The sequence below is a fragment of the Capricornis sumatraensis genome, chromosome 11 (assembly GCF_032405125.1).
Source record: "Capricornis sumatraensis isolate serow.1 chromosome 11, serow.2, whole genome shotgun sequence".
NCBI lineage: Eukaryota > Metazoa > Chordata > Mammalia > Artiodactyla > Bovidae > Capricornis > Capricornis sumatraensis.
The window spans coordinates 27684245-28226103 of NC_091079.1; the positions used below are offsets into that span (position 1 = coordinate 27684245).

The 541859-nt window shown below is 45.5% G+C and overlaps 5 protein-coding genes across 12 annotated transcripts; 3 read left to right on the forward strand and 2 right to left on the reverse strand.

Moving 5' to 3' along the window:
- Positions 1-29376: 29376 nt before the first annotated feature.
- On the reverse strand, positions 29377-260398 carry TG (thyroglobulin). The gene is made up of 48 exons (XM_068983946.1): positions 260332-260398; positions 259321-259429; positions 258775-258872; positions 257206-257409; positions 256408-256567; positions 247476-247582; positions 246876-247019; positions 246506-246691; positions 239337-240437; positions 238084-238671; positions 237600-237839; positions 235316-235453; positions 234631-234708; positions 233971-234083; positions 231684-231786; positions 230463-230663; positions 225524-225736; positions 224065-224219; positions 222624-222780; positions 220197-220421; positions 212387-212536; positions 210124-210294; positions 206643-206759; positions 205995-206110; positions 204189-204297; positions 198860-199051; positions 194622-194786; positions 185868-185933; positions 184519-184599; positions 183694-183831; positions 182325-182501; positions 180913-181024; positions 178418-178497; positions 177355-177498; positions 169210-169272; positions 148696-148830; positions 146481-146645; positions 140703-140922; positions 139073-139166; positions 136923-137082; positions 129580-129782; positions 65386-65550; positions 63761-63928; positions 49677-49858; positions 47086-47193; positions 32198-32332; positions 30652-30842; positions 29377-29495 (listed from the first exon to the last, which is right to left on the reverse strand). Exons 1-48 carry the CDS (start codon positions 260396-260398, stop codon positions 29377-29379), a joined length of 8313 nt encoding a protein of 2770 aa, XP_068840047.1.
- On the forward strand, positions 83836-122613 carry SLA (Src like adaptor). Of its 2 annotated transcripts, XM_068983749.1 has the most exons (8): positions 83836-83935; positions 98155-98300; positions 108636-108735; positions 109571-109657; positions 113045-113148; positions 115264-115395; positions 119480-119612; positions 120731-122613. In XM_068983749.1, exons 2-8 carry the CDS (start codon positions 98240-98242, stop codon positions 120942-120944), a joined length of 831 nt encoding a protein of 276 aa, XP_068839850.1. In that variant the 5' UTR covers positions 83836-83935; positions 98155-98239; the 3' UTR covers positions 120945-122613. The 2 variants fall into 2 exon arrangements, with proteins under 2 accessions (XP_068839850.1, XP_068839849.1); XM_068983748.1 differs by lacking the exon at positions 83836-83935 and having other exon boundaries at positions 98123-98300; positions 119480-119616; positions 120735-122613.
- Positions 260399-276242: 15844 nt separating the features above from the next.
- On the reverse strand, positions 276243-342840 carry PHF20L1 (PHD finger protein 20 like 1). 6 transcript variants are annotated; one of them, XM_068983336.1, is made up of 20 exons: positions 342730-342840; positions 327926-328097; positions 327692-327776; positions 323435-323523; positions 323114-323191; positions 318473-318686; positions 317774-317899; positions 312323-312405; positions 308582-308834; positions 306291-306479; positions 305814-306011; positions 299394-299450; positions 298081-298188; positions 288902-289066; positions 285147-285328; positions 284067-284166; positions 282569-282764; positions 280750-281116; positions 279347-279509; positions 276243-277987 (listed from the first exon to the last, which is right to left on the reverse strand). In XM_068983336.1, the coding sequence occupies exons 1-20, from the start codon at positions 342810-342812 to the stop codon at positions 277845-277847; spliced, it is 3051 nt and encodes a 1016-aa protein (XP_068839437.1). In that variant the 5' UTR covers positions 342813-342840; the 3' UTR covers positions 276243-277844. The 6 variants fall into 6 exon arrangements, with proteins under 6 accessions (XP_068839437.1, XP_068839436.1, XP_068839438.1 ...); XM_068983335.1 differs by having other exon boundaries at positions 317774-317902; XM_068983337.1 differs by having other exon boundaries at positions 279347-279512; positions 317774-317902.
- Positions 342841-362666: 19826 nt separating this feature from the next.
- TMEM71 (transmembrane protein 71) lies at positions 362667-387529 on the forward strand. Its single transcript, XM_068983940.1, has 8 exons — positions 362667-362706; positions 364129-364189; positions 365136-365348; positions 367188-367360; positions 375346-375531; positions 379936-380011; positions 383815-383876; positions 387501-387529. The coding sequence occupies exons 1-8, from the start codon at positions 362667-362669 to the stop codon at positions 387527-387529; spliced, it is 840 nt and encodes a 279-aa protein (XP_068840041.1).
- Positions 387530-431880: 44351 nt separating this feature from the next.
- DNAAF11 (dynein axonemal assembly factor 11) lies at positions 431881-475976 on the forward strand. Of its 2 annotated transcripts, XM_068983969.1 has the most exons (9): positions 431881-431964; positions 435094-435320; positions 440478-440669; positions 442362-442439; positions 445812-445877; positions 448306-448375; positions 449177-449272; positions 469939-470024; positions 475782-475976. In XM_068983969.1, the coding sequence occupies exons 1-9, from the start codon at positions 431896-431898 to the stop codon at positions 475957-475959; spliced, it is 1062 nt and encodes a 353-aa protein (XP_068840070.1). In that variant the 5' UTR covers positions 431881-431895; the 3' UTR covers positions 475960-475976. The 2 variants fall into 2 exon arrangements, with proteins under 2 accessions (XP_068840070.1, XP_068840069.1); XM_068983968.1 differs by lacking the exon at positions 445812-445877 and having other exon boundaries at positions 431896-431964.
- The last annotated feature ends 65883 nt before the right edge of the window (positions 475977-541859 follow it).

Here is a 541859-nt window from a genome sequence, read left to right on the forward strand (position 1 = left end):
TTACCTTTTTCAGAAACCCCTTCACCCAGCCACCTCCTGAGAGTGTGGCTAAACAAGGTGAGTTCTGGGTCAGGCAGCCACAAAAAAGAATGAAATTGTGTCATTTGCAGCAACATGGATGGACTGGGGGGGGGGGGTATTATGCTGAGTGAATAAGTCAGAGAAAGACAAGTACTGTATGATATTACTTATATGTGGAATCTAAAGAATAGAAAAATCCAGTGAGTAAGACAAACAAACAGAAGAAGCAGACTCACAGATGGAGTAAACTAGTGGTTATCGGTTGTGGGATGGAAGTGGGGAGGGATGAGAGGGATAGTGGGGGGTAAAGGGTTATTATGGGGTTATGTGAAACCATGCATGTGAAATGAAAATTTGTAAAGCATTACAGAATGTAAAGGATTAATTCAATAAAAAATTAAGTTAAATTAAAAAGAAAAGAAATCATGTGTTCAGAGTCGTTGTTATTGTTTCGAAGCTCAGTCAGATTCTCTGTGACCGTGTGGACTGTGGACTGTTGCCCGCCAGGCTCCTCTGTCCATGGGATTCTCCAGGCAAGAATAAACTGGAGTGGGTTGCCATTTCTTTCTCCAGGGGATCTTCCTAACCCAGGGATCGAACCCGTATCTCCTGCATTTGAAGCCAGTTTCTTTACTACTGAGCCACCCTGGAGGCCCCAGGCGCCCACAGACTGGGCTCAGAATGAGCCAGCTGGTGCGGGTTAGGCCCCACCCCTGCCTCATTCCCTCCCCACCGCTGCTCCATCCCGAGGCAAGATCCCCTTTTCTCCTTCTCTCCTGCTTTCTTCCTTGTTCTCGGCCTGACCGTGGCCAGAGCTGAGGTTTGGCTGATAAAACTTCAGAGCTAACTTTTTCCAGGCATTTGCAAACCCCTGGTCTCAAGCCATTCCACAGATCTGGAAGGAGACTGTCTCACGGCAGGACTGTGTGCTAGACCACTCCGAGCTGACACTGTGGTCCCCACACTGCTCGCCCACCATGAGCTCGCTCAAAAGCCGTGCAAGTGGTCATGAGCGTTGGGCAAGGCACGCCTTTCACGGGCTCGGGGCAGATCTGTGCTTGGCCGGAGGCGCCCAAAGCCAGCGTTTGACCTCAGACTTAAGTCCCCTGAACCTCACGGACGTGAGCTGTGGGTTTTGTCTCCCTGCCACAAGCAGCTCTGGAAGAAGAACTAGACGCTCCAGGAATGGAGTGAGAACAGGCCTCCCGCCCAGCCGTGGGTCGAAGCGGGAGCTGAGAGGTGAGGGGCGGGGGGCTGTCTAGACCATTCGCTTGTTTCACGGACGGGAGGATGGAGGCAAGAGAAGCTGACGGCAAACTGAGGAGGACAGCTGGCCTGAGTGCTCACAGGCCAAATGTAAACTCAGGGGATGGGAAGGGGGCCTGAGCGCTGCCATCGGTGTGGATGGCGTGGGTCCCGGTCTGCCGGAACCTATTGCCGTGTGACCTCCACTCACTCTGCGAGCTGCTCTGAGTGTCAGTCTTTTCATCTGTAAAGTGGAAAAGAAGCACTCACTCCAGGGCAGCCATTGGAAAGATTAAACGAGACCACAGGCAATGGTCAAAAAAAACAGGTGAGCTTTTCAGCGCCAGTGACCTTTGCATCCTCACTTCCTTGAAGGAAGGGCTTTTTTTTTTTTTTTTTCAAACAAACAAACATTTATTATCTCCTGGCTTATTCAGGGACGTTAAGTAGGCTAGGCTTCCCTGGTGGATCAGATGGTAAGGAATCTGCCTGAAGAGCAAGAGATCTGAGTTTGATCCTTGGGTCTGGAAGATCTCCTGGAAAAGGGAATGGCAGCCCACTCCAGTATTCTTGCCTGGAGAATTCCATGTTCAGAGGAGCCTGGTGGGCTATAAGCCCACGGGATCACAAAGAGTCGGTCATGACTGAACAGCTAACACAACACTAATGGAGACTTATTAAGCGCCAAATGTGTGCCAGAGGATACAGAAGTGTCAAAGACAGGGTCCCTAGCTTCTGAAAAGACAGTCAGATAATAAACATCTACCTAAATAAACAAGATAATGCCAGGTACCAGTAAGTGCTGTGATGGAGAAAAAGAAAATAAGATACTGTGGTAGAGAGTGACCCAGAGGCAGCAAATTCTTTTGCAAGTTCACAGCCTGTGACACTTGAGTTGTGACCTGAATGATTAGAAAGAGGCAGAAATGGGGTGATCTGAGGGTCGGGTGGTCCAAGCAGAGGGAATAGAGAATGCCAAGTCCAGAAGCAAGATGAGGGGAAGATGGCTGAGGACAAAAGAGAGGTGGTCGTGGAGGGGCTCAGTGAAAGGAGGCAGTGCAGAGGGAGATGAGAGCGGAGAATCGGGCAGGAGCTGGACCACAGCGCTGGCCAGAGAGTTCGGGCTCAGTTCTAGGCGCAGTAAAGGCCCACTGCATGGGGATGGCATGGCCATCTTACTCCTCAGCCAGAAGGTTAGCCGTTGTGTGGAGGATGGACTGTGCAAAGAGGCGCTAAGTTGCTTCAGTCGTGTCCGACTCTGTGACCCATGGACTGTAGCCCACCGGGCTCCTCTGTCCATGGGATTTCCCAGGCATGAATATTGGAGTGGGTTGCCATGACCTCCTCCAGGGGATCTTCCCAGACCCATGGATCAAAAGTGCATCTCTTATGTCTCCTGCACTGGCAGGCGAGTTCTTTACCACTAGCGCCACCTGAGAAGCCCCCGTGCAAGGAGAAGGAGAGTGGAAGCCCCAGCCATTGTCTACCCGAGAAAGACGCTGATACCCCTTCTTCCATGTGCGGTGACCTCTACCCGCCAGACACAAGAGCCGCAACCCACCCCCCCCCGCCCCCTGCCCCTTATTCTGTGTCCACCCTCCCTGATCTCCTCCAGCACCTGTTCATCCTGGAACTGAGGCTTCTCCAAAACCAAATCCCACAGACCTGGCCTTCTCACTTCCTTTATAGACATTTGTGACTAATACTAACTAAAGTCGTAGTATGTGAGAAAGAAGGCGAAATCTTGTTAATCTTTAGAACCCTTCCAGAACTCTAAGGCCAAAGTCTCATTGTCTCTCTGGGCAGAGGTGGGGTGGAAGGAAGGAGGGGGAGCAGGAGGATGTGGGATGGGAAACACGGTTTCCAAGTCGGCTTTGCACCATGTGGACCAGCCAAGGACCAGGGCAGAACATCAGTCCGGCAGCCAAAGACAATTAACGGGACCAAGCTCCTCGGAGGAAATCCTTCCAAATCCTTTATTTCAAAGATACTCAAGAAGCTGGGTATTTTCTTTGGACAGAGCTGAGTTGGTTTTGGGACTCTTTAAGGGTCTCTTCTCTGCTTCACCTGTGACCTCGCACATTCCAGTGCTTTGAAATACCAGCTGTGTGCCAGCAGCTCCTGGATGGATGATTCCGGACAAGTCTTCTCCTGGGAACCTGAGATCATATGTCCCATGGATCTGTCATAGACATTCCAAGGACAACATGTTCAAAACCGAGCTCTTGGCAGAACTTCCAAACTGGCCCTCCGACAGTCTCGCCATGTTAATAAAGCCACAGCCATCCACTCACTTACTAATGCCAGGAAAATGGGGATGTTTATTCATTTCCTTATCTAACATCTTAACAAATCCTCTTGACTTTACCTCTTAAACGGGGCTTGAACCTGGTGATTTCTTCCCTTCTTATCATTCTGATCTCAGTTTCTTCCCTGGATGGCAGCAGCGGCCTGATAATTGATCCATCAGAGAGAGGGAATGGCATCAGATGGATACTGGAGAATTTGCTAAAATAAGGGAGAAGGGATATAAATCTTTTTTGAAGTTTCTTCTGACTTGGGATATGCTTGCACAGATGGGATTTCTACATCCGTCGATTTCAAAATAGTCTGTGAATATAGATAGCTTGAATGATGAACTTTGCAGTTTCAGAATATTTGGGAAATAGAATTTTCTAGTCATCTGAAGATGTGGGTTAATTAAGAGGTATGACATTTATCACTTCTTAGAAGATTTCTCTCACTCGTCTTAGTTTTTTATTACTTCTGATTCATCAAATTTGCACAAGCCCTATTCATTTTTTAGGAGGGCTTCCCTAGTGGCTCAGATGGTAAAGAATCTACCTGCAATGCAGGAGACCTGGGTTCAACCCCTAGGTCAGCCAGAGAAGGGAATGGCAACCCACTCTAGTATTCTTGCTTGGAGAAACCCATGGACAGAGGAGCCTGGTGGGCTATAGTCCAGGGAGAAAAAGTCAGGCACTACTGAGCGACTAACACTGTCACTTCCATTGTTGAGGATGAGAAGATCAGGGCCCTTAAACCCCCTTCATATTCCTCACTCTTCCTGCCTACCCTTCCTCCATCTTCTCAAAACTTCTATAGGCCACTTCACTGCCAGCAGAAGGAGGAAAACTTCCGGGATCCTAATCACACTCCCACCGTCACTTCTCGGGCATCCATTCTCCCAGCACTCTGGGAGGCGCTTTTCCAGGCCAGGAGCACACCCAACACCTTCCAGATCTGGATCTTCGCATCCGCTCCACCCTTTGTCAGGACCACCCTTTCCCTGCATTACTGAAAAGTCAAGTCCCGTTCGTTAGTCTTTTCACTATAGTTATTACTTTCATTTCACTCAACAACATGCAATGTCCTTCCATTAAGCCCATAGGTTGTACACCCAATGGAATCTTGTATTTTTCCTGAACTTTAATGCACATAGGCACATGCCCATAAATGACATGACACTGTAATGTGTTTGGTCTCACAGATCTGTTTTTTCCTTCTTTTCTCTTTTTGCTTCTTTCCCTCCCTTCCCTTTACAGGGTGAGCCGTCCCCACTCCCAACACCGCCCTGAGCGATCAGTGTCACCAACTTGATGTGCACACACCCTGTCCAGTCTGCTCACAGAGTCATCCACGTGTGTGTACAGAGTTTTCTGATAGCTGTTTGCTTTATTCGAATGGCATAATATAATACAAAGATATCTCTTTGCATCTCACTTTTGTCACTCAGCCTATTCCTATTAATCAAACTGATATCATTTAAATATGGTTTTTAAATGATCTCATAATGTTCCCTGGTACAATATAACTTTACAGTTGACCCTTGAACAATGCAGGAGTTGGGGCATGGCATCCCCACAGAGTCAAAAATCCATGAATAACTTTTTGCTCCCTCCAAGTTTAACTACTCATAGCCTGTTGTTTCACCGGAAGTCTTTCCAATAGCATCAATTCAGTTCAGTTCAGTCGCTCAGTTGTGTCCAACTCTTTGCAACCCCATGAATTCCAGCACACCAGGCCTCCCTGTCCATCACCAACTCCCAGAGTTCACTCAAACTCACGACCATCGAGTCAGTGATGCCATCCAGCCATCTCATCCTCTGTCATCCCCTTCTCCTCCTGCCTCCAATCCCTCCCAGAATCAGAGTCTTTTGTAATGAGACAACTCTTCGCATGAGGTGGCCAAAGCACTGGAGTTTCAGCTTTAGCATCAGTCCTTCCAAAGAAATCCCAGGGCTGATCTCCTTCAGGTTGGATCTCCTTGCAGTCCAAGGGACTCTCAAGAGTCTTCTCCAACATCACAGTTCAAAAGCATCAGTTCTTCAGAGCTTCTTTATAGTCCAACTCTCACATCCATACATGACCACTGGAAAAACCAGAGCCTTGATTAGATGGACCTTTGTTGACAAAGTAATGTCTCTGCTTTTGAATATGCTTTCTAGGTTGGTCATAACTTTCCTTCCAAGGAGTAAGCGTCTTTTAATTTCATGGCTGCCATCACCATCTGCAGTGATTTTGGAGACCCCAAAAATAAAGTCTGACACTGTTTCCCCTGTTTCCCCATCTATTTCCCATGGGACCAGAGGCCATAATCTGAGTTTTCTGAATGTTGAGCTTTAAGCCAACTTTTTCGCTCTCCTCTTTCACTTTCATCAAGAGGCTTTTTAGTTCCTCTTCACTTTCTGCCATAAGGGTGGTGTCATCTGCATATCTAAGGTTATTGATATTTCTCCTGGCAATCTCGATTCCAGCTTGTGCTTCTTCCAGCCCAGTGTTTCTCATGATGTACTCTGCATATAAGTTAAATAAGCAGGGTGACAATATACAGCCTTGACGTACTCCTTTTCCTATTTGGAACCAGTCTGTTGTTCCATGTCCAGTTCTAACTGTTGCTTCCTGACCTGCATATAGGTTTCTCAAGAGGCAGGTCAGGTGGTCTGGTATTCCCTTCTCTTTCAGAATTTTCCACAGTTTATTGTGATCCACACAGTCAAAGGCTTTGGCATAGTCAATAAAGCAGAAACAGCATAAATGATTATAAAACACATATTTGGTCGTCTATGGGGTTGCAAAGAGTCGGACACGACTGAAGCGACTTAGCAGCAGCAGCAGCATACATTATATACTATATTTTTATAATAAAGCAAGCTAAAGAAATTGAAATGATAATGAGAAAATCATAAGGAAGAGAAAATACATTTACAGGACTGCATTGTGTTTTTTAATACTGTAAGTTTATGCTGTCTGTTGAGCAAGATGAATTTTCTATCAGTATCTACATCAATATTTTCTTATATGATGTAAAACACTGTAGGTACTTACTAACAATAGACCTCAAAAGTAGAAAGATAATTTGAAGAAGAAATTCGTATTTATGCATTCATATTTAAGGATTCACGTGTTGATAACAAAGAACAGTGATGTGATCACTATAGTAGGCGAGGGTAGGTGACCTGATTGCTTCGTGGTAGACTGGCCTGTACACTACTGAATGCATTGTCATCAAATTTTTATGCCATGTCATATTACAGTCATATTCATGATGCAATATTGGAAACATTATTACTTTATAAAGAAAACACGTGATCATAGGCTAATAGGCAATTTCTCCAATTATCAGAAAGGCAGACTGTACAATAATGCTGTTCTTTGAAAACAAAGTTATAAAACAGTAAGAAAATGAACATATTATTAATGTTATATTAAAACTTTGATCCACTTTTTGCCTATTGTGTAGTACCTATGTATGTTTTAGGCATTCATGATGTTCCTAATTTTTTCTAAATTTTTAGATATTTTTAGGCTGCACGTGTATTTTGTATTTTCTTCAAATTATCTCAAATCTCCAAAACAATCTCCAATATATTTATTGGAAAAAAAATCTGTGCGTAAATAGATCTATGCAGGCCAAACCCATGTTGTTCAAGGGTCAACTGTATTTAAACTTTCACTTAAAAGTATGTTCACACACGTGAAAACAGAGTCAGAGAGATTCATTTACTCCCCAAGGTCAGAGGAAGGGCAGAGTCAGGATGTGAGCCTGCCTGGTCCTAAAACCTGGCTTTTCAGATGTTCTCCGCTGGCTCCTGTGCACATCTGAGGCTCACAGCCACCCTGAAGACTGGGAGGCAGGCCCCATCATTCCCTTTCCTAGGCTCTGAAGGGTTGAATGATTTAACTTTGTCACAAGTGGAAGTGAACTGCAAATCTCTGCTTCCACCGTCAAATCCAGAACTATTTCAACCCTAGTACCTGCCTCTCCTTTCCTCTGGAGCTGGGATAACAGGGCGGAACGGCCGGGGGCAGCCGCTGGCTGAGCCTGTGTCTCTCTATGGGTTGTCTGCTATCCAGACGAGCAGAGGCATCCCTTGCTTTGCCAAAGTTACAGGAACCTCTTCTCTTCAGTAGATCTTTCCTTTGAGGGCTCAAGTGGGTGGGAGAGAAGGAGCAGACATGCATTGAGTGAGAGACCCTGAATTCCCCAGGACCAAAATAACTTCATTTCCCTCCACCTCCACTCCCACCCTCCATCCAAGGGAACGAGAGCAGCAAAGTTTCAGTTGCCTAATATTTACATAAGAAGCTGCTTACATTTTCCTTTCCTATTTTTAGCTTATGAGCTTGCCCAGAGTCATGGACACCCACCCACGTGTACACGAGGATGTGTGTCCTGATTCACGTGTCTCACACACAGGCTCCATGTGTGTAGGGACCCCACCCCCAACCCCCTGACTACAGACGCAGTAGGGCCTCTGAGATGATCTATGTTCCCCCACAAGCTGTGGGTCTATGTTCATCATGCTGTCAACTGAATAAAAATGCACAACATAGAAGGTGAAAATTAATATTTCACTTGGCAGACTTACTGAGCACTGTAGCCCAAGATACAGCCTCTTAGAGGGGCTGCTCTGAAGAGGTGAGGGAGAAGCCAGGATATATAGGAGTTTCTTCCAAAAGAAAAAAAAAAAAAGAAAAACCAAAACACAGGTGGTCAAACTTCAAAGATCGTAATCTAATTAAAGAAAAAACAGGCATCTTGAGTTAATGAACTGACACTCTTCTATGTATGAGAAGATGCAAGAGTCTGGGCTGAATGAAATGATTCTCTTAATATGCACCTTGACTTTAGCGCCAGCATCCTGGCTTTCTGAATCCCCTCAGGGTGCCCCACTGAAGGACCGGGTGGGGTGGCTGCTGCAGTGGCTGATGACCTTATGGCCTCAACATTCTTTGTTGACTGAAATGACAGGTAACTTTCTTTGTCCACAATACGAACGCATCTACATTTGAGTTTCTTCAGAAGAAGCTCCTGAGATGAGAATTCAAGGGCAAGGGAAGTATTGGGAGGTGATCTGGGGACTCCCACTAAGAGAATGGTCAAGCGACGCTGCAGGGGCCGTAAGAAACATCATCAACCCAGACTGGTGACCAGGTAACAGGGCCCAGCCCCACTGTGGAGCTCTGGGAGGCTGTGCGGAACCTGGCTCAGAACGATCTCATCCTCGGAGGGAGGAGGTTGGAACGCCTATCGGTCAAGTCTCTTTCTGTTGCAGTCAAGGGCTGGGGTAGAAAGAGGGAGACAGAGGCGTCTGATGCCCAGGTGCAGGGCACAGCCAGCCCAAGACGGCTGCCCTCTGCATCCCCCAGAAAAAGGCTTTGATCCAAGTTCCTTTCCATCCTCGTCCGATACCTGGGATCATTCTTGTCTTCTCTCTGAGCTTCCACTTCCCGCAGCCATAACCTGGGGAGAAGATGAGGGGTGAGGCCGTGGTAAACTAATGTACATCGGGCATCGGCAATTTGCGTCACTCAGTTTGCTTGAGAGTCAAGTCAGACTCTTCAAAGAGACTCGTTTCCCATCTCACCACCACAGCTTTCTTAGTTCCTTTTCAACTTCTTGTTAATGGCTCTAAGCTCAGTTCTCTGGAGTCTTTCTTCTCTATGACACACCTCTCAGGTGATCTCATCTAACCTGAAAGTTTTGAACATCCTCTGGAGTAACTCTTAGGCATCCGCTCTTACGTGCTCTCTGCCTCCTCCAAAGTGGATCAGGACTCTGACCGCTCTCACCTTGCCTTCTATCACCTAGGTCTACACCCCTCCACTGGATCATGGCAATAGCTTCTTAATGCTTAAAAAAAATTGTTTATAATTGGAATACAGTTGATTTACAATAATATCATGTTAGTTTCAGGTATACAGCGTAATGATACACTTAGACATAACTGCATATGTATATATTTATGTATATATTTCTTTTTCAGATTGTTTTCCCTTATAGTGTATGTGTTAGTTACTCAGTGTGTCCAACTCTTTGTATCCAGTTCCATCTGCATCTCTCTTTCTACCTCATGGACGGTAACCCACAGGTCTGTCCGTGGGATTCTCCAGGCAAGAATACTGAAGTGGTTAGCCATTCCCTTCTCCAGGTATCTTCCTGACCTAGAGATCGAACCCATGTCTCCCTCATTACAGGTAGATTCTTTACTGCCTGAGCCACCTAAGCCCACTTTTTCTTTTGCAGATTCTTTTCCCTTATAGGTTATTGCGAAATGTTGAGTATAGTTTTAACTCTTCTCTTTTTAATTCCTTGTCAGTCTTTTCTCCGCACAAAAGCCAAAGGAATTCTTTTATAATACGAGCTGGATTGTGTCACTCTATTCAGAACCTTCTCGTGCCTTCCCATCTCTTCTAAAGGAAAAGCCAGCATCTTAACACTGGTTTACAAGAGCGATTTGACCCCATGACTCAAACCTCAAGTCTTATCTCCTCCCACACTCGCTCCGGTTCCAGTACCTTTGGCCTCGGGCACTTTGCATGTGTGCTTCTCTCTCTGGGGGACATTCTTCCCCCAGATGTCCTCCTTCACCTCCTTCAAGACTTTGCTCAAATACACTGTCTCGGTGAGGTCTGCCCGAATGCTCAAATACACTGTCTCGGTGAGGTCTGCCCGAAGCGCCCGGTTTCAGGCGGTGATGCTCTTCCAGCTCACCTCCTCTTCCTTCCCTGTTGTTCTTCACAGCACTCATAACCATTTCTTTTACTGTATGATGTTTGTATTTCTTTAACTCATCGTCTATTTTTAACCCACTGACCTCCAATAGAAAGTATCCCAAAGAGGGCATTTCTTTTCACCTGTTCTGATCAACTGAGGTATTCTAGAGCAATGCCTGGTGAAAGAAGTACTCATCATTCACAGAGTGAATGAATGAATGGTGTGGTGTGGGATCATAGACATCAATTCAGTCTTATTTTCACAACGTACAATCTGTTACCTTGTACACAGTACTCACTTGTCTAAATCTTAGTTTCCTGATCTGTAAAATAGGACAAAAATTAGTGCCCCCCATCTATGGCTGCTCTGAAGAGAGATAATATAAGGTATATCAAACACAGCACCAAGACATAATATGCTAAAAAGATTTCAAAAAAATTTTTTTAAGTTTCTCTTTCGTTTTGTTCTTTGATGTCTTCACAGATATCTTAGTGGGAAATTCAAGGAACTCATGGTATAACAGTAGATATAAGAAAACAAAGAAGCAGGAAGCAAAAAGGGGTGCAAAGTGTATGTAAAAAGCTAGCATAATTATGTAAATCTGCACATACCCACACACAGAGACAAAAGGTCTGGAGAAAATATGTCAAAATATTTACCATGATTGTTTCTGGCATTTCTGAGGGGACTGTGGGTGACTTTAAAGTTTCTATTCACATAATTGTTACATTTGTAAAACTTCCCATGGCAAATTTGTGTGACTTTTACAATTAAAAAAAACAAAACAAAACAATGAACATCTTAAAAGAAAAAACAAAATAGAGACCTTCTACAAAATGTGTCTCTCTTTCCTTGGGAAGAATTTTTTATTCTTCCAAACATTAGAAGTTCTGCGGATGCCCAACATAGAATATGAAATAGGACTAGAAATAGAATCTTAAGATAGACTTACACAACCCTGAAAATGAGATTGTACAGCATTCGTATGTAAATATATCCTAAGTGTAACTGTACTGAAATTGACTTTTTAACACCAAGTTCTCATACCAGTCAAGAGTGAGTTCAGGTCACATTTGAATTCTTGTGCGTCACTCATTCACACTTTGATTTACAAATCCATGTCTGTCTTCTCCAAAGCCCATATTTCTACTACATATCAAGTAGTAGCTTCTATATACTGAGGCCAGATATTCTCAAATGTAGAATAACTAAAAAGCAAATATGCAACTTCTAATCAATTGATCGATTGCATGTTTCATTTCTTGCAACAAGAACGGCAGGTGTGGGCCAGAGGGCTGTTGCCCTGATTTGCCTCTCTCACCTGGAGCGAAGACTGCCCCACCTGTTTTCCTGAGACCTCAGCTCCCAAAGGCCAAAGTCTGGAAGAGAACCTTTACATCGCGTGAGCATCATTCGGGGCTTCCCAGGTGGCTGAGTGGTAAAGAATCTGGTGGCCAACGCAGGAGATGGAGGTTCAATCCCTGGGAAGACCCTCTGGAGGAGGAAATGGTAACTCCAGGATTCTTGCCTGAAAGATCCCATGGACAGAGAAGCCTGGCAGGCTACAGTCCAAGGGTTGCAAAGAGTCAGATACAACTTAGTGACTGAGCATGCACACACAGGCATCATTAGGGGCAGCTGAGGACATGGACCAGACATCCAGTCCCAATCAACGTCCAGAGATCCAGGATTCAGGCAACACCTGGTGGGATAGGAGGCTGGGGAATGTCTGGTCCTGCCTGTTCACCCCAAAGAGTCCCCACAGGTAGTGGCAGGGACTCAATTTTTCAAGAAATGACTGCATTGTGTCATTTTCTGTTATCTGGCAAAAAAATGGGGCCTCAAAATAAGCTTTAAATTGAACTTTTTGACCTCTTTGGAGAGAGTAAAATTCAGAACCCACTGTCATGATAATCAGAACTTTCCTCAGGCGGTAACAAGGTTCCTGTCTGAGCGTTTTTCAAGCAATGATAACACAGCCTGTAAGGAGAGCAATTATGCTCCCAGGGTCCAGGTTTGTTTCCCTGAGGCAGCATCCTCCTGAGCTGTGTGGAGGTCCACGCTGGTTTGCTCTCGTCATTTGAGAGAGCATCCTGAAACCCGGAGCAGCAACTGAGGCTTCATGTAGAAATCAGGAACAGACGTAGGAGGGAGGGACTAGATTGTGGAGAAACAGAGGGGCTAGGAGAGGATTCAGGAAGACAAGGCTGCGTGACATTTCCATTTGGCTCTGTTCACCATCTATTAACACCAAGAAGGAAGAGGGGACTTGAGGCAGAAGTAGGCGTTGTAGTTCAGTCAGAAGAAGTTGCTAGCCTGGGAGGCTTTTTGGGTGTCTTAATGACTGCGAGGCTCCAAATGCATGAGCAATCGTAGGGGGCGGTGGACAGGTGGTGGGGAGAAGGGACTCCCCCCCTCGCCCTGCTGCCTCCCCAAGGGAAAATATTCCGTGACAGCAGGGCCAGTGAATCAGCCATTCGGCATGCTAGATCGCCAGCATGGTGGTTCCGATCCACTCCAGCCAAATATCAGAACAGGTTCTCCCCGGAGCAGCAGAAGGTACACCTGTGAAATTACAGGGTGGCCTCCACTCAGCAAGACACCCTGCACGTGGGGTGCAGCTCCCAGGACAGAGGGTGGCCCCACCCTGGGGCCCGTTGATGTGGCCACTCGGGAGCTGCCTTTCGCTGCATCAGGATGTCCGGGTCTGACTGGCCACCTGGTCTGCTGACTCGGTGTGCTCTCAAACATCCCCCAGCCTCACCCCAGGTCCCCAGCCACCAGGGACTCTCACAGCAGGGTGGGGGCAAGGATCAGGAGCAGGGGAGGGTCTTGGACAGGGTGATGGTCTGGTATGAAAATGTGGGTGTTTCTGTGATTTCTCTGCTGGACGCAGTCTCAGCCGCCCCGTCTCAGCAGAGGTGATGCTGTGCCCTGCCGACGTGGCCACCAGGACCTCTGGGGGCTTCGGTGACACTCCAGGCCCTCCTGGGAAGGCTCTGGTTGGAGCATTTTGAACACAGAGGGCAGAGGTGGCAGATGGAGCTGTGTTCTGGGGAAGGGAGCCGGGCCTAGGGGGAGTCTGGTGATGGAGGTCGTAAAGGGTTTTCATGGCCCTCCGAACCTTGGGGAGGGAACCTGGGTCCTCAGAGGCACCACCTGGAGGCAGGGGCGAGCTGGCCGGAGGGCAGGGCTCCCAGCCGCCAGTGGTGGGTCTGCAGGCTTTCAGAATGAGTCAGGGCCTGGCCGCTGACACTGGTATTTTCCATCCCAGGCCATATGGGCTGATTCTGAGTTTCAGAGGAAACCACTTGGCAAGAGGCGGCCTGGGAAATCTCAAATCATATACAAATGTCTCCCGGCCCGCCCCCTGACCTCCATCTCGGGTGAACGTGAGCACACACACACCACCTCCAGCCCAGAACACAGATGGTCATGTGAGCACACACACACCACTTCCAGGACCAGCACGAGGGAGCACGTGCCTGCACACAGCCTCCAGCCCTGTCACACGTGCCCACATGTGTCCACACACACACACAACACGCACTCACATGACTTCCACCCCACCCTATGTATCCACTCTCCCCAATAAACACCTAAAGAAACAGGGTTTGCTCACTCATTCCTGCTGTGCCAGTGTGAAAGGAAAGAGCTTGCAGAACCCATGACCAATAGGCACCTCCACTGGACCCGGGGCCCTGCCTGAGCGGCTGGGGGCAGGTGGCCGGGGAGGGGCAGAGTGGCAGCCCCTCAAAGGGGGTGCCGAGGGACTCCTGCAAAGCCTCTGAACTGTTCTGATGAACAAGAGCTACAGGTGGGAAAGATGGAAGGGGGACTTCCCTGGCGGTCCAGTGGTTAAGACTCTGCGCTTCCATGCAGGAGGTGCAGGGTCCATCCCTGGTTGGGGAACTAAGATCCTGTGTACTGTGGTATAGCCAAATGAAAGAAAAGGCGGAAGGGATGATGTAGCTGACGATGCTGGGTGACACTTTGGTTTAGAAAAAAGGCCATCGAGGGCCTTTTGGATCAGGACAAGCACAGACCTCTCCCCATCCCACCCCAACCCCCGCCCCAGGACGTGACAGCAGAGTGGGTAAAGATGACTCACCTGATACCGTAACAGGAATTCCAGAGCTTTTCTGATGGGCAGGGAGGGAGAGGCCAGAGTCAGGAAAGAGGAGAAGAGAAAGATATCACAAGAGTTCCATGGGTGAGCAAGTGGGCGGTAAGCCTGGGGAGAGGCTAGGAAAAGAGGGCCCAGGGTGTGATGGCCGAGAAGCCCAAATGTCTAGGGTCCTGTATCCAGTTGTTCCTGATCTGTGTGGGTGGTGTTCATGACCCCAACCTTTAGTACGAGTCTGTCACACAAGCAGGTGGGGTTCTCACGTGAACAGGGCGGGGAGATGCCAAGGAGAGGAGGGCATTATGGGAAGGAGGTGCAGAAAAGCAGGCTGAGTGAGGGGCAGGGGGTCCAGAGGACCACACTTGGGAGGGAGAGTGAGTGTGAGCATGTGTGTGTGCATGTGTGTGTGCAGGTGTGTGCCCATATGTGTATGCATATGAGTGTTTCTGTTGCATAGGGGGAGCCTCCAGGCTCTACATGTTGGGCCACTGTTAGGGGCTCATTGGAGTTGGGGATGAAGGCCACAAGGTCATGGACATGGGATTGGTTTTCTTGCCACAGAGAAACCTCTGAGTCTGGGTTGGCACGAGGAGAAGCCACAGGAGCCCAGCCTCCTATCACCCCACAGAGGCAGGGGCCAAGGCAGCAGGGTGGCTCCGGCTCCCAAGGAGGTGGCTGTCTCTCTCGGTGAGAACGCACCCTCGTCGGTGGGGGATTGCACGAGCTGCCAATGGCCAGGAGGTCTGCTTTCAGGGGCGAACAGTTTACAGCTGTTGTCTAGGCAACCAGCTGCCCAGGGCTTGGGGAGCTTGAGGACCATGGGAACCTGGTTGCCCAGACAACAGCTGCCGTGACTGGAAGACTAAGTCTAGAGTGTAACCCAGCTTGGGTGTGGTCCCTCAGACCAGGAGGATGAGGGCCCCAGGTCTAGGTGGCTCATCATCCAGGTAATTGGGAGTGAGTCCCTAGGCCACTTTCAGACACATTGTTCGTGGGAGAGCAGTGGGCTTCCTGAAATCTGAGGGTTGGAAGCTTGAGCCATTGATTCCCATTAAAGAAAAAACACACAAAAATTGGGAAGTTAGAGGACATGAGGTCACTGACAAAGGCTTTCAAGCTACAGAAATCATTAAGACACATTTCCAGCCTTTGAGCCACTCACCACCCAGAGATGAAGGCAGGCAAGTTACTGACTGCGAGTCAGCATTTTCCGTGCTGACGGGACAGTGAGCAAAATTCCGTGGAAGGTAAAGAAGAGAGTTCCTGAGGGTCCAGAGGGGCTGAGGCTGGCTTCGCAGGAAGCGAGACAGGAAGGAGGGAGAAGAGCTCCCCAGGAAGAAGAACAGAGAGCATTCTGGAAAGGGCAGGGGTGGAGGTGACACCGCCTGACCTGGGGGCTTGGGCTGACCACAGGAGGGAGCGGTTCTGCAGCTCTGTTCTTTCTTGACTTCCCCCGAGCTCATTGCCTGCAACAGAAAAAACTGACATCTCAGGCAGAAAGTTCTAGTTTTGGATGTTCAGCAACCTGATGGACCCACCATTTTCTCCCATTTTCCCAGCAGGATTGAGGAGGGGGTGGCCTGGCTGGAAGAAATTCTGCATCTTTAAAAAGCTTGAACAACAAACTGGGGAGGGAGAAGATGACTCTTAACAAGTACGTGTCCAGCCAGGGCGATAGAGATCTGTAGCCATCAGCAGAGAACGCGGTTGAGCGATGCAAACAAGCCTTTGTATCTGGCGGGGAGAGCCTCATTCTGCACAGCAGCATCGGCTTAGCCCCCGCCAGGCAGAGAGCAGTGGCTGAAATCCATCTCTTGTCTGTCACCAGGCCATGAACCGACAGGGGCCTCCCCAGAGTGGAGCACCTTGTCCTAAGTAACATAAGTGCTCTATGTGGATGAGCTGGGCACCCAGAACATGGCCCTGGAGTTAGGAGCCCTGTACTGTGGGACCCAGAAGGTACTGCCCTAACTACTTCCAGAGAAGTGGCTCTATTTCTCCATCATCTTATGAAACACAGCGTGACCCAGTGGGTGAGAGGAAGTGTGCCAAAATGCCCTGGAGTTGGTATCAGATGAATGATCCAAGGAAACCCCAGGGACCAGCTCTGTGATGGTGGACAAGTCACCCAACCCTTCTGAGCCCGAGTGTTCTAGCTGTAAAAGTCAGATGACCACTGCTCTCCGTACTTGCCTGAGCTGCTATGGCGATCAGACAAGTTAATTGATACCCATAGCCTGTGGACACTCCCAAGACACTCATGGTTATACAAAAGAATCCAGGAGTGGGAGTCTGGTGACCCCACCCTGCCACTCAAGGACCATGCGAGCAGCTACTGCTGAGGCCAGGTGACATCCTCTCCAGTGTCCCCCCCAGCCTCACTCGAGGGCCCTGATAGCATGTGGCCCAGCCACTGATGACCTGCAGGGGGGCCCCTTCCTCTCCTCCAGCTTCAGTTCCGACTAGAAAATGGCAGAGGGGAATGAGATGATCCCAGATGCCCCTTCAAGCGCTGACCTTCTGTGCAGCTACGGTGCTATACAATACGGTCTCTGTGGTGTGACTGTTCCAACCCTCAGATCTCCTTGGTCCTCACTGAGGAGGTAAAATGAGGTTGCTCAGTCACTCAGTTGTGTCTGACTCTTTGCGACTCCATGAACTGTAGCCCTCCAGTCTCCACTGTCCATGGGATACCCCAGGCAAGGATACTGGAGTCGGTTGCCATTTCCTACTCCAAACTGAGGCTGAGGAAGGTCCAAAATGGTGAAACTGTTTTCATTTAACTTGTGGGTAGTCAGCTCTATGCACTAAGTAATTAATAATAATATTGGTATGATGAAAATAGAGAAATGTTTTGAATCAAATGCCTATAACTACAAGCCATCTATTTCTCTTTCATGTTCAACCAGAAAAAAACAGAAAACAAAAGAACGGGGATCTGCTCCAACATCAGAGTAAAAGTTTCGCTTTGAAAGGTCATATTCAGTACAACAGTGGGCTCCCCTGGTGGCTCAGACGCTAAAGAATATGTCTGGCAAAGCAGGAAACCCAGGTTCGATCCCTGGGTTGCAAAGATGTCCTGGAAAAGGGAATGGCACCCCACTCCATAGTCTTGCCTGGAGAATTCCATGGACTGAGGAGCCTAGAAGGCTACATTCCATGGGTTACAAAGAGTCAGACATGACCGAGCAACTAACACATGCCGCACCACACACATTCAATACAACGGTACCAACTGGACACGTATAGGAGAGTTTCAAGATCAGTGTGGGCTGCATATGATTTTTACTCAAGATATCAGAGCCAAACTTCCTTCTAATACTGCAAGATTCAGAGTAATAGTAGCACTAGGTTCAGTACTAGAGTAATACACAGATTCTTTACTGGCTGAGCCACCAGGGAAGCCCCGTGATTAAAAATTACTTAGCAGAATAATTAACGATGCAGTAAGTGCCCACATTTGATTTAAAAGTTTTGTTTAATGTAAGCTACAAAACAGTACCTATCATATATGCCATTTTTGTTTTTTAAATGCATAAATAATTATATGCTGTAGGACTCTGTAAAAACTCAGAGTAGAAAGGTTTCTGTCTGTGTACTGAGGTTTACTGTGATTCCATTTCTCTCCTTTGGCTGGTCTGCTTTTAGTAATAATTCTTATGCCTCTGCAATCCAAGTTGTAAGTTGACGATTCATCTAAGAAGCTGCTGGGAAGAATCTTCAGAGGGTTCCAGAAGAACAGCAGTGGCTGGTCCTGGAGGTCCCATGACCCCGCTTCCCCTCTCTCAACTGCTAACATATGTTGGAGCTCTTTGGGGCCTGTGATGTCACCCGGTGGGCCGGCCCACCGCTGTGGTTATGATGTCATCTGCTGTCTGGCTGTGTGGGTCTGTGGCCATAAAGTGGCTGGAGAGGGGCAGTCCCTGGAGGCGGTCCCTTTGTCTCCTGCACAGGAAGCTGCTCCTACAGCTCAGTCTACAGGAATGTGCCACCATAGCCCAAGAAGCTCCGGCGCTGCCAAAGGGAAGCTGGCTAGGTCTCGGGGCATGGGAATTTTGGCCTTGAGCCTCTACTTGCATGGAGGCTGAAATGCCTGGGCCCTCTCTGGTCATCCCAGCCTGCCTACCTCCTGCTGCTTCATCACTGAGAGGGCCCATCTCAGAACTGTATCTACTGGATTTTGCAGGAGGTTTTTAAGGTCAGTTTTGATGATCCTCCAGCATTCTCAGCATTCCATGATGACTCTGAACTTTGCCCCATGATAGGCCCTCTGGCCAGCAGCAGTCTCTGGTACCCCAACATGGTTAGTATCAGCCCATCCTTTAAAGAGCCAACTGCAAAGTGCCCTCTCCTCCTGCCACAGGGAGGCTGCCAAGCGCAGACGTTCACAGCTTGAGCCCTCGTGCCAGACTTCTAGGTCCAAGTACCTCTTACTGAGTATGGACTTGGGCAGGATTTCTCATTCCTCTAGAGTTGGGTGAAATGGGTTTTTCACTGCTCAATTTGCATGAGAAGGGAAATGAGGAATTTCATGTATGATCCTGGCAGAGCTCGGCCTTGGGCAGGGTTACTGTTTGCTGCGGCACGTGACAAATAATCTTCTTTTGTGTCTCACAGCAGCTCCTCCTGGACATTGCTGGAACCTCTGGCACCTTATGTAAACCCTGCCAATTTCCTTTCTCATCAGTGAAAGCGGGACGGAAGTAATGATTAAGTCAGGACAGGTATCTAATGTTAGGGATTTCCTTCATGGCTCAGAGGGTAAAGCATCTGGCTGCCATTCGGGAGACCCAGATTCGATCCCTGGGTGAGGAAGATCCTCTGGAGAAGGAAACGGAAACTAACTCCAGTATTCTTGCCTGGAGAATCCCACTGACAGAGGACTAAAGTTCATGGGGTTGCAAAGAGTCAGACATGACTGAGTGACTAACACACACACACATCTAATGTTAAAACTGGAAACAACCTCAGAGAGGGACAGCTTCTGAGAGGGTCAATCTCAGAGGGGGTCTACCTTCTCTCCCAGGCACCTGGAGATCTTTATGAATAAAAAGGGAGGTCACTGAAAGACCAGGCAGTGTTTCTGGGTCTTTCTGGTCCAGCTGACTGAGTTTGCCGTGTCTTATTCTAAACCATTATGCACCCAAATCTTTGAACTAGTTTTAGCCCCTGCGAGCAAGGAAAGGGGTGAGAAGAGAGGAAAATGGTTGGTGACTTTTACCTTAGTGGCCTGAGAGACCACAACTAAAGGATTTTTGCCCCAGCGTGTTGGGCATGATCTACTTAAGATATCGAAGTTCAAGATGGAAGTAGCGATAAGCTGTCTCCCCAGCAAAGTTTTCTCCACCTGCTCCCTGTCTCTACCCTTCCCCCACTCATAAATCCCCTCCTGTCTGCATGACCCATCAAACAGATGCAAGGTGTTACAGACTTGGAAGGAGTGCCATCAGTGAGAAGGATCTCAGGACAATAGTGCATCATGGGGCTTGTGAAATTTTTAGGGAAAAACGACTTTGTTTGGACCATTACTTGATTCCTATTGTATAGAATATGTTTACTTCTAATAAAATTCCTCCAAGATTCTCCCAGCCAAAAGATCTTGGCCTTAATTTATCCTGCCTTGTACCCTAGGGGCCCAAGGTCTAATGGTCCATGGGCCTTGATAGCCATACAATAAGCTACCTTGAAGGGTGATATGACGTTTTTAGGTAGGGAGGGATGTGGAAGCCTCAAGCATGGGGCCTGGATCTCAGCAAACACACAAATGGTAGCAATGGTTGTACTTCCAATATGCTTGGTAAATGTATATGGTAGCCAAGGAGTTTAGTTTCTGACTTCTTCATGACCTGGAGGCGCTGTGTATTGGTCTTCTATTGCTGGCAGGGCAAATCGGCTTAAAACAATACAGATTTATTTTATCACAGTCTCTGTAGGTCAGAGGTCTGCCACAGTCACCCTAGGCTAAAATCAAGGTGTCACTGGGGCTGCATTTCTTGCTAGAGGCGCTGGGGAGGACTTCCGTCCAAGCTCCTTCTGGTTGTTTGCAGGATCCTAGATCCTTGCGGTTGTAAAACTGAAGTCCTCGCTGGCTGTCAGCTGCTGGGCGGGGGAGCGGGGGGGCGGGGGGAGCCGGCACCCTTAGCTCCGGAGACCTCTGTCTGGTCCTTGTATGCTCTACATCTCAGAGACATTGAATCCTTCTCATGCCTGGAATCTCCGAGCCCTCTCTTTCTGCAGCATCTCTACCGCCCTTGGCTAGAGAAAGTTCTCAGTTTTCTAGGGATCAGGTGACTAGATTGGCCTTCACCCAACTAGATACTCTAGAAATCTTCCTGTATTAGGGCCCCTATCCTTAATCACATCTGCAAAGCCCCTTTTGGCATATAACAACCTATTCACGGAGTCCTGGTACCAGGGCATGGCTATGTTTGCAGGGCCATTATTCAATCTGCCATACCCCTCAGTGAGTTCTGTGCCAACATGAGAAGCCTGTCTGATATGGTGAACTCTGAGTTTTCCTTTATTCCTCTGAGCACCCCTTGTGCTGGGAGCTTTCTAAGTGCTTGGGCTATGAAACGGAAGTGATAATACTACCAAGAGGAACCAGAAAAAGAACCTGACTTCTGTCGAGCATCTATGATGTGTCACGTGACTTCCTGCATTTTCTCTAATGATCAAGAGCATCCCATTGTACAGATGAGAAAGCTGGGGTTGAGTTCAACAATGCATCCAAGGTCATCCAGCTTATATACTGCACAGTCAGGACTCACCTGCTCGTTCCTTCCGGGCCCTCCAGGTTCTAGACCCTCCAGTCTACAGAGGGGGAAGCATCACAGCTGCTGGGACCAAGCCCTGGACCCTCCCCACCAGCGGCCACTTCCCTCTTCCCTAGAGTGTGAGGCTGTCTGCCTTTGTGACCTCCCTGAGTGACCCTGGGGTTTTCCCGGGGCAGTTGGAACGGGGAGCCAGCTGGCCTGTGGCCCTTGACCTGGATGCCCAGAGTTCTTCTACAGAACCAAGAGGGGAGACTGTGGTGCTGGGTGGGCTCTGGGCCCTAAAGTCTCCTCTGGCCAAATTTACATGTTCTTGACTCCCCAGGTGTACATCTTCCTCTTTTTGATGAGCCAGTGTATTTATAACTCATCCTTCAAAGGGTAATGAGTGGTCGGCTTCAGACTACAGTCTTGCAGAGAACCAGGAACAAATTAGGTGTTAATACATGCTATTGAACTAAGTGAGAAGGGCCATGGCGAAAAGGCAGAAAAGTTGAAATAAAAAGTCCCACATTATAAGAGTCATTCACCTCTAGTTACTAATTATTCCTAATTATGACAGTCGCCTCTTGATCAGCTGCTGCATATAGAAGCTATTAGGTGCCGTTGATAGCCGTGAATTTATTTACTCTTCATGGGGCTCCTGAGAGGTGTAGATATGGGATTTCGTCACTAACTCTGCAGGTGTTCAGTGATGTTAAGTAACCTGCTCTAGGACACAGATCTGGCAAGGCACAGAGTCTGGATTCAAAGAGGCAGGTGTGCCCTCTGCCAACTCACAGCCAACCAGGCCAGGCAGAGAGACCAACAAGGCCTTTAGGTCCCTGGTTTTATTGCAGTCTCATAACTCATGTGTCATTTTCTTCCCCTATTTTACAGTGAAATAAACCAAGCTTCAGAGAAGTCAGGGGCCCTGCGCTAGAAGGGCCAACGGAAAGAGAAAAGAATTGTGGCTTCAGCTTTGGCATTTCTATGCTGCGCTGTCCTACTCTGAGACCACATCAGTCCAGACACTGGGCTGGTGTCTGAGGTCACACTGATTTTTCCACCATGGAACAGGCTGGGAACTCCGCTGCCGGGGGTAAAGAGGGGCCTGTCTTTTTTGTCCTGGTTTGCACTCTTTTCTTCCTCACTCTTCCCCCAGCTCCTTCAGGACTGGCTTGTGCATTAGAGACACACAGAAATGCCATGTCCTCACAGAGGGCCTCTGGCCAGACACACTGCTGGACTAGAGGGTGCTTGGGGACAGTGGAACAGGGGCGAGGGAGGAAGGTGAAGGTCCATTCAGAGGGAGGGGAGTCCCAATAAATTCTAGTTTGAATATACAGAAACAAAGAGGAAGAGAAGATGCCAGGGGTTATCTCAGAGAAGGACCAGCAGGCAAAGACCTGGGACGAACTCTGGGTCCCACAGCCCTGTCCAGGCAGCATGTTGGCAGAGCCTCATGCTGTGCCCATGCTCATTGGTAAAGCCCCCTCACTTGTCTGTTTCCCAGCCTTGACTCACTTTCCAAACTCGGAAAGGCCCAGAAGTTTGGCTCACACGGGCACAATCAGGACAGGGGTCCCAGCTCGGCATTCAAGCCTTGCTCCAAGGTTGGAGGCTGAGCACTTGGTTGGAGGGTAGAGGCAGAACCCTTGAGGGTGGGGGCAGGTAGGTAGCCCTGGAGTCCTGGGCAGATGGGAAGCTGATGGGCAAGGGACTCAGAAGGGACCTGGGGCTCCCCTGGCACGTGAGCAGCTCCCGGGCTGGACGGAGGCAGCTCCTGAAGGTGTGAGCTCACCAGCTCGCCAGATGTTGTCATACTTCGAGGGTTCCTGTACGACCACTGGGAACCAGCTGTGCTTTACTCCTGCAGGGGATGGAGGGGGGCCTGCCTAGAGCACCATCCCCACCCAGCCAAGCTGTCTGTGCCAGGCTTACTTTTATTCACCCTTCGTACTCAGCCTGGGGCCGCCTTCCTGGAGAACTTTCTACTATCTGACTTAGGACCGCTGTTTTGTCTCTATCATCACACTCGTTGCCCTCAGTTGAGACTTTGCTTACTTATCTGAGCTCCTCTAGGCTTGGAGCTCCTCAAGCATTGAGACTGTTAATCTTTTTATTTTGCCTGACCCAGAGTAGGAAATGAACTGAACAAAAGCATTTATCAGATGAAAACATCTTCCAGTGATTGTCTATCTGTTTCTAATTATGCAGAACGGTGGTTTCTCTGGCCTCACAGGAGCCTCACAGCCCTGCCAGCAAAGTGATGACTTGTCCATATTTCCCAGATGCAGCTCAGGTCCCGCATGGTGGAGGGGTTCGGCTCATTCAGTGGGAGAGCTGCTGAGTCAGCACCGACTCCCATCGGAATCTGAAAACCATGTGTCATCCTTCAGGCAGTGATACCCAAACCTGGCTGAGACCCATTAAGAAGGATGTAAGAATACACACATTCCGGGAAGATACTAAAATAAAACCAAAACCAAAGAGCAAGATGGAGGGAGGGAAGAAGGAAAGAAGGGAGGGAGGAAGAGAAGGGAGAAACGAGAGGAAAGAGATTGCAAATGCTAAACAAAGCAAGAGGCTAATGTTATGGTCTAAACAGAAATTGCTCTAAAACATAGCATGATTTGAAGGAACTGATAGAGTCTCATAAAAGAGAAGCTATTTGATCTTGAGGCTGGGCATAATATGCTTGAAATGCCCAGGGGCTGCATCACAGACCAAACGTGTAATTCTAACTCATGGCTTGGCCTGCAAACCGTGTCTGTCGAGTCTTAACCGGGTAAATGATGTGAACTGTGGCAGCCACCCCTAGGGAACAAAGCATGGTTGGCTCTGTGAGGCCGAAGGACAAAATGAATCTCAGGGCATGCACAGCGAAACAGAAGAAAAGGAGGAGGGAGTGTCGGGAAAAAGCACGCTCATCGTTTACATAGCAAGCTAGCAGTTGTTAGAAAATGGACAGCATAAGAAAAAAAAAAAAAGATCTTGTTCAGAATGACGAAAGCATCTAAAAGAAGAAATAAGAATTGCACTGTGACTGAGCTTGTGGAGGTCTGTGAGGGGAGGATGGGTGAGGCGAAGTATGCTAAACCTTCATCTTTCTCAACAGGAAACCAACAGTCCTAGTACGAAGCTGCTAAATCACAAATACGCACTGCAGTATGTAAAATAGACAGCTAGTGGAAAGTTGCTGTGCAGCACAGAGAGCTCAGCTTGGTGCTCTGTGATGACCTCTAGGGGAGGGGTGGGAGGTGGGAGAGGCTCAGGAGGGAAGGGATACATGTATACGTACAGCTGATTCACTGTTGTTGCCCAGCAGGAGCTAAAGAAATTATGCTACAACAATAGAATACAATACTCTTGGAAAAGAAATAAAATAAGCAGGCTGTAAACATGGCTAAAAAGTAAAAAAAAAAAAAAAAAAAAGACATTGTCTAGAATCACGGGGGAGACCAAACTAAAATGAAACTGAGATGAAGTTGGGAAAATGGACTTAAGGCAGACTGGAGACCAAGGAAGGGCGCTCCTTAAGAACCCAGAATTTCTTAGATTTAGGAGCCCCCGAGACCTCTGCAACCTCAAATATTTGGAAATAGGAACCTCAGGTCATTATCGGGCGCTGCCCACCAAGCTCCTCTGTCCATGGGATTCTCCAGGCACGAATACTGGAGTAGGTTGCCATTTCCTTCTCCAGGGGATCTTCCCGACCCAGGGATCGAACCCAGGTCTCCCACATTGCAAGCAGATGCTTTAACCTCTGCACCACCGGGGAAGCCCCTGTCCAGACCCATCTTGGACAAATTGCCTGATGGCCTTGAGTGATCTGGGAGGAGCAGGGAAGCCAGGGGTCCCTGAGTACCGACAATCCGGGCCCTCGCAGCTCGCAGCTGTGTTTCAACTTCCCTTTGAGAAGGTTCCTCACCTCATCCCCTTATCTGTCCGGGTTGCTTCCAGCTCAGACGGAAGCTGACTCAGACCAGCGCAGGGCTCCCGGGAAATGTCGTCACTTCCCTTCCTGATTCCTGCTGTACTGACCCCCAAGGTCACTCTGGGTCTCAGGGGTAGGTGCTGCCCCCTTCACCTCCTGACTCCTGGGCGACCCTTGCCTTGATGTCGAGTGTTCTGGGGCCTTCCTGTCCTTGGCAGAGAAGGAGAAAGTTTGTGACGTCTTCATGGTTGCCCTGACCCACGTCAAGCTGGCCTGGTTCATCTGGGAACAGACGAGGACTGGCAGAGGCATCTGTGTTGTGCAGGAAAAAGGGCTAGAATGGAAACTGGGCCCGATGGGGTGAGTGTAGCTCAGCCCCTTCCTTGTGATGCAGACTCAGGCCTCCTCCAGCTCAAACAATGTAACTACCATACATGTCTCTTTGGCCAGGCATTTTTTGAGAGCTGTCTCAGGGCAGGATGAAGACGGCCTGGTCCTTGGACCATCTGATTCCTCATTCCTGCCTTCCTAACGGGCTGACTCATACATAGCAGGTGCCCTGAGTTGATGGTTAACTGCCTGGGCTCTGGGGGCATCGCATTAGTGTTTTCTGTTGGTGTACACAGCACCTCCATCAGCAGGGTGAACCTGCAGACTAGGCATTATGAGAACGACAGGATGTTCCAATGGGACGTTTTCTCTCTCAGTTTCCAGAGGCTGAGAACGAGCAGCAGGTGGCATCCGGTGCCAGGCCCTACGTGCAGGGCTGACGAAAGGGGTGGTCTGGGTGGGCTCTGTGAGCATGAGTCCATCCTTGTTGGAGACAGTGAATGCTCATTTTCGGAGCTATCAATGGTGAAATTGGGGTTGAAAGTGAATGCTCCATTCTCTGAGCTATCAATGGTGAAATTGGGGTTTTGATATTGGATGGCTGAGAACTTAGGGAAAATAACGAGCTGTGTCTGAGTTTTGTTCCAAGAAGGATAAAGCCTAGCTCTGAACAAGAGCAGTAATATGTTAATTTTCTGTGGTTGCTGTAACAAATCAGCACATTTATGGACTTAAAACTACATGAATTTATTATCTTACAGTTCTACGGATAAGAAACTGACATATGTCTCAGCAGGCTAACTGAGCGTCAGCAGGCTCATTCCTTTCTAGAGGTTGTGGGGAAGAATCCATTACCTGCTTTTTCCAGTTTCCAGAGGCCACTCACATTCCTGGGCTCATAACCCCTTCCTCCATCTTCAAAGGGGCTTCCCAGGTGGCTCGGTGGTAAAGGAATCCACCTGCCAATGCAGGAGATACAGGAGATATGGGTTCGACCCCTAAGACAGGAAAATTGCCCGGGAAATAGCAATCCACTTCGGTATTCTTGTCTGAAAAACTCCATGGGCAGAGGGGCCTGGCAGGCTACAGGTCACAAGAGTTGGACACAACTTAGCAGCTAAAAACAATAAAAACCAAAACCACCTTGGGCGTCCCAGATGGCACTAGTAGTAAAGAATCCACCTGCCAACGCAGGAGAGGCAAGAGATGAGGTTAGATTCCTGGGTTAGGAAGGTCCCCTGGGGTAGGAAACGGCAGCCCACACCAGTATTTTTGCCTGGAAAATCCCATGGTCAGAGGAGCCTGGAGGGCTACAGTCCAGGGGGTCTGGTAGAGTCAGCAAAGAGTCAGACATAACTAAGCGACTGAGCAATGCAAATGTGGATATGAACTTATTTGGAAATATGGGATTTGCATATGCAATCATGGATCTCAAGATAAGATCATTTTGGATTCAGAGTGTCCTTGTAAGAGAAAGGAGAGGCAGGTTTGATGCGCAGGGAAGTCCGTGTGAGGACAGAGGCAGAGATGGCAGGGAGCCCCCAGTCGTTAGTCACCAGAAGCTGGGGGAGGAGCATGAAATGGATTATCCTTCAGGGCCTTAGAGACAGTGGCTCTGCTAGCCCCTTCGTGTTGGATTCTGGCTTCTAGAACTGAAATCATTTACTGCTGTCGCTTTAATGCCACCCCCCTGACCCTTTACGGTAGTGTGTGACAGCAGCCACAGGGAGCAAACAGAGATCGCATCCACTCCCACCTCTGGATCCCCCAGGAGACCCAAACAAGGCCTGGAAAGGCAGAGCACGCCTCCTGGGGCTGTGCCGCCTGCCCCTGCCCCCTGTCTGAGCCCCAGGCCCGGTAACCTGCTCCTCAATTAAGGGTACCTGGATCCACCAGGGCCATGACCCCTGGCACTGGGGCAGTTGGGCTTATCGGATTTCACAGTCCACACTGGACTGAGGAAGTAAAGAGGTGCTTCAGGCCAACTCCAACCCTGGGCCAAGAAAGAATGGCCCCAAGGCTGAGAGGGTAGGATCAACTCTCACGGTCTTGGGAGCAAAGCTAATTTTGTGGCAGAGTGACAGCTCTCTACCCAACAACTATGTCTCCACTTGTCTCAGCTAACTGCACCCCAGCTTTGCTGGAACAGCAACATCTATTATAGGAAACAAGTCATGCCTAGTCTAATCAGATCATGGTAAGCCCATTCCCTACTGTCTAAAAGTCTAAAGTAACTGGTCTAAAAGTGAGAACACAATTCCATTATGGACAATGAGATGTAAAAGGAAATCTGCTAGGAATTTCCAGGAAAGATTTTCCTCCAAGAAAAGAAAGAAGCACTTGAAGGCAAGGCCCTTGGTACTCTGTCCTGCTTACTTCCAGCATGGGATGCTATCAGGAGGGGATGTGATGTCTGGAGCTGTGGCAGCCATATTATGTTAGTGAAGTGAACCATCATCCATGGACTGAAGATAGCAAAGAGGAAGGCTACACAGAGTCTGGGTCCTTGATTGCATCACTGAGCCATTGGTCAATCTTGGGACTACTTGCCTCTGGAAGTATCCTTTAGTTAAAGCACTGCAGTTGGGTACTTGTTTACTTACATGGAACCATCTATGCAAAAAAAAAAAAAAAACAACAACAACCTATAATGCTGATTAGAGGTCACCTGGGGTTTCAGGGCTATCAGTAGGCTTTTACAAGACACACAGACTTATCTGAAGTCCAGGAAGCACAGGGAAACAGAAATCAGAAGACTTGAGTTGAACTCTGATCCTCCACCTCTCCCCTGCATGAATTTAGGCACCATATAAGCCTTTCTGAGCTCCGCCTTCCACATCTGCAGAATGGGAGTGATAGTCCCAACATATGAATATTCACTGGCTTTGGTCTGAGTTCAAATGAGATGACGTGTGAATACCACTTGTGACATGTCATGTAAACGACAGACTGTGAACCAGCTCCACCTGCTTCAACTTTGGGTTAATTGTGTGTGTGTATAGAGTGGGGGAGCGAGGGGAGAGAAACAGGAGAGAGAGAGAAAGGTTGGGGTGGGGGTGAGGGATCTAAACAGGAGATAACAGAAGATTTGCCTTCATAAGTATGTCCCACAGGAGGTGAATGATAAAATCGGGTGCTTACCTGGGAACGCAAGTCAACCAAAAGCTAGGGAGAATTCTGCATCCTTGCACTTCTTTCCTGTCACAGTCAGGTCCTGTCACCTCTAATTTCTGAAGGGTTCCTGGATCTGTACCTTTCCCCACTCCCACCCCATCCTCTCTGCCTCCATCCAGACCTCACCACCTCTCATTCAGAATACTGTCCCAGCCTGAGTTGGCCTCCCACCTCCGTTTTGGAATCTTCACAAGAGAATTCTTTCCAGCACACAGGTGAGACTGTCTTCTTCTGGGGTTTGCCCTAGATAGATCCCCATTCCCTGGGTCACTGCTGACCTGCCTGCCTCTCCTTCTGGAGGGGAGGGTCCTTGCCCCCCTCCACTCCCATTACCCTGCACAGGGCTTGGTGCAAAGGGGATGCTCCATCAATATTTGTCAGAAGGAAACAGCACCTGGGATTCAAACCTTGGGAGGATAAGGACATAGTTTGGTGTCTCCCAAGTGAGTGAGTGAGTGAAGTCGCTCAGTCGTGTCCATCTCTTTGCGACCCCATGGACTGTAGCCTACCAGGCTCCCCTATCCATGGGATTCTCCAGGCAAGAGTACTGGAGTGGGTTGCCATTTCCTTCTCCAGGGGATCTTCCTGACCCAGGGATTGAACCCAGGTGTCCTGCATTGCAGGCAGATGCTTTACCCTCTGAGCCACAAGAATCCCTGGTGTCTCCCAAGGACTGTCTGAAATTAATGAATCTGAGTCACCAATGCTTTTCTGCATGTAGACACTTTATTGATAGCGGCTATGTTGGAGAATAAGGTGTCCAGGGTGGCATTTGGGATGGGGCTGGTCACTTGCTGTAGGTCTTGGAGGCTAACTCTGGGAGACCCAGGAGGTCCTCTGTCAGCCCAGAGCCAGCCAGCTGGTCCTCCTCTTCGCTCTCTGCTGACAGCCCATCCTTAGTTTCATCTGAAATAGGACAGACAAGGCTGGTCCAACCTGGATCCGATTTCTCCCTCATCTCTTCCCCTATGACCCAAAAGAGACCCCAGTCTTTGATGGGAGCTCCCTAGTGATGCCCCTCCAGAGGGAGATTTCTGGGGCGGGGCACCAGACTTATAGCCTGACTCCAGGGATATACTAAGAGCATGATGGCCTTCAGTTCATCAATTGAGAAGATAAAATCAGAGTTGAGGACTTCCCCTGCAGTCCAGTGGTTAAGAATCTGCCTGCCGACGCAGGGCGCACGGTTCGATGCCCGGTCTGGGGAGATTTCACATACTGCAGAGCGAGGAAGCCCATGTGCCACAGTCACTGAGCCTATGACTCACAACTGCTGTGCCCATGCCTCCTGGAGCCTGTGCTCCGCGAGGAGAAACTGGCACACCGCAGCTAGGGAAAGCCCGAGCAGCTACGAAGACCCAGCACAGCCAAAACAAATAAACTAACAATAATAATAAAAAGCAGAGTTGCGAGTCTAAAATGTATGTTGGCCAAGCTGCTTCCCTGCTGAGCACTCCAGCCTTTCGCTCTCCACAGGAGGAGCTCCTGTCAAGCTGAAAACCTCAGCTCCAGTGTCACCTCCCCCAGGAAGCCTTCCCAGAGGCTCCAGGGAGATGCCAGCCCTCGCTCCCTTGGGACCTCCCTAGTGAGGGGTCAGGCTTCCATCATGGCACCACAAAGCGGAATGGCATTCGTTGGTTATGTCACTCACTCCCCAACTTTTCCGGAAGCTTCTGCACCGCTCTCTCTGTCCCCAGTGTCCTCATGATTCACTTCCTCTCAGCACCTTTGCAACAGGAAGTTCTCTTCGACAGGAAGAGATGAAATGCCCACTTCTCCCCTGGCAGAAAGCCCTTTCTAAGCTGTTTCAGCCAGGCCTCCGAGGGCAGCGAGTAGGAAGTTCAAGGTCTCTCCCCACAAGTGCTGCCTGCCGGTGGCTCCCTTCTCAACCCTCCCAGCCCTCCCAACCCCGGGCCCCCCAGGGTCTTCTCACTGTGCCGCCATCAGAACAGGAGGCCTCGGCAAAGAGGACCCACTCCTCCTGCCTCCAAACTGTGAGCCCCTCACGGGAAGGGGCGATGTCAATGGCATCCCAGGGGCCCGGCGACCCCCTGCTCCCCACCTGCCGAGGCCTTCAGAGACTGGATGTACTTGGACCAGAAGGAGCAGTCGGCTTTTTTCAGGCCCTGTCGGTTGGGGAGCAGGACACTGAGCTCCTTGTAGCTCTCTGCGCCATCACGGGGGACAAAGTCAGGCCAGGGGGCTGCAAATTCAGGTGCTCTCCTGGAGAACTCATGAGGGTAGTTGGGATTTCTGGGGAAATGAGAAGAAAGCAACACCCATGAGGAACGATGCTCTTTCCTTTCATCATCTGAGATCACTGCCCGCTTGCACACAGTCTCTGAGGACCTAGTCACACATCTTTAGGTGTTGGAGCAGGAGTTGAAAACCCGCCCCATCTGATTCCAGGGCTGTGCTCTGAACAGCTGTGTTACACATGAGTAAAGACACAGAGGCCCTGACTCACCCCTCTTAGGCCATTTCTGCAAGAGGAAAACATGTGAGTTCAGGACCCAGCAGTGTTTCCCAGGACCTAGCCCTGCCCTTCTGACTTTCTGATTGCTCAGGAGGTCACATGTCCTTTTCAATTCTGGTGATCTTTGCTCTGCCAGTGTCTGGAATGCCTTTGTTTGCCCAAGGCCTGGGCAGGTAGGTGGGCCTGGAGCTGGACAAACTTGTTGGCCACCTACAGGTCAACTCGTCCTTTGAAGTTTCCAGGGGGCTGAGCACTGAGCTCGGTGAGCGCTGCTGGTCTGGTGTAAAGGGACAGAGGTAAACCACAGGGGGGCGGGCAGTGAAGCAGGAACTGGCTCCAGAAGAAGGAATGGTGAGCACACTAGCTGGGCTAGAATAGAGGTGTGTGGGAAGGCTGGGGGGAGACAAGGAAGGGTCTTGAGCACTGGAACTTCATTTGATCTTCTAAGATGGCAGTCCTGCACTTGGGGTGATTCTGCCTTCCAGGGGGCATTTGGTAATGTCTGAGATATTTTTGTTTTCATAAATGGAAGGATTGATGATGAAGCTAAAGCTCCAAAATTTTGACCACCTGATGCGAAGAGCCGACTGCTTAGAAAAGACCTTGATGCTGGGAAAAATTGAGGGCAAGAGGAAAAGGGGGTGGCAGAGAATGAGATGGTTGGATGGCATCATCAACTCAATGGACATGAGTTTGAGCAAACTCTGGGAGATAGTGAAGGACAGGGAAGCCTGGCATGCTGCAGTCCATGGGGTGGCAAAGAGTCGGACACGACTGAGTGGTTGAACAGCAACAACATAACTGGAACACGGGTGAGGTGCTCCTAGCCTCTAGTGGATGGAGGCCAGGGATGCTGCTAGACAGCCTAGAACGCCTAGGACGCCCTGCCACAAAGACTCACCCAGACCAGTGTCAACAGTGCTGAGGGTGAGAAAGTCTACAGTCATCCAAGGGAGCACACGATTGGGATGTTTCTGTACCAAGGTCACTTTGGATGGAAGGGGAGGTTGAGTCAGGGAGACCACTGGCAGGGAGGCAAGGGTGAGTCCGTCAGTGCAAAGTGTGACCTTTGCGTTCAGAGGGAGGGGAAGGGATGCACACGACAGCCTCCAGGTGCACACGGTCCACTCACCCGGATCGGATGAAGTTGGAAAAATATTGCATGATTTTCAGGGAAAGGCTTTTCTCCTCCAGAGTAAACTGCCCCTTGTAGGCAGGGTAGAAGGGAAGTCCAAAGGCATACAGAACATCTGTCAGCAATTCCAAGCTGGGAAAACACACAGAAACAAAAGTTACAAGAAAAAACAAAAGTTAAAGGAATATTAAACTGCTGGAAGAACCCACATGAGCCAAAATCCAGTATTCATGCCCCAGTGAAGATTTTCTCTCTTTATGTCTTAGATTCCTGTGTGGTGCTTAGTTGAGTTGAGATTTTGCTTGGCCCTTAGTCCAGTGGCCTCTTGGGCAGATCCTCGGCACATAGGTTGAAGAGTACCCAACCCTGAGAATGCAACTCCCTGGAGACATCTGTAAGACTAAGCAATTTTCTAAGACAATGTTCTCTTGACTGCATTCCATGATACTTAGAACACTATCAATTGAACATCTGTTTGTTCAAAGTAACTTGTGTTTTCAACCCCTTCCTGTGCTAGTCCTTATAATCATACATGGTTTATACTCTCCAACTCTTTTCCAGCTTGACACTCATCCATGTAACCCATTCAGTACAATGCCTGGCACATAACTGGTCAATAATACATATACTACGCTTAACCGGAGATCTGGATGGATGTGAGAGTTGGACTGTGAAGAAAGCTGAGCACCGAAGAATTGATGCTTTTGAACTGTGGTGTTGGAGAAGACTCTTGAGAGTCCCTTGGACTCCAAGGAGATCCAACCAGTCCATTCTAAAGGAGATCAGTCCTGGGTGTTCTTTGGAAGGACTGATGCTAAAGCTGAAACTCCAATACTTCAGCCACCTCATGCAAAGAGTTGACTCATTGGAAAAGACTCTGATGCTGGGAGGGATGGGGGGCAGGAGGAAAAGGGGACAACAGAGGATGAGATGGCTGGATGGCATCACTGACTCGATGGACATGAGTTTGAGTGAACTCCGGGAGATGGTGATGGACAGGGAAGCCTGGCGTGCTGCAATTCATGGGGTTGCAAAGAGTCGGACACGACTGTGACTGACTGAAATGAACTGAACTGAATAAGCAGCAGGCAGGAGGGAATAAAGATTTGGAAGCCCAATGAGTGGTTGAAATGGACTGAGCTGGCAATGGGGAGACAAGTTCAGTGGTACACAGGTCCATGGGAGTGAGTGCTGGGAGAAAGGCTGGAGGGACTTTACAGCAGTATAGTAGAGAATCTGACTTTTCCCAAGAAGTCTGGCCCATGCCCTCTGGTGGCTGGGAAGTAATCCATGCCATACCGATGTGAGTGTCTTTCTTTAGGGCAGCACTTTGTTGGCCATGCTGGACCTCCCTTAAATGTAGCCGTATCAACACAGGGGCTGGCCATGCCGGATCAACCACGTGCCTTAGTGTGGGGGCTCTGGGCCATATGGTAACACTCAACCTGGAGACTGAGGTTAACCACACGGGCAATCAATGAAGCAGTCAATCACGTAAAGGGGCTCCTATCAAACCTCTGAGCACCATTTGAAGGCACCTCCCTGGTGGACACCACTCTGGGTACATCTTTGTTGTTGTTCAGTTGTTAAGTTGTGCCTGACTCTTTGCCGCCCCATGGACTGCAGCATGTCAGGCTTCCCGATCTTTCACTATCTCTCAGAGTTTGCTCAAACCCATGTCCATCAAGTCAGTGATGCCATCCAACCATCTCATCCTCTGTCGCCCCTTTCTCCTCCTGTCTTCAATCTTCCCCAGCATCAGGGTCTTTTCTAACGAGTTGGTTCTTCACATCAGGGGGCCAAAGTACTGGAGCTTCGCTTTCACATCAGTGTCCAGAGCAGGGCCCTCCCGATTCCACGGGGAGAGGGCAACAGCAGAGCTTCGCGTGAGGAAGCCCCGGGACTCTGCGCTCTGCCGCCCTTCCTTTGATCGTAATCTACATTCCTTCCTTGTGACGACCTCAACCATGACTACAGCAGCTTTCCCCTGAGGTCTGTGAGTCCTTCCAGGGAATTTTCAAACCAGAGGGTAGTTTGGGGAACCCTCCAAATTTGCACTTGTCTTCAGAAATGAGCGAGGTCTTATGGCGAGGCCGTGTTCTCTGACCTTGCACTTGGCCCAATTTATCACGAGAGCCAACTTCTTAACTCTATAGACGAGGAAGATGAAGTTCAGAGAGGTTTCCTGACTTACCCAGAGACAGCAGGAACTTGAAAAGCAGAGTTGGGCCAAGAGCCTTGCCAGGAAGGCATGATGTTAACAGAAGACCTGAGGGGAGTGGCCCAAGGACACTGTCCCTGGTCCTGGCTCCTCTACTCTCAAGCCGAGCGATTTCCCAAAAATTGCCTGACCTCCCTGATTTCCTGTTTTGTCATCTGGGGAACGAGTGTGAAATACCTACTCTGCACATGGCTGCAGTGAAGTCTGAAATACGGGGGATGTGGTAGGTACCTGAACGCTTGGCCCACTTCTTTCTCATTCTCCTTCCAGATTTAATCAACCATCTTTGAGGTGTCAGTGGCATCTCTGAACAGGGGTACAGAGTCACCAGTGATTCTCATCAGCGCTGGTACCATGGGCAGATATGCCCAGTGCTGGTCCTGGGAAAGGGCTTAGATTACATGACTCCCAGGTAAAGGCAATTTGTACAGAGACTGAACTGCTCTAAAGCAAGAAGCAAAGCTGTGTGACTAGACAGTGTGACTCTGAGTAACCCACTGTGATGACCCCAGAGATGGGAAGGGAGACCACCCTCAAGATGAGGGATGTGAAGGGGGACATTTCAAGCACAGAAGGGGCCTTCTCTGCTGTTCCTCACCTGCTTAGGCTGGGAACTGCAGTGACTCACGGGCCTGAGGTGGGGCTGGGGGCCCGGCACCTGGTCTAGCCTGGGGACTTCCTAGGGGCTCGAGAGCCAGAGTGCCTCCTGTGACCATCAGACTTATCAGCAGGCATACATGTGACTCTCAGCAGGGCATAGAAGAATGACATGCTACTGAGTCACTCAGCTGAGACCCTGCTCTATCTGTCACTTGTCACCCACATAACTTTAGATGAGTCATTTGATGTCTTTGAGGCTGAGTTTCTTCATCGTGAAATACAGACCAGTGCATCCATGGCACGTGGAGGCTATTAAAACAAGTGTTTCACAAATTCTGGGAACTAGTGTGATTATGGTTTTTATTGTTCAGCAGCTAAGTCGTGTCCAACACTTTGTGACCACAAGGACTGCAGCATGCCAGGCTCCCCTGTCCTCCACTATCTCCAGAAGATTGCTCAGATTCATATCAATTGAGTCCGTGATGCTATCTACCTACCTCATTCTCTGGTACCCCCTTCTCCTCCTGCCTTCAATCTTTCCCAGCACCAGTTTCTTTTCCGATGAGTTGGCTCTTCGCATCAAGTGGCCAAAGTATTGGAGCTTCATCTTCAGTATCAGTCCTTCCAGTGAATATTCAGGGTTGATTTCCTTTAGGAATGATTGGTTTGATTCCTTGCTATCCAAGGGACTCTTAAGAGTCTTCTTCAGTATCGAAATTCAAAAGCATCAATTCTTTGGCACTCGGTCCAACATTCACATCCATACATGACTACAGGAAAAACCATCGCTTTGAGTACATGGACCTTTGTTGGCTAAGTGATGTCTCTGCTTTTTAATAGGCTGTCTAGGTTTGTCATAGCTTTTCTACCAAGGAGTAAGCATCTTTTAATTTCATGACCACAGTCACCATCCACAGTGATTCTGGGGCCCAAGAAAAGAAAATCTGTCACTGTTTCTGGTGCCTGTATGAAAGGCATCATAGAAGGAACATGAGACAGTGTGAGCCCCCAGGACCAATGGCACTCAGAATAACAGTCCTAAGGGGTGATGTCTCTTTGCAGCTGTTGTCAGGTACCCCGATCCTCTCAGAACCAAGGTAAGCTTTCCTTCAGTCCTGAGCAGGGAGGAGGAAGTGACACCAGAATTTATAGGTTCTGGGACCCGAAGAGCCAAGCCCCTTGTTTGGTGACAAAACATTCACGGTCAAGCTCAGACAAAGCCCAGAGTCTGCAGTCCCCACCTGGACCGTTCAGTGGCCAGCTCTCCTCGGCGCCTGTTCAACTACCATTTCCCGAGCACCTGTGACATGCCAGAGACTGTGGTTGATCTTTGATCAGCAACATTAAGGACCAGCCAGGAAGTAGGAGTAAGCACCTGCATCGTTTGCAGGTGACGACCCAAGGCCCAGAAAGGTGATACGTCACAGGAGAGCCGGAAGTGTGTGTTAGAATGACTTCTGCATTTTACAGACAAAGAGTCCGAAGGTCAAGGAGCTTCATGTGATTTCCCCAAGGACAAGCGGTGGTTGGTTATAGAACAGTGAGCTACTCAGCTTTTCTGAGCCCCGGAGAAAACCGGAAGTTTGGGAACCACTCCAGTGCATGCTCATTAAGGTCTTTCGGCTCTGGTCCTGTGAAAGGCATGAGAACTGAGACCAGAGGAACTGAGGGCCACATCTGAAGGGATGAGGGACATTGGTGATCTCTACACAAGCCAGTCACCAGCTGATCTCTTTGGGAACCATTGCTGGAGTAGGCTGGGAAGATAGATTAGAACAGAAATCGCAGGGTGGCTGCAATTATCCGGTAGGGACAGAAGGCTGCTTCCTTTAACAGACTGCACCCTGCTCCCCCATCCCCACCCTGGCCCTGACCTTACCTTCTAGCCGACCTGCTCACCTAAAATCTGCTGGATTTGCAGGGAGGCTAAGCCTGCATTCCAGCGAGTCAAAAGCAAAGTCACATTTCGGAGACTATTCACACACAATCTCCTGACCTGAGCTCTGCTTCCAGCATAAGGGAGGCATCACACATGAATGCCAGGGCTTCTTAGGGAGCAGGACTGAGGTGCTGTCCTCAGAGAAACACACTTGTTTCTGGGCCCTGTGGACACAGTGACCTGCGCTGGGGAGCAGGGGGGAGGAATGGGTAGGATCTTTCTTGACATAAACAGGCCACATGTTTGCCTTCTGGAGGTTGAAGAGGGTTGGCTGCTGAAAGGCCATTGCTCCAGCCTAAGTAACTGGATTGATCTGAGTTTCTATCCTTGTTGTTCTGACTGCAGGAGGAAGTTTGTTGACCTCATCCCCATAAAATACACTCCTTTTCTTATCTTTAGCCAGCATCTCTCTCGACAACTTCCTCCAAAGGAAATTAGGGAACACGAAGGAATAAAAGTCCTTCTGCTTCTCAGGCCTTTTCTTTTTTTTTTGAAGGGTTGTTAAATAACGTACAAATAGAAGCTTACCAGTATGCTTCTCTTTGTGCAAATCTAATATGCAAAAGTTCAGATTCTGCCCATGAATTAATCAAGAAGTAATTATATGCTTTGGCCTGTGTTTTACAAAAGGATTCCCTATACAATACTTAAAATAACACAGCCCCATCCATGGCTCCAGATGAAATAGTTGCAATATTTCCATAGCTCCCTAAAGCCCAGCAGAGCTGGATAATATATGCTTTGGCAATTCAGGCGACACTTTCAAAGGACTTGCTGGATTAACCTGGACATTTCATTCCCTACATAAGGCATAACAACTGTTGCTCAGAAAAGGCTGAACTTTCCTGGCCCAACACATCTATTCTCACCAGGAAGTTATGTGTCTAGCAAGAGCCAACTGTGTTCCTCGCTAATCTGTTTGTGCCTGTTATAGTTCTCACTGTAATTACAGAGCTGAATTAAATGCATTGCATATTTCGTGGATGCCCCACTTTCAAGAAACCAAAAGTGGACATCACAGAGCTTGCATTATGGTTTTGGTTTTGCACAAATTTCAAAGAGAGAATTCCAAACTGTGTTTTTCTACTCAAACTTTTGACCCTGCACGAAGCATGGCAAGTAAATGTACGTTTATATGCTTACAGTTCAAATTAAATGTTTAAGGCATATACATACCTTATTCATTTTTCACAAGTTCCCATTTTCGTTAACTTTCTTAACTAAATGATCATAATATTGGATAACAGGGTTTCCAATGGTTTTTAGTGAGTTGTGTCATGAATGTGAAAGAAAAGACCAATGTGCATTCTACATAATCTTAAAAATCTCCAATGCCTTTCTATCATACTCAGATACAATAATATCTCTGCCTGCCACAGCTTGCAAACTCCTATGTGAACTGCAAGACCCCATCTTTTTCTCCCACATCTCCAACTACTCTCCTCCTCTTCAAAAGACTTCAGTTCTCCATCCCTCTTTATCCTCAGACATGTCAAGCTTTTTTCCTTTTTTCTTCCTACTGCCATTATCCAAACTGATTCTACTTATTTATCATCTGTTCTTTGCAACCTATTCTTAGACCCTTATCAGCCTTACCCCTGACTATAGTGTTAGTCCCAAGAGTGTAGCCCTTCTCTGTCTTACCAGTTGCTCTATCTCTAGGATTTTCATCTCAGAGAAATGAGATCTGGGGCATAGAAGATAGTAGTTATTTCTTGGATCAGTGTTTAAAAGGATGCATAGCACAAGCCCTTATATATCATGAGGTTGGCTTCAGTCTCAGAAAATGATTTACTTCCATCTTTACTGGGAAATTATCTTGTTAATCACACAGGATGTAGCCAGGCCAAGGGACTCAGTTCAAGAATTCAGCCTCTTAATATTTTCTTTGGTTTGCTAATTTCAACTAATCCACCAAGACACAGCAACTAGAAAGATAAGACTACGAATCTGGAATGTCAAAGGCCCCTGGAATGCACAGAAACATCTAGAATGCACATGCAGTGGTGTACAAAATGTCTTGAGTTTGAAATTGATGGCTTTGTTTTTCCAGGGTTGGGACAACTTGTGAAGGAGGAACATAAATGCTTCGTTAGTCATTTTTTTTTTTCCTCAGACCTTATTTTTCCTAAAAGGAAAATAACCCAAATACTGACCAGCTACAATATGCCAAGTTTTTAATGTATATTGACGGGAATCTTCACACTATGAGGCAGAAGTAACTAAACCCATTTTCTAGGTGAGGAAACTGAGGCAAAGGAACTTGCTCAAATGCAGCAGCTAACAAATGGAAGAGACAGGATTAACATCCTCGTTGGTTTAACGTCCAAGGATGTGTTCTTCTACGCTCAATTGCTTCTTCCAAAGGTATAGAACAGTCCAGCATCCTATGTGGAGCTTGGAAAGGTGTTTAATCCCAACAGTCCGACCCCACCGCCCATTCAAAGTCAAGTCTCAGCTCTCTAAAATGTCTTCTGTACTGCAGAGACACGGAAATCACATCTCAGGATCCTGGAGACCAAAAGCTTTGGAATAAGGACCTGAACAGAGCACACGATTCAAGTCTGACGGCTCACACAGTCCCGAGGTGAATTTCCCTGCGAATGATGACCTGACTGTACCTGCCAGGAAGCTTAAGATCATGGGCCTCAATCTGCTTTCTGAAGTGGCCACAGCAACCCTTTCGGTGGCCAGTTCCCCAAAACCACTTTATCTGTGGTTACTTTCTTCCTTGCACTTGCTCATTCCAACGTGGGTTCTCCCAGGATCATACATTAAACAGTATGGGTAGCACCTACTGAGTGCCAACTTTACGCCAGGCAGCAAGTTAGGCTGTTTGCATGCTTTGTTTTACTTGATCCCCACACACTCCTGTACGTCATCAGTACTATCACTAGCTCCATCTGCGGATGAGGAAACCGAAGCTCAGAGAGGCTGTCACCAACCAGAGGCACACAGTACAAGGCAGAACCAGGCTGAGCCCCCTAAGACAGGCAGTATCAGAGAAAACACCAATGCTCCCTGCTATGCTTGCTGGGGCCTGGAGAGGAACCCCCAAACCTGAGTCGGTCACAGGGGAGTCCTTTTGCTCATGAGTGGCAGAGAATAAAGTGGGGGCCTGTTCTGGGAAGATACTTGGCAAGTGTGTCCTTTGAGAAGAACTGGTTAGAGAGAAAGACATCAACCACAGTCAACAAGATGGTGAAGCCGGGACTGGCAGGGAGGGAAGAGTCCCCGCAGAGTGTGGGAGGTGATGCTTAGAGACAGCTGGGCAAGAGAGACAATGCCCATGGCCTGAGATGCAGGAGTGGACAGCAGGCCAGGGCCCTGCCTGATGTGACCACCAAAGAGAGCCTGTCAGCTCTCCAGGGCTTTGTAATAGAAGCACCAAAGGTTCTGGTTGGGTGGTATGCTGTGGTCTGCCTGAGACTCTGTGGGGCCAGACACAGTATCTGGGGGTGGGTTGGTCCTGTGCTTATTCAGGAATGGGGTCTGAGAAAGGGGTCGCCACTTCCCTCCAGTGCTGTTAGTGATAACTGCAGTTTTGAGGGATGCCAGAAGTGCTTATCAACTGAGGAGCATTTTGGCCCCCAAGGAAAGTGGCCATGTCTGGAGACATTTTTAGTTATCACAACTGGGAAGGTGCCTCTGGCATTGAATGAGTGGAGGTCAGAGTTGCCACTAAACTCTGCTAAACAGCATGCAATGCACAGGATAGGCTCCACACCAAAGAGTTATCCAGCCGGAAATGTCAACAGTGTTCAAGTTGAGACACCCTAGATTATAGTCACCACTGAAACTTCCTCTTCCTGAAACAATAGGCTATATAGATGGAGCCATGGAGGAAACTGGCTCTAAATCTCTGCAGTGAGCAGCACTGAGCAAAAGAAACACTCTAAGTTGTGTTCACTTAGGTTCAGTCACTCAGGTGTGTCCGACTCTTTGTGATCCCATGGACTGCAGCACGCCAGGCTTCCCTGTCCTTCACCAACTCCTGGAGCTTGCTCAAACTCATGTTCATTGAATCAGTGATGCCATCCAACCATCTCATCCTCTGTCATCCCTTCTCCTCCTGCCTTCAATCTTTCCCAGCATCAGGGTCTTTTTCAGTGAGTCAATTCTTCCCATTAGGTGGCCAGAGTATTGGAGTTTCAGCTTCAACATCAGTCCTTCCAATGAATATTCAGGACTGATTTCCTTTAGGATGGACTGGTTGGATCTCCTTGCAGTCCAAGGAATTCTCAAGAGTCTTCTCCAACACTACAGTTCAAAAGCATCAATTCTTCAGCGTTCAACTTTCTTTATAGTCCAACTCTCACATCCACACATGACTACTGGAAAAACCATAGCTTTGACTAGACAGACATTTGTTGGCAAAATAATGTCTCTGCTTTTGAATATGCTATCTAGGTTGGTCATAACTTTTCTTCCAATGAACAAGCATCTTTTAATTTCATGCCTGCAGTCACCATCTGCAGTGATTTGGAGCCCCTCAAAAATAAAGTCTCTCACTGTTTCCATTGTTTCCCCATCTATTTGCCATGAGTAGATGGGATCAGATGCCATGATCTTAGTTTTCTGAATGTTGAGCTTTAAGCCAACTTTTTCACTCTCCTCTTTCACTTTCATCAACAGGCTCTTTAGTTCTCTGCTTTCTGCCATAAGGGTGGTGTCATCTGCATATCTGAGGTTATTGATATTTCTCCCGGCAATCTTGATTCTAGCTTGTGCTTCATCCAGCCCAGCATTTTGCATGACGTACTCTGTATATAAGTTAAATAAGCAGGGTGACAAGATACAGCCTTGACGTACTCCTTTCCCAATTTGGAACCAGTCTGTTCTTCCATGTCCAGTTCTAACTGCTGCTTCCTGACCTGCATACAGATTTCTCAGGAGGCAGGTCAGGTGGTCTGGTATTCCCATCTCTTTCAGAATTTTCCACAGTTTATTGTGATCCACACAGTCAAAGGCTTTGGCATAGTCAATAAAGCAGAAATAGATGTTTTTCTGAAACTCTCTTGCTTTTTTGATGATCCAGCAGATGTTGGCAATTTGATTTCTGGTTCCTCTGCCTTTTCTAAAACCAGCTTGAACATCTGGAAGTTCAGGGTTCACGTACTATTGAAGCCTGGCTTGGAGAATTTTGAGAATTACTTTGCTAGCATGTGAGATGAGTGCAATTGTGTAGTAGTTGGAACATTCTTTGATATTGCCTTTCTTTGGGATTAGAATGAAAACTGACCTTTTCCAGTCCTGTGGCCACTGCTGACTTTTCCAAATTTGCTGGCATATTGAGTGCAGCACTTTCACAGCATCATCTTTTAGGATTTGAAATAGCTCAACTGGAATTCCATCACCTCCACTAGCTTTGTCTGTAGTGATGCTTGCTAAGGCCCACTTGACTTCATACTTGGCTCTACATGAGTGATCACACCATCATAGTTATCTGGGTCATGAAGATCTTTTTTGTATCGTTCTTCTCTGTATTCTTGCCATCTTTTCTTAATATCTTCTGCTTCTGTTAGGTCCATACCATTTCTGTCCTTTATCGAGCCCATTTTTGCATGAATGTTCCCTTGGTATCTCTAATTTTCCTGAAGAGATCTCTAGTCTTTCCCATTCTATTGCTTTCCTCTATTTCTTTGCATTGATCACCAAGGAAGGATTCATGTCAATAGTTTTAAACAGTGTAAGTTGTGTTCTCATGTCAACAGTCTTGGAAGCACAGCTGCTGGACCAGATGCAGGTATTCTCTCCCTGAACCCTTCCAGTATCCCTATGGGACATGCACTATCACTCTCCCTTATACAGATGAAGATGCACTGAGGCTCAGAGAGGTTAAGCATCTTGTCCAAAGTCACAGCCAGCAAGTGGACTTAGCCATGGTAGGGACTCAGAAGTTTCAGGCTGAAGTAGGTGCAATTGAAAGAAAACTGGAGAAAGGGCAGGAGACAGGGTTTGAGTTCAGACTGCCACTTACTAACTCTGTAGCTGGCACATAACTCCAGTCTCCCCTGAGCATTTGTTTCTTTATCTGTAAGATGAGTTGGACAAAATCATCTTACATAGCTTGTGATTCTTTGAATCTGGATCTTAAAATTGCACCTTCCTCCCATACTGTAGATTTTCATTTCTTTGTCTCCTCCCTCATCCATTATGCCTATTCTTTCCTCACAGAATTTCAGAGATGTAAATCTCATCTACAATCCAGGTAAGCAGGTAGAGGACCAAGCAGCGCTGCGATCGATTGACAAGCGGCTGTGAGAAAGTGGTAATTTATTGTGTTTTGCTCTCTGGCTATGCCAGGAAAGCTAATACATGCTCACAGAAATGGAGGTACCAGACAGATGGCTGAAACCATAAGGCACGCACATATATTTTAAGTCTGTAGATCTGAGCCAGAAATAAACGAGACTGTGACAGCTCCAGGGCAGAATGAGGGAGATGTCTTTTCAGGCAGTAAAAGATAAACTTGCCAACAATTAAATGGGTTAGTTCCCGTGATTCATTCATTCATCTACTATATAGATGGAACCGTATTACGCTCGTTGTGGGAGAGATGATACATGCCTAGAAAAATGTCAAGAACACGTTTCGATGGACAAGAATAATCAGGCACTCTCACCATTTCCTGTTTACCAGGTCCCATTCTATACACAAATGATCATAGCAACCCTCTGAAGTAGACGCTCTTATTATTATTCCCATTTTCAGATGAAGAAACTGTCACCAAGCAGATTAAGTGACTTGCTTTAGATTCCTGAGCTAATAAGACAAGTTTCTAACAAGGCAGCTGGCCCAGAGTCCCTGCTCTAACCAGGACACTCTCTGCCTTTGTACAGTTAGCAACATATCTGTCTCTAAAACATATCAGTGACGCAGAGTCTCTTTGCCCCAAAATTCATAGAATGTGAGAGTCAGAAGGTGTCTTAAAGGTGACTGAGCCCAGACGTTTTTCCTCTCTCTCTAAACTGCATGCCCTTGAAATTTTCCTTGAAGCTCAGTTATTGAGATAAGGGGCTGGGGGGCTCAGATTACCCCCACCCTCTTCTTGCTGTCCTCCTCTCAGGGACCCTGGGTCCAGAGCTCTACAGAGCCCAGCTAAAACTAAGTACTCCTGACCTCTGTCATCACCTTACTCCCATTCTGCAGATGGCAAAACTAAGCCCCAAGGCGCCCATAAACTAGAGTGGAAAGGACACTTGCCCACCTGTTAAATGAGGTAGTTGGATCAGCTTCTGTCCTTCAGCATGGTTTCCTGAGCACCTACTATGCCTTTTCTGCGTCAGGAGGGTCTCTTGGCCCTGAGGTGCTGTGACTATAAAGACCCAGCAGGCACTTTGTGTTCTCATGCACAAACATGCCTTCCTTTCAAGGGAAGGTCTGCAGACCAGCCCTGCTTGTTGGTCCCTAGGAGGGTGTGCAGATGCTCTTCAGCAACACAGAGCACCAAACTGGCCACGGCAGTCTGAGGATATGTCTTGGACTCTGTTCAAGGATCACTCCTCCCAGGACCGCCCTGATCCCAAGTCCCAAACAGCCAGCTTTGAATCCTTGTCTCTCAGGAGCCTCCCCGGCAGGGCTGTCATATTACCAAGAGAGGGGTGGTGCTTCAGGTTGAATTCTGTCCCCGTTAAAAGACACGTTGGAGCCCCTGCCTCTAGGACCTCAGAATATGACCTTAATTGGGAACAAGGTCTTTGCAGAGATAACCAAGTTAAATGGAACTCCTTAGGGTGGGTCTTAGTCCAGTAGGACTGATGTCCTTACAAAAAGGAGAAATCTGCACATAGACGCACACTGGAAAGGTGCTCATCTACTAGCCAAGAAATGCCTGAGGCCCCCGGAAGCAGGGGGTGGGGTGGGGCTGGAGCAGAACATCCCCTCCAGCCTCCAGGGGGAGCATGGCCCTGCTCCCGCCTTGATTCCCGACTCTGGGCCTCCAGAACTGTTGTTCTAACCACCCCCAGGGAGGAAAAGAATTCAGATGGGGTCAAAGTATTACTTATTCTGGCTAGAATCCTATGGATCTTTTCATTATGCTTTGTTTTGATTGTTTCTGTCCTCATATAATAGGTGCAGTTCTTTTTTTTTTTTTTTTTGACACTTATGAATTCTGGAGTCCCAGCTACTGAGGTGGCTCAGTAGTAAAGAAAGAATCCACCTGCCAGTGTAGGGGACACAGGTTTGATCCCTGGCCTGGGAAGATCCCACATGCCTCAGGGCCTCTAAGCCTGAGTGCTGCAAATGCTGAAGTCCGTAGGCCCTAAAGCCAATGCAATGAGAAGCCTGCGCACCGCAACTAGAATAGCCCCTACTTGCTGCAACTAGAGAAAAAGCCCATACAGCGACAGAGACCCAGCACAGCCAAGAATAAATAAACACATGAAAAAAAATTATCAAAAACATTCTGAAATCCAAAAGTACACGCATGTGTTGAAGGCTTTTGATGAGCTTACTTCTGGAGGCTCACAGCTTCTGCTATAACCTCTACCTTAGAAGAGAGGTAGGCAGACCAGACTGAAGAAATGCACCGGGCACGAACTCCTGAGAGCCCTGGTATTTGGGAGGTGCTGCCAAGGCAGGCTCCACCAACGACTTCCCACGCCTGGCCCCCCCAGGACGCAGTGGCCACAGGGTTACGAGGCTCCCTTTCATCTTTGTCCAAACCCTCAACTGTCCTCACCACCCTCTTCCTTCTCTACTGACTGCCTTCTCAGCAGAATCCTCGCCTGACATGACTCCCCTTCCCACACCCTGGAGGCAGCTGCTTGACTCTAGGAAATGGAGCAGGCTGACAGCCTTCTAAGCAGAGAGACCGCACATTTTCATGGAGAGAGAACTCTGGGGCTCAGAGAAGCTGAGTAGCTCACTGTTCTATAACCAACCACAGCTTGTCCTTGGGGAAATCAGGTGAAGCTCCTTGACCTTCGGACTCTTTATCCATAAAATGCAGAAGGTCATTCCAACACTGCTGACCTCACAAAGATGGATGTTCTGTGTGTGTGTGTGTTAGTCGCTCAGTCGTGTCTGACTCTGCCACCCCATGGACCGTAGCCCGCCAGGCTCCTCTGTCCATGGGATTCTCCAGGCAAGAATACTGGAATGGGTTGCCATGCCTTTCTTGAGGGGATCTTCCCAACCCAGGGATCCAACCGGGGTCTCCTGCATTGCAGGAAGATTCTTTACCAGACATTCTGTGCAGTGTTACAAATTTAAAAACCTGTCAAGGGAAGCCAGGTAAACAGTGAGTGCTTGCTTAGGAAAACTAGAATATTTGGGAGACTGTAGTAGTTTCTTGTAGTTGCTGTAACAAATTACCGTAAACTCTGGTGACTTATAGCAACAGAAATGTGCTGTTTCATGGTTCTGGAGACAAAACCAGATTTATTGAGCCCAAATCCAGATGTGGGCAGGGCCATGGTGCCTCTGGAGGCTCCAGAGAAGAAGCCAGGTCTTATGCTTCCAACTCTGGTGGTGCTGGCATTTCTTGGCTTATATGTGGATCACTCAAGCTCTGCTTCCTCCTCTTCTATGCGTATCAAATCTCCCCACCTCCCTCTTATAAGGACACCTGTGAATGCATTTAGGATCCTTTGGGATAATTCAGGATAGTTTTTTTTTTTTTTCTTTTTGCATCAGGACCCCTAGTTTATTCACATCTACAAGCCCTTTTCTCCTTAAGAGGTCACATTTAGAGGTTCTCGAGTTTAGGATTTGGTATCTCTAGGTGATCATTATTTCCTTTTGTTGCAAAAAATCTTTTACTTTGGAAAGCCATTTTCTTAAATTAAGCTAACTGTTCAGTTTTTAGAGGCACAAACACATAGGATTAATAAAGATGGCTCCTCCTCCCAAGCCAGATCAACCAATGAATAGCTAATGTTGCAATCCCAAACTGCTTTCTACATATTGCATCCTACATGCCCTTCCTACAGTGCTGTGAGATACAGTGGCGCCCATTTTTCAGATGAGACTCAGAAAAGTTAAGCGATGTGTTCCATGTCATTGAACCATGTCCTGCCACCTTTTCTCCATTACCCTGTGGACCGCAGATCTGACAGGGACCCTTGGCCAGATTCCCTTCATGTGCCGATACCCACTGTGGCCACGCGGCTACCTTACCTGCTGTGGCTGTAGCTTTCTGGAGCGTGGTACATGAAGACGTTTCCTCGGACCGTCCTTGCCCAGTGACTGGCCATGTCAATCACAGGGCAGATGATAAAGTAGTCTCTGGTGAGAGGAAGACAGAGGGGGATGTTAGCCACGTCCAGCTCTATAGTCAACCGTGCTGGGTAAAGGTTTCTCCCAGGCAAGGGTCCCTGGGCTACCAGCCCCTCTGCACACACCCGCAGAGAACACCCCTGCTCCTTGCACCCCCAGCTTTCCTCTTGCCCCAGCTGGGCCCCCTGCACAGTCCAGCCTGCTTCATGGATGGCCATGATCACACACTGTGGTCCATACAACGCATCTCAGGGTTAAGAGACCCGTGGGAGAAACATCTTCCCAGAACATCAATTTTATCCAAAAACTTGGGAACAAAACTTCTTATCTTCAAACAAATACAATACACTGTGGAGCTGAACATAATCATGCATTTAAAAAGAAGATGGAGACCTCAAGGGTCTGGGGCCACTGGGCTTTGAATCCCAGCAGCATCTCTACGTCTCCTTGACACTCCACGTCCTCAGCTGAGAAACGGGGCCCATGAGCCCGAAGCTGCAGGGATTCCGGTAAGTGATGGACTCATGGAAGTCCACCACTGAGGCAAGCTGCCTCCTCCGGAGGTGGAGACCAGCACCTCCAAGGCTCACAGGGAAGGTTCTCAGAGAGCACGTGGCTGGCAGGGTGAGGCTGGAAGTGCAGATGGAGGCAGCCCTCTTCAGCTCATGGGCCCCTGAGGAGTGGTGAGCAGGACAGGGGTGGGAGCAGACCTCCAGAGAGGCCCACCCTGGTAACACTGATGAGGACACTGGAGCCAGGGAGGCCCGTGGAGGCTGTTGTCTCAGTCTGGCTGGGAGGGAAAGAGGGCCGGACCTGAGGGAAAACTGCAGTCCGCCTCATCAGTGAAGCCTTCCTGGGTTACCTGCCCTCCCTCAGACCTCTGCTCCTGCCCCCAGTTCATGGACTGCTCTCAAAGAGAGTTACAGGCTAAAGCTGGAACAGGAAGGAATATAGGTTTCTGAACTCTAGCCTGAGCTCTTTCCACAACATGGATCTGAGCCAGGCCTGACGTGGCTGAGAGCGTCTCAGGGCCCAGGAGTTGGACATCTGTGAGCCCTTAGGGTCCATTCTGGGGCTGGGCCTCCAGGAACAGCTGCTGGCCATTTGGTTCAAAGGGTTCAAAGCTGAACTCTCCACTGGAGGGAAAATTAGAGCCTTCTTGGGCCCCGAGGTCCCCAGGGGTGGTACAAAGTTTTATTCGGAGCCAATGATGACCTGACTAGAAACCGCAGACTCTTGGGCAGAGAGACCAAGCAGGGAAGCGGGTCTCAACACCCTTCAGTCCCACTTGTTCATCACAGGCAAGTTCAGCAGGGGCCTCCGAGCCTCGACAGCGGCTCTGCCCCCAGGGACGGAGAGGGAGGGCCAGTGTGGACCTCCCTGAGGACAGGAAAGGAGCCACAGGATGCCGAAACCCCCCGACCAGGTTCTCCCCTCATGGAGGGGGGCCTGCCAGGGAACTAGGACATGTCCGAGGAGACTCACAGGTGACTCGAGAGCTAGAGTCCCCACTGTGGTCTCATCCCAGGCGCTCCGCAGGCAGAGAGAAACAGAAGTTGGCTGTTTCTTGACTGATGAGAGAGAGGCACGGCCTGCGGATGGCAGAGGCTGCCCTGGGTGGGGGGCATCCACTAACCACTCCTGGGTGGGGGACCTGGGCTGACTTCCCCAGGGAAGGAAGCTGGAGGCAGTGACCTTGAGCAACAAGGCCCATAAACAGCGAGCGTAGAAACAGCATCCTGGGGAAGGGGTCACACGGCCTCAGGAGCCCTGTGTCCTCAATTCTAGGTGTGACATCAGGCACAAACCTTCCCCTGTCTAGGCCTGTGTTTCCTGTGCAAGGTGAATTCTGGCCACAAAGCAGAGTCACCTGAGGGACCCTAGAAATACATTTCATGGTTAGTCACTCCATCCTGTTGGACTCTTTGCGACCCCATGGACTACAGCCCACCAGGCTCCTTTATCCATGGGATTCTCCAGGCAAGAATGATGATGTGGGTTGCCATTTCATCCTCCAGGGGATCTTCCTGACCCAGGGATCGAACCCAGCTCTCCTGTACTGCAGGCAAATTTTTAACCATCTGAGAGATATATACCAGCGCTTATGAGGCCTGGGCTCTTGCCCCACCCTTAGAGTGCTCCCTACACGGTTCTCAAGGGTAGCCTAGGTCCAGACCGCTGGATTGGAGGACAGGGGTCCTCTCTGCTGGGTTGGGCTGTTCCCTTCTGCACCAAGCGCCCCCCTCTCTGGTTCTCCATCAGCACCAGCTGAGCTCAGCTTCTAAGCGCAGGGTGTATACAGCAGGCACAAGCACCACGGAGGGAAGGACGGGGTCACCCCTCGTGTCTCCCCGATGCGGGCAGGCAGCCCGCACTTTGGACTGAATGAAGGAGGCAGTGAAAAGCACCGGCACTGTGTCCCGGTTCTCCCCAAATGGCCTGAGCCTCCCCACGTCCGTGCGGAGGCAGACCCGTGCGCCCAGGGGGCTCACCGCGTGGCCTGCTCCAGGGCGCGGGAGAAGGAGGCGTAGTCGTCTGAGTCATGCTCCAGGGAGTAGTACCACGTAGCTGCAGCCTGCACACCGGCGTCCTCTGCCTCGCCACCCAGGGAGTTCTGCAGCGCCTGATAAAAGGCTGTTTTGCTACTGGTCCGGCCTTGACTTTCCTCAAATTGCTTGAAAAAGAAAAAGATACAGAAATCCCCTGATCAGATTCTGAAAGGTCTCAAGTCAGTGTCGTTCTAACACTTGGTTTAGAGTTTTCTCTCTGGAAAGCAGTGGCAGATGGTGTGATGCCCATGGGTGCTAGAGCCAGACTGCCTGGGTGCGAATCCCAGCGCTGCCTCCTCCCAGCTGTGTGGCCTTAAACAAGCACCTGTACCTCTCTGTGCCCCCTCTCCCAGCCTGAAAATGGACAGAGCGGAGCCTGCCCCAACCAACCCAGGCAGGGCTGCAAGGAAGAGTAAAAGCTGAATACACGTGAAGCACCGAAAAGGGTGCCAGCAACAAGCAAGCGCTCACTGAACGCCAGCCTTTGGTGCAGGCTGCTCTTGGGTCTCACAGTGGGTGCTCAGCCATCTTGTCACATGGTCTCATTAGGACAGCAGACTCCCGTCTCCTTCACTGACTCAAGCAGTCAACGTAAGGATGTTCTCTGTACCCTCTTCTACTGATAAACCCACTCCCAGTCCAGGGCCAGCTGCTTGCCAGGCCTGGGAAACAGCCCTGAGCATGCTGTTCAGAGAGCCCTGATCAAGCTTCCCTGCTCTCGCGGGCCTCATGTTCTAGAGAGTGGAGGTGGAAAATAAGCAAATAGTTACGCCGTTCATCCGGGACAGGTGCTATGAAGAGAAGCAGGGCAGGGAGAGAGGGCGAGGGCAGGGAGAGAGGGCGAGGGCAGGGTGATTTCACAGAGGATGGGCGGGGATGGGGAGGGGTCCCCGGGCACCTCTCTGGGGATGGGCGTCCAGTTGGAAATAAGTCTTTCCCCTTTCCTTCTTCCTTTCCTTCCTCTGTTCCTACCTCTCTTCCTTCCTCCCTCTTTCCCTCCCTCCCGTCTTTTCTTTCTTTCTTGTTTCCTTTCTTCTCTCTTCTTTTCAAAATTTGTTTTTAAACTCCAGTATCACTGGTCTATAACGTTAGATAAGTTTGATGTGTACAACATTCTATTCCTACTTCTGGGTACCCGACTGTGAGCTCACCACCAAAGGTTTAGTTTCCATCCCATCACATACGCTTGAGACAGTAAATGAAACTGAAGTCAATCCCTTTTACCCATCTTGCCCTCTCCCCACCCTCCCGCTCTGATCACCGCTGCTCTGCCCCTGCTGTCTACGTGTTTACTATTGCTTGGTTTGGTCAGTTGTTTGTTTCGCCTGCGAGTGAAGTCGAATGGTATTTGTCTTCCTCCTCTTCCTTCTCCCCTTCCTTACTTGTCCTGTCTGCCTGGGAGAGTCTGGGGAGGGCCATGTCTTCCCCCCAAGGACTCAGTTTCCGTATTTCTGAAGACAAGGGTTGGAGGGAGAGGCAGCTCCCGCGTGTGCAGTCCAGGCCCCTTGGCCCTTGTACAGTCCTAGGGTGTGTGTTTACATATTTCTAGACTTTTATGTCAACACTAACATGTGCTTATCAGGACTTCCTGGTGTGTTTAGATTGTTTTCCTAAACATTCCCAAGCACACTGGACCTGTGATTATGGTCCAGTGGGTATGATCAGTAAGGAATCCCTGCTGTTTGAGACACAACCCACTGGGGTCACGGGCTGTGCTGTCTTCAGCCTGGCTCACCAAGAGCCTGGACCAGTGGGTGAATCGCTGATCAGAAGCACGTCTGCTGGTGGTTACACACCAGCTTCAGGAGAGATGAAGAAAGGCGATAGGGAGAGGTGTGCAAAGATGGCTTAGTCTGAATTCTATCTATATTGGGTTGTTTCTTGGAAAAAGATATGAAAAAAATATGGCAAAAAATACTAATATCTGTTAAATCTGAAGAGCAATGTGCTTACTGTATCAGTGTGTATTATATCAACATGGGTTTCTTATACAATGCATATATTATCAAATGATCGTGATCTGTAATAAAAAAGACATTGGATACATGCGGAATTCACACACACTCACACCAAAAGGGCTGTAGTAATGTTCCCAAGTAACACTCATTCTAATTGTTGTTAACATCTATGATATATCTGATAGTTTTCATTGTATTATATTGAATTGTATTCTAGTCTAGTCTAATCTAGTCTATTCAAAATGCTTGCCTGCAATCTAATTGACTTCACAGTCTTCTAATAGTTTAGGGGGAAACCATCATGTTATTATCTGCCCTTTTCTGAGTTTTTGAAATATTTTATCTCCCAAATTATATTAGCCACCATTCACATAACTCTGATTATTGCTAAACATTTAGCATGTGCATTTCACTGAAATATCAGTGAATCACCATGAGTTGGGCAGTTGCATAGAATCACTGTCAAATTCCAACAAAACTTTAATATACAGGGCATAACACAGCTCTGGGCACACGTGGTCAGTAGATATGAGTGATTTTTTGTTTCCTTGTCCCAGATGCAGGCAGGGGTCCCTGGGTGCCTTCAGGATGCTTTACTGACTCCCCAGGGGCTAGTCTTGATCTATTCTTGTTCCAGTACCACCGAGGAACTCCCGAACCACAGGTGTGGTGTGGTGCTTAGTAAGTGCTGGACAAAATGAGTAATGAAGACCCTGACCTTCGTAGAGATAACACAGGAGAAGCTGCAAGTCCAAAGTCAAACCTCCTAGATTCAAATCCCCAAAGCTGGAAAGACCTGGATTTGGATGCCAGCTTTGCTAGGTACTAGATGTGCATCACGGGCAAGTTCCTGGACCTCTCTGCCTTTGTTTTCTTCTCTGTGCAATGGGCACAATAACATTACCTTCTTAATTAAACTGTCCTGAGGTTAAACATGCACACTGTTAGCATGATGCCTACTGCTGGATGCATGCAGACTCAACCCTGGGCCCAGCTCAGCTGGCTCAGAGGAGCTCATGTTTTACAGTAAGACCTGATCCGTGCTGGTCCCCCTGGCTGTGGGTCCAGACCCTTGGAACTCCTCTTCTGAATCACTGCTGGAGAATGACTGACCTTGTCCTGGTGCTGCGGAAATTCTTTCCACAAAGAGGCCGCTTTTAGGAGCAGCACGCCATTAAGCCCTGGGCCTTACTAGAAGCATCTCCAACAACCTGAATAGTTCCACAGCTAGAATGCTGAAGGGCAGGGCCCAGTTTCTGCCGTCACGAGACTGCGATTCATTTCGCCTTCTAACAGGACCTGAGTCGCTCAGATGAGCCGGGACATGACAGTATCTGTGGTCACTGGTCTGGAGAGATGGCTGGAGTGTGGACCTGGGACCCAGGGGGGGTGCCTGTGGATGCAAAGGGGCCTGATTTCAGCAAGACCCAGGTCTCTTCCTGCTTGGCACAGACAGAGGCACAGATGCCGTTGCTGGTTTAATTAAAGAGGCAGCGGGAGGGAGTGGGGCCACCACATGACTGCCAAGCCGGGGACCAGTAGCACAAGCTGTAATTACAGGCAGGACCTTCCTCAGAGGCGGGTTTGCTGGGCATGGGCTCATTAAGGGCCATCAGGGATTGGCACATCTGAGCTGCGTGGTTTTAAAGGGCTGCCCTGAATATGCCCCACAGAACAGTTAGAGGAGCCCTGGGGAACATTTAGAGACTGCAGAGGGGTCCAGAGTCACCTTGCATGCTGGTGGCCTAGGGAACTGAACGTGGGGTTCAGACCTGGCTCTGTGTGCAGCCTCAGAAGATTCATTGCCCTTCAGTGTCCCCAGCTCCACAAAGCCCCAGCCATGAGCCTAGGAGCCCCTGGTTCTCCTCTCCTTGAAGTTATGCAAAATGGTTGTGACATTGTAAGCTGAAGGAGAGGGAGACCCGGAACGGCATCTCCAAAGGCAAGCAGATGCACGCTGAAAGGAGTGAATGGACAAACATCCCCAGAATTCTCTAGAGCTCCAGGGTACCTGGAGACACAAATCTTCCTTCATTTAATGGGCATACGTTAGAGACCTACTGTGGCCAGCAGCTGAGGGGTTTGAAATGAACAGGACACAGACCTTCCCACAGAACAGCTTGGTAAAGTCGAAGAGGTAACTAACTTGTCAATGAATGAAGTGGTCGTGGAAATTGTCAAGGGTTGGTGTCCAGTGAAGATGGGGATGAAGCAGAAAGAGGGTGGGTTTGGGAAGCACACGATCACTTCCTCACTCCCTCCTCAGCCTACCCTCATCACTCAGGCCTTCCCCTCACCCCCCTGAGACAGCCCTTATCAAGGGGCCCCGGGACTTACATCTCGTCAGGTCCAGGGGTCAGATCTCTGCCCTCATCTCACACCACTTCCAATGACGTTCTACCCTTGACCTCAGCTTCCTTTCATAAACACGTTCTTTTCTTGGCTTTCTGTGATATCAAGATTTCTTGGTTTTCTTCCAGATCTGTATCTATGGCTCTGAACTCGCTCCTGAACTCCCAGCTCACCCACCCAACTGCTGATCCTACACATATCCGCAGTCTGGGCCTGTCTTGCCTCTACCGCGTCTTTAACCCTAACTTAACGCACCAGCTTGCCCCCTGGACTTCGCAGTGGACCTCAGTCTGGTCTCTCAGTCCTTTATTAGCTTTCCACAGTCGCTTTTCCATACAGCTGCCAGAAAGCTCTTCAAATCCACTGATCAGGAGTATCACTTTCTAGCTTAGACTTTCTGATGATGGCCCCCTGCAAGTAGAATCAAGTCACTGTTCAGATGGCCTAACAGGTCTGCTTTCCGCTCTTACTGCCCCCTCCATCACCCACTGGGTTTAACAGCATCTGGCCTTCTCGTCCCCCAAACCAGCCCTGCCCCGGGGTCTTTGCACCAGCTCCTCGACTGGCTCTACTCACAGCAGGCTCTTCTCACCACTCAGGACCAGAAGTCCCCTCCCCGACCTCCCTGCAAAGTGCTTTCCCCTACTGCTTCCTTTCCTCTCTTATTACTGTTACAGCTTTCTTCAGAGCACATTCCATGATCTGAAACCCCTATTTCCTTTGTTTACACACCATTGCCACTGTCCTTTCCATGGAACATAAACTCTATGAGCCAGGAGCCTGATCTCTTTGGTGGGGGCTGGAGGCGGGGGGGGGGGGGGGTGCTTACAACATTCCCCAGAGCCGTAAGGTGAGCCCTCAGAGAGTTTGTATTGACCCCTCCTGCCCTGACTACTGGATGTGGAAGTGACCAGACCCAAGGCTGACTTCACCTTCCAGCAGACCTCTTGCCAGGCCCCGTCATAATTGTAGAGGCCATGATAAAATGTTCCTTTCAATTTTTTTTTTTAATCAGAAGAAAAAATAAATAATAATAATAAACATATACTAATGAATCCAGGGACTTCCCTGGCAGTCCGTGGGTTAAGACTTCACCTTCCAATGCAGCGGGTACATGTTCATCCCTGGCTGGGGAGCTTGGATCCCACACAACCCAGGGCCAAAAATCCAAAACATAAGACAGAATCAATATTGCAACAAATTCAATAAAGACTTAAAAAATGGTCTGCATCAGAAAATCTTAAAAAAAAAATAATAATGAATCCAGCCTGGCTTACATTCATCTTTTACTGGCACAGTCAGAAAATATTTTTACTGTTTTAGGGGAATGAGTCAAACCCGTTGATCCCTGGTTTTCTCTTCACAGAGCACAGGGGATACTGAGACTAGGAACATGGGTGAGTGATGATGCTGAGGGTTGGGTGGTTACAGCACCAGCGTGGAGGGGTCTCAGTACAGCTCCCACGGTTGGGTGCTGTCACCTTTGCCTAGAAGTCCTTAAAAAATAGGACTAAAACCACCCTACGACCCAGTAATCCTACTACTGAGCATACATTGAGAAAACCATAATTCAGAAAGACACACGTAACACAATATTAATAGCAGCACTATTGACAATAGCCAGGGCATGGAAGGAACCCAGAGGTCCATCAACAGATGAATGAATAAAAAGACTGTGGCATATATACACAATGGAATATTACTCAGCCGTAAAAAGGAATGACGTTGAGCCAACTGAACTGAGGTGGATGAACTTAGAGCCTGCTATACAGAGTGAAGTAAGTCAGAAAGAGAAAAATAAATACCATACAGTAACACATACATATGGAATCTAAGAAAATGGTACTGGTGAACCTATCTGCAGGGCAAGAACAGAGATGCAGACGCAGAGATGCAGGTGTAGACACATGGACACAGCGAGGAAACGAGAGGGTGGGGTGAACCGAGAGAGCAGCACGGTGGTGGTTTAGTCACTAAGTCGTGTCCGACTCTTGCGACCCCATGGACTGTAGCCTGCCAGTCTCCCCTGTCCATGGGATTCTCCAGGGAAGACTACTGGGTGGGGTTGCCGTTTCCATCTCCAGAGTAGCATAGAAATATACGCACTACCATATGTAAAATATCCAGCTAGTGGGCAGTTGCTGCATAGCACAGGGAACTCAGCTCGGTGCTCTAGAGGGGTGGGAGGGAGGCTCAGGAGAGAGGGGATATACATATACATATATACACACACACAAATAGCTGATTCATGTTGCTGTATGGCAGAAAGCAACACAACATTGTAAAGCAATTATCCTCCAATTAAAAATAAATTTTAACAGAAGAAAAAAAAAAAAAAAAACCAGACGTTCTCACTTCACTACAGGGTTGGTTGCCCTGTGCCCATTCAAAGACTAAAGAGATGCTAGCTCTCAGACTGGTTCAGCTGCCTGCATGGCATGGCTAAAGCAAGGAATCCCAATCTGTTATTTTGATTCTGGGTCCTGGCTTTCCAGAGGGCCCCAGGATGTCTAGGGTCTGCACCCTCACATCTCTTCATCCCAAAGGGCTGGGGATTCAGCGCAGCAGTCCCCCTCTCTCTCCACAGGAAATCCATGTGCTCCCTGAGACTCTGGCACGCCCCTCTGCTGTAATCTGTCACCAAAGGCTTGGTTTTCCCAGGCTGGGGCTCATGCCAGCTCCTGGGGCTGCCAGGTGCCACTTTCCAACTTTCAGATGGGCTGCCCTCCCCCTCCCCACTCCCTGCAGGGCCCCCACCCCACATGCTCCTGGATGAGGCCAAACCCGGCCAAGCTCAGGGGCAACGTGGCGGGGGCCGATTGCGGTTTTTTTTCTCGCCTTCCTTGGAGATGCTCGTGCTTGGAGGGGAAGGCAGAGCATCGCCTCTTGGAACAAATCTGCTTTTGATCATGTAAATTAATGCCCGGTTAATGTAGGCAGACTGTCAATTTTACCAGTTAGAGAGAGAGAGAGAGAGAGAGAGAGAAGAGGGAAAAATCCCCACTACGGTGACTGACGAAGAATTTCAACGGAAAGCTGCTACTTCAGAAAATAAGATCGTTCTCTGTGAACAGAGCCATCCCAGGCATCTCAGGGAGCGCCGATGCACCACGGGTACGTGGTTAACTCTGCTGGTGTCATCAAGGCTCCTTGGGTGGGCCATAGGCTGCCTGGGTTGCTGGGGGCTGAGGGTCTTCACGTGGACTCGCTGGAAGCCCTACCCACCCTCTTTGGGCTGAGGGAATTTATTGGGTCTCCGCTGCTGTGACAGATGGGTGAGTCTGGGGGCTCCTTTGGGGTGGGAGGGACGTCTATCTACCTCTGTATCCCTGGGAAGCTGGATGGTGTGTGTTTGGGCTTGGGCTCTGGATGGTACTGACGCAAGGGTGGAATGAGAGGCAAGCAAGTGTATGTATCTGGCACAATTTGGAAAACTGGCGCAGGTCAGGTGAGGTGATTCAGTGATCATCTGCTCTTTGTATTCCTGCCTCCTTGGGATAATTCTCTAGATTGGGGACAATAGCTTTGATATTGATTGTCATAGCACAGTTAAAGAATCAAGGGAAAAGCTAATATTTATTGAGCATATGCTACTTATTGCCTGTATTTTTTTCTTTCAACATCTTCATGGGGATATGTACTGATAATCTCCCGATTTTGCAGATAGGGAAACTGAGGCTCAGGCTCTAGTGAGCTCAGATTCTCCTGATTACAATCCGTGGACACCCAGGACATTCTCGCGCTCTCTTGACAGACAGCTTGGGGGACAGGGTACTGGCCAGCTCCGCCATCACTGGGCCACTTCTGTTTTCAGTGCTACTGCGGGTCCAATGACCCCTTCTTCCCCAACTGCGCAGAGGTCCTGCAGTAGGTGTCTGTCTCCAAACAGTGTATCAAACTGCCTTTTAATGATTTACCTTTGCTCATTTTCTATTTTGTTCCTTGACTGTGAGCTCCTCGAGGGCAGGAATTTAATTTGTATTTATGTCCCAGACACCTAGCACAGTGTTGGGGGCAGAGTAAGTGACCTTGTTAAGCGTCGCATGACTAATTGAACAGGTCTCTGTGCTGGGAAAACATGCTTGGGACTCTGTTCCAGGGGATCTGTCCTGCTTCTCAGCACAGACAGGGTGGGAGAGGCGGGGCCGATACGGATGGAGGGAGGACTGGGGAGAAGGAACTGCTTGGATGAAGGTCCTTGGGGATATGCCACCCGGGGCTTCTCCCTGACTAACGGCAGCTGGACTCAAGTGCTACAGAGACCTCCAGGGGACATGGAGAAACCCACAGCCCAACCCTGAATGCAGGTCGCGAGCAGGCTGAGACAAGGCAGTGTAACCTGGAGGGCAAGCGGGCGCAGGGTTGTTGGAAATAAAAGAGGAACTTCAACACCACATCCAGAGGGCAGCTGGTAGCGTGGTTCCCACTTGGGCGTCCACGCTGGTCCATGGCAGTTCTGTGTCGGGCAGGATTCTGAGGACTCCTCTGGGCTATGAGCTGTCTGTAGGGTGCAGACGGTGCTGGTGCATCTCTACCCCCCAGTTTCCTAGAGGTGAATACAGAAAGCAGCCCCAACTGGAGCCAGAGGACCTGCAGTGGAGGCTCGGCTTTGCAGATGACTAGTTAGGTGACCCGTCGTACGTGCACGTTTAGTCGCTCAGTGGTGTCTGACTCTTTGTGACCCCATGGACTTTAGCTCACCAGGCTCCTCTGTCCATGGGATTCTCCAGGCAAGCACACTGGACTGGGTTGCCATTTTCCCCACCAAGGGATCTTCCCGGCCCAGGGATTGAACCCAGATCTTCTGCACTGCAGGTGGACTCTTTACTATCTGAGCCACCAGGGAAGCCCCTAGGTGACCTTAGGACAATATCAACGCTCTCAAAACATGTTTCTTCCTCAGTACAATGGTGTTAAATGTTGATTCATGAGTATGGACCTCATAGCGTTATGGCTGAGATAAAAGAAGAGTGCGGGAGAAATTGCAAAGCCCTTTGCATTGAGTGGCCCTGATTCTACCTGAGTTCCTGTCCGTGTGAGCACCCAGCACGCGGTCATTGGTGGACAGCAAGCTCATGAAGGGAAGGCTGGCTTTTCCCAGAAGGCTGGGATAGAAATAGAGTGCCTTTGGAGTTGGACAGACTTGGATTTGAATTCTGACTTCTCTCTGAACTGGTTTCTCACTGAAAAATTAGTGATAATAATCCCTGATCGATAAGGTTGGTTGGGGATGAATTATTGGTTTTCGTCAAGCCAATATTTCCTTGAAGACTCCTAAGTCAAATCCATAATTTTATTCTTTCAAACTAATAAAGATTCATCGAGCACTTACTGTGTATCAGTCACTTTTATAGGCACCAGAAATAGAGCAGAAAGCAAAACAGATAAAGTCTCTGAGCTCAGGGCGACTTATATGTGCTCACATTCTAGTGGAGGAAGAAATGTGATAGACAAATAGATGACATTCAGCGGAACAAGTGCTGAGGATGGAGAGCAGGATAAGGGAGAGAGAGAATGCTGGGGGTGCGGTGCCCTCTCCACCAGAGTGGTCCAGCAAGTTCTTTCTGAAGAAACAGGCCCTGAAGGAGGTGAGGCAGTGATTTACCTGGAGAAGAACATCCTAGCTGGTCTAGTGGTTAAGAACCCACCTTCAAGGGTTCGATCCCGGGTCAGGGCCTTAAGGTCCCACATGCCAATGAGCCACACCTAGAGAAGGCTGCACCCGCAAAAAAGAACCAGCACAGCCAAAGAACATTCTAGAAGGGGGAATGGAAAGTGCCGAGATCCTGAGGTGGGAGTGTGCTCAGCAGATCTGAGGACCACCACAGGGACCAGTTGGGCTGAAGCACAGTGAGCAAGAGCAGAGAGGCAGGAGATGAGGTCAAAGACCGTATCAGATAGTGGTCGTGATGGACTGGGGCTTTTCCCCTGTGTGAGCTGAGGCCACTGGAGGACTCTGAGGAGTGAAGGGCTCTGACTTATCCTGTGAAGGGATTACTCCAGCCATGGTGGTTCTTATACCTCATAAGAGGCAAAACCAGAAGCTGGACGATGGTTGGGGGGCATTATAAGAATCCTGGAGAAAGATGATGCCATGGGTCAGGGTGAAGGCAGAAGTGGTGGGGTCAAGGCTGGAAATGTTCTGAAGACAGAGCCACACAGACATGCTGATGGAAAGCTGGGAGCAAGAAAGAGAGGTTTGGAGCCTGCGCCTGCAGAAGCAGGAGTTGTTGTTTATTACGATGGTGAAGACAGTGGAGGACAAGCTGGTTGGGGATGGGGGAGGGCATCAGTGGAATCAGCAGTTCCTTTGGCTGTGTTAAGAGTGAAAAGCGATGAGACCTCCAAGTGAGGATGCCAAGTAGACCCTTGGCTAAGCCAGTCTAGGGTTCAAGGGAAAAGCCCGAGTGGGAGATAGAGTCGGGCTGGAGGCACAGTCAGTCCAGGAGATGCAAGCATGTAGACGTGATGGCTCTGCAAGTGTGCATTTGGCTCCAAGCCTGACTGTTACCGCATCCTTCTTCCTCCCAATTTTCCAGTCAGCCCCTGGGTGAGCTCCCAGGGGGACATAGTCTCCCAAGACCCTGCCAATGGCTGCACTAGTGCCTGTTCACAGGAGGACAAACACAGAAGGGAAGGAAGACGGGGAGAGTCTAACCAGAACACAGGCGCTAAGGGAGCACTGGCTGGGACGGGGTTTGGATGCAAGCAGAGACCTGAACAGAGCCGGGTGCCACTCCACCCTGACCTCCCAGCCAGTTCCCTGATCTGGAGCCTGGCCCCCTACCCGCCTCCTGATGTAGGCAGAGAGCTCTCATCAGCAGACACCATCCTTCTTTGCAAGTGGACCAAGGAAACAGCTCCTTGAAAGCCTCTAAGGGAAATTCAAGGAGAAGAATGGAAACACATTGCTGGGGAGGGTTCCCAGTCCTCTGGATCTGGGCTCCCTGCCATGAGGGCTCTGAGAGTCAGGGCAGAGCTGCTCCTCTCCTGTCAGGGAGAGGAGAGACCAAGGCAGCCGCAGACCATCCTCTTACACTGGGCTGTCATCACCCCCAAAATATAAACCTGAGCTGCCCTACAGTCAACCCCAGCACAAGGTCCATCACCTGGGGATCAACGTGTCCACACCGCTATATTTAAAATGGACAACCAACAAGGACCCACTGTAGAGCACAGGGAACTCTGCTCAACGTCCCACGGCAGCCAGGATGGGAGGGGAGTTTCAGGGAGAATGGATGTGTATGTATATGTATGACTGAGTCCCTTCGCTGTCCACCTGAAACTCTCACAACATTGTTAATCTGTTATTCTCCACTATAAAATAAAAAGCTTACAAATTAATAAATAAAAGCTCCCCTCCCCCAGTTCCAGTGGACGGACGGCTTCTCCACCAGGAGTTGGGGGTGTCTGGGAATTTGCTGCCGGGGCCTGCTTCCCCCCACCTGTCTAGGATGCTCCCTAGGCCCCCAGGGATGCAGTCCTTCCCCTCTCTCTAAGGCTGGAGATGGGCTAGGATGCATTGCCAGTGCATGGTCCAAAGACTTAGAGCTTTGAGGATAGAGTATCTTCTGCACAAAGCTTCCCGTGTCCTCCCCTGCCGGGTCATGTGAAATGAGGAACTGCACAGAAGGGAGTCCCGGGCCGACGTGCACGTCTTTCCAACCTGCCCGTGCTGTAGGGCACTGTCTCCCACATGGAGTATGCAGAGCGTGCAGCAAGAAAGCAGAGTCATTTCTTCCTCATGCTTTAAAACGTTCTGTTTTTTTGTGAATCTTGATAACAATAAGTATAGGACTATGCACGTATATTATTTATACTTGAATGACTAAGCTCACTGCTTTTTAACTGATAACGGACTTGATCAAAAGTAATTTGAAGAGCCACTGCTTTAAAGAAAAGCCCAGGGCTAGTGGTGGAGAGCGGCCTTGTTCCAGCATTTCCTCAGTGAAACCGTCAGTCTGGTTCATAACCAAGTTGCAGACCCTCGAAATAAAGGGCTGAGACATAGATGGGTGCTTGGTAGAAAAACATAGAGATGGATCAGAGGCAAAATTCCTTCTCCACGGCTGTGAGTCAACCGATGGAAGCTGATAGTGACTAAGCTTTGCTGTATGCCACCTCCCAATACACACACACACACACACACAGCTCTCTGTTTATACACATATACATGGTATTGTTGTTCAGTCACTAAGTCATGTTCAACTGCAACCCCACGCTAGGCTCCATGGGGTTCTCCAGACAAGAATCCTAGAGTAGGTAGCCATGTCCTTCTCCAGGGGATCTTCTTGGACCAGGGATCGAACCCGTATCGCCTGCATTGGCAGGTGGATTCTTTACCACTGAGCCGCCAGAGGTGCCCATACATAACTGTACAGGCACACATATATGCATATATGTTATAGATAATGAGTACACATGTATGTTAGTAATGTTCATAATACTAAATTCATAGTATTATGAAACTTCTTTTCACACCGATGCACCTCCTGAGACAGTCCATGTTAATCGTTTGCTGTGTATTCTTTCATATAGAAATACATACAATTATACACACTTACATATTTACAGATATACACTGTTCTTTTAAATATATGGATACTACCTTAATTTCACACTCCTCTGGGTTCTGACTTTTGTTTTCCATTCAACAACATACCACAGGCATCCTCAAGATGGGAGAGATGGGCCTGGTTCGTCCCTTTTACCATCTACATTCTATCTATCCAATAGTTCACGTGCATCTTCATTCAGTTAACCATTTCCCTGCTCACGGATATTTGGGTTGCTTCCAATGTTTTACTATAACAATTAATGCTGTGATTAATACCTTTATATATTAATACATCTCATCTCAAAATGGTAGTTTGCATTTTCTTTTTTTATTTTGCTCTAAGATGGATTCCCCTTCAGGAGGTAGATTACCCAAGGGAATAGAATAATCCAAAGGATGAGAGATCCCATTCGGTTGTGTTAATGATCCTTATTTGCTGTTATTAATTCCAACGATACTGCCTTATGGTCAATAGAGTCAAACTGAGCCAACACTGAGTATCTGTCCTGTGTGTGTGTGTCATGAGCTCGGACCACCATCCCAGGGTGACAACCCAGAGGGCCATCAGGAGCAGCTGGACAGGGAGAGGGGGCTGGGCCAGGGGCCAGTGTGCCTGACCCCTTCCCAGGGCTGGCCACATCCTAGTGAGGAGTGATGGCTTCTCTGCTCTGAGCAGGAAGCATATGCTCAGGGAGATAAATGACCCCACGAGTCCCTCACACTTTGCTGTGTCTCCAACAAGCCACCACAAGGCTCACATTTGGGCTTCCCTGCCAGGCTCCCTTCATCCACCCGCCTCTCCTTCTCCTAGGCTCCGTGGGATAAGCATCCTTCGTGGGTACAAGGGGTAGGCACAGCCTGGAACCCTGAAGCTACAGAGCTCTTGAGTCAGCCTTGCTGACGGTTTCCCACTGTGATTCATACATTCACAGATGTAGTTTCTGGATGTGTCTGTGTCTGTGTTGCTCACAACACAGCAGGTGTCTTATTTCTGAACCCCACCCCCACTACCATCTCCTGAATTCCTTACAGAGCTTTTGTACATGTAGTTTTTCATTGACTGTCTTGAAAATAACAAGCAAGCAAGTCCATGACTCTTGACCAAGGTCTTGCTTAGGTCTAGAGTCACTGGGCCACACTCCGAGGCCCCTCCTGCCTACCTTCACAGCCTTGGCTCTGTTGATGAGTCCGTCGTCCTGAGAACTTCCGATGAGCAGATCCACCTTGACCCGTGGGGCCCTCTGCAGCGCTCGGGCGGGGGCCTCTCGGAGGTACTGGCCGTCGACCACCGGACCCCAGTAGTGGAAAGGACCACTCACAGCCAGCAGCTGCATCAGGTGCAAAGGGATGTCATGGTTTATATAGACTTCATCCTCAAAACCTGATACTGAAATAGCCAGTTGTATTGCTTCACTGGGGGCTTCCCAGGTGGCTTTAGTGGTAAAGAATCCCACCTGCCAAAGCAGGAGATGCAGGAGATGAGGGTTCAATGCCTGGGCAGAGAAGATCCCCTGGAGAAGGAAATGGCAACCCACTCCAGTATTCTTGCCTAAAAAATCCCATGGACAGAGGAGCCTGGCGGGCTAGAGTCCAGAGGGTCACAAAGAGTCAGACACAACCGAGCCACTAAGCACAACACAGTTGCTTCGCTTAATCAAGTCTTAACCATAATGAGCACCAAAGCTGGCTATTCACCCAAAGCTCTCCTGGGAAATAAGGGTAACGTGGCCAGAACAGCAAGCAGGCAGGACACCAGGCCACAGTGCCAGGGTCAGGACGGCAAGTCTTACTCGGAGCAGTGACTAGTCCCTAGGGGAGCATCCCAGCACCTCCCACCAAGGTGACAACAGATCCACTGGGAGGAAGGGTAAGCCTGAGCCTGTAAGAGCTATTGATCGTGGTGGTGGCCAAAGGCAGGACATGACAGGGGAAATTCATCAGCTTTAGTCACGATCTGATTAGCCCATATTTGGAGGAGCTGAGGATAAGACCTGCTCCAGGTCCATGAGTCCAGGCCCGCTGCGGAAGGGATTAAAGCCTCAGCTCAGATGACAAGTTACTCTTTCTAGAGTCCCCTTTGTCAATATCAGGGCCAGGCAGGCAGCCTGGGGGCTGTGAGCACCACCCTTACAAGTTGGAAAAGCAGCACACAGCTGCCATGTCTAAGGGGCGTGGTGGCCTCGGTGCACTGCAGCCCTGCCCACAGCACTCAGTACATGTGACTGTGACCTGACCGGGTGGCACCGCGATCCCAGCAAGACCCTTTACAGATGTCACTTCATCTTCTTCTCCTACTCTGTCAGAGTCCCATTATTAACCCCATGCTGCGTGCATGCTCGTGTCTGAGTCTTTGGGACCCCATGGACTGTAGCCTACCAGGTTCTTCTGTCTATGGAATTCCCCAGGCAAGAATACTGGAGTGGGTTGCCATTTCCTCCTCCAGGGGAATCTTCCCAACCCAGGGATCAAACCCAGGTCTCCTGGGTCTCCTGCACTGGCAGGTGGATTCTTTACCACTGAGTCACCTGGGAAACCCTATTATCCCCATAGTACAGACAAAATCTGATGCACAGAGACCAGTCGATCCTCAGGACCCCAGTTTGGTCCATGACGTACTGCAGCCCAGGCATAGCTCGGGGAAGGGGTGAGGCGGTCAGGGAACATGCCTTCGGCCCCAGCTGGTCACCAGCCTACTGCGTGGCCTTGGGTGGGTCCTGTCTCCTTTCTGGCCTGGTTTCCATTTGTAAAAGATCCCTCCCTCCCCAACTCTCACACGAGTGCCTACCTTGGTCTGGGCATCATTGAGGATGCTGGCCGGCTCCTGGCGGAGGCAGGACACCATTTCTTGGATGAACGAGCTGGGGCAGCCAACCTCCTTTGCCAAAGCAGCTGCCTGTTGCTGAGCCCTCTCTGGCCTGATGACCACAGCAGGGGAAAGCGCAGAGCCACCCTGGAAGAGAGAGCAGACTCAGAGCCTGAAGTCTAAATCATCTCCCACACCCTGCTCAGCCCAGAGACCCCAGGGCTGCATCAGGGCTCCGTGTCCTTCTTCCAGGTGTGGGAGTCCCAGAACCCTTCCCTCGAGTGCCCACAGGCATCTGGGCGGTCAGGGCTGATCAATATCACATCAACATGCTGTGTGGTCTTGAATGAGTCTCTCTGGGCCTCAGGTTTCTCACCTGTGAAGTGAGGGCAGTCAACAGAGTGATCTTCAGTCCTGACTATGAACTAAGGTTGTGCGTGTGTGTGTGTGTGTGTGAGTCATGCAGTCCAGTTCTTTGTGATCCCATGGACTGTAGCCCACCAGCTCCTCTGTTCATGAAATTCTCTAGGCAAGAACATTGGAGTGGGTTGCCTTGCCCTTTTCCAGGGGATCTTCCCAACCCAGGGATGGAAGCTGGGTCTCCTGCACTGCAGGCAGATTCTTTACCATCTGAATCACCAGGGAAGCCAGAACTAAGGTTGCATATTGAGACAAAGAGTTGATGGTGGTTGAGCAGGGACAAAAATCAGAACTGTCCTCTGAGAAGAGGACTCCGCAAAAGGTGGGTACATACCACCAACACCTCCTGAGGATTTCTTAAATAGCAAGCTTTCCTGGCTCAGTTAACGTAGAGTCAGACTTTAAAATAGATGCCCACCTAGAAGGTGATGGAAACACAGTCATCGTGCAAGTCAATTGTATCGGCAGTCATTGTAAGTCTCCGTAAAACCTTTAGGTCTCTGGGAGCATTTTCTAAGAAGGCAGGTGGTGGTTGCTAGGTCCTGGGCAGTGGGTCTCTGAGCCTGGACAGTTGGTGGGACTGGATCTTCCACCCTGGGTAGAAGAGTTTAGCTGAGCAGGGTAGGATCCTGGGGCCTGTCCTCTGTGGGTCAACCCCTCCCTCCACCTCAGACATAGGCTGGGGCCCACCACGGAATCCAAGACAGCCAGGGCGGGACTACTGGCATCACTACCATTACTCACAATGCTGTCTCTAACAACAGTAACAGAACGGCCATTGACTGGGGACTTCAACTAACTTGAGTTAATCTTGTTTTATCTCACTGGGTCCTCACAATAGCTGTGTACCTTAGCAGCCGTTACTGTCTCCATTTGATAAACACGGAAATAAAGAAACAGGGAAATGAGCAACTTAGCAAACCACAAAAATCTTATCAGAGGCAGAAACAGCCTGCGGCTTCAGACAGTCAGGCTTAAGAGCGTACAGTGCTCAGGATCCCAGGAAGAAAGTAGAAGGGTCTAGATTGATTCCTGGATTGGGAAGATCCTCTGGAGAAGGGAATGGCTACCCACTCCAGTATTCTTGCCTGGAGACTTCTATGGACAGAGGAGCCTGGTGGGCTACAGTCCATGGGGTCACAGAGAGCTGGACATGACTGAGCACGCACCTACACAATTTACTTAAGTCTCACAATCATCCCACGAGGCAGGGGGAATTATCACCCGATTTTGTAGATGGGGGTGTTTAAGGCACAGAGGGCTCTGTGGGTCTGCAGTCAAAGACTTGCTCTGAGCTTCAGCATCTGTTAACCAGGGCAAGTCCTAACTCCAGGCTTAAGCAGTAATACAAGGAAAACACCAACCAACCCAAGGCCTGGAGGTCAGCAATGGTGGCAGTGAATAGGTTCATGATGTTGAACCCTCACCATCATGAGGAGTCGAGTCCCTGGGCCCTTGGGTTTGTTTCCAATGATGAAGACCACCGCATGGACTCGGTCTTAAGGGAAAACACACACACACCAACACACACTCAAGATATTCAAGATCAAAGCCCCATGTTCTAAATTACGCACTGAGCTGACAGAGTGCAGGAGGCCGAGGTGGGCTGGCTTGACCCACAGGTAGGCTGTGGGGAGACGTGGGTTTCAGGAGGGGGCCCTCTAATGTGTTCTACATTTTCTACAGATATAAAAAGCCAGAGTCCCTGATACGGTGAGGAAGTGGTTAACAGTGTGGGTTACACTAATATTGCAAGATGCCTCAGAGAACGTTTTTCTCTGCAAGGACTTTGTCTTAATCGATCTTTCTGAAGGAAACCATGTTCTTCATGGAAAATCGGTGGTTAAACAAGCCAACGGCCGGCTCAGCCCTCACTATGAAGCACTTGGTTGAAGACAAAGAACTGGGGGCGGGAGGAGGGGGCGGTACAGAGTTGTGAAGAGAGAGGGGGCTTCGGGGGCAGAAGAACCAGGTTCAAACCCCAACCCTGCTGCTTACCGATGAAGTGACCTTGGGCCAGTGAGTGGCCCCTGGGGCCTCAGTTTCCTCATCTGTAAATGAGGACAATGAAGTGACCTCACCGGTCACTATGAGGCTGCCCAGAGGAGGGGGCAGCATCCTCCCCACGGAAGGCAGAGAGGCCTCCGCTGCTCTGGGCACCACGGACCCGGGACCGGCAGTGGGGTCTCTCCAGCCCACCCTGTCACACCAGCCAGCCATCCGCAACTCTGGGCCCGGACTTTATCTAAATCTGACCTAGCTATCGAGTGGCAATGAGTTTCCGCTTGTTTTTTTTTTTTTTTTTTTTAACTTTAAAAATAGCACAGGGCAAAAACCACAAGTGCTGACCACTGCTTATTCGTTCTGGAGCCTCCAAACATGGGAAGGTATCTTGACCTCAGTCAGCCACAACGGTTACTTCACACTCTGGACCTGCCCTCGGGCGAGCGCGGGCACAGACCACACGGTCAGACGGAGAGGCACCTCACGGAAGGGTCTCACACACACACACACACACACACACACACACTTACCGAAACACACCCTCACACAGAGACACACAGAAAGACACACACAGACACTCAGAAATACACAGGCACTCAGCCACACACACAGACAGCCTCTTAACTGGGACACCTCAGTGAACCCCTCACAGGCCTTCCCCGGAAAGCAACAAGGAGGGGTAGTTTCTGTGACAAACGTGCCGGCCCGGGAGGGCTTGGGGGCCTCTGGAAGATGAAAAATTCTGATGGCAGCAGTTGGGACGGGTATTCCCTTACCACCAGAACCTACCACAAAGCTTGGTGCACAGCAGGCCTTCGCTAAAGATTGGTGGGCAGAATGGAACTCAAGTGAATGGCTGGATGGTTGACTGGCCGCTGTGTGGGAGGAACAGGAGAGGTCCTGTCTGAAGCAGGGATTCCAACAGAGGCTTGTGTGGGTGGAGGAGAGAGGGGTGAGGCATGAACCAGAACATCACTGCCACTGCTCTGCATCGGACCCTCTCCTGGGAACGGACCCAAAGCTGAACTTGCCACCAGAACATCATAGACTGGCTGGGTTTATTGTCACTGTTTGCTCTCTAAGTGATTTCCAACTCTTTTGTGATGCCATAGACTATAGCTCAGCAGGCTCCTCTGTTCATGGGATTTCCCAGGCAAGAATACTGGAAAGGGCTGCCATTTTCTTCCCAACCCAGGGATCAAACTCGCATCTCCTGCATTGCAGGCAGATTCTTTTTACCACTGAGCCACCTGTGAAGCCCCCTAGCTGGATTTGGGGACATCATTGAGGCAGACAGCTCAGAGATAACTCTGCAAGCTAACAGAAGAGATAGACTTCAAAAAAAAAAAATCTTTTGTACGTGCAAGTTAATATTAATATTGCTTTTAATCTTTTCTACACTGAAATCATCTTCTTTCCTTGATCCCTAAAAGCATGAGTTTCACTCTGATTTGTAACACTTTGATTTTGGCAAAATTTCAGTCAAAGGGATGATAATGAACACAATTTTCATCCGGAGCCCCTAGTCTTCAGGGCATCGGAGCATACTGCCCACTTCCCCTGCTTCTTCGGAATCAGCAATTCTTGGTTTTAGTTGGTGGGAGCCCAGGGAATTTGGATGAAGGAAAAAGGGGGTATCTTAACCTTTGTTGGAGAACTAAATGGCAACCCACTCCAGAATTCTTTCCTAGAGAATTTCATGGACAGAGGAGCCTGACAGACTACAACTGAGGGGGTCGCAAAGAATCAGACACAACTTAGCGACTCACATACATAGCCCTTGTTAGTGTCCTTTGAATATCAGACAAAATGATGCCCTTGAAGCATCTTAACGCCAACTGCAGGGGTGAATTATAGCCTAGGAGAGCTCGTGAAAGACAAAGCTCTGTGAGTGCTGCTACTTTTGTGGAGAAATGCATGTGCACAAAACACGTCACCTCCCCAAGCCTCAGGGGCCTCCACTAGAAAGCGCTGGCCTCACGGTCTTGCTGCCAGAGGTGTCAAGTTTGCTGCGTGGGGAGCTCAGCATGGGGCCAGTGCAGGGCAAGGGAGCGGCCCACTGGCTCTCTCTCCTGCTATTCCTCCTAGGACTATGTATGGGTCTTCCCAGTAGGACATGCCAGCCTTTCACTGACTAATTCTGAATTGCCGTGCCCTTTAAAACTTTGAAAACAACTTCCAGTGTGGAAAACCTGAGGGAGCAATTTGTGAATCAGGGCCGATGGCAAGAATCAGAACCTGCAGGAAAAGCAAGCAGCCCAGTTCCTCTGGGGAGCAAGGAACCGAGAGGAGGCCTGGCTTCCGGGCCAGCCTGCTTCCTCCCTGCCACAGGACCCCTGCTGGGTGCTCCTCACCCTCTCTCCCCCTCCCATCTCTCCACCTTTAAAGTATGCAACGTTTAAGGGGAGGCGGAAGAGAAGGAACATTTTATAAACTAACTTCTAAGAGCCAGGTCATTCCTGCATATTTTCTCATATGATCCTAGCAACAGCCCTTATGGATTACCATCCCCACTTTACAGATGGAGAGACTGAGGCCCAGGTGGGCAAGTACTTTGGTCAAGGTCTTGGGACTGAAAGCAGCAGAGCCAGGGTTATAAAGCTTGCACCGTCTCCGCTACACCGTCCTACCTACAGGCAGAGACAAAAGCTCAGCCCATCACACTCTTGGCTTTCCACTACACTCGGGAGCGGCCGATGGGTGGTGATTTGTAAACAAGATGTTTGCAAGGTGGTCAGGACAGAGAGATGAAAGGCAGGGAGAGCCTGGCTTCACCCACAGCAGGAGTGCCGAATGCGAAACAGTCTCACAGGCCGGCTTGCAAAGGCCCCTCCCTTGTCGTGACCTCATTAAGTCTGCGGCATGGAAAAGCCAGCCCGAGACCAACCAGAACCCACCCTGGGTCACTGTGATGTGCATTTACAAGTGTGCCACTTTTCGTTTTCTATAGAGTGTTCGCTCAGACCATCTCAACACCCCAACCCATCTGATGAAGTAGGAAGAACCAATATAATTTTAAAAGGAAATCCATTACTTATTTAATCACTCTTTTTGTACATTCCCTGCTGCTGCTGCTGCTGCTAAGTCGCATCAGTCGTGTCCGACTCTGTGCGACCCCATAGACGGAAGCCCACCAGGCTCCTCTGTCCCTGGGATTCTCCAGGCAAGAACACTGGAGTGGGTGTACATTCCCTGCGTCATTCCAAAAAGAAATTGGGATATACTCAGCAAAGAATGTCAACAAAGCTTAGTAAACTGTTTGTACAGATGAAGGAGGTTAAGAAGCCAGATTTTCTGGCCCCAAGATGCTGTGGTTTTCCCATGCTTCCCTGCTGCCTTGATGGAGGGCAGGTGTCCTGTGAAGTCCACAGGCATCCTGACTCGCTCATCTCCCCATCACCTATCACTCCACCAGGTTCTTTGGACAGTCCATCTGCAGTTCCCAGAGTCCCCTATTAATTCAAGATGAGGGACTGATGAGTGATTTTTTTGGACTTCTTATAGTTTCTATAGAATTTTATAACATTTAATTAGAACAAATTTTAATTACATTTAAAAGAGTAATTCCTTATGAAAATATAACCTGACTCTTGTTGAGAGGAAAGCAGGCATAGCCACTGATCTGTGGACTAGTGGCAAGGTCAAAACCACGTAAGAACACTTGGCAGGGGGAAGAAGAGATGGGGCAGAAGGAAGACCACTGTGAGCAGAGGGAGGTGATCCTGACCCACGGGTGTGGTCCCCAGAACGAGCCTCAGCATCATCACATCCCAGGTTTGCCAAAACAGCAATCCTCTTCACACCCGGAAAAAGGCCAACATGCATTGCTCTACAGCCATCAGTGTCACCTCGGTCTCGTCGCTCAGTCGTGTCTGACTCCTTGAGACCCCTTGCAGTGCTCCTCTGTCCATGGGATTTTCTAGGCAGGAATACTCAATACCATTTCCTCCTCTAGAGGATCTTTCCAACCCAGGGATTGAACCCACGTCGCCTGCACTGCAGGTAGATTTTTTGACCACTGAACCAGCAGGGAAACCCAATCTGTCACCTCTGTTTAGTTAAAGGTAAAAGAGCAATTTTTGCAATTTCAAAGCAAAAACAGCACAGAAATCTACAGTAGAAAATAAAGATGAGCAAAATAATGGAAACTTAAATACAAGTTTCTGAGTCAAGGAGCAATTATTGTTAGCCTCTCAGCATGTCTCTTCTGTGTGTGTATGTTGGGGGGAGGTTCCTATTTATATACTTATATGTAGGGAATAAATTAGATCATACTGATTTTGAACTTGTCTTTTTCACCTCTCGGTCCATTGTGCATATCCTTCTGTGATGGTACCTAGCCATTTATGAGACTTTCTAACATCAACAGCGCATTGGGTATTTAGGCTGTTAGGGAGAGAGTCATGGACAGGTTAGGAGCGCCTGCAGGTCATACTTGAACACAAACCACAGCTCTGATTGGCACTTTTTGATCTGGACTCTTCCTTCATCTGCAAGGAGTAGAATGATGCTGATAGCTTCTCTAGAAGACCTCAGACAGGATAATACTGACTTGCCCCAAATCATCTACTCTTACCGAGTTGGATTCAGGATGCTTTTCTTCAAAGCCATCATGTCACCTGGCCCTGCTAGGCCGAAGGGAGCAGGGGACCAGGCTACGGTCTGCTCTCAGCCTCCCCTCTCCTGACATCTCTGGCAAACACTCCTTCCCACGTGGCTCGGTTACAAATCGCTTCTGCTACCTGTGGATGTGCTGTGTGGAGGCCTTGCCCAGGCATCCGCTGGGGGCGGCCTTCCGGTGGGGGGGTGCCTCCCAGGCACTTGGTCAGCCTTGGCTTTGCCCCTTTAGAACCACACTCACTCTCCTGTCATACTTGTCCTCCATGCTCTTGAAACTTGACAAAACGCCCTCCCCCCCCCCATCTGTCACGACCATTACATCCAATGGCCTCTGTCCCCTTCTGCCTGTCAGAAACCATTTAAACGCTTGGCACTCGAAACGTACTGCTGTCCCAGGCAAAGCTTTCACCCTTTAAAAGGGACACCCTGACTAATGACCGAGGCAACGGCCGCCTTCTGATTTCAAAGGGAATGGAAAAGGCAGGCTCCTGAAGCTCCCCCTCTGTTCTAAACGAGCAGTTCACACACACACGCAGTAGGGAAGTGTCGCCTTTGAAAAATAATTTCCAAATTACAACTTGTAAAAGTGCCTAGGTGCCTGGATGTTTCTGTCCAGCCATTGCTCCTGTGGCTGTTTCAGGGACCGGCCGATTTAGAATGAATGCCTAGGACAGCTGGGACTGTATGGAGGAGAGGGCGAATCTTAGACTCAGAGGAGGTCGGCCTCGGCTTTCCCACATTCTTATGCTTTGGCTTTGAACAGATCAGTCACTTCTTCAAGCCTCAGCTCCCTCAGCCTTACCGCCTTGCCACCAGAGATATAGGAAGTATGGGGTGTGAGAACTCAGCACGGGGCCGCGTGCAGACCAAGCGCCCCACTGGCTCCCACTCCTTCAATTCCTATTAGTTCTCTGGGTCCTCCCAGTGGGGCACGCCAGCCCTTTGCTGACTAATTCTACGTTGTCATGCTTTTAAAAAGTTTGTAAAGCAAAACCAGTGTAGAGAAGTGGTAACAAGGACTAAGCAAAAAGAAAGACTTGCATTTGAGCCTCTGCTCTTAGTGGCCTTGTCTTGTTGGGCAAATCAGCTAACTTCACCCTGTCCATTTTGTGAAGTTGGAATTTTATTTTATTTTTTAATTTTCTCCCCATGTGCTGCACAGTGGGTTCCTGTTGGTTATCCATTCTAAATATAGCAGTGTGTACATGTCTATCCTAAAGAAAAAAAGAAAGAAAGTGAAGTCGCTCAGTCGTGTCCGACTCTTTGTGACCCCATGGACTGTAGCCTACCAGGTTCCTCCGTCCATGGGATTTTCCAGGCAAGAATACTGGAGTGGGTTGCTATTTCCTTCTCCACGGGATCTTCCCAACCCAAGGATCGAACCTGGGTCTCCTGCATTGCAGGCTGACGCTTTACCATCTGAGCCACCAGGGAAGTCACGCATTTCCATCCTAAACTGCCTAACTATTCCTTCCTCCCAGCCCTTCCCCTGGCGACCATAAGCTCGCTAAGCCTGTGAGTCTCTTCCCGTTTTGTAAGTTCATTTGCATCACTTCTTTTTAGACTCCACATATAAAGGATGTCATAGGGCATTTCTCCTTCTCTGACTTACTTCCCTCAGTGCGACAGTCTTTGGGCCCATCCATGTTGCTACGGATGGCGTTATTTCATTCTTTTTAATGGCTGAGTAACAGTCCATTGTGTCTTCTTTATGCCTTCCTCTGTCGATGGGCATTTAGGCTGTCCCCGTGTCTTGGTTACTATAGACAGTGCTGTAGTGAACACTGGGGTGCAGCTACCCGTTCACATCATGTTCTTCTCTGAATAGATGCCCAGGAGTGGGGTTGCAGGGTCATATGGTAGCTCTATTTTTAGCTCTATGTTTGAGGAACTTCCTTACTGTTCTCCACAGCAGCTGTACCAATTTAAGTAGTCGGGGATTTTATTCATCCCTCTGCTTGGTTGTATGGATCAGTATACAGAGATAACTGGAATTGGTGGCAGATCTGGGGGTGGGGGGTTAGCCAGCTCTTGCCCAGGACTATATTTCCACGTCTAATATCAAGGTGGAAAGACGGAAGAGTGAGGGGCATGGAGGGAATATGTGGCCCAGAGGAAGTTGGCCTGGAACTGAAGCCTGGCTGCTCTGCCCCACAGGAGAGACTGACTGGCTCGTTTTCTCTATAAGTGTGGCTCTGCAGTCAGCCATGGCTGCCTGTTTGAACTATGCCTCCAAATATGAGCATCTAGAAGATAGTAGGGGGCCTCCCAAGTGGCTCAGCAGTAAAGAACCCAGATTTCAAAGCAGGAGATGTGGGTTCGATCCCTGAGTCAGGAAGATCCCCTGGAGAAGGAAATAGCAACCCACTTTGGTATTCTTGCCTGGGAAATCCCATGCACAGAGGAGCCTGGCGGGCCACAGTCCATGGGTCGCAAAAGAGCTGGACACAACTCAGCGACTAAACAACAAGAAGAAGACGGCAAGGCCCAGCCCAGTCATCTGGGAGTGAGAAAGCCTTGCCTGGTAACTGGTTTCCCCCCTGTCACCTGCGACCACCTCCCTCTGTCCATCTTCTCCTCCTTTCCTTCCTGGACTCGGTGGCACTGACCAGCTCCTGGGAGAAAGGGCTCCCCGGGCTGCCCTGGAGAAGCGCAGTGTGTGTTCTGAGACTCTGGTGGGTGTGGATGGTCTTGTGTGTGCAGAAGGGGAACTGGCTGGGGGACAGGGTGTCCTCTCAGGGGACAGTGTCATCAGCAAGGGTAACCGGGGCCACACGGACATGACTGGGGATGCCCTCTGTCAGAGAGAGCAGAGCAGAGAGGAGGGATGTGGCCCAGCTCTCATTAGACATCCCTGGAGGGGGGCACCCCTTGGAAAGAGGCTGGACCAGGAGACAGGGCACTGACCCAGAAGGCCTTCCTGGGTGCCCGGCACAAAGGTACAGGTAAGGGGGCCACCCTGCGGAGGTCAATCATGGGTGCTGGAGTCAGGTTCTGGGCTGGAGGCCCCGTGCTGGCCACAGCAGTGCAGAGGCGGGAGGGGCCCCCACCGGAAGTGGACGGTCAAGGGCTCCCAACTCACGTCCAGACCACAGAGGCAGCATGGAGCGCCTGAGGGCAAGCCATCTGGGCATCCAGCTGGACTGAACCCTGCGGCCCTGAGCTGTCCTGGCAGCTGTTCTTCAGACTTGAGCCTCACACCCGCACCCTCCCACACTTGGCCTTGTGTGTTCAGTGGGGCCCTGCATTCTCCACGGCCCACTTCCTTATTCTGTATTAGCTCCAGCTAATGGGTGTGTGGTCTGAGCTTAGCCCCCTCTCTATAACAAGGGTAGCCCTTGCAGGCCCTGGGCCCATCACTCTGCCAGACCCCTCCCCAACTCCCCCGTGTGAACAAGCCCACGGGACTCTTGCTAAGGTGCTGACGCATCGGTATGAAGTAAAAAGGCCTGCTTCTGAACCCCGCCCCAGCTGAGCTCCTGGAACCCATGTCACGCCATTTGCAACAACACGATCCCCTTCAAATTTGTCAGGGAAAAACAAATAAACATTTTTATACAGTGTAGAAAAAGAATGGACAGAGCTTGGGCTTTGGGATTGGAGAAATCTTATTGAATCTTGAACTGACAACTTGGTAAGTGATTCTACTACCTGGATTTCAGTTTCTCCACCTGTAAAATGGGTACATAATAGTGTCTCAAGGTACAGCATCGAGAGCATGGACCATGAGTTCATTATTAATGCACATGCAAGGTCAGTACCGCCTCCTCCTATGATCTGTGTGTACTTAGGAAAGCTATTTAAATCCCCTGTGCCTTAGTTTCCTCAAGTGTAAAATGAGGGTAAGAAGAATATTTCACTAGATTGTTGAGATGAATTGATGAGGTAAAAGGTAATGTGCTTACATGGGTTAGGTTTCCAATAAATGGTAGCCAATATTAAACTCAGAATTGATATTTCAAAGAGCTCTAGCAAGAATTAAATGAAATAACAGGTTTGAAAAATACTTCAGAACCTGTACAGCACTGTCAGAGATCGGTTATTATGATTTATAATATTATTGCTGCTGCTGCTAAGTCACTTCAGTCATGTCTGACTCTGTATGACCCCATAGACGGCAGCCCACCAGGCTCCCCCACCCCTGGGATTCTCCAGCAAGAACACTGGAGTGGGTTGCCATTTCCCTCTCCAATGCATGAAAGTGAAAAGTGAAAGTGAAGTCACTCAGTCTGTCAGACTCTTAGCGACCCCACGGACTGTGGCCTACCAGGCTCCTCTATCCATGGGATTTTCCAGGCAAGAGTACTGGAGTGAAGTGCCATTGCCTTCTCCAATTATTATTGCTATTCAAACGCAAATTTAAAAAATAGCCAAATCTTCTCCAATCTAAAGAAAGCTTTGGGGATTGCAGTTTTGTATTGGCCAAGGATATTTTAAGCAGCTGGGCTTGTCTATCTTCTTTCCCTGCTTGGCGGCCCCATGCTGCTGAGTGTAATTAGTCGTGGCTCTGTGGGTGATAAAGTAAAGGCTGACTGACAATTTCACACCCACCCAGTGGCTTAGAAATGGATGACACCATTCTAAATTGCATTAAGGCCAGTTTTGAGCTTGTTCTTCAGGTGACAACCACGGAATCTTGTTTTGAGTGGAAAGCCTATCTCACAGAAGTATTAAGGCATCATAAAATGAGAGAGAAATTATTAGCAAGGGGACTTTAATAAAAGCCATCATCATGCTATGAGAGATGGTAACCTCATTTTGTTCTGCTAACGCATATTTTGAGGTGTTTGGACAAGTTTAATTGTGATTATTGTTTAAGAGATGAAAATACAGGGGTGAAGCAATGAAGAGGCCTGACTCCGCTCACGCTCGAGAGCTGATCGCAGAGGCCTTATCGCTAATGTTCACCCAGCTCTTCCTATCCACTCTGGGACACAGCCAGCTCTGCTCCCAGAAGCTGGTTCTTCACCAGCATAGCTCCATGGGCATCTTTGAGCATTTCCGTATGCAAGATGCCGCATGGAATCTGAAGGTGATTAAGGCCTAGAGCAGGAAATGGCAAACCCACTCCAGCATTCTTGCCTGGAGAATGTCATGGACAGAGGAGCCTGTCGGGCTGAAGTCCACGGGGTCACAAAGAACCGGACATGACTGAACACACACCCATGAAGGCCTGAAGAAAGTTTGTAACCTACAGGAAGGGGCATTTCTTTGTCTTTCTGGGTTTTTTTTGTTTTAAATTCTCACTCCCCCTGTCCCACCCTCCAATTCTCCATCCGTTCTGCCCTTTCTTCCTCCTAGCAAATATTTGATGGTTCCTCTGGCCATGCAAGGTGCTAACGCTAGGTGTCAATCACTGACAAAACAGGTAGCCGCCTGGCCTTCATGGCACTTAACAGTTTTCGGATGACAGACCAACATAGAGGGGGAAAAGGGGAGGTATTAAAGAAAAGCTTGAAGAACTTCCCTTCAATGGGCCTGATACCACCTGATGCCACCATGTACCAAATCATATTTCTCTCGGTAAGACTGCCTCTTGCCTTTGTCCTAAGTGAAATTCACAAAGGATCTCTGCGTCCTTCCTGGTTCAACTATACATCTGAACCAAGGAAAGATAACCTGTGATGTCTCAAAACTCCTTGTTAATAATCCTCTTTGTTTAGAAATGATACTTGTCTCCCTCTTTACGTTTCTATTAGAGTCTTGGTTTCCCAAACAGGGTACATGAGACAATCCATTGGTACACAGGAAGAAATTTCCAGAATATTTACCTATAAATATTCTTTAGGTAGTCTTATTCTTTTAAAACATGTTTATATCTATAATGTATATTTTAGTACAGTCATCTACAAATATAATTAATGACTGTGTATATAAAAGATATATATATTAAAAATGTGCACATATAGGGAATGCTTACTCAAACTCACTCAAAACTCTGTTTTACTGTCATGATCAACAAGTTTGGAGATGAGAACACTTGTACTCGAGAACAGGAAGAGGCCCTTTTCTCAATGAACTGAAGGAAACAGAGTCGAACGAGGATGCCCCCATGCACCGTAGCATTTGCTCCGCTGGTGGGAATAAAAGTGACCGCAAACTTCTCGCCTCTAGGACAGTCACAGGGCGTTCTGGCAAAAGGCTCCACTGCAGACAGATGCCACTTTTGTCATCCCTTCTCCCCACCAGGGCCACACGGAGGGAGCCAGTCTGGGGAACAGGCCGTTCAGACAGCTGAGAACTTCAACTTAGGACAGAGGACAAGAGCAGGCAGGGGAGAGGGCTTGACCCCCCTCCTCCCCCGACCCGCCGCCACTGCATAGGGTAAAGGAAACATGAGTCTTTCCGCCAGGCTCTAAGAGGAAATGATCAAGCCTTGGCTGGCCCGCGCTGGAGACTCACTCCTGATTCTGGCAGGTCCTAGAATGAGGGGGACAGCAGGAGTAAATTCAGGGACAGAGCCAGCAGAGCCTGCCAGGCAGCAGGAGAAAGCGGAAGTCACTGAGATGGCAGGTCGGAGCAGTGAGCACCGGGAGGAAGCCATACAAACGCCACGCACGGTGAGGGCAGCGGGGGTGGAAGGCTGGGGCAGAGCTGGGCTGAGACTGAACTGACCTGAGGGGGTCAGCTCGTCAGCCTGTTCCAGGAGCACCAAGAGGGAAGAGGGGATCACAGGCAGTGGGAGGACCAGCATGTGGCCGATACTGACATCACTTCCAACTCCAGACAAGATGCAACTTATCATCCCACAAAGAGAGAAAAAACAAGAAGGGACCAATGGAATGTCCTGGCCATCACTGCCAAATGTGTAGCCTTAGTGGACTCACGTTCAAGGTTGAGCTGAACATCACCCGCGTCCATCAAGGCTCGGGGCCACTGCAACATTCTGAACCATTTCCTTCAGTTTCCCTCATCACAGAACCCCCGCTGTGCTGCCCTGTCATCGCGGTTCATTCCTGTCCCTGTTCGCTGACCTCTTGGATGGCAGGACATGAGTCCCAGTCACCCTGGTGCCCCCTGAGCTTAGCCTCATGGTTGGCATGAAGCTAATAGTTACTCAATACAACATTCATTTAAATAAAGAAATACCTGTTAGATCTAGAAAAGAAAAGAGTTTGCATCTTCATGCATCTACAAGAAGTTAGCAAGGAAAGCAAAACTGCAATGTTGCGAAGACTGAAATTGGGGCCCCTCTCAGACAGCTTCCCAAGCTTTGGGAACCCACTGTCCCTAAGGGGGATGCAAAGGGGATTAGTTGAGCAACCACAGAAGAGAACAGCTTGGGTGAATCAACGTATTTGTGCAACTCCTCAGAATGGAGAAGCCCAGTGCAAACAGAGCTTCTGCTTTTTTTTTTTTTTTCTTCTCCTGAAAACACTGTCAGCTCCAAGAGGCACCCCCCAGAGAAACACAAAAATTCTGAGAATACACATTCAGGTGCCATTCTAGCTGGACAATTCAGCTCATCCACATGGACCATTTACCCAGGTCCGGAGATGGTTCCAGAAACATGAACAGCTCCCAACTGCAGGAAACAATAGGGTCTGATATCTCCCAGATGATTTTCAAGGTTAGCTCATCATCCCCTGCCCTCCCCCGGAGGTGAAGAGTCAATATTCACAGGCCAGATGCTTTTTGTTCAGAAAGCAGATCCATCGCTTCCATTTACTTGTTCATCTGATGCATGGGTGTGGCTCATCTGTTTGGGGGGCAGGCTCAGTGCTGGGCTCATGGTCTGTGTTAGACCTGCCCCTGCTCACCCCAGCTTATGCTCCACTTTGAAAGGAAAGAGGCAGAGGCATATTCCATGGTTCCTACGTCCCGACCCTCCACCCCGCCCCCGCCATACACCTTGCACTATGCTAGCTAATCTATGCACATCCGCCTATGGACCTCAGCTGGAGAAGTGGGCTTGGTTCCTGCTTGGTTTAAGAGAACTGCAGACCCCCCAGTGGGGAGGTAACACCTGGCTCTCGATGACACTAAGTGTGTAAAGCTAGCGTTTACAAGGGAGAACATTTCGTTTCAATAAGACGATGACTGCACAGAAGTAGGAGGAAACTAGTCAAGCAAATCTCAACATACAGGGTCATCTTGCTAATTTGCCTGTGGACATTAGCCTGGGTCCTAATAGCTCATAGACAGCGTTAGAGCAGAGACATCACTTTGCAGACAAAGGTCTGTCTAGTCAAAGATATGGTTTTTCCAGGAGTCATCTATGGATGTGAGAGTTGGACCATAAAGAAGGTTGAGTGCCGAAGAACTGATGCTTTCGAACTGTGGTGTTGGAGAAGACTTTTGAGAGTCCCTTGGACAGCAAGGAGATCAAACCAGTCAATCCTACAGGAAATCAACCCTAAATATTCACTGGAACAACTGATGCTGAACCTAAAGCTCCAATATTTGGCCACCTGATGAGAAGAGCCAACTCACTGGAAAAGACCCTGATGCTGGGAAAGATTGTATACAGGAGGAGAAGGGGGAGACAGAAGATGAGATGGTTGGATGGCATCACAGACTCAATGGATATGAGTCTGAGCAAGCTCAGGGAGTTGGTGATGGACAGGGAGGCCTGGTGTGCTACAGTCCATGTGGTCACAAAGAGTCGAAAGCGACTGAGCAACCAAATAACAATGTAACAACTTACTAACTCAAAAAGCTCTCTGGAAATCAGCTGCTTTTGCACTGATGGACCGGGATATCTCCATGTGTTCTTGTAGTGCGATTGCCGGACAGGTGGTCACTCAGCCAGGGCTGATCCCATTCTTAACTTAAAGACTTTGGTGGGGGTGTCCCCCTGCCAAGTGTGGGCTCCGACCTCCACACGATCCCTCAGCCTGGGCCACAGCCTGGGATTCTCTGAAGTGCAGTTGACAGCTTCGGGTACATTTTCTCAGACAGACCCCATTTCCATGCCGCCACCCCAGGGGTGAAAGGGAGGTCATGAAACAGCAAGGCCAGGGCAAGTGGGCAGCAGCTCCAGGTCACCCAGTGGAAACGGGCAGAGAGGATCCTGCCCCCCGGGCTCCCACGGCTCCCAGTTCTGGGCTTTTCCTGCAGCAGCCTCTCCTGGGCACCGGCCACTCCCTTTGATGGAGACCCGTCTATGGTCCTTGCCTGCCTGCTGTCAGCCTCCACCATCAGACCACCCGGAGCTCCCTTAAGCCCACCGTGCTTTTCCTCCCCGTCCCCCAAAGTCTGCACGAGCCTCTAGGCCTCTAATGTGTTCCTGGGCTGGTCCTTTTCCTCCCGGAGCCTCAGCCCATGGCACAGAGAGCCCCTCCCTCTCCCAGCTCCACACTGGCCATTTTCCTTTCCTTACAGAGTCACCAGAACTGATAGCTGTGTAGTAGGGCAGGGCTTTCTTGCATGGCTGAACTCCAATGCCTAGGAAACGTCATTGAATAAATAACTGAATGAGGGAATGACTCTAGAGTCTAACTCATAATTGATGCTCAGTAAATATCTTTTGACAAGTTGCCTAAGGCTTCGTGCCTCTTAACTATCAGTCTAAACCTCTGCTACTCCTCTGGGTGAGTTCAGGGGGAAAAGTCCAATTCTGCTTCTCCCTGCCTACCTGCTCCTCCCCCTCGAGGCCAAGCACCCAGTCTGTCTTTGCAACATTTCCTCTGCCCCTTCCCAGGGTGCCCCGCGCAGCACAGGGACTCTCACAAGTCGTCTAAGGAAGCATCTCTCTAGTACAGAGCCCCTGCTAAATTTAGAAGCAGCCCTGGTGTTTTGAATTCATCTTCGATCACAACAGTGAGAGAGGTTTCTAAATGACTGTCCCTGCTGGCCGTGTCGTTCCCACCAGGTTGGGGCCGCGCCATCAGCCCCAGACAGTGACCTGACTCTGCGTGGGGACCAGTTGGGTGATGCTGGGCAGATCACTGGATGCTCTGCCTTCTCTGTGAAGTGGGAGGTGGACCAGGGCTTTCAGAGGGCCATGCAGCAGGTCATGTGGCATTCTGAGTTCACCCAGGCAACTCCATGACATGCTGTCTGGAGCCAGCATTCTGGCAGCTTCCATCTCTACCACCAACAAGCCCTCGCGCTCCATGTGTTGGGCTTTGCTGATCGAGACCAGCATGCTACGAGTCGTGTCTGACTCTTTGTGCCCCCTTGGACTGCAGCCCTACAAGCTCCTCTGTCCATGGGATTCTCCAGGCAAGAAAGAATACTGGAGTGGGTTGCCATTTCCTTCTCCAGGGGATCTTCCTGACCCAGGAGTCAAACCAGCATCTCTTGCATCGGCAGGTGGATTCTTTACCACTGCACCACCTGGGAAGCATGCTATGAACATGGAGATACATACCATTACTTAAAAAAATTCAGACCCATCACGAAGCTGAAATAGTACAATGCACATATTCCCTTCACCTAAACTGACCAAGCATGAACATTTTGCCACATTTGCTTTCTGTCTTTCTCATTCTCTTTCTCTTTGTGTGTGTGTGTTTTCTTTCTTTTTTATTGAACCATTTGAACTTTAAAGACAGCGTGCCCCTTGACCTCTAAATATATTAGCACGGAGTTCCGAAAAATTAGCACATTCTTCACATAACTCAATGTCATTATCATACCCAAGAAAATCAGCCCTGACACAAATGGTCTAATATGCAGTCTGTATTTGAATACCCCCACCTCCATCCCAGGAATGTTCTTTCTAGTCTTTCTCCCTTGATCCAGGAGCCAGTCAGGCATCATACATTCAGTTACCATGTTTTCTTAGGCAACTTTCATCAGGAACCTGGGACAGCTGACTATTTTTCATAACCTTACTAGTTTTATAACCTTTCATAACCTTTTCTAGTTTCTTCTGGTTGTAGCACCAGCTAGCCAAGGGGTGGTATGCCTCCCCCAGGAAGGCTGGCGGGCTGCTCCTTTCTGTAAAGGGTCTTTGAGGCCCATTATTTCAGTCCTCTGCCAATTAAAAACTTGTCTACAGCGGAGCCAAGACCAGAAGCTTTGCTCGGGGCCCACCGGGCAGTGACAGCAAGAACCTGAGAAGAGAGAAGCAGCTGAGGCTTCTGAGCCTCGGCCCCCTCGGACCCAGTGAGCTTTAGACCACGAGAGCATCCTCTCAACCTCTTCCGCCTTTTAATTAGAGACAAAATGTCCCCGTGTCCGAAAGCGGAGCGTGGCCTGGACACTTAGAATCAAGCTGCCCATATTCCCAAGTGCTTTGCAAAAAAAAAAAAAAAAAAAAGAGCAGTGCTGCTATCTGCCCTGTCCTTGCAAAGAGAAGTCTGCTCAGCGTGGTTGCTGAAAACAGGAACCTGTCTCCTGCAAGCCCGCGCCTTCCTCGTTTCTAGCAGAGGAAGTGGCAGCCGGTTTAGCAACTGTGCTTCTCGATAGCATGGGCTCCTCTGCACCGGCGGGAGGCTCACTCTGCCACGGAAGTAGCAGCTGATGGAGCGGTGGTGACAGTGCTCCTGATGGTCCCTCCTCTGCGACTCCCAGGGGAGACCGTGCCCAGCTGTTGAAGGTATCTGGGGGACGTGGCAGGGGCTTTGGAGAGGAGGTGTCGGGACCCCTGAGACACACAGCTGGCAGTGGGGGGACTTTCTGGAGACAGACGTGCTCTGGGAAGACAGGCAGAAGCAGGTCTAAGTGAGGCTTGGTGGCTGGTGAGTCGTGGCTGTTCACTGATGGGGAACTCTATGCCAGGAAGGGCTGGGAGAGCTCAGACTGGGCACGCTTATGCCAGAAGCAGATCTTCCAGCCACAGAACATTCTAGCACAGAGCAGGCTTCTCGCTGTGGACGTTCTAGCTTGCTATTAGACTTTCTAGAAGTATATCCTTAGGTAAGACATTTAAATCTCTCCAGGCCTTCATTCTCTCCTCTGGGAAGTGGGAATAATGGTACACAGCTCACACAGGTATTGGGCAGATTCAACGAGCTAAGATATGCAAAGTGTCCAGGGCAGTGTCAGACACACAGTAGGGGCGCAGTAAAATGCCATCAGCTTGGAGTCATAACGTCTGCAACTGGAGCCCAGGCAGGTGGACATCACAGTAGTGCTTCTAGGTATCTGGGGTGTGGATCTTCTTGGGAAGGTGCCAACAATGACTGATGGTAATAAACAACAAGAATCCAAGTAGGTGAGATTTTTACAGTGCATATGATTAAATCAAAGGCAAACATGGGAGGCATATAAAAATCTGAAAATAAAATGCAAGCATTAGGAGATATTTTATAGAACAAGAATTTTCTAAGGAACATGGCACACGCCTTATCCTGCTAGGTTCTTCCATGTCCAGAGAGCCTGGTGTGTGTCAGGGAAATGGCCTGGGTTTTGACCTCAGAATGTCCTGAATCAGGGTTGCGTACGCAGTGTGAAGGGATGGAGTCTGCCCAGCTGAGTAGCAGGGGAGGCATGTTGCATGAAAAGTTATTTTCCTGCAATCTTTCTAATAATCCTGTTAAGATTATCATGATTATTCGCTTCCAACAAATGAGAAAATGAGGCTCAGAGAGGTTAAGTGATTCATCCAAGTCACACAGCTGGTGAGAGGCTCTGAGAGCTCCAAGGGCTGAGACAGGGGAGGAAGAGCCCCACCTAAGTGAGCCGAAGCGTGGGAAGGACAAAAGTGTGTATTTAAAGCAGTGCTCGTAGTATTAAGTATGCTCCATCAACTGCAGAGTGTCTTTTTGTAGGTTGCTGTGAGATCGTGTACTGGGCTTTGGTTCTTTCAAAAATAGGGAGGTAAACTCAAGTAAAATTTCTGGCAAAGTTTGGTGCAAACTATAGTCTTCAGTTGGGAAAATGTTATTCAAGAGTACTTAAGGAACTTTCCTAGTGTTCCACTAGCTAAGACTCTGAGTTCCCAATGCAGGGGGCCTGGGTTTGATCCCTGGTCAGGGAACTAGATCCCACATGCTACAACTAAGACCCTGTGCAGCCAAATAAGTAAATAAATATTCAAAAAAAAGAGTGCTTAATAGGCTCTGAAATATATAATGGTAATAATAGGACAAAAATCTATGGAATAGGCTAAAAGCTATTTAGACTCTTGTGTCTTAAAACAGGTCTAGAATCAGGGAAGTAAGGCCAGGAAAACCTTTTTAATCAGCTCCACCTGGGCCTACATTCTGGGTTGGTTGCCAGTCACTGTGTGACTCTGGGCAATTTGCTTTGCCTATCTGAGTGTTTGCTTTTTCCTCTTATTATAATAAAAAGAAGACCAGCTTCCTTATGCGTTTGTAAAAAGTTTAAATTATATATAATATGTAGTGGATGCTAAATACTAAATAGCAGCTACTATCACTCCTAACCCAGACAATTAAAGCACCCAAGTTGCTTGTGTATCCAGCAGCAGTAAACAGTAGCAGGCAGTGTTCAGTATGACAGGTCAAATGGCACAGCCAATGACCTGGTGATTCCTGTCTTGATTTTCCTGAATGCTTATTTCTACCTGGTGGTCCTCCATCTCCCTTAAGTGAAACAGCTATAAGTAGGTTTGTATTGTACTGAAATCATCTTCCTAATACAGAAAGAAAAAAAAAATTTCCCCACTCTTAGTTTTGAGAGCTGGCACTGTATTTCCAAGGGGAGTGGGTCTTCCTTAAAGACTTAGAAATTATTCATCTCGGTAAACCCCAGTCAGCTTCCTGCATTAATAGATGCTGCCGGGTTTTAATTTTTCATCTGACATTCAGCAAGAATTTATTCCCCCAGCTCTGAGAAGCTGGAGCTTAAAATTCTCATTAAAATTTTCCAGCATGTCAAGCTAGAGCCTTTGGTTCTTGTCAGCAACCCGAGGGCCCTGTTAGTACATTTATCCATCCGTCTGTCCACCCACTCATCCATCCATCCATCCTTCCCTAATGAACAACGCATTGAGGCCGTACCCTCTGACTGATTTCCTCCCCTCCCACCTCCCCAAGAGTTCCAAAGGAAATAGGTAAACGGGGTACACTGGGTCCCAACCACTTCCTCCCATCTGAGAACCACCACGGGGGGAGGCAGTTCATTTCATTACGGTAACTGGTGCTACAGACAGAAACCGTGGGGCCTCCAAGTGGCTCACTTTTGTTGCCAAACAGCCTTGCAAAGTCACGCTTCCCTCCTTGGCACCTTCCAGGCAACTGGGACCATGGCTGGGGGACTCGGGTTGGGGAGGGGGGCAGGTGGGGAGACTCCAGGAGCTCCAGACCAAAGTGGGAACTGTCCCCCCGATGGTCCTTGGGGGAAAGGCCCAACCTGAGAGAATAGGGCTGCCCCTGAGAGCACAGCCCTGCCTGCCTGCACTGCGCTGGGTACTCTGTAGGTGATATTTTTAGCCACTCGACTGAATGCAGTGAGCCCTTACTACGTGCCAGGCACCTGCTAGGTCATGATTTCTCATTGAGCAATAAGGAAAGGATCGCGTGCTCAGGGAGTTTATAACCTGAGGCTGTTGAAGACACAAATCCACAACGAGGAATTGTGGTATGAGCCATGAAGGGGCCAGAACGCTGGACAGAGAGCAGAGAGGAACTGTTGTCAGTGAAGTCTTTACCTTAAACTCTCACATTAGCCCTTGGAGGCAGCCATGCTCCTTCTCAAAGTACAAATGTGCCATCTCCCCTACTCTTCTGGACTCCCACACCCTCCAAGTCACGTGGACAATCAGCTTAAAGATTACATCCTCTGAATAGAACTTGGAAGAGCCTGGCAGGTCAGGAACCCACTTCCCGATACGCTACTTTAGCAATATACCGACTGGTCTATCTACTGAACCGCTATGATGCAACTGACCTCCTAGCATACAAGAGCAGTGCCGTGATCTTCTCATGAAAAGGGGTTGATTTAGCTTCATGCAACCCTCTGTCTACTTCCTTATGACTCAGAGCAGAGGACTTAAAAGCCGGGCTCCGGAGCCAGACACCTGGGTTCAAGCCCTGCCTCCTCTCTTACCAGCTCGCTGATAAACCCAGATAAGTTATGCAAACCCTCTGGCTTTGGTTTCCTCAGTCCTACAAAAGGCCTAATGGCCGTGGTGTGTCCCTCCCGGACATAGGGTCTCCTCAGTTTTCATCTCTTCCTTTTCTTTCCCTTTGGAACATCTACTGTGTTTCAGGTCTGAGTGAACACAGACCTCTGTCTTCACGGCACTTACAGTCACTCATCAAACCACCACACAAGTATGTGTTAGAATCATAATTCACTTTGCAGGCAAGGCAGGTGACCCTGAGCAGGTAAGGATGAAACCCTGAGCTGAGAAAGTGTAGTTTCGGGGGTCCCCACCCCAGGCATCTGCAAGTGATTCACGTGCAGCTCAGCACATGCAAAGGCCGTTAAGAGACAAAAGAACAATTTCCGTCTCCCTTGATAAGCTCGTGAGCCTCGCTGGTGGTTCACGTATCTGTACAAAGAGCAAACTCAAGTCTTGCTGGGAAAAGTGACGCAATACAGGAACCCTTAACTTCACCACGCCCAGGCCCAGGCGTCCAGATGCCCTCTTGCCTATCCATCTGCGTCACCATTGACCTCCACCTTCTGATGAGACCTGCACTTCCCGGGCATCTACGTTTGAAATGAAAAGCCCATTTCATCTCCACTGCTTTCCCATTCTGTGCAATTGCGTATCTTTGTGATCTAACATCAAAATACTCGGCTTTCTGACTATTCATTGCCAAGGTCTGTGATTGTCAGCTTATAGGTTATGTGGGTATCTAGGATCTGGCCTGACTTCATTTGTAACGTGGTTTTTGTCAGGAAGTATTAGGTGTTCAACAGACTCACAGATTGGGAGGTACCATATCCCACCAGCCCTGTGTATTGCAGGGCTGGTGGGAGGAGGGGGTTGGTCACTCTGAGGATGAAAAGCTGATGTAGGAAAAAAAAAAAAAAGAAATGGGGAAATTGTTAATTTTTATATCAGTGAGATGTTAGAGCCATGCCAGGAATAACTGTATTGCTCACCTCTCCACGCTGGACCCCACTTTATACAGACCCCGCTAGGCCTGGAGTCAAGGTGCTCACTTGTAGCAGATTTACCGTTGGCAGAGAAATGAGCAACAGAGCACTCACTTCCCCCCTCAACACACGCACACACCCAGCAATGTGCTAATCTGGTAACACATACTCTCTAATCCTTACTTGTGAAAATTCATCAAGGAAGCTATGGCCAAGCTCAGTTTTAAAACAGAAATGAACAAAAAGCAGTGGAAAGAAGTTTAGTGACTTCCTAAGGGATGAAACAAATATGCTCCAGCACCAAGAGGCCCCAAATCTGGATTCTCCCTCTGACATCCTAAAATGACTGTAAAATGTTTTCTAGGATGTGTCTATCCCGGTCTCAGGGTAAAGCCAAGACTTCCTGTTATCCTGAGGGTATCGAGATCCTCTTCTGGACACCCAAGGGTGAAAGGAACATAGGCTTGTGGACGTGTGGTTCAATGCTGATAAATGGTCAGTGGCTTTTTGTGGTAGGAAGAGTGCTGGATGGTTGTGGGGGGGGGGGGGGCGGGGTGGGTCATAGCACTTATCCAAAATCACTGGGCAGCCTTGAGAACATGGCTTGCCCTCTGTGAGCCTTTTCTTTGTAATTGAGGACACTGACCTGCTCATCTCCAGTTGGTGCTCTATGATATTCCAGGGTCAGAGAGTCCTCTCTGGAGAAGTAAAGGGGCAGGGAGTGCTGAGCCCCCAACCCCCAATAAGCCTGCTTTTATCTAATTCACACGTTGAGCTTCCTGGGGAAACTTTGTTAGAACAGGTTTCAGCCAGCTGGCTGGACCCCAGACTCCTCTGCAGAGGGGCAGGAGAACAAGGTGGGCCTGAGGGCAGGGAGGACGTGCCTGTGGCTGCACCTGCCCGGCGAGGAGAGCTGGGAACCATGTGGGTCACAGGGCTGGCACACCTGCCGAGCGAGGTCAGGATGTGGTGGGGTGCCCCCGGAAATCCTGAGAGATTTTTGGCAGGGGAGCCAACTGATGCTAAGGTCCTGGCCCAGTTCTTAGGGCCCCTGCTGTGGGTGGCAGACCGCAGGCAGCACCGAGCAAGTCCCAGGGCGGTTGGGTGGGTCCCGGGTACCACTCAGGGTGTCGGGTAGTGGGTAATTGAGACAAAAGGACCATCAGGCATTGTCTGGCCCAACCCTTTCCCCATCATACTTGAGAACCTGAGGCCTAAAGGAGGGGAAAGACCGCCCAAGCTTGCCCAGTGACCCAGCTGGCCACCCCGTACCCCTGGGGAGCCAGTGAGTAAATCTGCAGTGATCCCATCTTACCATGTTTATCTCTGCTTCCGATAGGACCTTAATTTAATCCTCAAAACAACCCCTCAGGGCATGGATTAGGATCTCAAATTTCTGCATTTGGAAAGGGAGGCTCAGAGAAGCACAGCAAACTTGCTAAAGGACACACAGCCAGGAGGTCAGGGAGCTGGAATCTGAACTTCTGCTTGCCTGTGTTAGAAACCCTTTATTCCAGGCACCCTCCTTCTTCCCTAGTTCTACTTCTGATTATAAAAGCAGTTCAGGCACATGGGAGAAAAACTGGGAGATTTTAAAGAGGTGTAAATAAGAAGATATAACCATTATATCTACTACTGCGGGCAGGAATCCCTCAGAAGAAATGGAGTAGCTATCATGGTCAACAAAAGAGTCCAAAATGCAGTACTTGGATGCAATCTCAAAAACGACAGAATGATCTCTGTTCGTTTCCAAGGCAAACCATTCAATATCACGGTAATCCAAGTCTATGCCCCAACCAGCAACGCTGAAGAAGCTGAAGTTGAACAGTTCTATGAAGACCTACAAGACCTTTTAGAACACCCAAAAAAGATGTCCTTTTCATTATAGGGGACTGGAATGCAAAAGTAGGAAGTCAAGAAACACCTGGAGTAACAGGCAAATTTGGCCTTGGAATATGGAATGAAGCAGGGCAAAGGCTAATAAAATCTTGTCAACAGAATGCACTGGTCATAGCAAACACCCTCTTCCAACAACACAAGAGAAGACTCTACACATGGACATCACCAGATGGTCAACACTGAAATCAGACTGATTATATTCTTTGCAGCCAAAGATGGAGAAGCTCTATACAGTCAACAAAAACAAGACCAGGAGCTGACTGTGGCTCAAATCATGAACCCCTTATTGCCAAATTCAGACTTAAATTGAAGAAAGTAGGGAAAACCGCTAGACCATTCAGGTATGACCTAATTCAAATCCCTTATTATTATACAGTGGAAGTGAGAAATAGATTTAAGGGCCTAGATCTGATAGATAGAGTGCCTGATGATGGACTGAGGTTCATGACATTGTACAGGAGACAGGGATCAAGACCATTCCCATGGAAAAGAAATGCAAAAAAGCAAAATGGCTGTCTGGGGAGGCCTTACAAATAGCTGTGAAAGAAGAGAAGCGAAAAGCAAAGGAGAAAAGGAAAGATATAAGCATCTGAATGCAGAGTTCCAAAGAATAGCAAGAAGAGATAAGAAAGCCTTCCTCAGTGATCAGTGCAAAGAAATAGAGGAAAACAACAGAATGGGAAAGACTAGAGATCTCTTCAAGAAAATTAGAGGTACCAAGGGAACATTTCATGCAAAGATGGGCTTGATAAAGGACAGAAATGGTATGGACCTAACAGAAGCAGAAGATATTAAGAAGAGGTGGCAAGAATACACAGAAGAACTGTACAAAAAAGATCTTCACAACCAAGATAATCACGATGGTGTGATCACTCACCTAGAGCCAGACATCCTGGAATGTGAAGTCAAGTGGGCATTACAAAGCGTCACTACAAACAAAGCTAGTGGAGGTGATGGAATTCCAGTTGAGCTATTACAAATCCTGAAAGATGATGCTGTGAAAGTGCTGCACTCAATATGCCAGCAAATTTGGAAAAGTCAACAGTGGCCACAGGACTGGAAAAGGTCAGTTTTCATTCCAATTCCAATGAAAGGCAGTGCCAAAAAATGCTCAAACTACCGCACAATTGCACTCATCTCACATGCTAGTAAAGTAATGCTAAAAATTCTCCAAGCCAGGCTTCAGCAATACGTGAACTGTGAAATTCCAGATGCTCAAGCTGGTTTTAGAAAAGGCAGAGGAACCAGAGATCAAATTGCCAACATCCACTGGATCATCGAAAAAGCAAGAGAATTCCAGAAAACATCTATTTCTGCTTTATTGACTATGCCAAAGCCTTTGACTGTGTGGATCACAAGAAACTGTGGAAAATTCTGAAAGAGATGGGAATACCAGACCACCTGACCTGCCTCTTGAGAAACCTATATGCAGGTCAGGAAGCAACAGTTAGAACTGGACATGGAACAACAGACTGGTTCCAAATAGGAAAAGGAGTCCATCAAGGCTGTATACTGTCACCCTGCTTATTTAAGTTCTATGCAGAGTACATCATGAGAAACGCTGGGCTGGAAGAAACACAAGCTGGAATCAAGATTGCCAGGAGAAATATCAATAACCTCAGATATGCAGATGACACCACCATTATGGCAGAAAGTGAAGAGGAACTCAAAAGCCTCTTGATGAAAGTGAAAGAGAAGAGTGAAAAAGTTGGCTTAAAGCTCAACATTCAGAAAACGAAGATCATGGCATCTGGTCCCATCACTTCATGGGAAATAGATGGGGAAACAGTGGAAACAGTGTCAGACTTTATCTTTTTGGGCTCCAAAATCACTGCAGATGGTGACTGCAGCCATGAAATTAAAAGACGCTTGTTCATTGGAAGAAGTTATGACCAACCTAGATAGCATATTGAAAAGCAGAGACATTACTTTGCCAACAAAGGTCCGTTTAGTCAAGGCTATGGTTTTTCCAATAGTCATGTATGTATGTGAGAGTTGGACTGTGAAGAAATCTGAGCACTGAAGAACTGATACTTCTGAACTGTGGTGTTGGAGAAGACTCTTGAGGGTCCCTTGGACTGCAAGGAGATCCAACCAGTCCATTCTGAAGGAGATCAGCCCTGGGATTTCTTTGGAAGGAATGACGCTGAAGCTGAAACTCCAGTACTTTGGCTACCTCATGAGAAGAGTTGACTCATTGGAAAAGACCCTGATGCTGGGAAGGATTGGGGGCAGGAGGAGAAGGGGACGACAGAGGATGAGATGGCTGGATGGCATCACTGACTCGATGGACGTGAGTTTGAGTGAACTCCGGGAGATGGTGACGGACAGGGAGGCCTGGTGTGCTGCGATTCATGGGGTTGCAAAGGGTCGGACACGACTGAGCGACTGAACTGAACTGAACTGACTGAAAGAAGAAGTCAAGAAATTCACCTATAAAATCAATCCTCAGAGAGCCCTTGAAAACACCTTGGCAATAATTTCCTTTAATAGTTTTTCACATATATGCAGATGCATGTTAAACTTTTGGGCTTTCCCGTTGGCTCAGACAGTAAGGAATCCGCCTGCAATGCAGGAGATCCAAGTTTGACCCCTTGGTCGGGAAGATCCCTGGAGAAGGGAATGGCTACCCACTTCACTATTCTTGCCTGGAGAATTCCACAGACAGGGAACCTGGCAGGCTATAGTCCAGGGGGGTCACAAAGAGCTGGATACAACTGGGCAGCTAAGCACGCACGTTGAAGTTTCATAACATTGACATAGTATGAGTACAGCTAATTTTTTGTTTGTTTGCTTTGTTTTGAGCTTTTTTTCTCCCCATAGCATTAATAGTTCTTCAAAACAATGCTTTGAAAAGCTGGAAAACTTTCCACACAATTCACTCCTGCCCTTCTGACCACAGCAGGCCGCCTGATAGTGGCCGTGACAGCTCAACCTGAGCAGACCTTAACTGGCACTTCTCTCCTCTCCTTCCTCCTCCCCCAGTTAAAACCCCAGCCCTGGGCTTCCGATCACTGCAACTTGACATCCAAGAGACCGCTGAGAACCTCCATGTCCCCTGGACTAAAGGTCCACCCCAACGTTTACGGCCCTCAAAGCTTCCTTTGGCGACCTTTCAAAATCACTTTCGGTTGTGTTCTTGGACTAGACCCCAGGGCAGGCAAGCAGGACAGCATTCTGTGGCAGTTTTGAGAATGGGTTTGGGAGTCAGGCAGACCTGGTGTAAAGCCTGGCTTGCTTTCTTACTACCCATAAAACCTTGGACACATTACTTAGTTTATGACACCTAAGAGCAGGGCTCTTGCGAGAAGCTGGTGGGGGAGTGTGATGTCTGTAAAATGCTGGTGCCCGGCAGAGGAAGGCTGACCACCCAGGGACGGTGCTGGCGATTATGTGGTGACCACTGCTGTTGGGGTTCGGAGGTGATGGGTGATGAGGGCCCCCACTGGTGCCACCATGCCTTCACACCTTAGAAACAGGTCACGTGGACGGACTTGCCGCTGCCACACTCTGTGGGAGAAATATCTGATTCCAAAGGGAGGGCTGCATCCCCAAGTGAGTTCTCACCTCCCAGCTGTCGCCATGCTTACCCGACTGTTCTAGACCTGCCTTCCCCGAGTTGGGGCTCCTCGAGCTGCTGCCCCCTTGTCACACTATGAAAGGGTTCAGGTTACTTCCTTTCCCAGAGCGAGGCTTGGCCTTTAGGAGCACAGAGTGGGTGAGATGCACAGGGCAGCCCTGGGATGCTGCCCCGTGCGTGGCAGGTGCTCTGTCTACCCGGTAACACAGAGCCCAAGATGGAAACATCCCTGATCTGGTCAGACAGAAACCAGCCTGAGAAGGCAGGGCCCACACACCTTGACCCCTCCACACCAGGGGTCCACTCAAAGGGTGGCCAGCTATTTGCTGACCAGAGTCCTTTGGGGACCCGGCTTCCTCCTGGTGGAGTTGGCAGCATGGCCCTGGGGAAAGGGCGAGGGCTCTGCAGCCAAGGCCAGCAGGCAGGCCCCCGCATCCCTGCTCCACGGGGCTCTGGCCCCAGGTGTGTGGGCCGGGGAGCCAACCAGCTGACCTCCACACTGAGAAGGTGAATGCAGAAATTCTCCAGGATGCCAGGAAGATGAAAGGTGGTGGCATCTGCTCATCGCCCACACGAACCACCTTGCTTGTGTCCTGAGAGGTGTAAAGACCAGGCTTGTATTTTGTTCCATGTAATGGGACTTCGTAAGAAAGCGATGATGGGTCTTTTAGTAATCATTTCCAAAAGGTCACTGAAGTTGCTGGAATTGAACGAGGTTCAGCAGCTCTCTCTTTGGAGATCACCTTTTCCATTCATTTCATTTTTAAGAAGAGTAAACTGAGGCCCAAGTTTTTGCAGAACAAAAAGCAACATTGGTCCAAAGATGGGGGAAGAAGAAGGGGCGAAGGCCGGTTTCCATCCTCTGACATCACAAAGAAAAGGGATGGAGAAACCAAGACTGTTCAGAGCCAATGTTAATTAACTCATTTCTCTCTGGCCCTCTCCTTATTGTTTCCAGAAGCAATTATGCCTTTCAAAGCCTCGCTCCCACCTCCAGCCACTGCATAAAACTGTCACAGATTAAATCAGATCGCTCAGCCATTTCATTAGGGAAACCCCAGCTCTCAGTCTCTGGGGGCACTTTCGCTCTTCTCAAATCAAAGCCTCCTTCAGATGAGTTCACCCCTCCCTGGAGATGATAGGAAATCGGCGAGCAGACCTCCAAGGAGCAGGTGGACTGACGGGCTTTTCTGACTAGCACGGGCAGGATAAGGAGCTTACAGCCCAGCCCAGCCCCTGCTCCCGGCGTGCACCCACTCGCCAGACAGAAACAGGAGAAGACCAAGAACCCAGGCTCCTAGCAACCACGCCATCTCATCTCAAGACCTTGGGTATGTTTCTTCCCTTGGATGGACCTCAGGTTTTTCATCTGTAAATGCAAGTTTCAAACCTTTTGTCTTCCTGTATTGTAGTTCCTGGGCTTCCCTGGTGGCTCAGATGGTAAAGAATCTGCCTGCAATGCAAGAGGGCTGGGTTCAATCCCTAGGTCAGGAAGATCCCCTGGAGAAGGGGATGGCTACCCACTCCAGTATTCTTACTTGGAGAACCCCATGAACTGGGCAGCCTGGCGGGCTACAGTTCTTGGGGTCACAAAGAGTTGGACACGCCTGAGCGACTAACACTTTCACTTTCATTGTGGCGCCTGAATTCCTTCAAAGAGCACACACATCCTTGAGAAGAACGGTATATCTGTTGGAAAGAGAAGAAGTTAGAATTCCCTCTGATAGATAACAAAGTCTATCGGCGTGACTTTCCTGGAGCTGCTGATGTAGAGATGAGAGTAGGACATGATGGCTGGAGGTCATCACTTGGAAGTGGCTGGGGGAGAAGATGGACCAGGAGTGGGGCTAAGACACGCCTGGGGGTCTGCAGGGGTGAGAGCTCACCTGCCTACTGGGTGCTTGGGGGAGGGGTGAAAGGCCCAAGCCCTGGGATCTGGCTGACCCTGCAGACCCAGCATCAGGCTGCAGGGAGAGAGGGGCATTGTTCCCAGAGTCAGCGGCAGTGCTGTGGGGACCCTTGGAAGTGTGAGGGGGCAAGGTGGGCACACATTTGAGTGATATCTCCATGGGGAGGCCTGCAGGGCCACTCCCCACATGTCCTGAGAGCTTCACTAGAAGCCTTAGTGACCACAGATGGGGTGGCTGAGGGGCTGGGGTGACCGCGGGCACCAGGAAGTCACTGGGAGCAGGACAGAGGCAGTAGGGCCTCTCAGGACGTCTGTGCATCCCATACAGGGTGCCGGCTCCCCAGAGCCAGTCTGCTTACTTCCCCCTTCCCTGAACAAACCTCAGGTGGGGCCCCAGAGGCAGCAGCTTTCCTGTCCACTGGGTGGGACCCCAAGGCCCCCCTTCCTCCTGGCACTGGCTCAAGGCCCCACCCAGGAGACACTAAACTTCAGAGTGAGGCTGCAGGTCCTTCCAGCAGCTGCAGGTCCTTCTAGCGTGGTTTCCCCAGCACTTTCTTTGAGCACATTTCCAGGAGTGCCTGCACCACACCCGAGACAAAGAAAATTCATCCCTGCCCTCCCCAGAGCCAGGGTGATGCTGTTGAAACCTGCTGGCCTGCAGGAAGGGCCTACCAGGGACAGAGCGCCCCCTTGGCTCTATTTGGGGACGGGGGAAGCAAGATGGAGGAGGAAAAAGGGCCTTGATCTTGCATCAGAGCAGCCTCACCCTTAAACTACCCTCATTGTGTCCAGTCACAAAGGCCAACAGGATCAGAATCCGGGCCTTCTCATTGGAGCACGTGGCCCATCCAGCCACACACTCTGCGGTGCATTATAAGTTTAGGGTCTGGGCAAGTCTTGTGATTATCTTGAGAAGAACTCAATGATACTATAATCTCTCAGTCTGAGTTATAAGTGATAAACTTCATGTAACTAGTTAAAATAGATTAACTTTCAAAGGACACACTTTCTGGGTTTTCTTGTTTCACAATATACCACATAGACCCCCCCTTCCTTGCCTTCCCCCCACCCGTTAGGAAGTGGTGCACACCTCCCTCAGTCTCTGAAAGGCCTTGCGCTGGGAGCATTGATCTGTCCAGTATCTGAACCTGAAATGCATAGAGGAAGGATGCAAGGGTTGGATTGGCCGACTCTGGGGCCCTTTCAAACTCATAACACCTTGATCTTAAACTGGAGACAAAGAATGGGGTGGAATGCAAGTTTCCAGGTGGGCTGGACACTGGCTGGGGGATTCTGTCTCATCAATTTTCTTTGTCCCTAGGGACAGGAACAGCTCTGTCTATAGGTGTGGACTTCCTCTGCTTCAAGCAGCCTGAGAGGACACTTCTATGATGGAATCATTTAAGCCCCTTTCTAAAATACTTATATGAAAACCCAGAATTAGAGCTTCCCTCACCATGGACTTTCAGAAAATATACTGTAAGTGGCAATAACTAGCAATTTTACGCTTATTAATTTTCTGCCAGGTTGTGTTCTAAGTGTTTCACGGGCTTTATCTATTAATGTTGCAGCCACAACTCAATGTTGTTTTATTTTTATTCACTAAAACAGGCAGGGAAAGGTCAAGAACTTCCCCAAGGGCATCCAGCTTGCATGCGCAGAGCCAGAATTTGGACATTATGGAACGATGTTCCAGAGAACTTAGCATTTGAACAGTAGAGAACAATTAAACCAGAGATTTAGCATTCTCTGTTCAAATTCCAACTTCCCCATTACATGCTGTGTGACCTTGGACAAAATCCTTCCCCTCTCTGAGACTCAGTTTCCTTTCTGCAAAATGGGGTAAGGGATGCAAAGGATGCTACGATAATCAAAGGCGACAGCAGGTGCCGAAGTGCTGTAGCAACACAGGAAGCAGGCAGACAACAAATAGCCCTGTTAGGGGTTTTCACTTGTCCCGTTGCTTAGAGCATGTTGAGAAACTCCAACAGAAGAGACAAAGTGGAAAGAGAAAGTACCCATTTCTCATTCCCTTCGGGTTGTGGAGCCACATAACTCCTGCAGGGTAAGAGCTCTGGAGGCCGGGACCCTGGGTGTTGAGGGTCGGGGCTCAGGAGTGTTGAGGGTCTCGGGTGGGGAGTCTGAGAGGCACTCAGCCCCTCATACGAACACTGCCGGCTGCTGGCTGTCAGCCGTGCAAGGAATGGAAACTTTCTCCACCAACAACACTTGCTAGCAACTTCCTTCTCTGTGGTTTCTCTCTGTCATTCCCTTGATAAAAGAAGTAGAGCTGCGCAAATGTAACCAACATTCACGAATCTCATCTTCACATAAAAACACCCGCCTTTCAAGAAGCGAGCGGGCTGAAAAAATGATGCAGGATGTACTCTAAACTGGGTCATTCTCCACCCAGAGGGCTCGGCGCGTGGCTGACTCCCCGTGTGGATCCCCTGTGCCGTTGGCTTCGAGCGGCTTCGACAGCCCGGGGAGAAAGAAAAATGGGAAACAGCATGCGATCCACCCCGGCGCCCCCCGAGAGGCCTCTGCCCAACTCAGAGGGTAAGTCTGGCTTCTTCGGCAAAGACGGGGCGATGGGGGTGCTGACAGCTGTTCAAACAGGGCAATGGGTACATAGGGCTTCCTTATACCGTCTCTCTTGCTTTGCCTGTGTTAACAGGCTCGTGATTAAATGCTAAAAATGATCAACAATGGTGTCCTGGCAGGATGCTAAGCTGCTGGCATTTTACGATGGAATTTCAAAGCAGCTGGTTTGATCCTTTTATTTCATTTATAGGTGGGAAAACTGAGGCCCACAGAGCAAATGCAATGTGTATATTAGCTATTGGTAGAGTCAGATTTCCAACCTGGGCTGGTCCGGTTCTTAAGTCTAGGTTCTTTCTTACCACTTCTTGCCAACTGTGATATAATATTATGATGGGTATATTAATATTATCCTGTGTCTATGAAATTATCATGGGTATATAATGTCCGCCTGTATATAATGCTACAAAAGCTCTGCCAGAATGTTTTCAGTGTAACTTGATGATGCTAGCCACCAGTCCTAGGAAATCTTCCTGAAAATAAAGGAATCTTTGTGAGCATCTGTAGGACAACAGGGACCAGGTATTCTAGAAGGAGGGCATAGTGTGGTGGGTTAATCGAGGATGCCAGGAACCAGCTTTCTCCAGATATGCAAGGCTGAGCCAGACTCTCGAAGCCATAGTCATTCAGGGATGGCCGAAGAGCTGGGAGGGGACACTGGCAAGCAGCGATAGAGGCTGAGATCAAACCCATGGTTTAGAGGTGCGGGTGGCCGCTAACACCCTCACCTTTATTTCCTGTGAGAACAGTGAGGATGCGCCTATGGGTCCTTTAGGGAGTTAGAAAGGGGATGGTCAGGTTGGGTGACCCATCAGCGTCTCCAGCGTGTCTCTGGAGCTTTGGGACACTTGGACCTCCCACCTTTTATCACAGCAAACCAGAGTCCGATCACCCTCTCCTAACAGGGGTGACCCCACCTGGTGCCCCCATGTCCCTCGCAGCATTGAACTGGGCCAAGTTCACATGCACAGATGCCCAGTACCATGTCTGCGAAGCACAGCTCCACAGGAGCGGGGACAAAGCCAGACCAAGCCCTGTCTCCCCACCTGCCGCTTACTCCATGACATCTGCGACCCCTTGAAAAGGGAGCCACTTTCTCATTTCTTCCAAAATGGAACACTCCGTATCACGGCCCCATGCCTCCTCAGATGCCCCCAGGTGACTGCACAGAGACCCTCCTGTTCCATCCTTGCTCAAATCAGATGCAGGGCAATTCTAGTCACCCTCCTGTCCAGCTCCGCAACACCCCTCCCCAGACCTAGCGGGGAAGACACTGAGACGTTCCCCCAGACAGAGGAGGCGGAGCTGTGTGATTAGCGGGCGGGAGCACGTGCACCCCGGGCAAAGTTCCGAGCAGTGTGCAGTTGCGCAGAGTGGCTGCGCCTGAGCTCCTCTTCCACCTTCTCCAAACCAGCTCACAGCAGTCTTCTGCTCTGACCGTGGCCACTTCTAGAAAAGCGATTCTGCTAGGCCCGGGGCCCCCGCTGCCTGTGGGAGGCACCACCCAGGAGCCCATCTTGTGAGGTTGCCTCTCCCACAGGGGTGGTGGGGGCGGCATGCTTGAGCGAACTCCATGAAAACACAGGCCTCCAAGGACTCGCCCATTTGCCTTTATTTTCTCAATGCAAATCGTCATGAAATAAGTTTCCCTTTTTCCACTGTGTGGGTGGGAGGGCGCCTCTAGAGAAGTAGGCCAGGGGTCTCCCCAACCCTCCGCCCCCTGGTTCCGAGAATTCCCCAGGTGGTACCCGGGTTGCTATCCAGGCAACCACATCAAGTGCTGGCGGCCGGTGGCTTTTCCATCCCCAACCCCTGAAAAGTTTCCTTTGTGATCAGTCCTAACTTGATTTCCTCTTTCCTCTGACACCTACTTGAATAAGGGATGAGGTGGTACGGTCGATGCTAAGTGAATTAGTCTCGATTCAAATGATGTAAAGAAGGTGGGTTTGCATGGCACCTTTCAGCCAACACTCCTGCTTACTCATTTTATTGGTCTCAAGGACCCAGGAGGTCTCCCGGGAGCAGATTCTTTAGGCCAACAGACAGTACCTCCACTGACTTCAAAAGCCCCACAGCCCCAGGCTCCTTATACGGATGAGCAAGAGGTCAACAATGTGGACTTCTAGACAAACAGGTGTTCTGAGCACGACTGTGAATGCCTGGGAATATGGATTTGCCCATCTGTTTTCTCCTCAACTAAGCTTTCCAGACTATTCCTGATTAGTTCCCAGAGACAAATATCATAAAACCCAGAGAGACAGCAGGGCTTGCTGAAAATAGGACAGGTCTCAGAGGCAGATGACCTTGTTGGGCTTCTGGTATTATCCTGAGGGGGCTGCCTGACCACAGAGAAGTCACTCAGCCTCCCACGAGGCAGGCTGTCAATGGAGATCAGAGTAATTCTTCCCCAACAGTGATGAGAGCACAAAGCAGCTACCTGATACATGTGGGTGGAAGCACTCCTTTTTAAAAATTCATTTAAGGTTATCTGATGGCACTCAGTTCAGTTCAGTCACTCAGTCATGTCCAACTCTTTGCAACCCCATGAATCGCAGCACTCCAGGCCTCCCTGTCCATCACCGACTCCCAGAGTTTACCCAAACTCATGTCCATCGAGTCAGTAATACCATCCAGCCATCTCATCCTCTGTCTTCCCCTTCTCTTCCTGCCCCCAATCCCTCCCAGCATCAGGGTCTTTTCCAATGAGTCAACTCCTCGCATCAGGTGGCCAAAGTATTGGAGTTTCAGCTTTAGCATCAGTCCTTCCAATGAATACCCAGGACTGATCTCCTGTAGGATGGACTGGTTGGATCTCCTTGCAGTCCAAGGGACTAGGCTGTGTCTAAATGGCCTTCCCCACTGCCCGCCCCCCCCCCAACCCCCGACCCTGGAAAAAGTTTTAAAGTGGGGATTCCGTAACTTGTTCCCAAAGCATCCCAACAAGCTCATTTTCTCTGCAAATTCTATGCATGTTTCAGACTTCAGTTTGGGGCCAGACGCAGGTGGAACAAAGTTGAGTAAGACCCAGGGAATTCCCAAAGAGCTAGGAAATGGCATATTTCCACCCTAACAAGAGAATTCAGTCACCTTGCTGTGATCTTTTTCCCCTCCCTGTTTCTAACTTTCTTACCGCCCCGACCTAAAGTGAGATCTCACTGGCAAAGGTAGTAAGTAACACAAACCCAGACACTGCTCAGACCCCTCTCTCTGCAAGGTGGAAAGAATGCTAAACTGTGCATTTACATAGCATCAAGAGTGCTGCCCAGGTGGGTGGAAAGAGGGGTGGGTGGGGCTCTGGGGAGGAAGAAGGGGCAGGCAGTCTCAGAGCCAGGGGACTACTTCTCAGTGAGTGGTGTTCAGACCACCTGCCTCGATCCCCTGAGTAACCATCAAAAATGCAGATGCCGGGGCTTTCCTGGTGGTCCAGTAGCTAAGATTCCATACTCCCAATGCAGGGGACCCAGGTTCCATCCCCTGGTCAGGGAACTAGTTCCCACATGCCCCAGCTAAGCATTCACATGTCACAGCGATAACCAGACACAGCCAAATAAATAAATAATTTAAAAAATTCACATTTTGGGGCCCCACTCTAGAAGTGCTCATCAGAATCCAGGGATGGTGGGAGGGGGCAGCATGCCTGATTTCCTACAAGCCTCCTGGTGCCTCTTAAGCTGCCTGAAGCTTGCAGAGCACAGATCTGCCGCCACACCAGCATGCAAGGAGCAAGAGAGGAGAAGCCAGCCTGTCTCCCTCATGTCTCTCTGTCCTTGTTTGTAAAAAGGGGAAATTCAAGTTATTTGGTGCTTATATGCACCAGTCCTGAGGCCACATGCTTTAGACACATCAACTCTGGATTCTCACCTAGAGCTGAGGTTCATCCCTATTAGCATCTCCACTTGGCAGCTGAGGAAACTGAGGGATGAGATGGTTCAGTTACTTGCCCGAGGCCGTACGGCTGGGATTTGGGAAGCCAGTGGCCTGAGTCTAGAGTTCCCCTACCCCCCTGACATTATATGCCTGGAGGGAATGGACTTACTAAAAGGACAGGTGTTCCCTAGGATGAGGGACAGTGTGGTCACCAGACCAAATGACACAGACACTCAAGTGGCCTTGTGAAAGACAGACAGAAACCCATGTCAGATCTCTGACTAGAGGCACTTTTCCCACCCGGTCTCACTGACTCTACTGCCGGTACATACGATGGCTTTAGGACGAACATCATTCAACTTTCACACTGAACGTGTAATATTTGTACATTTCATGGATACCATGCAAATTATGGCCAACCCATCAAACCTGACTTCACATTGCTTAGAATGGGATTAAAGATTTTTTAAAGTAAATTAACATTAAAAAAAAAAAAAACAAAAAACAGTAGGCTCAGAGGGCTAGTGTTCCAGCATACAAGGAGTTCCCTGGTGGCTCAGATGGTAAAGAATCTGCCTGCAACACAGGAGACCCAGGTTCAGTCTCTGGGTTGGGAAGCTCCCCGGGAGGAGGGCCTGGCAACCCACTCCAGTATTGTTGCCTGGAGAATCCCCATAGACCGAGGAGCCTGGCGGGCTGCAGCCCATGGGGTCCCCAGACTTGGACATGACTGAAGTGACTCAGCAGGCACGCGGTGTAGGTGGTGCTCCGCTGTGGCCAGGAGAGCAGGTGGTCAAGAGCAGAGTCTGTGACCGCTGCTGTTAGGTTACCTGGTTCTGAAACTAGGCTCTCAACTTGCTGGTTGTGTTTGTTGGCAAGACTCTCCACCTTGATGTCCCATCCGAGCGCCTCAGAGTCTGCTCCGCCCCACACTTGCCCATCTAATTGACAGAGAAGTCAGAACCTCTCTGGGCCATGGGGGTCTCACTTTCCAGCCCATCACAAAGGGTCCACAGGCACAAGTGTCCCATGATGACCAAGAGAACTCAGGAGACCTGCCATCAGGCCACTCCGCCCAGCCCTGTCTCATTATTTCGGTGTGTGTCAGGGCCGGGGTATCTCCTGTGAAACAGAACTAAAAGTAAGACCTTCGTTGACTCCTCCGTAGGCCACGAGTTTGAACATGACTCAAGGCAATGCAAAACAAGAAGCTGAGCTCACTAAGCTGGTTAACTCCTGTCCCACCATCTGCACTGAGTAGCTTTGTGTAAATTCTGAAGCCACAGTGAAATTGGCTTTTGTCCCAATTCGTCATGAGCCAAAGGTCAACTGGGCAGAGCTTGGTAACTAAGTCCCAAGACGAGCAAAGCAGCTTCGTGACCTCACCATGAGCTTGGCAACCCCCATGCTCTCCCCTGAACATGTTTCTGAAACTCCTCCAGCCTTGCTTTCTTCACCTTTTAAATAAGAAGATGAAAGTGAAAGTGAAAGTGAAAATCACTCAGTCATGTCCAATGCCTTGCGACCCCCATGGCTATACAGTCCATGGAATTCTCCAGGCCAGAATACTGCAGTGGGTAGCCTTTCCCTTCTCCAGGGGATCTTCCCAACCCAGGGATCGAACCCAGGTCTTCTGCATTGTAGGCAGATTCTTTACCAGCTAAGCCACCAAGGAAGCCCAAGAATACTGGAGTGGGTAGCCTATCCCTTCTCCAGTGGATCTTCTCAACCCAGGAATCAAACTGGGGTGGGTCTCCCGCACTGCAGGCAGATTCTTTACCAATTGAGCTATCAGGGAAGCCCAAATAAGAATATATGTTCCATACATTTATCATGTTGTATTGGAGCCAAAAAAGTAAAGAATGCCTGCTTTTGCAAGATGGTTATACATGGGATCTACTAAAGGCTTTCTGCATTTTAAAAGAAATGATAGGCCTTACCTGGTGGTCCAGTGGCAAAGACTCAGGGCTTTCAATGCAGGGCCCTGGGTTTGATCCCTGGTCAGTGAACTAGACCCCACATCCCACAACTAAAAGATTCTTCATACTGCAACCAAGACCAAATGCAGCCAAATAAACTAAAAATTTTTTTGCACTTGGATTGTAATTTTCCTGTGCAGCTAATTAATATGGATTTTTCTCAATGGCTAAGGCCATTGAAATTCATATAGTAAAAAATTAGTTTGTATTGAAATGCAAAAAAGCACAGATACTCTTTATAGTGACTAGTTATGTCTCCAAGACTATTAATATTGTAAATATAGCCTTGTGGTTAGGATTTACTAAACCTACACATCAGTAGATTGTACTTGTTAATACAACTGAAAAACAAACAAAAAATGAATGATAATGCTACTCTAAGGAATAATAATGGAAAAAAAAGGGCCTGTCCTCTTGTGACCAAGTAATATTTGTGGCTAGTAAGTTCTGCCTCGGTCTCCTTCCGCTTTTGGATTCATTTCCTATTTTACACTTTTGTACAGTGTGTTTAATCTGACTCATTTTTGCGTTCAGCTATTAGCAAATATTTGGTCTCTTGAACTGCATCTTCTGTTCTCACCAAATGGCATTTATTTTTAGAAGATAAGAATATTTGTAAATTTACGGGACTAGAGGTTTTGCAAAATTCAGAACACTGCCGGCTGAGACTGGCCTGGGATCACAACGGAATGATAACCTCACCCCCTGCCGTAAACATGATACCAGCTACCACTGACTGAGGCAGGTTCTGTTCATACACTTCCTCATGAATCCTAACCCGATCCGAGAGGTCCAGTGTAATAGTTCCCATTTTAATACATGAAGAAATCAAGCTCAGATGAGTTAAAAATAAATCTCTCCCCAACTCACAGAACAATTATACAGAGGAGGTGGAATTTAAGCCCGGTCTGATTGATTTCAAAGCTGGTCCTCTCTTCTGAAAGCTCTCCCTGGATTTCTTCTTTGTCTGCCCAGCATGCATCTCATCACTTAATTCGGTTCCTTATCTTGAGTCTGCAATAATCCTGTCTGCTTCCTCTGAGCAACTCTTCCCTGTATCCTTCATTTATCTGACTTAATCCAAATGCTCTGCTCTCCACAAAGCTAGGGACTACAGAAGTCCATAATCCTGTGTTTGAGCTTTATGAGCAAACTTAAGTTTCCTGTTTTGCATTAATTTCACCTTAGGGACCAAAGTGCATGGAAACTTAGGTGTGATTCTAGCCCCAGACCTTACTTAAAACGGCTGCCCTTCCCACAAAAGTACAAACCAAACTCTATCTCCCCCTGACTCTACCTTCTGGTTTTCCAGTGCTGGGGAAACAAGGTGGTGCAGTGGGCCTAAAACCCCTCGCAAAAGACCAAGCAAGGGCCGTGACCTTGAAGCCAAAGGTCGGACTCAAAGTTTCTCAGTGATGTTTAAGTATCATAGCTATCAAAAAACATCATTATTACGGAAATTCCACAGGAAACTCAACTTGTGAAATTGAAACCCTCCAGCCCCTGAAGCCTGTTTTCCCCTCCTTGAAACACTTTTTTTGTACAGGGATTTTGTTTTTGTTTCTGTTTTTAACATTAAGAAAAGACGGTTGCTCTGTTCCATAGCCTTAATCTTGAATCAGAGATCAAAGCCCCGGCTCCTCTTGTAGACATACAGCTTGTTTCAAGGTTCCATTGCTGTCACAGATAACAAAGCTGTGCATCTCATTTTCACGCTTGTTTTTCAAAACGGTCTGGTTCTGTCACCCCACCCCCACCCCCTACCATCCTGCTTGCCACTAATCAGGCTCCCTTCTCCTGAACCCTTTCAAAAGCTCAGCACGACGGCAGTTTTCCAAAGGCCTAGTAGCATCAGGACCTCCTCATGTGTTCGTTTGATAAACCTGCCTTGAGCATCCCAGGCTGGGTGCACAAGACTGCTCCTCCTGGAGTCCAAGGCCATTCCCTGATGGTCACACACACAACACATACAAGCCCAGCTCACTGCCTCAAAGGCAAAGCCCAGGGCTGGAGAAGCAGGACCACAGGAAGGCTGGGCTCCTGAGCATCAGGTGACCTCTAAGTCGACAGAGGCAGGAGGGATGAGAGAGCGGAGAGCAAAGTGTGGTCCAGGCGGAGGGAACAGCCTGTTGACTGGCTTTGCAGATGAGTAATCTGGCCAGCTGGGAAAAACACAGCGGCCCATCTCAGGGCATCACAGGCAGTGGAGACCCTGTTACTAAGTGGTCCTTCCACAGTTGGGGGCTGTCAATCTAAGAGGAACAGATTTCCGTCATGAAGACATGTTCCAACCCCTCATTTTCCAGAGTAACCCACATCCTGGAAGGGAAAATGTGACCACACTCAGAGCTGCGAATCAGCCTCAAAACCAGGACGATTTACCAGCATCTGGACAAACCTTATGCACCGGGCCTGGCTTCCTGGCACGATGCCTTCCTCAGTCCCCTACCTAACATTCTACCTGCAGTTTTGTGCCCTTTTTCTTAAAGAGGACCTCCAGATCTGCAGAGGTTTCATGTCCCACCGAGTCTGGCTCCACCCCTTGTTAGAACTCAGGACTTTGGGCATGAAGTCCAACTGTAGCGCTGCCGCTAATTATGGCACTGGGTCTGGGCTGCACGAGGGAAGAACTCTCTTGATTCAGCAAAGCAGAGTGTGACGGAGGACTCCCCACAGGTGCAGGGAGGGTCAGAGACCTCACAGGTCAGCCTTCCCCGGGGACTCCGCTCCTTCTCATGAGCCCTCCCCCACTCCAGTGACCACGGCCACCATGAGTCACTTTTGGTTTCCATCTCACACGCAGGGACACTTGCTCTTACAGGGTGTGTTGTGTGTGACTCAGCTTCCCCAAGTGAACAATCCATCTGAGGACACTATTCCATGGCCATCACTCATTTCTCATTTATTCTTACTCAGCCTTGTACTTAAGCTCTCTTTCAACTTAGTCTGATGGGGACTATGTGAGTTGGAGACTACAAGACAGATGGGCTGGGAGGTGTGAGACTATGTGAGATGGAGACAGATGGGCTGTAAGGGACAGGGGCTAGCGGTTCCAGCATGAGGCCTTCTAGATCCTAGAAGGTGGCCACCAAGCCTGCCTGGGGTGAACGAGGCAGGGAATGACCCCTCCTTCCATGACTGTTGTATTCTCTAGAATATGAGTTCCATGACAGCAGGGAGACTTGGCTTGCTTTGTTCACCATGCTTGGCCCACAGTAGTGGCTCAATAAGTAATTGGTGAATGAGTGAAGAAATAGTATGTTACCTAGAATTTTGAGTTCAGATGCCTGGCCAGCAAACAGACTAATAAATGCAACACCACAGCAAACAATTACTGTCTTGGCCAATTTGCTGTTGTTATTGTTCAGTCACTATCATGTCTGACTCTTTGCGACCCCATGGACTGCAGTACGCCAGGCTTCCCTGTCCTTTACTGGTTCCCGGAGCTTGCTCAAACTCATGTCCATTGGGTCGATGATGCCATCCAACCATCTCATCCTCTGTTGCCCGCTTCTCCTCCTGCCCTCAATCTTTCCCAGCATCAGAGTCTTTTCCAGTTTGTAGGATATGCTATTTCCCCAAAGATGTACCCTGATATTACCCTGTAGCTAAGACACCTGAATTGTGGCAAATCACTAAGGCTGTGAAACAAGGCTTTGCTTAGTGACAAAAAGCAAACACACATGCTGTCAATCTATCTTTAGTCTATAGTAAGCTGTACTAACCTCAGCCAGAATGAACCAAAGAGCATGCTTTCCTTTTCAAAACTGCACCAGAATTACTTTCAACATATGTATGATGAGTACTTCATTTTTTTCCTACCTCCCCACCAGCAAAGGTCCCTGTAAATAGAAATCTGACATGGCATCTTACATTCTATGGGGAAGAAGGGATTTGTTGAGTTTCAGAGTTAATAACCTCCTGGTTCTGGTGGGTCCCCAGAACTCATGGTGCCTAACCCTGACACCCCACCTCAATAAGTTGCAGATGTGGAACTCGTAAGCCCCAAGGAGGGTGCCTAAAGCCATGGTAATAAGACAGGATGTTTTCACAGCATCTCATCATTCACGGGTGTTGATATATACTTTCATCTTATCTCACAAAAATCCTGGAAAGAGGAGTTATTAGCCCCATTTTAAAGATGGGAAAATGGAGGCTAGTAGGCATTCCAGGACTCGTCCAGGAGTATATGGATCAGTAGATGCCAGGGAACACCCTGGAGTCAGACCCTGTGACCTCAGCTCAAAGACCTCTGCATCCCCATTTCCCAGAGGAAAATGTCCAGGTCAGGGCAGGAATGAGCAGGAGAGTAGGTCACCTGACTCACCGTTCCTGAAGAGAGGAGGACCAACTGAAAATTGCTGTTTCAAAACAGTTAGCTGCCTTTTGCTGCGAAGTCCCCAGGAAGGTCTCACCTCTGCCCCCAACCTTGGTTTTGTTTCCCCAGAACTGGACAGTGACTTTCTGGCTGTGCTGAGCGACTACCCATCTCCCGACATCAGCCCCCCGATATTCCGCCGTGGGGAGAAACTGCGTGTGATTTCTGAGTGAGTGAGCTTTCCAAAACTTTTATGATGCCCCCAAAGAACTCGATGCTGGTGGGAGCTGTTAGATTTTCTCTATGGTTGTCTGGTTCCCCATGGGCCCTGGTGAGGTGGAAAAGTTGGCCCAAACAGTGGGCCTCCAGGCTTAATCCTCCTGACTGCTGCTGGTGCTCTAAAACTTTCCCTGGCTCCTAGTTGCCCAATGGATAAAAGTGAAATTTCTTAACTTGGCTTTTGAGACTCTTAATGATCCAGCTTCTATTTCTTATGTTGGCCTCATCTCCCCGCAACACGGGCAAGGTTGAGGTTATACATTAATGCAGACTGAGGAAGAGGACTCAGGGATCTGGGGGGGAAAAAAAAGAAAAACTTCTGATGATAAACAGAAAGGTATTGCCTTCTGACCTGTTGTCTCTTTTAGATTTGAAAAAGGCTGTAGAAGACATAGGGGCTCTGAGCCCCTTTTATTTAGGTCCTCACTGATGTAGACATGTGAAACTGTCTTGGTTACATCTCAGGGTAATCTAATTCAGCAGAGTAAACATTTATTTTTTAAAAAGCCTCCAACCACGGAAGATAAGCTAGAAACATCAGCTGCTGATCCCTGAAAGGTGGCTATTGCCAGCACGTGGGAAGACTTTCTGTTTAGATCAAAATGGGGGGATATACTTAAAAACTAAATTTCCGTAGGGAGAAAGTCTAGTTAACGTGGCCAAAGACAGACCCTAAAAAAGGAACATCCCAGTGCACCTGGGATTAAATCTGGTTATTCTGTTCATTCATTCAATCACTCACCACTTCCCCAGTCACTCTTTTCTATTTGTTCTTATCCTTCTAGTGAAGGGGGCTGGTGGAAAGCCATCTCTCTTAGCACCGGTCGAGAAAGTTACATTCCTGGAATATGTGTGGCCAGAGTTTACCATGGGTGAGTACATTTCTAAAATAGAATCAATAAAGCATGATCTCTGTGAGAATGCAGGCTTCCCTGTGGCTCAAATGATAAAGAATTTTCCTGCAATGCAGGAGACCTGGGTTCAAACCCTGGGTTGGGAAGATCCCCTGGAAAAGGGAAAGGCTACCCACTCCAGTATTCTTGCCTGGTGAATTTCATGAACAGAGGAGCCTGGTGGGGTTACAAAGAGTTGGACATGACGGAGTGACTAAATTTCATTTTATGAGAGTGCATAGAGAGATCCCAGCAGGGCACACTGGAAAGGAAGGTGTTAGTTCAGTAGGGTCACTTCTAATCTTAGCTCAGTCTCTAAGGACAGAGGTGTCCTTAGGTTAACCCTTTCTCTCTCTAAGACTCAATTTCTCCATTAGGTAGATGAATAATGGACCTCACAGGTATAATGTGATGTTGCTATAGCAATAAGGATTCAGGAACTGTGATCACAAGAGGCAGCAGACAAAAGTCAGCCAATCTGAGGCGCAAATCCAGAGACTGTCACTTAGTGGCTGTATGAGAGTGGGCAAGTATCAGCTTCCTATCCCCACTCATTAAATCGAGAGCATAGTATAGAATGATAGGAATGATGATCTATAGTAATGGGACCAGAGTCTGGGGCTGTTAGGAGAATGAAAGAGGATGACACACAGATTCTTGGAACTGGGCCTGGTGTTGCCACCAGTTACTCAGCACATACTGTGGGTGCATGGGCGCTCAGTCGTGTCCAACTCTTAATGAGCCTGTGAATGGTAGCCCGCCAGGTTCCTCCCTCCATGGGATTCTCCAGGCAAGAATACTGGAGTGGGTTGCCATGTTCTCCTCCAGGGGATTCTCCCGACCCAGGGATCAAACTCATGTCTCCTGAGTCTCCTGCATGATCAGCTGGATTCTATGCCACTGAACCACCTGGGAAACCCACTCAATACAGACGAGCCACATTCTTATCCAGTCATATCCAGCATACGGAGAACATGCTGCCAAAAATGCTTACACACCCACCCTGACAAGTGGAGAAGTCAAGCAGAAAAGAAGCCCCTTTAAATAACAGAGCATGCAGATGAGAAAGCAAAGATGTTTCTCTCCCCTGCAGTCATACAGAAGAGGCCACGGGACATGACAGGTGGCCCTGGTGGCCAGCACACCCCAGCCAGGACAGGTGTGGCTCAGCCTGGCTTCCACTGTGGGGCCTTGGAAAAAAATTCCTCAGCCTCCATGAACCACAGTCTCCTCATCTGTCCAGCTACCAAGGCCAGAACTTGGCATACAGGACGGGAGAAAGGAACTCCACTTTTCACTTGAGGGGTCCAGAAATAACTTCCCTACAGTCAGAGAAAGACTCTGCAAGCCACTTGCTTACCTTGGGAAGCAGAGCAAACTGCCTAAGTTTTTTGAAGCGTGGAACCCAGTGCATTTCATTCAGTGTTACTGATTCTGATGATGAATATCAAGAGTTGTCCCTGTGCTGAGGATGACAAAGCTGAGCAGAGGAGGGGCAGTGGTGGCTATGAGAGTTACTTCCTAAAAGAGACGTGAGTCATGTAACTCTGATCAGCTGTGTGTCATTGATCCATCCATGCACTCAGCCATCAGCCATCAGCACCTTCACGCTGAAGAGGCAGCGCTGAATGCCGGCCTGAGTAGGCACGAGGGCTGAAGAACCCAGATGAGTAAGATGCAATCCTGACCCTACACAGCTTCCATTATTATAGGTGCAATAATGTCCTGAAAACACAGAGCAGGAAGAGAGGGGGTGCAGCATGATGGCCACAGAATTGGAAAAATGCAGCCAGTTTAGCAGTGTCCACTGTGACGTGGGTGCCCATTTGCTCAGTCGAATTCAATTCTTGTGACCCCATGGGCTGCAACTGCCAGGCTCCTCTGTCCATGGGATTCCCCAGGCAAGCATACTGGAGTGGGTTGCCATTTCCTACTCCAAGAGTGGGTCACTTCAACAAATTACTTAATCACGCTGACCCTCAGCATCCTCATCAGTGAGGCAGAGAGTATGCTCTTGACCTTAGGTGGTTGATACAAAGGTTAGATTTCAAGTGCATGACACGGTATGGGCCCATAATTAGTATTCATGCATGGACGTCATTATTGCCATTGTTTTATTATCTTCATTTTTATAAGTGAAATTTCATGAAAGGACTTGAAACGATGAATGTTTATCACTTATGCTAAAACAAACTAACATGCCACGCATCACAGAGAACTAAGGGAACAGCTGAAATAGTTGGCCCAATATGGCATCACCATGATCTTACCAACAAGAGCACTCTTGGAGACCAGCACATAAGTAAAGCGCTATCTGATGTTATGTCTGCAGGTTTCTCACACATGGTGGGAAGCCTCAGCCAGCCCTGCCAATGGCCTGCTTTCATGCCAAGGGGAATATTAAAGGGTGAGAAACAGTAGAATGTTAATACTCCCACAACACTCGCTCATCCAGATGTGATCAAAAGCCAGGGCCCATTCACTGAAACCCAGCATCAATTAAGAAGGGGTGACGACTGCTTCCCAATACACAGCAGCCAACTGCTAACAGTGGTTCTGCAAAACCAGTCAGGGCCCTTCACCCCAGAACACAGATTCCTTTGTGCCCCTAGCTGCTTTCTAAAGCATGTTCAAAGTGCCCGTTCTCCTCTGAAGGTGAACATTCCATTGGAAAGCTGGGCTACAGTATTATAACTGTTTTATTTTGAAGAGTGAAGTGAAAAAAAAAAGCACAGAAATGCACGGAAATGCATCATGCAATGACAGCTGAGTTTAAAAACGTGTTGAAAAGGAGGAAACAGAATGTATGCAGAGTGGGGCGTCAGGTGGTGAAATCAGGCACCGCCATTTCTTTCATTTTCTTTCTTTCTTTCTCATGTTGACTTATTCTTTCATGGCTATATACCAAGCTTAATAACCTGGACACCCAGGTGAGACAAAACCCCAAACGACAGGCATGGTCCCTGCCCCCGTGGATGGAGGAGCTGAGTAGTCAGAGTACAAGGAACATAGACATTAAATAAACTACCGAAAAGGTCCCTTATCATGTTTTAAGATGCTTTTATATAATACGGAATGGGTACCATGCAGCTGGCATTTGAGAAACAGGATGAGAAAGATGCTGTGTGCCTCTCCGTGTCATTATTCAATGTAACACCTGCCTTGCAATGGGCACTCAGGAACTATTTGAAAGATTTAAAGAATGGATGAATGAACCATTGATTGCCTTGCTCTTTTTCCTGTTTGTTTTTTAAATCCCAGCAGCGGGTGTTATGTTAGCTGGACCTGGATCACTTCTGCATCCCTCCTGTCTTTTGGTGGGGAGGGTACATTCGGGGCACTCATGGCTGTCTTTCTTGTCCCCAGTTGGCTGTTTGAAGGCCTGGGCAGAGACAAGGCTGAGGAGCTGCTGCAGCTGCCGGACACGAAGATCGGCTCGTTCATGATCAGAGAGAGTGAGACCAAGAAAGGTGAGCAGCCTTGAACCCATCCTTCCATTCGGGGGTCAGAAAACAAGCTTTGCTCTGGGCTGACTCATGCATCACCCGGCTCAGGTTCCCTTCCTCCCACGATGCACACGAATCAGCCCATGCAGTGAGCTCCCAGAAGCCCGCACACAGGCAGTGTGGCCAGCACCGAAACCAGGGCACTGGAGCCAGGCTGCAGGGAGCTGGTGGGGCACTGGCTCAGGCTCTGACCCACACCAGGCCTGGCAGACTACCACTGCAGAATTTCCCAACAACTGAGAAAAGATGAAAACGCCAGTGGGCAGTGCCCGGGCCAGAGAGGATATGGGCCGCAAAGCTCTGTGACTGGGGCAAGTCACGTACTTCTCTGACCTCAGTTTTCTCATCTGTGAAATGGAGAGGAAACCCCTTCCTTGTGAGATTGTGGTGTGATTCAAATGTAATAATATTTATTGTGCTCTCAAGACACAGCAGACCTTCAGTCTTAGTCCCTGCTGTGCTCTACAATGAAATCAGGCAGCCGAGAGGACTGGGACGAGCAGATTCACCATGGCCTTCACCATCGTAATTTTCATACATCCTACGCACTAAGTAATTCAGTGAAAAAGAAATGGTTCAAAGCAAGAGTCTCCAACTCTAGTTTGGCCTGTATAAATCACTAAGAAATCACCTCCTCTTGCTAAGCCTCTTTTCCTTTCTCTATAGCATGGGATTAACAATGGGAATGTGTTTGGCAGGTGTCTGGAATAGGTGGTGGTGGTTTAGTTCGCTAAGTTGTGGTCAACTGTTACAACCCCATGGACTGTAGCCTGCCAGGCTCCTCTGCCCATGGAATTCTCCAGGCAAGAATACTGGAGTGAGTTGCCATCTCCTCCTCCAGGGGATCTTCCAGACCCAGGGATCAAACCCGGGTTTCCTACATTACAGGCAGATTCTTTACCAACTGAACTACAAGGGAGCCCTTCGAGGGAAGTCTGGAATAGAGTATGCATAAACTCACAGAAGCCAAACATTAATAGCTGGGGGCTACTCAGACTAACTGAGAATTAATATTAACTTACTGAATATAGAAAACAGCTCCAAGATCTCAGCCTGTTTCTTGTACAATCACCATCAAAGAAGAGAAAATGCGGTTTCTGAGACTATCTCCCATGCACTTATCAAGCACCAGAACTACCTGGTACTGGATGGAGCGTTCCAGTAAAATGAGCATCAGCTTTCCTCTGGGGAAGCAGGGACCTTCTGAGCGATATAATGAAGAATCCAGGACCAACCTTTTTTCTTAAAAAACCTAAATATGCAGGATGAGAGCAAAAGCAAGCAGAGGCGAAACTTCCTGTTCAGGTCCCAGGGGGTCTCCTGAGGCAGGAGACCCAGACCCAGGCAGGGTCAAGGGGTGGTGGGGAAGGACCCCAAGTGTAGCTGCCAGAGCTGATCTAAAAATAGACTGAGCCGCTGCCTGGGTGGGGGCGGCAGGCTCTGCTCCCTCGGGTATGCAAAGTTCTCGTAAGTTTCCACCTGCAGCTCTTGAACTGCTCGCTGTCCTTTCAGTCCTTGTTGCCATTACCGGAAGACACACGCTGAACTGACGCAGAGGGTGGGCCTGGGAGAGCAAGGGATGCTGGCCACTAGAGAGGCCTGCTGCAGGAGGGCAAAGGTCCCACCCGCCTCGGGGCGGCCACTTCTGAGCTGCGTGCCTCCAGCCATCTCACTCTGAGTCTCAGTTTCTCCAGCTGTAACAGTACCTGAGGACCATACCTCCCAGGGTCTTTCTGAGAATCAACAGAGAGGTTGCTATGAAATAGCTCAGGCCCTGACCCAGCATATGGAAGCCAAAACTCCCCACTCACTGCCTTGTGAGTCTTTTCCCAAATTTTAAAAAGAGCATTGCAGTACAGTTAATGCAACTGGACTGCTCAAATACCACGTTCCTGGAGATTCTAAAGAGTGAGCTACATCCAAACAGATGAGGCTCGAGCAGTTGTTGCTCAAAACACAAGAGCATGTATCTGGGTACCATGGTCGTATCACAAGGCTGAGAAGGTCTGTCCGCCTCCATGGTGGTGGGCTCCTTAGCTGGTGGCCCTGGGGTGATGACCTGTCCTCCACTCCCTGCAGGTTTTTATTCCCTCTCAGTGAGACACCGGCAGGTGAAGCATTACCGAATCTTCCGTCTGCCGAACAACTGGTATTACATTTCCCCGAGGCTCACCTTCCAGTGCCTGGAGGACCTGGTGAATCACTATTCCGGTAAGAAACACACCATCAAGACTGATGCATGACATCTCTCTTGGCTCACTGCCTAACCCCCCAACCCCAACTCCAGGCACTCCGTCTAGGCTGCTCCCCTAGACCTGCCTGGTGATTTACTTTGCTCTCTTGTCCATCCTGCCTTCTTCAAACGCTCTTTTCTCAGTAATTCAGACTGCAAATTTCAGGCTAAAACAGACTGAATGTGAATGCTAAGTAAAACGCAGCCAACCTCAACTTCATCCTCTCTCTGTCTGTAAGTGAAATGAATCAGGATGCCCCTTACAGTCAAAACCACAAATGGTCTGCACTTCCTTAAGTGGGTTGTACACTTGGGCCTCTGGGGCTTTGCTCTGAAATGCCCTTCATTTCCCCCTTTCTGCATGTCAAAGTCCTCATCAACTTTCAAGGCCAACAGGAAGCCAGCTCTGTGATGAAGCCCTTGGAGTTAGAAGACGAATGGCCTGTTTTTTCTCTGCTCCCCTGGCATGCCAGGTGTTTTTCTCCCTAGAATTCTGGGCGTTCCGCCTGGTGACCTAGTTAAGTGTCAACTAGCCTGTGTTTCTCAACAAGCTCTTAGAAACCAGGGATTATACTTCATTCATCTGAATGTCCTTCCTGGGCCCAGGAGACAGGTCCAAGCAGGCCATGCTGACCGGAGCATCCTCCAAGACGGCGGATGCGGAGCGGGGTTTGATGGAGGTGACGAGTGTAGTGCATGGAGTCGGAAGAGGAACTGTGAGTTAGACTGACCTGAACGCCAGGTCAGGAGTTAAGAGTTTCACCCTATGGAAAAGGGAGAAATGGCATTTGGAAAAAAAAAAAAAAAGTGGCTGAAAGCTGGCTCTGAAACCATCTTGTGTTCAGATCCCAGATCTGGGCAACCTTAGGCTGGCGGCTCACCTTTGAGTCCATTCTTCCCTGGGTCACACAGACGCTAAGTGTTCCTACCTTGAAGACACGGTGAGAGGGCACTGAGTTAGCACAGGGAAAGTGCAGATGAGAGCGCCGCAGGCATAAATGTGGGCTCCTGCTAGAGAGCCACCGTTTGAGCCGCTGTTCCCTGGCCAGGAGGGTGCCCTCCTCCCCGCTTCTGCCATGTGAGAGAAAGGAAGACAGAAGTCACTTTCACCACACAAGCATCTTCCCCCTTCCACGTTCTGGATGTCTGAACCCAAGCCCTGGATTCTTTAGGATGTGTGATCCTGAAGGGCCTTCCAAGGTGAAAGGAGGCATCCACGGTGCTGGGTTATCACACCTGGCCTGTGAGAAGGGCAAGTCAGGAAGAAGGAATGGTCACTTGGGAGACCCACGGCCAAACTTGCCTCTGGGCTCTATGAGTTCTTGGGTGAAGACCTCCACCTCGTGGAGCCCACTTCACTGTTCACGGAAGGCGGATGAGAGCGGCCCACCTACAGGTGGTTGCCACGATACCTGAATATGACAGCTCACGCAACGTGTCTATCTGAGCTTGGCACACAGCGGGTGCAAAATAAATGATAGAGCAAATATTACTCCTATGACACCTGAACACCTAGCAGCGTAGCTAAAAATGAAAGAGGAAGGGAGTCCTGGAAGCAGTCAGCTTTTACTGATCATGAGTAGAAGTTGGTCGTGGTATTTGGCTTTTAATAAGAATCATCTGAGAGGTGTGGAGACCATAAGTTTTGCATAGACAAAAGCAAACATGAAAAGGATGCTGGCCCAGCAGAGATGTTTACAGAGCAGGAGGTCCATGAGGCTTTCCTGCCATGAACCCCCGAGGATCGCACGGCAGCACAGAAGCATGCCTTCCGAAAACGCGCCCTGGGTCACTGCACCAGCACAGGGGTCGAAGGCAGCAGTCCCCTCTGCGAGTGACTGAAAAGGGTCTGGGGCCCTGCAAGGATTCTGGTACCTTCAGGACCCCATGGTGGGAGTAATGTGGCCAATTTACGTCCCACCACATTCTTCCTAAAGGCGCAGAATCTGAGAAAGCATGCAATCAGGGGTGTGAACAGACTTGTTTTATGAGTTACTTATATTTATTATCCAAGTGCCTTTGGGCAAATTATTTAATAAATTAATTATTCAATTCTATTATTCAAATTTGCTATTATTGAATTTAATAGTTTTGGAGCCTCAGTTTCTGTATCTATGAAGTGAAAGTGAAAGTGTCAATCGTTTAGTTGAATTATCCAACTCTTTGCAACCCCATAGACTGTAGCCCGCCAAGCTCCTCTGTCCATGGGATTCTCCAGGCAAGGATACTGGAGTGGGTGGCCATTCCCTTCTCCAGGGGATCTTCATGACCCAAGAACAGAATCTGGGTCTCCTGAATTGTAGGCAGATTCTTTACCATCTGAGCCAATAATTTTGGAACCTCAGTTTCCGCATCTATAAAATGGGGATTAAAATGCCTCTTACAGGATTATCGTTAGGACCAAAAAAAAAAAAAAAAATCATGCCTGTGACTGGCTGTGACCTTGAGCTCATGACTTGACCCCAAGGTCCTTGGGTTCTTCATTCCCCAAATGGGTACACAGTACCAACAGCCAGAGCAGTTTAGGGCTCCCTGAACTGACAGCTGCCAGGCTCACTCAGCATGGGGCTGAGGCTATGTGCTCAGAAATGCCAGTTCTCTTCTTTGCCAAAATGTATGTTTCACCCTAAGCATTAACCTTTGTAAGGAAGGTGCTCTCTACCACCGCTGGTTTCTTTCATCTTTGTGTCTAACTTGGTGTCCCTCGCCTCCTAACCTGTGAGGTCGTTTCAATTTCCAGCCCATGACAGGTAATTATTTCAGGTTCACATCTAGTTAAGCTCCCTATAACCTCAGGGTCCAATCTTACATTCCTCAGTGCATGCCAGCGTGGGTGGACATCTGAGTCCACGGTGAAAGTCACGCGGACATGAAGCATTACTGACAGTCACTCTCTGACTTGATTCTTTAGCTACAATTCCCCTGTGGTCTTTGGCAAGGACATCCCAAGAGTTCTATCAATGTGATGGAGACAGAGCCCAGCAGAGGGGTGCTGTGCTTGCTAAACCCTGGTGATGGGCAGTCTCGAAGCCGGTGTGGCCGCATCCGGGCAGACACTTCATCTCCCACAGGACATGAGACCCACTGGGCTCTCCATCCTCAGCAGGGCCACAGAGAATCTCCTGCATCTGTGAGAACATCCGAGCACTGCAGTCTCATGATGACATGGGCTAGGGGAAGGCTTTGAAGAGATAGAGGATCTATCTTAAAGCTCCTAGAGAGACGGGGGACCCTGGAAGCTCAGCAGGAGCTATTAACAGGAAGATAAAAGGAAAGGATTTATTTAATTTTCATCCTCTTCGTGCTTGAGTATCTAGGGTGGAGAAGAGAGAAGTTTCTTTTTTGTCTTCGTCCATTTTCTTCTCGATTTTGCCTGTTACCTCTCTGTTTTTCGCCTCCTACTTCTGTGTCTTTCGCCCTTTTTTTGGTCAGTCTTTGCTTCTTCCCCTCCTTCCCTGTCTACCTGATTCCCTCCTCTCTTCGTCTTCCTTCCATCCTTCCCCCCTTCTCTCTCCTTTCCTTTCTGTCTTCTTCCCTTATTTCCTTTATCTCTCTGCCTTCCTCTCTCTTCCAGCCCCACCCGTGCTATCTTGACCCCCATTCTGTGTGCCGTGGGGGACGCAGCAGTGCACGTAGCCCCCCAGCACACAGGAGGCTGCCCCTGAAGCTGACGGCCCAGCACCTTGGTGGGAAACCCCTGAGTGTGGGGTCTCCCTCACACGGGCACTCTGCCAGCTGTTCTCACATGTCAGCTCCATCCTCTCATCCAACAGTAGAGGATTCAGGTTCAGAGGGGGTCCAGGTGATGCGCTATCTGGGCGGAGCTGAAACTCTACCCCAAGTCTGGTGGCTTCTGGGTCCTAAAGACTACTCGTGCCTTGTGTCAAGCTAAGCACAGCGTGCACTCGGGGCATACTGAGATGTCTTCAACACCTGCGCACATGGTTCTCAGCCCCTCGCAAATCTCAGCCTCAGTTTCCCCTCATTAATATCCAGGGCCCTGCAGCACGTACTGGCCAGGGCATCTCAGAGCCGCTGACCGGTTCTCTGTTTTCTCCTCAGAGGTGGCCGACGGCCTCTGCTGTGTGCTGACTACGCCCTGCCTTACTCAGACGGTGGCAGCCCCAGCAGTAAGGGCCTCCGACTCACCCGTCACCCTGCGCCAGAAGACCTTCAACTGGAGGAGGGCGATAAGGTGTGTGTGTGTGTGTGTCCTCCATGAGTGTATAAGCCCCAAACCAGCATGTGAGCCCAGCACATAAAAACTGTGGCCAGTTCCCACCAGCCTTGCTACCCGCTTGCTCTGAGCAGGTGCAGACACCAGGAATCTCAGTGTCCCTCGGAAACCAACCTGTCTCAGCTCCCATGCCCTGGGTGGCGTGGCCGCAGCAATTCCCCGCCACAGCCTCAGTACCCCCAGTTCTGCACACATTCATTCAGCACTCCTTCAGTGTCAGATGAATATTTTCTAGCTGAATGATACCACCTTGCGCTTTTCTGCTGCTGCTAAGTAGCTTCAGTCGTGTCCGATTCTGTGCAACCCCATAGACGGCAGCCCACTAGGCTCCCCCGGCCCTGGGATTCTCCAGGCAAGAACACTGGAGTGGGTTGCCATTTCCTTCTCCAATGTGTGAAAGTGAAGTCGCTCAGTCGTGTCCGACTGTTTGCGACCCCATGGACTGCAGCCTTCCAGGCTCCTCCGTCTATGGGATTTTCCAGGCAAGAGTACTGGAGTGGGGTGCCATTGCCTTCTCCGTGCGCTTTTCTAATTGTTAGTATCCTAGAGAGCAACACACAGATCAATCTTGTGTAAATTTGATATTGTAAACTCAATCGTGAAGCTTAATCCCACCAGCAAAATCCTAAGGTGACTTCATACTTTAAGGGGGCAAAAAAAATCTTCCTTTATTTGCTCTGATTGTCAGCTATTGCATTTAAGGGGTATCCATAAGTGGGGACTGGTGGGTTACCTTACTAATTAAATAATGATCCAGACATCCCACTGGTAAATTCAAAGAAAATCAGTGATCAGAATTGCCTAGGAAATAAAACAGCTGTTCCTTGTAAATTATCATGAAGAAAGATTCATGTACAGCTGGAAGTTTAGCCATCCAAGGAAACAGTGGCTCAAAGAGGTCAAGTGATTTCTCCAAAATTATACAGCCACAGATGGAAGAAGCAGAATTAGAACAAGTTCGATACCTATTAACCAGGCTCTTCATTTGTTTTTCTTCCTTTTCTTATTCTCTTGTCCTCCATCCCACTACATCCTCGGCCTTGCCCCTTTTCTGCCCACTATCTACCCGCTAGCAGACAGCAAGAGGACCCAGAGGTGGCAGAGAGCCCAGTCGGTGTGGACGAGTCCCTTTTCAGCTACGGCCTTCGGGAAAGCATCGCCTCGTACTTGTCCCTAACGGGAGACGACAGCACTTCCTTTGACCGGAAGAAGAAAAGCGTGTCCCTGATGTACAGTGGGAGGAAAAGGAAGAGCTCTTTCTTCTCATCACCACCGTACTTTGAAGACTAGCCAGAGAACAGACGCCATGGTGTTTGCCCAAAAGAACAGAGGTTATGACTGTCACCTGGCATCCTGCACAGAGGCACATGGTCCCTGGGGAAACACGTCTTCCAGAAGCCAAGAGAAGCCACGTGGAGAACTGAACTCTTGTCTTCTGTATCCACATCATGACAGAGGGAACCCCTCCCTGGCATCTGATCAGGCACACTGCAAAATGTTGACTCCTGGCATCTTCGTGCAAGGCGGTCGGAAGAGCCGTGTGTGTGTGTGTGTGCGTGCATGCATGTGTGTGTACGCTATGTCTGTGCAAAAGACAAAGATGCTCTCTCACAAGAAAGTGCACTGGTGCCGCTCTCCAGCACACCACCCAGCTGGGCTCCCTCTGAGGCCACTAGAGAAAACTTCTGAATGAGAAAAGCCTGAGAAGAAAATGAGCCAGAAGCTACAGCCTGGCAGACAATCTGGGTCTGCAAATCGACCCCCTGCACTGAACTTTTGAAACCCATCTGTAAAGAGAGCCCTCTGGGCTGCAGCTCCTCTCTTTCTAAGGGAGCTCAGTGACACTAAACGCTAACTTTACTTATGAGCCCCTAGTCGGAAGATCCCTTTGGGCTTCTAGCTCCAAAACTACGTGTGTAGAAGTCAGATGACTTCCCTACTTATGCAGAGACCAGGGGAAATGGGAGAGGAGGTGGCTGCCAATGGGGAAAGCACAAGGGCAGGCCTGGAACTGAGCAAGATTTCGTGACGACACCAACCATGGCTCACAGCACAGAAAGGGCTTCTCTGGGATGCTGAGGTTCTTGCCTATCTTAATGCACCCATTATTCATTCATGATTACCAGAAGAGGCACTGTGTTAAGTCTGTAGGTATCAGGTATCAGGCCCAGCAGTATAGACAGGAAGAAAATATTTGTATAGACAAATATTGTGGAAGTAGTGTGCTGTGCTAAGTCGCTTCAGTCATGTCGGACTCTTTGTGACCCCCTGGACTGTAGCCCACCAGGCTCCTCTGTCCGTGGGATTCTCCAGGTAAGAATACTGGAGTGGATCGCCGTGTCCTCCTGGGACTAGGTGACCCAGGAGTTCATGTCTCAGCTGGATCCTTAAGTAGTGGGAGGGCTGGCTGGACTGGATAAGTAAGATTGGTTGGATTTTTTGGAAAAAGGAACTTGATAAGTTCTAAAGAAATCATCCATCCAGTATCTTCTAAAAAGAGTCTGTCAGCCACATGAATAAAAATGCTAAGCTCCAGAAAAGAGGGGAACCAGAGTGGCTTAATTCTGTCAAACAGAATTTTAAGAGATGAGAGAGAAAACACCACAAATTTCTGGAGAAGGAGAAGCGATTCTCTCCGGATCCTGTTAGGAAGGGGTTGCAGTTGCCCCTAGGACCTGTTTCCCCGCCGTTGCAAAGGGGTTCCGGGAGAGGAGGGGTGCTGCTGATAGGAAGAGTCTGTCTGTTCAGCATGTGCATTCCAGCCGTCTGAGATCACTGCCCTGGTGGTGTGTGAACATGCGTTTACACGATTTTCTGTATCATCGGATTCCAGAGTGTTTATCCGAGAGGACGTTTGTGGTTTCCTCAACACTCCCCACCAGCTATTTCTAAAGGGCCGGCCGATGTATGGGAAATGAACGTAACTCTGGGGACGCCAACTCCCCACCTCACCAATGGCAGATGGGTGTACTCCGTCTTCTCTATTGCTTTCCGTTGTAACCAACGAATGGTTGGAACGTTCGGGGAGAACTCGGCAGGGCGGGAGGCGGGCCAGGTTTCAAATGGGAAGCATTACATTTTGCTAAATCATGTATTTATTCCTGATTAAAATAAGCCTAATAAATATTTAATTATCGGGGACTCCCCTCGTGGTCCAATGGTTGAGACTTCGCCTTCCAATGTAGTTGGTGGGGGGAGGGATGCGATCCCAGGTCAACGGGCTAAGGCCCCACAAGCCTCACGACCAAAACATAAAACAGAAACATGTTTTAACAAACTCAACAAAGACTTTAAAAGTGGCCCACATGAAGACATCTTTAATTCTTGGCATGCTGGGGAGAGGTTCCTGGGTGAGGCCTCTGGGTGGTTAGTTCAGAGGCTCTGTAGGTTAAGGATTTTTAAAGAAACTTGCAGCTGTAGAGAGAGGAGACCAGGGAACACAAGAGGAAGCCACACTGGTCGGTGTATCGGTGTCTCCTTGAGGTGCAGTCATAAGAAAACAGGGTTTCGTGACTTTTGAGGCTGTCTTATCCATTGGGGCTGGACACCCAAGATCCAGGGAGATAACAACCTCTTAGCGATTGTTACGAAAGTCTGGTCTCGCCTAGACACTCCTGCGTGTTACTTGTGATAACTCTGCAATTTGTTCTTCCAAGAATTCCTTCCACAGATATGTTTTTGGACACCAGCTAGATACCAGATGCTATTCTAGAGGCTGCGACCATTGCAGTGAAACCAGAAAAGGACCCTGCAAGCAAGCAGGGGGCAGGCGGTGTCCTTCCCAACCTAAGTCCCCAGGGGAGGCTCTCCACTCCTTGCGTCCCCTCCCTTCTGCCTGAAGTTCCTGGCAACCCAGACCCAGCCCCTCAGATGACAGCAAGACCGTAGGATGACAGAGAAACACATAGAAGGAATGTGGCCCCAGAGAAATCATGAGATATCTGGACTCCCCGCCTGGGAAAATGTTATGGGAAAGATAAAACAAAAAACTCACGTTATTTAAGCTGCTTTCATGATGGGTCTCCTTATTAAAGCAGTTGAGCATTTGCTTCAAAGTGCAGAGAAATAAAAGGGCTCCCCAGTTGGCTCAGTGGTAAAGAATCCGCCTGCCAATGCAGGAGACTTGAATTCTATCCCTGGGTCGGAAAGATCCCCTAGCATAGGAAATGGCAACCCACTCCAGTATTCTTGCCTGGAAAATCCCATGGACAGAAGTACCTGGTAGGTTACAGTCCATGGGGTTGCACAGAGTCAGACATGACTGAATGACTGAACACACACACTCTCACACAGAAATAAACCTGATTTGCAGATAGTGAGGTAACTATAAAAATCCAATGGACCCAGCAGACAAAGTATTAGAGACGATAAGAAAGCTGAGCAGATGCAGAACCAACTTAGTTCCCAACACCTATGTTTACTGACTGGAGAGTAACACAGAACACATGAAATCACTTATGAAGGGTCTTGCCTCACAGCAAGTTTGCAAAGCTTTTATGGAGAAAAGTTCAAAACTCTATGAAAAGATAAGGAGTCAAAAATACTATGGGCCTGGTTATAGGGTTAAGCTAATATAAGAACTAACATCCTAAAAACATATTTTCCCAAAATGATTTGAAAAAGTACATGAAGTTCAGTTCAGTCACTCAGTCATGTCCGACTCTTTGCAACCCCATGAATCGCAGCATGCCGGGCCTCTCTATCCATCACCAACTTCTGGAGTTCACTCAGACTCACGTCCATCGAGTCAGTGATGCCATCCAGCCATCTCATCCTCTGTCGTCCCCTTCTCCTCCTGCCCCCAATCCCTTCCAGCATCAGAGTCTTTTTCAATGAGTCAACTCTTTGCATGAGGTGGCCAAAGTACTGGAATTTCAGCTTTAGCATCATTCCTTCCAAAGAAATCCCAGGGCTGATCTCCTTCAGAATAGACTGGTTGGATCTCCTTGCAGTCCAAGGGACTCTCAAGAGTCTTCTCCAACACCACAGTTCAAAAGTATCAATTCTTTGGTGCTCAGCTTTCTTCACAGTCCAACTCTCACATCCATGCATGACCACAGGAAAAACCATAGCCTTGACTAGACGGACCTTAGTCGGCAAAGTAATGTCTCTGCTTTTGAATATACTATCTAGGTTGGTCATAATTTTTCTTCCAAGGAGTAAGCGTCTTTTAATTTCATGGCTTCAGTCACCATCTGCAGTGATTTGGGAGCCCAAAAAAATAAAGTCTGACATTGTTTCTACTGTTTCCTCATCTATTTCCCATGAAGTGATGGGACCGGATGCCATGATCTTCGTTTTCTGAATGTTGAACTTTAAGCCAACTTTTTCACTCTCCTCTTTCACTTTCATCAAGAGGCTTTTTAGCTCCTCTTCTCTTTCTGCCATAAGGGTGGTGTCATCTGCATATCTGAGGTTATTGATATTTCTCCCGGCAACCTTGATTCCAGCTTGTGTTTCTTCCAGTCCAGTGTTTCTCATGATGTACTCTGCATATAAGCTAAAGTACATGAAACTACTGTCCAATTCCCATCAGGAATATTTTTAAAAATCAGTGAACTTATTCTGGATTCCTGGGTAGCTCAGTGGTAAAGAACCCACCTGCCAGTGCAGGAGACACAGTTTTAATTCATGGTTTGGGAAGAGATCCCCCGGAGAAGGAAATGGCCACCCACTCCAGTATTCTTGCCTAGGAAATCCCATGGACAGAGGAGCCTGGTGGGCTACAGTCCATGGGGTCTCAAAGAGTCAGATGTGACTTAGTGACTGAACAAAAACGTTAAAACATATCCCAATATATATACAGAAGCATCAAAGCCCATGAATAGAGAGGGCAATTTTGACTAAGAGAAGTAGCAGGGTGGATGAGTACTCCTAAGAGGTACATGTGAAAACAGGGTTCTGGACCCAAACTAGCATCTCCCTCGCCCCCAGATGATTTAATGGACTTAGCGTGGTCTTAGATGCCCTCTTTGAACCAGGAGCTGAGCTAAATACTAAGGAGATTAGTTGACTCATTGGAAAAGACTCTGAAGCTGGGAGGGATTGGGGGCAGGAGGAGAAGGGGACAACAGAGGATGAGATGGCTGGATGGCATCACCGACTCGATGGACGTGAGTCTGAGTGAACTCTGGGAGTTGGTGATGGACAGGGAGGTCTGGCGTGCTGCAATTCATGGGGTCGCAAAGAGTCGGACACGACTGAGCGACTGAACTGAACTGAACTGAACTGAAGGAGATGAATCCTGTACCCAGTCAAGACTGCAGTCACAGTAGAAATGGAATAAGCTGTGCTAGAAAACATGACAAGCAAGTAAAACAAATCAGAATTCCTAAAAGTCACCAAACAGAAGTCTCTTCACCACAGTGAGATTCTTTCTGTTTTAGAGATGGAGAAAGGCTTCGAGGTCCCATCCAGCTGAGCCCTAAAGGTGGAGTGAGTTTCCAGGTGGAAAACAGGACGTGCTGACCACAGATCAGCGTGGAAAAGATCTAGAGGAAGGCATGGCATTTTCTAGGAATGGTGGTGGAGCTGGTGAGCCTGGGCTGCAGGGTTTGTGTGGGAAAGGTGAGAGGAAAATTTAGCGTGAGGCCAATTCCCGGGGCCTGGAGCTCACTCTGAGGAATGCAGAATTGGGGCAATGTTGTAGGGAAGCCATGGAAACTTTTTCTAAGTCCTGTAAATCACAGTGTGGAGGACACGACCTCTTCTACCTTCTCTTAAAACTGGTCAAGGGGTCAGTGCCACAGAATTCAGGCTTGCAACACGGCCTCCCCTTCCTTCTTCAACCTCCCACGAGGGTAGGTGAAATCTCCCACCTCCCAACCTGCTTTTGTTTGGAATTGCCTTTGCTTGGCATTGGACATGGGGAACTGGGTTTCTTAAGTTCCCACAGGGTGCAGCACACTTTACAAACCTCATATCGTGACTCCTCGAATCCTCAGGATACAGAATTAATCACACCCATTTTATCCATGAAGCAGGTAAAGTAAAGGGTTTCACCCAAGGCCAGCATCTTAATGCAAGCTTGTCTGATTCTAGGCTCTTTCTCTGACACATTGAGATCCTGAACGCATCCCAGCCTCTTGGAGAAACATTCTCACAGTGTGGAAGAACACAGGATTCGGCTTCACAGGTTCCAGCCCCTAAAACAGTGCCTTCTTGACTGTGTGTTCTTTAGCAGGTCACTAAACATCTCTGAGCCTTGGCTTTCTCATGTCTAGATTAGAAACAAAATAAATGTCCCTTGCAAATCAATGTCAGGAACCTATGAGATCATGTATTGAAATGGATTTATGGCCCCACACATTTAAGCTATTAATTATCACAGGAGTCTGTCTCGTTCAAATTTCAATAGTTCTGGCCCCAAGATTTGCAGAAAGACTGAAGATTTTATCCAAGAATATATCACCACCTCACTTTCATTCCTCCAAACATCTGTTGGTAGAGAGCACGTTGAAGGAACTGCTAATATATTGAAGTATTTTAGTTCTCTCTGTTCCAAATAATTTCACATGCATCCCAAAGACTGCAGGGAACAGTTGTAAAAGCTGTCTCTAAATGACTAAAACAGAAGGAGGATTTATTTTTAAATACACTACCATTTGTTAAAACAGATTCGTTTTTGAAATTCCCCAAACATCTAAACCCTCCAGAACTTCTGAAAGGAAAATTCTGCCTTCTGGGCCTACTGGAAGGCATTTTTGGTGTCCTCTGGGTCCCCTCGAGCGTCTGGTTTCTGAGAGGGCCCTGGGGGAGTCCCTCTGGGTTCAACCCAAAGCCAGGAAGGTCTGCTTTCAGTCCCAGAAACTGCAAGGCGTTTGTGCTCAGAGCTCCTGCCACGCAGACGGACCCCGTACGCGGGGACAGACTGAAGACCACCCGAAGCGAAGGACAGGAAACATAGGACAGAGGTGGGAGGAAGGGAAGCGGACCGGCCTGTGGGTCCCAGGACACACACCACGGCTCCCCTACCCAGGTTTGCGAGCCAGCTGCTTCACTGGCTGTGTGTCAATCATGGAGCATCAACCGTAACACAGCGGTGTTGCGTGCCCCGGGCTCTGTGGAGAGCCGGGCACTGCTGGCCCCTGCTGTCCTGGAGTTGACAGTCTGTGGGAGAGACACACGTGGCAGGAAGAGTAATTCTGGGCTGGTGGGGAAGCGGGAGAAAGGCTGGATGAGATTTACAGGTGGCAGCGGCCACAGGAAGGGGGTCCGACCCGAGGCTGGAAAGTCTGGAAGGAGTCCCTGAAAGACGAGTAGGTCGGGAAAGAGAACGACGGGAGAAAAGCACTTCAGGCAGAGGAGAGCACCTGGAGGAGGCTGAACAGAGCACAGACTTCTCAGTGACTTCTAGAAGGCTCTGTGGCTGCTGGAGATAGAGAAAGCGGCAGGAGGGGCCGCTGCTTCTCAGGGCGGAGACAACGCCCATCCGGCCTCAACTGTGCGCTCTGAACTGACACTTCTCTACCCTCCTCGTGGACACGGGTTTGGACCCCAGGAAGGCTGGACAGAGCTGGGTGTGGTTTGATGGCCTTAGAATCGCCAGGTGGTCATGTCACTGGCCCTGACGGTTCTCCATTGCTCTTTCCTCTGAGTCACTTAACAGTCTCCTCACTGCTCTCTTTTCCTGCAGCGCCACCCCCTTACATGCCCCAGCAAGCTCTAAAAGTCTGGCCCGTCGATGGTAAGAGTGTTCACAGTACCACTACTGCCAGTAGCCAAAAGGGGAAAGCAACTCAGATGTCAGTCTGCAGACGAATGGGCCAACAAAGCATGGTGTACACACACAATGCAATATCACTCGGCCTTAAAAATAAATGAAATTCTGATGCATGCTACGACGTGGATGAACCCTGAGGACCTGAAACGAGCCGGTTACAAAAGGACAGACCTCATAGGATTCCACTAACATGAGATGAATTCGTATTAGAGTGGGAAAATTCACAGAAGACAGAAAGAACAGACGTTACCAGGGGCTGGGAGGAAAGGAGAGTGGGGAGATAGCGCTTAATAGGTGCAGAGTCTCTGTTTGGAATGATGAAAAGGTGCTGCTGACGATGAACACTGACGGTCGCACAACGTTGTGAATGTACCCAATGCCAGTGAATGGTACACTTAGTAACGGTTAAGATGGGAAACCAAACCGGCAAACAAACAAAAGCTGTCAAGGGCTCACATGCACTCAGGATAAAACCCAAGGTGTTCAGTGCAGTCTGGCTGCTCGCTGCCTCCCAGCCTCCACTCCACGGTCCAGGCAGACCCTGCCCTCCAGCCGCACTGCATGATGGGCAGATGCCAGTGAGGAGCCCCTGATGCCAGGACTCTGGCTGCGTGCCAGCACAGCCTGCGGCATCAGCATGCACAGTCCCTCCCCCAGGGCACCCCCTGCTCCCTGAGCTTGGTGGGGGGCTTCTCTCTGAGCTGCCATAAGACTCTCTTTTACACAGCTGCTTAAAGTGTCTGTTCCCTCTCTCTCAAGTAAACTACAAGCTTCCTGAAAACTAGGGCACAGATCATGTAGTAAGGCACTTCCAGCAATGAGCATAGTACCTGGCACCAGTTGGACGTCCAATAAAATTAGAAGCTAATCAGAACAGCCAACAGGGCTTATGCTGTGGTCAACAGGTGGTTTCCTCCATCATAGTTATTCCATCCCTATCATTGTCATATCACCGTCATCATCACTTTCACCACCTTCATCACCATTATCATCATTAACACTACCCTGTCTACAGGATTAGTACTTAAGCTACGAGTAGCTATGAGTAGCCAGTAACATCCTGGCTCGTGTATGCATAGAAAGATGGCCATGGGCAGGACACCAATTCAGAACAAAGGAAAAAAGGAAATCCAAGCAATCGAAGTCAGGTGCGGGAAGGAAGAACCATCTTCAGCAAGACTGAAGACAGAGTGGGCAGCTCACCATCAGCACAGCTCTCCGGAAGAGTCTGGAGTTGGCAGCCCTGGTGTTTACAAGATGGATGCTGGCCACATCGGCTCCGCCACGGTCTGCTGCCAGGGTCACGCGCCGAGGGTCCCCGCCAAACGCTCGGATGTGGGTCTGCACCCAGGTCAGAGCCACCACCTGGTCCAGCAGCCCCCAGTTGCCGCTCAGCTCGCTGGACCCTTAAGAAAGAGGAAAGCCTTTAACCCTCTGTGATCGTGCACCCTGGATGCAGCTGATCAGGCACATGGCGCCTGTGGGGGACCTAGACTCCCATCCACTCAGGTCAGGATTGTGGTTTCTCAGTACGGTGGGAGAGCCTGGGCTCTGGAATCAGGCGCATCCAGATGGGATTCTCCCATCAGCCTTTGCCAACTAGGAGACCATGGACACATCCCTCCACGTCTGTGGACTAAGTCTTCCCCATCCTAGAGGGGGTGACTGCTCAGATGAGAGGCAGTGTGTGTTCAGAGCCCCTGCTTGGCACATCCAGAGAAGAGGAGCTGCGCTTACTGCCCCGGATCCTCCCTGGTTGCCCCTGACTCTCCATGTCTCTTCTCCATGACGAAGGCCAGGCCAGCCTGAGCCATCAGTCTCACCCCTTCCCACCACCTTCCATGACCTTCAGCAGCACTCAGTAGAGCTGATCTTCTTTTTCATATAATTCAGGAAACATTTTGTATTTTTAGATTTTTTTTTTTTGATGAGGACTGTGTTTAAAGTCTTTATTGAATTTTTTGCAATATTGCTTCTGTTGTATATTTTGACTTCTTGGCTGTAAGGCATGCTAGCTCCCTGACAAGAGATTGAAGCTGCACTTCCTGCATTGGAAGGTGAGGTTTTAACCAGTGGACCATCAAGGAAGTCCCCAGCAAATATTTAGTGAGCGCTCAGCACTTTTAAAAAATGGAATGATTCGGACACAGAAAAACATACAGCCAGAACATTCTTCTCCGTGGCATTTGAGACACCCTATGCCCAGGCCCCATGGCCATCTTCTGAACTGAGTGGACCCTCCTTAGTCTACACCACTAAGGACCCTGGATACCAGGCCAGTCCTGGTCTGAACAGAGGCTCACGCCCTTCTTCTCTGGCAGACCCTTTGCTTCAACCACCGCCTACGTGTGGCTGACTCTCCGGATGACGTCGCTGCCCACAGCACTCTCAAGGCCCAGGTCCCTCATGTGCCTCCAGGAGGCTGTCTCACGGGCACCTCAGGTCCATTCAATCCCAAAGGGAATCATTCTAAGTCTCTTGAGTGCCCCACCAGAAGCTTTTCCTAAGTTTCTTGCCTTCTCCCTCAAACCCACCCACTCCTCTCCCGCACAGGCTTGTGGGTCTTCCCGGACTCCTCTTTCAGCTGCATCCCCTCTTCCCTCCTCCCCTGGTGCAGTGAGTGCTCCCGCACTGATCTCTGCCCTGTCTCTCCTAGAGCTGTTCGCTGGCCTCCTGTATCAGCACACTCCTCCTGCCCCTGAATTCTCTGTGTGCATCGAGTGATCTTCTAAATTGTAATTTTGATTCTCTCTCTGAGACACACACACACATCCCCAATGTGCACACACACACACACAACAATGTATACACACACACCCCAATGTACACAGACACCAGTGTATACACACACACACGTACACACATATACTAGTGTACACACACCAAGGTACACACACACACAACAAAGCGCACACACACACACACACACAAATACCAATGTACACACACAGAGACATCAATGTACACACACACCCACTGCCCCATCCCATGTAAAGTCTCCCATCTCATCTCATGGTCCTTAGGGCAGCATTTCAATTCTTCTCGTGCATTCCAAGCCCCCCAGGACCTGGTCATCCTTCTCTCGGGGCACATCTCCCTTTGTCGCTCCCCTGTCCTGTGCAGCAGCCGCCCAGGCTCCCCATTAGATGCTCAAACACAGCAGCCCTCCCCCCCCAACCCTAGGCTCGGCACATGTGACTTCCTCCACCCAGACCCCTCCCTCTGCCCTTGACCTGCTGTAGCTCCGACCTCTGACCCAGTCATCCTCCCAGTTACAGCGTCAACTCACAGGCAGCCTCGGGGGAAGTCAGGGTCCCCTTTCAGAGTACTTGTCAGCATGGGCTCCCCTGCTAGACTCCGCCCTCCACTAAAACCAGTGGCACGCAGTCAGTCCTTATGAAATGTTAAGTGAATGAAATGACTACACTTATGATAAACACGATTCAGTATCAAGTGAGAAACTATCAACAAAAACCCATTTCCCCAGATAGAAAAGCAGCAAGACCTTGCATGCTGATTCCCCAGCCTGGTGTTCACAAAGAGCTGACGAGAACACCAGCTCGGTGGACTTAATGGTTCGAATTACTCCTCCAGCTGGGGAGATGCTCAGAATTTCTTCAAACGCATTTCATGTTCTGGGTTTAATGAAGCCATTGGCACCCTTCTCTGTGGGCTTTTCTGGATTGCAGACACATTCTGTTTGTTTCCAAGGTCTCAGGGAGGGCAGGAAGGCTGGGCAGCGGCTGAACAAGACCCAGTCTGGGAGGTGACGCCCACGGCCTGCATTTCCAGGGACAATGTAGAGGCAGGGAGGGCACTGTCCCTGACTCCCAGGCCCCCATGTACCAGCTTCCCACTGACAACGCTGACATTCTGGGGTCTATAGACCCCTAGAAGTCACAGATGAGGGTGCTTTCAGGAAGCAAATCTGAACTGGGCTTCACTTTATGCCAGTACCGTGTTAAGTAGTGCAGAGAGCAAGACAGACAAGGTCTCAGCCCTCGGGGCAGACAGCCTCCAGGACAGGCACAGGGAGCAGCCAACTAGCGGATTTGAGATGGTCTAGCTCAACCCTTTTACTCCCCAGTGGAACCTGAGACTTGAAAGGGAAAGAGTTTGTTTAGTTGCAAGAAGTAAATTTTCTTTCAGATTTTATTTTTAATGTGGGACCAAAGTCTTTATTGAATTTGTTACAGTGTTGTTTCTGTTTCATGTTTTGGTTTTCTGGCCACAGGGCATGTGAGATCTTAGATTCCTGATCAGGGAAGGAACCCACACTCTCTGAACTGGAAGGTGAAGTCTTAACCACTCGGCTGCCAGGGAAGTTCCCTAGAAGCAAATTTTAGATAGAAGCGGCACTTAAATCTAATACACACTCAGTACTTTTTATCCTAACATTCAATCCAATTCAGCAAACATTTGTCAAAAAAAAAAAAAAAAAAAAAAGGAGAAATCTATGGTGTGCAAGGCACTCTGTTATTTTCATTAAAAATTTTAGGTACTCTTTTTATGGAAGCTTCTCTGCTCAGAAGCCTTCATAATTCCTTCATTCCTGCTGCACACAAAGTCTAACTTCCTGGCTTCTCCTCCCCTCTAAGATTAACTTCAGGCTTCCCTGGTGGCTCAGCTGGTAAAGAATCTGCCTGCAATGCAGGAAACCCGGGTTCGATCCCTGGGTTGTGAAGATTCCCTGGAAGAGGGTCTGGCAACACACTCCAGTATTCTTGCCTGGAGAATTCTATGGACAGAGGAGGCTGGTGGGCTACAAGTCTCATGGGGGGCGGGGGATGTCTCAAAAAGTCAGACAAAACTGAAGCAACCAAGCAGTAGCAGCAAGATTAACTTCAGCCCATTTGAGCAGTCTGCGTTCCCTTCATTTTCCAACACCCATCCTAGTCTAGACCTCGGGGTCTGCTCATCGCCTGTGCTCATCACCCTACAGTCTGGTCTTGGCTGAGCTCCATTCTCTTCATCTTCAGGGCTGAGCTCTGGTCTCACCTGGCTCAGCCCTGCCACAAATATGCAGCAAGCAGTGCTGCCGGGGGCATGAAACTGGACAGGGCTGCTCTCTGCTGGCCCGGCATGTATAGTCCAGGAGGGAGCCCAGGATGTGAGGGGAAGATCTCTGGACAACGTGATCATGCATCTCTCCAACTGCCTCACCCCACCCTGATCTAATCCTCCAGCTCTGTTCACCCCACTCTCTGGTCAAAACACACCAGCAAGCATGCAGTTGTTCCCTCATGGTCTAAATGACTCTTGCTTGCTCATTTGATTTATTCAGTTATCTTTCTAAAGCTCCTCAGCTAGGCTCACAGCAGTTCTTTCCCCAGGTCTTGTTGATGGCTATCAATAAAAGGGATCATGGTGCATGGGCTTTGCAGGTGGGTTATGGAGCCAGACCAGTCAGGCACTGGTCTTACTCCATCCCCTACAAGGTGAGCAGGGCCCTGGATGAGTTACTTAATGTGACTTGACTGTCTCCATCTGTAAAATGGGATAATAACAACTTCAACAGGTTGTTATGATGATTAAATTTGTTAAGATTTGTAAAAGGAATAGAATGATGCAGAGCCTAGGTCCAGCTCTTATCTCACAGATGCCCTTTGTGGGGTCTATGTCGTCGTCAGCAACAGAAGTTGCACTGGTGATGGAGCAGAACTCCAGGCCTGTTCTGATCAAAACAGGGAGCAGACCCTTCAGAGGGGAGGCTTTAAGGGGAAGCTCTGAGTGCTCCCGGGATGATGGGGTGATGGGCACATTACGGGGCCTGGCCTTCAGTCTGGCTCCCAGGCCAAAGCACACTTCCTCTGCTCCCAGACCCTGCAGGAGGCCTGAGGGCCATGGCCCACCCACTCCTCTGACCCTGCAGGCCCCTAGCCCCGGGTCCCCTCACTGCATTGCTTTGCCAGAGAGAGGAGGGTAATCACTGTACCCCACGCTGGCGGGGTCTGTCCTGCCTGTGAGATCCAGGCAGGGGGACCTCTTCACTCCCTTTCCACCTGCTCTTCATCAGGAACCATGCTCCTTCTAAGTACTGTTGAGTTTGGGCTTTTCTCTCTGAGAACACGAGTTTGTCTAGTCAGCCGCAGAGCTGACATCAGTTTCTGATTCCATCTCTCTCCCATCTCTTTCTTAATGTGCCTCTGGAGTCTGGCGCTCTCGGGGGATTATCTTCACTCTGAGCTACAACAGCAGATGCCGCGTGCATTCATCACATGAGATAAAGTACATGAAGTGGCTACTCGGCATGACTCGGTAACTGCCAGGGCTGCTGCTGGCCAGATGCAGAGCCCGGACATGGCTGCAGCAGAGCCCTCACTTATGGAGGCCCTGGCAGGGAAAAGGAAGTGGTGTTAACCCTTGGGAGCCCCTGGGAGGTGCCAGCAAGCTTCCAGATGTTTGCCTTCACATGCTTAATCTCATGAGAAGCAAGCAGCCTGGGATGGATGAGATGCGGAGGGACTGAACCCGGGTCTCTTGCATTCTAGGCATATTCTTTACCCTCTGAGCCACCAAGAGCCTAAGGGGGCTGGTAGAGGATCCACCTGCCAACGCAGTAGATGCTAAAGATGTGGATTTAATCCCTCGGGTCGGGAAGATCCCCTGGAGTAGAAAATGGCAACAGACTTCCAGTATTCTTGCCTGGAGAATCCCATGGACAGAGGAGCCTGGTTGGCTACAGTCCATGGGGCTACAGAGTTGGGGACACAATTGAGCAACTGAGGATGCACACTCAGAAGTGAGGCAGAAAGTCCCTTGACCTCTCTGAGCCCTGTGCTTTTCTCTGTGAAATGGCCACACTGTGCTGACCTCATGGAGGTACCTGGAGACTGGGACGACATCATCTGAGAAAGACATCTGGTAGAGACACGGACACTGGGTGAGCGTCACTCACTCTCTTTCTCTCTTGCTGATGAAGTTGCTTTATGCAGAGAAACAGGCAGTGTTGCAAGCCAGGAGTGAAAAGGGGTGGGTGTTCTCTGCCTTCCCCAACACTGCTCCCAGAAATGGGGCTGCCTTCCCAGAAGCCCGTGGAATTCTCCATAGATTACAGTCCATGAAATCATAAGCCCGCCCCCTCACCTACGGGTAGCATATGGAAATTCTCTTCTGTTTGGAAAAGCTCTGAGCCGGAGTCAGCCAGGTCTGTGGAAAGCCCCACACAAGCGGGTCCTGCAGGCTGGCTTCTGAGTTTCACCATCTCTTTAGTGAAAGGAGCTCCTGACTTAAGAGACATCAGTGGTGTTTTTAAAAAGAGGAAAGAAAATCCAGCAGAAGAGTCCAGTGCTCTAGCAGCCACCGCTGCCTCCCTGAAGGAAAGCCTGGAATGGGTTCATCAGCCACACTCCCCTCATTGGCACTGGTCACATGTTGCCTTAACTTGTTGCCCGTTTCATGTCCGCTGTGCAAACCTAAAGTCTTCGTTATGACACTCAAAGTCTCTAGCCACATGATCTACCCAGCCCTATCCCCCAAGGCCCCAGGGTTCTGCTCACGCTGCATGCCTGCCTTGCTCACCCAGGCTCTGGAGAAGCCATGGTTCTGGCCACGTTACCTCCCACCCGCCCAACCATATCCATCACACAAGACATCCCAGGTCTTAAATGAGACCCCCAAAGAACAGAAATGATGCTCAGTGCTGTCCTTGAGGATACGCAAAGCCCATCACAGCCTCTGGAGCCCCTTCACGCATAGCACCTAGCGTGAGTCTCACAGTGACTTTGGAAGTTGGGTTAAAATTACTCCTATTTTACAGAGGAGAAAACTGAGACTTGGAGAAAGGGAGGGTTTTGTCCAAGGTCACACAGACAACACTTGGCTCTTTGGATTCCCAGACCAGGAATTCCCATTCCCATCTCTGCCCACCACAGCTGCCTAACAAACAACTGCTCTACCACTGGAGGTTGGGTGGGGTTGGGTGGAGTTGGGTTGGGGTGGAGATGAAAGAAAAGACATCATCCGTGGATGATGCTGGGATTGGTCCTAGCCTCAATTCTGCCCTGGGGGCTGCTGGGAAGGTAGAAGGTGTAACCTGAGGGATAATGTCTGTGACTGCAAAGGAGACAGGCCAGAAGCTGACGGTGATGATGGAAATCATTGTCTATGCAGCCCTTGCTCCAGGAAACGGCTCTCTGAAGGCCCCAGAGCTCTTACCCACTCCTTAGCATCTCCAGGGCAGGTGGACCCTGGTGGTGAATCCTGGCTCTGCCTTTTTTCCTGACCATGTGAGCCTGAGCAAGGGTCTAGCCCTCTGGGGTCTCAGTATGCACAAGCACACACACAGAGTTATTAATATCACAAGACAAAACACTTAAGGTACTTGGAACGGCTTCAGACACGTGGTGAGTTCCATCAGTGGCGAATGTGACCTACAGGCATCAGCATGGCTGGAGCGTCTCATGAAGGTACTGGCTATACTCAGTGGGCTGGAGGAGGGCCAGGGGCCAGGAGGGGATGGGGTTTTAGGAAGAAAGGACTAAACGCACACAAAGAACACACTTGGCTCAGGGAGTCAGCGGTCCCCACCAACCCCAGCAACTCACCGGAACTCAGGAATCCAAAGATGCCCGTTCGATAGCTGGCCGTGACCACGATGAGGTTGCCGACAGCAGCCAGGAAGGAGCCGTCCACTGCCGGCTGGTCCCCACTGCCCTTGCCCTCCGCGGCGTTGTGGAAGAACACCAGCACAGAAGCATTGGGGGCCTGCAGGGGGTGTAGAAATGTGGGGGCTGCAGGCGGCCACCTCCCCCTCCAGAGCTTGGGAATGACACCTTTGCCATGTAGGTGCCAGACGGAGCCGACACACCACTCTGGGTGTGTCAACACACCTACCCCAAGGCCAGGCAGGGGCAACAGAGCAGCCCAAGAGAGAAATGGCAAAGCTACTTTTGACTGGAAACTCCCCAATGGGGAAGGGATCCTCGATTTGAAGTCAGGAGATGGGGATCAAGCCTCTGCTCAGGCCAGCTGTGATTTCTTAGTAAGCCACGAAGCCTCTCCTAGCCTCAGTTTCTACACTTCTAAAGTGAGAAAGGGGGGAGAAGATAGAAATAAACATACCTATCATTTCCTCCCAGAGTCGGTATGAAGACCAACTACATCGTAGGTCAACTGTAAAGTACTGTCGTCACCTTCTTGCTCACATTATGGCAAAAGTTATGCTCACTGGTCACCACTCACTGGCCCTAGCTGTGAACTCTGGGACTCGAATGACCAAATCTACAGTAATAACTCACTAGCTGAGTGACCTTAGGCAAGTCACCCGACCTCTCTGAGCCTTGGGCTTTTCATCTATCCAATGGGAATGATACCTCTTAGAAGCGTCAGGAGGATCAGAAGGAAGGATGCTGTGAGGTGTTCAGCCAATGATGGGCACAGACCTCCAGAGGTGGTCCCTCCCCCGGCCCCTGCTCTTTCCAGTGCATTCAACACTGTCCGGCTCCTACACTGCCCGAGTGATGGTCTCCTCCAGGCTTTAGGTGTAGTCTCTGTCCCACTCTGCCATTTCCAATGTCTCTTATCACCTGTTCATTGGTTAATTAGTATCTATGACTTGTTTTATTCCATTCTCATAAGAACCTCATGAGCTGATGCTATTTCTCTTCCTACTTTTCAAAACAGGAAACTGGGGCACAAAAAATGTGAGTTGCCTTCTCCAGGCCAGGGAGGCAGTGGTAAGTGGCAGGCTGGTTTGGAGCCAGGACTTAATTCAACATCTCCAGGATGATCTGGCCAGCACTGGGCATCACCATCACCTTCCTCACTCTAGGCTCTATGATGCAGCCCAGAGGAGCCTCCATGTTCAGGTGCCCTTGTTCCAAATCTCACTCAGCAGCTTGCTGTGCTCAAATCTCCCAAGTGCATTGCCTCCGGCTGCTGGTGGCTCAGGGACCAGGAAGTGGAGGTGCATCACACGCACTGTGGGATCTGCCAACACGACTCACGTCTCCTAAGGTGCATCAGTTCCGTTTTCTCTCATGAGTTCTGACTCTTCCCCCCAAACAGGAAACTCAACTCAGCATCAGGATCCTAGATGCCACTTAGGCAGGTACAGGCTTCAAAACAGGGCCTAACCAGAGTCACCCGTGAATATTCACTGGAAGGACTGAAGCTGAAGCTCCAGTACTTTGGCCACCTGATGTGAAGAGCCAACTCACTGGAAAAGACCCTGATGCTGGGAAAGATTGAAGGCAGGAGGAGAAGGGGTGACAGAGGATGAGATGGTTGCATGGCATCACCAGCTCGATGGACACGAGTTTAAGCATGCTCTGGGAGTTGGTGATGGACAGGGAAGCCTGGCATGCTGCAGTCCATGGGGTCGCAAATAGTCGGACGTGACTGAGTGACTGAACTGAACTGCCTATTTCTGTTCCTCCTGCTGTAATGAAAGCCCCCTTGAGGACAGCAGCTTTATTGTGTTCATAGCTACAGCCCACGGAGAACAGATCCTCCCATCATTGGCGCTTTATGAATATCTCTTAGAGAAATGAACCCAGATAACCATGTACCATGCTCCCATGCAGGAGCTGAGAGGAGGCCCTTGAGGAACCAGGCTGGCGCTCAGCCCCTCAGGCCTCAGGGAGCCAAGAACCAGCCAGGAGAGCACGGGGCGGACCATGCTGGCAGTGCAGGATTTGGGGATTTCCAACAGGGCAGCTTTCACGGCAAACATAGCAAGGGCGGTTGAACTCACCATGTTCTGCGGGACAAACACGTTGAGATACAGGCAATCTTCGCTGACCCCAGGAGGCGTGGGCATCCTGATGCCTGGCTGCCAGCACCTGGCCCTGCAGATACAGATGGATGGCGTGTGACTTTCAGGAAAAACAATTAAAGGAACACACGCAGCCCTCCTGCATGCCCGGCAGCAGCAGCAGAACCCACTGCCCAATTCTGAAGGCCCAGCAGCCCACTGACAGTTAGGCAGCTTCAGGAAATGGTTAATGGGATTGGTGAGTAAATGCTGGAAGGAGCAGGATGACCACCAGTCTCTCTATCATGGGCCTGAGGAGTGTCCCCTGGACAAGGTGCCCGCCCAGATAGAGCAGAGGAACACGGGTGTCACCTGGGCCCCGGGGCCCTGCAGGCTTCAGTGTGCAGACCTGCTGGGATGAAGGGCCTCGACCTGCTTCTCCATCACTACAGAGTCAAGTGTGCTGCGAAACATCTCCTGGCATAAGAGCTGAGATGCATGTCTGGGACACACCTGAAGCAAGCATGATGGTTACCTGTACAAGCCTGGTTAGTACTGGGCTCTGATGGACCGAGCTCTCACTGCTCTTCACTCAAAAGCCTCAGTTCCCTCACCTGTCAAGTGGGTGGATCCTAACCCAGTGAAGTTCTCTAATTAGTGCTTATATGTTTCTTTTGTCTCCCAGTGGTGACTTCCATGGCTTTCTGCATCCTTCTGCCACTGTCCTAGCTTAAGTCTTCCTGTCGCTCGCCTGGAATATCCCAGAGCCTCCTGCTCATCCCTCTGTCTGGTCCTGAGCTCCTAGAGCTGCCCACCAACTGGCCGTGGGCAGTGATGGACAGGGAGAATGTGGCTGTGTCCTCGGGACAGAGCTGTGGAGGGAAAGGCCGTGGGGCGAGAGAGGCAGGCACGGGTGCTCCTTCCACAGGTACTCTGAACATGCTTTCATCAGAAAAATAACAAAATTGTATCCCATCTTCAACTATCTACAGTGGTACATGCATGGGAGGGAATGGGCAAAATTGAAAAGCAGAGGAAGGAAAATAGGATATTCCATTTTTCTCCCATTTTTGAAAACTCCTTTTAATATCATTTCTATTGGGGGAATGAAAAGGCCTTTTACATTATTATTATTTTTTAATTATTATTATAAGCTCCTATGCTTTTCCTTCTCTGCTTATTTCTCAGCCCCACTGAGATCAGATGTAGCTGGGAGGTTGAGTTCCAGCCACTGCCACGGTGGGGCACGAGATGAACCTGCTCCACCCATGGGCGTGGCCCAAGGAAACCTCCCCTGCCCTAACAGCCTCTTTTTCCTGGACGCGAAGTCAACGGAGGTTCCTAGAAGGAAACTTGGAAGATCTGTGCTGAAGAAGACACGCCAGCCTGGGTCCCCGCATCACTGCATGGAGCAGAGCCCACCAGCCCCTCCATCACCAAAGGAGGCAAGACCAAGACAATGTTAAGTCACCAACAAGTGGGGGTTTATGGGTAAAAGCACTCGACGTCATCTTAGCTAATGTATCCCCAATCCTCAAATTCTATCAACTCTCACCTTGAAGGCTTAGAATGGGAGAAGGCTTCTCTGGACACCACACCCCCCCCAAGATGTATTCCACTCCATCCTTACCGTGGCTTGGTGGCTTCCCAGGACCCAGTCCAGTTCAAGTGCTCAGGGGCCCGGAAGCGTTTCTCCCCCAGGGGCGGGGCGGCATACGGAACTCCCAGGAACTGGTCCACTGGCTTCCACGAAGTGCCCACTTGAATGGCCTGCGACCTGCCCAGCAGCTGGCCGTGGGTGGCGATGGGCACTGAAGGTGGAGATGTCCCAAGGCCGGGGAGAGGGATGTCTGGGGCAGGGGAAGGAAGAGAGCACAGTACATGCTCTGTTCAGGGGTATTCTAGACATGTTTTAAGAAACAAATCAAAAAGCCCAAACACTGCTTTCTGTACTTAAAAATGATGTTAGTTATTCATTCAGGCCCCAATAACTTAAGTCTAGTCATGTTAGTGTCTAATGTGGAAAAAAAAAAAGAAAAAAGAAACCCAACAAAGACACCTGATCTTCCCCAGGCACTGAGCAGTCCTTCCCTCAGCTCTGTCATCTCAAGTTCTTTCCGAGGAGATCACCCAGGCCCACAAACCCTGACTCGGCTCCCTGGGACCAGATGTCATCACGATTCTGGATTACTCGGATTTTAAAAAGAACAGAGGGGCCCAGACCATGCAAGGTCCAATCCTCCAGGGGAGTCTGGACTTGAGCCCCACCACTGGACCTGCCAATTACTTCCGGGAGGAAATGTATGGGCTGGTCCAGCTAAGAGGGATGAATACCCAATATCATTTCTTCGGTCAACTTTGGGCCAGATTTTGACCCCAAATGAGTTTGCCAAAAACTTACAAAAATATTTTTTTCTGACTTTAAGATTGCTTGGATTTTAGAACTGTCACTGAGGCACTGCAGACCTGGTAAGCACATTTCACTGGTGAGGAAGTGGTTTTAGGGGCTGAGGGTGGGTAGCTGTCAGGACGTCAAGGTGATGAGGTAAGATTCAAAGCTGTACTTTTCTGAGCCCCAGCTCTGCCCATGGGGCCGAGGTTCACACGGGGTCAAGGGTCGGGCCTGGGCTGCAGCACTCATCCTCCCTTTGTGCCTGTCTGGATCCCACCTGGTCCTTTAGGTCAGGCTGGTGCTGCCGGCCATCCCGCCCCTCCCAGCAGTGCTAATCTCCAGACACGTATCAGCCTCCCTGTAGCCTTATCTTATCTCCTCTGCTGTATTCCCTCACATTCATTCATTGAGTCAATATACTTTTATCATCTCAGTTTAGTTCAGTTCAATCACTCAGTCTTGTCTGACTCTTCACAATCCCTTGTCAATCTCTTCGCAATGGACTGCAGCAAGCCAGGCTTTCCTGTCCATCACCAACACCTGAAGTTTACTCAAACTCATGTCCAAGGAGTTGGTGATGCCATCCAACCATCTCATTCTCTGTTGACCACTTCTCCTCCTGCCCTCAATCTTTCCCAGCATCAGGGTCTTTTCAGATGAGTCAGTTCTTCGAATCAGGTGGCCAAAGTATTGGAGTTTCAGCTTCAGCATCAGTCCTTCCAATGAATATTCAGGACTGATTTCCTTTAGGATGGACTGGTTGGATCTCCTCGCAGACCAAGGGACTCTCAAAAGTCTTCTCCAACACCACAGTTCAAAAGCATCAATTCTTCAGCGTTCAGCTTTCTTTATAGTCCAACTCTCACATCCATACATGACTACTGGAAAAACCATAGCTTTGACTAGACAGGCCTTTGTTGCCAAAGTAATGTCTTTGGTTTTTAATATGCTATCTAGGTTGGTCATAACTTTTCTTCTAAGGAGCAAGCGTCTTTTAATTTCATGGCTGCAGTCACGACCTGCAGTTATTTTGGAACCCCCAAAAAATAAAGTCTGTAACTGTTTCCACTATTTCCCTATCTATTTGCCATGAAGTGATGGGACCAGGTGCCATGATCTTCGTTTCCTGAATGTTGAGTTTTAAGTCAACTTTGCCACTCTCCTCTTTCACTTTCATCAAGAGGCTCTTTAGTTCTTCTTTGCTTTCTGCCATAAGGGTGGTGTCATCTGCATATCTGAGGTTATTGATATTTCTCCTGGCAATCTTCATACCAGCTTTTGCTTCATCCAGCCCAGCGTTTCTCATGATGTACTCTGCATATAAGTTAAATAAGCAGGGTGACAATATACAGTCTTGATGTACTCGTTTCCTCATTTGGAACCAGTCTGTTGTTCGATGTCCAGTTCTAACTGTTGCTTCCTGACCTGCATACAGAGTTCTCAAGAGGCAAGTCGGGTGGTCTGGTATTCCCATCTCTTCAAGAATTTTCAAGAGTTTGTTGTGATCCACACAGTGAAAGGCTTTGGCATAGTCAATTAAGCGGAAGTAGATGTTTTTCTGGAACTCTCTTGCTTTTTCGATAATCCAACAGATGTTGGTAATTTGATTTCTGGTTCCTCTGCCTTTTCTAAATCCAACTTGAACATCTGGAAGTTCACAGTTCACATACTGTTGAAGCCTGGCTTGGAGAATTTTGAGCATCACTTTACTAGCCTGTGAGATGAGTGCTAGCTCAGGCTCAGTGCCAAATGTCATTTTCAGGGGCTTAAGACAGGCGGCCTGTGTCTGGTTCCCACAGGTGTTAGGGCCTCACCCAGAGGAAACCAACACTGGTGAAGAGATTCTGTGTGTGTGTGTGTATCTGTGTGTGCGTACACATGTGTGTGCAGTCTCTCTTATTTATTTCCAACAGGTGTGTTTTCTTTGCTCCAATTCACTGTGGGCCAATGGCGAGAGAAAGCTTTGCAGCTTGGTCCGCAGCTCTGTCTGTCTAAAATACACATTTATGATGAACATAAATGTGGGAGAGGAGGCAGACCAACAGATAGGCGGAAGTTTACCCATTCCTCAGGAGTTTGGTACTATGCCGTGGCTCAACTGGAGGTGGTTTTGACCCCAGGAAACATTTGACAATGTCTGGAGATATTCTGGGGTTGTCACAGGAATGAGGACAGGTCTGAGCTCCTAGTATCTCATAGGATGGAGGCCAGAGCTGCTATTAAACAACCTATGATAGAGACAGCAGGTCATCCAGTCATCCAGTCCCAGGTGTCAGTAGTGTCGGGGCTGAGACCCCCTGGTGTGATGTGCATTCATGACCTCCAGGCCACTGAGGGTCCACGTGGTGAGGAGGAAGCAATGAACGGACCTGTGTTTGTGTGAGGGACCAGCTGCTTTAGAAAAACCTCATGGCTCTTTTGACCCTCGATTTTCCCATCGCCTAGAAAGGAACAGTAGCTGTCCCTACAACACAAAGATGTCAGGAAGAAATAACACGATGCCTGTAATGTCCCAAGCTCAGTGCCTGGTGCTTGACCGGAGACCAACATGTGAATGAATGAATGGGGAGAGGGAAGGAAGGAAGGAAGAAAGGAAGGAGGGAAAGATAGAAGGAAGGAGGGAAGGAGTAGAGGGGTGAAAGAAAGAAAGAAAAAGGAAGGACAAAAGGTAGAGAGAACAGAAGGAAAGAGTGAGTGAAAACTTGGTTGTTCACACAGTGGCATGTGAGTTATAACCCAAAGTGGAAACTTGGGATGGAAAGAAATACGTGCTGCTTTATAATCTGGCCTCGATCGCAAATCATGCCTGCTCTCACCCCCACAGTTCCTTCCTTCTCACAAGATTTCCTGTTTCAATTGCAAATCACAGGCTCTCAGGCCAGCATTCAGGACCGACCATGGATGCTAAGGCAGTGAAAACTCCCAAGGTCAGCTCTTTTGCTCTGCAGGAAACAGCCACATTTCATGAACGTGGCATCATCTCAAGCAGGGAGCAGAGACAGAAAGTATAAAAGCTAAAGAATTTTGAGGGAATGCAAGCCTGCTTTCCCACGGACACTGGTATTTAGGCCTCCCTCCAGAGGCTGCCCAATGTATCCCAGATGGAGTGAGATCCAACATGGGAAAAATATCTGCTGTGCGTTTCTCCCTTTTGAAATCTTTTGCAGAAGTGGAGATTCTTTCTAGAATACCCATATATTTAGGTTCTGTGACTATTTGGATTAAGAAAATTATTTGTAGCTCTATATGTACTTTAGGTGCAAATAAACAAATGTCTATGTAGACACACGTGGGCATGTGTCCTATGCTGGAGAGTGAGCATTTCATGCTGAATTTGAGACACAGAGAATTCAGAGAGAAGCAGTCTAGTTTGTTTTACAGAACTCATACCTCAAAGTGAAGGCATTTCTCAGCAGGACTACTGTGCAGATTGGCCACACTATGGATGAAATCTATTTAACTCAACCAAATGATATAAGCATCCTGAGAGTCCCTTGGACTGCAAGATCAAACCAGTCCCTCCTGAAGGAAATCAGTCCCGAATATTCATTGGAAGGACTGATGCTGAAGCTGAAACTCCAATACTTTGGCCACCTGATGCAAAGAACTGACTCATTGGAAAAGACCCTGATGCTGGGAAAGACTGAAGGCAGGATGATAAAGTGATGACAGAGGATGAGATGGTTGGATGACATCACCAACTCGATGGACATGAGTTTGAGCAAGCTCCAGGAGTTGGTGAAGGACAGGGAAGCCTGGCGTGCTGCAGTCCATGGGGTCACAAAAGTTGGACACGACTGAGTGACTAAACTGAACTGAATAGCAGGCTAGCCTTAAGATTAAGGGCCCAAGACCTTAGTTTATAGGAATCAAAGCACTCCTAAGCCTGGGGACCTTCTCCTGATCTAAACACTGAGGTGGAGGAAAGGGGGAGAGAGGATATCCCTGGATCCAGACAGCCCTGAAGGACCATTAATACTCGAGGAAAAGGTGGGGCCAAATCCACTGCTACTTGGTCTTATAAATAAAGTTTTATTGGTACCCATTCATGCCCATCGACCTATTATTGTCTGTGGCCACTTTCTTGCTTCAACAGCAGAGTTCAGTAGCTGTAACAGAGACTTGTAGCTGTGAAGCCTAAAATATTTATTATCTGACTCTTTACAGAGAGAGATCACTAACATCTGCTCTTGTAGATAAGATGGCAGACTCAGCCAACATTTCTAAAAAGTTATTCATTCAATCCCATAAGCATGTCTAGTGAGGGGGTATCCCCCAGGGCCTCGGCTCCCGGGTTTCCTGTTCTATAGCTCACATCATTTCATTTTAGGCTGTAATTATGTGCTGCTTGCTCCTTGCCTGCTTCACCCCTGCATCCCCAGCACCCAGCACAAGGGCTGACACATGATAACACGTTACTGGATGTTTCTAAACTAAACCCAGCCAGGAACAACCACACTCTTTGGTGATGGTGATATGGTAGCTAGGCAACACAGTTTTGTGGGAGAGGATTGCCTCTAGAGATAGGAGACCTGGCTCCAAGTCCCTGTTCTGTCATCACTAGTTGTATGATATCAGAGAAGTAACCTAACTTCTCTGGACCAGAGTCTCCTGGTCTCTAAGAAAGGGATCAATCCTTTATCTTGATATCTCACAGGATAACATGAGGATCCAACAAGATAAGGTATGTGAAACAACTTTATAAACTCTGAAACAGTACTAAAAAGTGGCCTAATGAATTTTTTTATGCAGAAACTCGAATGCCAAAATGGCACCTATAACTCAAAAGAAGTCATGAATACAGACAGTGCAGAGAAGTTCTAGGTCAGAAGTAGGCTTTTTTGTCTTCCTTCAGTTCATCCGGTGTAAGTGCCACATAGCCTAAGATGACTTTGACTGACTTTTCCTTAAGAACCTCAAAAGCCGCCGCCAATGAGTCACCACATGCTCCGACAGTCCCTCCCAGCCATACCCAGGCCCTCGGGAATGTCTGCAAAGACACAGGCTGGCACTTACTTGGCTTCCGGTAGATGTAGGTGGCCTCTTCGTGGAGCAGAAGTTGGCAGTTCTGGGCCTGCAGGCTATGTGTGCAGCTCTGGGTATCAGCATAGAACATACACCTCACAGCTCCAGGTTGGGTCTGCAGAGTGGTGACAAGGCAGTCCTGGTGACGGGAACACTCTGCGGAGGAGAAGAAGGGTGGGGATTGAGCCTGAGAGATCATCTCAGTCAAGTATTCAAAAGTACATTCATAAATCCACGCATCCACTGATCCATCCATCCCGTTATGATCCATGAATCCATCCATCCATCCATCCATGCATCCTGCCATCTAACCATACATCCATGAATCCATGCATGCATCATTCCATCTATCCAAGCATCAGCCGCTCATCCATTCATGTAATTATACATCCGTGAATCTGTGTATCATCCATCTGCCCACTCTTCCATTTGTCCCAAGACAACCTGAGGTGCCTGGCAGGAAGGAATTCATCTGAGAGAGAAGACGTGCGTGAGCACTCCTCTGCAGTCTCCTCGCTTTCCTTCAGGGTCAGCCCAAAGCCACAGTTTCTCAGAGCATAAGCCCGCTAGACATCCTTCGTCCAATCACACTTCATGAATCTACACATCCACTTATTCATCACCCATTAACCTATCTAATTATGCATGCATGCATACGAACACTCACTCCTTCATTGTAGCACCTGGCCCAGGGCTAGAATCTTGGAATGAAACAGTGGGGGAGGGGGGGGGACTCAACTCTCCCATCAATCTGTTTTCCACACAACAATCAGGGTTTTCTTTGGTTATTTATCCACAAATATGCTCTTGTCATTTTTCTGTTTAAAGCACCTTCATGGCTCCCCACTGGCCTCGGAATTAAGTCGTACAGGACAAGGCTGTTCATGCTCTAGCCCATGCCTTCCTCTTCAGCCTCATCTCCCTCTGCCTCCTGCCTCATCACACTCACCATGTTCCATCAAGGGTTATGTCCTTTCCCATGTACACCAGGTCCTGCCCTAGACAGTTTAAATGATTCATGGCATTAGGATATTTAGTCCTAAGAACAGCCGTGAAAATAATGACATTTCATTCAATTGAGCAAACCGTGCCTTGCCTAAAGCCCTTATTCATGCCTAATCTCTGCAATGTGGCACCACCCAGAGTTGTACAGTGTACAACCTATACAACTGTACATGGCAGCCCTGTCTGTAATTTGTGCATGTTGTTATCCAGCCTTGTAGAGGAGGAGATCCATGGAATCTCAAAATTGCAGAAGCACAAATGGGCTTCCCTTCTGGCTCAGCTGATAAAGAATCTGCCTGCAATGCAGAACTGGGTTTGATCCCTGTGTTGAGAAGATCCCCTGGAGAGGGGAAATGCTACCCACTCCAGTATTCTGGCCTGGAGAATTTCATGGACTGTAAGGTCCATGGGGTCGCAAAGAATCGGACACAACTGAGCGACTTTCAACTTTTACAAATGTTGTCTAATCTTGATCTCTTTCATAAAGTAAAGTCTTTGTAGACCCTTCCTATCAGGTTGTCACCTAGCTTTTGTTTGCATACCAGTGACCAAAACCCTCTAAAGGAAGTAGGCATCTGTGGACAGCTTTGCCTATTATAAAGTTCTCTGTATAGCACTGAATAATGCTGAGGGCAGGAGAAGGGGGAGAGAGGGTGAGATGGTTGGATGGCATCATCCACTCAACGGACATGAGTTTGAGCAAACTCCGAAAGACAGTGAAGGTCAGGGAAGCTTGGCATGCTGCAGCTCATGAGGTCACAGAATCAGACACGATTGAGCAACTGAACAACCACAACACAGGTCTTCACTTTGCCCCATGAACTTGGCCAGAACAATATCTTTCTTCACTGTCATGACCAGGCACCTGTCATCTGAGGACAGCTGTCACAGCTTCCACCCATCTCCTCCGTCTCAGACTAGCCTCCTTGATCCTTCCTCTGACCTGGCTTAGTGTTGCTCATTTTCTGGCTGGCTTAGCCTCTTGGAGACCCTGGCCATGGGTCAACTCTGCAGGAGGGAGGCGACTACAGAGAAGAGCCCAGCCAGGGTTCCTCCCCCAGGTGACATCCTTTTGGCCAGGCACCCCAGGTAATCTTGGGGTCTTCTATGTGTTTCTGAGGTCAGAATCTTCAGCAGCACTTGTGTGAGAGGACCCTCGTCCCACTCCATCCCCTACCTAGAGGGTGGACATTCCCCTTACCCCACAAGCAGCGGTCTCGGGCCGCAGAGAAGTTCCCCATGGCAGCGGTGCTGATGTGCGCAACGTCAAAATTCCTGATGGATGGATCAACAATCACTGCAGAGAGGGCCAGGGACTGCCATGAGTCCAGAGTGACTGGAAGGGAAAGAAGGGGACTGTCAGTGGGGCATCACACGATGTTCCCAAAGGGCACCCCAGGGCTGCTTCTGGGGGGTCTCCATTCTCGTGTGACCCCACTCCTTTATCCAGCTCTCCATTCTACTGCAATTTTTTCAATGATTTCTATGAGCCAAACTCCAAATTTCTATGTGCTCAAGCCAGGGAATACAGAGGTTAAAAAACAAAACAAACGAACCAACAAAAGCATGGGCATTTCTATTGAGCAGATTACAGGGGAATGAGAATGTGAAAGGATAAGAATAACATCATAGTACAGTTGTTATGGGCTTCGCCGGTAGCTCAGATGGTAAGGAATCCACCTGCCAATGCAGGAAACCCGGGTTTCATCCCTGGGTAGGGAAGAGTCCCTGGGGAAGGCAATGGCAACCCACTCCAGTATGCTTGCCCGGAGAATCCCATGGACGGAGGAGCCTGGTGAGCTACAGTCCATGGGGTCACAAAGAGTCAGACACGAATGAGTGACCAACACACATACACAGTTGTTGTAATGCAAAAATCAGAATAATGCCAGCAACCATGATAATAACAGGCTCATCAGTGTTGGTTGGCGCAGTGGGAAAGAATCTGCCTGCCAATGCAGGAGATGCAAGAGAGTAGGGTTTGATGCCTGGGCTGGAAAGATGCCCTGAAAATGGGAATGGCTACCCACTGAAGTATTCTTGCCTGCAGAAACGCATGGACAAAGGAGCCTGACAGGGCCCAAGGGATCACAAAGAGTGGGACATGGCTGAGCACACACACAGTGCTGGTCATATGGTGCTTTGTGATGCACTGTGTAGGCTGCCTTCAGGGCCAAGGCTCTCATTTCCCCAAGTGCTAGGAAGCTGGGGAAAGCTCTCATTTCCCCAAGTGGTTGGGGCTGCTGGCCGAGTCCCTCCCTAGGAATCACCTAGGACTAGGCCAGCCGCCTCCATCCACAGAGTCAACCTTCACCCCCAAACTTGTCCAGGTGGATCTCCAAAGTTCCAATTCTCTGGCCCCAAGATGGGACAACCCCCAGGGGCCAACTCAGCTTCACCGCTCACTGAGGCGTCCATGGGGCCAGGATTTGGTTTGCATCCACGTTCTACTTCACCCCCAGCCCAATTCTGCCTCACATGTGTTGCTCCCAAGAGCACTGTGCACTAAACTGTCTGCATGCAACTCTATCTCGGAGTCTTTCCTGGAAAACCCCAGCCAAGACATCCTCTTTAAAAGATGAAGACAATTCACCCCATCCTCCCCTCCCCCCGCTGTACCCACAAGTCCGTTCTCTACGTCTGCGTCTCTATTCCCACCCTGCAAATAGGTTCATCTGTACCATTTTTTAGATTCCACATATACACATGATCATGCGATATTTGTTTTTCTCTTTCTGATTTACTTCACTCTGTATGACAGAGAGTAGCCCTGGCATATATACCCGACCATGTGTGAAACAGACAGCTAGTGGGAAGCTGCTGTACAGCCCAGGGAGCTCAGCTCGGTGCTCTGTGATGACCTAGAGGGGAGGGAGGGAGGCTCAGGAGGGAGGGCTTATATATGTACAGGTAGTTGATGAGGATGAGATGGTTGGATGGCATCACCGACTCAATGCCAGCTGGATGGTGACAAAGCCCGAGATAGAGCCTGCCTCTCACACGGTGAGCATCCTCTCCAGAAGACCATCCTTGGATAGGAAAAGGTTGTTGCCTTTGTTAACGCCATGCTCTTAGCTATATGAGGAAGCCTATTGCTTTTATCTCGAACCTGTCTTTGACACCACAGTATGAGGGTCACTAAAATTAGAACGGTAAATAGAGTAGCAAAACAATCGAGTACCACTACCCTTTTTTTTTTAATTAAAAAAAAAAAAAAGAAAAGAGAAAAAAAAGGAAAGGAAGGAAGGAAGAAAAAGAAGAGAGAGAAAAAAAGGTGTACTCAGAGAAGTGGCCAAATAATGCAAGCAGATCTCACGTGGATTCAGGAAGAGGAAGGTGAGACCCCCACACTCGTCCTGGAGCCATGGGATCAGTTTCAGAATCTCAAACTATGTATTTCTGAACTTGGGACCTGGTTTCCCTGCAGGAACCCTAGGGCTGTCATCTTCTTAAGCATCCTCCATGTGTTGCTATTTCCATAGCAAATGCAAGTGGCATTTTTGTAACATGGCTGAGCTGAGGCACATATTATTAGATGGTGAGTACAGGGGAATTTCAGAGAAAACTTATGATGGGGTTTCAGGACTGAACCTCCCAATTATGGTCTTAAAATGGAAGCTTTGGCTGCCCTCCATGTTTAGGTTGATGTCTAGGGGAAAGCACTCTAATTAAAGGGTGACTGTCACTGCCAGAGTGAAAGCCAGCTCATCAGTGGCCATCCCAGGGTCTGGATCCAGCTCTCTGCCCCACCCAGCAAAGGCCCCCCTCCCCTGGCCCACAGGACCCCTGGATGAATCATTGCTGCCATGCTGAATCCAACATCTGAGGTTCTATATGCACCTCATGAAAAACTCTGACAGCAAGTCCCTTGTGAATGCAAAATCATAGTGAAGCATGAAAGCTGGGTAGTCTTGGTAGCATTTCATAAGAGTTCACTAATTTGTCAAGGACTCAGCAATACCACTGCCACTTAATATTCACGGTAAACCATGCTGTGGGCACCATTATGTGGACATTTTACAGGCGAGCAAACAGATCCAGAAACACAGGCAAAGAGCTTAGCTGACAAGTGATGATGCTTGAGCTTGAGCCCAGCTCCTTCAGCTTCAGCATCCACGGTTTACTCCAAGGGTTCTGGTTAATTCACCAGGTGAATGAGGCGGCGGTGGCTTTCAGACTCACCCAAAGGGATAGTCTCCCCTGAAATGCAGCCTCTGTGGTTTGTTGATTAGTTTTTTTCCTTTGTGTAAAATGTATTTTACAAATCGCATTGCCAGCATTACTTATTTAAAAATGAAAGTCATTGGAATTCGCTGGCGGTCCAATGCTTAGGACTTGGTGCTTTTGCTGCCATGGGCCCGGTTCAACTCCTGGTCGGGGAACTAAGATCCTGCAAGAAAGAAAGTGTGGCCAAGAAAGAAAGATTTGGAGTGGAAAGGAAAGGACAGTTCCCAGAGGGGCTGAGGAGGCAGAATTGACAGGACGGGGTAAGGGAGAAGGTGATGAAGACCATGGGATTCCTGGGTTGGACAACAGAGCGTCCAGTGGAAAATGTCCATGAGGAAAGAACGAACACGGTGTGGGGTGCAGAGCAGGACAGAGGGTGAGGCCAGCGATGGGTTCCCTCGGGGACGTGCTGGGCTCACAAAACCGCAAAATGCTGCTGTTTCCAAATGTCACTGTGTTTAGCAGCAGGCCTCAGTGCCAGGCACGTGGCCTGGGTCCCCCGTGCCAATGGCCTCACCGAGGAGTCCCAGAGCCAGAGGCGGGAGGGGAGGTGTTGATAGAGTCCCCCAGGCAGAAAGCCAGGGGTCCTGGGACAAGGCTGGCATGGCGGGATCAGGCGAAGGCAGGAGGAATTTTTTGAAGTCTCCGGGTCATTTGATTATGTCTCCCTGCACACCACAGCATTGCTGAGATGGGGCGGGGCTAAGGGTAGGGGGGCAGCATGACCTGCAACTTTGGGTAGAGCAGGCCTCGGTGTGACACCAGGGCCCTTCCATTCCCTTCCAGGCAGCATTATTCCATTTTAATGTCGACTAAGCTTAACTCCCTAGGCTAAAACACATTTGAAGATTTCCACCAAAATATTGAAAACCGCACTTCATTCCCTTCGCTTCCTCCCTCCCTTCCTTCCTCTTTTCTTGCTTTCCTGTCTGCCTGCCTTCCTTTATCGCTTTCCAAATAGATGTCAGTTAAAGAAGGAAATGTTTGATTTTGATGTTAAGGTTCAAATAGAGTAATTTCAGGTGTTAAAAATAGCCACAACAAAACAAATGCCCACATAACTGCAGACCTGTGTTGAGACAGGAGGAGCAGGTCTGTCCCTTGCTGACTGTGTTAGCAAGGGTAAGCATCCACTCTGGCCTTCGCCTCTCAAAACGAGGGCAAGGAGCCTTTCAGTGATTTTTAATCAGATCCAAGGGCAGAAGTGTCAAGCCAGTTGCGAATGCCTGACCTCGCCAACGTTCAAATAATCACAGACCCATTTGTTAAATGAAAAGACTGATGGGATTTTCTTAAGAATCACCAAGAATGGAGATAAAAAGTAGAAACTCTAAAGCACTGAAAAGAAGCCAGGACTCATACTGTTTTTCTTGCAGTCAAGAACCAAGAATTCCTTTCTGCTCCTCAACACTTATCAATGCTGGATATGGGAAAAGCTTGAGGAAATATTAGAGGTGGTTTCCATGCCCAGGCTGGCTGGCTGGGGGAAAACATCAACGTTTTGAAGTCTTTCAGGCAGGACAAGGCTTTCAGACAGGAAAACCATTTCAGGCACCAGCAGTCCTCCGTGACCTTGGCATAAACAGAGGGTAACAGGGTTGTTGACGCTGCTTTCACAGTTTTATGGCCACTAGCCCTAGCTGATGAAGACACTTGTGTGCTATCACTATAAGATGGGACCACAGCTCAGACAACCTCATTTCTTACCAGACACTGTCTTTCAAGTGAGAACCACGTCACACTGGGCTATTTTTACCCTCATTAGCATAAAAAACCCTAGATGTTCCTTTGATAACAGAAAGAGAAAAGACACTCCTTGTTATTTTGCAATCATCTGCGAGATGAAAATGGGACCGGAGCTAACTATCCATCTCGCATATCTTCAAAGAGAAATGCCTGACATTTAAAGCAGACCATACTGGAACCATTTTAACATTTATAACACTATAAAAGTATCCAGGGACATATTTACCCCTGTTCAGCCCCTAAATACTTACTTTTGAGCTCCCCAGGAGGCATGTTTTCATCTTTGACTCTGCGCCTCCAGAGCTTAGCAGAGGGATGGTGCCGAGTACTGTGGTGGAACTGTGTCCTGCCTCCACTCCAAGACTCACACTTCAAATTCATCCTAACCCTCCGCACCTCTGAATGGGATGCTATTTGAAGACAGGGCTTTAACGGAGGTAATCTAGTTAAAATAGGGTCATCAGTGCTTGCTGTGCTAAGTCGCTTCAGTCGTGTCCAACTCTTTGCGACCCTATGGATGGTAGCCCACCAAGCTCCTCTGTCCACGGGATTCTCAAGGCAAGAACACTGCAGTGGGTTGCCATGCCCTCCTCCAGGGGTTCTTCCCAACCCAGGGATCAAACCCACATCTTTTACATCTACCTGCATTTCCAGGCGGGTTCTTTACCACTAGTGACTCCAGGGAAGCCCTGGTCCCTAATCCAAACAGCCTGGGGTCTTCATGAAAAGGGGAAATTAAGTCCTAGAAGTGGGCATTAAAGGAAAACGATAAGCAGACAGAGAGAGAAGACCACCATCAACAAGCCAAGGAGAGGGTTCTGGAATAGATTCTTACTTCATGGCCATCAGAAGGGACCCGCCCTGCAAGCACCTTGACCTTGGACGTCCAGCCTCCAGACCTGGGAAAGACTAATTTTCTATTGTTTAAGCCCCCAGTTAGTGGTATTTTGTTACATAGCCTGAACTAATACAGTGAGTGAATATTCAGCAAAAACGTCCATTCCTTGATTCACAGTGAGCTTGCTGTGCTCCCTGTTGCTCAGAAGTGCTGAGCCTAATGATAACTCTTATCAAGTCATATTACAATGGCTAAAGTTTCTTAAGCAGTTCCTATTTGCCAGACACATTGTGCTGTGCTACGTGTTGTTTCACTTAATTTGTACACAGCTGTGTGCGTGACTGTTCTCGTCACCACTGCATGTGTGTTTTAAGGCAGGACCACTCTGGGGGCACTCTGCCTGCCCCAGTCCCAAGCTCTGCCCACTGCTAGCTCTGACTTAGGGTCAACTGCACTCTGTAAACTGGAATAGTCTGGCCACCCGATGTCACCTGAGTCAGGGCTTCCCATATGCTAAGGGTCAGAGTTTGCTCTTGATCCTTCCAGTCTCTCGGGGGGAGGGGGGGGCTGCTGGGCCAGTGCTCCACCTGGTTTTCCCAGTGCCATGTCATTGCGCCCAGTGTGTGTCATGGCACGAGAAGGCAGTGAGCCTTGGACACGTGGTGAGGGTGGGGGATGAATGGATTGGTGCCTGCAAACTGCTTGGCGCAGGAGAGTGCTCAGGAACATTTTCTAAAGATTCACCCCTGTGTGTTGGCCTCCAAAGCCAGAGCTTCAACCTCTGTGCCGTGTTGCTGAATGCACGAGGGTGTATGTGTTGTCCCTTGTATTAATAAAACAGGGCATTTTCAGCCAAAACATGAGCATTGACAGTACCAGTAGGACTGCTGCCACATCTTCACTTTCCTGGTCGAGGCTGTCACACAGTAAGGGGTAGGTTACGTGGCCTGGGAGCACCAGAGAAGATGTGCTCAGATGATTCGGGGACTTGGGAGGAAGGATGGAGAAGACAGCTCATATTCAGGCTAGAGCAGGGCCAGCAAGACTTTTCTGTCAGAAGCCAGATAGTGAATGTTTGAAGCTTTGCTGCCCCACGTTCGTTCTCTGCTGCATACTATCTGTATGTTCCATATCCATTCTCAGATCAGAGGTTCTGTACAGACTGCACGCTGTGCTTTGCCACCACTGGTCCAGAAGGCACAGACAGAAGGGCCATGGGTTCAGTCACTAGGCACCATGATGGGTGGAGGGTCTACATTCTGGGAACCAAAAACTCAACAGGAAAGTTGACAGGGAGTTTCTGTACTTTTTCCAGGAATGAGGAGTCACCTGGGGAATGCCATCTGGAAGGTAAAATAGTGTAATTTTAATGGCAACCCACTCCAGTGTTCTTGCCTGGAGAATCCCAGGGACAGAGGAGCCTGGTGGGCTGCCGTCTATGGGGTCACACAGAGTTGGACACGGCAGAAGCGACTTAGCAGCAGCAGCAGCAGCGGCATGACATGTTGATAGTTGCCCTTCCTTCCTAACTTGGCATGTTAAAGTCCTTTTACAAAATGACAAAGATTCGTTTGGTTTGGGTTTTTTGATGGTTCTTATTTGGTAGAAGGAAAAGTTGGCAAACATGAGCTGCCCTCCAATTCGAGGATAGAATCCAAGCCTAAATCAACATGGTCTTACCCTACTGGCTCCCAGCTCTCTGAAACCATCTCCCTGCTGTCAGGGCAAACCCTTGATCCTGTCTCATCCTTCCCTATCCACTGTGTCCTGGAAACAAGGATTCCTACCATAAAGTTCCCTGCCTTCATTTTGGGTTACAGTCTTCTGCTATGGAACCTTCTAGTATTTCTCTCATCCCCAACTACGGATGTCTGGTCATTCCCCCACATTCTTCCAATTCTTTGCCAGCTATTATCTTTGCCAAGATAATTTCCATCTTTACCCCAGCTACTGCTAAAGTGACTTTATCATCTATGGGTAAAGCAGATGGCCCATTTCACATTCTGGTCTCAGCTTCTTGACCTCTTCAAACACAGAAAACGGTATCTGCACTCACCCCAGCCAAGCACCTCCACAGCCAAACTCTGCCAGGGCACTGAGCTCCACTGCCGTGCCAATGCCACTCATTCAAAGTGCCACTTGCTGCTACAGTCCACAGCCCTCCTTCCTTCCAGAATTTTTATACTTTATTCCATGAAAATCAGCTCTTTCATTTCACTATGATTTCTCCTCTCTAACCCTTCCAGGTTATCCATCTGCACTGGCTTCTCATAAACCAAGGCCTCTCATGGCTTGGTCCAGCGTTTCAACCTCCCTTCTACCAGTGCTCTCTACCCGCTTCCCTTCCGTTGGATTAATCCGGTGGGCCTGCTCCCCCTGCACCTTGTCTTGACCTGAGCACAGCTAAAGAAACACCCACAGACAGACTGGCTTTGAGTCTTACAGGTTTTGAGTCTTCAGCCTCCACTGAGCTCTCCGTGCGGCCTGACACTGTTGTCCTGTCTCCCGTTCTCCTCAGGCCCAGGCGTCGCCATGACCCTTGCACTCTCACGAGGTGCCTGATCTCTTGCCTCCCAGAGAAAAAGTGACCATTATCGGCATCGGCTCTAACTCCCGCCCCCCTTCTGCTCTCTGTGAAGCCTTCCATCTTTCCCTCGTTGTTTCTCCTGAGAGAAAGGGTGGCTGTTTGAAGCCAGTTGGACATCCATCTCCAATTTCCCCCCTCTCCCCCTCATCTCCTACACACTCACTCCCACCTCTCCTACACGCCCCGCCTACCCTTGACACTGACACTTCAGTCTGCGTGAAAACACACCCGCATTTCTCTACTATGAAACCAACCAGTCACCTTAGGTTTCTTAACTTGGGGTCTGGGTTTCAGGGAGTCGCTTGCATGAAAATACAAGCGAAATTTGGTACCTATGGAGGATACATTCCAATACTTTATCATGGGTGATTCATGACCTACAAATGCGTGGTTACCAACAAATGCTCCACAATTCTCTTTTCAGCTGTCAATCTCATTCTCTCTTTGACTGTAGAGCCAAGATTTTTTGGAAAGTCTGTAGTTTCCATTTTTGTCAAATCACTACTATGTAGTTTCTTCCCTCTTCACCAGTGAAATTTGCAAAGGGCCCTTCATGACTAATCCAGTGAACATGCACAGTCTCCATCTTCCTTGAAGGTACTGACCACACGGCCCTCCCCTGGTTTCCATGACCCCACACACCCTGCTGCTCGTTTTAGCTCCTCCTCTGGCTTCTGCTCTTCCCTTAAAGACCGCAGTTCTTGGGGGTCTGTCCCTGACCTTTACTATTTACATTCTATATACTCTCCAAGGGTAATCTCATGACCCACAAGGCTTAAAATGCCACTGACATGCCAGTGATTATCAGAAGTATCTCCAGGACAGACCTTTGCCCAAGCCTCATGCTGAGATATTCAGGACTCACTAGATACCTCCCTGAAGCATCCCAAACTCGGCATGTTGAAAGCTGGACACTGAAGTCTTACTTCCATCCTCGCGCTCTTTAACTCATTCCCTCCTTGCATTATCTTTTAGAGAACTGGCAGCTTTTTGAGAACTACCCGGGGGACTGCCGACCTGAAATGTTCAACAGTATCCTTAACCAGTATATCAATAGACTGTCCATCTAGAAAGGTCACAGTACAGAAGGAAAGTCAAAATAAATGGCTTTTTTTTTTTTCAAGTCTAAATATCCATTATAAGTGGATACTCTGTGTGGGGTAAATGCATTTATCTGATTTTCTAGAGAAAACAACAAAAACACACGGCCTCCAAGTTTTCACACTTTCTGTCTGCTGCCTCCCTCACCGGCCTCTCCAGGCTCCTCTCTCGTCCACCTACTTCCTACCACCCCAAACTCATGTTTGGCAGTCTAGCAAAACATTCGGTGCTGTCTGACTTTGTTCACTATTCCCTTTGTGTGCACTTGCAAAGTGAAGTCAGTTTATGCACCTGATGAGCTCATATCATCTTTCAAAATTCAACATAGATGTCACTTCCCTCGGAAACCCTCCCAAGAGTCCCTCCTCTGCCATTCCCGGGAGTTTTTCTTCTGCTCTAAGTATCTTATAAATATGTCAAGTGTTCCACTGATATGCAGCATTGGAAGTTACTTATGTTTTTTTCCTCTGTTAAATTATCAGATCTGTTAAATTTCTAGAAGCCAAAGAGTCTGCCTTGGTTTTATTAATTCTCCAAGACTTGTCATAATAGCATATAAAAATACTAACAATAGCAGAACTTCCCTGGCAGTTTAGTGGTTAAGACTGGCCGCTTCCATTGCAGGGGGCCCGGTTTGATTCCTGGCCTGAGGACTACAATCCTACATGTTGCACAGGATGTGGCCAAAAATAAGAATAGATATAGATATACAGTTGCAGTTTAGTTGCTAAACTAAAAGAGTCATGACAACTCTTTTGTGAGCCCATGGATTGTAGCCTGCCAGGCTTCTCTGTGTATGGGATTTCCCAGACAAGAATACTGAATGGGTTGCCATTTCCTTCTCTAGAGGATCTTCCTGACCCAGGGGTTTAACCCAAGTCTCCTGCATTGGCAGGCAGATTTTTTTTTTTACCACTGAGCCACCTGGGAAGTCAAATAAAGTTGTAGCTAGCGTTTACTGAAGGATCTAGGGTTCTATGTGCTAAACAGGAATATCAATATCACAAGTTTGCATGAACTGCCCAATCCATAAACATGTAACAAATGAGTGAATGAACAGAGCTCCTTAATTAACAAAGGAGAAATGGGATACTCACTCTTTTCATCTCTATAAATATTAATGCTATGATTATTCTCATACCACAAGACCTCAGTAAATAATAACTGAATAAAATCAATTAATTGATCAGTGGATCACATAGAAAGCAAATAATGTGCATTTGATTTTATAATATCTCACTTTTATGTGGCCCATTCCTGTTTGTGAAACATTTTCCTTTAAACCGTGATATTTAATAATGGGGGCTTCTCTGGTGGCTCATATAGCTAAGAACTTGCCTGCAATGCAGGAGACCTGGGTTTGATCCCTGGGTGCAGAAGATGCCCTGGAGAAGGGAATGGCAATCTACTCCAGTAATCTTGTCTGGAAAATTACATGGACAGAGGAGTCTGGCTGGCTACAGCCCATTGTGTCGCAGAGTCGGACACGACTGAGCGACTGAACTGAACTGAACTGAGTGACTACACTTTCAAACTGAAGCTTGGAGCTGGTGAATCACATGGCCAAAATCACAGCACATGAATGTCAAGTCAAGGACTTGACCCAGACTGGCCCCTTCCAATCCCCACCCCACTGTAGCTGCGCCCTCCCTCCCCGGGCTCAATTCCAGACTCATCAGTTGACTTCCTTCAGTGACATGCAGGCTTCCCAGGCAGCACTAGTGATAAAGAATTTGCCTGTCAGTGCTGGAGACGTAAAAGGCAGGGATTCAATCCCTGGGGTGGGAAGATTCCCTGGAGCAGGAAATGGCAACCCACTCCAGTATTCTTGCCTGAAGAATACCATGGACAGAGAAGCCTGGTGGGCTACAGTCCATGGGGTCCCAAAGAGTCGGACACGGCTGAAGCGACTTAGCAGGCACACAAGCAGCATGTACATCCCAGGCAGGGGTTTTCAAAGACATCTGAAACAGTCCCGCATTTACTGAGGTTATGAGCTTGTGGTTGGTGAGCAATCACCTTTTACATTGCTAACTTCAAAGACACTTCTCAAGAAATGTCTAAGAAAAAAGCATACCCAAGAAACCAGACTCTGTCCACGTCCTCACGGCAAATCACTAAATGTGTCACAAGCAGAATTTCCTAGTGGAAAGTCAAATGCTCAGGTTGAATCTGATTTCTCTTAAAGAAGTTTGACTCTTATCAAGTGGAGGCCCCAAATTCCACCCCCATACAAAGGCTTCCTGGGAGGTGGCAGGACAGCTGGATTACTCAGAGCATAATTATTCTTCCTTGGAGTCACCGAGTGGTCCTAGGAAGGTGGGGAAACATGCAGAAACTCAGAGGCGCACATGCATCCAGGCCCAACGTGAGCTGAGCGAAGTAGTTCCAATAGTACAGAGGCTTCTCTAGGGACACTGAGCTCTTGCATGGGACAGCGGCCACCATGACCTCTCAGTGGACTGTGGGTGACTTGCGCAAGGTCACAGAGTTGGTTTGAACCCAGGCACAAGGTCACAGAGTTGGTTTAAGCCCAGGCAGGCAGGCTCTCAAGACAGCACTCCCACCCTCCGCCCCTCCAGCCACTGTTGGGGCAGGAGCTGCTGAGATGTCCCCACTGACCCCTTACTCACTGGACATGTTAGGTTATCATGCTAAACACTCATCCTGCCTGATTCACCCAAATCTCATAGCAACTCATGGATGCAGGGGATATGATGAAGAGTGCCTCGAAGAACCTGGGGCTCAAAGAAGTGAAGGGACTGAACCAGGTTACACAGAGGAGGAGCAGAACTGGAATTGAAACCCAGATTTGCCCAATGCCAAGGTCTCTCCGCTTCACTGCTTCTGCTTCTAAAAACATCTACCAAGAGCTTTCTGCTTACCTCTGGGTAAGTTATCACAAAAATAGAAGAAAATAAAAAACCACGCCTCAAAGTGTAACTGAACCAGTCATTAGAATTACCAAAATAGAAAAGTTAAAAGAGAAGCAAAGAGGCCATTGAAGCTACTCCCTCCCACAGCGAGGGAATCTCCAACATGCTTGAATACACCACTGACGGGGACCTCATCCTCTCCACCTCACACCATCACAGCAGGACCAGTAATGCCTCTTCCTCCATCCTCCGACCCCACCCCTCTCATCTCATGCCCCGCTGCCCCCTCCATGAGGCAACGTCTACATGGAAGCCCTCCCACAGTGCCCTTGTGCTAGGTTCCTCTCCACTTCTGGACTCCACTCATCGAGGAGGGAAGGTGACTACTGCCCTGACAAATGAGATTCTGTTCCACCAAGGAGGCCAGAGAATCCAGCACAGGCTCCTGATGGCTCAGCGGTAAAGAATCCTGCTGCAATGCAGGGGACATAGGTTCGATCCCTGGGTCGGGAAGTCCCTGGAGAAGGAAATGGCAACCCACTCCAACATTTTTGCCTGGAGAATCCCATGGACAGGGGAGCCTGGCAGACTACAGTCCACGGGGTCACAAGAGTCAGACATGACTTATCGACTAAACAACAAGAAAAATTAAAAAAATAATAATAAAATAAAAATGTTGTGTAGCACTAGCCACTGGTAACATAGTATTACCATTTTTAATCAACAGAATTATTATAACCCATAAAAATAAAGGAAACCTACCACGGTTGATGGACTGCTTTCAGAGATGGTTTAATTCATAATCCGCTCACAGTGATTAGAGTGGTCCTAGGAGGGGTAACCATTCTGAAATATTTCCCCTCAAATGCTTAACAAAGGGTCTGAATTTCTACTTTTAAAAATTAAATCTTCCTGGTTTACCCACTTCTTAAAATGTGACCACTTTGGGGGAAAATGTTATTATACAAAAGAAGGTAGGTCCTAGGTTAGCATATTTTGTTTTTTACCCTATTTCCCTTCAGTTCAATTGAGCCAATCCTTGATGGACTAGGCACAAAACTTGTGCTGTCTGAGAAGGAAATTATCAAGATAAATCCTTTGTTTTCTCCAGTCTCTAAGATCTAACAAAGGTTTAAGACACAATTATTCAGCAAACATTAATCAAATGTCTCCTAGACATGCCATGTACAGTTCCACAGGTTGTATACTGTACAAGTGCAGAGGCAGCATTCACGAAGATAACCTGTGAAGAGGATCCCTTAGAACTGGCAGCGCTTGACCTAATTCCAACAAGGCCAAACTTCATCAGGCACTGTGGCAGCAATTTTACACATAAGGCATCTTTAAAGTCCAATAACAAGCTCTTTGAAGACGCCATCATCTCTATTATATAAGTGTAACAACTGAAACTCATAAGTGAAGTTGCTCAGTCATGTCCGACTCTTTGTGACCTCATGGACTGTAGCCTACCAGGCTCCTCCGTCCATGGGATTCTCCAGGCAAGAATACTGGAGTGGGTTGCCATTCCCTTCTCCAGGGAATCTTCCCAACCCAGGGATCGAACCCAGGTCTCCCACATTGCAGGCGGATGCTTTAACCTCTGAGCCACCAGGGAAGCCCTCACCAGGTAAACTCATAAGTATCCCTTAAATTGGTCAAGTTCACAACCTAAGGAGGGCAAAGACAGGATTCCTACATCCCATGTGATCTCTAATCCATTCATCTGGTTACCATTCATTAATCTATTCATACTTTCAACAAGCATTAATTGAATCACCATTAGCTTTAAACTACTAACCTAGAGCAAAATGAATATCTATATTTTTCTTTAAAAAAGCAAATAATTGTAAATAAAATAAGATTGAGCGTCTACTAGACACTTGGCGAAGCGTTTAGGATCAAACCATGAATTACCAAATATCTACCCTTTGCAGCGTGAAATCTCACAAGCAAGCAAACCAGAGAAATATGTTCACTCATTTGGGGACTATTTCCTGAGAACTGGCTAGGTACAGTCATGTTTCTAGGAGCTACAATATAGCCGTGAACAAGACAGATAAAAGCCCCTGCCCCGTGTGGCTTCCTTTTCAGAGGAGGGCAAACAATTACTCAGGAAGTACACAAGGGAGAAGATTTCATAGCACAAAGATATGCAGACCCTAAGGCAGGGTAGAGGGGTAGGGAGTGCTAAAGAGGCTGCTTTGATGGGGATGGTCAAGGGTGATGTTAGCTCAGAGCCAAGGAGGTGCCAGCCCCAAAGATATACTAGGATGAAGGCTCCACGGAGCAGGGCTGCCTGAGGCTCTGTACATGGTTCTGGCCCTTGTGCCTAGTGCCCGGCAGAGTGAGTGCTCACTAAACACTAAACACTAAACACTTGTTGAACGAATCAGCGAATGAGCAGGGGGATGGCAGCTGAGGCAGAAGAACCATAACTGTGCCCCAAATCCTGCACTTCACCAGCTGGCCCGAGGCTTCCTCCTGCCTCCGTGGAGAGAAGTGAAGCCTTCCAAGCTGAGGGCCAGTTTCCGCCTGTGTCCCACTTTACTTCCCTCTGCTGTGGCTGGGATCCCAGTCTACCAGCCGTTTCTCCATCTCAGTCCCTGGGTCTCCGAGCAGCAGGGCATGGGTCCAGGGGAGCTGCCCAATGCGAGGCTCTGCCCAGAGCACACTCAGTCCTGCCGGTCACAGCCATCCAGGCAGCACGGGGCTGGGACAGGTGGGTGTCCCGGCTGCAAGCACTGGTCTAGGAGGGCACTGCAGCTGCCCCCTAGACTCAGCGCTCTTGACAGGCTGCAGACAGGAAAGAGTGCATGCCTGCCAACCTCGCCTTGCTGGGCCCTGGGATATGGACTCTACCTCTGGACACCACTTCCCATGAACAGGGACAGAGTCTATGTGAGGCCCAGAGAAAGGCTGTGTGTCTCTGTGTAGGTGTGCATACATCAGCTCTGTGCATTTTGGAAAGGAGATTTAAGTTTTATGCAAACATGAGGCAATGCTGGAGTCAGTGCCTGCTCACGTGGCCCTTTCAGCCCAAGGACCAGAAGGATGAAGAACTGGCGTGTGTGTGGGTTAACGCATCACCACGCTAGCAGCTACGGCAGGCAGGTGACAGTGCCCGAGGGTCGCTGCAGGACAAAGTTGTTAATAGCTCCCATCCCAGCCTCAAATGACCCCCAGATGAGATCATTAAAGTATAGCGCCCCTGAGATGCAGGCTGTGATGTCCTCCAGACCCGCCTTCAGGAAGGAAGGGCTCTTTCCCAGCTGCTGGCAGAGACCCTACTGTCAGACCCCTGCAGGAAGGGTGGCACCCCAGAAGGGCAGCCATATCTATGTGTGACCAATGTGAGGGTGTAACAAGTTTAAAGGTCATCCCAGCATCCCCAGAGATCAACTGAGCTAAAGTCGCACTGAAGCTCAAGTTCTCTCACCGTCTTTCTCTTTTCCTCTTCACCCCCTTGATTCCACTTCCTAAAAAATGACCTGCATTCTGATCACCGAGTCTGATCCCTGGGGGACCCAACCAGCAACAGTCAGCATCTTCAATGGGGAGATTCTGGGTTTGGATCAGACTGGGTTTGAATCCCGGCTCTACCATTCATCCATTCATGAATTCTATGACCCTGGGCCTCTCTGACCAACAGTTTCCAAGTCTGTAAAATGGGCATAAGGGTGCACACCTCCTGGGGTAGTTGTGGGGATGAAAATACGGAAGTACTTAGCACAGTGATTGACAGATTAAGTTGCTAGGTACGTAACAATGGAAACATTCATGACTTTATAGCTCTGACCTTAACTGGCTGTGACTTGGGAGAGTCACTCTTTCTCTCTGCCTGTTTCCTCCTCTGTAAAAGGATGGGTTTGGGCTTTGGAATTATTACAGACATTTCTTGAACACCCAGTCTTCCCAGGTTCTGTGCTGAGCCTTGTACTCTTTATTCTACAACACAAGCCTACTAGACTGATATTTCTTATTTTTCACCACCATCCTCACTTTACAGAGGCCAACAGAGGCTTGAGGAGGCTGAGGGATCTGGCCCTGGAGTGCCCAGTGGTTAAGTGATGGGGCAGGATTGGAAGCCGGGTGGACGGACTTCAAAGCCCATGGCCGCACCAGAATGCCCTGATGTTTCCTTCAATCAGACACACACTCCCTGCCAATGCTGGCATTTTTTAGGATCACACAATTCTGTCTCCAGCTTAACGGAAAACATTTGCAGAACAGATCAACTGAATTCCATCAGCCCCTTGGCACAGCCAGGAAAGGATGGAGGCCAAGCAGACAAAGTTGACTGACTACAATCGTGTGTCCCCAAGAAGGACTGTTGGCACAGCCACTTCTATCTCCACCAACCTGGAATTCAGACTTTTTCACTGTTGCTGAGCTCCAGGCTGGGGAAGCTGAGCAGGGCAGACTCTGACCAGGCATCTTCTTCAGCCACACCTCTCACCCTCTCAAGCTGCAGCCTCACCGACACCCTTGATCTGCCGGTAGCAACCTGCGCTCACAGTCAAGAGCTGGGGCGTATTTTAAAGGGTGTTTCAAATTCCTCAGGTGAAAGAAACTCAGAGCATAGACACAATTTTCTAAAGCTCACATTCTGTGTTTTCCTCTGGCTTGCACTCTAAATACTCCGTTTGTTTCAATGACACCACTAAAAGAAGAGCTTCTGAAATAGTAGATAACAAGCAATTATCCTGGGAATTACCCCTTGAAAGACCCCAGGCTTGGCCTGCAGGGGACGGGGAGATAGTGGCCATCATACAGAAAGGCTCCAATGTCCTGAACATCACTCTGGACTGGTTGTCACGGGTCTTTTAAGAAGCAATGGACCTTTTCTCTTACGAAGAAATAGCATCTTTGCCGTTTTGCCTATTTTAAAAAAACATACAGTTTTCCCTAGGAGAATAAAATGGCTCTCGACACATAGATGGCACAATTGTCCTTATTTTCTCAAAACCTAGCTTGTCCACGCACCATGCATCTCCACCTCAGTCCAAACGGAGAGCGTTTGAGTCATTTTGAAGCTCATTATGGAGGTGGCTCAGGGGTAAAGAATCCACCTGCAATGCAGGTGACTCGAGTTCAATCCCTGGGTCAGGAAGATGCCCTGGAGGAACAAGTGGCAACCCACTCCAGTATTCTTGCCTGGAGAATCCCATGGACAGAGGAGCCTGGCGGGCTACAGTCCATGGGTCACAAAGAGTTGGATCCGACTGAGAGACTAACGCTTTCACTTTGCTGTCTTCAAACCCGCTAATGTGTTAGAAACCTTCTTTGGAGCAACACAAACCAAGACCCTAGAGTGGTCCCTAGCACACAGAATGTACCCAAGACAGGCCCTGAGGTCACAGGTCACCTTCCTCCATCCACATTAATCCACCCATCACTGCATCAGGATCCCCCTTTCCAAGCAGATGTTGAAGGGGTAGCTTATACACACAACTTCATAACAGAAACAAGGCCAAGACTTTAAAAGGTCTCTGGACAAGCCTGAGACGGGGAAGTTCATCTCTGCCATCCCTTCCAGAAGCTCAAACCAAACATTTTGATCCAACTCTTAGTGGGGCTAATCCCATGGGTCCCGATCCCAGTGTGCTCATTTACCCTAATGGAGCCACGGACTCCTTATTTGGAAAATAGACCTCACGACCATCTCACTTTCTTTTGAGCATGAAATGATTTATGCAATGTTTGGCACTTAATAAATACTTCCTTTTCTCCCTGAATAAAAAGGGCATAAAGATGAGGGATTTACATATGCTTAATGTGTATTTGCATGTGTGTGCACGCACACCATCCATGTCAGCATCACATAGAGGCACCAGTACCCTGAAGGCAGAATGATGCTCCTGCCTCTGACACATCAAACGAACAAGCTCACACTCTTCATTCCAACCTGGGAGCTCTGTGCACAGGTGGAACATTGGCCCCACACTTCTTCTGCTTTCAAACCACACTCGTCCAAGACATATTTGAAAATACTGTGACATCTCATTCCACTTTCAAAACATCTACCCAGATCCATAGACTTTGTGTATTCATGAAGAGCGATGTGGAATTCTACACCTTTTTTCTTTTGTTGGTGATCCAACTCTCAGTGGTACAAATCTTACCAAAAACAGACTAGAAGCATTGTAAAATCACCTGAAGCTGCTTATACGTTGATTGATTCCTATCTAACAGTATACATTTGACATAAGATATCAAAACTTTCTTTATCCATAAATTTAATAAATGATTTCTTACTGATAGTATTTAAGAATTCTAAGCACGTGATGGAAAAAAAAAACACTTTAATTCACTGCTAGCAAGTATGAAACTACAAACAAGGGTTTGGGACTAATTTGGCAATATAGACCTAGAGTTTTAAAATCTAGAGTTTTCAAGCCCAGTAATTCTGCTTCAGAGAAGGTACTCTCACCACCACCAGGAAATGATCTGGACATTGCAAAGAGCTTTATGCACAAAGGGATTCTTGTGATATTTTCATGGTGATGAGGAGTCAAAAACAATCAAATGCCCAGAACTAGAGGAATGAGTTAGTGAACTGCATGACAGTCACGGCTGACACTGTTCTCTTTGTTCTTCGTCACTAGAGTGGGAGCATTTTAGGGGTAACAGCTTGATCGAATGAATGAATGAATATATACACGCATGCACAAATGGTCAGCACATCTACAACAGTTTGGAAATCTACACATGATGCAATATTAGGTAAAAACAAAACACTGAAGAGAGATTACAACTACTTTTCACACACAAAAAAAATCTAGAGAGATTAGGAAATAAACCAAAGTATTAACTGACATGGAGTAACTTCTAAATAATTCTGTGACTTTTTTTTTTCCCCCTTCTGTATTCTGGCAGGTTTGCATTTTTCTGTAATTAACAAATAGGAAGATAGAACCTGCCGTTAGAGGTTGGTGTGATGATCAAATTAGACATGAAATCTGTAAGGGCTTAGACATTGATATTCGGAATAGAACGCTCAGGGGGAAAAAAGTATACACAAAGTCAGCTCTTTTCACTGAGTGAAGGAAGTGACAACACGGTTGAGGACATTTGTACTCTCGGCCCAGCCTTGACTGAAAACGATCCCTCCCACACGAGCCACTTTCTGTCCCTTCAGCCAGTGCTGTAATGACACACGTCTAGCGCCCCTCAGACATCGTGTCACCGGACAGGAATGATGAGAGCCTCGCGCTTCCTGACTAAGCAGAGGCAGAAGCGGGAGGCGCAGTAAGGCCCACGCTGGGCTGCCTGCTCCCACCCTGCCCCACCCGGCACCCAGCGCCCCACACTTCCCACTGCCCGGGCAGCACATGGGGCCAGCGGTGGCAGGCACGGGGCCAGGTGTGGGAGGGACAGCAGCCTCAGCCTGCCCGTGCTCCTGGGCTCGGGGCCAGTGCCCGGCCTCAGAGGTCACTGTGCCACGTGGGGGCACCCGGGGCTCTGAGCGCCAACTCCTCTGCACATAGAAGAGCTGACTCCTTTCACTTTGGGCCCAAACACCACGGCTCCCGACACAGCCCCAGGGTTGTGCAGGCCTCGTCACCACACCACACGCTGAAAGCAAACCTTAGAACGAAATCAGGAGCGCCAGGAAACCCCCTACATGCGGACCTTCAAGTTGCAGACTTTCAAAGATGCAAACGTCCGTGCGCACGCCCAGTCACGTAAGCTAGTTCACGCGCCTGGCGTACATGGTCAGGTGCGTGCATCCTCTACAAGCGGGAGTTTGTGTACTTTACTGTACAGAACTGCACAGAGCACAGTCGTGCAGTATCTTTATTTCAAGCCCAAGATGTCCAGAAACAGGAGTATAGGAAGCGGTGAAATAGCTGGCACTGCTGAGACGCACCAGCTGTAGAGTTGGACTACTATACTTTTCAAGGTAGTGGATTGTAAGATTAAACACGTTTCATTTTTTGTGTTTGTTTTGTATGCATTATTTGTGCAAAAAGCATTATAAGCCTATTACAGTACACTACTGTATAGCCCACGTGTTAGCTGGGTACCTAGGCTAACTTTGTCAGACTCGAGCACGCTCTTGGGATGGAACTCCTACGCGTGTGGCGGACTTATTGTACTGGGCGCCCGCCCCACTCGGCCTCTGCTTGGCTGCATTGCTTCACCGTCATTTAACCACTGCAAGTTTCCTCACCTATGAAATGGCTGTGGTGCTGGTATTTGCCCTTTCCATGCATGTGTCTAACCGAGAGGAGCTTGAGGTTAGAAACGTGATGGGCTCCCGTGAGCTATAAACTCTTGGACAGAAGCGAGGAGAAAGTCAGCCTCACACAGGAGAGATAAATAAGACCAAGGACTCACCATTCTCCGCGAGGGCAGGCAGAGCCACCGAAGGGCAAAAACTGGGAGCGTCACTTTGAGAATCTGAAAAGAAGACAAAGACGGCCTTTTAGCCCTTTGTGACTCTTTGGATCATTGAGCCCCAAAGGCAGGAAGAGTGGTCTTACTTGGTGGCACAAAGTCGTGCGTGGAAGGCAAGACAGTGTGCCCAGCGCCTGGTCCCACTCCTGTGTGGTCAGGACGGGGTGGGTTGAGATGAAGGGACATCCTAACAACTAAGGGGCTTAAAGCAACCAAGGGCCTGCTGCAGGTGCTGGGGGCTCTCCTCTGTGTTAACCCCCTTCAAGCCCTAGGCAAGGGGAGGTTCCATCACACCCCTGCCTCCCAGACGCTGCAGCAGGGAAAAGACAAGGCTACCCCTGCTCTCACAGCTTTGCCTACGAGTAACACATAGCACTTATTTTCACACCATTTGCCAAAGCCAGAGGTGCAAAAGTACAGACCAGCCATGTTCCAGAGAGTGGTCACCTAGAGATATGTGGTGAACAAGGGAAATATCCGCTATCGCTGCTTAGCTGACTCACTTAGGGGAAGCACTTAGCCCCTCTGGGCCTCAGTTTCCACATCTGTACAATGGGGATGACATAGCCCACGCTGAGAATTGCGTGTGAGCATGACAGGAGGTAGTATCAGGCCAGGCACAGGGTGAAGGCCACAAGACGGCAAATCTTCATGGCAGGCAGCGTGGCAGGTGGACAGAACCTGGAGTAGGTGGGCAGACAGGCCTGGGCTCCAACCTCCATGTGCCTCTCAGAAGCAGGGCAAATGGATAAGTGATCTGGCTTCTTCTATCCCCAGCTTGGGGCACTGGTATGAGGCGATGATGTCGGAATTAAACGAGAAACTGCACACACCCAGGAGCTTCCCATCAGTGCTAACTGCCCCCTCCCCTGCCTCTCCCCTTACTGAACAGATCACAGTCTTCAAAGCCACAGCATCCTTTTCTCCCAGTGGCCCAGACCAGGAGTGCGGCCAGACCTTCTCCCTCTCTGAGCTACAGTGCAGCATGGTCAGCAGTCAAGGGTCATGGGTGAGGCTCAGGGTCAAGGGTCAGGAACCCAGGGTGACCTTCCTTGTCCTCAGCTTCCCTGTCTGTAAAATGGGAGTAATGATAGTATCTCATTTAGGGCTCTGAGGCTTAGATGAGTTAGTATACGTGAAGCTTCAGGCATACAGTAAGCACTCAATAAATGCTGGCCACTATTTACTCTTAATATCGCCCTTTTAGGGACTTCTTGGCAGTCTAGTGGTTAAGACTCTGAGCTTCCAACACAGGGGCTGTGGGTTCCATGTCTGGCTTCCCCAGCCCACAAGGATCCCACATGCCTTGGGGCATGGCCAAAAGAAAAAAATAAAATAAAGTAAAATAAAATTTAAAATTTCAGCACTACTGAAATTGTAGGTGAAGCAAAATTAAAAAAAAAAAAATCAGTCTTTCATAGTAACGCATCCTTGTCACTGACGCTCAGGCTCGTCTGCCTCCACAAAAGCCTCGAGTCAGTCGTGTTCCATCTGGGCCCCAGAGCCCCGGTTTGGGTCCCCTGCCATCCCATCTCCTCCTCTGCCTCCTGACTTTGGTCAGACACGCCGTGACCCAGCCTCCAGTAGTTCTAGAGCCTCAGTTATCGTGTGTCCATCCTGCTTGGCTCCATCTGCCTATAAGCAGCTGCTCCCGGTCATCATTCTAGAGCCTGGTTCCCAGCCTTCAGTGCACATTGGAATCCCCTGGAGGGCTTGGTGACCCACACTGTGTGAGCTTCACCCCCAGAGTGTCTGGTCCAGCAGGTGGGGGCTGGGGCCCAAGATCCAGCATTTCTAATAAGTTCCCAGGTGAATGTGACCCTGTTGGTCCACGGATTCACTCTGAGGGTCACTGAGCCAAGGCTTCCGTCACCCAGCATCCTGAGCTCCTCACACAAAACTCAGAACCACCCACCACCCTCCATGGTACCCAGGGGGCCAGTGTGTTCATTTAAATGTCCATCTTTGCTTTCTCAGAGCAAAGATCCTGAGAGTCAGCACACTCCAGAGAACAATTATTTAACGGATCTGTAACAAGGGCATTCAGACATCTACCCTCTTGGGCCCAGTGATTCTCCTTCTGGAAGTCTGTCTGGAAATTCAAAGCAAGCTCAGTTTGTGAAGGAAAGATTTATACAACATAATGAATGGCCAGAAACTCTGTATATCCAAGGCTGTGAGAACAGTTAGGCAAGCTGTCCACAGGGAGAATTACCATATGCACGTCCAGGCATTTATCACCTAGATCTGCTGCAATTGCCTTACTTACTCTTTCTCAGCCCCAACAGTGCTTCCTGACAGGGTGCTGTCAACCCTCTGGGTGGGACCTTCTTCAGTGTACAGGAATAGCTGAACCCTGAAAGTTCTCAGCTTCCCTGGGCCCCCTGGGGCACTGAAAATCTCAACAGCCTCGTTCCCAGGGGGCCCTCCTACAGAGAATTGCACTGTGCAACTTTGAGCCGGTTGCTCAGTTAATTCATGCTTGTTAAGCAAGAGGATGGTAACCCTTCTTGCTTCTTCCCAACTCTGCTTTCAGCGACATCAAGCTGGTGGCCTGAAAGGGGCTGCACCCGGGGTATTTACACCACGGAAAGTGGCAACCACGACCCCTCGCCCTGCACCTGCCCAGCTCTCCCTAATTGTAACACATTTGCCAGCAGACCAGAAAATGGGGGTAAGGAGAGACCCCACCTCATCACGTCGTTTGGGGACTAAATAAGACGCTGCCTGCCAAACACTAGCCTAGCCAAGGAGCCGACAGGGCACTAAGCAAATGGCAGACGCTTGTGCTGTGATGTGAGTGATGCTGAGGAATGAAGTAGACAGTAAACTCTCCTACGTGTGGTGGTTTCTATGTGGGCTGCAGAGAGGCAGAATTAGAAGAGCCAGTCACTTCCTTTCCAAGTCATTCCTGTATCTAGAATATCTGTCTACAGGGTCCAAGTGCATTTGTTTAGCAGAAGAAGAGAGGAAGTGGGAGGCTTCTATTGGTTTTTTTTAGAAGCCATGTTTGACTTTGTAAACAAACCAAAGACCCTGCCCCACTTGCAGGCCACACGTGGCTGCAAGAGGTAGGGGGGGTGGGGTTGAACAGCAGCTCAGCTCCCTTCTGAGAGGAGCCAGTGGGTACCGGAGACCCAGAGGTGCCCCCTTCCAGGCAGCCCGGAGCCTCAAGGCAGCTGGACCACAGAGCAGCCTCTTCCCCTTCCATTCCCACCATGGCTGCTAAGACGCTTCCTCTTTGAGTACTGCCGCCCTGACCGGAAGGGGCTGCAAACAGCTTCATTTGCATCCACAGTCACTCAGCCTGGGCCTCTGGGTTCTGTGCTCAGATCCCTGGAACTTTCTGTTCACTCTGGACAACAGTGAGAAGTCACACGGCTCTCTGGGCGGCCCCTCTGGGTGCTCGCTGCTCTAGGTTTGTGCCACTCTCCCGGCTCCTAGGAACCTGACTTCCATTTTTGTTCTGAGAACACAGCTCAGTACCAGGGTCGTGTTGCCTGCGTGCAGGTCTCTGGAGGTCCGGGGGTTGCAGGGCAGGACCATGGCCATCCTACCCACTGTCCCTGCACCCTCCACCCGACAGGCCTTCATCTCCGCCCAGATTCCACCTGGAGTGGCTCTGGGGCAATCCCTTGTGGAACAACATTTCTTGCTTCCCTTTTGGGCTCCAGAAGTCCCCCTGCATCTCCCCACAGTAAGACACGTCAGAGGGCTGAGTTGTTCTCTGGGACAGAGGGAGTAATTACTCCTGATGACAGGCTAGGAGAGCACCAGCCCCACAGTGGTCCTAGCGAACGTGGGGAGAGCACTGCAGAAGTGTTTCTGGCATCACCAAGTGCCTGAGAAATGTTCCTTCTCTCACGTCTGCTTCCCAGGCCAGGCTCAACCCTTTGGGGAAGGACCTTCTATCGCTGGTGCTTCCAGGGTGTTTGACGTGTAGCAGGGGCTTCCCTGGAGGCTCAGATGGTAAAGACTCCACCTGCAATGCAGGAGACCCAGGCTTGATCTCCAGGTTGGGAAGATCCCCTGAAGGAGGGTATAACAACACACTCCAGTATTATTCCTGGAGAATCCCATGGACAGAGGGGTCTGGCAGGCTACAGTCCGTGGGGTTGCAAAGAGTCGGACACAACTGAGTGTCAGAACACATTATTATTATATTAGGAGCTCAATAAATGGCCCTTCCTTTCCCCTTCTTCTGTCCAGATCTTTAGGTACAGAGCGCGGGTTACGCTTTTTGCTTCTGGTTCTCAGCCCAGAGTCAAGTCAGGAGTCCATGCTCATCACTCAACATAGATGGCAGTAGATAAGGCATGCTTTATGTCTGTCTAAGTAACTATGTGCCGATATACGTAAGAATGTGAACGTGGCTCAGTCGTGTCCGACTCATTGCGGCCCCATAAACTGTAGCCTGCCAGGCTCCTCTGCCCATGGAATTCTCCCAGTCAGAACATTGGAGTAGGCAGCCACCCCTTCTCCAGGGGATTTTCCCAACTCAGGGATCAAAGCCAGGTCTCCTGCATTGCAAGCGGATTCTTTACCGTCTGAGCCACCAGGGAATATGTATGTGTGTGTGTGTATACATGTGCGTATGTATGTATCTACCTGTCCATCATCTGTTTATTTACCTATCTGCCCATCGATCCATCATCTATCTTTGTATCGATCTATCCATCCATCTGTCCTCTCTCTCTCTGGTTTTGGGTTTCTGCCCTGAGGTCCTTGACCATGCTCCCTGCCTCACTGTGTACCCCTCTGGTCTCTGCCTCTCTGAGTTTGACGACATGGTCCCCCCCCGAGCAGTATCTCAGGAGGAATCTCACTCTTCCCTGAAGTACCTGCTCTCAGAGTGCTCAAGGTCATGACCCCTCCCCCTCCAAAACCATAGATGGCAGAATGCTACACGACCAAGCCATGGAGTTGAAGCCAGGGCAAAATCTACTACACAAATTCTTTGCAAGAATTCCCTTGTAAAACCCATGTTTCCTGTGCCCATGCTGACTGAGAGGTCGCCCTTCAGGCGCAGGACCCTCTGCGCAGCCTCGCTGCTCCTGCGGGGCCCCTTCTTCCTGTGACTGTGTGAGACTGTCTAATACGAAGACGAGGATAGGGAGAAAGTAATGACAATGGCAGCTTGTTTGTTGGGTTTTCCAGAGTTGCACTGGGGCAGTTTTATCTACAACAGAAAGCAGAATACAAGGCCATACTAAGGTACAGAATCCAGAAGATGACTGACTGTTTTGGCTCAAACTATATCAGAAATCAAAAGGTGACTTTGTACTGGATCAGTGTGACTGAACTACGAGAACAGTCTAATTAGTGGAACCAGTTTCCTTGAATAATATTCCTTTTCTCTGCCTGGGTCTTAGGAGGAGATCATTCATCGTCTTAAGACCTACCCCACCACCTGCTTCTGATGAAGATGACTTAAGGGAGAAAGATGGACTGGCGAGAACCTGGTTTTGCTCGGATGGGAGCCATGGGTCACACCAGGTCACCAAAACTCTGTGTCAGCCAGCCCTCTTTCTTCCACTCTTTTGAAATTGGAGATTCAGAGCCACGCACACCAGGATGGCCTTGAGCCATGTACATCTCAGGGTGTTTTCCAGCCAGGGGCCCTGAGAAACTGATGCTATCGTGGCATTTTAAAATCTTTCACCCCACTCCCCCAAGCACTGAAAACAGGCAGTGTGCAGTGTGGAAACCGGCCTGCGAGGGTGGCTCCAGGCCAGCAGACCAGAACCTACAGGGAGTGGTCCCTGAAGCATGAAAGAGGGCTTGCAGGAGGCTGTCGGTAACGGATCCCCACCTCTCGGAAGCAGAGCTAGTTTCTTGTTCCTGTATTCCTACAACACCTTATGCACGTCTGTTCTGGTCCCGAGTCTAGGACACTACAGTTAATCACATACGCCCACGACCTCCTTAGTAGGATGTGAGCATCTATAATAAGAAAAATGACTACATCTTATTAATTTCACATTTCCTATTGCCCAGCGCAATGTATGACTCAGTATGGACACTCAAAAGAGTTTCAAAACTTCTAAACTCATGATATGACCGATCCAGCACTAGAATGGCTTATTTAGTTACAGTCTGCAATTGCCCTTTAGGGTTTCCCAGGTGCCTCAGTGGTAAAGAATCCACAGGAGATGTGGTTTGGATCCCTGAGTCAGGAAGATCCCCTGGAGAAGGAAATGGCAACCCACTCCAGTATTCTCACCTGGGAAAACTCAAGGACAGAGGAGCCTAGCCGGCTACAGTCCACAGGGCCACAAGGAGTTGGACACAACAGAGCAGTTAAACAGCAACAACGTCAAGTATTCCTTAAGTGGAGCATCTGGAGGATAGGAATCATATCATATTCATACTCAGCCACTATATCATAGTGAATATGTCACGTAGCTGAATATAGCTATATCATTTGGTTATACAGTTGGTTATTTGGACCTGATTCTTTTTGACAAAGTCCAACAATCCTGAGTCCAAATTCCATCATTTACCTGCTATGACTTTGGGAAAGTGACTTAGCCTCCATGGACCTCTGTTTCCTCATCTAACAGTGGTTGTAAGGATTAGATGGGATAACACTTGTACAGTGCTTGCATTCAGCCAGGCACACACACAAGACTCCAAAGAACAGAGGCTGGATTTAGAAAACCAGAGACCCCAGAGGTACGGCTGATGCTCGGTCAATGCCCTAGTCAGAACTCCTGAGTCCTCAGCCTGACCCTGTGAAATATATGTCGGAAAAAGTTAATAGTCTCTGCAGTCAGATAAAAAGAACAGAACAGATGGAAAAGACTTGGGACAATACCACCTTGAATACTTTTCCTGGTCGACTCCTGCCAAGATGTTGTAACACTCTGGTCTGATTCCCATATTTCTGAACAAATGAATTATGTCTTAGCTTCTTTTTACCCAGCCCTTCCCTGCGCAATGGAAAGATGAAAAATGACATTTTCCAGCCTTTGGTAGGTAGGGTGAGGAGATGGGAAGAGGTGTGAGAGGACGGATGGGCAAGGAGGCATTGAGCGGTGAGAGTTCAGTTCTGAAGGCCCTAAATACCCAGAGGTGGCTTTGGATCTCCTGCGGAGCCACCAGCCTAGGCAAGTGTTCATGCCCCAGCCTCTGTGAGCTGGTTAAAGTCTCCTCTGTGTGGCACATTACCCCTCCTCCCCTCATGGAAACCCAGAGCTTCCCCAGTGGCTCAGCGGTAGAGAATCCACCTGCAATGCAGGAGCTACAGGAGACATGGGTTTGATCCCTGGGTGGGGAAGATCCCCTGGAGAAGGGCATGGGAACCCACCCCAGTATTCTTGCCTATGGAATCCCATGGATAGAGGTGCCTTCTGGGCTGCAGTCCATGGGGTTGTGAAGAGTCGGACCCAACTGAGCAATTTAGCACACATGCATAGAAACCCACTGAGGCTATTTCATCATACAGTCCTAATGTTTTTCTTAAAACACTTCAAGATGTTAAGATAAAATAAAAGTCATAAATAGAGTGAACTCAGAACACAGGATGCTCAAGGAGGGAGCAAAAAGGACTCCACTCAGCCTGGTAACAACCAACTCCAAAAATTCCTGCTCTGCAGTGACAAAATGTCTCAGGATTAGTAATCTCATGCTTAAGTGTCAAGGACCAGATTCCACCAAGGAGCCCGATCCCAGGTCTCTAGGGTTGGACATGGTTCTGGAACACATAGCCAACCTGCCATTGGTTTCATTTATTAGTTTATTACTCAGTTTTATTTTTTCAATTTCTTAGTCAATTGCCTCTATGGCCAGTTGACTTGAGCTGGGGGAAAACCAGCCAGACAGTGCGTCTAGACAGTTTCACATCCAATAGCTCGTGGCTGTGGAAGACCCACCAGGCACAGCATGAAAAGGGGAAGAGAGAAGTTTGGAGTCGTCAGAGCTGGGTTTGTGACCTGACTCTGCTTCCTGCTGGCTATGTGGCTTGGGTCAAATAACTTCCACTTTCTGCACCATACTCTCTTCATCTTAAAATGGAAGAAATAATGTCCACTCCCCAGGGGCCCTGAGCAATAATTGTGTAGCTGTTCAGGGCAGGTCACTTACCAGGCTTCTGGTACCATCCGAAGGGGTAGGTGCGGACCTCAGTGTCTGGGGAGCCACAGTCCATAATGCGCCAGACCCCTCCATATTCCTCGCTGCACGTCTGAAGGCCCAAGCTGTTCAGAGTTAGGCATGTCACCTCTCCTCCTGGAGCAAAAAGTAACCAGGACCAGGGAAATGATCATGATGGGAGATTCTAAGTGAATGAGAGAAACTGCAAACTCATCCTTCAGCAGACATGTGGGGTGAAGCGCCCTATTCCAGGGATGATCTTAGCCACTGATGAAAACCCTGCTACCTTAGTGAGTTTCTAGTCTAAGGACACGGTGGTGGGGGCAACACACTTGTCAAGCATCCTTCATGTGCCCAGAGCTGTGCTAAGGCTCTGTACAAATCATACTGCTCATCCTCACAGGAGCCTATGAGGAGGCTAGCACTGGTATCTCTATTTACAGATGAGGAAACTGAGACTCAGAGAGACTCGGTGGCTCATCCAGGATAATTCGTCTAGCATGTGACAGAATCAAGTTTCAAATGCAGATCATCTGGAGGGATTCCAAGCTCAGCCCACCCAGCTACCTGACCCAGGTCTTGAAAAGCAAGCAGAAGACAGTTCAGTGAGCCATGGCAGGAAGGCTACTTGGGTCAGGTGGAAGTGCAGTGTCCAGCTGACTGGGTACTGGACCGGCAGCCCTGTCCCAGCTACCACATTTACCAGCCACCTGCCCCTTCTCAAGCCCCCACGAGGTGATGCTGTGGATTAGGTCAGACCATAGACGTGAACAGGGCTTCCCTGGTGGCTCAGCTGGTAAAGGATCCACCTGCCCGCCAACGCAGGAGATGTGAGTTCAATCCCTGGGCAGGAAGCTCCCCTGGAGAAGGAGACAGCAACCCACTCCAGTATCCTTGCCTGGGAAATCCCATGGACAGAGGAGCCTGGTGGGCTACAGACCATGGGGTCACAAAAGAGTCAGACACAACTTAGCAACTAAACAGCAACATGGATGTGAACATGTTTCTAGACTGCAAAGTGGTACTTTACAGAAGGAGTTGTTATCACCATTACCTTTTAACTGAGAAACGTTCAGAAAGCCAAAGCCGGTGCAGCACGGGTCCATGTCACACAGTCGCTCACATTCGAAGAAGCTGGTGGAAGAGGAGAGAGGAGGCCTGAAGGTTTGTGCTGGATGGGATCCTCAAGGTGGGGTGACTTGCTGTCATTCTGGGGGCCTGCTCTCTGACAACTCTTCCCTGAGTCCAGGCACACAAGCTCTGCTCCTTGTGTCTCCAGACACACCCAGCACCAGGGCCAGGCAGACCCCTGTTCTCCACCCTCCCTTTCTTCCCCACTCCCATCAGCATGGGCAGTGCCCAGCGAGATATCTTTTATCATCTTTTAATCTCCATTTTTGAAAGCCAATCTTAAATGCCAGCAGCAGGGCATAGTTTCATATATTAACAACACTTTGTAAATCCATAGTTCATAGATTGATGACTCTCAAATTCTAAATTCTACAGGGAGAACTTAGTTGAAATTCACATTCGTGAGCCCCCCATAAATGCTGATTCGGGAGGTCCAGGGTAGGACCCAGGACCGCGGGTTGTAAGAAGCCCTCCTGGTGATTCTGATAGGTGAGATTCACAGACTAGCGGAGAGAAACACTAGTCACGTTCAATGACAACAACTAAGTTATAGCTAATTAAATCAATAACAAAATATATTTTTAAAATTTTCTTTTTTTTTCAGCTGCACTGTGTAGCATGTGGGTTCTTGGTTCCCCAACCAGCAATCAAATCCATGCCCCTTGCCTTAGGAGTGCAGAGTCTCAACCACTGCATCACCAGGGAGGTCCCACAGGATACATTTTTAAATAAAAATTAGATAAAAGTCCTTATATGCCTCTGACTCTGTAAAAAGTTCTGCTTGCTCTCCGGGTTCTGAATGCAGCAGGGAGACTTTGCTGATCAAGTTTATTTCAATGCTTGAATATTTGTATTGATTGATTTAAAAAAAAAAACCACCACAGGTCAAGTTTCCCTTTTGCATCAGCTGACCTTAGGTTCAGGGCTAAATGTTGTGTTGATTATTGAGTTCCAGAAAAACATCTATTTCTGCTTTATTGACTATGCCAAAGCCTTTGACTGTGTGGATCACAATAAACTGTGGACAATTCTGAAAGAGATGGGAATACCAGACCACCTAACCTGCCTCTTGAGAAATCTGTATGCAGGTCAGGAAGCAACAGTTAGAACTGGACATGGAACAACAGACTGGTTCCAAATAGGAAAAGGCGTACGTCAAGGCTGTATATTGTCACCCTGCTTATTTAACTTCCATGCAGAGTACATCATGAGAAACGCTGGACTGGAAGAAACACAAGCTGGAATCAAGATTGCCGGGAGAAATATCAATAACCTCAGATATGCAGATGACAGAAAGTGAAGAGGAGCTAAAAAGCCTCTTGATGAAAGTGAAAGAGGAGAGTGAAAAAGTTGGCTTAAAGCTCAACATTCAGAAAACGAAGATCATGGCATCTGGTCCCATCACTTCATGGGAAATAGATGGGGAAACAGTGGAAACAGTGTCAGACTTTATTTTTGGGGGCTCCAAAATCACTGCAGATGGTGACTGCAGCCATGAAATTAAAAGACGCTTACTCCTTGGAAGAAAAGTTATGACCAACCTAGATAGTATATTCAAAAGCAGAGACATTACTTTGCCGACTAAGGTCGTCTAGTCAAGGCTATGGTTTTTCCTGTGGTCATGTATGGATGTGAGAGTTGGACTGTGAAGAAGGCTGAGCGCCGAAGAATTGATGCTTTTGAACTGTGGTGTTGGAGAAGACTCTTGAGAGTCCCTTGGACTGCAAGGAGATTCAACCAGTCCATTCTGAAGGAGATCAGCCCTGGGATTTCTTTGGAAGGAATGATGCGAAAGCTGAAGCTCCAGTACTTTGGCCACCTCATGCGAAGAGTTGACTCATTGGAAAAGACTCTGATGCTGGGACAGATTGGGGGCAGGAGGAGAAGGGGACAACCCAGGATGAGATGGCTGGATGGCATCATGGACTCGATGGACGTGAGTCTGAGTGAACTCCGGGAGATGGTGATGGACAGGGAGGCCTGGTGTGCTGAGATTCATGGGGTCACAAAGAGTCGGACACGACTGAGCGACTGAACTGAACTGAGCTGACCTTAGGTTCAGGGCTAAATGTTGTGTTGATTATTAGTTGCTGACCTTAGCCACCTTAGTCAATAAAGTGAATAATGAAAGTCCCTCAGTCGTGTCAGACTCTTTGTGACCCCATGGACCCCATGGAATTCTCTAGGCCAGAATACTGGAGTGGATAGCCTTTCCCTTCTCCAGGGGATCTTCCCAATCCAGGGATAGAGCCCAGGTCTCCCGTATGTTGCCTTTTATTACTTTTTCACCCTTTGCTTTGTGTTTTGTAGTTTTTCATGCTTGTGTCTTTAACTGATCTTATATCACCTTCTTTATGAAAATAGAAGGGTCTTTATAATAAATATTGTAGAGGGCAGGGATGAACGGAAGTAGCTTACCCGTTGGAAATGGATTTGTCAGACATAGGCACTTTGTTTCTAATGGAAATCCCCGTCAGCTTTTGGAATGGTAGGCGAGTGTAAAAATTCTTCACTCTGTCTTGCAGCACAACTACAAAGAGGAAGAAAGACATCTTATAATTTAAGGGGAGATGCACTGTAACCAGAAAAATACTTCTGTAGGGGACAAAGCATAAAACCCATATTGAGAGCTTCTGATTAAAGGTAACATATTAAACCCATAGACTTACTCTCTCTTCTCTCCCCAAATCTCACTAAAATCACAGTAAAGGGATTTTTATAAAGGCATATACCCACAAGGCAAAAGAGAATAGGAGATCAGACAGAGCGACAAATTTTGGTTGCTAGAAAAAATACAGAGGAGGAAAAATTGACCTCATAAACCTAAGAAGGCTGAATTCTTGACTTTTCTGTGGGAAGAAGCAACCCTATACACCTGGGCCTTCCCAGGTGGCTCACTGGTAAAGAATCTGCCTGCCAATGTAGGAGACGCAGGAGACAAGGGTTCAATCCCAGGGTCAGGAAGATCCTTGGAACAGGAAATGGCAACACTCTAGCATATTGTCTGGAAAATCCCATGGACAGAGGAGTCTGGCAAGCTACAGTCTGTGTGTGCTAAGTTGCTTCAGTCGTGTCCGATGCTATGTGAGCCTGTGGATTGTAGCCCGCCGGGCTCCTCTGTCCATGGGAGTCTCCAGGCAAGAATACTGGAGTGGGTTGCCATTCCCTTCTTCGGGGGATCTTCCCAATGAAGGGATCGAAGCCAGGTCTTCTGCACTGCAGACAGATTCTTTACCATCTAAGCCACCAAGCAAGTCCACAGAGATGTGAGGGATTCCCCAAAGGGCAACCCAACTAGGTCATCCTACAAAGAAAGCCAAGGTCAACACGCTCCCACCACATACTCAGAGCTTCCCAGTTAGCTTCTGGGCCCCTCTCTTACACTGAAGTGGAAAACCAAGGGTCACCAGGTACCTGAGAAAGGCTTCCAGCAAAGAAGACAGAACAGCAAGTGGAAGATCACAGCACCGCAGAAGAAGTGAAAACTGAGCAAGGTGAATCCCTCTCCCCAGAGTATCACTGATGTTCCCAGAGGGTAAAATCAACTTCTGTCTTGTTGAAGCCACAGCTGTTGGGATTTTCTCTGATAAACGTCCAATGAGAATTCCAACTGCTCTACACAATAAACATGATTTCTAAGAGCAGTGGAGTCCAGAGCAAGCATCTTCTCTCTGGTCAATCTGATACATTTCTAAATGCCTCTGCATCTCTACAAGAAACCTGGGTAACTTTCCTTAGAAAAGAAGAAGAGCTGATCAGGATATTTCTAAAACCACAGAGTCAGCAGCCCACTGAAAATGCAGTTTGGGATGATCCGACCAAGCGTTCACCTTTTTTCCTGTAGAGGGCACTTGGCCTTCGGGGCAGGATCAGCCTGCAGCCCTTGGGACTGGACTCCAGGATATCGTCACACACCTGGGCCTCCGGGTAGAGGGTGCAGGTGAAGTACAAGGGTTCACTGTCCATTACCTCTGCCAGCTGACAGAAAGAGGGCTCTCCAACACAGCCTACAGGCGAGACAGAAGTTGGGTGTTAGTTCCTGGGAGGGAGGCTGTCAGGGGAGGGTTATCCCTGCAGGATCTTCGGAGGAAATGTCCTGTGGGGATTTCCTCCCAGGAAGGGCTGAGGCCCAAGTCAGTAGAGGCTGTCCAGTCTGGAAGGCTCAAGAAAAATACCAGGGTTCTGCCAGCTGGAAAACAGGGAGTCCAGGTGGCTCTAAACAAAGGCAGAGCCAGGAGGGTCAGGGGTCAGCTGTAAACTCAGCAATATGGGAGGAGAGAGGGTGAAATTCCATTGAGTCTGCCCGGGACCATCTCAGAGGCAGTCAGGGTCTCAGACTACAGACCATAGTATGTAAAACTTGGTGACGCTGTGAACAGTCTCCCCTGGCCCCACTCTCATGTCCAACTTTGCTCCGGTACATGTAAGCTCCTTGAGAGGGAGGGCTATGACTGATTCACTTTTTATTTTATCATCCCCAAGGTCAAACACAGAGCCTAGAACACAGCACATACTCAACACAGGACACACCTATGGGTAGAGAATAGATGGATGGATGGATGGATGGATTGTTGGATGGATAGATGGATGGATGGATGGATGGATTGTTGGATAGATGGATAAATGGATGGATGGATAGATGGATGGATGGATGGATTGTTGGATAGATGGATGGATGGATGGATAGATTGTTGGATAGATGGATAAATGGATGTATGGATAGGTGGATGGATGGATAGATGGATGGATGGATAGATGGATGGATGGATGGATTGTTGGATGGATGGATGGATAGGTGGATGGCTGGCTGGCTGGCTGGCTGGCTGGCTGGCTGGCTGGATGGATGGATGGATGGATGGATGGATTGTTGGATAGATAGATGCATGGATGGATTAATAGATGAACTGCTAGATGGATGGATGGATTGTTGGATAAATGGATGGATGGACTGTTGGATAGATGGATGGATGGATGGATTGTTGGACGATTGGATGATAGGTTCTGGGAGCAGAGTAGATACTGACTGTACAATTAGCTTCTGAAGATGTGGTTATGTTCTGTCTTCAGTATCACTCATGACAGTAATACTGAAGTGATCTCTGAGTTTGATCTTGTCTGTGTCTCAAGAGTTGTTAAACTAGGCCTTTGTTGCCTGACCACAGGATGGAGAAGAAGGTGGATGAGGGCTAAGATACTCACGAGAAAGGCACCACAGGTTTGCCTGCTGAAGTGAAAATAAGTGTTTGAAAAGCCAGTGTTGCTGGCTGGGCAGGGATAGGTTTCGATCGACAATGACCTGGATAAGGTCCACAGGGGAGAAAAGACCTGTTGTCAAATCTGAAAAAGAAAGGGCGAGTCAACTTCCTTTGGCTTTATCTCATGGCAAATCTGTCTGTCTGTCTGTCTCTCTCTCTCTTTCTGACTCTTTCTCTCTCACATACGCATGTGCACGCGCACACACACACACACACGCACACACACACACACACACACACACACACTTGCAGGCTCAATGACCCCAGAGCCGGTTTGGAATCAATATGGCTGGGAGTCTGGTAAGGCAAGAAAATTTCAGAAGGTCCCAGAAAGTCCTAAAAATTATGGAGTTGCAAAATCTCAGAATCTTCATTGGGGAGTAAACTTGGGAGCCATCTGGCTCAACTTTTTACTAAGGCAAGACTCTTGCTCATGATATTTCTGGCTGATCTCCCTGCAGACTCATGTAACTTGTCTGTCCTGACCGCAGCAGCCCACCCCACAGTTAGGAAATCGAGGAGTCAAATCTGCCTCTTTGTAAATGTGAACAACTGATATGCCCTCTGTCTTCCCAAGCCATGTAGAATTTCTATCTCCCTCCCAAATGGCAGCCTTCACCTGTGAAGACAGCTCTCAGCTCTGCTCAGCCCCAGACTTGAAAGTTCCAGCTTACCCATCATGGGTCCATTCACAGATCAGACCCTTGGCATCACCATCTTGTCTCCACAGCCAGACCCCCAAATATATCAAGAAGTTTGGGGTGGGTACCTGTTTCTGATGGAGATGCTGGCCTTGGTTCCATGCCTCTTCTGCATCCCATAGACTCAGATCGAGACCCCATGTCAGAATCTAGGAGAGAAAAAGGGATTATTGTTCTAACATTCAGAAGGAAAGGGGAGGTATTCTTCTAGTCAACAAATGATAATGACAATGTGAGAAATCGTCATGGTCCACAGCCAGGGCCCCCAGTAAGATCTGAAAAACTCCAGTGGCATAGTTTTGCATTCTTTGGCTTTTTATGGAACATCAACAAACTTCTCCATAAGGGAACTATTATTGTCCTTGATGCTGAAATTATCAACATTTGCAAAATCCTCCAGAGTTAACAGAGTATGTTCATCAACAGTGGTCTTCCCAAGACTCCATGATAAGGAGTAAGATGTCCATTTTACTCTTGAGGAAACTGAGACTCAGGGACTTGAAATAACTTATTCCAGAACAGGCAGGTGGAGAATAGATGAAATGGGATTCAAAAGAGTTAAATAAACTCCCAAGTCAGTAACAGGTCTTCCATGATGGGGGAACTGGGTTTGGGGTGGGCCTTGGGATGCTTCTGTTTAGTGGGGCAAATGTCCTGGGAAGAAGCAAGTCCTTAATTTTCCACCAGCTAGCAAGCTATTTAAAAGAATTTTATTTTTTATTTTTTTAAATTGAAGTATAGTTATATACAATATTATAAAAGTTGTTCATGCTCAATCACTCAGTCATGTCCAACTCTTTGCGATCCCATGAACTGTAGCCCACAAAGCTCCTCTGTCCATTGAATTCTCCAGCAAGAATACTGGAGTGGGTTGTCATTTCCTTCTGCAGGGGATCTTCCCAACCCAGGGATCGAACCCAGGTCTCCTGCATTGGCAGATGGATTCTTTACTCCTTTGTTTGTCCTCCTTTGAGTTTGTGAACATTGACCAAGTGCCTACTCAGAGCCAGGGCCTGTGAAAGGCATGTGGGGTGAGTCTAACATGATGAGAGAGATGGCCAAGCCCCCAGGAGGGAGGCACCTGGGTCTGAGTCCCCCAGGAGAAAAGCCTCCTGTAGGGTGTGGTGTCCTCAGAGCCCCCATCCTACTGACAGGGACACCTTGTGGTCAATGAATTCGATCTCACAGGACCCAGTGCTTACTTCATCCCTCCTTGGCTTTCCACTTTCCATTTTTGTTTTACACTTTGGTGTCTGATGAGAATTGAGGCCCTTCTCTCCACACAGGGTACTCACTTGGACAGTAAATCTCTACATTTTCTTTCTGGGGAGCAGAGTGCCCCATGAATGAGAAGTAGGGCCACACGGCCTCCTGTGATGGGTGTCCTGCTCACCACCCTCCCCACCACAGAGCTCACCTTTCCAGAGATAAACCTGCTGGAAGCTGGTCAAGGTGTTCTGGGTTCCTTCCAGGGGGTTCAGACCTGCAAAGAAGATGTTTATTTGTATGAGCTCGAGTGTGCTTGCTCCTACTAGGGACTCACCATGACCGCAACTGCCTCACCACCCCGACGCTGAGGCCCCTCCTGAGCCTGACACTCTGTTTCCCATGCAAGGTGCATCCCAAAGTCTTCTTGGAGCTCTCTTCCAGCGGCTAGTACAAAATCAAAGCTGACCAGAGTATAGCTGTTAGCATAACTGATGCCATCTTGGGCCCATGCAGTTCCTCCTATTCTTCCATTGAAGCCTAGGACTGTCCAGGGTGGTAAATCACTTCTCTGTCGTCAAGGGCTTTGTAGTTAATACATATCGTTTAACAATTGTTGGGCTTTCCAGGTGGCTCTGGTGGCAGAATCTGCATGCCAGTGTAGGAGACGCAGGTTTGATTTCTAGGTCAGAAAGACCCCCTAGAGGAGGAAAACTGCAATCCACTCTAATATTCTTGCCTGAAAAATTCTGTAGACAAGAGGGGCCTGGAGGACTATACAGTTCATGGGGTTGCAAAGAGTCGGACATGACTGAGCAGCTGCACGCACACACACAACTGTTAGGTCCAGGTGGCCTCTGTGCTCTGGTAGCCTCCAAACAATGACGAAGACCTTGGCTGATGTATTCCCAGCACCCATGAGACTAGCTACCGTTCACAAATCTTGACTTAGGAATGCATGCCTTGTTCCTAAGCACATACCTCTATTTGCTTTTGTTGTTCGGTCAGTCTCTTAGTCATGTCTGACTCTTTGCAACCCTATGGACTACAGCCCACTCAGGCTCCTCTGTCCATGGGATTCCCACAGCAAGAATATTGGAGTGGGCTGCCAATTTCTTGTCCAGGGGATCTTCCTGGGCCAGGAATTGAACCCGAGTCTCCTGCATAGGCAGGCAGATTCTTTACCACTGAACCACCAAGGACATACTCCTATGTGTGTGTGTGTGTGCGCAGTCATGTCCAACTCTTTGGGACCCTAGATTAATTATAAATCATCCCAGGGGCTCCTCAACAGTGCAGAGTGTAGCTACTAATGGTTCTAGATCACTGGTGTTGGATCCCCATCCAACCCTCTGAGTAAGTTACCCTGTAATAAATTGACCCATTGATTATTTGGAGCTGCCTGCCTCATTTCCCACTGTCAAGATACCTTCTCAGTTCAGTGGGCACTTTTCCTTCCCTCTGTCCTCACCAGACCCCACGTGTCTTTCTTAGGGCACCAAAGGGACTACAAGGGGAAGGGCCATGGTGCTGTGACACTTAGCATCACTTAAGGAACTGTGGATTGGTTTAAAGAGACCAGAACTTAAAGACGAGTCAGCAGTTGTATTCATTTCCCATTTCACTTAAGTCCTCTGAGACTCTCACCTCATTGGCAACCGAGGATAGTATTTGTGAGGCTGGGAATTTCTATCTTCAGTCTCATGCTTGACCATAATTTTCCAGCTCCTTAAATATGCTTCCAGAGGCTGATAATTGAGCCTTATTTTTCTTTTTCTCACCAACACCTAGCATAACCCCTGGTATAGAAGCAGTGTTCAGCACATTCACGAATGCAAAGAGGAATGAGTAAGGAAAACAAAGCAGTCAGTGGTTTTCAGAGCCCACCAAGTAAACACAGAGCCTCACTGCACAAGCACAAGAAGGCTGACCATGGGACTACTTTTTCTACCGCAAACTTCTGATCCTGCAATCCATTCCTCAAAGCCTCTCCAGTTCTATATTGTTGATGGTGAGAAGGTACAGAGAACAGAAGCAAACACGATTCCTCCTTTTCCTGGCTAATGGTTTACATTGCCCAGACATCGTTCCATGCCTTCCACAAGAACAGTTAAAACTTCCCCATTACATAAACAGGCCTGCAGACTCTGATGCATGTAATCTGCTCTCTCTGTAATCAAGGCTGCAGGAATACACACACATTTAGAATGGTGGAAGTTTGGCATGGAGCCTGATTCTTGAGGGTTAGTGGGTGTTATGTGATCTTGATTGACTTCAAGACACTTCTGCAGAGACCCTGTGCTGCATCTGAGGTGTTTAGCTTGACTCTAAAAACCTGGAAGTGTTGTTGTTCAGTTGCTGAGTCAAGTCCAACTCTTTGCGATCCCATGGACTGCAGCACGTCAGGCTTCCCTGTTTTTCACTATCTCCTGGAGTTTGCTCAGACTCATGTCCATTGAGTCAGTGATGCCATCCAACCATTTCATCCTCTGTCACTTCCTTCCCCTCCTGCTGTCAATCTTTCCCAGCATCAAGGCCTTTTCCAATGAGTTAGCTCTTCGTATCAGGTGGCCAAAGCATTGGAGCTTCAGCTTCAGTCCTTCTAATGAATATTCAGGGTTGATTTTCTTTAGGATTGACTGAACTGGGGGTGGACAGGATCCTAAATTGGAAAGCCCAGGTTTCAGAGTCTACCTTTTCCTAGGCATTTTCTCTTCCCTGTATTATTCTCCCCCCATGTCTCTACTTCTATTCCTTGTCCTTCCTACATAAACTACACTCCTGAACCCTCGTCTCAGGCTCTGCTTGGTGCTAATGATGGCTACTGTAAAGAACTAATAGGGCCATCCCGTGTGTAGGTATCCACCATACATCCACTCCAGAGTCATCCAGTGATAACAGGGGCATGTGAGTTCCTCTCTCTCAGCCCCCAGCATCCCAAGAAAATGATAATCATTTATACAAGACAGAATCCCATGAAGAGAATGCCAGCCAGTGAGCTGAGCCTCACCATGAACCAACAATATGAAGCTTTGGGATTATAAAACAAACCCAGGAGTACTTCTACCAAGGTCTATTTTTCCCATCAAAATTTTAATCCATGTGGGCATTAAAGAATGTTTAATCTATTTTTTTATATTCATTTGCACTACAAGATATTGTCAGAAATGAGAGCTTAGAGATTACTAAGCCATTTTTCTTAGAAACAAGATCAGTCTAGCCAACACCAAATAGTTGAAAATGTCCAGAGATGTCCATTGGGAATTTAGGAGAGGCAGACTCTGAGTGGATTCCTCTATCAAGGCACATGTCAACCCAGGCACAAAGGTTAAAGCTGGTGACGGGAAAGAGAAACCTCACAGCCAGAGAAAAGTGCCGATAAGACGGCTTTCAGGGATTTGCGGGGTTGTCTGTTTGGAGATATGTTTGTTCATTCTGGGTAATATCAGTCTACCCTAAACTCCTCTGGAGCCAGAAAGGGTTGGTTGGCTTAACAGAAGAGGAGACATGTCCCTCAGCTCTCTCCCAAATGAGCCTACTCACCAAATTCTCCTTCCTCTGTTTTGCTACCTTTTACATCATCCAAGTAGGTGGGGGGTCTGGGAAACTGTTCTTGAGAATTTTCTTTGGAAGTGTACAGTGATTCCTCACTTGGAAATGCCACATCTATTGTGCATTGGTGTCTGGATGAAAATTCCATTTTAATACCGTTTCATACATACATAAAATTGTGCTATGGTGGTGTGCTTATAGTTGTGCTTACAGTTGCTAAGTTGTGTCCAACTCTTGCAACCCCGTGGACTGTAGCCCTCCAGGCTCCTCTGTCCCTGGGATTTCCCAGGCAAGAATACCGAGTGGGTTGCCATTTCCTTCTCCAGGGGATCTTCCCAACCCAGGGATCGAACCTGAGTCTCCTGCACTGGCAAGCAGTCTCCTGCATTGCAAGCAAACTCTTCACTGAGCCACCAGGGAAGCCCAAAATTGTGCTACAGAACATTAAAAAAAAAAAAAGAGTAAAGACATGCTAAGGGGGATTCTGTGTCCAGGGATCTGTCATCAGTCCCTAAGACAGGCAAATAGGAAGCCCACTACACTTTAATAATGCCCCTATCAGTCACCCCAACTAGCCTGTGAGCCCCTTAAGAGCTGAAACCACTCTCCCCATCTCAGTGATCCAACTGCCTGGCTGGGCTCCTCACAGCCAGCTGCTTCTCAGGACGAGAGGCAGATGGGTGAGCTCAGCAGCCCCCCTCCCCACGCTGTCCTGCACCCCCGACTCAGCACGGCAGCGCAGGCTCGACCCTCCGCGCCTCCTGCACCTTTTGTTCCCTTCCCCCACAGTCCTTCAGAATCTTGAAGCAGAGCCTGCTGGTAGCTGACGGTCATCACCCTGCAGGCACCCAGTGGCTGCAGGACAGCGGCCCCAGAGAGACGGCCAGGCAGCAAAAGTTTCAGTTACCAGGCTCCTTAGCTTGCTGCTGTCATAGGAAGATCCTGCTGAGGCACTTCCTGCTTCCAGCCAAGGAGATGCAGGGCCATCTCAGCAGACAGTGAGTGCTGCCCCTGACGACTCGGATCCCCGAAGCTGGAGTTGAAGCCCTAGCCACGGTGCTTAATGCAAAGATAGCTTCTTGAAATGTGACATGTCACAGCTCTGAACCTCACTCCCACGAGCAAAAGTGTGATACAACCTCACGCTTCTGCCTCAGATGGCCTCGGTCTCACCAGGCTGTCAAACACGGATCAACTGAGCTGATGGAAAATGCTTTGTAAAATGCAACACGGATACTGACGTGCTTACTATTTGAATTTAGGGTGTTCCATTCACTAACACTTTCTAAGTAAATACTCATTCTCCACAAACCAGATCACCTGCCAAAGCAGGTCCTCAGCGTACCTGTGAGCTGACCGATGAGAGTGGACCTCCGAACCAGACGTCCCGTGGAGCGCCTCTGTTGGACGTGCAGGTGAGGGACCAGGGACTTGGGGTTCAGAAAACCACACCTTAAACTTCAGCCTGTAGTACATGTTAGTAATCCTCCGTCGATGGGATTTTCCCAGCAAGAATACTGGAATAGGTAACCATTTCTTCCTCCAGGAGATCCTCCCGACCCAGAGACCAAACCCCATTTTCCTGCATCTGCGGCATTGGCAGGAGGATTCTTTACCACTGAGCCACCTGGGAAGACCTGCTTCATTGTGTAAAATATTAAAAAGCACACCACTATTCTGCAGATGAAAACCCTGAGGTTTGGGGGGTGTTAGGTGATTTGAACAAGGTTATGGAACTGATCGGGGAGGAGGAAGCAGGATTCAGCTGCAATGTTTTCAGTGCAAACCACAGCTCCAGCATCTCCAGTATCTACCCAGTGCCCATCTGGGCAGTACTCCGAGGGCTTCACATGCATTCTTCCTAGGATGCTCCCAACCTCCCCAAGCATCAGAAATCACCACAAAACTCATTTTATCATTAGAAAAACCAAGACACAGAGAGATCATACAATGAGTAACCATTCACATTGGGATTTGCCTCCCAAGGTCTGATTCCAGAGTCTGTATTTTAATGAGCATCTAGCCATTTGCTAAATGGAAGGAAGAGGCTGACCCTCAACCACCCCTGGGATGGATAGAGTTCCTCTTTATTGCCCCTACCCCCTCTCACGTTCTCCCAATCCAATCTACACTGTCTCCATCAGCTGTTCAGATAGCTGGAATTCTCACTCTTCTTTCCTTTCATCAGTATCTGCCATTAGGAAAGAATTTTTTCAGCTATTTGCACTTTAGTAAGAATTTTGATCCCTATGTTTATTTTCTCAGGGGTTAATTGTTCTTGAGTTTGAATTCCTATTGTTCTTGAGGCTGAATTCCTATTGTGTAAAGGTAGGATCTGTGCCCTACGGTTCCCAACTGGAGGTGACCTCCAAATCACTCCGTGTACAAAGCAACCATCAATCTGGAACATCACGAATATGACTGAGGCTGCCTGAAATTCCCAGCAAAGAGTTCCCTTCATAAAGCTCTGCCTGGACCCCAGGATATACATATACACCCAGGGGCCTGGAAAAAAACTTCAAAAGTAATCACTCCGTCTCAGGGAGGCCAGATGAGAGCACAGTCTTCACTTCTTGGGCTGGACCAAGCACACGCTCTGTGTCAAGCAATTCACTCCAGATTTATTATCCACGAATAGATCATATGTCTTTCTTCAAATGCTCATTTTCACCCTGGGCTACCTCTCAGAATAACGGATCCCATATGTTTACTTTCCATCATAGAAAAAAACTATTTGATTTTATTTACTGCAAAAGAAATGAATCCTCATGGAATTCCACCAAATTCTGTAATATTTTTTTTCCAGGCTTTGGTAAATAGGCATTCCACAGGTCCGATGTGCAGTCTCTATTCCAGGTCTTATGTTCCATAGAGTGAATCCAGAAGTTAATAAGACACAGATCTTATTATATACTATATAATAAGTCTAGTTCTTAAAATGTAACCAAAAAATGACAGATTTTTTAATGATATCATATAATATCAATACTGCATCAAATACACTACTAAGTTCTACAAGGGTATCATCTGAAAGTACCGATATAAGGAAGCAGTTAAGAAAGTCACTTTGTAGGCCTTTGGAGGCAGAATGCCTGGTTTCAGGTCCCAACCCTTCTACTTACAAGCTCTGAGACCTTGGGAAGCCCTCACTTGTTTGCCTCAGTGTCTACAGCTGTAAAATGGGAACAATGGTAACACTAGTGCCTCCCTCAGAGCACCATGTTGAGGATCCATGAGTTAGAACAGGTCGAGATCTTGGAGCAGGGCCTGGCTCTTAGTAAGCACAATGGAAGACATTTCTATGACTACTATTATTGTCTACCCTCTCCTTTCATCTTCACAGCAACCCAGTGAGCGAGCAGCTGTCATTACCCCATTAGCAATCAGGCCTGCAGATACTTACTGGCTTGCTCAAGGCCAAACAGCTAGTGTCCAAAGCTGTAATTCAACACCACAGGGCAAACTCTCAGCTGGGCCAGGGAGGGTAGCTTCCAGACAAAGGCTGTTTCAGTGCATTGCTCACTGCCCTGCACTTCCTAAAAGACCAGCGCACGAAGCACACTCGAAGCTCCACAGAGGAGGAAGGAATACGCTCTGTGGGTAGTCAGGGAGGGCTCTTGGAGGAGGTGACCTTGAGCTCACTGCCATTAGAGCCCCAAGAGCTACAGCACACTGAGAAGCAGAGCACGGAAACTTCTCCCTGCTCCGCAGAAGGCAGGCCTCGGTCTCTGCCAGCCCTTAGAGGACCACTCCCAGGGGATCTCACGGCTCTTTTGACAGGTCATCCCCCTCCCTCCTCTTTCTGGCTGACACCAGCATGTGCTTTCGCCCCTCACCACTCAGAGGGTGGACTGGAACCACGGGGTCCAGTTCTGACATTCAAAGGCTGGCAGATAAATACAGCAGAGAGGAGATAAGATGGAACAGGCTGCCCTCGACCTCACACTGAATCCGAAGAGGTGAGTGAGCAACTGGGCCCTGTAAACTCGATCTCTCAAGGTCAGAAGAGAACTTCCAGGTCACCTACTCAGAGCTTCTCAGACTTAGTGGACATGGCATCATCAGACAGCCTGTTAGAGAGGATCCCTGGGGGTTTGAAGATGCCTGAGAATGCGTATCTCTCCTGATCCCCCAGTGATACTGAGCCTGCTGGTCCTGACCACACTAAGGTGCACTGGTGTGGTCCGTCCTGACTCAGGACAGAGCGGTCTCAGCCCCTCCCAGGTAGACATCTACAGGTGGAGGCCCCCCAGGGCCAGGGGAGGCAGAGAGAGCTGACTGCCTGCTGGGGCTGCAGATGCTAACGCTCCTCCCTGTAAAATGAGAGGTGGGGTGTATGAGCTCAGGGTGACCTTTAGATGCAACACTTAAGGAAAAGGTTGGAAGAGCTTCTCAAAGAAAGAAGAGCTTCTCAAAGACAGGAGACTAAGGAGCCAGCTCAAGGGTTATTTCCATCAGTTGAGCCCAGGTCAGGGGCCCCACAGTTCCTTGTGCCCCTCTAACAAGGGTGGGAGGTGTGGCAGTTACCGCCTGGAATTCCTTAACTGTCAGAGGGGGAAATCTGCCCAGGGGACACTCATTTGGGAGACAGATTTCATTTTTGGCTCCAGTTCTTCCAGTTCCAGTTGGCCCCCTTGGATCCACACATTTTACATAGGACTCTGCAGTCACTCCTGCTAAAGAATGGAGTGTTTCCCCAGCCCTGACTTTAGGTCAGGACAGCGCAATGAGGTCTTGGTGACAGTGTCAGACCCAAGTCTCAACCTTCAGTGGACCGGCTTGTTTGCCCTGTTCTCTCCCTCTCCTGGGACTTCCCAGGTGGCATTAGTGGTAAAGAACCCGTCTGCCAGTGCAGGAGACACAGGAGATGTGAGTTGGATCCCTGGGTTGGGAAGATCCCCTGGAGGAGGGCAACCCACTCCAGGATTCTTGCCTGGAGCATCCCATGAACAGAGGAGCCTGGTGGGCTACACACAGTCCATTCACAAAGAGTCGGACACGACTGAAGCCACTTAGCACACACACACACTCTCACTTCTGCCCACAGGAGAATACGCTCATCTAGAAGGCCAGGCACTGAAGCAGGGCCAGGCCACCGCTGTCAAGTCCAAACGATATCATCCAACTGCCAAGCGACCCCAGGACGTGAGCATGCCTGGCCAAGGTCAGCGCAGCCGTCCCACTGAGCCTGCCTACGCTGAGCCAACCTGAGGCCCCAAAGCTGCACCACGCTTCTCACAGAGCACCGCTGAAATGCTCTCTGGTTATTTTTTACGCAGCATTTTGGTACAAATTCTTTTCAGAAGGATGAATTCCTCAGGGTACGGAGAGGGCTCCCAGCAGAGGACCAGACCCTGCTGGTGAGCACAGATCACTGTGAAGGAACGCACCCGGGGTGAAGGCAGACACTTACCCCCGATCTGCTGTCCTCCCAGACGCAGCATCACCTGGTGGCTGTCCTGGTCATAGGTCACTCCGGGACAGGAAGCATTAGCCTGGGCTTCCGCAGGGTCCCTCCAGTCTCTGACATGGCACAGCAGGACATCGGGGGAGCTCAGCAACCCACAGAGGAGGGGGCCTGCAGAGTCACGAGACGGAGGAGAGGTGGGTGTGATGGGGACCAAGCAGGGGCCCCTTGGAGATGCACGTCTGTGCCCTGAGAAGCTCATAGGATGCAGGCAGGGAACCAGTCCTCGGACACAGGAATTCAGGAGCCTGCTTTTGACTTGGCCCATCCTTCCCCGACCGTCCTGCAGTTGTCTTACCAGCCAAGTCCAGAGAGGAGGCATGGCACTTCCTCCTCACGGGGTCAACAGCAGTGACACCTCAGATACGACCAGGGCTCCTACTGCCAGCGTCCCCTGTCTCCACTTCCCACATTTTTAAGGCCCAAGGAAATAAACAGTGCCCCCCACCCCTGCACCATCTCTCATTCTCTCTGTGTCTCTCTCTCTCACACACACAATCAATCTTGAAGAGCTCAGGATTTTTTTTTTTAATTTATATATTATTGTTATTTTTCTGGCCGCCCCATGCGGCATGTGGGGTCTCAGTTCCCTGACCAGCCATTGACTCCACACAGCCAGCACTGGAATGCACAGTCTTAACCACTGGACCGGCAAGGAAGTCCAAGGAAGGAGTATTTAGAGGAAAGTACAGAACTATTAAAATCCAGGAGCTGTACACTCATGGCACAAGCCTTCCTGGTAGGAAATGAACTTCTCATCTCTGGGTGGATGCAAGCCAAGGCTGAGCACCCGTGTCCCTGGGATGCATAGAGAGGATCCATCACTAGATTTGGCAGGTGGAAGCCATTGAACTACTCTGTCTAGAATATATCTTCTAACTCTGACTCTTAAAAGAGCTGCCCCAATGTTACGACTTTATTTAGTAGCAGAAAGACCTACCTGCCCCCCAACTGAATTTGATAGTGATTTTAGTTAGATCAATAAAGGTAAATCAAATGTTGGGATGGATGCCTGTGACATGTCAGCCACTATGGTCAGTGTTTTAAGAATATTAATTCTCTTAATTCTTATTATTTTTTACCTCCTTCTCCAGATGAGGAAATTAGGCCTCATATAAGTACATTGCTTAAGTTTATTGAATTTAGAAATTAAGTAATTTATATACCAAATGAGTTTATATACTATATACCAATTTATATAATTTATATACTATATATAGCATTATATGGTATATAATTTATACCATTTACACCATTACATGGTATATTATTTATACCATATACACCATTACATGGTATACAATTTATGCCATACATACCATTATATGGTATATAATTTATATACCATATACCAATTTGGATACATAATCCTATTAGGTAGTACAGTTGTTCAGATTCTCCTGGGGGAAAATAAAATGGAAATACACCACTTCACATCTCCCATCCCCTCCATTATCCTAATTTATGTCCAAATGCAGATAACGCTTCAAACTTCTCTCACCAAAATGGCTCCAAAATAGATGACTCACCAATGTCCGGCCTATAAATTTGACGTCTTGTTCTCTCCTGCCCCACTTTTACCTGAGTAGCTAAAAATCACCGTCACCGTTACTGTCAACAGCATCTCGGTGGTGAACGTTTAGCTCAGGGACCCACTAACTCACTCGGTGGTTCTCAAACCACTTAGACCATCATATCAAAGTCACAGAAAGGGCTTTGAAAATGCTTGTTCCTCAGCACCAATCACAGAGGTGCTGACTCCACAATCTGTGCAGGTCAGTGGAGGCGGGGTGCACTTGGGAATGAACCCTTATGAACATCACCACCCGTGATGTTAGTGAACGCACAGCTGAATCCCAGAATCCCTGGGCTGGTGAGGCCGCTTCATCTCACAGATGGGGCAACAGAGGCCCGGAAAGGGAGGCTGGTTTGTCCCAGCTGGAGAACGGGGCAGAAGGGATACATAAGAGCCTGCAGAGAGCCCAGAGGAACCTGAGCTCTGTGGCTGCCCGTCTCATAAACCAAGAATGAGAATCACGGACTTAAACAGGAGGCAGGTTGTGTCTTCCCTCCGCCCCTCAGAGCTGAGAAGAGAAATGCTGCTTTCTTCTTTAACTAGCATTCAGTGAGCACTGCAGGTGTCTGACAGGTGGGCGCCAGCTGGAGATTTGAAATCACTTTGCTGATCTGCAGGCTGGCTTCAGTTAGATGCCAGGAGCCTCAGGCCACGCAAGTGTCGCTGAACCCCACTTCCCAGTGGCTTCAGCTGCTTGTCAAGGTACAAGGAGGCTCGTGAATATAGGTCTGGAAGTCTCATGAGTTTTCACTAATAATTATCAGCAGAAACAAAGACATTTCAGGGTGGGAGGTTGGCGGGGGTGGGAGCCTTGCCCGGGAGGAGGGGACTAGGGAGCAGGGAGACTGTTCTAGAAATTAAGTGCCTTGCCAGACAGCAGGAAGAGGATTCTGTTCCTGGTCACGAGCAGACCCAGCCAAACTTCACAAGTTAAAATTCCAGGTCTGCCCATCAGACAAGACTGGGAAACATATCTGCCTGATGGTTGATGTGTGTCTTGAAGAAAAGCTTAACTTGCAGCATTTCAAGGTCGCTGTTCAAATCCACATAATTCACAGATCAGGGTTACACTGGAGGGGAAGGCAGGTAAGCTGCTAGCCAGAAATGTCATGGAAAATAAAGGACTGTGTGCGATTATGGCTCCATGGAACAAAATAATTATTCCGTATATGATCCTAAGGAAAATGAAATCAACATTTCCAACCTGAAAAACCCTATGGTCTGCTGAGTAATTGGACATCTGGAGAATTGTGGTGTCCTCAGAAAAAACATTTAGTTTAAAGAAGCCAGAAGTCATCTGGATTTGAATTGCAGGGTTCCTAAATACAGGCTGATATAGAGACATACACAGACACACCTCAGAGCTATTGCGGGTCTGGCTCCAGACCACCACAACAATGTGAATGTTGCAATCAAGTGAGTCACATGAATTTTTGGTTTCCCAGTGCATATAAAAGTTATGTTCACACTGTACTGTAGTTTACTAAGTGTGCAATAGCATTACGTCTAAGAAAACAACGTGCGTACTGTACTTTAAAAGTACTTTAATATGCTATCTTCTGAGTCTTCAGTGAGCTGTAATCTTTCTACAATAGTAGCATCAAAAATCACTGATCACAGATCATCATAACAAGTTAAATAATAATGAAAGAACCTGACATATTTCAAGAATTACCAAAATGTGACCTAGAAACCCAAAGTGAGCAAAAGCTGCTGGAAAATGGCACCAATAGATTAGCTTGATGCAGAGTTGCCATAAACCTTCCATTTGTAAAAAACAGCATCTGCAAAAGCACAGCTAAGTGAAGTACAGTGAAACGAGGTGTGCCTGTGCACACGCCTCTAAACACTGTACGTGTGCCTGTGCTCAGTCACTGAGTCGTGTCCAGCTCTTTTGCGACCCCATGGACTGTAGCCCACGAGGCTCCTCTGCCCATGGGATTCTCCAGGCAAGAATACTGGAGTGGGTTGCCGTTTCCTCCTCCAGGGGATCTTCCCAACCCAGGGATCAAACTCACATCTCTTGGGTCTCCTGCATTGGCAGGCAGATTCTTTACCTGCCGAGCCACCTGGGAAGCCCTCTAAACACTACCCAGTCCGCAAAGCCTGGACTAAGCCTCTCCTCTTCTAGACAGCCCTCCCTGACCGTCAAGTCCCCTCGATATCCTCCTCCTCTGCACTCAAGCCTCCCAAGGCCTCAGACACTCATGCTGCCATGTGTATCAAGCCTGGTACACAGCAGAGCTCCACACACACTTGGATGAGTCATAAGCTGGGTGACCAGGAGCAGCTGGTTTAAATTCTCTGAGCCTCAGTTTCTCAGTTCGTAAAAATGGAGCTTGAAATACTTCCCCTGAAAATAGCAGCAAGGAGAAACGTGATGTTGCCATGTGAAGCAGCCAGCACATGACCTGTTGGAAGGGTCACAATTGTCCCTCATTTTGTAAATATCACCTTCTAAATGACGGTGGTCCCCTCATGCCTGCTGCTTCCTACGGCATTCCCCGTGCTGTGCATACTGGCTTTGGCAACCCCATGCCTTCCTCAAATTTTACAGACCACAGGTCATGGAAGAGGGAGGAGGCTCTGGCCCCCACTGTCACCTTACCTCCTCGGACCTGCACAAGGATGAAGCCATCGCAACAGGAATCACTGTCACAGGCGAGAAGACAGAAGAGATGGACCTCGGTCAGACTGGCTCCTGAGGCTGAGAAGGTGACGGGGCTGTACATTCCAGAGAGTGCACTTTGGAAACCAGTTTGTTCAAATCTTTTCTGACCTGTGATGGTGAACTCTTGGCCTGGGAGAAAAGCAGAAATATAAACTTTTTTCGAGCTGTAAAAGGAATGCAGACTGTGCTGGTCAAACGACAGTGAACCCTCTGACCACAACAGGTACAGAGTTCGGTCCAGAGAGTTGCCCTCTGTGTCCTAAAAGCCCTGGACCTCCCGTGTGTGCAGAGCATGGAGACGTGGCCCCAAGACCCAGACAAACGCCCGCTACACCTTGGAGGGTGTGCAGGGGAGATGTGGAGAACGGGCATTTATTATGGTTTTATCACCAGTGAATATCTTTTGAGCTCTAACTGTACACAGACACCAGACCACACGCTTTACCCAGACAACCTCATTGCACGCTCAGTGCTCTCGAGTTCGGTTCAGCCTGCTCTGCCATTATGCGCGTTTCTGTAACACACTCAGGTTGGCTGCTGCGACGCTGAGTCACTCTCGAGTTTGGTTTGGCCTGCTCTGCCATCCTGAGCTTTTCTGTAACACACTCAGGTTGGCTGCTGCGATGCTGAGTCACACTGGTTGATCTGCAGTGTCCCCAGCGTGTCCCTGCCCTGTGCCATCAAACCACAGGCCAATGTGGCATTTACACAGGCAGCTAAAGAGCAAGCTGCAGACACACAGCGCTACGTGATACCCATCAGCCCACGGGCTTCTTCTTGCCTCAGACGGGCCAGTGGCTCTGTCTTCGAAGTGACGACTGCAATTCTCCCTTCTCTTTGAGCATCTGGCCCTCGTTGCCACAGCTCAGCATCCTCAAACCTTCCCCTTTCCCTCTACCATCAAGCTACCCTGCCCTTCACATTTACGGTAGCATTTCTTTGTGATGGATTCAGTATGTCTTTTTTTTTTTAAGTTTTGCTAACATTTTTAAATAAGACTGCTATTGTTTTTGTCAGTCCTCTGGCTAGAAGTGGCATGGTTTGGGTTTCTTCTGTCCCTCAGTCTAGTTTTCCCATAAGCCTGGTTATTTTTAGAGCATCGTTTTGCAAATATGAGGGGTTTTAATCAGATATATATATACATATATATTTCACTAGAGACAAAATGTCCATTCTATTATAATATCCATTTTACATTTGAGGAAAGAGAGCCTTAGCAAGTGAGCAGTCTGGCCTAGGTTTACACAGCTCATCGGTGGCAGGAAGAACACCAGAGCCTGTGCTCTGGATCACCCTGACCTCCCAGTGGCCTAGCAGGTCACCAGGTCTTAACCAACTCACGCACCTAAAGCTGGGGGAGACCTTACAGCCGAGAGTGCACACTTCAGAACCAGACAGACCCAAGTGCAAATCTTCACAGCACCCCAGGCATGTGAGTTCTTAGGTCCTCAAAACCTCAGCTTCCCCTCCTGTAACCAGGCATGTAACCCTTGCGGATGATGTTGAGTGGATGAAAAGATAGACTGGAAATTAAAAGGCTGATCCATGAACCTGGCCCTTAGCTAACACTCAGCGGGTATATTACAAGTGTCCAAAGAAGCCAGCATCTTTTCCTCCAAGCCCTGGTTCCCTCAGCCCCTGCTGCCTGACTACCCTCTAACTGGGCCAGGCCCATCCTGCACCAAAGCCCAGCTTAACTTAAAGAGCCCACGTCCCAGCTTTATTGGGTTAGAATTCACCTCTTTCCCTCCATCTCTCTTGCACTCTGTCTGTGCCTCTACTAAGGCTCTGCCATCCTTCACCCAGCGGTTAAGCCACTTGGGACAGCAACCGCTCCCACACCAGCTGTGATTCCTGGGCCCAGTCCTGCTGTCAGAGGTGAGTAGCCAGCCATGTGTGACTCCTCGAATATCAATTCCAGTTCACCAGAGTCATGTTGCAACAGCCACATTCCAAGTGCCCAGTGGCCACGCGGCTACCGGCTGTCATGTTGGACAGCAGAGACTTATGGAACATTTCCACGCCTGCAGAGAGTGCTGCCTGGACGGTAGGGCCACGTCTCAGCTCACAGGGCATCCTCCACACAGCCCTGCACAGAGGACCTCCTGCCTTGAGATATGGACAGGTGGGCCCCTCCCCATCCTCTGTTCCAACATCCCCCTTCTCTGAAGTTCCTTCGCTGAGCACCCAAAGCAGTTCATGTCCATTTTTCTTTTCCTTCTTAAATTGTCATAAAATGTACATAATGAACGATTTACCATGTTAACCATTTTTAAGTGTACAGTTCAAAGGCAAAAAGGTACATTCTCAGGATCTGCAGCATCACCACCATCTACCGCCAGAACATTTTTCATCCTCCCAACCGAAACTCTGTCCCCATCAAACATTTTCTCTGCATCCCACTTCCCCCAGCCCCTAGTAACCACTGTTCCACTCTCTTCTCCATGAATGTGTCTCTTCCAGGTACCTTACATCCTTCTTTACCCCAATGTCCTATTTCATTTTCATCAAAGCACTTATCACCCTCTGAAGTGCTCTTGGATCAATTCCTCTATCAGCTGTGATTCTGATCTTGATCACAGCTGCATCCATAGCACCTGCTGAAGTGCGTATCCTACCACGGGTGCTGGGTAGACGCATATGGGGTGTGCCTTGCTGGGATCACCCACACGGTGGCCGAGTCCTGAGCAATGGAGCAGGTCTGGGAGATCCTCCTGAGCTGGGGGAGGCGGGGCCTGAAGTCTTGGGTCCCCGGGATGGAGTGTGACCTTCCTGTTTCTAGGCTTCCTCTGTGAAACGAGGGCCAGACAATCTCCAAGGAACCCTCAGGCCCTGACTCCCTTTGACTCTGAAAAAGCATGTGGCTCCTCCTCCATGGTCAAGACCACGGACTTGGGCAGAGGATGGCCCTGAAGGACAAGCCAAGTTGTTCCATCTTCCAGGTCCCCTAAGCTCCAGCGTGTGGATGGACATGCTGACTACCTACTGGGCGCCACGGAGTTTTCAAGAGACCTTCAGAAACCGTGTCCTTTCTACCTCAACTGCGGCACTGTATTCCCACTTTTACAGAAAGTAAAAGAAGGCATTCCTGATCAAAGAACTAGTAAGCTGGAGGTGAGTCTGCACTCAGGTCAAGTTTACCCCTACCTCCCTTCTCTTTCCATTACACCACAATCCAGAATGGCTGGGTCTGTGCGTCTTCTGCTTGAAAAAATAAAAAGCAAAACAAAAAAAGGACAGAAAACAGTTCTGTCCTTGATTTAGTTTGGCAGCAAAGAAGCTCCACAATTTCCCTTGCAATTTTCCTCCAAAGTATAAACTTTCAGAAGATGAGAAAAAAAATAACAAACACTTAAAAAGAAATACAATTGCATTTTTAAAAAATGATAAAAGGCCAAAGTAGAGTTTTCAAGAACATTTTTGAGAGGGGTTACTTGTTTTATTTGGGTTTTCTTTTTCAGAAAATGATCTCTGTGCTCTGTCATTTTTCAAAACGGGTAGTAAAAATAATTGGAATAAACACTGGGGCAGAAATTCTAAAACCCTGGCCCGAGATCAGAGGAAACAGAGCCCTGCTGGACTCCATTCTCCCAGGGGAGCTCTCATTTAAGACAGGATGGAGGTATTAGGCTAAAGAAGGACCAGAGACAAAAGGACACAGTCGCTTGTCCCTGCCGTGGACTGGGCCTGCTACTGAGGTCAGCTGAGGCACTGGGCCCCGGGCCGACCGATCCTCTCTGCAAATGCCAGCAGCTCACAGAGCAAGTCTCTGGCTGCTGGTGGCCAGGCTGCCTGCTCAGAGCCAAGGACCTAGGGGAGTGACACGCCTGCCACCTTCATTCCAACCCCCGAGTCCTCGCTTAGGCTCCCTGCCCTGTCTTCCTGTCCACAGCCACAGCCGTGGGTCTTTGGGAAACCACTGGCAAGAGTGACAAGGATGGTAGGAACCTCCACTTGCACTAGCTCTTCACCACATGCCTCACACTGTTTAAAAAGCATCGCATCATTCTAAAGCACCCTCTTTCCCACCTCCCAACAACCTCGGTCCACCTGCAACTCCTGTTTGACTAATGCACGCACAGCAGCCTGCGATGCCAAGGAACCTGCCCAAGATCACAGAGCTGGCGGCAGCAGGGCCAGGGTCAACCCATCAGGTGGGCTCCAGCCCCTCACCCTAAACCGCGGGAAACGAGGCCAGGGAGCCCTGACTAGCAAAGGTATCACAGCTCACGGGCAGAGCCTAACTGTGGCCCCGTGGACAGGGTAGAAATATGCATGTCATAGGATTCTTGGGAGAGGCCCACCGCTCCTCTCACACGTGCTACAGTGACCAAGAAGTGTCACCCTGTGTGAGGACGCCCCCCTCTGTGAGGCCACATGGGGGATTCAGACACACTTAGGCTCAAACCCAGATGCCCGATTTCTAGCAATACGTACGACCTTGGGCCACTATCTTAATCACTTTGAGCCCCAGTTTCCTCATCTGTAAAACAGGGATTATGATACCGTTTTCACCTTCCTCGGAGAATCTCTGTGAGGGGAGGAATGAAAGGATGTTTGGGGAAGTGAGCCATAAACTATAAATTATGAGAAGCCCTTGCTACTCAAAACGCGGTCCATGAACCAGCAGCTTTGGCGCCCCTGAGAAGCTATTTGAAAGGCAGAATCTCGGCCTTACCTTGAGTTACTGAGCAAGAATACTGGCGTGGGTTGACATTTCCTACGCCAGGGGATCTTCCCAACCCAGGGATTGAACCTGGGTCTCTTATGTCTCTCGCCTTGGCAGGCAGGTTCTTTACAATTAGCGCTACCTGGGACGGCTCAGTGGTACTGCGCATGCACACTACATAGGGAGGCGGTCCCGAGTGCTGGGCGTGGAGGCCTGGACTGCTTGTGAGCTTCCAGGGAGAATAGAGAGGAAAGGGGGTGGGGTGGAGTTCCCTGAGAGGGAGGATTGGTACAGGCAGCTGCAAGGAGCTCAGGGCCCACGGGAATGCCCCCGTATCACAGGCAGGCTCATGGGTCTGCACGGGGCACAGGGCTGGACTCAGCTGACTTTGCCTGTAGCTTTTGTGTCTGCTCTGCAACTCAGCCTCTCAACAGCAGGAGGGCCTCCCCCGTCCCTCGGGGCCGGGGGCAATGTGGCCCCCCTCTAAACTCGCCCTGTGGGAAAGAAGCTCCAAACACTGATCACGTGAAGCCAGTGGGCCACCCCGCCACCTCCACACCCCGCCCCCCTTGCCAGCCATCCAGCTCATCAACCTACCCTTTTTCAGATACACAGCTAGAGGGTCTCCTTCCCTGCTCCTCACTTTCACCTGACACTGAAGACTTCCAAAGCTGGTGGTCTGCGAGGTCCCCAACACGTCTTCACTCTGAAGATGGAAAGAAGCTCCATTAAAATCCTGTGGTATTTAACGTAATAATAAATTCAGCAAACGTTGACCAAACTCTACCCAAGGTTAGGCTCAGGGGCTACAGAGATAAATAAGAGAGGAACCCTCCTCCTTAATTTCTCGCTTTCTACTGGATCGCACAGACAGGTAAGCAGCAAATTCCAGCCAGAGTGTTAGCTGCAAAGATACTTGTCATAAAAGAGGAGATAATTACCCCTGAAAAAGGAGGGCTTAATTCTTTGTGTGTGAGGTGGGGGGAGGATTATCTCTTGTAACTTCTAAAACAGCTCTATCAGGTAGGTGTTATTGATATGTGCATTTTAAAATAAGGAAACACATGCTTAAAGAGGATGAGTTGATTGCAAAATCCACACAGCTAATTATGGAGTGGAGGGATAAGAATCCCGGTTGGATTTCATTTCCCAAACACAGCCCCTGGGCAACACTGCCAGTTTAGGTGTTCTGGGGAGATGGCAATCAGGGGAGGTTAATTCTACTGAGAAACAGAAGCTAGAAAATTTTCCCAGAAAAAGTGAATCCAGGTGGATTCTGATGTATAAATAAAAGTTTGTCAGGTGGAAACAAGAGAAGGGGGATTTTAAGCAGAGGATATGGCAGAGATGGAGACCTGGGATCCCACAGGTGTTTTGATTAACTAGGTCCAGTGGTTCTCAGGGACTGTCTGTTACAGGGATGGGAGGCAGGTGGTGGGTGGGAGAGAGAGAGAGGCAGGGGCCAGCCTGTGGAAGACTTTGGCATACATGGTGAGGATCAGGGGAAGACTCTTTAGCTTGAAAATAAGGAGGTTTGACTTCTGTAAATCATGTCGTTCTCGTTTATCTCTGATCTCTAGTTCCAGCGCTCTTGCTATGTGGGTTTGGTAGGGTAAATCTATATTCATTTGTGTCTTGTTTCTAGTACTTTGCCTCCTCCAAAGTTACCCAACTTTGAGTTTCCCAGTTCAGTTTTGGGAATTTGGGGAGGGCAGAAGCTAAAACAAAGGCTACTGGAAAGCAATCACTCTTCTTGCTTTTTAGATAAAAAGCAAACTTGGTGAACACATGGTGGTATGGAGAGGGAAGAAAGGCCTTTAAGCAGGAAACATTCCTGCAGGTGGGAAGGATCTGAGTTTTAGGTCCCAGATTACAGGAGCCCTGATCCCATGATCTGCTAAAACTGCCAATACCCTACCAGCTTTGACTTATAGAAAGAACAATTTCATGTGGTTCTAATATTTAACTTTTCTTTTCCTTTTTAAAGTTATAATCATGTTTTACTTCTACAATGAGAAAGAATGCTGGAGTCCGGGACTCAGATGGTATTTGGGACTTTGGACAATGTCCTGGTGTGTCCAGTGACCCAAGCTGCCCAGTGAGATAAGCTGGTGGGGGGCAGAGGGAAGGGGCTCATTACTATGACCCTCTCCTGATGAATCTGTCAGGAAATGATGCTGCTCAGATGAATAGTCCCTATGTCAGCTTCATCCTGAGCCATCACCGGTCCCCTGCAGTTTCAGTTTCCCAAAATCCCATCATTTTGAAGAAATGGAAGTAACATGGGACCACTTACTGATAATCTCATTCCATCATCTGCTCAGAGTGGTGTTGATTCAATGAAGGCATTTCTGATGTAGGACAGACACAAGACAGAACTTCCATGTGGCTGCCACAACTCACCCGATCGGAAGTCATGCAAGCGATGTTGTCACTTGCCCAAACATAGAAATCACAGGACACTTCTGATCCTGCTGTGGACACCGTGAGGAAGCTGCAGGCCTCGTCCAGTGCACAGTCTGCAAGAACCAGGGGACAATCACCCACCTGTCTCTCAGGCGATACAGAGGACAGACAGACACAGACGCCTACTCCCTGCCCCTCAAACACACACACACACACACACACACACACACACACACACAGTAACAATGACTACTCGTGGAGGACTGGAGGATTATGAGAAAATTCTTGTAAAGATGAATGCTCAATATGTGGTAATTGTTATTATTCATCTCTGGCCTCATCCTTGAAATAGACAGCTGCATCTCCTGAGCTGGACTAAATGCTCTACAAAGAACAAATGTCCCTCAGGGCTTCTCCCTTAACATCTGGCCGAGCCTCATTCTTGGCAGGCAGCAGATGCACTATAAACTCAGAACTAAAATGATGAGTTAGATGTACATTTTGGAAATCAGTTGATTTACAGAGTATTTCTGAAGAAGTATATTTGATTATGATCTCGAAGGTTGTGCTTAACATGTCTTGCAAGATCAGCACCATGTATTCCTATGGCACCACCCACGTGCCCGGCCCCCCATTGCCCCTCACCTGCCAAGCACTGCATCAGTGAGGGCTCAGAACCAGGAACTTCAAACCTGACCATCACAGCCACATCAGCATTGAAGATCACCTTAGATTCTGGAAGCTTCTCAAATTTCCGCATCACTGAAATGTAAGCATATCCGTGAAACTTGACTCTGAAGAGTCTGGGGTCTCTGCAGAGAAGCCAGAAGGAGATTTAAGTCAAGAAGTCACTTCCCACCCATTGCGTTTGCTCACACGGGTGCTCCAAAAAGACAAATTCCCTTTGAAGGGTAGTTCCAGAAGCTGACTCATAGCGAACACAGAGCTATTGCTCATCATGTCTCCTTTTTTTTATCTCATTGTCTGGAAGTAAGAAGAATATCTGATATATGTTAATCCTCACAACTCCCTTTTTCACATTGATACTGATTTTCTACATAAATTTATATTTCCTTGTCCTTATCTTTGAATGCTAATGATATCTCATAATTATTTTATTTATAATGATTCAAATAAAATATTTTATTTATAATGATATCTCATGTTTATTTTTAAACAACTTGATCTCTTCCTGGAAAGAAGTAAATTATTTTTAAAAGACAAAACGTGCACATGGGTTCGGGTAAGTCTGAATATGCATCATGTAGCTCAGACATTTTTATGATAGCACTTGTCTAAATGACATGTAAGCATCTGTTTTTCTGGGTCCCATCAACACACCTGAACTCCTATCTGTCACAATGACAGAGTCACGAGCTCATGGAACTGGACAAGAGAGGAGAAAGAAATAAAATTTCTCAAGGCTATGAAACTTGGAACTCACCCTTTACCAAGCAAAGAAACCATGGCAGGTAACTAGCTCTCAAGGAACAAAACTCATTTTACAAGCCAAAATGCTCAAAAGCACCAATATTTTACAGGTAACTATCAAAAAATAAGCCCTGAAGTACATGAGTACTGATTTTTTTTGAAGATGTGGTGATAAATATGTATGAGTCAGACACAACTCAGCAACTAAGCACAACACATGTAAGCCCTCATTCTCACACACACCCATTGCTTTAAAAACGAGATCGTGTCTGAGTTGATTTTCATCATGTCAGTACATTCAAGGCCATCCTAAGAAACCTGGTCTCAGTTTTCATAATAAGTGTAGGGGGGAAAAAAGTGTGTTTGGAGTGGGAATTGGAGAGGTGGGTATTAATATAATAGAAATGACAGGCGTTAAGCCTTCAGAAACTTTGATGGGAAAAACTCATTTTACAAAGTGGCCCTCGTTGATCTTAGAAGTGGCCAAGTTCATGTGCTCAGACCATAATCAGCCCTTCCCATCTCCTCCTTTCTTCTTTATTTTTTTGTACTCCTTGATATTTTGTTTATAGGGACCAGAAGCTCCAGTCCAGCAAATACCATCTTACACTCAGCCCAGTGTCCCTAAGGCTTGGTTGGTATGGACAAGAAGCTCACAGCCTTCTAGGGGACTAAATAAAATTTGAAAAGTTTTTCAGTTTCCAATTAAAGTAGTCTCAGGAGCCATAAATGCGGTAAGTTCAGCACTTCAGTTACAGAATCTGCTGGGTTTCACCTAAGAGACACCACAGTGATGGGGATCTCGACATTGCAGAGCTCTAACAAAAAACTCATTGACAAAGAGAAGGGAAGCAATCTATGAACTGAGTTACCAAGGAGTCCTTGGAATACTGAGTTAGGATGCAAACGTATACATCCTCTTGTTGTAATATCCCACATGCCTCATAGTTATTTACAAATTTACATACGTAACATATTTGCAGATGTCTTGGGAAAAGCATTAAAGGTCAGCATCAAAGCGCATCGCCCTATTTGGTCACGATTCCTCCACAGCTTGCGAAACCGGCCACAGGAGTTCAAGTGATGGGAAAATCCCCCTCCTTTAGGCGCCCTTTAGGAGATTGTTCTGATCGTGCATGCTCAGTCGCTCAGTCGTGTCCAGCTCTTTGTGACCCCATGGACTGTAGCCTGCCAGGCTCCTCTGTCCGTGGGATTGTCCTGGCAAGAATACTGGAGTAGGTTGCCATTTCCTCCTCCAGAGGATCTTCCCAACCCAGAAATCTAACCTGTGACTTCGGCATCTCCTGCATTGGCAAATGGATTCTTTACCACTGAGCCACCTAAGAAGCATAAGTTCTGAAGAAGCCCAGATAATTAGAGCCATTCATTCACTGTGTCTCTAGTATTCGTGCTGAGTAAGTTTGGAACTTTGCTTAGGAAGCCAGAGATTCGGAGGACCTATCTGGAGGCTATTCCTACAGCACCTCAGGGAGGCGTCATCAAAGTTGGCAAAGCTGAGCCGTGTTCCTTGTAAACGTTTCTGATGCCACTGATTGAATGAGCTTTTCTGCTCCAGATGAATGCAGGCCAGAGCAAGCCAAGAAATGCTTTACAAAGTGTCCGTTACAATCCACACAGCTGAGCTGGTGGTAGGGATGCAAAGAGGGCTGGAGTTAAGATGCAAGCACCCAGAACAGCAGCCATCACCATGGTCCTTGGGTAAGTGGCCTTCCCTCTGAGAACGTTCTCTCCCTCATTTGTAAAAGAGAGCAAAGATCTGCCTAACTGAGTCCTTAAAGCTCTAACTGTCCTTAAAGCTCTAACTCCCCTGACTGCTGTTTCTGCCCAAGAGGAGGGATTGTGGAAAAAAGCAATAAAGATTTTCCCTGGATTTGCCATGAGATTTTATCCATGGACATGAAAGTTTGTTCATGGACACATCTGCACAAATCTTCGGCATTTATTAGTTCTTTGCTAAGCCATTTCATCTCCATCTTGCAGATGGGGAAACTGTTGAAGGGGACTTGCCCAGCATTACAAGACCCGTAAAGGGCACCATTGGGATTAAACTAGTTCTGACCCCCGTCCCGTTACACTTGGGACTGTAGGACACCTGTCGGCTCACTCGGGGCTTTTGCATCCATTATCTCATCGAAGAGCTGGGCTCAGTGAACGTTTGTCATTTTCATAGGATGATATTGACCCTCACTGTGTCTCAGGAAGTGAGCAGGAGGCTGCTGGAGTGATGAGGCTCAGAGAAGCTGAGCAATTTGCCCTGGGTCACCCAGCAAGTAAGTTCTGGAAGAAGGACTGGCCCTCGGGTCTTCCCCTAACATCCCACTGAGGGAGAAACACTGACCACTTCTGGGGGCAAGCTGCCCACAAGAAAGGAAACCTCAGCAGATGAATGACTTTTAAATTCATTTCTCGTGAGGCTGAGTACTTAGGGGTGAGGTTTCATGATGTCGGAAATATTTTTCCCCAGTGATTAAAGGAGAGAGAGAGAGAGCAAAACAATAACAATTTTTGGATCTGGATGACGAATATTTTTTCATCCTACTAATCTTTCAACACCTACGTAGTTTAGAAGTTTTCAAAATAAAAGGTTGGAGACAAACACATCTTGTGTGTCTCTCTCATTTTAGAAAGCCTGGTGGGATCGCACACCCTGTCCCCAGGAGTGGCCTGCACGTACTTAGACACTGATCATCCACCAGCGGGGCCTCTGCCTCCGTCCAGGGCAGCCTCAGCCCCTCGCCGTCCACACAGAAGGCCTTCCCGCTGGTCCTGTCCCTCTGGCTGGCTCGGTACTGGCCATCCTGGTCACATTGCAGGCCCATCTCATTCTTCTGACAGTCAGTGACACCTGGAACCAAACATGAATACAACCATCAGTGTCACTGGGACTTCCCCGGTGGACCAGTGGTTAAGACTCCATGCGTCCATGGCGGGGGGGTAGAGGTTTGATCCCTGGCTCTGCATGGCCAAAAAAAACACAAACTATCAGTGTTGTGCTTCTGGGGTCCCCTATCTGCCTGGCTCCCAGTCCTTGATCAGACATCCAAGTCCCATGTCTGAGCCAGACACACTCCCCCAGCCTCAAACTTGTCAGTGTCCCCACCCTGACTTAAGGACAAAGTCTGGGCTTGCCTTTGGGCCACAAGGGCCTCTGTGACCTGGACCCACCCATCTGACCCTCCAGCTGCACCTGTGTGTCCACATCAGTGGATACCACTGGCTCTGATACCATTTTCTGGACCCTGACCCCGACTCTGCCCCCTGGTTCTTCTCCTGGTGCCTAGCTCTCCCCAGTTCTCGGGGAGTTAACTCTTTGCCACCCAGTCCTCATTTCCTCAGGGAAGTCCCTTGACATCCCTTGATGCCTGAGTGTCACACCCTGTCCTCTGGACCCGCACCTCTGCTCAGAGCCAGGAGTGTGATGATTATTTCCATCAGTCTGCAGAACGACTGGTTCGCAGCTGTCTGCCTCCCTCCCCAGCTGGCAGGGACCTCACCTGGGTCTGCTTCCTGTTATATCCCAGTGTCTTGCTCAGCATCTGACACATAACACAAGCCTGCCCTGCCCACCCTGGGCTTTGATACTGTGATTTATAATAGAAATACGTATCTGGTCTTGATCCGCCATGTCTGGAAGTGGACGTTCAGAGAAAGGAGGTGACTCGGCCGAGGTCACAACAGTAGAAGGGAGAGTGGGGAGCAAAGGGGAGCAAATGCATTTGGGGCGGGGGTCCCGAGCCCCCACCTCCTGCTCAGCTGCCCACTGCGTGTGTATGCAGCATGCCCTCCACAAATAAGGACCAGCACGTGGCAGGGAACCCCTTCCCAGAAAGGATCCCTTGGGCCATGTGACAGAACCTCACATCATCCCAGACTGCAGTGACTGGAACCCACGTGTGGACATGAAGGATGCTGTGTTCCCGGGGAAGAATCTCTTCTCTAAAAGGGATGCCGGACTTCCAGCCTCAGGAATTCCTCTGATCTTACTTCCTTGGAAATACCGCCCTATTTCCACTGCTCTCCTGACCAAAGAAGATCTCCTCTATCACAGAAGGGGACTTGATCTCTTCTGATTAACTATTTTACAACTCCAAACACAACTCAGATTACAAATAGTAGTAGCCATGGTTGCCTCACATTGACACCATTTCAGACTATCATGAACAGATGTACAACGAGGCAAGTTATGGGTCCCTGCGAGGGAAAACCCGACCCTCCCCAGGTGACTGGTAAGTAAATAGACCAAGTGAAATCACATGACATACGGGAAGGCTGCCGTACACACAGATCCACGGGCCCAGAAAGGGAATATGAGCTATACGGCGGTGGTGACCGTAGGTGGAAAACATCTTCCACTTCTAAATCTGATAACACTGACTTACAAAAATCGGAAGTTTCAGAATCAGACAATACCAAGATCAAAGGCCAGTTATATCACTTTTTGAGCGACTTTCACACTAGTTGAGTGACTTTAGCTAAGTTTCATCAGATGAGTCTTGGCTTTCTTACACGTAAAAGTTGAGCTCATAATGTTTATCTAAAAGGAGAATTGGGAGGATTGACTGAGACAACACTAGTGAAATGTCTGGCCTAGGGTCTTAACAGAGCAGAGACATTCAAAGGTGGTGCCCCTTTGATTATGCTATGGACCCAGAGGTGCTCAAGGGTAGACAATTTTGCCCCCTATTTAAGAGATACTTGGCATTGTTTGGAGACAGTTCGGTTGTCACAATTCGGTGTGCATGAAGGAGGTGCTTCCAGGATCTGACAGGTAAGGACCAGTGATGCTGCTGAATAAACATCCTCTCACACAAAAGACAGCCCTCCCAAATGAAGAACTGTCTGTCTCCAGCTTCCAGGAGTACCGAGGCTGAGGTGTCCTGCTGTATTCGCGTGGCACTGTAGGGTTTCTCTTTCGTGGCAGGACCTTGAGGACTTACAGTGAGTCTGGCTGAAAGCTCCAGCATAAACGGTAGTTCTGCCCTCAGGACAGGGCACACAGGCCAGGCTCCCTGCCTGTTCTTGGTAGAATCCAGCAGGACAGGGAACGCACCGCTCATCTTGAAAATAGCTTCCTTCCGGACACTTGACTGGAAGAGATCAACAGAGCAACGAGGTTAAAAAACAAGACACCTGCTGTACAATTACAAGCTCAGAATGCACTGGATCTGTGAAATTCCAAAATCAGACAAGAACTCATTCATTTAGCAAATGCCCACTGAGAATGCACTGTGCATCCAGCTCCAAGAGTCGAGGATAAGCCATGAAGAAGGTCCACAAGGTTCCTGCTCTCCAGGAGTTGATGGGCTGGTAGGATGAAAGGGTGTCTGACAAGACTGTCAGATACAAGTGAGATGAAGCAGGAGCAGAGGGCAGGATAGTGAGGAAGGCCCCTCTGAGAGACAAACTGTGAGACCTGATGAGTGAGGAGTAAGCCAGGCAAGGATGCAAAAGAGAATTTCAGACAGAGGGAACAGCAAGTGCAAAAATCCTGAGGCAGGAATAAGTTTGGATTCTTCAAGGAATGGAAAGAGAAAAGCCAAACAGAGCCAGCTTACTGAGTTAGAGCTTAGTGGACAAAGAGAAGGATGTCATGAGATGAAGTTGGAGAACTTTAAAGATGAGCACCCATCCGTAGGTTGCTATGGGAACACGGTGGAGAACAGTGCGGGGTGCAAACTTTGAGGTCAGACAGACCCAATAAAGTCCCCTTCCTCCCTGTGCCTAAATGACTGTGGATTACTCTGAGGTTCCATTTTCTCCTCTATAACATTTTGTTGTTGTTTATTCACTAAGTCATGTCCAACTGTTTGCAACCCCATGGACTATAGCCCGCAAGGCTCCTCTGTCCATGGGATTTCCCAGGCAAGAATACTGGAGTGGGTTGCCATTTCCTTCTCCAGGGGAATCTTCTCGATCCAGGAATCAAATCCATATCTCCTGCACTGGCAGGCAGATCCTTTAGCAATGAGCCACCCAGAAAGCCCTCTCTGCAAAAGAGGGGTTCATTATGTTATCCCACTGGAGTGCGGTAGTGATGTGCAGAAAGCAGGTACCACAATGCAGACTCCACAGTCTACAGGTAAGGAAGTTGTTCCTTGTAGCCTCAACTCCTGCTCTCTCTACACAGGGTGCCCTCCCTGTGGGGTGATCTCAACCATCCAGCACCGTCTCACTCCACTCACATGGCCTCTTCCTCTGGGTCACTCAGTGATGGCGGGGCTGAGACCTGGGGCCACCGGGAGGTGAGATGCCCAGGGCATGGGATCAACAGAGGCCCTCGAGGTCCGGGTATTGAGGCTCTGAGTTCCTCAGAAACCCCAGGTGTGACCCTGGGAGTGGGGCCCTGCTCCTGTTGGCACCCTGGACGCCTCCCTCCCCTCCTTCGCTTCCTGCCTGTGCGCCCCTGTCGGTCTGCAGACGCCCAGGGCCTTCTGTGCCTCTGCCTCTAACACTTGCAGCCCTTCCTACTGCGCTTCCTCCAACAGGATACGAGCTGGGAAACAGAAACCCAAACTGGACAGGTGCCCGCCTCATAAAGGCTCTAAGTTGGCAGCCAAGAGCTCTGCTCCCCAGCAAGGGTATGAACTTGGCCACATTGATTCAGACAGCTCAGACAAGGGATGGCAGAAAGAGGTTCCCTCTTGCCTTTTTTCTTGGTCCAGGGTTGGGCTCCTGAGAGTTTGTCAAGTAACTTCCGGAAGAAGTGAGCTGTTACTCAGGGAGGGTGGGAGTCAAAAGCATGCCCGCTCTTGAGAGCACTGTCTTAGTGCCTGGCACTCCTCTGTGTACCTCCTGCATGTACATCACCTCTGCACGTATGGGAGTTTGCATGTTACCCCCATTTCACAGATGAGAAAGCGGAGCCTCAGGACATCCATGCATGATGCCCCTTTGCCCACTGCAAAGGGCAGTGGGGAAGTAAAGTCATAGAATATGCCAAGCACAGTGCCAGGTGTGTCACCAGCCACCTTTCACTGTCACCACCTTATGGAAAAGGTATCAGCGCCATTTTAGTCTGGAGAAAACTGATGTTCAAGGTCAGGTTCAACCAGGCCGCGAGGAGATATGGGTGGGATCTCAGTCCCATTTTCACCAAACCAAAGCCTTTTCTCCACCCACCAATTCAACCACCTTCTTTTGACGAAGAAATGAAGCCCATGCACGTGGGACCTGCTAGAACGGAGCCCGCATGGATCTGACAGCCGCTTTCCTGCGTATGCATACGCGTGTAGTGTTTCTGAGAAAATCAGAAACCCAGGCCCATCTTGGAAACAGAACGGTGTGTTTTCCGGCCTGCCTGGCGCCATGCACACCCTCGCTCAGAGCGGAGTTTCGTTACCTCTATGAGTCACATTGTTGATCATCTCTAGTATTTTTACCTCCGTGCTGGGGAGTTTTTTTTTTAAAGTAGTCTCCAAGTTCATTGCTGAAGGAAAACAAAACCTGTGCAGCCAGCCTGAATTGCTGCCTCCCAACCTCGGGTGCAGCCGAAGGGGCAGAAAAATGAAAGCTGAGATCTTTGCTGCCATAAACTTAAGGGCTCTCGACCACGCACAAGGAAGCCGTGCTGTGTTTCTCTCCATCTCTGACGTCAAGTGTCTTTTCCACCCAAACGAACCCTTGTAAACATCATGATGAGCCTCCTCCTCTAGCAGGTGGGTCCTCTTCACAGAAACAATAGGGTGTTTATCCTTCAGTTAAATCCCCTCATGGAAAACCCCTGAACCCTCAGTTCCCTCCTCTGTAAAATGAGGCCATTTGGCCCAAGTTTGTGAATTTTGCAAAGCTTTGGGATTATGGCATCCCTCCTGCCAACCGGATCCCAGGGTCCCCAAATCAGGCAGCTACATTCGTGCTGAAGAAAATTACCTGAGGACAGGGGACACTCCTTCCCTCCTTAGCCTGCTTTGCTCAAGCCCACCCCTGGCCTGGCCCAGTCACTCTCCAACTGAAAATTCCCCCATTGTGACCCCACCAGACCAAGCCCCTTGCTGTGCCCCCAGGCACCTCCATGCTGGTCCCCGCCGACCACTCCGGCTCCATCTTTTGCCACATTCCCCACACCCCTATTCTCCAACTGCACGAACCACGTGCTGCTGCTGCTGCTGCGTCACTTCAGTCGTATCTGACTCTGCGTGTGCACTGGCCCCATAAAAGCCACAGCACTTCCTAACTGCCTGCTTTAGCACTAGTCTCCATTTCTGGAGTGTCCATCACTTTAGCACCCTAAACACAGGGGCACATATACACACACATACATACACACCACTGCTTGTCTGCTCTTATCCAAGCAGCAATTTCTACTCATCAGCCTTTGCTAGCCCAGCAAGCCTTCTCTGACTTCCCCGACTGTGATGCAAAAGGCTTTTCACGTGATATTTTAGCTGCCTTTTCACTTAACCCTGCCTCAGCTAGACTGTGAGCTCTTTGAAAGTAGGCCTATGACTTTTGGTTCCCTGAGTATTTCACATTATGTGTTTGACACATAATTGCATTTTGAAAGTTTGGATGGGATAGATGGAAAGATGGATGGATAGAAGGATGGATGGAAGGATGGATGGATGGATAGAGAGATGGAAGGAAGAAAGAGGAAGGAAGAAAGGAAAGGAAGTGGGGAAGGAAATAAGATGCAACTTGTTACTTTAGGAAAATATCCATAGAGAACTAGCTCTATAATAAGATCTTGCAATGAATGAGTGAGCGAATGTTGTCCAGAACGAAAATGGAAAATCCAGACAGTTTCCCTGGGATTCTTCTTAACGGGCCAATTTGGCATGAAGGCTGCCTGCAGGTAATTCCAAAGGAAAGCCATTTGCCTGGCCTTGAGGCAAGAGGGTGAATGTAACTGACCCCATGGGAATTGCAAACAAAGCCTCCTGCTCCTGCAGCAGGTACTGCGTAGGTCAAGACAGCCCTGCCTGATGGAGTCACGGGAGGCAGACACTCCCACTGGTGCCCCTGAGTCACTGCCCTCCCAGGGGACCATCCAGATTAGCCCCCCAAGACGACACACAGAAACCCTGCCTCATCTCCACAGGACAATGCTCTGCTTGTAGCCTCACAGCTGTGTTCCAGATGCGCTTCAGAAGGGAAAAGAGTCAATTAGAAGAGATACAAGGATCAGAGGGTGTGATTTCACCAAGAGCCCTTGTTGAGAAGGGAGACTTGTGAATCCGAGGATAGAACCAAGATTTTGGAACCGGCACAGCTGAGTTGAAATCTCACGTAGCCAACTGACAACAAAACCATCTGCTGAAGTTTCACTATGTGTGAATAGACGTGCTTTGTATCGATTATATTCTGCTATGCAAATTGCAACCCCCCCCCCTCCATGAAATAGATATTACTGTCCCTGGTTTCCAGATGATTTCTAGTGAAGATGGGCAGTGTCCCAAGAACTCACACTGCGACTTCCATCTTCCTGACACTGTCAATTGTATTCCCCGCACTGCTTTGTCCATCCCATGGGATTAAAGACACTGGACTCTCTGGACCAGAGCAATGCAGAAACTCAGTAGGAGAGGGATGTTATCATGGATACTGGAGGAAACCTGGGGCTTTTGGTACTGCTTCTGTGAATTCCATTCTGGACCTTTCTGAGCATTTGGAGTAAGGGGTGGGGATGAATGATGTGCTCAACAATTCCTTGTGAATCAATAAAAAGCTGCCGCAGTTGAAAAACAGAATGCAGGTTTATGTAGAGCTAGGATGGGCGGACTGCAGCCTTCGGGCCAAATACTGCTCACCTTCTGTTTGGCAAATGAACTTTTACTTAGAACACGGCATTTTTCTCCCCACTATGGATGACTTGAGTCCTTGAGACAGAAAGAGAATGGTTTGCAAAGCCTAAAAGACTTGCTTTGGCTCTTTACAGAGAAAGGTGGCCACCTCCTGGAGCAATTGCAGCCCCGGCCAGACCTTTCTCTCGGCCCCTTTGCCAAGCCCACCCTGGGGCCCCCACTCTCTGGAGTCCGGTCACCCCAGCCCAGGTTCTGATTCCCAGTCCCTCACTGCTCAGCACCCACCAGGAAAGTCTGCCTGCTCTCCTGGTTCAGCTTTTCCTCCCATCTCCTACTTGAGCGGGACTGTCTGTCCTGGGAGACAGGAAGTGCTCATCTAATCATCAATCAAGGTCCCTAGAGAAAACCTAGGCCCAGATTCCAGGCCACCCCCTTTATTTTACATGAAGGAAATGGGAAACCAGCACTTGACAGGTCCCTCTCACCATCTCCTATTGCCCCACCTCTTGGCCTCGTGTTCCAGAGGGGACACTCGAGGTCATTGAGCCTCAGAGTGGGCTCTCAGACCCCCTTATCACCCCCTGGGGTGACCCTAAAAACACCCTCCTCCCAACACACACACACACACACATACACATACTCTCACACATACACACATTCACACACACTCTCACACATACACACAACACACTCATACATACACACATTCAGACATACCCTCACACACACACACCCAGACGTACACACACTCACACACTCATACACGTAAATGTACACACACACGTACACAGACACACACTCTCTCACATACATACACACACTCACACATATTATCTCACACATACACACACTCACAATACACGTAGTCAGATGTGCGCACACACTCTCTCATACACCCTCTCACACACACTCATACACACCCTCACACACACTCGAATCTTTTCTTTGGCAGTGGAGCTCAGGGCCCTTCACAGTGAGTCTCAGGACCCAGTGCCAGGTGCTGCAGAGACCCCCACTGTAGTGACCCTACTTCACCCACCCTGGGGGGTGGCACCATCCACACCTGCTTCTGCTTCTTGTTCTCTTTGTCTGGGCAGCTCTTCGAGGTAGAAGGATCATGAGGGCTGGTCCCAGAGGACCTAGGGTGACTCATCCACAGAGAACCAAACCCCTTCTTTGAATCAGCCCTGCTCTGGGCACTGCAGACCCATGGCCTCCCCTCATCTGGCCTCCACCCCTTCACCTGTCCAGTGGGGGGATGACCTGCCACCAGGGGCGACTGTGATGGCCGAGTATCGGTGACAATGCCTCGTCAACTGCAAGACCCTCTGTAAACATTAGCAAGAAGCAGTGCCTCTGGTTTCTGTGCTGAGTTAGCAGCATGTGACATCTAGTGTGGAGCTTAGAACTTGGCATGGATTTCACGAGAGGAGAGGCCTTGCAGCTTTTGTGTGGCAACCAATATAAATAGTGGAAAAATAAATAACTGAAAAACATCTTCTCTCTCTTTAGCTCCATAAAAAAGCCTCTGTGTCTCACATCATGTGGGAGGCAGGCTGCTCACTGTGAGACCCTGGAAGCTTTGGTAGCAGATGGAAGATTGGCCCCCAAAGAGGTCCACATCCTAGTCCCTGGAAACTGTAAACACATGAGGACACGTGGCCAAGGGAGTCCAAGGTTGCAGATGGAAATAAGGTCGCTAGTCAACTGGCCTTAAAAGAGGGAGAGTGTGCTGGGTTACCCAGCTGTGTGTAGTCACACAGACAGCTGCTTCACTTTGCTGTACAGCAGAAACTAGCACAACTCTACAAAGCAGTCACACTCCAATAAAATAAAATAAAAAATAAATTTAAAGAAAAGAAATGAGAGAAAGGACTTCCCTGGTAGTACCATGGATAAGAATTCACCTGCCAACACAAGGGACATGGGTTTGATCCTTGGTCCGGGAAGATGCCACCTGCCAAGGAGCAACTAAGCCCGTGAGCCACAGCTGCTGAAGGCTGCCTGTCCTAGAGCTCAAGCTGCACATCAAGAGAAGCGGCCGCAGAGCGAAGCCCACACGCCGCAAGGAAGAGCCGCCTTCACCCGAGCGGCCAGAGGAAGCCCACATGCAGCAACAAAGACCCAGCACAACCAAAGATAAATAGATAGATGGATAAATAAGAAATTTTGAACAACCATTCCTTTGAAAAAACAGAAGCGAGAGAAGCATCCAAGGGAGCTGTGATGACAGGCACGGCCTGAGAACTCCAGCACTTCCAGCTTTGAAGATGAAGGAAGGAAGCCAAGGGCCGAGAAACGTGGGCACCTTCCAGAAGCTGGAAAAAACTCAGGAAATTGATTCCCTCCCAGGGCCTCCGGCACAATGCAGCCGGACGACACCTGGCTCTGGCCCATGTGAGGATTCAAACCCACAGAACAGCAGCATATAAGCGGGTGCTGTTTTAGATCACGATGCTTGCGGCCATGTGTCATAGCAGCGACAGGAAATGCACAGAGCTTCCATTCCGGGCGCCGGCAAGCTCGGGCTACTGAGGGTGCTGCCAAGGCTGCCAAGAACAGCCCCGTGACCTCCACCAGGACTCACTGCCCCTGAGCCACCGTGCCCTGGGCTGATTGCTGGCCCTCCGGGGATGGCGGTGAGAAAGGTGCTGCTGTAACCAGACTGGGACAAGTCACAGAGCATGCGCGGGGTGGACACCGGCCTTCTCCACAAACACAGTGCAGCCCAGGCTGCGGGTCTGTGCTTGGCAAGGGCGAAGAGGACAGATAACCCCTACTTGGGGCTGCTTCCTTCTGCCATGCTGCTCCCAGTTCTAGCTGCTACCTGCTGGGCGATAACTACATGCCCACACTCACAGCTGGACATCTGAAACGCTTTCACTGAATAAATAAATGAAGGGTTCCCCACTCTGCGTGTCAGAATAACCTCCCTCAGAGCTCTGTGGCCATCCCCCCAACTGGCATGGCCCAGTAACAGCGGTCCAGGGAGACAGGAGGCACCTACCACACCCCAGGGCATCCTGACTGGCATCGCTGGTGGTCAGGACTCGGCCGAATCCTTCCAGGCACCCAAACTGTGTCCTGGGAGAGGTGCCAAAGTGGTCCCCTTGGAGGAAGCGGATGGAGGTGTCTGCCGAGAAGGTCTTGGAATCCAGATGAAGCTGGAATGTTCCGCTCTGGATCAGATCTGCAAAGCGCCCAGCGAGATACTTGCCAGCCAAGGCCTCCTCTGCAAGACAAGAGGAGACAGGGGTGTCGCCTCACTGTCCCCACCGGGGGTGGTCCAGGTGCAGAGCTTCCCAGGATGTCCACGTTGAAAGGAGACATAGGCCTTACCCAGTGTCTCAATTCACAGAGGGAGAAACAGGTTCAGAGAAGGGGGTTGACTGACCCAAAGTCACACAAAATCAGAAGCGCATCTAGGACTCCAGTCCAGGCCTCCAGCTCATGCTGTTTCTGCGACAGCAGTGTGACCCTCAGTGCTTCCCAGGTGGTGCTGCTGGTACAAACCTGACTGCCAGTGCAGGAGGCGTGAGACCTAAGGGTTCCATCCCTGGGTGGGGAAGATCTCCTGGAGGACGGAATGGCAGCCCACTCCAGTGTCCTGGCCCAGAGAATCCCACGGACAGAGGAGCCTGGTGGCCTCTAGTCCACAGGGTTGCAAATAATCAGACACGACTGAAGTGACTTTGCAAGCACACATGCAACGTGACCCTCGCTGGTAGAGAATATCATGACCCCAGTCACTCATCCAAGGTGCATTATCCAGGTATGCAACTGTCTCAGCCTTTGCCAAGCCACCATTTCCGAGGCTCAGTTTCCCCATCTGAAAAATGGGCTGGGAAGTCTGCTTTTGAGGTTGGTGGGGATTACAAGAGAGGACGTGATGGGGCCACTCAAAGGGAAAGTGGAGCCTCCACCTCAACGTTCAGCTTAAAGCTGGCAACGTTCCAGCTGTGGAACTGCGAGGGTTTCCTAGGAAGGAAGCAGGTGGGCAAGCCCCACACCTGGGTGTCCCTGCGAGCTGGGACACCCCAGCACGCAACGAACGTCCCCACCACAATGGCTGCTCTGAAGGAAACCCCAGGCCACTGATGCCAGGAATAAACATCACATCCATCTGCAGCTTCCAACACACCCAAACCGTGCAGTCTGTTGCCAGAGAACAACAAAAAGGGGCTCTTAATTCATAATGCTGGGGTTTCTCTGGCAGCTCAGCGGTAAATAATCCGCCTGCCAATGCAGAGACGTAAGAGATGTAGGTTCATTCCCTGGTTCGGGAAGATCCCTTGAAGAAGGACATGGCAACCCACTCCAGTATTCTTCCTGGAGAGTCCCATGGACAGAGGAGTCTGGTGGGCTACAGTCCACAGGGTCACGAATGAGTCTGATATAAGGACACGGCAACCCACTCCAGTATTCTTCCTGGAGAGCCCCATGGACAGAGGAGCCTGGCGGGCTACAGTCCACAGGGTCACGAATGAGTCTGATATAAGGACATGGCAACCCACTCCAGTATTCTTCCTGGAGAGTCCCACAGACAGAGGAGCCTGGCGGGCTACAGTCCACAGGGTCACGAATGAGTCTGATATAAGGACACGGCAACCCACTCCAGTATTCTTCCTGGAGAGTCCCATGGACAGAGGAGTCTGGCGGGCTACAGTCCACAGGGTCACGAATGAGTCTGATATGATTTACAGACTAAATAACAACACAGTTCGTAATGCTATGGGGAGGAGTGGTATTAATAATGACTGTCACGAGCACCGCAGAATGGCTGAGGTGCCGCCTGCCTCCTGGGTTACACTCTGGTCTCTTCCTCGACTTCTCCCTCATAGAGCAGCGGTCAAGCTCCAGCCAGGCCTGACCCTGGGTGTCTGGCCACGAGATAGTGCTGGAGAAATAGGAGAAGTTCTCACCATCTAGTCAGAAGACCATGGGTTGAGTCCCACCCTGGCTCAGAGTAACAATCATAAAGGCCACGCTACTCCCTCTTAAGTCTTTCTATTCTCAATTCATCCATACCATCACTGTGCAGTTCCAAATAGTGTCCTGGTGGGTGTAAACAGTGTCAGTGGTCTGAGAAGTTCTCTGATTAGAAGTAGAATGAGCAAAAATTAAAACCAACAGGGACTCCCTCACCCTACCTCATTGTCCCCTTCCTCACATGTGTCTTCCTTCTCTGTGCCCAGAAAACATTCTCAAAAGCAGTCAGAGGGTATTATTATATTTAGCGCTAGTCAGCTATGGGCCAGAACTCTCGCTTTTTATAAACTTCTCAGTAACCAGCTCCACCCATGGGCCAGGCACGTGGTGGGCTCTCTGGCCCCACAGGGAGGCGCTGGGGCCGCACTGGCTCCATCCGATGGACGGGGACACTGAGACCCAAGGAGTCTGCGGGGTCTCAGGGCAGCAGTGTAAGAAAACATACCAACGTCCCGCAGGTCCGGGAGAGAGGCGGAGGGCACGTCCGCAAGCTGCAGTTTCCACGTGATGTTGACTCCTAACCGCTCCCTGCTCAGACACTCCACCTTTACCGAGGAGTCGTCACAGACGGGGATGGAGACAGGGGTTCCCGCCATCTTCACCTGCACGGAGATGCAGACGGGAGTTCAAGAACATGAAGCCGGGAGCCAGCTTTGCTGAGCCTACGCGAGGCACCGAAACTGGCTTATCTTACTGTTGGGGGAAGTCCCGGAGAGAACAAGACTGCCCCTTGACCTGGGAGCTGGCCCCAGGGCGACTGGAACTCCTGGGCCCTCCCGTGTCCTTTGAAAGCCCGCTCTGCACCCCCACCGCCTTGTGGGAGCCATTTGAGAGGGTGCAGCCTTGAGAGAGCCAGAAACTGAGGTTCTGGGTCCAGAGAGGTTGAATCGCCTGCCTTTGTCACGCAGCTTGTAGACAGAGGTGTTAAGTGGCATTAAGAGCCAACTTACATGGGGAAAGGATTGAAAAACAATAGATACATGTACATGTGAAAATAAGTAGACTACAAAAAATATACTTAGAAAAAAATGTAAAGTTTCTCAAAAAATAATTAAAAGGGCACGCACGTGCACACACACACACAGAGATAAAGAAAGCTCAGACACTCCAAATTCAAGGGGTCATAATTCACTGGAGAAACAATTTCTGCCGACTGCCCAAGTCCTCTCAAGACCCAGCAGGACACGACCCTCCCTCCCGGGAAGCACCCACTGGCTCCTCCAGTGTGACCACGCAGCCTGGCTTCTTGCCCCACCTAAGCACGCCCCACAGTGCCCGCTGACCATCTGCAGGGCAGGGTGGGAGGATGGATGGTGGTAGGACCCGGTTAACTCGAGGGCAGCACCAGGCAGGGCCGGGGATCCACACGAGCCTCACTGTGCACTCTTTGCATCGTGCTCTTTCAAAGGCAACAGCCAGAAGCTTCTGTGTGGAGTCCTGGGGGTGTCAGTTTATCAGAAGCTGGGGCGTCAGAGGTGAATGAGAAGGTGAATGAGAAGGTGCTGTGTAAAAGCAGGGGATTCTGTGGCCCTACCATCTCTCAGTTGTGTGACTGCCCAACTATTTTAACTCATCACAAAACGGTAATAATAGGGTCCCCATGAGGACTGCATTAGCTAAGCCATGCCAAGTGGTGCAGAATGCCTGGCACAATCTAAGTGCTCGGCACACATTAGGAGTGGCATCTGTGCGCAGACAGAATGGCCAGTGAGACAGGTATCAATCCCACCTCCACCTCTGTGTCATTAGTCTTGTCTGAGCTGCTTTCTCATCCTGGGTCTCAGTGGGTGAAATGAATGAGGGTTGAACTGTAGGTTCATTTGAGCCCTGAGGTTCTCTGCCCGGTGACCCTGAGCTCAGTCCGAGCCCCACTTGTGGGCACATACCTGGATCTGACAGAAGCCGCGGGCCGTAAGCTCGTCTAACAGGAAGACCTGGAACGCCAGCAGCAAGCCCGAGTAGTCGGCACTGCACACCTTTCCCGGAGGGAGCTGGAGCTGGAACTGCGCTTGGGTCTGGAGAGTCTGCCAGAACTGGGGCCCTGCGGCGAGCACCAGAGGTCAGCAGACAAAGGCAAAGAGCTATGGGGTTCTTGTGGTGTTTTTCTCTGCAAAAGCTAACCCTTCTTCATTTCACTTGGAGTCCACAACTGCTGCCATCTTGCGTTGTCTCCCTCTGGGTCTCGCTACTTCCCAGTACGCCAGCTTTTCTCTGAAATTACTTAGCACCCTCACTGCAAGCTCAGTCCTGCCTCAGCCTTTAAACCCAGGCTGAGGTCCTGGACAGTCTTCTTGGAAAATCTTCCATACTACCTTGCACTCAAACAGGGCCATGCCACCTGATTTGGCCAGTTCAGAGTGGTTACCGCAGCCTAGTGCAAGGCTAAAGTTGTGCAGTGCACAACCTGCACAAATGTACACAGCAAGCCTGCACTCCATTTCAGGAGTTCAGGACCCACACCTCTCTTCCCCCAAGTCCCTTACTCATGACAAATTTAGCTCTGATTCCTAGCTACTCAGTCACCAACAGGGGGACAAGTCACTTATTTGTCCAAATCACATTCTGAACTTTTTCTGGATAGCATTCTCTATTTCAGAATGTTTTGTGACAAATTTGTGTCCTTTGCCCCCCCTGCCAGCCAGCCAGAGCCTTGTGACAGTCAGTCCCAGAATCTGGGTCTCTCTCCTGAATGTCCCTCCTGCTGCCCTGGGTGGACCTAGCACTGGTCCCCGTGCTGACCCCTGTCCTACCTGGCCATGAGTAAGTACAGCCAGCCTTCGCCTAGGCGGACACAGTCGGAGTTCGGTGTAGCCTCACAGCCACGAGCACGTGAAAGTGGGTTCGCTGTGAGAGCAGGAGGAAGGAGCTACCCATATTTAAATACGGCCCAAGTCCACAGTGATCAGAACAGACGCCATAGCCTGGAGCTACAGTTGGACCGGGGGGAGGCGGGGCAGGGAGAGGCTGGTGTGGCAGTGTCACTGTGACCCCAGAAGCCAGATCAGCAACTCTGAGCTTGTCAGCATCATAGTAACCAACATGGCCACTGGAGCATCTGCACTTTGAGAACAGTCCTGTATCCAGGACTCCCCATGGAAGCCAGAAACGACAGAATGTGTCTCAGAGAGCAGATTGCTTCAGAGGAGCCACAAATGAAGCTTTGCCCAGGGGCCTGGGAAGCCCTGCTGATCCTTCTAGAAGAAAATGCTGCATTGAGCGCTCTGTCCTGCTCTGATGCCACCTGGCTATCATGGACATGCTACCCTCAGGTGGGAAAATGAAGGCCTCGGCCCCGAGGGAAGGTGGGGAGTGGGACTCCAGGCGGACCTTTCTGGGGCCACTCACGTTGGCAGGCATGGGGCTGGGGTGGCTGGGACTCCCAGCGTCTCCTCTGCACGCTGCACAGCAGTGGCTCCGGCGGGAAGGCGCTCTGGTAGCCCCGGCCGCACCGTAGTTGGCACTGCTGCCTGGTGGCTGCGCCCAGGCCCAAAGCACGTTCACACAGGACGGCCCCACCGGCCACGTCCGCCACGCTGAAGGGCAGTGGGCACTGTGGACCTGGGAGGAGGAAAGGGGCAGCTGTGGGCACCTACCCGGCACCAACACTGAGCACCTACCTCCACCTCCCATTTCTGCTCACGAGCACGGGCCCCCCTCACCCTCCCTTCTCTCAGGCCAGCCTGGGCCCGCCTGCTCCCTCTCCACCCTCCCTGTTGGCTAATCCCATCCTCTCTCGTTTTAACAGACACCCCTGGGTCGGGGAAGATCCCCTGGAGAAGGGAATGCTACCCACCCCAGTAGTCTTGCCTGGAGAACTCTATGGACAGAGGAGATGGGTGGGCTACAGTCCATGGGGTCACAAAGAGTCAGACACGATGGAGTGACTAACACTTTGATAGCACTTTTGCGTAGAAAAGGAAATGGCACCCCACTCCAGTATTCTTGCCTGGAAAATCCCATGGACAGAGGAGCCTGACAGGCTACAGTTCATGGGGTCACAAAGAGTTGGATATGACTGAGCAACTTCAACTTCAACTTCAACTTCACTTTGAGCAGAGATGACTCTCACATCTTCAACTCCACTCAGGCCCTCTGGAGCACCTTCCCATCTCTAAATCCAGTCTCCTCCACCTCAAAGCCAACAGGGCCAGGCTCAGCATCTGCTGCCCATGCCTGCTCCGGCTTCAGCAACTCCAGCTTGAAGCCTGGCACCTTTAGCCAGAAAGGTGGCAGCCAACCCAGACGCTGCCACCTCCTCTGCCCACCAGCTCAGCTGCAGCTCACAGCTCCTTGACTTCTCTTCATCCCCATCCTTCATTTAGACACGCGTCATCTTCTCCCTGAACGGCCACTGAAGCTTCCTCACCAGCTCCGTGTGTTTGGGCCTCACCTCCTGCCCTCTGCTCCCATGTCCAATCCATTCCCCCCGCCAGCAGAGAAATATATGGAGCTGGACTCGGTTCTCAAGTCTCCCGAGTGCCTGCTGGCCCGACTTCCTCTCTGCTCTGGTCTCCTCTCCAGCCCCGCTTTGCCCCAGGGCAGAGATGCTATTTCTCAACCATATGCATTATACAGCCCATGTCCTTACTTCTTCTACCAGCTTATCTGGCTAGAAGATTCCTTTTTGGGTCCTCAGTTATCAGCTCAACCCCTTTAACTTTCTAACACTTTTCATGGTTTTTCCAGGCTGACTTTAGCCACCTTTCTCCAAGCCCCCAGGCTCCCTGGAGTAGACTGCCTTGTGATCAATTATACAAGACTATCTGCATTCCGGTCTCCCCGCTGGACAGAGCCACAGAAGGGGAGAGGATATCTCTCCTCTGTTTACCCAGGGCCCAAGGCTCTTCACAGTCCAACTCTCACATCCATACATGACCACAGGAAAAAACATAGCCTTGACTAGACAGACCTTAGTCGGCAAAGTAATGTCTCTACTTTCGAATATGCTATCTAGGTTGGTCATAACTTTTCTTCCAAGGAGTAAGTGTCTTTTAATTTCATGGCTGCAATCACCATCTGCAGTTATTTTGGAACCCCCAAAAATAAAGTCTGACACTGTTTCCACTGTTTCCCCATCTATTTCCCATGAAGTGATGGGACCAGATGCCATGATCTTCATTTTCTGAATGTTGAGCTTTAAGCCAACATTTTTGCTCTCCTCTTTCACTTTCATCAAGAGGCTTTTTAGTTCCTCTTCACTTTCTGCCATAAGGGTGGTGTCATCTGCATATCTGAGGTTATTGATATTTCTCCCGGCAATCTTATTCCAGCCTATGTTTCTTCCAGTCCAGCGTTTCTCATGATGTACTCTGCATGGAAGTTAAATAAGCAGGGTGACAATATACGGCCTTGACGTACTCCTTTTCCTATTTGGAACCAGTCTGTCGTTCCATGCCCAGTTCTAACTGTTGCTTCCTGACCTGCATACAGATTTCTCAAGAGGCAGGTCAAGTGGTCTGGTATTCCCAAAGCAGAGACATTACTTTGCCGACTAAGGTCCGTCTAGTCAAAGCTATGGTTTTTCCTCTGGTTATGTATGGATGTGAGAGTTGGACTGTGAAGAAGGCTGAGCGCTGAAGAATTGATGCTTTTGAACTGTGGTGTTGGAGAAGACTCTTGAGAGTCCCTTGGACAGCAAGGAGATCCAACCAATCCATTCTGAAGGAGAACAGCCCTGGGATTTCTTTGGAGGGAATGATGCTGAAGCTGAAGCTCCAGTACTTTGGCCACCTCATGCAAAGAGTTGACTCATTGGAAAAGACTCTGATGCTGGGAGGGATTGGGGGCAGGAGGAGAAGGGGACGGCCTAGGATGAGATGGCTGAATGGCATCACCGACTCAATGGACGTGAGTCTGAGTGACCTCCGGGAGTTGGTGATGGACAGGGAGGCCTGGCATGCTGCGATTCATGGGGTCGCAAAGAGTCGGACACGACTGAGCGACTGAACTGAACTGAAGGCTGACCCAAACCACAAGCTCCAGGTGTGTTAAATCAATAGATGAATGACTAAATTAAAGAACAGACACGCTCAATGACAATTTCACACCTGGCTAAAGATACAGTTAATTACCTGACTCTAGAGCACAGCCTTGCTGCCTGTAAATGTCTGGCTTTAAAGCTTGCAATCCTCATGTGACTCAAGGTTACCTGGGGTCCTCAGATGGAGAGCGGCTCATTTTGGTCTTCAGGGTGCAGCCCGGGCTTCTGTCTAACCAGGACAGTGGCCTCTGGACAAGACTCGGTGCTGTCATTTGCAGTGGGTCACTGCGTTGGCCCTTAGCCACCAGGCTGAGCAGTTTACAGAGGCTATTTGAATTAACCCTAACAATGATGATCAGAAATAGCTATGATTCCCCCTCCCCATGCCCACAGGTTACCGAGTGGGAACTTGAGGTTACGGGACTTGCCCAGGGTTGCCCAGCAAGGGCGTTGGCAGAGCTGACACTTGGGTCTATCTGTCTGACTCCCTCATCTGAGCTTTCTCCCCACACTCTGTAGCAAGTCAGCAGGAAGAAGCTTTGGGGAACTCAAAGTGCTTGTTGTTCCACTTGCTTTCAACACATTAATGACCCTCTGTGAGTCCCAGTTTTGCCATCTGTAAAGTGGAGAGTAGGACTCTTCTATCTATTTACCTGCATCCCTGGGGGGCAAAAATGGGACGTATGATGTGACAAGCACATTTTAATAGGCGACCTCTGCACAGGTGAGCTACGATCATGGAATCCTGGTAGGGCCAAGACACAGGGGGTCTTTCCAGACCCAGAAGAGCTGTGCTCCCAGACCTGTTCTTGCAGGACACTCAGCAGTCTGTTCCTTGGGTCCCGACAGTGCAGACCAATCTTAGATGTCCTCTAAGTTCAATGTGTCTGACGCTAAGGCTGACACTTATTGCTCTCGGCAACACCCAGCAGGGAGCTCTCCTCATAGACACCCATCGAGCACCTGCTATGTTCCCTGCATGGTGGCAGTGGCTGAGCGTCTTGAAACAGAACCCACAGAGACTGGGAGACTCAAGGACTTGGGAGAAAAGGCGTATAGTGAGAGCCCTGGGCATGCACCGCAGGTTTGGGGCAGGAGACAGAGCCCCACGAAGACAGCATTGACTCTTCCTTCCCACCCTTCTTTTGAAGACTCCCCCTCTCTCTTTACAAATATAAACATCACTCTACAAATGTAAAAATTCTCTTTACACATAGAAATCACTAGACCTAATTAAATGTGTCTGCAGTTCCAAAATGTTGCCTAGAGACTGCAAATGTTAAAAAAAAAAAAAATAAGGCAACAAAACAGTAAAAACAACAGAAGAAAGGCAACTGCCATAAAATTAGTCATTTTGTGCAGCATTTCTCTACCGTGCCAGCCCCAACATCCCAACTTGTAATAAGTAATTTGCAATGTCTTCGTTTACCGCTCTGAAAAAAAACTCACAGATAATGTAACCCACTTGTGCACACACATTTTAAAATGACTACAGTGTCCTGTGACTTGAGTATACAGGAAAAACTAAAGGTAAGTAATTGATAATTCAATAATATGTTTAATAAGTAATAACATATTTCAATATTATATATTCATGTACAGTTCGATATCTGACACCCAAATGATCTTTTAAAGTAGAAACAAAAATAAATAAATCAACACCTCCACTTACTCCTGAAGCTCCCCGGCTGGGATGGACCCCTCTGAGGTCCCCCCCACTGAGATCCTGCCGTCTGGACCCTCCTCCCCACTTGAGGATGGTGAGACCAAGACCTGGCACCCCCCAGGAGGCCAGCACCCAAGCTTCACTGGCTTGGGAGATTGCCACAAGGGCTCGCCTTGGTTTGAGCTCCTGAATATTCACTGGAAGGACTGATGCTGAAGCTGAAGCTCTAATACTTTGGCCACCTGATGCGAAAAACTGACTCATTGGAAAAGACCCTGATGCTGGGAAAGACTGAAGGCAGGAGGAGAAGGAGACAACAGAGGATGAGATGGTTGAATGGCATCACCAACTCAATGGACACAAGTTTGAGTAAACTCCAGGAGTTGGTGAAGGACAAGGAAGTCTTGCATGCTGCAGCCCATGGGATTGCAAAGAGTCGGACACGACCGAGCGACTGAACTGAGACGGAGTTTCAGTGTCACGGGGGTCAACTGCAATCCCTCACACAGATCCCTTGTCTCTCCTCCTGCCCTCACTGTCCTGACATCTTTGGTGACCCCTTTACCCCCACCAGGGCCAAGGAAGAGACGGCAGGACCCCCACCAGCCCGGGGGTCACTCTGGGGCATCACAACTTACTCTCACAGGCTGGCTGGCTCCCGGCCACGCGGGTCCCAGGCACCTCCTTCCCGCTGTCCAGGACACACCAGCAGCTGCCCTGGGCTGGGTCGCACTGCACTGGGGAGAAGCCTCCGTCCTCTGCCCTGCAGGCCGGGCTGTAGCTGGGGCTGGTTCTCCCGGAGGGGACTCCCCTCTGGAGCACTTCACAGAGGCTCAGGCCTTGGCGCAAAGACAAGCCACATGTGTTCTCTGCCAGCATGGGTGTCACAGCCCTTGCCACCACCCACTGCCACCTGCCTGCGGGGCCCCCAGGGTCTGGGGCTGCCTCCCTACTGGGGTGTTGCACTCGGACACTCAGCTTTGTACTCCCCTCTCCACTCCATGCACACGCACGCACACACACACATTGCCTGTCTTCAAGGAGCTTAGAATCTTAGAGGATACTTAACAAGTAAGTGAGCAACTGCAGTTGAGATGCTAAGGATGATAATGGGAGGTGCAGGGCAGTTTACGAGCCCATAGGGTGGCACTGAGCTCTGCTGGGAAAGACAGAGAGGCCTGCAAGTCTTCCTTGAGGGACTGATGGGTGGACGGAGTGAGAGTTAGCCAGCTGGGGTTGTGGGTTTGCAAAGGCTGCACCAGACCATGAAGGCCCAGGGAAGACAGTGACTACCTGCTTGAAAAGCCTGATTATAGTTTACTCTTCCTGGACCTGCTGCTGAGATGGAGAAATAAGAGAAGCCCAAGAAGATACAGGAGCCTACATGGAGAGGTCCGGGAGCCAAAGCAAGGAGCCTGGCCCTGAGGACCACAGGGAGCATCAGTGGGCTCTAGGCAGAGGAGAGCCACACATGTGCCCTTTAGAGACACCGCCTTAACCTCACTGTGGAAACCAGATTGCTGGACCAGGCTGGAGGACGAGAGGCCAGGCGGGAGTCCCGGTATCTGGGGCTGAACAGCAGACCCCAAGAAGGCAGCGGTGCCCACTATAATAGAGACGAGTGCTGGTTTGTGCCTCTAGTTACCCCAAATCCTGCTATATGTATTACTCCCAAGAACCCACTGAGGTGGGGGAATCACACCCCTATTTCACAGATGAGAAAACTGAGGTGCAGTGAGGTTAGAGGCTTTCACGGCTCTGGAATGGCCAAGCTGGGACATGAAGCCAGCTCTTGGGGCTCCGTACCTCATGCTCATGGGGTGGGGGCTGAAGAGTGATGGGGAAGGGTCAGTACTCACACTGGGCACTGCTGTTTGTGCCAGGGGGCACGCCCTCTCCTGAGGCTGGATCCACACACCAGGTGCCAGCCTCCGACGCCTGCAGCCTGGCAAACTCTCCTGTCTGAGATAAAACCGAGGTAGTGTCACCCAGCGAAGATGCTTCTGTAAGCTGGTAAGTCGGGAGCCAGGCATCAAGGATATTTCTCCCGAAACTACTGGCGATGGCTTTTCCAGACATTGGGGAGGGGCTGGACGGGACTGTCCTATTCGAGACCCTTTACGTACGTTGTCTGAACTCATGGCTGTAACATCCGCAGGAGACAAAAACTGCAGTGAACCCATTTTGGGAGTGGGGAAAACAGGCTCACGCAGAGGAAGAAAGTGACAGAGGACCAGCCACAGCTGGGGGTGGCAGACCCAGGCGGGGCCCAAGCCTGCCCAGCCCGAGCCCAGCTGCTGACTTGAAACCACCCCCCTAGTTCCGGAAACGATTCTCAACCAGCATCCCTTGGAGAAAAGGGGTCTGTAACAGAAAAGGAAGACAAGGGAGGAGGCAGCCCCCTGCCTTTGCCCAGGGCCCATCTCCCCTCGGCCAGCTGGGGATGCTGGGCAAGCTCCTCCAATTCACTGGGGCAAGTTTCCTCATCTAAAAAGAGAGGAGATGGGACCAGATGGACCCATGCACTCCTGGGAAGACAATGGCCTCTCTCCTGTGTATGCAGCTGCAGGCAGAAGGGAGGCCCGTTTTCTCAAGCTCCCTGGGACCACTGAGTGTTTCCCTGAGATTTCCGGGGCCACTTGTTCATTCTATACTCTGCTGTGCCATTTTCACAGATGATAAATGACCATTGTAATGACACCCGACATTTACAGAGACCATAATCAGGAGGCCCCCAAGGTGTCCTTCAGTCCCTGATGTAGGTAGAGAGCCTATGTCCGCATTCTACTCAGCGAGACCCAGGGAAATCAGATGAGGTGCCCCCGGGTGCTTGGCTTTCAAGTCGCACAGGAAGGATTCAAACCAAAGCAAAGGTTTGAGAAAATATGGGATTGTAAAGATCTACAACTGAGAACACCCTCACTGCTAACATGACTTCTGCTGAGGACAGCCATCCAGTGTGGGCACTGGGCATCTTGGGTCCTGTTTTCTGGCACTTGGGTCCTTCCAGGAGCCAGCCTGGGGAACCACACAATCGGAGGTTCTCTGGGAGCTGGTCTGAATCACTTTTCCCTCCGTCAGAAGTATGCTTCCTGTCTCTCCTTCTCCACAGGTGGACTTGCAGACTCTGATGATAAAGCAGACTCTCATTTCAGTGGTAGGGAGCTGCCAGCCAAGATAAAAGACTAGATCTGCTAATTTCTCCACAAAACTCTTCCGTAATCAGGGTCCATGTTTATAGCACCAAACAGTATTAATGACAGTGAGGAACAGTAACAAGGAAACTTTTGCTCAGTAATTTGCATTTTATGAACCTCTGCACCACTGATTTCATCTAACTTCCTTGGAGCCTCTGCGAGCCCAGCAGAGTGGGTGGCGGTGTTCCTATCATCCCTACTTCAGGGTATGGGGCCTGAGCCACACGGAGTTCCATCAGCTGGTACCTGAGTGGTTGGTTCCAGCAAGAAGTCTCTCTCTAAGAGCTTTCACATCAGTCACTGCCCGAAATCATGACAACCAGAGAGCTGGAGAGGGAATATTACAGTCTTCCATTATGTTGAGAAGCTGAAATATGATGGGCATGTTGATGTGGCTACATGGTTTAAGGAATTATGTACGTGTATATTATTCTTCAAAGAGTTTTCATTAAAGGTATCTCCTAAAAGCCTCAAAACAATCCTGGTGCTAGGGAAGATTAAAATGTGACCTGATCTTGGGATAACGCAAAGCCCAGAGAAGCACAGAGATGGTAAATAAATTGCCCAAGGTCATACAGCTTGGGCCTCTAGGTGGCTCAGTGTTAAAGGATCTGCCTGCCAGTGCAGGACATGCAAGAGATGTGGGTTTGATACCTGGCTCAGGAAGATCCCCTGGAGGAGGAAGTGGCAACCTACTCCAGTATTCTTGCTTGGAAAATCCCACGGACAGAGAATCCTGGCAGGCTTCCAGTCCGTGGGGTCATTGAACACGACTGATCAGCTAAACATCACCACCACCACAGAGCTTGGATCAGCCGGGGCTGGGACAAAAACCGAGGCCTAGAATTTCCTTTGAGTTTTCAATTAAAACAAGTTTATTGAAAACTAGAAAATTCGCCATACAGAAAGTTCTGGCTTCTGGAACTTTCTTGGGCCTTCAGAGACTTACCTGTAAGCAGGTCGGGATGAACAGGCCTTTAGTAGATGGTTCTGCTTGGACACCAGCCTGTTTCCAGCTGGAAAGCAGTCCACTGGCTCGCGATCTCTCGCAGCTGGTGGGGCCTGGGTGGGGAGAGAGGGGAGCTCTCAACAGGCTGGCCGCAGGCGCTGAGGGCAGGTGGGGAGCCCAGGCTGGCCCCGAGAGTTGGAGCCGTGTATCTGGGTGGGTGGAGGTGCTTTGAGCAGACAGCTGGGACCCCAGAGAAGCAGGCTGAGGGTTGGGGACAAAGAGCCACGTGGGACATTTCATCTCTGAGACATAAAGTGAGCGCTTGATTACACGGGTCCAGACTCAGAAGAGAGGTTGGACTATGCATCAGACATGAGGTCGTTGTAGAAAATACAGAAATAGATGAAACTTCCCAGGAAGCAGGTGTCGGGGGGTGGACCTGGGGCTCCTTGCCCACCCCCAGCTCCCTCCCTCCACCTGGGAAACGAGGAGCACCATTAGGAACTACGACCAAGGTCAGGGAAGTCTTCCAGGCCTGGGGGCTTGGGGGTGTGTGGTCTGCCTGTTCTCGGGGGTTGGGCTGAAGCGCTGGCCCACGGAGCCTCCCCAGGCAGGGAGCCCACTAGAAGGCCCAACAGCCAGTCCGGCGGCCCCACTTACACTGCGGGATCTGCCGGGAGCGGGCGGTCAGCGAGGCGGGGATGTACTCTCCCCTCCCGTCCACACACCAGCAGTGCCCTGGAAAAGAGCCGTGGCCAGAAGTTCAGGAAGTGCCCAAGGGCCCTGCCCTGAGGGCCCTGCAATACACACCACCACATATAAAAGAGGTAACAAACAAGGACTTGCTGCATAGCACAGGGAACTCTACTCAGTACTCCGCAGTGGCCTGTATGGGAAAAGAATCTGAAAAGAGAGTGGGTTCAGGTATCGCCTACTCACTTGGCTGCACAGCAGAAGCTATTGTAACACAGCATTCCAAATCAACCAAACTCTAATCAAAATTTAAAAAATTCCTAGCAGTGCCAATAAGTTCTCTCACCCAAACCCCTACCTGTCTGCTCTCCCTAACAGGGTCCACAATCAGAGGCCCTAACACCCAGAAACCCCAGCAGCTACCCACTTGGTCTTCAAGCAGGCAGAAGGTTGCCACTCCCATTGTACAGATGGAACAATCAGATGGCAGAAGAATTAAGGGACTTGCCACCAGCTGCCGAAGAGGACGAGGGTCCACTTTGCTTTGCCCTAATAGTGCAGGGCTCTTTCCTTTCTTTCTTCCTAAGGCTCTTTTCTCCACATGAAAAGGAGGGGTGTCCCTCAGCCTCCCCAGGGCGCCTGCCCGCCTCACCCGTCGCGGCATGGCACTGCACAGGCTCCCAGCCTCCGAAGGCATCACACTGCGGCACATAGGGGCTGGACCGCACAGGGCTGGATGCTCGTGGGGACTCGGCCAGGCTCACCAGGCGTCTCTGGTAGAAGTCAAAGGCTGGAGTCGGGAGAGATGAGGAGAGAGGTGAGCACTGGACAGGCAAAGCCCAGGCTGAGCGGACTCTGTCCTGAGAACAGCCACCTCATCCTTTCCCAACATAGGCGGCCTTTTGATTTCTGTGACAAACATTTCCACCCCAAAACAAGACAGAGGCTCATCGAGGAGTGGGTAGGCCCTCACCAGATTGCCCTTTAAAATGAAAATGAAAAAAATTAAGATGCCGGCTGATGGGAACGCCCTGGTAGTCCAGCCGTTGGGACTCCACGTTTCCACTGCAGGGGCCACAGGTTTGATCCCTGGTCAGTGAACTAAGATCCCACAAGCAGCGTGGTGCAACCAAAGAAGTAAAAAATGTCAGCCAAGTTTGAAGGAGTCACTGTTCCTCCTTCAGGAGTTCTCATCTAGAGCCCATCAGGTTAAGGCAGATGAGAGAACAGTGATGGCTGATAACACTGATGGCGTGTTAGTAACTGACTTTCCTCCTGTGCCCACCCCTCCTCCCTAGAGACCCTGGGACACCGCTACTGGGTTCTGTGGGTCGAAGATGCTTTGTGGCCCTCAGTCTCTTTCTGGGTTGGGCCTTCAATCCCCAGACTCTCCAGGCTCCAGAGGTCTGCACACCAAGAGCTTCCTCTCCTCTGGCACAGTTAAAGATGCCCCTTCTCACCTGAAGGGGTGCCCAGAAAAGTGACCAACCCTGGTTGTTCTCTACAGACACTTCCTTTTTTCCCAGTGGCATCAGACTTGCAAAAGCAGAGCTGGTGGCTCCGAGGAGGGGAACTTCCTTAGCCTGACTTCTGAACAACGTGCCACCACAACATTCAGCCAATAAATCCCCATGGGGCCAACACTTCTCTCTCTTCCTCTCAATTTCCCTCCCTGACCGAAGTGGTCACCACTCAAGGGCATCAACCCCTCCTCCTCTCTTTGATTACATGACAACTTGCCCAGCCACAACATTTTTTTAAAAAACTGGGTTCCTGCCAAAAGCAGAATCTCCAAGTCTCTGAGGAACAGAGGAAAAAAAAAAAAAAAGTACCTGGGGAGGGAAGGAGAGAGAAGAGGAAGAAAGAAGCAAGGAGGATGGTTAAGCATCCTTTTGCAGGTCCCCACATTCTGTCGGCGCTGTGCGAGAGCCAGGATGTAAAGAGGAAGGTGGGCGTCTTGTCCTCCAGCAGAGGTGGCTGGGGAGGGGGAGGAAACAAAGATGGCTCTGGGGAGACTCACATGGGGTTAGGGGAATAAAGGCAAGGGAAGCCCAATGCCAAGGGGGCAGCAGAACCGCCAGGAAGGTGAGGGCAGGGAGGCTCCAGCCTGTGGGCGTGGGCGTCTTTGTCTTGGTCCGGATGTTACAGGAGGTGCAGTGGGAGCAGGGGACAGAGGCCTGGGGGCCAAACCACCAGCATCGCATCCAGGCTCCGCTGGTTGCTGGTTGGATGAACTTGGACACGTGACTTAACCTCCGTTTCCACTTCTGAAGAGAATCATGGATGGTGATAACAGCATCTCTCTCATGGGACTGTCGGAGGATCAGATGCAAAAATCTGGTAAAGATCTACTTAGCACAGAAAGGGCTTGGCCAGGGGTACGTGTCAAGCAATGCTGAGCTGGTCCCAGGCCGGAGCAGTGTCAGCCTTCTGAGCATAGGTCTCTGTCATGCGAGGGACCAAGTGGTGCTTTCTGGAGTTAACTAGCTGGATTAGATTTGATCACATGAGGAAGGTGCCTAAACCCAGAGCGTGTTTCCTCAGTTTAGGAGGGCTCTTTTACTTTCCTCCTTGGAGGTGTTCCTGAGTCCTTGGAAATGGAGGGAAACATCAGAACCGGCCACAGGGGAGTAGGAGCTTTTGGGGCTCACACAATTGAATATTTTAACTCAAATACTTGGCTTCCCAGTGGGCTACAGGTGCCATATACAATACAAAATACAGAGCCCTGCCCCCAGGTGGCTCTGTTGGAGGTTTGGGTGCCATCTTGGAGGGGTGGGAAAATTTTCAGCTTTAGGATCACAAAAGATGTTTGTCTTCTCTGGAACCCATGGGCTGGGGGAAACCACAGCTCTAAAGATGACCAAAGAGAAACTCATTCAAACTCTCTCTTCCACTAAGGAAGAAACAAGAAACCAGAAGCATGGGGCACTCACTGGACTGAGCTGCCAGTCGAATGGCATAATCGCTCCCGCTCAGAAACTTCTCCAAGAAAGTCTCCCGAGATGGGGAGAGTGGAGGAAAGGCCAGCTCCTCGTCCGTCAGCTGGATTCCTTTGGCTGCAAGGAAACTCTCTCCCAGAGGGAAGCGAGAACTGTTGGAATACGTGACAATCTCTTCTGCTTCTCTGATGAACTGCAGGACGCGAAGCTTCACTTCCTCACAAGAGCCAGGACCTGGGGAGGAAAGGCAGACGGAGTCACCCACCACTTGGCGCTCACTCTGACCCCTCTGAAGTATGTACACACACCAGCATACACATGCATTTCTGGCTCAGCTGTTCCCCTCGCCCCAACTCTTCCCACAACCTGGAATGTTCTTTCTGTTTTGTCTCCGCAATCGGATTCACTGCACTGACGGCATACCCGCTTTGTGAGATGATTAGTAATAGCTAATGTTTACTCCACGCCAGGAACTCACATGCTGGGATCTTGCTGGGCTCATTCTGGGTTCCTTCTAGCTTCTGACCAGCCTCATCCACACACCAGCAGCTCCGGAGGTCAAAGTGCGCCAGAGGGGCGCTAAAGTCTGAGTAGGGCCCTGGGTATCGGTCAAGCTGGCCGTTTAGGATCTGCCAGAAGAGGTAGGGTTCCAGAAACACGTTCCCTCCAGGCTGGGTCCGGTTCCCTTCCAACACCGACACTGGGACATCTCGGAAAGAAGAGTATCTCGCCAGCCCTGGGAAGATGCCTTGTTGGCCAGCCTCGTACAGATTTTGAATGAAGAGACGGAAGTTTCTGGAAGCTGCTTCTCTGTAGCTCATGATCTTCATTAGCAATTCCACCGGGGTCAGCGCCTGGCCAGCACTGTTCTGAGCCTCCCAGCGTTCATACCACTCGAAGGCCTGCTCGGGGGGCCCGTTGCATTGCACGGGGCTCCACTGCCCACTGGCACTGCACTGCGGGATGTAGATGCTGGAGAGGGCGGGCGGTGTGCTGGGATTGGAGACCAGGGTCCGCACCGTCCCGAGGAAGGCTCGCTCGGCCTGTAACTGACAGGGGCTGGGGCCTGGGGAGGAACGAAGCACAGGTACGTCAGGTTAATGAGCCCCAAAGGCCAAGATGTGTATGTGCTAAGTCATTTCAGTCGTGTCTGACTCTTTGCCACTCCATGGACTGGCAAAGGGGACCACCCTTTTGCATGCTATGCTCCTCTGTCCATGGGATTCTCCAGGCAAGAATACTGGACTGAGTTGCATTTCCTTCTCCAGAGGGATCTTCCCGACCCAGGAATCGAACCCCTGTCTCTTGCATCTCCTTCATTGGCAGGTGGGTTCTTTACCACTAGCGCCACCTGGGAAACCCAAGACCAAGATGGAAGCCCTTATCTGTCCAAACTCCATCTAAAACCTTACACAGCCATAGAAACCCCATCAACCTTAAATTTGTAAATATTCAGAGAGAGAGCCTGCCCATCACTAAATCAATGCAGTTGAGACCAGCTGTTGTCAGCACCACAGAAATTTTATGTGGCAGCTTCTTAAGGCCAAATTAATCTCCCAACCCCACTCCTTGGAATGGTTAACATTATCCAGACCTTTGTGGACAATGTTTAAATCAGCCAGCAAATTTCACCATTAGCAGAAGTTTGGGCTTTAACTATAACTCTGATGCGTCATGTCAGGGCCCTAGGGGAGAATCAGAGTCTGCAAGTTGAACACTCAACAGACTCACATTTCTTGGGCTCTCCAAGCGCACTTCGAGTTCCAGGAATAGGCTGACCCTCGGTGTCCACACAGTAGCACTCTGAGTTGAAGCATTGGACAGGGAGAAAGTTCCCATCGCTGGTACAAGCAGGGACAAACAGGCTGGACCCAGCGGGCTGGCTACCCAAGAGGCTCTGCATGCGCGCCCTCTGCTTTTCGCACTCCGTGGGGCACCGGGGTCGTCCACCTCTAACTCGGGAGCCGGCAAGTTCTCGGCCTTGGGCGTCCACGCACCAGCAGTCTCCAGCGAAGCACTGGACCTCCTCGTAGCTCCCTTCCACAGTGCATGCCGGGACGAAAAGGCTGCCAGGTGCCTGCCCGCAGCCCTGAGAGCTGAACACCATATCCATCACGTCACCTAAATCCCTCGCTGTGTCCTCTGGCACAGAAATAGCATGCTGCAAGAAGAGAAGGAATTCTGGAAGCTCCAGGAGGGAAGAAAGGAATTGCAGGGCATTTTGGTTCTCTTGTAAGTTGACTTCAAAGCCAAAGCTGCCCACAACTGACTTCCTCGGGGCAACATCTATCTTGGAGGCTTTTGGGGCTTCAGAGGCAGGGTTTGAATTCAGTCCCACAGAGACAGGCTTGGCCAGATCGGCTAGTGCCCGTCCATCCTGGAAGCCTGGGAGACCCAGCTGCTGGAAAAAGTGACTGAAGTTAAATGTGCCTCTTGTGCCCAGGGCTCCAGACAAGTTAAACTGGCCTACGTTCACCAAAAATCTCCCCCCGAAGAGGTTTTGCTGCAGTCGCTTTGCATTGGTGGTGAACTGGAGGGCGAGGCGGGCCAGCTCTCGGGAGGGAAAGATCCCTCTAATGGCTTCCTTGAGGAGACTTTCTGGGGCGACAAACCGTGAGGCTTGTCCTTGCAGCATTGGCTGGAAAATTCCGGAATCCAGAAAGAGCTCCTTGATCGAGGGTGGGCAGGGCGCAGCAAATCTGGTGAGTCTCTGAGACACCGATCTTTCCTCAGGAGCCAAGAACAAGCTCTGCCGGCTGAAGTAGCCGGAGGGCCCAAAGAGGAGTCTGGAAAAGGCCCGCCGCCTCTCGGAGGGACAGGACTGGTCTTCAGCTGCAGGGGGAACGCAAGCAGAGACACAAATGGAGAGATAGTTTCAGCATCGCCAGTGACCCTGACACAGCGCTCAGACCTTTCTGGTTTGCTCTTGTGCAATCATCACTGTCTGACTCCTTGCGATGCTATGGACTATAGCCCACCAGCCTCCTCTGTCCATGGGATTTTCCAGAAAAGAAGACTGGAGTGGGTTGCCATTTCCTTCTCCAGGGTATCTTCCCGACCCAGGGATTGAACCCATGTCTCCTGCTTGGCAGGCGGAACAAAAACAGCACCAGCATTTCTGACACAGCCCTCAGACCTTTCTGGTAGAGAGATGAAAACAAGTCAGTCAAGGGCTGACTCTCTGCCTCCTTTCTCCATATCCTTCTGTTTGTTCCTTCCCCCTGAGCAGAGTCTGTGACCCCCATCTTGGGGAGTGAGGACTCCAGGTGACTTGACTTCCTCTCCTTGATTGCACTCGAGGGTGACCCCTTCCTAAGACAGGGCTCAGAGACACAGGCCCACTTTCTGGAAACTTGCCCACACACTCATTAAATGTCCCCACTGGCATGATATCTCCCCACCCGGTAGGTGCCCTGCCTTGCCCAATACTCATGTCTGCCCAGAACCTCCAACTGTGATCTCATTTGGAAATAGCATCTCTGCGGATGTCATTAGTTAAAATGAGGTCATACTGGTTTAGGGTGGGTCCTAAATCCAATGACTGGTGTCCTTAAAGAATGCCATGTGAATACACAGAGGAGACACAAAGGAAGAAAAACACAAGAAGAGGCAAGGCAGAGACTAGGGTGATGCAGCTGTTAGCTAATGAACGCCAGAGACTGCCAGCATACAGCAGAAGCTGGCAAGGACCCTACCCTGGAGGTTTCCGAGGGAACACAGCCCTGCCCACACCTTGGTTTCAGACTTCTGGCTTCCAGGATGGTGACAAAATAAATGTCTGTTGTTTCAAGCCACTCAGTTTGTGGTCGTTTGTTATGACTGCCCTAGGAAACTCCTGCACCAACAAATTCCTGTTTGTTTTTAATGGAATGTTGTTTTCCAGGGTTCTCCTACTGGAACCCTCAATGGCCTTTAACGCTTCATTATAATGCTCTTCAAGAGGCTGTCTATTCCTCTGCGGGGATCATCTTATCTAGGCTAACTAGCTCATCGTCTGTTTGAGGTTAAAAACCATACTTTAAATGCTACTGATATTTTCCATACTAAGAAACATTTTCCTATGTTTTAATATGCAATATTAGAGGAATTGGGCTTCCCTCGTGGCTCAGTGATAAAGAACCTGCCTACCAATGCAGGAGACTTGGATTCAATCCCTGGGTAGGGAAGATCACCTGGAAAAAGAAATAGCAAGCCACTCCAGCATTCTCATCTGGGAAATCCCATGGACAGAGGAGCCTGGTGGGCTACAGTCCGTGAGGTCACAGAGTCGGACACAATTGAGCAACTAAACAACATTACAGGAATTATGGTGTTTCCCACAATATAATGTGATAATGCCCGCTCAGCAAACACGCTTAGCACAGTCTTCCAGACTTCTTGAACTTTCCTTCAAATTATTAATTAGCAATCAACTCCATCGGAGAAGGCAATGGCAATCCACTCCAGTACTCTTGCCTGGAAAATCCCATGGACGGAGGAGCCTGGTGGGCTGCAGTCCATGGGGTCGCTAAGCGTCGGACACGACTGAGCGACTTCACTTCCTCTTTTCACTTTCATGCACTGGAGAAGGAAATGGCACCCCACTCCAGTGTTCTTGCCTGGAGAATCCCAGGGACGGGGGAGCCTGGTGGGCTGCTGTCTCTGGGGTCACACAGAGTCGGACACGACCGAAGCAACTTAGCAGCAGCAGCAGCAGCAATCAACTCCATGCACGGTCAGGTCATTCTGTCTGAATATCCCAAGTCAATGGTCATCATATTCAGAAAAAAGTTTTAAAATTCAAACTCTGATCATCTCAGTCACATAGGTGGAAGGGAGAAAACTCCATTTTTCTCCATAAAACCATAAATCTTAGAAGTTCTTTTCAACTCACCCCACCCCCAACTTTTCAAAATAATTCATTCCCCTCAGTTCACACGGGTGCCAAAAAGAAAGTCAGCCAATTTCACTCTGTAACCAGGCAACAGAGTAAGAGCTGGAACATGCGGTCAGAGAGAGTGAGAGAGACTGGCAACATCTGAACATATAACACATCCGTCCCCAAGGCCAGGGCTTCCTCTAATGGGTATTACAGGAAGGCAGGGGAGAAACCAAGCTCACGTCCCTGCTTACTCTCTCTCCAAATTAAGAGCATATCCTGCCCATTCATTTGTTATGTAGTTACCAAGGCAAAGAAGAAAATCAGGTATTGGTTTCTTGTAGCACATGTTTCCATGGTAATGAGACTGATACATTAGATGGAAAAAGTAGAATATATATATATATATATATATATATATATATATATGATCTATGCATTTGCAAGTACTTTTGGTTTTAACGTGGAAGACCATAGTTCTTCATTTTCACCTGGAATTAGGGAATGGTGTTCTCTGGGTCTAACAGAACCAGAGTGTAATTGTAAAGGCTACCTTCAAGACAGAGCTTCACAATGTTCTTTTTCTACATCTTCACACTTAGCCAAAAGGATGCTACCCAACACAGTGCTGAGAACTCAAAATGTTAAGTTGGAGAAATCAAATAGTTTCCCAGGAAGTCACTGAAAGAATGTTAACACATGTCTATTTCGAGGCTCTGAAAAGACTGTCCTCCTCCTTCGCTGTCTCACATCTTGCTGAGTCCATCCAGCTCACCCCAACTGGGAGCCTATGACGCCTGCTCCACCGCTAACACCCTCCAGGTCTCTGTGTAAGGAGGAACGGAGTCTGATGCAATGCCTGGCCACCTGTCTCAAGTCCACGCCCTTGTCCCAGGCCCACTGCTTCTGCTTCAGTACTGCTTCCTGTCCTGGGCTGAATAGTGTCTCCCTAGAATTCACATCCCTCCTGGAACTTCAGAAGATCCTCCTGGATCTTCTATGGATGTAGGGCCATTGTAGGTGTAATTAGTTAACATGGGGTCACACTAGAGCAAGGCAGCATGCTCAGTCGCTCAGTAGTATCCAACTCTTTTCAACCCCATGGACTTCAGCCTGCCAGGCTCATCTGTCTGTGGGCTTTTCCAGGCAAGAATACTGGAGTGGGCTGCCATTCCCTTCTTCAGGGGATCTTCCTGATCCAGGGATCAAACCCACGTTTCTTGCATCTCTTGCATCTCCTGCATGGATGGGTGGATTCTTTACCACTGGCACTACCTGGGAAGTCCATACTAAAGTGGGCTTTTAATCCTACATGACTGGTGTCATTACAAGAGGAGGAGACGAGACACAGAGGCAGACAAACAAGGCAGACAGCCACGTGACGACGGAGGCAGAGTGTGGAGTTCTGCAGTCACAAGCCAAGGAAGGCCAAAGACTGTTGGCATAAAGAAGAAAAGAATAATGCTGTTTGCAGCAACATGGGTGAACTAGAGTGTGGCCAACTAGAGATGGCCATACTGAGTGAAGCAAGTCAGACGGAGGAGGACAAATATCATATATTGTTCACAGGTGAAATCTAAAAATGGGTACCAGTGAACTCACCTACGAAGCAGAAATAAAAAGAGTTACAGATGTAGAAAACAAATTTAAGGTTACTAGAGGGTAGGAGGTGCTACAGAAGGAGAAATTGTGAGACTGAGATGGACAATACACGCTGCTGGTGGTTTAGTTGCCAAGTCCGGTCTGACTCTTGCAGTTCCATGGACTATAGCCACCAGGCTCCTCTGTCCATAAGACTCCCCAGGCAGGAATAACGGAGTGGGCTGCGATTTCCTCCTCCTCCAGGGGATCTTCCCAACCCAGGGATCGAACCCGGCTCTCCTGCTTTGCAGGCAGATTCTTAACCTACTGAGCCACCAGGGAACCCCGACATATACACACTACTATATATAAACTGGATAACTAATAAGGACCTACTGTATCACACAGGGAACTGTCCCCAATTCTCTACAGTGACCTATATGGGAAAATAATCTAAAGAAGAGAAGATATATGTTTAAATGATTCACTCTTCTGTACACTGGAAACTAACACAGCATTGTAAATCAACTACACTCCAATAAAAACTTTTTTAAAAAGAAAATAAAACAACTAAGTTTCTGGCTTTAAAAAAAAAAAAAAAAAAAAAAGATTGTTGGTGACTACCACAACCAGGAAGAAACAAGGATTTTTTTTCCTGAAGCCTTCAGAGTGAGCACTGCCCTGCTGACACATTGATTTTAGACATCCAGCCTTTAGAAATGCCCAAGGATACATTTCTGCTGTTCTAAGCCATTCCGTGGGTGGTCATTTGCTACAGTTGCCCCAGGAAGGTAATATAGGCCACTCATCTCTTTTTAGGACACCTCAGTGACCTTTAAATGCCTACTGCCTACAGCCTGCTGCTCCTGTTCAATCTCTCCTCCAAAAAGCCTGGGGTGCCTTTCCACACCACCCACACAGGGTACTCTCCAGCTTCAAAGCCCTCAACAGCTTCTCTGAAAGCTGGAGGATGAAGCCCCCAAGGCTCTGCTTGATATGAAAGACCTCATGACCCGTACCTTTCAGCATCCCCCACCCAAATCAGGAGCTTCCCAGGTGGTTTGGTGGTAAAGAATCCACCTTCCAATGCAGGAGAATTAGGTTCGATCCTGGGTTGGGAAGATCCCCTGGGAGAGGAAATGGCAACTCACTCCAGTGTTCTTGTTTGGGAAATCCCACGGACAGAGGAATCTGGCGGGCTATAGTCCATGGGATCGCAAGGGTCAGACACAACTGACCTTACATGCGCACACACGCACACATGCGCACACACACACACACACACCCCAAACATGCTCCAGCAGGTTTTTGTCTCTATCCTTCTTGCACACTCCATGTTTCTTAGCACATGTGAAAGTCACTCAGTCATGTTCCTTAGCACACCAACACCTATCACAGATCTTCCTCAACTAGGATGGAATGACCTCCTGATAAACTCATCATAAGTTGAAAATATTAAGTCAAAAATGCATTGAATTCCTAATGCCATAGTTTAGCCCCGCCTACATTAAACATGCTCAGAACACTTACATTAGCATACAGCTGGGTAAGATCATCTGAACACCAAGCCCATTTTGTAATAAAGTTTCAAATATCTCATAATTTTCCCGAGGGAAGGACCACACCATGCAACTTGCAAGATCTTAGTTCCCCAGGCAGGGATTGAACCTGGGCCCCAGCAGGGCACCAAATCCTAACCACTGGACTGCCAGGGAATTATTGAATACCTGTACTGGAGGGGGAAAATGGAATAGCTGTCTGGGTACAGAACTGTCGTAAGTGTATGGGGTACAATTGTGTGGCTGACTGGGAGCTGTGGCTCACTGCCACTGGTTAGCATCATGAGAAAGTTCCATGCCACATATCCCTAGGCCAGGAAATGTTCAAGATTCAAAGCACTATTTCTACTGAACATGTATCATTTTTGCACTGTCGTGAAGTCTAAAAATTGTAAGTCAAGCCACTGTTAAGTCAGGCCCCATCCATATTTATGTCCCTATAATTTCGCTTCCCCAGGCCTGACTCTAGTGAACACCTCTCTTTATTTTCATCCTTCAGGAAGCATCTTTAGTTTAGAAGAAGCTCATCAAGCATCACCTCTGCCATGAAGCCCTCCTGGGTGTCTCCTCGCCATACAGGCACAGATAGAACTGACCCCCTGCTGCCCTGTGTTCCTGGAGCTATCAGCACACACTTCTCTCATGGCACCGTACACTTAATTCTCTCCTCTCCTACTATTCTCTGAGCTCCCTGAGGAAGCAAGCATGTCTGATACGGGACGAGAAACATAATGGAAATTAATAATGATAGACGGGTTTCCATCCTGTTGAACTTGAAGGGTCTGTGGGGCACCCCTGGGAAGCAATGGAATGAATGTGTTCTGGGAAGGTCAGTCTGGAGAGACAGATACAGTCACATGACCTGACAGGAACAAGGGGGGAGGCTTGGAGAGGACACCCACCGCAGGACGGAGGCTCCCCTCGCCGCCGCGTCCCCGGGAGCTCCTGTCCCCGGCTGTCCACACACCAGCATGGCCCTTTCCCCTGGCACTGTGCCGCCCGGTACTCCCCGTCCGGGCGGCAGCTCGGTACGTAGGGGTGACGGAATCTGGTGGCTGCAAACCGCTCCACTTCACATTTCGTGGGGCCTACGAGAGATCCAGGCAGGAAAGGCAGGGCAGTTAGTGTCTTTACGGCATGCGTTCTGGACGCTGGTAAAGTCAATTCAGTCCCCACGCCCGCTCTGGTAGGACAGCCATGGAGGCTGTGGGGACATGAAAGCCAAGCGGTTTCCTCCCATTGAAAACACATCTGCCTCCAGCTTGTACTCACATCGGAATCTGCCGGAGATGACTAGCTGCACTGCTAGGAACCGTCTCTGCAATATCCGGTACAGAGTGGTCTCAGCAAAGGTGGAAGCAAGATCCAGGCCGGCAAAAATAGTGTCGTAAATTTCATCAAGTAACAGCTCCAAACCTGAGCCAAGAAAGCAAGCGTTTGGAAGGGATGGGTTCATTCAGAAAGGAGGCCCTGACCTCACCACCATGTAAACAGATATAAAGAGGCCAGAGCCCCCAACGGGCATCACTGTGCTTTGGGCCTGAACAAGGCTTTAATGGTTTCCAAAGTCAGGGTGGCTCTGTGTGGTTGCCCAGGTTGTTCACAGTACAAGGGAGCACAGCTGAGAGAGTGAGAGAATGAAATCCAGCCTGACTACCACTTGCCAAGCTCAGAGCTGCATCTGCTCAGAGAGGGGGTTGATGGGGGTATCTCTCCCCAGCAAAGGCACCACGTGGATGAGCAGCAGCTGTATTCAAAGTACCTCCCTTGAAGGTCTGTGAAGGCTGTGCCCTCCTGCATACCCGGGACAGCCCAGCCGCTATTTCTGCTTTACAGGGAGTGACATTTACGCTCTCAGGGGGATGTGCTTACCTGTCTCAGCCAGTTCCCGCCCTTGGCTATCCGCACAGTAACAATAGCCAGACACCTCTGGGAACCTGCTCCGGAAGGAACTAAAGGTCACAAATGCATCTGGGAACCTGCAAGACAATGGCATTCATGGTCACCGTCTCACACAAGGCAAGTCATCACAACTTCTTCCAGCAGAAATAAATTAATGCGGCCTCATCTCATCTGAAGATGAGACTGTTAGATAGCATCGCTGACTCAATGGACTTGAATCTGAGCAAACCCCAGGAGAAAACAGAGGACAGAGGAGCCTGGCGTGCTGCAGTCCATGGGGCCACAGACAGTCAGACATGACTTGGTAACTGAAAAACAACGACAACAACAACAATCTTATCTGGGAACAAGAACTGTCTGCTTCTTTGTTTCATGCCATTTGCTCCATGCTTCCTGTAGTAAACATATTTTTTTTCTAAATTGGTTTTCCCTGGCCAGAGTGAGGCTGGACCTGTGAAAATGAAGCTGTGCTTGACTGTCATCTACCAATTAGTGTTTTTCTCACTCGTGGGCTTTGACCAATTTATACCCATAGGATCAGACAGAAAACAGTTAATCAGCATTGCATTAACAAGTTCCTTTACTAGAATAGAACTCTCAAGGCTAAGGGCCAAGTGTGCTTTACAAACATATGGTACACATTGCAGATGATCTCATTCAGGGAGATCACATGACTTCAGAGCCCTTTACGACTTCTCAAGAGCTGGAAAAGAAGCCAGGCTCCACCACAGGAAATTCCTATGTAGGACACTTCCCAGTCCCATAGTCGAAGAAAACACCAAATCACTATGACATCACTACAAGGGCTTTACTTCATTTTCATAAGTTGAGGGAAAAGATGCCTAAATCACGCCTGGCCCGACAACTGCTACAAGGAGCTAATTGGTTGGGCTACCCATCCTAGAAGTAATATGAAGTTCAGGTGATGAAAATTTGTGCCCACGTGCAATGACATAGCAGCCAGAGGGGAGTCGCTCATCCCTATGTAACATGGAGAAATTCATTTTTAACGCTTCATATAGCGAGTCTATATGGAGAAGGAAATGGCAGCCCACTCCAGTATTCTTGCCTGGAGAATCCCATGGACAAAGGAGCCTGGCGGGCTACAGTCCACGGGGTCGCAAAGAGTCGGACACAACTGAGCAACTAACACACACACACATAACAAGTCTATGAACCAAGCATAGTATGTTTCCACCTGTATCTGGAAATATATTCCCAACCAATAAATTAGAAGAAGTATAATAGCAGCTCTCTGCACAGAAAGGTCTATTGCAGTGTGATATATTCTAGCAAAGCGTTGACGACAACCTGCATGTCCAAAGCTATGAAAATTGAAAGTGAATTATGGTAAATCCCCTAAACGAATGTTTGCATAACATTATGTAAAAAGGGTAGGCTACAAAATGGCATGTGCACACACTACAATTGTTCCTATGCAAATGAACCAGAATTGGAAGGGAATGTATTTCCAGGAACTTCTCAGAACCTCAACACAGGGTGCACATGTAGTAGTTAATCTGAAAGGAAATGAATACACAAAACAAAACACACTATAGAATTACGGATTTTTTCCAGATTGTTGGTCTGTGATTATGCGTACATGGGTCAAATTAAAAAGAACGTTACAGTCAGTGAGTGAGTTGCGTGAGTATGAGTGTTCATCGCTCAGTCGTGTCCAACTTTTCAAGACCCCATGGACTGGAGCTAGCCACGCTCCTCTGTCCATGCGATTTCTGAGGCAAAAATACTGGAGTAGGTTGCCATTTCCTGCTCTAGTAAGTTGCATAATAGAAGCGAAAGACACACGTGGCCCAATTGCTCACACTGACTGTAGGAATATGACAGAAGTTCATTCATATGAACAGGAACAGGAACAGGAACGTCGCTCAGTCGTGTCCGACTCTTTGCGGCCCCATGGACTGTAGCCTACCAGGCCCCTCTGTCCATCGGATTTTCCAGGCAATAGTACTAGAGTGGATTTCTATTTCCTTCTCCAGCGGATCTTCCTGACCCAGGGATCGAACCCGGGTCTCCCACATTGTAGACAGACGCTTTACCATCTGAGCCACCAGGGAAGTCCGGAACTTGGGATAAATTTAATTCTAAACGTGTTAAAACTGTACGATAATCACTTCCCTTTATTAAGCATTACTTTGTAAAAGACAACCTGCAAAATGTTTAATAGACATTGACTAGTTTAATCCACTTAACGGTCCTAAAAGCAAGGTAGTGTTTTTTTGTGTGTCCATTTTACAGGTTAAAGAGGTGAGGTGTGTTGGCCACCGTCTAAAGTAGTGGTGGGAGCTGGAGTTCAAATCCAGGCCGTCACCACCACGTGACTCTGTTAGTGGGGTTACTCGGGGCGCTTGGCTGCTCCCTGTCCCTGCCCCATTTCCCGAGAAGCAGTCCTCTGCTCTGACACTCTGCCCACTCTGCTGGATCCTGGGTTTTCCTGGCATCTAACAGACAGGGACAGGGCTCCCCGCTGGCCCGAAGTTCTGCAGGCCATTCCAGCATGAGGCACAGGAAGTTTAAACCACATTCCACCAATTCAACCCAAAGACTCATCTTGACCTTCAACTAAAGGAAAAGGCTTCCCTTTTGTTGAAAGAAAAGCAACATCTCAGGATGATGATCAAAGAGTCCTCAAGAAGGAAAATTGTAGTGGAGGGTGAAATGATGGCGTTTCTGCATTTATGCTCAGGTTGTGGCCAACACAGAGTTAAAGAAATCACAAATAAGGCTCCGTGAAATATAATGTCAGTCCCAACCAGGCATCTGGTCTTGCCCACCTGCACCACAGGATTCATGCCCTTGGGCTCAGGTAGCCAGCATCCTTACTCAGACAGACTCTCCCACCCCTCTCATGGTGGCCGGTCCCTCCAGATATCCAGCCTTTGATGAAGACCAGCAGATCCCCCCTCAAAACCAAGAGCTGTGATGACTCCCACAATGCCCGGTGCACTGCAGACCCCTGCAGAGGGTCCAGTGAGCATAACAGGCGATGTTGAGTCCATGAGGGTTTCTCTGCACAGTTGCTCTCATGTTCAGGTAACCAGTCCCCTTTACTGCATATTAAGATGCATCGGCTCCTTCTCATGGGTCATCTGTGTAGCAGGAGTTGCCAGTGCATCTGAAGAAGTTTGGATGAGCTCTGTCACTAAGCACACCAGTTGACCGAGTCTCACCTCGGATCACAAAGGCATGATAATGGCATCAGCTCTTAACCAGGGTTACTTAACCAGAACGTACTTCCTTAGCCAGTGGTTAGGCCAGGGACTTGTGAAAGATGGGGAAAGGAGCAGAAAGACTAGCAAAGCTTACTCCCCACCATGACATGTTTTTTTTTCCTAAATTCACCAGCCAAACGGGGGTAGTTAGCAGCTGCTTTTTTCAAGAGGCGAAAGGATCTGCTTCAAATGGGCAAATGCTGTGGTCAAGTTCAAGCGTAAATCATCACCCAGCACATCAAGAACCCACAACAAACAGGTTTGCAAGTGAGGCTTCCGGGCTCCCTGCAGCCCCATGGAAATGGGTCAACTGCCTTACGCCACTTCTGCATGTGAATTTCCCAAAGAAATCTTTTCAGATTTGTTGAGGTCCTTTAATGGACCAGAACCTGGTGGTCTGGAGTCGACCGATAAGAAAGTAAAGGAGGAGAAAGAGGCTGATATTCCTTGGTTTATGCAGAAAACCAATAAAGCCCCTGCACGGGGCTTGCTCTGTTCACGAAGGCCTCAGGCGCCCTCTCGATGGGGTGAAGGTGCAGAGAGCCTTCTTGAGAGGGTCTTAGAAGCCCGGGTAGGAAAGTGAACTCAGAGAGCCTCTGCGCTCCAGGAAATCAGCCTGAAAATGAGAGAGAGGGAGAGAGAGAGAGAGAGAGAGAAAGACACAGGGACCAGAGCTCTGACGGAGCAAAGGTGTTTTATTCAACATTGTGTGAGAATTTACACTGTCTTACAAGGCAGCTATTTTCAGCAGAGATAAAATCAAAACTTACAAGTTATCAAGGAAACGTGAGGTCATCCATATGAAAGAGAGTTGTAAATAATCACATTTACCATATAGTTCATAAAAAGGAAAAAGGTACTTATCGCCATATAGAAAAACTAACGAAGGAAATGCCTGGATTCCTCAGCCCCCGGGCAAGGCTTGCCTCTCCTCTTATTCAGTAATTAATAAGGAACAGAGAATTCCTGACAGATCCCAAAACAGCACACAAGAAGCCTCCTGTTAAATGCTTCCTGACACAGATTCAATATCCCAAAAGCAAATTTGTGACTTTTCCTTTCCAGACTCCTCTTCTACCAGCCAACCAGAAACTATACCTTGGAATCATCCTTGACTTTTTCTCTCCCTCACCCTTCCTATCTGTTCCTTCCCCAAGTTCCATGAATCCCACCAAGTCAATATTTCTCCATCAATCCCGCTCCATCCCACCATCGCCCTCTCCATCACCTGCTGTGGTTCAAATGGACAGCCCCTCTCACCTGGAATAGTACAGTGGCCTCCAAGCTTACAGAGTCATCCCTAGGTACCCACTCTGCTCTTCCTTGACTGCAATCCATTCTTTTTAAAATCCAGCTCTGCTGGTTCATGGAATATCTCCAACCTCACCCAGTTTTAAAATACTTGATGCAATATTCAGGACACACTTAAACTGAAAAATTACTCCTTGCTTATCTGAAATTCAAGTATCACCGGCCATCTGGCGTTTTTTCATCTGACAACCATCCAGGATACTATGTCTATACTCTCCACATAGCCTCTGGGGCTCCTGACACTTTGTCCACTGGAGACACTGGGGCTGGCACTGCCCAGGTCTGCTTATCAGAAAATTCCTGAGCATGGCTGGGCTTCCAGTAACCATCTACTTGACCCTTCCCATGACCTTCTTAAATCAGAATTCACTCAGAGACATGCTTGCTTACATAAAAGAAAAGCTCCCGTTTCAGGGGTAAAAGTTTTTTGATTCTCTTAACAATAGATGCTTAGTCCTGAACTTTTGCCTTTAATTTGACTGCCCTCTGGTGGAAAAAGCTGTGAATTGCGCCTCAAGCAGGCACCGGCAAGTTCTTTGAGAATTGTAGGTATACGCAATATGCCAGCAAATTTGCAAAACTCAGCAATGGCCACAGGACTGGAAAAGGTCAGTTTTCATTCCAATCCCAAAGAAAAGCAATGCCAAAGAATGTCCAAACTATTACACAATTGCATTCATCTCATACCCTAGCAAAGTAATGCTTAAAATTCTCCAAGATTTCTTGAACCGAGAAATTCGATATTCAAGCTGGATTTAGAAAAGTGACAGGAATCAGAGATCAAATTGCGAACATCTGTTGGATCATCGAAAAAGTAAGAGAATTCCAGAAAAAATGTCTACTTCCACTTCATTGACTACACCAAAGCCTTTGACTGTGTGGATCAATCACAATAAACTGGAAAATTCTGAAAGAAATGGGAATACGAGACCACCTGACCTGTCTCCTGAGAAATCTGTATGCAGGTCAGGAAGCAACAGAACCGGACATGGAACAATGGACTGGTTCCAAATGGGGAAAGGAGTTCATTAATGCTGTATGCTGTCACCCTGCTTATTTAACTTACATGCAGAGTTCATCATGCAAAATGCCGGGCTGGATGAAGGACAAGCTAGAATCAAGATTTCCGGGAGAAATATCAATAACCTCAGATATGCAGATGACACCACCCTGATGGCAGAAAGTGAAGAACTAAAGAGCCTCTTGATTAAAGTGAAAGAGGAGAGTGAAAGGCTGGCTTAAAACTCAACATTCAAAAAACTAAGATCATGGCATCTGATCCCATCACTTCATGGGAAATAGATGGGGAAACAGTGGAAACAGTGAGAGACTTTATTTTCTTGGGCTCCAAAATCACTGCTGATGGTAAGTGCAGCCATGAAATTAAAAGACCCTTGATCCTTGGAAGGAAAGTTATGACCAACCTAGACAGCATATTTCAAAGCAGAGACATTATTTTGCCAGCAAAGGTCCCCATAATCAAAGCTATGGTTTTTCCAGTGGTCATGTATGGATGTGAGAGTTGGACTGTAAATAAAGCTGAGTGCCGAAGAATTGATGGTTTTGAACTATGGTGTTGGAGAAGACTCTTGAGAGTCCCTTGGACTGCAAGGAGAGCCAACCAGTCAATCCTCAAGGAAATCAGTCCTGAATATCCATTGCAAGGACTGATGTTGAAGCTGAAACTCCAATACTTTGGCCACCTGATGGGAAGAACAGACTCACTAGAAAAGACACCCTGATGCTGGGAAAGATTTAGGGCAGGAGGAAAAGGGGACGACAGAGGATGAGATGGTTGGATGGCATCACCGACTAGATGGACATGAGTTAGAGCAAGCTCGGGGAGTTGGTGATGGACAGGGAAGCCTGGCGTGCTGCAGTCCATGGGGTCACACACAAGAGTCAGACACGACGGAGTGACTGAACTGAACTGAAAACGAGCCAGACAGGTCTATAACCCACAAATTGTGCTTCCTAGTGGGTTCCTTAATTTCTGCTCTTCAGATTCCCTGCTGTGTGCTAGAGGCCATCATTTTCCAGTTATTTTTATAAATATTGAAGTAGATGAAAGGATCCCAAATCCCACTGTATACTGTGAGTATCCAATTGAACTTGGACTGAGCGCACCTCAGTTTGCATTGCTGAGCATCAGTAAACCAAGATGTTTGAAGATTCCACTATGCACACGAGCAGGCCATTTTCTAGGCCTGAGGTGGGTAGGGGAATGTAACCTACATTTCCAAAAGCTGGTGATGGATTCCCTACAAATGCATAATAATTTACAATTTTCACTGTGGTTTCACAGGCAAGGGCTCAGCAGATCTTCACATGACTAATGAGCTGGTGTTGTCCTTACAGATAGGAACACTGAGACTCAGAAGTAAGTGACCCGGTCACTTTGCCAGCAGCAGCAGAGTCAGAATGAGGGTCACAGGGCAAACATTATGGGGCCAGACAGCTAATGCCAACAGTTGGAGCAGGGGGAGCGTGGCGCATACAGGAAGAGGCCCACAGCGTGGGCTGGGGTCGGGGGGTTGCACTTGGTCCAAAAAGAATCAGCTTCTTGGTGCCCTGGGACAAAGCATGCAGTCCCCAGCCTTCTTCTTTAGAATCAAGAATTCAGAATTTTGTGTCTTGGGTTGAACATAGAAAATTGCTATGTTGGACGATTTTTACCTACACAAACTGAAATTTCACAGGATTCAATTTAAAATTTCTCAGTTTTGAAAATAGCGTGCCGCTCAAATGAGACTTGTCTCTGGGACAGTGCCTGGTCACAGGCTGCCGATCTGTGACCCCTCTGGGCACAGCCCATGGGAATTCCCACCCCCCCATAGGAAGGAAACTGGTGGTTTTGAAAGCCAGACACATAAAGCCTCAGGTTCTCTAAGAGAATTCCTACTAGTATTTACAAATTAATATTATTATTTATTTTCCTTCCCAGTATTTTGATTATATCTGAAGTCTGTGCAAGCCCTGTATACTGATAAAGTCACCATCTTAAATAACCAGAAGCCATCCAGTTATTTGGGCCAAGAGCTATAAAAAAATACCATTTTAATATTTTTTATATAGATCTTTAAGCTTAAATAAGCTTAATAGGTGCACACATACATGCCATTTATAAGACTGCATCAATGTGGTCCACGTTTTTCCTTTTCTGCAGATTCTTCTCTCCTGACTCCTCCCCCTCCACAGCAACCTGACCTTCAAGGTGGCTGAGAACCACCCAGTATGTGTTTATTCATGTAATTCTCTGTCCTCACCGAGTCCCATACCGGGGAAGCTAACCCTATACAGACACAAGCATCATCATATAATCATATGCATACACTTAAAATTAGGACCTGTTTGCTTGTCTGTGTTCTAAAAATTAAATCCTCTTATATTATGTGTACCTTGTATCTTACATGATATTATCATAACGTGCTGCCAAACCCTCTCCAAATCAACAGACGCAGTCTGAGTGCATCCTGTTTAAGGGCTGCGGAAATATTTACAGTGGCTTCCCTGAGAGCTCAGTTGGTAAAGAATCCACCTGCCGTGCAGGAGACTCCAATTCGATTCCTGGGTGAGGAAGACCCCTTGGAGAAGGGATAGGTGAACCCACTCCAGTATTCTTGGGCTTCCCTGGTGGCTCAATCTGCCTGCAATGCCAGAGACCTGGGTTCAATCTCTGCATTGGGAAGATCCCCTGGAGAAGGGCTTGGCAACCCACTCAAGTATTCTTGCCTGGAGAATCCCCATGGACAGAAGAGCCTGGCGGGCTGCAGTCTATGGGGTCACAAAGGGTTGGATACGACGGAGTGACTAAGCACAACACAGCACGCTTTTATCCAGACACCCTCCTTGGGTTGTCAATCACTCTGTTCCCAGTTTTTGGCCTCAATTAAAAAACAAACAAACACGGTGCAGTGGACATGCTGCTGCTGCTGCTAAGTCACTTCAGTCGTGTCTGACTCTCTGTGACCCCAAGGACGGCAGCCCACCCGGCTCCGCCTTCCCTGGGATTCTCCAGGCAAGAACACTGGAGTGGGTTGCCATTTCCTTCTCCAAGGCATGGACATTCTAGTACATTCTAATAAAGAATCTTCATATTCTGGTGTTTTCATCTCTGTAGGCTGGCTGGGCCAGAGGGTCCATGTATTTTAATTGAATAGCTATTGCCAGTTTGTTTTGTGGGAGACGCCGTGGGCCCTCAGTGTCCATCACAGGAAAGTGAACACCAGGCCTCTCTCGGGTTGCAGGGCTGAGTGTGTCACACACACCCTTGCCAGCGCCCAGCCCCGCAGACAGCAGGAGCCTGGGCGGGAGACCGGCAGGCGTGGGCCGTGCTGGGCACACCCGGGGGCCCTCACCTGTTGTAGCTGTGGACCAGGTCGAAAATCATCATGTCTGTGGTGTTGACAAACTTGCACTGCACCGGCCTGAAGGCCCCATCTGGGGAACACTGGGGTGGCGACCTGTCGCCCACACCGTGGAGGAGACGGCGGTTTCTTATCTCACAGCTCCTCGGACCTAAATGTTTCCAAGGAAACAATTTAAATCTATTTACATTTCATTAACTTTTCTTGGGGTATAGTTGCTTTACAATGTTGTGTTGGTTTCTGCTGTACAGCAGAGTGAATCAGCTCTGTATTTACATATGTCCCCTCCTTGCTGGATTTCCTTCCCATGTAGGTCCCCGCAGAGCATTGAGCAGAGCCGACTGTCCTATACGTAGATGCTCCTTCGTCCTCTATTTTATACATAAGATCAAGAGTGTATGGGTGTCAGTTCCAGTTTCCCAATTCATCCCACCACCCCCATCTTTTCCCCCTTGGCGTCCATAGGTTTAGGAAACAATTTCTAATCCTTGCATATGAGGAGGCATATGTGCTTCTGCAGTCAAGATGCTTGTGTTCCTACTACACGCACGAGAGCATCCCGAACGGGGACTAAGGCCTGATGCTCCCGGAAATCCCACTTGTTAAGTCTGTGCATACTGCGGTCCACAGCGCAGAACCAGAAGGGAGAAAACCTTCCTAAAACGCCTTCCCTCGCGTGCGGAAGGCCAGGTCCCCTGCCTTTCCTCGGGGAGCCCTCACCCGTTTCGGTCAGCTGTGGGAGGCTGCCCCGGGCCTCCGCCTCCCCGGGGCCCCGATGGTGGCACTTACACCGCGCTGGCCTCCCCTGCTGGCGGGTGCCGTACACCTCCATCCCTTCCGCGTCCACACACCAGCACTGCCGCCGCCGCAGGTCACACTGCACGGGCGAGTAATCCCCCGAATCCTGACATTGGGGTAGGTAGGACGCGGCCGTGCTGTTGATGTAGCTGCTGAGCAAAATCTGCTGCTTCTGCAGCTGGCAGAACGACAGACCTGCATGGCAAAGAGCAACGTGAGAGGAGGGCAGGGGCACCACGTAGGGGTCCGAGCCCCGGAGGACCACGCGCCCTGCCTAGGGGCGGGAAGGCAGGGTGGTCCTTCCCACCACCCAAGGAGGCTCCATGAGCTGGCAGCAGCCTCAGGGTGAGCGTTCAGCCTGCCCAACTCTATATCCCAGGATTTGTTCTGACATCCGGCAGGCCGAGCTGGGAAGAGCAGGTTTCATTGTGTCCCCTCAGTCCATGGGACGCCCCAACAGCCCTGGAGCTGAAGAGGTCAGGTGTGAAGGGAGCACAGGCTGGCTGTTGCTATCTTGTCTGAATACGAATTTCCCGCACAACCTTGTGCGGGAAAGAAGACTCTCTGGGGGGAGTCTTCACCCCTCCGTGCCCGACTTGCCTTCACTATAGAATTAAAATACAACTCATGGGAAAGACCCTGATCCTGGGAAAGACTGAAGGCAAAAGGATAAAGGGATGGCAGGGCATGGTTAGATAGCATCACCGACTCGATGGACATGAATTTGAGCAAACTCCAGGAGATAGTGGAAGACAGAGGAGCCTGGCGTGCTGCAGTCTCTAGGGTCGCAAAGATTCAGACGCGACTTAACGACTGAACAGCAAGCCTACTTCAGGTGCGTGAGGACTAGTGACGTTGATTACTGCTCCTACTCAATACCTAGTTGGGGCAGGTGTCTTACGTGCAATTTAAACCCTCACGACCATCAGAGCTGACCCTACAGCAGCTCCCGTATTCATGGTACAGACAAGGACCTGGAGTTCAGTGAGAGTGGGGCACCCAACAGAGGTCACTCGGCAGGACTGCTGGGAGTCAGCCTGCTCCCCAAGCCGGTGAGCTGGCCCCCAAAATCAGCGCTGCAACAGAGCTTGGCTCTTTTACAGGATAACTGGTTTGAAGCTCAATCTCACCATTTTAAGATGAGCGGCTTAAACTGACCTTTGTTTTAGCTTTACTGTGACACGCTTCTTTGACCACTCATCACAGCAATTATTTTAACAGGAAAGTTTTTGCCTTAAGTCTCAAATCTTAGAAACACCTCAGTTGGGAAAACACTTCTTGCGTAAGAGGGTGCTTTCTGGTTTCAGAGGATTTTGAAGTCTTTTCCCCGATGCATCCTTAGCATCAGACGTGGGGGCCTGGCACAGGGGGATGTCAGAGGCTACTTGCTGAACACATGACTTGATTGTCCCATTGATTTTTGCAGCAGTCCTGTAGGAGGTAGGGCCTAATTCAAAGAGGATGATCCCGCAGCCCAGAGACTAGCCCTGGATGCACCCGAGCCCAGGGCTGTATCCAGGGTGTGAGCTGCCCCCTGCAGTTCCTCCCCTTCCTACTTACAGGCCGCAGGCCGCCCGGGCTGCGGGCTACCAGGCACTTCCCTGCCATCAGCGTCCACACACCAGCAGGAGGCCCCATCCTTCCCGCACTGGATGGTCCTGGAGACAGGAGCCACAATCAGGTACCCTTCTTCCTTTCCCTTCCCTCCACGCTTTAATTCATTTCAGTTAGGAAAAAGACTGGTGTGGAGCGGGACTGGTGGCTCCAGTTGAAGTCAGGGAGGAGAGGGGGCATCGGAACGTAAATCGTTGGATCATTGGCGAGTAAATCACCGCCGCCACCACCACCCCATGCACCCTTGTTAAAACAAGTACGGTAAAAAGTTTTGGCAGGAAAGGAAGGGACATCTTTGGTTCTGGCTGGAAGGAAGCATGGATTGGGGCGACAGAGGTCAGACGACTCGGTGTTGATGGGCCTGGGGAGCGCTCCAGCGACAGTGGCCACAGGTCAGCTTCGAGGAGGAGCATAAAGGGCAGGGGGGCGGGGACAGGGAGAAGCTGGGTTTTAAGGACCCCCCTGGGTGCGCATGGCTGGAGGAGGCCTTACTGGAAGCTGCCGTCCTCGGCGCACTGGGGGACGTAGTCTTCTCGCCTCGCAAAAGCCCTCTCCCTCTGCAGCTCGCATGGGCGGAGCGGCTGGGCGTCCACCTGGTACTCTGCACAAAGGAAGTGATGCCACTCATGAGAGACAATCTGCTGCCTGGATTCCAGTAACAGAGACAGGCTCGCTGGAGACACAGACGCTCTTCCGGGTTTTATTTCTAGCACCATCAGCAAGCATATTTCAACTCTCAGTTTTGCAGCTACTCACAAGTTTGACATTAACTCCCCTGATCCCCAGGAAGGTGATGCCACCGTCTTACCCAGGTGGCCATGAGACTCATTCGGAAAAGTAGCCTGTTCAGGATCACACCACTGGCAAGAGAAGGATTCACAGTGGACCCTTGGGCTGTGCATTCCCCAGGACCATGGTTGGGTCAGGGAACACCGTAAAGGAGGGATTCTTGAGTTTATCCAGGCACTTCTTGCAGACAGAGCACATTCCTGGCCTCAATGGAGAATGCATGTAACGTGCAGGGGCTTATTCAGAAATCACAGTCACAACTGCTTCCTTTCCAGAGAGGAAACGGCTGAGCCGCAGCTATAATAGAACTCAGGTCTGTTTCACACCACAGGTAGATTTGTGTTTTTCATTACCTGCTAATACCCCATATGGACAACCTAGGACTTGAGATTGTAAAGATAATTTTTAAAAAAACAGACAAACAAAACACATAGCCAATACCAGCATTTGCTAACAGGGTGGGGTGAGGGGAGCTAGAATCCAATTCGGAAGATCTAGTTTCCCATCTCCTCTCCACTGATCACTGACTGTGACTTCTCAGACCCTCTGTCTCTTCCTCTGAAAAGGAGAGTGCATAACTGACCTCAGGACACTGTGAGGATGAAATGAGGTCACAGATGTTCCAAGGCCCTGGGGCAGATCCTGGCTAACAAGGAGTTGGCCTGAGAGGTCCCTCCCAACCCGACGCTCTGAGACCGCAGGGTCAGAACTCACCAAAGATGTTGGCTGACACCAAGAAGGCTAAGTCCAGCAGACCAAAGACCCACAGGGCCAGGGCCATCTCGGGAGCCCTTCCAGGGAGAAGGGTTCGAAGCTGCTGCCCACCTTAGGGCTCTGGCCAAGGGGCCTTTATAGCACTGCTGCAGGCACTTAGCCCCCACTCACAGGCACTCAGGGAAGCAATGCCTGCCCTGTTTTCTCTGCTGGTCACAAGGAGGTCCTCCACCTGCATCTGTTCCCCTGGAGGACACTCCTGTGGCCACTGTGGGGTGAGAATCTTGTGGACGCTGTAGGGGAACAAAACTGGGGACGAGTGTGTGGGAAAGTCGCTCAGTCACATCTGACTCTCTGTGACCCCATGGACTGCATCCTGCCAGACTCCTCTGTCTATGGGATTCTCCAGGCCAGAATACTGGAGTGGGTAGCCGTTCCCTTCTCCAGGGGATCTTCCCAACCCAGGGACTGAACCCAGGTCTCCCGCATTGCAGGTGGATTCTTGACCATCTGAGCCACCAGGGGAGAACTGGGGGCATGGCTCCATAATTCATCTTCAGGGGTAAAGGCCAAAGTTTGCAACTTGGTGGGCCACACATTCAGGCCAGCCATGAAAGAAACACAATGCTCCCTCCCTCCTCATCCCTGCTCCTTCCTCCCCTCTTTCTAGCCATGTTTCTTTAGCATCTGATAGAGAAGCAGACACTATTCTAGGCCATGAGGATATGGCAGGGAACAAAACAGAGAGAGCCATTAACACAGATGTAGGGATTTTGATGAGTAAGCCAAACACACACACACTCATATTCCTAGTCACCCCCCTTTCCCCTGTCCCAGGACTTCAGATAACCAAAAGGCAGCAGGAAGCCTGTCTTCCACACAAAGCCTGCACATCAGTGAGCTTTCTCCAGTTGCTTCTCCCGTCAAAAGGTGGGGGATGGAGACAGGCTCCATGCGTGTTCAGAAGGTAGGTGGGCAGATGTGGGAGAGTACTTGGGAGTGAGGGAGATCACAGTGAGCCTTAGGTTTTAGGTAAAGATGATTTGAGAAGACGTGCTGGCATTTACTGGAGAATTAGAATCCCCCAGCTTGGCCCTCTGCAGGCCCCATTGGATGCTAAGTGACTTCAGTCGTGTCTGACTCTTTGCAGCCCCATGGACTGCAGCCCGCCAGGCTCTTCTGTCCTTGGGATTCTCCAGGCAAGAATCCTGGGGCAGGTTGCCATTTCCTTCTCCAGGGGATCTTCCTGATCCAGGGATAGAACCCGTGTCGCTTATGTCTCCTGCACTGGCAGGAGGGTTCTATACCACTGTCACCACGTGGGAGCCCAAAGCCCTAATCACACAAGCCAAGTTCTGCCCAGGCTACAGAGACACTGTAATATTACAGTTAGCCTGGCCATGTTCAGCCCTTGCCAGCTCTCCAGGTCCAGTTGTTCTAAAGCAGATGGATTTTCTAAAATGTTGAAACCAGGACTTCCTAGGCAGTCAAGGAGTTAAGACTTGACCTTTCAATGCAGGCGGCAAGGGTTCAGTCCCTGATCGGGGAGCTAACATCCCCCACGCCTCGTGGCCAAAAAGCCAAAACATAAAACAGAAGCAACACAGTAACAAATTCAATACAGATTTTAAAACTGGTCCCCGTCAAAACAAATAAACAAAACCCTTTTAAAAAATACAAATGCTGAGACTGTGACTAAGGTCTACCAGAAAGCCCAGCCCGCTCCTCACGCTTCCTACCACCCATGCATGCGGGCAGGGGTCTTGCACAGGCCAGCCTGTGTCCTGAGTCATTCTTGCTGGCCTGGCCCCTGGGAAGAGGCACAGCAGAGTCAGTGAGTGTGAGAGCCGCCCGGGCTTCCTTCTGAGTGAGAACAGTGTGCCTGGAAGGAGAGGTGCTTCTCTCCACCTCAGCGATGGAGCGGTGAGCTTGGAGAGAGCCACACCAGGCGCTGCCTCCACACCGTGAAAACCTCTTTCTCATGATGACTCAGCTCCTGCCCACGCTCTCATCTGATGCCCCGTGAGCCAGGAAGATGCTCTATGGAAACTCTAGGCAGCAACTCCTTGGTCTGGCCCCCGTGAGCCCCCTCCTGGCTCGGGCCTCCATCCTCTCTGCAGGCTCCCCACCTCTGGCCCTGTCACCTCTCTCTCCCTCCTGGATCCTCACACAATCACAGTGCCTTCTCGTTCATCTCCTTCATTCTCGAAGACTAGGGTGCTGTGTATAATAATCCCGATGGCTCGGCCGGTAAACAATCCACCAGCAACGGAGGAGATACAGGAGACAGGGGTTCGATCCCTGGGTGGGGAAGATCCCATGGAGGAGGAAATGGCAACCCACTCCAGTACTCTTGCCTGGAGAATCCCATGGACAGAGGAGACTGGCAGGCTGCAGTCCACAGGGTCGCAGAGTCGGACACAACTGGGCAATTAAGCATGCATGCAACAAGCACGGGGGACAAAGAGAGAATCACTGGAATACAGGGGAGAAAACTGCTTCAAAGCAAACATCAGATGCCACGGTTTCTGGCTCCACAGAGAAGCACTAACCAGCCGTCTCTCCTGGAATCCCGCTTGCTGCCACGTTGCTGGGTTCCCTGCCACAGCTTTGGACAACTACTCTCGTCTCCCACAGAACCAGTGACTCAAAGCCACGTTCCTCTTTCTCCCAGGTTGCCAAAGCAATAATCAAAAGTACTGGAACTGGACTTTTGCTTCCAGAAGATGAAATACACACATTCTTCCCCTATTCCTCCAGCTAAGTACATTTAGAGCCCCTCAATATTATATGTAACGCAAACAGAAGAAGACACTAAAAGATGGATAGGAACACAGTCATCGAGCAACCTCAGAACGAGAGAAACAGGATAGTAGTAAGTTCCCTGAATGTTACCTTGCCTCACACATCTCATACTCGTGTTAGAGAAACCAGCAACCAGAAATGCCAGAAGCAAAGACCCCAGAAAAGCCCCAAGAAAAGCATTTTTGAACCAAAGGTCCAGGAAAAGGCAGCCTACAAGACAGATTTTTAGACAATAATTATTCTATTCTTGCAAACCTCACAGAAAAAAACAAATAAACAAACTGTGGTTCCACCCCCACCCATGCCAACAAAAGCCCAGCTAGGGAGCCTAGAATTCCATTCTTACCAAACTAAGGAGTCTCTCCAAGCTAGGATGGTGACTAAAAGGCCATGTGAGAAGCCAGAATTTTTACCCCAGCTGGGCAGTCATGAGCCCCCTCTCCCTGTGGGGTCAGTGGAGACCACACAGGCAGCCTGAACTTCCACCTTCCCCCAACCAGCAATAATAAGGATGCCGACCCACCCAGCTAGGGTGGCATCAGCAGTGACCCCCAGGGGAGCCTAAACACCCACACCCAGAGATCTCCACCAAAGTAGTCATGCTCGCACCTCAATGAGATCCTCCCACGAGTACCGAGGGCTTGGCCTTGGACAAGCTGCCTAATCTCTCCATGCTCCAATTTCTCATCTATGAAGCTGCAATGTTATTAGTGCCCAAGCTTATAGGATGATGTGATTGCTAAATACATAAATATAAGATGCATAGCACAGGGCCTGGCCCACAGTAAGCACCCAATGTTATTTTTCTTGTAAACATGAGAGATTTCCAGTGGTGGTGACCCCGGACATTGGTCTCATCTAAGGGGCATGTCCTTCCCTCCAACATGTTTTAAATCTCTTCACTTCTACTTCCTCTTTGAGTTTACTGTGGTACACTGAAGGTGTACAGATGAGGTGCCTGGCGAAGCCTCATCCGCTAGTGTGGGTGGGCAGTCATCCCCAGCCCTGTCCCACAGTGACCACTGTCCTGGAGTTTTAAGAAAGTGAAAGTTGCTCAGTCATGTCTGACTCTTTGTGACCCCATGGGCTGTAGCCCACCAGGCTCCTCTGTCCATGGAATTCTCCAGGCCAGAATACTGGAATGGGTAGCCTTTCCCTTTTCCAGGGATCTTCCCAACCCAGGGATCAAACCCAGGTCTCCCACATTACAGGTGGATTCTTTACCATATGAATCACCAAGGAAGCCCAGAGTTTTAAGAGGGTGCCCTTAAACCTTAGCCTTGTAAATATTTCTTCCTCATCTTCATTTTTTTTTTTTTTTAGCTGAAGAATCATCCCAGCTCATTGTATCCACAGTTGATGGCACCAGGGAACTGGCGGGACCATGTCAACTGTAAGAAAAATGAACAATGTAAGAGTTGTGAGTTTGTTTTATTCAAGAACCTTCCTGAGGACTATAGGGGCTTCCCTGGTGGCTCAGATGGTAAAGAATCTGCCTGCAATGGAGGAAACCAGGGTTCAACCCCTGGGTTGGGAAGATCCCCTGGAAAAGGGAGTAGCAATCCACTCCAGTATTCTTGCCTGGAGAATCCCATGGACAGAGGAGCCTGGTACAGTCCATAGCGTTGCAAAGAGTTGCACACGACTGAGCAGCTTTCACTTTTCACTTACTGAGGACTGTAGCCTGAGAGACAGCCTTTGAGGATGTAGAAGCACCAGCTTCCAAGTGCTTTCTGGCTAGGAGATCCTTCATTTGGGCGTACACCTTGGTTAAAGATCACTGCTAGTCACAAAGAACAAGTATCTTGAGTTAATCATTCAGTACTTTCATTGTATGGAAAGATGCAAGAATCTGAGTTCAGTAAAAAATCTGCCTGAGACATTCATCTGTCTAAGGGGCTGTTTTCTCATAGCACGGAGTGGCTCCTCTGTTCTTCACCCTGAGCTTTCTGCAGGTGCTTTGCGGGTCACTGACCGCAGTGGCTGACAACGTAATCCTTGTGGGACTGGGTGAGGAGCAACGCTCTTGGTTCTGCTTTGTTCACAGCCAGAGCCTGACGCTCCTGAAGCACTGCCCTTCCCCACTTTTCACTCTGTGTTTTGAGCAGTACATGTTTTGTTTTAGTATTTTCCACAGTAGAGGAATATAATGCTGACATTTCAATTTCCATGGGGGTTCCCCTTTTACTTTTAGGAAGGCTCAGACAATTTTCTAACACTTTGAATAGCTTCTTAAATCATTCGCTTTTCTTCTCTGGTTCATTTTGGATTAGTATCGTTTGCTAGATTTGAGTCTTTCTCTCTTGGCCCACTTTCCTAACTGAAAATGCATATATTTAACAAATGTGTCTCTAGGTTTTGTCCTTTTGGGTCTCTTAGATTGGAAGAAATCAAATCAGGAAACTCTAGGACTGCCAAAGCATCAGTTATTCAGACCAATCTTGTCTGCTGCCACTTCTGTCACAGTCAAGGCATTCTCCCAACCAGCCAAGAAACCAGTCATGGATTCCATCTTGCTTTGCCTGGCTTCTCTTCAATAGGTTTCTTATCTGTGTGCCTTACTTTGTGTGTTTGTGTGTGTGTGTGTGAGCACGCAAGTGCCCTCAGTTGTGCCTGACTCTTTGCGACCCCATGGACTGTAGTCCGCCAGGCTCCTCTGTCCATGGGATTTTCCAGGCAAGAACACTGGAGAGGGTTGCCATTTCCTCCTCCAGGGGACCTTCCTGACCCAGGGATCGAACCCTTGTCTCCTGCATTGGCAGGTGGGTTCTTTACCACTGAGCCACGTGGGAAGCCTGTGCCTTACTTCAAGAGGCATCGTTTGATAAGTTTCTCAGGCACGTTCCTCAGGGCAGAAGTAGTATTTGTGCCTCCACCTCTGTGCAAAGGTGGCTGCCTCACTTTGAAACTCCCTGAAATTACCTGGAGTATTCTGTGCTGATCTTCATGGTCTAATCTTCCCACATCTGTCTAGATTTCCTATGAGCACTGAACACAGTGGCTCATTCAAGGTGTTAGACAGAAGACATTCTTCTATACTCTCCTGGGTTCTCCTGACTAGTCTAAGAATTAGGTCAACATGAGACAAATGAACAGGGGAAAATCAAAAGTTTAGTAACACTTGTACATGGGAGAGACCCATGAGAAGTGAATAACGGGCCCAAATGGCCCAAATCTTCAACTTAAATACTATCTTCAGCTTTAGAAAAACAAGGATATTGTGGGTAGTGATTTGGGATTTTGAAGGGGAGGAAAGCAATTGGCATGGAGATGGAAAAGCAAATGTTTGGTAAACAAATACTTGCTGGGCCAGGAAGATTTAATGAGTCCCAGAGTGAACTGATGAACTATGGATGGAGCTTCATGACATTGCACAGGGGACAGGAATCAAGACCATCCCCAAGAAAAAGAAATACAAAAAAGCAACATGGCTGTCTGAGGAGGCCTTACAAATAGCTGTGAAAAGAAGGGAAGCAAAAAGCAAAGGAGAAAAGGAAAGATATACCTATTTGAATGCAGAGTTCCAAAGAATAGCAAGGAGAGATAAGAAAGTCTTCCTCAGTGATCAATGCAAAGAAATAGAGGAAAACAATAGAAAGGGAAACACTAAAGATCTCTTCAAGAAAATTAGAGATACCAAGGGAACATTTTTTGCAAAGATGGGCTCAGTAAAGGACAGAAACTGTATGGACCTAACAGAAGCAGAAGATATTAAGAGGAGGTGGCAAGAATACACAGAAAAACTGTACAAAAAAGATCTTCATGACCCAGATAATCACAATAGTGTGATCACTCACCTAGAGCCAGACATTCTGGAATATGAAGTCAAGTGGGCCTTAGGAAGCATCACTACGAACAAAGCTAGTGGAGGTGGTGGAATTCCAGTTGAGCTATTTCAAATCCTAAAAGATGATGCTGTGAAAGTGCTGCACTCAACATGCCAGCAAAAACTCAGCAGTGGCCACAGGACCAGAGAAGGTCAGTTTTCATTCCAATCCCAAAGAAAGGCAATGCCAAAGAATGCTCAGACTAATTCACAATTGCTTCATCCCACATGCTAGCAAAGTAATGCTAAAAATTCTCCAAGCCAGGCTTCAGCAATATGTGAACTGTGAACTTCCAGATGTTCAAGCTGGTCTTAGAAAAGGCAGAGGAACCAGAGATCAAATTGCCAACATCTGCTGGATCATGGAAAAAGCAAGAGAGTTCCAGAAAAGCATCGATTTCTGCTTTATTGACTATGCCAAAGCCTTTGACTGTGTGGATCACAATAAACTGTGGAAAATTTTGAAAGAGATGGGAATACCAGACCACCTAACCTGCCTCTTGAGAAACCTGTATGCAGGTCAGGAAGCAACAGTTAGAACTGGACATGGAACAACAGACTAGTTCCAAATAGGAAAAGGAGGATGTCCAGGCTGTATATTGTCACCCTGCTTATTTAACTTCTATGCAGAGTACATCATAAGAAACGCCGGGCTGGAGGAAGCACAAGCTGGAATCAAGATTGCCAGGAGAAATATCAATAACCTGGGATATGCAGATGACACCACCCTTATGGCAGAAAGTGAAGAGAAACTAAAAAGCCTCTTGATGAAAGTGAAAGAGGAGAGCAAAAAAGTGGGCTTAAAGCTCAACATTCAGAAAATGAAGATCATGGCATCCGGTCCCATCACTTCATGGCAAATAGATGGGGAAACAGGGGAAACAGTGGCTGACTTTATTTTTTTGGGCTCCAAAATCACTGCAGATGGTGATTGCAGCCATGAAATTAAAAGACGCTTACTCCTTGGAAGGAAAGTTATGACCAACCTAGATAGCATATTCAAAAGCAGAGACATTACTTTGCCAACAAAGGTCCATCTAGTCAAGGTTATGGTTTTTCCAGTAGTCATGTATGGATGTGAGAGTTGGACTATAAAGAAAGCTGAACGCTGAAGAATTGATGCTTTTGAACTGTGGTGTTGGAGAAGACTCTTGAGAGTCCCTTGGACTGCAAGGAGATCCAACCAGTCCATCCTAAAGGAGATCAGTCCTGAGTGTTCATGTGAAGGACTGATGTTGAAGCTGAAACTCCCATACTTTGGCCACCTGATGGGAAGAGCTGACTCACTGGAAAAGACCCTGATGCTGGGAAAGATTGAGGCAGGAGGAGAAGGGGACGACAGAGGATGAGATGGTTGGATGGCATCACCGACTCAATGGACATGGGTTTGGGTGGACTCTGGGAGTTGGTGATGGACAGGGAGGCCTGGCGTGCTATGGTTCATGGGGTCACAAAGAGTCGGACACGACTGAGTGACTGAACTGAACGGAACTGAGAGTGGACTCTGATCTCTAGGCCCTGCTGAGTTTTCCCCACCAGACATTGCCCGTGTTCTCTGCTGATATCTGCAGTGACAGCTCTATTCTGGAGCAAGCCCTCTACCTAAATCCTTTCAGATAGCTATGAGCAAGGCCAGTCTTCTCTTGAGTTTTTTGGGCCTTGATTGTTTTCAGCTCAAGATAATCCATATTGCCAGAGAGACATTTGGGGGATGGCAAAAAAATTCTGTTTCCCTATAAAGAGATGGTCCCTCCTCTCTATGAGCCTTCCATTTGTGACTTTAAGATAGAGCTTCTCAAAATAGTCTGCTGATCCTAGACCTGTCTGTCTGTGGAGAATTTCCAACAAAAAAGAGCCAAGATCTGACCATGCAGTCTGGCCTAGTCCTCTCAATTAACTTGTGTCTGCTTGTTCTAGCATCTCTTTTCAAGACAATTTTATTGCCCATGCAACATTATCACTCACTCCTATCAACCTACAGTGGCCTTCCAAACCCCATTTTCTAATTGAAATCTGGCCAGTCTCCCTTGTAAGATCTCAGCCTTTCTCCCAAGGAACACTCTTATTCTTCTATCTTTGAAGTTTGTTTTCAATCTTCCAATGCTCCCGTGCTGACTGTAAGAAAGAAGAATGCTTTTCTAATGAAGGCATTTTCTCCTTGATTTCCTGGGCAAGACTGACTCCCAGAGACAGAGTGTTTCAAGAACAAAACTTTAAATTGTAGGGTTGTCATAATTTTACTGAATTCTCTTTCTGAAGCTAAAAAGACAGCATAGTATAATTATCCCCTCACATTCCTTTCTCTTATAACTTTTTTAATTACATATTTTACAGTTTTAGATTTACAGGAAAATGGAGCATACAGTACAGAAAATTCCCATATTCCCTTTCTCCAGTTTCTGCTAGTTTGGTATCTTGCGTTACTGTGGTTCAGTTGTCACAATTAATGAAACAATACTTATACACTATTTTTAACTAAAGTCCACAGTTTACATTGTTTCATTTTTTTTTTTTACTTTTCATTTTGAAATAAGTTGTCAACTTGTTCCAAAGTTGAAACAGTAATACAGAGTTCCCAATACTCTTTAACCAATTTCACCTAATATTAACATCTTACAAAACCATATCATAATTAACAAAAGTAAGAAACTATCAATACAATACTATTAACAAAACTACAAACTTTTACAGGCTTCCACCAGCTTTTCGACCAGTAAATTTTTTTTTTTCCTGCTCCAGGATCCAATCCAGGATCTTACATTTCATTTACCTATAAGGCCTCCTTAGTTTTCTCCCTAGAAAATATTTGGAAATATTCAAAAATTCTAGGATTAATAAGTGAGTTTAACAATGTCATCAGATACAAGATATTTTTTAAAGATCAAGTTTATTTATATTCTAGTAATTAAACATCTGAAAACAAAATTGAGAAAACAATTCCATTTACAGTATCATCAGAAAGAATAAGATACTCAGAAACAAATTTAACAAAATAAGTGCAAAATCTGAACACTGAAAACTACAAAATATTGCTAGGGGAAAAGAAAAAAACAAACCAGAAATGCTAAACAAATGGAGAAACACACCATGCTCTTGGATCAAAAGATTCAATAGTGTTAAGATGGTAACTTATCTGTAGATTCAGTGCAATTCCTGTCAAAAGTCCAGCAGGCTTTTAAAAGAAAGTAACACATCTGAGAAGGGGATGACAGAGGATGAGATGGTTGGATGGCATCACTGACTTGATGGACATGCGTTTCAGCAAGCTCCAGGAGTTGGTGATGGACAGGGAGGCCTGGCGTGCTGAAGTCCAAGGGGTTGCAAACAGGCAGACACAACTGAGTGACTGAACTGAACAAACCTGATCCTAGAACTTTTATAGGAATGCAAAAAAACAAAACCAAAAAAACACTAGAATTGGCAAAATACAGGCAAGAAACAAGAACATAATTAAAGGAATTATACCTAAGTGATTCCAAACCTTAAAGCCACAGTTATCAAGATAGTATGGCATTTCACTAAGGACAGACATCTAGATCAATGAGAAGAGAATACAAATACCTGTGGAAATAAACCTACATAATTATGGTCAATTGATTTTCGACAAAGAGACCGAGGTAATTCAAAGGGAAAATAATATTTTCAACAACAGGCACTGGCACAACTGGATACCCACATGCAAATTAAAATGAAGTATCACTGCACACCTATCACAATGGCTAACATGCAAAACATTGGCAAACGCCAAACACCGACCAGAAAGGATGCGGAACAACAGGCGCCCTCCTTCATTCAGTTGGCCGTATTTTTAGGTCTATTTCTAGATTCCCTATTCCGTACTACCAACCTACATCTCTGTCTTTATGCTACATCTACGCTGTCCCGGCTACTACAGCTCAATAACCTCCAAACCAGAAACTGCATGGCCTTCAACTTGATTTCTTCTTTTTCAAAATTGCTCAGGATATTCTCGTTTCTTCACATTTCCATATAAAATTTGAATCAGTTCGCTAATGTCTGCTTCAAAAAGTCTGCTGGGATTTTACATGGGATTGCACTCTATTAATGTTTTGGGAGAACTGACATTTTAACAGTATTGTGTCTTTCAATCCATGTTCTTAGTATTTCTATTTACCCCATCTTTATTCTAGGTAGGCATTGTTTTGTAGTTTTCTGTGCACAGGTTCTGCATATGTTTTCAGATTCACTGTCAAGTTTTTTCTTTGATGTTATCGAAAACGGCATTAAAAAAAATTCTAATCTCCAACAGCACCTTGCTAATGTAAAGAAATCTTAATTCTAGTGGCATTTTTGGTAGGTTCCTTAGGCTTTTCCAAGTACATGTCACCTGCAAATATTTTTTCTTCCTTTCTAAGTGCTATCTATGCCTTTTATTTTTCCTCCTTTATTGCCCATGCCCTATTGCAGTAGTAGGACCTACACATTGTTGGATAATAGCGGTGACAGTGGATATTCTGGGTTTATTCCTTATTTTAGAGAAAGTATTCCTTTACCATTATGAGGTTTGCCTCCTGATAGGTGCTCTATATTGTTATGCAAATTCTTATTCTAGTAGTTTTTAATCATGGACACTGAAATTTATGAAAACCCTTATCTTAGTGAATTAACATAATTCATTGACTTTGAACTACCTTTGTATTCCTGTGGAATACCCAACTTGATCCTGATATATTACACTTCCTGTATATCATTGTATTCATGTAATTATTTTGCTGAGGACTGTGTCTATATTCTACCCGTGTTACTCTGTAATTTCCTTTCCTTGTAGTGTTTTCTTCTGGTTCTGGCATGAGGTTAAAAAGTTGGTCTTGAAAAATACGTGTTTCTTTCTTGTCAGTGCTTGTGTAAAATCAAGGCTTCTTCCTTAAACGTTTGATGTAATTCACATTTAGGCCTGGAATTTTGAAGGAACATTTTCAATTACAAATTCAATTTATTTAATTTCTTAAGTAGACTTGCTAACTTCTGCCTTTGAGGAATTTTTGTTTGATGTAAGCTGTTAGTGTTTTTTTCTCTATATCCCTTTTAAAAATTGTATGTTTGATATGTTGTAATGTTACCTCTTCCGTTTTAATTTTCAGTCAGTCTATGTAGGAGTTAACCAGTTTTATTTTCCATGCAAAGAATCAGCTTTTTTGTTTATACTGATACTTCCCTTTTGTGTCCATTTGATACTTCATAGATTTCACACATTTCTTTCCATTTATTTTGGTTTTAAAATGCCTTATTTTTAAAATCTTAAACCAATGATTTTGTACCTTTCTTAATTAAAATTTCTAGTTTTTTTAAAAACTGAGGTATAATTGACATGTTTGAAGGGTACAGTATGATTCAAAATTTGCATATATTGCAAAATGATCACCACAGTAAGTAGTTAAAATCTGTACCTTGCTTTTTATTATAATCATTTAAAATGGTAAATTTACCTCTAATATTGAGCTGCATCCCACAAAATTTAACATAATGTGGTTTCCTTTTCATTCACCCATTTTATAATTTAACTTATAACCTTTTTGAGTCATGGATTGTTTACAAGTATGTTGATAATTTCCAAACACTTTGGAGCTTTTTCAGATATTTAATACCAGTTTCCAGTATAATTTCATTATTGTTGGAGAACGTTACACATTTCAACTTTAAACGAGTTGAGACCTTTTATAGCCTAGTATGTAGTCCATCTCTTTGAGTGTTCCATGTGTTTTAAAAAGGAAATTCCTATTCTCATGTTGTTGGGTGGAGTGTCCTCTCAATGTCAATTAGGTTGAGTATTCATTTTTGTTCCAGTGTTCTGTCCTGATATTCTGGCTACTTGTTCCATCGATTAGTGTTAAAGGAGGGCTGAAATCTTCAACTATAACTGCAGACCTCTCTATTTTATATTCAGTGATATTAGTGATTAGTTCACCAAGTATTTTGATACTCTATTATGAAGCCTATAAATACAATTTTAAATTGCCATTCTTTGTGTGTGTTTATGGACAAAAGTATGATAAAGACTTGTAAGTATAAAAGAAGACAACATTCTATTAGGAAGTAAAATAGAAAGGCAAAAAATAGAATATAAAAACTGAAAATTTTCCAAATGTTAAAGAAGAGCTTGCTTGTGTACTTTTAAAACAGATGTTGGTAACTAACAAAACGGTATTGATTCTATTTCAACATTGATAAGAGGTTGATTTTAATTGCCCAATATTTACAAATTAGAAATCACACTCTGCAACTGTTTAAATTTATGATGAGCAATTTCAAATGGCAGACTCAAAGCCCCGCTGCCCACAGCATTGTCCCCAATTGCACTTATTTACTTGGGCTTTTTCCTCCCTCTTCTCTCCTTTTCTCTCTTCCTCATTCCAAACTTCCTTGGATGATCTAAGTACAAGTCCTTAGCTGACTAAGTACACTCCAGTTTTGTCTCTGGATGTACTTTCAGGGTACCAGAAACGGATGAGAATGTTTCGAAATTCCTATGGAGAGGTCACAGTCAAATAACATTCAAAAATGACTGTTTTAATTGAAGGTTTCCCAGGTGGCACTGGTGGTAAAGAATCCACCTGCCAATGCAGAAGCAGCAAGAGATGTGGGTTTGATCCCTACGTTGGGAAGATCCCTTGGAGTAGAAAATGGCAAACCCCTTCAGTATTTTTGCCTGGAGAATTCTATGGACAAAGGAGCCTTACAGTCCATGGGGCTGTAAAGAGTCAAGACATGACTAAGTGACTGAGCACACAAACCCTGTTTTAATTAACATATAGATTCTATTTCCCCCAAACCTCTCCACCTACAAGTCTATTTATCTTTTCTTTTGCCTCCATGGCTCCTTGTACTCTTTGACATCACTTATCTTGTTGAAAAAATATTTTTTTTAATGTTTCCATTAGGCTATATAGACTGTGATTTTATTAACATTAATTTCACGTCCAACCATACAACTTAATGGCTGGCAAACAGATGACATTCAATGTGTCTACCATATTTAACTTTCAACTTTACAATTTACTGTATTTGCTTCATTAAACCCTCAAAACCCAGGTTCTAAGCTAGGTATTATTCCTTTTAACACAAAAGAAAACCAAAGCTCAGAGAGGTTATTGCTAGTAAATTGCCAAAGCAAAAAATCTCAGAAGAGAATTACAAAGCTCCTTTCTGTTTCACCATAGGAAATATATTATCTACTGACATGGTCCCTCCATAGCTTGGTAGAACGACACTATTAAGACATCTCCAGTGACGGACTGCTCCTCTTAGGAAGAGAAATCAAAGCCTGAAGTACTGTCTGCATTTGAAGCGACACAACAAAGGAGAATTTTCCAGAAGGGGAAAATAATATGAAGGCAAGAGATGGAAGCCATCCATGGAAATCATGAGGCTATACACTTAAATGAATTTGAGAACTGATTAGGCAAAGTACAAAAGATCCAGATTACACAGATATAACTTGGTTTGAAATAGGGAGTCACTAAGGATTCCAGAAAAGAAATGACAAGAATATGGGAAACACACCTGCAAGGGAAGAACACAAGCTGGAACAAAACTGGGTTTGCATCTTGAACCTGTCAAGTCTCTAAATGTTTCTAACCCTCAGCTTCCTGTCCTCCTCCTCCTCAGCTTGAAAATGATCCTGTTCCACCTCTCCACAAAAGAACTAAATCAGATGCTACAGGTAACACGTACAATACCTGGCACAGAGCCATCACTCAGTATTAAACCCCTAGCCTGATAGTGATCATTTTGATGAATCAGAATGAAAATTAAAATTTCAGAAGCCCATAGTATTACCGTCATGATGTGATTTTATAAAAAATGGTGTCCTACTAAGTGGGATTCAGAAGGAAGATGACACCATCCACTTTGAGGAACCAGCACAACCAGTGAAGGAATGAACTAGGGTGGAGGGGGCTGTGAGTTTCCACCCAGGGCTCTTAGAAGATGTGATAACAGAGAGAATGAAGCTGGCAGGAGATCCTGTTGGCTGGAGGAAATGAGGTCCTTCCCTTCATCTTGAAAATACAGAGTAAGAACATTTGAGAGGATGTAAGTCAGTGGAAATAAGGTGAATGTGGGAAAAAGGATTTCACCTTAAATAATGAGAATAATCAATTTCCTTTAAGGAAAGTGTACACTCCTCTTAAGTTTGAAAGTCAGCAGAACCACACAATGAGTATGAAGAAGTACAAACTATACTTATCAGTAGCAGACTAAGAAGGATCTCTCCCTACAGTGTCTGTCTACTCTGTCTGGGTGGCAATGAAAAGTTACCTTTTCAAGAAACACCCTCCCTAGTTTACTGCTTATATTTAGATGTATATACTCACATTTTTTTTAAAGTAAGACTAAGTGGAAAGAAAACCAACTCCTCCGAAACCTCGAACAATGGACTGACTTGTCAAAAACAAATTCACTCACCTAAATACAGAATGAGTCAGCAGCCTATCGTTGCTAAAAGGCTTCAACCAATTTTTGATACACTCTGTATTATTAATAAATGGAGATGTACATACAAGTAATTCAATACAGATTTACTTTAAAATATAAATTAAAAACTTCAGACTCCCAATTCATATGCATTAAAGCAGAGCAAGAATTCAATATTCTAATTATTAATGAAATTTCTAGTCACCTGGCTATCAAAGTGATCTAATTTTAAGATGTCCCAAGAAAAAATGCACATTAATTTAACTATGGTCATCAGGGGCTGAGAATATGAGTGTTACTAGGCACAAAAGGTCCCTCGAGCATGTGACAAGCATCTGGGCAACTCCACTGTTCACAGCCTGTTAAGAATGCTATTTGTTCCATTCTGAAGAACAGATAAATGTCTAGAATTTAACAATAGGGAAAAGACTAGGGTCATTATTTTAAAACACAAATGAAAAAATAAAGTATCAACCCTGAAAAAGAGACATTAGAAAATTTACTCCACACGTGAAATACAGGCACTATCTTTTTTTACTTTAATACTCATATTTAATAACTACCTTGTATCTCCTCTACTAAAGCTTTTCATTTCTCAGTAAGGTCTCTCACAACGGTAATGCATCATAAGTAAATACACAGGGCTGTATTTTATGTCTGTGATCTTTGGCACATGGGTCAAGTTGGAGAATCTCAAAAGGCAATAAAAATTTCTAGTTACTGCTTTGCACATTCTTTTAATCATCTTTACATCAAAATATAAGGCCGCAAAAAGGCAAGCTGAAATTTTATGATATGTGGAATTGTTTTAATAAAGTTTTACATACAGTACCTTACATATAGAACAGTGTGTTTGCAGTTTTAAATAATATCTGAATGTACAGTGGCATGTATTCTTATCAAAGATAAATTCAAGTTGACTGTCTATCAGTTCTAAAATGCATTTATACAGATTGCTAGAACTGATAAACAGGATGAGGCATAAAATATTCAAGTGTTAACATGTCATCAAATAGCCTCCTCTTAACAGTCTTTTCTCCCCCCTTTTTAAAAAAGTTTCAAAACCTATACATAACATTTTTAATTTTTTAAAAACAGTCTGTTAAAAGGTAACATTTCATGTTAACCACCAACTCTTATAGACTATAGTAATAAAACTAGATATGTGTAGATATAAATATGTCGATTATGTACACATGTATGCTGAGTGTTTGTTTCAAACAAGCATACACACTGAACGCACACCTGCGTGAGCACGGGGGCGGCACACGGCTCGCAAGAGCACTGGCAGACGGAGGCCAGGCCAAGATCCAGCAAGAGCTAACGCAGCAACTTAGTTGCCTTTGGTTTCAGAAATCTGTCCATTTGTGATCAAAGCTACAAGTTTTGAGTGCCTTATGTATTTTTTAAAAATAAAATTCATCTTCAGAAATGAAGCTTTTCCAGTATTCCACTACCAGCAGTTTAAAAAAAAATCCACAGCCACAAATTGTTTTGTTATTTTTGTCACTCCTCATCCCAGCTGAGGTTATTTACTTTTTTTTTTTCTGAAGGCAAATATCAAGCACACTCAGGGTCAAACTGTACGTTGAAACCTGAATGCTGAACTCTGACTATATATATTCTATATATAGTATACGGGATAGACGCGTCTCTGATGGACTGATGGCATTATGTAAGACTTGGGTGAGAGAACTCCCAGTTATTTAAATCTCTCTTTCCAGCAGTATCGTTATTTGGCACACTGACAATTCCGCGAGCCATTCTGTTTTTTACAATGAGTTTATAATGCCAGCAATGGATTCCAATTATTTCACTGTTTTTAAAATATATTCATAATGAAGTAAGGGTGCCACAGCTGTTCTCCTCGGAAGTGAGACTTCTACTGTCAGTTTTCTGGTTAAGGACATTCATCACCTAAGAAACAGTTCATGATCCCATAAAAGTTTAAATACTCTGGACTTCAGTGCAGCTGGATCAACTGCAGAGAAGACAGTTCTTACAACAACCTTACAGAACTCTCCACAATTTAAATCTCCTCTACAATTTTGGTTTTGGCCAAATGCTGGTTTATAAACATAGATCTTTCTACTAAGAACTGTATGAATGCACCGTATTTCTTCCTACAGGTATCTTGTGTTTCATGTTAGCAACTACTCAAAAATCCTGCCAATCTGATTCCCTCAGCATAGATTCTAATCTACCTCCACTGACCCTGGGCATATGGCACATTGTCATTTGTATCTAGCTCATGAATGTTTTTTTAATATTAGCTTCCCTGATAAAGTTGTTCTTCACTTTCCTTTCCAAGGTGCCATCCTATTGATGTCACAAATCAGTAAATGACCAAACATCACTAAGCTTTTAAACTATCCACTTAGCAGCCATGTGGATAATAAAAGCGAGTCGACTGAACAGAGCCCCATTCTTTGCATCACGTGTTCAGCCATCATACAGAGCAGAGAGTGGCTATCTGCTGTACTTTGCCCATGTCAATTAGGAGTTGTTTGATGTGGCGTTTAAGCTGGGGCAGCCTTGCAAGAGGATCGGGTGGCTCCAACTCCCCTGTGAAATCAAGCCAGCTTTCCAGAACTAAAAGAGAGAAGAGAACACACACATTTACATGGCAACTGAAAACACAGTCAGAAAATGGTATAATGAGAAGGCTGAAAAAATGATGCAGAAACAGTTCGCTTCCCTTTCTCTAGAAAGCCACAAGCCACCTCTGAGCCATTAAGCATCCTCTGTCCCTCAGCCCATCCTGGTAACCTTTATCTGTTGTTTTACCTGTCATTATTTTAGGTAATTTCCCCCTTTATAGATATAAAATAACTTCATTTTGAGTGTCTCCTTTTACTAGCTTCTAGAACAGAAAACAACGTCCCCCGTACCTGCTCAAGATTACTATTAATTTAAGCTTATCATTTCCATTTTAAATGAAACTCAGCTACCCTAACCTTTTTTAGTCCATAAGTTCTTTTTAACAAAAAAAAGGTGGAAACTTCTTAGTGTCCTCTTGAACCAGTACTTTTAAAAAATGCAAACATACTAGAAATCTAGGCAGAATGCAATTAGTTACATTTTATCCTTTTTATTAATAATGGAAAATGGCATCAAGTTGCAATTTTTTCTTCTTTAAAAATCTACTTAAAACTAAACTAACTCTACAAGCTAGCTTATAACCAAATGGAGGATGCTTCTGAAGTGGGTTTCCATTTCCTCTTTTCACAGGGAAAAACAAAGCAGTAGGAACCCTAACTTAATGGGGGGTGAAAGTAGTGCATGCTTTTGCAAATAAAAAGGGGGGTGGGAAATACAATCTATGAGTTTAAAGATGGGAGTCAAAAAGCACAGGAAAAACACTAGATTTGAAATCGAGTAATCTCAATTACTCTTATTTTCTCAACTATAAAATGAGGATATTTTCCCTGTCTACTCCTTAGGGTTCCTGTGTAATGAAATTAAAAATGCCGAAGAAAAACATCTGAAAACGTATATGTGAACTAAAAGTTTACCCACTTAACCTAGCAGGAGTTCTTTTTTGTTGTTAATTTCACTTAAAAAACACTGACCAAAGTGAAAACAAAATGTTTTCCCCAATATTTCAAATATGCTTAAAGTCCTTATACTGACTTTCAAAGAAAACACAGTTCAATGAAATTAATAAATATCCCACATGTGGTATACACTGAGCCTCGCAGATGGACAGTATTTCATAAGTACCTATCTTAAAAAAGAAAAATCCCTAAAATAGCCATCAAATACCCTAACTGCCAGATATGCTAAATACAATGCTAAGGAAGCAATAAAGCTCCATCAGTGTGGTCACTGTCTGCAGTTTTTGTCCCATAATTTAAAAGACTTTAAGGAACATCATGTTATTCATAAGCACACACAAAAAAAACACTTTACAGACTACAGCAACTGTGTTTCAGATCCTTCTTAAATTACCGTCAACTTCCTTTTCGATGAGGTCCATCCTGCTGGTGACTTCTTTCTGCACGTTCTCTATGTGCGTAAGGAGATTGAGCTGCCACTGAAGATGCGAGTCTCCCGGGTCTTCAGTGCTCTTTTTATCATTATAAACAAATACTGTATTCCTTTCAGCTGGATTCTTCTCCAAAGAACCAACGGAAACAAAGAATTGGATGAAATGTAATGTCATGTCACACAGGGAAAAATACATTAAAAGCCTCATTACCCAAGAGTCTAGGTTAAAATCCAATCTGAGCCCCAGAATATGCTTAAAGGAAGTACAAGCACGTAACTAAATTACACCTGATGGCCCTAAAAAAGCAGACATGCCTGCTGTGTCTCTTCCCGATGCCTAGCCCAGTGCTACACAGGGTAGGAGGCCTTCAATCAAACCTGCTAAAGAAATAAAGGAGCCAGTTATATAGGTAACCAGGAAGCCCAGATAATTTAGACTGACCCCTTCCTCAATTAATCTAAACTGTGTTGTAAGTGGAATGAAGGCAAAAAGCAATATGAAAAAACATTAAGTGAGATGAGGGACTGCACACTAGAACTTACTATTGCAGCTAAATCAGTGAGATGAGGGAAAGATAAAAATCCTTTAAAAATTTAAAAAGTGCAGACTGCTTAACACACACACAAAGTCTGAGCTCAGATTCACCAGCAATAACTCACTTTGTAAGATGAATATTAATTTGACAAATAATTTACCACAAAATTTCACGTAATACAAGCTATTCAAATTCAGTTAAGTATTTACTTACAGAACTTACTTGATAAAAGAGGCCAGAAAAATAAAGAACTGATTTTAAAGCAGTATTGCTAACTGAAAATCAGTAAAACAATGAAGGCATGAGATCTCTAAGTCGTGAATAGGAAATAAGTTTATAAATATTCAATATATACAGAGCTATAAGAATTCAGCTTATTGCATAATGGGATTGATATACATATACAAATATGCTAAAGTTTAAAAAGACAACCAGACTGACATTTCTTATCTGAAACATGTACAAAACAACACAAGTTATATTAATATATACACACCCATATGCACTTTCATGTTTTTAACACATAGATGTTCTCTGGGAAAAAATGCGGTTCATGGTTTTTAGTGACATCTAAGTGTACTTACAGAATCAGAACTTTCGTTAAGGCAAAAAGTTTAATGAATTACTGTATTTCTGAATTAGGGGATAATTAAGTGTTTAAAAGGTCAGTGGTGTTCTTGGAGAGACAGCAAAGAATGTCTTTACCCTAACAAGGTACTTATGAACCTGGAAATATAAGTAAAATCTGGGAATTCGGTATGCCTTATTTCATGAAATTTTCCTTTGTTCTATCGTATTTCTAAGCAAAGACAAATGAACTACTTATACCTTTCCGGGCCTTCCATCTTCTTTTACTGGATATCGTAAACGGTTTTTATCTCTCATGTGAAATTCTTGTTCTTCTTCAAAACTACTAACATCATCATCATCTGAGCTCCCAGGGTCTGCGACAGATTTGCAGTCTGGACCAAAACTTTGTGGCTTTTGGTAGCTGTGCTCACTTGTTATATAAGTTCCTTCCATTTTTAGGGGTAAACGAGGTGGTTCTTTGTGGTTCTGTATGTGATACTTCTTTTCTTCTACATTAACTGTGTTTTGCACCATTATTTTTTTCTCCACCCCAGCAACCACTTGATCTTGATCTTTCTTCTTCCCCGAACAAGCCCAAAGACGAAGGTCAGGATGATGTTTATTCCTTAAAACAAATTGGGAGAAACAGTTCAGGGGGGAAAAAAAAAGAGTAGTAACAAGTTTTTTGTTGTTGCTGTTTTTAGTTTTGTTTTTTTTTTATGTGGACCTTTGCACCTGATGCAAAGGGCCAACTCACTGGAAAAGACCCTGATGTTGGGAAAGATTCAGGGCAAGAGGAGAAGGGGCAACAGAGGATGAGATGGATGGATGGCATCACTGAGTCAACGGATGTGAGTCTGAGCAAACTCCAGGAGATAGTGAAGGACAGAGAAGCCTGACATGCTGCAGTCCATGGGGTCACAAGAGTTGAACGCAACTTTGCACACTAGTGGGGATATCAGTTAGATCAATTTCTAGATATGGAATTGCTAGAAAATGTCTGCACATTTTAATTTTGACAAGTACTGCCAAAGTGGCCTCCAAAGAGGTTGTACTAATTATGTGCTAACAGTCCAAGATAATGTGTCTTTACCACCATCCTCACTGAACACTCAAGCATGATACTACACAATTGATTCTGTAATAATTAAAATTCTGCAGTAAGTAAAAGAGGAATCCTTTCCTCAGATTCTATAGTGGGTAAAAGAAGGACAATCTGAAGATATAAATCCAAATCTTGTTTCTGAAGCTATAAATTTTATCTTTTAGACCTCTCATTATTTAATATCCAGAAAATACTATAATTCTTTAACAGTAGAAGGCGCAGTAGAAGGAGAGCTAGACTTGTAACTCAACAGTCCCATGGGTAGAGTCCTGCTCTGCCTTACAGGAGGAGCTTGGACAAGTTACAGAACCTCTGTCTTTGATCACCCAGCTATCACAGTAAGGTCATTATTGTAAGGATTAAATGAAATATCATAAGAAACCAACAATTTCAGGGACCTAGTAGACTTTCAATAAATACTAGCTAGTGATAATAACTACTATTAGTAGAAACATTAACATAAACAGAACCTATAAGCATCAGGCAAAATTTGTCCAGCGGAAATCTTTACTGAAATTACGCATGTTCAGAAATTTATATTGATGTCAAGGACAACCACATTTTTTTTTAAAGCCTATCTTTATAAGTTAGTTTCCCTCTTGAGTTTTAGCATTTGCATGACTTTTTTATGAAGAAATTCATCTTCAGGTTTATGACATCCAACAGAAGCAAATTTCATTTGTTACTGAGAACTTACCCCTCCACTAAGCTCTAGGAATAAAATGATGAGTAAGACACAATCCCGACCTTCCAGGAACTCAAGGCTTAGTCAGGGAAGGCAGACATAAACAAGGTACACCGAAGTGCCTGACACCAGGATGCATGGAGTCTACCAAAGACATGATCAGTTCCAGTTGGCCAGTAAAGCAACTACACTCCAGTAAAAATTAGTTGGAAACAAAGAACAACTGACTTAGCTTGAATTAAAACTTACACCTAACCGAGCCCCTCCCTTGGCCGCCCTTCACTTACTTGAGTATTCCGATCTTCAGCTGTAACCCATGCAGGACTTCTGTAACACCATAGACATCAGCAAGCAGATGGTGTGTGGAAACTATCTTTTTGGCATTGAGGTGAGAGTAATTTTCTTTTAAAAACGATAACCCACACATTCTCCCATTATTCAACCAATCCTTATCGTAGCGATACTTTGCACTCCATCTCTGACCTGTAGATGAAATTGAGATTACAGTGACAAAAGAGTCCATTCACTCAAGACTTCCCTTCAACTGCTACCAGACCAATATCACTCAGTGAGTGAGGCAAGCTCTAGGACTAAGAACAAATTCCAAAGATGAGCAAGGCTAGTGTTCCGAGGAGTTGGCACTGTTTAGAGTTCTTCCCACCGTCAGATTTCCTGCCCAGTAAGGAGAACAAACTCCATTAAGGATGTGCTCAGTGGCAGGTCACACCTGCAGAGGACTACCTTTTTATTTTTTTACTTATCTGTCATCTGTTCTCTAAAAAGGTCGAAAGGGCTAGATAGAAACTAGGAGTTGAACTGGATGAAACATAGAATTCTAGTTAAGTAAACAGGGACCCCCTCCTTCATGTTTAAGAGCTCTATATCTATTGAATCTGATATAATCCTATATCTTCACTATCAACAGTGACTATATCCAGTTACAATTAGCTGCTTCTATGTCTGTGTCCCCTACTATACAGTGAGCGAGTGGATGGCATGGTTACCTCTTACCTCATCTTACCTCTAACCACAGAGCCTGGCAAACAGAAGGAATCCCATAAATGCTGCTAGATGAATGAATGAACAAATGCCTACATTCATGAAGGTTTAAATAACTCTCCTGCTTCTTTGTGTTATTCATCTGATACACACAAGAAAAGGCAGCAGCCTTTATCTGAGATGCTTGCATGGGTTCTGCTGGGGAACTGGAAGCACACACCACATGTAGGACACTGCTGCTCAAAGAGCACCTGCAGCAAGGAAGGCCCAAGTGCGGGGGAGGCAGGTGCAGGAGCTCCTCCCGGTGCCGCCAGTCTAACCATCTTGAGCACAAGGCACGTGAGGCCCAGGCTCCTACTTGCCCCGTCAGTGAAACAAAGGGGTCGGATGTGGTCCCTGGGCATCCCACCTGCTCTTATACTGCAAGGTCATGCAGCACCCCCAGAAGCTTGTTCAAAACCCCGTCAGGAGGAGCCTGAGTTCAGGCTATGAATCCATTCAAATAACCATACATTAGCCTATTTAGAAATCAACACACAGGAGTACATTGAAGAGCGAGTTCTTCTCTAGGAAAAAGCCGCAACCCGGTCCTTCCTGTAAGGCATTAATTATGCTGATGAATTTATGCTAATGTTTTAAGTAACTGATGTGGAAAATAAAACTGTTAACAGTGAAAAACACTTTCAAGTTTTAACAAGCAAGCAGTGTCTAGCTGACATGGAAGGTGGGACGTCAGGCGGCGGATGTACAGTGGGACCGGTGAGCGCAGGAGGGACGGAGGCTTACCCGGGGGGTCCCGGCAGATGTAGCAGAGGTACTGCTCCGGGATGCTCTCCTCCAGCAGCCCCATGCACACGCTGTGCTGCCAGCACAGGCACTCTTCACACTGCCGGAAGACAACCGCGTTTCACTTGCTGGGAACTAAGACAAGCCCCTTCTCTTCAGCTAGCTGGCTGAGTCCTCCTGCGGCTTCGGCCCGCTCACTTCTTAATCCACGTCACAAAAGCGAGTCATGACTTACCATGAGCTTTACTTTACTTAAAGTAGACTATTTCAGGAACTTGGTGCACCCATTAACATGTGCTTTAGTAAACTGGCTTAATCACAAGTAAGTCAAAAACTATGTCTCCTATTTCCCACATCCTTAAAACTTAAAAATTGCTTATTAAAGTAGAGAAATTAAAAAAAGAAAAAAAGCAACTTTGAAGCAGTGTGTGAGGCTACAACCTTGTGAAGTACTACTTGTGTGGTGAACCTACAAACTTGTAGTTCCCTTATTTGAGAAAACCACTGGAAAGCGGAGAAAAGAAGAGTAAGGAGGAAGTTACTCTTTCTTCGTTTCTAGAACTAACCTCCAGATCTTCCAAACGTCATCACAAAACATGGGTTATGCTTTCCTTTGTCTCAAAGATCCCTTTTCTACAGGGAGAGGTGATATGTAAGGGTAATCCTTGCAACAAAGCTTTCCTTTAATCTTCGACACTGTGGAAACTCTGTTTCAGTATCTGCCCTTTAAAGGGTGACTAGATGACATAAATTACTAGACAACAGGATTCAGACCAGCAGGAGAACAGTTCTATGGTCTCCCCTTCAATGTGGAAGCTTAGCCGTTTTAATGGCTCTTGAAAAGAATCTTAGCTTGAAAACCTCAAAATAAACACCCTGGAGACAGGTCCTCGGGTAAGAAAACTACACTTCATCTGAAGATGAGACCTGACAGTCGTTAAAACTGGTACTTTAAATGTAATGACAAGCTAGAAACCTCCATCTTCCAAAGGACGGGGAGGAAAAAGAGAACACAGGTGCCCCCACGCACATGCCGAGCACCTGGACCGACTGATTCCTGTGAAGGGGAACACAGGTCACCTGAATCATGAAGCCATTCTCCTCGTCCAGCTCACAGATGCATCGCACAATTTCATTAAGAGCATCGTCTTCATCCTGAGACTCTTCAAAATTCGTTGAATCAAAGTCCTGATTGTACTCATCCCCACTGAGGAGCAAACTCTCCGTGGAAGAATCATCCAGGAATTCCATGTCCGATAAGTCTAGAACATACATAAAAGTGCGCTCAGCACTGCTTTTTCCAGTTTTATGTCATTTTCTAGAAAGAAAGGTGCTGTGGGAAGTGCATATAAGCTATTAAGTATTTAGACAGGGAGGACGGATGAATGGGAACAGAGTATTTGCTGCCAGTCAATGAAACAAATGATTTTTGAAGCTTGGGTGACTGTGACTGTTTTACATCTTATGTTAATACCATTACAAGTGACTCAGAAAGTATCCTCTAGTCCAGGTGCTTATAGAAGTGATGGCCAAAGTGGATATTAATAATTAAAATAGGCAGTCTTCAAATGCTTTCACAAACATTATCCCTTCTGATCCTCACAGCAACAGGTCATAGAAAGAGGTTTCATTATTTGCACCATACAGATAATAGCACTTCAGGGAAGTGAAAGAGCGTGCCTAGGAGCTAACAGCAATACGACTCTTTAACAATCTCAGTAACAGTAACCAGCACTGCACTTCAGAGACAGCAGGGACCACATGAAGCACTTTGTATATAAGACACAACCTGCCAGGCAGTGTAGCCAGCGTGTGGTAAAGCCAACTGCGTGCCAGGACAGCCTCATTCTAGAGCCCGTGCACTCACGGATCTCACCAGGATTTCTTAAATCGGGATTATGAGTTCCCTGAGGAATTTAATAACATTCTAAATTTCATTTTGATAAAATCCCCCCACCCCCTGCAAAAAAGTACATCCCAGAAGTTAGATTATATGGATGACCACTACAAAGACTCTATTTAAGTGCTAGGTTTCAGGTTTGTTCTTGTAACAGGGTTAAATCAAAGACTACCATTTAGCTCAGGCTACTCCAGAAAAATAACTGAGGCAAATATAAGGAAATACATGAGTAATGACAAAGGGAAAGAAATGACGGCAGGACGCTAGAAGTGTGTCGGAGTGTGGGTGGAGAAATGCTGGGGAACCTGAGTCGTCCCACTGCCCGGAGGCTGCTAAATGGGGGCCATCCTCAGAGCAGAGAGGGCTCCTTCCTCTCTACCTCACCTCCCTAACGTGCAGTCATGTGCTCAGACATTCCTCCACTGCTGTTTATTCACTTCCCCTTTCTAGCAGGTCAAGCGTCCAGGGGAACAAGGGCTTTTGCACTGCTGACTGCTCCGCAGCCAGTGCTCAGAGTGAAGCCTGATATACACGACAGCCACTCCAGCATGCTTTTGGAAGTGGGGAGGAGGGAGTCGTGATATAGAGAAAATTTCCTTTTCAGACTTAATCAGATCAGATGTAAGCTGCCTCAACTCAAACCAAGTAATTCATGCTATCTGTATTCTAAATATTTCATATGCTTTAGTTTCCTTATCAGCTTCGAATCTTGGCTATTTTTTCCCTGACTCAATGTTTTTGAATGTTTTGTTTCTGATTTACAAAAAGTTAATGTTTTACAAAAAAACACATGTTTTTTCTCCTTAGAATCTTGGGACATCTTGGAGAGTGAGGTCAGTAGAAATGAGGATAATGGTAAAGAAATACAAGAAAACATTCAAGCAGCAAGAAGTAAATCAATTAGCTATTATAAAATATTTTAATATTAACAATCTGAGTAAGAAATTTCACTTATTCATACTCTTCCTAACTGAAATCCAAAATCTTTATTTTTCTCTTGGGCTTTCCTGAACACAAGTTCATGTTTCAAAATGACAGACTAGAACACAGATGAACAGTTTCAAACACTGCTGCACACATACGTGGTATTAAACGGATGGCAATCATAACAGTAATGAATTTAATTTAAACACTATTACCCTTAAAAGGAATTATACATGGGCTTGTATAACCAAAACAGCCAGGCTTTATGGTGTTAGAAGGCAAATTTGATATACTGGCCAGAAAATCCAGTCTGACTAACTCACAAGCAATAAAGCAATATTCAGCTGAATTCTGGAGGCTAAGTAAATGGGTCACAGGGTTGGAAGTAAGAAAAGCAGGTACAGGTTCCCTCTTGCACTGGACCACCACCTGATGACAGCTCCAACCAAGCGGCCCCAGCACACTGCTGCCCCCAGAACTATCACTCCTGTTTCCAGACATAGTCCCCAAGTGCACTGTCCAAGTCAGCACTACCTGGGAACTGGTTGGAACCCAGAAATTCTCTGGGTAAGGCCCAGAGATCAGGTGTAAGAAGTTCTCTAGCTGGTTCTGATGCACCCTCACATTTGAGAACCTCCCCACTTTCCTTCTCAGGGCTCAGAGCTTGAACACGTGAAGAGCAAGGAAACGCTCAGGACACTCCTTCTAGCCCCGCTCACCTGTTCTAGTTCCGGCCACACCACTCGCCCATCCCCCACTCTCCATCACTCTGCATAAACAGGCAACCATCAGACCTTGATGACTCACAGGATGGGGGTTACCTGATTTTCAACACCAGCTACCAGGGCTATCTTGCCAGGATCTGCCCTCCCAAAACCCCCAGACCTCTACCCTGCTGCAGCACCTAAAATACCTGGTATTTTAGCCTCACACCAATGAATATAATGTACACCTAAGGTTAAGAACCACTGGCCCAAAAGGGAAAAGGGGATGGACCTTTTCCCTAGTCCTCCCTCCCCTGTTTTTCTTAGATTTGAGATTTTAAAAATCTCACAAGTGCTAAGTGCTTATTTTAGGGTCAAGGGAAGAATATACTTTTCTCTATCGTGAGCTAGAAGGGAGTTAGGCCTGGAAGAGAGCAGGCGGTAACAGTGCCAAAGAGAAACATGACCTGGCATCCGCCACGCAGGGCACTCAAGAAGACAGGGGACCCCCTAAACAGTCCTGGGATTTCACACAGGATGGAGCCCCATCCTTTACCTTCCATTCCCTGACTGTGCTGGAGCTCCAGTCTCAAGCCACTGCTATCAATGTCTATAGTTAAGAGTCTCTCTCCCCACTGCTTAGCACACTGGCAGGAGAGTCCTCACCCCCTCCACCACAGGGACTGGACTTGCAGGAGAACCTGAGCCTTTCCAACTCCAAGGCTCATGCCATCGCCTAACTGGCTTTCTGTCAACATGCCTAACACCTGAATGTGTTCCGATCACTGCTTGGACCACATTTCCAGACTTTTGGTTACAGAAGTATCTGTGATCTGGAATTCAAAGTGTCTTTTTAAGACTAGGATAAAAATCTGGTAGAAAAAGCATTTTCTTTGGAGTTAAGATAGACCTTGGTTTGAATTTTAATTCTAATACTAATTAGCCCTATAAGTTACTTAACCTATAAGCCTCTGCTTGTTTGTGCAGTGTGGGTAATAGTATCTATTTTATAAGCTGGCAGTGAAGAATATAGTGCATGTAAAAACACCTGCAGAAGACCAGTACACAGTGGACACTAATTGTTTCCTTACCGCCTGTCCTACAGTTAGGTAGAAATGCTTGTTCTACTTCATATAAAATTTAAAAGTAGCTAAATTTCTAATGTTGAGATTTTCATATTGGTTTATCGAGTAACTTTTTAAATTGTGGGCCCTGCTCAGACAGGACCTGATCAAGTATGCGCTGTTCTCAGTTACACATTTAAGAATCATAAGACTTTGTTTTAAGCATTACATGGTTACACATACTTTCACCACTAAGATCAACTGACAAGATTGCCCTTGGGTACTGATATGTTGTATTTTTCTCCGTAAACATGCTTCGCAGAGCCAGAGAACTCCCAGAAGATCGAGTTAGTGGAGAAGAGCACCTTTCCAAAAATTCTAGGGAACTGTCTTCATAGTCTGAATAGTCTGCAACATAAGATACATAGAGAAATATTAATAAAGTGTCAAGTAATCAAGAAGAGTCACTACAAAAATAATGAGAAGGTCATGTTTTATGACACATAAACAAGCATGCCACCACTTTCTCTTCTCATCCATGAGCAGCTAGATCATCATGCATCTGATGAACTGGCTTTGGCAAGAACATTGGGAGATACACCCCAGGCAGTGTCTACACAGCAGGGAGCACCAGGTTCTAACTGGTATCCACAAACTCTTATTAAGTAGTCCAGAAGTGAACAAGGATTATAGTTACATTTTCTCTTCATCATAATCACAGCTATGTCTGAAGTTAAGATGTGGAAGATGGTAATTAACTGTTTGCTTTTCTTTTTTTTGGTAAAGAGATTCTCACGTCTAGCATGTCAATTATCATAGTGATAATTCAATCAATAAATTCAGCAGAAAACCTCTGAACTACATTAAATGGTCCAGAAAGAAATCAGTCAAAGTTCTGTCTTCTTCAGCTTAGACTGAGTGGTGCAGAAGGACTGGCTGAGTTGGGTGCAGTCGGGGGCAAAGACAGGAGAGGGTGCGAGTCTAGGCACATGGGGCGGCCACTAAGCAGAACACTGGGCACATCTGAATGACAGGACAAGCCCGTGGCCAGAACACAGTGAGGGAGGGAGGGAGGGAGGTAAGAAATGAGGCCAGAGTGACAGGAGCTAGACCACACTGAAGGTAAGATTTTATTCTTGGTTTTAAAGGAACAAAAGTCAAAGTCTGTAAGGAGGAGCAGGATGTGACACCCGTGTTTTAAAATTGTGGAATGGAGGGGGAGTCCGGGGAGCATGAACAGAAGTGGGGACACAGTTCAGAGGCAGTGGTACAGACCAGACAAGAAATGCTGGCAGGCTGGGCTGGGAGGATGGCGGCTGAGGTGACATTTGAAAGCAGACGCAGTGATCTGCAGACTGGAGACGGAGGGCTGTGAGCCGCCATCATGGGCAATTTCCAGGTTTCTGCTTGAACAACTTGGTGCTGAAACTGGGGTTCTGAGATGGAGCGGAAGCATAAATAGGAGGTGGAGAAATCAGAAACGAAATGTGAGTTCACAGGGGGCTTTTGAAAGAAGGAAGATCCTACACATTGTCCATACAAATCTAAACATGCGGTAGGGGTGGTGATGGGGGTGGGGGTCGGGGGGGAGCACAGGAGACATGCCAGCATTCAAGAATAAAAAGACAGGCAGTTTTCCATTTTGGCAGAGGTAAAGGAGAGGACATATTCAGCTAAGTACATAGATGTGGTGGAGAAGAGATGAGCCAGTGTTCATCTGATGGCTTCCATTTCCTCAACTGAGTGTGAGGCAAAGGATGTAACTAATGCAGATGAAGGAATAAATGAGAGGTAGAAAAGGCTGAAGAATCATAGAGAGTGGAAAGCAATGTTTACGAGAACAGTCCAATGCTGGCGCACACTGAGTCTCAGCCATTTGCAGTTGGTGGTTATGGGAGAAAGAATAACAGTCCCCTAAAATGTCCAAGGCCCAATCCCTAGAACGAGTGGATATGCTGGATCACATGGGAAATTAAGGGGAATTAAGGCTGCTGATGGAATCAAGGTGGTCATCAGCTGACTTTAAGAGATTATCTCAAACTATCTGGGTTGGCCCAGCGTAATCACAAGGGTCCCTAAAATTAAGAGGGAGGCAAGAGTCAGTGTCAGAGGGATGTAAACTAAGACGAGACCTGAGCCGCCACTGCTGGCTTTGAAGATGGGGCAGGACATGAGCCAGGACATGCGGTGGCCTCTGGAATCTGGGAAAGGCAAGAAAACGGATTCTCCCCAGAGCCTCCAGAGAGGAGTGCAGTCCTGACACCTTGGTTTTAGCCCATTAAGACCCATTTTGGACGTATGACCTCCAGAACCTTAAGAGCATCAATGTGTGTTGTTTCTGACTCACTGTTAGGTAGTAGTGTGTGGCAGCAGCAGCGGTCATCCTAAACACCATGGCATGGGCCATGCCAAGTATGACGTAAGTGTATTATGGGTACCAACTACTCTTAATCCTCACAGTTCTCCAACAAAAAACTAGTGCTGTTAGTGCTGTTATACAAATGAAAAAACAGGCAGAAAAGGTTCAGTTGCCCAAGAAGACACAGCTATCAATGGCAAAGCCAACATTCGAACCCAGACAGTCTGACTACAGAAGCCTTACTCTTAACTAGAAAAGCGTTATTAGCGGATTTTGCATCTGATACACACTGGGAAGCTTTTAAAACCACTTCTCTCAGGCCTCACGCCCAATGTCATTCAGCAGTGGGATGCTCCCAGACTATGCTCACACTGCCAGACCTCAGAGTCATCCCTCAGAGCCTCCCTGGAACTGCAAAGCTGCCAGCATCGCCTTACTTGAGCACAGGTGTGGAAATGTGAAGGGGATCTACTAAATGCTAGCCAGGTACTGAGTACTTCATAACAATCACCTTATGACATCCTAACAATGAATCTACATAGCAGAAACTATCATCACCATTTTACACACAAGGAAACTGAAGTGTATAGAATTTAAATAACTTAAGCTCTAAGTGTCACAATCAGGATGTAAACTTGCACAATCAGCTCTCAAAAGCTGCCCTTTTACTGATTACATATTATAAGGCCCTCTCAGAGAAAAGGGAAGTATTTGTTCAGTATAAAAATAATGGTAGAAATCTCAATTTGGTATTAAAAATAAAACATGGAGGACATTTAATCTCTGTACAGTATATTAGCACTGAACAAAAATAAAATTTCCTAGCATTCTACATGGTTGCATGTTAAGTCGCTTCAGTTATGTCTGACTCTTCGTGACCCTGTGCACTGTAGCCTACTGGGCTCCTCTGTCCATGGGATTCTCCAAGCAAGAATTCCAGAGCAGGTTGCCATGCCCTCCTCCAGGGTGATCTTTCCAACCCAGAGATTGGACCCAGGTCTCTTACATCTCCTTAAGTCTCTGGCAGGTGGGTTCTTTACCACTAGCGCCACCTGGGAAGCCCTAGCATTCTACACCGAACCTGTATTCCCCACTCTCATGCCCTATGGCTATTACGAATAGAAGTCTACTGCTATGTTTCAGGGTTAGAGCAAATGTCATCTTCTTCATAAAGCTTCACCAAGTAGAATTTATTTTGTATCACTTTTACCACACACACAACACATCACGGTAGATATTTATGCCTACTCCTTACCACTCCCAACATAAATGCTTGCTTACAAACACCTAGAAGGGAATCTTTGTTTTTACTATATAACACTTTGGATTCTCTTTGCATTTCTCATTCTAGTTCTCTTAAACCTCTGTTATGTCTTCAGTTTCCCCATATTTACAGATACATAAAAGACAAGGAGATGAAGCAATTTGCTTAAAATAACAAAGTTAACCACTGGCAAAGATGTCACTCAAATAAAATCCCAAGATAGCCATTTCTCACACACACAGGACTGAACACAATGTTAACTTTATATTATGTAAACTAATTCTGGTAATCAAAACATCTGTCAACCCACAGTTGTATGGAATAATTATAAAGGATCGTTTAACTACTATTTTCCATAGCTTCATTTAAACTAACAGATAACTACTAAGGACTTAGTATGTTAACAGACACAAGGAAGGAAGAATGCATAGCCTAGAAAACAGTATTTAAGGCAAGGAGGTCAAAATTAACAACACAGCATGAAAATTAAGACTCAGAAGCTAGACTGCCTGGGTTTCAATCTGCTTTTCTCCACTTACTAGCCATGTGAGCTTGGACAACTCTCTTTTATCTTTCTGTTTTAGTTAACTGTTTATAAAATGGGGCTAACAGGCCCCACCATGGAAGGTTAATGTCGGGATTAAATGAACTAGTATACGTAAAATGCTTAGTATCTGGTACATAATAAGCATCACAGGATATGCAAAACTGCACTGAGTGGTAAAAGGAAAAGAATTTTTTAAACTCCTTGATGGTAGTAATTGCAGACTAAAATACATCTATTAGGAACGCATGCAGTAATAATGTGAATTCTTTAAAATTTAAGATGTCCTTAAAATTTCAAAGTTATTTAAAACCCCCTATTTAAGTTTAAAGAACACTCTTCTAATTTAATCACCTGGGGGAAAGTGTCATTTCCAAGATGAATTAAATAGCCCAGAATAAATTTTCCTCAAATGTAATAATTAATTGCAAAGATGCTAGTGATTACCCGCTCTAACACCTGCTGTGTACAAACAGCAATGCTCCTATGCATTGCTAGTCTTTACCAGGACTCTGTTTTCAAAGTTAAGATTTTCATTTATAGATCTGATTTTACAATGCAAAGATATAAGGTTCTTTTTAATTAAAAAACATGCAACCTTTTTTTAAAAAGGTTTATTTCTTTAATATGTGCTTAGTTGCTCAGTCATGTCTGACTCTTTATGGGCTGTAGGTCACTAGGCTCCTCTGTCCATGGGGATTCGCCAGGCAAGAATACTGGAGTGGGTTGCCATCTCCTCCTCTAGGGGATCTTCCCAACCCAGGGATCAAACCCATGTTTCCTGCATAGCAGGCGAAATCTATACCTGCTGAACCATCAGGAAAACTCCATGGGTCTTTATAAACAGTGTCACCATAGGTCATGGTGGGCTACAAGTCTGAAATGCAAATTTTCTCTGAACTTGTCCAAGACTTAAGTCATCCCTGGAGAAGGAAATGGCAACCCACTCCAATATTCTTGCCTGGAGAATTATATGGACAGGATAGCCTGGAAGGCTGCAATCCATGGAGTGGAAAAGTCGAACATGACTAAGCCACTTTCACTTACTCATCCTAACCATTCTCCTTTCTTTAAGTCATCGCTTCCTGCAATCTCACGTGCAGTCACTACCCCTCACTCTGCTACCAAGTATGGCCTGCTTCTTACTTTGTTCTTCATCAGCCGCTCCTTGCTGTCTGTTCCCCACTGTCACAGGTGCTTCAGTACAGGAGACTCTGCATCTGCTGCAGCGTACTAGAACAGTCCTGTTTGCTGACGCGACATTAAGGTGACTTAAAAAAAGCACGGCCCTTCCTGCCCTGACGCTTTGCCCTGACGCTTCAGTGTCTCCACTGGAATACCCAAGGCAGCCAAATACCTTCAGCTAGTTCATCTGGCATCTGGCCTGCAGTGTGACACTTGTCATGCCTGCATTCTGATATATCATCACAGGAGAGAAGTCACTAAACAGGAATCTGTGGTTCCTGGTTTCTGTTCACCTGATTTTTGGTTCTCTCCGGTATGACTTCCAAAGAGCTGTCTATGAAGGGGTGGGGTCAGACAGAAAAGCTGAGAAGCAAGGCAGAGTGTCTGGGAAGTGGGTTCCAGTTTTTCAATGCCATTTTGATCCCACATCTTCAAATTTACTTTAGAGTTTGAGAATACAGAAACTTTATATTCTGTGGGAAGATCAGATGCTATTTTTGACCTACAGAGAGAATTAAAATCTGAAGAATTTACCAACAATGATTACAAATTCTGAAAGTACCTCATTGGCGTCATAGTTTCTGAAACTGTTTTTTGTTTAAGTGTCTGATGCGTATGGGGGGGAAATGAGTATGACATAAAGCCGGTAAATACTACAAAATGCTCAGATAGTCACCATGTACTCTGAGAGAGCATCACTGTCACTTTTGGAAGGTTCCTTTGTGCCACCTTCAATGTGAACTGAAAAGTCCTTTCTCTACCTCACAGGCAACACTAATTCTGAATTTCTATTTATCATCCTCCTGCTTTCCTTTATGCTTTTGCTACATACATTGGAATCTCTAAAAAATATACTGCTTAGTTTTACACCTTTTAGATGTTTACATAAATGAAACTGTAAAGCTGTACATGTTTTCCTCTGTGACTTGATTCTTAGTTTATCCATTTTATTCATGCAAGTCCAGTGGGTATCATCCCTTTATTTTACACAGTGACACAGATCCCACTGAAAGACAGGAGGACCCAGGCCAGTGCCAGTGCTGCCATCAACATTCTTGCACATGTCTCCTGACAGACCGTGTGAGTTTAGTTCGGAATTTGAGGTCAACTCCACTCTCATCAGAAAAACATCGCGGCTTTCCCGTGGTGGTTGTACCACTGCCTCCACCTCCTCGGCACATCTGATACCTTTCACCTCGTAATTTCTGCCAATATGGCAGAGAGGAAATAGATTTCACTAGGTTCTGCAAGTTACATTAGGCAGCTTCGCCTAAGAGTGTGCACTGTCTTATATAACCACTTTCAGGTTTCCACTTCTGTGAAATACCTATTAAACTCTTTTGTCCATTTTCCTACTGGGTTTTCTTTCTCTTTTTGATCTGTAAGGGCTTGAAATACATTCTGAATACTAATACTCTGTCAGGTATTTCTGTTATGATTATTTTCTTATGGTTTGTGTTGTTTTTTTACTCTCTCTGTAAGGCTTTTGATGAACCAAAGTTCATTTCAGTCTAGTCACATTTTCAACCTTTTCTTTTGGGGTAGCATTCTTCATTTAGAAATTTCTGCCCAAAGAGCACAAAGATGACTTTCTGTACTTTCAAAGTTCTATAGTTTTGTCTTTCACATAGGAAGTCTCATCAGTATCAGTCTGATTGTTGTACATGGTGTAAGGCTGGAGTCCAGTTTTACTGTCACTATATGGATTATAAATTATTCTAATACCAATTAGTTACCTACCAAACTAAGAGGTCAGCTTTGAACAAACTAAGTTTTGAAATATGTATGATCTGCTTTGGATTATTCTGTTCTTAACACATTCTATTCCTTCAAAATACCTCCCTGCTTTGATAACTGAATAGTAACTCTCCTTATTCTTCTTCAAGAGTGACTATCTCATTCTTGGCTCTTTACTCTTCCATGTTAAGTTCAGAATCAGCAATGAATCTATACATTTATTTCAAGTGGCACCTTTTCAAGAGTAATCTACTACCCCATGAATATGAGTCATTTCCCAATTACTTAGGCTTTCTTTATGTTTCTAAATAAAGTTTTACAATCTGCTATTCAAAAGTTTTTTTTTTTTTTTAATGTAAGTACACACAGATGCATCAAATGGTTTTTCTACATCTATTGAAACTATGTTACTGTGGTGAATTTCATTAATTCATTTTCTAATGTCAAACCACTTTGCATTCCAATCCTATATGGTCATATTTTTAAACATCCTGCTAGATTTAATTCCATGTGTTTTGCCTCTTTGTCCACAAATAAGAACGGCCTGTGACTGCCCTTTCCCATACTGTTCTCTTCTGATTTTGAGAGCAAAGCTATTTAAATCAATTAAAATAAATTTTGGGGATTCCCAGGTGGTTCAGTGGTAAAGAACCCACTTGCCAATGCAGAAGACCTGGGTTCAATCCCTGGATGGGGAAGACCCCCTGAAGGAGGAAATGGCAACCCACTCCAATATTCTTGCCTGGGAAATGCTATGAACAGAAGAGCCTGGTGGGCTACAGTCCATGGGGTCCCAAAAGAGTTGGATACAACTGAGTGCCTAAACAACAATAATAACAAACTGAATTTGGAGTTGTATCAGTTTCCCAGAGCTGCCCCCAACAAATTACCACAAAACTGGTGGACAGAAATAACAGAAGCTTATTCTCTCAGTTCTAGGGGCCGGAAGTCTAAAATTAGGTGTCATCATTTAATTCTGGCATTTTTCATTTCTTCCTACCTTTTTTTTTAGTTCATTAATTTCTGTTCATATGTTTATTATTCATGTTCACTTCTACTTTTTCTGGGCTTAATCTTTTCTAACCTGTTAAGCTGGAGGCTTAGCTGACTTTGAGCCGCCTTTTCTTTTATAAGCATGTATGGCAATATTCTTCTCGCAAGTGCAATCTTAACTACATTTTCAAGTGTTGATACATGTATGATATTTTCATCACCTGCCAGGTTCTTAATATCTTATTTTCCCTTTGGCATTGTTCTTTCATCCATGAATTATTTAAAAATATTTTGCTTGATTTCTAAACATTATAGGGCTTTTTGTCTTTTCAATAGTGATTTTAAGATAACTCTCCAGGCAATAATATTGGAGTTGGTAGCCATTCCCTTCTCCAGGGGATCTTCCCAACCCAGGGATCAAATCTGGGTCTCCTGCATTACAGGCAGACTCTTCACCATCTGAGCCACCAGGAAAGCCCTTAAAATGTGTTGAGGCTTGCTTAAAGTTGCATCCCATGGTCCATTTTATCTGAGTCTATTTGAAAAAGCTGTCTACTCTGCAGCTGCTGAGTTCAGTGTCCTGGACAGGTCTGTTGGATCAACTACACAGCTGCCATCTTTCTTATCCTTACAGACACTTCTGGGTTGTGTTAATTAATTACTAAGAAAGATATGATGATGTTATTCAGTGATAAAACTTAGAAAAATGTAAAGTGAACTCAACCTTTATCACTATATGGTAACCTATCTCTAAGAATGATTTTTGCTTTAATGACTATTTAGTGACAAGCTGTTGTTAGAAAAATCATTTGTTTTTTCTCCAAGCTTTTCTAAAAATATTTTCCCTCACTTCTGGAAAGCTAATTCAAAGGACCTTAAATTCGAGATTGAGAGAAATTCCTTCACGGAGGGGTACTTGTTCAGGGTACCTAGTCCACCATAATGCTGGCAATGAAAGACTCTAGTCATTGCGAGAACTAATTTACAGACCACTTAACTTACTGACTGTAGCTAAACGGGCAAGACAAAGGAAGGCCTTAAGAACATGGGGATACTGTCCTACCTCAACTTTGTAAAAGAGGAAAGCTAAAAGAACCTTAGAATATTAAAAAATGGGAATCACCATTTTAGCGTAGAGTCAGCCTTCTGTATCCACAGGTTTTGCAACGGTGGATTTAGCCAATTGCAGATCAGTTTTTATTTCCACAGATGTATATAGAGCCTACAAGTATGAAAGGCTGACTACACCATGCCATTTGATACAAGAAACTGGAGCATCTGTGGATTTTGGTAACTGCTGGGAACTAATACCCCCGATACTGAGTAAGGACTGTACTTACCATGCTGCTTAGATTTCTTTTTCTTTTTCTTCTTCTTCTTCTGCTTTGGTTTGTAGTGATCTTTGTCTCTCTTCTCTTTTCTTTCTTTATCCTTTTCTTTTCTCTTACCTAAATGACAAAAAGGAGTCAGTTAGTAATCATGACTGATCCCGAGGTGTTCCTTTGTGGTTAACCTAAAAGCAGCATTTATGGTTTAATCAGCTATTCCAGTCACCTGCCCAGAGTGGATGGATTCAATTAAACTGTTCCTGTCATGAGTCTGGAACTCCTGATTAGCTTACTGGGCTATAAGAGGGAATCTTCATTAGCAGTGTTGAGAAATCCCAACTCCTGACACCTTAAAGTTAACACAGACAGTAGTTAAAATTCTTAAATGAGTAACGTAACTCAGTTTCCTGATGTGGCAAGAAATATACTCCACAATTTAAGAAAAACTTAACTGAGGAGACTCAGCATTTCCACACAAAATTTAACAAGAAAATGTATTAGAAGATTAAAAAAACTTGAACTTTTTTCTTTTGGAAAAATATTTTAAAAACTAAGTCAAATTCACAAATAATTCCTTCAGTCTTTCAATATTTTCCACGTATATAAGAATGAAGATAAAAAGCACAAAGAAGTAAAAACTTAACTCATTAAACTAAATTTTGTCTTAAAATTTTAAAATATTTCTTTTTTCTCAATATTATGCACTTTAAAGAAAATGAACAGATGTTAAAACAGTATCCTAGAATACTTTATTTAAAATTAACTCATCACATATATTCAACTATTGTCCAACTCAGAAAGGTTTAGCCCACAGCTTATCAACCACATTGAACCATCTTTGAGTAACTCAAGCTCCAGGGAGCTAATTTGTAGAATATTTAAGACTATTATCCATTATTCCAAAACTTACAGTCATGATAGCACAGAAGACAGAAAAGACAGCAGAAAATTTAGTATCTTTTTATAAAGAAAGTACAAAAAAAATGGCTGGGAAAAAAAGGCTATTTTAATTTACCATCCATTCTCTAAGGATCAACAATATTAAATGGCACCATATTTTTAAACAGTCATAATTTCAAAGATGTTCAAAAACATCAAGTTCTCAGAGAAAGCCTTAGGGTTTGTTGACAAAAAAATACACATACTACTACAAGACATGTATTAAGAAACAACATATTTGGAGGTGAATAAACTAATAAACACTAAAACAGAGGATCACTTACACCTACAGGAGCACTAACAGGTAAAAAGTAAGGGACAGACTACGTCCTCCCACTGCCAAGCCATCTACAGTCTTTTGCTTAAAGATTACTTTCTGTTCATACCAAATGCAGTTGAGCTTTTTTCTTCCAATTTCACTTTTTTTTCCATTTTCGATATTCCTGCAGGTTTAGGGGAAAAATACGTAAGTTTAGTCAGAAAAGGTTAAGAGTATGGGACAATGTTTTAAATTACAATTGCTCACAAAACTCTACCAAGACTCTTTTCCCCTAAAGGTCTACATTATTGCCTGAACTAGTAACAAAGAAGTGGTATTTCTTACTTCAAAGAAATAAGGATGATGTTTGGTTCTTCAGACTATTCAGATTAGATTCCTAGTTCCACCATCTATTAGCTGCACAGTCTCAAGGAAATCATTTAATCTCTCTGTGCTTCAGTTTCCTTATCTGCCAAATAGGAATAAGAGTATCTACCTACTACTGTTATCAGCACTACGTGAGTCAAAATATGTAAAATGATTAGTGTCTGATAAATAATGAATGCTTTTTTTTTTTTTTTACTCCATTATGGTGGAGTAATTTGAGACTGCATCATTTCTAGAAATAGCATAAATGTGGGTCTAAACATAAAAAAATGTTAGGGTGAATGCACTGGGCAATCAGTTAAGATCAAGTCTGGCACCACAGCCTTTGGCAACCCAGGAAATGCTGGAATGCACTCCAGCAGTAGGTCCATGTAACATTTCTGCTCCTGTGACAATTACGACAAAATGCTATTCCCATCACCCAAATGAAATATCAAATTTCATATTAAATTATACTGGTTTTCAACAATCTGCACAAATTTTTTAAACTAATATTGTAACCCCTGTTGCCTAGAACAAATGAATACCTCTGAACTCCATCAAATGTGTTATTAGGTAACGAGAAAAGCCAAAACAGAATTATTCTATAAATCATTTTTGGTCTTTATCCAAATGTAAGATATAAAGGCTTAACACAAAAAAATATTCAACTTAATGGCACTTAGGTATTATAATCTAATAGTCCAAAATACATTCTTAAACCAACAGTACACTTCAATAACTGTGTTGCTGACAAAACACACTAAACCAAGCTTCTGAACTCATATTCAGCTATTTCCAATGCTAATATCTTATCTGTGTCTAGGGTTAATCTAAGAAAAAGACTCTAGTACGCTTAAATACAATTTCAGTCTATTAAATTATGCTCTAATATTACCATTTATGAGTTCTTTGACTTTTAAATCACTCCAATAAGGTATCAAAAAAGCTAGCATTTGATTCACCTTACTGTAAATAATTTACATAAATTAAATAAAACACAACAAAAATTTAAAAATACCACTCAACTTGAACTAAATGTTAATGAGGTGCTACTAATTGTTTCAAATTCAATAAAAATATTGGTAATCTCCCTGATAAAAAGATTTCTTATGACCAAAAAATGAAAAGAACATCAAAGAGAAATGAGATTAAATTCCCTTATTATCAAGACCGTTGAACAAATGCCTCATTTCCTTTCACTAATCACTGCTTACTAACAATGACTGCACCACACCATGAAATTTAATGCAGTATTCTTGACAATGACAGGGCATTTACGACAGAAACAATAAGAGATTTGCATTCTAAATCTTAAGTGATGGTAGAGATACACCAGAAACAACCCTTGACTATGATTTTTGCCCCTGTAGGGCCCTAATCTCTGGGAGCACTGAGTCTCCAGTGTGAAAGATGGAACACGTCCAGAATCCCCTGCGTGCAAGCTAAGCCACTTCAGGCATGTCCGACTCTTTGCAACCCCACAGACAGGAGCACACCAGGCTCCTCTGTCCATGGAATTCTCCAGAGAGGAATACTGGAGTGGGCTGGCGTTTCCTACTCCAGGGGATCTTCCTGACCCAGGGATCAACCCTGCGTCTCTTATGTCTCCTGCATGGCCGGCGGGTTCTTTGCCACTGGCGCCATCTGCATGTTGCGCCTGCGTGTTCAGTCACTGGTCTTGTCAACTCTCTGCAGCCCTATGGACACAGACCTCCAGGTGTCTTTCTGTCCACGGGACTCTCCAGGCAAGAATACTGGAGTGGATTGCCATGCCTTTCTCCAAGGGTTCTTCCAGACCCAGGGATCAAACCTGCTACTCCTGCATAGCAGTCAGGTTCTTTACCCACTGAGTCACCTGGGAAGCACCTGGGGTGATTCAAATGAAAGGAACAGCCTTTCAGGGATGCCTTTTCTGGCTGGAATGTGTGGGATCCTCAGGCACTTGGAAGACAAACAACACTGTCCTGACCCTCAGCTCTGGAACACAGGTCAGCACAGCAGAACAGATACAGAAATTATAATATCAGAGTGCTTTCAGGAGGATCCGTTCTAGGCTGTTTTCACATGTTCTGGGGGGTCCCAAACCTTCATATTTCTTTTTTTTTTTAATTGGAGGAAAACTGCTTTTCAACATTGTGTTGGTTTCTATATTTCTTAACTATAAAATTTCAAAAGTAAAACTAGGGAACTGAGAAAAGCTTGTCAACATTTAAACAAGGATATTAAAGTAAATATTCCTATAGGCAATAATGACAGGACTTTTAAAAACACTCATGCACAAACAGATTTAAAAATAGATCTATTTAAGAATTCCATAAAAGAACAAATGTCATTTTACGAGACGCTCTCTACATTGTCTTTATTTCACCATGCAGCAGAATTTGGGAACCACAGTACTAGGTTATTAGTTAACAGAATAGTGATTTGTAAACTAAATTTTATCAACAGAACTTTTTCAAACAAAATACTATATAATGGCCAATATATATTACAACCCCACTCCTACCCCTGGCCAAACAAAAAACACGATAAAAAACAAATGGGAGCTATCCAGATTAAAGCAAGAGAGAGAGATCTCTGAGCCATATCTGCTTTCATGCCACGGAAAGCCCCATAATGCAGAGTGGTTTCTTCAGTGTGCTAAATATCTGATTTTTCCAGCAAAAAAAAGAAAAAAAAAAAGAGGCTATCCCTGAGACTCTCCATGGAAACCCCAGGCTTTGAATAAACCATGAACATTTGGTGTGGGGGTGGAAGTAGATTAAGGAGTCTCTGGTTGTGGTTTGGTTTGGTTTTGTACAATTCTGGGAAAAAAAAAAATTGAAAGCCACCCTAAAACAAAAAGGCTTTCATAAAATAAATGTGAAGTTGGTGTAAGATGATGGACTAACCACCAAACATTTAAGATGCGATGCCTGCACAGCACCAGGCACAGGCGACTCAGCGACTCAGTTTGATTGTTGGCCCATCCTTTCATACATTGAGCTTCCAGATTTAAACTCCTTAAAGAGGTCAGAGTAATTCAGTAATTGTCATATGGACATCCAGGAGATAAATAAGAAAACCAGCCAACATCCCCAGTTAGCGACAGAACTAATAATAATAGAACTAAGACTCTATCCTTACCTAAAACTGATGGACTCTGTTAGATAAAGCATTCTGAAAAAAAAATAAGAACAACGGCACCAAGTTTCACAAGGGCACCAATGACTGGTATTGTTGTAATGCGGGCAGCAAGGTATTTTTGATCTTGTTTATAGTCACATTGCACGCATGCTTCCCAGTAGAAGAATGTAGAAGATTAGCGTAAGTTCATTATCTCTACTAGAAAATAACTAAAAGCAAGTGTTAACCTATTGAGAACAGGTGTATGTAATAACTGCATAATCTGCATAGTATCATCAGTTCTTATCTTGACTGCTAAACTCAGCAGTGAGAACATAATCTCCCACAAGAAAAAGTAAAACTCTGTTAAACTATTCCACAGTTAAGGACTAATATCCTCAGTCATTCTAAATACTCCAAGAATTTCAATTTGGAAAAAACACCCCAGAAAATGTCTTTGATACAAGCTCTGGGAAATAATGTTTTCTACAGAAGTTTTAAAACTCAACAGTAATAAAGCTTACTTTTATAATTAAGATGGAAATGAACCAAGTAAACATGAAAAAAAAATAAGATCAAACAGAACAAAAACTCCTGGTACTCTGACTTCAGATGGAAGAAAACTTGGGGTGCAGAGAGAAGGCCTACAAACACTGCAAACCATTTTTGAGAGCAGCTAACAAAAATGTTAAGAGAAAAAAAGCGCGCAGACCACTGAGAATTTCCATGCAAGTCAGACAGGTTCACAAAGTTTTAATCAAAAGGTGTCCAATTAGAACACAACTTGAATTCTATTATTTCCCTCAAAAAATAAAAAAATTAAAAGAGGTTAAGAGAAACAATCCCTCCCAACCCCACATTCAAATACGCTGTGACTGTGTTCAACCCTAATAAACAAGACTTTCAGTTAATTAACATTTAAAACCATGCATTTCCTTGATTTAAGCAATTAAAGTTGCCAGTCATCACCATACTTAAAACGGTCGTCACTCTTCAACGAACTTACAAACTCATCACATTATAAAACCAACTCCTCTCTACCTTTCACCTTCCCAAAAAATTACCTTGCTACTTGGACTTTCTCAAATAGTTATTTCTAATACTTAAATGGGGGAAAAAAAATCATGCCTTCCCTCTACCCCAGTGCATCTTAACCATTACGAGAAACAAGAATCACACCTCAATGATAATTACCTGTTTCTCCACAAATATGCTAGAAATTCTGGAAACAACACTAGGCTAGTATTCTGATTAGACACAAAATCACTGGAATCATGGATTTCCATACACAATCACTACTTCGACATTTTAGGATACATCATCCAGCTAGCATAACTTAGTTATAATATACACCTATTTACACTGGTCTATCTTTCAGTCTTGTTATTATTAGAAAAAATTACATATATAAACCAAAATACAAATATTTTCAAATGCACAACTATAAATAATCTCCCCAATGAATATATAGTTTAACTTGAACATATTTTTATATATTCAGTACAGCAACAAATTCCATATTGTGAAGGCACTCTTAAGAACTTCACTTCTTGAGGAAAAGTATCTCAAAGGTTAAGGGTAATTCAGAAATCTTGTGAAAACAGGGGAAAGAAAAATCAATTATCCACAGATAGAAGGGGCTTTTATAAAGTGTCCAAAGACAATGGATAAGATTTGGGAAATGACAAGAAATGCTTCAAAGCCTACATATCTCCAAGTTTGGGCATTGGTTTCTTTAAAAAATCCAGATATGGAAACACTATTGCATATAAAATAACTTCAATCTTTTTTGATTAATGGACTTGTAGAACACTGTATATTTACTATTAGTTACAGTTTTACTTTCAAAGAAGGAATAAGAAGGTAATGGCAGTAATGTAAAAAGCATGTTTCTTTAAGTTACTTTAATATCCACCAAAGGCCACCAGAAAAGAGCAAGCTCTATTTCATACTTCACCTAAGGATTTGATAAAATGACTTCAGAGAAGACGCTATTAAAATCAATTATCCCCAGTGCTCTTTGGCTGCAAATCAAAAATAGTTATGTTTTTTCCCATTTCAGAACTGACTCAGTTCAGATCTCCTTCATCCATCTAATTCTAAATTAGTAACTTACTGGAAAGGTATTAGTATTTGCCTTTATTTTTGAATTGCACATACTCTATGCTTGAAATTAAAATCCTATAAAATTCCAAATAAAAGGATGTAAACATATAATGGAAATACAAATTAATATTCTGTTACATTAAAATACCAACTTGATAGAACACCTCAGAAAGGTTTCAAATAATTACAACAAGTATCATAAAATAATCAAAAAATGTCTTCTAGAGCATGGTTGGTTTTACACTTGAAACTCTCAAAATAACGTTATAATCAATTATGGTTAAATTTGGGAGATTCTGCTCCAAAATATGGGACTATATTTAAGATAAAAGTATATCGTTAACTTAAGCTAAGTGTTTCTTAAACATTAAGTTCTATTACAAACACTGGAAAAGACCCCAATGCTGAGAAAGATTAAAGGCAGGAGGAGAAGGAAGCGACAGAGGATGAGACGGTTGGATGGTATCACCGACTCAATGGACAGGAGTTTCAGCAAACTCCAGGAGATGGTGAAGGACAAGGAAGACTGGAGTGCTGCAGTCCATGGGGTCATAAAGAGTTGGACACGACTTAGAGACTTAACGAAGTTCAGTTAACTTATGCCAAGTGTTTCTTAAATTCTATTAAAATTTTTAAACCTATAAAGTACTGATCCTGTTAAGTATTTTCTGGCTTCAAAACCAAGAACTTCTGTGATTATATTTAACTCTAGTAATTCCTACTTAGTAGAAACGGGATATAAGAAAAAAGTAGGGAGAAGCAAGTCAAGTGACAAAATAACAATTATGTCCAGGAAAAATGGTACACAATGGTCGCACAAAATGACTTTAAACCCCATCTTCCACAGCTGTTACATAAAAGTTATTTATGAGGAGGAACAACATATTAAAAAATGTAATTTATACATCAAACTCATTTTACCATATAAATGCAAGCCTAGCTAACTTTGTAAAAATGAATCTTTTACCTGAGGCTGCTGGAGCTCCTCTTGCATCAGTCACTGCTTTGGAAGAAAGATTTGTAAGCATCTGTGTATCTTCCTTTTCTGCTCTGAGGCATTCATTATGATAAGAGGGATCTGGGGCTAGCGGTGTTGTGACTTCCGAACCACGACTTAAGTCAAGAGGGAGACAGGGTCCCAATGACAAATGTGCAACATCAGGTACTACACAGAATAAAGAACGCAATATGTTAACAGAGGTACACTGTCTCAGTTAATATCAATGTGGATTAAAATGCTACATAAGTTAAACAGTGCCTGGCAATCAACAAAGAAGGCACTGAACGAATATTTGTAGAATCAAATGAAGTGCTTATCTACAAAGTCCAGAGATCTTAAGAAGGAAAAAAGCAGAAATCTCTTAAATTTTAATAATCTTTATCTCTTAAGTGTTTTCTTTGTCTTCTTTTACGTTTGGATCTATAGGAAATCAATATACATTACCCTCTGGTCCTGAAGACTCTTGCTGATTTTGAGAACTGATGGAGAATACTTTCCCATCAGTGGCTGGAGAGGGAGGAGAAACCTTTTCTACAGAATCATCAGGCATGGGCAAGGTGGCTAAACGCTGCGATCTTCTTCTCCGCTCACTATGCTTGAAAGGTCTAGGGGGGTTCACAGGCTGTGGAGGACCTAGAAAAAGATCTTCAATGTTCACGAAGCAGATACATGCCGGGATCATCTTATCATATTTAAGGAGAAAAAACGGGAAAAATGATTCAAATTCTGCCCTCTGATGCTGTTAAGGTATCCACAAGGAACAGCACATGTTCCAAAAGGAATCAAAGGCAAAAGCTGCCCTCATTCACAAGGGTTAATCAAAACTTTTAAAATCTAAAGCCTACTAGAACCAAAAGAAAATAACATGGAACATTCATTTCAGGTAGTTTCCCATGGAAAAAGACTACAGTTTATTTTCTAATTGCAGATTGTTGTTAGTTGCCATTCTTCCTTTGGGAAAATTATCTCTGTATAGCCACAGATTTCTTAAAAAAAAAAAAAACCATATATATATATATATATTCCTTTTGCTATATTACAAATCTAGAATCTCTAAGGGAAAAAAAAAGACAGGGGCATCGGTAACAAAATTCTGACATGCATTGTAGAGTTAGTGCTTTACTTGCTAAAGTAAAACTAATGTAAATAATTTTATCCCACCCTCATTCCCCCAAATGGACTTTTGTAAACATATGTTTGGGCCTGATTCATTAAAAAAAAAATAAATTGAGCACAAATAACTTTAAGTACTCACTATGGGCAAAAAATGAGAATTTTTAAAAAATATGACAGTTCTTGCCCTCAAATGTTTTTTGTTTTGTTTGGAAAAACTCACTGAGTCACTTGAGCATCTTCTAGCTATATATTACACAAAAGCTTGGAAATTCTTTTTAACCTTTCATTTTCCTTCTACATAGCACATAAACATTTTGATTATTTAGAACAGGCAGGACTACATAAGCCAATATATTTATGTTAATTTAGAAGGAGAAAATAAGCGAGGTCTGAAAAAGTTGATGCTTTGGGTATTCAAAAGTACTTTTACAAAAATCAAAATGAAAAGACATGGTGATAACTGAAAGAAAAGGATAAAATTCACTATGGTTATAATACTAAAATATAAAACAATTCAAAATAAAATACATATCAGTGTCATCTGACACTTTAGTGACTACTGATGACATCATTTAACGATAAATGCCATAAAGAAGTGAAGCTTAGGACGAAACAACTGAGTGGTTCTGTTCCCATCCTTTCATTTATTAGATAGAACCAAATCAAAACAAAAAAGTACCAAAACCTAATCGAAAAATGAAAAATACAGTTGAGCAAAAAAAATACAGCAACTGAATGGAAGAGAAATTTAATATATTTGACTGATAGAAGTCTTCTCAATGCCACCATTTTTAATTGCTGTAGAAGATATGATATGGAGGAGTTCATAAGGAAAACTGTCATATTCATTTAATAATCAGGTTACTAATTCATTTGCTGTTATCAACAGCAAAATTATCTTTTACCCAGTGAATTTAGGTAATTATTTTTCTATGTCTCTAACTTAAGTACTAAAATATGAGAAACATAGGGTCAACACAAATCTTGTCTTTAATATATCCATACCCATGTTGAAAGGTTATATTAAAAAGACTAAGTAAATGCTTCAAAGATTAGCGGTATTGAAACAGTAAAATCTTTAAAAATAAGATCAAGGAAACAGTTTTCTTCTTCCATTAGTAAAATTAATCTGAATTCTGCACTCTAAATCCTAGAAGAACTGAATAAAATGTATTGGGGGTGGGGTATAGACAAGTGGGGACAATGACTAAATCAATCCATAAGAAGCCTTAGGAGTTCAGGACAATATCCACATATTCACCATGGGTCTTTCTGTATCCCATAATGGTTTTTTGTGTTTTTTTTTTTTTGTAATGAGTCAGGCCTCTAACTGTGCTTGGATCATTAGTTGAGGAAAGTCAAACTATAGTTACTAAATTATGGTTACTAAATGCTGAGGTTTCTTAACCAGCAGTATAGTCACTGTCCCTCTGTACAATACATCAGTCAGAAATGTATATGGATTTTGCCCCTGAGAGAGTTTCAAGCCTTCCCTGTCATATCCACTTAAGTTTGAATTTTTAAAATGCAACTTCATAAAAATACAATATAACTACAACCAAACTGTTTTTAATGTATCTTATAGGATAAGTAACTATTTTTTAAAAATCTGTGCTCACTAGTTTTATTTATCATTGAAGAAGAAAGCTGAGATACAAGCGTCAAATCCTCGACTTGTATTAATTCTGGGGAAAGTGGTGATTTAGGGGGTTTTATACACCCAGAAGAATCTCCAGATTCATGTTTGCATTTCTTGCTGCGAGCCTTCCCTGAAGACAAAGTTGAGGATAACAGTGCAGGTTTCTGAGTGTTGGCAGAACTGCTAATGTCAGCTTCATTTTTTTTCTGACTTTGAGGTTTAGGTGAAATCGCCTGAATAAATAATAAAAAATTGATATTTTTATTTTGGTTTCTTCATTTTTGTTCTTGTTTTCTATTTTTGATTGTTAAGCAACTTTAGTATCCAAAAACATTGTTAAGCAACATATAACATTTCTATTACAAATGAAAAACCAAAAAGAACCCCACAAATTATTAACTAAAAGTTGAATAGGCTGTCTTTAAAGGGATCCTGTCGACCTGTCTAAACCGTGGTTTTTAAAACATGTATTATTTATAATATTCTCAGAATATAAAATGTTACCTTACTGGACAAATATGTTTGTGTTAAGTTAAAACATACCTTTTTGGAAATCATAATTACCAATGACAATAATTACCAATAATTACCAATGACAAATTTGTGTTTTAGAGCATTAAAGGAATACATGTAAGCTTCTGATTTTCAGATTTAAAAAAAATAATAATGTCTTTGAGTTCAATGCAGAGGTTTAAGTAGACAATTTCCCTTTAAAGAAAGATCTCAACAGGAAAACAATGACCAAATTAACGAAACATTATCTTTAACTCATTTTAGTGCTGAAAGCTAGAGTTTCATAAGCATAATGCATCATGAAATCGAAGCCACCAGCAATACAGAGTTAAAAGACTAAAAAACAATACAAAACAAGCAACAACAGAAAAAAAAAAAACAAGGAGTAAAACCAAGTGTAAGTTAAAAACATTGGATTTAAAAACAAAATACGTCGCATTCTTAGATGAGAGTTTTTACCTTCTTCCTGCCAACTGATACTTTTAAAAAAAAATTAGAACTTTGTCAGTTCTTTCATAAAGAATACCTTAATTCATTTGGCAGTAAAATATCCTACATTTGTAAAATTATAAGTGAATGTGTCCAAAGACTACAGAGAACAGCCACATTGGATGGACTTGCACTCTATGGTGTTGGAATGCCTATACTGTATCTCTTTTTGACATATGTATCTGAGAACAAAGTATGAGATACACTTAAAAAAAAAAAAAACAACCCTATACTAAGATAGGCCTCTATAAAGAATCAGACTGCTAGCTCTATGAACAACATGCTGGTCCCCAAGAAACCTTTTTTACTTCCCTATCTTTTGTGAGGGATGACCAACAGGTCTGCAGGCTGCAGTTCTCTGGAATATGAAAGTCACTGTCTGGGAACCAAATAGCTTTCTGTTCCCTGAAATCGAAGGCGTTCATTTTTGGTAGAAAAACACTGAATATCTGGTATTAACCAGGGCACCTTTGACTGTGCTACAGATGGCATGTTAGACATACCACATTAAAGGGTGGGTGTCAAGCGTTTCATTTACTCAATTGTCATCATTTCTATTCTTGAATTTACTCATTACACATGTGTATAAGTGCAGATTCATCACTTGATAAAAAAAAAAACTCCATATATAGAAAGGATTCCTAAGCTTATTATAAAAAGTGTTGCCAGAAAAGTAATTAGAGCCATTACTTGTAAATAAACAATTTTATTGTTCATCTTCACATATGTGAGACATCACTACAGCATCCATTACTCTCAAGTTACAAAGTTATAAAACAAGATTTTAATACTTAAATTAATATCTTGATAAGGTGCTTAACTTCTAAACAAGGACAAATTAACATTCTTTAAAACTTACTGAATTATGCATCTAATGCAGGTTTTATCCAAAAGTAAAATATAACATAACAATTCCCTAATACAAGTAAGTAATCTATAATTAATAATCTGAGAACTGGGGTTCAAGACCACAGAGTTTGAACTTTCTTGAAGTAAATAATTCCTTAGCACAGTAAGTTTGGGCCTTAGGCCTGTTATAAATCTACGTCGTGAGTGAAATTATTTTACTCATTAGGGCAACATAGGTTAGTGACAATACCTCTTCTTCAAGTCATACCAACTGAGATGTAATTAAGAATTTTATAACTCGGCTTTTTAACTCTGAAGCAGGGCAAACAGTATAAGAATTAAGAGTTTGGTTACAAAACAGTTCACATTGAAATCATCCTGAATGACAAAAAAGGGGGCGACAGTATTACGTTCCTTAAAAATCTAAAATAATTTACAAACTTTTCATTATTAATCACTGGTCTCTTTGTTACAAAACTGGCAAGGACTCTCAAAATTTTCTTAATTATGTGAATAAAAACAGCCGAGTTACTCAATTTTTCTCCTTTTTAAGCTCAGTTTCAAAATGTTGTTTTCTATACTTGTCTCTGAAAAGGGCACTGCCCTCTACACTAACTTCCACACACAGTAATTTTCACAATCACATTCTTCTCAGTGGGATTGTGCATAATGAAAGATTGACATTGTAATGAATTTTCCAGAAACATTTTATTACCCAAGTCCCTGACTTATTGCATTCTGAGAATACCATAAACAGTGGTGAAAATACAAAATATTGTTATTTCTGGGACGTTGAATATAATAATACACAGTTAAAAAAAAGTCATTTAAAATTTGGTTGATATACTGACAATAACGGCAGACTTAACCGTTTGATGACCACAGAAAATCAGAAGGCATGATTCACTGACATATTAATCAATTTAAAAGATCACTGATTTAATACAACATTAATGGAGGCACCGAAACAATGCACTATTATCAAATCAGGCCTAAAATAACCCTGAAAAACTCAATACAATATCAATTAAATTTGGACTGTTTTTTAAAACGCATATAGAGAAGAGCAAAAGGTACTCATTTTAAAGTCTTCTTTATTAGGCTACTAATAAAGAAATAATACAAAAAGGATATAGTAAAACTACATTAAGGCTCAGATTTTAAAACAGAAGAACCAAGGAAATCCAGTTATGGCTATCACTGTGTTCGTATAGTCTAACGGTGTCCCGAAAGGTAAGCCCTTAAAGAATGGAAAAGCATGCACAGCCCATTATATACAGGTATTGTGGGAATCTGAAGGTAGCCGAGGCAAAGCCTAGCAACTGCAACCTTCATTTTCAAATTCCTCTATTAGGTGGTTTAAAGACAGACCCTTAATAGCTTTTTAAGTTATTTTTGTAGTTATTAAAATATACATCCTAGCAAAAATGTATGGCTCATTGATCAATTCATAAAACACAGTCAGTCTAACAACACCAATTGTTACAATATAAAAGAAACTTCTTACAAAAGAAGCTTTATAAGATGTCAAAAAACCCTGTTTTAACTCACAAATGAAAAGTATTTGTGTAGGGGTCTTTTTGTAAGCTAGTCAAAGGTGATCCAGCTGGAAGCCTGTATGTACCCTGGGAGGCCCGTCTCCTGGCTTTTCACCATTGGGAGACAGACTTTAATGCTAGCCTACTGAAAATAAACACTAATTAAGTATGTAGTTTATCTGCATACCTTGGAGAAGGCAGAGTTAAAAATGTATCACCCATTATTTTCCCATCCCCATATCAAAAGGGTGATTTCAACTGTGTGGATACTATAGCTCCGTGATAATTCCAGCGGGGAACCTTGAAAACAATCAAATGCTACCATTTCATACCTGCTCCAGCATTGGAGCCGTTTCATTGTAGTCTTCCTTTTTTTCAGCACCATCCACCCCAACAGCTTTGGATGCCAACAAACCTTGAGAAAAATCGTACAGAAATCGCTTATTAGAAAAGATACTGGCTTTCACACGAATTCTCCAAAATTTTAGCAGCTGAATCCCCTATACTTTTTTTATAGGAAGTATACTCTCAGACAGTTACTTGTCAAATATACAAACATCCTTAACAATGACTCAAAGGGCTAAATTAGAACTTGAGAGTAGCTAACATAATAGTTTTCAAAATAAAAAAAGTTACCTTAAAATATCCTTTAAAAAAAATCACACACATACACATTTATTCTGTACAAATTTAAATTTCTATGGATTAATATCCAAAAGCCTAAGACTGCTTAAATTATTGATATCTTAGGCTTTGTCCATACAACTGAAGTAAGATACGGAATTAATATTAAGATATAAGAAATCCTTTCAAACATCTAGAATATAAAATGATTGTTGTTGTTATATTATTAGCTAAAAAAACTACTCCCAATTTGTTTTATTTCACTTGGATTCTTTACCCTAAGCTTCACAAGTGTGTTTCTATACCCAGTTGTGCCTGATCACTTACAAAAGTGGTGAGAACATGGATTCCTTTCATGTTAATGGAAAAAGACTATGGATCCTTCCTACATTTGGACTTCATATGATAGCCTCATTATACAATTGATGACATAAACTGGGAGTTCCAGTTTTTTCCCATGTATACCTTTAATTTTCAATTTTAGAAGACAGAATATTTTATCCAGAGTATAAAATGTCTCTTAACATTAAGAGACATTAAAACCTGGCTTTAATTTAGAAATTAAAGGCATTTACTCAGAGTCTTTGGTAAGCACCAGATAGGTGCCCTCAATGGAGGTAAATTTATTAACATAACCCTTGTACACGTTTATTTCTTATGGCCACCACACACATAAAAGGTCACCCAAAACCATTTCTGTGACACTTCAAAAGTCAGGCACACAAAACTCTGGCTTCAAAGGAAGTATGTTTAACAATCAACAACTTAATAGTAAATTTACTTCAGCAATTATACTACTTGTAGTATTAAAGCTGTCTATCCCAGGGACGGGGGAGCCTGGTGGGCTGCCATCTATGGGGTCACACAGAGTTGGACACGACTGAAGTGACTTAGTAGCAGCAGCAGCATACCATTTTTAACATGAGAAAAAAAGGACCCCAAAATGCCACATAACTTTGAGTTAACCCTGTGCCAACGCCCCTTGACTCTTTCAGGTAACAATCTCTAAGATGTTAAGTAACGTAGGTAGAAATTCAAATATTAAAATTGCATTCTCAAGGTAATACTAGAACCAAGTGTTCAATCAGGCAAAAAGCACCTTTCTATTGTTAGATAATGAAGCTGAATATCACTCAGAATTGTAATTTAAAATAGGAAACGCTGACTATAAAACAATGATTTTGATACAGCAATGACTGGTATTAAAACTTCTATTGGTGCAGTCTGACATAATCCATATTGCTCAAGTTCCACACAGTTTTAAGTGTATATTCAAATGAAGGGAAAAAGACTCAATGTATAAGTAGTTTCATAAAAATAGCTTATATATCATAAATTCAATTCTAGCTGTATTAAAGTAACTTCTGAACGCATTTTTAGATGACTAAAAAAGATGTAAGCACAGAATTTATTTACCAAAACCGCATTCACTAGGTATTTCTTCTCTAGCTAATATTTTTTATATTAAATACTACTGAAAGTAAAATGAAAAATAATTAGGAAAATTAGCTTCTTCTTTTGTAGGGAATTGAGTAGAGGCCCTACTTCTATGGGTATTCAAAGAGAACAAATATTTGCTATTCAATCTACTAACTATACTTTTTTTGTTTCCCTTTATAAAGGTGGTGGAAATACTTTCAAATCACATAATAGATAAAATAGATCACAAATTAAAATTAAAACTAAAGTACTAGAAGTTTAAAAGAAACAAAATAATTTAGCCTTACTAAGTCAATCTACATTTGGATATTACAGACCCAAATAATTAAAAGCAATTCTCACTTAACGGTTTGTGAAAGAAAATAAAGCTTTGTAATGTTCTTATAAAAGCAATGGGGCATTTAATTAAAACTACTTAAAATTAGGTTAGAAGATGTAATACTTGGTAGCCAGTTAATTCAAAAGCTTCAAATATGATCAATAAAAAGGCTTTCATACTTTACATGCAAACCATCTTATACAAGAGTTATCAAATATAAACAAGGGACAAGAAACTTTTAAATGCCCTTGAGGAGGACACTGACTACTGCTGCCTTAAGAAGCAGTCTAAAATCTGTCATCATGACCAACTAACATTCTGGGGAGAAATGCAATAACCTTCCAAAATGACAAGAACTGGAGGGAAATAAACAGAATTGATTTCTAGTAATTTGCAAATATGTATTAATTATCAATATATTACTAACAAGTAGTCATCCAAATAAGATATCTATAGAGTAAATATCTTAACAGAATGCATTATGCAGTTTCAAGAAATTATTTATTATCAGGTAGAAGTAGAATACAGATTTTTATGAGTCCCATCTACAAAGTGATACTTTCTCAATATTCTACTTCAGCTATAAAATATACAGTTGGTCTCTCACTGCCAACAGGAACAAACAGAACAGAGACCAAAGCATCTTAGAATGGTAACGGGGAGGAAAGGAAGAACAAAGCAGTTAAATTCATGCTCTGCTTTTCCGTCAGGGATTCCAAAATACAATATTCTTGTTGAGTTTAAGAACCAAACATCCTGAATATTATTATCAATAACATTACTGGCCAGTTCAAACCTCTGGATTTTAAAATTATTTTTTATATTCCTTAAGCTGTACAAATGTATCTAAACTGGCTTAAGGTCTAGAAATTCCTAGAACTATTACACACATGCCATGCACCAACTGCTAATGTTTCTTCTTTTACTCTCTACCAATATGTATTTTAAAATCTACTCAAATTTGCTTGCAGTTCACTTGCAACTCCTGAGCATCTTTGTAACATTGTTTTTTCTAAATCAGCATGCACAAAGTATATAATTATCAATAAGTTTATGACATAATGAAACCTAAGATTCTGGAAGAATACACACACACACACACACACACACACACACACACACACACACTCTGCAACAATAATTTCCATGTCTACTTATTTAAAAATTTTGAAGCCATCCTATACCATTCCCTATATAGAAATCAGATTTGGAATCTCTATAGGGTGTATATATGGTTAAGAAACAGAAAGAGAGTGAATAAATACATGAACTAAATTTATCCAGCAGCTGGTTCACTTATTTCCTGTAAGAACTGCTTAAAAAACAAATTAAAAAGTGTGGTAGGAAATACTCAGAGCAGGCTGAGATGCTGCCGTGTTACTAGGCTATTTCTCTCAGCAGTAAAGGGACAAAAAGACATATATAAGTGAGCTTGATAAATTTCAAATATACCATAATTGCGTAACAAAACTGCTACTTCCTATTAGTTCTCATCTCTCTTTTATGATCTACAAACAAAATTTACTGTACAAAGGCAAGCTGGCGTCTCAATCATCAGAAACAATCTTAAAACATCTATTATCTTTTTGCATGATACAGTTGTAACATGAAATCAGAAACAGACTCAGATGAAAAACTATTAAAAAATTAACACATAACTTGAGTGAATAAAGGGAAAAGATCAGAACAGCTTCACACTTGTAAAAGAGGAAGTGAAGAAAAAGTCCCCCCACTACTATCTTTTCAAGGCCATCGGAGATACTGCATCACTGTGAATTAAGCTGCTTTCTTACTTTACTTCTTTAAATAGTGAGCTTGAATTTCTTAGTAAGACACCTGTTAAGTGTATATTGACTGAAACTAAAAGTATCCAGATTTTAGGGAAAAACATGATGCTGGTAAGCTGGCAGTTGCGCCACCAGTGTCACTTCCATCTTCCTTGATCTTGGCTTTCCCAATAAGGCAAGTTAATCTGGGTATCACAGCAGTGAGAAGCACTATCCACACAACAGAGCTCCGGGTCCCATTATTCTAACAAAACTGAGGTCTCAAGCTGCCAGCATAATAATCACTAGAATAACATTCATTGGCTTTCTCCAACATTAATAGTTTCTAAGGAAAGGTGGAATGGGAACGGGTAGAATGATTTGAAATATTTCCTGTCCTGGGGCCAAATATATCCTTTATCAGAGAAAGGCACAAAAACAATATTAACAAATGGAAAGATTAAATACTCTCACCTGTTTTAACTAATTATAATTACTTAGATGAGTGGGCTTACACTCTAGATAATGGTCAAAATGTTTAATTTACATTTATTCTTGGATCTGATGATGAAACCAACTTTTTCAAATTATTTAAAAGAATGTCAACAAAGATTTACATATTTCATTAGGCCAAAGGCACTAAAATCATTATCCTTAAAATTAAGAGCATGTGACTGATTATTAATTAAAATATTTTAGCACCCCCTTTATAATGTATGTGCTTCCCTGGTGCCTCTGGAAGTAAAGAATCTGCCTACAACGTGGGAGACCCCAGTTTGACCCCCTGGATTGGGAAGATCTCCTGGTGAAAGGAATGGCTACCCACTCCAGTATACTTGGCTGGAGGATTTCATGGACAGACGAGCCTGGCGAACTACAGTCCATGGGGTCACAAAGAATCAGACACGACTGAGCCACTAATATTTTATAATAGAACACTCAAAAAATTAAATATATTAACAATCTCTTTTAAAGATTAGAATCATTAGGCCTTGGAAGTGTGGGGTTTAAATATGACTGGTCCCTTCTTCTGTGAACACCAACCAGGCTAGAATTTCCTGTGTTTTTCATCATTCTAGTATTCTACTTCCTAAACTACAACACAGCAAAGAGAAATAAGCCCTAATTCTAGAGACCAACCTGAAGGTCAGGATAGAAATTTTAAAAAGTTATAGAAGTATTTTTATATTGGGAATTAACAGATTCAGGAGCTGAATTTAAGTCAGTACTCATCTTTCCAACGATCCCTAATGAGGCTAGTCAAGAATAAGTATGTTTGTATAATATTTAGAACCTTGGACAGTATGTCTCCACAAGTTGACAAAAGCAGATGATCCAATTTTTAGAGAACTACTCCTGCCACCAAAGCGATTTTAAAACTATGAAATTGACCCCGTGCATCCTCACAACATCCCTGTGAGGTAGGCAGAAGACAGGTGACACTGTTTCCATTTCACAACAGAAAAAACCCATGGTGTCGAAAGGTGATGACCTTAAAGAAACAAAGCAACTGTTTTTCTTATTAATCAGTTAGCTACACTAAACCAAAAGATATATTTTCCTTTATTAAAAACAAACTACTGTAAAATCAAACCCTCCATTCCCCCCCCACAAAAAGAATCATTGTAGTTTACCAGTAATCTTGTTAAGCCGAGCTCTCTTTGCCTGAAATGAGTTGCCTTGATTATTTTTCCTCTTGTTTGTTAATGTGCTCTCTGGCTGTGGAAAGACCATCTTTGGAACGTTCTCTACATGAAGTCCTACTTTTAATAGAATACATATATGAGAGTTTATCTAGAATCCAAAGTTAAAACATGAATTATTTTAAGTTTCAAAACACTAAGATAAGATTTGTACTTAAGTTTTTTTAATCTAGTGCTTAAGACACAGAACTTTAAAAGACACAAATTTCTCCAGACAAATGTATTAGGAAAAAAAAAAAAACAACTACTAAAGGCAGTTGTGCTTCAGGAATGACTTACTGCTTTTTCTGTATTATATATTGAAATACATGCAAAAGCATTTTAAAAGAAAACAAAACAAAACAAAAAATCCCACACAAAAAGAATCTCAATACCCACTACCAAGAAGTTACAAATCAAAATCACAACTCATTTCTTATTCCAGAATACTGAGGGTATCCACTGTCAAGTACCCGTATTAGACCATTAACCTTCAGAGCTGTTAAAAAAGTTAAACGTCATTATGATGCTAGGGAAAAAAGCCCAATAATTCAACTGTATGTTCAAACTACAGGTAGCCAAAAGATCTGACAATTCACTATGTGAGTTTACCACTGCCATGGGGAGTGAACATAAAAACATATTTTGTACCAAAAGTTTCACTAGATGTAGGCAGATCTTCCTTCTTCTCAACTTCTGGTGTGGTTATAGAAGTTGAAGTTTCTTCCTTTTTTGAAGGTACTTTAAACCATTTTCTCTCATCTTTCTCTTTATCTTTATTGCTGTTAGCGCTGGTTCGAGGTTTGTTCCCTGTTTTATTCTTGGCTGCAGCTGCAGCAGCTGCTTTGACTAAAGCTATCCAATCCTCCAAAGGAAAAACACAAAACATGTGAAGCATTAAAAACTTAATTAAAATTACACTAATGAATAAAAACATGTATCACATTTTCAAAGCTACTTTCACAGGCACACAAATATGAAAATCAGATTAACTACATTTACAAGGGAGATCATCAATGTGTTAGATTATCAAATTTAATAATCTAATTGGTTATATGACCTCACATAAAATGGGAAAATACTCAATTTTATATTAATATTCAATAACAAATATCTTTTGATGGAATAAAATTTAAAATACAAGAAAACCTATGATAAATGTGGAAATATCTCATGACATTCTACCTTAGTACTTTAGGGTTTAAATGCCTAATTATGTTTCTTTTCTGTGATGAGATGTACTACAAAAATAATCTGAGAAAAATGCTTATGTTTCAATTCTGCAAATATTAAAAGAAATGTATGGTCAGCCAGCACTATCTTTGGGGTTCTGCATCCAGGGATTCAACCAAATGCAGAACAAAAATACTGTGGGAAAAAAATTTCCAAAGTTCCAAAGTGCAAAACTTGAATTTGCCATGCTCCGGCCACTATTTACACAGCTTTTATATTGTGGTAGGTGCTATAAGTAACCCAGAGCTGATTTGGGAGGATGTGAGCAGGTTATATGCAATACAATGCCATTTTATATAAGAGACTTGAGCATCTACAGATTTTGGCATCCATGAGAGTCCTGGAAACAATTCCCTGCAGAAAATGAGAAACGAATATGTTCCCACAGAGCAAATGACTACTCTTCATTAGGAAGAATGTATCACTCAAAGTAAGTGATACAATTTCACAAAGGTCAAAGTATGATTTCGTTATTTTTCAAAGTTTTTAAAATCTGCATAACAATTAATCACAAGAGCCTAACATACTACCAGTAAAGGAAACAAAAAGCTACTTGACCAAGGTAAAGTACACAGTGTCAGGCTCTAGTTTAATTTCCCTCCTTTTACAACTTTCTGAATCTGTATTAGCTGCCATTCTTTTGAGATGGAAATATTTATATTCCTGTGATTTTTTTTTTTTTAGTTTGTGACTAAATAATTTCTACTCTTTTACTTTGAACTAAAAACACTTATTCTTAGTCCAAGCAACTAAAAACAATTTCACAGCATCAACTATATGTTAATTCATGGACTGTAAGAACAAACACAGGCCATTAGGCAAATCAAGTTGATGGCTGTTCAGTACTGAGACTATATGGTAAAGACAACAAGCCATTAAAGGGAAGCAAACAAAATAAAAGCCTCTCTCTCCCCCATGACTGAAATGAACTGAAAACATCATGTGATTGCACCTAACACATTCCCACTGACCAGTTTCCTATTGAATACCCTACTGGTGTGCCAGGAAACATGCTAAGTTGATAGAAGATGCTAGCTGAAAACCTCAGGAACCCACTGGCCTGGAGTGACCACATTTTTGCTCCTGCCTGGAAGACACCCAATATGTAACTTCCCCATATTTTAAATAATGTCCCCAAAGCATGTCTTATTAGAAAGTGAATTATGACAAGGCTGTGAAATAAAATTTTATATCTCTAGTTTGTAAAAACAAACTAACAAAGAAAACCAGATACACCAGTACTATCCATCCCAAGTTTTACTCAGAACCACCCCTTTAGTCCTTCCCATAAGGAACTGACAGGCAGATAAAATTAACTATAAGACAATGTAACAGGACAGACAGCAGAGAATAAACAAAACACTATGGGAGAACAACAAAATTTTGCCTGAAGAGAAAGACTAGTAGAAGGCTTCAGGGGAAATGAAAGGTGATTTGAACCCTGAAAGAGGAATCTGCTGGGGAAAAAGGCAAAGAAAGAGAAATGGACACTCCAAGCAAAAGGAAAACCATTAAACAAAGGTGTGGCAAAGTGTATACTAACAGAAAAGAGGGGTTTAAGGTCAAGGAGCAATCTGGGTGACTTAAGTATTATGGCTAAGTTGAGCCTTGAGACTAACATTTAAGTAGAAGGAAAAAAACACCACCAATGCAAATGACTTATAGAGCTCCATCAACAAAGCAGAAAGAAAAAACAAGATTACATACAGCAGACAAGCAAAGTGCAGTGCTAAATTCAGTCTTACTAAGAACAGGGCATTTAATTCTAGGTTTTGCATTGTAGGGAAAACTTTAAGTTGTTAAGAGAAATGCCAAAAGATGCTAAGGGTAAGAATTCCACGCCCAAATGTTTTCTCTCTCCAATAAAAAGAAAAATAGAAGAGATTAATGTTGTACTCTCCAAAAGTGAAATCAGATAAAACAGTTCTTGATCATAGGACATGTTAATCATGGGGATCACTGTAGTTGTGTAAGTAAAGAATTCTTCAATTATTTCACGCTTCCATTTTTTAACTGGAAAGATTCAATATCAAAAATAACTGGTGTGCTCCTTCCATGAATGAGAACTAAAGATGAGAACACAGAGCACTGTATTAGAATGAACACTGTCTGAAATCAGGTATGAGTTCAGAGCTACTCTGCACACTATGGTTGAGTGAAATTTTAAGTGAGTCGCTGAATTCTCTAAGTTCTGAATTCCTCAACAGTGAAATAGAAATATCAGCTATACCTATGTCAAATGATTTGTTATGAGGATCTAATAAAGCAATGTATTTTAAAAAGTTCTAATTGTAGTAAAGGACCTTATGAACATGCCAAATTGCTCAGTCATGTTCGACTCTTTGTGACCCCATGCAGCCCACCAGGCTCCTCAGTCCATGGGGTTCTCCAAGCAAGACTACTGCAGTGGTTGCCTTTCCTTCTCCAGGGGATCTTCCTGATCAGGTATCAAACCCCCATCTCTTAAGCCTCCTGCATTGCAGGTGGGGTCTTTACTACTAGTGCCATCTGGCCACTCTTTAACACTAGTGAGTTACAGTGTAAAGTTTTTATCAGCACACCCTCAAAAAGAAAAAGAATAGGTGAGAAAAAGCTACACAAAGTTTAGAGAAAAACATTCCCATAGTGCATTTATTTGATTCCTTATCCTTTGCTGGTTAAGCAAAAGAAATTTTACTGTATATCTTTACAAAGAAATTCTCAAAGGACTCAAAATTTAGAAGACAGCATGCAAAGTTGGATTCTCTTACTACTGTTCAAGCAACACCTGATTTATTATATGACCTAGGTGAAAACAAATCAAAAACTTGTTGGGGGAAAAAGATACTCAAAATATAAGAATATTTTATAAAAAATAATTCTATACATGTCTTTAATGTGCTTGTAATTAAAAACTATGAAAAAAACAAAATTAAAAGAAATATACTAATATTTTCTTTTAGGAGTTTGTATTTTAATATTGATTTTAATGTTACCACACATCACGATGTGACTAAAATACTCATTAAAAATAAACATGCACTATGTCCAAAAAATTAGTTTTTATAACTTATTTTACCACAAACCAAACTGGTTCAGTGTCACTTGGGAAAAAATAAGAGTTTTAAAGTTAGTGCCATCACATAAATATTTGAATGAACAAAAAAACACTTTTAAAGCAAAAAAAAATAAAAACTGAGAATTTTAAACAGTATATATTAAACTAAGTTGCCAATGTCTCAATCAATCTTTCTGCACAGTAACCAAGGAATCACACCATTGAATGCTTGAGAACATTTTATTTATATATACAAGTAGAAAGACACAAAGCAATTTCCTGATCAAAAGTATTTCCATTTTAAATTGCATTTCCATATTAATTGAAGAAAAAAACTCTGCTACTTGATTTCAAAACTACATTTTTGAAAACCAGGTAATTTAAAACATTCCAACTTCTCGGAAAACAAAAATAACGTTTCAACTGTGGTAGTCTACATCCCAAATATAGCAGTAGGTAGTCTGCTAAATGTATACACTTGATTGGCACTGACCACGTGATTTCAACACAGTTTAGGATGACATTTTTCACCACATGGTATGCAACAAATATGTAGCATATTTCCATATTAGACATTTTTACAGATCACTTTCAATTTCTTAAAATTAATTGTAGGTCCAGGTGCTGAAAATCCCAAATAACAGCAGAACATAAAAGAAAACATTTTAAATTTCTACTGGCACCTTTTCTTTCCAGTATTTCAGGAAACATATTCAATCAATAGAATTATGGTTTTTACTTCATCCCAGATTCTCTTTCAAATGCTTACCGTTCATTCTTGCTTTGAGCAGTGACAGAGCATGTAATACACTGCTTACATCATATAACTCAGAAAGCCCTACCTGAAACAGCCTACAGAGTGTCAGGTAAGCGCCTTTTGAAAGAAAATTAATGACTATGATTTACAGAAGAAAAGAAGAAGATAAGAAACTCAATATAAAATTTTATATTAAAAATTAACTTTCTAAATGATAACCATATACCAGGAAAAACGAAACAGAATTAACAAAAAAGGCACTCACCTCACTTCCCATAGACTGGTTACACGATCCAGCTGGGTCGCTAGGACAACACCAGCTTAGTGGATGCTGGGCTTTCACCTGGAACAGAAACTAGTGACCTGTAACTTGGGCAGGTCTAAAACCAAAGAAGCAAAAATCAAGTGTATAACTGATTTTACATTCTAAGCTTCTCTTTCTTGCTGCTATTTGGGGCTATCAGCACATAATCCTACAATTAGTCCACTTTAAAATATATATATATGTGAAAATATATATATATTTTATCAGTCACCATTCAAGAAGACATCCCTTTGGGAAGCTAGGAATGCTGAACACTCTTACCTGCCCCTTAGCATCCTCAGGCATGGCTTTAATGTGCATTCGTTTTAAACAACGAATTACTCCATCATAAAATTGAACTGTGAATGTTCCTGAAATAGGAGCGAGTCAGGATCATTAGAAAATATAATTAGTCTTACAGCAACACCTGATATCAAACAAGTAATGCCCTGACACAAATAAACACCCTATGACTGCAGTAACTGCAAACATCAAGTGTATGGAGTTCACGGTCTATTTCACTGTAAAAATACCTCTGATTTCCCTTAAGGAGTGCACAAATTCCATCTTGATAAGTTAGCTGCATATAACTCTGATTTTTAATGGAGGATTTTAAAATTTATAACAAATATATGTTTAAGTAACATATCAGTTATGTTAAATATACCTGAAGAAAAAAAAAAGTGAATAATATTTCTAAGAATCATCATTTGCTGTCTTTGAAAGTTTCTTTCTAAATAACAGAGAGAAAAATCTGGGAGAAACATCTCAGGAAAGGATTATTCCTTTTCTCAGGGAAGGATTATTTCTTTGCAATATTAGTTAACTGGCAAACAAGAATTACAGATTCCTGGGCTTTTAAGCTACACACCATTTTACATATCATTGGCATGACAATCTTCCTGTGCAGATAAAAACACTGACCTCCAGTGAAATGAAATGCTGCATCCAATGACAGTTTATCAGCAGCACAGCCATTCCCTAAAACCCTGATTCCCATGTCTTTCCCACTAAACCATCCTGCTGTTGGGATTCACGATTCTATTTACATGACTATTTCAAAGGACACTCACTTTTCATTACAGACTCCATACTTTCGTGCTTGTCAGTACTATCAGAAAACATATAAATTATACAGATTTTATATTTATGGAAATCCCAGGGTTCTTCTATCATTTCCTGTACCAAACCAACGTGGGCTGAGTGACACTTGATGTAAACAGATATTTGATCTTTACAAGAGAGGAATAAAAATTGGCATCAAAGCCAATAAATCAATGTACAAAGATCTTCTTTCCTTTGTAATACCATTGATTTCATATCTTTCTATAATTAGCATTACATACAAATCATGGACATAAAGAACTAAACCCAAATTATGAAAGAAATGGAGCAGCTGAAGAGCAAGAACGTGAAGACTGTGAGACTGAAAAACCACTTGTGCCCCTTACACTACCACCATTCATGCCCCTCCCTCCTCCTTCCTCACGTGGCACTGCAGATGAGGGCAAACTCTGTACCACGCTTACCATACACTTACCCCCCGCCTCTGAGGACAGTCTCCCCTGCTGTGATGCCTTTTCCTTTCCCAACTCCAACCCACTCTTCAAGGATCAGCTCTTCAAATGCCACCCGTCATATGAAAACCTCCCTGATCACTCCAGTCTAAAGTGATTTGCCCCCTTCTCTTCAACTCCTCCAAGACATATTATGTGTACCTAAATGTCCACATTTGTTAGTTTAGTTTAGCTTTTGCAGTGAACAAGGTACTCTGAGGGCTTCCTTTTTTAAGGGTGGAGGGGAAGGATGGTGGCAGGAGACCAAGGGAGGCTCATTCAGCTTGTGGGACACACAGAAAAATCACCAAATTAATATCTCCCCCAGAAAATGTTTAAAAAACAAGTTATATCTGCCAATATTTCACTAAGGGCTTCCTCAAACTGCTCTTGAAATGGCAGAGGTTGCAATGAGTAACATCATTCTTCCACTGATGTAAGCTTAAATTTCTGTATTACATGCCTATGGACAAATGGGAGAGGATAAAAAATGAGGGTGGCTTGTTTCTGAGTATGTCCTGCGTGTGTGTATGCAAATGCTTTGTAAAAGAAGCTTCACGCTTGAAAGAAAGGTCTCAAAGCTCTGCACATTTAAAGCAATTTCTCATAATGAAAACAGAGAGCACTGTTTAATTTTGTTCTGTTTGGGTTGTTGTCGTTCAGTCGCCAAGATTAAGTCTGACTCTTTGCAACCCCATGGACTGCAGCACGCCAGGCTTCCTGGTCCTTCATGATCTCCCAGTGCTTGCTCAAGCTCATGTCCATTGAGTAGGTGATGCAATCCAACCATCTCAGCCTCTGTCGCCCCCTTCTCTTTATGCCCTCAATCCTTCCCAGCAACAGGGTCTTATCCAGTGAGTCAGTTCTTTGCATCAGGTGGCCAAAGAACTGCAGCTTTAGCTTCAGCATCCATCCTTCTAATGAACATTCAGGGCTGATTTCCTTTAGGACTGACTGGTTTGATCTCCTTGTAGTTCAAGGGACTCTCAAGAGTCTTCTCCAACACCACAATTTGAAAGCATCAATTCTTCAGCACTCAGCTTTCTTTACAGTTGAACTCTTACATCCATACATGACTACTGGAAAACCATAGCTTTGACTAGATGGTCCTTTTGTCAGCAAAATGATGTCTCCACATTTTAATATGCTGTCTAGGTCTGTCATAGCTTTTCTTCCAAGAAGCAGGGAATTAGCCATGGTTTTTCTTCTGTTTGGGGAAGATCCTATTACCTAACGAAATGGATTCTTTTCCTTCCAAAAATTGTTACTGATTCCCTAACTCTGTGCTAGGCTCTGAACTAGACGCCTGGGGAGCCAATATAAGACACGGGAACGTGAGCTCTGAAATACAGCTTTCCAGAAGTTTAAGTAAACAATGATTTAAAGGCCCCACTAGGAAAGAAGTAACCTGAAAACTTAACAACTGAGATGTCCCTCAGGTGACCAGTAATAAGCTCACAGCCGTATCTGTTATTTCAATTAATTAAACCAATAAATTAGACTAAGGCTTTTGTAAAGTTACATAATCAATTCTAGCCAGACAACTGTAACTTACTTTTTCACACTTAACATTTTTTATTGTATTTCTTTTTAAATGTTTTCTTCTATCTTCTCTTACCTCTTAATTTTTCTCAATTTTTGTTTTGTTAAATTTTCAGCTTAAATCCTCAGCTAAATTCTTTAGCAAGACTACAAGAGACTTCATATATCAATTCTTGTTTCTTTCCTTCACCTCTTCTGTTATTCTACAAACCTGAAAGGAATCCTTCACTCCAGTCACATCAAAGACTTGCAGTTCCTTAAAAACGGCATGTCTCTCTTCTATTCTTTTGCATATACCAATTCTTCTGCCAGAAAACCTCTTCAACCCTGCTTTTCTAGCTAATTTGTTTGTCTTTCAAGATACAACGTAAAGTCAGTATCTCCTTACTTAAGCTAAATGCTCTTCTTGCAAAAAACATATCAATGTGGGTTTGTTTTTTGGTTTTGGTCCTGCTGCATGGCATATGGGATCTTAAAATTCCCCACCAGGGATTGAACCCAGGCCCTCAGCAGTCAAAGTGCCAAGTCCTCACCACTGGACTGCCAGGGAATTCTCTCAATGTGTTTCTTTAGTAAAAAGAATGAATGAGTGGTAGAGTTTGAGAAAACACTATAATAGAAAAACAACGTACTACTGATTTGGAAAATATAAGTATTTCACAATTATTATTTAAATGAGATTTAAAGTCAGAAATTTGAAATATTTAAGTATATTTCCAATAATAATTTAAATATTATTTATAATCCATTTCCAAATTAGTCGGTCTACAAGTTTTAAAATTAATTATCTGTGCAACAGATTCTCTTGCTTTATGCCACACTAGCACACCTGATTTCTGTGTTAATTTCAGTGTATCTGGTAAATTCAGTTAACTTTTCCTCTGTATTAATGTTAGATATCACAAAAGGCTAATAGGAAAATTAATTATCTACAAAAATTAATTAAAAGGGGTCAGGGAAAAAGATGCAAGAAAGGAAATCCTCATGTTGGTAAAATTCACTCTTTCCTCAGAAAATACTGTACTGTGTTTTACTTCCAACCTGAACTGATTTGAATTTTCCTGCATCTTTAGCACTCAGGTAAAGATGTTCATAAAAATAATTTAGCCAGCAAACTGGAAACAGAGAAGCAGAAATAAACTGTGTATAATATAAGCCTGTCAACTGAAAGCTGAAAAAGCTGAAAAATTTTAACCAACTACTAACCTAAATACTCTACTTAGGCAAGATATTATGTATCATCTTATTCTATACAATACATAACGAATTAAATACATAACAAATTAAATTTTTATCCTAAAAAAATATTAGAAGACTGATTAAGTATAAATCAAAGAGAGGTAACAGCTACATGTAACTACATGCATTAATTAAAACTAGAAATATAGTTAAATTTTACTATAAATCCCATTTTAATTCTCAGATCATTTCAAATACGTACCTTCTTTGTTAATCGCCTCAATCTTGGCAGGGTAATAGCGACAGTCTGTCCAGCGAGCCAGAACTTCTTCTCCAGCTTTAAAATCCTATTTTAAACAACTTTTAAGATCAATACCATGTATAATAAATAAGCATTTCCTTAATAAAAAAAAAACAAGCTTTTGTAAAATTTAACAGAATTCCTTTAAAAAATACATCATTACATATCTAGCAAACAGAAAGGCTTGCTACTTACAAAGAAATCTTCCTCATCTTTTAGCCCTTCTTTTCTTAATGCAGGTCTCTCAAGGGGGCGCAACCTATTGCTATCCCAGTAAATCCACTCATCATAACGATGACTCCAGCGCTCAAAATGGACCAACATCTTGCCCTCCTCATAGTCAATTTTTTCAATTCGTGATGGATACCTCAAAATAAAAAAAGCCATCCTATCAGGAGAAAATTCTTACATTTGTTTACATGAAGTATGAACTGAAATATTGCTTACTATTATACCCATAAACAATATGGATCCATATTTTTAAACTACTGACCAACAAGGTCTGCTTTAGTCTTTGTCTTTTCTTTTTGATGACTGCTCTCAAGACCTACTAAATATTAACAGTTCAATCCCAGTAGTTATATAAATTATATTATTTATAATATAAATTATGCTGTCTTGGGAAATAATTTAATAACATGCATCAAAAGCTTTAAACATGTTCTTAATTCTGGAACTATATACACAAAACATGTATAACAAAAACAAAAACCATATGGTTAAAAAAAACCAAAAACTGTCCATAACTATATAAACTATGGTATATCTACTGAATGGAATATCATACCGACTTTAAATGTAGGAAAATGTAAAAAAGCAGTACTGTGTTCACTAGAATTATAAATATATAGAATGTTAAATAGTAATACATTGGTCGAGCAAAAAATGACATACATTTGTCTATGACAATAAAGTACTTTCTCTTTTCTATTTTTCATACTTTCCAATATTTCATAATGAGTATTAATGATGGTATGGAAATCTTAGTTAAAATTTCAGTTTAAGAACATAAAAACAGTATCACATTTTTCTGTCTTCACATGTGCTGATTCTCCCAGGATTAATTCCAAAATAAAAATTAGGTAACCTGAAACTTTTAACCAAAAAAAGCTTCATAATTCTTAATGTATACTATATGTAATCTTCACAGAGACTCAAAGATATTTCAAAGTAACATGAGCTAACACTAAGAATGCAACAGCAGCACACAGTAGATTATTTAGCCATATGGTTTATTTCATACTTTTACTAGCTGTATCAGTTTTTTATTTTCCCTGAAGAATAAATATAAATTTATATTGACATAAATTTAAATATAAAGCAAACCAGCCCTCACATAACTTTTAAATTAAGAACTGAGTACTACCTGCTTCACATACTCACGCTATTCAAGGCTTTTTATACATTTCAAGGGCCCCGAATCGTTCTCTGGTATAGCTTCTTTCTTCCCTTCAGTCTAATGACACTGAACTATTTGGAATTTCCTTAAACAGACCATGCCTGTCAAACACCTATGCTTTTGTCAGTTCTGTTCCTTCTGCCTAGACCTAAGCTGCCCTTCCCTTCCTCTGTTCACTCATCATTCAAGATCAGATTTAACATGGAATCACCTGTGTGAAGACCCCCAGCTCTCCACCCCTTAGTGCTCTCACTGCACCCATCTCGCCACAATCATCTGCACAGGATCTTAAACTGTGGGCTATGGAGCATTTACAGCCTTTGAGACATTAACACATGTGACACAAAAAAAGGGGTCCTATGGTCAAATAAGTTAGGAAAATACTGGATTAAATAAACCATTTTCTTTATTGAAGACTTCTTGGTTCTGTCAACAAGACAGAAATAAGGCATTCACTACAACCAAAGCATGTAACCCTTTCATCACAAAGTATTTGCTAACACTTCGCAAGAGAGCAGACATCTCAGAAACAGGATGTTAGCAATTACAAGGGCCTGTGAGTTTCGGGAACTGAGTCATGGTCCCCTTTGCACCCCAGCACTTTCACAGTGACAGACACAAACTGGCTACTGTGGGAATGCTCAGGGTGAACACGTGAGGTTAAAGAAAGAAAATCTGTACATTTCTTCAGAGCTGAGTTAGCAGTCTCACTCTTTAGAGGGCACAGGTGTGAGTAAGGAAACATCCTGTTAAAGAGAAGCACGAACACAGGAAAATCTAGGGGCTCAACACACTCCCTCCCTGAGGTGGACATGCCGATTCCCCATTTAGAATCAAAAATGCTTGTCTTCTGCAGTTTTGCTGATTTGTTTCTGCTGCTCTGGTTTTCAAATCAAAACAAAAAAGGTCAATAGCATTAAGCGAAGCCTAGAGATAAGGTTCTTTATTTTTCAACATTCAGTAGCCATTTAACTACTATAAAAGGTGTTCTATCAATTATAAAAACTAAGTTTCTAATTTATGTGTTTATATCTTTTTTTATTTTAAACAAGAAAATAAGAGGTTTATTCTAGAGGTTCCTTCAAATTCTAAATGTATACAATTAAATGTACACAAACAAATGGCAGGTTAAAAGGAAACATAACTAACCCTTATCTTCAAGGAGCTTAGCTTAGAGTCAGATGAGGAGACAGAGAAGCAGCATGATATTTCTGAGAGTCATAAATCCGCCAGGCCCTATGTTCTCCTTTATTGAGCATCAGCTGATTTTTATATACCTTATCTCATTAGTTCCTGGTAACCATCCAAGGTACAGATAACACAGTCACCATTTAATAGATGAAGACTGTCCAAGGACACACATGTAAGAGTATTCAAAGGCAGAGCTAAGTGGTACAAACAGCCTACAGGAGAAATGCGGTAAGGCCTATATCAAAGTAATTATACCATACATGGGCTTCCCTGGTAAAACTGTTAAGTTTATAAAACACTTTTTTTCTCCTTTGCATCAAGCTTTTACTTCTGAAAAACCATGAATTTTTCAGAGTTAATTCGCTCATTAACATATTTCCTCACAAGTTAGTTTTCCCTGAAGATAGTGAGCAGTAGTACAATACTAATTTTAACTTTGATTTCTCTTTGCCATTATTTTTTTTTTGTAATTTGAATATAATTTGCTTTTTTTCATTGAAGTATAGTTGACTTTACAAAAATCCTACATAAGATGCAATAGTTAATATTTCAGAGAAAACTGGCACCCTGGCGACCATTCTTGGGAGAAGTTACTTACGTTGGTCTTGGTGGGGGACTTTAGGGATTCAGACTTAATCAACATGGTACAAAGGTAAAGTGTATAAAAGCATTACTCATTTATTCAATCAATGCTCATTTACTTAAAACCATCATGTGATTCAGGGCTGAGCATCAGCTGGACAAGGAGGATTCAGACAAACAGGTTTCTGTCTTCAAGGACCTCAGGACCAGAGACTGGAGGGGCACTTCCAGGAAACAGTTCCCTTTGGCTAGTCTATACGGTAAGTAGTAAGGTGAGTAAAGAAGAGTGGGCGCTCAGACGGGACTGATTAGCTAGGTTCACACTAAAGAGCCCTGAAATAGTGAACCAGTGAAATGCCTCTTCATTCATTATATTCAAACAGGGAATCCTGTAAAGTCTGTACTTAATTTGGTTATCAGTTAACCTTAGGAAAAAACCCTAACATCAAGATCTTTGCTATCCATATAAAATACACAAAATGGCAATTTAACATATAGCTCTATTATTATTTTATTCTATACAGTGAAATGATTTCCCTATTCAAGATGGCCCATAGTAATGCCTTGATACTCAGTGAATAAAAAATATTTCTGAACAAATGTATTCACAAATGCCTCTACCTCTTGAACCACAGCAATTATTTTGATGCATAATGTATGTTTTATTATAACTGAGTATGAATGGAATGTAAAATTTTTCTTACTGAATTTGGAAGATGTAGTGATAATGTTTTTGTTTTTGCTTTTCAAAGGATGAATCATGGAAAGCTGTTAACAGTAAAGAACAGTGACTAGGCTGAGTCCCAAATATTTATAAATGATTGGGAAAAAAATCTGAAAAGTGGGAGACTGGAATTTCAGAGTTAAAACAATTAGGGATAAGAAGAAAACAAAAACAAATAACATAGTTGGCACCTCTCCAGGGTTCAAAAGAAACAGATGGAGAGAAGGCAACTAGGGCTATGATTCTTCAATGCCAAAATTCTACACAGAGCTCTACTATTCCTTATGATGATACAACAAAATATCATAAAATTTCCACATCTGTCTTCCCTATCATATCCCACTTTAAACTACTTGCACTGTTTAAATGATATTAATCAGCGTCGAAATTAAGGGACTGCCTCCATTGCTGTGGGCCTATCTCGCCCTTGCATGTCTTTTGCACTTGAATCTTAAGAGAACAGAGTTTACTCTGGGCAAACTTAGCAAAAAAAAAAAAATAATCCATCCTAAATTGTCTATTAGGTTTAATGGAAACAGCATTCAGAAACACTGAGAATGATCCTTGCTGAATTAAACAGAATTTTCGTTATGTGCAATTCTACTTCTGAGAAGGAAATAGCAATCCACTCCAGTGTTCCTGCCTGGAGAATCCCATGGGCAGAGGAGCCTGGCAGGCCATGGTCCATGGGGTCGCAGAGATTCAGACACAGCTGAAGTGACTTGACTAAGTACGCAATCTCTCAATTGATTTCTTAGGACTCTTTCTGAATCAGTGTGGTCAAAATTCTTTAATGGTCCAGTTCAACCGTGGCTGTAACAGCAGGGTAAAGTGAAGTGAAAGTTGCTCAGTCATGTCCGACTCTTTGTGACCCCATGGACTATACAGTCCATGGAATTCTCCAGGCCAGAGCGGGTAGCCTTTTTCCTTCTCCAGCAGATCTTCCCAACCCAGGGATCGAACCCAGGTCTACCGCATTGCAGGCAGATTCTTTACTGGCTGAGTTACAAGGGCAGCCCGATTAAAGCAAGGCTATTACCAAAAACAAAAATTACTTTCACCTTTCACTTTATTGCCTCATCCAATAATACCAGCATTTTAACACTGTCTCTGGGGCCTCCCACTTACACAAGATGGGTCAGAAAGTAGCAAGCTTTACGGATTCTGAACTCACTCTGTAATTCATTAAAAACCAGACACTGAGCAAAGAGACTAGGTACCCACTGAATAAGTGATATTGGTTCCCTATAACATCAACTCAAGTCTATTGTCAAAACACAAAAAAAATAAGAAACCTACAATGGGAATTACCATTACAGACAAATTACTACCCTGGCTCATGTTATTAACTGTTTTACATGACAAGTCCTGACTGGCAACTACATCAGGAGACCATGATTCCCTGAGACTATATGTAAAAAAACCATTTGGCCCAGAAGTGTACAAGTATTCTCTTGAGAGAAGGGTTCCCAACTTTGATCAGATTTCCAAGGGGTTCATAATTCAAAAAAACAAAAACAGTCCTCTGGAAAGCAAGACCATCTGTTAGCAGTCAGACCATAGGTGCTCCACATCCCTGGGAGTGAGAAAACAGTGATGGGCACGTAGCTATGTCAGAACTATAACCTGACAGATTAAAGCACATAAGCCAAAGGGCATGGCTGTTAACTACTCATCAGCAGGTTACTGCCCACTGAACACCATCAAATAGCCCAAAGACCATCAGAATTCACTATGAGATTTCACTCATCATCTGAACAAGTGCCGTGTTAATCAAAAAGGCAACTGACACAATAAATTATTCAAATTATGTATTTTATATAATAATCCTTGTTTATATTGGTAAGACAGTAAAATTTCTAATTTACACAAATTATTAAAAAATTAACAGTTCCTCATCCATTTCATTTAACTCAGCACTGAGTCTCTAATTCACTGAATGTCAGACACTAAAGTAGGAATAAAGCTACAAACAACAAATTCAGGAGGGAGAGGAGAAGAAAAGGGAATCAAATAAGGTAACACAGTTACAAAATAATGTAACAGCTAGTAAAAGTATACTGCAGTAGCACGAGAGAGTACCTAAACTAGGTGTTCTCTTGGATAAAGTAGTTCTTCAATTTTTAAAGGATGAAATACACTTGAAAAATGACTTAAATGTAATTTAAATGTTAGCAGGATCTCCAGGAGTTAGAATTAACAATTCAGAACAGTCTTGTGAATAGGAACTGCATTAGCAAGAAACTCTCAATGTGTCATAAAAAATGACTAAAACATATTATAAGAAATAGAAATAGAGACCTTCTTTATATATAATTGTCAGAAGAGGTTTATCTGCCAAATAATAAAAATTAATGTAGAATGAAGTCAAACGCAAACCTAAGATTCTTATAAACTCCTAACGTTTTAAAATTTTTAGTTTCTTGGAAACACTTTAAATTTAATTATGCTTTGTAATTTTCAAGTGTTTTCTCCCCCATTAACTGATTATAACTACAATAATGTCACCTATTAGAATAGTATTTTTAGATGACATGCTTCTAGGTATTGCATGTTAATTTGTTTCACACTTGAACAACATGCTGAAAACAAAACCCTTTTGATTAATTCAAATTTGATATCCCAAAATGAAGCATAAATCCAAAGAATCTAAATTTTAAGAACACTCAGAGGATGGTTATATACATCAAAACTGCATCCAACACTGAATTCTAAGGATCTCACCACATTATCCCTTAGGTCTTTTCAGAGCCATTCGTCATGAAGATACACATACGACATAAAACAGATCACCCTGCTTCCTATCTGTTCATAATCTTTGCAGCAAAGAAGGGTAAGACCAGAGTTAGCTATGTATTTTCCCCTAGTGACTTGTGGCAGCCACTTTTTAAACCAAGGTTTCATTTCAGATCACTGGATTTAAACTCCTGCTGCTCTACCTCCTCAGTATCTGAATCTCCTGCTGTGCCTACATGCACTCATGCCCTCGGTTCTGACCAAATCAAAATGCTTACAACACAACCTTTTATGCTCATTACCATCTCCTACCATAAGAATCAATTAGACTATCAAAAATTCCTTTCCCACTCCACCAGAAATGCCACCAATATTCTACTCCAAGTTTATGTGCTTCATATAATTTGTTCAAGCCAACATGATCAAACTTTGTTATTTGTTACAAAACCCCAAACACTAACCTTCGCAGGTTGCAGTTGACCATTTCTTAATATTAGGCACTTAAAAATTAATTTAATATACTACACATAATCATATATGCTTATACACCTATGATTAAAATTTTAGGAATTTACAGTGACTTCTCTCCTATTAGATTCTATTTTCTTAGAATAACTAATGTTCATGCTATTATTACCATTAAAGCTAGCATTTATTAAGTGGTTACCATGTGGCAGAGACCATGAAAAGTTCTTAAAGTGCACTCTCTTGCTAAATATTCAAACAACCCTTTATGAGTTAGGTACTACTATTATTTCCAGTTATTTAAGGAGGTCTTAGAACCTCTGGAAGACAAGTAACTTCTTCAAGTCGAAACAGTAAGTGGTAGATCCCTGAATGGAGGTCTGTCTATCCTTAAAGGATATGCTTTTGATCATCATATATTCTGCATCTTAAAACTAATCATTTTCAGCTCCTGTCAACCTTACTGCAGTACTTAAAATACAGGGGGCTCTTTCTCAAGAGATACAAAAACAATATGAAATCAAGCTGTATGTTTATTTTTTCCTGAAAATTTAATTTTAATCTTCTGTTTCTGAAAGAAAATGCAAAAAGTTTTTGTTAGCCAGAAAGCATGGAAAATAGCTTTTATTATTGTACAAAATAAACATTCCTCTCACCCCATATAAAAAGACTAAGCAAACAGACTCTTGTTTTATTACTAAAAATTCTCAAAAAAAAAAAAAAAGGCAAACTGCACCTCAATTATGTCTAAGTATGAAACATTACACTATGATGATAAAAGAATGTAAGGGGAAAAAGTAGCTTAACTTACATGCTTGATTCTGTCATAACTTACATGTAAAAGTTAAGATAGGAAAGTTGGGATATGAGTTGTTGGGGAACTAAGAAAAACACTAGGTGACTTTAAAAATGAAAAGATATGAAATTTTAATAGTTTGATAAATATCATTCTTATTCTATGCTTAGTTTTCAACAAGTAAGTCATAATTCATTTGCAGTAGTGTTTTATAGTGGTAACCAGATTTCAAGACATCCCCAAAACTTTCAGGTTCATTCTTAACTAACCCACTAAAATTCAATGAAATTTCCTGGGCACCTTTTTATGAGTAAAAGGAGTAGGGTTTGCATATAATTCATTTCACATTAGTAGCTTATTCTTTAGTACCTTACCTACCCATGATATACTAGAAGCATACTCATTTTTCACTGAAGAGGGCTTGGTTTTTGGCAATGAGAAGACACTTTTAATATACACTGAATATTAAACATCCAGATTCTTTCCTCAATTTTATTACAATAATTCTCCCCAAGTTCAGTTAATTTTAATGACAGAAATAATGTACCTTATATACCAGCTTCTACTTTAATAAAAAGAGAATTTTTGTATGCTGATTAATGATCTGCATGAGGCGGTAGGAGGAACGGTTAGTAGTTCTTCAACACAAAGTCATATAAAAATGCCAAAGCACTGGGGCCCTTCAGGCGAGTCTGATGCAGGCTCAAGTTTGAGAACCACTCTTTTGGACTTCACCTGAATCACTTTTAAAATATAGTTACTAGCATCAATGAACTTAGTAAGAGAATCAATTTGTTAGTAAATGGATACCATACAGGAAGTTAAAGTCTACTACTGAATAACTACTGGCTTCTTAAAGCCTTTAGTTTCAATTCTAAGTAATTTCAAAATTAAAGTTAATAAGAAAGCATTTAAATGAGCAGAACAGCAGGACGGAGAAAGAGTAACTACCTTCCCAACACCACTATAACACAAGTACTATAAAATTCTAAATATTTGTTTCCAATTATATTCACCGTTCTCCATCTTTTTCAATTAATTTTCTCTTCTTCTAGAGTCTGGCAGTTTTGAGCACACTGCATGTGAATTCCAGTCTTTACCTATTTTACTTCTGCCTCAAGTCATTTATTACCCATCTAAAAGTGAGACTAAAATACCTGCCCCTGCTCAACAGGTAAGAAGTAGATAAAAGAATTTGTTTCCAGTTCAGCAGACCTGAAAGATTACTGAATGTGTCACACCTTCATTTTAGGGACATTAAAGCAAAGAACTCTCCAAAGTCCCATAGTTCATGGCAGAACAGCACCTAAAGCCATGTTTTCTGACTTTAGTTATATCTACCTTTTTCAATACTCCTTTTCTCCTGCCTTTCAAGAAAACTAGGATAAACAAAAAGTTGAGCAAGAAAAAGCTAAAAAAAAAAAATGAACATAATGAAAGAATATAAGAGAAAAGACCACAAGAACAAAGCAAGCGTATTTTAAAATAAATATGTCTACTCTACACCTATTTCTAATATTGCTTTCAACATTTTTTTGTGGGGAGTAACAGAGGAGAGAAAGGGAGAACTTCATCTTTGAAAGTTCATAGAGGGACTTCCCTTACAGTCTAGTGGTTAAGACTTCACCTTCCAGTGCAGGAGACCTGGGTTCCAGTCCTGGTTTAGTAGCTAAGCTCCCACATGCCTCACAGCCAAAAAACCAAGACATAAAACAAAAGAAATATTGCAACAAACTCAATATAAGACTTTTTTAAAAACACTCCACATCAAAAAACTATTTTAAAAGAAGTTCAGAGCTTTCTGAGTGGAAATTTTAAAAATTAAAGAACTAAAATGTTTGTACACTGGTGTAGACCTGTTTGATGATTATTAAACTGAGGATTCACTTAGATCTTAGGATTCAAAACTTGTGACTTTCTTATTGTAAAGAATCTCAGAAATTGTAAATCTTACAAAATTCAATTTGAAATTCTCTACAAACAGGGTCCTTAGTCTGGAGTTTCCCATTAAGCTTCCTACCACCACCCATAATAGATTATTCAATTATTTTGGTGTGTAAATATGATTGTACATTCTTCTGAGTCTACAGCTGAAATTAGGTTTTCAAAGGTAGTTAGTGACCCAAAATTAGAATCAATATCTTCCAAGCACAAAGAGATTTAGGGAAGTTCCATGTACAAAAGGACATATTTTATTTACATTAGCAAAATAATATTTTAAAAGTATTCACCCATGGTTTCTACAAATTCCAAACTCACCTAATGTAATTTAAATATGTTTTCAGCTTTTAAATTTGATCTTGTCGATGTTCAGTCACTAAGTTGTGTCCGACTCTTGGCGACCCCAAGAACTGCAGCACGCCAGGCTTCTCTGTCCATCACTATCTCCCTGAGTTTGCTCAAACTCATCTCCACTGAGTCAATGATGCCATCCAACCATCTCATCCTGTCGCCCCCTTCTCCTCTTGCCCTCAATTTCTCCCAGCAAAATTTGATCTACACACTCCTTTTCAGGAACACTCCTCTTCTGTTTCAAATACAGACCACACAGCTTCCCTCTACTAGTGTTTTCCTTTGAATAGCAAATCCGATTAGAAAAAGATAACTCTTTTAATTCAGATAATACAAAATTTTAATTTAAATTAAAAAGTATGTGTACTTGCTACAATCTGAATTTATTCAATTTTCCCACTCTACAAAATTCTGTTCATGAACATTTTAAAAACTCACATTTGCAAATGTTCCATACAGTTCAAAAAACTCCAAATGTGTGGAAACAGCATTTGCCAATTCAAATTTATACTGTTCTATCAAACTCTGACACTTGGAGACATCTCCACTTTTTTTTAATCTTTCATTTTCCTTTCCTTTAGATCTAGAAGAGAATTAAATAGAAATATTCCAAAAAAGGTCAGAAGAGCATAACTCATCTGAATGTTTTAAACTAACTTTATAATTTCAATTCTAAGAGTAACACCAGAACACACTTACTTTACTTGTGTTTTCACAACTAAATCATTTGCTATAGAATATTTTAATTTCAATCTTAAAGTTAAATCAGTAGTCAAAACTGGTATGATTTTATCACTTTTCTTATTAAATAATACTCAGAATGATTAGATACTTGAATATCTTAAGGGTGCTTTGTAAATTATGAAACTCTGTAAAAACAAAGATTTTTATTATCACCTCAAAAAGGTGGTTTATAGCATGTTGCAATGACATGATATTCCTTCTGTATCTTAGATCATTCTCACATCAACACTAAGGCTGTATTTAAAAACTTACACACCTGAGTCTTCAGATCCCCGAAGATTTTTCAACTCTTCCTCTTTCCTTGAATTTACCTCAGTGCTTTATAATTAACTATTACTTCATATAATTTGAAGCAAGTTTAAATATATTATTTTATTTGATCCTTAAAATAAGTAAAAGTAAGTAACACTGCTTTCATTTTACTGCTAAACCAACCAAATTCAAGGACTTACCCGTATTTACAAGATCAGAAAGTGACAACCTGACTCTTTCCTCTTTAGAATTCACTGATGGTGTGTCAAATATAACTTCAACTCTGAACTTCTCTTTTCCCAAACACAACCTGTATCAACAATCTGTATCTATTTTCATCCTTATGATGTTACTGCATCCAAGAGATTATATAGCCAGTATGTTTAGGTTAGGATATAAAGATAAGAAAGAAAACGGTTGATTGTCTTAACTGTAAACATTAGCATTTTTAAAGACTTTTAACTTAAAAGATTGTTGACAAAAAAAACAAAATGTTTTGAGTAAGACTATAAATTTTTTAAAAATTAAAGCAACCCACACTTTTCAGTAAGAATTAGGTTTAGTTCACAGAGAACAGATCCAGGTATCTAAAAGCACACACTGGGATAGAAGGTGAGTGGCCTCTCTCTGGCTTCCCAGACCCTGCATTCATTAGTACTGGTAAATAATCAAACCACCAGGATTTTCTGATGTAGCTGGAAAATTACTCTGAAAGCAAAAAAATAATAATTTGCTACTTGAAAATGTGAAATGTATTTCCAAGGATGAAATATCTTTCTGAACTCCAAAGAGTATGTGATATGATTTGCTCAAGGAACAATGATGTATTTTACCAAAGAAAAATAGGTTCAGTCTTCCTATTAAATCAACTCTACCCCAAGCCTAAATGTAGGCACTTAACTTTATTTCTGCCCACTAAATTTAGAGTTTATCCTTTTATTTCTAGGGCACATACTAAAAAAATATTTTCCTTTACCTTTTCTTATATAGGAAAAACCTGCTACATATAAGACAAATTGGCATTCAGGTGCCTCACTATCACAATTTTTTCTGTTTCTCTTTAAGAGCTAATGTATTAACCTGTGAGAAGTCATTTTCTTAATAATAGCTACACTGCTTATTGTAAATGTCTTGAGTACAAAGAGAGTAAGTAATATTTGCATTCCTGCATGTCCCTCCCTGTCTAATGCCTACAATTCAAAAGACATTTATGTCAAGCAGGGCTTCACTACTATTCCAGCTTAACGAATAAATGTGGAAGACAAAATATGGATGCATTCAATATGGATGCAACCCAAAGAGAATATGAAGGAAAGGAGACTGGGACAGATGAAAGTTCAGTGTATTTTCAGTGATTAACTGCTTTGCCCTCATAACAATATCAAAGTTTTTCAACACTTAAATAACCCTTCAATAGTTTCACTTGATATTAAAGCAAAAATGTATAGAATTTATATGGAATACAGAATGGTCCTTAACAAAACATAAAGAATAAAGTTTATCTCATTTAGAAATTTAATCTGTTAAGAGCACCATGTCTCACACAATTTCTTTCTGCCCCACATAAAATTCAATAAATCTTAGCAGTTAATTAGTTGTCCTAGAAATTAAAGGGCCACCCAAGCCAAAACAGTTCTTGAGACTACTGACATAAATAAAGTCACAAGAAAATTATTTCTTTCAATTATCTAAAATATGTATATACAATACTATTAATTTGTTTTTAATTAAAGCACCACTATAACGGAATGCTAAAATCTTCATATAAATGAATGCATAAAAATCAAACTGACAAGTGTCAGTGATTATCATATGTGATTATTTTGGTTAATGTTTACTGACTTTAAAGAGACCATTATTACTGGGGTCATTTAAATTAAATCTAAATTTTATGAATGAGCACATCTGCATGGTATCATGCTATCTAAGCACTTGAAATTTTTTGATGAGAAGCATAAGACAGTGAAAAAACTAAAGTATAACTTTGTTTTCTGAAATTCCACATACTCTAAAAGCAAACTCAGACTTAATTTTTTAAGTAGTCCTTTTTCATAATCTTTTTCTTTTAACCTCTGAATCATTGATTTTACAGCTAATGAATTAGGAAGCATTTCACCGTAAGTGAATTTCTTACAAATACCAAAATTAATTATGTCAGTATCTCTGAAGGCCACTGGAAGGACTAATAAGCTATCTACTTTTTCAAAACTGGAAGCTAATTCAATTGCAACTTTGTCAGTTTGGAAGCCTAAGAAAAGAATCTCATGAATTACACTAGAAATTTAAGCTAGTAACTTTAACAAACGAAAAAAAAGTAAAGATTAACATCAAAGAAGTAGCATTTCTCATCCTCTTCTATCACAGAGAGATTCAACTATGAGTGCCTTCAAAGTAAAAAGTTTCCTTTGGTCAAAATCAAAACCAAAGAGAGTTAATTATGGACTAAAATAACATCTTTCCTTGTACAGTCTAATGCAGAGGCTCTCCATTAGGGGCACAGAGAGCGTCCCAACCCCAGAACAACTTGCAACACCTAGAGACAATGTTTACCATCACGACTAGGAGGGGATGCTAAACTGCCTGGTTCCCAGGTATTTTCCAAGCCCCTCCTAAGAACACTGTGTGTATTTTCCACCTTATGAGAGTAAGTAAGCCCCCTAAAAAGAAACACTCACTGAGATGCAGCTTGGTGGCATGAGGCCAAATAACTGCCTTCCGACCTCAAACTGACCCAAAAAGACCCATTAAGCTGGGGGTCACAGACCTGTGCAGAGTTTCAACACCAGATGCTATCAGACAAAAACCCCAGGCTGGTCTAAAGTCAAACATCATGACTAAACAAGATTTCTCTGCCTGCCACTGCCAACTCAGGAAGCTGACTTAATACGAATCAATCAAAGACAAATCTACAACATGCCCACTACATTTTTAAGACAACTGTAAAAAATGTCCAAAAGTCTGGTAGAGTCGCTGAACTGTTAGACCCTTCATCAGAATAAATGGGCTTCAAGTGGAGCTGAGGCTGAACCACTACCAGGAGAGGAGGCTCTCCAATGCCCATCTCTGTGTAGGGGGCTGAGAATGGCACCAAGAAACATCCACCCAGAGAGCAGAGCTAGAGACCAGCGAATGAGAATGAGGAAGGCATTCCCGAGCAGAAAGAGAGAATTCTTATTCCTACTGTGGTCCAGCCATCCTGGTGTATGCTATTCTTCTTTCTCCTTCTGGGCAGTGATTTTATGCCAGGTAACCAATTTCTCCTGCACCACTGAATGCAGGGGTATGCTGGAACTATCTGAATTCACCACTTATCACAGGCAGAGGTAGAAATGGCAGGTAGAGGAGAAGAAGTAAGAGAAGGCCTGAAAGGATTATTCATTTAAAACTAGAAACAGTGAAAACTCGCCTTTAGATCACCACACTCTGGGGAGGAAAGAGAGATACTGGGTTTTGGTTTCAGGTGGAATAGTCAATGACAACTATGCTAACCATCAACATATTCTGTAGTTTGAAAAAACAGGTATGAAACAGGCCCCCCCAAAATAGATTTATATCAAGTTTTATACAAAACTTGGGAACCTAGTTATTTAGATTAACCCTTTCTCTCTCCCACCACCCATAGAGCTCATATTAAGTACACAAGAGTGCTGATAACTGCCATATCTGTTGAAGAGTAGGAAAACTAAAAAACAATGAATATACTTATTCAAAATGTGAACAAGGTAATGTTTCTGCCACTGTCCGGAAAAGAGAAATTAACCAACCCATGTAGACTACAGACACTGGGCTTTACTTCAGGGGCTCCGTATTTTCCATACCATTTTTGTAAGTAGTCCAGTGCCTCCAAACGAGCACCGATCTCAAAAGTGATTCCAGGACGATTTGGGGGCTTTTTACTCATCTTGAGATCCTATTCTTCAGGATTCTCTTTTCACTACCTCAAGAGAGAAAAAAAAATGTTAGGTTCTGATACATAAAAGGCACAAGTGATTAAACAATTTTTTAAACATTAAGTGAGAAGTTAAAATAACCACCAAATTTTTAAGAAATTTGAATGATGATTGCTAATAAAAGTACTGTGCAACTTGCAGGCAATCTTACTAATAAATTAAGAAAAAGGACATTAAAAAGGTAACTACTTTAAAAGAATGAACAAATGAGAACTAACACTAATGGTTGAAGTGCTTTAAATTTTAACTTGAAAATATCCAAGAAAATTCTTCAAGATAACAGTTGAAAATGTTTTGCATCTTTGAAAAATCAAGACAACTGAGTGATCTGGCACATGACTACTGAAATTCTTGAGAGAATAAATTAACCAAGTTTTTCAACTAGTATTTATTGAGTGCCTTATGAAGCACTTGATAAGGCACTAAAGAACATAAAGATGAAAGAAACAGTACACACACTTCTAGTAAAAATTTTAGTAATTCCTCTAGTGATTAGGATTTTTCACCACCTATGATCTCCCACCTGGTAGCACATGATTAAATAATTTTAACTAACATAAAGTTGCAGAGGAAACCTCATTTTCTTCATATTCAATAAGCAACAATGACACAAGAGTTTTAACTCTGAGAACTTCTACTGTATTTATATATAGACAGTACCCACACTGGCAATAAAAGTAGCTGTAGTTCAAACAAACAAAAAACTACAAAGGAATACCTATTCCTCTCTAGACCATGGACATGTAGAATATTCACTATCATTTTGGCCAGTGGATGTTCAGCACACTTGGTAGTCTCTTTTTCACAAACTAGCACCTGAAGAAGGACGCATTTTGAGACAGCTTAACCAAAATATATTTAATCAGGAATAGAAACCTATTGCTATTGTGGGAGAGGAGAAATCCCTAAAACCTTTTTGAAATTAAGAATTACAAATATGACTATGCTCCCTCCCAATTTATAGAAGAAAACACACAACTGTACCATGCTTTTTCATTGGTTTTGTCACAAGTGAAAAGAGACAAAACAAAACAGCAAGCATAAAAACCAACTGCCCTTTTCTCTTAGAAAGAATCTGCTAGGTAAGGGAAAGTACATACCATAAAAAAAATATGTAAAAATCAAACATAAATACTCATGGAGTGGCAAGCAGGGGGGAGATGGAGGCAGGGATGATATCCTCCTGCCGGCCATGGCAACAGCGAAGATTAGTGCATTAAAGTTAACAGCAGGCTCAGCCAGAGGGCATTCGGTATAAAAGAAACACTAGTATGAATATTTTTAATAACGGTCTGATCAGTGCCGCAACATCCAAGGCGGTTACTTAAACATTTTGCGTAGAAATCGAATCCACTTTTCCTGCTGTTCTTCACAAGGAAAACTTAGGATGGGTAACCGACCAGTTACACTAACATTTTCTAGGATCAAACTTAGAACCCTCAAGAAGTGACAAAGTTAGGACATACAATCCTCTCAGAGGTGCTTCTGGATGAGGTTTCAGAAAAAGCAAGATTTCCTTTTCTTGAATGGAGAGGGGCAGGTGGGGAGGGATGTGAGTTAAGGAAAAGTAAGACAAAGTAAACAGTTCCATTGAGGGGTTAAAACTTGAAGCAAAAGAGAAAGGGGGACAGAGAGAACGAAGAGGGTAAAAAAAAAAAATTGGAAAGGAGGACAAGAAAGCAAAAAATATATAAGGACTGTGAAACTTGTGGACCTGACAAACGGCGGTAAGAGAAAATTTAGCTAGAAGACCAACACTGGGAGAGTGAAGCCGGGGTCAGGGAATGGCCTCGGGGCCAAAGAAACGGTGTTGGTTGGAAGGAGGGGGGTGGTTGGTGTTGCGGGGCGGGAGGGAGGTGACCAGAGGCCGACAGGAAAGGCTCAGACCCGGCTCGCAGGGTGTAGGAGACGCCTCCGGGTTTGACAGCCGTCCGGCCCCCGTCGAGAGGCGGCGGGGGAAGGAAGGGAGGGGGAGACGGAGCGGCGGCGCCCAGACAATAGGGGCGGCGAGTTACGGGGAGGGACGCGGGCCAGAGACAAGACACCAGCGCGGGGGTGTCCCGGTCGGCCAGGCGGGGATCTCGGCGGGCTCCAGGCTCTGCTGCCGCCGCTGTCTCTTACCGACTCGGCCTCCTCTTTTTTGCACAGTCGTCGGGCTGTCCGGGGCCGAGCCGGGAGGCGAACAGGACGGCCAGCCCGGGCCTCCGCCACCGGCCTCCGCCCAGGCAGCGGTCGCGGAGGGAGCAGGATCGGAGGGAGCCGGAGCCGCAGCGCGGGCTCGGTCCCGAGGTCGCGCCGGGTAGGGAGCAGGTCCGAGCGCTCAAGCCCGCTCGATGTCCGCTGCCATCGCCTCCTCAGCCGCCGCCGCCGCCGGCCAGCCCTGACGCGACGCCGGGACCGGCGACGTCAGCCACCCGCGACGCGCCGGAAGCGGGCCTGGGCGCGTCACGTGACGCAAGAGGGCTGGGCGCGGGCCGCGCGGCCGATTGGAGGGCCGCTCTAGGAGGCGGGGCTTTGCGGCAGTTGGCTGACCGCTGGCTGCAGGGACCCTGGTTAGCAACGGAGGAACGCGAGCCCAGGCACCTCATTGGCAGTTGTGAAGTGTTTAACCTTTGGGAGATGAGGCCTAAGCCCACTGAATGTTAATGCTGTTGATTTGTTGTTACCCGGACTCAAAATTTCCTCAATCGCTGCATCCTGGGCAAACTTTTGTATTGATGTATGCACACTGCACCCCCGTTCCACGTAAAGAATAGAGCAAGTGGTTACTCTTATAAAAGTGAATAAACGTCTATTGAATACCTCCTTTGTGGCAGGCACTGTGCTGTGAGTGCATCACATGACAACTACAATCGCACAATTGTATTCCTCTATAGGCGATCTTTACAACACAAAAAGCAAATATTACTAAGACATTTTGTGAGGGGTTGCTTCAATAGTAGAACTGGACATGGAACAACAGACTGGTTCCAAATAGGAAAAGGAGTACGTCAAGGCTGTATATTGTCACCTTCCTTATTTAATTTATATGCAGAGTATATCATGAGAAATGCTGGGCTGGAAGAAGCACAAACTGGAATCAAGATTGCCAGGAGAAATATCAATCACCTCAGATATGCAGATGACACCACCCTTATGGCAGAAAGTGAAGAGGAACTCAAAAGCCTCTTGATGAAAGTGAAAGTGGAGAGTGAAAAAGTTGGCTCAAAGCTCAACATTCAGAAAACGAAGATTATGGCATCTGGTCCCATCACTTCATGGCAAATAGATGGGGAAACAGTGGAAACAGTGTCAGACTTTACTTTTTTGGGCTCCAAAATCACTGCAGATGGTGACTGTAGCAATGAAATTAAAAGACGCTTACATCTTGGAAGGAAAGTTATGACCAACCTAGTAGCATATTGAAAAGCAGAGACATTACTTTGCCAACAAAGATCCGTCTAGTCAAGGCTATGGTTTTTCCTGTGGTCATGTATGGATGTGAGACTTGGACTGTGAAGAAAGCTGAGCGCTAAAGAATTGATGCTTTTGAACTGTGGTGTTGGAAAAGATTCTTGAGAGTCCCTTGGACTGCAAGGAGATCCAACCAGTCCATTCTGAAGGAGACCAGCCCTGGATGTTCATTGGAAGGACTGATGCTGAGGGTGAAACTCCAATACTTTGGCCACCTCATGTGAAGAGTTGACTCATTGGAAAAGACTCTGATGCTGGGAGGGATTGGGAGCAGGAGGAGAAGAGGATGACAGAGGATGAGATGGCTGGATGGCATCACTGACTCATTGCACATGAGTCTGGGTGAACTCCAAGAGTTGGTGATGGACAGGGAGGCCTGGCATGCTGCGATTCATGGGGTAGTAAAGAGTCGGACACGACTGAGCAACTGAGCTGAACTGCCCATGAGGGACGGGTGCAGCTGAAGAACCTATGACTAAACTGAAGTGACTTTCCTAAGAATAGGGCTTCCTTGATGGCTCAGATGCTAAAGAATCTGCCTGCAATGCGGGAAACCCAGGTTCAATCCCTGGTCTGGAAGATCCCTTGGAGAGGGCATGGTAACCTAAGAATAAATAAAGAATGATAGCAGAACTACTTTTCTTGAACACCTGCTGCCGCTGATGCTGCTGCTAAGTCGCATCAATTGTGTCCGACTCTGTGCTTCCCCATAGATGGCAGCCCACCAGGCTCCGCCATCCCTGGGATTCTCCAGGAAAGAACACTGGAGTGGGTTGCCATTTCCTTCTCCAATGCATGAAAGTGAAAAGTGAAAGTGAAGTCACTCAGTCATGTCTGACTCTTAGCGACCCCATGGACTGCAGCCTCCTAGGCTCTCCTGTCCATGGGATTCTCCAGGCAAGAGTACTGGGGTGGGGTGCCATTGCCTTCTCCAGCTTGAACACCTACCATAACCCAAACTCTGTACTGGTTACAGAACAAAGCGTCCCTACTGTAAGGGAAACCAACAAGTGAACACATTGAAAGAATTTTGAGATAAACATCTTTTTTCTCTTTCCAGGTTGCCACTCTGATCCTCAAGCTTTCTAAATGCAACACTGCCTACAAACAACACAATACTCTTACCACACTTTAGATAGTGGAGTTAAAATAGAAAAGTATCACTCTTTAAGCTTCCAGTATAGTGAGATTCAGTAACTTAAATAATTACATCCATATCCTTTATTCAACAGACATTCAATCAGCTCTTACTATGTTACTTATAGCTACTGAATTACAATGAAAGATGGTAATACACAGGAAAGATATAAATAAGACAGTCTCTGTGGACATTTGTCGTCTTGGTTTTTCTGTTGACCAGTATCTGAAATCCTTTTCCATCTTTGGGAAATTTCCCATCATGGTTGTCATTAGAACAGTACACCATATATTTCCAGAATCTTCTGTACACGTGGCAAGTTTATATTTTGCACCCTCCTTAGAATTATGTGTGACCATTCGATTTGCTCTGGCTAATAAAATGAAATTGGAAGTTTTGTCACAGCCAGCTGGTAATTTAAAAAGCCAGTTCACCAAGCTATCTGTGTCTGGCACAGTGAAATGCAATTTCTGAGATGGTTACTGTTCTGACAACTCATATTCTAATAAGATTATGATGATGCTAATCCACAATTTATATACAATATAAGGAAAAAATAATTGTTGGTTTAAGCTATTGAAATTTTGAAAGTTGTTTGTTACATAATGAAAACTGACATATATACCCACCTTATGAGTCTTAGGGCAAAAACTCAACCTTGCACAAAATAAGATGAAAATATAAGAAACTCATGTTCTCAGTTTCCCTTGCAGCTAAAGTTCTGTTCTCAGCTATACCAATTAGCCTCTCTCACTGAGAACTGTGTATTAGAAACTGCTAGTGATGCTCAAAATGAGAAAAAAAAATTTTCCAGCAGCACAGGCAATACCAATAATCACATTTCTGATTTCAGTCCAGAGCTAACTAACTGAACCCTGGCAATATCCGTACTGACCCACAAACCAGTAGGTGAGAAAAAATATGTATATTTGTTGTTTTACCTCACTGAAAATTTAAGGTTGTAATTTAAATAGAATACATACATGAAGGATAGCAGAGATTCTATCCAAACTCCACAGTTGTCTGACAATCTACCAATCTACCTTGAACAGATGATTCTTCCATTTTAACTGGAATTTAGCAAGAGATCCCTCCAATAATGTAATTTGAAAGAAAATAAATGGAAACTAGTTCTAATGTAAATGATTTCTGGCTTGAGTGGATTGCATGGGTGATTCTTTCAATGGAGTCAATACCTTCCTTTAAAGGGCTCCTTGGAAATGGACAGGGCTGGATTGGCAGGGCGCAGTGGGGGCAGGGAGGGGGATGTGAGTGTGTGTAATTTTAGTTGTCACATGCCTGGGGTAAGGCACTGCAGAAACTGAGTGGGGAGGGACCCCACCTTAGTGGGGAGAGCAACCAACCTCCAGGAATGCATAAGTTACTCTCATACCTTGAAGAATTTCCATAGGTCATACATGACTTTTGAATGCTCCTCCAAATATTCATTAGGTAAAAATAATAACAATAATAATTTTAAAAAAAGAAACTGTTCACCATTTTCACAGCATAGAACTCAGTCTTGTAAGCACACAATATTTTTGCAAGGTTTTAATATATACTCCATTTCAAGGACTGAAACCACTATATAACGTGACAGAAGGCTCTCCTCTTTGTATATTACCAAGAATTTACTTGTCACCGATGGCAGGGCCACTCATAGTAGTTGAAGCACTAATAGAACACACCTATGTCAGTCTGCATTTTACAGCTGTTACATTCAGGATAAACCTAAATTTCTGTGCTAGCACTTGACCACTTTATTGTGGCTCTGTGAGTCGAGGCTGAACACCTATATACTGAGATTTATATTATTTTTATTGAGTTATTTTCATAATAATGTTTTTTTAATTTATCATATGACATTGTATTGATTTTTTAAAAAAAATCAATGAGGAGTTTTTCTATGTAGAGCTTGATTATCTTATTTATGGATTTAATTTCAGAGAAGTACAGTGGATCTTAACATATTATTAGCTCTAAAAAGGGAACATTAAGTCCTATAAGATTGATAGAAAGCTCATATAGGCTATCATTGCTGCTTTTGACTCTAGAAAGTCAAAGGTCAGAAACAGGAAAGGGATGCAAGATATAGAAAAGTCTAGAGCTGACTCCCCAGCTATACAGTGAAGCTATGCATCGCCCTGTCCTCTCTGTTCTCTCCCACCCAACACACCCCTCATCCAGATGGTAAATGTTAGCCATCAGCCACTTCATCTCCAAATTTAGATAGAAAGAATTTACAGCTGTGTTTGAGTGGAACCAAACAAGCAGTGGGCAAATTATCTTGAAACAAGGGTCCTTAGATAGAAATCACTGAACTAAATTCCTCCAACATTAAAAATATGCATATGGAACCATAACATCTCCTGGAACAGTCAAGAACTGTATATACCTAACTTAAGAAAATAAGTCATTACTAAACACCAGGTATTCCTTAATTACATATAAAACACAAGAAAGCTATTTTGTGTGTATTGCTTTAATATACAAAATTAGCATCAGTGAAGAAAATCGTAGCAATTTAAATTTTTAAAAAATAGACTGGTAGAAACTTAACCTACTGCAAGAAACATCCTTTGCACATTATCTATTCCACTTACAAATCTTTGAAAATGGCTCTAATGTCACATTCTTCACCTGCCAAAGAATTTGGTTCTCTTGTCTCTCTAGCACCGTATCCTTTAATCAATTGACCAGAAGTGATAGTTGTTTCAGAATTCATCTCTAGCAGTTTGGCCCTTAGACCCAATATGAACCTGCCAGAGCAATATTATCTCTCCCGTATATTCACACACAGAGTTCTACTCACATTCCTAATGCATTTCCCATTGGGATTCTGGGTTCATAGGCTGCTTTCCTAGAATGAGTCAGCCCTGAGAACGATGAGACATTCTAGACAACTTTATTTATTTTACTGTAAGTTTACATGCTATTCCAAAGCTACCTGGGTTCCTGAGATTTTTGAGGATTTTAGACTTGGCAGTAATTAATGATTTCAGTCTCTGCTAGTAAAGGTCATAAAATAGAAAAAAAAAAAGTTTGGCTCAGAAAAAAACTTGGAAAAACACAGTAAGAGGCCTGAATGACAAAGAACTTGTATAGATTGCTCTGAAGCAATGGAGTGACCATAAAATTTATCATCCAAACCAGGGACAATTTTAAGAATGGGAAGAAGTGCTATTAATAATTATACCAGAACAACAGGTGGATATCTGGGCAGTCCTGGACAAACTAAGACATATGATCATGCTACATAAAGTAGGAAAGAAAAAAAAAAGGAGAGAAATAAGAGATTTCCTAAATGGAAAAGAATCGAATATGAAATAAACTCCTGATTCCTCAATGAATTTTCCCATTTTTGATAACTAAACAAAGGATGAGCTCTTTACTTCCAATGTCAATGGGCTGCCCAGGTGGTGCTAGTGGTAAAGAACCTGCCAGCCAATGCCGGAGACATAAGAGCCGTGGGTTCAGTCCCTGGGTCAGGAAGATCCCCTGGAGGAGGGCGTGGCAACCCACCCCACTATTCCTGCCTGGAGAATCCCATGGATAGAGGAGCCTGGCGAGCTACAGTCCATGGGGTCACAAAGAGTCTCACGGGACTGAAGTGACTTGCCATGCATGCACGCACCATGCTAATACTTTGAAGTTCCTCTGATTCTGATTATTGGTGTTTACTGTTATCACTTGCATGAACTCTCTGTGTTTCTCTAGCATTGGTCCATCAATCATTGACATTAGACCCACTCAGGCTGTTTGTTAAAATGCAAGTTCACGGACCCTAACCTGTATCTTGGCCATAGAGATTGAAAATCTGCATTTTAAAAGCATTCCTAAATGATTCTTATGTACATGGAAGTTTCATACCTGCAGTGTGTTAAGAGTTTTGTGGTTGCAGGAGACAAATTCAATACAAACAGACCTAAGCCTAGATGGAATTTCTGTTTGTGGAATTAAAAAAGGAGATGGGATATTTTGCCTTCTGGGGTGGTTTGAATTAGGGATCAAATGATAATACCTTGCACTCTGCTTTCTATGGATTAGCTTGATTCTTGGGATCCACATCCAGGTCCCCAACAGCTTCCAACTTGTCACTGAAACATCCTAAAGAACATACAAATGTGTCCTAGACATCATTCTCTCATTGGTCTAAATTTAATCAGGTGCCCAATTCTGAGCCAAATGTAGTGACCTTGGAAATAACTTATACTGATTTGTCATGAACCTGGGTCCAATTCCCAACCAAGCCAGTGGAAATGGAGCCTAGCCCCAAACTCAAGGACTGAGAGAAGGGGATAAGTGGGTCCTTTAAAGAAAATAGAGGTGCTGTTACTGGAAAGAAAACAGGAAACAGACAACAAAAACAACTGATATTCATTGCCACTGACTTATACTGACTCTAACTCCAAATGACAGTTTACAGCTGCCAACTTGTTCTCTACATCTGTGAGTAGTCTGCTTCTTTTTTGTTATGTTCACTAGTCTCTTGTATTTTTTGGATTCCACATATAAGTGATATCATACAGTATTTGTCTTTCTGTCTAACTTGTTTCACTTAGCATAATGCCAAGTCTATCCATGTTGCTGCAGATGGCAAAATTTTCATCCTTTCTTTATGGCTGAGTGGGTATTCCATTATATTCCGTTCCCCGTATACCACATGATCTTTATCTATTCATCTGTTGATGCATATTCTTTCTAGTTTTGATTCAAATTCTGGCAAATCAAAGACGGCATGCTACTTCCAATTCTTCCACAGCAATTATTGAACATTGGCAATGTGCCAAGTTCAGCACTAGGCCCAAGAAGCATAAGGATGAATAAGCTTAATTCTTGATCAAAGGCATTAACAGTGTAGTCCAGTAGATCAACACACTAACAAGTCATCTTGATACAGTGTGAAGGCATATTCAGGGTCAAAATATGTGCTCTAACTGGTCACTGGCAATTTGACTAAGTATCTGTCCTGTATCAGACTGGTTTCAAATAGGAAAAGGAGTACGTCAAGGCTGTACATTGTCACCCTGCTTATTTAACTTACATGCAGAGTACATCATGAGAAACGCTGGATGGAAGAAACACAAGCTGGAATCAAGATTGCCGAGAGAAATACCAATAACCTCAGATATGCAGATGACACCACCCTTACGGCAGAAAGTGAAGAGGAACCAGAAAGCCTCTTGATGAAAGTGAAAGTGGAGAGTGAAAAAGTGGGCTTAAAGCTCAACATTCAGAAAACGAAGATCATGGCATCTGGTCCCATCACTTCATGGCAAATAGATGGGGAAACAGTGGAAACAGTGGCAGACTTTATTTTTTGGTGCTCCATCAAAATCACTGCAGATGGTGACTGCAGCCATGAAATTAAAAGACACTTACTCCTTGGAAAGAGGGTTATGACCAATCTAGATAGCATATTGAAAAGCAGAGACATTACTTTGCCAACAAAGATCCGTCTAGTCAAGGCTATGGTTTTTCCTGTGGTCATGTATGGATGTGAGAGTTGGACTGTGAAGAAGGCTGAGAGCCGAAGAATTGATACTTTTGAACTGTGGTGTTGGAGAAGACTCTTGAGAGTCCCTTGGACTGCAAGGAGATCCAACCAATCCATTCTAAAGGAGATCAGCCCTGGGATTTCTTTGGAAGGAATAATGCCAAAGCTGAAACTCCAGTACTTTGGCCACCTCATGCGAAGAGTTGACTCACTGGAAAAGACTCTGATGCTGGGAGGGATTGGGGGCAGGAGGAGAAGGGAACAATAGAGGATAAGATGGCTGGATGGCATCACTGACTCAATGCAGGTGAGTCTGAGTGAACTCTGGGAGTTGGTGATGGACAGGGAGGCCTGGCGTGCTGCAATTTATGGGGTTGCAAAGTCACACACGACTGAGCGACTGAACTGAACTGAACTGAACTGATCTGTCCTGTTGGTCAGGACCAGAAAACAATATCAATATCTCCAAGGTAACTGTCCAGACACTCAGAAGAAAGAGGGTTCTACCTGTGGGGGATGGGAGAGGGTTGGACCAGGGTAGAGAACTTGTTAGGTCATGTGTTGCCACAGTGAACAGTTTTGTCTTAGTGAAAAAACACTGAGGCAATCCAACCTTGTGGTCAGGTATTAGATTACTTCCTCTTTTGCAGTTTGCGAAACATTCAACAGAGCCAGTGTCCCCAAGAAAAAGGTAAACATCCTTTGATTTCCTTTATTTTCTTTCCTTTTTATTTATCTATTTTTGAGAACTATAAGTACCATGAAGATCATAGGAGACTATATATTTGAAGGAAATCAATCCATTAATGTATTTCTTGCTGTTGTCTTTTAAAGGCAACTTAAAATAAGAAAGCGTGTGAAAACCAGAGATTAAGAATACCAGAAATTGTATGTTAGACCTGACACTCAGAGTGGTTGGGGTCTAGACACTTCTCTGATTTTCCTTTCCTCACACGTACATGAGAATCTTAAGTCTACTTCACGGAGTTGTAATGAGGATTAAATTAGAAGGAAGCAGCCTTACATGTTTTCCAAATGATAATTGATACACAAATGCCAGATGTTTCTAAATGTTACTTTCTCACCTTTCATGCGGACCCTTATATCTGATCACTGTCATCCCTGGGGGTTCTCCAGTTCCCTGTCTGTGATTCTATGAAAACACACATTTTCTGAAGACTCACTCTGCTTCAAGTCCTCTATTTGCTGCTGGAGATCATGGAGATGAGTAAGGCACTGTTCTTGCTGCCAAGAATGCAAGCTTTTATTAAGACTTTATTACAGGCCTTTCACTAACTAATCAGTCTCTCTCTATCTTCCTCCTCTACAAACTCCCCACCCCTCAGTTTGTCAGTCTGTTTCTTGTCTCTCTCCAACTCTCCCTTTAAAAATTACTCCCATGACAATTAGAAGGGCAAGAAGTAGTATGTAAATTCTAAAAAGACACAGTAGTAACAAAGGCAGTTTGAGAACATCAGTTTTAAGAAAATCTAATGTAGGACTTCCCTGGTGGTTCAGTGGTTAAGAGTTTGCCTGCCAGTGCAGAGTATGTGGATTCCATCCCTGGTCTGGGAAGATTCCATATGTTGTGGGGAAACTAAGCCATGCACCACAGCCACTGAGCCTGCACTCGAGAGCCCAGGAGGCACAGCTGCTGAAGCCGAAGCACCTCGAGCCTGTTCTCTGCAACAAGAGCAGGCACCCAATGAGAAGCCCGCTCACAACAACTAGAAAGCAGCCCCCACTTGCTGCAACTAGAGAAAAGCCCAAGCTGCAATGAAGACCCAGCACAGCCAAAAATAAATAAATTTTTAAAAATGATTGACTATGTTTTTGACAGAATCTACAGCCAAAGAGGTACTGGCTTGGTATCAAAGACATAACAATTCAGGATTTAGAGGACTTCTCCCACTTTCCTACTCCTAGGAACAGAAAGTGGGCTGAGAAAGTTGCTCTGTTCCCAAAAATAGGCATATTCCCTAATCTTCAGAGGTAGTCAAGGAGAGTAAGGAAAAGGAGTGACTTACTTTCCAGGGGGTAAAACCAAGAGCCACAGATAACTGCCTGGGTTGCCACACCTCAGGAGTAGAACTAGGGTCTTATCAGGAGCATCTTCCATTTGCTGGGTGTAGGGCTCTTTCAGTGTCTGACCATTCAGTTATAGAATTTCTATGGAATAGCCATTGCTGTGTGTCTGCCATTAATCCCCTTTCTAAAGGGGAAAGTTTAGGGGGGAAATATCCTGTTCTTCTTCCAGTATTGAATGTTGGGTGTAGGGGGCAAGATGGTTCAGAGATCTCCATATAAAAAGGAACCAATATAGAAATATTAGAAGATTCTAGACTTGAAATCTGTGGTCATGATTGAATGGGATTTGGGGGTGTTCTCTGTGGAGACACATCCTCTCCGCATTTTTGAAAGTTAGAGAGGAGGTAAATATTTGTGACCGAGGTGGAAGGCTGTAAATTACACAATCATTTCAAGCTAGTCCCTTTCTTCCCTACATACATCTACTCCAGTCTGCATTCATCGCCTTGTGACTTGCGGTGCTTTCCGTGGAGACGTGTACTTGCCCCACTGACACTGAGGCTGACTGCATGATCTGCTTTAACCAATAAAATACAAGTGTAAATTTCAAGTGCCAACTCAAGACATGTCCTCCCCACCCCACCCGCAGGGGCTGATCCACCAGCCTGGTTCCTGGAATAAAGGCCTGAGGGGCAGAGCTACAGCCAACTTGCAGCCGACATAGGGCAAGATGTGTTGGTCAGATTCAAGCTAAGAAGCAGAATCATCAGGAACGATGGAAAGTATGAGTTTTTAAAAAATAAGCATTGAATCTTAGACAATTTTATTTTATTTTTGCAGATATGATTATTATTACTGTTTAAGAAACTTGCTTTTAGAAGAGAATTTTATTTTGGTGACAATACAAAGTCTGTGAAAATGCAAGGTACTTGAATATATTGAAAAAAAATCTGTTGCCCTTGTTTACCACTAATCACACAGTTGGCTGGTCGAAAGATGTGAGTTACTGAAATGAACAGTGTAAACATGTGTGATCGATCATCCACACAATAGGAAGAAAAATTGGGCTCCTTACCATTTGCTTATAAAGATGCTACAAGGAAATGTATGGTTATTGGAGGAGGTCATGGACAGAATGTGACCAAAGGGTGACCTGTGGGCTGGATCCAGCCAGTGGAAGGTTACTCACCCTTCCTACCCCCAAACCCCCACCCTCTGTCTTTGGAATATTTGTTCTGCCCACTGTTCCTGCCAAGCAAGTCACTTTCAGTGATGCAGCTTTGAGAGAGTAAGTTGTTATTGGGACAACCTGGACTGAATACATGACTAAATCCGGTTAAAACATCTATATAAACTTTGGAGATTCAGTCGGGTACAGAGATCTACTCATCTTGTGATACTCAAGACAAGTCTTGGAGGTAGGTTCCATTGTTTATTCAGCGTGCCAACTACCAGTCTGGAGTTCTCTGCCTCCTTCTTTGGTGTGTCCTTGCTTTCTGTGCATGGGGGCCAGGTTGTAAACCAAGAGTGTGGTCCAGACAATCTGAGATTATGTTAGGTATACATGTTCTGTTTATACAGTTTCTTTGCGTTCAGTTTTTGAGGGAGAAGGGAACAATTTTAGACACTAGTAAGAAAGTTTCAGTTTATTTTTTTTGTTGTTGCAGGGATGCTGAGCCGGAAGTTATAAGGGGATTGGTCTGGATTAAACAGTTGCCAGGAAGTAGGGTGAGTGGGGACCACTGGAATCCCTGGAGAACCAGCTGGAACATGACTCCATCTATCACTAAAACCCACATTGGCCTCCTCCCATCTCTAAGCCTCCAACTTCATTGCCATTATTACCCTGCTATAGAGCCACTCTCACTCCTGGACCAGGATTTGGGAAGCTGAAGGAAGCCATCCCTCAGGGATCAGAGCTTTGGGTCCAGTCCATTCAGTGAACCAGTAGGTAGGTCTGTGAAATTTTGCATGGGCAACAATGAGGCCTGAGCCACACGGACCTTCCGAGGAATACCATGTATCCTGCTGAATCCTCACCTTCCAACTCTTGTACTAATTGCAATTCTGGCCCATCCTAGCTAGGGACATACAGAGAAAGAATTCTGAGACATATGGTCAGTTTAACCATATTGACACATAAAGCCACATTGTGGGACAATACGTGATAATTATTACAAGCTACTAAGATTTGGGCTTTGACTTTTACTATGTATGCTCAGTCGCTCCATTGTGTCCAACTCTTTGAGACCCCATGGACTATAACCCACCACTATAACCCACCATTCTCCAGGCAAGAGTACTGCAGTGGGTTGCCATTTCCTACTCTAGGTGATCTTCCCAACCCAGGGATCAAACCGGCATCTCTTGTGTCTCCTGCATTGGTAGGTGGATTCTTTACCACTGTGCCACCTGGAAAGCTATAGTTCTGCCCTGAGAAAGAACTATTTGCATCTAAAAGATCAGTAGGAGAGACAGTGGCTGGGGAAGGAGATGGCCAGGGCAAAGGAAATAGCGTGTTCAAAGAGTTTGAGGTGGGACTAAGCTGGAGAACCTGAAAAAACAAAAAGCCACCCTGATTGAATTCTAGAAAGATGGGGTGTGGTGAGGGAAAGAGAGGCTGGAAAATAGGCAGTACTGGACCTCCCAGGACCTTGGAGATACTGGAAGGGACTTTGAACTTGATCTGAGAGAGGAGCAATGGCAAGCCACTGAAGAATTTGATCAGAGAAACAATGTAATCAGACAGCTACGTTGCAGAGCTCATGCTGGCTGTGGCTTAGAGCAGCAGTCCCCAGCCTTTTTGGCACCAGGGACTGGTTTCGTGGAAGAAAGCTTTTCCGCATATAACGGTGGGGTGGGGGGTGTTTTTCAGATGATTCAAGCGCATTGCATTTATTGTGCACTTCATTTCTATTATTATTACGTCAGCTCCAGCCTCAGATCATCAGGCATTACATCCCAAAGGTTGGGGTCCTGGATTTGGGGAATGTATTCGGAAAAGGCAGGTGACAGAAAGTTGGTACTGAAGTCCAGATGAGAGAAGGTGGCCTCTGGAGTGCCAGAACTGACAGTGGAGATGGAGAGAGTGTCATTCAAGGGCTACAGAGGGAATACTGTTGACTGCTCCTAGTCTCCTGACCTGAGCAGTTGAATGGAAGGTGATGCCATTCAATGAGACACAGAAATCCAGAGGCAGGTGAGGCTTAGGTAGGAAGGGAAATCACGAGTACTGGAAGGAGTTAAGCAAGCATGCAGGCATGTTTATTTATTGCTTGTAGTATTTTAAAATTAATTAATTCATGACATGCACCAAGTAATATTAGCACTTCCCAAAGTGTACTCACTAGCATCCTGCTCATCAAAAAACAGTGTATGAACTACAGTGTTTTCACCAGGAGCTGGTTGTGTGTGTGTGTGCTTAGTCGTTCATTCATGTCCGACTCTTTGCTCACAAAGCTCTTTTGTCAGTGGTGATTCTCCAGGCAAGAATACTAGAGTGGGTTGCCATGCCCTTCTCCAGGGCATCTTCCCAACACAGGAATCAAACTCAGGTCTCCCACATTGCAGGCAGGTTCTTCACTGTCTGAACCACCAGCGAAGACCAGGAACTACTTACAAATACAGAATCTCTGTTGCTACTTTAGACCTACTCACTTCTACAAAATCCCCAAGTGATTCACAGTGCATTAAAGTTTCTGAGACACAGACTTAGCACCAAGTTTTATGAGATGTTATGTGACCAAAAGGTTTCCAAGGAATATTATTTTCATAAATGATGAAAACAGGTGTCTTTTGAGTAGTTTCAAAGCCTATATTGCTTAAAGAATTTATAATGATTTCTATTTTGAAAACTTATTTTTTCTAGAAGCTTTTTTAAAACTACTTTTAAAAAATCACTTTACAATCATACTGAGGCATGACTGACATAGAAAAAAGCTGAACATATTTAATGTACACAATCTAAGTTCAGAGATAAATATACACCCACGAAACCACCACTAAAATCAATGCCAATAAATAATATCCATCACCTTCAAAATTTTCCTCCTGCTCTGTCTATCCACTATCTATCTATCAATCTATCATCTGTTTTGTGATAGGTCACTTAACATAAGATCTGTGTTCTTAGCAAGTTTTTAAGTATGTAATGCAATATTGTTAACTGCAGGTATTATGCTGTTCAGTAGATCTCTAGGACTTGTTTATCTTTGCATAAACTTTGCATCTTTTGACAAACACTCCCCTGTTTTCTCCTCCTCCCAGTCCCGGGAAACCACCATTCCACTTTTATAAAGCTTACTGACCTGGTTGTTGGCTGCATTCTTGGCTCAAGACCTCAGGACAACTTTTGAGACAACTTTCAGATCCTTGCCAGGCTTGCTTCTCTAACATGACAGCTTGCTCCATCCAAGTATGTAAGACAAAGTGGTAAGACAGATGCCTCCAACTTTCGTAACCTAATCATAGTAGTGGCAACCCATCACTTTTGTCTTGTTCTATTTAGAAGAGGCAGATTATTAGCCTCAGCCTCCACTGAAGAGGAGGGGATTTTGCAAAGGATTCTTAGGGGTCAGCTTTGAAAGCTGCTGACCACGGACTAGATGGGCTTGCCTCCTAATAGCTTCTCCTGCCTGGGGGTGTTCTACAGAAGACTCTGCTTTTGGCATAACCTCAGGGGGAAAGGAAACCCCCAAGAAAGAACGAGATGAACTTTTCTGCAGCCTGGTGACTGGTGCCTCAGAAGGGGAAGCTGATTTATAGAAAACAAACAAGGAATCCATCCCGGACATCTGAGCTGAGGACTCACTTAATTCTTATTTTTTTAAACCTCATTTAATGTTCCAGGCCATCCTGTAACATATATATTATTACATTTATAAAGGTAATGAGAAAGTTACAACTCAGAGGTTAAGTCATAAACTGGGGACATAGCTAGTATGGCAGACAGAGTTTATATCTCTGTCTGTGTGACTCTCCATTACCCTATGCAACTCAGTATTGATGGAAGGTCTATTTCTTTTATCACTGACAACTGCAGGCTTTGTAGGGACCCTACAATAGCATCTGGTGCTTCCCTAGTAGTTCTGATGGTAAAGAATCTGCCTGCAGGTCAGGAGACCTGGGTTCAATCCCTGGGCCAGGAAAATCCCCTGAAGAAGGGAATGGCAACTCACTCCAGTATTCTTGCCTGGAGAATTCCATGGACAGAGGAGCCTGGTGGGCTACAGTCCATGGAGTTGCAGAGAGTTAGACATGACTGAGTGATTAACACTTTCATTTACACTAGCATAAAGAAGTTTCATAATAGCTGAAGAGTTTTCAGCTCTAGAAACATTTAAATACAAAATTTTAAAGGCCACTCACAGAGTTTCTTGAAAAGTCCAACCTTTGATGGGTAAACATATTGGCACTGCAGACATTTTCAGAAGATCAAGCTCTGGTATTTGATAGTCTTCTGAATTGAATAGCATCAATGCCTGGTCACCAATAACGATTTGGGCAAAGCATTACTATGCACTAAATGCATGCATACTAACTTGCTTCAGTTGTGCCCAACCCTTTGCAACCCTATGAGCTGTAGCCCATCAGGCTCCTCTGTCCTTGAGAGTCTCCAGGCAAGAATACTGGAGTGGGTTGCCATGCCCTGCTCCAGGGAATTTTCCCAACTGCGCCCTACTCATACTGAAAATGGCCAGAAGATGATAAGTGAGAGGTGCTACTTTCCTGAAAGTTTTTCTTTTGTTCTTGCAGCTGGGGTGATGAGTTGGCGCAGAAGAGCATCCCTGGTGTGCCCATGATGCGTCCAGCTGGTCTGATTCATCCCCCACTGCTGGGGTAGGAGACCGCTTTAATCTTCACCATGTTCCTCAGCGTGAGCGCCACTGATGTGAGTCGCACAGGAAGTGTGACCTCATTGTGCCTCTCAGCCTCTGGTTACGCAGGCTGTTTTTAAAAGAAAACAAGAGCAGTTGTAGGCTGCTTTCCAGAGAACTACATGCCCTTCTATTCTCGGAAACAGCCAAAAGAACAAGTGGCTGCTGAAGACAAAAGTTCCCTGCAAAAGCCTGCACAGGGAGATGCCTGCAGCTATCTATTAGGAGGAGGGAAAGACGGGGTTTCCCTTTCTTAAAAGACTTTTGCACCTGTTGATATGCTGTCATTATTTTCAGCTGAAGACCTGCTAAGTCCTGGATCTCTCTGCTGACTCTCAACCACAGGAAGCATCAAATTTCAGTAACTATTTTGTCATTTATCAATTAGAAGAAGAGGTTGGGAACTTTCTTTGGAAGAAAGACAGACACATGGGCAAACTGCTTTTCAGGACAGATGAGTTGCTTTCGTAGAACTGATAGATGGGGTCTGTTTTCTTGAAAAGTCTTAGAGCTGCACCGGAAGTCTTTTTCAATGTTACTAATATTTGATTAACTGTTAGCTAACAGTAGCCTGTTGTATTTCCATTAATAAGATGTAGCAGTAAGACTTTACTTTCTGCTGTGCAACTTGTTGGCTTAGAATTGAACTTGATGACTGGGGGAAACTAACATAGGGTAACTTGGGCTGGACAAAAATGGAAAGGATTAGTGACATACTAATGTACAGTATTGTAGAGCAAACAGTATTATTTTATATTCCAAACCATTGAAATCTATGCATATGCATTGATTTAGAGATCTTTCAGGGAATTGCAGAAAGTTCTCCTGATTTCTCTTAAGGTCCCTATAAGGCAGGATCTATATTGTCTGGCAGGTTTTGCATCTAGTTTATTGAAAGAATCAATTTGAATCTATAGAATTATTCGGGTTTGCTTTAATTGTGTGACAGCTACAGAAACAATCTATTAGTAGTTACCACATTTGAAAAAATGTGGATAGAGATGATGACCAGAAAAGAATTTTGACTTACCTTACTATGCTGCTAGGATAATAATGTATACACAATTGAATGATCAGTGGAAAGCAGATCCATACAATGAGGGGTAAGTGATGAAAGTTTACATAATATACACACTTCTATATGTGTTTAATTTGTAACTGAGAAAGTAAATTACATGTTCATAAAAAGTGAGTTTTGAAATCTGCCCAGCAATATACTATTTTTAGTGCAATGCTTCTTATGCTACTTGGAAATGTCCAGGCTGATAGTAATGATAGAGACCACCAGCCCTCTCTGTAGCTACCTGTCAGTGGTTTGAGGTGTTAGGCAAAAGACGGTCCCCAATCTTCTAGCATTATTTGAACTTGATAATGAGCTTGAAGTGTGTTGGATGATAAAAATACAAATACATCTATTTAGAGAATTCTAAAACCATTTTTTTTTCAGATTTCTTGACCAAATAATTAATTTTCATTATTTTATTTTGAATACAGGTCAACCTTTGTAAGTTTTGCTTTCCCAAATAAAATGTTATCTTTATTTACAGAAAAAGACTATTTAGATGCACTGAGTGAGACAATGGAAAATGAAATATAAAATCATCAAGGCAGACACAAACTCAGTGGTCCTTCAACTCTGCCTTCAATTCCATTTATCTCTGTATTCTTTCAGTAAACAAATCTGACTAGTGCAATGAGTAGATGCCATCTGTTTTGGCATCATCCTTCTATTTTTAATACATAATCCACCCTTTTTTTCCTTTAATGTCTTGTGCAGAAAATCTGTGAAGTTTGAACAAGCAGCCGTCCCAAGATGTACCAAATATCTCAACTGATGTCAACACCAGTAGCAAGTAAATGTAAGAGAACTGCTCTACGCAATTATCTTTTGAACGATTAGATTCCTTTTAGCAATTTCCCTGCTTTGATTTTGCTGATACTCATACCATTAACCATCTGTCAGTAGCTTGTGCTTCTTAAATGCCAGCGTTCACTTTGGCAATGATTTTGACTTCATTTCTTTCCTTGAGAGAAATGTGATATTTTTCCTTTTAGTAGGAAAAAAAATCACTTTTTAAAAAATGTCTGTGCATAAACGTGAAAGGAGATTGTTTATCAGCTACTATTAAGATGCAAAACGGTTTGTCTATAAAAAAAATACTGAATGATTTTGATAGCTACTTACAGAAAATATGGGCGTTGTTAAAACGGTAGTGGTTTCAAATTTCTTCCTTCCTCTTGTCATTTGCTTTTTCCCCAAACCCTGCTTCTAACCCTCCCTCACACACCTACAATTTTCTTCTTCAAATCAGCCAACTCAATCTGAAAGTCTAAGCTCCTTTCTTTGTCTTAGATATTAATTATCAGTAACGGAACCAAGTTTCACTGAGGCTGTCTATTATAAGTATTCACACCATTTCTATACAATATAAAATGCTGCAATAGCATTTAGAATATTAATCAACTGCAACTTTTCACAACTGAAATCTGTTGCCAGCCCTTTGGTTAAACTGGAATGAATGAATGCATGCTCTTTTTTAGAAAATTAAGAATATTCACAGGTGTCATACATTGGAAAATCATTTATAGAAAACAGAAATTTTTTTCCTCCAACCTAATAGAAGTGCCTTCAGACGCACTAATGAGAGAGAATCTAGGCAGATGATTGAATTCCTCAAATGACTGCATAAGCTAAACTAACCAGCACGTTGGGTAATTGATTTGGGTTTTCGACAGCTTCCCACAAGACATTTTCTTCCTCTTTTTCATGAGTCAGTTTGATGCTAATGGTTTATTATTTTTGTTGTTGTTCAGTTGGTAAGTCATGTCTGACTCTGCAACCTCACAGCCTGTAGCCCCCCAGGCTCCTCTATTCCTGAGATTTTCCAGGCAAGAATACTGGAGTGGGTTACCATTTCCTTCTCCAGGGGATCGTCTCAACCCAGGGACTGAACCCGGAGTTTCCTGCATTGGTAGGTGGATTCTTTACTGCTGAGTCACTAGCGAAGCCTAGTTTATTATTGCCTCGTCCAAACTAAGGAGTCTCTCAAGGAGTGTTGAAGGAGAGATGAGACAGAATATAGAAACCCCTGGATTAGGTCTTGCTCCGGTAGAGTCCTGAAAATGAGTTATGTTAGTCATGAGTCACTGGAGGGTTGCACCTGCTGATATCTGCCAAGGCTGGGACATCAGCTAGTCACACCCTCCACTGTGTGCAATCATGCATGTTGATGCAGTGTGATAAATTTGTATTTCTCTCTCATTTGCTTACACAGATTCTTCCCAGTCGGAGAAAGAATGTGCTGTAGAGCCGTCTCCCCCATGTATTCTCCCAAGGTATTCTAGGGGACTTTTCTCATGAAACATCAGTCAGATTTTTTCCTGTATGCATTATTTTGTTGTATTCTTGACTTGGTGATCCAGCAGCTAAGACTCTGTGCTTCCAATGCAGGGGGCCCAGGTTACATCCATGGTGGGGGAACTAGATACCATATGCCACAACTGAAAGATCCTGCATATGGCCAAGCCAAAAAAAAAAAAAACCTCTTAAAAAAATATTTGTGTCTTTATTTGGCTGAATCAGGTCTTAGTCGCAGCTGCCAGATCTTTCCTTGCGGTGGTCAGACTCTCTATTGCAGCACGCAGGCTTAGTTGCTCTGTGTAGCATGTGGGATCTTAGTTCCCCAACCAGGGATGGAACCCATACACCTTGCCTCACAAGGCAGATTTTTTTGTTCTTTTTTGCAAAGCAGATTCTTAACCATTGGACCACAGAGAAACCCCCCCAAAAGATCTCTTTGACTGCATTTTCTCCTGTAACACATTAGTGTCTGGTGGCTGTGTAGTTGCCATTTCCCTATTACAGTGACAAGAGTGAGGATGTAGCGGTTGGAGGGCTCTTCAAAGAAAGGGTGGGGCGTGAAAGATGCTCTGAGCTTCCAGCATCCCAGGTAGGCTGTTTTGCAATTTCTTCCATCCAAAAAAATGGATCATGTCAAGGACGGGGTGGAGGGGGCATCATATGTCAAAGAAACCAATTCACCCTAAGTTTTCATCAAAGTGTTTGAAACAGAAGGAAGCACTAAATGTGCTGTAGTTCAGTGGTCTCACAGGTGAAGAGATGAAGCTCAGAAGATTAAGAGAGACACCATCAGAATTGCAGAAGTAGTTGGTCATCAGGAAGGCAAAGAGGTGGTTTTCCTCCACAGTGACTACATGTGTGGTTTGTGTGTGCCTGGATTAACCAGATATAGGCTGAAAGGGCTTAATCGTCCCCCTGTAGCTCTGTCTGTGATTTCCTCAATGGTGACAGTCCCTTTGAGGGTTGCTCCGGAGATCCCCTGATGGGCTCCCCGTTCACCTGTCGACGAAGTCCCAGACTTCTCACCAACGGCTACTACATCTGGACAGAAGACAGTTTTCTCTGCGACGAAGACGGCAACATAACCCTGAGCCCCTCCCAGACCAGGGTTCTCTACAAGGAGAACTTAGTCAGGTAAGTAGAGGAGGTTAGGTCAAAGGATCAGCACTCCAGCCCATCTGTCAATTATTCATTCATTCACTCATTGGGTCATTCAACATTGTTTATAAGCAGCCTATTTCTGCTGCAGATCATGGGAGTACACGGGCTCATAAGAAGCAGGGGTGGCTGACACATGAAAACGAACAAAATTTAAGAACTGGGCTGTCCTTGGTGGTCCAGTGATTAAGACTCCATGGCAGGGAGTTCAGACTTGCTCTCTGGCCGGGGAACTAAGATCTTACATGCTGTAATATGTGATAAAAAAATAAAGAAAACTTTTTTTTGGGGGGGGATTTAAAGTAATGAAGATGGGCTTCCCTGGTAGCTCAGTGGTAAAGAATCCGCCTGCCAATGCAGGAGACATGGGTTCGATATCTGATCCTAGGAGATCCCACATGCAACTAGGTTCAAGTGGCACAACTATTAAGCCTGTGCTTTAGAGCCTGGGAGCTGCAACTACTGAGCCTATGGGCCCTAGAGGCCATGCTCTGAAACAAGAGAAGCCACCACAATGAGAAGCCCGTGCACAGCAACTAGAGAAATGCCCGCACAGCAACGAAGACCCCGCACAACCAAAAATAAATTAATTAATTAAAAGAATGAACTAGTTTTTTTAAAAAAGCAATAGAACTGCTGGGATAGAAGCCTGGATGGAGGGTAGCAGAAGGGAGAAGGAAGGGAGGCCCATTTTCTTTGGCAGGAGAGATTAAAATGAGCTTCCTTGAGAAGAAGATGATTGATTTGATGTTAATTAAGACAGATGTAGGAAAGAGCACTTCCTGAGAGAGGGTACAGGTATGGAGCCCCGAGAGACCCTGATACAGTGTGAGGAATGGCAAGTCGTTTGGAAGAAATACAGATTATGGTGGAAAGACTGCTCTCCACGAGAGGAGACTAAACCCAGAAGCAGGGCTGGATGGAGGGGGTTACGTTCCAGCTTGAAGAATCTGGGCTTTATTCTGTAGATTGACAGGAGCGCTTGACAAATTGTCAGATTCATCCTTAGCATGGTAACACTGCTTTTAAGGTAGAGGATGGATTGTTGGATTGTTGGGTATGGGGACACATGGAGAACCAAAATCTTTGGAAATGCAAACCCAATCAGGTCACCACCATCTGCTTCTCCTTGCCATACTTCAGAGCCCTTTATGTTAAATTCTAACTCCTTCACATAACAGTCAAGGTTATTATCGGACCTCTTTTTACCTAGCATGACTCAATATGAGACTATTTGTTTGTTTATCCCAGAAAAGCCTTCCTTGTCTCCAGAGCAGCCCTAGTTGACACTGTCAGAACACACATGCACACAGCACCGTCACCAAGGGCAGAAACGATGGAGCCAGACTGCCTGGGTTTGCCTCCCAGCTATGTCAGCTACTAGCTGTATGACTTCAGACAAGTTATTTAACTTCTTTCTGCCTCAGTTTCCTGATCTGAGATATGGGGTAGCAGTAGTACCTACCTCACAGGGCTGTTCCAAGGATAATGTGAGTCACTGGACGTAAATCACTAAGAAAGACACCAAACACAGGATGAGGTCAATGAAAGTGTTCGCTATATCTGCATTACTTTTGTCTTTCGACCCGAGGTTTTGTCTCTTATCTCAATATCCTTGACATTGATGCAAGCACCTGGCACATACAGGAATTTAAGAAACTTCTCTGGAATTAATGGAGGAAAAACGATGAAATGAGCTTCATGGACCTAGGCGACAGACACGTGCCCCGTGTGTCTGCCTTTACGGAATTCTCTGCTTTGACCGTGAGTTGACTGCTATTGGTTATTCACCTTACTGCTTTCATTTCTCTCCAGAATATTTAGAAAGAAAAGGAGAATCCGCCGTTCTTTTTCTTCTCTCTTCGACCTCAGTGCCTCTGAATCCTGGCTGCATGGGAGCATCTTTGATGATGTTGACTCCTCCCCCAGTGAGGATGTCTGGTTGGAGGGGGTCAGGAGGCTGGAAACAAACCACTGCAAAGAAAATGGTGAGTTTGAACCTCTTTTTTCCATGGTGAGGTAGCATTTCCAAATGGGCAGTAGCAACCACATGGTTCTGGACCAATGTTAAATCCAGAGACAATAGTCATTTTGATATAAAGGATGAACCACCTTTTAAATAATCACCTAAAGTCCTCTCCACACTGCTTATGTGATCCAAATGTATTTATCTGCATCTCATGCAAAATAAGCCTAATTTAAATGTGCAAATTATTAAGCTGATAATACCTGGAACATATCTGCACATTTCCAATGGATCTTTTCTGTACAGGACATGGGTAGACAAAGGATACTGGAATCAGAATTCAAGTCTTAGTTTGGGCACACTGTGATAGTTACTTAACTTTGCTAAGTCTCAATTTCCTCATTTTAAAAATAAGATATGTATACATAGTGTAACACATATACATACTCTTATCAAAATTTATGCTATATGTATAATTATATATATAATATACACATATTATATAGTACACATTATGTGATATTAATATATCTAAATATGTATGTATAGATACATATATAAATATAGTGATAGGAACTCAAAGCACATCTTTTTTCTGATGGTTATATATTTTTATTTAATCAAGAAAATATAATAAAATGGTTACATACACATACAAGTATTTTTAATACTAATTCACACCATATACAAAACCCAATCTGGGGTGGATATTAGACCTAAATGCGAAAACAGGGCCTATAAATCTTCTTGAAGAAAACTTAGGACACTATCATCACAACCTTTCCCAAGCAGACCTTTTTTTGGATAGGACCCAGAAAGCACTAATTAGAAAAGGGGAGAAGAAAAGTAAGATAAAATGATTTTCTGAAGACCCAGTTCAGAAAATGAATACAGACAAAAACCATTTTACACAGCATATTAAAGAGTGGCAATGAATTGAGAGAGTAGCATTGACACTTACACACTACCTTGTGTTAAAAAAATAGGAATGGCTAGTAGGAAGCTGCTGTATAACACAAGGAGCTCAGCTCGCTGCTCTGTGATGATCTAGATGAGGGGAGTGGGCAGGTGAGAGGAAGGCTCAGTTCAGTTCAGTCGCTCAGTCGTGTCCGACTCTTTGCGACCCCATGAATCGCAGCACGCCAGGTCTCCCTGTCCATCACCATCTCCCGGAGTTCACTCAGACTCACGTCCATCGAGTCAGTGATGCCATCCAGCCATCTCATCCTCTGTCGTCCCCTTCTCCTCCTGCCCCCAATCCCTCCCAGCATCAGGGTCTTTTCCAATGAGTCAACTCTTCGCATCAGGTGGCCAAAGTACTGAAGTTTCAGCTTTAGCATCATTCCTTCCTAAGAACACCCAGGCCTGATCTCCTTTAGGATGGACTGGTTGGATCTCCTTGCAGTCCAAGGGACTCTCAAGAGTCTTCTTCAACACCGCAGTTCAAAAGCATCAATTCTTCAGCACTCAGCTTTCTTCACAGTCCAACTATCACATCCATACATGACCACTGGAAAAACCATAGCCTTGACTAGACAGACCTTTGTTGGCAAAGTAATGTCTCTGCTTTTCAATATGCTATCTAGGTTGGTCATAACTTTTCTTTCAAGGAGTAAGTGTCTTTTAATTTCATGGCTGCAATCACCATCTGCAGTTATTTTGGAGCCCCCCAAAATAAAGTCTGCCGCTGTTTCCACTGTTTCCCCATCTATTTGCCCTGAAGTGATGGGACCAGATGCCATGATCTTCGTTTTCTGAATGTTGAGCTTTAAGCCCACTTTTTCGCTCTCCACTTTCACTTTCCTCAAGAGGCTTTTTAGTTCCTCTTCACTTTCTGCCATAAGGGTGGTGTCATCTGCATATCTGAGATTATTGATATTTCTCCCAGCAATCTTGATTCCAGCTTGTGCTTCCTCCAGCCCAGCATTTTTCATGATGTACTCTGCATATAAGTTAAATAAGCAGGGTGACAGTATACAGCCTTGACATACTCCTTTTCCTATCTGGAACCAGTCTGTTGTTCCATGTCCAGTTCTAACTGTTGCTTCCTGACCTGCATACAGATTTCTCAAGAGGCAGGTCAGGTGGTCTGAAATTCCCATCTCTTTCAGAATTTTCCACAGTTTATTGTGATCCACACAGTCAAAGGCTTTGGCATAGTCAATAAAACAGAAGTAGATGTTTTTCCAGAACTCTCTTGCTTTTTCCATGATCCAGCAGATGTTGGCAATTTGATATCTGGTTCCTCTGTCTTTTCTAAAACCAACTTGAACATCTGGAAGTTCACGGTTCACGTATTGCTGAAGCCTGGCTTAGAGAATTTTGAGCATTACTTTGCTAGCATGTGAGATGAGTGCAATTGTGCGGTAGTTTGAGCATTCTTTGCTATTGCCTTTCTTTGGGATTGGAATGAAAACTGACCTTTTCCAGTCCTGTGGCCACTGCTGAGTTTTCCAAATTTGCTGGCATATTGAGTGCAGCACTTTCACAGCATCATCTTTCAGGATTTAAAATAGCTAAACTGGAATTCCATCACCTCCACTAGCTTTGTTCATAGTGATGCTTTCTAAGGCCCACTTGACTTCACATTCCAGGATGTCTGGCTCTAGGTGAGTGATCACACCATCATGATTATCTTGGCCGTGAAGATCTTTTTTGTACAATTCTTCTGTGTATTCTTGCCATCTCTTCTTAATATCTTCTGCTTCTGTTAGGTCCAGACCATTTCTGTCCTTTATCGAGCCCATCTTTGCATGAAATGTTCCCTTGGTATCTCTAATTTTCTTGACGAGATCTCTAGTCTTTCCCATTCTGTTGTTTTCCTCTATTTCTTTGCATTGATCACTGAGGAGGGCTTTCTTATTGCTCAGAGAAAAGGAATATATGTATACACATAGCTGATTCACTCTGCTGCACAGCAGTGGGAGCACAGAGCCCGAACCACTGGGAGTTACATTACTCTTTTAACAAAGAACAGGCTTGGAGCTTTCCCCTACAAAAGTATTTAGTGCAAATTAAATAAGGTCTCATGTTCACTGTACTTGTTCTTACATTTACTTTTTCTTTAGGACATTTAAATGAGTATTATAAAGTTTCCTTTAAAGTAAAAGACTAAGGTGAAACAATCTAAGAAAATTTTAAGTGGCTAGGAGTTAAGAAGGCTCTGGGAGGTGGCAAAAATCAGGTGAACTCTCCGTGGATGTTTAAAGTCTGGGAATCGCCACTCTAAAGGCATAGTCTCACATTTTTGGAAATTCACATGTGGTTTTTCCCATTGCTGCCTCTTCAAAATATGTCCAAACAATCCTAAAGCAATTGGATTGCAGCAGTGCTGCACGTGCATGAGGTATCTTGGTAAAACTCTCATGGTTTCCGAATGTCTTCTAAATATAACAAAATCAACTACCCCCACTCCCAATCAGTAATTAGTCAACCCGGGTGCACATGGGACTTTGAAAGCACTCATCTCTGCTGTCAACTGTAATCAAATCTTCCCCAGACTTCTTGTTTTCTGGATTTACCCAAAGCCCCCTGACTTTTATCAGCAATTCCTTTTTCTCTGGAAACATCGCCGAGTTAGAAGACTCGAGAGAAGAATTCAAAATTAAATTGTTTTGTCGTGTTCTCTCTGGGCAATGGATGCAATCAAAACTTACTTCCTCTGATTTTCTTTGCCTTAATTTTTCAGGCTAAAATGGGCTTTTTTTGTGGTGTTGGTGTTGTTGCCTATTTTGTTTATCCTCAGCTCACCCCTTCCACAGCTGCATCCAGACACCTTTCCTCATTAGCTGCAATTCATTCCCTAGCTCTGATGTTTCGTGGCTGCCCAGATCCAATGCTGCAATTTGGACTGCGTCCTCAGAGTCCATGAGTCATGCTGATAGAGGACCCAGGATCTAGACAGGGAGGACTCATCAGGGCTTCCAGCTCTATTTCTGCCAGTCCCAAGAAAGAAAGATACGATGACCTCAGACAAGGTACCCCCATCTGAGGTCTGCAGTTTTCTCTTGATCTAGTGCCTTCTCCATAAATGTCTTTGATGGCAACATCTGTACATGGCTTTGCGTTTCCCTCTATAGCAAGTGATAATGCCTATTTTGTATGTAAGGATAGGGAACTTGCTTGGAAGAATTAGATTCATCCTTTTAAAACAAAAGCAAAAAAAAAAATCAGAAGCCAACCACACAATTTAAATAAACCAAGAGAAACAGAATGAAATTAATATCTTCAAATATAATCCCCAAGAACTATTTATTGATATGTTCTCTGGATTATGCAGGGCTTCCTTCATAACTGAGATGGTGAAGAATCTGCCTACAGTGCAGGAGACCCAGGTTTGATCCCTGGGTTCGGAAGATCCTCTGGGGAAAAAATGGTAACCCACTCCAGTGTTCTTGCCTGGAGAATCCCATGGACAGAGGAGCCTGCTGGGCTACAATTCATACGGTCCCACAGAATAAGATGTGGCTGAGTGACTTTCACTTATTTACTGCATGATGATTCTTTCATTTATTATTTTTAACATGTTTTTCTATTTAATTTTGGCTGTGCTGTATCTTTGGTGCTGCACATGGGCTTTCCTCTAGTTGCAGCGAGCTGGGGGCTACTTTAGCGGCAGTGTGTGGCCTTCTCATCGTGGTGACTTCTCCTGTTTCGGAGCACGGGCTCTAGAGTATGAGGGCTTCAGTAGTTATGGCACACGTGCTCTGTAGTTGCAGCTTCTGGACTCCAGAGCACAGTCTCAATAGTTGTGGCACACTGGCTTAGCTGCTCTGCAGAGTGTAGGATCTTCCCGGGTCAAGGATCAAACCTGTGTCTCCGGCATTGACAGGTGGATTCTTCACCACTGAGCCCCCCCCAGGAAAGCCCCTTTCATTTATTATTAAGGTTAGAGGGGGAAAAAAATGTCAGTGAACGGAAGTGTGAACTAGGGGAAAACCATGTCTTTTCAGAGATGAAAATTCTTTGATCATTTTTTGTTAAGACTCTTTTGTCTGTAAGAACTTTTAATCTTTTTTTCTCTTTTTAATGCCATCTCTTCTTTTAGAATTTTCTTTTAGAAATTTCTGTGCAATATTTCCAGAATTCTACATGAGATACATTTTTATCTCATCTAACTCTCAGTGGCAAAGCGTAAGTTCAACAGAGCAGCTTTGCGCAACGGCACAGGAATATTTTTACTGTTGTCGCATCCTCATCACGTCTCCCCAGATCTTAGTTCAACGCCACTCTTGAATACATAATTAGCCACAAAAGGTACCAGTTCCCTCTCACTTCCATGTGAATATGACCACACAGCTTCCTCTCTTTTTTAAAAACAGCTTTATGGAGATATAGTTGATATATATATATATATATATATATATATATATATATATACACACATATATACTTCCCTGGTGGCTCAGATGGTAAAGAATCTGCTTGCAAAGCAGAAAACCTGCATTTGATCTCTGGGTGGGGAAGATCCCCTGGAGAAGGAATTGGCAACCCACTCCAGTATTGTTGCCTGGAGAATCCCAAGGACTGAGGAACCTAGAAGGCTACAGTCCACAGGGTCGCAAAGAGTCAACATGACTGAGCGACTAACATGCCACACCACACACATTCTATACAACTGTGCCAACTGGACATTTACAGGAGGTTTTTAAGGTCAATATTGGCTGTATATGATCTTTACTCAAGATATCAGAGCCCAGCATCCCTCCAATACTGCAAGATTTAGAGTAAGAGTAGTCCATGGGGTTGCAAAGAGTCGGACATGACTGAGTGACTAAGCAAGTGCCGTTGCCCAGGAACAGCATAGCACAGTCGATATACGCAGATGTTCATCTTTAATATGAACACTGTGATGAGCTTGGATATTTGCAAACTCCCTGTAATATCACCACAGTCAAGGAACAGACATCCAACACCTCCCAGCATTTCTTTGTGTCCCTTTGTGGAGTTTTTTTTGTCTTTTGTAGAGTTTTGGGTGTTTTTTTTTGGTCTTTTGTGTGTGTGTGTGTGTGTGTGTGTGTGCTAAGAAAAAAAAAAACTACCTTCTCAACACATTTTGAAGTACATAAAATACCACATTGATATCTATAGCCACATGTGTAGCAGAGCTCTAGAACTTATTCATCTAGCATCACTGAAACCTTTTATCTGTTGAACAATTCCCCTTAGCCCCCTCCCCCCTCCCCCCCAGCAGCCACCCTTTTATTCTCTGCTTCTCTGATTTTGACTATTTTAGATACCTTGTGTATAAGTGTAATCATGTGATATTTGTCTTTCTACGACTGGCTTATTTCATTTAGCTGAACCTCCTAGTTCATCGTGATGATGCAAATGGCAAGAATTTATTCATTTGCCTATTGATGAACACGGGTTCTTTCCGTATCTTAGCCATTGTGTTTAGTGCTGCAGTAAACAAGGTCCAGGACCTCCTCTGCAGCCTGGGCATTACTGGATGCTCAGCATGGTTCACTTCCTACCATTTCCTTTTTCTATGACAAGCAGCAAAGATGCTTCTGCAGACTGCTTTATCAAGAGGCAGCAAGTTGCGGGCGGGAGGGTAGGAAGGAGCCTGCAGGGTTGGCAGGAATTCCCATGTCCAAAAGCATCAGTTCATTGGTTCAGTATCCAGGCCTGTCCTGTGTATTAAATATGGTTTCACAACATCCCTGGGCTTTATTCCTTTAGATACTAGTGGCACCCTATCCCTTCTCCCCTCCTGAAGTTGTGACCATCCAAAATAACTCCAGACATTGTCAGATGTCCTCTGGGAAGAGAAATGACTTCTGGTTAAGAAGCACTGCTATATGAGGACCCCAAGAGTCTCTTGGAGCTCCACAGTCACTCCCAGCTTCCAGAACAGGGCTAGGACTCTTTCCACCACTCACTGCTGAGTGAGCACCTCAACACACAAAGCGCCTCACAGTACTCCCATCCTCCAAGTTGCCCACAGGACAAATCTGAGCTCCTGGATGAGCATGACCCATGAGGCCCTTCATGATTTTGATCACCACTTAGCAATTCCAAGTAACTCAGCTGATAAAGAATCCACCTGCAATGCAGGAGACTCCAGTCTGATTCCTGGGTTGGGAAGATCCTCTGGAGATGGGATAGGCTTCCCACTCCAGTATTCTTGCCTGGAGAATCCCCGTGGACCGAAGCACCTGGCGGGCTACAGTTCATGGGGTTGCAAAGAGTTGGACATGACTGAGCTACTAAGCACAGCACTAGCAATCCAGCCAGAACCATCTTCCAGGACTGCCCACACTCAGGGGCTCCTGTCTGGCCACATAGGAGGGCTCGTTCTTCTGGGAGCCCGCCACATTCTGTCCGGGGCTGATGTCTTTCTTTCTTCTTTCCCTTCTTTCTTCCCCTCCCCTCCTCCCCCTTCCCCCTCCCCTCGCCCTCTGTCTGTCTGTCTCTTCCTGGCCTTTGCTCTTCCTTCTGTTTTTCTGCAAGCCCTCCTCCTAGGCCTTCAGGTTTCCGCTCAAGCACTCAGACACTCCCTCCCAGGCTCCATCTGGACACTTTCTGCCAGGTTTCCGTGCAGTGATGACCTCTTTGCCTCCTGACTGTGGGCCGGTGCGCCTGTCCCTCCCCAGCCACGGATGGCACACAGCACTGTCTACTCTGACTTCTGATGCCCAGCCTCCCGAACTGCGTCACGTAAGCAGTTATACAATAATTCTGCATTGAACGACTCCATGGATGCGCCTGCCCCAGGCCTGTGAAGCTTTGGCCTTCCCCTCGACGCTGGCTCCCCTTCCCAAATGTCTCGGGCTTGGCGCCTTCTCAGGGGGCTCAGTCACCCGTAGGCTGCCTCCGGCTCTCCTCTCTGCTGTCATTTCCCCTTCGTCACTTATGCTCCATGGAAATAGAGGTTAGGAAAAAATGTTTCTGCTTGTTCAGTTCCAATTCTCTGTGCTTCTTGAGACTATTGCTATGATCATTAGAGTCACGGAAATCACACACACACACACACACACACACTGAACCTCTCTGCTCTTCCAGGAGGTGATTTTGACTGTTCTCTGACTGATGACTGGGAGTCACAGAAGCTGAATGCAGAGTCTGTGAAAGCCTCCTTCTCCGGCCCCGTTGCCTCTCAGAGACCCAGAGAAAAGTCCCACGGCTTGTCTCCTCAGTCCCAGTGGACAGCTTCTGAACGTTTCCAGGAAGATGCATTGGATCATCCAAGTGAGTTTTTTTTACCCTTTGCTGCACCCGCATAAGTCCTCCTTTCAGGGCCTGGAAGTGACTAACGTCCCCTTAGGTGCTGGCATCAGCCTGCAACCAGGTGATGCATCCACAGAGGAGGTGACTGACCTGGAGGAGTCATCGCGGAGGCACTAGAAAAACAGGATTTGCAGTGTTTTCTTTGTTTTTAAAAAACCCTGAAGACATTTGGGAAAATACTAAGCGTGACTAAAGCTGAGTTGTGCTCATGCATAGGTATCTGTGATCATCGTCTTCATATCTAGCTGTGTGTTTGATATAGTCTAGAAGAAGGAAATAAACAAGAGAAAGAACATTCTTTCATGCTATGCCCCTGGCAAGGAAAGTCAAAAGATATCAAGGCCTTGATGCTTGCTGTCAGTAGTAAATCTGAAATAAATTCAGCAAGCATCTCCCTTAATCTCTATGCTAATATCAGGTAGAACAGGTTTCCACACAGTGTTGCCTCAAGGCGCTGTCTTGTCCCCAGCTTGACAAGTTTCAAAGCCCAGTTCCCACTTCAGTTTACCCAACTCTCCAAAATGTCACATTTTCATCTGTAAAGGGAGATAATCGTAATTCCTACCCTGTATGGATAAATGATTGAAATAATCCTCAACAAGCGCTTAGCATCATGTGCCATGTATACTAAGCGCTCCAAACATGTGATGTTACGATTACCTAAGATGGAAGATTAAACAAAAAAATAATGTCTTCTCTTTCTTCGCCTTCCTCAAATCCTGAATATTTATCTCACTGACCACTTCTACTCCCAAAGACCAACATGACCTGCTTCATTTTGTTCCCAGTGCAGCTATTAGATAGGTGTTAAGGATTTTTTAAAATTCCCTTTCCGGGGGTCAGGATGACCGGGACAGCAGTGTTTATTGTTTAGACAGTTTCCAGCTGACAGTTTCATGTCCCGCCTCCTCCAGGGAGTCCACCCTGTTTTCTGGGGAAGAGGTCTTCAGCGACCCCTTTTCGTATTCCTCCAGCTCTCAGGACTCCCCTCTCTCTTGCCCATTTCTTGTGCTGTTCTTGAATGTTTACTTTTGTATCTCCCCCATGAGGCCATCAACTCTTTCAGGATGGTGGTTACCATACCTTAGGCATCTGTAGAGTCCCAACTGCCTGTGTAGTGCCTGGCACAGAACAGGGGCTCCAAGATAGTGGTGGACTAGTTAAATGAGCTGTCTCCATTTTACAGAATAGAATACTCAAGTTCCAGTAGGCCAAGTCAGCCTTTGTAGGAGTTCTTTGTTGTGTCTGGAATGTCTCCCAACGGCTATATACATGGAAGTCCCCTGCTGCTGCTGCTGCTGCTGCTGCGTCACTTCAGTCGTGTCCAACTCTGTGCGACCCCATAGACAGCAGCCCACCAGGCTCCCCCGTCCCTGGGATTCCCCAGGCAAGAACACTGGAGTGGGTTGCCATTTCCTTCCCCAATGCATGAAAGTGAAAAGTGAAAGTGAAGTCACTCAGTTGTGTCCGACTCTTCGCAACTCCTTGGACTGCAGCCTACCAGGCTCCTCTGTCTATGGGATTTTCCAGGCAAGAGTACTGGAGTGGGGTGCCATTGCCTTCTCCGGGAAGACCCCTGCTCTTCCTTTAAGGTCCTGTTAGAGGAGATCACCTCTGCGGGGTCTTCTCTGCCCTGTGCTGGTGGGTGGAGGTAGTACTTGGCTTCCCCAAGATGCCATAGTGCCTGGCACCACTTATCTCTCTCTTGGCGTCATCTTCCTTTGCTTCACTTGGCTGTAAAGCCCTGAGGGGATGAGGTCTTCATCTGATGCTGTTTTATCTCCTTCATGTAGGTTTTGAGTGTGCAGACTGTTTGAGGTACTGATCCATATGCTAAAGGTATAAGTGTGCCTGGCATCATTTTATCAGTCAGGGTTTTTTGAGTTCCAGCGGAGGAGAACCCAACTCAAAATGGATTGATCAGTCATTGAATGTATTGGTTCATATTAATAAACATTCCAGGCAAAGATTCCAGGTCTCTGTCGGTCTCTTTTCCTCTGTCCACTTTACTTTTTGAAATGCTCTTTATTACTCCAAGGTAGTTCTGCTGGCTCTGTGCCTGCAGCTTCCCCTGTTCAAAGTCAGCAGAAACAGACTCTAGACTTAGGAGAAGAGGGCCGGTTACCTTGGCTCTGGAAGGGTCCCAACTACACAACAAAACCTATCCCTTTGTCAGTAAGTATATGAAGATCCAGGGGCTTGCCAGGTGATGCTAGTGATAAAAAACCTGCCTGCCAGTGCAGGAGATGTAAGAGGCGTGGACTAGATCCCTGGGTTGGGAAGACCCACTGGAGAAGGGCATGGCAACCCACTCCAGTATTCTTGCCTGGAGAATCCCATGGACAGAGGAGCCTGGCAGGCCTATGGTCCAGAGGGCTGCAAAGAGTCGGACATGACTGAAGCGACATAGCACACATGCCTGCATGTGAAGCTCCAAGTGGATTGGAGCGCATCAAAGGCTGGAGGGAAATCAGATGGTCCACTGGAACCACGCACTAGGAGGACGGGAGAGGGGACTTCTCAAGGAAAATATGGGCACTGCTGCTGAAGAACAGCAAATAGATGCCAGCTATTGTCAACAGTCTGATGGGGAAACAGAGAGAAAGAAAACAATAATTTTAATTCAGTGTGGAAATTTTGTTGATGGAGACATGCATGAAGTATAATAGGATTTCAAAGACAGAGCAGCTAAGGGCCAAGGGGGAGGTGAAGACATCCAAGAAGACTTCCTGAAGGAGTTTGCACTTGAGCCAAGCCAAAATTAATGCTAAGTGAATGGCTACTGATTGAATGAATCAATGAACACCTTGTCCACAATCACAACGCATGTCTTTATAGAACTTGAATTTAAACCCAGTCTTCCTTCCGTATTCAAGTCTAGGGATCTTTGCAGTTTGTCAACCTACACTTATTTCTGTGAGAAAATATGTTTCAAATTCCACATGAAATCAGAGGAGGCTAAGAATAGAAACACACTTTAGAAGGATGGTTGAGTGTTCGATTGAACCCACAATAACTTATTTAAATCTCTGTGTATATTAATAGGAAATACTGTATATGTGCAGTGATGTCATTCACAACTGCTCTATTTTGCATTTGCCCATCTTCAATGTTTCGCCCATATTATGGACTAAGTAGGTTCTTGTTAGCTGACTCAATCTCAATTCAGAACGCAAATAGCAAAAATAAATACATGCAGAGCTCAAAGTCCTTACAAGTTTTAAACAACTTGCAAAATTGAGCTTTTGAAGCATTTGGAAAAAATGAAGCTGAGATCTGTTCTATTTTCCTTTAGATCTTTACGTGGTCATCCTTAAAGCAGCTCTGATTCCATTTAGGTGGTTAAAATAAGACTCAGAGTCACAACTGGTTTAACTCTTCCTTTTTATAACTGCTGGATGATTTGCAGTCCTTTCCACCATGGCTCAGTAGCACTGAAGTATTTTAAGATAGTGAAAAGTTTTGCAAGGACAAATAGTTCAGACTATTTATTCTCTTTTTTAGCCCTTTAGAGACTCCCAGTATGCCAAGTTGCCATTCTTTTACCCACCCTATTTCAGACAAAACATGATGTTCTGGGTAGACTTGGTTTTTCAGTCTTGGCTCTGGCAGCACATAGCTCCGTGACCTTGGATGAATTTCGTCACTTGAAATTTGGTCTTCTCATTTGCAGAACTGTGATCATGGTTCCTGCCTCCCAGTCTGGTCATGTTGATGAAATGAACTGATGTATGAAAGCTCTTTGTGAGTTATAAGGCACTCTACAAAATTTAAACTTTAATATTATAGTCATCATCCCAGTTAGATTTCTGACATTAGCATCAATTCTACAAAGCCTTTTCCAACATTGAGGTAAAAGGCAAGCTCCAAATTGTCTACATAGTACAATCGCTTATGTTTTAAGTGTTAGGAAAAAACTGATAATTTTCAGAAAATTTCTAATGAATGGCCCTAGACAGCATTTGATAATTTGATCTTATTGCCATGCTGTGCCATGTCACTTCAATGGTATCCAACTCTTTGTGACCCTGTGGACTGTAGCCTGCCAGGCTCCTCTGTCCATGGGATTCTCCAGGCAAGAATACTGGAGTGGGTTGCCATGCCCTTCTCCAGGGGATCTTCCCAAACCAAGGTTCAAACCCACGTCTCCTACGGCTCCCACATTGTATGCAGATTCTTTTCTGCTGAGCCACCAGGGAAGCTCTTAATCATATAACTTAGGACAAACTTCTTGAACTGACATACATTTAAAAACCATTGTTTTTTTGGTGTATCAGAAAAAAAGTTTTAGTGTGATTTTGTTGTTCCAAGACTACTTAATCAACAATGATTTCTAATTCATATATTTTTTATTTTTCCTGTTAGAAACCAGTTTGTTACGAGAGGTCTCCTTTCAAGCAATTCTGCTTGCTGCATGCTTAATCATTTCTGCCTGTGCAAGGTAATTTAGCTTTTTATGTTCATGCAGTGGTGTTTCATAATTAATGAAGCTGTAATTGATTGATGATTTCCTTGCCTTATTCCACAAAGCGTTTTAGGTAGCTTTGTGGTTAAGATTTGTCCATTTTTCTGTCCATTGGCTTTTTATCTACTACCTCCCTCCTCCCATTATCTCACAAAACGCACCAAAGGCAGTGAATCTTGCTGCCTTGCATCGATGCATTATCAATGCTTGTACCATGCATTATCCTTTGTTTAAATCCTCAGTGACTCCCTGTTACAGATACAATCTAAGTAACCCTACGTGGAGTTCAAGGGCATATGCCATCCCCACCAGGGCGCTTGGAGTTCCCACTGGGACTCTATCTTTCCCAGTATATTTTCATAACTTCACATAAAATGTCTTCTCAGCTTCTCAGAGGACATAATGCTCTTGGCTGATTATAGCCATGTTTCGGTCCCTCTGTCCAGCGTGTCCTTCCTATGCTTTTCTTACCCAAGTCTCCAGGGCAGTCATCAAGTCCCTTCTGTAAGCCCACTTGGGCCTCAAGGCCTTTGCACTTGCTATTTATTCTGCCTACTACAGTCTTTTTTCCCTGGAGAAACAATAACTTGTGCCCTTACTTCTTTCTGGTTATCTGTTCAAATGTCACATCGGCAGAGAGTCCTTCCCTGACAACCATATTTAGACAGAATACCATTCTCTATCACACACATCTCGCTTGGCTTTTCTCTAGAGCATTTATCACGACCTGACCTAGCCTATGTTCGTGTGTTTAAAAGTTAATGCTCTCTCTCTCCCTACAAGATTGTAAGTTCCTTGAGAACACAGATACTGTGCTAGGGCCTCATCGATATTTGTTGAACCAATGAAACAGGAATGAATGATACATCTTGGGTCTTGTGGTCCTCGTACTCTGGTTAGTACATGCTGCGTCTCCTCAAGTCCTTCCTCTTGATGGTCAAGTGCCTCACATCACTTGGGAGAGTTGTATTTTTAAATACGAAGTCCTGGATCCCATCCCTGGAGATACCAATTTAGATCTAGTGAGAATCCATACTTTAAAACAGCTTCCCAGATAATTATGAGGTTTGGAAAGTATTTTTAGATCATAATGGGACCAAACGAACAAAAAGGGGTGGGGGCCAGTGCTGTAGTTAAAAATAAAGTTGCAGAATTCTGTATTATATATCCCAAGTCGGGGGAGTCACGGTGTACATTAGCATAATAAAGGCTCAGTGAAATAACATGGTGAAGAAACCTGTTCAGCTTTGCTTAACTTAGCTTTTCCCAAGCTTAGCTGTTCATGGAGACTTTTCTTTATTTCACAGGACTATTAATGGAATGTTCCTCTTAGGTTAATTCATGTAGAAACTTCCCCCTTAAGAGGAAAACTAAACTCCTTTGGGAACTTGATTCCAAAAGGTAGCATTTAGATAGGGGAGGAAAAGGAAACTTGACAGCTGAGAAGCCTGACAAACACTACCTTGATACGGTAAGAATAGCGTTTCACCTCTCAGTTCAGTTCAGTTCAGTCGCTCAGTCATGTCCCACTCTTTGCGACCCCGTGAATCACAGCACGCAAGGCCTCCCTGTCCATCACCAACTCCTGGAGGTCACTCAGACTCACGTCCATCGAGTCAGTGATGCCATCCAGCCATCTCATCCTCTGTCGTCCCCTTCTCCTCCTGCCCCCAATCCCTCCCAGCATCAGAGTCTTTTCCAATGAGTCAACTCTTCGCATGAAGTGGCCAAAGTACTGGAGTTTCAGCTTTAGCATCATTCCTTCCAAAGAAATCCCAGGGCTGATCTCCTTCAGAATGGACTGGTTGGATCTCCTTGCAGCCCAAGGGACTCTCAAGAGTCTTCTCCAACACCACAGTTCAAAAGCATCAATTCTTTGGCACTCAGCCTTCTTCACAGTCCAACTCTCACATCCATACATGACCACTGAAAAAACCATAGCCTTGACTAGACGGATCTTTGTTGGCAAAGCAATGTCTCTGCTTTTGAATATACTTTTTAGGTTGGTCATAACTTTTCTTCCAAGAAGTAAGCGTCTTTTAATTTCATGGCTGCAGTCACCATCTGCAGTTATTTTGGAGACCAAAAAAATAAAGTCTGACACAGTTTCCCATCTATTTGCCATGAAGTGATGAGACCAGATGCCATGATCTTCGTTTTCTGAATGTTGAGCTTTAAGCCAACTTTTTCACTCTCCACTTTCACTTTCATCAAGAGGCTTTTTAGTTCCTCTTCACTTTCTGCCATAAGGGTGATGTCATCTGCATATCTGAGGTTATTGATATTTCTCCCTGAAATCTTGATTCCAGCTTGTGCTTCCTCCAGCCCAGCATTTCTCATGATGTACTCTGCATAGAAGTTAAATAACCAGGGTGACAATATACAGCCTTGACATACGCCTTTTCCTATTTGGAACCAGTCTGTTGTTCCATGTCCAGTTCTAACTGTTGCTTCCTGACCTGCATATAGGTTTTCTCGAGAGGCAGGTCAAGTGGTCTGGTATTTCCATCTCTTGAAGAGTTTTCCACAGTTTGTGGTGATCCATACAGTCAAAGGCTTTGGCATAGTCAATAAAGCAGAAATAGATGTTTTTCTGGAACTCTCTTGCTTTTTCCATGATCCAGTGGATGTTGGCAATTTGACGTCTGGTTCCTCTGACTTTTCTAAAACCAGGTTGACCATCAGGAAGTTCATGGTTCATGTATTGTTGAAGCCTGGCTTGGAGAATTTTGAGCATTACTTTGCTAGCATGTGAGATGAGTGCAATTGTGTGGTAGTTTGAGCATTCTTTGGCATTGCCTTTCTTTGGGATTGGAATGAAAACTGACCTTTTCCAGTCCTGTGGCCACTGCTGAGTTTTCCAAATTTGCTGGCATATTGAGTGCAGCACTTTACCAGCATCATCTTTCAGGATTTGAAACAGCTCAACTGGAATTCCATTGCCTCCACTAGCTTTGTTCGTAGTGATGCTTTCTAAGGCCCACTTGACTTCACATTCCAGGAGCATACAAATTTTTCCTTTGTTTTTTTCTAGAAGTTTCACACTTTGTGGCTTACATTTCAGTCTATGACTCATTTTGAGTTGAGCTTTACGTTAAGATATGATGTCTATGTGGAGTTTCATGCTTCTGCATGTCTAAACAACTCAACAGCATTTGTTGAAAAGAGTCTCCTTTCTCCATTGCATTGCTTTTGCACTTCTGTTAAAAATCACTCAACTTGGGCTTCTCTGGTGGTTTGGTGGTAAAGAAGCCACCTGCCAATGCAAGAAACACAAGTTTCATCCTGGTCCAAGAAGGTCCCACATGCCTCGGAGCAACTAAGCCCCTGGGCCACAGCTACTGAGTCTGTGCTCTAGAGCCAAGGAACCGCAACTCTTGAGCCCATGTACTACAACTCCCAAAGCCCCCGCACACTAGAGCCCATCACCACAGCAAGAAAACTACAGCCCTGAGAAACCCACAAACCACGACCAAGAGCAGACCCCATTCACCACAACTAGAGAAAAACGCACAGGGCAATGAAGACCCAACAGTCAAAAATAGATACATAAAATTTTTAAACATTAAAAAACAATCACTTAACTTGTATCTATTTCTGGGCTTTCTCTTCTTTTCCATTTGGCTATATTTCTACCCTTTTGCCAATACTGCACTGTTTCAGTTACTGTCATTATATAGTATCCTAAATTCATTCATCTATAGCGAGTCTAAAAGAACATCTCACGTGTTGGAAATATACAATCAGTTTGCTAAGCCTGAGCAATCCTGCTGTTTCAGGTGGTTTCTGGGAGGAATCATAGCCAGTGTCTTCTCCTGTTCCTTGGTGATAATCATTGCTTGTAAGTAACTATTTTCCACATTACTGCTCTGATTCCCGTATTTTATTCCAGTTTGAGGCATTTAAAAATATTTTCTCAAAATTGAAAAAATAATAATAAAAATATTTTCTCTTGCTCTTCCGAGATGTTGTCAAGTCATCCTTTTTCAGCCTTGCCAAATATTTCAAAGCCACCACCTGCACTTGGTATGTATTCCTTGTGTTATCATTGTTTGTACAAAGATAACCATAATCTGACATCTGAGAAAGCTTTCTGCTGAGCAATGGATGGCAATGACTACATGTAGGAAAGGTCCTGACTCTTTGTCCTGAAGAATAATTTCTATTACCAACCTGTCTCCTAAATACTTATACCAAAATAGATAGAATTAATTTTTAAGGCAGCAAAACTTAGGAAATAATATGAGTTTTAAATTTTTTTAAGTAGTCTTTGAAGGGATTTTATAGATTATATAGCACTGCACTGCATAAACACCTCATATTAAAAGGCCTTTATCTTAAAGTTTCCTAAAGAGCTGGCAAACTGCCTGTGAAATGATCTCAGTTACAAACTGATTTCTCCACCATCTCTCACCCACTTAATGATCCCCCTGTATGCTGACTGCATGGTTCAGCATATTTCAAAAGGTTACTGGGGTCTGGGTGAGATGCTCACAGAATCTCAAACAGTCTGCAAAGTGCCCTCCCCTTGCAAGACGGATTGTCTTAATTGCCTTCACTTCAATATGGCTCTCAGAGGCAAAGTCCCAGAGCTTGGAGGCTGAGGTCTGTAATTCAAATTAGTTTACTGGGCTTCGCTCTTGACACTCTGTTGCCCTATTTATGAAATCCTTGTATTTAACTCTGAAATCACAGCAGGGCTTAGCGAAGATTTATTTTGTTTTGGACTCCAGCCAATATAGATTTACTGACACCCTGAGCAATGTTTTCCTTCATTTCCTGGCATTCCAGGTTTCTAGGGACAGGTATTGGTAGAGCTAAGTTTTATCTAACCTGATAGGTAGAAAATTGGGTCCTGAGGTCACCAGAGAAATCCTTATTCTTTAGCCTTTGTAAATTAATGTTGTTGTTGTTCAGTCACTAAGTTGTGTTTGACTCTCTGCAATCCCATGGACTGAAGCACACAGGCCTCCTCTGTCCTCCACTATCTCCCAGAGTTGGCTCAAATTCATTAAATTAGTGACATTTGTTTGAATTCCTCCTAAGAGGGACTTACCTGGTGGTCCAGTTGGGGAAATAAGGTCCCACATGCCACATGGCATGGGCAAAAATTTTTAAAAAGTAAAATAAAATAAAACCTTCCTGAGATGCCCAATTTTCTCCCTCTAGCTGTGGGACTGCACACAGGCCTGTCTCACACGAGGTTAACTGTAGATGTACATGGGTGCTCAGCTTTTGGTGCAGGCTGAACTGGACTAGCATATAATGTCTGAACAAAAGACTCAATGGCAGAGTTGTTTTGTAACCCAGCTCACAGAAATGTCAGATGGTGTACATTGTATAAATCCATTTTCTTTGGGTTTCAAGATGAATATGTGCAATTAATCAGAACAAGTATCATCTTGTTAGAAAGCTCTGTAATGAGGGCAGAGTTTCTCAAAGCACAGCACTGGGGACATCTGCTCTAGAATCAACTGGGTAATTTATTTGAAACCAGTTGTATGGATTCCAATTCCAGACTTCTGAATCCAAGTTTGTGGGGGAGGGGCTCTTTATTTTTAATCACCTCTTCAGATAATTCTTTGCACATTAACTAAGAAAGTCTTGGAAAGATGGTCTGTAAAAACCTTTATCCCTTGATTTCTGAAATGGCATTGCTTAACCTAACAGTGTCTTCATTTAGAACTCACAATGTGTTCTGCGCTGTGCTGGGTGTCCAGTAATGCTCAGCAGATGTTTACCGAGCCTCTGCCAAGGGTCAGACACCATTGTTGGGTGCCAGGGTTATGATGCCAAGGCCTCAAGATTTGAGTCTAATTAGAAGGACTTGTGAAGGGCGAGATGAAGTTGTGTTTTTAAGTCAATAAGTGCAAGCATAGAGTTAGCACAGAGGCTGTGGGACCACCAGGGGCGATGTTTGGCCAGACCAGGAGAGATGACGAGGGTGGGCAGGGAAGGCTGGCTGGATCAGCCAGTGTCTGAGCTGCAGGGGTTATGTCATCTATTGCTTTAAGGGTGTCGCCCACTGTTCTGTGCTCCTCCTAAAAGAAATTATATCAAGACCAGGATGATGTTTCCGTTTTAAACACTCTCATCTATAGTCTCATTTATGGAACAAGATCACTTCTTTGATTACTTGTATACATACTTCAACTTGTTTTTCTCTCATTCCCTCTCTGTTTTTTTTTTTTTCACCCTGTTTCCCACCCTTCCGACCTCATATACACACACTCTTGCAGTCAAGATCTGAAAACAAGGACTATTGACTTCATTTCCATATCTGATGCCTTGAAAAGAGTAGGTACTGTACTCCATAAATATTCATTGAATGTATTTGCTGCATCATTTCTTAAAGTACTTCCTTTAGAGCCAAGAGCTCTGAGCCTGTATGTTAAAGATTTTGCAGCTCTCTTCCTCACATATAAACATATCCAGAAACCAGTCAAAGACATGATTATTAGCATCAAGAGTCAATAAGTCTCCTCTAAGAACCAAGGATGAGAATCTAAGGGAGATGAGGACAAGTGCTGTGCTTGGTTCAACATTGTGGAGCAGCCCTTCCATACCTGTCCTGCACCGCACATAGTTAGATAGATAGCGTGCCTGTTTTTTTTTTTTTTTTTTTAACATTTTATACTTCTCAAGTCACATCTCTTTTCATAACATTATACAGTTCTTACTCAACTGCCTTCTTGGTTAAATTTAAAGCCTTCGAGTTTGGGGACTGTCTGTACTGCTCACCATTGGCTCAAAGTCCCCTTTCCAATGAAGGTCATCAGAGGTACCCCATGTCACCAAAACCAAGTTAGCATCAGATGGGTCCATTTTGCATTTATGACATCATAGCAGCAAAATGGGTAACATCTCTTGTCCTACATTCCCATGCAGGAATGGATGTTTATATAGTTGGTGAATGAGTGAATCAATTTTGTTGTCGTTTAGTTGCTAAGTTCTTTGCGACCCCATGGATTGCAGCTCACCAGGCTCCTCTGTCCATGGGATTCTCCAGGCAAGACTATTGGAGTGGGTTGCCATTTCCTCCTCCAGGGGATCTTCCCCACCCAGGGATAGAACCCACATCTCCTGCATTGGCAGGGGGACTCTACCACTGAGCTACGTGGGAAGCCTTGAATCAATTTTAGGGAGTAGAAATACGGGGAAAACTCACTTGTTACTCTGTAGGGATTTCTATCCTAGAAAGGGTGGGGAGAAAAGAAGGACAATATAAAATAGTAGTTAACTAAGTACCAAGCTGGGTTTAGGGACAAAAGGCTCTGTAGCCTGTCCCAGGAAAGAGAGAGAACTGAGAACTGGGAGTAGGAAGGAAAGACCTGGGGCTCCCCTGTCCTAGTTCTGATTATTTAAGGTAGTTCCACACACTCACTCATGCAGTAATTCAAGTAGATACTGCATTTCTTGTGTATGTGGATAAATGATGAATTTCTTTTCTCCTTTCTCTGAGCAGGTTTGCCAAAATCTGACAACGATTCATGAGGGCCTCTGATGAATGTCTTCAATCTGAATATCCAGAAATTGTCTGATTTGTGGTCTGTTTGGAATCAACTGTTTATTGGAGAGAGTGCACAATTGGATAATTGAGGGAAAAAAAGGATTTTTATTTGGTTATGTCGGTTTTTTCAAAAAATCTATTTTGCCCTCACAATGATAGTATGCTCATGAAAATAATATTAATTTGTCTTTCCTTTGCAAACACTAGCAGTTGGAAGGGAAAGGACTGGGAAATGTGACAAAGAACAAACCACCTGGATGAATGGTCTCCTATTATACCTTATACCTTAAGGCAATGGTTCTCAAACATTAGTTTTTGTTAGAGAAGTCTATGAGGAGCTTATAACAATGCAGGTTCCTGGGCCTTCCTGTCTATACCTATCCTTTGATGAACTGCTGCAGTTGAACAAAGAAAGGGAATTTACATAATCAACACTGACTCAAAAGTAAATAAATGTGGTCTACATAAAATACAATGTAGAAAAAGTTAGCAGTTCTCCCCAAGGAAACCTTGTAATTGAAGGTGGTGACAGTAGATAATGGTTGATGGAAAACAGGCAGGAGAGAGCCATTTTTTAGACAGTTCTTCTTTTGAACCAATTTCTTTACCAAGTTTTCAATCATCTTGGAACTCATGACTACTTTTCACTCAAATTTAAATTCAAGCAAACATACAACAACAACAAAATCCTTTAGGGGCAAAATAAAGGCAAAACACCATAGTGCTTTAAAATATGTAAAAAAATGGTATGGTTACACATGCATTATAGGAGATATTCCCTCTCCATTCCTCTTGCTTCATATATATTCCCAAAGCAAACGTGGCCTGCAATTCAGATTTACTTTGTATGGTATTCTTTAACTAGAAATTTGTATGGAGAAAATTGCCTGTGTTTAAAATGGTCAAAATATCACTTTTTCTATTGATTGTACTTAATGCATTTTTTTGTTGTTGAAAAAGTATTATACTAATAAATAAAAGGAGTCATCACTGACTTGTTTTGATCTAATACTGGTTGATATATTGCTCTGAAGGTGTAATTAGCATTTGCAATCAATTAATTTTAGGTAAAGTAAATTACCGTCCATCATGTAGGTGGGCCTTGTGCAATCAATCGAAGGCTTTAAGAGAAAAAACTGGAGTTTCCTGAGTAAAAAGGAATTCCACCTACAGATTGCAACAAACAAACGCTGCCTGCATTTCCAGCCTATAGACTCAGGACCACAATATCAACTCTTACTTGAATTTCAAGTTTGCTGGCTTGCCTTATAAATTCTGGACTTGTCAGCCCCCACAACTGCATAAGGTAATTCCTTAAAAGCTCTCTAGATAGATGGATATGTCTGTCTAAATATATCTACAGATATCATACCATATGTATTAATATGCCATATTGCTTCTGTTTCTGTGGAGAATCTTGACTAATACAGCAGGTGTTATAACCAGCATTTGATCAATAACCTTAGTAAAGTTTGATAACTTTCCCCAAGGACACAAAGGGTAGGTCAAACTCGGGTCTGTGTGATTTCACAGCCCTTTCTCTTGCCACCACTGATTGGTGCTGAGAAGGGTTATAGGGGAGAGACATGTACCTTGAAGATCAAATATTGCCTGAATCACTCTCTGGAAATTCTAACCCAGGAAAATGTTTTCCATGAGTCGAAAGATTAAGTGGAAAGAGTTATCTTTCAGGGACACCTGTGACCTTTACCTTTTTTTCCCCACATGATATGGCTTGTATAGTATTTTATTTATAATTTTTCAGAATTATTCAACCTCTTGCTTTACTTTTTTAAAAATTAAGGGTATAGTTACTTTACAATGCTGTGTTAGTTTCTGCAGTACAACAAAGTTAATCAGCCATACGTATATCTGCTCCCTCTTTGTGTATCTACATGTGTTTGTTTTTGTTTGGATCTTATATCTCAAATCTAGTCCCGCAAAGATTTGGTGTGAATGAGATGACAGAGAAATCATCTAATGCTGTCTGGTTTGCTTTAGGACCTCTGCTTGTAGAGGTTTCTTTAACTGCAGTCAGTTCACGCTGGAGCCTTCACTTTGTGCTAGATGTCTTATCTTAGTTACCTGTAATCCTTACCATAGTCCATTGTTGGGTTTCAATTGTTACAATAGGCAAATCCATGTAATTCCTAATGTGGTCCAGGGAGCCCTCCTTCTGCTTGTAACCATGCCATTGGCTATCTCTGACCTCCCAGCTTGCCTGCTTACCTGCCTCAGGCTGGCAAGGGACACGTGCCAGGAGTGAGGGACAGTCACATGATCCCACTAGTGGGGGTGGCTGGGAAATGCAGGGAAGCATTTGGATCTTTGGTGAGCTCTAGCAGACCCTGTGAGACCCTCATTTTAAAGAAGAGGCAGGTAAGTTGCAGAGAGAATGCATGATTTGCACACCCCACGTCTTTAAGTCTCCTATGTAAAATCTCCTGCCAAGTAAAATCTACTGTAGTTACTTCAGATCAACTCAAAACGATCTGCATGTGCTATAGTGGATGCCAACCATCTCCCCCTCCTCGCCAAAAGGAATCCCACTATTGCTCACACGATACAGCAGAGCAGACACCTGCTAAGCTGGCATACTTTGCCTCCATGCCACATTTCCCTACCAAGCCTTGATGAAGGTCTGATCACGTATTAAAAAATATCTATCCCGCAGTGATGGTTATATCCCCTCCATCTGTCCCATGCTGGGTAAAATCTGCTACAGCTGTAAGCGACACCTGCTAGAGAACCAGACGGGGTACCTCAGGGGTTGGGGGGTGCAATTTAGCAGGTGGATGCTAAGAGCTGGCAACCACTCTACCAAAATTTTCTACCATCCTTTTGTAGCCTTAAAGGAAAGAAAAACAAAGAAAATGCAAGGCAGGGTGAGAGATAAAGGCTGGTACACCAGTATTTTGATTTTCAATGCAAATACTTAATATTGGCGTGGTGAAGAGAGAGTGACCCGCCCATCACCCTAACCTGAATTGCATTAGCATATTTCTGTGTGGGTGAAACTGACATTCAGGCTGTAAATGATCTGCTGTGAGGGAGGTGGTAGAAGCTCTATGCCAGGGGCTCCCTTTTTCTCCACCCACCTTTTTTTTTCAGTGAAAGGAAAAATCAAGGACCACATTCTAGATCTTTCTACCTTCCCCATTTCATTTTTTCTTCCTCTGCTGAGTCACATCCTTTGAAAATCAGCAAAATAGTTAACAGCACGATATTCCTGCTCTGGAGTCAGGCTGGACCTGGGGCTGAGTTCTGACCGGGCCGCTTACCTGCTATGTCACTTTGGACAAGGTGTTTCATCTTTCTAAGGCTGAATTTCCTCATCCATAAAATAGGATAAAGTATTATTTAATTCCTAGTATTTGTATGAGAAGTAAATGATTCCATGCCAACAAGGCAGTTAAAATTTGACACAGAGCTTAAGTACATCTCAAGCTCTTCCAAAGTGGGATCTGCCATTGTTATCAACAGAAGTAGTAACATTAGTAGTGGGGGGTAACAGTTTTTCTGATTTCTGGGACCATGTGAGTTTTTCATTTACTAGATGAGATGGTATAACAATCGGGTGAGACCTGGGCTGAAGGTTGGCCAAGGACATGTCAATCTGGCTGAATAAATACTTCTTCCAATATTTAACACAAGGTGAAGTGATTATAGAGCCAATATGCCTTTAAACTTTTTTAATATTTATTTTTATTTATTTGACTGTGCTGGGTCTTAGTTGCAGCATTCAGGATCTAGTTCCCTGACCAGGGATCAGACCTGGCCCCACTTCTTTGGAAGCAAGAGTCTTAGCCACCAGGAAAGTCCCAACAGTTGGGTTTTGCGGTTAGACAGAGATAGGTTGGACTTGGCTGCTGTCATTTATGACCTGTGACATTGGGCCTATACTTCAGCTTCTCTGAACTGCAGTTGTAAAACAGATATGTTCACGTCTCATGGTTGCACAGTATAGGGGTCGGTGGTGGCGGTGGCATCACTTTAATGACAAAGAGGAGACAGAAGAGAAAATGAGCTTCTATCTTGGCATGAGAAGGGATTCACTTTAAAAATAACCAGCTAAATTTTCTTCATTTTATAAGCGCTTCATCCTCATTTCATTTAAATAAAAAAAGAGAACATTCAAATATGCAAAAGAGAAAAGGCAACCCGGGATTCCTCAACCCAAAGACAGCCACCGCCAACATCTTGGTGTTGAGCCAAGAAAACTGTCTTGATGGCAAGGTTGATGAGACATGGAAACAGGCCCCCCAGAGGGGAGGACTTTGGACATGGAAGCAGCCACCATCTGGGGTCAGTCGTGTGGCCATTGCCCTGAATGGAAGCAGGGAGCTCCAGCGACGACAGGCTCAGCCCCCCGCTGTGCTTTATTGTAAGGGCCACGCCATCAGCTGTCACCCCGCAGGAAAGTTATCTCTCCCCTCCCCCAACTTGGGGGCCAAGACGGCCACATAATGAAAGTGAGCTATGAAGACCCTTTATCAAAAGGGAAGCAGGAATAAACTAAAACCTAGTGTCCAGGACGCCACTGTGCCCTCATTCCCTTTCCCTCTCCCTGTTTTCAAATCTTAACCCCAGTGGCAGAGCTCCACACAGCTCTGGGCTCACGGTTTAATGGGTGAGGCAGACAAAGAGGCAGTGACATCATCAGCCTGCTGGGCAATAAGACGGAGGGGACTCCAGGTAGCCATGGGGCCCTGAAGAGGGTGGGGTGCTCCCACCTCCGCCTGCACCATAGAGTCTCCCAGGTGTCCTCTACACCCCCTGCACAGTGCTCAGTCCCACTGGCGTAAGTCCAGCATCTGTCATTCCTCATGAGCATAAGCTCCAGAAGTGCCGGGACCATTTCTTTCCCCAGTGCCCAGCCAGTGCGCCTAGGGAGGTGCTCAGTGAATACTGAACAGACAGCTGCTGTTGAAAGAACACGTGTCCCAGGGGTGTCTATAGTGGGCACCAGCTGTCTTGTTCTGTCTCTCATCTTCTATCATGTCATTTTTGTTCTTCTCCACCTGAGGTTCCATGTGTACATACTCAGTCATATCAGGCTCTTTGTGACCCTATGACCTGTAACCTGCCAGGTTCCTCTGTCCATGGGATTTCCCAGGCAAGAATACTGGAGTAGTTTTCCAATCCCCCCTCCATGGGATCTTTCCAACCCAGGGAACAAACCCACGTGTCCTGTGTGTTCTGCATTGGCAGATTCTTTACCACTGAACCACCTGGTAAGGCCAAGATTCCATGAGTCGTCATTACAGTCATTTGTTTGCTCTTATTTATGTTAATTGTGCTTTCCTGGTAAAACTGCATCTTTGGTTACATCCAAGGCGACATCTGTTAGGCATCTTTGCCCACACACTGAACATGACTTGAGAAAGACCATATAGCTAGGCCTTTCTTTAAATTCATGATCACAACCCTCAAAGTATGTTTGGTGGTGCCTGGCAATCACCATACCCCATCCAAGGCGACATCTGTTAGGCATCTTTGCCCACACACTGAACATGACTTGAGAAAGACCATACAGCTAGGCCTTTCTTTAAATTCATGATCACAACCCTCAAAGTGTGTTAGGTGGTGCCTGGCAATCACCATACCCCATCCTATGTACAGACTCTCCTACTCTATAGTTGACTATTTCATACCTTGTCCTTTCCCTCAAATCTTCAGGATATTTTTCTGAGTCTCATTCTTAGCTGATGTCCTTGCTTCCTATTTTGCTGAGAAAATAGAAACAATTATGAAGACACAACTAACCATATCTATCCACCTACCAGCATCTGTTCCCGTTCTCTTCCTTCCTGTTCCCTGGATGGAAAGTCCTTGCTGCTATCTAAGACCAACTCACTGCTCATGCACTGAAACCCACCCCCTCTTATCTATTCATAGAAAAGCCTCCAGGAATTTTTCTCCCTTCTGCAGTAGCAGCCTTGATTATGCTGTCATAACTCCTGCCTTAATTAAGCCTTTGATTGACTCCACACCCCTTAAAACTCTCTTCTTCCATTTCTCTGCTCCTAGTAGTAGAACGATTCCTTAGTAGATTTGTCTTCTGTACTTATTTGTCTCTAATTCACCTCCTCCAAGTCTTTCTTCAACTCAATCAAGATTCCACTCTAACCATCCATCACAGCATCCTCCTGTCAAAGCTGCAAGGACCTTCAATGTTGCTAAATCCGGTGTAAGTCTCATTTGACTTGACCTATAGCAGCATTGGAGAAGGAAATGGCAACCCACTCCAGTGTTCTTGCCTGGAGAATCCCAGGGACTGGGGAGCCTAGTGGGCTGTTGTCTCTGGGGTCGCACAGAGTTGGACACGACTGAAGCAACTTAGCAGCAGCAGCAGCATAGCAGCATTGGGAGAAGGCAATGGCATCCCACTCCAGTACTCTTGCCTGGAAAATCCCATGGACAGAGGAGCCTGGTAGGCTGCAGTCCATGGGGTCACTAAGAGTTGGACATGGCTGAGTGACTTCACTTTCACTTTTTACTTTCATGCATTGGAGAAGGAAATGGCAACCCACTCCAGTTATATGCTTGGAGAATCCCAGGGACGGGGGAACCTGGTGGGCTGCTGTCTATGGGGTTGCACAGAGTCGGACACGACTGAAGCAACGCAGCAGCAGCAGCAGCATAGCAGCATTGTGTGGATCACAATAAACTGTGGACAATTCTGAAAGAGATGGGAATACCAGACCACCTGAGCTGCCTCTTGAGAAACCTATGTGCAGGTCAGAAAGCAACAGTTAGAACTGGACATGGAACAACAGACTGGTTCCAAATAGGAAAAGGAATATGTCAAGGCTGTATATTGTCACTCTGCTTATTTAACTTCTGTGCAGAGTACATCATAAGAAATGCTGGGCTGGAGGAAGCACAAGCTGGAATCAAGATTGCTGGGAGAAATATCAATAACTTCAGATATGCAGATGACACTACTCTTATGGCAGAAAGTGAAGAGGAACTCAAAAGCCTCTTGATGAAAGTGAAAGTGGAGAGTGAAAAAGTTGGCTTAAAGCTCAACATTCAGAAAACGAAGATCATGGCATCTGGTTCCATCACTTCATGGCAAATAGATGGGGAAACAGTGGAAACAGTGTCAGACTTTATTTTTTTGGGCTCCAAAATCACTGCAGATGGTGATTACAGCCATGAAATTAAAAGACACTTACTCCTTGGAAGGAAAGTTATGACCAACCTAGACAGCATATTGAAAAGCAGGGACATTACTTTGCCAACAGAGGTCCATCTAGTCAAGGCTATGGTTTTTCCAGTGGTCATGTATGGATGTGAGAGTTGGACTGTGAAGAAAGCTGAGCACTGAAGAATTGATGCTTTTGAACTGTGGTGTTGGAGAAGGCTCTTGAGAGTCCCTTGGACTGCAAGGAGATCCAACCAGTTCATTCTAAAAGAGATCAGTCCTGGGTGTTCACTGGAAGGACTGATGCTGAAGCTGAAACTCCAATAATTTGGCCACCTCATGTGAAGAGTTGACTCACTGGAAAAGACTCTGATGCTGGGAGGGATTGAGGGCAGAAGAAGGAGATGACAGAGGATGAGATGGCTGGATGGCATCACTGACTCGATGAACGTGAGTCTGAGTGAACTCCGGGAGTTGGTGATGGACAGGGAGGCCTGGTGTGCTGCAATTCATGGGGTCGCGAAGAGTCGGACACGACTGAGTGACTGAACTGAACTGAACTGATAGCAGCATTTCACATAGTCGCTCCCTCCTTCTCAAAGCACGTTTCTTACTTGGCTTTACCTCCTACCTCACTGGTTTTGTCTCTCCCGTTGAGGCAGTCTGAGCACGGGGTGGAAGAGAATTTCCAGACAGAGCATTTCAGAAGGCAGTAAATTTATTAAGAGCAAAGAGAAGAGATAATGTGGGCACTGTGAGTACAGCAGGATGACACCTCCTGACAGGCCAGAGAGAGTTGACGCTTTTCATGGGTTAGTAGCCAATTTTTATAACCTCAAGACAAAGAAAATTTCTGCCAGAAAGTTGACATTAGGTAATCAGTTAGGGTGCTATAGGGTGACTACTGAGGCGGGCATTCTTGCCTAATTTGGGGTTAAGAAGCTGGCTGGTGATGATCAGGGGTCTTTTGGCAATGGTTACAAAGGGGCTTAGTCAGCTTCGGGGTGACATTGATTCTGGGCTCCACATCCTCCTTAGTACCAGGCCTTGCATCTGTGGCCTTGGGGCAGGACTCCACATCTCCTTTGCTAACTCTTCCACATACACCAACTTTCAAATTTTAGAGTATCTTCGGCTTTGTCCTTGGACCTCTTCTCTGTCTAAACTCCTTTCCAAAGTGTCTCATCCATGCATGCGAGTGTAAACACCTCTACAAACCGTGACCTCTCCAACTTGGTCTCCAGCTTGGACCTCTGCTTCACATTCACGTACTTGGCTGACCTCTCACAATTTCTGGCTGGATGTCTAACATATACCTCAACTTTAACATGAGCAAAGCAGAGTGTTTGAATCCTGCCTCCTCCAGATCTTCCCTATCCACTGACTTCACCATGTCAGTTCATGGCAATTCCATTTTTTGGCTTTCCTAATAAAAAATTGAACAGTTCTCCTTGACTCTTTCATTACTTTGCTGGGGTTGATGTAATGACGTGTCACAAACTGGGAGGCTTAAAGGACAGAAAAGTATCTTCTCAATTGTTCTGGAGGCTAGAAGTCCAAAATCAAAGTGTCAGTAGGGCAGGGAGGGAAGGATCTGATCCTAGCTTGTAGACAGCATTCTCATCCTTGGGTCTTCACGTGGTCTCTCTATGTGTCTATGTCCACCACATTTGGAATAAAAGCCTTGCAAGGTCCTACATGATTCTCAGCCTCCTTCCTGCCCCTTAGCCCTTGTTCTTTGCTCATCTGTTGCATCACGCCAGTCACCTTTCTCCATCCCTTTAGCAGGGCAGGGTTCTCGCCATCTGAGAGCTTGACCTCTTCTCTCTCCCTGGGAAAAGTCTTCCCTTAGTTCTTCACGTAACGGACTCCTTCTCATATTCAGGTCTCTTCCCGAATGTGACCTATGTGACTGCCCAAGTAGCCCTCCTCCAAACTCATTCCATCTTCCATGTTTCCTTCATAATCCGTATTATCATATCAAAATGTCTTATGTAGTCTTTGTTTACTTGCTTACTGTCTTCCCCTATGTGTATATAAGTTTCCAAATGGCCAAAACCTTTAAATCTCAGTCATCACTGTATCCCAAGCCCAAGGGACTGAGTACATGCTTATTAAAAGATAAATAAATAAATGAGTGAATGGGACCCTTTAATGCCCACCCAGATGAAAAAATTTTACACCAACTGCATCATATTCTTGAAACAATTATTTGAGTACACACAGGCACGCACATGCACACACACACAACACAAACTCACATTCAGGTAGGCAAGAGGAGACAGAGCAAATAAAAGATTATATTAAGATCAGAATTTGGAATAGACAGCGTCAGTCCTCTGTTCATATAACCGAAGCCTTTGAACATATACTTTTCTCTAAGTTGAAATGGGAGGTTATGAATTCTAGAAGATTTTGTGGGCAAGGCCTCTTTCTGCCTTAGGACAAATGGTGCTTGTGTGATAAGGAAGGTAAGATCATTTCCAGCAGCTGCCACCCAACTTGAAAAGGGTTGATTGATATGACAAAGTCTTTTCAAAGAACATACATCAAAGAAGATGATTGACAGTGAAGTAAACATTTTAGAACTAGAGTAATTAGGAATATATTAGCAATTAAAATAAACTTATTATCATTAGCAAAATTGGCAGTTACTTGCAGTTTCCCCAGGGGCCTCATTTCAAGTTCATCCTTGTAGATTATATTAAGGCAGGATTAATGTTTTTTGGGATGCAGTTTTAATTTTTGTGGATTTTGTTTTTTCATATCCCTGTCCATAGCTAATAGAGCTCAGTGGTTCTCAAATAAAGGTCTTATTGATCTTGGGGCTTCTATGAGCTGAACCCAGGTGTGCTAACACCAAACTGAACAAAGCTGCTATTTACCCAGTTCTTGGAGAAAATTAAATAAGTGGATACAATTTTTTATCTTCCTCTTTTATACAATCTTTTAGGCCTTCACCACTTGCTAGTGCATGTCTTCCAGAAGGTACTAGAAAATGACAGAATTCCTGAGCTTGAAGCAAATAAACAAACTAATCAAGAAAAAACCTTGGTCACCAGCCTTCTGAGATCAATGTATCTTCCTTCTATGGACATGTGTATTGATGGTTTGGACTCTTTGGATGGTAACAGAGGCAGGATTGAACCCTCTATCTTCTTTACCTTTTGGTTTCTGCTCATTATCCCAATTAGTGGAAAGGTATCTATTAGCATCATAACCATCAAAGTTGTATCAGTTAGGGTTCTTTGTTGAGAGTAATGAAAATTGACCCTGACAATAGAACAAAAGGGTAGTGTGGGTAATTCTGGCTTCTATATCAGGAAGCTGGCACCTGGAATTGCCCTCCAACAAGATCCAGAGAAATAAATATGGAGACAAAACAAATGTCCACTTTAAACATAAGGTGATGAGTGACAGTCATGGGCAAGATTCTACTCTGTGTTAGAGATGCTTTACTCAGAAGAATCTGGAAGAGTTAGTCTCCTGCTACTGAGGCTGGAGAGGGTCCAGAAACAACTAATGTCCATGGGGCATGGCAGGATGGCCTCATGCAAAATGAAGAAAATATTTTATTCTGTCTTTCAGACTCTGAGCTCACTTGTGACCTGCCACTAGTAAGACTGTGCTCTTCATGGCAATGACTAGCTGAGTCTGAACCCTTTCCCATGGGTGCTGTAGGATGTAATAGAAGGATTACCCAAACAGCTGTATACTCATCTGCTCTGACAGTGAAGGGTTTCAGTTTAATTAATGGGCTTTAAAGCACCCATCCATGTTTTATACTGCTTTCCTTTTCAGGTGAGAATTAATTATTGGTCTAGTTAAGCAGGAAGAGAACTCATAGGTGTGGAATTTTAGACTCTGGAGACCACCTAATGGGGCTGAGGAAGGTGGGCTGATCTGGGCACAGAGAGAGTGGACAGCACATAGTCTTGGAGTCTGGGGAGACTTGAGCTCTAGGTGTTTCAAACCCTACTTCTGGGAGTTTCCCACGGGCTGGGCCTCTAAGAGCAAACAGAATCAAATGCTGTTTTTTTGCCCAGGCTTCCCCGATGGCTCAGTGGTAAAGAATTTGCCTGCAATGCAGGAGATGAAAAGACACAGGTTCAGTCCCTGGGTCAGGAAGATCTCCTGGAAAAGGAAATCAGTATTCTTGCTTGGGAAATCCCATGGACAGAGGAGCCTGGCCGGCTACAGTCCATAGCGTTGCAAAGAGTCAGACGTGACTGAGCACATGAGCAACACAGACAGCCTATTGAATGGTCTCAGTTTGTATGAGATTAGTGCTCAAGGACACTGACACCTGCTTTAATGAGAAAAAAGCCTCAGAGGACTGAAGCTGCTCAAAGGATGTTGAGAAACCACTGAGTCCAGATTCCTGCCTAAATGAGGCATCTCCTTCTACAGAATTCTGCGCAGATCAATCAAACATATTCCAATCAAGTAATTGCAAACAACGAACTTCATTTATTTGGACATCATTCAACCATTCCAAAAACATGCAGTGGAAGGGGCCTGTCCACCCTTTGAATCTAGGTGTGTTTCCCCCTACTTTGACCAATAGAGTACAAGGGAAGAGACTCGTCCACGCCCCACAGCAGTCATGACCACCGTTTCAGTTGTTTCCTGCTGTATGAAAATTACTCTCAAAGTTATCTCATGATTTTGTTGGTGAGGAATTGGTGTAGAGATCAGCTGGGTGATTCTCCTGTACCATGTGGCATTGATAGAGATCAGCCACTCAGTTACAGTTAGAAATGGATGGGCTGATTTACAAGGTCCAAGACAGCATCATTCAGTATCTGCCACGTGAACAGGGAGAGCTGGAAGGCTGGCGGGGGTACCTATTCTTGGCTTCTCAAGCATGGCAGCCTTGGGGTAGTCAGACTTCTTATGGGACAGCTCAGGACTCCATAAGTCAGTGTTTGGCAACGTGGAAGCTTCATGGATTTTTATGAGCTAATTCTGCAAATCACATAGCACCTCTTTCTCTGTACCCGACTGGTTCAAGTGGGCAGAAGCATGTCCAGATTCAAGGTGAGGGACAGTGACAATGCCTTTCAATGGGAGGAATGTAGACTAATTTTTACCCATCCATGTGTGCTTTATTGCTGAGTCATGTCCAACTCTTTGTGACCCCATGGACTGTAGCTCTCCAGGCCCCTCTGTCCAGGGGAATTTTTAGCTGAAAACACTGAAGTGGGTTGCCATTTCCTCCTCCAGGGGATCTTCCTGACTCAGAGAAAGAACCTGCATCTCCTTTGTCTCCTGCATTGCAGGCAGATTCTTTACCTGCTGAGCCATTGGGAAAGCCCAATTTCTATCCATGCATGTTTAAATCTTTCCATCCACCACTGGGAAATTCTGGATTAAAGAAGGAAGAGAGGAAGAACATGAAACTGCAAGTGCTGGTAAGCATGGAAGATTGGTTTACTTGTTATAAAGCTGCAATGAGGAAATTCTTCAGAAGGAAAATTAATGCAATGGAGCTGTAACCAAAGTATTTGTTACACATCATAAAAATACTGAATTATATAATAAGAACCCAATATCTTTCTAGGTCAATGTCCTTGGAATTTAGCCAGCACAAAAGAAGTAGGAGGCCAGTTTTGCTGTTACCGGAATTTTTTAAAACCCTCTTTAAAATTTATTTCTACTTAAATATAGAATATGTTGCAGCAGTTTTGTCAGGAAGTCCCGCTCATCTTGTTACATTTCCAAGAGCCAAAGAAACAAGTCTATTTTGAATAATGGTTTGCATAAGCAGACACACACCAAGGCTTTTTAAACCACCACGTTCAGTTGGAATGAAATGAACTTGACTTCACTTGGAGCTGTCACACTGTGATTTATTTCCCAATTTCCCTTCCCATCAGTGGACGGTAACAATCAAAGCACACTGTACACCTGTCCTGCGTGACCCATGGGTCCTCTGATTCTAAGAAACACAGTGTCTTGTGATGCTGGGTGGAGAAAGGGCACAGCATAACCACCCCAGCCTGGCCCATAACAAATTATGAAGAAATATTTCTGGTTTCCTTGTTTTATCACCCACATCTCTTCTCTATTCCACCAGAATGTCAAACAGTCTAAGATCTTCCTCTTATAAGTAGGATTTCTTACCCTAGATTTCAGTAAAAACGTCTCGAGATGAAGAAGTTATTTCAGAGAATGGGGCACCTTTCTTGGGTAGCCTGCTTGATCCCCTAAATACTGAGTCGGCTGCTTGTTTTTTAAGTGTCTTTCATTCACTTAAATTATTTCATTAAGTTTCACAATGATCCTTGGAGGTTATTATCAGTACTTACCTAACAGGTGGAAATTAAGGTTAGGGAAGTTTTAGGTCACACCTTGGCAAACGGGAGTGTGGGCTGATTCCAGTGTGGAAGGCCTTCAATCAAATACGAAGAGAAAAGAGCAAAGGACAGGCCAAGGGGACTCAGGAGGCAGCTCCCCTCAGGAAACAGGGCGTCCTGTGGTTCTGTGTTTAGTTCGGCCAGCTGATCTGGGGTCAGGGAAGCAGTCTGCCGAGATGGAGGCTGGGGCCGTGTTGGAGGACTAGGTCTGGGCTATGGGGCACCCTGGTCTTCTCTGGGGTAGACCCTCCTCCCAGCCCCTCCAGAGTCGGGAAACGCGGCCCCGCCTGGCCCCGCGCGGCCTCCGTAGAGTCCCCGTTGCCATGGCTCCCAGGTGCGGACGCGCGGAGGAGAGACCGAGGTGGCCGGGGAGTCTTGGCGGGTCCTGGTGGAGCTTCCCGGGCCTGGTGGAGCCCCCCCGAAACCCTCGAGGGGCGACATGGGACGGAGTAAGCGCCCCCTCCCATCTTCCGCCCTCGATCGTCCCCATTCTAGGCATCGTCCCGGGCCTCTCGGGACCCTCGACGCCCCTTCTGCCCGCGGACCCCAGTCCCTCCGGCCCTTGGCCCTCTGCAGACCCGGCTGGGGCCGGCCCTGCGTCGACTGACTGGGCTGCTTGGCCCCGGCGAGACCCAGGTTCCCGATCTGTAAAGTGGGGCAGGCGTGGGGCTGGGGGAGAAAGGCATGGCACTTGATGGAAGGGCTCGTGGAAAGTCTAAGCGTCTTGGCGTCAGACACGCCCGGTTCGAGCCCGCGAGTCCCCTTGCCTGCAGTGTGGGCTAGTCGCTGTCTCTGAGCCACACTGGGAGCAAAGTGTAGCCTCGTGGTTGAGGGACCCGACCCCAGAGCCTTACCTCGTCCACCTTCCTGCCACCAGCTGTGAGACTTCCTCACCTCCAAAATGAAGGCAGTAATAGTATCTGTTTACAGTCACTGTTGTAAATATGATTATGAATATACCAACAGACTGTGAAGTGGCAGAATTAGCAGTTACTTATATATTTTAGGTTGTACCAATTATTTCATGTTGAACTATTCCAATACTGACACTATCTTTGACCTTTCCAAATTTCACTTTTATACAGTTACCCTGAATTTATCACTTACTGTAGGAGTGTCATAGTGAATACTTCTAAATCAAGAGACTGTGGTAGATGGTGGGGTATTTTCCCTGCAAGAGCTGACAGTCTGGTGGTGGAAAGGGGATGTGATTTTAAATGTTTACACTGTCCCAAATCTTGAGAGTGTTATTTCCTCTCCCTTCCCTTATCCCCATCTCATGGTTTTCTTTTTTGCTTACCAATATTTGTTACTTTTCCATGGATTATCCTTTGCCCTCTGCCTTTGAATCCTGTCCACTTTCATTTGTTAAATCATTAACGTATCAGACTCATACTGGAGTTCCTGCCCTGTGGCTCAGACGGTAAAAAAAACATCTGCCTGCAATGTGGGAGACCTGGGTTTGATCCCTGGATCAGGAAGATCCCCTGGAGTAAGGAAATGGCAACCCACTCTAGTATTCTTGCCAGGAGAATTCTGTGGACACCAGAGCCTGGCGGGGTACAGTCCATGGGGTCACAAAGAGTCGGACACGACTGAGCGACTAACACTGACACGCCTCGTGTCAGATGTTGAGGGTGCAGTGGTGAACAAAAGAGGTGGGCCAGCCCTCTTGGAGCTTCTCCCTTTGAGGAAGAAAGCCAACACTTATTTTAAAATATCAGTCACGATGGAATAAAACACTAAGATACAAGACCCTTGGCTTTTACTGCTCTTTCCACAGTTCTGAACTCTCTACATCAGAAGAGAAAACTTGAGCTTCCGAGAAAAGATGGTAATAAGGGCTTATGATTGTCATGTTCTTGCTGCCTTCTAGGCAGTGTTCCGAGTGGTATCCCTGTGTTAACGCCTTGAGTTCTCACAAAAATCTTGTGAGACAGACACAACCTCCATTTTGCAGTTGAGGAATCTGAAGAACAGAGAGGTTAAGCAACCTGCCGATTGTCACACAGTCAGCAATGTATCTGCGATGTGAACCTGAACAGAGCTGGCTTTCTTTAATCTGTGGCTACACTGTCTCCTGAGAGTAAGGGAAGGTCTGGTGAGGAAAAGAGAGGCCGTGGTGTGAGCTCTCATGTTGAAAGTCAAAGAAACTACTTTTAGTGTTGATGTCTGCCCAGAGAGATCAAGGTCAAGCCTGGGAGCAGTGGGTGGGGGAAAAATGAAAGAATTAGTGCCTCTCTGCACTTTTAATCCAGTACAAATTATGACTTAGAGAAAAAAGAACTTCTTTCTTAATATTGAATTCATTTTGTATTGATATTACTGTGACTATCAAATTAGTGTGGCTAGTCTCTAAGATGTAATCTGTGTGTGCATTTGCCAGGGGAAGCTCAGTTCAGTTCAGTTCAGTTCAGTTCAGTTCAGTCGCTCAGTCGTGTCCGACTCTTTGCAACCCCATGAATCGCAGCACGCCAGGCCTCCCTGTCCATCACCAGCTCCCGGAGTGCACTCAGACTCACGTCCATCGAGTCAGTGATGCCATCCAGCCATCTCATCCTCTGTCGTCCCCTTCTCCTCCTGCCCCCAATCCCTCCCAGCATCAGAGTCTTTTCCAATGAGTCAACTCTTCACATGAGGTGGCCAAAGTACTGGAGTTTCAGCTTCAGCATCATTCCTTCCAAAGAAATCCCAGGGCTGATCTCCTTCAGAATGGATTGGTTGGATCTCCTTGCAGTCCAAGGGACTATCAAGAGTCTTCTCCAACACCACAGTTCAAAAGCATCAATTCTTTGGCGCTCAGCCTTCTTCACAGTCCAACTCTCACATCCATACATGACCACAGGAAAAACCATAGCCTTGACTAGACGGACCTTAGTCGGCAAAGTAATGTCTCTGCTTTTGAATATACTATCTAGGTTGGTCATAACTTTTCTTCCAAGGAGTAAGTGTCTTTTAATTTCATGGCTGCAATCACCATCTGCAGAGATTTTGGAGCCCCAAAAAATAAAGTCTGACACTGTTTCCACTGTTTCCCCATCTATTTCCCATGAAGTGATGGGACTGGATGCCATGATCTTCGTTTTCAAGTTAAGTACCCTCAAAGCCATAGGATGTAATTGCTGGAAGGAAGCTCAGTGGTCTCTAGTTCACACCATCTTTAAAACTATATAGATGGACTCTGTTATGCAGAAGGTTTAAGCATCTGGTCTCAAACTTTATACTTGTTATGTGATAAGTTAGCATTCAATTTGAGGTCCAGTTCAGTGGCCTTTCATAGTGTCTGCATTTTCTTAAAGGCATGTAGAGGAAAAATCAGTTTTACATTAATTCCTCTCAGTTCACCTTAAACAGGAAACTCCAATTAGAATCATCCTTCTAATGCATTGGCTGTTATATTGTAGACTTCATCAGCTGCTTATAACAAATCCTTTAAATCGTGTTTCCTACTTTTAAGTCCTAATTCATTTGGTGGACAGTATTGTTTACCATTAATTTCAAGCTCTATTTTTTTTTCGCCACACCTAGCAGCATGTAGGCAGAGAATGCAATGGCACCCCACTTCAGTACTCTTGCCTGGAAAATCCCATGGATGGAGGAGCCTGGTGGGCTACAGTCCATGGCGTCACGAAGAGTCGGACACGACTGAGTGACTTCACTTTCACTTTTCCCTTTCATGCATTGAAGAGGAAATGGCAGTCCACTCCAGTGTTCTTGCCTAGAGAATCCCAGGGAAGGGGGAGCCTGGTGGGCTGCTGTCTATGGGGTCACACAGAGTCGGACACAACTGAAGCGATTTAGCAGCAGCAGAGCAGCAACAGCATGTAGGCTCTTAGTTTCCCAGGGATTGAACCCAAGCAGCCTGCAATGGAAGCTCAGAGTCTTAAGCACTGGAATGCCGGGGAAGACCCAGTTGCAAGCTGAGATACGTTGTTGATATCATATGGCTAGTTCATCACACACCTATGAATAACTGAGAAATGCTTTTGATAAACATTTTAGCTACCCCAGAAGAAGCTTTCTGATGAAAGATGGGCTTCCAAGAAAAGCATCCTTTAAAGAAACTGCATAGATTTACATCAGTCAGTTCAGTTCAGTCACTCAGTTGTGTCCAGCTCTTTGCGACCCCATGGACTGTGCAGCATGCAAGGCCTCCCTTGTCTGTCACCAACTCCCAGAGTTTACTTAAACTCGTGTCCACTGAGTCAGTGATGCCATCCAACCATCTCATCCTCTGTCGTCCCCTTCTCCTCTCAACTTCAATCTTTCCCAGCATCAGGATCTTTTCAAATGAGTCAGTTCTTTGCATCAGGTGGCCAAAGGATTGGAGTTTCAGCTTCAACATCAGTCCTTCCAATGAATATTCAGGACTGATTTTCTGCAGGATGGATGGGTCGGATCTCCTTGCAATCCAAGGGACTCTCAAGAGTCTTCTCCAACACCACAGTTCAAAAGCATCAATTCTTTGGCTTTACATACTAAGCACATAAACAAAGTTTCAGAAATAAGAAAAAACAATTATGGATAAACAGAGAATTTTTAGTTTGTTTTATTTTTTATGGAGTGAGTGAAAAGCCCTTAGTCATGTCCGACTCTTTGTGACCCCATGGACTATACAGTCCGTGGAATTCTCCAGTCCAGAAGTCTGGAATGGGTAGCCATTCCCTTATCCAGGAGATCTTACCAACCCAGGGATCAAACCCAGGTCTCCCACATTGCAGGTAGATTCTTTACCAGCTAAGCCACAAGGGAAGCCCAAGAATACTGGAGTGGGTAGCCTATCCTTTCTCCAGCAGATCTCCTGACCCAGGAATCAAACTGGGATCTCCTGCATTGCAGGCAGGTTCGTTACCAATTGAGCTATTACGGAAGCCCTTATTTTTTATGGAAGACCTAATTTAATTTTCAGACTGAACTGTGTACTAAAGACTGTGCTGATTTGCTTAACTTTTTTTTAAACTTAATTTATTTGACAATATATTGCTTTATGGCTGGGGGAACAGCTATTTCCTTTCTGTAATTATTCATTAATGTAACTGAAAGAGGAATGGTTTGGCACATGTTCTCTGCCTTAAGAAAATTAAAATAGTTTGACTATTATATTCATTTAAGTTTATATGAGTGGTCACAGTGAAATTGCTCAGACAGCGCACTTGAAGATTTAAACTTGTGCATAATTCGTCTTTATCCAGTCCTCCTTGGAGAGTGTTCCATAAACCCTGCTGAATGCTTTACCTGCGTAGGACACTTAATCCTCCCAGTAACAGTCTGAAATAAGTACCACAGAAGATCTCTTCAGACAGGCCATTGGAAAAACTTGGTTAAAGTGCTTAGTCATAAATATGAGGCATTTTAGGGCTGCTTTCTGCAACACTGATAGAGTAAGTGGTATTGGAGTTAACCTTCCTCTATAAACAACTGTGAAATTGGGCAACATGAATAAGGTAGCTGTTTTCAGGAACAATCGGTGGGACATAATTGTGCTCCTTGTGAGAAGGGAAATGCAAAGGTTGTGCCCCACTGTTACCCCAGTTTTCTGTCTAGAGGCACTTTCCTGCTGTGGTAAAGGGAGACAGAATTCAAGCGAACTTCTTGAGCTGGGGAGGCAGAAACTTCTGAGCTGCTGAAGTTGCTATAATCTGGGGGGCTTTCAGCTGAGAATCAGCAATAAAATGAGGAACTCAGTCCTATTACTATAAGGAACCAAATTCCGCCAACAACTCAAATAAGCGAGAAAACGGGTCCTCCCCTGGAACCTCCAGAAAGGAATGTAATCCCCCTGACACCCCGATATCAGGCAGGTGAGACCCATATCTGACTTCTGACCTGTGGAGCTGTCAACAGCTAAGTTGGTGGTAATTTGTTACTGCAGCTGTAGGAAACCAGCACAGCTGCCTGGAGGTGCTCGTGTGCTCATTCCAGCGTCTCTGTCATCTTGAGATCTGTTTCTCAAACAAGAAGCGGGTATTTGGGACCTCTTTTCTTTCTTGCTATAGGCATTTAGTGCTATAAATCTCTTCCAAGTTATGTTTTAGCTGTATCCCACGGATTTTGATATACTGGTTATTTTTTTCACATCATATTCTGTTCAAAATACTTTTTTTCTTTTCGACTTCTCAATGACAAGTTTAAAAAAACAACATTATTTTCCTATATTTTGTCTTGGTTTTCAGTTATCATAGGGTGGAGGCTAAATCCTGGGCCTGTGACCCCAGCGTGTCTGGAACCTGAAGGCTCTGCTTCTCTAGTGATTCAGTCCCTGGCCTGGTTCTCAGCTCTCTCTGTCCTTCACTTTCAGGGAGAAAACCTCTTTATTTGCTACCAATATAGTAGTCTGGTGCTCACAATTAGCTTTTAATGTTCGGTTGTCACTTTCAGCCTTACCTTGTCAATTGTGTTTCCAGTGGTAGCCACCCCAATACAATCTTCCTTTAAGTTACAATTTCCCCTGTGTTTCTCTAATGCCTGACTGCATCACTCTTATCAGTGTGTTCCCTTCCACTAGTATCCATTTGCAGGAGACCGAACGTTTGTTTCCCACTGAAATTCGTAAAAGTATCAATTCGAAACCTTGACCCTCAAGGTGATGTTATTAGGAGGTGACGCCTTTGGGAGGTGATTAGGTCACAAGCACAGAACGCTCGTATTGGGCTGATGGTCCTTAGGAAAGAGGGCCCAGGGACTGGCTTGCACCTTCTGCCATGTGAGGTTGCTGTCAGTGGGGAACAGGCGCTGAGTGCTCTGTGTAAGGCAGCGGCTGCTCTTGTGTACCACCTGCGGTATCCACTCTTCCAGGTTGGGTTCCCCAGGAGTCAGACTTCTCAGTGGAGGCTAGTGTGCAGGAAGCGTATGAGGAAGTGCCATTGGACAAGAAAGCCAGGTCTGGCAGAGAGGGAAATCAGGTTGGGATGCATCTTAACAAAGGCCTTAGCTAACCAGCCTGGAGCTTGTGGAAGGAGCTCTGAACTTGGACCTCTGGTTTTTCCCAAGTTGGGGTGAGAGGGCTGGGCCTTTATAGCCCCACATCAATCAGGCTTTCCTGGGAAGAGGGGCATGATTTTGGTTAAGATGTCTCTGCAGCTGGGGTAACTTCAAAGAAGGTGGGCAGCTGAGGGCTGCCCTCCCAGCAGCAGGAAGTCATCTTCAGGCCAGAAGCAGGGAGCTGGGCCTCACGGCGTCTGTTACGGCCTGCGGTGCGCTTTCCTTACTGGTGCATCTGGCAAATGTCTACTCGCGTTTCAGGATTCAGCCCCGGCTTCTCCTCCATAATACCCTGTTTGACCTTCTTCTGTTGCTCAGTAGCCTGGGTCACTCCCTCCTTTGAACTCACGGTACTTTCTGGATCCTTCTGTCCTTGCCCCATACACTCTGTCCGTGTTTGTAACTGTCGGTGCCCCTAACTGTGTGGTGGGATCCCTGTGACCACCAACACTCAGATAACCCTGAGTCAGTGAGAAGAGGCAGGGCAAGTGACTGAGAAATCCTGTTTCTAAGAATTTCCATGGAAAACAAGAAAAGAAAAAAAGTTTAGATGCTACAAGATGAAATCTTTACCTATTTGTGACCCCTTCATTTGGGTTTCCCTGGTGGCGGAGTGATTAAGAATCCACCTGCTAATGCAGGAGATGGATTCGGTCTCTAGGTCAGGAATATCCCCTGGAGAAGGAAATGGCAACGCACTCCAGTATGCTTGCCTGGGAAATCCCATCTCCTCTCCCAGGGCAGAGGAGCCTGTTGGACTACGTCCATGGATTTGCAAAGAGACAGATATGACTGAGAGACTAAACAACAGCAACAACCCCTTTCTATGTATTTATGTTAAATCTCTGTTTCATGTGTGTGTCCGCTGGTTTTTCAAGATGTTTAAAAATTCTGCAGAATCTGCCTTAGGCGTACATTACTGATTTTACTCTACCCTGGCAAGAAAGGGTGAGTTGTTTACAAAACATGATACAAAGCCTGAAGGACAAACACTGCATTGCTGGCTTTGTGAGTTTCTAGAAGCTTGTTCTAGAAAAGCTCTGTCATAGCAAACACAGCGTGACAACCTCTGATAGTCCTGGAAACCTCTCCTCCTGCCCTCTGCCCTGCCCCCACCCTGTAGGGTCTTTTCATGGATGCTCTCTCGAGGTATCGAGAACCCAGTCATATTAAGGAATTGAAAAGAAGCCTCTGCATCAGTTTCCATTAAACTGTTTTCTTTTAGGGAGATGAGTATGAATCTGTGGTTATAACTGTCAGTATCCTTCATCAACCGCTCATTCAGATATTGGTTACGGCCTTCTATAGGTGAGATACTTCTCCGTGTCTATCTGAGTCCTGTATTTTACTATTTGAATTTCCCCCAAAAAGGAAGTGAAAGCAGTGTTTTATATAGTAAGTGCCTTGGCATGTTCTCCTATGCCATATGATTATTGTTCAGGCACTAAGTCGTATCCGACTCTGTGACCCCATGGACTGCAGCACACCAGGCTTCCCTGTCCTTCACTGTCTCCCAGAGATAGGCATTGTATTACCATCTGTCTTGAGATAGTCTTATGGGGATGCATTAATGCTTCCAAAGCCTTTTCAAGTGCCTCAAGTGATTTATCATAAATGCAGGGCTATGTTATTTGGAGTAGGGCTTTCTAAAGGTACATAGTACTGCTTGGAGTTAAAGAATATTTGGTCTAAACTGTACATAAAACTGCGAAATGTTTTCTCCTTTAAAAGTCTGAAGCACTATAATCTCCATGCACCAGGTAGATACTCTGACACATTGCTTCTCGGGGACCCTGGTTTTTGTACTGATGTTTGCCATTACAGGTGAGGCGGTGTTGTGGAACAATTTCCTGAGCACTCTGAAGCTATGCTGCACAGCGGTTTGCTTAATGTAGAGGAGTTCAGAAAAGGGCCGCTGGGAAACTCCAGACCTTCACAGTTCCATCTTCCTCTGTGATTCTCCATTTTCTTTTCATCTATACTGCTGATGCTAAGTCCCTTCAGTCGTGTCCGACTCTGTGTGACCCCATAGACGGCAGCCCACCAGGCTCCCCCACCCCTGGGATTCTCCAGGCAAGAACACTGGAGTGGGCTGCCGTTTCCTTCTCCAATGCATGAAAGTGAAAAGTGAAAGTGAAGTCGCTCAGTCGTGTACTAGTTGTGCATAATTGTTGCCTTTGGGCAAAACTCCCCAGTATGCTGAATGAACCTTAGCCCCTCCTCTCCCGTGTGTGTGTGTGTGTGTGTGTGTGTGTGTGTGTGTGTATAAATTTGTTATTTATGCCAACTCCTCCACCCCTCCACACCGCTTTCAACTAGGAGTGATTTTTATCGTCTTAATTCTCATGATTAGGAGATATGGATCAACATAATTCCTTCCTAATATCTACATGCCTCTGAAAGGGAGGATTTGATAATTGCACACAAATGATCCCATTCACACACATAATAGCATGATAAAAAGGATCTCTTAGATTTTTAAGACACGGGCAGCAAGAGAACACAGGAAGGACATTTGACATCAGCGGGAACTCAGCAGTTGGAGGGACCAGCAAGTCTCCAGGGTTGGACAGATCAGAAAAGCCTGCACAACTGTAGAGCAGGAGAAACCTGTGACACCTTTCATATCCCCAGGAGGCCCCACTGGCCTGTGCAGATGCTGGTGTAGCTGCCTCAGGCCAGAGGCCAGGCGAGGCTTCACCAGATGCAATCAGAATGCCCTGCACACATTCACCTTAACCATATCCTTGGATGACAGCTCTTGCAGCGTTCGAGTTAGGCTGTGTCTTCAATCTAGGTACCCAGCCAAGCCTTCAGCCAGGGCAACTGGGGAACTGGGGCAGGAATATAAGTGGAGGCACATGTACCAAGTTATACATCAAACTGCTAAATAAAATGCATCTTCTTTCGTTGACGAATATACCTTCATAACAACCCAGAAGGCCACATTCAGTATAAGTTTCCCAAGCTCGTTGGACTCTGTGCCAGCTCCCTTGCCCACACCTCCCTCCTCTTCCCATCCCTAGCTCTAACCTCGTCCTTCCTGCCGAGGTATGAGAGCAGACACTCCAGCCAACACTTCCAAGCCATCCATGTCCCCAGAAAGCAGCCATTCCTCGGACACCTCTGAGTGAAGGAGTGTGTGCCCGATGGTGTGGCCTGAAGAAGCAGCCAGTGTAGGACTTGGAGGCAGAGGATTTCCTTGCTCCGCCCGGGGGCAATGGTCTGCAGGGGAGGGCACGGGTTCTGGAAGGGCTCGGCCTCCTGGCCCATTGAGTCCAGGTCTAATGGCCGCAAGGCCTCAAGAGTCCACTTCCTGCCCCATGGATTTGTGTCATTTAAGTCACATACACACCGTTAGTCATTGAGAGTCTGTCTGCATCATCACAGTGCATCACTTCCATGTTTCATCGAGTTAGCTGATGTAACATTGGTAACGTCACCCCAGCCCCTCAATCCATGTTGCATCCTTGTGAAGAGCATTCTGGGAGATCAACTACAGAGGCAGGTAATACGGTTGACTTTACACAGCAGCTTTGATGTGTCCTCAACTTGGCTGCCCCCATTTGTCCCCAGTTGATTCCAGCTGTTACAACCAACTTTGGTAGTGGGAGGTGGGGAGAGTACTTTTAACTCCTTTCTCTTAAAAATTTGGTTTTCAGAACATGTATTGTCTTTCTTTTCCTTGACTAGAGCGGTCTTTTTAAGCCATTTTAATGACAGCAGTGGTGTCCAGAGATGGCAGAGTGCAGCCCGCAGTAGGGATCCCAGAGAGCAGGGCTGCAGAGGCTGCCCCTTTGGCCTCCTACCCGCCTCTCTGGCCTTTCCCCTCCCAGGACCTAGCTTGCAGCCAGCTCTGCTGTTGCATGCTGAGTTGCTGAGTCGTGTCCGACTCTTTGCAACCCCGTGGACTATAGCCCACCAGGCTCCTCTGTCCATGGGATTTCCTAGGCAAGAATATTGGAGTGGGTTGCCATTTCCTTCTCCAGGGGATCTTCCCAACCCAGGGATCGGACCTATGTCTCCTGCTTGGCAGATGAGCTCTTTACCACTGCGCCACCTGGGAAACCCATCTCTGCTGTTAGTTGAGCCAAAAAGCCTAGAATAGCAGGCACATCTCCCAGGTATGGTATTTGAATCTCTCAGCCTCTGCATTGCCCTCGTCTTTCTTCCAAAGAACCATCATAACACGCAACCCCACCTCTCACCACCGGATGTAGCAGGGCGTTCAGCTAACTGCATGCAAATGATGGAGTTCACACATGTTTTCACATTGTTTAAAAAAAGCAGACTTCACTTATAAGGATGTGACGCAGAAGAGGGGCAGCTGGAGAGCTCTGTCCCCACTAGAGAAGCTTGTGTGTTCAGGAAGCCTGAGACCTTTTAAGAGGCTCTTTTTTGCTCACACTTGGGGCAGTGGAGCATGGTGGTTCAGAGCACACGGTCACTTGGCTCTAGCACTTACTATAATAGCTGGACCCTGGGCAAGTCACTTAAACTCTCTGAGTCTCAAGGCATCATCTAACAAATGTAGATAGCAATGGTCCCTACTCACATGTTCATACACGCGAAGCATTTAGGGCAACTCTTGGCACCTTGTAAATGGCAAGAGGATAATCTTTATTATCTTGCGGGACGGATGTGATTATTTCTACATTCCACCTAAAACGTGAGGGTTCAAATGGATTCAGAGTTTTGTTTTTTTTTTAATAGCACTGGAAAGTACAAGTATTCTCCATTGTGATTGCCTCCTTGTTTTTATTATATATTGGGTTGGCCAGGAAGTTCATTTGGGTTTTCCATGTTGCAGAAAAAGCTGAACAAACTTTTTGGCCAACCCAAAGTTTTTACAAGCCAACTGTAAAGAGGACTCGAATCCTGTTCTTGGCTGCAACTGTGGACACAAGTGTTGTCTCCAGTCCCTTGGTACCGTGGCCTCATCATATGTTCCTGGCCTGTGGCATCAGGCCAGCACAGTGCTATGCATCACTCTTGTCAGAGGGGAGTGGGGCTCTGGCAAGCCCTCCCTCCGTGATCAGCTTCTTTCATTCCTCCTGGAAACAGTGGCAGTTGCTTTATAAGATTGTCCTGTAAAATCTGCGGTTATTTCTCTTCTGTCTCTTCCACTCTAGTTAAATAAATACCAGGTGAGTGAATGAGTGAGTGAGTGAACCTTTCCTTACAGAATGGTTGCGGCTATTGAATGGAGATGCTTTCCTGTTTCTGCCCTCTGTCAGCCATGCCATGCCTCTGTCTTGGATTACTTAGTGGGTCTTACCTAGTTTGATGTGATCCCTCTTTCTTCCAAGTTACACTAGTGTCATAAAAGCTCCCAACAGGAGGCAGCACTTCTCTGATCTCTTTCCTTCGGGAAAATGACTTGGGCCTGGAGAATTCACATCTCACTGCGAGGAAAAACCAGTGCGTTAACAGCTTAATATTAATGGGGATGGAGATGTAATACGTAACACATTTTCTTTCAGTCACAGAAGATCTCATTAGACGGAATGCCGAGCACAATGACTGTGTAATTTTTTCCCTGGAGGAACTCTCCCTGCATCAGCAAGAAATAGAAAGACTAGAGCATATTGACAAGTGGTGCCGGGATTTAAAAATCCTCTATCTTCAAAATAACCTCATCGGAAAAATTGGTAAGTCTTCAGGACTTTGTTCTCATGGTTTCGTTAACATTTTGAATGGCAGAATATTGGCAAATGCAGTGTTATTTCTTAGAGGAAGAAAGAGAATTGCATGGAGGAACAGACGCAACCATCTCTCAGTGGTTGTTGATGGAACTGGTTCCCCGAGCCTTTCTGTGCCCGGTCTGTCTCCTTTGCCCCGGGGATCTCCATCAAGGAGTCAGGAGGACCCGTTGATGGCTGGGAACACATTAGTTGACCTGTTCCTTTAAAACCTGATTTTTAAAAAGTGTCAAAGAAAGGAATCCAGGCATTTATCATGAACCTGAAAGGATTATGTGAGAGCTGAGTAAATCCTTGTCAGATCCCAGCCTGGGATACCTAGGTCTACTGTATGTATCGAGAAAGTACGTGTGCCAGGCATCGTGCTCAGGATTGGGTATTGAGAGGGGTTCACAATGACAGCCCTGTTTGCTGCTCCAGTTTGGAATGAAATGAGAGGTGAAAATGAACAGGTAGATGAAGAACCCAAAATCAGCAATATAACTAGTAAAAACTCTGGAGAGTATGGCTTACTCTTGCAGTGCCCCCAGAATTAAACATGCACCACCCAGCTGCATGCAGAACTCGACCACTGCAGGCTTCCCTATGGTGATTTGTGGCAGGAGGGGGTGGAGACCCCAGACCCAGGAGAGAGTGGGATGGGCATGCCCAGCTCCTTCTCCCATCAGGCGAGTTGGCCCTCCCCATCCAATTGCCACCCCCACCCCTCGGAAGAATGAGTTAAGGGAGCAGAGAGAAGAGAAGCCTGTGGAGTCCCACTAATGGGGGGGGGGGGGGGTCCTGCCACATGGAAGCAGGAGGAGCACCCCTGCCCCCAACCCTCTGAAAAGCCACAGAGAAGCTTAGTGGTATGAGCACATAGATCCAAGTTCAAACCCTGCCTCTGCCACTAAGAAAACTGTGCCATTGGGCAAGTCAGTTAACTGTTGATCCGTGTCTTAGTCTTGAATCTGTAAAAGGGGCCAACAGCATCTGACACACAAACGTGTGTGGTATCAGAGCTGAACGGAACAATGTGCCTAGCTCTGTGCCCTGCCCCCCCTCACCACCCACAGGAAAGAAATGCCTGGCCCCCAGTGGTAGCATCACTTTGGTTAGAAGCTCTGGTGATGTAGTTAGTCGCCTGAAGCTTACTGGATAACCAAAAATGGGCTCTAGGGAAACAGAAAGTCTAGAATTTGCATACTTTTTGAAGGTTTATTAAAATTCATTATATTCCTTCAGATACTTATTTTCGGCATCTTGTACTTTACCAGAAATTAGAAACTCTGGCACATTGTCCCATTAAAAAGGCTGGTACAGAAAACCACCCGCTTTTATCATGAGGGCATTAGAGAGTTGTCCTAATTGCGCCTCTCTAAGAGCTCTCGAAATCTTCATCTCCACAGCTGGTCCGTCACAATTACTAATTAGCAGCATAGTATTTCAGTCCTTTTCAGAGCTGTGAGAAAGCCTGAATTTTTGCTTCCAAAGTATTCTTAAATTAAACACGCTTTTAAATCCTAATAATGGGATTTTTCAGCACAACTCCACCCACAGGCGTTTAGGTGCTTATTTAGCAAGTAAAACTGTTTCTGGAGGATTCAGACGTGCTCTTGGGCCCTAGAGGGAGCAGTTTGCAAAACACTTGCCTTTGCTGAAGCTCTGTTCTTCCCGGGGAGCTCCAGACGGGCTGGCGGTGGGGTCGGGGGTAGGTTCTGCTTGGTGTGGCTCCAGGGGTCACCTGAGGACTGTCCGGGGTCTGTTAAAATGGGGCCAGGGCCTCACCCCAGACTTACTGACTCAGAGCCTGAGAGGATGCACTCCCAGAATCTCCGCTGGTCACAGTTTCCCCATGAGCCTCAGGCCTGGCCAGAAGTTGAAAGGCTCAGGGCGGCCTGAACTAGGGGGTGGGTTTGTTCAGTTCAGTCACTCAGTCATGTCTGATTCTTTGTGACCCCATGGACTGCAGCACACCAGGCTTCCCTGTCCATCACCAACTCACGGAGTTTGCTCAGACTCATGTCCATCCAGTGGGTGATGCCATCCAGCCATTTCATCCTCTGTCATCCCCTTCTCCTCCTGCCTTCAGACTTTCCCAAGAGTCAGGGTCTTTTCCAGTGAGTCAGTTCTTCACATCCGGTGGCCAAAGTATTGAAGTTTCAGCTTCACCATCAGTCCTTCCAATGAATATTCAGGACTGATTTCTTTTAGAATTGACTGGTTTAATCTGGAAGTCTAAGGGACTCTCGAGAGTCTTCTCCAACACCACAGTTCTAAAGCATCAGTTCTTCAGTGCTCAGCTTTCTTTATGGTCCAACTCTCACATCCACACATGACTACTGGAAAAACCATAGTTTTGACTATATGGATCTTTATCAGTAAAGTATGTCTCTGCTTTTTAATATGCTATCTAGTTTGGTCATAACTTTACTTCCAAGGAGCAAGCTTCTTTTAATTTCATGGCTGCAGTCACCATCTGCAGTGATTTTGGAGTCCAAGAAAATAAAGTCTGCCACTGTTTCTACTGTTTCCCCATCTATTTGCCATGAAGTGATGGGACCAGATGCCATGATCTTAGTTTTTTGAATGTTGAGTTTTAAGTCAACTTTTTCACTCTCCTCTTTCACTTTCATCAAGAGGCTCTTTAGTTCCTCCTTGCTTTCTGCCATAAGGGTGGTGTCATCTGCTTATCCAAGGTTATTGATATTTCTCCCTGCATTCTTCATTCCAGCTTGTGCTTTATCCAGCCCAGCATTTCTCATGATGTACTCTGCATATAAGTTAAATAAGCATTACTTTGCCAACAAAGTTCAAGGCTATGGTTTTTCTAGTAGTCATGTGAGAGTTGGACTATAAGGAAAGCTGAGCACCAAAGAATTGATGCTTTTGAACTGTTGTGTTGGAGAAGACTCTTGAGAGTCCCTTGGACTGCAAGGAGATCCAACCAGTCCATCTTAAAGGAGATCAGTCCTGGGTGTTCATTGGAAGGACTGATGTAGAAGCTGAAACTCCAATACTTTGGCCACCTCATGCGAAGAGCTGACTCATTGGAAAAGACCCTGATGCTGGGAAAGATTGAGGGTAGGAGGAGAAGGGGACGACAGAGGATGAGATGGTTGGATGGCATCACCGACTTAATGGACATGAGTTTGGATAAACTAATGGGAGTTGGGGATGGACAGGGAGGCCTAGCGTGCTGCAGTCCATGGGGGTCACAAAGAGTCAGACACAACTGAGCAACTGAACTGAACTGAACTGAACTCCGCATATAAGTTAAATAAGCAAAATGACAGCCTTGAAGTGCTCCTTTCTCAATTTGGAACCAGTCCGTTGTTCCATGTCCAGTTCTAACTGTTACTTCTTGACCTGCATACAGATTTCTCAGGAGGCAGGTCAGGTGGTCTTGTATTCCCATCTCTTGAAGAATTTTCCACAGTTTGTTGTGATCCACACACTCAAAGGCTTAAGCATAGTCAATGAAACAGAAGTTAGATCTTTTTCTGGAATTCTCTTGCTTTTTCTATGATCCAGTGGATGTTGGCAATTTGATCTCTGGTTCCTCTGACTTTCTAAATCCAGCTTGAACATCTGGAAGTTCTTGGTTCACATACTGTTGAAGCCTCACTTAGAGAATTTTGAGCATTACTTTGCTAGCGTGTGTGATGAGTGCAGTTGTGCAGTGGTTTGAACATTCTTTGGCATTGCCTTCCTTGGGACTGGATTGAGAAGTGATCTTTTATAGTCCTGTGGCCACTGCTGTGTTTTCCGAATCTGCTGGCATGTTGAGTGTAGCACTTTCACAGCATCATTTTTTAGGACTTGAAATGGCTCAGCTGGAATTCCATCACTCTACTAGCTTTTTTTGTAGTGATGCTTCTTAAGACCCACTTGACTTTGGACTCCAGGATGTCTGGCTCTGGGTGAGTGATCACACCATCGTGATTATCTGCATCGTGAAGATCTTTTTTGTACAGTTCTTCTGTGTGTTATTGCCACCTCTTGTTAATATCTTCTGCTTCTGTTAAGTCCATTCCATTTCTGTCCTTTATTGAGCCCATCTTTGCATGAAATGTTCCCTTGGTATCTCTAATTTTCTTGAAGAGATCTCTAGTCCTTCCCATTCTATTGTTTCCCCCTATTTCTTTGCATTGATCACTGAGGAAGGCTTTTTTAATCTCTCCTTGCTATTCTTTGGAACTCTGCATTCAGATCGGTATATCTTTCCTTTTCTCCTTTGCCTTGCGCTTCTCTTCTTTTTTCAGCTATTTGTAAGACCTCCTCAGACAACCGTTTTGCCTTTTTGCATTTCTTCTTCTTGGGGATGGTTTTAATCACTACCTCTTGTACAATCCTAAGAACTTCTGTTCATAGTTCCTCAGGTACTCTGTCTTTCAGATCTAATCCTTTGAATCTATTTGTCACTTCCACTGTATAGTCATAAGGGATTTGATTTAGAACGTACATGAATGGTCTAGTGGTGGTTGTCCCTACTTTCTTCCATTTAGTCTGAATTTGGCAATAAGGAGTTCATGATCTGAGCCACAGTCAGCTCCTGGGGATGGATTTGTAGGTCTGGTTGTATAAAGCCTTTGGGTGGGAACTGATCCCAGGATGGTTTGGCCTAGAACAGTAACCCCCTGTTCCAGGCACTCAGGAAGCTCTGTATATTTTTCCTTATAGAGATTTGTGTGTGTGTGTGTGTGTGTGTGTGTGTGTTTCTGATCAGTTTGGCCCATTGTCCTTGATTTAATTTAATCTAGGAAACCCTTACAAAACAAATCTTAACTTTTCTTCTACCAGTTAGCATTCAGAGGTTATACAGTTTAGCGTTTAGAGGGTTATACATATAACAAAAATGGAGAAGGAAATTTATTTTATTGTGCAGTTTTAACAATGATAACTTTATGTATTTCTGTTTGGGATATAGACTCTATTACAATGTTTGGCACCTCAGTTCAGTTCAGTTCAGTTGCTTAGTCGCGTCCGACTCTTTGTGACCCCATGAATCGCAGCATGCCAGGCCTCGCAGTCCATCACCAACTCCTGGAGTTCACTCAAACTTATTTCCATTGAGTCGGTGATGCCATCCAGCCATCTCATCCTCTGTTGTCCCCTTCTCCTCCTGCCCCCAATCCCTCCCAGCATCAGGGTCTTTTCCAGTGAGTCAACTCTTTGCATGAGGTGGCCAAATTATTGGAGTTTCAGCTTCAGCATCAGTCCTTCCAATGAACACCCAGGACTGATCTCCTTTAGGATGGACTGGTTGGGTCTCCTTGCAGTCCAAGGGACTCTCAAGAGTCTTCTCCAACACCACAGTTCAAAAGCATCAATTCTTCAGCACTCAGCTTTCTTCACAGTCCAACTCTCACATCCATGCATGACCACTGGAAAAACCATAGCCTTGACTAGATGGACGTTTGTTGGCAAAGTAATGTCTCTGCTTTTCAATATGCTATGTAGGTTGGTCATAGCTTTCCTTCCAAGGAGTAAGCGTCTTTTAATTTCATTGCTACAGTCACCATCTGTAGTGATTTTGGAGCACAAAAAATAAAGTCTGACACCATTTCCACTGTTTCCCCATCTATTTCCCATGAAGTGATGGGACCAGATGCCATGATCTTCGTTTTCTGAATGTTGAGCTTTAAGCCAATCCTTTCACTCTCCTCTTTCACTTTCATCAAGAAGCTTTTGAGTTCCTCTTCACTTTCTGCCATAAGGGTGGTGTCATCTGCATATCTGAGGTTATTGATATTTCTCCCGGCAATCTTGATTCCAGCTTGTGCTTCTTCCAGCCCAGCGTTTCTCATGATGTTCTCTGCATATAAGTTAAATAAGCAGGGTGACAGTATACACCCTTGATGTACTCCTTTCCCTATTTGGAACCAGTCTGTTGTTCCATGTCCAGTTCTAACTATTGCTTCCTGACCTGCATATAGGTTTCTCAAGAGGCAGATTAGGTGGCCTGGTATTCCTATTTCTTTCAGAATTTTCCACAGTTTATTGTGATCCACACAGTCAGAAGCTTTGGCATAGTCAATAAAGCAGAAATAGATGTTTTTCTGGAACTCTCTTGCTCTAGAGCTCTACAAATCTCTGACGATCAAATACTCGGATATTGGTTTGAAACTCTTGTCAGCATCAGTATCGCTTAGGATGGTATAATTGCCGAGAGAAGTTTTTTGTTCAAAAATCCTCATTTAAAAAAATGAATGAACTGAGGCTCGGAGAGGTGAATTTTTATTCTCAGGTCTATGGGAACAAATATGTGATATTTATAAATTTTAGATGAATATTATTGATGATAAAGGTGATGGTTATAAATCATCATATTTGACTGTCATAATATCCCTGGAAAATGGTGCAGAGGAAGTGTTGAATGAGCCTGCCCTGATGCATGTTTCTTAGCAGGATTTTCTGTATTCCTGTTGTCTTAGAAAGGACTCTCCTTTAAAAGTGCAATGTAATGATTTAGTGCCAGGCTCTGCAGTCAGATTTCCTGGCTCTGCTACTTAACCTTGAATAACTGGATTAATTTTCTGCACCTTGATGTTCTCATTTGTATAAGGGAGACAAGAGTAGTTTTTACTTCATAGGGTTATTAGGAAGATTAAATGAGATAATATGCAGAATGCTTAGAAAATTGTATGGCTTGTAATAAGCACTCAGCAGTGTAAGCTATGGTACTATTTAAGCTGTTTTTAAAGGGCCCCACCCTCAAGAGATTCCTTGACTTATTTATGCTTTTGCTTTGCCTATATGGGCTTACATATTTATTTAAAACCATAATCCTATATCAGAATGATTTTGACTTCAGGCAAAGGGAAACACAACTCAAAGTGACATAGCAGTGAGGAACTCTGTCCTTTAACCCGACTGTTAAGTCTAGAGACAGTCCAATCTCCACGGTTGGTTGGTCGGTTCATTCTCTCTGCTGCACCAGCCACCATGGGCTTCATCCTACAGCTGATTCCTTCAGCTTTGCAAGATGACTGTGAGTCAGTAAAGACAGTGTTTCCATTCTCGCCTGAAAAATCCCATGGACAGAAGAACCTGGCAGGCCACAGTCCAAAGGGTTGCAAAGAGTCAGACAAGACTGAGCAACTGAGCAAACACACAGTAAAAAGAGAAAGGAAGTTCACAAGCATGAAATACAGGCCATTCCTTCTCATCTGATAGGAGTACAGGGTGCGCACGCCCTCTTCTGTACCTCAGTTGCCAGGAGACTGCCCTGGGCAGGTTGACTTAAGCCTGGGCTCCCGAGCTGTCACCACCAAGGAACATGGGATTGCCATGCACTTGGCCTGCTTGGTTAAGCCTAACCCCAGAGTTAGGGCTGGGTAGAGACGTGAGCAGAACTGGGTTTCCTCAGGAAGAACAGAGGGAGAAATGGATGCTGAGTAGGCAACCAACCATGTCTGATATACAGATACAGGTTTGGGAAAGCAACATGATTTTGGATAACCATAGTGATTCTTAGATTCTTGTTGTCATTTTCATAACAGATTATGTAAAAATGTCTTTTATCTCGAAGGTTAACTAATTCCATTATTTGTATGTTTCAGAAAATGTTAGCAAACTCAAGAAACTTGAATATTTGAATTTAGCTTTAAACAACATTGAAAAAATTGAAAACCTGGAAGGTAAGAACTTTATTCTAATAATGTATTAGTAATTAAAATTGATATTTAAAATTAGACTTAAACAGTATTGCTTAAACAGTAGGTAGGCTTTTCAAATTAACATTTTTACCTCAGTCTTATATTTGTCATTCTCGCTGGACGATAGTAAGATACATAAATTCAAACGTGGAAGTCGCTTTGGCCCCTTCCTAACCCAGCTTCCTTCCCCAAGTCAGTGGTATTAACCCTCTGGTGTATAGAAGGTGATTTTCCTACATTTTGCTTTGTATCAGCGGGATCATACTATGAATATTGTTTTCACAATGAATTTCTTCCATGAAATTGCCTTGTGTTTCTGATATCCAGGAAAGGTGGGCAGGCCTGGGTAATGGAATGATTGTAGACTGAGTTATCCAACTGTCGATCTGCAGATGGACACTTGGGTGGTTCCAGCGTTTTGCTCTAACAGCTTGGCTGCACTGAGCATCTTTCTACATTGCACTCTGTGTACATGTGTAAAATTTTTTCTAGGGTAGATTCTTAGAAATAGAATTCTTTGGTTTTAACATGCATAGTTTTGGAAAATATTGTTCTCCAAAAAGGTTGCATTGATTTCCACTTGTACTGGTGGTCAATGTGAATACCCATTTTTCCCTCAGCTTCACTAATGCTTTTTATCAGCAGTCTTTTCTTAATGATCAGAAGACATTGTTCTCTAGCAAATTTTAAAATTTGTACCTCACTTATTATTATTGATCTTCCATATAACCTTTCAGATATTTATTGAATATTTATATTTTTTCTTCTGTGAATAACTGTTTCATAACTTTTGGCCATTTTTGGTACTGATTTTCTTCATATGCTCTTATACATTCCAGATATTAATACCTTGTTATATATGTTATAAATCTTTTCTCTTGAGTCTGCTACTTTTGTTTCAGTCAAGATGCTGGTATTGTTCAGAAGTCTTATTTTTGAAATGGGTATACTCCAATTTATCAGTCTTTTTCTTTCTTCTTTATGATTTCTAAATACAAATATATTCCATGAAAGTTCTAAGTATAATAATTTCATTCTTTCCATTTAATCTCTCTAGTGTACTTCAGATTTATCATGTAAATGTTTCTAATGGAAATATTTGGACCACTTAGTACGTTGAAATTTGAGATATAATTTATGTAACAGTCTATGGGGTCACAGAGTCAGACATGACTTAGCAGCTGAACAACAACATAAAATTCACTGTCTGAAAATACACGATTCAGTGATTTTTAGTATATTTGTGAGGTTGTGGACCCATCATCACTATCTAATTCTGAAACACTTTCATCACCCTCAAAGAAATTCCCATATTCATTAGCATTCACTACCCATTCACTTCCTTTCCCAGCCCCTAACAACCCCTCATCTGCTTTCTGTCTCCATAGATTTTCCTATCCTGAACATGTCCTATAAGTGGAATCAAACAATATGTGGACAGTATTTGGTCTTCTGACTTCTTAGCCTAATGTGGCCAGGGTCCATCCATGTTTTAGGATGCATCAATACTTAATCCTTTTAAGGGCTGAATAATATTCTAATAATGATAATAATATTCCAAGTAATAATAATGATATTCAATGATATTCCAATATGGATACACCTCATTTTGTTTACCCTGTTCATTAGCTGATGCATATTTGGGTTGTGTCCACTGTTCGGTTATTATGAGTATAGCCTCTGTGAACATTAATGTATAAGTTTCTGCATAAACATATGTTTTCTATTAATTTAGTATACCAGGGCATGGAATTGCTGGGTCACATGGTAACTCTGTGCTTAATTCTATTTTCAGGAACTGCCAAATGTTTTCCAAAGCAATCACACCATTTGTCATTCCCACTAGCAATTTATGAGGGCTCCAGTTTCTCTACATCCTAATGAAAACTTGTCATTTTCTGTTTTTATTTATTTATTTTTGTAGTAGCCATTCTAGTGGGTGTGAAGTGGTATCTCATTGTGGTTCTGATTTGCATTCACCTAGGAATCAGTGAACTAAAATGGACTGGAATGGGTGAATTTAACTCAGATGACCATTACATCCACTACTGTGGGCAGGAATCACTCAGAAGAAATGGAGTAGCCATCATGGTCAACGAAAGAGTCCGAAATGCAGTACTTGGATACAATCTCAAAAACAACAGAATGATCTCTGTTCGTCTCCAAAGCAAACCATTCAATATCACAGTTATCCAAGTCTATGCCCCAACCAGTAATGCTGAAGAAACTGAAGTTGAACGGTTTTATGAAGACCTACAAGATCTTTTAGAACTAACACCCAAAAAAGATGTCCTTTTCATTATAGGGGACTGGAATGCAAAAGTAGGAAGTCAAGAAACACCTGGAGTAACAGGCAAATTTGGCCTTGGAATGCAGAATGAAGCAGGGTAAAGACTAATAAAGTTTTGCCAAGAAAATGCACTGGTCATAGCAAACACCCTGTTCCAACAACACAAGAGAAGACTCTACACATGGACATCACCAGATGGTCAACACCAAAATATGATTGATTATATTCTTTGCAGCCAAAGATGGAGAAGCTCTATACAGTCAACAAAAACAAGACTGGGAGCTGACTGTGGCTCAGGTCATGAACTCCTTATTGCCAAATTCAGACTTAAATTGAAGAAAGTAGGGAAAACCGCTAGACCATTCAGGTATGACCTAAATCAAATCCCTTATGATTGTACAGTGGAAGTGAGAAATAGATTTAATGGTCTAGATCTGATAGATAGAGTGCCTGATGAATGATGGTATGAGGTTCATGTCATTGTACAAGAGACAGGGATCAAGACCATCCCCATGGAAAAGAAATGCAAAAAAGCAAAATGGCTGTCTGGGGAGGCTTTACAAATGGCTGTGAAAAGAAGAGAGGCGAAAAGCAAAGGAGAAAAGGAAAGATATAAGCATCTGAATGCAGAGTTCCAGAGAATAGCAAGAAGAGATAAGAAAGCCTTCTTCAGCGATCAGTGCAAAGAAATAGAGGAAAACAACAGAATGGGAAAGACTAGAGATCTCTTCAAGAAAATTAGACATACCAAGGGAACATTTCATGCAAAGATGGGCTTGGTAAAGGACAGAAATGGTCTGGACCTAACAGAAGCAGAAGATATTAAGAAGAGGTGGCAAGAATACACAGAAGAACTGGACAAAAAAGATCTTCACCACCCAAATGATCATGATGATGTGATCACTAATCTAGAGCCAGACACCTTGGAATGTGAAGTCAAGTGGGCCTTAGAAAGCATCACTACGAACAAAGCTAGTGGATGTGATGGCATTCCAGTTGAGCTATTTCAAATCCTGAAAGATGATGCTGTGAAAGTGCTGCACTCAATATGCCAGCAAGTTTGGAAAACTCAGCAATGGCCACAGGACTGGAAAAGGTCAGTTTTCATTCCAATTCCAAAGAAAGGCAATGCCAAAGAATGCTCAAACTACCGCACAGTTGCACTCATCTCACATGCTAGTAAAGTAATGCTCAAAATTCTCCAAGCCAGGCTTCAGCAATACGTGAACCATGAACTCCCTGATGTTCAAGCTGGTTTTAGAAAAGGCAGAAGAACCAGAGATCAAATTGTCAACATCCCCTGGATCATGGAAAAAGCAAGAGAGTTCCAGAAAAACATCTATTTCTGCTTTATTGACTATGCCAAAGCCTTTGACTGTGTGGATCACAAGAAACTGTGGAAAATTCTGAAAGAGATGGGAATACCAGACCACCTGACCTGCCTCTTGAGGAATCTGTATGCAGGTCAGGAAGCAACAGTTAGAACTGGACATGGAACAACAGACTGGTTCCAAACAGGAAAAGGAGTTCATCAAGGCTGTATATTGTCACCCTGCTTATTTAACTTATTTGCAGAGTACATCATGAGAAATGCTGGGCTGGATGAGGCACAAGCTGGAATCAAGATTGCTGGGAGAAATATCAATAGCCTCATATGCAGATGACACCACCCTTATGGCAGAAAGTGAAGAGGAGCTAAAAAGCCTCTTGATGAAAGTGAGAGGACAGTGAAAAAGTTGGCTTAAAGCTCAACATTCAGAAAACGAAGATCATGGCATCTGGTCCCATCACTTCATGGGAAATAGATGGGGAAACAGTAGAAACAGTGTCGGACTTTATTTTGGGGGGCTCTAAAATCACTGCAGATGGTGACTGCAGCCATGAAATTAAAAGACACTTACTCCTTGGAAGGAAAGTTATGACCAACCTAGACAGCATATTCAAAAGCAGAGACATTACTTTACCAACTAAGGTCCGTCTAGTCAAGGCTATGGTTTTTCCTATGGTCATGTATGGATGTGAGAGCTGGACTGTGAAGAAGGCTGAGCGCCGAAGAATTGATGCGTTTGAACTGTGGTGTTGGAGAAGACTCTTGAGAGTCCCTTGGACTGCAAGGAGATCCAACCAGTCCATTCTGAAGGAGATCAGCCCTGGGATTTCTTTGGAAGGAATGATGCTAAAGCTGAAACTCCAGTACTTTGGACACCTCATGCGAAGAATTGACTCATTGGAAAAGACTGATGCTGGGAGAGATTGGGGGCAGGAGGAGAAGGGGACGACCCAGGATAAGATGGCTGGATGGCATCATGGACTCGATGGACGTGAGTCTGAGTGACCTCCGGGAGCTGGTGATGGGACAGGGAGGCCTGGCATGCTGCGATTCATGGGGTCGCAAAGAGTCGGACATGACTGAGCAACTGAACTGAACTGAACTGAATGACTAATGAGTTTGGGCATTTTTAAAAATATGTTTATTGGCCATTTGTGTGTCTTCCTTGGAGAAATCTTTATTCAAAATCTTTGCCCATTTTCTAACGAAGTTATTTGTTGTTCGAAGACTCATTTTTATGTTTTGAATGCTAGAGTCCAATCAAATAAATGATTTGTTGACATATTCTCCCATTTTGTGGGTTTTCTTGTCAACTTCCTCATTGGTGTTCTTTGGAACCCAGTGGTTCTTTCTTCTTATATAACTCTATTGAGGTTTAATTGATGTACAGAAATCTGCACATGTTTAATGTATACCATTTGTTGAGTTTGGCCCTATGCACACACACGTGAAACCATCACCACAATCAAGGCAACAGGCCTGTCCATCACCTAGTTCCTCTGACCTCCCCTAGAACCTCCTTTAATCTCGTAGAACCTCCTACTGGATTGATCTTCCATGTCACTTCACCTGGATCCCTTATTTAAACCGCGTTGTCTTATTGTCCTGTGTTCTGGGAGGTTTCCTGTGTTACTTTGGAGGCTTCTATTTTGTGCTGTTACTTTCTCCCCCTCAGTGTCTAGTAACACTCAGTGTCTGCTGGAACCGCAAAGGGTTTGGTTGATTAGGTGCCTGTGTGGGCTTACTCTGCAGTTGTGAGGTTGTGTTTACACATCCAGCCTCCTGCCTGGCTGGCAGAACCACGTGCACTCGGTGCGAGTGGGCAGGGGCATGGAGCAGGCAAGCTGCTCTCCCCACTCTCCTCCCATCTGCCAAGAGCTAAAATTAGGAGGACATTGCTTAGGTTATGTTGGATTTTAGCCTATTTGTCTCACAGTGTCGACACTGGTATTTCAGTGGCCATCAAGGTTGTATATCAATAAAGACATAAATATTTGTCATACATTTTTAATGTTCATCCTCAAAACCTACAGTGTCATCACTAAGAAAGCCTCCAAACCATCATCAGTGCTGGAGCTGAGATGCTTCTTTCCATCAATGGCATCTTTCTGCCTTAGGAATTGGGCCTTTGCTCCCTCTCAGATACCACTCTCCAGCCTGGTTACCATAGTCTCATGTGAACGCATGAAATAATAAAATCTGCTTTATATCTATATTCTGTAGTAGTGAAGTGTCAGTCTATGATGTCAGAGAAAGAATTTAAACTCTCGCTCTCAGTTGGCTTGTCCAGGGCTTGTTCTTTTCCTTAGCAAAGAATCCCAAAGGAGGAGAGTTCTGGGTTTTGCGGTATGTGTTGGCCACAGACCACTAGAGGGCAGCATTGTCAGTACTGTCTTTGAGCTTTGGGGGCTTGGTCCGCAGTGGGCACTTCCTCATTTGGTGCTCTGCCTTCCAGCTCTACTACAGATGCACTGGGCTCAGGGTTGCTTGGGGAGCTGGGCAGTAGGGAGGGATGGGTGCCTTATCTTTTGGCAAATGTGTACTTTTTGTTTAATTTAAATGTTTGAGGTAGAGAGGATTGTGTATATATTCAGCTCACCTACTTGAGTCAATCTCAGTGTAAGCTTGAACGTAAATTGGATTTTTGTTTGTTCGTTTTCAAACCGTAACTGTATCCCTCTTTCTTTTTTTCTTATTGTGGATTCACCAGGATAGAATCAAGTGCCTATTTTTTTCCATCGCTCCTCCTCACCCACCCTAACCTGGGAAGACAGGAGGGGCTTCTGTGAGTGTCAGCTCTCCCCCTTGGGAAATCACCGAGTTGGTTTCAGTGACGTTCAGACCCCTGTGGGCCACTGAGCTGGATCTTCTCAGCACAGAGGATAAAGGGTGGGACTCAGTAAAGGCAGGGGTACCCTAACTCCAAAGAGGAGGTTTTCTCTGGCTGGCTAGTTCAGCAGGAATTGTTCTTTCAAATGGCAGATGTGGCTTAATTGCTTATGTGTAAGCCTAGCAGAAGAAAAATTAAGATTCATCACTTTGAAAAGCATAATGAACATTTGGAGGGTTCTGCATCTACAAAATTACAGCAAAATCCAAAAATTATCTGAATTTTTTAGTTTGTTGGAGTCTTCCAAATGTCAGTCTTTTCTTATATGGAAGAAAATATAGTGAAAATATCTCTCAAGTGTCCTAAAGTAAATTTAAGAAATACCAGGCAACCTGTATCTTAAGTCAGACTACCCTAGATATATCCTTTACACTTCACAAAATCCATCTAACATTTTTTTTTGCTAATATAAACAAACCTACAGGCACAGAGATATAAACTTAACTATATTTATTTGTCTAGTTTCATATTCATTCTTCCTATAGTGGCTGAGTTCACATTATTATGATTTAATGACTGAATTATCAAGTATATTGATGTGTTTTAAATAACTTTATTTTTTGGCACCTGAGGTGTTTTAAATTATGTTTGCTCTTGTGAATAAAACTGTTCTGAATAGTTTTGTACAAATTACCTGTTCCCAGTTGATGTATTTGACCAGGACCTTTCCCTCCCCATTGAAATTCTGGATCAAGTGGGGAAAAAAGCACCTAAGAGCCTATTTTCTGTATTGATAGGTTGAATGCTGAAAAAAAATATATATATTTTTATATGATAACCTTGCCAATATATTTAAAATTCAGTTTTGAAGATAAGAAGTTACTGAGTCTCCTTCACCTATGTAGCTGAATCTCAAATATATAAAAGTGTTGAGTTGTTCTTGTGTATTTTAAATATTCATCCTTTTAATAATTCTTATTTTACCTTAGTAACACAACACAGTGATATCAAAGTGTATCACAGTGTATCAAAGTGATACAGTCTGACACAAAGTGAAACAAATCATGTCTAATACAAAATGGTGATGACATCACTAAACTCTAGACTTAAAGAAGGCAGAAAAGCTGTTTTGAGGAGTAGAAAGTGAGAGGAAATGTGGAGAATTCGGTCTGGACATGTTGAATGTGGAATATCTTGCAGACATGTAGAAACAGGAGTGTGATCTTCAGTTGGATAGTCAGGTATGGGTTTCTTGTTTGGGAGTCGTCAGAATCTGGGGTTAGTAAAACCAGTGAACATGACTATTGTCATCAGGACCATAAGGAGAGGGGAGTATTGGGTCATTGATGGAAATCTGGGTTATATCCCCACTGATGGGGTGGAAAAGCCTGTAAAAGATCAAGAGGAATAAATGACATTATAAAGAAGAACAGTTGGAGGATTTAAGGGACAGTCCATGATCGGTCCCATCCTACACAGCAGACTCTTCGGGTGACATAGTGTGTTGCAGAGGGTCTATTAGATCTGTCAGTGGGACGGTCTTGGGTCACCTTTCGAGGAGCAAGTCTGCTAGAAGAGTAGAACGTTGGGGGTGGAAGCCAGCTACTGTGGGCAGAGCCCACGGGGACTGAGGTGGAAGAGCCAGTGAGTGTGGAGTCAGGGTGGCTTGCGATGTCTCAGCAGGCATTGCCTACCTCTGAGTTCTGCCTGCCTCTCTAGATTCACTTCTTGGTGTCTTTGCACATTAAAAAAATTTTTTTTCCTGCAATTTTCTTCTTTTTTTTCCACACTGTACATAAGTTTATAGTGAAATACCATGGGTATTTTTTATCACTTTATCCTGAAGACCTGGGTCAGCAACTTATACATAGGTACCCAGTAACTTCTGAATAGATGGACGGATGAATAGAGGGTAAGAATCTGTATCTGGAAGTGTTAAGTTAGAACTAACTCATTTGGAAGAGACTGGCTTTGGGTATGACTGGAGAGGAGGGACACGTGGGATTCTAGAGAAGGTGGAGACAGGTGCTAGGATCAATAAGGGGGCGAGAACACTATCATTCAGTGGGATTGGCTCCATCATACAGCCTTTGGAAATGAGAAGCACCTTGCCATCGGCGACACAATTGCAGAGCTATGAACCAATCTGAATTCTGATTGAATTCAGAACCAATCTGGTTCATATTGGTGAAGTTAATATAAGATATCAGAAACTGAAGTTTACCCTAAGTTTTATAGCCACGAAACAATGACAGAAAAGCAGTGTATAATCAGGAAGCCTGTAGGAAAAGTGGAGTATGTAGAAGTTTGAAGAAAATGAGCACAGAGCAAGATAGAACTAGGCTGTCAGCTGGCAATGGTTCTCTAGATATTGATGCCTACCAAATCTGCCATATTAATCCAGCACCTGTGAGCCCATCACATGGGGAGACAGCCTTATGTGAACCTCTCCCACAGGGCCACCGTACAAACGAGGTCAGCTCTTCTTTGGCGGGTAGTGAGGAACGGTAAACTCACTGCCCGCGGAAACTGTAGGCACGTGTGCTAAGAAGCCGCATGAGAAGCAGGCAGGTGATAACTGGGCTGGTTCTCATCCTGCTGCTGCTGCTGCTAAGTCACTTCAGTCATGTCCGACTCTGTGCGACCCCATAGACGGCAGCCCACCAGGCTCCCCCATCCCTGGAATTCTCCAGGCAAGAACACTGGAGTGGGTTGCCATTTCCTTCTCCAGTGCGTGAAGGTGAAGTCGCTGAGTCATGTCCGACTCTCAGCGACCCCATGGACTGCAGCCCACCAGGCTCCTCCATCCGTGGGATTTTCCAGGCAAGGGTACTAGAGTGGGGTGCCATCGCCTTCTCCGGTTCTCATCCTAGCTCATGGTTATCAAATCTTCCCAAGTGGCAGGCACTGTGTTAAGTACTTCACACGAATCATCTTTTATTGTCTTCACAAGCATCTCTGAATCGGGTACCAATACTATTATAATTGCAGACAAGAAGACTGAGGCTTGTGACTTTTGCAAATTCACAGCAAGGATGTGTCAGAGTTAGCACTTGAACTCAGGTCTGTCGAATTCCAAGGTCTCCACTCCTAACTACCAAGTGCTCATGGAATTCAGATGAGAGGAGTCAATTCAAACTTGAAATTGATTCAAATTTCTATATCATCTGGCTATCTCTGCAATAAAGTTGGGTGGGTCACATTTACTACAGAGTCTCCTCAGTGACTTATCCTTTTTTCTGTCATCCCTGTGAGGACCGCACTCGTATTCGTTCCATTTGTTCACACCTTCGGTTCAGTGCTTTGGTGGTCTTGGAGCCACTGTGTCTCTTCGGTGACTTTATAAAGATGAATTCCGAGGCGTGATTTTATGAAATGCCTTCTGTCTGGGGATCCCCGCCATCGCCCTTTGCGTTGAGATGAGTCCTAACCACTGTACCTGGTAAAATTCTCAGGCCCACAGATTCCAGTGCCTTCTTTAAAGGGACATTTGTTCTGATGCAGAGCCCACCCCAGCAGCAGCTTATACCTGACCTTCTTCACCCCAGTTAGTAACTGAATCCAAATGTCAACAGCCCAGAGTTTGCAGATGTGGGCAAGAAGAGGATTTCCTTCGACCTGAGGGACTCAGGGATTGAAAGTAAAGGGAGGCACAGAAAAGTGAATCAAGACTAAGCCTTTTTTTTTTAACATTAAAAGATTTTATTTATTTTAATTGGAGGATAATTACTTTACAACATTGTGATAGTTTTTGCCATACATCAACATGAATCAGCCACAGTCATGCATATGTCCCCTCCCTCTTGAACTCTCCCCCCGCAAGCTCCCTCCCCACCCCATCCTTGGTCAGCAGTGCAGTTAGTGAACAGACTCCAAATACCTGCAGCTGTTACTTCTGTGATGTGGTACTGTGCATGTTTTAGTGATTTTTCGGGCTTTGCTTTCTTTTCCTTTCTCCCACCAGGCTGTGAAGGGCTGACAAAGCTTGACTTGACGGTGAATTTCATCGGAGAGCTGAGCAGTGTTAAAACCCTTCAAGGCAACATCCACCTGAAGGAGCTCTTCCTCATGGGAAACCCCTGTGCTGACTTTGACGGCTACAGACAGTTCGTGGTGGCAACTCTTCAGCAGCTAAAGGTATGCTTTATCTCCATGATACGAAATTCTCAGAAAAAAATGAAAACAAGCAACTACACAGTGATTCCTCATTTATTCCCAGCATTTTCAGAGAATGCGTTGTTTTAGAGAATGGAATATTCCAGAAAAATCCAAATGAATTCTTTGGCTCACTGAACTTTAAAAATTTTTTAAATAACTCGAATAAAGTTTGGGGAAAAAAACGGGCATATTTTTCTCCTTTCTCATTCAGAATGCACAGAGTTGAACTGAGCTTTCTTGATGAGTTCAAGTCATTGTTATAGAGGGCGTCCATTATTACTAAGAGCTCACCAAAAGCTCAGGGCTTTTGAGGTGGCTACGTGGGCTTCATCCCTGGGTCAGGAAGATCCCCTGGAGGAGGGCATGGCAACCCACTCCAGTATTCTTGCCTGGAGAGTCCCATGGACAGAGGGGCCTGGGTGGGCTACAGTCCATGTGGTCGCATAGAACTGGACACATCTGAGTGAGTTCATACTGTTAAACTCTTGTGCCCTTTGTTTTTTTTTTTTACTCTATTGCTTTTTATTAACTCACTCGCTACGTTAATTCTCAAGCTCTCGTGTGCCTTGGAATACTTAGACAGGGTTCGTGTTCACTGACCCCGCCCCCACTGTCCCCTTTGGAATACTTAGACAGGGTTCGTGTTCACTGCCCCCCGCCCCCACCGTCCCCTGCCCAAGCACCCCATTTGGTAGGCCTGAAGGGCGCCCAAGAGTTTGCATTCAGAACAGGCTCTCAGGTGACTCTGATGCCACCGGTCCAGGGACCTCATTCGAGAACTGCTGCTCTGTGTGTTAATCTCTTCTGCCGCATCTCCCCATATCTGATGATTTTGCAAACCAGAAAAAAACACGGTTTCTAGACAAATCCTACACCTGAAAACATTTAAGTAGTACTATTAATGTTTATGTGTTATAACTCCAAGAGCTCCTGACCTGCACGTGTTGGTCTGAAACCTCTCGACTTCTCTGGTGAAGTGTGGAACTGGCCTCCGTACACAGAGGGCAAGGAGAGGCCAGAGAAAGGGGCAGCCTCTCTGGAGACAGACTGGCAGGTGGTGGGTCTAATAAGCAAGGAAGCTTCCTTACCAAGCTTGTTCTGGGCAACAAGATGAGTAGGGCTCTGCATCCGCCAGCTAGACTCTCACAGGTTTGTAGAGAGGCCTTAACTGGATTCAGTCCAGAGGGTCTCAACAGAACCTTCCTCTCTCAAGGCTGTGCCCCTGGAACAGCTCCTAGTGTGGGAACAATGAGCAGAACATACTTTGCAGGACAGGGGAGGGATGAGGAGCCTGTGATCGCCCAGGTCCAGCTCGCAGGCCAGCAGTCACATCCTCTTGGTGACCTGCACCCCAAGCAGCGGGAGCAGCATTTTGCCTCTGCTCAGAGAACGTGTGGAGGCCCTGGCTTTCTCCCAGGCCTTGTCCTCCATCCTCAGAGGACATTTGTGTTTAGACTACTGTCTTTTGTATAGGCAAAATTGCTAGATTAATAGAATACATTTTTTCCCCAATGTAAAATGTCTTTGATTAAAAGAATAAGCGACTCAGATAATTGAATCTAAAACATATATTTAGAATGAGTGATATAGTAGCTCAGACATTGTCCAGGCCAGTCATCATTGTACAAGCACTTTCTGAAAAAATGAACAGATGAGAAGCAGAATTTTAGAGACAAGGATGCTATGCGCCCTCTCCCAGGAAGGATGTGGGGCTGTCAGCCCGGCTGGGCCTGGTCAGCCCCGCAGTGTCAGGCTAGGAGTGTGTGAGCCACAAGACAGGAGCCTGAATCATGGGTCAGGGCTGTTCCAGGGGGTTAGCACACAGCATCTCTGATGCTCCTGGACCCTTGCAGGGAGATGATTAGAAGCATCCTGAGATGAGGAAGCCTGGCCTTGGAAAGCTGGGGCTCCTTGTTTAAGGTGACACCCCTGACAAGTGGGATTTGAGCCTAAAAGCCCACCATTCTCACAGTAACCACACTCCCTGCTTCTCTCTGGGTTAATGTGCAGGTCTCAGGTCAAGTCTTTCCTTCCAGAAAGACTGTTGTGATTCAGCTGCTACAACAGGCAACAGCCTGTCTTTGAAAATAGTGCTCATAAATGTGTTTACTAGTATTTTAAAATAGGCTGATAAACTTCAGAATCTTTTTTTTAAATTGGGGGAAAATTGCTTTGCAATGTTGTGTTCCTTTCTGCTCTGCAACACCGTGAATCAGTCATAATCAGTCATATCACCACCCCCGTGGGCCTCCCTGCCCCGTCCCTTCCCACCCCTCTAGGTCATCACGGAGCACTGAGCTGAGTGCCCTGTGCTGTCTGCAGCTCCCCACTAGCTCCCCACTAGCTTCCCGCTAGCTCCCCACTGGCTCCCCACTAGTTTCCCACTGGCTGTCTGTGTATACCGTGGTGTATATGTGTCAACGCTACCCTCTCAGTCCATCCCACCCTTGCCTTCCCCCAGCGTGTCCACAAGTACATTCTGTACATCTGTGTCTCCATTCCTTCCTGCAAATGGATTCATCAGTACATACCATTTCATTGAAAGCTTGTTATCTACTTTGACAAGAGTTGTCCTAACAGATGTCTTATTTCCTAGGGCTATGATAACAAAGTTCTACCAACAGGGTAGCTTGAACATCAGGAATTTATCTCATTGTTCTGAAGGCTACAAGTTGTAGATCAAGGTGTGGGTTGGTTCCTGGGCCCACTCGCATTAGAGCTCAGTTTTGTGTAATATACAAGGCCCTTTCTCATAGAGAGCATTTGGGACTTCACCTGAGATATTGAAATTCTTAACACAATGAGCAGTTACAAAATTAATGTATTTTGAGAGCTTGTCATTAATAATCAGTTTCCACAGAAGACCTACTTATTGCTATTACCAGTAAAGATGCTTTGTAAACTTTATTAATTGTGTGAAGTAAAACACTGGTTTAGATCAAAGTTCCTGAAATTTCCCATTAATTACTTTGCTTTCAACTCCGTATCACTAAGGTGTATTATTTACTATTTCTAGTCTTGCAAGTAAAGTCCTCTTGGGGCTGATTCAAACTGCAGCTTCTGGATAAATGCACTGTGCTGGCTGGTTTTTTGCTGTTGTTGTTTCAGTGGTTGGATGGTAAAGAAATCGAGCGTTCAGAAAGGATTCAGGCATTGCAGAACTTCCCAGTAGTTGAACAACAAATCAGAGAGCAGGAGAAAGCTTACTGTCTTAAGCGAGCCAAGGACAAGGAAGAGGCTCAGAGGAAACTGAAGGAGGAGGAAAGCAAAGGCGAGACGGGGAGAATTCACACAGGCTCTGACGGACACCGGCACGTGGACATCAGTGCTCCCCTGTGGGTAAATGGAGTGTCCTTTCTGGTTAACTCATGTTAAAAGCAAAACTTATGTTAAAAAGGTCTCTTCTCAAGGTGTTTACAGTGCCACTTAGAGTCCAGTGATTGATCTGAAGAATAAATTATGATGTGAATTTTGGGGAAGACCATGTGTTATCATCCCATTGTTTGTGACCATTTGGTGAGGTTTTCTTCCCTTGAGAGGGTGGAGGGGGGAGCCTTTATAAACTAGCAGCTTTAATTCTCATCTAAAATTATCCTCAGACAAATCTCTCTGAAAGATGCACAGGAAAGCTGAAATAGCAGGTGTACTTTGATTTATAAAGTAGGAATATTTTAGAAAAGTTAAATGCAAATCATGTTATTATACATTGAGCAATTTTAATTGCATAAGATGTTCTGTTTTGTGAATTATATAATGAATGCATTTTTAATGTGATTAATATGCCCCTAATTGGTCGTTTTTACAAACATGAATTTTTCATGCTTGCTTATTTTGAAGGAATTGCAACTGTACTCAGTTGATTTGATTCCATACAATGAAATCTTTCAATATTTTGATAACAGGATCTCTTAAACTTGGGAAAATAATAATTATAATGTATTTCAGATATACATAAATGTTAAAAAAAGTAAATAGGCAGCTATAGCTATTGTGTGCGCCACCACCCACACTTATTAATGTTAATAGTTGGCATGTTTGCCTCTTTTTTTTTAATAAATAGAATATCGATAGAGAAGCTCCTTCAGTGTTTCTCCCCCATCCCTCTCCTCCTTTCATCCTGTGGCATCTGCCATTCTAAAGTCAGTACTTTAGTAGTGTTTGGTATAATGTCGATCCCATTGTATTATCATATATTTACCCACATAATTATGTACTTCTTAATAGTGCTTAACTAGGAGCAGTTTTATGTTTTTTGTTTTTTGTTTTTTAGCATGAATGATATCTTTCTACAGCTTTGCTTTTCATTCAGTATTGTGTTTTTGCTCTTTACACATATGAAGACATGTAAGACGAGTTCATTCATTCTAGCTATGGAATAAAATTCCATCGCCTGAATAAATCACTTTATCCCAGAGCGGGCATTCAAAATATTTGATAGTGAGTAATTCTTTGGCCCCGACAGATCAGAATAAGCACCAGCTCCAGCAATCTGTGGCCCTAGTTTGAGACCATAGGAAGGAAGGAGGAAGAGAAGGAGGAAAGGAGTGAGGCAGGAGGAGGGTCAGTTGAAGATCAGCCCTGATGCAGCCATTCCTCTTTGGGGGGCTGTGTAAGTGGTTTTCCATTTCTCTTTTTTTTTCACACAATGGTGCACATGTCTCCTTGTGCAAGTACGGAAGTTTCTGTAGTATGTATTCAGCAGTGACATTGCTGCATATTAATTGTAAACATCTTTTCAACTTTATATGCATTGCCCAACTGTTTTTTAAAGTGTCCTAATTTAAACTCATTTATCAGCAGCGTTGGAGAGTTCCTAATCTTTTGTCAATAGTAGATAATGTGGTTTTTAAAACATTGGCCAATCACATTGGCTGTTAAATAGCATCTCATATTCTAATTTGCATTTCTAGAAGTAAAAGTGAGTTTCAGTATCTTAAATGTCTTCTTATATGTTTATTAGCTATTTAGATTTCTTCTGTTCAGGACTTCCACCTATCTTAAATAAGTTGTAAGTTTTTTCTTACTATTTTATAGCTCTTTTGTATTCTAGATGCAAATTCTTTAGTGGTTATGAGGTTTGCAAATACCTTCTTGCAGTCTGTCTGTGACTTGTCTTTAATTTCAATAAGAGCTTTTGTTTTCTAGAATTTAGACATATTGATGTAGCTAAACTTATTTTATACATTTAGATCTTATTTATGAAAATTTTAAATATCCTAATGTCATATCTGTCTATCCGGGGTTAACTTTTGGGGTAGGGTGCTAGTCATTTCCTGCACAGGATTGTCTGTTTCAGCCCCATTTATTAAAGTGCCATTCTTTTCCTGGATTATATTCCCTGCTCTTGTGATTCATGGGCCCATTTCTGGGCTCCCTAGATTCTTCCATGGGAGTACTGCCACATGGTTTTAATTTCTATAAATCTTGATTTTTGCTAGGAGATATTCTCGTGTTTCAAAATCATCTTGATACTTCTCATCTCTTTTTTACTCTTTTGTAAGAATTTTAGAGTCAGGCTTTCAAACTCCCCCCAGATCCCTAGTGTAATTTTGATTGAAATTGCATTGAGTTTATATGTTCATAAGGGGAAAGTTGACACCTTCAGGACATTGATTCTTTCCTTGCTGAACTTTGGGATAGTTCTATTTATTTAGACCTTCGGAATCCTTCAGTAAGTTTTTATAATTTTCTCTTTAAAGATTTTACACTATTTCTTATTAGATTTATTTCTAAGTATCTTGTAAAATGAGATTTTAAAGATTGATTTGTTATTGGGTCTTTCTGATGTATATAGAGGCAAACAGTATTAAGAAATCTTGGTGGCGTAAGAGGCACAAGTTCGATCCCTGGGTCAGGGGATCCCCTGGAGAAGGGAACAGCTACCCACTCCAGTATTCCTGCCTGGAAAATCCCATGGACAGAGGAGCCTGAAGGGCTACAGTCCTCAGGGTCACACAGAGTTGGACATAACTGAAGCAACTTAGCACGCATGCAGTCTTGCTGAACTTTTTAAAAAGATGCAGTGGTCAGTCTGTAGATTATCCTGTATTTTCTACTTAGAAAAAACACATTTAAAAAAATAAATAGCAACTTGAAAAAATTTTCCAATCCTTCTACCTCTGCTTTTTATTTTTTTATGCGAAGCCTCCAGTAATGGGTGGAATAGCAACAGTAAGAATGGGTATCTGTATCTTGTTCCCGACTTTTAAAAGAATGTTGCCAATTCATCATCATTAAGTATAGTGATTCCTGTGAGGCTTCTGAAGAGTTGAGTTAGTTTCCTTTTATTCCAAGCTGATGAAAAGCTTTTATCATCATGGATACTAGGTTTTTGTTAAATGCTTTTTCTGTATCTATTGAGATAAGCATGTTTTTCTGTTGATGTGTTGAATTAACATTGATAGATTTTTCAAAATTAAACCATCCTTGAATTTCTAGAATAAACTCACCTTGTCCATATTTTATTTTCAGTTTTTTATTGAAATATAGCTGATTGATAATGTTGTGTAGTTTTAGGTATACAGCAGAGTGATTCAGTAACATATATATATATGTGTGTGTATGTGTGTGTGTGTATTCTTTTTCAGATTATTTTCCATCATAGGTTATTACAAGATATTGAATATAGTTCCCTGTGCTACACAGTAGGTCCTTGCTTATCTATTTTATATATAATAGTATGCATATGTTAATCATGAACTCCTAATTTATCCCCCACCCCACCTTTCCCCTCTGGTTACCATAAGTTTGTTTTCTGTGTCTGTGAGTCTGCCAAACAAAAATTCTTAATGAGAATGAAACTAGCGATTTCAGTGATGGTTAACTAAAATCTTGTAGAATATTATAGATTCCCCCTTTTTTTTTCAGTACCATAAAGAACCATGGCTATATGACAAAGCATTTATTTTCAGTAATTTGCACTATTTTGTTTATTAAACTGTCCAGTTGCATTTTATAATACGTAAGGTGTTTAAGCAGAATTTTACTGTATATTCTGTTTTTACTCTTTAAATTTCATATTTTGGTCTGTCCTTTTGAAAAGCATTTTATTTGAAGGTCAACTAAATGAGCATTTTGTGTTATCTCATTTCAGTAACAAGAATAATAACAAAATCTAACATTTAATGAGTCCTTACCATTTGCCGTCCTGGTACTAAAGGCTTCTTGTACTTGTTTTCATTTCATATCATTTTGTAACAGTGCAAATTTTAGGGAGAGGTGAGGGAGGAGAGCCTATACCTGTTGTGTACTGCTCGAATGATGTCCTTCTCTTTCTGGAACAGTCTTCTGTCTCTCTGGCGCCTGACACACAGAAAGACATTCAATAAATACTAGCTGAATCCTTGCTGAATAAATGTTGACTGTCATAGAATAATTATTTGATGCCTTATGGAGACATCGTTTAATTCTCTGACAGTCCACAAAACGTGAATGAAAAAGAGAGCATTCTCATACTGTTTTTGTTTAGTCACTCAGTTGCATCTGACTCTATGCAACCCCATGGACTGTAGCCCACCAGGCTTCTCTGTCCATGGGATTTCCCAGGCAAGAATACTGGAGTGGGTTGCCATTTCTTTCTCCAGGGGGTCTTCCTGACCCAGGGATCAAACCTGTCTCCTGCATTGGTGGGTGTATTCTCTACCACTGAGACACCAAGGAAGCCCTTACCATGTAAAGCTACAAAATCCAAAGTCACCCGTGAAAATGGAGTAGATAGAGGCCGTACCATGGGCAATGTCATATAGCCCACTGAAGAATTTTAGAGATAGAGAATCATTAAAGAACCTGGAATGTGCTTAGTTCCTCAGTCATGTCTGACTCTTTGAGCCAGGTTCCTCTGTCCATGGGATTCTCCAGGCAAGAATACTGGAGTGGGTTGCCATGCCCTCCTTCAGGAGATCTTCCCAACCCAGGGACCAAACCCAGGTCTCCCACACTGCAGGCAGATTCTTTACTGTCTGAGCCACCAGGGAAGCCCCTAAAGAACCTGGAAGACATGATCAAATTTTTAAGAAAGATTCCTCTGGGAGCAGTGTGAAGGATGAAACTGAAGGGTGCAAGACTGAAAGATTGATTACCAAGGCCCCATGGTCCCTGAGTTTGTCTCGTCATCAGGACCTCCAATGACATATTGTGAAGCAAGAGTCCTAGGCACCCCTCCAAACTGACAGGATAGACTCTGGTGGGAGCCTAGAGATCCGTACTGTGTATGAAGCTCCCCAGATGACTCATATTAGCCCAGTCTATGAATCCTTGGATCTGATTACTGCAGCATTCCTGGTGGTGGGTAAGGTGGGCCTGTCCCAGGGCTGTGGCACTTTCTCCAACTTGGCTCGGATAGGCTTTCTTTCAGACACATTTTGTTATTCAAAGCTTAGAAGATAATGTATTAAAAAAAAAATAATAATAACATAAGGTATTTCAGGGGCAGTGTTCAGGATGAAACTCAGATGTCCCTTATTGGTCTTGATGTGTCCTGTGCTTGTCCCTAGTCCATCTTCTGAAGAGAGTAAAGACTACATCCAGGCACCAGAAATACAAGAAAGGCAATGTAAGGGGAAGGAATTAGATGACAGAGAAGACGACCTGGAATTCTGGAATAAGCCCTCTTTGTACACTCCTGAATCTAGATTGGAAACTCTGAGACATATGGAAAAACAGCGAAGAGACCAAGAAAGATTAAGGTATTCCATTTTTTCCTATCATTAAGAGTGATAGAATATATTTTCATGATTGCACATTGTTTTATCCATCATTTGTGTTAAATCTGTGCTAGCTATCACACACAGACTTTGCTTTTCCTAATTTCAGCTTTTTGTTGACACGTATCTACTAACATTTATTAATATCAGACTACCTTCTTTAGGTTGTTGTGAATCATGGCATTTTAGGTAGAGTTTTGTTTGTATGTCCCTAGCTTTTTAACAACTTTAAACGTGTCAAATAGTATGGCCTGGTTTAGAGATACCAGTCCTCCAAGTCATTCTGTTCAGGTGCTGTGTCTACCCCATCTAATGAGTTTCTGAGATGTTTGCCCTTAATTGTCCGGGGTCATGAAGGACAAGGGCTTCCCTGATAGCTCAGTTGGTAAAGAATCCGCCTGCAATGTAGGAGACCTGGGTTCGATCCCTGGGTTGGGAAGATCTCCTGGAGAAGGGAAAGGCTACCCACTCCAGTGTTCTGGCCTGGAGAATACAATGGACTGCATACAGTCCATGGGGTCACAAGGAGTCAGACACAACTGAGGGACTTTCGCTTCACTGTGGAGAAAAATGTAGCTCATGGAAGCATGAACTTAATTGGACCTGGCAACCCAGTTACAGTGCAGAAAAATGTGAATAAATGTCTATCACAAAATAAAGTTAACTGACACAAAATCTCTATTAAAAGAACACTAGAAGTCTAAGGCAAAGAATCGCCTGTAGTTCTGTCATTTTAACACATCTGTCCATCTGACCTTCTAGAACTTGTCCATATATGCCTCTTTTAAGTTTTTATGTAGTTTTTGCAAATGTTTTAAATAAATATAATTTTCATCCTACATTTTGTTTCATGTTATTCCATGAATTTTTCCTCTTTACTCCATTCCCCTTCCTCCTGCCTCTACCCTTCATGGTAACGAGAGTTCGTTAGCAGGCTTGGGTCCAGCCCACCTCTACAATCATATGAATGACTTCTGCAAATGTGGGATTGGGGATCTTTTTTAAGAACAAAAATGGACTTATATTTTATATGTGTGTTCTCACTAAATCATCATCAACACTTTCCTACAGCTTTTTAGATGACTTTTTAGTACAGAATGAACACATTTTTTAATAGATGCACAATATCTCATACTGTGGATGCACCACAGTCAGTCCAGTTATTCCTCCATTGATGGACACTCACAGTGGTCCCAGAGGCTTGCCTTTGCAGATGATGCTGTGATAGGCATCCTTTCACATAGATCCTTATGTACTGGTATATTTATTTCTATAAAATAGGTTCTGTTTGGCATTTTAAAAACTATAATTTTAGCTAAAGTAGAAGCTGTATACACAAATGGAGAATTGACAGTTAGCTGAGTAAATCATGCATAAAATAGATTCATTTAAACATTCATGGCTATTTCATGAAAAGGAGTTTTCTTCCCCCATTCAAATGATCTGGCAAATTGTCTTGGTCACATTTGTGCCTTACAGATATGGGTATAATCACACAGCAATCTGGCTCGATTGTCAGCCCCAAGCCACAGACCTCATCACAGTGAACCGATGTATTCACGAATATGCTATTAATTTTTCTGAAACTGTCTCACACATTAATTGCTTTTATATTATCTTTGTGTATTTTTTTTCTCTCCCCTTCCCCTTGTTACCACCACCCCCAATACTAAGTGAAAAGAAGAAGAAAGTGAAGCCACCCAGGATGTTGGTCACCGAGGACGGGAGGGCCCTGAACGTGAATGAACCCAAGTAAGTGGGATCGACTGGAGACTTGAAGACGCAAAACATGTGGTATTGGTCATACCATGGCTTCAAGGGCATGTTTGCTCAGATATCTGACCACTCTGAATAAACCAGAAGAACCTAATGAGAATGTCATTTTGTGCATATTTAAAAGCAGAGTGGCATTATGTTTTCAAGTACCTAATGTTACATTCCACTCTCTCAGCATACAAAAAGTGATCTAGACATAAGGAAATCTTAGTTATTTCTGTATCCCCTGAAACTTTGGATTATGTACAACTTTTTCCCCGAAAATTTCAAGTGCCCCATTGTTGTGTTTTTTAATTTTTAAAACTCTGCCATGAACAAGCTAGCTGAGAATCCTGATCACCTGTATACCTACTTTATACTCTGGAACTCATCTGCAGAACTTTCGAGAGCTATGGCAAGAAATTGATATAAATTCCTCAGTGGAGCTGATGAGAGGGGAAAATATTCCTCATGTATAATAGTATTTTTTGTTGTTGTTCAGTCGCTAAGTCATGTCCAATTCTTTGTGACCCTGTAGACTATAGCCCGCCAGGCTCCTCTGTCCTCTGCTGTCTCCCAGAGTTTGCTGAAATTCACGTCCACTGCGTTGGTGATGCTGTGTAACCATCTCATCCTCTGCCGCCCCCCTTCAGTTTTGCCTTCAATCTTTCCCAGCATTAGGGTCTTTCCTAATGCATGGGCTCTTCGCATCAGGTGGCCAAAATGTTGGAGAAGCCCATAGTAGTATCTAGCTATTTTAAAATTAAAACTAGAAAGCAGGCAGAGAAGGCCTTTTGTAGTCAAAACACAGATCAACAAGCCTGTGAACTCAGTCTTGTTGGCTTCATTTCATTACTCAGAATGTCTGCTTTGACCGTTTCATTTGTTGTGCCGTTACCATGATAGAGGTGGTGCAGCCCTGATTGCTCGGGGGTGTCGCTGACTCATCTTCGCAGCAGTCAGACGTGACAGGCGATATTTCTTCTTCACAGGTCCAGAACCTGAGCGGAGAGGTGAATGACTCACACAAGGTCACATAGCCAGTTGTTGGTGTGTCTGACTTGCCTGTGCTTGCCTAATTCTAGTGGTGTCCATGATCAAGTTTGTAATCTCACCCCAACCCCACCTCACACACACACACACACACACACACATCTTCTTTATCCATCAGGCATGAATACATGGTCCTAAGCCCTGGGGATGCAGAAGTGAATATGACAGATTTCTGCCTTCAAGAAACTTAAAAATCTAGTGGGTAGACAGTCCCTTTTCAACCTACCACAGGGCTTGAAGGAAACCCTCTGGACTCTCTGTGCCCCTAGTAAGACCCCTGAAGCTTCTTCAGTCCCATCACTTTTATATTCTGCATTCACGACATTTCTATATTCGGTCACATCTTTTCAAGTCTCAGCCATGTTCTCAATGTAACACATTTGACCAAACTGATCATTCCTTTCCTTCTCGAAGCACTGTCTTCCCCTTGCTCCTGATTCTTTGACCCTCGTGCCTTCTCATCATCCTCTGCTTTGCTGGCCCCTGTCTGTCTGGTCTCCTAAATGCTCTGGGGCCAGCTCCTCAGCTGTCTTCTCTTTCCTCATCCGCTCTCTCAAGATCTCACCAAATCCCATGGCTTGAAAGACGTTTTCATTCCTCACAAGCAGACTTGATCTCATCCCTGAGCTCGGGACTTGTGTATTCAGTTAGCTGTTTGAGATCCTGTGTGGACATAAGCTAGGCATGGTAGGCTCATCCTGACTAAAGCAGACGTCCTTGCTTCCACACCATGACCACTTCCCATCAGAGCCTGCATGCCTGTCGGTGTCCTCTGGCTTGGGAGTGAGCGTCCACTGGGTGTCAAGAGCAATACCTCAGATTCCTCCTCCATCCTTCTCTCTCTCATGTTATCAGTGAGCCCACGAGCTCTTCCTCCAGAATTACCAGAATCCCACCCCTTCTCATTCACCTCCTCACCACCCGCTTAGAGGACATCAGCCTACTCTTCCCTGGACAGTTGCAGTAGGTCATTGAGTGCTCCCCATGGTCATTTCTTGGCCAACTACCACCTCTTCTACTCAGCGGAAGAGAGAGGGGGAAAGGTGGGAAAGGGCACTCAGTCCCCCTCTTAAAGAAAGCTCCTAGAAAGATGAACATTTTCCTTTGGAACTGAAGCATATGATCTCATCCAGCAGCCAGGAAAGCTGGGAAACATGGTCTTCACCCTGCAGAGCCGTATTCATCACTCAACTCAGGGGTCCTGTTACCACGGGTAAAGCAGGAGCAGACAGCAGGGAGTGAGTATCAGTGTCTGCCATAGAAAAAGTGAAAGTCACTCAGTCGTGTCCGACTCTTTGCGACCCCATGGGCTATACAGAAAACCTCTCTGAAATTACCTTCCGATAGATTCGTGAAGGGAGAGTTTAAGTTGTTGGCTGGAAAATGGGGCAATAAGCAATCAAGGCAGACGAGAAAACACCTATAATAAAAGTCCCAGAGATGAGATCAAAAACGCATGGGTCATCTGTGCACCCGAAGGAGTGCCCCCCTCAGGGCTGCGGGAAGTAGTGAGAGCGACCACGAGCAGACCCCCAGCTGGCAGCAAATTGAGGGCTAGTGGTACATCTTCCCAAACAATTTAGCCTGCATTCTTTAACATCGCTGGGTTATGTACTTTAGAGAATACGACGATAACTGAAATACTCAGAATGAAATTGACCAGGTAATTCTGAACAATGCATCGGCGGTATGGAAGTTACACCTAGGACTCAACCTCACGGTCCAGCTAAAAGACTTGGGGCTTTGAGATCCTGCCTCCCAAATTCATGTGACCTCTTTCCCGGCTATGTCAGCCCCCTCTGAGCCTCTGTTTCTTCTCCTGTAAAATGGAGGTGATGGGTCACAGGCAGCATTTCTGGGGAAGTGGAAAGGTAACCGATGAAAGAAGAAAAAAAGACAAAACTGTTTAAAAATGAATGAATCGTGTGCTGGATAATGGCAAGCAGATGCAACATGTGGTCCTCCGGCAATAATTCCGTGTTTCAGTTTGCTTCTAGCAAACCCGAATGAAGAAGGGAGAAGAAAACTTTAACCACCAGATGTCTCTGTCTCTGCACCAATGCTGATTTTTTGTATCTAGTTTAAGATTCTCATATGGAAACCATGTAAACAGAAATAATTTATAAATATGTTGTAGGCTTCTGTTGAAATTGTTAAACTCTGACATTTTATTGACCAGCCACCAAAATAAGTGTGCCATTGAAGATGAGGATATAGTTACTAGTAAATTTCCTTTTAATATTGGGATGGGGTTATCTATTAAGTATTGCTAAAAACATCCTTTTGTTTCTTCCCCCTAAATGGATTGTTCCTTAGACTTGACTTCACTTTGAAAGATGATGAAAAGCGTAACCAGATCGTCCTGGACTTGGCCGTGTATAGGTAAAGATATTTTACCATGTGTTTAAAGGGTGGCATTTCTGTTTTCCTTCTCAGTCACAGTCTCTTGAGTTCTAAAACATGAACACCAGCCTCTTTATAGCGTCCAGAGTCCTGCCTGGTCTCACCTACCACACTCACTTCCTGCCCCTGGAACCTGCATCCTGACTGCTGCTCTCCCCACCCCACCCCCACCCCAGCTCTCCTTGGCTGTGACACTCGCTCCACCAGCCCGTGTCACCTCCACCCTTCCTTGCTGCAGTCACTCAGAGACACTCAACCATCTGCCTCAGTGCTCAAAGGTGCCAGGCTCCGGCTCACTCCCTCTTCCCAACTGCTCATTTCGGGATCCACATGCGTGGTGTTTCTGCTTCTCCAGCCCTTTCAGACCCATTGACGCCCCAGGGCCTCTGTCCAGGCACCTCCCTCTGCCTGTGACACTCTCACCCCAGGTCTGATGCCCCAGGCGCCTCTCTCTGTCTGTTGTTCTCACCCCAGGTCTGACGCCCCAGGGCCTCTGTGCAGGCGCCTCCCTCTGTCTGTGTCACTTTCACCTCAAGTCTGATGCCCAGGGCCTCTGTGCAGGCGCCTCCCTCTGCCTGGGTCACTCTCACCCCAGGTCTGACGCCCCAGGGCCTCTGTGCAGGCGCCTCCCTCTGTCTGTGTCACTTTCACCTCAAGTCTGATGCCCAGGGCCTCTGTGCAGGCGCCTCCCTCTGCCTGGGTCACTCTCACCCCAGGTCTGACGCCCCAGGGCCTCTGTGCAGGCGCCTCCCTCTGCCTGGGTCACTCTCACCCCAGGTCTGACGCCCCAGGGCCTCTGTGCAGGCGCCTCCCTCTGTCTGTGTCACTTTCACCTCAAGTCTGATGCCCAGGGCCTCTGTGCAGGCGCCTCCCTCTGCCTGGGTCACTCTCACCCCAGGTCTGACCCCCAGGGCCTCTGTGCAGGCGCCTCCCTCTGCCTGGGTCACTCTCACCCCAGGTCTGACGCCCCAGGGCCTCTGTGCAGGCGCCTCCCTCTGCCTGGGTCACTCTCACCTTAGGTGTCCTCATGACCTTCAGGCCTCCATTCAGATGTCACTTTATCAGAGAGGCCTGTCTGCGCACCCCGAGCATCCAGTCTAGACCAGGACCTGCCTGCTCCAGCACTTCCTTCCACCTCGCCCTGCTTCTTGATTTCCACCCGACGAACTCTAAATTTCCTTGTAGTTTGAAAACTGTGAAGTTGAGGCAGAAGCTTGTGTGTGTTCCTCCCTGTTTGTATCTCCAGCACCTAAAGCAGCGCCTGACACCTGTCAGGAGCTCAATAACAGCGCGCCTGAAGGAATGAATGGTTACCGATGATGCAGTCGGTGGACGTTTACACTGTAATAATGGCGTTTGTCTCTCTGGGGGTCTTATTTAACCTCTCAGTAATCCGGTGACTTGGGAGGGCTTGTTATCCTGGAATTACCCAAGGTGGGTTGGGGGGTGAGTCTTGTCGAAGTAGACACAGTAATTGCAGATGTCAGAAAGTGACCCCTTAGGCCCAGGCCCAACACTGCATTTTTTAGCTGTGGTAAAATACACATAGCAATCTTAGGAAACAGGTGCTGTTTGTATCCTCATTTTACAGGTGAGACTACAGAGGCTTAGAAAGGTTAAGGCGTGTGCTCCAAGATAATCAAGCGGGAGGGGAAGGGGAGTCCGTCCTCCCGAGTCTGTGTGGTCAGAGTCTGCGCCCGTCACCCTGCGTCTGTCCTACCTGCCTCACTTAATGTTTGTGAGTCTTGAGTCATTGCCATGTTTTCAGACATTCCCAATCAGTGTTTTGACATGTATAAAAATAACCATTTGGCCAAACTTCTCATTTGAAAGAGCGGTATGGAATCTAAACCTTTCCCCTCTTGTGGAGTCGAAAACGATGGGGTCACTGTCATGGTTGGGGGTGGGGAGCTGGGGTGCTGGGCTTTCTGGGCAGGACACTCCTAGTGGGGGAGAAGCTGAACCAGCCTTCCAGGATGGTCGTGTAAGGACAGCCGCACAACTGCTGTGGAAATAGAACAGAACAGAGCCCCAAGGAAGCAGGAGCTTAGTGCATTCAGCATCCCTGGCTATTCACATCGGTTTTAGGGGCTTAAAATAAAATATTCATGAAAGAGCATGGCAAGCCATTTTCTGCCAACCTCTGGTATTTCAGGCCGCAGATATTTCGGGGTGAGGGGCAATCAATGCCAAGTGTACTTGTGGGTCTAAAAATGAAAATGCTGATATATTGGATTTCCTGTGAGATCTGGGGATTAATTTAAGATGGATATTCTAAGACCTGTGTATCATGGAAACTGTGAACTTTCTTCAGTTAAAATGGCCCCATAAGTGCAACTTTATATTTGCTCTTCTTTAAACTTAATGTCTTTGAAAAATTACAAGACTTGATTGTTGAATTTTGAAGGTATATGGACACCTCTTTAATCGATGTTGATGTACAGCCAACTTACGTGCGAGTGATGGTCAAGGGAAAGGTAAGTGTGACCCTGTAAGCTGTTACTATTGCAGAACCCAGCCTAAAACCTAACTAACTTGCCTCAAAAAAATTTTTAAGCCATTTTAAAATAGAAAAAGAGAAACTCAGTGCTATTTTTTTTAGACACACCATTTTACAACAGGAGAGGTATTAAGCAGAAACGGTTGCTGACCATGGTATACCTTTGTAAAATTAGTATTTTTAACCTGTATCTATTTAGTTAGCATTTTTCCAGACCTGATAAGATGGTCTATATGGGTAGCCTGTGCTTGAAATTATATTTCAATATTATACACATTTAAACTTGTTAATGGTTTCATTCATGAAAGTGAAAGTCACTCAGTTGTGTCCAACTCTCTGTGACCTCACGGACTATACAGTCCATGGAATTCTCCAGGCCAGAATACTGAAGTGGGTAGCTTTTCCTACTGTAATTTTATCATTTTTGAAATAGTATGTTTTACCAATTCTAAGTATTCATGTGAGATAGCCTAAAGACTTTAAAAATGGAAATATGTTGATATTTTATGATAGGATGTTTTATCTATAAATGCTCTATCAGCCATGTTATCATGATTGGACCAATCATGATTTATGACTGATAATTGTTCTGTAAACCACTCATTAAAATTGGTAAAATAGTTTGTACCTATGGAGTATAGCTTATTTTTTTCCTAATAAATCTAATTAGACTTTTTTTTAACGATTGGTGAATTTTAACTATGTAACAAAAATACCTCTTAAAGGAACTTCCTCGTATAATATACACTCATTGTCTGTACTTCCTGTTTACTCTCAGCCATTTCAGCTCGTCCTCCCTGCAGAAGTCAAACCTGACAGCAGTTTTGCTAAAAGATCTCAGACCACAGGGCACCTGGTTGTCTGCATGCCCAAGGTAGGCAGCGCCATTTTGATCCATCTCAAGTCTGAATATGTTTGTTCCTGAAGGAACCTGACCTCCTAGGGCTCCTGATGACTTCTGATCAAGGTCCTTTTGGCTGAGAGAGCCAGAAAATCTTCCCACTCCAGGTCAGGTAGGAGAACAAAGGTCAGCTGACTCCTCCTGCCAGCAGTTCTTGTCTCTGCAGGCTTCTTCCTCTCAGCCTAGAATGGGGATAGAGTTGGGGGATATGGATCACAGGATACACTGAGCGTCTGTCACATGGCAATCAGCGCTTTCCTTACAGATAACTTTGAGAGGATATGTATTGGCCTACCTAACATAGGCCTTGGGCCCCTAAAAATTTAAAAAAAAAAATGTGATTGAATTCCAAATATTGAGCTTACTGGTTTTGTGACTTTGGGCCACTTATTAACCTAACGCTGGGCCTCTGTTTCCTAACATTGCTCTTAAGAAAGATAATGACGCTAGGAAGGATTGAAGGCAAAAGGAGAAGGGGGCAGCAGAGGATGAGATGGTTAGATAGCATCACCAACTCAGCAGACATGAATTTGAGCAAACTCTCGGAGACAATGGAGGACAGAGGAGCCTGGCGTGCTGCAGTCCATAGAATCACAAAGAGTCAGACATGACTTAGTGACTGAATAACGACAACAAAGAAAGATAATACACAGAAAATTCATAGCACTGTGAGCGCTCCGTGAACGTTGATGTCATTATTGTTTTTTGTATTATTTTTATGAAACAGACTAGATAGTATTTTAACTAAAACTCTTTTCTGTCTTTTATTTGAGAAGAGAAGTGTTGTATATGTATTTTTTTTCCAGTTTTTTAAATTTGAAGTATAGTTGATTTATAATATTGTACTAGTTTCAGGTGTACAGCATTGATTCAGGTTTTGTTTTTGTTTTTTTTGGCAAATTACTTTCCATTATAGGTTCTACAAAATGATGACTATAACTCTGCTTTATAGTAAATCCCTGTTTCTTGTCTATTTAATGGATAGTCGTTTGTATCTGTTAATGATATCCTCCTAATTTGTCCTTCCTCCTCCCTCTTCTGCTAAATGTCTGATAGAGAAAAACAAATACTATATATCACTTACATATAGAGTCTTGAAAAAATGTAAAGGAAGCTATATGCAAAACAGGAATAGACTCACAGACATAGAGAGCAGAAGTACGTGTCCTTTAGATATGGCTGACTTCTGAACACTGACAGCTTCCCCTCACCTGGCTTTCAGACTCCTTAACCTTGATCTCAGAGCTGAATGTCTGAGGCAGAAGCTGTTTAGAAGCCAGAACAGGCTTAACAGGGACAGATGACAACCCTGAAAGAACTTAAGGAAATTAAACTTAAAAAAAAATCATTTGTCTGTACAGAAAGTTTGGATTCCTCAATACAGACTCTGTGAATGAGTTAGGATGTTTCATGCTGCAAGCTACAGGAAACCCCAAACAAAACAGGCTTTCACCATAAAGAAGCATTCCTACCTATGGAAGGTAGAGAGGGTTCAGGCAAGGGAATGTTAAGACCCTTTCTGATGTAGCTTTGTCCTTAAGCCAGCTTCCTTCCTGACCTGAGCACTAGCAGTAACTAAGGTGACTTGATTTCTTGTTCTTACCTTGCTTGAAGATAGAGAATCAGAAAAAGTCACAGAGAAAGGCCCTCTCCTATCACCATGGAATAAAAACTCCGCTTCGCTGATTTGGTCAATTTAGCTGAAGAGTCCAACAAATCTTGATGAGCTTGACTATGGACAGTGGAACATCTCTGGTCAAAGAGATGGTCATCCTTTCTTCATTCCTATTATTTTATGTTTGGTTACTATCATCTCATGCCATGGGCTTTCCTGGTGGCTCAGTGGCAAAGAATCCGCCTGGCAATGCAGGAGACACGGATTCGATCCCTGGGTTGGGAAGATCCCCTGGAGAAGAAAATGGCAACCCACTCTAGTATTCTTGCTTGGGAAACCCCATGGACAGAGGAGCCTGGCAGGCTACAGTCCATGGGGTCACAAAAGAGCTGGACACTACTTAGCTGCTAAACAACAACGATAGTCTTATGCCTTGAGCTGAGGGTGGGGTCAGCTTTGCCCCAGTCACTCAGGTTTCAAAGGGGGAAGAGGAGGTTCTTTTGAGGAAGAAAAGGGACCTGGGGGGCACAGAGATTATAAACTTGATTAACCAATAAGATTTCTATAATGATTTACTGATCCTTCATTATCCCAAAGCCAGTTTTGTAACAGATTGATTCTGAGTAATCAATTATGTATTTTTACTCTGAGGCCATAAAACAGCAAATACAATTTGTTGTCAAGCAATAAGACAACAAACACGACTGTAAGAATCTCATTGTCCTTGTTGACAACAACAAATGAAGGAAACGCTTCTGTGCTGATTAGAATATCCTATAGGGAAATCTAAGAGATAACTCAATTACTTTGGTGTTTCGACAGAGACATTTGAATGACACTGTGATCAGCACTGTTCTTTCTTTTGTGTTTTTTGGTTTGTTTTTTTTTTTTGGAAATTTCCATTGTGAGAAGCCACAGATTAAAAGGTAATTGCTGGTTTCCTAAAAGAAAATCAAGATGTGCAATTTGTGTACCTTTTACAGGGTGCCAGGCCATTGATCAGACGACCTCTGTGCTCTTTTCCCATGAATCTTTTAAATAAATGCAGCATTCTATTTCCATTATCCTTTCTGTTTTGATATCAGTTTAAATTTTTCATGTTAAGTATATATGCAAAGCATAAAAAATGGCTTATTGGAGAAAAAGCATTCTAGAAGTGCTTAGTTGAAGATGGATAATTTATACAGAAAGAATCAGGTTTCTTTTTTTCTCAGTAATAAACTGAGTAGCATTTTTTTCCTTTGAGATATATACTTTTTAAGATTTTAGGGACTTCCCCAGTGGTCTAGTTGTTGAGACTTGGCCTTCCAATGCAGGGAGTGTGGGTATGATCTCTGGTTGGGGAGCTGAGATCTCACATGCCTCTTGGCCAAAAATCCAAAACGAAGAAAGAAAAAATAAAACAAACAAAAAACAGAAGCAATGTTGTAACAAATTCAGTAAAGACTTAAAAAGAAGATTTTAGACTACTATGTTAAAGTAACATTGATGTCAAGCTATCCCTTTCATTAGTCCTTTGAAATTGTTATTAAATTATTAATTAATAATTATTGCCTTTTAGAATTTCTTTTATATACCTCTGTCATTATTCCCCCTAAAAGGTAGCTAGTCAATAAAATCAACCTTTGGAGAATACTTACTTGCCCAGAATTAGTTGTTTTTCATTTATGAGTTAGGTATTTGCAAGGACTATTAAACTCAAAGAATAAAAACTTTTTTCTTAAAAAAAATCATCGAAAGTTAAAAATAAAAATTCTAGCTTCACTTATGGTTACTATTGAAAATAAGTATTAGTAACAATTAGCATCTTCATCATTCCTGTTGATTTAAACAGTTGAGGTACTGAAGTTTGACCCACTGAACCATCTTGTGTGTCTAGGAATTGTCGGTCTGACCCGCATTATAATGACTGAGGCATATTCTTAGAGTTTTAAAGCATAAAAATCAAGTAGACACTTAGGTATACTTTTGATTCATTCATAGGAAACAGTGTTGTCAATATGTTAAGTGATAACTCAGTACTTCAGGAAATACCTAAAATGGACCTTGGTAGTTTATAATACTTGGATACTGTAAATTAATGAAAAGAAGATCAAATTTGCTGTTCAGTTGTTCCTTCTTTGTGATAGTATTTGCAAAGATTATTTGTGAAGAGCTAATCTATTTGATGATGTCTGTGATGGGACGACGCCAACTGTGTTTGTATAGATGCAGCAATAAACTTTGTATACATTTTTTCAAGGACGCAAAATTTGTAATGGAACCCGTAAACTGCTCAACTATTTCTTATTAGCCACTTCACTCAGCATTTTGTCAAAGATGTCAAATGGATCTTTTTCCCTTTCCTGCCCCTGAATGAGGCTGGGTCTGTACAGACTGGGTGCTGATAAGCAGGCAAGTTTCATATCTGTTCTTTGTCACAGGGGTCGTGGCTGAATATTCCCTTGCTGACCTGCTGGTGGGTTCTCCCAAATCAGCACCACACCCAAAGGCTCTTATCTCGTGCTAGCTCCATGATAAGAGCTGCTTCCCAACATCTGGTACTGAGTCTGTATCTGTGGGTTGGTATAATACCCAGACATCACAATCCCTACCATTCCCTGCAGAGTTCCCATCTCCATTGGCCATCATTATAACTCAACTTGTGGGTCCTGCGCCTCCCGGAAGGCCATCTCCTCCACTATGATTTCAAGGGTTGATACCTTAGCTGGAAGAGTTGGCTGGGGTTGTGGATGAAAAAGTACTCTGGCTTTCTAAGAAAGTGGCATTAGGGGGCCTCCCCTGGTAGTCCAGGGGTTAGGAATCCGCCTGCCAGTACAGGGGACATGGGTCCGATCCCTGGTCTGGGAGGATTCCACATGCTGCGGGGCAGCTAAACCCGTGGGCCACAGCTGAGCCCATACTCTCCGGCCCGAGAGCTACAACTGCTGAAGCCTGAGTACCTAGAGCCCGTGCTCCAAAACAGGAGAGGCCACCGCGATGAGAAGCCCACGCACCACAGTGAAGAGTAGCCCCCGCTCGCCGCAACTAGAGAAAGCCCGAGCAGCAGTGGAGGCCCAGCACAGCCAGAGATAACTAAAATCAAAAAGAAAGAAAGAAAGTGACGTTAGCGAATAGGAGGTCAACTGCCCAGGTAATAGAGGAGGAGGAAGCATTCCGCGTCTCATGAGGCTTTTCTCAGTCCTGCTCCACCGGTCAGTGGCATTTCCTGCTCGTTTCCAGCACTGTTTTATTCCTTAGTCTTAGCTTTGGGGGTCCGTGTAAAGAATGTCCGTCTCCTGTGCCTGTCTCCATTTATTCCATTAGGTATATCCATTCAAGAAACATGGACCCAAGGTGTCATCCGTTTACCAGAAATCCACTATTCTTCTTTGGGGAAGAGTTGTTAATCCTTTTCTCAACACAGCAGCCAAATGATCATTTTACAGTGTGTGTACATCAGACCAAGTCATGTTTTCTAGTCAGAGTTAAAAACAAGATTGCCCCAAGAATCTTCTCCTGCCACAATCCCTCTGACATTATCTTCTGTCGCCTTGCCCTCTCATCATTCCAGCCACCTTGGCCTCCTTGCCATTTCACAAATATGACAAGCATCCTCCTACCCCGGTCCTTAGTACTTGCTGTTCTCTCTGCTAGAATGCCAATCTCCCAGGTATCCTCACGGTCTGCTCTCTCCCTTCTTTTGGGTTTTTTTTTCAAGTGTTGTTTCACCATGAGTTCTTTCCTGATCCCAATATTTAGCAGGCTTCCCCTTCCCTACCTCATTTTCTCTATCCTCTGTTTCTGCTGTATTTTTCTTCATAAGAATGTATCACCACTGGACAGTCATGTAGTTAAATGTTTCTTTCTTTGTCTGTCTCCATCAACAAAAATTTAAGCTTCATGAGAATAGGGACTTTTGTCTGCTCTTATTACTACTGTGTCACTGGTACCTAGAACTGAGCCAGACAAAGAGTAGGTGGTCAATAAATTTTTACTGAGCAAGTAAATACATTAAATGCAACTTTAAAATATATTTTAATATTTACAACAAGAATCTCCCTGAATTACTCTTCCCGCTCCTCAATCATTTCCTCATTATTTTTCTATGTGTGTTATTCCAGGTTAAGTTTCAAATAATTTCATCCAATTCTGCCTCCAGGAATGCCATTTGAATTTTTATTGCTGTTACCATTTAGAGACAGTGAAAAGAGATGGTCTCTGGAGCCAGAGAACCTGGGTTAAATCTTGATACTTCTACTCAACAGCTGCATGATCTTGAGCAAAGTATTTATCCCTCTGTGCCTTAGATTCCTTGTCCATCCAATGATATTAATGATCAGTCACACCTCAAAAGGTTGTATTGAGGATTATATAAATGAATATGTAAAGCACCTAGGTGACCACTTTGGGCATAATACATCCTGCGCTCATGTTACTGTTAATTAATATTATCCATTACCCTGATAGCTCAGCTGGTAGAGAATCTGCCTGCAAGGCAGGAGATCCCGTTCAATTCATGGGTCGGGAAGATCTGCTGGAGAAGGGATAGGTTACCCACTCCAATATTCTTGGGCTTCCCTGATGGCTCACCTGGTAAAGAATCTGCCTGCAGTGCGGGAGACCTGGGTTCAATCCCTGGGTTGGGAAGATCTCCTGGAGAAGGAAACGGCTATCCACTCCAGTACTCCAGCCTGGAGAATCCCACGGAGTATATAGTCCGTGGGGTAGCAAAGAGTCGGACATGATTGAGTGACTTTCACTTTCACTGTATGTACGATTTTAGTTTCTGTTCTGAGTAGAATTATTCCCTGTCAGATTTTCTGAGAGTTTATGCTTGTCCTTTGATATATTTTCTTAAATGTGTGGTTAGACTCACTGGTATGTCCATGAACAGTCTTATCATCATCAGCCTGGGAGTACCTGGCACATAATCTCATCCCAGGCCAGCTTAACAAGATTTAACTGAGATTTTGCATTCACAGGGAAACGTGCATAATCATTCAATTAAACTCCCATCTAGATTCTCAACTGACAAGTTCCAGGAGCACTCCAAGAATATGCTTCCTGATTTCCTTTGGGTGTTCTTTCAGAATAATTAACTGAGATTAAAGAAGGTGCCATCTGAACTGAACAACAAAATATATTTACAGCTTCAACATCCTGCTTGATTCTGCTTTATTGAGCACAGGAGACAAAGGTCACATATTAGAGGTCAATATTACAGACCATGATTCTAGAAAACAGTCTCAGATGCCCTTTCCCTTATTATTTGAACACGTTTCTCAGTACTTTATCTCTACTCAAATATGCTTATGATATGCCCAACATAAACTCAGTTTTACTCTCTGAATGTTAATTTCAAGATGGTCTAGAGTGAGGGCCACCTGGTCATCTTGCTGGGTTTTTCTGTTCCATTCATATTTCTACTCGTGTAGAACATTCTTTCTCTTCCTCAGCTCATTCCTAAAAACTTGCAGTGCTGGAAAAATAGAAGCATCAAAGGATGATTTCCACATACTCCAAACATCATATCTTTCCCCACTTGGCCTCTTTGGCCATCCTAATCCTATGAGTGAACTCTCTGTGCTCTATCTGAACTCTCCAGATATGTGTTAGCTCCTATTTCCACTTGCCTGTGAAAGGCTATTTTTCCATTCTGACAATTCTCTCTTCTGCATCTTCACTGAATTTTCTCTACACACAACTTATATTAGAAAACATGCTAAAATGTCTCCCTTCTCCAAAATAAAACAGTACAAAATAAAAACATTCCCCTCTACTTAACTGTTCTGACCTGATTCACAGCAAAACTCTGAAAGAAGACATCTATATTTTCTGTTCCAATTCTTTTCTTACAATTTCTAAAACTAACCCTAATGAGGTATTCATCTCTTCTCCAGTTTCCCCACCCTCATCCATGAAACATCTCTTTTTGAGGTCTCTAGTCCTCTCTATGGAGAAGCCAATGGCACTCCACTCCAGTACTCTTGCCTGGAAAATCCCTTGGACGAACGAACCTGGAAGGCTGCAGTCCATGGGGTCGCTGAGGGTCGGACACGACTGAGAGACTTCACTTTCACGTTTCACTTTCATGCATTTGGAGAAGGAAATGGCAACCCACTCCAGTGTTCTTGCCTGGAGAATCCCAGGGACGGTAGAGTCTGGTGGGCTGCCATTTATGGGGTCGTGCAGAGTTGGACATGACTGAAGCGACTTGGCAGCAGCAGCAGCAGGATCTATGTGACTAGATCCAGCAATCAGCCCCCTTCCTCTTCTTCTCTGACCTTTCAAGAGGTTTTTATACCATTAATCAGCCCCTCCATTTTTAAACAGGTGTTCCATTGGCATTAGACACACCACTTTGATTGGGTTCTCTTCTTAGGTCCTGCTCACTGGATGGTCTCTGCCACTGGATGCTTCTTTGCTGGTTCTTTCTCCTGCCCAGGCCTCTGAAAGTTGGCATATCCATCATCAATCCTGGAACCTCACTTCTCTTCTCTACACTCACTCTCTACATAGTCTCATGACTGTCAGTAACATCTCTAGAGCTCCACCATCTGCTAGTTGCCAAGTAGGTCATTAGGAGTGACAGTCACACTAAAGAAAATTTAGGAATATAGACTACATATTTTAAAAACATCTTGGCAGTGATGAGATAATGAGCAGTTACTGCCCACTGATCGAAGGAAAGACAGAGATTAAACCATGCTTTCAGTGACCACACAGGGATGAGAAGAAAAAAGCCAAAGTCAGAGCCTAGCAGGGAAGCCAGGCTAGGTGGGCTCTAGGAAGCCATGTGCATTTTGAGATGTGACTCCAAAGGACCGTAACCCAGAGGAAGGTGAGTGAGAAGCCAGCCAGGCCTGAGAAAGTCTCAGCCTGTCTAAACAGCTATCGAAATGGCCCCCAAACTGGGCCGTGAACTTGAGTGACAGTAGTGAGTACCATCCACACATGCCTGGCAAAACCCAGGCATCTAGATGTTAACATCATCTATAGACTCAAACTATAGGTAGATAGGTAGTAGCTAGATTTTTTTTTTTCAAGTAAGTATTCATCCCACACTGAAAATTAAATGAGGTGTTCACAGAGACTTGAGTGGGATCCCAGTAAGTGAGTTAGTCAGTGTTTTGGAATCTGACTACACCAGTTTCCTACTCTTCCTCCTTAAGGGAAACCTGAGAGTCCCAAAGTTATTGCTGTTCAGTTGCTAAGTTATATTGAACTCTTTGCAGCCCTATGGAGTGCAGCAGCCCAGGCTTCCCTGTCCTTCACCGTCTCCCGGAGTTTGCTCAAACTCTTGTCCATTGAGTTGGTGATACCCTCCTACCATCTCATCCTCTGTCATCCCCCTCTCTTCCTGCCTTCAATCTTCCCCAGCATCAGGGTCTTTTCTAATGAGACAGCTGTTTGCATCAGGTAGCCAAAGTATTGGAGCTTCAGCTTCAGCGTCAGTTCTTCCAGTGAATATTCAGGGTTGATTTCCTTTAGGATTGACTGGTTTGATCTCCTTGATGTCTATTAAACTGTGAGACACAGACTCACATTTGACCTGTAAAACACTTTTTAAAATTTGTGGCCTCCCTGAAAGTGGAACCTACCTGAGAGATATCAGTACAGTGGTTTATTTGAGAAGTAAGAGCGTGCTGATTAGGAAGTAGGGGAGGGAGGCAACCAAGAGAAGTGCCAGCAACCCCAGTGGGGAAGCTCTGGGAGACTGTGCAGAACACGTTCTTGTTGAGTCTCTTGAGCCACGTCCAACTCTTTGCAGCCCTGTGGACTGTAGCCCACCAGGCTCCTCTGTCCATGGGATTTCCCAGGCAAGAATTCTAGAATGGATTGCCATTTCCTTTTCCAGGAGATCTTCCCAACCCAGGGATCGAACCCTTGTCTTCTGCATCTCCTGCCCTGGCAGGGGCATTCTTTACCACTGAGCCGCCAAGGAAGCCCATGTGCTCTGTGAAAGTGTAAGAGTTAGTTGCTCAGTCATGTCTGACTCTATGCGACGCCATGGACTGTAACCCACCAGGCTCCTCTGTCCATGGGATTCCCCAGGCAAGAAAGCTCGAGTGAGTTGCCATTTCCTTCCCCAGGGGATCAAACCCAAATCTCCTGTGTTGGCAGGTGTATTCTTTCACCACTGAGCCCCCCTGGGAAGACCGAAAAACACATACTTCAGAATAACTCTACCTAAGGGGTGATGGAACTGGGACAGTAGTAACCAACCCCTGAGAATGTCTGGTTGACAGCTGTTCCCTGTTGTGGGAGGTGGGGAGTGAGGTGATGTAAACTCGCCAGCACTTCTGAACTATCACTGGCCCAGAACAAACAAGAATAATCTTGAACTTGTCCAAGTAAATGTAGGATATTTCCCACTGAGACGACGTCTAGTAACATTACAAAAGGATATTTTCTTTTCTTTCAAAACGCCGTTATCATTCTCGATGTTTGTCCTAACCTAATAAAATATCATTTTCAGTTTTAGGTTATGTGTGTGGATGATCCTCCACGGGGAACTGTCAGATAAGATGGCACTTTTCAAGTAGGAAAGAATTTTGAAGGAACTGTTTGATATTTAGATTTGTTCTTTTATTTCAAAGCCATGAAACTGTGTGCAACTGTCAGTATTGATTGTACATATAAATATCAGTAATTATACCCTTAAAATTTTTCCTCAGACAGCTTGGGTGTCTTTGGAATCAAAGTCAATATTCTTATCCTTCCTATTTTTCTGATCAGTTTTTCAAAAATCTAAATTTTCTTTGCTGCCAGTTATCTTTATTTAAGATAGAAGGTATGTCAAAATAGTTGACTTATACAGGTATTTTTATCTGTTCAAAGATTTTAAAATAATGTACCAATGGTAATTTATATGTTTTCTGATTAGGATTAATGACCTTTTTAAGAGAAAAAGAAGTAGCTTGTATTCTTTAACGGGCCCAGTGAATTATGTGCCTTTCTTAGTGAAGTCAATCAGAACACAGTTAACAAATCATGAAGTTGTTAAAATGTCAACAGTAAATCTGGGTACATAAATTAACTTCCTCTAATGCCAGAGGAAAATAAAAAAGTCTTATTGGTCCTGAAGTTTTCTATTAAGAATATTCCTTGCTAGGAATTTGAACTTTGCATATTTAAATGTTCAATGTCAATATTATAGATAATTGATTAACATAAATGCCAGAAATATATAAGAAAGTGAACAATATACAGGTGTCAATTTCTTCTAAAGTTGAGATATGTTTTGCTAGATAATAATCTGTTTCAATTGTGAGGGACCTCACCCAGTAACTGGCTCAACCCCCCAAATCAAACAGCTGGCTTATGTCAAGGCAGGTTGGTATCTAATGGGCATAGACAGTTTGGAAGTTTTATAAAGAAAAAAAAGTAGAGTCATTTTTAGAAACTACTTATGAGGCATGGGTGAAGATGTTAAATGTGTGTACTGAAGCAAAATGATAGTGGAGGAAAAACATACTGCACCCATAAATAAATTATATGGAAGTTATTAATATCAGATGAGGGAATTATTTAGCATGTTTGGCTTGCCACAATGTGGAAATAAGGTGCTAGAACTCAGAAATGGAAAACATTCTGCAAAATTCTGAAAAAGTTTAGACAATGAATTTTTAATGAATCAATTAAAATATTTATTCACTTTATCAAAGATTTATTATAAGCACTTAGTATAAAGCCAGACCACGAGGCTCCTCTGTCCATAGGATTTCCCAGGCAAGGATACTGGAGTGGGTTGCCATTTCCTTCTCCAAGGGATCTTCCCTACCCAGGGATCGAAGTCCATGGGGTCACAAAGAGTCAGACACGACTTAGTGACTAAACAGCAAGATGGATAAAGTACAGTGCAAATTGCTGTGGAGCAAAAAATAAATGAGAGGTCCTTCTTCCAGTTTCCTCCTTGTTGAAGCCACTGACCCAGACCAGCCCTTTGCCTCAGTTTCTAAGTCCCAGTTGCAAACAAGCTCAGACACTTGTTAAGTAACTTAGCTTCTCATTCTTCTGCTTAAACTTGAAATGATGTTACTAACTCAGAGACAACTGTCATAGTCATAACTATGGGAGTCTTCTATGGTTCCCTAAATCTCTCCTTCACTGTTGGACCCAGCGCAACAGGAGCCAGCAGGCAAGAAGCTGCAGCCCATAATACCCCTGCCTCTTCCTCATTTGTAGACAGAATAGGCAGGAAGAATCAGCTCCAGGAGTCTTTGCTCTTAGTTCTAAACTGTTGCCATCCATCACTTATTCAAATATTCTGTACATGTTAATGAGTACCTCCAGGTGGCTCAGTGGTAAAGAACCCGCCTGCCAATGCAGGAGACGCAGGGATCCCTGGGTCAGGAGGATCCCCTGGAGGAGGAGATGCAACCCACTCCAGTATTCTTGCCTGGAGAATCCCATGGGCAGAGGAGCCTGGTGGGCTACAGTCCATGGAGTCTCAAAGAGTCGGACACGACTGAGCGACTGAGCACACATGCACTGTGCGCTAGGCACCTAGGGTAGAGTCTTGGAAATGCAAAGAAGAAGGGAGAAGTGTGCTGATTAGATAGCTCAGGGATATCTGGCAGAGTGAGGCCCGAGGGTGCTATCTTCCTGCTGTGTCACGCTGAGCTGAGGACGCAATGACAGCGCAGTGGGACCCGTTCCCCTGTGCCATTACCGTCCTTCACCCACGGGTCAGTCCGGAGACACAGTCGTCTCTCTAAGGTATTATTCTCAAAGTCCGTAATCTTATACAAGTAGCTTTAATTATTTTGAGTAAAATGTTTCAGAAGGATTCAAAAAGTCATTATTGCCTTGAAAGAAGTGGTGTAGGTGATACAAAAAGGACAATTATTTGATTTATAAAGATTAGATTAAAACATGAAAAGAGGAAAAGTATGAATAGGGAGAGCCTACTAATAGATACTTTTTATTTCACAACCCCCCAATATATGTATTAGTTTATTCATGTTGATATTTAATATAAAATGTTTTTAGGGAAGTTGCATAGAATTAAATAAAAATATGTAAATTACAAAGCATTACAGAAGTTAGGTGCAAACAAAAGTCAATACAGTTACATGGAATCAGAAAGCATGAGGAGGGAAACATTAAATGCAGAAAATCTGTAGGGAAGTTAATGGTTGTAAAATTGGTTCTTCTATCTTGTTTATAAGACTCTAAAAGACAGGAAATATATAAAGAAAGGAATGAATAAAGCTGTATTAGCTGAAATTAGCAAAATTAGAGTGGTTATGACAAAATTAATATTGGATATGATAAAATTTAAAGCACAAAAGCATTTAATGGAACAAAGTTTATTCTGTAGTGACAAAAATAGTTTAAAATAAAGATTTAACTATATTTATTAGACTGTACATTATATAAAATACAAGTTCTCCCTGGTGGCTCAGTGGTAAAGTATTCACCTACAGGAGACGCAGTTTTGATCCCTGGGTGGGGAAGATCCCCTGGAGAAGAAAATGGCAAGCCACTCCAGTATTCTTGCCTGGGAAATCCCATGGACAGAGGACCCTGGCGGGCTACCGTCCGTGGGGTCACAAAGAGTCGGACATGGCTGAAGTGACTTAGCACGCACACATGAGTTTAATAGTATAACACTGTTGGGACTTTCCTGTTGGTCCAGTGGTTAAGACTTTGCCTTCCAATGCAGTGGTGAAGGTTTGATCCTTGGTCTGGAAGCTACGATCCCACATGCCTGGCAGCCAAAAAACCAAGACATGAAACAGAAGAAGTACTATAACAAATTCATAAAGACTTTAAAGAATGGTCCATATCAAAAATCGTTTTTTAAAAAAATATATAACACTATTAAGATGTTAATCTGTACCTTTGTGCTTGTCCCACAATTGAATTTTCAAGCTGTTGATTACATTTCCCTCTGCGGATTCAGGAAGCCAGTTGGCCCACATTATGTAATTTATTAGACATATTTTGGTTCTTACAGCTTTTCCATTAGTCATCCCTAAACACACTTTGTACAAATGAGTAAGAAGCTTGAAGTTAATGAGCATCATTTTCTAGAGAGGAAGTAGGACTAGGGCTGCAGATAGAGAAACCGCACTGTACTATTGCAGTGCCTTGGACCTCTGAAGCTACGGTCCTCTGCCCAGAAAAACTAGATCTCTTATCAGAAGAGTTTTTCCTGCTATTCATATGAATATTGATGTTAAGATGAATGTTGGTAATAACATGAGTGTTGGTGTTGATATTTTTCTCACTGCTGATTTCTTAATTCCCCCTAACTTTTAAACTTAAAAGAACCTGTGAAACTAAATGAGCTGAAAATAACTTTTAAATATAAGCAACACATTGAGATTCCTGTACACAGCAAACTCCCATGAAGAAAAGTTCCAAATTTGTGATGCTATTTGCATTTCCATAAACACAGAGAATCTCTGTCTGAGCTCATTATTATGGGACAAATAACAGTGTTAGAAACGGGGGTACTTTAAGACTCTAATTATGCATATGCTCCCATTCTGATTAGTGCGTTTATAGCACAAAGCAATACAAAACCTGTGCTTTTGGCTCCAAAGCTTTTATTCTTAAAGTTGACATTTTCAAGAATTTTAACTAACACTGGTTTCATTTGATGTAACTGAAAAAAAAGTTTTCTTCAGTGCTCAGATGCCACTGCTCCACAGGAAGCAGACTCTGAGACAGAGATTCTCATGCAAAACGTTTTTAGGGAGCAGCCTAGGGATCCACTCCTGTGGGAGGGAAGGATCCAGGATTGGGAAGAGGGAGAAGCTGAGGGGTGATGCTGGCCTGTCAGAGGCCCCACCTGATGCCACAGTGAGCTCTGGGGCTCACATGGCCCTTTGGAGTCGTCCTGAGTCAGGCTAAGGGAGCAACCTTATACCCCACGTTGACCAGAGAGACTGAAACATAGGCTCCGGGTTCTCACACTCAGTGCCGGGCCCCAGGCATGTCAAGGAAGGAGCACAGAGTTCCAGAACTGAAAAGGCCATGTGGTCAAGGCCCACAGATATATTAGGGGTAACTGGTATGGGTAGATGACCTTCACTCCTATAGAAGAGTCGAGCAGCCCACAGTTGGGTTTGGGGCTAACTCTGGCTTGGTCAGTAGAAATTAACATTAACAGAAATGGTATGGACCTAATAGAAGCAGAAGATATTAAGAAGAGGTGGCAAGAATACACAGAAGAACTGGACAAAAAAGATCTTCACCACCCAGATAATCACGATGGTGTGATCACTCATCTAGAGCCGGACATCCTGGAATGTGAAGTCAAGTGGGCCTGAGAAAGCGTCACTACAAACAAAGCTAGTGGAGGCGATGGAATTCCTATTGAGCTGTTTCAAATCCTGAAAGATGATGCTGTGAAAGTGCTGCACTCAATATGCCAGCAAATTTGGAAAACTCAGCAGTGGCCACAGGACTGGAAAAGGTCAGTTTTCATTCCAATCCCAAAGAAAGGCAATGCCAAAGAATGCTGAAACTACTGCACAATTGCATTCATCTCACATGCTAGCAAAGTAATGCTCAAAATTCTCTAAGCCAGGCTTCAGCAATATGTGAACCGTGAACTCCCTGATGTTCAAGCTGGTTTTAGAAAGGCAGAGGAACCAGAGATCAAATTGCCAACATCTGCTGGATCATGGAAAAAGCAAGAGAGTTTGAGAAAAACATCTATTTCTGCTTTATTGACTATGCCAAAGCCTTTGACTGTGTGGATCACAAGAAACTGTGGAAAATTCTGAAACAGATGGGAATACCAGACCACCTGACCTACCTCTTGAGAAATCTGTATGCAGGTCAGGAAGCAACAGTTAGAACTGGACATGGAACAACAGACTGGTTCCAAATAGGAAAAGGAGTTCGTCAAGGCTGTATATTGTCACCCCACTTATTTAACTTATATGCAGAGTACAGCATGAGAAATGCTGGACTGGAAGAAACACAAGCTGGAATCAAGATTGCCAGGAGAAATATCAATAACTGCAGATATGCAGATGAGACCACCATTATGGCAGAAAGTGAAGAGGAACTCAAAAGCCTCTTGATGAAAGTGAAAGTGGAGAGTGAAAAAGTTGGCTTAAAGCTCAACATTCAGAAAACGAAGATCATGGCATCTGGTCCCATCACTTCAAAGGAAATAGATGGGGAAACAGTGGAAACAGTGTCAGACTTTATTTTGGGGGGCTCCAAAATCACTGCAGATGGTGACTGCAGCCATGAAATTAAAAGATGCTTACTCCTTGGAAGAAAAGTTATGACCAACCTAGATAGCATATTCAAAAGCAGAGACATTACTTTGCCAACAAAGGTCCGTCTAGTCAAGGCTATGGTTTTTCCTGTGGTCATGAATGGATGTGAGAATTGGACTGTGAAGAAGGCTGAGCGCCGAAGAATTGATGCTTTTGAACTGTGGTGTTGGAGAAGACCCTTGAGAGTCCCTTGGACTGCAAGGAGATCCAACCAGTCCATTCTGAAGGAGATCGGCCCTGGGATTTCTTTGGAAGGAATGATGCTAAAGCTGAAACTCCAGTACTTTGGCCACCTCATGGGAAGAGTTGACTCATTGGAAAAGACTCTGATGCTGGGAGGGATTGGGGGCAGGAGGAGAAGGGGACGACAAAAGATGAGATGGCTGGTTGGCATGACTGACTCGATGGATGTGAGTCTGAGTGAACTCTGGGAGGCCTGGCGTGCTGCGATTCATGGGGTCGCAAAGAGTCGGACGTGAATGAGCGCTGAACTGAACTGAACTGAACTGAAAGATGAAATAAAGTGAACACTTCAATGTCTTGGTTACACTAATCATATCTTAAGTACTCAAGCACTCCAGGGTCAGCCTGGAACATCTCCATCATTAGAGGACGTTCTCCCGGGCAGCACTGCTCCTCCACACGCTGCCACCCTGCCTCTCAGAGGGAGGGTCTGCTGCCCCCCATCCCAGGAAGAAGTGCCAGTTGTCATTACCCCAACACCTACAACCTCTTCTGTTCCCCTCAACTGGGAAGCATCTCTGTTTAGTCTCCTCAACTCTTTCTTTGCCCTCTTATTTGACATTAATGTGGCTTAATAAACCAGTGTGTGTATGCTCAGTTGCTTCAGTTGTGTCCAACTCTACTGGAGCTCCCCAGGCTCCTCTGTCCATGGGATTTTCCCAGGCGAGAATACTGGAGTGGGTTGCCATTTCCTTTTCTGGGAGAATCTTGCTGACCCAGGGGTTGAACTGCAAGTCTGCTGCATTGGCGGGTGGATTCCTTACCACTGGGCCACCTGGGAAGCCCCTTAATGAACCAGAACTGGCATCAGTAGAAACTGAAAAGTATTTCCATTTCTTTAAGAATCGGCCAGGAACACAGGGGAAATGTTTGTATCCATTACACTAATTCAAGTAGAGAAAATAAAAAAAAAAAGCTTTCACATTAAAATAGTGTAAACATGTCTACTCTGCCACATTAACATTTGAAAATATATCATGGGCCAGCAAGAAATGAATGGAAAACAATGAAATTGGCAAGAAATAGACTTTAAAACTTAACAAATATACCATTTTAAGATTAGCGTACTCCAAAATAAATCTCATTTGATGATAATAAAAACCTGCTGCATTGGGCAAACCTTTGCATAAGTCACTTCATCTAATTATTTAGTGAACATTGCATTGGTGGCTTTTGTTGTTAGTTCTTCCATGGTTTTCTTCTACAAGTTTTTGCTCTGCAGAATATACCTTTTTAAAAAATGTTTCAGAAGAAACTCTTCCAGCCTTGTAATTTCCTGTGTTTGGAACATGCAGCTCTCGTTGTTGTTGTTATTTTCCTCTCTTTTGAAGTCTCAGAATGAGTCTGCCCATTACACAAACCATCGGTGATGCTTGAAGGTATATTTTCCCTAGTGGGATGTTCAATACATATAATGAGAGGGTGGAATTTAAGCAGATCTTTTATTTCTGCATTGCACATAGGCCCTCCCATGAGATCTATGGGAAGGGGGCTGAACTAAATCACACATACACAAATTGAATTTTTATAAAATATGATAGAAAAATATACAACCACACTATCAAAAACAAAAAACAAAACTGGTCTATATACCACCATGAAATTAAAAGACACTTGCTCTTTGTAAGAAAAACTATGACCAACCTAGACAGCATATTAAAAAGCAAAAACATTACTTTGCCAACAAAGGTCCATCTAGTCAAAGCTATGGTTTTATCCATACAGTAGTCATGTGTGGATGTGAGAGTTGGACCATAAGCTGAGCACCGAAGAATTGATGTTTTTGAACTATGGTGTTGAAGAATACTCTTGAGAGTCCCTTGGACTGCAAGGAGATCAAACTAGTCAATCCTAAAGGAAATAAATCCTGAATATTCATTGGAAGGACTGATACTGAAGCTGAAGCTCCAATACTGTGGCCACCTGGTGCAAAGAGCCACCTCATTGGAAAGGACCCTGGTGCCGGGCAGGAGGAGAAGGGGATGGCAGAGGATGAGATGGTTGAATGGCATCACTGACTCAATGGACATGAGTGTGAGCAAGCTCTGGGAGTTAGTGATGGACAGGGAAGCTTGTCTTGCTGCAGTCCATGCAATCACAAAGAGTCGGACACAACTGAGAGATTGAACTGAACTGAACTGTCATACCACCACAAGGAGATGGATTACCATCAGGGACACTAAGAACACTCACCTCCCTGAGTTTGATGCTACAGCCCCCAGACTAGGATGCATTGCTTCATTTGTTCATCCATCATCCATGTGTTGAAGCATACATACGATGAACAATGGGCTGGGTTTTCCGGGGTTCTGACCAATGTGACTCACGCAGCCAAGAATCACTAGTGAGATGGGAAACACACGACCCTATCTATCAGTTTGATTCAGTGTTCAGCACACCAGTGCAAAGGTCTAGTAAAGATTGGATTGGAGAATCTGGTTGAGGGTTGAGGCTAACCCGGGGTCTCTAACTCCCTCCCCAAATACAGATAATTAGTCCAGCATGCCTGCCTGGCCAACAGATGGGAGTGGAGCTGGATCCAAGCCTAGTGTTTTCCCTTCATCATCAGTTGCACAGATCTGATCATGGCTGTGTGGCAGGAAGTCTCAGGCAGGATGGAGAAAGGGTGGCTGGTGGCGCTCACCTTTCAGAGGAGTGACCCTGCCCGCCAGTGAGATGTGGCAAGTAAATGAAGCATCCCATCACCCGAGAGAAGGAGCTGGTGGGGGTGGAGGAGAGAGGAATGTGCGCCCACCCCAGATCACCCTCTTCCTTGAAAAGGAAGGGCGGAAGTCCCCCACCCTGGTCAGTGGACCAAGGAGAGGAGTTTTGACTTGTTTCTTTTTTCCCTCTCTGTCTGCCAGTAATCCCTGTCTCATAGGAAGATTGGCAGGTGGGGGCTAAATAAAACACATACACAGCCAGCTCAGGTGGGCATGTGCCCAGCAGGTAGCCTCCTCCTCTCCCCACCCTCCCCCGACAACACTGTTCTGTCTCTGAGCTTCCTAAGGGAAGGTCGTGGGTTTGGGTGCTCGCTGCCGGAAGTTTGTTGAATTAAGTCACTCAGTCATATTTATTGAGACCTTAACATGCTTAGCCCTGAGCTTATTCAGTTTAAAAAATAATGGAACTACAGAATTTTTCAGATGGAGAGGAGTCCCTTGCAACTGATTTTATCTAATTCCCTCACTTTACAGTGGAAGGAGGCGAGGTCCAGTGAGCTTCCAGCTCAGACCATTTTCATCCACAGCACATTCACTGGGAGCTCCATAAAGGCAGTGTCTCTGTCACCCCCGTGTCCGCAACACCCCCAAAAGTGTCTGGCATTCATGGGGTTGGCTCTCAGAAAATATTTGTTAAATGAATGAATTCACTCTGTCCCCCTGCTTGGCCTTGGGCAAATGAAGTGTAGCCTGTAGCTTTGCAAGACTAACATGAATAGTTACAATTTGTGGTCTAAGTAGTTGCCCCCTTGTCCAAGGTTTCCCTGTCCTTGGTTTCAGTTATGCATGGCCAACCGTCCAAAAATATTAAATGGAAAATTCCAGAAATAATTCATAAGTTTAAAATTGTGGGCCATTCTGAGCAGCATGATGAAATCTTGCACCATCCCTGCTCCGTCCCACCCAGGATGTCAAAAATAATCCCACTGATTCCTGAGTCAGTATCTGCCTTGGTTATCAGGTCAGCTGTGCTTGGGTTCAGGCCACACCTATTTTATGTAATAATGGTCTCAGAGTGCAAGACTGGTGATGCGGGCAGCTCAGATATGCCAAAAAGAAGCTTTCAGGTGCTTCCTTTAAGTGAAAAGGTAAAAGTTCCTGACTTAATAAGGAAAGGAAAAAAAACCATATGCTGAGATTGCTAAGATCTAGGGTAAGAATGAATCTTCTATCCATGAAATTATGAAGAAGAAGGAACTCTGTGCTAGTTTTGCTGATGTACCTCAAACTGCAAAATTTATGGCCGCCTTGCAGGAGAGGTGCTTAGTTAAGACGGAAAAAGTATTAAATTTCTACAAGTGTGTGACATACAATATATTGTTATAATTGTTCAATTTTATTACTAGTTATTTATTACTAGTTATCTCACTGTGCCTAATTTATAAATTAAACTTCATCACAGGTATATCCATAAAGGATATACTCTAAACAAACAAACTCTATGTAGGGTTTGATGTGTCTGTGTGTGAGCATGCATACTCAGTTGTATCTGACTCTTTGTGGACTGTAGCCCACCAGGATCCTCCGTCCGTGGAATTCTCCAGGCAAGAATACCAGAGTGTGCTAGAGTGTGTTGCCGTTTCCTCCAGCAGGGGATCTTACTCTCTGTGGTCTCGGGCATGCCCTGGAAGTCTTGTAATGTATCCCCAGGGATGGGGGGACTACTGTACCTTTCTCATCTGCATGTAGGGGCTTAAAGTCAGAGTCTTTCATGGAATATGTAGTGAAAGTTTAAGTGTTTTTGCGTTTGGGAAACATAGTGTATATTTTTGAAGATGTATCAGAGAGAATGTATCATGGACTGTGCTGTGCTTTTATTTTCAGGTGGGCGAAGTAATCATAGGCTGTCAACAAACATCAAAGCCCGTGAAAAGCACGCCGGACAGCAGCAGAGAGCAGACAAGCAAGAGGTGCCATCCCCGCCCACCCCCACCGCCCAGTCTTTAGCTTTGTTTAGAGTTCTCGCCATTGTCTTTTTGGTGGCTAGAATGCACCTGCCCACCAGGTACAGTGACTGAACGTTTAGAAAGGATTCATACCCTGAACGTTTATTCCCCAAACTTCAACTCTTGATTTGTAGGGCTCAGACACAGATCTGTGCATGTCTAGGTCCCCATTTCCCACGATACTAATAGAAGTGGCAACATCTACACCACTGACAGCTACACCACTGACCAGGCACTTGCTTCCTATGAGGCCAGTCTATGTGCTTTACCCATAGCAACACATTTAATCCTCACAAATTTTATCCTCAGTTTGCAGACAAGGAATATGAGGGAGGGAGGCTGAGCGCTGCTGAGCGCTCTGCTCATGTTGCCTCTCTTTTATGACCCCTCTGTCCTGTCGTAGCATCCAGAGCTCTCAGGGCTGCAAAGACTGAGAGACCCCATGTGTGCCCTCCTGTCAATCATAGGTCATCTTCCTGCATTGGCTTAAGCTTCCTACTCTACAGGACCCTCACCCTCTCAGGAGAATTTCTAGTAGTCATGTGAGAGTTGGACCATAAAGAAGGCTGAGTGCCCAAGAACTGATGCTTTCAAACTGTGGTGTTGGAGAAGACTCTTGAGAGTCCCTTGGAGAGCCAGGAGATCAAACCAGGCAATCCTAAAGGAAATCAACCCTGAATATGCACTGGAAGGACTGATGCTGAAGCTGAAATTCAAAGACTTGGGCCACCTGATGAGAAGAGCCAACTCATTGGAAAAGACCCTGATGCTGGAAAAGATTAAAGGCAGGAGGAGAAGGGGGTGACAGAGGATGAGATGGTTGGATGGCATTATCAACTCAATGGACATGAGTTTGAGCAAGCTCCAAGAGATGGTGAAGAACAGGGAAGTCTGTCGTGTTACAGTCCATGGAGTCGTAAAGAGTTGGACACAACTGAGTAACTGAACAACAATATTCCCCAATGTCAGAAAGCCTAACGATTCCCAACTGAAGGTTCTAGCTCTGCCCCTAGGGACCCTCGGAACAATGTCCGCCCCCCACAAGTGGTGACAATCCTTAGAGCATTTCGAACAAAGCTCTCATTCCTTCTCAATTCATCCTTGGAATGAACATCTCAGCTCTTTCATCTTTCCTTCTCCTTTTCAAGATTTCCAGACTCGTACCATCCAGATGGCAAAGTCTATTTTGGACCCAGGCAAACTATCTTTGTGATACAAATGTATATGCCAGAATTATCACTATAAAAATACCTGAGCAAGAGCTGTATTTATGTCTTGCATAATACAAGCAGTCAGGCATTCTTATATTCAAAGACAACTGTCAAAGTTTTGTAGAGGTTTTCAAACATGCGGTTTGTTTAAACAACAGGTATGGAGCTGAATTCCTTCTGAAAAACAGGTTGCTGTTTTAAACCTTGGGAAGCTACTCTCATGCTTCCCAGCTTATTAATTTCCATTTCAGATCATTGTTGTCCAGGTGCTAAGTCATGTCTGACTCTGTGTGACCCCATGGACTGCAGCACTCCAGGTTCCACTGTCCTCCACCATCTCCCGGAGTTTGCTCAAATTCATTTTGAATCAGTGATGCTCTCTACCTATCTCACCACTTAAAGAGATTCAAGGGTATTAGGACTCCTGTGAATCTTCATGGTCATAATTAAGCCCCAGCAGCATCCCTACTTGTAAAAAATCTGAATCTAATTTATGAGGAATCGCAGCGATTGGAAACCAAGTCATTGTCAATGGTTTGGAGCTGGTTTTCAAGACTCCAGGCTAACTGTCATCACCATGATTATACTTGATGATTAGAAACATCTTAGCACAACTGTTTATAGAAGGAACTCCTGCAGTATTTTCACAAAGCCTTTCTTTTTCATTTTTGTTACTGAGAAAGGATCACCTCATGTCTGCTCAGGATACGTCTATGGGAAGGTTGTTTGTGGTGCTCTTGAATCATTGACAGAATTCATTATTCCCATTATATCAGCCTCTGATTGGGCAACCCATGACCCAAACAGCCACCTATAAAGGCTGCATGTGGGCATGAGGTCAGACAGCTTGTTGGTTTGGAGGAAAGGCCTGCACAGGGCAGGACACTGGGGGCCGGGGGTCAGAACAGGCCCCTCAACCCGCTCTCAGCCTGGGTGGTCCCTTCCTCATGCGGTGGAGAGAGTTAGTGGAGGGAGTAGATCGAGGGGAGGAGGGTTTTGTTCATTGGACCAGATGGGATCATGTCTGGGGAGAAGGTCATGAACCCAGTGAAGCCTTGTGGTCCTGGGACGACTTCCTCAAAGATGGGTTTATTGAGTACTAAGCGCCTGCACTGAACTGTATGATGCTGTGCATTATCTTTAATCTTCAAAATATCTAGGAATAAATCCTCCTCCTGTTCCTAACATAGCGAGGTTCATAGAGATGGGGTCATTTGCCCAAGGTCGCAAAATTGGTAAGTGAGTGGTGGATCCAGGATTATAAAATGTGGCGCATTCTTGGGCTTGCCTTCTTACTCTCCTCATGGTGTCTTTTTATTTTTTTTTTTAATGGACTTTTAGCCCAGTCTTCGGTTCACAGCAAAATCGAGTAAAAGGCACAGAGATTTCCCAAATACCTGTTTTCCCTACAGGTGCATAGCCTCCTTCATTATCCACACCCTACACCAGAAGGGGAGGTTTGTTACAACTGATGAAGCTGCCTTCCTGCATCATTATCACCCACATCCAAAATTTGCATAAGAGCTCAGTCTTGCTGCTGTGTGTTCTTTGGATTTTGACAAATATGTAACAGCTTCCCAGGTGGCTCAGCAGTAAAGAATCCACCTGCCAATGCAAGAGAAACAGGTTCAACCCGTGGGTTGAGGAGATCCCCTGGAGAAGGAAGTAGCAACCCACCCCACTATTCCTGCCTGGGAAATCCCATGGACAGAGGAGCCTGGCGGGCTACAGTCTAGAGGCACAAAGAGTCAGGCATGGCTGAGCAGCTAAGCAACAAGAGTAAACAGTGACATGCATCCACTACTATAGTGTCACGCAGAGTAGTTTCACTGCCCTGAAAATCCTTTGTATTCTTTAATAGAGGACTCAATCTTTGATGTAGTTTACACCTGCTGATTTTAGACATTTTCTTTTTTTCTTGCATTCTTCCATAATACATTTATTCACGCCGTCTTCCACCTGTTCTTACTAGGTGCTAGAGGTTCTGGTCTGACAGTCAGGCGACGGATAAAACCTGCAGCAGGCATCTGTCTCTACAGGCCTCGATGTGAGGCGGGAAGCAGCAGGGGGAAAAATTCCCTCTCCTCTTTATTTTGGGGATAAATGTGGTCCTTGAGTGCCCCAGGCCTTGCTGTTCACTGCTTATTACCCCCAGGGATTCATGAGTAATTAAAACCCTGCACACAAACCGTTCCTCAGAACATCTGAAGTTGGAGCGCTGCAGATAACCGAATACTAAGTTCACTGTTTATTACTGTGTTCCAGAAACTATAGCCCAAGAGATATGCCCAGAATAGAGATGGGCTGCTTTTCTTCAAAGTCAAGGACAACATAATTATCATAGATGAATTTAGATATTTACTTAATTAAGCCATAGATATCACAGTCTGTTAAGTAAGAACAGAATAATTAAGAAGTAAAGCTATAGTTAATAACAACTGTAATGTAAGTCTCTGAAAACTGAAACTCCCTGCATAGTTTATAGTGTATAATCTGGGGCTTCAGAAAATGCCATTTTTAAATCCAACTTGTGTTTTCCTTCAGCAGGTCCAGGTATATTAATCAAAATACTTCCAACCCAGGGACTGAACCCAGGTCTCCCACCTTGCAGGCAGATTCTTAACCATTGGAGCTACCAGGGAAGCCCAGCCAAAGTACAAAGGAATCAAAAAGTCAGATCCTTTCAAGGGCTGAGCAGACTACAGACGTGAGGGGGAAGGGTTGCATGAGCAAGTGAATTTACACTTTCCAGAGAAAATTGAACCTCCCTTCCCCACCAGTTTGTGTCTGCTGCAGGAATTTGGCTGGAGGACGTGGGTTTGGAACTCTCGGAGTAGACTGTGATTTTCTTTAACTGAAAGGGTTAGTTGCTCAATCACGTCTGACTCTTCTCAACCTCATGGACTGTAGCTGCCAGGCTTCTCTGTCCATGGAATTTTCCAGGCAAGAATACTGGACTGGGTAGCTATTCCCTCCTCCCCAACCTCCCCTGGTCGGGGACCTTCCTGACCCAGGGATAGAACCTGGGTCTCCTACACTACAGGCAGATTCTTTACAGCCTGAACCACATAGGTCAGAGCTAATTGCCTATTTAATTTCAGTATTTCACAGTAGTGAATTTTTTCTAGTTATTCAATAGCTATTTATTCAGTGAAGCTGTATGCCAGAGATATAAGGTGAAAGAGACAAAATCTTTGCTTCAAAGATGCCAGTCTGACAGGGGGAACAGATGGACAGTGAGACAGTTACATGACGACGAGATAACTTTTCTGTTGAGCACTACTCTGCGCCCCTAGATGTTCCCAGGAACCTTGTCTGTCTGCACAAACCATGGTATTGCTAATGTCTAGCACAGCTACTTGAGTGCTGTAGGCTCTTAATGTATATCTGTCAAACAACTGATTCCAAAATTATTTCAAAATCATCCACATCGTGGGGGGAACTTGACATAACTACAGCTTACTGGGTCCAACTCCAGGCCTATGGAGGAAATGGCCAGAAAAACAGCCCTGGGACTGTGTCATTTCGAGTTTTCTATATGACAGTGACCACGGGATTCCTTGGCCAGCAGAGGGGCTTCCGGGTTCCCTTTCACTCCAGCTATTGCCACGAGCACTGGGTGCACGTTCCCACAGGAGGGAAAGGACTGTGGGCTTGGCACGCACCTGAACTTGTAGTATGAATGTCCCTGCCAAACCGTGGGCTTCCCCGACGGCTCAGCAGTAAAGAGCCTGCTTGGCGCTCAAAGCCGGAGCACTGAGACAACCCTGAGGGATGGCATGGGGAGGGAGGAGGGAGCGGGGCTCAGGATAGGGGACACATGAACACTCATGGCTGATTCATGTCAATGTATAACAAAACCCATGACAATATTGTAATTAGCCTTCAATTAAATTAAAAAAAAAAGAACTGCCTGAAATACAGGAGATGAGGGAGACGCAGGTTCAATCCCTGGGTCAGGAAGATCCACTGGCCGAGAAAATGGCAAACTACTCCAGTACTCTTGCCTGGAAAATCCCATGGACACAGGAGCCTGGTGGGCTACCATCCAAAGGGTTGCAAAGAGTCAAACACAACTGAGTGACTGAGCACGCCAACCACAGCAGGCTGGATTGTCTGAAGCAGCAGGGTCTTAGGAGCCTGATTAGCTCCATTCAGGAGTGAAACCTGCCAGATGTGATTCTATTATTGCTCCTGGCTGTGAGACTTGGCCTACCGTATCATTTCAGTTATCAAAAGAGTCTTAGGTGAGCAGAGTCTGCCAACTGTCCTGTTCTCCAACTGCCTGTGTGTTAGCATGGCCCTGCAACACCCTTTAACTCTTTATTTCTTCAAGGGTTGACTCCTGCTTCTACAAGGCTTTAAGCCACTTGAATCCAGGAACAGTCTCCTATACTCCAGGGAGAGTACTTGCCGATGTTTGCCAAACAAACAAATGAATGAGTGGAATCTACTTGAAATTTATTTCAAAATGATATCTCTGTTTCCTTTGCCCTTTTTGTTGTTCTAGAAGCCAGCAAATGGAGAAACTAGAAGTAGACCCCAGCAAGCGTTCCATCCCTGATGTGGCCAACATAGTTCAGGAGAAAACACACATGCCCAGAAGAGTTCGCCCTGAACCCAAAATTATACCAAGTGAGGAAGATCCCAACTTTGAAGATAATCCCGAAGTGCCTCCTTTGATTTGAAATCTGAGGCCTCACTGCCTGTGACCTGCAAGACCCAGATTTGCTCCATACAGAGAATATGTGTGTATTATTTACGGGGTAGACACAGTTATTTTCAGTATCACTACTCCAATGCGTTAGCTTCTACTTAGTACATTAATATTCTAAAACCAGTTTAAAATTAAAACATGTACCTTCCAAATGCTGTATAATTTTTTTGTAATAAAGCATTGGTTAGTTAAAATTTTTAGTAAATCGTAGAACAATTATAGAAACATGCTGATTGTAAATCCCAGAACCATGGACCTGGGCAGACAGATGAAGTCACGGGTTAAAGAAAGCACTGATCATTAAACCGGTACCTCTGCTTTATCTAGGAGAAGGCAATGGCAACCCTACTCCAGTACTCTTGCCTGGAAAATTCCATGGACGGAAGGGCCTGGTAGGCTGCTGTCCATGGCGTCGTGAAGAGTCGGACACGACTGAGCGATCTCACTTTCACTTTTCACTTTCATGCATTGGAGAAGGAAATGGCAACCCACCCCAGTGTTCTTGCCTGGAGAATCCCAGGGACAGGGGAGCCTGGTGGGCTGCCATCTGTGGGGTCACACCGAGTTGGACATGACTGAAGTGACTTAGCAGCAGCTTTATCTAGAACATTATTAACTCAGTATTCCAGATACAATATAGGAAAACTGTCATTTCTCTGATCATGACTTACTAGCATTTAAACCAGACTCCTCCCCCAACTCCTCCTCCCCCAACTCCTCTAACTCCTCTCCCCCCTCCCCCACAGTACACACACACAAATCAACAGATACATAAGTAGCTACTGAGCCCTGGGACCTGCTCTGTTCTCACAGAGTCGGTGGTAACAAGGCGGTGAAATATGCACACGTGTACCACGTCAGGCAGTGACAAAGCCCGCAGTCAGAAGGAAGTGGAGGTGCTCTTGCCTCCAGAACCAATGCTTCTAAACCAGCAGAGCCCAGAGTTGCAGAAACAGGGGTAAACGTGGCCTGTTAATCATTAGGGGTGTTAGTGAGAGGAACCTCTCGCATTTTGATACCTCAATCCCAGATCCATGCTCCTTGGCCCTGGGAGAAACAGCACCACATGTTGGATAGTAATTCAGAGTCTGTACTTCACTCTTGGGAATATTATCTCACCAACACAAAGTATTATCACCCAGTTGGGCTTCCCTGGTGGCTCAGATGGTAAAGCGTCTGTCTGCAGTGCAGGAGACCCGGGTTCGATCCCTGGTTTGGGAAGATCCCCTGGAGAAAGAAATGGCAGCCCACTCCAGTATTCTTGCCTGGAAAATCCCATGAACGGCGGAGCCTGGTAGGCTACTGTCCATGGGGTCGCATAGAGTCGGACACGACTGAGCGATTTCACTTCACCGGCACTGTAGGTGAGTCTGCAAAAGGCCACTTCAGTGTTCTAGCAGGCCAGCTGCTCCAGAGTGATGATGAACATGGTGAGTCCAGTCAATTCCATAGATGCAGCTCTGTAGGCACGCTTCATTTGTTGTAACGAGTCCCCTGGTCAGAGGCGGTGCTCCGTGAAGTACTGCAGCAGTGAATGTGGCTGCCATTACGTAAACCCACAGATGGTGGTTTTGGCAGAAGTGCTATAGGGAAGGAAGGCAGATTCACACTCAGAGTAAACGTATATTCCAGTGAGAGCAAGGTACCGCTTCTTCCACAATGGATGGAAATGTTCCAGTGTAATCAACCTGCCAGGCAAAAGCAGGTGATGGATGGTCCCCTGGGGTTTAGTGCCATGTACGGGGTTCACTGGTGGGTTCTGCTACTGTCGAATCGGTCACTGTGGATGTCTGCAAATTATATGACACTCCTCCCATCAAGAGGTGGATTCTCTGATCTCTTGTCTTGAATATGGGCCAACCTTAGTGACTTGCTTGCGACCTGTAGCATAATGATAAAATGGTGTTACATGGTTGTCAAGGGTTTCCCAGATGGCTCGGCAGTAAAGAATCCACCTGCAATGGAGGAGACATGGATTTGATCCCTGGGTTGGGAAGATCCCCTGGAGAAGGAGATGGAAACCCACTCCAGTGTTCTTGCTTGGGAAATCCTGTGGACAGAGGATTCTGGTGGGCTACAGTCCATGGGGTCACAAAGAGTTGGACGTGACTTAGCGGCTAAACAATAACAATATGGTTATCAGGGCTAAATCAGAAAAGGCGATATCACTGCCATTTGATTCTCTTGGTACATTCCCTCTGGGGGAATCCAGATGCCAAGTAAAAACTCCAACTTCCCTAGAGCTGCTATGCTGGAGATGCCACAGCAGGTGTTCCTGCCCACAGCCCCAGAACCACTCTCAGCTGATGGCATCATCTACCAGACCTGTGAGTTCGCCATCTTTGACGTCCAGTCCTGGCCACTGTCTGGCTGCAACTGTGTGAGACAAGCCAAAGTGAGAATGGCCCAGATGCGCCTTCCTAAACTCTGACCCACAACACTGTGAGCAAAATAAAATGGTTGTTGTCATCCTATAGACATAGGGAGAGTTTGCCCTGCAGCAATAGCTACCAAAACCGGATTTGGCACCTGGAAGTAGCGCATTACCATAACTATAGCGCATTACCATAACTAAAACCAAAGACGTACAGTCATTGCTTAAGGCAGTCAGAAGCTAGAAGGACCTTAAGGAGGTTTGTGACAGTTGGCTCCCTCCAGGAAGCAGACACCAAGAGAGAGTTAGAAGTGTGAGAGATATATCGAGGGTAATGGCTTAGAATGCTGAAGAGAGGGAGCTGGAGTAAGAAAGGCTTCAGACTTTAGGTTTTAGATACAGGCTTGACATCCGTAAAATGAGGAAGGGTGAGGATGGAGGAGGATTGGCTAAACGGAGCCTCAGACCACAATGCAGTGCTGAGAACATCTCAGCCAACCCAGCTGGCAGCTCCAGGGCAAGACGGCTCATGGAAGGAAGACAGGCATGTTGGACAGAAATGGCTGTGCCCGGCAGCCCCTGCCACGTTTAGTGGTTGCAGGGAAGCCAGGGAGAGGGAGATGGCCAGATCTGGAGAGCTGGAGTAGGTCTTGAAGGTGCTGCAGCTGGAGGCTGTGAGCTGTTTGCTCTCCACGTGGCTGATTCTCTCTAGGAGGAGCTGAGCAGCACCCCTCTGTGGCCGATGACAGAAACTCACCTCCTGGCTGTCAGTGGAAAGAGGAAAATGCTCTTTAGTGCTCGAACAAAGGAGACCTTCCTTCTGTAGAGAAAGTTTAGCCAAACTGTTTCCTGGGGGTAACATGGAAAAATGTCCCTGATGACTTATTGGGGTTAGTGAAAGAGATTTCCAAGTAGAATGCCAAAAGTATCATCAGCTTGTGCCTTTTAGCTGCAAAATCTAAAGGCACACAAAGTCCATTTTCAAGCAGAATTTAGAGGAAATACGAAGGAACTAAACGGGCTTCGTTCAAAAATAGCGAAACCTCATATAAACCAAAGTGGTGTAAGGCGAAGAAGCAATGGCCTGACGTCGAGATAAAGCACAGATGCTCACAGACACGGTTCACAGCCCTGGCGGCTGGATGCAGAGATGCTGAGTGTGGTTCCTGGGGAAGAAGCTTGGCGGCAGGGCTTCTCTCACTGCCGCTCTACATGACAGATCACTGGAAAAGAAACGCTGAACACAGTGGTTGCTCTTCGTCTTTTCTCGTGAAAGCCAAAATCATCCTGATTTCTTTCATTTAAAGAAAACATACTACCATAGGTCTTTCATAAAAGCAAACTGGCGAGGGACATCTGTGTACTAGGAGACTGAATGAACACCTCGGCGCTCACTCTCATGTTTTACAGGGTTGGTTTTTTTAAAATTTATTTATTTATTTTGGTTGTACTGGATCTTTGTTGCTGTGTGCAGGCTTCCTCTAGCTGCAGAGTGGGAGCTACTCCTAGTTGTGGTGCGTGGGCTTCTAGGGGCTGGCTTCTCATGGGTGGCTTCTCTTGTCGTGGAGCACAGGCTCTTGGGCGCATGGACTACAGTAGTCATGGCTCATAGAGCTTGGACTTAGTAGTTACAGTGCTTGAACTTAGTTGCTTCCCAGCATATGGAATCTTCCCAGACCAGGGATTGAACCTGTGCCCCTGCATTGGCAGGCAGGCTCTCATCCACTGCGCCACCAGGGAAGTCCCCTTTTACAGTTTTAACAACTGAGACTCCCAAAGGTCCAGGGACTGGCCCTAAAATAGTGTAGCAAGTTGTTAAAATAGGATTCTTTTAAAATCATTTTTGACAAAATTTCCAATATGAGTTTGTTTTTTTTTTCCTACCAAAGTGAATGAAACAATTCACATGGCAATATTTTCCAAGGAAACTGTCACAAACCTACTTTCTCCGGTCTTGAAACAGCTCCCTCCCTTTGGGAATGTGAAAAAGGGATCTCAGAGCAGAGGGGCTTTGTGGAGGGTTATATCTTTGGGGATAAAGCTGGAAGATTCTTGGGGTGGTGTTGTGTTCTGACTTCAGTCCTACTGGATGGGGGGCTTTCGAGGGACTTTGAAGGTGAGGGTAGATGAACACATGTTTTTGGAGAGCACCGTCGCCTTTTAGGTCCGCATTAGGGTCCTTCCTTGTAGTCCAGGCTTAGTGAGAAGTTCTCCAGGGAACCTCACTGGAGAGTTTCGAGGAGGGCTTCCCGAAGTTGGGAGCACACAGCTGGTACCCGACTCACGCCTAAGAAACGTGAGGCTGGGGGCAGCGCTGTGCACGCCTTTCCTAAGGACCGGAAGTGGGAGATGATGGCAGCTCGGACTGGTCCATCGGCGCTCCCTAGTGGGGTGAGAAGCCCCACGGCAGAGGCTCAGGGTGTGTGTGCAACCCTAGGGGGTTGAGGAGGAGGACCCCGAGGCCTGGGCTGGGGCATATAGGGTATGGACGAACTGGGAACCTCTCCGGAGTCGATGAAAAGGCCTCCAGGGGAAGAAAAGTCAGTTTCAACCCTCCGCCCGGCCGACAGAGCAGGAAGCCTGACCGAGCTGTAAGGACTTACCTTACCTGCAGCCGTCAAGGTCCTGGCCACTCGGAGTTTGGGGCTCGAGTGGGAAGAGGAGGGAATGGTCACCAGGCCCTGAGAGGGTAGCAGACAAGTGACAGGAGCCCCACCTTCTTCCCAGGGAGGGAGCAGGGAATAAACATCTGGGCCTTCCTTACTCCCTGGCTACAACTCCCCAGTGGCCAAGCTCAACTGAAGGCCGGGCCTGGGAGCCCGCTGGTGGGGTCCCCAGGGTCGAGCTCCAGGACACACAGTGCGGTGGTGGGGCCGCAGTCCCCTCTGCCTGTCTTCCCTCACCCTGTCCCCCCAACCCGTCCAGGATGGGGCTAGAAATCCTGGTGTCTGGGGCGGGGCGGGAGCAGGGGAGCAGGACGAGAGAACAGCCTTCTGCCAGTTGCTGGTTTCCATCCTGATCAGCCTGAGAAGGCGGCAGGGAAGGGAGAAGAGTTGATGTCATACCAGGGTTTGGACCTTGATGGGGACAATCTCATTACTGAGTGGAGACTGAGGATAGGATTCAAATGGCTGAAGGGTCACCTAGAAATACAAGAAAGTATCACTGGATCTGCTTAAATTTTCATCCAGGGGCAGGGAAAGACCACCCACATTGAAGAAAGGGCAACCTATAGCATGTGTTGATCACAGCTGCAAGGTGAGCACTCAGTGTTAAGTGTACACTAATCGGCGACTTCCCTGGTGGTCCAGTGGTCAAGAATCTGCCTTCCAATGCAGGGGAACTAAGATCCCACATGTCCCAGGGTAGCTAAACCCGAGTGCCACAACCAAGACTCAGTACAGTAAAAAAAAAAAAAAAAGTATACTAACAGTAACCCATGATGCCAGAATCGCTGCCCTGGCTGTTTTTCCAAATTCTCTTTTCATCGTCCTCCTCGCTTTCTGCCTGTGCTCATCTCTCTCTTCGAGAAGGCTCCCTACTTCAGCCTTACATCAGCTCCCCCTGGGACAGCAGAGGGTGTTTTTCCTCCTCAGTCCCCAGGAGAAAGGACACTGCATGGCGTGTGATGTCATCCTCTGTCCCCAGGACCCAAACACGCCAGTCCCTGCATTTTTTTTCTCCCACTTATTTTTTTTTCTCTTGAGCAGCACAAACCGGTCCTTCTGTATCACTGGCCATGACGTTCCACCGGCGCCAGCACAGCGGTCTTGTCTCTGCATACCGCGCCCAGCTACCGTGACAAGTGCTGCAGCAGGAGCCCCCTGCATGTGAATAGCCTGCCAATGTCAAGAGGAGGCCAGCAACCGTGACTCTGATGCGAGGTGTGTGAGCCATGCAAGGCCCGAGGGTGGTGCCCTGGTGCTCACCCCTTCCCAGAAGGCTGCCCTCTGCCTGGCAGCTGGGGCTCCACGCACAGCACGCACCAGCCACCTTTCACGGTCTGTCGCAGCTCGCCTGACACTTCGGAGGGAAAGTGTCACCCCGTCTCCAGCTGATGCATGTCAGGCTGATGCATCTGCACTCTCACAGCAGATCTCGGCTCAGCGACACGCCTGTTTCCTGTTGTTGCTCCTTCCCTTGGGTCTGTGTCTTCTTTGAGCCTCAGTTGGATATGCTCATGGGTCTCTTCAATGAATGCACGTTTCCTGAGCACCTACTAAGTGCAAGGAACACATCAGGTGCCAGAGAAGGTTCTCCCCTGAGAACCTTATCTCCCAGTTCTCGCTTGCCTCCTGCAAGTGACCTATGGCTCCTCCTCCTTCATCACATCGGGCCGGTACTCACGTGACCCCTTTGGCATGTCATCTCCATGAGCACAGCCTGCCTCTCTGGGACACGTGGGCACATCCCTGTGGCTTGTGCTGCCAGTGCTCTGCCCCTGGAATCCCCATCTCAGGCCTCAGGTACATTCCTCGAATTCAGCCGACTCGTCTGGGGTATCAGGAGTCTTCTCTGGCATGTCTTCTCTCGTCTTTCCTGCCACTTTATTATTCTGCTTCTTGTGTTCTGGCTATTGTTTCATGGATTTACTTTCCAATCATCCAGTTGAGAAAACACCATCACTGCTTCCTGTGTTCAAACTTCTTGAGAGTCCCTTGGACTGAAAAGAAATCAAACCAGTCCATCCTCAAGGAAATCAGTCCTGATTCTTCATTGGAAGGACTGATGCTGAAGCTGAAACTCCAATCCTTTGCACACCTGATGTGAAGAACTAATTCATTGGAAAAGACTCTGATGCTGGGAAAGATTGAAGGCGGGAGGAAAAGGGGACGACAGAGGATGAGATGGTTGGATGGCATCACCGACTCGATGGACATGAGTTTGAGCAAGCTCTGGGAGTTGGTGATGGACAGGGAAGCCTGGCATGCTGCAGTCCATGGGATCACAAAGAGTCCGACACAACTGAGTGACTAAAGTGAAGTGATGTTCAGCCTTCAGTTGGTAACTCAATCCCATCAATTCTCCTGCAAAAAGAGCTCCTCTAGTCTTCTCCAAAACCACTGTCAGCGTCTGTATGCCATCTCTCGTCATCTGCTGTGTTGGTGTGACCGCACCCCCCATAGCCCATGACTTGCCTAGAGAACAAGTCTGAGCCCATCAGATGCAGGCCCCCACCTGCTATGAGGCCACATCTCCCACCACGTCCCCCCAGGCATCCAATCTGCCCTCCACACTGAAGTGGTCACCATTCCTGAGAGTTACATGCATGCTAAATCCCTCAGTCATGTCTAACTCTTTGCAACCCCAGAACTGTAGCCCACCAGGCTCTTGTGTCCATGTGATTCTCCAGGCAAGAACACTGGAGTGGGTTGCCATGATCTCCTCCAGGGAATCTTTCCAACCCAGGGATCGAACCTGTGTGTCTGGGGTCTCCTGCATTGGCAGGCAGGTTCTCTACCACTAGCGCCACCTGGGAAGCCTCCTGAGACTCACCTGGGGCTTATATGCACACTGACCCTCTCTCTGTCTGTATCATCACTGACCTGAGGTGGGTGATGTGCTGGGTCCCAGGGTCCAGGTGAGCCCTCTCAGGGTTGGGTGGGAGCAGGGTGGTGTTACCAAGGCCCAGAGACAGAGCGGAGGTCCTCTGGTAAAGGGGAAAGCAGAACCAAGTGCACAAGGCCCCTATTCCTGGCTAAGACCATCAGTTGTTGGGATCATTATAAGCACACAGAGACTCTTCAGAGGGAAATTAAATCCAACATGAAGGGATTTTGCATCATCTGTGCTGGGAAAGTGGATCCGTCCATGGTCCTTCAGGGACCACTAACTGCGGTGAGCCACAGGCTCCACCTCAGTACTCTGGGTGGTACTGTTACTGAGTCTGCTGACTTCTGGCATCAAAGGAACATACAGCGCCTGCTCTAGCTGCCCTACGCAACATAAGCAACCATGCTTAGCGCCGTAAGACAGCCACTTTAGTGCGCTCACAGTTTCTGCAGGCCAGAAACACACACCAACACACTGGGGACGACGCATCTTTTCTCCTTTGTGTCTGGAGCCTCAACTTAAGACCCAAAGCCATGGATAGCTTGAGATCCGGAGGCTGGATGACCCTGGAGATGACTTCACTCACACCTTTGGCAGCTGAGGCTGGCTCTTGGCCAGGACCTGAGCTGGCCGAAAGCCAGGACACCCACATGTGTCTATGAGGTCTGGGCTTCCTCAGCGGTGGCCGTGAGGGTCCAAGACTGAGCCTCCAGGTAGAAGGGTGACAAAGTGCCTGGTATTTCCATGGCCTAGTTTCAGAAGTGACTCAGCTCTATTCTGCCACATGCTACTCATCAGGGCCATCCCAGAGGCCTGTCCAGGTCCAAGAAGAGAGGATTTGGTCTCTGCATCTCACTGGAGGAGTGACTGGCTTCTACAAGAGTGTGTGAAATGACAGATATTGTTAGGAGACCTTAGGAAAATATGGCCTACCACCTGCCCTTCCTCCTCGGTGAAACTCAAGTTCTTTGAGGCAACATTTCCTGCCCCTGAAGGAAAGAGGAGGTGGTTCTTCTCCTGTTGTTGCATGAATAAAAGATGTGGGCAACGGTGGCAGGGGGTGGGGAGGCATACTCAATTTTACCTCAGGATCATTTTTATAACATATACCACTGCCTGCCTTGCCTCCTCTCCGTTTCTTGGAGGTTTCTATAAATAAAAACATTTACAAATCGATACAAGGCCAAATAAAGATTGTTGGAGGTGATCTAAGAGGCCTGTGCAGAGTTATGAATTGAATTCCACTTAATGTTCCTTATGTTATGCAGATAAAAATAGAAGAGAATTTTTTTTAATTTCCTTTGTCCATATTTCTTTGAGACCAGCACTGACACTGTATTTGCCTATCTATGAGTTAATGTTTCTTCTGGTATTATCTCTGCATTCTATCTCATGTCACCCAGATTTCCCTGGGTCTCAGTAGGTGGGTTCACAGGCTGAGACCGCTGGCTCTTGCTCCACCTACTGAGGATGGAGCTGCAGCTTTTGTTCCAGGCATTTCTGGGAATCATTCACGGTGCCAGGGCTCCTTTTCCCAGTGAGACAGAACCTTCTGGGAACCTCCTCTCTGCCAAGCTCCCATCTCTGCTGCTTTCCTGGGGTCACCACCCATGCCCCAGGGCCCTGACTCCACCAGCACCCCCAATAGCTGCCTGTGACTCTTTACCAGAAGGGGACCCAGAGTTGTTCCTACTGGACTCCAGGACTGTACAGTTTTTTATTTTTCATTGGAGGATAATTATTTTACAATATTGTGTTTCTGCCATACATCAACATGAATCAACCATAAGTATACATAGATCCCCTCCTTCTTAAAACTCCCTCCCATCTCCCTCCCCCAATCCCAACCCTCTAGGTTGTCACAGAGCACTGCCTTTGGCTGAACCCCAAGACTTTAGATAATAAACTCTAGGCACTTTCTGTCTTATTGTACTTTATTTTATTGTACTTTGCAGATATTGCCTTTCTTTCTTTTTTTTATGTTTCTTTACAAATTCAGGTTGATGACAACTCTGCATCAAGAACGTTTATCAGCATTTTTCCAACCGCATTTGCTCATTTAGTGTCCCTCTGTCACATTCTAATGATTCTTGCTCTATTTCAAGCGTTTGCATTAGTTATGTTTGTTACAGTGATCCGTGATCGGTGATCTTTGATGTTCTTATTGTAATTGTTGTGGGGCACCATGGACTGTGCCCATATAAACAAACTTAATTGGTAAATAGTGCATGTTCTGATTACGTCCTTTCCCTCTCTTTAGGCCTCCCCATTCCCTAAGACACAACAATATTGAAATTAGGCCAGTTAATAACCCTACAACGGCCTCTCTGTGCGACCCTATGCACTGTAGCCCTCCAGGCTCCTCTGTCCATGGGGATTCTCCAGGCAAGAATACTGGAGTGGGTTGCCATGCCTTCTTCCAGGGGATCTTCCCCACCCAGGGATCAGACCCAAGTTTCTTAAATCTCCTTAATTGGTGGGCAGGTTCTTGACCTCTAGAGCCACTTTGGAAGCCTTTATTGCTGATAAGAAGATTTGAGTGTCTAGATGGAACACCAAAGCAGCCACAACATTCCCTTAGTTCAGTTCAGTTCAGTCGCTCAGTCATGTCTGACTCTTTGTGACCCCATGAATCACAGCATGCCAGGCCTCCCTGTCCATCACCAACTCCCGGAGTTCACTCAGACTCACGTCCATCGAGTCAGTCATGCCATCCAGCCATCTCATCCTCGGTTGTCCCCTTCTCCTCCTGCCCCCAATCCCTCCCAGCATCAAAGTCTTTTCCAGTGAGTCAACTCTTCCCATGAGGTGGCCAAAGTACTGGAGTTTCAGCTTTAGCATCATTTCTTCCAAAGAAAACCCAGGGCTGAACTCCTTCAGAATGGACTGGTTGGATCTCCTTGCAGTCCAAGGGACTCTCAAGAGTCTTCTCCAACACCACAGTTCAAAAGCATCGATTCTTCAGCGTTCAGCCTTCTTCACAGTCCAACTCTCACATCCATACATGACCACAGGAAAAACCATAGCCTTGACTAGATGGACCTTAGTCAGCAAAGTAATGTCTCTGCTTTTGAATATGCTATTTAGGTTGGTCATAACTTTTCTTCCAAGGAGTAAGTGTCTTTTAATTTCATGGCTGCAATCACCATCTGCAGTGATTTTGAGGCCCCCAAAATAAAGTCAGCCACTGTTTGCACTGTTTCCCCATCTATTTCCCATAAAGTGGTAGGACCAGATGCCATGATCTTCGTTTTCTGAATGTTGAGCTTTAAGCCAACTCTTTCACTCTCCACTTTTACTTTCATCAAGAGGCTTTTGAGTTCCTCTTCACTTTCTGCCATAAGGGTGGTGTCATCTGCATATCTGAGGTTATTGATATTTTTCCCAGCAATCTTGATTCCAGCTTGTGTTTCTTCCAGTCCAGTGTTTCTCATGATGTACTCTGCATATAAGTTAAATAAGCAGGGTGACAATATACAGCCTTGACGTACTCCTTTTCCTATTAGGAATCAGTCTATTGTTCCATGTCCAGTTCTAACTGTTGCTTCCTGACCTGCATACAGATTTCTCAAGAGGCAGGTCATAAGCCCTTCACTCTCTTCAGTTCTCTGAGAGAGGTGAGGAAGTGGCTGAAGAAATGTTTGAAATCATAAGACCGTTCCTGAGGTTGAAGGAAAGAAGCCATTTCCGTAAGATAAAAGTGCAAGGGGAAGCAGCAAGTGCTTTCACAGAAGCTGCAGACAATTATCCAGAAAATCTGGTTTAAGGTAAATAATGAATGAAGGTGTTTATGCCAAACAACAGGATTTTCAGTGTAGACAAAAGAGGCTTCTATTGGAAGAAACTGTCATCTAGGACTTCCATAGCTAGAGAGGAGAAGTCAATGCCTGACTTCAAAGCTTCAAAGGACAAGCTGACTTTCTTGTTATGGGCTAATGCAGCTGGTGACTTTAAGTTGCAGCAAATGCTCACTTACCACTCTGAAATCCTAGGGTCCTTCAGAGTTATGCTAAATCGACTCTGCTTGTGCTCTATAAATGGAACAACACAGCTGGATGGCAGCACATCTCTTTACAACATGGTTCAATGAATGTTTTATGTTGAGACTCACTGCTCAAAGGGCTCTCCAGGCGACGCTAGTGGTAAAGAACCCACCTGCCAATGCAGGAGACACAAGAGACTCAGTTTCGATCCCTGGGTCGGGAAGATCCCCTGGAAGAGGGCACAACAACCCACTCCAGTATCCTTGCCTGGGAAATCCCATGTAATAGGGCCCATATGGGGTCTCACTGATAAGATAGCTTGATATGTCAACCTCGCAAACAAAGAATAAATCACAGTGATCTGTGAGACTGACCAAATTGCCCAAATGGCATCCTGTTATCTCACTGGCGCCTATCTTCTCAAAGCTGCGCGACCACCAGATTCCAGACTGGAGGAAGGAAGGACTCTGTCAGAAAGGGAGGACGCTGGTTCTCCTTAAGAGCCAGTCACCCTGTCTTTTCCATCTAAAAAATTTCCTTTTTCTTGCCTGGCCGCCCGGCTCACTCTCTTTTTCTCTGGACTCGCCTTACACCAGGTACAGAGGAGCCTGGCAGGCTCTAGTCTGTAGGGTCACAAAGTCGGACACAACTGAAGCGACTTAGCACAGCACAGTAAGTCAAATGTTTCTCTGAGTTCTGTAAGCTGCTCTAGCAAATTAATCAAACCTAAGGAGGGGACCATTGGAAATTCCAGTTTATAGCCTGTTGGAAGTGGAGTGGCGGAGCTGAGAAGGTAGGCATTGTTGCAAGACTGAGACCTTAACTTATGGAATATGACACTCTCTCCAGGTAGACGGTATCAGAATCGGGTGGATGTGAAGGACAGCTGGTGCTGGAGAACTGTTTGGTATTGTGGGGACAAACTTCTCCACACGTTGTCAGTGTTAGCCAGAACCATTTTATCCAGCGTGGCCTCAACTGCCCCTTTTCTTGGAAGTACCAGACCTCTCTATTGAAATGATCAAATTCCAAACCTCTTCTATCTTAATTGTGTCACCTCCACTGACCAGGGAGCCTTGGAGGAAAGGGTGAGCTCCATATCACTGTAAAATGATTCTGTGAGGCTTGATTGGCTCCCTAAGAGGAAGCTCCACCTCTTAGGCCAAGGCAGGGGGTGGTCTTCCACTTCCACTCTTCCACTTAGACATACAAAATGAAATCCACCATGAGAAGTCTTCCCCCAAACCCTCATTTGGACTCCTTGCGATGATCATACTCTTTCTGGTAACATAACTCTGGCCTCATTTCTTGTAAACAACCCTGGTCTTCTTTTGTTTAAAGATTGTTGACTGAAAAGAAAATGCACAACCTAAACGTTGAGAATCGTGTTTTGTTTTATTTAGCTGACTTTCTGAGGACTTCAAGCTTGGAAGACAGCTTCTCATTTAGCTCTGAGGGACTGCTTGAAAGAGGCAGGAGTAGAGCCAGGATAGATAAGGTGTTTTGCAACAAAAACCAGGTAGTCGGAACATCAAAAGATTCACCACTAAAGAGACGTAGCAATCTCAAGTTAATGGGAATATGTAAGAGCCTGGGCTCATTGAAACCACTTCTTTGATGTGTGCCTTTGCTGTCTGGAGCCAGTGCCCTGTTCTTTTCCATCCTGAGTCCCCTCAGGGTGCACTGTTGGCATGGCTGCAGTCACTGAGGGTTTTAGCAGTCTCAGGGGCGGCTGTAGTGACTTGACGGCCGTAGCATCCTTGTGTACAGATATGGCAGCAACATTTTTCATTCAGAAGACTGTTCACATAATCTCACCTCTCGTAACCAACAGAGCTGCCCTCCTTCATCAGGCAACGCTCTGCCCAAACCTCTTCTCCTGAATTCCCACTGCTGCTGCTGAGTCGCTTCAGTTGTGTCCAACTCTGTGTGACCCCATAGACAGCAGCCCACCAGGCTCCTCTGTCCCTGGGACTCTCCAGGCTAGAATACTGGAGTGGGTTGCCATTTCCTTCTCCTCTGAATTCCTAAGCTTTTTATTTAAGTAGGCTGCATTGTGCAAAGCCCTTTCTCTCCTTAGAACTAATCTGATTTCCCCAGGCTCTGCTAAAGAAAGAATTGGCAATAGTCACCATACTACACTCTGAACCCACCCTTCCTCCTCGAAAGGTTAGTCTATTTCTGGGACAGCCCATCTAGCAAATCCCTCCTCCTGTTAGGACAAGTTCCCTCCCAAGAGGCTCCTTGTGAGAAAAGAGTTAACACAGCAGAACTGAGACTGCTATCCTTAGATGATAAGACTGGCTGTTGCCTGGCGTCTGGGTCCTTGGATTTTGAGAGGGTTCCACCATCCGCTAACTGATAAGAGAGCTTCTGGAGGTTGAATGGTTCAAGCAGACAGTGTGGTGGGTACTGAACACTGCTTTCCTTCAGGGAGTCTGGAATTTTGGTATATGCCAGGCAGAGGCAGATGAGAAAACTTTGAGTCCTGAGTCTCTAATGAGCTTCCCTGGTGGACAACATTGTACAGCCTATCACAACTTGCTGCTGGAGGAATTAAGTGTATCCTGTGTGGTTCCACTGGGAGAGGTTCTGGAAGCTGCAGCTGGTCTCCTCCAGGCTCTGCCCCGTGTGCCTTTTCCCTTTGCTGACTTTGTTTTGTATCCTTTGGCTATAATAAATCACAGCCACGACGGTGACCATATGCCAAGTCTTGTGAGACTTCCAAAGTGTGTTAGTCGCCCAGTCATGTCCACTCTTTGCAACCGCACGAACTGTAGCTCCCAGGCTCCTCTGTCCATGTGATTCTCCAGGCAAGAATACTGAAGACGGTTGCCATGCCCTTCTCCAGGGGATCTTCCCCAACTCAGGGATCAAACCCACATCCCCTACACTGCAGGCAGTTTCCTTATCGTCTGAGCCACAAGCAAGTTGCCAGACTTGGTGGTTTACAGGGATGGCCACCATACTGCTCCATCCTATTTTCTTCCCCACCCCATGATAAGACCTTTTAAAACCACTAACCACTTTCCTAAACATGCCCAGATATGTTCAAACCTCAGAGACGAATGCAGCTGCAGTGCATTATCTAAGTACAAACCTAAATACACACTAAGATCTGCTTTATAATGTGCTTTCCCATGATCTAAGTCTCCGTTTACATATTTATATTGTACGTGCTTTCCCATGATCTAAGTTTCCATTTACATAGTTATGTTGTATTATGCTTCATATTGGAGAAGGCAATGGCACCCCACTCCAGTACTCTTGCCTGGAAAATCCCATTGGCAGAGGAGCCTGGTAGGCTGCAGTCCATGGGGTCACGAAGAGTTGGACACGACTGAGCGACTTCACTTTCACTTTTCACTTTCATGCATTGGAGAAGGAAATGGCAACCCACTCCAGTGTTCTTGCCTGGAGAATCCCAGGGACGGGGGAGCCTGGTGGGTCGCACAGAGTCGGACACAACTGAAGCGACTTAGCAGCAGCAGCAGCATACTTCATATGCCCTTATACTGTTTAATTTTATATAAATATAATAAAATTACATATGTACAATAAAATTCTCTCAAATTCAGCAATGGTGAAATCAACTAATGTTGATTGAGCCCCTGTGAAACTAAACTAGGTCTTTTTATACTGAGCATCTGCTTATTCCTCATAACAGCATTTAATGAGGTAGAAATAACACACAATCTCTGTTCCACAGATGAATGAACTGAAGCTCAGAGTGGGTGGGATGCTTGCACAAAGCCACACAGCTATTGTGAGCTCGGTCAGCCACTGGATTTAGGCTTGACTCCAAGCCCAGACAGGGCTTCCCCGGGGGCTCAGTGAGTAAAGAATCTTCCTACAGTACCAGAGACACAGGAGATGTGGGTTCAATCTCTGGGTCAGGAAGATCTCCTGGAGAAGGAAATAGCAACCCACTCCAGTATTCTTGCCTAAAAAATCCCATGGACAGAGGATCCCGGTGGGCTACAGTCCATGACGTCGCAGAATCAGACAAGACTGAGCAAATAAGCACCCACACACAGTGCCTGATAAGGATTCTGGAGGTCCAACGATCACATCTGTGGTCTAGCTGGACAAAGCAAAAAAATACATTTTCATAATTAGCTGTCCATAAGAAACATTCTTGGAACTCCTACCTGCACCTACTTCTCACTGGCCAAGACTTAGTTAATGGTGACTCTGAGATCCAAGGCAAACCGGAAATGGAGTCTTTGTTCTGCATGACAATCTGCCAGCTAAAATCAGAGTCCTTCTATAAAATAAAGACTAGCAGTCTCCACCAAATCTGACAGATGACACTAATCCCTAGGGGACCAAGATGAACCACAGCTGGCTAACTTTTTCCATGGCTGTAGTCCAACAGCTTGAACTCAGTCAGTTATTAGGGACTCTGAACCTTGGTTTCCTTCTTTAAAAAATGCAGATAACTCCATCTTTTTCATTCAGATGTCCTGAGGGTAAAATGAGTTAATAGCCGCAAAGGGTCATCTTTGTTCAGCCACATGGCAGGCTGCCCCATCTTGCTGTACAGACATGGTCTGCCCAGGTCCAGGGGGCAAGTCACGTGGGGAATTTTCCTCTGCCAGGTTAGCTGTCTTTAAGAAGCCTTGTTGGTTTGTAGGAGTTCCTACATACTTCTACATACTTCATGGCCCCATTTTACAGAGAAGGAAATTGAGTCTGGGTTGGTTGAGGAATGCACTCAAGAACATGACAGTAAGCAGCATAGCTCAGGTCTGAATCATTGCATTCTGTTCCCCTCCTCATTCCTCAAAGGATTGAATATACTCATAGGTTTTCATTCTTTCAGATTCCATGAGGTTTCAAATACTCTCTCTTCCAGTCAGATCATTTGTCCAAACTTGTGTCCTCACCTTTGTTTTGAAAATGGTTTGAAACTCAGATCTAACTTATTGCAAATCCATGCACTTGCCACTATACATGCTCCTTTTATACTATGCTGCACTGATTTATAATGAAAACAGACGAAATTCTGTGTGTGTGGTGACAAGCTCATAGCTTTACCTCCATTGACATAAAAACAATCCCAAACCCTCTCCTTGTATCAAAACATTTGCAGTGAGCACTGTTTCATTACCATGTCTCTTTAAATCAGCCCCTTATGATTTTTTTCCCCTGTTAATTAGCCAGGTTGCTAAGCTGGCACAATGAAGTGGTGTGAAAGTGTCCCCAAACTAATAGTGCCACATCAGTGCCCAGGCTGGGCATGAAATTACGTTTGGAAGTGTTATCTGAATGCAGTTAGCACCCTCTCGGCTCCTGACTTCAGACAAGAATGGGAACTCAGCAGAAATATCAGCAGGGCTGCACTAGGCATCAGCAGAATCCTGGGGTCAGGGAAGGTGAAGTCCTCCTGGTCCCCAGTGCCCTTCCATCACTCTGCTCCCCTCAGCTGTACTATCCGTCGGGCCCTACTGCCTCTCAGCTCTCAGGGCTCCAGGCTTCTGGAGCCAGTTGTTCCTAATTGACATTGCTCTGTCTCCAGGTCACCTCTTACACAGAGCATGTGGCATCTCCAGGAACTGAATAGATCAACTGTGAGTTCTGCTAATGGGATAGGATCGAGGCAACTCCCTGGCACCATGGAAACACTGCCCTGTGTAAAATGCTGGACCTAACCTGCCAGGAACCTACCCCACCCCCCATGCTGGATGGGAGAGGAACAGGGGGTGGGGTAGAAAACAGGGAAGCTCAGTGAGAACCTCTATATGGAGCTTCTATATAGGTCTTCAAGCAGCTCAATCATTGGTTATCCTCACCTGGATTGTGAACTCCTTCCCCAGGCCAATCTGTCTTTGGAAAGCTATGACAAACCTAGACAGCGTATTAAAAATCAAAGACATCACTTGGCTGACAAAAGTCTGAAGAGGCAAAGGTATGGTTTTTCCAGCAGTCATGTACAGACGTGAGAGCTGGACCATAAAGAAGGCTGAGCATGGAAAAACAGATGCTTTTGAATTGTGGTGTTGGAGAAGACTCTTGAGAGTTCCTAGGACTGCAAGGGGAGAAGGCAATGGCACCCCACTCCAGCACTCTTGCCTGGAAAATCCCATGGACGAACGAACCTGGAAGGCTGCAGTCCATGGGGTCGCTGAGGGTCGGACACGACTGAGCGACTTCACTTTCACTTTTCACTTTCATGCATTGGAGAAGGAAATGGCAACCCACTCCAGTGTTCTTGCCTGGAGAATCCCAGGGACGGGGGAGCTGCCATCTCTGGGGTCACGCAGTGACTTAGGGGTCTCAAGACTGCAAGGAGATCCAACCACTCCATCCTAAAGGAAATAAACCCTCAATATTCATTGGAAGACCTGATGCTGAAGCTCCAATACTTCGGCCATCTAATGCAAAGAGCCAACTCATTGGAAAAAAACACGATGCTGGGAAACATGGAAGGCAAAAGGAGAAGGGGACGACAGAGGATGAGATGGTTGGATAGTGTCACTAACTCAATGAATATGAATCTGAGCCAGCTCCAGGAGATAATGAAGAACAGAGGAGTCTGGCATTCTGCAGTCCATGGGGTTGCTAAGAGTCGGACATGACTTAGTGACTGAAGCACAAAAATTCTATAAGAGTTTAAAATCCCATTTGAGATGAAATTGACTTATTCAGCTGTTAATCAATTGGAGCAAACTCAGGTCAGTTCCATCTGTCCCACGACCTGAAACAGCCATCTCTAGGATACAGAGGAGGCTTATAATTGATAGAAAGATTGTATCAATAGCCGAGGGAAGCACTCTGGGGAAATAGAGAGCCCTGGTAGACCAGGGTTTGGGACCAATTCCTGCTCAGCCACTTACTAGACGTGAAATGTTGGGAATGGTACCCACCCACTTCAAACCTCCATTTCTTCATCTGTAAAATAAGGTTTATAATCATGCAGCTCACATAGAGCTGGTGTGAGGATTAAATGCATGTGAAGCTATGGCACGTAGTAAGCACTCCAGTAACAGTGATCAAGATGATGAAAATGATGATGATGGTGATGGTAATTGTGTTGATGATGTTAATGATGATGGTGATGTTGGTGGTGGGATAATGAAGGTGGTGATTATTTTGATGATAGAGAAGAGCAATGTATGTGAAATATTTAATAATTAAAACAGTGCAGTATTGGAACTGAATAGAGTCCAGGGACAGGGCCACCCCATATGGACACTTAAGCTACAACAAATGAAGAGACTAAGAGAGCATTAGGAAAAGGATGGCTGCTTCAATAAATGGTCCTGCATCGAGCACACATCTGTATGGAAAAAAGTGAAACTGACTCCCGCTTCACACAAAACTCAACACCTAAGGTTATTTTTATATCAAAAGTGAGAAGTAATATAAAAAGTCTTCTAAAACCGTGTCACCTTGCTTGGAACTTCCTGACTGATTAATCAATCAGGCTGAGCAGGCCATTCACTGAGACACATTTTAATAATGAACAAGCTAGTTCTTCCTCTTTTATTTCCCTCAATCATGCAGCAGAAACCTGCTTTTCTGTTGTCACAGAGGGGAGCTGGCTTGAGCAAAGTTTGGGATGAGTCTGGACAGGAAAACCTTTCTGTCTGTCCCATCTGTGGCCAGGTCTGTGTGGCAGGCCTGTGATCTGAGTCCTTGCCTCCAGGCTGGTGAAAAGTTCCTTAATCTGTCCTTCAGGACCATTCACATCCCTCCAGACACCACCAACATCATGGTCTCAGAGTCTAGATTCCCAGCACAGTCCTTTTCGAGATAGTCCTGCTTTGAGAGACGAAAAATTTGCAGAGAGAGATGGAGCCAATTCTTATCTCCTATATGGCGCCATCCATCCCTTGTAGCACAGGGGATAAATGAGGGACCCTGGTGGTCCAAAACCCTGTTTGAGTTGTTGTTTAATTCCTAAGTCATGTCCAACTCTTTGTGACCCCATGGACTGTGGCCCACCAGGCTCCTCTGTCCATGGAATTCCCAGGCCAGAATACAGGAGTGGGTTGCCATTTCCTTCTCCGAGGGATCTTCCCAGATCAGAGATGGAACCCACGTCTCTTGCATCACAGGTGAATTCTTTACCACTGAGCCACTTGGGAAGCCCCCCAAAAGATTGTGGCTAACACTCTCCCGAGGGCCAGCTATCCACTAAGCATTGGCAAGGAGTATTCAAACCTCGCCTTTAATCTGTGGATCAGTTCTATGAGGTTCTTATTCTACAGATAAACAGACTGGGCAGAGAGTCACGTTGCATAACCGGGATCCCACAGCTAATGGGCAGAAGAGCCGGGATTCAGACTGGGGCCTGGATACCTCCTCAGTACACAGGCTGCGTCACGAACATAGTTGGAGTGGAGGTCAACCATCACAGCACAACAGGAACACTGCCAGTTTCTGCCTGTATCGACAGGGAGAAACGAGACATTTCAGAAGGTCAGTGAGCAGTGCTCTCTCAACTTGTCTTCCTCATTATTCTGTCCTTCCATAAGATTTTGCTGGAACTCCAGAAAGCAGAGAGACAGAGTTAAGCTTGCAGACAAGGGTTGACACTGTTTGTTCATCAGAACTGATGAAGGCCATCCATCAGCTATGAGTGTTGTTTTTTTTTTAATTTTTTAAAACCTTTTCTATTTTGTATTGGGGTATAGCTGATTAACAAACAAGTGTTGTGATAGTTTCAGGTGAACAGCAAAGGGACTCAATCTTACATATACATGTATCCATAATATTTTTATTTTGTATTATAATATGGTTGATTAACAATGTTGTGGTAGTTTCAGGCATATGGCAGTGATTCAATTATACATATCCATGTATTTATTCTTTTTCAAATTCTTTTCTCATGTAGATCATTACAGAATATGGAGTAGAGTTCCCTGCGCTGTACAATAGGTTTCGGTTGGTTACCTATTTTATATGTAGTAGTATGTATAATCCCCGGTTTCCTAATTTATCCCTTCCCTCTGCCCCCTCCTCCCAATTTTCCCCCTTTGGTAATGATAAATGTGTTGTCTATGTCCGTGAGTCTGTTTCTGTTTTGTAAATAAGCTCATCTTTATCACTTTTTTTAGATTCCACATATAAGTGATATCATATATTTGTTTTTGTCTAACTTCATTTAGTCAGACAAATTAGGATGGACCTAATCAGAGATTAGTGAAAGTGAAAGTGAAGTCGCTCAGTCGTGTCAGACTCTTTGTGACTCTCGGACTGTAGCCCACCAAGCTCCTCCATCCGTGGGATTCTCCAGGCAAGAATACTGGAGTGGGTTGCCATTTCCTTCTGCAGGGGATCTTCCCGACCCAGGGATCGAACCCAGGTCTCCCACATTGCAGGCAGACGCTTTAACCTCTGCACCACCAGGGAAGCCCTTAAATACAAGAATATAGTCTCTCAGAAAACCTCCTATAGAGACACAGAACTTCAGATCCAAGATCAGAGATTAGGATGGACCTAATCTCGAGGTCCACCCATATTGCTGCAGATAGCATCATTTCATTCTTTTCTATGGCTAAGTAAAGCTTTGAGTGTTAAGTAAGCAAGTAAGTACCATTTTAATCAATCCTTACTTTTAGGAAAAGATTATTCTTAAAAATGCAATGTAAAATGTACTGTTTCATCAAAAATGACTTAATTCACAATAAATCTGAAAATTAAGCTCACCAGCATATCCTTCTCAAGACATATTTGTGTAAGTGAGGCTAACCTGATACTGTAAAGATGAAAATAATAATAAATAACCTTAATGAAGCATCTTGCATGCTTTTCATTTTATTGTAGCAAATATCGGTTGAGCACAAGCTACGTTCCGGGTTGAGGATACAGTAATAAACAAAAGGGACAGAAATCTCCATCCTTATAGAGTTTACATTCTGCTTAAGGGAGATAGAAAAAATTTAACAGAAAAATAAATGAGGAGGCCAAAAATATGGTGTAAGAGGCATGGAGAAAAACAGAGAGAAGGATAGAGTACCGCACAGACGGTAATGGTGAGGTCATTTAAGCAAATAGCTCACTGAGTTGTCAGACTCAGAATGGACTTCTTAGTGGAAGAGGGTACCAAGTCGATTTAGCAAAAAACATGGAGGCGCCATGGTGGGAATGAGCTGAGCTCCTTGGAAGGGTGACCTGGAGGTCACGTGTCTGGAGAGAGTGATGGACGTACAGGCAGGGGTCAGTGGCCCCGGGTGACACAGCAGCTCCAGGGCTCTGTCCACTCCGTTTCCATCCCCATTGAGACCGGGGTGGATGGGCAGGAACACGGAACAGTGGGTGCTCTGTGTCAGATTTTCCAGAGCCCCACTCTGGCTGCTTATAGGGGCATCAGGTAAAGGCGGGGACCTGCTAGAAGCGGTGGTGGCAAGGCAGAGAGAGACGGTGCTGGCTGGGATAGGGGCTGGTGGTGAGAGTGCGGAGAGGCCCACGGGGCTCAGCATGTATGTTGAGGAGGGATGTATCAGGGCTTGCAGAAGGAGTGTGTGCTTTTTGAAAGAGAGAGGAGTCAAGGGTGGTTCTGGAGTGTTTGTTCGAGAAATTGCAAGGACGAGTGGACTTGTACAGAGGTCTGGCAGACTGGGAGGAAGTCGTCCTCATCTGGGGGTGGTGGAGGACCGGGGAGTCAGCCTTGAACACGCTAAGCTGCAAAAGCCTATTGGATACCCAAGGTGGGGGTGTTGGGTAGGCAGATGGGGTCTGGAACTCGGGGTGGGGGGTAAGAACTGGGTGGAAGATATTGTTACTAAAGCTTTGGCAACACCTAGAGGTGGGTGATATTTACCTCACTGTATAAGGAAGGAAGGGGCTTCCCAGGTGGCCCAATGGTAAAATTTTGCCTGCTAACGCAGGAGACACAAGACATTCAGGTTCGATCCCCAAGTTGGGAAGATCCCCAGAGGAGAGCATGGCAACCCCCTCCAGTGTTCTTGCCTGAAAAACTCCATAGACAGAGGAGCCTGGTGGGCTACAGTCCATGGGATTGCAAAGAGTCGGAAATGACCGAGTGACTCACACACACACACACACACACACACACACACACACAAGCGCACGTGCACGCATGCAAGGATGGAAACAATCACAGAAGTGAAATAATATTCCGGATCATCCAGCTAACAAGTCAGGATATGAATCCAGTTCAGAAACCCCCTTAGTGCTATTAATAAATGCATTCCTGGTTTGACTGAAGATTTTAGATGTAAAGAGAAAACCCTCATGTGTCTCTCTCATGGTTTACTTTTTTTTTCAAATTTTTCAAAAAAAGAAAAAACCCTTTGTAGCTCAGTGCAAGCTTTCCTCCATCTAAGCTCAGATCCAGAGCCAGCTGGCCTCCCACTCACTTGAAAAAAATGTAAAATCCCACTTTCGGAGAGCTTTTTGTTGGCTTGGAAAGCAGTCACGATTCACAGTCCATCCAACAGTGGCTTGTTTTTGGCAGAGACCCGGAGGAATGATGTCATTCTCCCAGGACAGGGAAAGCCCGGCACGCCTTTGATTTCCCCTTCAAAACCCATCACCGTGCCGCTTCCCTGCTGCCAGCCGCCATGTAAACATGTTTGGAGGGGACATTTTCAAGATGTGGCAAGAATATAAATGTGTTTCTGCCCTATGACCTCAAGGATCTAATTCTGACCATTTAATCACCCAAGGAAATAGTCAGAAGCACATAAAGATGTCTCAGAGAGCACATAAAGATGTCCATCACAACCCTATTTATAACACTGGCATTTGTTTTTAAGGCATCTCATATCCAACAGAGAAATGATAATAAATGATAGATGTCAAACTTAGTTTTAGAAAGAATTTGAAAAGTCATGGAAAAAGGTTCTGTTTAAATGTTAGGGTTTAAAGGCAGGATGCAACACTGTACAGTCTTCATCTATACTGAAGTGATTTTTAAAAAGCACTGGATGGGGTCTTCCCTGGTGGTCCAGTGGCTATGACTCCATGCTCCCAATGTGGGGGGTCCAAGTTCGATCCCTGGTTGGGGAAATAAATCCCATAGTGCTCAAGTGCTCAGTCATGTCAGGCTCTTGACAGCCCCATGGACTGTGGTTCAGCAGGCTCCTCGGTCCATTGGATTTTCCAAGCAAGAATACTGGAGAGGATTGTGATTTCCTGCTCCAGAAGATCCTTCCAACCCAGGCCTTGAAGCACCATTTCTTGTGTCTCCTATGTTGGCAGGTGGATTCTTTACCCCTAGCGCCACCTGGGAAGCCTGATGAAAGACATTAAGCTAGAGATTTAAGAATCCTTACAAACCTCAAGCAGAATAAATAAAAGGAAAATTACTCCTAAGCACATCACAGTAAAACTACCAAAGAGAAAAAAAACAATCCTCTTAGAAACGACTAGAGGAAGGATTCTGTGGCTGCCCAGCTGTTAAGACTTCACCTTCCAGCATAGGGGTGTAAGTTCGATTCCTATTCAGGGAGCTAAGATCCTACATACCTGATGGCCAAAACATCAAAACATAAAAATGGGAGTGATATTTTTAAAAATTTGATAAAGACTTAAGAATGATCCATATTTAAAAAACCTTTAAAAAAATGTAGAAGAAATAACAGATAGGAAGGGGACTTAGTCTAAGAAGGGCAATGAGTCAGGGAAGAATTTGATTTCACCTAGGTGATGATACTTAAGTTGAACCCTGAAAAATGGTATGATTTTAGAGACAGCATCTTCAAGGTAATGGGAGTGATCAACAAGGCTCAGGCACTTGAAAGTTTAGGACATACTGTTTTGTATAGAGGTAGTGTGTTTGATCCTGGGAAAGGAGCTCAGGAACAGATCAGAAATCACCTTGAATTCCTCCTCAGAGTTTGAACTTCCTCCTGAAAACAGTGGGGGCCATTGACAGTTGAAAATCAGGACACTGACTACAGAAGCCACATCTTTTCCAAAGTAAGAGGTAGACACTGGGGAAAAGAGAGCCAGGTCGTCTTACACAACACGTATATAGAGAAGGTAAAAATATTCCTCATCTTTGACCTCAAAAAATAACATAGAGTTGCGCATGGGAAGAGAGACATGGGAACAATCATTTGTCTGCACTTGCTTTGTGCCATCAGTGATCAAAATTAGTACTTATAATAAGACACCACAGTGCTGTCTTTCACCCTCATCTCTTGCGGAGGCCACTGTTGACTCCATCTCTTTGTCATTTTAAGCTTTCATCTTGCTTCCTAACCTTTCGAATGCTCCTCCAAACAGTCTACTCCTACTTTTTAGCCTGGATTATATTTATTCATCCTTCCAGTATCAGTTTAAATATAACTTTTCCCATGAGGTTTTCAGACAAAGGTAGGGTCTTAGTCCCCCCTACTTACATTAGTTTTAAAATATTTTCATGATGGAGATGATTTCATTTTTGTCATAGTAATCTATATCCTAGCCCTACTAATGTGCTAACACCAGCACTAGTCATTTTGCACTAGCCTATTAGTATTGCAGTATTTTCAGAGGGCTTCCCAGGCATTAAAGATAAAGAGCCCACCTGCCAATTCAGAAGACATAAGAGATGTGGGTTCAATCCCTGGGTCGGGAAGATCCCCTGGAGGAGAGCATGGCTACCCACTCCAGTTTTCTTGTCTGGAGAATCCTATGGACAGAGGAGCCTGGTGGGCTACAGTCCACGGGGTCGCAAAGAGTCGGACAGGGCTAAGCGACTTAACACACATTAGTATCAGGAAGGCTGAGCCAACTCTTACCAGTCTTGAAGCATCAACGCCTAGCAGGAAATCCAGGCTTTATGGGACTTCCCTGGTGGTCCAGTGGTTAAGACTCTGTGCTCTGGAGGGGGTAAGAGTTCATTACATCCTGCATGCCACTCAGTGTGGCCAAATAAATAAATAAGTCCTAAGCTGTTAGAATAGCTACAACTTCAAACATCACCATTTGTTACGGTAAAGAGAATAAAAGAGTGTGGCAAGCTGAATCCTGGTTTTTCAAGCTTTAGCTCAGAAATCACATCCCAGTTTTGCTTTCTTGGCCAAAGCAAATCACATGGTAGCACTGAACGCCACAAGGGCAGGGAAGTCCAGCGATATTATGGCCAAGGGAAGAAGAGGGAGTTTTGAATGGATAGTACTCGTGACTGCCACTGTGAATGTCTTGCAACAACTAATAAAATAATGTCATAAGTTGTAAGGATTAAATAATGTGTGTATAAAGTGCTTAGAAAACTGCAAAATGCTACACAAATATTATTTCTAAGTTACTATAGATGCCTAATGTTATGGATGTCATTTAAAGGAACTGCTTAACCCCAACATGGGAGATGGGTGGAAGACTTCATGGGGATAATGACAATTGTAATTAGAGCTGGACCTAGGGCTTCCCAGGGGGCACAGTGGTAAAGAATCCACCCGACAATGCAGGAGACTCAAGAGACCTGGTTTCGAGCTCTACGTTGGGAAGATCCCCTGGAGAAGGAAATAGCAACCGACTTGAGTATTCTTGATTGGGAAATCTCATGGTCAGAGGAAGCTGGTGGGCTACAATCCATGGGGCTGCAAAGAGTCAGACACGACTGAGCGCACACATAGAATCTGCATATGTAGAAACGGGCATTCCAGGTGAAGGGAAGAGTTAAAAGTCTAAGAGACAGTGGAGTGAAGGACACATTTGAGGGATAACAGATCTAGTGGAGCTTAAGACGAAGGCATCTACTCGAATAGCTTACCACAGGGAGGAGCTTCCAATGGCCAGCTGGAAAATAAAATGCCAGCTGTGCCATTTTCAGAAGCAAAGGTGTCCATACGCAAGAACCCAGATGCCATGGAGACACAGAAGGCCACCCAAGCCCAAGACCCCAGTCATGCTAGCAATCTGATGAGCTCATCGTGCTCTTGAGAGCTCATTACACATCCTGGCACGGGCAACATCTCTGCCACTCATACCCACCCAGACAGAACCACCGCAATGAGATCATCATCTTTTTTTAAAAAAATCACCATTTCAACAGCAGACATGCTTAGCCTCATGCTGTCAGGAAAGCTGTCACCAAGGAAAAGAAAAAGAGAAAGTCCCCAAATTAGTGTTGAATCTCTTCCAAGAACTGTCAATATTTTTGGAAGCCCCCGGAGAACAAATGCTTTCTGAAGGCTGGCAGAATCTGCAGTGTTGAAAAGAGAGTGACTCCAGGCTGACTGATGGTGGCCAGTCAGTGCCACGTTCAATGGATGACATCTAAGACAGGCAGTCAGCAGCTTGGAGTGAGAACAAAATGCCCCATCTATAGGCTGACGGAGACATGAAAAAATCTCCCAGAAAACTCCAAGCAGGATCCATATTACGTGTCTGTGTTTGTGTTTGTAATCTCAGTATTACTGGTTTTACACTGACTTGTTAAATAGGGCAGAACTTCAAATGTGCTGCCCCCAAATTGTTTATTTAGGGGTGTCTCCAGGGGAATGGGCTTCCCAGGTGGTGCACTGGTAAAGAATCTGTCTGCCAATGCAAGAGATGCAAGAGACGCAGGTTTGATCCCTGTGTCGGGAAGATCCCCTAAGAATGGCAACCCGCTCTAGTATTTTTGCCTGGGAGATCCCATGGACAGAGGAGCCTGGTGGGCTACAGTCCATGGGTTCGCGAAGAGTCAGATCACAACTGAACATGCCATGGGTGTTCCCATGTTGCTGATCATTGGACAGGTAGAGTCAAGTCTCAACTTAAGATAATACTACGAGGTTTTCTTAAGGGGACTGTGAAGGTGTGAGGAAGCTTTAGAGGAATCACAAGGACTGGTGATAATGGGATTGTTTCCTTCAAACTTAGTCACTACCTGCCCCAGGAAAGGCACAGGTGAGACATCTCAGTCAAATATTGTGTGCTAAATCACTTCAGTTCAGTTCAGTTCAGTCGCTCAGTCGTGTCCGACTCTTTGCGACCCCATGAATCACAGCACGCAAGGCCTCCCTGTCCATCACCAACTCCCGGAGTTCACTCAGACTCACGTCTGTCGAGTCAGTGATGCCATCCAGCCATCTCATCCTCTGTCGTCCCCTTCTTCTCCTGCCCCCAATCCCTCCCAGCATCAAAGTCTTTTCCAAGGAGTCAACTCTTCGCATGAGGTGGCCAAAGTACTGGAGTTTCAGCTTTAGCATCATTCCTTCCAAAGAAATCCCAGGGCTGATCTCCTTCAGAATGGATTGGTTGGATCTCCTTGCAGTCCAAGGGACTCTCAAGAGTCTTCTCCAACACCACAGTTCAAAAGCATCAATTCTTTGGCGCTCAGCCTTCTTCACAGTCCAACTCTCACATCCATACATGACTACTGGAAAAACCATAGTCTTGACTAGATGGACCTTAGTCAGCAAAGTAATGTCTCTGCTTTTGAATATACTGTCTAGGTTGGCCATAACTTTTCTTCCAAGGAGTAAGTGTCTTTTAATTTCATAGCTGCAGTCACCATCTGCAGTGATTTTTGAGCCCCCCAAAATAAAGTCTGACGCTGTTTCCACTGTTTCCCCATCTATTTGCCATGAAATGATGTGACCGGATGCCATGATCTTCGTTTTCTGAATGTTGAGCTTTAAGCCAACTTTTTCACTCTCCTCTTTCACTTTCATCAAGAGGCTTTTGAGTTCTTCTTCATTTTCTGCCATATGGGTGGTGTTATCTGCATATCTGAGGTTATTGATATTTCTCCCAGCAATCTTGATTCCAGCTTGTGTTCTTCCAGTCCAGTGTTTCTCATGATGTACTCTGGATATAAGTTAAATATAGTGTCCAACTCTTTGCTACCCTGTGGACTGTAGCCCACCAGGTTTCTCTGCCCATGGGATTTCCCAGGCAAGAATACTGGGGTGGGCTGCCATGCTCTCCTCCAGGGGAATCTTCCTGACCCAGGTCTCTTACATCTCCTGCATTGGCAGGTGGGTTCTTTACCACTAGTGCCCCCTGGGAATACTACAGGAGCCAAATACTGGGGTTGTATGCTAACCACACTCCCTGTAACTGACAGCAAGTTCTTATTGGGAAAAGCACCCGGGCACTGCGTCTGCACATCTGCTACAGCCCCCTCCTTGCCCTGTTGAGATCCACTTCTCCATATCTGTTTGGAGAAATTGATCCTCCAGGATCCTGGTGGGCTTCTCATTCTTAGGGGCAACCAGAAGGAGGAAGTCAGTAGGACAAACTACTCATCCTCAGGCAGCATGATGGTGGTCACTCATCCTTGATTGCTTCTGCTGGTACCAGCTGAGTATTGCCCTCATCCCCTACTCATCTGCTTTGCCTGTACGGATGCTGTGTTGAATTAAGCATCTCCATAGTTCTTGTGTGTCAGCCTGACAGTCATAGCACTTGCAGCCCCCTGGTTTCTGGCAGTTAAGTTCTTCCCCCAGCTTCTATTGGTGTAGGGTCCTACCACCCCCGTTGCTATACCTTCAAGCCAAGTTCTTTCATTGCATCTTCTGCATGAACCCTGGCCCACAGGGGAGATCCAACACTTTACATGATGCTGGTGCTGACTCAATAGAGCATCCCTTATGTCTGCAGTAAATGGTTTGTCCTCTGAGCCTTCCTGGGAATCATTTGATGGCTCTGCTCCTGTGTAGAAATGGTAAATCAGCTGCAGCCTGCCCACTTCCCTGAACCTTTCTATCCCTCCTTTTACTACCCGTCAAGGCAAGTGTAGTATTTGAACTCCACTCACATTGTGTGCATGCATGCTAAGTCACTTCAGTCGTGTTCTACTCTGTGTGACTCCATGGACTGCAGCTTGCTAGGCTCCTCTGTCCAGTTCTCCAGGCCAGAATACTGGAGTGGGTTGCCATGCCCTCCTCCGGGGGATCTTCCTGACCCAGAGATGGAACCCATGTCTCTTCTATCTCCTGCATTGGCAGGCGGGTTCTTTACCACTAGCGCCACCTGGGAAGGCCCCTGCTCAGCCTAAGACACTGCTTTTCCTACACTTCTAAGAACACCATCTCCTTGAATCCTTGGCAGAATGTTAACTTCTGTAGCTCAGGGGAGTGAATTGGAGTCATTCAACCCTATCCAGTTTTATGTATTGCCCCCCTTGAAACACCCTTACGTTCAAGCACCCTTAGAATTTGCTTTCACGTGTACACCTACCTGAGCTTCAGGAGGGAAGTAATGGCTCCGTGTACACCATGTCTTCAAATCGCAAGACAACCCGTCAGGGTCTCTAGTCATATTGTGTTATACTGACTGTGTTACAAAACTATCAATATTATTGCTACTAATAAAACAAATGATCCTAGGATAAAGCAGGATTTTGTATGATCTTGGAGATTTCTCTTTCCTGAGAAGCAAGGAAGGTCCAAGGGACCCTTACCTGTAGGCATGATCACGGGAGGGTAATTCGGGGAGAACCTATAGGACAGAGAGCAGGGTGGGGCTTGAGCCAGGAAACACTGAAGAAAGACCAGCTTCCTGCAGACGGGGGCCAATCACGTGACAGTGACCATGAAGATGAGAATCAGGAAAGGCTCCGGGGCGGGGCAAGGAGGAGGTTGGTGGTAGCCTGAACAAGAGCTGATGGAACAAGCAGGACGGAGGGGGCAGCTTGAGGCCTTCCTATTGGTAAACCTGTGTTTTTCTCCTTCTTGTGCCTTTGGAACTGAGCACAGGTGGGGTTAATGCCGGTCGAAGACGATTAGGACGATTGGGTGACGACATGGAAGCAATCTCTCCCTTTCTCTGAACTCCCTTTCTCTGTGCCTTTTTTCTATCTCTCTGGATCACTCTCAATATTAGATTGTGGATGTTTGTCTGCAGGTTTTAATTTCTCTCCTTTCCTAAACTGTAAGCTTCATGAAAATACAATCTTTTCCTTACCCTAAGGGCCCAGTGCAGAGTCTTGTCCCTGCGTTCAATAGCATTTGTTTAATGAATGAATGAAATAGAGTAAATGAATGAATGAAAGCTCAGTGATATTTCTTTATCTGATAGGCTTTTGTTTTAAGTACTTTCTTTATGTGGACCATTTTTAAAATCTTTATTGAATTTGTCACAATGTTGCTTTGGTTTTATGTTTTTGGTTTTCTGGCTGCCGAGGTATGTGGGATAGTAATTGTCTGTCCAGGGATCGAACCCATACTCCCTGCCGTAGAAGGTGAAGTCTTAACCACGGACCACCAGGAAAGTCCCTGATAGGCATTTGTTTTTACTAAATATACTTTATTGAATGTATATTTAAATCAACATGAATGTATGTAGGGAGTTAAAAGGACATTCTGCATATTGACTATCAAGAATAAGCTCTGCAAATGGATTTATTAAGAAATGGACTTTTTATGGTGGTAGCCATAAGGCTGGGAAAGGAAGCTCAGAAAAGGAAAATTTTTTTCCAGTTCTATTTCTCAATTATTCATTAATTACCCCAAATTTCTGTTTAAATGCTATTAATGTGTCTCCTAAAATTATCTAGTGATTGACATAATAAGGTAACATCTCAGACCTCATGCTGCCAAACCAGCAAACGAGCTTCTTTCACACTTCACAGCTAATTTCAGAGGTGAGACTAAGTACCCAGGTCTGTGAATGTGTGAGATTTTAAAATTATCCCTGATTCTCAGACGGCATTCACCCAGTAGTTCACACAGAATCCACGTGGATGTGGGCTTAGGTGGCGTATCTTGTATCCATGTGGCATGGTCTTCCCAAGACCTGATGAGCTACTCTTCCTGGTTTTTCTTGGACCGCCAAGCCCTTACCATTTCAGCTTGTTAAGTAAGGACTATTCCTTCCATTTGAGAAATTCTGGAGCCACTAGATCAACTAACACAACTTTTGTCCTGTGACAATAATAGAAGGAAAATGGTGCTCACTTGCAGAGTGGTTGTGAATATGGGAAGTGCTCAAAGAATATTAGTTATCCTTTTCCTTTAAAACTGGAAATTTTTCTCTAGAGGTATTTTTGGTGCTCCCATCAGATACCCTGGGAAGCCCCAGCCTGTTACTAGGAGCCCCTCCCCTTGATTTCTGCATGCACTGGGCTTTGGCTTCTGTTGGCCTGCACCCACAGCTCACCGCCCTGGGGCTGCTGGAGCTCTTTGCCTGCAGGTATAGGCCTGAGAATGGCATCTCCCTGGGGTGGGGTTTAGCCCAGGACTGACTGATGTAAGACAGCGAAGCCAGCTCCTTCAGTTGAGTTGGGACAAGCCCTGGAGCACCCCTTATACTCCAGTTTCCTGCAAGATTGGCTTGAAGACCTGGCCCGACTTGCACCCCTCTTGGCTTCTTTCCTCTTGCTCTTCCGTTTCCCTGCTTCCTTTACCAGTTTCTCCTGGGAATGAGTTCTTGCAAGTTATCTGCATGGGAATCCTCCTGTCAGTGTCTGCTTCTGGGGAAACCAATCTAAGCTGATTTCATCAGATGGAAGATGTATTTAACAAAACAAAAGTGTTGGTCATTAAATAGCCTCTCCCTGGATGCGACGAGGCCAGGGATGCTGCTGCCAAGGGCTGAGTGGTAGCCACGCGGACCTGAGCAAGAAGAGTGCCAGAGGAATAGAGGGGAGGGCATGGGCACAGAAAGGAGCGCATTGTATGATCCGCAGAATCAGAGGACTGCAGGCAGAGGCAGAAGGGAAAGGGCAGGTAGGACCCAAGGGCTGCTGCACAGCCAGGGCTCGAGAGACTGGATGGTGAGCTTTGGGAAGAAAGTATCAGGAGATGGAGAGGAAGGCAAACTCGGGTGTGAGCTTGTCACGCTTGTGGGACATCCAGGTGGAAATCCTTGTCACGGACACGGAGCAGGGAAGCTCCAGGCAGAGGCCGTGTGTGAAGCTTAGGGTGCTAAGTATATGTATCTGGGCTACGGAACTGTTAAAGCAGCAAATATAAAAATCCAAGGGAAAGGAAACACAAGGACAGCAACATAAGACAAAAACTAGTCGTAACCAAAATAGAACTCTGAATCCCACAAACTAAATGTCCTTCCCATGAATTTCTGATTCCCTCTGCTCCACTTATTAATTCAAAGTATCTTTCCCTGGTTCATCTGATGGTCTCTTTAACCTTATTTTCATTGTTTGTATCTGCCTGGTGTTGTTGTTATTCAGTCTATACATCATGGTGGACTCTTTGTGACCCCATGGGCTACAGCACACCAGGCTTCCCCACCCTTCACGATCTCCCAGAGTTTGCTCAGACTCATGTCTACTGAGTCGGTGATGTCATCCAACCATCTCATCCTCTTGCCCCCTTCTTCTCCTGCTCCTCAGAATTTCCCAGCATCAAGGTCTTTTCCAATGAGTCAGCTCTTCACAACAGATGGCCAAAGTGTTTAAGCTTCGGGTTCAGCATCAGTCCTTCCACTGAATATTCAGGGTTGATCTCCTTGCAGTCCAAGGGACTCTCAAGAGTCTTTTCCAACACCACAGTTCAAAACCATCAATTCTGGTACATACATTTTTCTTATTGGCATTTCACCTCTATGAACCTCATTTCTCACATCTCCAAAATTAGGGGGCTACCTTATAGGGTCATTATGAGGATCCATGGAATCCTTCTTTTGAGTTGACTAGCATATCTGTACATGATACAAGCCCAGAAATTGTCGCTGGCTCATCTTCCCATCCACTGGTGCACTTGCTGTCACATGCTCACATACATACGATGCTTTGCAATGAAAAAATATATACAAGACATTTAGGAAAGAAAAAAAAAAAACAAACCAGGGTTATAACCATGATTCAAGTCTGAAAATTTAATTTAATCAAGCTGGTTTTCACCCCCAAATGACTTTGCTGATGAAATATGGGCTTGGCAAAGGATCAGGTGGCTGGAGGAAGTAAAAGGGATTTCAGAAGATAGATCACCCCTCAGAAAGGGACACTGAAATACAATTAGACTGTGAGGTTTTGTAAAAAGATGTTGAAAAGAAGGAGGGCCAGGAAGAAGCCACACGTCACTTTTTCATAATTTTTTAAATAGAAGGTCAAGACATTTTTTCCACTTTCTGTGCATATGAGACCATTTGTGTGGTCATTCTTTTAGGACAAGTTGACAATTACAACAATTTTTTTTTTTTTTTGAGTTCCACTCTCTCCCTCTCCTTTTCCCTCCCATGTTTGTTGAAAGGAATAGTTCCCTGGCCTACATGTGAAAATCACGTGGTGGGGTTGGGGCACTCTATTTATCTTTGCATCCTTGGTGCTTAGAAAGTGGCTGGTAAATAGACATTTTGAGTCAATAAATGTCTGTTAAATCGTTGGATGATTGATTGAATGAATGAATGAATAGACAATAGCATTCATTATCCTCCAGAAGATTACAATAAGTTGCATAGAAAAGAGCGTATCCTTGGAGAGAAAGTTAGACAGCCGAGGCAGATCGAGGACACAGGTTTTAGAAGAGCAATCTGGACTTCATGTGGGAATGAGGCTGAGGTGGGTCATTAGTCTCCCAAGGCTTCAAATACTGTGCTAAAAATGACATCTGCATTTTATATTTATTCCAGGGTGTGTTTTGCTTCCTAGACAATGCTGGCAATATCTGGGAAATTCTTAATATTAAATTTGAACTCCGGCATGTTTGAGCTGGAAAGCAGTGCATTTCTTGGAGATGTTGCAAATAGTCTCAGAAAGCTCTCTCATCAAAGTGAATAACTTTGCAATTGAAGGGAATTTAGAGAGCTTTTCACTGATCCTCTGTATGAAAGGTGAGGAAACTGAATCCCAGAAAGAGGAAATGATTTGTTCAAGACCTGAGTATATAGTCCTATACGTGCGATCTTGGCTTAGTTTTGAAGCCTCAGCTAGAGGCTGGTTAATTCTGTGTCCTGAGCAATGAGTGGGTTAAGTCCATACCCCTAACCATCTTCCTTACAGGCATCTTACACTCTTCATCACTGCTGCTGCTGCTGCTACGTCGCTTCAGTCGTGTCCGACTCTGTGCGACCCCATAAATGGCAGCCCACCAGGCTCCCCCATCCCTGGGATTCTCTAGGCAAGAATACTGGAGTGGGTTGCCATTTCCTTCTCCAATCTCTATATCCACCCTAATCACCCCAGGGTCTGTCTAGTCCAACAATCAGGGATAGCCCCGATGCTCAAGAACCCACTGAAATTGTTCAAATGAGCCTGTCCTAACCACGCTCCCCCGCCTCACCTGTACTTTCCCAAGGAACTTACAGGCAGGGTTCCTGCCCACAGATCCCTCCATCTCTCTTTCTGGTGACTGACTCTACCCTACAAAGATAGTGCATTTATTATTATTGCAATAATGGAGGTGTTGCCTCTAGATGGGGAACTCACAGGAAGCAAAGGGGAGCAGCAGGGAAAGCTACACAAAGGAGGGTGCATGTCGTCCGGGACAAAGGACTGACAAGAGAGAGAAAACAAAACAGGAAAGAAACCCTCCGTGTCGGGGGTAGGTGATGTGCTCCACATTACAAATTCAAGTCAAGCCCCAGCAACTTTGCAACTGCAGACGTTTTCTTCCCTTTCTTTCCAGGAAGAAAAATAGCCCTTCTATTTTCATCTTTGGAATCGCCATTTGTCATTCTCAAGGTGCCTCGGTGCCTTTGTCTCTGGCGTCAGCTGGCAGCAGTGTTGCTAAAAATAGCTAGCGGCGGGAACCGCGCTACACACTGAACATTAAAAATAGAAAGGGAAGCACTGGTGTGAATAATGCATGAGAGAGAATCCCGCTTGCGCCGGCCTCCAGGGTCTCCGTGGGACTGGTTGCTGGGCAGGGCACCACAGGGCAGGGGGGATCAAGGCATTTGTTTTGCTCCTGCTTCAGAGAACAGGCCGCCTGCAAATTACAGGTCGCCCCCCGGGCTGCCTGGGGGCAGAGAGGGATGAAAAGAGAGGAAGGTTCGGACCAGCATTCTGGAATGCAAATCTGGTGTCTAATTGGTAAGCACAAATGCAAATGCCATCCACAGCCAGGACAAAGGAGGGACAGGGGTCTGTGGGTAGCAGAGAGGGCATGCCCTATCTAAAGTCATGGAGTTCCTTTTAAAAACACACTGGTAGAGACTTCACTGGTGGTCCAGTTCTGCGCTCCCAATGAAGGGGGCCTGGGTTTGATCCCTGATGAGGAAACTATATTTCACATGCCACAATTAAGATCCAGTGCAGACAAATACACTGGAGAAAAAAATATGTGTATATATATATATATATATATATATATATGTGTGTGTGTATATGTGTATATATATATACTGCTAGCCAACCAGAATTGGTCTGCAAGGGGAGTTTATTTCTGAAATCCCCAGATTAGAATTTCTGCAAAAATCTAACAGCTGCTCAAAGTCAAGACCCTATTGCATCAGCCAGAGGGGAGCTCTCCCCACCTCCAAGAACATGGTAAATTCCTCATCAATATTGATGAATAACCAAATGCTCTTAGAACCATACACAAAACCTCCCTTTCCTCCCTTTACACTGACTCATTTGCCACCACCAGACACTGGTTTTATTTCTGGCAGTCCCAGGCTGTCGGCACGGAAATAACTCAGAGACTGGTCAGTTCAGGGCAGGGTGCTGAAGTCCAGAGACGGGAAGAGGGTATCTCAGGTCAGGGTAGGCTGACTTGCCCCCTCACAACCTCTGATCTGCCTTCTCCAGCATCTTCCTGCAGTGTCTTCGGGGTCTTCAAATCCTTCTGCAATAGGAATTTTGTTCCCAAATGCCAAACAAGGCTTGGTGCAGGTAGAATTCATTGTGTCTGACCCAGCATATACCTCGGGATGGTGAGCAGTCCCTTCATGGCCCTGAGCTGTGGTGCAAGAGCAACCTGTGGACCCCCAGGGCAAAGGGTCTCTGTTGCACTGGTCCAGGAAGCTGGGTTTTGATTTGATCCAATGGAGTCTCCTTAACTTTCCTAAAGAAAGGTCCTTCTGCTATTAGAGAGATCACCTCTCCTTTCTCAGAGCAATACTCTCATTTTCAAACCAGCATCCTCACCGAATGGCGAAGATCACAACGTTGGAACCAGCTTGGGCTCAGATCTGGTCTGCCCTTGATCGTCTGGTGTATCTAATATCTCTGGGCTCCTGTTTCCTGCTCCTAAAGTGGAACCAACAACACTGCTTGACCAGGGCTGTTAGAAAGCCAAGACCACGAATGAGAAATGTTGACCACAGTGACCACACACAGCTGGAGCTGTGCAGACAGGAGTGCCTCCCTTCTCAGAGCTCCGCCTTCCCCTCTGCAAGGTAAGCCTCCCTGACTCTCAAATGAGAGCAGGCTTTGAATCCCAAGTTTGTGACATACTGTCTCAGTGGCCCTGGGTACTGGGCATCCATTCACTTGTAAATGAAGATGTGTCAAACCTCCCTGGGGAGTTATGGAGCAGGTCAGTGAGATAGCGGGATCAAGGACAGTTGTGGTTTCACTGATCCTTCAAGCCTCCAGGATGGGAAAACTTCTCCTTGACAGAGAGCCGGCATGGAATATGCTAAAGTTGGTGGCAAGTCATGTTTTATTTGTCCTGTCCTTTCCCCATTGTTCACTTATTCAGGTATTCTTTTACTCACTCACTCATTCTTGGATTTATTTATTAATTCATTCGTCAAAGCCCGAAACTGATACTCTAGGCTGGTCCTGTGTAGCTCAGTGTATCACCAGAGCGGAATGGGACACACTCCTGACTTTGATGGGGACCCCTAGGAAGTAAGGCCACACTGGCAAGTGTTCATCAAGAACCTTGAAGATTCCATGGACTTCTCCTCTCCTTTTCCTGTTTAGATTTTCCCCCCACCATCCAGTAAAGTGGCTGCGATAGATGGACTACTGCTTGCAAAGATGTGTGTACATGCTTGCTCAGTCGTGTCCGACTCTTTGGAACTCTATGGGCTGTAACCCACCAGGCTCCTCTGTCCATGGGGTTCTCCAGGCAAGAATACTGGAGTGGGATGCCATGCTCTTCTCCAGGGGATCTTTCTGATCCAGGGATAGAAACCTGGTCTCCTGCATTGCAGGCAGATTTTTTTTTTTTTTTTTTTTTTACTGCTGAGCCACCAGGGGAAATCCACTTGCAAAGATGACTATGACCTGATCCTTGGAATATGTGGATGTCACCTTCTATAGCAAGAGGGGCTCTGTGGGTGAGATTAAGTTAAGCATCTCGATATAGGGAGATAACCCTGAATAACTGGGGTGGGCCTTCAGTGTAAGGACAAGAATGCTTATAAGAAGAAGTCAGAGAAGGAGAAGGTGACATTAGAAGGCAGAGGTTGGAACAGATTGGAGCCATATGGCCAAGGATCTCTGGCAGCCTTAGAAACATGGAGGTATGTTTGTGTTGACTAAAAAATATAGTCACAACCTGAAAGTAGAGAGTTATTTTATTTGGTGGGAATATTTAGGACTTCGAGCCGGGGAGACAGCATCTTAGTAGCTCCGAGAAAATTGCTCCAAGGAGACAGGGAGGGAAGTCAGGCTGTATACAAGTTTGCAACAAAAGGAGCAGGCAGTCTGAACACCACTGAGCAGGTATCAGGTTAAGGAATTTAGCATTCTGTGTATGGGAAGCTGCAAGCCTCTGGGCTCGCTGCATTCATCCCTTTCACATGCACCTCAGCTCTCTGGGGCCAGTCCTCTTTCCTTGTCCACCTTAAGGAGTGGCAGGTGGCTGCTTCTTGCGTTCTTCATGCGCCTCCGTAATCACCATGGGGTTGGTGGGTGGTATATCCACCGGATCTCAGTTTGGGGAGTCTTCACATTTGGAGGCCAGAAAATGCGGATGGCTGTGATTTCTTGTTTATTGGTGTGGCAGGAGATATTTTCATTTCACATTTGAAAACAGAGAGAGAACACCAAACACCCCTTCCTTACTCACACAGCACCTTAGAAGAAAAATTAACTGGAATCAGATATAGTAAGAAGAGACGCAATGAATCAGCTCCATAGGATTGGAGCAAATGGAACCACCTGGAGCTACCTAGGCAGGGACCCAATGGAAATAAATGACACAGCTGATTTTGGATGGACTTGGCCTGCAACAGCTTGGAGCAGGGCTTCGGTTCCAGGCCACAGACTGGGGCTGAGTCGAAGCCGTGAGAGCACCAGGTCCTAGCCACTAGACCAGCAGTCAGTGACAAGGGCCCTGGCCCTTCGGCTTTGCAGAAAAGAATTTCCATAAAGACAGAGAGTAATAAAGCAAGCAGAGTATTTATTAAGAGGAAAAAGAGTACAGTGGAAATACACACGGGTGAACTCAGGGAGAGAGAGAGTCACTGAGTCTGGCCCTCATGGCAGTTTGAATTACTTTTATGGAACATTTCTTCCTGGTTCCCTTTTGTCAGTCCTTTCGAATTGCCTGGCTCACAGTCCATGTTTGGTATATCTCAGGATCCTCCAATGTGTGCGCATGCATGCATCTCTTAGCCAAGATGGATTCTACCGCAAAGGCCTGTGGGTAGCCTGGTATCAGTTAGCGTCACTCCCCTTTGACCTCCAGGGAGCTTTTCTGTGCAAGTGGGGTTGGGGAGGTCTCCTGACTTCAGGAATGAGAAGTCTGTGGTCTGGGCAGGGCCCAGCCCTCTTCCTTACTTGTTCTGCTATTTTAATCTTGGAGTTTTGGTTCACAGAGAATGAATCTCCAATCATTTTACCCTGATGGGCCCCATCTACTGCCTGCCTCACAATGACTAAGCAAACACAATATAGAAGAAAAAATACATTCACGAAACGAACACAGCATGCAGAATCAAAGATCTCGACCTATGAGAAAACGTAACTCAGAAAAGGGAAGGGAATGTGTCATCAGGGTTTCATGCTATAGAATGACTTGATAGGAATATGAATTTAAAATGTAAAAGTTCAAACAAAAAATAATAAAACAACAGCAGGAGATGAAAAAGAAAATTTAGACGTAGGGTCCCAGTAGGAAACAGAAGCACACTGATGGGATTTAATTACAGGGCGAGGGATGTCACCCGAGTGCTGGTGACAGCAGGGAGCTGTGCCAGCCCCAGGTCCGCAAGGGCAGGCAAAGAGCCGGTGTTATCAGGAGCATGAAAGAAGGGCCCACCCGCCGTGGAGGACACTGAGAGAGATGGGCTGTGAGCTGGGTGCTGGCTGCCTTGAATGAAACTGAGGTTTACAGCTGAGAGTGAAGAGGAGGATGTGAATTGAGTAAGCACAATAATCCCTGCCACAAATAGGCAACCTTTCTTCACCCTGCAAGTGCTGAGCACATTGTGAAGTATGAGGGGAAGGAGAAGAAAAGAAAGACGAAAGCGACGTAGATGCCAATATTCAAAGATTTACAGTCTGATATGGAGACAAATATGTAATCGATGGGTTTCTCAGGGTCTCTGCTGCCCTCATTAAAGTGTGTCTAAGGACTGATGTACACACACTATTGTATTTACAACAGATAACCAACAAAGACCTGCTGTAGAGCACAGGGAACTCTGCTCAATATTCTGTAATAACCTAAAGGGGAAAAGAATTTGAAAAAGAATAGATATATGTGTATATATATATATATATATATATATATATATATATATATATATATATCAGAGAAGGCAGTGGCACCCCACACCAGTACGCTTGCCTGGAAACTCCCATGGATGGAGGAGCCTGGTAGGCTGCAGTCCATGGGGTCGTGAACAGTCAGATACGACTGAGCGACTTCACTTTCACTTTTCACTTTCATGCATTGGAGAAGGAACTGGCAACCCACTCCAGTGTTCTTGCCTGGAGAATCCCAGGGATGGGGGAGCCTGGTGGGCTGCCGTCCACGGGGTCGCACAGAGTCGGACACGACTGAAGCGACTTAGCAGCATATGTATGTATAGATATAAATAGATGTATGTACATCTCTATATAGATATATGCAGATGAAGATATATATGTACATATGTATGTGTGTGTATATATAAGACTGAATCACTTTACTGTGCACCTGAAACTAACACAACATTGTTATTTTGAGGTTAGTAAGCATAAAGAAAATGAATGATTGATAACTGGATATATATCAAGTTGTCTTGAAACCAACTGTTGAACCCTTTTTTAAATTAGGATAGGATACAATATAGGGGGTATTTTTCAAATGTTTTTATAGCTGTTCTAGTCAATCATGTCGTATCTTTTTGCCTTTTCATACTGTTCATGGGGTTCTCAAAGCAAGAATACTGAAGTGGTTTGCCATTCCCTTTTCCAGGGATTTTGATGGTTTTGAACTGGAGAAGACTCTTGAGAGTCCCTTGGACTGCAAGGAGATCAAACTAGTCAATCCTAAAGGAAATCAATCCTGGATATTCATTGGAAGGACTGATGCTGAAACTCCAATACTTTGGCCACATGATGCGAAGAACTGACTCATTGGAAAAGACTCTGATGCTGGGAAAGACTGAAGGCAGGAGAAGGGGATAACAGAGGATGAGATGGTTGGATGGCACCACTGACTCGATGGACATGAGTTTGAGCAAGCTCCGGGAGTTGGTGACGGACAAAGAAGCCTGGCATGCTGCAGTCCATGGGGTCGCAAAGAGTCAGACACAGCTGAGCAACTGAACTGAACTGAGTCAATCACGTGTAAGTACATCCTATTAAACCCAAACTGATTTAAGAATTTTTTTTTTAAAAAAAAGCATGTCTAAGAAGACAAGGCTTGGCAAAGAGGGCCATTGTCTGCTGAGCCTGCGGATTGGTGGACACACATGTCCTGAGGGGAGTGGCCTTGTAAACATGGAGATTTTCTCCAGGAAGCCTGGAGTGGTAGAGGGAATAATGAAGAAGGGGAGAGAAGGTGGGCCGTGCCTGGGCAGCAGCAGGTCTAGAGTTTGGCAGGAATAGAGGAGGCGAGATGGGATAGCAGAGGTGGACCTGAGATGCCCACGAAGGGCTCACAGGGTGCACTTCTGTTAAAGTCTCTACTAGATGGAAGGGGCCAGCGGAGCTGAGGCACTGCAGTCAGCCACTGCCACCTCCTGACCAGCAGGCACCCTCCTTCTGTCCAGAAATAGCACCAGGATTCCCTTTTAGGAAACACCTCTCGTTCCGTTCAAGTGGGTTAGGAGCCATGGCCCCCTACCTATCCCGTGGCTCACTGGGAGTCGCAAGGTCTAGGTCTGTTCGGCCAGTATAGTCGTCTTTCCCCTGGTCACAGGGATGTGAGCTAAGTCAGTTCAACAGGATTCATTCTTCCAGCTTTACTGGGACTCAGTGTGTTGAGAGGGTGGGGGATGACCTCTGCAGGGGTCGCCAGGCTAGGGGGAGTAGAAGCCTGGCCAAGCTCAAGTGAAAGTAATCTTGGAAAAAGCTGCGGCAAGAGGAAGGACGAGCCAGTGCTTGTTAACTCCTTGTGAGCCCTGGGTGCGGTTGGACCCCTGAACTTGACAACCTTATGAACTCAGGACTCCTGAACTTGGCAGCCTCATGAATCCATAAAGCATTCTCTGCTTAAGACAGTTGAGGTGCAGTTTCTGCACTTGCCACAAGAGTTTTGCTTGATACTGTTGTGTAGAACAAGTCGGGTAAAGAAAAAAAAAAAAAAGAACAAAAACAATCTATGCATCAGAGAGCAGTATTAGGGACTTTGCAGGTGGTCCAGTGGTTGAGAACCCACCCTGCAATGCAGGAGATGCAGGTTCAATCCCTGGTTGAGGAACTAAGATCCTACAACTACTGAGCTCGTGCACTTTGGATCATGCACACCGCATCTAGAGAGCCTGCATGCCACAAGGAAAGATTCTCTATGTGATGTGATGAAGACCCTGCATGTCGCAACCAAGACACGACGCAGTCAAATAAAGAAATTTTTTAAAAAAGAAAGAGAGAGAGAGCACTATTAGCAAGCGCTGGGAAGTAGGGTGTTCACACCAGTGTACTTGCTTTGCCTGGTTTTAGCATCAAGAGTCCTGCCTCCCAGGATCCCCTCTGTCCCTGGCAAATCCAGGTGGTTAGTTCCCATCAGGTGGTAAGCTATCCATGTTCACCGTGGAAAAGGGACCTATTTTCAAATATCTGAAGGAGTCTCACATGGAAGAGAAGAATAAATAGTTCTGTGGGGCTCCAAAAAGTGAAGACACAATAACTTGGTAGAGGCGAGAACAGTAAAAGGCAGATTGCAGATTCTTTACCATCTGGGTCACCAGGGAAGCCCATTATAAAGACCACTTTTTCTAAATATTCAGATGGTCCTCGGGTGGAATGAGCTTGCCTTGGAAAGGGAATCCAGTGGAACAGTCATGAGGTCTGGCCCTCCATGGGTCAAGCTGGGTATGAACTTGGCTCTGACCCTCAACCACTGTGTGGTTTGGGGCAAGTTGGCTAATCTCTAAATTGGCTTCCGCAAATTGATGGTAACAATAGTATCTTTCCAGGTGGCTCCCCAGGTGGTGCAGTGGTAAAGAATCTGCCTGCCAATGCAGGAGACTCAAGAGACAAGGGTTCAATCCCTGGGTCAGGCAGATCCCCTGGAGGAGGAAATGGCAACCTTTTCCAGTATTCTTGACTGGAAAATTGCATGGACAAAGGAGCCGGGTGGGCTACAGTCCATGGGGTGGCAAAGGGTCAGACTCCACTGAGCACGGCACAGATTCTATTAGCGTCTACTTCACTGGGCTGTTGCAAGGAGTCGGTGGATTGAAGCCGAATGAGTCCCAGCAAGTTCTAGTTTTAAATACTGAGAGGTTAGGAGGTCTTTTATCATTAACAAAGTCTGGACCATCCCTTAGTGGGGTAGACCCAGGGCGAGTCAAGGACAACAGATGCGTGCAAATGAGAGGGTCTTTTAGAACTTTCTTGAAATTTTCTTTCTAGGCAGAAATCTTGTTTTGATTTGATTTCGTGTAAAAGATGTTGCTGATATGGCCACTTCAGAGACGGATGCTTGTGATAATTTTTGACAGACTTTCCTTGAAAAGCTCTTGAGGGCTTCCTTAAAATACATTTTGCTGAGATTGAAAATGAGTAGCGTCTATCTGCTCCCAGCTGTCTGGACCTGGGGTTGTTTCTGCCTCAGTCACTTTTATGAAATGACTGTTGGAGGGACAAAGTGTGTCACTTACTGGCCGTGGCTCTGCAGGAGGAGGCTTGGGTCAGGGAGCTGCTCCTTAGCAGGCAATGGGTGCGTCCGGCTCCTTCACCTCCCACGGGAAGCAGCTCCTGGGTGGGGGTTGGAGGCAGTTCAGTTATCATAGTGTTTCAGGGCAACATCATGGCTGAGAAGATAAAGAACCACCCTTAATTTCTTTTCAAAGTTTGGTATTTTAAAAAATTGGGTGTCATTTTCATACAGAAATGTGAGCACACCATCGATGTCCACCTTGACTTTTATAGATGGACACCCCTGTGTAACCACTGCTGAGGTCCAGATGTAGACATTTTCATCACCTCAGAGACCCCCTCATCCTCTTCCCCAGTCCTTACATCCACCCACCAGTTGTTATTTAGTTGCTAAGTTGTGTTCTTCTCTTTGCGACCCCAAGGACTGTAGCCCACCAGGCTCCTCTGTCCATGGGATTTCCCAGGCAAGAATACTGGAGTCAGCTGACATTCGCTTCTCCAGGGGATCTTCCCAACCCAGGGATCAAACCCACATCTCTTGCATTGGCAGGTGGATTCTTTGCCCAGGGAAGCCCATCCACCAGAAGTAAACACTGTTCTGACCTCTGAAACCATCCATTAATTTGGCCCACCGGCATTCCCTGTATCAGTGGATTTGTACCGTGTGTGGTCTTTTGCATTTGAGTCTTCTCATGCACCCAAGGAGAAGGCAATGGCAGCCCACTCCAGTACTCTTGCCTGGAAAATCCCATGGACGGAGGAGCCTGGTGGGCTGCAGTCCATGGGGTTGCTGGGAGTCGGACATGACTGAGCAACTTCCCTTTCACTTTTCACTTTCATGCATTGGAGAAGGAAATGGCAACCCACTCCAGTGTTCTTGCCTGGAGAATCCCAGGGACGGGGGAGCCTGGTGGGCTGCCGTCTATGGGGTCGCACAGAGTCGGACACGACTGAGGCGACTTAGCAGCAGCAGCAGCAGCAGCAGCAGCAGCAATGCACCCAAACATATGGGATTCTCCTGTGTTTAATGCATATCTGTTGTTTGTTCTTTAACATCACTGTGTAATAGCCATCTCTACATCTGGACGATCATTTTCCAAGATTAAAATCTTAACTCTTACACAAATGTAAATTTGCCATCTATTCATTCAACTCGTGAATTAATGAGTGAATCGGTACAACGTTAAAAACAGGTTCCAACGAAGATTTGATTTTCGGACATTTATATTCAATACCAGATAGAATTTGTTGGTATTGCTGTGAACAGGAATCATTTTAATTCCTATGAACAGGAAATATTTGTATTGTCATCTGTTTCCCGTAATCACTACCCTTTCAGAGTTGTAAAGTCACAGAGTTAAGAGAAAAAAAGTTATTAATATATTCCCTAAACACTCAGGAAGCCTTTGGACCACACGCAGCACTGAGCTAGAACATTACCCAGGGCTCTCTTTGGCTCTTTTCCAAGTCTAAGAAAATATTTCCTGACAGTAAGAACAGACTTTAATTTATTTATCCATTTGCTCGTTGATGAGCATTTGAGTTATTCGCAGTTTGGCATTGTTATGAATAAAGCCACCATGAGCATTTTTTGAATGTTCTTTTTTTGTGGCCATATGCATCACTTCTCTTGAGTACACCTAGGGGAGGAATTGCTGGTTCATAGAAAAATCGTACATTTATCTTTTTCAGATACTCCCAGTTTTCTGAAAACATTCTACTGTTTTAAACTCTTGCCTGCCTCCCAGATGTGTCTGACAGTTCCTGTTGCTCTGCTTCCTTGACAGCCTTTGGTGGTGTCAGTATTTTTCATTTGAGCCACTCATGGGTTGTACAGACACCATCAGTTTTTATCACTTAAGTCAGAAGTTTTTCTACTTCCATGTGTATGAGAATTTTGTGGTTGAGTGGAGAATGGATCCATGTATATGCATGGCTAAGTCCCTTCACTGTTCACCTGAAATTATCACATCATTGTTAGTTGGCTATACCCCAGTACAAAGTAAAAAGTGTTTGTTTTTTTTTAAAGAATTTCCTGGGCTGTTCATTTAAAAGGTAGATACAGAGGTCCCAGACCCTGCCCACAAGTTTCGCTCTAGTAGTTCTGGGTGGAAGCTCAGAAATGTGCATCATTAACAAATACTTTACTACAACAGATGTATGGTTTTTCCTGTGGTCATGTATGGATGTGAGAGTTGGACTGTGAAGAAGGCTGAGAGCTGAAGAATTGATGCTTTTGAACTGTGGTGTTGGAGAAGACTCTTGAGAGACCCTTGGACTGCAAGGAGATCCAACCAGTCCATTCTGAAGGAGATCAACCCTGGGATTTCTTTGGAAGGAATGATGCTGAAGCTGAAACTCCAGTACTTTGGCCACCTCATGGGAAGAGTTGACTCATTGGAAAAGACTCTGATGCTGGGAGGGACTGGGGGCAGGAGGAGAAAGGGACGACAGAGGATGAGATGGCTGGATGGCATGACTGACTCGATGGACGTGAGTCTGAGTGAACTTCACGAGATGGTGATGGACAGGGAGGCCTTGCGTGCTGCGATTCATGGGGTCGCAAATAGTCAGACACAACTGAGCGACTGAACTGAGTGAAGCTTTCCTGTGTAATTTATGAATTTCTGTTATTGTTTAGCATTTTTCAGAGTTCATCCTGCTGGGAGAGAGGCTGAGAACACAGGTTAGTTTACCGATTTTTGAACATGAAATAATGACAGCCACTACCATTTATCTCACTTTTCAAAACAATGCTCCAAAACGAAGCTCAGTTTTTCCATCTTGCAGATGGGAACACTGAGGTTTGAGGATGGGTAAGAGAGAGGTAAGGAAATTTGCCCAAGAATTCAACATAAAGAATCAAGGATTAAATCCAAGGATTGCCCTATCCCTTATCAGTAAATTTTCTAACACTAATGATTTTGGCAACTTTTCATTTATTTTTGCTAGCAGAGGATCTTTTTCTACAAGATAAAGTCTCTTTTTAAAGTTTTTAACTTTTAAAAATTTATTTAAAATTTTAATTTACCTATTGCATTAAAAAATTGTAGCTGATTATAGTATAGTGTTTCAGGTGTACAGAAAAGTGATCTAGTTATACACATACACATATTCTTTTGCAGCGTCTTTTCCATTATAAGCTCTTATAAGATGTTGAATATAGCTCCCTGTGTTATACAGTAGGCCCTTGTTGTTTATCTAGCTTACATATAGTGGTGTATATCTGTTAGTCTCAAATTCCTAATTTATCCCTCCCTTCCCAATTCCATTTTTATTTATTTAAGAAAATATATCCACTCCTGAAATCAGGATTCTCTTTTCTTTAAACGTAAATATAACCTGAGAGCAAAATGTAACTTGGGGGCGGGGTGAGGGAGGGAAGGAGATGACCCAGGAGGTAGGAACTGGGAGTCACAGTGATAGTGAGCCAGGCAGAAAAAGCAGGTGGCAAAGTGCAAAAATATCCAGCAGGGTGTTACCTCCAAAGCCCAAATAAACCGATTTTGCATGCTGGTGTTCTCTTCTCTTCAGACGGCAAGCTGAGTAAAGTTAGAGAATACTTCTAGCATCCTTCGCCAGGCTCATGGCCTTTCACTGTCCAGCTGTGTGACCTTAGGCCCATCATGTCATCTCTCTCATCCTTGGTTTTAACATCTGTGCCATTGTATCAAGAGCGCCGATCCCAGCTGGAAGAACGAGGATCAGGGGAGGTGCACGGCACCCGCGAGTATTCTTGACCGTGGGGGATGCTCAGTCCAAAACGTCTCCTCCCCTGGAGCCCCCATCACCCGCTGGGTCAAGTGAACTCCCTGCAGACCCACCAGCCCTTTCAAAGCTGTTCTGGCGACAGTGGTGTGACCTTCCTCTCTGCTCTCCTGCTGGGAGCAGGATGAGCCATCCCAGGCTCTGCACAGGCAAAGGGAGCGAGGGGGGGGCCAGGATGACATCAGCAGGAGGGCCTGAAGAGAAACACATGAGCGCGTGCATCAAATTCTGTAAACGCGGGAGGATGAGATCATCGTAGCATCTATTTCAGGAGCAGAAGCAGCTCTCCAGCCAGACACAGGGCAGGTACGTGGAAGGCCGCAGTTTAGCTGACTTGTAATAACGCCGATCACTCAAATGCACTGATCTCTTAGTGAGTGTGTGCCAAGCACTGGAATAATCAGTGTACACACATGGTCTCATTTATCCCTGTGACAATCCTATGGTGCAGGTGTGTGCCCTGGTGTGTGCCTATCTTCCAGATGAGGGAATCGAGGCACCGGGGGCTTATGGACCTTCTCCAAGGTCACTCAGGTACAAACAATGTGGTTGTGCTCACCTGGCTTCACACAGCAATACTGGGTGTAGGTTTGGTGGCTGCCACAGAGGTTCACAGGTAGTGGCCTAAACCAGCCAGAAGTGAATTTTTGTTATGCGTCAGTCTTAATGGAAGTTGTCAGGGACCAGGCCCCTTTGACCTCATCACTCAGCTCTCTCTAGAGGTGTGGTCCCACGTGCGTGGTCCCTGAAAACTCAGCGTCACTCTTTCTCCCAGATGACAGGGAAGGAGCAATGGGAAGAGGCACTTTGCCTCCATCTCCTCTGCTCTCACATAACTGGCCTGTACGGGCTTAGCAGGTCTCATTGAGCACCGAGAGGGCCGTGTGGATGTCTGTCTTAAATTGAAATTGCCTGTTGCTATTATTCGTCCAGGACTTTCCCATCTGAGACAAAACATAAGCTGCAGCAGAAACATTTTGCAGGCACCTTTGGAAGGAATGATGCTAAAGCTGAAACTCCAGTACTTTGGCCACCTCATGCAAAGAGCTGACTCATTGGAAAAGACTCTGATGCTGGGAGGGATTGGGGGCAGGAGGAGAAGGGGACGACAGAGCATGAGATGGCTGGATGGCATCACCGACTTGATGGACGTGAGTTTGAGTGAACTCCGGGAGATGGTGATGGACAGGGAGGCCTGGCATGCTATGATTCATGGGGTCGCAAAGAGTCGGACACGACTGAGCGACTGAACTGAACTGAACTGACCATGTACAAGAAAACGTATGCCAAGCCCTGAATACAAGACTTAACAGCTGTAACCCTGCAGACAAGAGGACCTTAGTACCTGGATCTTAGTTAATCGAGTACCTTAGTACCTGCAACTGGTCTGGCCCAGGACGTCATGTCCGACAATGCAGCCGTTGACAAGTGAGAGTATTGAGGCTCAAAGAGAGAAAATGACTTGCTGAAGTTCATGTGTCTAGCAAGAAGTCAAGGTTCAAAATTCCCTTGTTACCCTGGGCAGGTTACTTAACTTCTCTGTGCCTATAACTTGCTCATCTCTAAAGTGGAAAAAATGGTACCCACCCCACAGGATTGCTGCAGATGCTGGATGCTGTAATGTACTTAAGATGCTGGGTAGAAGGTTTGGCTGGTAGCAAACTGTAGGCAAACAGTTAGATGTTATTGTCGTTATTAACATTATGGTTAATGTGCCTGCTGAGTCACATCAGCCGTGTCTGACCCTTTGCGACCGTATGGACAGTAGCCAGCCAGGCTCCTCTGTCCATGGAATTCTCTAGGCAAGAATACTGGAGTGGGTTGCCATGTCCTCTTCCAGGGGGATCTTCCTGACCCAGGGATCAAACCGATGTCTCTTTCATCTCCTGCATTGGCAGGCAGGCTCTTCACCACTATGCCACCTGGGAAGCCCATTGTTAATATTCGTACTAGTGTTAACTTTCCATTCTTCCTGGCCTGCATCCAGTCCTAATCCAAGTATGATAAATGCTATATTAGGCTGAGTATATCCATGATGATGGTAGAATTCTTTTGACTCTAAAACATGAAAAAGATTTATAAAGGAAAAAGAATGTGCAGGACTTTGAAAGAAGGGTAGGATTTTAACAAGCAAAGATGAAGAAGGCATTCCAGAGAAAGAGGTGAGCTTGGCAAAGGCATTTATAGAAAGGCATTGGCAGGGATGTCCTGGGATAGTGAAGCGGGATGGGTGAGACAGCTGGGTGGGAGACAAGGTAGGATGGGGAGTGGTGCTGGGGAATCACGGAACTAATGTAAGGAGGTTGGCCTTTTACCTGAAGGCAATGGGGAGCCCCAGAGGGTTTTGATCAGCTCTGGGCCAGAAGAAGATTGTCATGGCAACAGCTCTGGGGAAAGACAAGCGGGTGGAGAGGCCAGCTCAGTAACTCGTGCTATGGTTTAGGAAAGAGGTAATGAGGATCCGAATTAGATCTACGGCTTTGGGAACGGCTAGGAGGGAAACATGAGGCCAGTGCGTGGAGGGGGAATTAAAGGATCACAGTGGCTTTGCGTGTAGATGTTAAGGCCCGCGGAGCAGTGAAGCTGGAATGCCTAAGCCCACTATCTGAAGCACAGGGTCCAAATAACCTAAGCCTCAGAGCATACGATGGGATCCGCCTACTGTGACAAATGATAAAATGACTTCTTTTTATCTTTTTTTAGCTGCTTCTGGTTAGACCTGAAACTATTCATTCACTTGTTCACTTGTTCATTGGTTAAGTCATATGCTCAGGGTTTCTGCTCAGCAAGTCTAATCAGTAAAGAGATCAAATGTGCTTTAGACAACCATTTCTATGAGCAAGCTACAGGGTAGGCTCCTGTAACAAAGAAGTCCTATTGGAAAGCGGACATTGATATTCCCCCCAAAGTCATATGTTGAAGTCTGTTTCCCCAATAGGATGGCATTAGGGGTGGGACCATGATGTGATTTAGGTCATGAGGGTGGAGCCCTCATGAATGAGATTTGCTCTTCAGTCGTGTCCAACTCTTTGCACCCCATGGCAGCACGCCAGGCTTTGCTGTCCTTCACTGTCTCCCAGAGTTTGCTCAAACCCATGTCCACTGAGTCAGTGATGCCATCCAACCACCTCATCCTCTGTCACCCTCTTCTCCTCCTGTCTTCCATCTTTCCAGCATCAGGGTCTTTCCCAATGAGTTGGCTCTTCACATCAGGTGGCCAAAGTGTTGGAGCTTAAGCTTCAGCATCAGTCCTTCCAGTGAATATTCAGGGTTGATTTTCTTTAGGGTTGACTGGTTTGATTTCCTTGCTGTCCAAGGGACTCTCAGGAGTCTCCTCCAGCACCACAGTTGGAGAGCATCAGTTCTTCAGCACTCAGCCTTCTTTATGGTGCAACTCTTATCTCCATATGTGACTACTGAAAAAACCATAGCTTTGACTATATGGACCATTGTTGGCAAAGTGATAGCTCTGCTTTTTAAAACACTGTCTAGGTTTGTCATAGCTTTTCTTCCAAGGAGCAAGTGTCATTTAATTTCATGGCTGCAGTCACCATCTGCAGCGATTCTGGAGGCCAAGATTATTAGAGTAAAAGAGACCTCAGGGAATTCCCCTGCCCCTTCTTCCATGTGAAGATACAGCCAGGAGATGGCCGTCTATGAACCAGGGAGACGGCTCCCACCGCACATCGAATCTGCTGGTGCCTTGTCTTGAATTCCCCAGTCGCCAAAACGGTTAGAAATGTACGTCTGCTGTTTGTAAGTCACCCAGTCTAGGGTATGCTTTGACAGCAGCCCCAGTGAACTAAGTGAAAGAGAAAGTCGCTCAGTCATGTCTGATGCTGCGACCCCATGGACTATGCAGTCCGTGGGATTCTCCAGGCCAGAATACTGGAGTGGGTAGCCTTTCCCTTCTCCAGGGGAACTTTCCAACCCAAAGGTCCCCAAATACATTGGTCTGAGCAAGCCACAGTTAATTTATCTTCCTCATGTAAGCGTAGAGTCATTTCAGGGAGAGCGTGAGGGCCTGATGGTGAAGGGAGATGAGCCTGCCTCTGACTCGTTCTGCTGTCCTCAACGGGTAGCTTCTATCTCAAGACCCCAAATCAATGCTCCAGCAGCCACTGTCATGTCTACACTCAAACCAGCGAGAAAAGGGGAGAGAAATGGGAGGGCTCCTCTTCCCTTAGAGATCACAAGGCCGAAGGTGAATGCATTGCTTACATTCACATCCCGTAGCTGGAACTTGTTCCCATGACCGCATAACTGCAAGGGAGGCCGACAAATGTACTTGAGTTGGGTGTCCATGTACAGAGATACAAAACCTACCAGCATGGAAGAAGGGGAAGCTGGCAAACAGATACAGTCTCTACTACTCTCCTACATCCTAAACACAGGGAACTTAGAAGGGGCTTAATCCATTGGTATTGTAAGTTCATGAAAAGATTCTAGGAATATCGTGATGAAATAATACACTTTCTGTTTTGAAGGAGCTCTTAGTCTATAGAGGGGGCCAGACAAGTAAAGAAACAAAAGACATTGAATGGTTGTATTGAGGGGGATTGCCACCTGCATGGGGCCTGGTTTAAAGAGTCACAAAGGAGAAAGACACATTCCTCTGGGACAAGAGAGGTCAGCAGAGACTCTGCAGAGAAGGTGATGCTCAGCTGAGTCTGGAAAGATGAGTCGATGTTTGTCTGGGGAGCCAGGTGAGGAGAACTGTTCAAGGACACAAAAGTAGAACCTCAGCAAAGACAAAAGGATTTAGAAACATCCTGGTGTGTTCAAAGATGAGCAAGAAGGATGCGAGGGAAATGGCAAGAGAAGAGGCTGGAGGAAGCAGGTAGAGGCCAGCCTTGGGAAACCTAGTCTTTATTCCATAGGGAAAAGTGACCCATTGGAGTTTTATGCACAGATGTTTAAGGTATCAGGGTTGTGTATGTTTGTGTGTGTGTGTGTGTGCACAATTATATTTACATTTTTGGGAAATTGCTTTGGGTACACTTTGTGGGGGACGGACAAACAGTGAGGACAAGACTGGTAGAAGGGAGGAAAATTGTTGCAGAAGCTTTTTCTTGCTAAGCCTTAAAGCCTGATGCAAATCCAACTTAGTCTAATATACTTCATAATACTTCGTAAATAAAGCTAGAAATATATTCTTTAAAATCAATTAAGGTTGCAATTGACTATTTTAAGACCAAGTCTAATTGATATAGATATTTTTTCTGTCATCAGTTTTATTTCCAGGGCTCAAATTTTCACTTCCTTTGTTTGTTTCTGCACCTCCTTGCTGAAGATTGTGAAGATGATGAAGATATTTAGAGAGGGGTTGTATACCCTTGGGGAGGTCTCCTGCCTTCCACACATTAGCTGAACTAGGAGTGGGCTGGAAGGGATGAACCCCAAGGCTCCTTCTATGCTCTAGGAAGAGTCTGTAGCATTCCAATCATGGAAACCCTGAGAAGTAAGGAATCTAAGGGATTATCCGCATCTCATTTAACTGTGAAGAAACCACACTCAGAGAGATTCGGTGATGTGTCCAAGGTCATTCAGTTAATTGGCAGCAACAGAACCAGGGGCCAGGGTGTGGGCCCTTCTCAATTCTTTGCCCATGAATAAAGATCAAAATGCACAGCCTAGACAAGGGCCTCCCTGGCAGCAGCTGAAATAACACCACCACCTGCAAGGCTTCCTCCCCTCCTAAATTTCCGTGATTTATGGAGTTTACCGTAAGAGCATTTTGTGGATATTCTACTAGTGCTTATCACACCATGCAGTAAATGCTCACCCAGTTATTCATGTGTTTATTTAATGAGAATTTTCTGGTCTCATTATAATTTTCACAAGGAGCACTTTCAAGGATAACACTAGACACTCTGGTGTGCTCCAGTTTTGACTTACAAATAACGCAGTGAAAAACTTCATTGAATCTAGGTAGGCATCACTGGTCATTTCCTTAGAAGAGATTCTAGATGGAAATTCTCCACCTGGATGTCTGATATATGTTTCACAGTTAACAAGGTCAAGCTGTAATCTTCACTTCCTGCCCTTGCTCTGATGCCACATACACACACACACACTCCTGCTTCTTCCATAATCTTACTCATCAGTAAATGACACCACATTGCACCCAATTACTTAAACCAAAAACCAACTAGTTATCTTCAGTATCTTTCCTCCATTTAGCCTCTTATTCAGACCATCACCACATCTTATCAGTTCTACCTGCCATCTACATCCTAAGTCTATCTCACATCATCCCCCCTGTCTCCACTTTGGTCCAAGACCCCAGCATCACTCATGACATCTGACATGATGATCCCTGCAATAGGATCATATGGAAAGACTGTCTGAGGACTACTTTGGGCTACTTACTGCATCTAATGCTTCTATCAGCCTGATGAGTTAGGTCCTGGTAGCCTCATTGTACAAAGGAAGCAACTAAGAGCAGAAAGATTTTAGATAACATGACCACACTGACCCAGCTAGTCTTTCCTTCTGTGTATCTCCCTGGCGCTCTGTAGCTCCCATCACGGCACTTGGTCAAATGGTCAAATGGTCTTATGGTCCCTTGATCAAACAGTCCTAACGATGGCTCGTTTAGTCACCTGACTTTCCTGCAAGTCTGTGAGCCCTCAGAGGGGAAAGCAGAATCTTTCTCATTTAGCCCAGAGCTGGAAGCACCTAGCACAGTAGCTCACACCCCTCAGAATCCAATAACACGTGCTAAATGAATGCATACATGCCTGACCCCAAGTTCAGATCCTGCTCTGATTGGCCCTAAGTCTGAAGTCCTGCACCATAAATTATAGTTGTGGCCCCATCGGAGTGTGTTGATTTGAAAAACAGTCACAAATTCTTTGACACTCTTTCCTTTGAGTTATTGTCCAAATCTGAGGGGCTTTTAACTCCTCCAGCCAATGGAGTGTGTGGTGACGCTGTCTGACCCTGAAGCTGGGTCACAAAAGGTTCATAAAACTTCCACCTCACTCTGGAACACTTCCTGCTTGTTGTCCCAAGGGGATCACCTGAAGGGACTCTGGCCAACAGTCCTACCAGGGTCCCCAGTGAAGAGGCTGTCTTGGAGGTGGATCCTTTCACCCCAGATGACCCAAACCCATTCATCGAGTCTTCCCAGCCGAGGCTCAAACATGGCACAGTAATAGGCCTGCCGTGCCATGTTGGTTCCATAGTCAGAGACACCTGGAACATGAAGGAAAATCTTATGCTCATGTTGACTTAAGTGCTGTGTTGACAGTTTATCTGCCTTACCTGAATGTAAGCTTTCTGAGTGCAGGAAGTTTTGCTTCCTTCGTTCAAAGCTGTATTTTTGGCACCTAGGAGAGGACACGGCATATAGTAGCTGCTCAATGACTGTTTATGAAATGAATGAAGTTTTAAACATAGAAATAGAGGAGTAGGAAAAAAAAAAAAAAGAACACAGCTCTTAGCTTCTGGCCAAAGCTAGGAGAGAAGCATGAAGCTTGTTAGATCCCCAATGATGGCATCATAAAACCATACGGATGCTTTGGGAAAGCCTGGATCTTTCTGAAACAATCGACTGCAATCATTTTTACTCTTGTCTTGCCCTTCTCCGTCATCTTCCTAGAGAGTGAGAGATTTTTTCATGATTTAGTTTATGCCTTACCTCATTCCTTGCCAAGCCTGGAAGATCCTAGAAACTCTTTGTTGCTCCAGAAATATTTAGTGAATGAGATCTCATGCATCCCAAACCACAGAGCCAAGTTTTATATCCGTGAGTGTAATACAAAACTGAGCTCTTAATTTGGAAAGGAAAGAATCAGCTACTTAATATGCAACGTCAGCAGCCTTGTAGATTTTATGGTTCCAAACAGAACTGCGTGTCCCCAAGCCCAGTCGATTTCCTGTTTGTTATCACATTAGACCTATTTCAAGGCAGATGGAAAATTTGAAGGACATCTCCAGCTATTAAGACTGGCATAAATCTTTCAGAACTGCATATAAATACATAATACTTCCCATTAGCATTTTTTTGAAATTAGGGTCCCCGTAATTTCTTGATTAAGCAGCTCTTTTCTCATGTAATTCTGCTCCTTTCAGTTGATAATTGGGCTCCCCAAATCTATAGGGCTTGGTAGGAACCCCTGTTGATGTCAATCCTGCTTTTAAGACGGGCTTTGTTTAAAATTCCATACAAAGATCTTTGTTGGTCCCCTCTGTGACCTTCACTCTGCCTGCATGCTTTTAAAAAAAAAAAAAATTCTTCTATTTTTTACGTTATTTTTTCTTCTGGCTGAGCTTGCAGCATGCAAGATCTTAGTTCCTTGACTACAGCTTGAACTCATGCCTCCTGCATCGAAAGTGGGGAGTCATCACCCCTGGATTCCCAGGGAGGTCCCTGCCTGAATTTTTTGTAACGTTTTATTTTGTATTAGAGTATAGCTGATTAACAATGTTGTCATACTTTCAGGCGAACAGCGAAGAGACTCAGTCCTACCTGTACATGTATCCATTCTCCCCTAAACTCTCCTCCCATCCTGGCTGCCACATAACAGTGAGCAGAGTTCCCTGTGCTCTACAGTAGGTTGGTTATCCATTTTAAATTTAGCAACGGGTACCTGTCCATCCCAAACTCCCTGCCCGTCCCTTTCTCCTACTTCCCACCCCCCTACTCACAGCCATGAGTTTGGAGAACTATTTTGAATTAAGATAACAGCTATCATGTAAGTATACAACATGCCAACAACGAAAGGTATATGACATTTGATGGATTGTTTCCATGTATTTTTTAAGAAGGAGAGTTTCCAGTCTGACAGCCACTCCAGGTGACACTCAGAGAGAAAGCTTGAGACCAGGGAGGGAAGTACAGACCCGGAGAACAGAGTCCTCCCGCTAGAGTAGGGCTGTGTCCAAGTGTGGCCTGTATGAGGTCTAGCAGATGGGAGACAGGCTGGGGCACACTGATCCCCCAGAAGTGGGAGCCCGAGAGTCTCTGCCCCATTCTCCTAGTGCTTTTTGTCCTTCCTCTCCTTTTATCCATCACCATTATCACAACCCGACTTGCTGCTACCATTATGAACTGCGCCCTCTTGTGACAGGTGCCACGCACTACACTTCGCATAAGCTCCACAGCTTTCTGTGACCCGCCTGGTCCCCCACACAGGGGATTTTTGCAAACCCGGCCAGGACTTCCACTGACAAAGCCTGTTTGGTGCGGTCTCAGAAATTGTACAAATTAGCACCCATTTAAAAGGGAGTCTGAAGTCAAGATTTTTTTTAAACAGTGGCTGTTCTTCCGTTGAGGAACAAAGATAAAGTATTGTTTTCATATTTTTTTCCCAAATTGACTTCTCAAAAGAAAAATCAAGACATCACTGAGTTCGCTTAATAAATAATGCAATGTCTTACTTCTGTTAAATTATCTAGTCTTTCAGTAGTCTTTTTAGGGAGCTTTTAGTACAGATATAATATTTCATATAAAATATGGGAATGATAATAATAATAAAATTAAGTTCAAAGAAATTAATAATGAGTCAAATAGCAATAAGAATGTGGCCCAAAAATCACCTTCAAGGGAACAAGAATTTCTTTGGGTCCCTGTAGTTAACCTTGGACTTCATTACAACCATTCGAGATAGACGTTATTAACAACTTCACTCTCCTGAAGAGGAAAGTGAACATGAGGGAGTGTTCATAGCCTCCCCAAGTCCACTTAGCCAGAAAGTGCCAAGGCTGGGATTGAAGCCTACTTCTTCAAACACTGAAACTGGTGCTATCACTGTCCTCCCGGGAAACACCTGAATTTTAGCACCCGTGTTATAGACACATCACCCGGGGAATACCTTCTCTCATCATGAAGAAGACATTTCTGGTTACGGAAACTCCATCTTCTGAGATTTGGAGAAAAATCTGAGTCTTGGCTCAGCCATTGTTCTCTGCCTTTGGGCAACCCATATATATCTGTGTAGAACTGACCTCAGTGGGCAGCGGTGACAATTAAATGACGTAAAGCAGGAAAGGTGCCTAATAGCAGAGGGCTTCCCAAAGAACATGCACTGAGTGATTATCCAGCATTGAGTTTCCTTAGAAAGCTGCGTGCTGGAGATATTCAGGTAGAGACCAAAGGACTTGGCTATAGATTGAACTGGACTCACAATTTGTTAGCTAGCTTCATGACCTTTCAGCAGAAGGCAGAATATCTGTAGAGGGGCTCGTGTTATTAGCTGGGTTGTACGTCCCCCACAAGAGTTCGAATATTGGCACCCTAACCTGCAGGACCTCGGATGTGACTGTATCAGGAGACGGGGCCTTTAAAGAGGTGATTAAGTTAAATGAAGCTCTTAGGATGGGCGCTAATCTGATATGACCAGTGTCCTCATAAAAAGAGGAAATTTGGATACATAAAGAGACACCAGGAGTCGGCACACACAGGCAAGAGGCCATGTGAAGCCACAGAGAGTGGCACCAGAAGAAAGCAACCGGGCCAACAAGTTGGTCTTGGACTTCCGCTCCAGGACTATGAAAAAACAAATTTCTGTCCTTTAAGCCAGCCAAGCTGTGGCATTTCGTTTTGGCACTGCTGGCAGACAAGTATAGCTTGCAATCAGCATTTTTATAAGCTATAGAATAGCGGATATCAGAAGGTATATTCAGTCAGACTAGCACTGTTTGAAGAACTGTTCATTTCAGTGGATTACGTGTATGTTATATTACCTAGGTGTAATGTAATGTTAGCCACTAGGTCGAGTTCAACACTTTGTAACCCTATAGACTGTAGCCTGCCAGGCTCTCCTCTGACCATGGGATTCTCCAGGCAAGAATGTTGGTGTGGGTTGCCATTTCCTTTCTCCAGGGGATCTTCCTGAGCCAGGGATCAAACTTGGATCTCCGGCATTGCAGGCAGATTCTTTACTGTCTGAGCCAGGAGGGAAGTAGTGTATTACACGGTCTGGGTTGTAATATAAATGTGGGTCACTATCACCAAAGATTGAGTAACACTGAACTTAACACCCAGAAGTTCTCTTCTAATTCAGATATCATAATAATTGCTATTATCATAATTAATATGTTAATATTCATAGTGTATCAGTTAATATGGATAAATTGCCTCTAAGTACCAAAGGTTTGCAAATGTTAACTCCCTTAACTCCTGAAACATCCCTTTAAGGTAATCATTATTCCTATTTTACAGATGAAGTTGAGACATTGATTATTTAACCAGTCCAGGGTCAAACACTTGGCATTTTTCAAAGAAAGGATTCCTGCCCAGAGAAGCCTGTTTCAAAAGCCTGCATTCACCGTAGGCAGCACCACTGGGCAGCTACCCATAATCCTCTGTCCAGTTACTTAGCACCCGAGCATCAGCTTCCCCTCTGCAAAGCGTTCAGGGATGGAAATTCAGAAGACCTTGGACTTAATAGGCTCCGCGCATGTGACTGACTGAGGGTACAATGGACCTTTTATGATGGCAGTAAGGACCGGGAGCACTCCTCCAGTTGGCATGGAGCTTTTCTCACTGTCAGCTAGGTAAACGGAGTATCATGATGTCTGTGGGGGCGGATAATGAAGCACAACGGTCTACTCCATCAGGAGTGGGAGGAGGTGAGAAAATGGCCCCAGAACTCCTTGTCTGAAGACCCTGTGAATAGCGCTCTGCCCTCCTGCGCAACAGGCTCCAGGCCAGACACTCTTGAACGTAGGTACATGGGCTCATTAGCAGGGAAATGGCAGTGGGTAATTGGAATATGTAAATGGCATGGGCAAACAGGGTGCTTTAACAATCAAGACCCGAAGAGAAAGAGCTTAATTTGATGGAGAGGAAGGAACAGACTGCCCAGGGAGCCAATTACTGGAGCCAGAGGATGGATGCTCTGTTAGCAGGGACCCACAGTCAGGAGGGAGGGCGGCTGGGACATTGGGTGGACGTGCTTCTGCCTCTAAAATGCCAAGTGACCTGGTGACGCAGCCCTGCCTTTTTCCAGACACCAGTTCTTGAGAACTCTTTTTGCTAAATACCTCTTGCCGCCACCCCCCTCCTCTCCAGGGCCTGCCGCCTCTTTTCTTCTGGACCTCAGCATCTATCAGATGGGCCCCACCCACAGTCTTCTTCCTGCTCCTGGAGAATTAAGTCCTCCCACTCCCAACCTTTCTTCCACAGAGTCATCACAAAGCCGTTTGTGCAATCACCTGGGATCATGTGAGCCTATGCTTAAAGCACCTCTTGGTCCGCAGGTTTATAAGCCTGGTGCACAGGCGAGCCTGCCCCGCAGAGAGCCTGCTCCATTTATGCTCGCTTCCAGCCATCTGAACCTCTTGCCCTAGAAACTCCACACCATGTCTTGACGGAGCCTTTGCATATGCTGGGCCTTTAACTTGGCACAGAATTCTCAGCAAGTAATACAATGCAGGGGGTGAAAGTATAAACTCTAGATAACCTGAACTTGAATTTTGGGACCGATATTTTTTGCTGTGTAACTTTGAACAGAGTACTTAACTTCTCTATCATTCCATCGTGGTTAATAGAGAGCAATAACCATTAAGCCTCTCTCATAACTTTGTTGCTGGGATTAAATAAGATAAACCCAAGGCCAGGCATACAGCAAGCAGTCAATAAATGTAAATAATGATGATGATGGCAACGATTGTCTATCGTGAACCAGGTTATTGAAATGCCATGATGATACAGAGATGAGTGAATTGTTTTGCATAGCTTGTCTCATCTTTTCATCTAAACATGGAATTCATTACTCAGCTTTCTTTTCTTTTTTCCTCCTGTTTCCCACAGGTAGAGAGCAATACATGAAACAGGCAGTCAATAAATGCTCACTGGAAAGATGAATGAATGAATTCATTAGATGGATGAATTGACTATTTTACCCAATATAATTCAGTTCAGTTCAGTCACTCAGTCGTGTCCAGCTCTTTGCGACCCCATGGACGGCAGCACGCCAGGCTTCCCTGTCCATCACCAACCCCCGGAGCTTACTCAAACTCATGTCCATCGAGTCGGTGATGCCATCCAACCATCTCATCCTCTGTCATCCCCTTCTCCTTCTGCCTTCAATCTTTCCCAGCATCAGGATCTTTTCCAGTGAGTCAGTTCTTCACATCAGGTGGCCAAAGTATGGGAGTTTCAGCTTCAGCATCAGTCCTTCCAATGAATATTCAGGACTGATCTCCTTTAGGATGGACTGGTTGGATTTCCTTGCAGTCCAAGGGCTCTTGAGTCTTCTCCAACAACACAGTTCAAAAGCATCAATTCTTTGGTGCTCAGCTTTCTTTATAGTCCAACTCTCACATCCATACATGACTAAAGGAAAACTATATACAATTATTTAAGAGAAAAAGTCAAAATGACATGAAGAAACATGCAAAGTAAGTTTAAAGGTTAATGTAAGAATGGCAAAGGCCAGGCAGGAAAAAGAAATATGCTTTCTCCCTGAGAACAACCAAAACAAAACCCTTTGGTTCTTGCCATCTGGGTTGAAGCTGAGTACCTCTGGGCTCAAAGCTCATTCATTCCTCACCCCTCCTGATTTGAGTTACCTTCTACAGACATGTGTCCAAATACCTTTGAGTAATGTGAACAGTTACTCAAATTGGCTTCCCTGATAGCTCAGTTCGTAAAGAATCCACATGAAATTCAGGAGACCCTGGTTTGATTCCTGACTCAGGAAGATCCACTGGAGAAGAGATAGACTACTACTACTACTGCTGAGTCGCTTCAGTCGTGTCCGACTCTGTGCGACCCCATAGACGGCAGCCCACCAGGCTCCCCCGTCCCTGGGATTCTCCAGGCAAGAACACTGGAGTGGGGTGCCATTTCCTTCTCCAAGGCATGAAAGTGAAAAGTGAAAGTGAAGTCGCTCAGTCGTGTTCGACTCTTAGCGATTCCATGGACTGCAGCCTACCAGGCTCCTCCACCCATGGGATTTTCCAGGCAAGAGTACTGGAGTGGGGTGCCATTGCCTTCTCCGAGAGATAGACTACCCCACTCCATATTCTTGGGCTTTCCTTGTTGCTCAGCTGGTAAAGAATCCACCTGCAATGCGGAAGACCTGGGTTCAATCCCTGGGATAGGAAGATCCCCTGGAGAAGGGAAGGCTACCTATTCCAGTATTCTGGCCTGGAGAATCCCACGGACTACAGTCCATGGGATAGCAAAGAGTCGGTCACGACTGAGCGACTTACACTTTCAACGTGAGCAGTACATCACAGGCTACAAAGTTCTGCCTTACCCTGGGTTCCTGAATGGTGTTCAGACCAGTTTGCAGATGAGGAAACTGAGACCTGATGAGTTCAGCAACCAGCCCAAGGTCACTAAGCTCAGAGTCAGAGTCGGGACTGGAATTTGAGTCCAGGTCTAAGATCCGTACTTTAAGCTGCCCTCGGCCTCTGGGTGAAGGTGCAATGGTGTCCTTTTGCCACTCTCATCTTATTCATTCCCAGGAAGTCTTCTCACTTGCAAGGAAGCCCTCATGTAGAGCGGTCTGAAGTTTAGGAGAAAGAAAACAAACGTATGGAAGAAGGGAAGAGGGCAGCACATTTGAGGATTTGCTGTAGCTGGGTTTTCAAGAACAAAAATACATATAGGGAAGGCGTGGGATCCTTTCTTTTCAAACACATTTTCTCTTGGCCTGAGGTTGTTACAAGACCTAAAATTGGAGCTTGTCCTGTCTCTTCCAAAAAAAGCAGTGTCTCCTTAGCTGCAAAGACCTGTCTCACTGGCTCCTCCCAGAGGTAGAGTTGTAACAAGCAAGGGGGCAGGGGGTGGGGCATGCAGGATCTGATCAGAAGCAGCTTTATGAGGGATTCTGTGAGGGTGAATAATGTGTTCTCGGTCCATGGAAGGTGATGTCAACAGAAACATAATGGGCATGGGAGGCAATTCTGTATCCAGGAGATGTGTCTGTTCCAGTGAGGTTACATCATCCCACCCACAGTTAGAAGGTCCAGTGCAATCGACCTGCCATCAGGTGGCTGGATGGGGGAGGGGGGAAAGGGGAGGAGGGAAAGCGGAGAGGGGAATAGGGACGGGGAAGGTGCCCTACTGGGGGCTGTTGGGGGCTGAGCATTGGTCTTCGCTGCAGTAGTGCTAGTCCCCGCCAGAATATTAACAAAGGGTACTCCCGGGTACAAGACAACAAATTATTACATTGCCTTTTTCTGATCTATATTTAATAATTTATCTACAACTATATGTACTTCTCGTGCAATAAAGAAAAGTAATAATATAAATAAAAATATAAATAAAAGTAATAAAAAATAAAGTAAATTTTAACATGGTCTAAAACAAGGTGCTTTGGGAGCTGCCTGAGAAGGGAGGCAGAGGCTCCCATTTGCCTGCTCCTGTGAACCTGAGATCCTGCCCTGCTCACTGGATCACAGTCAGGGGCTTCCCTGGTGGCTCAGTCGATGAAAAGACCTGCCTGCAATCCAGAAGACTGCCTATAATGCAGGAGATCAGGGTTCGATCCTTGATCAGCAAGATTCCCTGGAGAAGGAACTGGAAACCCACCCCAGTACCCTTGCCTGGGAAATCCCATGTACAGAGTGGCCCGGCAGGTTACAGTCCATGCAGTCGCGAGAGTTAGACACAAATAGCGACGAACCGCCGCCACCACGATGGCAACCATCACTGGAGGTGCTGTCATCTCCTGCAAGCACGTGTCTGTTCATTTTGTTACCGCATGCTTAACCCTAGGCAGCAGGGTTTACAGAGGCAGAAACTGAGGCTCAGGGAAGGTCTCTTAATCTCTCTCCCTCTTTCTCCTTATTTATTCTCAGCAAGGCTGCCTGTCAGCAAAGGGGAGAGAGTTCACTGGCCGTACAGAACAGTGACATGAAGACCAGGAGAGGTGAAAAGAATAGCAAAGGAATGGGGTGGGGATACCGAGAGGAAAACGGAAGAACTAGGAAGTGACTGGGTTTTCAAGGTGACAAATCACACAAAACCAGGAGGGGGCGCCCTGTTGTCTGCCACCTCTTGAGGCTCGTTCCAACTCTTGAGGACACTCTATCACTGAACTACCAGCATCCAGCTGATACCTGAGGCTCTTGGGACTTCAGGGTTCAAAAACAATTCCTTCCAGTGGGATGTAGGATGCTTGATTTCCATTAGCTGGAATCTGTGCTAGTGAGGGTTGAGATTACACAGTTTTCCAAATAGCACTCAGAGCGCACCCAGATTTTTTGTGATATTTCCAAACTCCCTATCTGAACAACACTCTTCATTGAATAAGAAAACTGTTGAAGCAAATCAGTTTCCAAACTCCCTTGCTGTTTCCCTATTGTTAGATTTAATTGGATCAAAATTATGCATTTAATATTGACTTTACTTCACCCTTTCGGGGCAGCATGAACGTGGTCCTTGCACTTGATCTTAAAACATTAATATTTGACAGTCTGCAGCTCTTATCAAAATAGGAGTCTTTTCAAGTGCCTGAGATTCAAACTGTCATTTTGGAAATCTGAACTTTTGGTTAATTGCACAGTAATGAATTCTGACATCTTTTCCCTATGTGGTTCTTGACTACCTTTTTATGCTTATCTAGGGAGGCTTTGTAAGTGTTGACGAAATTTTTTTAGTCACTATGTTACTGAAGTTGCAAGAGAACTAACATTTCCTAAGATTAAAGACTTCCATAATGGTAAAAGACAAAAACAAAAATCTCAGACCCAGACATACAGTGAATGCTTCATTAGGTGCCAGCCATTGTTCTGGGGTTTTTGCATTCTGCATTCATTTATTCATTGTTATCTCACGCTGGCAATAAGTATTGAGAGGTTACTATTATAAATAACAGGCATTCTTCTAGGATGCTGAGCCCTTGCATTTGTTTAGAGACAGAACACTAAACAAAATGCAAATATGACCATTTCAGGCAGTGATAAATGTAATGAGTAAATAAAACAGGAAGGGATTAGGGGAGAAGGGTAACTTTATACAAGGTGTTCAAATACAGGGGGCAGAATTTTTCTAGGTAGTTGGGATTGGGCTGGGGCAGAAAGTACAGGCATGTGTTGGTATTTGGGGGGTGGAGGGTAACAGATGTTAGGGAGCTCACTTCAGGTGTCCCCTCTTCTGTTTGGGACTTTTCTCACCGGAGGTGATTCCCTTTCTCCATACTGTTCTTCCTTCCCAGGGTTTGCACTGACTGGTTACTTACATGTTCCAACTCATTGTTGAGCGTTCATCTATTCGTGAACTTTTATGGGGGTTTTGCCATTCATAGAGTCCCGTTTCCATCTACCAGTTCATGTAATCTTCACAAAACTCACCCCATAGCCCACTGACCAAGGAACAAGTTTTCTTCACTGGGTTTTCATGACTTCTTTTATATAAAGTTCTCATATTAGAAACACTTTCTGGACAAACTATTCTGTTGCACCAAGCAGTTTATTTTTGTGCCTGTACAACACCATTTTAAGGGCTTCAGCCTTGTAGTATAGCTTAACTCCCCTTTTACTAAACTCCCTTCTTGAAACTCCAGCCTTCTTGGTTCTAAGAATTTTGAGGCTCTTGCCTCTGACAGTCATTCATATAGGTCCCCCCCCCCCCGCCCACCTCCTTCCTCACCCCATACATCCACTCCGTTTTCTTGCTGCCCCTCCCCCATCCCTTCTCCCCTCCCCCATCCCTTCTCCTCTCCCCCATCCCTTCTCCCTTCCCTCATCCTTTCTCCTTTTCCCCATGCTCTCTCTCCTCCAGGCCTCCTGCCCTCCTCTCTCTTTCACTCTCCTTTCCTCCAAGAGAATCCAGAGCCACAATTCACATGCAGGCCTTCTGATCACTCCATTCTATACTCTAGGGTTAGATCCTAGGCTTGACCTTGCTCACAGCCCCTCTCCTCCACCCAAGCCAGCTTACAAGAGGGAAAGAGGGGAAAACAAAGGAGGCACCAGGTACTTCCCAGGGGGCGCTAGTGGTAAAGAACTCGCCTGCCAAGGCAGGAGACTCAACAGACACTGGTTGGATCCCTGGGTCAGGAAGATCCCCTGGAGGAGGGCATGGCAACCCACTCCAGGATTCTTGCCTGGAGAATCCCATGGACAGAGGAGCCTGATGGGCTACAGTCCATTGGGTCACAAAGAGTCGGACACGACTGAACTGACTTAGCACGCAGCACAAGGTACCAGGGCAGCTGGAATGAAGGGTTTCCTCTAATGGTGGTGGGCACGGTGGGAGGGAGGGAGGGAGGGAGTTAGGTTCAAAGGGCAAGACCCTAGTGAATTGACAAGATATAGTCCACCCCATCCCCCCCCCCCCC

Bases quoted from the DNA above. Each gene is read 5' to 3' on its own strand.
- DNAAF11 (XM_068983969.1), top strand. From the start codon at position 431,896: ATGGGAAACCCCTGTGCTGACTTTGACGGCTACAGACAGTTCGTGGTG. The intron at 435,321-440,477 runs GTGGGTAAATGG...GCTTGTCCCTAG, and splicing joins GTGGACATCAGTGCTCCCCT to TCCATCTTCTGAAGAGAGTA. The intron at 470,025-475,781 runs GTGCCATCCCCG...TTGTTGTTCTAG, and splicing joins AGAGAGCAGACAAGCAAGAG to AAGCCAGCAAATGGAGAAAC.
- TG (XM_068983946.1), bottom strand. From the start codon at position 260,398: ATGGCCCTGGCCCTGTGGGTCTTTGGTCTGCTGGACTTAGCCTTCTTG. The intron at 247,583-256,407 runs GTGAGGGCCCCC...ATTGTCTTGCAG, and splicing joins CTGGTCCACAGCTACAACAG to GTTCCCAGATGCATTTGTGA. The intron at 185,934-194,621 runs GTAAGTGTCTGC...TCTTCTTTGCAG, and splicing joins GGGAGGACAGCAGATCGGGG to GTCTGAACCCCCTGGAAGGA.
- TMEM71 (XM_068983940.1), top strand. From the start codon at position 362,667: ATGTACCAAATATCTCAACTGATGTCAACACCAGTAGCAA. The intron at 375,532-379,935 runs GTGAGTTTTTTT...TTTTCCTGTTAG, and splicing joins AGATGCATTGGATCATCCAA to AAACCAGTTTGTTACGAGAG. The intron at 383,877-387,500 runs GTAAGTAACTAT...TTCTCTGAGCAG, and splicing joins CTTGGTGATAATCATTGCTT to GTTTGCCAAAATCTGACAAC.
- SLA (XM_068983748.1), top strand. From the start codon at position 98,123: ATGTACTCTAAACTGGGTCATTCTCCACCCAGAGGGCTCGGCGCGTGG. The intron at 98,301-108,635 runs GTAAGTCTGGCT...TTGTTTCCCCAG, and splicing joins GCCTCTGCCCAACTCAGAGG to AACTGGACAGTGACTTTCTG. The intron at 115,396-119,479 runs GTAAGAAACACA...TTTTCTCCTCAG, and splicing joins CCTGGTGAATCACTATTCCG to AGGTGGCCGACGGCCTCTGC.
- PHF20L1 (XM_068983337.1), bottom strand. From the start codon at position 342,812: ATGAGTAAAAAGCCCCCAAATCGTCCTGGAATCACTTTTGAGATCGGT. The intron at 317,903-318,472 runs GTACAAAATATG...TTCTATTAAAAG, and splicing joins TACATCTAGTGAAACTTTTG to TAGGACTTCATGTAGAGAAC. The intron at 312,406-317,773 runs GTAAACTACAAT...ATTTTTCTCAAG, and splicing joins TCGGCTTAACAAGATTACTG to GTTTGTTGGCATCCAAAGCT.